This window comes from Balaenoptera physalus (genome assembly GCF_965194825.1).
Source record: "Balaenoptera physalus genome assembly, chromosome: 4".
Lineage (NCBI taxonomy): Eukaryota > Metazoa > Chordata > Mammalia > Artiodactyla > Balaenopteridae > Balaenoptera > Balaenoptera physalus.
Genome location: NC_138891.1, coordinates 17,886,262 through 18,462,977, shown reverse-complemented (window position 1 = coordinate 18,462,977; position 576,716 = coordinate 17,886,262). Strand labels below are relative to the sequence as shown.

General features: G+C 46.5%; 1 protein-coding gene across 2 annotated transcripts; it reads right to left on the bottom strand.

Moving 5' to 3' along the window:
* Nucleotides 1-118,421: 118,421 nt before the first annotated feature.
* Nucleotides 118,422-549,074, bottom strand: EPHB1 (EPH receptor B1). 2 transcript variants are annotated; one of them, XM_082460820.1, is made up of 16 exons: nucleotides 536,454-536,634; nucleotides 405,516-405,580; nucleotides 381,893-382,574; nucleotides 257,537-257,692; nucleotides 232,468-232,803; nucleotides 209,910-210,034; nucleotides 202,159-202,321; nucleotides 198,439-198,547; nucleotides 197,536-197,600; nucleotides 185,499-185,621; nucleotides 172,382-172,629; nucleotides 164,582-164,797; nucleotides 131,452-131,601; nucleotides 124,657-124,850; nucleotides 122,622-122,777; nucleotides 118,422-119,242 (listed from the first exon to the last, which is right to left on the bottom strand). In XM_082460820.1, exons 1-16 carry the CDS (start codon nucleotides 536,509-536,511, stop codon nucleotides 119,134-119,136), a joined length of 2,955 nt encoding a protein of 984 aa, XP_082316946.1. In that variant the 5' UTR covers nucleotides 536,512-536,634; the 3' UTR covers nucleotides 118,422-119,133. The 2 variants fall into 2 exon arrangements, with proteins under 2 accessions (XP_082316946.1, XP_082316947.1); XM_082460821.1 differs by lacking the exon at nucleotides 381,893-382,574 and having other exon boundaries at nucleotides 536,454-549,074.
* Nucleotides 549,075-576,716: the final 27,642 nt, after the last annotated feature.

Here is a 576,716-nt window from a genome sequence, read left to right as displayed (position 1 = left end):
ACTTGTATGTCCATCAATACAACCAAAACCAAACATTCATTAATCAATTTCTATATGCAGACCTTTTGATGAGGAATATACAAAGACAGGAATAAGACATGATCCCATTCTTCAAAGAGATTGTCATCTGGGCACGGGAGAGAAAGATAAGTTAAACGAATAATTAAAATACTACTTGAAAATTCCATAATAGTGAATTGAACGAAATAGCTGGAGAACATAGCAGAAGTAACTAACTTGAAATACATTTTTTTTTTTTTTCTAAATCAGGATACGGACAAACTAAAACACTGGTCACAAATGTCCTAAAATAGTCAGTGCCTTTTTGGGTGAGGAATAAGTGCCTTCTTACATGTGCTTTCTCAAAATTGCTGAAAGTAAAGAAGGTTTCAGAAGGTCCTGGCATCTGAACAAGTGTCCTAATGTTGGTACGAAGGGGGTGTGTTTTGCTGTGGTTTTGAGATGAAGAATATTCCAGATTAATAGCAGAAGTATTTTGAGTTTGAGTACCTATACAAAGAAAAGAATGCCCAAATCATATGAACGTGATTTCTTTCCTGCTTGGGAACTTGTCAAAGTGTCCTTGAGGCTGGTAGGGACGGGATTCCAGCATTCTCTATCTTTGGGACATGGAACCTGAGACCTCAACGGGGGCCCTTTCATTTATCTACAGCCATGACTTCAGCTTGATGTCACAGCACAAGGATGTGTGGCCACACCTGTAATAACTTAATGTAATTCATGTGCCTCTCCATAATATTGATAGTTTCCAAGTTATTTCTATAACACTATAACTCACTCATTCATATCTGAATTTTTCCCCAGTGGCATGGAAAGGGGTGGGTTTACAGCTCTGGAAGGACATTCTGCATGGCCTGCCACCTGTCTTATTTCTGCCACATCTTTCCTGCCATGAGGACCATTGCTAGTGAGCAGCTAATGGTCATGGATCACACAGGGAAAGTTCAGTTGAGGATGCATGGTGCCGCGCAGCTTCTTCTCCAGGTGTAAGGAGTTGACATCTCAATGATAGTGCTTAAGATGCAGTCAGTCAAGATTCTTCTATAAAAGGAAAGGTTAAAAAGAAAAAAACCCACAAATGTTACACATTAATTAACTTTACTCCACAGGAAGCGAATAAGTTTGAGGTTTTGATGGGGTGTAGAGAGAAGTAGAACATGCCTTTGAATGAGAGCTGTCATTAATTGGTCCTTGACCTAAGGTTTTCGTCTTATCCTCCAGAAATCCTTTTAACACTCTTTCGGCTCCTGCCTGTCCGTGAACCTCTGGCCCACGTTCCTTCTGGCTTGGCTTTTGCTTGGGGTCTCTGCTTTCTCTTCTCTCTCTGAGTCCTTTTAAGAGACAATTGACTTCTTTGTTTCCTTTCCTTTTGTCATCAGAGGACAAAGAAAATGAAAACACCTGTGGTTCACAATCTTCTAATCAGGTTGTGGTTTCCTGATAATGGGTCACTGACATGGGACGGCTCTGCTCTCTGCTCCTTGCCCGGCTCCTTCCATCTGCCAGCTCTGCCTTTTCCGATGAATGGACCCCTCAGACCCACTGAAGACTCAGCCTCTGAGCCCGGAGCATGCACGATTGTACAGCCTTCTTCTGACAAGCCTTTTCTTAAAGAAGCCAAACTCTCTTGGCCTTTCCAAAATTTAAAATATATCTTAAATATGCCAGAGCATGTGTTAAACAGAGCTGCATAGTAGTTTTCATATATCCAAGTTACTAATTTTCTGGGGCCTGCCAACATTTCCATTTTAGGCTTGTGAGATTAAAAAGAATAATTTGGAAATATGTCAAAACTTTACATTTTCCATCCAGGCCCTGGGTGTGGATCATCTAGGGGTGGACACGGTCGTTCCTCGGCCACTTGTCTTTTGTCCCACGGGTTACACACTTTGTCCACTCAGTGGAGGGTAGAGGGTGTACAGGACTTAGGCAGGGCAGTCTGTGTGATTTTAGTGAAGTGCTAGAGTCTGAGAGAATTGAGTATGGGAAGAAGATGAAACCACGGACTAAAATCGGCTGTTCCTTATCATCCGTGAAAGAAGTGTGATGGCTGCTGAAGGGAACTGAGAGAGAGAAGTCAGGCTTTTTAGTGCCGGGCACCCCTGGAAAGGGAGAGGCTCCCCACCCTATGCTTAGTCTCCCTTTAAAGCCTCATTCATCAATGCTTTCCCCACCACACACACACTCACAACCCCTCACACACACAAGACACACCCTCACCTCCTCTCACCCTACTCACAATACAGATGCACACACAAACACACACATGCACACCCTCTCACATACATAGAGCATTCTCACACCCACTCACAATCACACACTTTATACTGCACACTCATACATACAAACACACACCCTCTCTCTCTCTCTCACACACACACACGTGCATACACAGACACGTATAAACCTTCTGGAAGTGTAATCCAGAGGACAAGGTATCATCCTTGGTTTTTAAAAAATTAATTAATTAATTAATTAATTAAATTAATTTTGCCTGTGTTGGGTCTTCGTTGCTGCATGCAGGCTTTCTCTAGTTGCGGTGAGCGGGGGCCACTCTTCGCTGTGGTGCGCAGGCTTCTCACCGCCGTGGCTTCTCTTGTTGTGGAGCACGGGCTCTAGAGTGCAGCCTCAGTAGTTGTGGCACGCGGGCTCGGTAGTTGTGGCTCACGGGCTCTAGAGTGCAGGCTCAGTAGTTGTAGCGCACGGGCTGAGTTGCTCCATGGCATGTGGGACCTTCCCGGACCAGGGCTCGAACCCGTGTCCCCTGCATTGGCAGGCAGATTCTCAACCACTGTGCCACCAGGGAAGCCCCGAGGTATCATTCTTGAGCAGAATGGAGTGGGGGGACTCTCGGCTGGGCATGCGAAGATCTGGTTAGATGAGTGAACTTGGCAGATGCTTCACCCCGTCCAGGCCTCAGTTTCCCCACCTGGGAAATCAGGGATGTGGACCCTATGTTGCTGCACAGTCCCAGTGCAGGCAGGAGGAGAATCGCTCTTCCTCAAGATGTGTTCCCACCATTCCCGCAGTGAGGGCTTCTCAGAAACCAAAGAAGATGCTTAAATGATTAATGAGGGAACAGAGATGAATCTTACTGTCTTCCCATTTAACGATTTTGTAACCTGCTGATCTGGTGTGACACCTTCAGACCTATTACTCAGGTTGGCTTTTTGTTGGTCTTTTCCAGGTGTCCAAATAATTCCCCTTGACATGGCCCCCACCTCTCCAGTTTTCACGCCCTAGGGCAGCTGGGGTTGGCGCTGGAGGCCAGGCTCAAGCTGAGGGCTGTTTGGGGACGGCAGCAAGCCTCCCACTCTGGCTGCAGATACCAGAGAAGTGAGTCACCTTGGGGTGCTGACCTTAAAGGGAGAGACGATCAGTGATTGCTTCTCAGCAGCATCTCTAAAGGCCCAAAATGCATGCAGTCACGCCCCTTTTCACATCACTTTGCCATAGGCAATGCATGTTCACACCTACCAATTAGTTCATTGGGTTCTTACAAGAGCTCGAAAAACAAGAGAGTTCAAATATTCTTATTGCAATTTTTGATAAAAAGTTAAGTGACTTGCCTCACGGTCACAGCTAATGAGGAGCAGAGGTGAGGCTGCACATGGGTTCTTCTGATTAGCAGACCAGGACCTTCCCTAGAGCTTTTTATCATCTCTTAAGAATATGGATGTCTGGGACTCACCCCCACCCCCATGCCATGGTGAAGGGGCTCATGGTGTCAGGATGGGGGATGGGAATCTAGCTTATCAGCTGGGTCCCCAGGGGATTCTGACACACCTCGGGTCTGGGGACCCCAGATGTATGTCATCCAGAGGCTGGGACAAGATTGGTGTGGTAAGGAAGCTGGGAGGTGTGTTTGGGGAGCACATTGTGTTTGTAATGCTGAGGCCTGGCTTGGAATTCTGTGTGACACTAGGCTTACCCTCTAATCACTGTCAATCTCAGTCTCTGCACTTGATCACAAGGAAAATGAAGCCTGGGCTAGCCCTTCCCCCTACACACACACACACACACACACACACACACACACACACACACACACACACACAGATGCCCAAGTATTAGCTAAGAAGGTACTGTTTGGGAAAGCCCTCTTAATGCTCACAGGGGCAGGGTGGGGGGTTTTGTTAGCTTTCATCGTGGTGACAAACAGCCCCAGTTTGTCAGGGGCTTACAGCCTTCAACCACTTTTTTCTTACTGACTTCGCACGAGGGGCTGCAGTTAGGGTAGCTCTGCTGACCTCTGCCGGGGTGGACTGAGCTGGCTCCACGTACAGACTGGGTTGCCATTCTCTGCGACAAGAAGTTCTCAGGGTGCAGGGTCTGAACAAAAAGGGCAGAGCCAGATCCCTGAAGTGTATTGAAAACTTCTGCTCAGATGTGGCCTACATCCTATCTGCACTCTCATTTCATTAGCACATCTCTTGGCTAAACCTAACATCATTGGGGTGGGGAATTATATACTCTGCCTGCAGGGAACCATGGTCTGGGTGGAGAGGGAGTGAATAATTGTCAACACAGAATACAATTTAGCAGGGGGTGTTATTATACTGCCCACAGTTACAGAACTCAGGAGCTTCGACTGCGGCAGTTGAATCAAGCTCTCCACTGTCGGGTCGGGTGATTATCTTTTAGTCTGAGCGGCTTGCATCCCATCCTGGCACTTTTGTGGCTGGCTCTGTCTCAGTGTCTCTTGCAGACCCTTCCTCTCTTCCATTTTCCTCCCCAGCAGTGTTCAGGTTTCAAGGGAAAGGCTCTGGTCTCCAGGGACCACACAATATAAATGCAAACAGGGAGAGGCAGCCATAAATCTCAGTGGCCTTCTTGAGTGCCTGGCACACCCACCACTCAGTATGGCCTGAGCAAACGCACTCATGCTTCTCTCCTGCAAGAAGGAACCTGCAAGGTGAGAGAGCACAGAGAGAGGAAAGGGGACCAGCATTCAGTACCCCATGGAGGAACTAGTATAATTAAGGGAACTTGCAGGATTCCAGAAACTTAATACTTGTAAGTATTTCGGTGAGAGGGAAAAAAATGTCAGCATGAGTTCTCCTGCCCAATCCTTCAGGGACATAGTCCCCCAGGATGAGGAGGAGGCCCCATATCTGTGATGCCCACCACATATGGTTACTGAAGGAGACCTGAGCTGGCCCATGACTAGAGCACAGTGAGAAATCATGGGTTGGAGGCTCAGTGTTCTGTAACCGGCCTCACCCATGGGTGGCCCTGTGATCCCTTCAGAGGGCTCCATCATCACTGGGCATGTTGTCACTGAGCAAACCCTTTACCCCATACCCAATATTACCATTTCAAGAGCATATACTGAGTGTTTCCTGTGGACTGGGCCCATCCTTGAGGATATGGTGATGAACAAGCCCCCCAAGCCCAACTCTTCTCCTGACCTGAAGAGTTCACAGTATGCAGCACAAGGTAAATGCATGAATCAAACCTATACACCAGCAGGGGCCCCTCAGAGATGCATGAGCATCGTCCAGGGTGGTGCAGACAAGAAGTTCACTTCTTTGGCTGCCTTGTCTTCTTTTCAATAATGATAATAACAACTAGCATATCTGGAGCACTTTAGTCCCTTTATTTCGTTTTCTCCCTGTAAACAACACTTATGATGACATACAGGGCAGTGGGGCCGCATGAGAGATAAACAATCCTGGAATTCTAGTCCTGGCTCTGCCACTGTGTGAGCCCACGTGAGTTATTTAACTTTGCTGAGCTTCATTTCATCAGTGGTACAACCAGGACAATAATGCCTTCTTTTCAGGAGTCTTGCGAGCATTAGAGCCAAAATGTTCACATTGCCTTGCTCGGCCTCTGGACGATCTCTGGGTAGTATCTATTTTCGAAAGCTGTAGATTCGAAGTCTGATCACTTCTCATCAATGTCACGGTAGCATCCTTTGCTAGTTAGGCGAATACTAGTTGCTGCAACAAACCAACCTCTTGATTTCAGTCATTTCATGCAATAAAAGCGTATTTCCCCCCTCATACTAAAGTTTAACACAGGTGGTCATGATTGGCAAGAGGCCTTCCTCCGGGGGGGCTTCAGGGACACACACCACCTCCATCCTGTGGCCCCACCATCCCCCCCCCGAGTCTTCACTGCTTACAGCAGAGGGGCAAAGAGAAGGAGGAGTCAGCCCACTGCTTCCTATCTGCCTTGCCTGGAAGTGAAACACATCACTTCTATGTATATTTCATTGGTTAAAAAGTCAATGGCCAGGGCTTCCCTGGTGGCGCAGTGGTTGAGAATCTGCCTGCCAATGCAGGGGACACGGGTTCGAGCCCTGGTCTGGGAAGATCCCACATGCCGCGGAGCAGCTGGGCCCGTGAGCCACAACTACTGAGCCTGCGCGTCTGGAGCCTGTGCTCCGCAACAAGAGAGGCCGTGATAGTGAGAGGCCCGCGCACCGCGATGAAGAGTGGCCCCCGCTTGCCACAACTAGAGAAAGCCCTCGCACAGAAACAAAGACCCAAACACAGCCATAAATAAATAAACCCAAAGGTTAAAAAAAAAAAAAAAAAAAGTCAATGGCCAGTCCTAACAGCACAGGAGGCTGGGAAATGCAGTCTCCTTGTGAACCAAAGAAGGAGAAGGTCCAGACGGCCTGTGCCATACCCTGCTTCTCCCTCAGACCACTACAAACGTCCCCTGAGGATTCTTTGGCTCCCTAATAGGCTATCTTCACTCAGTAGACAGAGGGATCTTTTAAAAGTGTGAATGATGTTATGCTACGTTCCCATGCAAAACCCTTCAAATCTGGACTCCTGACTTGGCCTCTCTCTCTGGTCCAACCTCCTATTACTCTGCCTTTCACTGCACTCCACCCCACAGGTCTTCCTTCTGTTCCCAGAACATGCTGGAGTTACAATAACTCGGAGTCTTTGAACTGGCTGTCCCCTTGGCCTGTGACAGAATTCCCACCTCCCCTTTCATTCAGTTCTCTGCTAAAATACTGCTTCCCTGGAGAGGATTTGTTTGACCACCCAACTACCCCTCATTAAAAAAAAAATGATATTAGGAAATTTTAAAAACAGAAAAAGTTATAGAAAACAATAGGGTGATACCACTATCCAGCTTTATCAAGGCTTAATGTGTATATATATATATATATATATATATATATATATATATATATATATAGTATTAATAATATAATAATAATATATAATATAGGGGTTATATAACTCCTATATATATAATATATATTAATATAAGAGTTTATTAAAATGAGGATCTCTATGACTCAGTTTTGACCCAAATACCAATATGGTAAGTGCCAAGTAGCCTCATATTCTAAAGCAAGGTGATGGCATTAGCTGGTTGCCTACCTCCAGCTTCTAGAAAGGGGTGATGCTGGAGAGGTCAGAAGGGAGAATTTCTTTGGCGGGAGTGGCTGGAGTGGTGTGGCATGTCCCCTCCCCTGTCTGTGGAAGAATTAAGGGACTCCTTTTAACCTAAGAGATGGAGCATTAGAAGAACCGTTCAGAGAGCCTGTCCTGTGTCCCCTGGAGTGAGGAACCCCAGGAATGGAGAAGCCTGAAGAGAAGGAAGCCAAGAGCTGAGGACTGTGCAGTGGAGAGAGAACTCCAGAGCCAGCTGCAGGCCAAGTGATGGATAAGGGTGAAGTTCTCCCAGTCAGAGCTGGGTCTGAGGAAGAGAGTAAGTGTGGGCCTCCCTCAAGAGAGCCACTGTGGAAGCTCATATTTCCTGGCAACAAGCTGGCTGGGATGGAGGTTTCCTACAGGATTGGGGGCCATAGCTTCCTCCTCTGCTGAAACCTAACTTTATTGGGTGGTGGGGTGCTAGAAGTTGGCCTTCTCAGATAACTCCCTCCACAGCCAGCAACTTGGATGGCTTAGAACCTGGGGCTAGACTGTTCATTACTCACAGACAAGGCTGTTCTCAGGTGCACACCTTAAAAGGTTGAGTAGCAGAGGGGCAGGCTCTCTCCACTAGAGCATGCCTCCTGTGTGTCCACAGCTGGTCCTCACATGCGTCTCCACAGATGTTGAGAGAATGGGGGACCTCGGTACTCACTGGCCCTTCTGCTCATGAGTGCCATGCCAGTGGCAGTGTTCAGCACATAGTATACATTTCCTTTCTCCAGACCCCCACCACATACTCCACCTTGGGAGGTATACTTGGGAAGAGTCTACCCAACCCGTTAACACTGGACTTGGCCAAATGACTAGCTTTGGCCAAGAGGATGTGAGCAGACATCTCAGTGTGCCACTTCTAAACAAAGGCTTTTAGAGGGATTGTCAGTCTTCTTTTTTTGCCTAAAGAACATTATATTCTGGTTATGGGGGTGCCCTTCAGCCTGGGTCCTAGAATGTAAAGACGCGGGACACAGACACAGCACATGACCACAGCCATTAACATACAACATGAGAAAGATATGAATAGTTGTTGTTTTAAGTGCCAACTAAAAAGTGTTGCTCTCCATCTGATTCTACTAGAACGAAGTTAGCAGCCACTGCAGTCACTGGCCTTCAACACACCCTGAAAGGAGTGAAAGGAGCAGAGATCAGGAATGAGGCACTCTGTGCTCTGGGAAAACAAACGGGGGAACTGGCCTTCAGATAGATATTTTCAGGAGATTTTATGAGCCCAATTTCTTGCATCTTCTCATATTTAGAAAAGCACTAAAATCATTAATGGAGACATCTGCTCCTCGAGACTAGCAGCAACCTTCTGCCAAAATGTGTGCTTGACTGCGTATACTCCCTTCACCAAAATCATGTATATACTGACCTCCCGCCTACCTATTTGGAACAGTTCCTCAGAGCTTTCTGAGAGACTGTCTCCCAGGCTACAGTCCTCATATGGCCCCAAATAAAACTTAACTCACAAATTTCACATTGTGAAGTTTCTTTCAGTCCACATAAGACTCTGAGATTTTAAGGTTCTGTGTTTCACAACTTCACTGTAGCAAAAACTGACTGATATCAGTCTTCTCCAAATGATACTTATTGATGTACACCTGCGCCTTGTGCTTGACCTGTGCTATACAGGGTAAGGGCATAAGGAACTGGCATAAGGAAACTGATATGGACTGAATGTTTGTATCCCTCACAATTCATATGTTGAGGCTCTAATTCCCAACATGAGAATATTTGGAGGTGAGGCCTTTTGGAGGTAACAGGTTTAGATGAGGTCATGAGGATGAGACCCCCATGATGGGATTAGCACCCTTTTAAGAAGAGGAATAGATTTCCCTCTCTCAAACTACCCCCCCTACCGCCCCACGCACACACACTATGGAAAAACTATGTGAGCGCATAGAGAGATGGTAGCTGTCTTACAAACTAGGAAGCAAGCTCTCATTAGAAACCAAATATGCTGACACCTGCATCTTGGACTTCTCAGACTCCACACTGTGAGAAATAAACATCTGTTTTGCTTTTTAAGCCACCCAGTCTATGGCATTTTGCTATAGCAGCATGAGCAGATTAAGACAATAATTGGAATGAGAAGTGGGGTGCAGTTGTAACAAATTCCCTACAATGTGGAAGCAGCTCTGGAACTGAGTAATGGGTGGAAACTGGGAGAGCTTTGAGGTGCATGCTAGAAAACCCCAGTATTGTCAGAAAGGGATTTTAAAGGTGATTCTGGTGAGATCTCAGAAAGAAAAGAGGAGAGCTGTAGAGAAAGCTTCCATCTTCTTAGAAAATACATAAGCAATCATGTACAGAATGTTCGTAAAAATATGGACAATAAAGGCCGTTCTGATGAGGTCTCAAACCTCATCAGAGACATGTTATTGAACATGAGAGAGAGAGACATGAAATGAGAGACATGTTACTGAACAATGGGGAAAAGATGATCCTTATTATAAAGTGGCAAAAAAACTTGGCTGAATTCTGTTTGTTTTCTAGTGTTTTGTGTAAGGTAGAACTTGTGAGCAATGAAATTGGATATTAAACTGCGATTTCTAAGCAAAGTGTTGAAGGAGAGGCTTGGTTCCTCCTGACTGCTCATAGTAAAATGCAAGAAGAGAGAAATGAATTGAAGCAGGAATTGTTAAACAAAAGGAACCAGAACTAAAATATTTGGAAAATTCTTAGCCTATCCATATTGAAAACAAAACAAAATGAAACAAAACACCCCAAGAAATCCTGTTTGGAAAAGAACCCTAAGTGTGTGCCTAGCCAATAAGGAGATGAGTGTGGGTGTGAACTAATGACCTAATCAGCAATTTCAGCAGAAGCCAGGAATAGACATGAAATTGTACCAATATTGCAAGCTGGGACAAAAGAACCAGGGACAGTAGGACAGAATGAAGGAAGGCTGCAAACATGTGCTATTTCTAAAGAAAAGGGAAGAAAGACACCCAAGACGATTCAGAGATCGTTAGAGCTGCCACTCCTACCACATCCTGGGGAGTAGGGCTAGTTCTCCCCTGGTTTGAAAGGGTTGAGCCACCCTCTCCAATTTGGAGGGCCAGTACCTCAGGGGCAGAGCCACCCCAGAGAGCCATGTGTGCAGCAGCCCATGGAGCTGAAGGGGCAGGACCGCCTTGCTGACCCGTGGCGGTGATGCTGTCACTCCTGTGAGCCTGGAGGGCAGAGCATCAGACCAAAGAGGATTATTCTTGAGCCTTGAGATCTCGTGGAACCCATTTGCCTTGCTAAACTTAGTACTTGCCTGGGACACATCATCCCCTTTCTCCTTCTGATTTTTCCCTTTTGGAACGAGAGTGCCTATCCTATGCTGGTCTCACCATTGTAATTTGGAAACACATAACTGGCCTGGTGCCGTCGGCTCACGGCTGGAGAAGAATTTTGCCTCAGGATGAATTGTACCTCGCGTCTCACCCATATCTGACTTAGGTGATATTTAGGTGGGACTTTGGACTTTAGACTGTGGAGTTGATGCTGGAATAAGTTAAGAGTTTTGGGGCTCTTGGGATGCAAGAAATGTATTTTGCATTCAAGAAGGACATGCGTATGGGAAGACCAGGAGCAGAATGTTTATGTCTCTCCCAAATTCATATGAAGCCCTACCCTCAATGTTATGCTATTAGGAGGTGAGCGCTTGGTGGGTGATAAGGTTTAGATGAAACCATGGGGGTGGGGTCTTCATGATGGGATCAATGCTCTTATAAGAAGAAACCAGAGAGCTATCTCTCTCTGTCTTCACCATATATGGACATAGTAAGAAGACAGTGATCTGCAAGCCAGGAAGAAGTACCCCATCAGAAACTGAATCAACTGGATTCCCAGACTGTGGGAATTCCAAGCCTCCAGAAATGTGTTGTTTAAGCTACCCAGTCTATGGTACTTCGTTATAGCAGCCTAAAAAGACTAAGACATAACCTAAGGGCCAATGAGGAAGCATGTTTTAGTTATAGATTTTCCATAAATACACTTTATCAGATAGAAGAAATTCCCTTCTTCTATCTTTGGAAGTTCCCTTCTTCTTTCTTCTATCTTTGGAGTGCACCGAGACTGTTTATCATGAATAGGAAAATGAATAAACAAACTGTGGTATATTCACAAAATATAATACTTCTCAGCAATTAAAATGCATTACCAAGACATACAAAACCATGAATGGATCTCAAAAACATACTGAGGAAAAGAAGACAGACACAAAAGATTACCTACTGTATGATCTTATATTTCAGTAGTTTAAGAATAACCAAAGCTAATCTATGGTAATAGAAATTGAGCAGTGATTGCCTCTGGGTGTGGGGATTGACTGGAAAGGGGCATGAAGAAAATTTCTGGAGTAATACAAATGTTCTCTATTTTGTTCTGGATGTTGGCTGAATGGATATATACATGTGTCAAATTTTATTGATAAACTCTGATTTGTATGTATGTTTGCAATTGTATTATGATATGCTCAGGTTTGGTTTTCTTGGTAGTTAATTCTACTTGTAATTCATAGTAATTCCTGCATCTGCAGCTTGATGTTTTTTGCCACATTTGAAAACTCTGTCATTACGGCCTCAAGTACTTGATTCTGTCCAATTTTCTCTCTTTTCTTCTGAAACCACAATTACACACTGGTTAGGGTAGAGGAGGCCAAAGGGGAGACTCCCTCAGGCAAAACTGTCTTGGTGCCCTTTCAGCCCAATTTCTCCAGTGTCTTTTTTTTTTTTTAATTAATTATTTATTTATTTATTTATGGCTGTGTTGGGTCTTCGTTTCTGTGCGAGGGCTTTCTCTAGTTGCGGCAAGCAGGAGCCACTCTTCATCGCGGTGCGCGGGCCTCTCTTGTTGCGGAGCACAGGCTCCAGACGCGCAGGCTCAGCAACTGTGGCTCACGGCCCTAGTTGCTCCGCGGCATGTGGAATCTTCCCAGACCAGGGCTCGAACCCGTGTCCTCTGCATCGGCAGGCAGATTCTCAACCACTGAGCCACCAGGGAAGCCCCTCTCCAGTGTCTTTGAAGAGCCCACATACCCTCTGTCCCAGGGCTGAAGAGTCTTGTTTCCAGATCAACCCCTCAAAATTTGTTTCCGGTATAAAGACTTGAAATATGACCATCCACTCTCCTCCCTGCCCCATGGAGAAGCTGCATTCTGCATTATAATAAGAAGTCCTTATGCCTCAAAGGCATCATGACCCTAAGAGGTGTAGGTGCGCTGGCAGATGTTTAGACGCCCTGACCCATGAAAGGGAGCCATAAGAGAGGGGAGCTTACAGACCTGTCCTCTTGGGCAGCCACCTCCCCTTCCTCCTTTGAAATCTAGTCTCACTTGGGCCAATAAAAACTGTATTTGTGCAAAATTTTATAACTTAAAAATTAGCTTCCTGTATATAGTTCAAATAAGTCAATGTTTAAACAGCATAAGCATAAATATTACTATTTTACAGATGTGGAAGGTGTGTGCTTCCCGTGTGTTGTATGCCTTGGAAACATTATTTCATTGACTTATCACAAGACCTGTGGGACGTGAAGCTTCCGCAGCTTGCTCACTTGGGTCTCTCTTGGGTCTAACACAAAATTCATGACATTTCATCATACCATAGTTCCTTAGAGTCATCGGGTTGGTAAATGATTCTAAACAACGCATGGAGTAAGGTTTTCCTAACCCAAATATTCTTTCCTTCCATTTCCCCCCTATTTTCCTCCAGTTTTATATTTATTAAAATATTATTAAAATTATTAATCATATATTATTTTATTAAAATAGCAGTATAAGTATAAAGAAAAGAAAAAAGAGGAAGAAAGGAAAAGAAAAGAAATTTATATATAACTGACCCTAAATCAACTATTTTAACTTTCCTAAGTCTCCTTTTGGTCTTTATCCACATTTCTTCATATTTTACGTTGCTTTGATCATACCCTAAGTCATACCCCTGGATTCTGCTCTCTTCTCCTGGTGTCACATTATGGGCGTTTTCCCATGTTGTTGTGTGGTCCTCGATATAACCATGCTCAATATAATCAAGGCTGTAGATTATTCTGGTAGGAACCCCAAGCTTTCCCTGCTCCTCCTTCTCCCCACTCCACCTCCCATTAGCTGCTCCATAGCTGAACCTCAGACTATAAGATGAGGGCTCCACGTCCCTCTGTGTGTTTAGAAGGGAGTTCGATGCTGAGAAGTCCCTTTTTAAAAAAAAAATTCAAATGTAAGCATCGAATAAGAAATAATACGCATGCTGCTAAATCAGTGATTTTTAAGGGCTGCTCATCAACAGGTGAGTCTATGTAGATCTCTGCTTAAAACTGCTATATTGAAGTCCAGGAAGAAATGGAAGGTAACGACTCTCTAGTGCCTTCATTTGCCCAGACAATCAGCACGGATGGCAATTTCATTTAAGAGAAAATTTCAGCAGGAATCAATTTTTCTAAATCAAATTCAAGGGTCACTGATTGTTAAGGCAACCATGGGTACACTAATGATGCTATTTATAGTTTGGTTAATATGTATGCATAATAAGAGAAAATTATTTACAGAGATGATGAATTTAATATTGGGAATGAAGCAGATTTACAGCCTGGAAAATGTAATTGCTTTTTGATATCAATTAAAGAACTGTTTCCAAAATCAATAAGAATTTTAAAGAATAGTGTGAGCCTGAATGAATGATAAATAACTTGGAAGCAATTTTAAAATCTTACAGTGAACAATTCTCTTGAGCCCCATGAAGGGCTTTATGGGCCTTTGAGGAATAAGGTAAGACTTTTTTAAACTTCAGTTGATTCAAAATGAAAGCAAAGCTTGCACACATGACTGAACTGCCACTTATGTGGCTACATAAAGCCATGTTGGACATGGAGCTCTGGGAGTGATGAATCAGAGGAAATGAGAGAGCCTGGGAGTTGGTGCCTTATGGGCTGGAGCCAAAGAAACACCTGCCAAACCTGGGGAGGGGATCAAGCCCTGCCCTTTGCTGCGGAGCCCCTCAGCTCCAGAGCTGAGCATTGCAAGAGGGGAGTCCAAGAGATATCAAAGGATCAAAACTATCCAATTTAGTTGCTCCACAGACATCTATTGTGCAACTAATGTTGCACACAAGGTGGAGGCACCTTCATAGGCTCTGCAGGGACAGGGATGAATAAAAAAAGGTTTTTGTCTTAGAGGGGTTCATGGACTAGAGAAGGCAGATGTACAAACAGCAATAGGACAGGATGATGTAATGTTTGTTCCCATTGATGGAGGACTTACTCTGTGGCGACCAATGCACAAAGCACTTGGCATGCGCTGTCTTATTCAGTCCTCACAAGAAGACCCCATTTTATAGATTAAAAAAACAAAGACAACAAGGTTATATAACCCACCCAAGGTCACCTAGCTAGCAAGTGCAAAGCTGGAAATCAAACCCAAGAATTCTGCTTTTGTTAAAGGTGCTAATGCTGGTTCCAGTGCAATTTGAGTCCTGGACCTTTGCTATGTGGTGCCAAAGTCATGACCACAACACCAAGGAGTATCCCATAAAGGTGAATGCCCAGTGCTGCAGGGCTGCCCAGGAGGAAAATACTCACTTTGCCTCAGGAAGGTGAGGAGATGCTCAGCCAGCTGGATTTCCCAGAAGGAATGACATTTGACTATTCAAGGATAAATTGACATAGGCTTGACAAAGAACAAAGGGAAGGATAGTTGGCAAGGACAGAATTATAGCTTAGGCAAAGAGGCAAACATGGGTCATGAGGTAGTCCTGCTACTTGCAGTAAAACTTCCTCAGGTCATCTCAAACAACAGGTGCCATCCCTGTTTTTAGTGATTCCCCAGGACATTTGCCTGTGACACAGTCCATTGCTAGTGATCACTGTCTATGCATCTGAAGAGTGCCTGATTCTCGGGGAAGGTTCAAGATGGCAGTGTAAGAAGATCCTGAATTCATCTCCTCCCACGGACACAACAAATCTACAACTACATATGAAATAATTTCCTTGGAAAGGGACCTGAAAACTGGCTGAACAACGTCTCCACAACAAAGGGTAAAAAGAAAGCAAGGAGAAGGGTAGGAGAGGAAGAGATACAGTCTTGCCAAGGGAAAAACCACACCCCAGCTTCAGCGATCCACAATCAGGAGGGATCACAAAGGTATGGATCTTTTCCCTGAGGAACGAGGGATTCGAGCTCCACATCAGGCGCCCCGACCCCCAGATCCTGCACAGGACAAGGTAGTTCCCAAAACACATGGCTTTGAAAACCAATAGGGAATACATCCAGCAACTGCAGGGAATAGAAAACCCGCTCTTAAAGGGCTCACACATAGACTCACTCAACCTGAAAACCAGTGCAAAAACTCCATACTGAAAATCACATGGACCATAAGTGAAGGCGACCCACTTACTAATCTGGAAGTACATGCTAAAGAGAAAGGAAATAGTTAGGATGCCCCCTGGAAATTGAGACACTGGTGGAGGCCAGTTTTGCAATCTCAGGCTATTTGCTAATGCCAATGCTGGCAAGTGCCACTTTGGAATTCTCCCTCTAACTTGTTATTGCCAGTGGGCATGCCCTGCTAAGAGCCCACGCACCCCTGTGCCTCAGCTGGGCTTCACAGCTGGTTGGGATGATAGACCCACCCACCAGGGCAGTGCAATAGTCTTGGGTGGGCCTCAGAGCCAGTCTGGGGGCCAGCCCTGCCCACCAGTGCCTCTCAGCAGCCACAATCAGGCCCTACAGCCAATCTGGGGCCAGCCCCATCCACCATCATGCTGCAGCAGAAGCCTCATCCCCACCACAACAAGAGGGCACATGTAGCCCACATAGAGGACACCCATTGAACACCTGGCTCCAGTGGTTCCATACAAATTTTAGAATTATTTGTTCTAGTTCTGCGAAATATACTGCTGGTATTTTGATTGGAATTGCATTGAATCTGTAGATTGTTTTGGGTAGTATGCACATTTTAATAATATTAATTCTTCTAATCCATGAACATGGAATATCTTTTCATTTTTCATTTATTTGCATATTCTTTGATTTCTTTCATCGCTGTCTTATAGTTTTTGGTGTACATGTCTTTCACCCCCTTTGCTAAATCTCTTCCTAGGTATTTTATTGTTTTTGATGCAATTGTAAATGGGATTGTTTTCTTAATTTCTCTTTCTAGTTTATTATTAGTTTATACAAATGCCACAAATACGTATATTGTATCCAGTGACTTTACTGATTCATCTATTAGTTCTAAGTTTTTGGTGGAGTCTTTAAGGTTTTATATATATATATAGTATCATGTCATCTTCAAACAGTGACAAATTTACTTCTTTTTCAATTTGGATGGCTTTTATTTCTTTTTCTAATTGCTTAGCCTAATTGCTGTGGCTAGGACTTCCAATGCTATGCTGAATAAAAGTGAGAATGGGCATCCTTGTCTTGTTCCTGATCTTTGAGGAAAAGCTTTCAGGTTTTCACTGTTGAGTATGATGTTAACTGTGGGTTTGTCATATATGGATTTTATTATGTTGCTGTACATTCTCTCTATACCCACTTTCTTGAGAGTTTTTATCATAAATAGATGCTTAATTTTGTTAAATGCTTTTCTCTGCATCTATTGATTTGATCATATGATTTTTATTCTTCATTTTGTTAATGTGATACAGCCGGTTGATTGATTTGTGGATGTTGAACCATCTTTGCATCCCTGGAATAAATACCACTTGATTGTGCTGTATGATCCTTTTAATGTATTGTTGGATTTGGTTTGCTAATATTTTGTTGAGGAGTTTTGCATCTATGTCCATCAAGGTTATTGGCCTGTAATTTTCTCTCCCTCCTCCCTTCAGGCAATGTCGTTTTCTGGTTTTGGTATCAGGGTAATTATGCTTTGTAAAGTGTGTTTGGAACGTTTCCATCCTCTTCAATTTTTTTCAAAAAGATAGGTATTAAATCTTCTTTGAATGTTTTATAGAATTTTCCAGTGAAGCTGCTTGGTCCTGGATTTTTGTTGTTCATTTCGGCATTATCTACAATAGCCAACATGTGGAAACAACCTAAGGGTCCATCAATGAATGAATGGATAAAGAAGATATGGTATATATACACAATGGGATACTACTCAGCCACAAAAAATAAGAATAAAGTTTTGCTATTTGCAACAACATCGACAGACCTTGAAGGTATCATGCTAAGTGAAGAAAGTCAGATGGAGAAAGACAAATGCCATATGATTTCACTCATATGTGGAATCTAAGAAACAAAACAATGAACAACAACAAAAACAAACTCATAGGTACAAAGGTCACATTAGTGGTTGGTAGGAGGGAAGATGGTTGAGGAGTGAGCAAAATCAGTGAGGGGAATAACTGTATGGTGATCGATGATAACTAGATTTGTGGTGGTGATCACTTGGTAGTGTTTACAGATTTGAATTATAATGCTGTGTACCTGAAAATAATATTTTCAAAAAAGAGTACCTGATTCTCAGCTGGGCACTAGGTCAGGAATCTGAAAGAAGGGTAGAGTTCTGTCGCTTCCTCTCTGTGTAACAATGGGCAAGTTTCTCAACCTTGCTGAATCCCTGTTCTTATTTGTAAAATGAGTATGTAATAACTACTTCTAATGTTTGTTGTGAGATTTAATAGGCTATACTGAATCCAAAGCATCTGGTATGGGGGCTTGCACAAAATTAGGCTAAATAGTTCTAAGTATCTGTATCTATATTAATATCTGTGCCCATATGTATATTTATATTTATCTTTTGATACCTGTCTTCAAAGAACATATGAATCTTAGTTGCTATGACAAAAACAAGTACAGGCATACCTCACTTTTTTGATATTGCATTTTTTACATATGAAAGGTTTGTGGCAACCCTGTATGGAGCAAGACTATCAGTGCTATTTTTCCAGCAACATTGCTCACTTTGTGTTTCTGTGTCACATTTTGGTAATCCTTGCAATATTTCAAAATTTTCATTATTATTTTATTTGCTATGATGATCTGTGATCAGTGGTCTTTGATGTTACTATTGTAATTATTTTAGGGCAAAACAAACCATGTCCATATGAGATGGCAAACTTAATCTGTAAACACTGTGTGTGTTCTGACTGTTCCTCTCCCTCTTCTCAGACCTCCCTATTCCTTGAGACATAACAATATTGAAATTAGGCCAGTTAATAACCCTACAATGGCCTATAAGTGTTCAAATGAAAGGAAGTGTCACACATCTCTCACTTTAAATTAAAAGCTAGAAATGATTAAGTTTAGTGAGGAAGGCATGTTGAAAGCCAAGATAGATTGAAAGCTAGGCCTCTTGCACCAGTTAGCTAAGTTTTGAATACAAAGGAAAAGTTTCTGAAGGAAATTAAAAGTGCTACTCCACTGGACACACAAATGATAACAAAGTGAAACAGGCTTATTGCTAATATGGAGAAAGTTTTAGTGGTCTAGATAGGAGATTATCTAGAATGCCACAGCATTCCCTGAGCCAAAGCCTAATACAGAGCAAGGCCCTAACTCTCTTTAATTCTATGAATGCTGAGAGAGGTGGGGAAGCTGCAAAAGAAAAGTTTGAAGCTAGCAGAGGTTGAAAGAAGCTGTTTCCGTAACATAAAAGTGCAAGGTGAAGCAGCAAGTGCTGATGTAGAAGCTGCAGCAAGTTATCTAGAAGATCTAGCTAAGATGATTAATGAAGGTGGTTACACTAAATAATATTTTCAATGGTAGATGAAACAGCCTTCTATTGGAAGAAGATGCCATCTAAGACTTTCATAGCTAGAGAGGAGAAGTCGATGTCTGGCTTCAAAGCTTCAAAGGATAGGCTCTCTTATTAGGGACTAATGCAGCTAGTGACTTTAAGTTAAAGCCAATGCTTATTTACCATTCCAAACATCCTAGGGTTCTTAAGAATTATGCTACATCTACTCTACCTGTGCTCTAGAAATGGAATAACAAAGCCTAGATGACAGCACATCTGTTTACAACATGGTTTACTGAATATTTTAAGCCCACTGTTGAGACCTACTGCTCAGGAGAGAAACAAAACAAAACAAAACAAAAGATTCTTTTCAAAATATTACTGCTTGTTGACAATGCACCTGGTCACCCAAGACCTCTGATGGAGATTGACAAGATTCATGTTGTTTTCATGCCTGCTAACACAACATTCATTCTGCAGATCATGGATCAAGTACTAATTTGGACTTTCAAATCTTATTATTACAGAAATACATTCCATAAGGCTATAGCTGCCATAGATAATGATTCCTCTGATTGATCTGGGAAAAGTCAATTAAGAGTCTTCTGAAAAGGATTCCTCATTCTAGGTGCCATTAAGAATATTAGTGATTCATGGGAAGAGGTGAAAATATCAACATTAACAGGAATTTGGAAGAAGTTGATTCCAACTCTTGTGGATGACTTTAAGGGGTTCAAGACTTCAGTGGAGGAAGTAATGGCAGACGTGGTGAAAATAGCAAGAGAACTAGAATTAGAAGTGGAGTCTGAAGATGTGACTGAATTGCTGCAATCTCATGATAAAATTTGAACAGATGAGGAGTTGCTTCTTATGGATGAGCAAAGAGAGTGGTTTCTTGAGATGGAATCTACTTCTGGTGAAGATGCTGTGAAGGTTGTTGAAACAACAACAAAAGATTTAGAATATTACTAAACTTAGTTGATAAAGGAGGAGCTGGGTTTGAGAGGATTGACTCCAATTTTGAAAGAAGTTGTACTGTGGGTAAAATGCTATCAAACAGCAATGCACGTTACAGAGAAATCTTTCATGAGATGAAGTATCAATCAATGTGGCAAACTTCATTATTGCCTTATTTTAAGAAATTGCCACAACCATCCCAGCCTTCAGGAAACACCTCCCTGATCAGTTAGCAGCCATCAACATCGAAGCAAGACCCTCCACCAGCAAAAGATTACAACTCATTGAAGAGTCAGGTGATGGTTGGCATATTTTTTAGCAATAAAGCATTTTTAAATTAAGGTGTGTACATGTTTTATTTTGTTAAGACATAATGCTGTTGCACACATAATAAACTACAGTATAGTGTAAACATAACTTTTAAATTTATTTATTTATTTATTTATTTATTTATTTATTTATTTTTATGACTGTGTTGGGTCTTCATTTCTGCGCGAGGGCTCTCTCTAGTTGCGGCAAGCGGGGTCCACTCCTCATCGCGGTGCGTGGGCCTCTCACTACCTCGGCCTCTCCTGTTGCGGAGCACAGGCTCCAGATGCGCAGGCTCAGCCATCCTGGCTCATGGGCCCAGCTGCTCTGCGGCATGCGGTACCCTCCCAGACCAGGGACCGAACCTGTGTCCCCTGCACCGGCAGGCAGACTCCCAACCACTGTGCCACCAGGGAAGCCCACATAACTTTTATATGCACTGGGAACCTGAAAAATTTGTGTCACTTGCTTTATTGCATTATTCACTTTATTGCAGTGGTCTGGAACCAAACCTGTAATATGTCCAAGGTATGCCTATACCTCATACCGTGTTATCAGCTGAGGTAGAGAACCATAAACTCATACAGACTTGGAACTGGGGGACCCCTAAGAGATTATCTGGTTCAGGATTCTGAATGGTGTTTGATCCTCAGTTAAGCATGCTTCCCCGCACATCACATTTTAGTGTGTGGCATCAAACCCAGTTCCAATGAAAAATTTTAAACAGCAAGAAGGAGATAGACATATATCCTGATCAGGACATCCCATTGAGCACAGAACAGTGCTTGAATTCAAGCATGTCAAGATTTGAATCATGGCTCCATTACCAGCTACCTATGAGAGTTTGTACAACTTAGACTTGGCTGTGCCTTTGTTTCTTCAACTTTAAAGTGGAAATAATAATTACACCTACCTCATCAGATTTTGGGGAGGGTTAAATGGGAGAATGCATGTACGTCTCCTAGGGCAACACTTGATCCATAGTAAGTGTCCAAAAATATCCATTAATATTAATATCACTGGCTTCCCTGGTGGCACAGTGGTTGAGAATCTGCCTGCCAACGCAGGGGACACGGGTTCGGGCCCTGGTCTGGGAAGATCCCACATGCCGCGGAGCAACTAGGCCCGTGAGCCACAACTACTGAGCCTGCGCGTCTGGAGCCTGTGCTCCGCAACAAGAGAGGCAGCGGGAGTGAGAGGCCCGCGCACTGCGATGAAGAGTGGCCCCCGCTTGCCGCAACTAGAGAAAAGCCCTCGCGTAGAAACAAAGACCCAACACAGCCAAAAATAAATATAAATAAATAAATTAAAAAAATATATTAATATCAAAACATTGCTAAGTTGCAACAGGCAGCTTACATCTTCCAATGAGTCATCAACACAATCATCATGACCCTACCAGCACAGCCTAAAAGTGTGTGGACAATGGTCTGGAATTTTCAGAAAGAGGGTTTGATCTATATTCTGTTTCCCTCATGGGTTTGCAGAACAGGACTCCATTGATCCACAACAAATTTAGATAAATTCTATTGGTTCATAAATTGATCTTATGTGAGTGCTGGCTTGTCTTCCATTACAGTGCTGCCAGGAAGAAATCAGCATCATCTTGGAATGGAGGAGGTACAGAAGGATCAATCTCAAAATAGCTGTAAAGAAAACCCAAGAAACGAGCTATGCTGGAGAGAGCCTCACTCACCTGACAGAGCTGATACAGCAAAGTACTGGATTCTGGAGTCACCATGGGCAAGACATCTTGCTTTGTTCTGCATCAGATACCTCATTTGTGAAATGGGAATAATTACAATAACTAATACATGGGTTTGTTGTAAAGATAAAATACATGTACATAGCACTTAGAAGCTAATAAATGCTGAATACTCATCAGATGTTATTGATAATATGTGGATCAAGTGCAGTAAGCCAAAAAGTAGCTCCACAGAGGCAGGAATGGGAGAGAAGAGGATGGGGATTCTCACTTATTCATCTCTGATTTCTCTCACCATTTGAATAACATCCCTTTTTGTCAGTTCAGTCCTTGCAGAAGGCATTTAAGGAGGGCCAGCTGTGTGCCAAGCAGTGTGCAAGATTCTGTAGAAGACCCACAGTAAGAGCAAGGAGTATGAGGCATCATTTCTACCTCCAGGGAGCTCTCCATCTGAAAGAAGACACTTTATGCAGTGTGTTCTTATCTGTTATAGACACTTGGTATTGCACTAGCTCAGGCAAGGAGAGAGCAGGGGCAGGATATACCCTCTGCTCTAAGCAACAATCCAGGATGACGTGAGGTCATTTCAGGTAAGAGGACATAAGAAGCAAAGTCAGAGGGGCTTGGTCTAGTGTGATAAGTTGGGGTGTGTGTTTGTATATGAGGAGACCAATCTGGCTAGAAATGAAGTTTTCAACTTAAGGGGCTGCTGTAGTAACATTGTGGGTTGGGCAGAGATTCAGCTGGTGCCTGCAGTGAGACCATACTGGTCATTAGAGTACTGAAATCTGCCCACATACTGTCATCAACCTGGGACAACCCAGGAAGTTTCCCAAACCCAGAACTAAAGATTAATGCCCAACACTACAGGGGCCCTCCAGGGCCAGCCTGCTCTAGCACTATGGCCAGTGACCAATTTTGATTGGTCAGTGGAAGACCACCCCAATTATCAGCATACAGAGGATCTCAGGAGCCAGGCTGGGGAGACTGTGCTTTATTCTGGAAACCACAGAGACTCACTGGCAGTCTGCTGTCCTTAAAAATTCCCTTTGTCTTGCAAAGACACAGCAGGACAAAGCTTCCTGCTGCAGAGGAATGTGTCTCATCCAGACTCAGCAATAGGCATTTGCTCTTTCCTACAGGTTTCCTATCTGGGCCTGATAGCCATGCCATTGATTGCCCACACTGAGGTCCCCACACTAGCACAGGACAACAGAGAGGCTCAGCTGTCTTCTCCCTGATCCTGATTTCTCCACTGTGGTGGTTGAGCAGTCACCTCTCCCATCCTTTAGGAAGGATATTGGTTGTCACTTTGGACCTGCCTCTGCCTTTTGCTTTCTCTGTACAAATAGTTGGTTTGTCCCGCTAATTCTTTTCAACAATTTCTGTTGTGTTTTTTTTTTGTCTCCCCAACCTCAGGGCTGCATGTCTGCCTGACTGGTGCCCTGCAAAACTCTTGATCAGTTAGCATCTTCCCTGTGGCTGAAAGCCCTCTTAGCATCTGCCACTTTGATCTTGTCTTCTAACCTCCCTCTGTGGGCAGAGAGGGAGTGTGTGTGTGTGTGTGTGTGTGTGTGTGTGTGTGTGTGTGTGTGTGTGTTGCAGGGTAGTGGGCTCATAGGGAGGCAGTGCAGATGCTGTTTTGTCCTAAGCTGACACATCTGTTGATGAGGAGGATGGCTCCAAGGAAGTGCTAATGCACCAAGAATAGCTTGGGCCAATTGGGAAAGCTTCCTTGAGGACAAATTGGAAATTGATTCCTGATACTTTTAAATTGAAAGAGGGAAGTGCTCCTTGTTTTCTTTAAATAAGTCTGGGTAATTTTATCAAGGAGGTTGATTGTATTGGAAATTTTGATTGATTCAGAAACATAATTATTTCAATTCAAAAATATACAAAATTACATTGGTTAAAACAATCATTTTCCTATCTTGCATTTAAACAGATTATAGGATTCTTTGTTGTCTTCTCTGAAGATGGTTATTGAGCAAAATCTGGATCTCCCAGCTGCTTGATTTGCTTCTTTTTCAGGCTCAAGTCACACAAATGGTGCTGTTTTGTTTCTCTCCAGCATTTCAGGGCCAAGGAGTTTGAAGAAGTCCAAGGTAGAGCTTTCTGGCAAATCCTTTGAAGATCCACTGAAAGGATGATCAGAAACCATCTTCCAGATAAACAGAGGATCCAGGAAGAAGATGAGGATGCATCACAAGTTTGTCATTTTATTTATCAAGCCTAAGGTTTTCTGACTGTATCATTTTCTCCTCATGGCCTCTGACACCTCCCCAACCCAGTTCCCATCAGCTGAATTCTGTTTGAGTCTCTTACAAGCATTTTCAGCTACTCTTCCTATATTAGCTCTCATTTTTTCCTATATGTTAATCATATTACCCCAACCCACTTACAAACTCCTTGAGGTCTTAGAATCTCTATCCCATCTAGTTACCCAAGAAGTGGTCCACAGGCCCCTCCATGACCATTTGTTCATTGGCATTTACGCTAATAGAAAATGGTCCTTGTTGAAGGGACTCAATCCAAGGAGACTGGTTCTATATGTTGAACCACCATGACCATCAAATGAGAGGACTGTCTGCTTTGCTGCAATTATATTGTTACTGTCCTTGTATAAATGGATGACTGAGGGTGCGACTCCACATGTCTATCACCTTGGAAAACCAGAATTGATGATCTGTATAAGGTGCCAAGGAAACACAACTGGGCACCCTAGGGGAGAGACTACCCAGGGCAGAGGAAGGGAGGCAGGACAGCATCCCAGTTAAGCACTCAAGCACTAAGGATAGGCTGCCGGCCTTTGAATCCTGATTCTGCCATGGATTTTCTGTGTGAAATTGACAATGTTTTTATATATACCTTCAGTTCATAGTAAGCAATCAAAAAATGGTGCTAAGAACAGAGAACCCAAAAGATAGAAATTATTGCTGGAAGGTAACTGGGACCCAATCTGCTAGTATACAGAAACTGGTTTTCCTCTTACTCTCGTGAAACCAATTCAGATCTCTTTGAACGAGCCTCGCAAAGGTCTGTTTCAATGTGTTGATGTGTCTTAGAGATTACCATGCACATGGGTTTTAGAAGAATCCCTCTTGTTAGAGGTGTGGTGGTGCAGGTAATGGGCTGTAGACTGGGAGTGGGGAGACAGACCTGCCTCTGGATCCCTGGGTACCCTTTCCTGGTAGCTGCAGTGCTCTGAGAGACAGTTGCCTTCACCTGTTAAATCGTCACCACAATTAAAACAACAAACTTTGCATCGTTCCCCAAAATTATTTTCCCCTTCCTTGTAATCTATTTCTCCCTCTACTCTCATCCCCCAGGCAACCACAAATCTGTTTCACATCACTATATGTAGATTATTTTGCATTTTCTAGGATTTTATATAAATGAAATCATACATTATACTCTTTTAATCTGGCTTCTTTCATTCAGCATAATTGTTTTGAGATTCATCCCTGTTGTTGTGTATATCAACAAGTTATTAGTTTTTATTGCTGAATAGTATTTCATTGTATGGATGTACCACATTTGTTTAACCACTTATCTGTGGATAAACATTTGGGTTGTTTCCAGTTTTTTTGGTTATTTTGAATAAAGCTGCTATGAACATTTGTGTATAAGTATATGTATGTTTTCGTTGCTCTTGGGTAAATACCTAGGGGTAGAATGCCTGGGTCATATGGTAGGTGTACCTTTAACTTTTTAAGAAACTGACAAACTATTTTATTCCCACTCACAGTACGTGAGAGTTTCATTTCCTCCACATCCTGTCCAACACTGGCATGGTCAGTCTTTCAATTTTAGCCCTTCTAATGGGTATCTAGTGGTATTTAATTGTGGTTTAATTTGCATTTCCCAGGTGACTAATGATGTTGAGCATCTTTTCATGTGAATATTGGCCATTTGGATGACTTCTTCGTTGAAGTGACTGTTCACAGTTTTGCCCTTTTTCTTATTAGCTTATAAGAGTTCTTTGTCTAATCTGGATTCAAGTTCTTTGTTATGTGTGTTGTGAGCATTTTCTCCCAGTACGTGGCTTGCCTTTTTGTTTTCTTAATGATTTCTTTCAAAGAGCAGAAAGTTTTCATTCTGATGTGGTCCGATTTGTCATTTTTTCTTTTATGGGTCATGATTTTTGTCCTCTAAGAATCATTTGCATATCCCAAGATCACAAAGATATACTATATTTTCTTCTAGAAATTTTGTACTTTTGAGCTTTACACTTGGGTCTATGATCCATCTTGAATTAATTATTTTGTATGGTGTGAGGGAAAGATCAATGCTTATTATTTCTTACCACATAACTATCTAGACATCATTTCCAAAACATTTTCCTTTCCCAGTTGAATTGCCTCAATCTCTTTGTCATAAATCAATTGATCAAATATATGTAGTATATTTCTGGACTATCCGTGCTGTTCCTTTGATCTATATGTCTATCTTTCCACCAATATCAAACTCTCTTGATTACTGAAACCAGGTATGGTAAGTCCTCCAACATCGTTCTTTTAAAAAATTGCTTTTGTTATTCTAGGTATTTTCCATTTCCATGCAAATTTTAGAGTTTATATGAATTTATATAGAATTTCCATATACATTTTAGCTTGCCAACTTCTACCAAATGCCTGTTGGAATTTTGACTGAGATTGCATTGAATATGGAGAGAACTGTCACATAATGATATTGAATCTTCCAATCTACAGAATAAAACAATGTTTTTTCCGTTTATTTAGGTCTCTTAATTTCTGTTAGCAATATTTTATAGTTTCAGTATGGAGGTCTTGGACCTCTTTATTAGACTTATTCTTACATATTCAATATTTTTGTACCACTCTAAATGGATTTTTTAAAATCTCACTTTCTACTTGGTTGCTGTATGTATCTAAAAATAAAATTGTTTTTTGCACATTAACCTTATAACTTACAACCTTGCTAAATTCATTAATTAATTTTAATACTCATTTTTGTAGCTTCTCTGGAATTTTCTACATGAACAATCATCTGCAAATAGGAAGAGTTCTATTTCTTTCTTTCCAGTTTTTCCAGTATTGATTTTATTTTCTTGCCTTAGTACAGGTACCTCCAGAAAAATGTGAATAGATTCGGTGAAGATGAGCATTCTTGCCTTGTCCCTAGCTTAGGAAGTAAAACATTCAGTGTCTCACCATTAAGTATGGTATTAGCTGGGATTTTTTGTTTGTTTGTTTGTTTGTTTTCACTTTGTTTTTAGATATAGATGCCTAGGTTGAAAAAGTTGTCTTCTAGTCCTAGTTTGATGAGAGATTTAAAAAAAAATTATGAATAGGTGTTTAATTTTGTCAAATTATTTTTCACATCTAATAAATTAATATCGCATTTTTCTCCTTTAATTTCATTGACATGTTAGATTGTGTTGATTAATTTGCACATGTTAAACTAAACTTGCATTCTTGGGATAAGCCCTACTTGGTTATGATGTATTTTTCCTTTTTTTATATATTGTTGGATTCAGCTTGCTATTATTTTGTTAAGGATTTTCACATCTATATTCATAAGAAATATTGGTTTGCAATTTTTTTCTTTGCTACGTCTTTGTTAGGTTTTGGAATTGAAGCTATCCTGACCTCAGAAGATGAGTTAGGCATTGATCCTTCTTTCTCTACTTTTTGAAAAACCTGTGTAATATTAGTGTTACTTTTTTCTTCATTGTTTTAAAGAATTCACCAGCGAAACTGTGTGCATTACTTTCTTATTGCTGCTGTCGCAAATGCCCACAAAATTTGTGGCTTAAATAATATAAATCTATTTTCTTACAATTCTGGAGGCCAGAAACCTGAAATGGGTTAAATTCATGGCATGAGCAGGGCTCTATTCCTTTCTGAAGAAAGATTCTAGGGAATAATCTGTTTTCTTGCCTTTTCCAGCTTCTAGATGCTGCCTGCCTTCTTTGGCTCATGGCCCGTTCCATTTTCAAAGTCTACAGTGGCCAGTTGAGTCTTTCTCCGATTGAATATCTCTGACACTCCCCCTTCTGCCTTCCTCATTCACATTTAAGGACCCTATGGTTACATTGGGCCCATCTGGCTAATCTAGGATACTCTCTCTACCTTAAGGTCAGCTGGTTAGAAACAGTAATTCCATTTGCTATCCTAATTTCTTTTGCTATAACACAGTCACAAATTCCAGAGATTAAGATGTAGCCATCTTTGGAAAGCCATTGTTCTGCCTACCATACCATCTCAGGCTGGAGTTTTCTTTGTGAGATGGATTTAATATTTTTTTTTCAACTTCTTTAATAGGTATAGCACTATTCAGCTTTTCTGTTTCTTCTTTTGTCAATTTTGGTAAGTTGTATTTTTAAAGAAAATTCTCTGTTTCACCTAAATTGTCAGATTTATTGGCTTAAATTTGTTCATAGAATTCTCTTGTTATTCTTTTCATGTATGTAGGATCTATGGTGATCAATCCTTTTCATTACTAAATTGGTGATATGTGGTCTTTCCCTTTTTTGCTTGATCTATGTAGTTTGTCCATTTTGTTGAACTTTTTGAAGAATGAGCTTTTTGCTGTGTTAACTTTCTTTATTTTCTGCCTGCATTTTGTTGCATTAATTTCTGCTCTAAGCCTGTATTCCCTTCCTTCTACTAACTTTGAGTTTACTTTACTCTCTGTTTTCTAGTTTCTTAAGTTGAAACTCTAGGGAATTGATGTTAAGTCTTTCTTTCCAAGTACAGCTTTACTGCATGTGACAAATTTTGATGTGTTGTGTGTCTGTTGTTTTTCAAAAAGATCATTGTATCCATTGGATGTTACAGGTCACCGGTCTCCTTAAGACACTTCTTAAAAACTGGAATCTGAAACAAGGATATAGCTAGACCCCAAAGTGATTTTGCAATGGGACTACTCACTTGAACTTGAAAAAAGAATGCTAGTCCTAGACCAGAAGCCTTAGATCAGTAGCCATTATTTCCTTGTCCCCAATATCTTCTTTGAGAGAAATAATTCTATAATTGTTTCAAGTATGTTACAGTTATTGAACCTCTAAGCCGAAGTTGGTTGGAAATCACATCTTGAATAATCTGATACCGCTCTTCTAACTGGGAAGAATTATAAGAATCAGCTTTACTAGTGTCTCCTGGATGCATATGTCTCCAGCTCAGCTGGGACTGACTTTAATTTTCCTGATACCTATTTGGACTAGTTCACTGTGCTAAGTGGGATGCACATGGCTCCTAGAATAGGTATGTGCTGGGAGAGAATGATGCAGAGTAGAGTCCATAGGCGGCAGAACTTGCTGAGTAGGTAAGGTATAAAGAAGGAGAAGACAAGTAGGGCCAGAAGTTAGCTTCTGGGTTTTATTACAGGTCTACACAGTAAGGAGATGTGAGAACAAGTCCTTTCTTCTCTCTGAGTCTGTCTTGCCAAGAGCATGGGCAATGAGGCTCACAGAGCAGAGTGTGGATGTGAAAGTCCCTTATGGGCTATAATGTGCTGGGGTGACTGTTGTCTGGCATTCATCTCTGCCTTAACTGCCCCACCCTGTGGCCTCTATTTCTCTAGCAGCTCTTCCTTTTTTCTTACTTTCAGGGCTGGCTTCATGAGTATGTGATCCTTCCAGTTGCACAGGACCCCACACTCAGAATGGCCTGCACATGGTTTAATGCTCTGCTGTCACTGTCTGGAAATTCTTAATAATTTTTAGCAAGGGCCCCCATATTTTCATTTTTCACAGAGCTGCCCAAATTCTTTAGCTGATCTTGTTTACCTGGAAAGCCCATTGAAGACAAAGTAGTGACTTGGCAAATAAAAGGGGCATAGCAAGACTCCAAGGTCAAAGCTCCTCAGTGGTCACAGACACAGCCAGGTGCAATTTCAGATGGTGTGTCACGTTTCCGTGTCTCACTAAAACAACTTCCAGCAGCACCTCCCCCACCCCCCACCTCCTTGTAAGGAGAATTTTTGGAAGGCTAAATCATATTTTCCCAGATATTCCTCACCATACACCTGCCCTAACAGCTCCCCTAGCACTCATTCACATCCAGCAACAGCATCCATATGGTGCATCCTCTATAAATGAAAGCTCTTTTAATTAGTGATGGGACACCTCAAATAATTTCAACAGATGCTTCCATTTCATGCAAACAGGCACATGTCTTTGCAATTGGGCAATATTTTTCTAATTATATCATAGCCTGCAGTCCAACTGGGTATGTCTCTTAGACAGCCTTTCTGAGGGAGAGTATGTGGGTAAGGGGAGATCTATTTTATTCACTCACCCACCTACCCACACCCACACACACACACGCTGTGATATCTTCTTTCAATATTTAATGTTTGTTAACTGTTTTTTGTTTTGTTTTGTTTTTCACTATTCTGCTTTCCAAGTGCTTTCTATAGTCAGGAAAGGAGGAATGGAAAGGACATAATTATTTGGCACTAGGATGGGTGAGGGGAGGAGGCTCTGGGATTTTCCTTCTTTTTATAATTTTCTTAAAAACACTAGTCTACTTCAAGGAGGTTGCAGAGCAGACTGTGTGATGCAGAGATTCCTTTCACTCTCCCTGATATCCTGGGATTCTTGTGGCAGAGATGGTAGGGCTGTTTGCTATAACTAAAGCTCCCCTAAGAGGGATGGGAGAGCATGTGGTCTCTGAACAGACTGGGTTTGTGTCTGGAGGCATCAGCACGATCTGTGTAGTTCTTGGCATACATTGCAAGAGGGACCTATAGCCTTGTCATGCTTGGGAAGGTGTACTGTCTGGCTCCGTGAGATGCTGGTTGCATGTGTTCACTAAATATTTCCAGTTCACCATCTACCTTCTGAGCACATAGTAGGACCATGCTTCTGTCCTTCTTTGAGGGCCTCTATCTGGGGCTACATGTGCTTCTATACATCTTTTTTATGGGGCTGTGTGATTGATTTTGGCCAATGAAATATGGACAGGTATGAACTGTGTCCCTTAGTCCCTTACAAGTGGAAGACTTAAAGAGCCAGACGTCCTCAGTGGTCATAGAAGCACATGTCAAGGTAAAGCCTCTGTCACCCTGTGTCCCTGAGTGTCTAATCTCAGCAGCACCCTCTATCGGCCTAAGATACTTGTGTTGTGTTACATCACTGAGATTTTGAAATTTTTTGTTGGTGTAGCAAAACCTGCTCTATCCTGACTAATACAATAGTGATTAGAGCTAGCCCAGTTTCACTCTCTGGGGAGTTCCCATGGGGCCACTTTGACCTGAGGAAAAGAAGGGTTCCTGGAGGAGCAATATGGGGATTGGTGGTATGAAAACAAGCGAGAGGATCTACTGATATACACCCATCTCAAGAACACTTCTCTCTCGTTCTGATACCTAAGAATAACCAACCATGTGGCTCTCAGGCTATTTCAGGCAATAAAGAACAGCTAGACTCTGGAGGCACAGATATAATGACTCATGCTATGTTGAGGAACAGGCTGAATGAAGTGTGGTTAAAGCAACTCCAGGAGAACCCAAGGTCTCCAGGCAGACCTGACAGCCTTGTCTTCCCTGGTGACCTATCACCAGGTCCTATCCTTTGCACTTTGGCCCAGCACTCAAGCCAGTCTGTGTTGAGGTGCCTCCAAGGAAGCTGGAGGATGTACCCAGATGTTCCCTTCTGGTATGTGTGTCCTGAGGATGGCCTAGCTTGTTTCCCCTCCCTCTTGGTTGTATAGGTCCAGGATTTCTTGGTGAAAAGTCTACCAATCAGGTAGACTCACTTGCTTTCCTGGTCATCCTCAGATGACCCCCAGGTCCCAAGGCAAGCTCAAGGTTAAACTTTCCCTTTCCTGTTGCAGCTCACCTGATGTTGCTCTGGGAAACCTCTACTTATAGGAAACATGATCTGGGCCTCAAACAACCAAATGAACAAGAGACTGTTTTGAGCATCTCTCCATCTGTAAGACGGGGAGCCTTGTGAGGATTTATAATTCTCCCTGAGTGCCTCATTTTTTTCTTTAAACCAAAGTTGGATATAAACAAAAATTAAAAAATAGGAGGAAAGCAATCTTCTTTTTTCAAACTTCTTCAACTACACACTTCAATCTGCTTTATTACCAAGATAGGAAAAGTAATGGGGTTAAATTTAGATAAAAGCACAAAGACATGTTAATTTTTATTTTCAGTGACACTTAACGTATTTAAAATGGTGTCTCTGGGTAAATACTCTATGCTGGGTCTCACCCTGCCCAGAGGGCTTCATATTCTGCCCACTGACAGTGGAATGTTGGGAGAACAGGTCTTGTGCAGTGTGGATACCATCCATCGGCATCTGATCTGTATCTTTTCCAGTCTGACTTAGATGTACTGAGAATTATTGTAAAAAGGAGCCCAAAAGCCTCCTTTAGTCTTGCCCAGAGATAGGGGCTGGATGAGATGACCGCTCAACGGATCTTACAGCCTTAATGAATAATTAGGATAAAAAGCAAGAAACCATCAGAATTTGAACTTCCATGCCTTTCCTCTTTCCTACCTGAGGTGGCGCTCAAAGAAGATGAGTTGGGCAAAAACCCAAGTGATTAAAAATATCTGGTGAATGTACAGCATGGACACACATAAACGCTAATGGTTTTAGGACAGCATCATCAGGGAATTTAGTTTGCACTCAGTCTTTCGCTGTTTGGTGGGGGAGGCAGACAAATATATTCCATGATCTGGGCTGAGTTAGATGTGTGTCCAGCTGTTGTGAGAGTGCTGATGGGGCAAGGGGTTCTGACTCTTTGGATGAAAGGACCTCCATCTGAATATTTGAAAGAAGTGGGAATTAAGTGACATGAGTGTGAGGAAGCAGCATCCCTGATACTGCAAATGTTTTCCCCTGCCAGGCAAGGGCCCTGGCAGGGAAGTGGTAGGAGGGGATGCTGGAGAGGGCCAGGGGTCAGGTATCGAGGGCTGAGTATGCCAGCGAGGGAGGTAGATTTTGTTCTGAAGCACTGGGAGGCCGGGGAAATATTTTAAGCATGGGAGAGGCATGGTCAGATGAGAGATACCTCATACCTCTCCCCAGCTCTGGATGGAGAATGGCTGGAGGACAGTGACACTGGAGGAGGCAGTTCTGTAGGAAGCTCCTGTACTGGACCAGGAGAGAGGTACCCAGGCCTGCGGGGCAGGGAAGCAGGAAAGAATCTGGGGATCCAGAATAAAGGATGAGGACACCCTTTTGCCTTTACCCTTTCTTAGGGAAGAAGCATGCCCAAGTAGTAAGCCCGCCTGTGTTGAGCTGGGTTCATTTGGGATTCAGTTCCGCAATGACTCCACTGGTGGGACTTTAAAGGCCCTCAGCCCACTCTTTCTTGGAGCAGTGGGTTACCCTCAGCTGAGAAGTGCCTCCTGCTGCCAGGCCCTTGTGGGTCTCACCAGGGTCCCCCAATGGCATTTCCCAGCCATGGCTGCTGTTTTGCTCTTACGCTCTGGGCTTCAGCTCTGCGTCGCAGCTGCCACTCTGCGGTTTGGAGGATCACCCCTCCCAGCTTCAGGTTGCCTGGTCAGCTACCTAGAGGAAGCAGCAAAGGGCAGTGCCAAATTAACCAATCTAAGCTTCCTGACGGAAGCTGGGTTCCCATCCTCATGTGCCGTAACTCTCCCTTGCCCTGAGCCCTGCTTTTTATTTCAGGGAAACAGGGAGCTCAGCCTCTCACAATGTCTTTTCGTACAGTGATTCTCAAACTGTAGCTGTATTCGAATCTTCTTGGGTTTGTTAAAACACAGATGGCCGGGCCCCACCCCCAGAGAGAGACTCTGATCCAGTAGGTCTGGGGTGGGGCCTGAGGCTCTGCGTTTCAAACAAGTTTCCAGGTGATGCGGGTGCTGCTGGTCGGGGACCAGACTTCAAGAACCATGTTTTCTGCCTTACATCTTCTGAGAGCAGTTTTGAGTCACACCATCTGGGTTGCTCAGCCCTTTAAAACAGAGAAAGCAGAAGAACTGCCCTATCTCAGCCAGCGAATGCGGGATCCAGGTGGATTTTCGCACATGGACGCTAAGCCGTGTGCTCCTGGCTGGTGGTCTTGGGCAGGCTCTGAGGGCAGCGGGCCTGGCTGGGAGAGGCTGGGAAATCATCGTGCAGTCAGGGCAGATGCTAGCTCTGGGATCTCGGGGCCGACCCGCTGAGCTGCATGGCCACTCTGCCTTTTCCTGTTTCTCCACACTCTATTCAGTCTCCTCTCTCCTGATATGGGGGGAAATCAATGCCTGCAAGGTATTAGAAAAGCCATCGAATTGCCCTTACCTGCCACCAGGTGACACCTGATATTGATTGAGCTTATGAAAGTGATTCACAGGTTTGCCGAAGCCTGGAAAAGATCAAATGTTATGAGCCTCATGATCCCATCTTCCTTCTCTGCTCTCAGCTAACACTAGAGGAGGTAATTGGGAAATAATAGACCGAAGAAGCTTTTTTGGTGTGCTCACAAGGAGAGCAAAATGCAGGAGAATCATTTCATTGGGAGAGAAGGGATTCTAGTATCATTCGTTTTTATTTAGGGCAGTTTTCTCTTTAAGTGCAACATCCTCCGGAATTGACCATTATAGAACATTTTTAACACAGCCAGTAAATCAAAGAAAAAATTACCGTGGAAGGAAGCTTTCTGCAGATGTGCCAATGGTTATGTTGCCGGCAGGTTGCTTAGAGCTGAGAAGGCTGGTGTCTGCCATGAGTCCGCACTGGGGCTGCCCAGCCCTGTGGAGGGCACTCTCTCTTTTTAGTAGGAGAAGTACTGGTAATAAGACAACTATGTACTAGCTTGTAACTTCAGGCAATTTCTACATCTCTGTGTCTTGATTTATAATAATAAATTATAAACTCATTTGGTAGGGTTGTTTTACAAAGTGAAACAATAAAAAGCAGTCAGTGCCTGGCCACAAGGGTTGGGTGCTGCTGTCGTATTTTGGGGGCTTTAGAAGTAATGGCAGTGGAAATAGCAGCTGTAGCAGGAGAGCAGGGTGTCCATTTATTGAATGCTGTGGCACCGTAGTGATCTGTGGTCTCCATACCATTCTGTCTTCTTGGACACACCAGAAGACCACATGCCCCAGCTTCCTCTTCAGTTAGTTTAGAACCACGTGACAGAATTGTGACCAGTGGGATGCAGGTGGAAATGATGTTAGGAGCTGGTTCCTGGCTTGCACTTACAAACATTTTACAAAATCCTCCCAACCTTTCTTTCCTTGCTGCATTGACCTTGAGATCACGTATTCCATGTGTTTTAGCTGCACAATGGACAAGGGCTACTAGACCTGCATTATGATTTATCTGAGGAATAAATAAGTCTTTTCACGTTAAGACCCTGAAATTTTGGAGTTTATTTGTTACTGCAGTATTGCTTATACTATCTTGACAGACACAAATGTCTACTATGTATTAAACAGTAAATTAGACACATGAGTAAGTAACATGACTTCGTTTAATCTTCACAAAAACACTGCAAGTCTGCTGTCCCCCTCACCTCTTGGCTTACTTCCCCTATTCAAAAATGATTTCTATTGGTATATACTACACTATAGCGAGCTGCTATAGTTGAGAAAGAAGAATTTCTAAAACTGGCTACTCTCTTGTTTAGAATTTTTTGTTGTTGTTGTTAGTGGATGATGGGTCTGCCTTCATTTAACCATTACAGAATTTCATGTTCTTAATCATGCAAGTTTCGTAATAGGATCTCTGTTGATAGTTCGTGATTGTCGTATCTTATTTCTAGATTGTTCCTTTTATCATTTTGTGTAATTATTCTTTACTCCTATTATGTTGCCATATATAATATCTTGAGTGAAATGACTACTGCCACATTAGCTTTCTTTTGTTTATAATTTGATTAAATGCTGTCATTGGATAGGCCTTCACTAACTAATTTAAAAAAATAGTAGTCCCCGTATCTTTCATTTACATATTCTATGTGTTTATTTGTTCATTGTTTATCATCTGTATCCCCTCACCACAAGAATATATGTATCTCAATACCTACAAGTGAAGTTTTCATAGATTCATTTGCAGTTTTAAGTAATACAGAGAGATCTCTTGTATACTTTGCCCAGTTTTCTCTAACGTTTTGCAGAACTATAGGCTTATATCACACCCAAAGTGTTGATAGTGATAGAATCTACCAATTTTATTCAGATTTCCCTGGTTTTACTTGTACTCATGTGTGTGTGTGTGCGTACATGTGAATTAAGTTCAATACAACTTTATCATTTGTGTAGGCTTGTGTATCTACCCACCACAGCTGAGATACTAAATGGTTCCAATGCCACAGGGCTACCAATTCTGTAGCCTTTTAATAACTACCTGTTTCCCATCTATACCCCTCCCTCTACAACCTGTAATCTATCCTCCATTTCTAAAATTTTTTGATTTCAAAAATGTTATGTGAACAGAATAGTACTGTATGTAACCATAAGTATGAAATTGGCTTTTCCTTTAAAGTAACACTCACATAACATAAAATTAACTATTTTAAAGTGCATGATCCAGTTGTACTTACTACATTCTCAGTGTGCAACCGTCACCTCTACTAAGTTCAAAACACTTTCATTATTCCAAAAGGAAACTCAAACCTATTAAGCAGTCCTTCCCCAAAGCCCTTCCCAGGAGCCCCTGGCAACCAATAATCTGCTTTATGTCTCTATGGATTTACTTATTCTGGATATTCTGTATAAATGAAATCATACAATATGTGACATTTTGTATATGGCTTCTTTCACTTAGCGTAATGTTGAAGTTCATTCATGAGGTAGCACGTATCAGTACATTCCTTTTAATGGCTGAATACTGTTTTCATTGTATGGATAGACCATATTTTTGTTTATCCATTTATCAGTTGATAGATATTTGGGTTATTTCCACCTTTTGGTTATTGTGAAAAGTGTTGCTTATGAACATTCCTGTGCAAGTTTTTGTTTGAATACCTGTCTTCAATTCTTTTGGGTATATACCTATGTGTGGAATTACAGGGTCATATGATGACACTATGTTTAAGTTTTTGAGGAAATGTAAAATTACTCTTCTTAGCTGCTGCACCATTCCCACCAGCAATACACAAGCATTCTAAATTTTCTACATCTTCACCAACACTTGTTATTTTCTGCTTTTCGATTATAGCCATTTTAGTGGGTATGAGGTGATATCTCATTGTATTGATTTGCATTTCCCTAATCACTAATGATGTTGAGGACCTTTTTGTGTGCTTGTTGGCCATTTGTATATCTTTTTTGGAGAGATGAGATGTCTAATTCAAGTCATTTCCCCGTTTCTTAGTCGAGTTATTTGTCTTTTTGTTGTTGAGTTCTTTATATATGTTAGATACTATATACTTGTCAGATGTATGATTTGAAAATAGGTTCTCCCATTCTGTAGGTTTTTTTCATTTTCTTGACAGTGTCTTTTGAGGCATAAAATTTTAAATTTTAGAGATGTTCAAGTTATTTATTTTTTCCTTTTGTTGCTTGTTCTTTTGGTATCATATCTAATAAATCATTGCCAAATCCATGTTTGTAAAAGATTTACCCCTAAAGGTGCCTACAGTCCTTGGCCTGGAACCTTCCTCCACATTCAAAGCCAGCAGTGTAACAGCTTCTCTCTTCTTTGACTCTACTTCTATCCTTACTTCTTCTCTCTCTGACTATGATCACCCTCTTTCCTTAGAATGAGAACCCTTGTGATCACACTGGGTCCACCTAAATAATCCAAGATAATCTCTCCATCTCAAGATCCTCAATGTAATCACATCTACAGAGTCCCTTTTACTATGTAAAGTGACAAATTCACAGGTTCTGGGGATTAGAGGAGCATGACTGGGGGCCATTATTTAACCTACCACAACTGGTATCAACATTTTACCACTTCCATTGAAATGTGGTAACCTCATTACTATTTAGATCACTTTACCTTATCCACTTTTAAATATCATTGTCTTGGGCATGAGATGTTATAATTTTTGTTCTAAACATCAATTACAATTTATAAAACTCATGAGGAAAATATCTTTTGGATGTAACCATATTTCTGCTCCTTCCTTTGTTCTTCTTTCCTGAAACTCCAAGATTCCTCCTTTTCTTGTTTTCTTTCCCTTTGAAGAAATTTCTTTAGCAAACCTTTAAGGATGTTTGATAATGATAAATTTTTAAAATTTTCCTTTGTCTGAGAAAGGTTTTATTTCCCCTTCATTTCTGAAGGGATAGTTTCAACAGATATTACATTTGCAGTTTACAATTCTTTTTCTTCAGTACTTCAAAAGTATTGCACCACTTCTTTCTGACCTCCATGGTTTCATATGAAAAATCTACTGTCATTCAAATGGGTGTTCTCTTACAGGTAATGTGTTCTTCCCCTCTGACTGTTTTCAAGGTATTTTTTCTTTATTTTTACTTTTAAATTTTTAATTATGATGTGTCTTGGCATGGGTTTATTCTTTTTGAGGTTTACTTAGTGTCTTGTTTCTATAAGTTTGTGTCTTTCACCAAATTTGGAAAGTTTTCAGCCATGATTTCTTCAAAGAGTCTTTCAGCCCCTCTCTCCTCTACACCTGGGGTAGCAGTCACCTTGTTTAGGTTTAACATGCAGGTCTTGGCTTACTTTTGTGGGCTGTTGTTCAAAAGGCAGACTAATTAATCAAAGCCTTTACAGTGTTATTTTGGTCTGCAGAGTGTATCTGGTGCCACTGGGGTTCTCTCTGGTCCTTGCTGGTGCTGCCTTTAGGGGGTAGAAGGAGATTCCCCAGGTGGGATCACCGGGTGACTCTAGGTGCAGGGGCATGTAATGGGATTCCCCTACCAGAGCCCACTCACCCTTCACTTCCTCAACTATGTCCCATCCTCAGGTGTCTCTGGGTGGGGAAGGAAAGTCTTGGACTCATGGGGACAAAGATTCTTCTTAGATCAGGCTGCCTGCTGTAACTGTGTCTCTCCTGCTGGCTTCTCCTGCCCACTTCTTATATCTCTTTGTGAAAAAGAGGACTCTTGGGCCTGGGGAGGAAAGAGAATGCCTCTCCTGGCTCCTGATGAATTCCCCTTGCCCGTTGTGTTGGGCTCACCTGATGTTGCCAGAGGGGCTCCTATTGGATCTGGGGGAAGAATGAACCTACCTGGGCTGCCTTCTACTGCGAGGTTGGGGACTGGTCTGGATAGCCTTCCTGTGTTGGTTGGGGGAAGGCAAGATGTCTGCCTCTGTGTTGTTGCTCTAGTCTTGAAGTCCCAAACCAATTCACCTTTCTCTTACCACCTTTCAGAGTTCTTCTCTGGTTGTCTCTTGCTCCATTTCCAGGGTTATGCTTAGCATGGAGGAGACAGGAAAAACAGGCTTATACCATCATGTCTGGATGGAACTCCACCATTTTTCTTTGACGATTTCCTCATCTTCATTGACTTTGATCTCTCCTACTAGAATTCTTATTAAATGTACTTTGGACTCTGTTTTCTTCCTTCACTTTAAGAAATCTTTACTTTAAAAATTTTCCATCTCCGTCTTTTTGCTATGGAAGATTTCCCTATCTTCCTATCCACTATTTTGGTTTCATTTTATTCATTCTTTTTTTTCCTGATCTACTATTTAATTTTAATTTCAATTTTCAAAATTCCAATTTTCAATAGTTCTCTTCCCTTCTGATTACTCTTTTTAAATATTTTCCCAAATGACTCTAAGTATTCAAGTAAGAAGTACAGTTTTTAAATCACTTTCTTTTCCTTAATTTCTTTCATATGTTGTTGTTGTGGTTCATTTTGGGTTCCTCTTTCATGCTGTTGATTTTCCTTAAAGTCCTTAAAGGCCTTGTGATCCGTGGCTGACTTCTCACATTTCTGAGTGAAAGACAAGGCTGTTTGGTACAAAAGGCACAAAAGGGACCCTTTGCCACTGTGCGCAAGGCCTTGTAGGGGGGAGTATTGGTGTTGAGCGTGGGCAGACAAGCAGGTTCATGATTCCCATCACTGCCTAAATACATTATTCTTGACCTTTGTCATAGTACTTCACTGTATTTTACTCTGCCTCCATTTCTGTTTGTTAGTCTGCTGAGGAGGTTGGGGGATGTCCAGTCTCTCCTCTCCACTTCTGTGGCCTCAGGGCCAGCCACGTACAGATGTTGCAGCCAACATCTTTGTGAATCAGGAACGCATAGGGCCAATTAGCCCGGACAACACACCGTGGATGCTAGTGGTGCGGGTGGGCGGGCTGAGGGTTGTGCATGTGGATCCACTGGGTGTGCAAAGAAATGCTTAGAACTTTTACTGACATGAATTTTATCTCAAATAAGAAAGACAATAAGACATTAACTTTAACATATAGATTGTCATTCCAGTAAGTCCAAGAGTTCCTTAATCCACTTATTTGCTTGTTTGATTGTCTTGTGATGAATTGCAGTTCATATCTTCTTGGTTAAGGAGATTTATGGATAATATATTCCATTTTAAAAATCTAATCCTTTCAAAATGGTTAAGTGATTAAAAATTCTGGCATAGGAAATGTGAATCAAAGAGAATTTGAAAATGCCAACACTAGTAAACACCTTGAGAATAGCAATGTCTAACTTTTATTGACTGCATTATGTGATGAAAATAATGATGATTTTATGAGATTTGATGGGAATTTGGTCCCTAAAGTTCAAACTATCATGAAGACTACTTGGAAGATGTAGTCTCTCATGATCGTTAATGATTAATCTCACCTAAATATAAATTCTGTTGAGATATTTGCTAATATGTATGTAGTTTATCAATAAATAAATTTACATAAACTGTGGACATGTGCTTAAATTTTTTAAGTGATAGAGTATGTGACTCAGAATAATTTGGAAACCACTTCTGTAGATAGTCTTCCAACAAATGATTCTGATTTTCACTCCACAGCCAAACTCAAACGGGGAGATCCTCTGGGGCTCCCCTGGGAAGTACTGCATTTACTGCTGCTAGAGCTTTCTCCCTTATGGCTTTGAGTTGCAATAATGAAGTCACATCTATATCCCACTGTCCATAAATTTTTTATCATTCCTGTTCCATCAATGACACTCTTCCATATATTTAAGGCTGCAATGGATTTATTCTCTTTTGCCAAATGTCTTGGACACTTCTGTGGAGTCCTGCAGGAGGTGGGGACAATGCATATGCATCGGCCACCACCTCAAATCTAAAGCCAAAATGTTGCTATTGAACATGGAGAACAAGAAATTCTCCACTGAATTTCTCCTCTATAAAGACTACTTTCTTTTTATTTTCTGTTGGTCTTCATTAAAACAAAAGTCAACAAATGAACAAAAGCAGCCAGATTCAGGAATCAGGGGATAGAGCATGCAAGTTTAGATTTTGTAATGCAGTAGGGGACTCCTGGGGACCAACGTGGCTTTGGCAGTTGTCCAAGGGGAAGGTGAGACTGGCAGGATGAAGGGCAGGTTGTTATTATCATTGGGTGGTGTTATTTAAAGGGAAATAGAAATGACTATTTCTTTCCACCTAGAAAAATCTCTACCAGCATGGAGGTGACATCAGAATTAGAACCAAACATTCCCCACTCACCCTACGCCGACTGCAACGTGCCACTTCCTGGTGCCCTTCCCTGCTTAGGTCCTTCGAGGCTCCTGGCTTTGTTTTTAATGAGGGAGGTTGGTTCTTTACAACAAGGCCCTCCTATTGCTTAACTTCATGTTGCACACACTCCCTCCTAAATATGTCATGTTGCACCTTCAACATGAAAATGAATTTAAATTAATTGGATTTGAGATTCCTTTTTGGAGAATTTCATGAAGCCCTTTGAAATAACAGAAGTGTCACAAATACAGGTTGGGAAGTAGACATCAGGTACAAAGAGTATCTTCTAGAGGAAGATACAGTTGTCAAAAAGGTATTTTTCCCCCCCACAGTGACAGGTGGCTCTGACAGCTCTGGTTTGTCAACAGGCAGACACATGAGGATGAGAGGATCAGAAATGAAAGATGCCAGTGAAAATAATTCCTTCCGTGGCTGTGAAGTGATCATGACATTGCTGTATCATAATGCAGCGCTGAAGACAGAATCAAATTGAAATCTCTCAACCTGCAGGAGAAAATGTTATCTGATAATGCCCTCTGTCCAGCCCTTTCTATATTTACTGCTGTTCTCTGAGGGTTAATGGGAAACGCAGGACTGTCTGTGGATTTCTGGAGGCTGGAGGCAGACAGGGTGTGGTTGTCAGGCTTGTGCCCTGGAGAGAATTGTGTTCCGGAGGCTGGGTGCAAGCACCTGTGGGGATGAGGTAGGTTGTAGTGCCCGGGGCCCAGCACCAGGGGGAGATCTACCTTCCAAATCAGGAGGCACAGACACCTTGATATGATGGTCCATTTGTACTAAGTTCCTTTCCCAGCTTCTGAGGGTTGCAGATCATGGGAAGGGTGTTCACTTTCTTAGGAAAGAAGGTCTTAGAGAAATACTGTCTCCTCAAGGCTTCTGGAAATAGCTGATAGCTACTGTAGTTACTGCCCCAAATGAATAGAGTCTGAGGGCTACAGCTGAGAACAGAGCTAGCCACAGAGTCCTAAATAAGTTAAACTAGACACAGGGAGGGATGCTTTTTCCATCAATCGGCCGTAATGATGAAAAAACATCTTCCTGCTGGGTCTGAGTGGAGGTAGCTGTGACCAAGAGCCAGAGAGGGGATTTGGGGTTATTAAGCTCAGAATGTGGGTGAGCACAGGAGGCAAGGGCTATCATAGAGGTAGATGGGCTCCTGAATGGGTCCCAAATGCTGCTGCCTTATGGGATCTACTACGGCTTTGCTTCCCAAGGTTTTTCTGATCATTTGGGAAAACAACTGTATGTAAATCAATAGCTTGTACCAGTTCAGTGACAATGAGTTTCCTATGCTCTCCATCTACAGTGGGTAGACGTTCATTTTTATCATACCTTCAAATTTAAGGCTTGCTTTCTTAGTCTACTGCTGTGGAGTTTGGGAAAAAGGTTTATATTCATCTTAACACTGCATATATTCGGAAAACTTGGCATGCTTGCTTCCCATTGGTAACTGTGGGCTACCAGTTCTGGTCTTAGGTATCAAGCCATCATTTTTTCTGTCAACTGAAAAAAATATAGAAGGGAAACAACAAGAGCTGGCCCCAAGTTCACCGGCTTTCTGTCTGGGGCCACTTTCCTTAAGATACTGCAGAGAGCTGGAGGGACCATTATCTCACTGAATTGGGGAGGAAGATATGGAGGTTTGAATCTGCTGACATGACTTAGAGGGATGGCTATGAGCACACAGAGACCTGACATGCCCAGCAGGGAGCAGATGTTTCAGGACAAAAGCTGAACAGAGGTACCTGAGACCCCACAGGGCTGGGAGACATTCGAATTTCAACTGAGAGTGAAGAGTGTTTATTGTACCTCTGGAATATTCCAGAAACCCCCAAAAGGCCAGATCTTAGCTACAAAAGTCACACACATTGTAAGAAAGAAAAAAATAGACATTAACAAAAACACAAAAAATCCTTAACAAAATATTAGCAAATTGAATCCAGTACTATATGAAAAAAGTAATACACTTTAGCCAAGTGAGATTTATCCCAGGCAAGTTGGCTTAACATTTCAAAAATATTGTAATTTACCACATTAACAAAATAAAGGGGGAAATGTGATTATTTCAATAGACAGAGGAAAAATATTTGACAAAATTCAACAAATTTTCATGATAAATATTATCAGAAACTAAGAAGAAAATTGTCCCAATCTGATGAAGAGCATCTACAAAAAAAATATCCTACAGCTAAACATTGTACTTGATGATGAAGTATTCAACACTTTCCAGCTAAGATTGGTGTCAAGGCAAGGATGGTCCTTCTCATCACTTCTATTCAACATTTTATTGGAGGTTCTAGCCATTGTAATAAGGCAAGATATAGAAATAAAGTTACAAAGATGTGAACAAAGAAGTAAAACTGTCCTTTTCCACAGTCAATGTTTTTGTTCATGTAGAAAACTTTAAGGAATTCACACACCAAGAAAACCTACAGGATCTAGTTTATGAAACTGGCAAAGGACAAAATATAAAGTCAATACAGAATGCAAATGAATGTCTATATAGTAGCAGCAAACAATAGGAAAGTGAAATCACAGCATGATTATATATACTATAATTTAAATTTCAAGACATGTTTGATAGATGACAGATAAATAATAAATAGATACATAAGTGACAGATAATAGGTTACTCATGTAGATAAAAGGTATTACAGGATAGGGGAAAAATAGATCCGAGGAAAAAATAAGAATGTTTCCCCTGTGAACAGAACCATACCTGTTCCACCCTCGCTGCTGTCATCACAATAAATGGCATCTCTATCTACCATTTGCTCAAGTCAGATACTTGGAAGTCATTCCTGATCATAGTTCTCTCTCAAGCACCACATCCAGCCACCAAGCTCTGATCGTTCTTCCTTCAAAGACAACTTTAATCTGTCCACTTCTCTCCGTCTGAGTTGCAATCACCACAGTCTAAGCCATTATCATTTCTCACTGGGACTTCCTCTTAAATCGTTTCCCCAAATCCAACACATTTTCCACTGGGCAATCGTAGTGATCTTTTTAAACAGTAAACTGATGACGCCCCTCACTCCACTTAACACCCTTCAAAGACCTCTAATTACCTCCAAAGACGTCCAAACTACCAGAGATACTAGCTGAGACACAGTCTGATGAATACACATCTGGGCAGAAGAAAGATTCTTGCTAGCTGCTGTGTGGAGAGGGATTGGACTGGGTCACATGAGGAGGAAGGGAGACCCAGGGGAGGCTGTTGCATCTATGCCAGGAGGTGGCAATGGGGATGGAGAGAACAGGGCAAAGTCCAAGTACGTTTCCTTTCCCCCTTGGCCTAGTGAGGATGGGTAGGGTCCAAACTCCTGGGCATCCTCTTAGTCTAAGACAACTTCTCTCCATTCCTTGATTGCTGAACTCTTTTCTCTTCAGCCTGAGAGCTGCTGGGCTGGAGCTGGGGTAGCTCGTGGTCCTAAAACACTTATGATTCATTTCTCCTTCCTTGGAGCTTCCTGACTCTCTGGGCCTCTCCTTCCAGAAACTGGGCAAAATTCACCAGAGCCAGAGGCCACTTACACTGATTGTATCAAAGTGGACTTAGGGGAGGGAAGCAGAGAGAGCCTGATGAGGGCGGTGTCTCCAGTAATTTGGATGGTTTTTGAGGCAGTGGGAAGCCTGGACCCTGATTCACTCATTTCCTTAAATTCCTCCCTAAACTGCCTGTTTTCCAGCCCATTTCCTCTTCTCTCTGAGGAACGGATAGAAGTAATGGCCCCTTCCAGCCCCCTTCCATGCATGTGTAACTCATACATCAAGGGCAAAGTCTGGGGCAACAGACTTTCTTCCTCATGTGTCTGTGGGTGGAGCACAGTCTTGACCACCCAGCTCTGAGCAGGAAGCTTTTTATCCATTCAGTCCTCAGAGCCCCCCAAAGTCCATGGGCAATCTACTCACCAGGCCCACCGACCCATTTCTTGAGCCCAGTCCTACATCACTCTGTTTCTAGCTCCAGGCTTCTTCTCTGGGAAGAAGAGCATTCACTGTTTTAAGGGAAATGACTTTCAAAGTCAGGAGGATGCTCCAAGCTCATCACGGAGGACTTGGGACAGAGCTGGGCTATTACAGCTGAGGAATCAGACCAGTTTGGCGCTTACAGAGGGCTTAAGACCAATAACTTTTTCAACTCATTTGCATGCTCCGTTTGCATACCAAGTATTTACTGGGCATCTTCTTTGTGCGCATCTCTGTTCCAAGTACTGTAGAGAATAGAAATCAATCTCAAGGTAGGTCCTTACCTTTACACTTTACCTGAGAGTATAAGCACTTTATTCGTTCAGCAAACAGCAGGGTCTTTCCTGCTTAGAAAGGCATCTGGCACGCCCTACGCCCCAGTGAAATCTTACCTCTTGGCGGCTCTCCCAGCAGTAAGGATTCGCAGGTACCCTAAGGGCAGACAAGGCTGTCTTGGGCTGGTCAATGAAGAGGCAAATCTTTGTCAGCCCAAAATTAGGCTCCTACCCTAATCTGATAGAATCCCCCCATAGGCTTCTCCTCACAACATTCCCAAGAAATGGCTGGCCATGGACCCTCAGCTCTCCCTCCTGCAACATCAGGTTTGCTCTCTGCCAGAGTTGCTCATTCTGTGCTTGGGCAGTTCTGTCATAAAGTTCTGGCTTATATTGAGTGCAGACTTGCCTCCCTGTATGGTGATCATTCCGTCTTCCCTGATGACTCAGAGCAAACCACCCCCTCTTCTGCAGGTAGTCCTGAGGAGAAGGCTGCTCTCAGGTGCCTTCTGGATGTTTCCTGGGCTCAGCCACCCATTTCTTCCTATTCTCCCTCCTAAGACTTGGTTTTACTTTCCCTCATCATCCTTGGGCTTCCTATGGCCATACTCCCTGTGATGGGGTCAGAGCTCAGAGCTAAACCCAGCACCCCAGGTTGGGGAAATGTTCTCACTTGAGTTCACTGGGGTCATCGACCCCCCTCCTGCCCCACCATCCAAGGCAGACATTCTAATTCTGTTATTTCATCTCTCGGTATCCCACTTTCCTGATCCATCAAAGGAGGACAAAAATGGTACTAACCTCATAAGGTCATTTGAGGTTAAAGCAGATAATCTATGTAAAGCACCTAACACACTGACTAAACATGGTTTATGAACTTAGCTGGGTCACCTCTGGAGTCTGAGACAAAGATTTGTAGGCAGAGAATTTATTTTGGAAAAAGATGGCAGGGAATAGGAATGGGGGACTGGGAGGGCCACGTACAGTCCTGGGAAGAGTGAGAAAAGAGGGAGGTAGGGCCAATACATACCCGTGTCCTTGAGCTGGTCACCACTGTTGCCAGTTGGGGCTCAGTCCTGCTGGGATCCTCTGCAAAGCAGCATATCTTGGAATTGTCCACCTGAGGGATGGAAGAGAGGGGAATTTTTTAAAATTTACATATTTTTTATTGAAGTATAGTTGATTTACAATGTTGTGTTAATTTCTGCTGTATAACAAAGTGACTCAGCTATACACATATATATATTATTTTCCATTATGGTTTATCCCAGGATATTGAATATAGTTCTCTGTGCTATACAGTAGGACCTTGTTGTTTATCCATTCTCTACTTAATAGTTTGCATCTACTAACCCCAAACTTCCAGTCCCTCCACCCTTCCCCCTCCCCCTTGGCAACCACAAGTCTGTTCTCTGTCTGTGAGTCTCTTTCTCTTTCATAGACAAGTTCATTTGTGTCATATTTTAGATTCCTCAAATAAGTGATATGATATGGTATTTGTCTCTCTGGAAGAGAAGAGAATTTATTGTTGCCCACTGGCCAAAGACTGCCTTCTTGGGTGTTGACTTCCTCACACTTTCTGACTGCGTATGGAAGTGCCAGCAGGTTCCCAAAATGTCCCACACTGAGGAATCTGAGAACCCTCAAAAGCAACAGGGACTAGGTGCAGGAGAAACAAGGTGTTTTCAGGTTACACTTGAGTAAAGGTGGTTGCAAGAAGTGTCCGATACACAGTGCTCGATAAATCTTTGTTATTTTTCTTCTTCTTGTCCTCATCACAATTAATGCAAGCTCAAGGTCACATTCACACTTTGTCAGCCACATGCTGGTCCTGGTCATCGTGTTGGCACAGAGCCAGGTTTCCCAATAACCTCAGAGCTACACGTAGTGTCCTCTACTGTGTATCAGCACCAACTTCAGACAAATTGCACACTCAGCAAAGCATCCTGAGCCCCTCTCCTGTAGACTTTCTTCATGACCCCCAGGTCGCCTGTGCTTACTCAATCCAAGTTTCCTAACCTACAAAATAGGCAGTTGTGCATGCAAAGAGGGCGGCATCACAGAGCTTTTCCCCTGGTTGGAGGAAAGGGCTTTTCAAAGGCATCTGCAGGGAGGAACTATGGATGGTCTGTCCCAAAAGCAGATGGGGCAGTGGTCCTCATTTGCCGGTGGTCTCCAGAGGACACAGACATGGTCCTTGATAGCCTTTTTGGAACATGGAGAGAATGAGGAAGAGGCCTGGGCTCTGTAGCTATAAAGGTGGACACCAAGGGAACACTGCCTAGTGAACACGTGCAAGGAAGGGCATTGGGCACAGGGGCCACTGGCTGATGTACCTCAGAGACAGGTCACACCCTCTTCAATGCAGGTGAGAAATTTGGGGGCAAGTGGGAGGATGGACGGTGCCCTCTCCTCCCCACTCCAAGTCCCCCCAGGCTTACAATGAGGAAGGGGAAATCTAAAGTAGCAATCTAGACTGGAGATGACTAGAAAGCCCCAAATAGTCCAAGAAATACTTGAAAGATAGGAAGGGGAGATTGGACAAAGCACAACTGGAGACAGATATTGGAGGAAAACCCCTTCAGGTATGTGTCCTGCAGAGTTCAGATGGTTCAATTAGCTAGTTACATTTGTGGAGCCGGGTGCCAGAGTGGACCACTGCGGGGCCAGTTCACAGCATGCCCGTGTCTCTGACTTACTTTCCTACAAATCGGTCCATGGCATGGAGAGATTCAGGGCTGCCTTCCTGCCCAAATCAGAATGTCATGCTTGATTGTCTTCATTCCTTCCCTGGAAATGATGCTGACTAAGAATCAGACGGAGCTGCTATCTCCTAATTTTCTGTGATTTTACCCAGGAAGGTGACTGGCCAAGGTGGGGTTATTACCCCTGGCCTTCCCATCTGTGCTGGAGATGAAGCCTGGCACTCAGCCATGGGTATACCGATCTGTGCTCTGGGCAAAGGAGCTCCTGACAAACACACTGACACTTCCATTGCTCTCATGCCAGCGCGAGGCACAACTTTAATTAAACGAGGTTGCTTAAAAGTGTGGCAGGAGCGCTGGGGCTCAGACAGCCTCTTCTCTCCTATGACATCACCTGGCTTGCGGCTTTTCTTTCTCCTCTCCTCTGGACTAATCTCCCCTTGGCAGCTGCCATTCTCTGACTTCAGACCATTGAGATTTCTTTAATTTCTGCTTTCAAAGCCCTTTACAAAAATAAACTCTGACGCCAAATCTAGTGGGGAGTGGAGGCAGAAAAAGCTTCCTCTCTGTGGGTTGCCCCTTTGGGAAGAGGGAAGTCTTTTTGTACCCTCTTCTGTTCACCCCCTACTCCTGTCTGGTTGTGTGTAATAAGAGTAGGAAATGTGACTGTCCAATTGAGCTTTGCATGTTGTCTAAGAGGTATCTCATTTGCTCATATCCTGTATACAGGGGTACAACCTGTGGGGAAAATAACCCGAGTCTTCCAGCAACCATATTGCCATAATGTCCACAGAGGCCTGAAGAGTCAGTCCTTTCAGGACAGAGTTGAGGGGAAAGCTTGTTTCTTCAGGACCTTGGGGACCTCAGTCTCAAGCTTCTTCCTCAGCACAATACTGGGAACATGAAGGGACAGGGGGCTGGGAGGGGGGCATGGTCACATTTCCATATAAGTCTGGCCAAGTTTCAGTTGGCTGACCTCCCGGGCATCATGGCCAGGCACTTCTTCTGCATCGCTATTCACTGCCCACTAGAATTAAGACCGGGTTTATTGATTTTTGTATTTAGTTGTTTTAAAATAGGGGTCTCTCTTTGCTTGGAGGTGGAGATGTTTTTTTCCCTCTAAGTAGGATATTGTAATTCTGCTCTGGCTTTTTAAAGTTGATCTTTGGTAGGCTGCTATATTTAAAGGAAAGAGAAAGAAAAACCAAATAAATAATCTCACCATGCTTGATAGCTAGGTGTCAGAGAGGGAGATAAAGGCCTATTCCTGGTGACTTATTCTTGGTATGAAATGTATCAGGGCAGGGAGAAAAGCCTTGGAGAGAACGTTTAATCAGAGGAAGTGGTGAACGACGAACGACGGGCAGACTGCTGCCCAGATATCCGCCTTCTGCAGTGTGATCTTCAGGAACGGGGAAAACAGTGCCTTCGTCTGCCCCTCTTAACGGTTTTTAACTTTTCAATGCATTAAAATCCTTTTTAAATAAGTGACGAGTTCTGAAGGTTTTTTAAATAACTCTGACTTGACTAAAAGTTGGATTGAGAACGTCATTTTTTTTTTTCTGGAAATTTTCCCCAGCCTTTGAAGTACTCCCAACTATATTCTCCCTTCAGAGAGAAAATGGTTGTTTTGAAAGTTGCCTTTTAAGCAGCAACGCTGTTTTCTCTCTGCTGAGAGCTGCTCTTGTGCACTTCAAAAGCAGGGCATGTCAGCCTTCTCCACCCTGTTTCTCCCCTTTGAAGTAAGTGTGGGGGCAGCCGCTGTCTATTAATCACACTCTCTGGCATTTCCACAGCACTTTACAGTTTTCAAAGCTCTTTCACAGCCGTTTTCTTATTTGATCCTCACGACAGTCCCTGAGGTGGGCAGGGCAGGTATCTTTATCCCCATTTTACAGATGAGAAATCTAGGGCTCAGAGAGATAGAGATTTGTCCCAAGGTGACAACAACCCCCAAACTTGAGGAGACTGGACCAATGTCAAGCCTTTGATGGCTACATCAGTGCTCTTTCTGCCAAACTGCACTGCCTTGCCCTGTTGGCGTTTGAGGGACCAGGGTTTGAGAAGCTGGGGTGATATTGAGATATTTGACATTGGCTCTGTCCAACGTAGGAGATGTATGTGCTCCCTGAGGCTTTCTGTGCCCTGTTCTGGAGACTGTGTAGGAATCGACCCCATTAAGACTTCCCTGGCTACAATGGAGCAAGCTTAAGTTAGAAATAAAGCTGACCATTGGCAGATCTCGTCCCGAGCTCCCATGCTCCATAAATTCCCGCAGCTGTGGCTACTTCTTCCCCCACCTCTGGACTCAGCCCAGGCCTGGCCCTGGGAGCGGGAACATCAGATGCTCTGGCTCAGAAGCTGCTGGTCTAACTAGTCCGTAGTGACATCGTCTTTCAGTGACTGAACTTCAGCTCATTTTGAACCCACTCCAGTACATTATTCATTTTTGTCCACAGCTTAATTGTTATGTCTAGAGCAGAATTTAACTCAGAAATCAATCTTCCACAGCAAATGGTCATCTCTTTTACCTATACATCCAGGAACTGAAACTTAGGGAAATTTCTTTCAGTGTAGACACTTCATAATCAAGACTCTTTTTGTGAATTTCATCAACTGTTTCATCCAGCAAGCACCGTATACCTCGTGCTTCCCCCTGAGACTTGGCAGAGAAATGAGTGAGTCCAATGCCAAAAGAGGCAATGATGTTTTGGGGTGAGAGTGCCAGGATGGGCATGAGCCCAGGTGCTGTGATCATCTCAGTCCAGAACTGGGGGTCAGAGAAGGCTTCTCGGGGAAGGAAAGGCCTGATCTGGCTCCTGAAATGTGAGTAAATATAAGACAGGCAAAGATGGCTTGGGAAAGGGCAAAAGGAGGGAATAGTCAGAGAGGACATTCTTGGAGGAAGAAGCAGCACAGAGAAATGCCAGGAGGTGAGGGGAGGGTGCAGTGTGACTAGAGCATAGAGTTTGGGGAAGAAGAGAGAGGTGGTACATGAGTCCAGAATGTGAGGGCTTAGTCATAAAGGAACACATTAAGAATCTTGGACTTTATCCCAAAGTCAATGTGTAGCTTTAATAAGGGTTTTTAAGCAGGATAATGTCATGCTCAGATTTGCATTTTAGAAAGATCATTCTAGTTGCAGTCTAGAAAATCCAGCACAGATATACAGAGATCCAACCCTTCCCACAGGTCTGCTTCAGACATAGGCGATTTGAAAGAGACAGTCAGACAGCACACTAGTTCCCCATTTTCCTGGACCCCCTAAGCTCTGTACTTTTATCTAGCAAGGTCATCAGAAAACAAAATGCTTGGCCTGGGCTGTTTTAGTTCCCCCACAAACATGCCATTGCAGAGCTGGAATTTAATGATATTTCATTTATACAAGAACCATCCACCTGGAAAAATGCTCTGCGTTTTTCTCAAACTGAGGTTAAAGACATCAAGTAATTACCATCAGGTAATCAATATCTTTTATCTGAGGAGCCTCTCTTTTATTTTATTTATTTATTTTAAAATTTACCTTTATTCAAATTTTTTTCTCACATCTTTTTTTTTAAATTGAATGAGTCTTTAAATAATTCTATAGTGCTTTACAATTTTCAAAAGTTTCACACACATGATTTCATATAATCCCACAATAACCCTCCCTTATTAGGAGCCTCCCTTTTAGAACTTTGTTTCCTTCAGCATCAAGAAAAACACCCAACATGGCTTTCCTATTTGTGATATGGGGTCATGTAATTACCTTCCTGGGCTATTGGGAAGGTCGACTGTGGCCACATGTGTGATGATCCTTAGATCCTTTGGGTACTAAATAAGCATCTTGTAACTTCTCATGATTTACACATAACCTTTAATTCTAGGAGGTGGTGGATGGATATGGGCTTGGAACCAGGTGCCAGATTTGAGCTCACATCCTGGCTCCACCACTTTCTACAGCTGAAACCATGGGCCAGACATTTATTTAATTTCTTTGAGCCACTGTTCTTTTATCTCTAAATCTTGGAGAGTAACATTCATTCCACTGAGTTAGAGAGGTGAATGAAATAATACATGGAGAGTGTTTGCCACACAGTAGGTGCTGAATGAACATTGATGGCTTCTTCTTTCTGCAAACAAATCTGTGGGCTTCATTTCATCTTAGTGTGAGGATGGTATAAATCAGCTTCTTTCTCTTTCCTTCTTTTCTGCCAGGAAACTCAGAGCTCACTGCCAGCATCTATTCTTGTGTCCCCTTTTTTCAGATTTCTCTTTGTTTTCACTTTGCAACATTCTACTTTGTATGTGTTTATGTTTTATACCCACCTCAAGTACACTCTTGAAGCTGGCAGATTTAAGTCGATAATAGTTTTTCTAAGTCAATTTATTTGGTTATCAGCACCATGTTAATAAGGTTGAGCACCTGGATTTTATCCCTCTGTGGAGAGCTGACCTATGCCCTGGTCTTTGGCCATAAGCTTACAATCCAGCCTACGGATTTACAATCTGTAAATGTAATGTGGTAGGTGGTCTCCTATAGAAACAGCCATTCATCTTGTAACAGATCCTACTGTTCGTTGGCAGTTCTCTGGAGTATTGTGTCAAGTAGATACCAAAAGCAATGGTGCACTGGCCCAGCAAAAAGGGAGGATATGGTTGATAACATGGAAATGTTCAGAGATAATGCTGGTTTCAGGCAAAGCTTGATTGGGGCTTATACAATGTCACCAGGACATGGATTGTCTTGTCTCAGCTCTACCTTCCTCCATGTGTTGACTTTATGGATAGACTCAAGTTCCAGCAAGATACTGGTAGGAGCTTCAGTCTAAAAATTTTCAGGTCAGCCTTAATCTTCTTTCTGCCCTTGTCCCAGAAATCGCAGGATGGTCTCCATGCACCACATTCACTCTGGCTGAATTTTGTCATGTTGCCTTTTAGTTCCTCTTCATGGTGACCAGTGTGATGTGGTGCTCTGATTGGCTTACACCCATCTAAGCCTCACCTCTGGAGCTGGAGGTGAATCATTTTACCTAATTTGCAAGGATTGAGACTGAGAAAAATGGGTTCGAAAAAAATTTAATGATATTGCTTTTGTCCAGGAGAAAGTGGATGGATGCTGTGTGGCAAAAGGGATAAATGAAACAATGCTGGGGCCATACAAGGATCAGCTATTCACCTGTTGTATCTCACCCTCAAGACCACTCCTTCATACCTTGCCCTGTGATGCTGGGGCAGAGACCCTGCAAACTCTATTCCCCAGGCTCCCTTGTTGGCAAGCTTTCTATTAAATTTTACCAATGGGAGGCACTAGAGGAAGACTAGAAAAGAGAAGAGGAAAAAGGGGAATTTATTTCAGTTTTCATGTTTCCTTCATCTTCCTTCCAATAACAGCAGAAGGTTGGCCCCAGCCCCAGCTTCTTTTGGCCCTTCCAGAACCATTCTTGCCTGAGCTATTGCCTCTAGTTCTTCGCCTTCCTTATTTCTGGACATATACCCAGAGGTAGATTACATGTTCCGAGGACAGGTGCAAAGTCTGTCTCAGAGGGAAAGAGCTGAGAGGCCCAAATATCTGCAAGATTTTGCTAATTTACATAAGCAGAGACCTGGAAAATAGTCTGGGGATGATTTATAAGGTGATAGAGCAAGAAGGGTTGTCCATAATAGTGAATCAGGCTGAATTTATCTATATGGTTCTTGGTTAGTCGACTGAAACCCAGGCTTAGTGATGCTGAGATACTCAAACTTCTCTGGCATAATAGAGAGGAAAGTCAAAATGTGGAAGAAAATAAAAATGTTGAGGTGGATTTATCTTGTGCAGACTCCACACTTCCTCAGCCCACCAAAGGGCCCAGGGTGCATTTTCTTAATTAAGGTATTGAGAAGAGCGTTATTGAAGGAACACCTGAAATCTTAATAGCTCTGTTGTGGCCATCTGTAGGCTGGGAGATGCTGTCTCTGAGGTGGTTTCCTGATTTCAATGAGGTTGATAGAATTCTGAAGTAGCAGAAACCAAGTGATAACACCAAACTGTCAGAGACAAGGTGGATAGAATGACCAGCAAGGACAAAGTGGTACTCAACATTTGAACAGTTTTAACCTGAAGGTATTTTTGGCAGTTGGCTAGTTGATCACAATGTCCCAAGGAATAAAATATATAGGCAGCCTCTTAGACTGTTATCTTAATTGATATAACAGGAAAAACTACAGTCTGCTTGTCTGAAACCTGGAGAGAGATGCCAGAATGGAGGATACTGGTCTCTCTCCCAGCTTCAAAGCCTAAATCAGGTCACAGACCCAGAGCCCTTGATGGCTGGGAAGACTGAGTTCTCTTGAGACAAGTCCCTGCAACATCACCTCCATGTCTGCCTCCGCAAGTTCTCCAAAGGTGTAGGAAGACATTTACTAGGATGATTGTACACAGGCTAATGCGTAATACCAAGACCTTTCAGGAATTAGCCAGACACTGGCTCTGATTTAATGTTAATCCTTGAGGACCCAAAATGCCACAGAAGCTTGGTGATAAATTGGGCCCAATTTTGTCCCATCTGCTGCTCTATAGGTCCTCTTTGTGTGTATTTTCCTGGTTTTTTTAACATACAATTAGAATAGACATACTCAGCAACAAGTAGGACCCCCACATTGGCTGCCTGATTTAAGAAATAAGGACTCTAATAGCAGGAAAGGCCAAGCAGAAGCCTCTGGAACTTATTGTCCCTATTAAGATAGTAAGCCCAAGGCAAAGCCATACCTCAGGGGAAACTGCAAAGATTAGTGCCACCATTAAAGACTTGAAAGGTGCAAGGAGGGTAATTTTTCTCAGATCCCATTGAATTTGGTCTCCTGGGCTTGTGCAGGAGGTGAATGGATCTTGGGGAATAACTGCAGAGTATTGTAAACTTAATTATGTGCTGACACGAATTACAGCAGCTGTTCCAGATGTGGACTCTCTCCTGGAACAAATCGACACAGCGCCTGGAACCTATTACACAGCTATTTGTATAGCAAATGCTTTTAGCACTATATCAGTTTACAAGGGCTACAAGAAGTGGTTTTCTTTCACCTGGTTGCTTCCTGGTTGCTCTCAGGCTATGCCAACTCTCTTACTCTTTGCCATCTTATCCAGAGATATTAGTCATCTTGACATTCTATAGAATATCACACTGATCACTGCTGGCCCTGAAAATCTGAAAGTATCAGGTATCTTAGAAGTTTTAGTAAGACACATTGGTGCCAGAGGACTGGAGATAAATCCCATAAAATTTCAAGGGCCTACAATGTCAGTGACAAGTCTAGGGTTCCTATGATCTGTGCCATATGGGATATAGCCTTCAATGCGAATGAAAGTGCCTGCACCTTGTACCATCTACCACAGAAGATGGAACAACATTTTTCAAACTTCTTTGAATATTGGAGGTGACATATAGCACATTTGAGTGTGATGTTCAGACCTATTTATCAAGTGAACTGAAAGTTTTAAATGGGCCTCAGAGAAAGAGAGGCTCTGCAAGAATCCAGGCTTCAGGGCAAGACACTCTGATGTTTGTTCCCTATGACCTAGCAGAGCCAATGTCACATAGTTTCTGAAGCTCTTCATGTCTTCTGGCAAGAATCACTGTGGCGAGCCTTATGATTTTGGAGAAAAACTCATCTCTCTTCTGTAGATAATTATTCCTTTGAGAAATAGCTTTTTGCTTGCTATTTGGCCCTGGTAGTGCCTGACTGTGTGACCATGGGACTCCAAGTGATCTGAGCTGCTCATCTTAAATTGTGTATTATTGGACACTTCAAGTCATAAGGCTGGGCATGCATAAAAGCAACTTATTATCAAGTAAAAATATAAATGATACAAATGATCAGCCTCACGCAGGTCCTGCAGGCCCAAACAAGTCAAATTCACCAGTGACTCAGACTTCTTCCTTAATAGAACTGCATTGCCTCTCTCCCTCCGTACACATATGTGGCATCATGGGAAATTCCCTGTGAACAATTGGCTCCCTAAACTTAGGCCCTAGTTTATAGATAGTTCTTCATGATACACTGGCAACCATAGGAAGTACCTTGCTACAATTTTACTGTCTAGATATATTATGGTTCTACCAAATAGTCTGTTTTTTATCTCCACAGTGTCCCTTCTTGTTTGGAAGTAGGCATTCCATGATCTTTCTGTTTTTCCTCTCCACCATCCTTAGCAGGTTGACTTACATGGTACAGTGGCAAGATGGCAGCTGAACTTCCAGACATCATTCATAATCAATGCAGGAAGAAATGATAAAGGAAATGCCAGCTGGCTTTCCCATTAATCAACAAAAGAACCTTCTGGAAAACTTCTGCTGAAGTCTCCTTGGTTGAAACTGTGTAGTATGACTACCTCTAGCTGTGGCAGATGATGGCAAAGTATTTAGCGTTTCATATTCTTGTAGTGACAAGTGGCAAGGGGGGAGGGGAATGGGAATGGCTGGAGGGTACACCAACCAGCAGTGTCTGCCACAGGCACAACTAGTCATCAACTGCTCTTGGTGATGGAAGCTGTCTCGTGAGATCCCTCCCCAGAATGCTACACTATCTTTAGAAAAAAGAAGCTGGCCACTGTTTTCTGCTTCAGCAGACAAAAATAAATTCAAATCATCTGAAAACTATCAGAATGGGTATAGGGCACAGATTTTTTTTATGATATTGGTAATTTTGTGAGGAATAAGGCCATTTCTTGCAGTCTGATTCTTGCATTAAAGTCTCTGAAAGAGAGTTAAATAGGCTTCGGTCAATAATGAGGTTGTACAGCTTAGGCCAGGTTTGATTTCTGTCTGTGGTGTAAATAGTTGATGACAAGATCAATACATGCTTCCGGGTCTTAGGTTATGTTTACTTGTGTTTCCAATTAGAGGAAAACGGACCACAAGAGTATTTCCAATTGAAGTACCTAGGTCTCTTGTTTATCTAAGATAGAGCTGGCACCAAATTGAAGGTACATTCAATGGGCTGATGTAGCTAAAATTTGGGGAAGCCAAGGATTACCTTCTTTAGAGTCATTAAATAGACTTTGGGTCAAACCTGCCCAATTATCTGGAGTAAAAGGTTTTGTAAGAATCATAGTCCACAACCCAGTGCAGTTTTGATGGAATCCTAGAATCAGAATTCATCTTAAAACCTCTCTTCTTTGGCTCCAGGCAGTTCATCAGATGTTGTGTCATCACTGGAAAAATTCTTTATCCCATTTGGCATGGAGTGGGTATCACATTGCCACAGATGTAGGAACCATGGCTCACCTAGACATCCAATGTGACCACTTCTTCAGAGTCCTTGCCATAGGTCACATTTTTTGTGTGCATGTGTAGTTAAGATTTTAGTAATTAAAAAAATTAGAGTATAACATACACATAGAAAAAAAATCAGAAACACAAAAGACCCCGAATAGCCAAAACAATCTTGAGAACGAAAAATGGAGCTGGAGGAATCAGGCTCCCTGACTTCAGACTATACTACAAAACTACAGTAATCAAGACAGTATGGTACTGGCACAAAAACAGAAATATAGATCAAGGGAACAGGATAGAAAGCCCAGAGATAACGCCACACACATATGGTCACCTTATCTTTAATAAAGGAGGCAAGAATATACAGTGGAGAAAAGACAGCCTCCTCAATAAGTGGTGCTGGGAAAACTGGACAGCTACATGTAAAAGAATGAAATTAGAACACTCCCTAACACCATACACAAAGATAAACTCAAAATGGATTAAAGACCTAAATGTAAGGCAAGACACTATAAAACTCTTAGAGGAAAACATAGGCAGAACACTCTATGACATAAATCATAGCAAGATCCTTTTTGACCCACTTCCTACAGAAATGGAAATAAAAACAAAAATAAACAAATGGAACCTAATGAAACTTTAAAGCTTTTGCATAGCAAAGGAAACCCTAAACAAGATGAAAAGACAACCCTCAGAATGGGAGAAAATATTTGCAAATGAAGCAACTGACAAAGGATTAATCTCCAAGATTTACAAGCAGCTCATGCAGCTCAATAACAAAAAAACAAACAACCCAATCCAAAAATGGGCAGAAGATCTAAATAGACATTTCTCCAAAGAAGATATACAGATTGCCAACAAACTCATGAAACATCAATAATCATTAGAGAAATGCAAATCAAAACTACAGTGAGGTATCACCTCACACTACTCAGAATGGCCATCATCAAAAAATCTACAAACAATAAATTCTGGAGGGAGTGTGGAGAAAACGGAACCCTCTTGCACTGTTGGTGGGAATGTAAATTGATACAGCCACTATGGACAACAGTATGGAGGTTCCTTAAAAAACTACAAATAGAACTACCATACGACCCAGCAATCCCACTACTGGGCATATACCCTGAGAAAACCATAATTCAAAAAGAGTCATGAACCACAATGTTCATTGCAGCTCTATTTACAATAGTCAGGACATGGAAGCAACTTAAGTGTCCATCAACAGATGAATGGATAAAGAAGATGTGGTCCATATATACAATGAAATATTACTCAGTCATAAAAAGAAACGAAATTGAGTTATTTGTAGTGAGGTGGATGGACCTAGAGTCTGTCATACAGAGTGAAGTAAGTCAGAAAGAGAAAAACAAATACAGTATGCTAACACATATATATGGAAACTGAAAAAAAAAAAAAAAAGGTTCTGAAGAACCTAGGGGCAGGACAGGAATAAAGACGCAGACGTAGAGAATGGACCTGAGGACACAGGGAAGGGGAAGGGTAAGCTGGGAAGAAGTGAGAGAATGGCATTGACATATATACACTACCAAATGTAAAATAGATAGCTAGGGGGAAGCAGCCACATAGCACAGGAAGATCAGCTCCGTGGTTTGTGACCACCTAGAGGGGTGGGATAGGGTGGGAGGGTGATGCAAGAGGGAGGAGATATGGGGATATATGTATATGTATAGCTGATTCACTTTGTTAAAGAGCAGACACTAACACACCATTGCAAAGTAATTGTACTCCAATAAAGATGTTTAAAAAGAGAAAGAAAGAAAAAAATCACAAATGATAAATATCCAGTTTGATGAATTTTTTATCATCTGGACGTATGCATGTAACCTGCACCCAGATCAAGAAGAAAAAGATTACTAGCACTCCTTCCTGTCAATAATTCCTCTTCCAAAAGTGACAACTCTCTTGATTTTTTTCAATATTTATTGAGATATAATTGATGTATAACACAGTATAAGTTTAAGGTGTACAACATAATGATTTGATATATGTATACATTGCAAAACAATCACCACAGTAAGTTTCATTAACATCCATCACCTCACAGAGTAAGTTTTTTTCCTTACGATGAGAACTTCTAAAATCTACTCTCTTAGCAATTTTCAAATACATAATACAGTAGTGTTAACTATAGTCACCATGCTGTACATTACATCCCCAGAACTTATTTATCTTGTACCTGGAAGTGTGCACCTTTTGACCCCCTTCACCCAATTCCCCCACCACCTACTTCCTGCCTCTGACAACCACCAATCTGATCTCTGTTTCCATGAGTTTTTTTTTTTTTTAGATCCCATATATAAATGAGATCACATAGTATTCATCTTTCTCTGATTTATTTCACTTAGCATAATGCCCTCAAGGTCCAGCTATGTTGTCACAAGGGCAGGATTTCCTTCTTCTTTATGGCTGAGCTCATTGTATATATAGATACCCCATTTTCTTTATCCATTCATCTGTCGATGGACACTCTCTTGACTTTTAACAGTATATATGTGATTCACCTGCTTTTGAAATTCATGTAAATAGAATCACAGAGCATGTCTTCCTTTGTGCCTGGCTTCTTTCACTCAGTATTACAAGGTGGGATTCACCCATGTCAACACATGTGGTTGTAGTTCATTCATCCTCATTGATGTGCAGTATTCCATTGAATGCATACACCACTATTGCTATCCATTCTTTGTTAATGGTCATGTAGGTAGTTTCAAGTTTTAGGCTGTCATGCACAGAATTGCTATGAATAGTAATAACGTACATGATTTTGATGAATTTAGGATGTGTTTCTGTTGGATGAAATTGCTGTGTCATGCAGTATGTGTATGTACAGTTTTAGTAGACATGAGCTGCTTCTTTCTCAGAATCAGTAGGCACTGTTAGCCCTCGGTACCTCAGGCTGGGCCTTCCTCTGAAAGCGGTAGGGTCTCTGGCTTTTGCAGGGGAGAAAGAGCTTCTGATACAAAGTAAAATGAGTTCATGGCATCTTCATACAAGCTCCTGTTCAGATTCCATGTTGCTGATTTTCCTAGATTTTATATATATTTTTAGATGCTTCCTGGAAATTCTCATTTAACCAGCTATTTTATTGCTTAAACTAGGGGCAGTCAATGCCTAGAATAAGACAAACACTGCTAAGTGCTTAACCTATTTTACTCCATTACAATTCATATCAAGCCTCTGTGGAGGGTTTGCTTCTTTCATAGATGGAAAAACCCATGATCATGGAGGGGAGTTGTAGAACAAGTAGGGAAGACCCAGGCCAGTCTGCTTGCCTCTCCCTGTCAGCTGATATTGCTTCCCAACTTGTTCTCATACCTGGCTTTAACAAAATTGGAATTTACTAAAAATGGAAAGATGCATTTCATAACTCTTCTCCCAACTTGCTCTTCTCCGTCAGCAGAGACAGTGTGAAAAGGCTGCTGGTGGAGAGTTAAAGCCTTGATACTATTTGAAGCTCTACAAAGTGGCATCGGGGGCGTGAATAAGAGGAGGCTCTAGAAAGCTAAGTGTGGAGCCAGTTGTTAGGCTGAAGAAGGGCTTGTGCAGGTGCCTGGATCCCAACGTTGTCCTGAGCACACAGGGCACGGGCTGCTGCACCCATGCACCCATTTGTCTGACGCTTGCTTGGAATGGCTTTCACGCTAAGCATTCTGCTGCACTCTCAGATAGAAAGACGTGTGGTGCCTGCCCAGGAGGCGCTCATAGTGTACAGGAAAAGGAAGAAGGTTAAGCAAATAATTGCACACAATTGCTAAGGTGCTCTAACAGAAATACGGGAGACACGGGGGCACAGGAAAGTAGCCAGTTATCCCGGAGAGAGGGGCTGAGTATGTGGTTAGGAGGGATCCAAAGAAGATGAGTTTGGAAGGTAAATAGTAGATGGCATGGGAGTCAAGTGTGAAGGGGAGAATGAAGTGAAGTGTAGACAGGGACCAGGCAGGAAGGAGCATGGTGGGGCTTTAGCAAGGAAGAGGCTATCCTAGAGTCAACTCATGACAAGAAGTAAATGCCTAGCCACAAATTCCTGGACAAGGGCCTGCCCTGTTTCCTGTCAGCATCACCCCTTGTAAGAGGCTGGGTTGGTGTGAGGATCAGGCCCTACCCTGTGGTAAGGTGGGCGTTTGGCCATGATGGGACGTGGCTTCTGGTCATACAAACAGACCTCTGGAAACCCACGGGCCGGTTGCCAGTGCTCTTTCAGGCTGGGATATGGAGACGTATGGGCATTTGCCTTCCAAACTATAGTTCTCCATAGAGCCCAGTCCTCCCTGCGCTGTCAGGGGTGGGGAGTGCATATTTTCAGTGAAGTGAGCTTTCACACTCGCAGGGAGGAGATTTCATACTGTCAGTGAACTCACGTGGGGATCAGTCTTCTCAAGAGAGTCTGCTGCTGGTAAGGTGTTGAAAGGATTTCTTGAGTGAAACCCACCCTTTTGCCAAGTGTGCTAAGGGGGTTCACCTAAGGGCATGTTAATTCCACCCAGTGGAAGTAGAGAATGGTATCTTTCCTGACTACGATCTCCTAGCAGGGATGGAAAAGAGAAAAAGAATGTGTACCCCTGCGTCTAGGGGAAGAGTCCCACCGGGTCTGTGTCTCTTCTCCAGGCTCCTGTGATGCTTGAGAAACCTGTTCTGTAGTGAAAGCAGGCGGATCTGGGAGGCTGATGAAGAGAAGCTCAGAGGAATTCCTTCTGGGCGGGGTCTGGACAGTGACCCAGGGGTCCCTGTGTCTAGGGTCTCAGAGACACCAACCTCTCCACTAGACAAGGGCCTGTTCATTGACAGGCAGCTGTGCCCCCTCTCCCCCCATATTGCTTTTTTGGTAGGAAGGGTGCTCAGGAGAAAGGGCTGTGTGGCCTCGGGATGGGTGAAGGGGTCAAGGCATTTCTACATGGACTCCTATTTCTTCCCCTTCTGCTGGTAACAGAGTTTGACTCTTCCCAGGACTGGACACGTGATCAAGCTGGACCAATCTCATATCCTATCCTGGAAAATATAATTGTGTGGCAAAGGAAGGTAAAGGGTCACATATATCACCCGAGATGGACTCCTGGTTCTTGCTGCTGCTGAGATGCGTGGAACAGTCCCGTCCCTGAGATCCCAGGTTCCGAGGCCAACTCTTCAGTCCTCAGTTCTGCGAGCTACCTCGGGTTCCTTCCAATTAATCACACACAAAAACACCCTTCTTTCCTCGCAGTTTTTTTCCCCCTGCTTAAATCGGTCAGAATTGGTTTCTGTTGTTGCAGCAAAATCTTGGCTGATATAAAAATTGGTTCCAGAAATAAGTGGTTGTCAGCAGGCCCTCGGGGTGTGTAGAATTGCTCATGGGCCCAGATGGAATGCGTGAATAGACAGAGAAGGAGCAGTGACTCGCTTACCTGTTGTGCTCACCTGAGACTCCAGTGAGGGTTCAGTGCTGGAGACCAGCAGCACTGCCATAAAGCATGTAAGGGACAAGCCGTGGGCATGGTGGGTCCTTGGCAGAGCATCCGAGAGCATAAGCAAGTGTCCTAACCTCAGCTCAATCAAAAATCTCTCCTTAAAGTAGATAATTTCCTCTCTGTGGCTGTTGGGCAGATGCACCTTTAAAAATTCCGAAGATTGAGTCTTCCAGTTTCTGAATGACAACACTCCTTAATTCACAACCTCATGACCCAGGGATGTGGAGAAGGGACCTCATGATACTGGCATGGGGACCTCTGAGCATGGGAGGACTTGAGGACCCTCCCTTTCCAAACCCCTCTGAAATACACACCCACCCTACCCCTCTCTTGTCTATAGAAGGGGCTGACAGTCTGCTCCTCCTCCTCACTGTTTCTCTCTGAATAAGCAAGAGTTGGAGTCGACATGGCTTGGAGGTGAAATGGATAATCAGGATACAAAAAAAAAATGATGTGCCTGGAAATAATTATAGCTCCATCACCTGGGGTAACTTAGAGGCATACATTTTGAGAGTTAACTAATGAAGTTGAAATATAATTTTAAATGAGGCAGAATCTATTGTCATAGGTGAGCCCATCAGATGCTGTACCTGCTGTGCGCCTGCTTAGATAGTCAGTTGGGTTCCAACAATTGGATGCTTTCATTAATGAACATTTCTCCTGAAGACTGGCCCATGCTGGGTGGAACCAAATGGCCAGAAAGCTCTGCAGCAATGCAGAGAAGGAAATTCAAAAATTCACTCTCTTGCTTATCCCTTGACAGGGCCCCAAAGACTCTTCTATTTCCCTTGCCTTGAGGAAGAGATGGTAAGGGAAATGTCAGAATCTTTTAAAAATACTCTACTGATAGTTCCCTCTGGGCAAGAATACTGTGGATGGGGCTCACTCAAAATGGGCCCTTGGTATCCTTGGGGATGGAAGAATCTTAGAATGATATGGTCCAGGGCACAGCTAGAAGCAAAGCAGTTTTCGTTCTCAGACAGTTTTGTAAGTGTGGTTGGGACTCAGTGAAGGGTCTTACACCGAGCAATAACTAGCTGTGATCAAACAGTCATGTGCCGCAGAGACTGTGACCACCTCAGAGTCTGTATCACTCAGGTCAGGCTAGGTCATGGTGCAGTAATAAACAACTCCTGCAATGTCAGTTACTTAAGATAACAAAGATGTAAATCCCTCTCACTCAATATCATTTTCCACTGAGAGTTACCCAGAGAAGGAGACTGGGGAGGGCTGTGGTCCTCATGGTTATATATAGGCCCAAGGGGATGAAGTAGTCACTATCTCAAATGATGTGGGTCACACCCAGGAGAGGGAGATCTGGGGAGCGGGTCTCACACTCAGCCTCAAAGGAGGGACACATATGATTTCTCATTGGGCAGAAGTAGTCACACAGGCCCACCCAACCAATAGGAAGCCAGGAAACACAGTCTACTGTGTACTTAAAAGTGGAGAGATGAAAATAATTGGGAAACAAAACTAATTCTGACTACCACCCTATTCACTTGCTTATCACACAGCACCTATGACACTATGGGAACATTCCCTGAGGCCTTTACACAACAATGAGAAAAAAATGAGAGGTTGACCCTTGGGTGGTTCCAACAGCATCTGTCAGTCCCACCAAGAAGTGAATGCATCTCCTCTCAGAGATGGCCTGAACCACCACCGGAGAAGGGAACTCCTCCCGGAAGGCCAGTTCAGCCTGGAAGTGTAGATGAGCTGAGGTTAAGGATCCGCACAATTTCTGACAGTGGCTGTGGAATTGGGTGGGTGGTTAGAGTGTGTGAGATTCTGCATGTGCCCTTGGAGAAAGGAGTCTCTGTTTCCACTGTCCTCTAGCTCTCCCGTGCACCTGCCCCACTGGCCTTCAAAGAAGGATGTTTTGGGGGCACTCTTCCTGATGCAGAACTCCCGGGGCTAGGGAACCCGATATGTGGGGCTTGGACCCTCAATCCTTGTGGTGAACCTCCGCTATTATTATAAGCCTCCCATTTGTGGGCACCTACCTGGGGGTGTGGGTCTTGACTATACTGAGTCACCAACCTTCTTACCCATCTCTCTCTTTAGTTGTGGAAAATCTTTTCTGCTCGTCCTCAGATTGTTCTCACAGTTGCTCTGTAAATCGTTATACTGTTGTTGTGCCTATGGGGGAAGGTGAGCTCAGGGTTTTCCTACTCTGCCATCTTCTACGCCTGTCTTTCCTTCATCAGGGCACACTTATACTCTATCAAGGTCTGGGTAGTGGAAGCAAAAAAAAATACCGTCTGCTCTGTACACATCTTCTTAGCAAACCCTTTCATGGATAAGGATGATTCCCATTGGTGTGATTCTGTGTTTCTTCATCCGTTCATTAGTTTACCCCTCAACCTGTGGGACCCCTCCCCAGTGCCAGGCCCTCACTACACTTATGACTATGAATATGTCTCGTCTTCCTGAACCACAGTATCCTTTGTTTATCACAACAGAACACTGACCCTGGGGAAGGGACTGAAGGGAATAAGGACCCATGTTCCGGCCAGGGATTCCAACTCATGGTAGGAAAGGGGGCTTCTCTGTTTCTTGGATGGCTAAATTGGGATTAGCCCAAAGCCAGGCAGGGTGGAGGAGGGCAGCCTCGGGACCAGTGCTGGGGGCCCAGGGGATGGGGAGCCATCAGAGATTTTTGAGGAAGGAACAGAGATTTCTAGATTGGTGGCTTGACTCCTGATGGCCAAATGCTGGGTTGCTTCCTCTTGGTAGTGAAGTAATTGTCCTCTGAGCCTGCTAAGGACACTGACATGATAAGGCATGGGGAGTGTTTTCCAGCCTGAAGGTCCCCTTTGTAAGGCTCGGACTGCTGTCAGACCATACACACTCCTTGAAGCCACTCCAGTGCCAGGGAGAAGAGCCTGGTACAGTGAATGTGGAGTCCCGGGAAGCCTGCAGGAAGGTCACAACATTGTGGTGTGAGCTGTCAGCCAGCTCCTGAGTGGCACCCACTCAGGGCAAGAAGCAGAAACGTCTGGTCCAGGTCAATTGGAGACTGATTTACTTGACATGTCCATGTTATATGTTTATGGATTTCCACAGATGGCTGATCTGCAGTTGATATCACACCGGACAGAAGGAGAGTGATGAGATGGCTTGCCTGCTCAGATCCTGGCTCCCGCAGCCCTCCCCTGTAACTGGACCATTTAACCCTCGCAGGCAGCTGCAGCCCTTCCAGTCTCAGAGACCACATCCAGCTTCAGGCAGGTGTTCTGTAAGGAGCCTGGGCTCTGTGACTTGCTGGCTTGGGATTCCATCAGCCTGGTTGTGGTACCATGTCAAGTGTCCTGGATTACAGAACCAAGGCATTCACCCCTTTTCTAGGATCAGCCTTTCTTTTTATCTTCTTTTGACCCAATAGTCACCAGCCTTATCCTCTACAGTGAATTTGTATCTCTGGGTTCCAGCTCCTCTTGACCTATTGCAGGTCCTGATTGACCTCAAGCCTTCCAGAGATTGGTCCTGCCCTGAGTCTGTGTCTGGGACCCTGACATTACTCAGACTTTGTCTCATTCTCAGCCTTTGCCTTCCTCTGACCCCCCACCCACAGGTTCTATCCCATCCCTGGACCTAGCCATTAATACCCCTACATGCCTTACACACCTACCAGAGTCCCTTATTGCTCCAGACTTGAACACCTGTGCCCCATCCTCCTGTTACATGTCTGCCCAGACTACATCTTAGGATGCCGTACCCACTGGACCTATACTTATCTCCCTGCCCTCGTGGTCTAGGCTCCCAGCTCCTACTGGGTGGGTTTAGTGCTACCTTCTGGCCTCTTGTCACCGTCCTGCTTGCTGGCAGATATTGGCAAGACCTCCTCCCACCCAATGCTGCCTTCTTTGATCCCACGATCTACTGGGCTTGTGCTGTGCCCTGTGTCTGTGGGTTGACCCTGAAGGATAGGGCCATCCCTTTGGACAATTACTCAGATGCCGGCTTTATACTCAGGCCAGCTGGGTAGGTGACACCAGTTGCCTCTCTGAAGGTACCAAGAGGGACCATATTTTATGCTAAGAAAGCTAAGCATGGGCTTCTTCGTTGTAAAGGGTGCTTTGATGGTATCCACCAGAAGGGTGCAGACCATCCAGTAGGAAGGGCTGGAGCAATGGGTCCTTGAAAATTGACTCTATTTTGTAGTCAATTACCTGATGTCATGTTACAAACATTTATAGAGTACCTACTGCAATAAAAAGCAAACAAGGCCATCCTGACTACAGGGAGGTGTGTGGTGGTATCCTGAGTATGAAGTATTGAGCCTCATTCCAATCTTGCAGCCCGGTTTTAGCCACATGAGGTAGGGTTCAGGGTTTCTGTTTGGGCTGGAATGTGAAATCACAAATCAGATTACCTGAAACCAGGTGAAGGTGGCATCAACTATCAGCAAGATCTCAAAGGGAATCAGAACCTTGGGGGTAAGAATCTGAGTGAACTGGTTCCACTAGCCCTCCTGTTGGAGACCCACCATCCCTAGGAGGCTGGCGGTGGTGGAGTACTTACAAGTATGGATTTTGAATGCAGATGGTCCTGGGTTACAGACACACCTCCATCACTCACTAGGTTTACAACTTGGACAATTTACCTAAACTCTCTGTTCCTTACTTTTCTCACTTATAAAGTAAAAACTCTAATACTTGGATTATAGGAATTAATTGAGATAATATATGCTGTATATAATATATCCAGCATAGGGCCTGGAACATAGTAAATTCTCAGTAAATGGTATCTATCAAATTTAATATGTTTCCAACCTTGGGTGATTGGGGTTTGTTTTATTCAGGAACGAGGCAATTTCCTTTTACTATCCTGCTCGGTCAATCTTCTGTTGCCTGATGCTTGGACCTGCACCTTTCCTAGGGCCTGACGACAGATCCAGTTTCTGGGTCCAGGCCAACCCACTGTTTGGCAGTTCTTTCCACCTGCTAGGCCCCAGCTCTGGAAGGTGCCAGAGAACAAACCATGTATGCAGAGTGTGCGAAACCTTCCTTTTATGCTCTCTATCCCTTGAAGATGTCTTGATAATGCATTTGAACTCTACCATCACAGTCAGGTGACCTAAAGAAATTTGTGAGCTTCCTGATAAAGAAAACAATAATATAAAGTGAATGTGTGGGTTGAGAAGGGTGGGGAGACAATAAAATAATGTCACTGGCAAACAGTGGGAAGATGAGGCTGACACCCATTTCCCTGCCCATTTCAACAAACAGTTTGGTTTTGCAGCTCCAGCTTAGTTCTCTTTATGCATCCAAGTTGGGCCTTATGCAATCTGTCCCACTCAATAGTAATTAGGTGTGCAAGTGAACTAACATTTTTACACCCTCTCTTCTTTTATCCAACTTAAGCATTTAATTGTCTCATAAGGGTGTTTATAAGGTAATCAAAAGGAGGGAGATTAGAGCAAGGCCTGGGAGGACAGAGAACCTGACAATGCATGAGGACATGCAACGGTGAGCAGGTGGCCCCCCACCCGACTCCATCCCCCATTGGTGAGTGTCCACCACCAAGATTCAAGCTAGAATTCCACCTGGCCACTCAACACACAAGCTCAGCTCCGAATTCCTTCAGGCTGAATTAGGGATCACTCTTCTCTCTTTTTTCTCTTCTCCTCACATCCTTCTCCTTCCCCTTTGAAATAAACTGAATAGAAGGTTTCTATGTTATGTCCCATTGTTATTGGTGCTTCACATTCATTCATTAAACAAATGTTCATCAGAAGCCTCCTCTGCTCTAAAGATATTGGTTATGTCAAGGTGAGTAACTTTGAGTGGAAGGCTTTGTATATTTTAACCATATTGAGCACCGGGGAGAATACAAGGTGTGCTCAAGAAATACCTTCCGTTGATTTACTTAATGTTCCTGTCTTTGGCCTTGAGAAAAATGATCATCATTTCTCAGATGGTCATGAAAAAAGAAGGCCCATCTTCTGTTACGAGTGTTGGGTACACACCACGTGCCAGGCCCTGTGCTGGGGAGTTCACACTGCTCTTCTCATCTCCTTCTCGGCCCTTCCTTCCCTCCCCTTTCAGCCAGAGACACAGTCACTCAACAAGATTTTACTGAGAATCAGCTCTCAGTGTGGGGCTGGAACCACGCACTGGGGATACAAGACAAACAGATAAATATCAAATGTCTGCTCTGAGTCAGCACCAGAAAATAAACACGTGAAAGACAGACCACCTTGCCCACCCCACCCCAAGGCAAGGCGGATGGTATCAGGTGCTCGCTTCCGGCTTTCCTGTTTCTCCATCATTCACAGCGGCATCTGTGAACTACTATTGATAGTCGTGTGGTCTTTTGCTTTCCTGACACCCTCTTCTCATTCCAGCATCTTAGGAAGTACATTAGGCTTGAGTTCTAATTCTACAAAGCATCTCACTTACCTTGTACCCTGTTTGTCTCGTAGCAAACATGACTGACAGGAGAAGAAAAGGCTCTGCCTGGCAAGTTTTGTTCTGTGTTGAGATGAAAAGAGATGGGTTTGCATTGGAGTGAGAGCTGTCTCTCAGGACAAAAGTGGTCCCACTGTAGGACGTCACTGACAGGGGGTCTCTCCTATGACATCCCCTCCCCGGGCCAGACTCTATGACTCTGGAACACCTCCTCCCCTCTTGGCTTGTTGGGGCGGCTCCAATTAGAGCTTGGGCTGCCCTGCTTATCGCCTGCACTCCCTCCCCACCTTTCCTTTGCCCTTCAGAAGCCACCTAGGACCCTAATGATACTCTGCTTCCAGGCAGAACGGGGACAGGAAATCTGGGGCTCGTCTGCTCCTGCAGAGGCACAGCTGTTCCTGCTCAGCGGGTGGAGAGCCAGGCCCACCACTTCAAGAGAGGAGAGAACTTAGGTGCCACTGACTTCTGCCAGCAGGACGATGAGATGCCTACATCCCACTGAAGGACATGCCCAGATCCTTCCTGGCCACGTGGTGAGCAAAAATCTGTCACTGAAGTCTGCCGCCTTGGCAGTCTCCGGGCTGCAAGTTCATGGAGAGACCAAGAGCCAGGAAATGAGTTAGCGAGCAGCGTGGCTGCAGGCAGGCTCAGAGAGTCTGGCACAGGAAGAACTTGGAGGCAGAGCCATCCAGCCACTAGACAGGGTCTCACGACAGCCGCTCAGGGCAGAGGAAGGACTGGCAAGATCCAGAGGGGCATGAAGAACATAGTGGGGACCAGGGCTCCTTTGTGACCACATTCGGAGGCTCATCTCCTCCCTTCGAGCTGTCACTGTGTGTGGGGTCATTCATATCTGCTACTTCTTCGCTTTGCTTCAGGGTGCCAGCTTTGTCACCGTGGTCACTAGCTGAGCCATGTTAGTTCCCAGACCTCTAGAGCTGTGGAGATCAATGGGACCCATAAGAAAGTTCTTCCTTGTACTGATGGAAATTTTTCCTCCCATGAGTCTGAATTCTGAAGTTCCAAAAATCAGGCTTCTCCTTTGTGTGACCGTCTTCCCAGTGTCTAAAGGCATTCAAGAGTCACAGCATCCATATGACCCAGGCAAGTTACCCCTTGTTTCTCCAGGGACTGTTTCTAAACCCCTCTTAATCCTCCTATTTTCACTGGATGTTCATAACTTGCTACTCAAAGTGCGGTCCACGGACCAACAGCTTTCGCATCCCCTGGAAGCCTGCTAGACATGCAGAATCTTAAGTCACATCCTAGAACTCCTGAATTAGAATCCGCCTTTTAACAGGTTCTCTAGGTGATTTACATACATGTTAAGCTTTGGGAAATACTGGAAACATTGGCTTATAGCATCTTCATAGCAACACACAGGTTCATATGTTACCTCTATGCCAAACAATAGGAGAAAGATTAATTACATTATGACATATTTAGGCTATGAGATATTATGCATAGAAACTATGTAGAAACTACATAGAAACCTAAGGAAGTACTCATGATAATAACATTAAAGAGAGCATTGACTACACCTCAGACTCTGTTCAAAGTATATTAGTGATTACCTCCTTGAATCACAAGCTAAATAACACTGTTATTCCCATTTTAAAAGCAGTGAAAGAGGCCCAGAGAGGCTGAGTAACTTGCCCACAGTCATACAGTTAGAGCCCAGGCAGTTTAGTTCGAGAGTAACTGTGCCTGACCACTGCTGAAATGATAAAGCCACAGATACAGAACTGTATATAAGCTATAACCGCAGCTATGAGGATATATACTGAATATGCACTAATGCTGTCAGATTGTGCTATTGTAATAAAAATAATAAAAAAGCAGCGTGCCCCAAAGAGAACACAGGTTTATCCAGCTCCAACAGTGTTTCTACCACCTCATTACATTTTCTTTCGAATTAAACCACGTTTACAATACATGTATAATATACATTCATGGTAAAAAGAAAATCATGCACACAAAAGGATAGAAAATAAAAAGTAAAGAGCTCCCTCCCCAGTAGCCCTCCTCCACTTTGAGATCATCACTGTTAGCAGTTTCTTGTATGTCTTTCAAAAAATGTGTTCTTCATTTAAAATAATGAACATACACACATATACACACATAGGTACATATATAACACACACACGATCCACTCTTAGCTTGGCTACATCTGTTAAACAGCCTTGCGATTGGCTCCTGTTTTATTTATGATGAATTGGAACAACCATATCTTTCGCACATGAAGTGTTATTAAGTTTTCATCTCTCCATCTTGTATAGTTTTTTTTTGTCACCTAAATGTAGGATATTTTATGTCTTCTTACTGAGTTTCATGTAGCTGGCTGTGTTCTAGCATTCCAGCGAATTAAATCTTTTTTTACTTCTGAATCTAAAGCCTAGAAGCTTTCTCCTTCATAAGTCTAATAAGTATACCCTTATTTTCCAAGGCCTAAAGGGACAACTGCAGGCCTGGCGCGAAGAGGGTATAGGGATGTTTTATGAGGGTCAGTGTATTAAAAATGAAATATACCAAAAATGCACCAAATGTCAGCAGCGGCTATTTCCAGATGATGGGTATTTTTCTATATTTTCCAAATGTTTAACGATGAGCATGGGTTAATTTTGTCATTTTTAAAAAAGAAATAAAAGCAGGAATTTTACTGATTGGATATTGTTTCCACCTCTTCATTGTCTTCCTGAAAGAGATGATACACCCATTCCTTTTGCTGGGACACTTTGTACTGGCTCCCAGTAGAGTAAGCACTGTGTTCATGCCTGATCTATTGACGTTGGGTTTGGGGTTTGACCATGTGACTTGCTACGGCCAGTATGATATTACCTGGTGTGACGTGAGCAGAGGCATCAGCTTGTCTGTGTGGTCTGATTGGCCCCTTGTGCTTCTGCAGCCCACCATCCACCAAGAGAAGGGTGTGCCCCAGGTAGCCGTTGGTCCCAGAATTGAGAGCCCTTGGAGCAGATGTCAACCTGGTCCATAGCCCAAGGCAGAAATCTCCACTCCCCCATCAACCCATGGAAACCTGATTGAGGAAAATAAACGTAATCAGGGGAGTTTTTAAAATAATAGCATAATTACAGGAATAACTGACTAGAAGGGAGAGTCAGCTCCTCCCATGCTGACCAGTGTGTCCTGACAATAGTCGCCCACCCTCCTCCAGCTGTTGTAGCCACCCTCTCCTTGCTTTGTGCTTCCCCCTCAGCCACTGCAGCTACGCTCAGCGACTCCTGCCCTTGAGTCACCTGCTTCCCACCATCACCTACATGGCCAGTAAGGAGTTGGAAGCCACACTTCCTGGCTAGTCCTAACATCCTTTTCTCCAAATGTTCCTGTTCTGTGCAGTAGAAAGGGCTCTGGTCTACAGCTTAATTATGAGTTGTTGTGAGTTGAATTGTGTCCCTTCCAAATTCACCTGTTGAAGTCCTAACCCCCAGCACCTCAGAATGTGACCTTATTTGAAAATAGGGTCATTGCAGATGTGATTAGTTAAGATGAGGTCATAGTGGAGTAGGGCGGGCCCCTGATCCATTGTGACTAGTGTCCATCAAAGAAGGAGAATTTGGACACGGAGAGAGGCACACACACAGGGAGAACACCACGTGAACCTGAAGGCAGAGATCAGGGTGATGCGTCTAAAAGCTAAGGAATGACAAGCATTGCCAGCAGACCATCAGGAGCTAGGAGGGAAGCATGAAACAGATTCTTCCTCACAGCCTCCGAAGGAAGCAGCCCCGCAGACACCTTGATCTCAGACTCCCAGCCTCCAGCAGTTTGAAACAATACATTTCTATTGTTTAAGCCACCCAGTTTGAGGAGTACTTTCTTATGGCAGTGCCAGGAAACTAATAGCTGAGGCCACCTCAGATTCTGCAGTTACAATGTGTGGGTGTTTTCCGTACACTAAGCAATTCTCTGACACCAGCTGGGTGTCCTACAATTCAACTCAACTCTGACACTACCTATTGGAGATAGTGTCAGATTCCACAGGTTAAGGGTTCATCTTACAAGACTGCTTCCCCCAACTTCAGATGGTAATCGCAAGCCCAGGTTGTCAACTGTGCTTCTGAAGGACAGACCATAGATGGGAGGTATCAATAACCCCCTCCTTGCATTTTCTTAATTTGCTAGAGCAGCTCACAGAACTCAGAGAAACATTTTACTTACTAGATTAGTGGTTTATTATAAAAGGATACATCTTAGGAACAGCCAGATGAACGAGACGCATAGGGCAACGTATGGGGCAAGGGCTTGGAGCTTCCATGTTCTTTCAAAGCTCGCAACTCTCCCAGCACATCCATGTGTTCAACCTGGAAGCTCTCCAAACCCCATCTTTTTGGTTTTTATGGAGGCTCCATTACACAGATATGATTGATTTAATCACTGGACATTGGTGATTGATTCAACCTCCAGCCTCTCTCCCCTTCCCAGATGTCAGGGAGATGGGACTGAAAGTTCCAACCCTCTAATTCCATGGTTGGTTCTCCTGGCAACCAGCCCCCATCCTCAGGTGTTTTCTGAAAGTCACCTCATTAACATAGCAAAAGATACATTTAGTGCTCGGAAGTTACAAGAGTTTAGGAGCTCTGTGCCAGGAATGGGAATAATGACCAAATATATATTTCTTATTATAAACCACAATATCACATCACAGCCAAGTTTTTCTGCCCTTTCAGTGCCCCTGGAGGTACAACTCTGCGCTACTGCTCCCTGCCCCCAGCAGCTGGGCCCGGCTGACCTTGAGTGTGAGTGAGCAGGTGAGATGTTCTCTCCCCTCTCCTCATCCTTCAGAGCCAGTCCTTTCCGAACACGTGATGCCATGCCAAAGCCACCCTCACCCCCCACCCCACTCCTTCCACTCATGGACTCAATGCCGGAGTCTAGCATCTATTGCCGCAAACTCTTCCATTGTGCTTGTGGTGACTATCTTTCTGCAAAATGAACCCGAAGTACCTCTCTGCAGGTCCCATGTGGATGCATTGATAACTCTGTCAATAAAGACAGGGCTATGTACCCTGCCTGCCTTCCACGTAGCCATAAGCCCATGACCCTACTCATTAGAAGCGACTGTTCTATCATGAGCTGGCCTGCCTTCCAGCCCAGCGCTTCATCAACCACATGGCTCATCATGAATAGATCAGCCAGACAGACCAAACCTGACAGCCTCAAAATACAAGGATCTGTGGGATGCCCTTAATCGGCCAAGCTAGTGAGCTTATCAAATGTGAAATAAAGTTCAAATTAGAATGTTAGAAATTTAGAGCTGAAAAGAACCTAGGCATCGTCAAGCTCAAGCTTCCATTTTATTGGAGGAACCTGAGGCCCCAAAGAGGAAACGACTCGGAAAGAGTGAGTTCTCAGCAAAGCCAGGACTAGAATACTGGTTTTCCACTACGGTTTTCATAAGACCACATTAAGGAGATTAAAAAAAAAAACAAAAATCTATGAAGGCCCTAACTGATTGCAGTTTTACTTTCTAATTTTCCCTGATCATTGGTTTAATAATTTATTTCACACTTTTTATTATGGAAGCAAACATGCACATTGCTAAACAATTTCAAATTGTACAGTAGGGCCTGCTATGGAAACTGATAACCCTCGTTGTCCTCCTTCAGCCCAAACACACAAGTCCCTCTCCCCTGGGTTAGCCACTCATAACCTCTCCTGTACTTAGCATGTCTGATGATCATTTATCACTGTGTCACTAAATAACCTGCTATCCTCTTGTACTTGTTCAAACTTCAGACAGCATTAATGTTAGGTTCTATTTTTTTATTTTCAACTTTAGAAATTATCTACTCCCTACGATGTATGGAGAAGAAATTGACATTCATTTCTCCTCTGTACCCTTTACATGGTGAAAGTTTGTAACATTTATTTTTATTCTGTAAACGTAATTTAGTCCTCTAAACACTTATCCATAAGTTAATTCCAAAAATAAATAAATATCCCTTAAAATATTATGAATACGTAACAATTGTTCAATGCCACTTCCAATACTGAGATTTTTCCTCTCAAAAATGTATGTTCTCCTTCATTATTAAGGAAGACTGGTCAGAATGTAAAAGCCAAGTGCTTTCTCTTTCCTTACACCCCTTTTAGCACATAACCATGCCTCATTTCTAACTTGCTTTTAAATAAAGAACAGTGTTTTTCTTGGGTAGCCTTTCATTTCTTCCAGACATTGTAACTGAGATCCTTTTCACATTTGAAGATCTATAAGTGCCTAATCATGCTGTTGACTGAATGAAATCCCCCTTTTTTTACCCTAACAAGTCTTCACAGAAATCCTCTATGCTTCTGTTTTTATGTGACCAGCTCTGTTCTAGGACAGCTATACAGCAGTTACGTTATTTTGGAAGTCCATGTTTTCCTCTTTTATTCAGGTATCTGGGATACATCCTTGAGTTTTTGTTACAGAAAATATAAATATATGTGAATGGAATTTAAACTTTACGAATTTTGGAATGCCTGAAATGTCTTCATTTCAGCCTCACACTTGATTGATCATTCAGACTGGCATGGAATTCTGGATTCAAATTATTTCCCTCAGAATTTTGAAGGCATTCCTCCTTTGTCTTCTAGAACCCGTTGTTGCATATGAGAAGTGTGGATCAGTTTGATTTTTCTTCTTTTGAGGTCATCTCTTTGTTTCTCTCTAGGAAGTTTTAGGATTTGTCTCTTTCTGTTTGGAGTTCAGAAATGTAAGTAAGATTTCTCTCAATGTGAGCTTTTTTTGTATTAATCCCGGTTGGAATTTGGTCACATCTTTCCATTGGAAGAATCTCTTCTTTAGCTTCAGGACATTTTCTTCTAATACTTCCTTGATAATTTGCTATTATCATTTTTTCCCCGCAGTTTTCTCTTTTAAATCTCTTCTGTATGAATATTAGAACGGCTACATCTGTCTTACAGTGTCCGAACTTTCAATTATATTTTTCACTTTATTCTGTTTTGAGACATTAACATAATTTTATTTGCCAGAGGATCAACTTTGTCTTCAGCTGTGCACTTATTATTCAGAATGCAATTTAATTTTTTATTTTTGCCATCATATTTGATTACTTAGAACACTTTTTTTTTTTTCTGATGGTACTTTTTCAGTGATCTAATTCTTCTTCTAGGGATATAATTTCTCTTAAATTGTTGTTATGTATACTAATATGAATTATTATTAGGAACACAATAGTGTGAACTTTGCTTTTTTTCACCTGACAGTTTATTTTGGCAATTGTTGTATGTCAGCACCCATGAGGTTATTTCAATTCTTTTTAATAGCAACATTGTATCTCATTTTATATTTTACATATGTGTAACTCTTTAACAAGTGTCCTAATAATGGATATCTGGCTTTAAAATATAGAATTGATATTACACTCACAATTTTGCAATTATTCTCCTTGTATGAATATCTTTGTGCATATAGGTTATTATTTCAGTGGAATAAATTTATAGTTGTAAAAAGTGCTGAGGTATAGCATGTACAGCATGATGATTACAGTTAATAATTTGTATTGCATATTTGAAAGTAGCTGGGAGAGTGGATCTTGAAAGTTCTCATCACAAGAAAAAAAATTGTTGTAACTATGTGTGGTGATGGATGTTAACTGGATTTAATGTGATGATCATTTTGCAATATATACAAATATCAAATCATTACATTGTACACCAGAAATGAATATAATGTTATGTCAGTTATATCTCAATTAAAAAAAAGAGTTGGCACCTAAACAGTACACTAAATTAATAAACAAAAAGTGCTAAGTTGAAGTGTATATGCACTGCTCATTTTGATAGGTATTGTCAAATCTTCATCCACTGAGTCACTATTTACAATCCCACAGAGTGAAGAGAGTTCTGTGTCCTACCCCTTCTTCAACAAAGTATGCTGTCAGACTTGACCACCTTCATCAGTGAAAAATGGTATTTTAGTATAGTTTAATTTGCATTTTTCTTTTTATGAGTGTTATAGATCAAATTATTATACGTTCAAAAGTCTTTTGCAATTTAATTTCTGTTAACTATTTAGTTAAACCTGGGCCACATATCTATTAAGTTATTGCTATTTTTAAAGTTTTATGGGAATTCTTTATGGGTTACAGAAATTAGTATTTTGCTATCGTGTGAGTTAAAAACATTTATTTAGGTACTATTTATGGAGTTTTTTCCATCTTAAATTTTCAACAAATTTTTACTGAAAAAAAATAAATTTAGAATAGTTTCAGATTTTTTTAAAAAATTGTGAAGGTAGTACAGTTTCTATATACTCCATCCCAGATTCTCCTATTATTAACATCTTAGATTAGTATGATTCAATAGAAGCAATTACTAAATCAATATTAACACATTAGTATTAACTAAAGTCCATACTTTATTGTTCAGATTTTCCTTAGTTTTTATCTAATGTCCTTTTCCTGTTCCAGGATCTTATCACGTCACATTTAGTCATCACATCTCCTTAGATTCCTCTTAGTCAGTTTTTCAGATTTTCCTTGTTTCTGATGACCTTGACAATTTTGAGGAGCACTGGTTGGGTACTTTGTATAGTGTCCTTCAGTTAGGCTTTGTCTGATGTTTTTCTCATGATTAGACTGGGAGGAAGACCGCAAAGGTAAAGTACCATTCTCATCACATCATGTAAAATGAACATACTATACACATGACTAAATTACTGTTGATGTTAACCTTGATTACCTGGCTGAGGTAGTCAGGTTTCTCCACTATAAAGTCACTCTGTTTTTTCCCCTTTCTACATGCTACTCTTTGGAAGGAAGTTGCTATGTGCTGCTCACATCTAAGGAGTGGGGACTTATGCTCCACTTTCTGGAAGCGGAGTATCTTCATGAATTATTGAGAATTCTGCATGGCAGATTTGTCTATTCTCCCACTATTTATAAGTTATGTAAGTATGTACATATTTGTTTATTTATTTAGTCAATGACTTATTTATGTCAGTATGGACTCATGAATATTTATTTTATACTTTGGTTTATAATCCAATACCACTTTATTTTGTTGCTCCAATTGTTTTGCTTTGGCCATTGGGAGTTCTTTAGCTGGACCCTGTGTCCCTTTGGCATACCCCCATCATTGTGAATGTGTGTTTTTTTAAGTACTTCCTTACTGCAAGATGCTCCAGGCTCATCTTTTTATTTCCTGTCCCAGTCCTAGAATCAACCATTTCTCTAAGGAGCCCTATTCCTTTCACTGGAGAATATTACAAACCAAGGCATGGGTTCTAGGTGTGCTCATTTTAATTGGAATGTCATTGCTTCTAGGCCCTCTCAGCTGACAGAACAAGGAATATATGTGTGTATAATAACCCGTGTATATACACATATCTATAAATATTTCTATACAACCATCTGAATGTATACTAAGCTAAACATGAGTTCCTATCGATGTCGTCAACTATAATCCAGCACCACATGTTCTTTCTAGCTTCCTTCCTTGCCTATCAGGAAAAGCCTACCCTAACATTGAGAACCCTGGCTCTTACCATCTGTCATGCACTTACTTAATTGCTCAATTCCAGTATACATGTATAGTGTTTTCAGAATTGTTAACCTGTACTCCTTGGAAAACAACTTTATCAATTAGAGTACAGTGTTGAAGTACATGTCCCTTTGCTTTTAGTCTTACAGATTCTACTCACTTCCAAAGTTACTTAGATTAGCAATTTTTCCCTCATCCTCTTCAGTGAGGTTGTTCCATACATTCCATACATTGTAATACAGTTAGCTTCTTCTGTCACATTCTACTTTCCATCCTAGGGTGCCCTCACAACCTCCTAAATGAGTTTTTAAAATTTGCAGATGTTAAGGTTTACTCTTTGTGCTTTAAAGTTCTATGGGTTTTGGCAATTGTATAGTGTCATACAGAAAAATGTACAGTGTGTTTTGTTTTGGGGGGTGGCAAATTATGCTCAGAGACTGAAATTGTCTTTGCCAATATTTTATTTAACATAGATTCACAGTGGGAATTATAATAATTTTGCAAGCCAATAGCATACAGAATAATGTTTCTTAATAAGCCAATAAGTAACATACTCCAAACAAATGATAGCTTTGTTAGCTATATTACTTAAAGCTTAAAGCTTAAATAAAGCTTTATTACTTTATTGTTCCAAGCAACATAAAATGAAAGGAATAAAGTTCAAATTCAGTGGAGGTTTACCTTTTCTAGAGTTTCTCTGGAGAGACGGCTTTGCTGAAGTTCAGCTGCCAGCACAAAAATAAAAGTCCCTTGTTGCTAGAGCACATTGCTAGGGAACAATGGTGTTGACTGGCTGCCTGATCTTTTCAGGCTGTTGTAAAGTTTGCCACCACTGCCAATAAAGGACACACCTGTATTAGGGCAGAGGCAAATGTCCCTTCTCTTCCTGAGACTACTGCACTACCTAACAAACACCACTGCCGACTGAAAAAGAGTTGCTTGGCTATGGCAGGAGCAAGTGTCTCAAGATCTTGAGAGAGCAGGTCAGCAAAGGGTAGCTTTCCTCTGACCGAAACTCTAGGATATTCCTTACAAACTCTCAATATTTATCATTTAAGTGTCCCCTTTCCATAGTTGCTTCTTTATCTATTTTTATTGATAAACCTCCAGTGGGAGCCCTCAGCAGTAAAGCTACTAAGTGCTTATCAATGAGAACAGATGACATGATGAAATCTTGACACAATTTATTTCATTTCTCTATCAAAACAACTTTATTGCTAAAAACAACTATTTTTGGTCTTTGTCATAAACAAATGGATTGAAATTACCTTTTTTAATAATAAACAAGTGGATTTGAAATCATGTCAAGCCAGTATACAACACAGTATCCTACACAATAATTTCACCAAAGAAAAAGATTTAAAAAAAAAGTGGCTCCCAGCACTTCTGTCCCTGGTGAAACTTCCACCTAATCCCTGCCCCCTCTGGCATATACCTTAAAATTAGTCAATGAATCTCCTTCCTATATGATCCAGGTGCTTTTCAAGCCTCTGTTTCTGTGCTGGGACTTGGATAGAGTATTTGTGTGTGAACCCTTCAAGAGTGAAGTCTTGGTTTTCCCACAGCCTTCTGGTTCTCCCAGATGTAAGCCCCACAGGTTTTCAAAGCTAGATGTTATGGGGACTCTCTTCCTGCTGCAGGTCCCCCAGGCTGAGGACCCTTATGTGGGGCTTGGAATCCTGGCTCCTCAGGGGGAACTCCTGCGATTGTTATAACCCTCCTGCCTGTGGGCCCCCATACCAGGGGTGAGGGTTCTGATAAGACTGTATCTCTGCCCCCACTTACCTGTCTCAAAGTGACCTTTTCTTTGTATCCTTAGTTGCAAAAAATCTGTTCTGCTTGTCTTCAGGTCATTCTCAGATATTTGTTCTATATACAGTTGTAGTTTTGGTGTGTCCATGTGAGGTGAGTTCAGGATCTTCCTACTCTACCATCTTGACCCAGATTCCTCATATACAAAATTTTTACATCAATGTTGTGTCTATTTCTCCATTCCCTTTTCTGTTCCACTCATAGATATTCCAGTCATGTCAACAGTACACTATTTACTCTATATTTATAAAATATTTTAGTATTTGTAAGACTGATTTTTCCTCATTATTTTTATTTTTCAGAATTTTCTTAGAGATACATACGTGGTTATTTTTCTAACAACATATGATTCAATTTATTCTACTACAGATATAACCTACTGATTTTATAGGGATCACAATTAAATGTAGATATTAAATTAAGACCAAGTGAACTCTTTATATTATTGATTTTTTCCATCCAATAATACAATGGCCTTTCCATTATTAAAAACTTATTTTGTGTCTCTCAATAGTATTTTAAAAGTTACCCTTATAACACTGTTATTCAATAATTACATTAAATGCAAATAGTGTCACCACTCTAATTGCATAGTGGAATTGTAGATTGGATAAGAAATAAGGCCCAAGTACTTGCTGCCTAGAAGAAATGCACTTTAAATATAAAGACATAAGTAGATTAAAAATGAAAGGATGGAAAATGATACAGCATGCTAACATTAATCAGAGTAAAGAATATTACCAGGGATAAAGAAGGGCATATCATGATAATAAAGATATCAATGTATTAAGAGAATGTAACAACCCTAAATGTTTATGCTCTAAACAACAGAGCTTGAAAATACACAAAAACTGACAAACTACAAAAAGAAATAGATAAATCAAACAATCATTTTTGGAAATGTCAATACTGTTCTCTTAATAATTGACAGAATGAGTAGACAGAAAACTAGGTATGGAAGACTTGAACAACACTGTCAACCAACCTGGGCTACATGACATCCATAGTACATTCACCCAACAGCAGTGTAATACAGCATTTTTCAAATGCACATGAACTATTTACCAGGATAGACCATATTATGGGCCATAAAATAAATCTCAATAAATTTGAAAGGATTGAAATGATTAAAAGTTTACCCTTTGACCAAAACCAAAATTACATTAGAAATCAGTAAAAGAACAATGTCTAGAAAATACCCAAATACTTGAAAGTAAATAACATGCTTTCAAATAACTCATGCATCAAAGAGAAAAATCAAAAGGGAAGTTAGAAAATATTTGGAACTAAAAAAAAAAAAGAAAAAAGAAAAGAAAATATCCCAAATCAGCTTCCATCTCTAGAAACTAGAAAAAGAAGCATAAATTAAGTTCAAGTAAGTAGAAAAAAAGAAAACAATAAAGATCATAGTGGAAGACAATGAAATAGAAAACAGAAAAACAAAGTCAATAAAAACAAAAGTTTTTTTCAGAAGATCAAAAAATTGATAGACCTTTAGTCAGACAGATTATGAGAAAGAGAGAGAAGACACTAGTTATCAATGTCAGCAATGAAATACACAGCAAGACAGATGGATGGGTAAAGGAGATGTGTAAATATTGTATACATATATACAATGGAATACTGCTCAGCCATAAAAAAGAATGAAATAATGCAATTTGAAGCAACATGGATGCAACTAGAGATTATCATACTAAGTGAAGTAAGTCAGGAAGAGAAAGACAAATACCATATGATATCACTTATATGTGGAATCTAAAATATGACACAAATGAACCTATCTATGAAACAGAAACAGAATCAGGGACATAGAGAACAGACTGGTGGTTGCCAAGGGGGAGGGGGTTGGATTGGGAGCTTGGGATTAGCAGATGCAAGCTGGTATATATAGAAAGGATAAACAACAAGGTCCAACTCTATAGCACTGGGAATTATATTCAATATCCTGTGATAAACCATAATGAAAAAGAATATGAAGAAGAATGTATATATATATATATATATATATATATATATATATATATATATATGTGTGTGTGTGTGTATATATATAAAACTGAGGCACTTTGTTGTACAGCAGTTATTAACACAACATTGTAAAAAATTAATTAGAAGAAACAAATATGCAGCAAAAGAGATTCTATAGCTATAACAATTTTAAGAAAACATTATAGAGAATTTTATAGCAATAAAATTTTAAAATCTTAGATGAAATGGTATATTTCCTTGAAATGCACAAACTGTCAAAGCTTTTTTAAGAAGCAGGTAATTTGAATAGCCCTTTATTATTAAAGAAATTGAATATGTAGCTAAATCCCTTCTCACAAAGAACCCCAAGCCTAGTTCACATCAGTGGGGATTTCCACCAAACATATAAGGAGAAAAATACCAACTCTGCACAAACTCTTTCTGAAAATTTAAGAGGAAGGAAAACTTCCTAACGAATTCTATGTGGCCAGCATTACACTGATACCAAACCAGACAAAGACATTACAAGAAAAGTAAACAGCAGACTAATATCCCTCATGAACATCGATGCAAAAATCTTTAACCAAACTTTAGCAACCTTAATACATAAAAAGGATAATACACAATGACCAAACTGGGCTTATGTCAGGAATGTGAGGCTCGATTAACACCAGCATATTAATTGATTCAATTAGCCATATTACAAGCTAAAAAAGAGAAAAACATGATCATCTCAATAGATGCAGAAAAAGCATTTGACAAAATTCTGTATCTATTCATGATGAAATATGTTTATCAAACTAGGAAAAGAAGTGAACTCCCTCAGTCTAAAAAGGGGTATCTAGAAAAACCCTACATTTAACACCATATTTAGTGTGGAAGACTGAATACTTTCCCCCTAAGGAATAAGACAGGTTTGTCTGCTCTCATTTCATCACTTTTATCCAACATTTTACTGGAGTTTCTAGCCAGGCCAACAAGGAAGAAAAAAGAGAAAGAAAAGACATCTAGGTTAGAAAGGAAAGAATAAAGCTGTATTTATTTGCAGATAACATGAGTGTCTATGTAGAAAATCCTAAAGGATGTACTAAAAAGCTCCTAGAATTAATGAGTAAATTTAACAAGGTCAAGATTAAAAAATAATTTCATTTCTATATAGTAGAGATGACCACTTAAATATAAAATAAAATAAATAGTTCATTTATTTAAAATATAAATTAGTTTCACTTATAATAGCATGATAAACACAAAATATTAACAAAATATATTCCAATATTTGTATCCTGAAACTATAAAATATTAATGAAAGCTATCAAAGAAGGACTAAATAAATGGAGAGTTATACTATAAATTCATTGCAACTCCATTCAAAATACCAGCAGGCCTTTTTGTAGAAATCAGAAAGCTGATTCTAAAATCTACATGGAAAAGTAAAAAAATTATTTAGAATAGCTAAAACATTTTTTTAAAGACCACAGAGGACACGACCACATCATTTACACACTTACCATAAAATACAATAATTAACACAGTAATATTTGTGAACGGTTAGACATACTGATAAATGGAACAGAATAAAGATAGCAGAAATAGGTTCAAACCTATGTAATCAATTGATTTTCACTAAAGTTCCCAATGTAATTTAATAGATGAAAGTCTTTTCAGCAAATATTGATGGAACAGTTGGATATCCACATGTAAAAAGAAAAACAAAACAAAACAAAACCTCAACAAAAACAATTGAAAATGGATCACAAAGCTAAATATAAAATGAAAAATGGGATTCCCTGGTGGTCTGATGGTTAGGACTCTGTGTTTCCACTGCAGGGTCCCCAGTTCAATCCGTGGTTGGGGAACTAAGATCTCATAAGCTGCGCAGAGTGGCCAAAAAAAATTAAAAAGTTAAAAAAAAAAAAAGAAAGAAAGCGGAAAACTGTAAAGCATAACAAAGAAAACATAAAAGAGAATGTTTTTTACTTTCAGCTAAGCAAACATTTATCAGAGAAGACACAAAAATACAAACCATGAGATAAAAAAAGATAAATTGAATTTAATTAAAATGTAAAACTTAGGTTCTTTGAACGTTAAGAAAATAAAAAGCCATAGACTGGAAGAAAACATCTGGGGGAAAAAAAAAGAAAGTCTGATAAAAAAAATGTCTATCCAGAATATGTAAAGAATTCTCCAAACTCAATAAGAAAAAAAAAAAATTAAAAAATGGAAAGAAGACTTGAATAGCTGCTTCACCAAATAAGACATACAAAACGATAAGCACATGAAAAGTTGTTTGGCGTCATTAATCATTAGAGAAATGTAAATGAAAAGTATAACTGAACACTTATTAGAATGGTTGGAATTAAAAACAATTCCATGTCAAGTGTGAGGATGTGAAGTAACATTTTCATCCATTGCTGCTACAAGTGAACAATGGTACAAATCACTTAGGAAAACCGCAGTCAGTTTTTTCATAACATTAAACATGAACTTACTATATGGTCCAAGAATCTATTTCAAACTAATTACTCAAAAGAAATGAAAACATAGGTTCACACAAAAGCCTGTATGTGGATGTTTATAGCATATTTATTCATAATAGTAAAAAACTGGAAACAATCCAAATTTCCATCAACTGGTGAATTGATAAAGAAATCGTTGTACGTACAATGGAATACTACTCAGCATTAAAAATACATGGACAAATCTCAAAAGCATTGTGCTAAGTGAAAGAAGCCAGACATAAATGGTTATATTTTTTATGATTCCATTTATATAACACTCTGGAAAAGGAAAACAATAGAGCTCAAAGTCTGATCAGTGGTTGCCAGGAATTGTGGGTGGAGGGAAGAAACTGACAACAAACGAGCACAAGTGAACTCTTGGGGATGATAAAATATTCTATATTGATTGTGCTAGTGATTACATGACAGTATATGTTTTTCAAAACTCAGAGGACTGTACACCTCGAAAGGGTGAACTTTATGTAAATTAGATTTCTTGTATGTCTTATGGGTAAGGCAATGCTTACCCTTTGTTCTGGACTATTTTTTCAAGAATGTTTGCATAGCAAATAGCCTTGGGAGACACTGTCTGGAGCAAAACAGAGGCATACTTACTGTCAGGTATAGTAAAGAAAATGTCTCTCTCTGGGTCAAAAAGAAAACTTACTATTGAGTAAGTTCAGGGTTCCTCTTCTGCAATGCAGCACGCTGCACATGCACGTGTCCTTTGGCCCATGTCATGACACCCTGTGGGAACTGGGACTCAGGGAACCGGTCCAAAAGTTATGATATTCTGGTTACTACTATTTCTGTGGTAATAAACTGTCCTTCGTCTCTGACCCAGGAGTCTGGTAGAACAGCATTCATGAAACAATGGCAGGGTAACTTGTTAGCTTGCAAGTAGGGTAAAATCTCTGACCCTTCACAGTTGTGACACTTTCAGCAAACATGTTGACCAAAATATATGTTCAACCAGGCAATAAATTGTCCTCTACTTCATTGCCTGTTAATGAAAAGGAATTGGGGAGAAATTGTAGATCAAATACTAGGAAATAGGTTCAAAGACAGCTGCCTGAACTGGGCCTTGGATGTTGTAACTCTCCTCTAGTGGGTGGACTTCACCAGTCCAGTGGTCAACTTCAAGTTGACCCTATAACTGATATTAAGATTTTTCTTGAGGGCAGCTGGTTAAAGGTTCTGTCTCTATTAAATAAGTTACGAAAACACCCACATACACAGATAATGAAAGGAGGGAAATTTGTTACCACAATGTGCAGAAAACAGGAGAATCTATAGACCTTTGGCCGATTCACTTGGGAGATGAAGGGGGTGGGATGCATGATGCTTGTTAAGGAAGAATGGGAACAGCTGGTTCATCTTAGGGCTCTGTCAGTCTGTCATGACAACTGCAGGTCCATTTGGAGCTGCCAATAATAGGTTTAGAGTTTTTTGTTTTTTTTTTTGCAGTAGGTACTGGCTGCAGTAAGGGAGTTTTCCCTAAAACAGACAAACTCCTCTGGGAAACCATAAATGAGGTGTTGACTAGTATTCAGGGTCTTACTGCTCTGAACTGGGTTTACTATAATGATGAAAGTGACCCACTGTAGAATGAGAAACTGACCCAACGAAATCTAGATAAATGCTTGCTGTCAACCCTGCCACCCTGGAAAATTCCCCTAGCCCTTATGTGGAGATCGAGTAAGAACTTAGGAAGTGTTATCTTCTTAATGGGAAATGAGGTCCCAGATTAATATGGGCTCCTCAAAGAAGGTTACTGCTGTGGGAGCCAAGCCCAAGCCAGCCAGATGGCACACACCCCGTGACCCCAGCTGGAAATCAATGTGGCTGTGATTGCTGTCAAGAGATTCCCAAGGATGAAACAGAGGGTGTTAGCCATGAGGACATCACCATTCCATATAGTATTGGATAGGCTGAAACAATGGAATTTTCTTTGTTTGAGCTGAGAGTAGCTGCTGCACTGCTCGAAATGGAAAGTAAATGTGCCTTGCTTACAGTGTGAAGCTACTCTCTCTCCAGTCCCCTCAATTCATCTTTCCCTCACTCTCTCAGTTTCTTTAAGGAGAAAGATGATTAGACTTGGGGCTGAGATCTCCTCCTGTTCAGAAGTACTGAAGGCAATATGCACCTCTCTGTGTGTGCTAGGGAACTTCAGGGAGGAAAGAGATTCAAATTTTGTGGCTCTGTTGGACACAGTTGCCCAAGTCACCATTGTGCCCATTGCCTGATAATTTAATATTCACCTTTATGAAAGTATAATATAGAATAAAAATTGTCCAAATTATAAGTCAAAAGCCTGATGAATTTTCATAAAACAAACTCACCCATGTAACCACCACCCAGATCAGGAAATAAAAAAGCAGATGTAGTTAATGGGGGTTTAGACAAGGTTCAGAGAAGAGGAAGGGAGTTAATGTAATTTTGTGGTTGGGACCCTTCAGGACAATTAAATGTACTATGGTTGTGGCTTTCACTGCTGAATGTGTAATTGATATTGTTGTTTAACATGCATGCATTGTGAATGCTCATAAAGTCCAGAAGAGGGTCTCTTGATCAGAAGAGAAGTGCTCACTGAATGCTTAATATTTCCCCATGGGTGCCTAAACTGTGCTGTGATTTGCCAGTGGTGAATGAATCAGATTTTAGTAAGAGTGTCTCTACTTCCTGATGTCCAATGCTTTCCTACATAAATGATGTCCTGTTGGTTGGCAAGTCAGAAGCTTGGGTCTCTGTGGTTCTGACTGTAACGTGATCATGCCTCTGGGGTGGCCGATAAACTCTGATAAAATTCAAATCCTGCTCTCTGAGTCTATGGGACTATGTGGATGGATTCACAGTGTTCAAGTACATCCCTTTTGAAAAGCATCTATTAGTTTGCTCTTGTGGAAAGTGAATGCCTGATCATGAAGTCCTTGTGACCCAGGATCAATGATTAACAAATTGGGGAGTGTCCAATGAGCCTAGCCTCACTTGTCAAATGGAAATATTATATTCAAGTCCTTAGCCAGGTTGACCCAACAGCACCTTGGTTTTTCATGAAAAGGTGGAAGCTATCTCTTTGGGAGAAACTTCATCTTCTATTCTATGACTTTGGAAAACTACTTGAAAGTACCTATTAAAACAGTACATATAGATATTCCAGGACCCAGCAATTTCACTTCTAGATATATACTAACAGAAATGCAGACATGTGTTTATTGAAAGACATGTACACCAAAAGACATGTGTGAGAATATTCATAGTACAATTTTATAACAATCAAAAACTGGAAATAGCTCAAATGTATGACAATGGAGTAAATAAGCAAATTGTGGCATATTCATACAAATGAATATCATACAGCTATTCAGATGAATGAATTAAATTATAAGGACATGAATTTCACAAATATGATTTGAGCAAAACAAATCAGACACAGAATAATAAACACTATTATTCCATTTATATAAAGTCCAAAATAATACAAAACAGTCTTTGGTTTTAGAAGTCAGGAGATGGCTACCTGTTTACTTTTGCAAAGCTGGGGGAATAGTGACTGGGAGGGAACTTGATGCTAGTGGCTTTCTTATTTCCTGATGTAGGTGGTGGTTACATGGGTAAATTTGCTTTATGAAAATTCATCAGGCTATTGATATAATTTGGACAGTTTTTCTTCTATATTATACTTTCATAAAAGTGAAAATTAAATACTCAGGGCCATTGAAAATAAAATGCTAGCAAATATACAAACAAGAAAACTACACCCTAATCATATTTATTAATATGGAAGCAAGAATCCTAAGTAAAATTATAGCATATCAGATCCACCAGTAAATTAAAAACAAAACATGCCATGATGAAGTAGAGTTTACTTCAGGAATTCAAGTCTGGTTCAATATATTCTCTTACCTGTAGATGTTAAAATGCATTTGAAAAAAATAAAGTACCTATTTAAAATAATAATTCTTAGTAAAACAAGGATAGGAACTCCCTTATTTGAATATTCATATAATAGCAGCAACCAATAGCACACTTCATTGTGAAAAAATAAAGGCATTTCTATTTAAATGAGAAAAAAGAGAAATACATCTGCCAATATATTATTGAATATTTTTCTAGAAGTTCCAGACAATGCAATAAGGCAGGAAAACAAATTAAATGAAAAATATGGATAACTTGAAATTAATATTCTCTTGTATTGTAGACTGTGATATTATGTGCCTGAATAAAAGACAAACAAATCAAATAATAAATTCCATTGAAGAAATTTTAAATAATAATAATGCTCAGCGTGTTGGATATTTATAAAATATACATTAAAAATTAGAAAGTGTAGAGGACCTTCAAGATGACAGAGGAGTTAGACGTGGAGATCACCTTCCTCCCCACAAATACATCAAAAATACATCTACATGTGGAACAACTCTTACAGAACACCTACTGAATGCTGGCAGAATACCTCAGACTTCCCAAAAGGCAAGAAACTACTCATGTACCTGGGTAGGGCAAAAGAAAAAAGAACAAACAGAGGCAAAAGAATAGAGACAGGACCTGCACCTTTAGGAGGGAGACGTGAAGAAGGAAAAGTTTCCACACACTACGAATCCCCTTCACTGGCAGAGATGGGGGGTGGGTGGGGCGGGGAAGCTTTGGAGCCACAGAGGAGAGCACAGCAACAGGGGTGCAGAGGGCAAAGCAGAGAGATTCCCACACAGAGGATCAGTGCCAACCAGCACTCACCAGCCTGAGAAGCTTGCCTGCTCACCCACTGGGGTGAGTGGGGGCTGGGAGCTGAGGCTCAGCTTCGGAGGTCAGATCCCAGGGAGAGGACTGAGGTTAGTTGTGTGAACACAGCCTGAAGCAGGCTAGTGCGCCACAGCTAGCTGGGAGGGAGTCTGGGAAAAACTCTGGACCTGCCTAAGAAACAAGAGACCATTGTTTTGGGGTGTGTGAGGAGAGGAGATTCAGAGCACCACCTAACTGAGCTTCAGAAACAGGCATGAACCACAGCTATCAACGTGGACTCCAGAGACAGGCATGAAATGTTAACGCTGCTGTTGCAGCAACCAAGGATCCTGTGTGCAAGCACAGGTCACTATCCATACCTCCCCTCCTGGGAGCCTGTGTGGTCTGCCACTGCCAGGGTCCTGTGATCCAGGAACAACTTCCCCAGGAGAACACATGACATGGCTCAGGCTGTTGTGACGTCACACTGGCCTCTGCCACCGCAGGCTCACCCCGCATTCTGTACCCCTCCCTCTCCCCAACCTGAGTGAGCCAGAGCCCCCTAATCTGCTGCTCCTTTAACTCCCTCCTGTCTGGGTGGAGAACAGATGCCAGAGGGCAACCTATATTCAGAGGCAGTGTCAAATCCAAAGCTGAACCCCAGGAGCTGTGCAAAAAAAGAAGAGAAAGGGTAATTACTCCGTGCAGCCTCAGGAACAGTGGATTAAATCTCCACAGTCAACTTGATGTACCTTGCATATGTGGAATACCTGAATAGACAATAAATCATTCCAAAATTGAGGTGGTGGATTTTGTGAGAAACAGTAGACTTGGGGTTTGCTGTATGTGACTGACAAGTTTCTGATTTATATGTTTATCTTAGTTTAGTTTTTAACGCTTGTTATAATGGGTGGATTTGTTTATTGGTTTCATTGTGCTCTTTTTTTCTATTACTTTTTAATTTTAATAATATTAAAATTTTTTTCTAATGATTTTTATTTTATTTTATTTTTCTTTCTTTTTTTTCCTCTCCCTTTTCTTCTGAGCTGTGTGGCCGACATGGTCTTGGCGCTCCGGCTGGGTGTCGGGCATGGGCCTCAGAAGTGGGAGAGCCAAGTTTAGGACACTGGACCACCAGAAACCTCCCAGCCCCACGTAATATCAATCAGCGAGAGCTCTCCCAGAGATCTCCATCTCAATGCTAAGACCCAGCTCCACTCAATGACTAGCAAGTTCCAGTGCTGGACACCCCATACCAGACAACTAGCAAGACAGGAACACAATCCCACCCATTACCAGAGAGGCTGCTTAAAATCATAATAAGTTCACAGACGCCACAAAACACACCACTGGACTCGGTCCTGCCCACCAGAAAGACAAGATCCAGCCTCATCCCCCAGAACACAGGCACCAGTACCCTCCACCAGGAAACCTACAAAACCCACTGAAACAACCTTAGCCACTTGGGGCAGACACCTAAAACAAGGGGAACTATGAACCTGCAGCCTGCAAAAAGGAGACCCCAAACACAGTAAGTTAAGAAAAACAAAAAGACAGAGAAATATGCAGCAGATGAGTGAGCAAGGTAAAAACCCACCAGACCAAACAAATGAAGAGGAAATAGGTAGTCTACCTGAAAAAGAATTCAGAGTAATGATAGTAAATATATCCAAAATCTTGGAAATAGAATGGAGAAAATACAAGAAACTGTTAACAAGGACCTAGAAGAACTAAAGAGCAACCAAACAATGATGAACAACAATATAAATGATATTAAAAATTCTCTAGAAGGAATCAATAACAGAATACCTGAGGCAGAAGAATGGATAAGTGTCCTGGAAAATAAAATAGTGCATATAACTACCACAGAGCAGAATAGAGAAAAAGAACGAAAAGAATTGAGGACCGTCTCAGAGACCTCTGGGACAACATTAAATGCACCAACATTCGAATTATAAGGGTCCCAAAAGAAGAAGAGAAAAAGAACGAACTGAGAAAATATTTGAAGAGATTATAGTTGAAAACTTCCCTAATAGGGGAAAGGAAATAGTCAATCAAATCCAGGAAGTGCAGAGACTCCTATACAGGATAAATCCTAGGAGAAACTTGCCAAGACACATATTAATCAAACTATTAAAAACTAAACACAAAGAAAAAAATACTAAAATCAGCAACAAATAATATACAAGGGAATCCCCATAAGGTTAACAGCTGATCTTTCAACAGAAACTCTGCAAGCTAGAAGGGAGTGGCAGGACATATTTAAAGTGATGAAAGGGAAAAACCTACAACCAAGATTACTCTACCCAGCAAGGATCTCATTCAGATTTGACGGAGAAATTAAAAGCTTTAGAGACAGGCAAAAGCTAAGAGAATTCAGCACCACCAAACCAGCTTTACAACAAATGCTAAAGGAACTTCTCTAGGCAGGAAACACAAGAGAAGGAAAAGTCCTACAAAAACAAACCCAAAACAATTAAGAAAATAGTAATAGGAACATACATATCAATAATTACCTTAAATGTAAATGGATTAAATGCTCCCACCAAAAGACATAGACTGGCTGAATGGATCCAAAAACAAGACCCATATATATGCTGTCTACAAGAGACCCACTTCAGACCTAGGGACACATACAGACTGAAAGTGAGGGGATGAAAAAAGATATTCCATGCAAATGGAAATCAAAAGAAAGCTAGAGTAACAATTCTCATATCAGACAAAATAGACTTTAAAATAAAGACTATTACAAGAGACAAAGAAGGACACTACATAATGATAAAGGGATCAATCCAAGAAGAAGAAATAACAATTGTAAATATTTATGCACCCAACCTAGGAGCACCTCAATACATAAGGCAAATGCTAACAGCCATAAAAGGGGAAATCGACAGTAACACAATCATAGTAGGGAATTTTAATATCCCACTTTCGCCAATGGACAGATCAACCCAAATGAAAATAAATAAGGAAACACAAGGTTTAATTGACACATTAAAAAGATGGACTTAATTGATATTTATAGGACATTCTATCCAAGAAAAACAGAATACACTTTCTTCTCAAGTGCTCATGGAACATTTTCCAGGATATCTTGGGTCACAAATCAAGCCTTGGTAAATTTAAGAAAATTGAAATCATATCAAGTATCTTTTCCAACTACAACGCTATGAGACTAGATGTCAATTACAGGAAAAAAACTGTAAAAAATACAAACACATGGGGCTAAACAATATGCTACTAAATAACAAAGAGATCACTGAAGAAATAAAAGAGGAAATAAAAAACTACCTAGAAACAAATGACAATGAAAACATGACGACGCAAAACCTGTGGGATGCAGCAAAAGCAGTTCTAAGAGGGAGGTTTATAGCAATACAATCCTACCTCAAGTAACAAAAAAAATATCAAATAAACAACCTAAACTTACACCTAAAGCAATTAGAGAAAGAAGAAGAAGAACAACAACAAAAACACCCCAAAGTTAGCAGAAGAAAAGAAATCATAAAGATCAGATCAGAAATAAACGAAAAGGAAATGAAGGAAATGATGGCAAAGATCAATAAAACTAAAATCTGGCTCTTTCAGAATATAAACAAAATTGATAAACCATTAGCCAGACTCATAAAGAAAAAAAGGGAGAAGACGCAAATCAACAGAATTAGAAATGAAAAAGGAGAAGCAACAACTGATACTGCTGAAATACAAAGGATCATGAGAGATTACTACAAGCTACTATATGCCAATAAAATGGACAACCTGGAAGAAATGGATAAATTCTTAGAAAAGCCCAACCTTCTGAGACTGAACCAGGAAGAAATAGAAAATATAAACAGACCAATCACAAGCACTGAAATTGAAATTGTGATTAAAAATCTTCCAAAAAACAAAAGCCCAGGACCAGATGGCTTCACAGGTGAATTCTATCAAACATTTAGAGAAGAGCTAACAACTATCCTTCTCAAACTCTTCCAAAATATAGCAGAGGGAGGAACACTCCCAAACTTATTGTATGAGGCCACCATCATCCTGATACCAAAACCAGACAAAGATGGCACAAAAAAATAAAACTACAGGCCAATATCACTGATGAACATAAATGAGAAAAACCTGAACAAAATACTAGCAAACAGAATCCAGCAGCACATTAAAAGGATCATACACCATGATCAAGTGGGGTTTATCCCAGGAATGCAAGGATTCTTCAATATATGCAAATCAATCAATGTGATACACTATATTAACAAATTGAAGGATAAAAACCATATGATCATCTCAATAGATGCAGAAAAAGCTTTTAAGAAAATTCAACACCCATTTATGATAAAAACTCCCCAAAAAGTAGGCCTAGAGGGAACTTACCTCAACATATTAATGGCCATATATGAAAAACTCACAGCCAACTTCGTTCTCAGTGGTGAAAAACTGAAACCATTTCCACTAAGATCAGGAACTAGACAAGGTTGCCCACTCTCACTACTATTATTCAACAGAGTTTTCGAAGTTTTACCCACATCAACCAGAGACAGAAAAGAAATAAAAGGAATCCAAATCAGAAAAGAAGAACTAAAACTGTCATTGTTTGCAGATGACATGATACTATACATAGAGAATCCTAAAGATGCTACCAGAAAACTACTAGACCTAATCAATGAATCTGGTAAAGTAGCAGGTTATAAAATTAATGCACAGAAATCTCTTGCAGTCCTATACACTAACAACGAAAAATCTGAAAGAGAAATTAAGGAAACACTACCATTTACCATTGCAACAAAAAAATAAAATACCTAGGAATAAACCCTACCTAAGGAGAAAAAAGATCTGTATGCAGAAAACTATAAGACACTGATGAAAGAAATGAAAGATGATACAAGAAGATGGAGAGATATACCACGTTCTTGGATTCGAAGAATCAACATTGTGAAAATGACTCTACTACCCAAAGCAACCTAGAGATTCAATGCAATCCCTATCAAACTACCAATGGCATTTTTCACAGAACTAGAACAAAAAATTTTGCAATTCGTATGGAAACATAAAAGGCCCTGAGTAGCCAAAGCAATCTTGAGAAAGAAAAACAGAGCTGGAGGAATCAGGCTCCCTGACTTCAGACTACACTACAAAGTTACAGTAATCGAGACAGTATGGAACTGGCACAAAAACAGAAATATAGATCAATGGAAGAGGATAGAAAGCCCAGAGAAACACCCACGCACATATGGTCACCTTATCTTTGATAAAGGAGGCAAGCATATACAATGGAGAAAAGGCAGCCTCTTCAATAAGTGGTGCTGGGAAAACTGTACAGCTACATGTAAAAGAATGAAATTAGAACACTCCCTAACACCATACACAAAAATAGACTCAAAATGGATTAAAGTGATAAAGGTAAGTCCAGACACTATAAAACTCTTAGAGGAAAACATAGGCAGGACGCTCTATGACATAAATCACAGCAAGATCCTTTTTGACCCACCTCCTAGAGAAATGGAAATAAAAACAAAAGTAAACAAATGAGACCTAATGAAACTTTAAAGCTTTTTCACAGAAAAGGAAACCATAAACAAGACAAAAAAACAACCCTCAGAATGGGAGAACATATTTGCAAATGAAGCAACTGACAAAGGATTAATCTCCAAAATACACAAGCAGCTCATGCAGCTCAATATCAAAAAACAAACAACCCAATCTAAAAATGGGCAGAAGACCTAAATCGACAGTTCTCCAAAGAAGACATACAGATGGCCAACAAACACATGAAGGGATGCCCAACATCACTAATCATTAGAGAAATGCAAATCAAAACTACAATGAGATATCACCTCACACTGGTCAGAATGGCCATCATCGAAAAATCTAGAAACAATAAATGCTGGAGAGGGTGTGGAGAAAAGGGAACCCTCTTGCACTGTTGGTGGGAATGTAAACTGTTGCAGCCATTTTGGAGAATAGTATGGAGTTTCCCTAAAAAATTAAAAATAGAACTACCATATGACCCAGCAATCCCACTACTGGGCATATACCCTGAGAAAACCATAATTCAAAAAGAGTCATGTACCACAGAGCAGAAGCAAGAAGAACTACAATCCTGCAGCCTGTGGAACAAAAACCACATTCACAGAAAGATAGACAAGATGAAAAGCAGAGGGCTATGTGTCAGATGAAGGAAGAAGAGAAAACCCCAGAAAAACAACTATATGAAATGGAGATAGGCAACATTCCAGAAAAAGAATTCAGAATAATGATAGTGAAAATGATCCAGGATCTCAGAAAAAGAATGGAGGCAAAGATCGAGAAGATGCAAGAAATGTTTAACAAAGATCTAGAAGAATTAAAGAACAAACAAACAGAGATGAACAATACAATAACTTAAATGAAAAATACACTAGAAGGAATCAATAGCAGAATATCTGTGGCAGAAGAACGGATAAGTGACCTGGAAGACAGAATGGTGGAATTCACTGCTGTGGAACAGAATGAAGAAAAAAGAATGAAAAGAAGTCAAGACAGCCTAAGAGACCACTGGGACAACATTAAACGCAACAACATTTGCATTATAGGGGTCCCAAAAGGAGAAGAGAGAGAGAAAGGACCCGAGAAAATATTTGAAGAGATTATAGTCGAAAACATCCCTAACATGGGAAAGGAAATAGCCATGCAAGTCAAGGAAGCGCAGAGAGTTCCGAGGAGAAACATGCCGAGACACATAGTAATCAAATTGGCAAAAATTAAAGACAAAGAAAAATTATTGAAAGCAACAAGAGAAAAATGACAAATAACCTACAAGGGAACTCCCATAAGGTTAACAGCTGATTTCTCAGCAGAAACTCTATAAGCCAGAAGGGAGTGGCATGATATACTTAAAGTGATGAAAGGGAAGAACCTACAACCAAGATTACTCTACCTGGCATGGATCTCATTCAGATTCCATAGAGAAATCAAAAGTTTTACAGACAATCAAAAGCTAAGAGAATTCAGCACCACAAAACAAGCTCTACAACAATACTAAAGGAACTTCTCTAAGTGGGAAACACAAGAGACGAAAAGGACCTACAAAATCAAACCCAAAACAATTATGAAAATGGTCATAGGAACATACATATCGATAATTACCTTAAACGTGAATGGATTAAATTCTCCAACCAAAAGACACAGGCTTGCTGAATGGATACAAAAACAAGACCCACTTTTTTTGCTGTCTACAAGAGACCCACTTCACACATAGGGACACAGACAGACTGAAAGTGAGGGATGGAAAAAGATATTCCATGCAAATGGAAATCAAAAGAAAGCTGGAGTAGCAATACGCATATCAGGTAAAATAGACTTTAAAATAAAGAATGTTACAAGAGACAAGGAAAGACACTACGTAATGATCAAGGGATCAATCCAAGAAGAAAATATAACAATTATAAATATATATGCACCCAACAGAGGAGCACCTCAATACATAAGGCTACTGCTAACAGCTCTAAAAGAGGAAATCGACAGTAACACAATAATAGTAGGGGATTTTAACACCCCACTTTCACCAATGGACAGATCATCCAAACAGAAAATTAATAAGGAAACACAAGCTTTAAATGACACAATAGACGAGATAGATTTAATTGATATTTATAGGACATTCCATCTAAAAACAACAGATTACACTTTCCTCTCAAGTGCGCATGGAACATTCTCCAGGATAGATCACAGCCTGGGTCACAAATCAAGCCACAGTAAATTTAAGAAAATTGAAATCATATCAAGCATCTTTTCTGATCACAACAGTATGAGATTAGAAATCAATTACAGTGAAAAAAACTTAAAATACACAAACACATGGAGGCTAAACAATATGCTACTAAATAACCAAGAGATCACTGAAGAAATCAAAGAGGAAATCAAAAAATACCTAGAGAAAAATGACAATGAAAACACGATGATCCAAAGCCTATGGGATGCAGCAAAAGCTGTTCTAAGAAGGAAGCTTATAGCTATACAAGCCTACCTCAAGAAACAAGAAAAATCTCAAATAAATAATCGAACCTTACACCTAAAGGAAGTAGAGAAAGAAGAACAAACAAAACCCAAAGTTAGCAGAAGGAGAGAAATCATAAAGATGAGACAGAAATAAATGAAATAGAGATGAAAACATTAGCAAAAATCACTGAAAGTAAAATCTTGTTCTTTGAGAAGATAAACAAAATTGATAAACCTTTAACCAGGCTCATCAAGAAAAAGAGGGAGAGGACTCAAATCAATAAAAATAGAAATGAAAAATGAGAAGTTACAAAAGACATCATAGAAATACAAAGCCTAAGAGACTACTACAAGCAACTCTATGACAATAAAATGGACAACCTGGAAGAAATGGACAAATTCTTAGAAAGGTAAAACCTTCCAAGTCTGAACCAGGAAGAAATAGAAAATATGAACAGACAAATCACAAGTAATGAATTTGAAACTGTGATTAAAAATCTTCCAACAAACAAAATTCCAGGACCAGATGGCTTCACAGGTGAATTCTATCAAACGTTTAGAGAAGAGATAACACCCATCCTTCTCAAACTCTTCCAAAAAATTGCAGAGGAAGGAACACTCCCAAACTCATTCTATGAGGTCCCCATCACCCTGATATCAAAACCAGACAAAGACACTACAAAAAAAAGAAAATTACAGACCAATATCACTGATGAATATAGATGCAAAAATCCTCAACAAAATACTAGCAAACAGAATCCAACAACACATCAAAAGGATCATACACCACGATCAAGTGGGATTTATCCCAGGGATGCAAGGATTCTTCAACATACACAAATCAACCAATGTGATACACCATATTAAAAACTGAAGAAGAAAAACCATATGATCATCTCAATAGATGCAGAAAAAGCTTTTGAGAAAATTCAACACCCATTTATGATAAAAGCTCTACAGAAAGTGGGCATAGAGGGAACCTACTTCAACATAATAAAGGCCATATATGACAAACCCACAGCAAACATCATTCTCAATGGTGAAAAACTGAAAGCATTTCCTCTAAGATCAGGAACAAGACAAGGATGTCCACTCTCACCACTATTATTCAACATAGTTTTGGGAGTCCTAGCCATGGCAATCAGAGAAGAAAAAGATATAAAAGGAATACAAACCGGAAAAGAAGAAGTAAAACTGTCACTGTTTGCAGATGACATGATACTATACACAGAGAATCCTAAAGATGCCACCAGAAAACTACTAGAGCTAATCAATTAGTTTGGTAATGTTGCAGGATACAAAATTAATGCACAGAAATCTTTTGCATTCCTATACACTAATGATGAAAAATCTGAAAGAGAAATTATGGAAACACTCCCATTTACCATTGCAACGAAAAGAATAAAATACCTAGGAATAAACCTACCTAGGGAGACAAAAGACATGCAGAAAAATATGACACTGATGAAAGAAATTAAAGATGATACCAACAGATGGAGAGATATACCATGTTCTTGGATTGGAAGAATCAATATTGTTTAAATGACTATACTACCCAAAGCAATCTACAGATTCAATGCAATCCCTATCAAATTACCAATGGCATTTTTTACAGAACTAGAACAAAAAGTCTTAAAATTTATATGGAGACACAAAAGAACCTGAATAGCCAAATCAGTCTTGAGGGAAAAAACGGAGCTGGAGGAATCAGACTCCCTGACTTCAGACTATACTACAAAACTACAGTAATCAAGACAATATGGTACTGGCACAAAAACAGAAATATAGATCAATGGAACAGGATAGAAAGCCCAGAGATGAACCCACACACCTATGGTCAACTAATCTATGACAAAGGAGGCAAGGATATACAATGGAGAAAAGACAGTCTCTTCAATAAGTGGTGCTGGGAAAACTGGACAACTACATGTAAATGAATGAAATTAGAACACTCCCTAACACCATACACAAAAATAAACTCAAAATGGATTAGAGACCTAAATGTAAGACGGAACACTATAAAACTCTTAGAGGAAAATATAGGCAGAACACTCTATGACATAAGTCACAGCAAGATCTTTTTTGATCCACCTCCTAGAGCAATGGAAATAAAAACAAAAATAAACAAATGGGACCTAATGAAACTTAAAAGCTTTTGCACAGCAAAAGAAACCATAAACAAGACAAAAAGACAACCCTCAGAATGGGAGAAAATATTTGCAAATGAAGCAACTGACAGAGGATTAATCTCCAAAATTTACAAGCAGCTCATGCAGCTCAATATTAAAAAAACAAACAACCCAATCCAAAAATGGGCAGAAGACCTAAATAGACAATTCTCCAAAGAAGACATACAGATGGCCAAGCAGCACATGAAAAGCTGCTCAACATCACTAATTATTAGAGAAATGTAAATCAAAACTACAATGAGGTATCACCTCACACCAGTTAGAATGGGCATCATCAGAAAATCTACAAACAACAAATGCTGGAGAGGGTGTGGAGAAAAGGGAACCCTCTTGCACTGTTGGTGGGAATGTAAATTGATACAGCCACTATGGAGAACAGTAAGGGGGTTCCTTAAAGAACTAAAAATAGAATTACCATATGACCCAGTAATCCCACTACTGGGCATATACCCAGAAAAAACCATAATTCAGAAAGACACATGCACCCCCAATGTTCATTGCAGCATTATTTACAATAGCCAGGTCATGGAAGCAACCTAAATGCCCATCGACAGATGAATGGATAAAGAAGCTGTGGTACATATATACAATGGAATATTACCCAGCCAGAAAAAGGAACGAAATTGGGTCATTTGTAGAGACAAGGATGGATCTAGAGAGTGTCATACAGAGTGAAGTAAGTCAGAAAGAGAAAAACAAATATTGTATATTAACGCATATATGTGGAACCTAGAAAATTGTGCAGATGAACCGGTTTGCCAAGAAGAAATTGAGACACAGATGTAGTGAACAAACATATGGACACCAAGGGGGAAAAGCGGCAGGGGGTGGGGGTGATGGTGTGATGAATTGGGAGATTGGGATTGAGATGTATACACAGATGTGTATAAAATGGATGAGTAATAAGAAAAATAAATAAATAAATAATAAACATTAAAGAAAAAAAACTGAAAGTAAAAGTAGACAAATCTACAGTGACACTTCCAGACCTTAATCCTCAATAAATAAGTAGTCAGAAATCAGCAGGAATATAGCCTACATGTACAACACTATCAACCAGTTTATCTTATTGATACTTGTAGAACACTCCACTGAACAACAGAAAGCATAAAAAGCAATGCTTAGAAGGAAATTTAAAACAGTATATTTACATTTGAAAAAGAAAAAAAATTTCAGATCAGTAACTTCAACTCTTTCCTTGGGTGTGTCCCAGCTTTTGATGTTTTACACACACATGCAGACACACACACACACACAAACAAAAAGATTCATGTACCACAATGTTCATTGAAGCACTATTTACAATAGCCAGGACATGGAAGCAACCTAAGTGTCCATCGACAGATGAATGGATAAAGAAGATGTGGCACATATATACAATGGAATATCACTCAGCCATAAAAAGAAACGAAATTGAGTTATTTGTAGTGAGGAGGATGGACCTAGAGTCTGTCATACAGAGTGAAGTAAGTCAGAAAGAGAAAAACAAATACCGTATGCTAACACATATATATGGAATCTAAAAAAAAAAAAAAATGGTTCTGAAGAACCTAGGGGCAGGACAGGAATAAAGATGCAGACGTAGAGAATGGACCTGAGGACATGGGGAAGGGGAAGGGGAAGCTGGGGAGAAGTGAGAGAGTGACATGAACATATATACACTACCAAATGTGAAATAGATAGCTAGTGGGAAGCAGCTGCATAGCACAGGGAGATCAGCTCAGTGCTTTGTGACCACCTAGAGGGGTGGGATGGGGAGGGTGGGAGGGAGACGCAAGAGGGAGGGGATATGGGGATATATGTATATGTATAGCTGATTCACTTTGTTATACAGCAGAAACTAACACAACAATGTAAAGCAATTATACTCCAATAAAGATGTTAAAAAAAATAAAGCACTCATTATCACTGAAAAAAAACATTAGAAAGTGTAATGAAAAAGAAGATTCCCTTGACTACAGCAAAACTTGAATTATAGGCATTTTTAGCAAAAAATACGCAGCATCTGTAAGAAAAGTACAACACTTTGATGAGGAGTATAAAAGACTACTTGATGAAATGGAGAGAAATGTCCATATTTGTAAATTAGAAGATATATCTGGTATAAAGATTTCCACTCTCCCATATTAATTTAATATTTAGAGCTATATCAATAAAAATACCAGTATTTTGGAACTTTACAAAATTATCTCATAATTCAATTGGAAAAATATACAGGTGAAAATAGTCATGAGAATTATGAAAGTGAATAAGGATGGATGACCCATGTTACACAACATTAAGATTTTAGGATCATTTCAATCAGGATTGGAATCTCTGCTCTGCAACCTAGTACCTTAACCAAACCATGCAGACTTCCTAAGCTTCAGTTTTCACATCTAAGTTTTTACATCAGTGAAATGCTAATAACAATACCTGGTGCATTAAGGCATAGTGAGATAGCATATGGAAAGTCTGTTTACTGTTCTTTGAAGATGTCAGGCTATTGTTTGAACATACCAGACCATAGCTCCAGTGGCTTTTGCCTGCAAGACTCCCATCCTGGCTCACTCCCTTACCTCCTTCAAGTATTTGCCCAAGTCCCACCTTCTCAATGAGTTCTGCCCCGATCACCATAATTAAAATTGCAAACTACTCTTCTACTCTCCAACTTTTCCTTTTTCTACAGCACTTTTACCTTCAAAGATGTTAGAAAATTTATTTATGTTTATGTTTATTGTTACTTGCCTGTCTCCCCTTCCTAGATCCCGTTGAAGACCCAGATCTGTGTTTTGTCTACTGATGGATCCTAAGCACTCGGAAAGAATGCCTGTTTCCAGATGGCTTGAAGTCCCTACTAAGTAAACATTTGTTGAATGAGTAGTTACACTTAGCACTGCTAAAATCAGAGTAGTCCTGAGAGCCCCATTTTTCACAGTGCCAGAATGGATGCTTGAGAATGTAAGTCTTTGGAGAAGACAAACACCAGGCTGAGGTCTGTGTGGGGTCGGGGTCCTTATTAATTATCAATCACTATCTAGGAGATCAGAGGTCCTTGGGGGGGTTAGCTAGGCAGAGTCACCTTTGTATGGAGTAGGCACTTAATAAAGGTCTATTGGCTGGATTTGGAGATGGCATGCATTTGTTAACTTTGAACATGCGGACATTTATGCCTGAAGCACCAAGAGCTCCATGACCAAATGAGAAATATCCTTGCTTGCTGTCCATCAGCCTGACAACTTGGAGAAAAGCTCAGCTTTATCTAAAATTCAGCCTGGAAGCTGATCCTTCTGGTAGCTGAAATGAAAATGGAGTGCCCATTGGAAAGGATTGTCAGGAGCCCACAAGAGCAAAGGAGGAACACCACCCCCATTTTTCGGATCAGTGAAATGACATAGCATCCTCCCCAGTGTTGGGAGAAGCCTGGTACAGCTGCAGGTTACTGGCGACTTGGAGGTCAGCTCAACTAAGAAACCCACTGGGAAAGAGAGGTCCCAGGTGTGAGGGCAGGTGTCTGTGGCGTCCGTGGAACAGTCGCCTGTGGGCTATTTGAAAACGACAAGGAGTGTATGAGTGGAGGGATAGACTCACACCCACATTTCTCTTCTCTCTTAGGTGCCTCTTCCTCCTCCTTTGCCACCATCAAGACCTCTTCCTTCCTTCTCGCCTCCCTTCACTGCCCTCCTGCCTTCCTTCCTCTGCCTGGGTTCCTCTGCTCTAGATCAGTGGTCCTCACACATTAGCAAGCATCAGAACTACTTGGAAGCCTTATGAAAACACAGGTGGTGGGGCCCGTCCATTAGAGCTTCTGATCCATTGCTTCTGGGCTGGAGCCCGAGAGCTTGCATTTCTAACAAGTTCCCAGGTGATGCTGCAGCTGCCGGTCTGGGGTCCACACGCCAAGAAGCCCTGCTCTATTGCTAGTTTCCTCCCTACTCAGCTTCTCACTGATTCTCTATCTACTTCTGCCTCTGTGTGCTCTTTCTCATTGTATTGGTCTATCTTCTACGTCCCTGCTAATCTCTCTGTCTGCTGCTCTGAGGTCACTGATTTCTCTTTTGGTTACTTAGAATCAGGAGCAGGGTAGAGAAGGAAGCCCCAGGTCCCATTACCCAGCACCCTGCATCCCAGGCTGCAACTCTCTCTCTCCTCTTCTCTCTGATGCTCTTCGCAAGCCCTTGTGCCAAAGCCTCCCTGCCGGGGACTGTGACACCCTGTGTGCCCAGGTGGGAACTAAAGCCCAGGTCCTCCCATATGGCAGACCTATGCCTCTGTTCCTTTCTCCCACGGAGAATGCCTGGGAATCTTCAAAGAGCACAGAAGTGGGGGAAGAGATGAGAGAAAGTGAATCCATTAAAAGGCGTAAAAGCTGACAGTTTCAAAAATAATGATCTGGATTTCCTCTTATTTAAAACTACCCAGCTGCCCTGCTGCTTCCATTGCTGCTGCAACTGACACTCAGCTACGTTTGGAATTAAAAATACATAAGTGCTTTTTGAAAGAGCTGCTAATTTGAAGGTCATTAGCAGCCAAAAACATACTTCTTTTATTTATAAAAAAGACATGTAATAAAGCTATTAATATTTACTCTCCTCCGAGCTCTGGCCTGCTGACTCGCTCCAGCTGAAGCCTCCTGCCTCACCTTGGCCCCCAGCAACGTGCCCCCGGTGGCCTTTGCATCCGCACACCTGCCCTGTACCTGACACCTGCCTGGTGGCCTCCAGCGCCCAGAGGATCCTGTGACTCACAACTGACTGGGATGGAGGAAAATTGCCATTAGATTTGGTGAAATGGCCCTGTCTTCCAGGGCAAGGGCACTTGCAGCTGGTAAGAACTGATGAGTTCAGAGACACTTGCCTCGATAATGAGGATATTTGGGATAATGTCCCCTGTGGGCTGCAGCTTGTGTCCTCACTCGCCATGGTCTGTGTCACAGCAGCCGGGCCGGCATGCCTCCCCTGGGGGCCACTGGGATGGCCAACAGTCAGGCTGGCACTTGGCCCATCATCCCTGCACGTCTGGAGGGAGCCTTCCACACCTCACTCAGCCCCCCAGGATGGGGTGGCCCCAACTTCATACTGCTGTCACTCACTGTGCCCCGGACTCTTTCTTCACGTGCACACCACTCTCTCACGTTTCTCTGTCCCCTTGTGTGTTCCGAGGAGCTTGCTCCCCCCGCCCACCCTGCAGCCCCGCCTCCCAGCTCCCTCTCCTCAGCTGTTTGTTTTATGAGGGAAATTACTAGAAGACCAGCCTGTCAACAGCTTCCCTGCAAATCCTACTTGCAAAAGGAGGAGGGGATGGGGAGAAAAGCAGGAGGGGGGAAAGGCAATGAGGCTGGGGGTTGTGGTTGCCATAGAAATATAGAAATGGAACTGACAACTGAGAAGCTTCCGCAGAGCAAAGGAGAAGGAGGGGAGGGTGACGAACGGGGCGAGAGGAGCAGCTGATCGATAGGCAGTTGCATAATATGTGTTTGGAGGAAGGAAGATATGGAGAGAGGTCCCCGCCTAGGAGCGCAGATCCTGCCAGAGGGCAGGGCTGACATCAGAATGCAGTCCTAGAGCAAGAGACACAAACAACACAGGGTCTGCAGAAATGCAGCCATGCCACAGGGACCATCTGTATTCCCTCCGCCCTCAGCCAGCAGTAGGACCACACACTAGCCTTCTGGTGTGGGTGAGGCAGAGCCTGGTGTCGGCCAGGGGACCTTGGGATTCCTTCTAAAGACCTGATGTGTGGCAAAAGGGAACACAGTGGTGCACTCTGACTTAATTTCGCTTCTTTTCCCTGAGGTTTATTCCTTCATTTTAAAAAAAAGGGCATTTTGAGCTTACTTAACCAATTTTCGCTCATTGCTCTTATTTCTCCTAATTACACGTGTGAGGCAGCTGGTTATGCTTGCTGCTCTGCGGGGGCTGGGAAAGGGACAATTTCCCTGTGGGGTCTGGAGCGCAAGTCTTAGCGAGGCCTCTCTCGGGGCCCCCAGAGGCCGCAGAGGTGTGCTGAAGGCTCTGAGAGCCAGGGGGAGGAGCACGCAGCATCTGGACCATCAGGGCCATCTCCATCACGGCCAGTGCCAGGGGACCCCGCCTGGGAGGGTGCCGGCAGCTGGGGGCCAAGCTTCTCGAGCCGGCCTCTCTCTGGAGCATGTCTGCTGCTCCCTGCGTGTATGGAAACGGCCACCTTGTCTCCTAAAATATCTCTCAGCCAGGAGGCCAGACCTTCAGACATCGGCCTCCTCTGCCTCCTTCAGGACTCCTGTCCTTATGGCAGCACTTCTCACATCATTTTTCTCTACTCCCTGATTTGACTGTTGAGTGCCCTTAGAGCAAAGAGTGTGCCTGGCGTTTATAGGGATTCAGTAAAGAGGTGTGAGTCGATGACTGCACGAATACATAAATAAATATATATGTTTTACCTCCTAGAGACTCTCTTTGATCTTGACTGCTACCACTCTCTCCTGAGTCACCTGCTTGGATGTTTCTACTTTCCCCTGACCCCCTGCTGGTTGCCTGGAGACGATCTCATCATTTGCCCTAATCCCTAAGGAGACAGAGTCCGTGGGGCCGACTGTTCCCTTTCCTGGTGCTTTAGTCCAGGACCACGATCAGTTTAACACTGACCATGAGCACCTACTTTTCATCACTCACAGTAATATTCTGAGCAAGGTGCTTTGTTTCCGCCTTTTTGTACGATGGGTGGTAACAAGCAGGGTTAGAGTTCCGTAAGAGTCTCCTAAAATGGGCTTTCAAGGATGACTGTGTGAGACCACTGATGAGACAGTCCCAGGATCAGGATGTAGTTGGGGAGGCTTTTATGAGTATTTTGGATTCCTGCACTTTGCCACAGTCTCCCTGACTCTAGGCACTGCCCATTCATCCATCTCAGGCAGGTTGCATCCAGGTTGGCCTGACTCCAGAGCAGGGGCTCTTAACCACTAGTTAGACCAGGCTTGGCAAGGTAATACCTGTGAACTTTAGGTAGCCCTCTACCTGTTTTTGTAAATAAAGTTTTATTGGAACACAGCCATGCCCACTCATCTAAATATCACTCCTGTCTGCTTTCACGCTACAACAGCAGAGTTGAATAGTTGTGGCAGACACCATATGGCTCACGAGTCTCAAATATTTATTCTCAGGCACTTAACAGAAAGGTTCTACCGTCCCCTGGATTACATCTGCTGCTCTAGATTCTAGACGAGATGCTGGATAGTTTTGCTCTCTGGCTATCTGCAGGACCCAGAACCACAAACGGTTAACTAAATCTCAGCACTATATGACAGTTTGCAAATAAGACCAAAGGAATGATGTTCGCTCAGATGAAATCCGCCGTACAGTTATGCCCTCTGGGCCAGACGAGTTAATGCTTGGCAAACTGCCCTCTCTGTGAAACATCCCAGCAGGAGTTAAGCCCCATGGTGGAAAAAAAAAAAAAAAACAATAAAAAAATTGTTAATTGTTAAACTGGTTGTCAGAGAGAATATCTTTCCAAGTTGCAGTAGGCAGTTTGCATTTGGAAAGTATCAGATTGTGAATAAGGCTGGAGGTCACCAATAAGACAAAGGAGCCCTTCCCCCACTGGGCACAGTGGATGCGAGGCTTGGTGCCACCTGCTCTGTTCTGCAGAGAGACCCATCACCAGGTGCCCTGCTCAGCTGCTGCATTTTGCTTTAGAGAAAGCACAAATAAAACCATGTGAGCAAGGCAGTGTAAACATGGTTCTAAAGAGTTGTAGTAAACGTGGCCCAGTCTTGAGCCTGTAGTGAAGTAACTTCAAGAGGAATCAGTGTAATCAATGAGTATTGTTGGTCCTTGGTTTCCTCGGTTGGAAGCAACTGTTGTCAGAGGTACATGGATTCAATTACTAGTTCATTTATTCAACAGATTTACTGTGTGATGACTGTGCCCCAGGCCTGCAGATTCAGCCATGAATAAGACATGCTCCCCAGTTTGGCGAAGCTCCCAGTCTGGGAGGGTTGGATACAGACACATAAACAGATCATTGTAATACAGAGAGTGAGCATTATGATGGTGAGAAGCACGGGGAGCTGAGGGGCGCCAGAGGAGAAGCAGCTGACCAGGTGGGAGGCCTCCGGGATGCCTTCAAGTGGAGCTGAGGCTCCAGGCACAGCCGGGAAGCAGCCTTCTGGTGAGAAGAGGTGGGCCAGGGCATTGCTCCAGCTTGGAATCCCAGGGCAGAAGGCAAGGCCATGGGTATCAGGGAAAGTGAATGTCATGGGAGGTGCCAGAGCGGGGGTTGGAAAACACAGAAAAAGTGAGGAGGGTTCATAGGTTTCAGAACTTCCATTTTTCAAGTCCCTCTTTTAAGTTTTTTTGCCATATCCACATATTAATTATAGTATCATTTAGTTACTCTTTCTTCTTAAAACCAAGGCACTGTTTTACTTGAATAAATTTATTTTAAAAGGAAACTTCCTGATATCTGTGAAATAATGTAGTATGTATTTTATGCACTATATATATATTTTTCTCTAGTATACATTAAGATAAATGTATAACTTTTATGGTTTTAAAGAATTTGGACATGTACATCCTAAAACCCTCTTGCCAATTGATGCATTCTTGGAAACCCAGCAGGTTGACCCCAAGGACGTTTCAGTCACAAGAAAATCTCTGTATAGTTATTAGCTGAAGAAAGCCCCTCATATGTCCCAAGAGACCCAGAAATTGGGTTTTAATCCAATGAAGAGGTTTGGTTTACCACCAGAAAGGACGAGAGCAGGCAGCATGCCTAGGCAGCATATTGAAGACGTTTCCAGAATCCAACCCTTGGTCCAGGATGACAGGCAGCCTGGGAACCCACTCAGGAGCAAGGCAAAGCTCAGTTCCAACCTGGGCAAACAGGCAAGGTGAAGGCAGAAATGATCAAGATGACAGATAACACGCAACTGTGAAGTTCACACAAACCCCACATCCACAGATGTTAAGGATTGACTTTATCAGATGCAAGAAGGCTTTTTACAGCAAACCCCGAGCCCTGATTAGCTTTCTATTTTTAGGTCATGTTTCCAAATCTCTAGAAGCAAAATAAACTAACTGATACCAGGCAACATTTATGGAGCACTCCCTATAAAACTAGAAACTAGCCTGTGGAGTAGATAGTATTATCCGCATTTTACAGACACAAAGCCTCGGAGTGTTAATAATGTCACCAGTGCTGAGTGGCCAGCTAGAATTCCTGTGAGACTCCTCGTTCCAGCGGCAGTATACTTGGAGATTCAGGGAACACACTTCAGACAAACAACCTGGGTTCAAATCCTCACTCTTCACTGTGATCTAGAACAAGCTTCTTGAACTTGAGCCTCGCTAGTTAATTCATTTGTGAAATAGGTGTACTAATACCAGCTGTATAAATACTTGGTGTGCCTGGCTCATAGCAAGTGCTCAAAAAAAAAAAAAAGTAGGAATTGCTATTACCAATTATATAATTGAATTTGTGATTATTATTTTTGAGAACTTCTCAAGTGGCCATAATTCCGGCCTCACCCCAGGGATACCTCCTCTAATTAGCTGATAGAAAAACTCCCTTTAAATTCTAAATGTAGCATACTCCTAGCTCTTATTCAGACCGAAACCTGGTATAGGAGCCCTAATCAGCTTATCTGCCTTGGAAAATCTCTTGGCTGTGATCAGAGGTCCTGGAGATGTCTGTGGTCACACAGGAAGCCCAGTTGGTGCACCAAACCCCACCAGCATTAAGTGCTGTGCACTCTACCCCCAGACCTCTCCTAATGCCTCTCCTAATAGGACTTGGCTGTCACCAAGTCCTATTGCCCCAGCAGCATGGAGGGGACTCTGTCAACACAGAAGCACAGCAATCCAGCAAAGGTGGGCTAAGTGCTCGGTCAGACTTGGAAGCAGCATGTTCTATTTGTACAGCTTAGACGTTGGACAGTTTCTGAGGAGGTCTTCATTTCCTGCCCACGCCCCTGACATGGGCAGATAGAGTCCTGAGCTCACACGTCACCGCCCACCTGTTCATTCAACAGAAGCCACAGCACCTGGACAGGGGGACATCGCTGTGCACACTCAGGATGGTGTCCCGCAGCAGTAAAGCTCCTGGGCGAACAGCCCCGCCACGCCCCGCACCCCCCAGTTTTGTTGTGTCCCTCCTGTGTGAGCGCTGGGGAAGCCACAGTTGAGGAGGCTGGTGACCTGCCCAAACACACACCAAACTTGAGCGAAAAAGCCAAGGGTCGTCCCCGATCCGTCTGACCTGACTTCCTGGCCTGTCTGTGGAAGGGCAGTGCTGCCTCCTACCTTCCCTTGTCTGCTGGCTGCCTGGCTCTCCCTGTGGCTGAAGCCTTGGTCCCCAAGCAGGCTTCTCCTTGCCCTGAGCTGTAGTTTTCCCTTTACATAGCTCACAAGGCTATGCTAACTTTATGACTTCATGGTATCCACCCACCACTCTGCAAAGCCCCCAGAGCCCAGCAGCAGTCTCATGCATGTTGGTTGAATAAATGAGCAGAATCCTGCTTTGCTATTACCAGGTTCTACTCTCCAACCCCCCACTCTAGTTCCTGGAAGTCTGGGGTCCTGACCCTGGGCTCTGCCCTCTGGTGATAACCGTCTAACCCTGAAGCATAGATAGCCCAACCCCACTGCCTGCCGGTTGTTCAGCCCTTCCACTCATTAGGATGTCCACGAACTTCTCCTGGACTTCCCAGTCCTGACCTCTATGTGCCAGGGAGACCACCTGTGGCCTCTCACTACCATCCTAGCTGAGCCTGTTTCCCTGGACAGTTCCCCTGTTCCCCTGAGCCTCTTCCCCTTCCATTCTCTGTGTCTGACGCTCTCTTGTCCAATGCCCAGAGGTTGTCTATTTCTTGACCCCAGGGCACCCAGACTGCTCCTTCCTTCTGGGCTTAGTTTCCCTGGGCCTGGCCATGCCTCTCCTCCCATAAGTATTTATTATACGTGGTCCCTGGGCAGGATGCTGGAGACACGCAGATGAATACAGTCCATTCCCTGCCCTCAGGGAGCTCACAGACTGGAAGGTGAGCCATAGGAGACGAGAAGGAGGCGAGTGACCAGGCAGATGGGGCCACCCTCACGAGACCTGTGATGTTTGAGCTGGGGCCTGGTGGGCTTACAGGCAAGGAAGTGGAAGGGATCCTAGCACAAGGACAGCCATGAGTGCAGAAACAGAAGTGGAAAGGGCAAGGCAGGCAGCAGGTGCTGTGGTGGGAAGTTTGGACTTTATACCTTTGGTCGTGAGTGGCCACTGAATCGGAGTGGGAGGGGGACCTGGGCAGCTCCACATGCGTTCCTCACCATCCTCTCACTGTTCGCTTATCCATTTCATCACAAATGGGCCTGCTTACCTGTTGCTCTAGCATTGCGGTGGCAAGGACCATGGGTTCAATCACGGCTCTGAAGGTCTGCACAAAGGGGCTGTGGGAACCATGTGATTAGATTGGGAGGAGCTGGGAAGGTGAGCTCAAGGAGTTCTGCTAGGAACTCATGTCATTCTTCATTTCACCCTCCAAACCAAATTACAGTGGTTGCATTTTCAGCCATAGCACCCATCCGGCCACACCCGCTGCCTTCTTGGGGCCTGACCCTCTCCATGAGCCTCCTTCTCTTCTTCTCTCCCCATGGACTCCTTTATATTGGCCTTTTTTTTTTTCTGGAACACTGAACTAAGATGCAAGATCTTAGTTCTCCGACCAGGGATCAAACCCATGCCCCCTGCAGTGGAAGCATGGAGTCTTAACCACTGGACCGCCAGGGAGGTCCTGATTCCTTTTCATCGGCTTTTAACCTGCTCAAGTCCTTCCCACTAAAAAATAACAACCAAAGGAAGACTCGTCCAGCTACTTCCTTCTTTTTCTTCTTCCCTTCGAAGTCGAGCTTCTTGAAAGATCGTGATGGCCTCCCTGTCCTCAATCCAGCCAGTGTCTTCTGCTACCACTTCTGCTGAAACTGCCCTTACCAAGGTCACCCATGGCCTCCTGTGGCCAAACCCATGGGCGGTTTTCAACCCTTGCCTCGTATTAGCCCTGCTTGGTGGCACTGAACCCTGGGGCCGCTGTTCTCTCCCTAAAAGGCTTTCCTTTGGCTCCACGGACACAGCACACTCTGGCTTTTCCTTGTCCCCTGCAGTGGTTCCATCCCCACTCTTCTGTGGGCCTCCCTTTGCTGGTGTATCTTTTAAATATGGCTGTTCTCAGGATTCCATGTCCTCTCTCCACCCTCACATCCTCGTGCAGGACACTCTTCCACTCCCGTGGCTTTGATGACCACGGGAGTGGAAGAGTGTCATGATGAAAAAAGATGGCTCCCAAATCTATATCATCAGCCCACATCTCTTGGCTGAATTATGAACTTCTGTGTCCAATGGGCCATGGGCAAATCAAATTCATCTTGTTACCCCCTCCCCCATTTCTTCCTCCTTTTGCATCCCTTTTTTCAGTGAATGGTATCAAAACCCACTCCGTTGCCCAAGCCAGAAATGGAGTGTCATCCTCAACTCCTCCCTCCCTCACCCCTGACAGCGAATCCACCTCTGCCTTCTGCTGGTCTTACCTCCTTCGTATTTCTTGAACGGGTCCACTTTACTCCATTCCCAATGTTACTTCACACCCCCACCCAGGCCACCATCATCTCTTGCCTACTTTATGGCCAACCAGCCTTTCACCCAGGCTCCCAGACTTGAGCCTAGTTCCTCCACTCCATTTTCAATTTTGGCGGCCAGAGTGATTTATAGAAAATATAATGCCCTTGCTTCAACCCATTTTTCCACCAATTGCATTCAGAATAGTATCCAGATTACTTACGCCATATAAGACCCTTCATGATCTAGCCACTGCCTACCCCTCCAGGTACCCACATCCAGAGTCTTATTTTACAGTCTTGCTGAACAGCCCATGATCCCACAAACATGCCACCTACTCTACGACTTTTGAACTTTTGTCCATGCTGCTGTATCCTCCTCCTACAATACAAGTTCCATCACTAACATCTCCCTCTTCCCAATTTGATAAGTCCTTTCACTCCTTAGTGAACTCCCTCGAGAATGCCTTCTTTCACCCCCTAGGACAATGGCAGTGCCCTTCTCTGGGCTCCTATGGCTCCTTATTTCTCCATTGAAGTTATTTACGAAGTTGAGTTCTGCAATAAAGAAGGTAGCTGGGACTTGCCATCGTATTCTGTGTCTGAAAGCCATTTCCAGAGCTACATTTGTTCATAATGTACTTGACAATATGAATTTAAAGATCAGAAAAGGAGACTGAAGTCTTATTGGAGTGAAGAGAACCTCTCTCTTTTAGGAGAACAGCATAGCATGGGCTCAGCATCTCAGTAGCTTAGAAGTGGCTTATTTGCCCATCATTTTGTTTGCTTATTTTAACTTCTTCTGGTGAATGTGTGGCTACAGGAAATCTACAGGAGTAAGGGTGTCTTTAGAAAGGTAAAACAACTCTTAGAAGAAAGTCTTAGTGGACAGAGAGTGGTAAAGATGCAAATAAAGTTTCCCTGGCCAGAAAAGTCCTGCCTATCCTCTTTGCCCAGCCAGACATCTTCCTGGAGGGACAAGGGCCTGGTTCTGCTTTCAGAAGGCTGGACCACTCACTGTGCTTCATTGCCCTTCCAGTTTGCCTCTATTGCCCCAGGGATGGTGCCAATTTCATTTCTGCATCTCAGGAACTTTGCACAGTGACTGACACTCAGTGGGAGGCTGCTTTCCCAGGCTGGTGCTCTGGGGAAGTTCGTGACATCGTATCAAAGATGCAGGGTTGAAAAAGAGTGTGTTTAACTTCACAAAACTAAAATTAGAATAGCCTACAATTGATTGTAGTTAAGAGTAATGAGAAAGATTCCAACCAAATACCTAGGGATTCACTTCTTTAAAAGCCTGTTGTTAAGGTCATGGACCAACGCAGGTGATGTAAGACATGTTAGACTTTCTCAACTCAAACTTGTTTAAGCCACCAAATATGTATGGAGCACCTTCCTTGCGGTAGGCGGTGTGCCAGGTACAGAAGTGAATAGGACGTGCCCTGTGTCCACTCTTGCTCTGGGTATCACCAGAAGGTTCTGTCTGGGAATGCTGTGTGCCAATCATGCCTCCCAGCAACATGCGACCCATCAAAGGCCCGTGATAACATGGTCAGCCCAGGAGGGATGCAAGCATGGAGGGAAAGGTGTGGAGGGCTCTTCTTTTCTCACAGGTGGGTGATACAGGTCCAGCTACCACTGCCCATGGGTCTGTCCAGCCCACCCACCCTGAAGTGGGGTCTGCAGAATGCATCGTCCCCCATCCTTACCCTCATCCCCAGGACTGTTGCTCTCTGAGAGGGACAGAGAGTTTGTTCTCAGACCACTGTGCTCCTGTTCTATTCTCAATTGGAAATTGCTGATCTCAAAAGACTCCCGGTGGTGAATAATTCACCTTTTGACCCCAATCAACTTGAATGACCTTCCTCCATTTGATAACCTTTCTGTGACCTCAGTGACTGCCTTGTACAGCCCCCAGCCCTCAGCCCCATTGATAATTTGGACAATACAAACCCTCTGGCTACTTTTGAAAATGACCCTGTAACTTCTATATGAACTGCAAGGTGTGGCAATGAACACGGACCTCACTCTGACAGGGATCTTAAGTGTCCTTTGAGCCTTCCTGGTGGCAGTGAACCCTGGATGGTGCCTGTCTGCTGCTGGTACCCCATCACGCTGTGCTTCTCCCTTGCTTCACTTTCTGGGGGAGGAACTCATCATGCTTAATCAGTTGGTGCCAGAGCCACTATTGTTTCAGAAATGATAATGAAAGTTCCAGGCCAGCCCACAAAGGCTTTCCTGGAATGAAACATAGCTGTTGGCATCTTTGTTAACTGATGCTTTGAAGATTCTCACCTTCCTGCCTGTCTCGTCCTTCCTGCCCCACAATGTTCTTGGAGTCCTAGTCTTCAATCCTCACTGGTTTCTGTTCTTCTTCACAAATGGATGGTCAAGGGTAACTTCTAATGCTCATTGGATTTAAATTATCCTAGGGGTCCTCGGTGTGAGCCCAGTGACCTGGTTCTACACATAACTTGGGGAGGGGGGTTACAGGGAGGTGGAAGGAGGCATATGATCTTAGAAGTTTGTATACCTGTTCAACATCTAAGAAATTCAGTGATTTTCAGATGATGCAATAACCACATGTCTGTAGATTTATCTACTCTATTCTTCATTCCTATCTTCGAGTATTAGAGAAGGGTGGGGAGGGGCCACAAGGAGGTGAGTCATAATCTCCAAGGCTTTCCCACAAATCACCTCCATTCCCATAACCCCTGACCCAGGAACATTAATTAAGCATCTCCCACCTGCCTCCTATGTTGTCCCCATCCCTGTGACTCCTGGTGGCTACAGGTGGCTCCCCTGGGAGCCATGCCCTGGGCTGCACTGCATGGCTGTAGGTTCCATTTCTAGCCTGGCTCTCAGGGCCACAGGCTACTGACCACTGTGCAAAGTGTGTTTTTAAGAAAGGAGCTGAATTAGAATTAGTTCTCTACCACATGGTGAGTCAGCCTGTCTAACTGAAATTCAGAGGACTGGGGTCTTGCTGCCACTAGCCTTCTCCCCAGGGAGCTCTTTTCATGGTGTGAGTAAAGTCCCTTGGTGCCAAAGTGCAGGTGGGCACAGACATCTCGTGCAGGAGACCAGCCTCTCCCATCCCTCACGCCCAAGAGTGTGAGGGTTCATTCCCCTCTTCCTGGGCAGCCCAAGAACCTCGATGCCTATCATTGCCTGAGTCAAGGGCTTTATGTCTATTATTACTAATTGTTAGGAAGGTAGGTTTGTGCAGTGCAGTGCTTCTCCAAGTGTGGTCCCCGGACCAGCAGCATCAGTACCACCTGACAACTTGTGAGAAATGCACATTCTTGGGTTCCCCTCCTGAGATCTACTGAATCAGAAAACTCGGAGGTGGGGCCCAGTGACTTGTGTTTTATTTAACACACCCTCCAGGTGATGCTGATGCAGACTTAGGGGTAAGGCCCGCTGGGATGGAGGGTAAGAGCATGGAGTCAGAGAGCCTGAGTCACATCCTGGCTCCACCATTGTGTGATCTGAGATAGGTCTTTGTATTTCAGTGTCCTCACCTGAAAATGGGGAACAATAAAGCATCTGCTGAGAGTTAATACATGTAAAGTCCTTAGAAACGTGCCTGGCACGGAGGGCCTACCCCGGAGTGTTAGCTAGGCTTCCTCCAAGGTAGTTATAACCAGCTGACTATGAACCTGTGGAAACTGATGTTAGAGAGGTTAGAGACCTGCCGTTGCTCAGAGGGAGTACACAGGGTTTCACTCACCGGAGGGACACTTCCTTTTGAGCTATGGAGGAGGTGAGCTTAGTCTGTGAAGCCGTACTGGGCATCTACAGGGAGAGGCCGTGTCCAGACTTGGTGACATTCTTCCCACTGGGAACTATGCCTTGAGGTGTCCAGGTCTTGGCTCTGCTGACCCCTCATGCTTTCCCCTTGTGTATGTTGGGTTCTTTCTCTCTTTTGTGGGATCTGATAGACAAAACTAACTAAAGGGTGTGACATGACCTTCACCTTGACCTTGCTTTGTCCACAGCCAGGAGATGGGCTGGCCTTGGTGGAGGCACAGTGAGGATTTCGGGTTCAGGAGGCTGCCTGAGGAATTTGGTGACAAATTAGAATTCATTCCTGTGGAGAACTGAGAGTAGATTAGCCGAATTGCTTAGGCTTGTAAAACACGGCATGGATTGAGGTCGTTGGGGTAATTAGCAAATTGTGCATGGAATTGGTAAGCTATTAATAAGGGAAGTTTTCTCTTCTACCAGCTATATGGCTGGATGGGGGCCCTTTGCAGCCATATGCCAATCTGCTGAGACAGTTCTCTCCATCTTCTCCCAGCCCACTAAGCAAAGGGTGGAGCTTTAAGATGGGGCTTCCCTGCATCAGAGCTGTACCCCCAGGCCTAAGATCCTTTTTGAAGGGGCCTCAGAAGGTAAGGATCTCTCCAAGTACAAAGTTACCTCGGAATAGGGAAAAAGGCTCATCTCACCTTAAATATGTTTGAAACAAGCTACGTGGGAACCTAGCTTCTTTTGCTTCCTCATCCCTCCACCCCCCCAAACTGTACATTCACGGACCCCACAAGGAAGCAGTCTGGAATAGTCTTCAGTGGCTTTTACAAATTTGGCCTGGATGTGAACTTCTCAAATGCAGTGTGTAAACTGAGCTCAGGGCAGATCGTGCGTTATCGGTGATTGTTTATGTTTATTTGCCAGTGACTTCTTACGCTGCATATTTGAGGCTTCAGAGCCTCCTATTTATTTAGTTCTTCCTTTGGGTCACTCCCGTAAGAGTGATTCTCACAAACTCTGCTTCTCAGGAGTCCCTGGGTCCGGTATGTGTTTCCCTCCCTCCCCTATTAGGGGAAGAAGGGCAGTTATTAAGGATTCTCCCATAACGTGGGGAGGGACCCACTGGCGTCTGGGAACACACACTCCGACACCATTCTATGTAAACCCAGACATGCTTCTGCTCATTTTAATTAGACAGATAAAATTAGCAAGGAGATTAAGGTAAAAGGAGAAATTAAAAATATTTAAATGTTAGGTGGAATTTACAAAAGTGAATTGAACAATGTGGTACAGGAAGGAATGCAGAGAAACACAGACACATCTGAAACATTCCTCGGATGTCACACAGCTTAAGCCAGTCCCCAGACAAGGGAAGAAGGACTCGCCCTCGCCATCTTGAATTGTAGATTCCAGGGATGTGGAAGAACATTCTCCAGAAACACCTTCCTTCTCCTTCTCTTCAGATGTCACCAAGAATAGTGAATTAGTCAGTATCATTCTCGAATGTCCCACACTGCATCCAATTCAAACCCACTCACCTGTTTCCTGTCTGAATTTGCAAGCCCTCTGGAGTTGTTTTTTCCCCTTTTCATTTTATTTTTCTCCCTACCCTCTCTCCTCATTGAGCCAGTAGGCCAATGGAGCCAATCAGAAAACCAGACCAACAACATGCTCCGGCCCCCCTTTGGATCTTCCAGGGACAAAGACTTCCCAGTTCTTTCTTGTTTGCATCTGTTACGAACAAGCGGTCATTTTATAACACAGACATACATAGGCGTGCCCTTGCACACGGAAACAGGTTTTTCTTTTTTTTTTTTCTTTTTCCAATTTGTGGTTTCTTTTTTCCTTTTTGCAGAAAATGCAAACAAAAGAAAAACAAGGTTTCAATTGAAGGTACATCTCTTCTTCAATATGAAGACATTAATTGAATTGGTTGGATTCCCCATGCAGTGGTCAGCAAGGTCCTTTGGCAACTGACAGAACATCTGGAGACTCAGGAGCTGGGGTTTGTTTGAAGAAACTTCCCTACACGAGTCATGAGCAAAGGGAGATGGATGTGGGGGAAGGGTGAGGACTCGGGGAGGAGGACAAAAGGAGAAAAGAAAAGAATGTCATTGGTGAGGAAGAAAATGGGAAACTGCTTCTGTTTCTTCCCTCTACCTCCTTCCCTTTCTTCTTGTAGATGGATGACTCCAGCCCACCCAGGGTGGGAGCTATATTCACTCTTGGTGCCCCAGACACATATTGTTTTGTCTTCACTTCCATCGAACATCACCTTTGTGTATTTTTATTCTTACATATTTGGTTTCCCACGGCATCTTAAACCTGCGTCTGTCACTGAGAAATGAAGGTTGCCTATTAGGAGTAGGTCCAGTTTATTCTTCGTTGATGAGAATGCATTTCTCAGCTGAGAAGCCAATCTCTCCAGGACATTCCACAGTGGTCAACCTCTGGTTCCCCCCTGAGCCTGGTCCTTTTCCTTCCTCTCCTCCCCACAGAAAATGGGAGTTCTCATGCCATTGCCGTCGGTGATTGACTCATCTGGACCCTCATAGACAGAATGCTGTTCAGGATCTTCTTCTGATGACCTGCCAAGGTGACTCCTATTCTCAGGAGGTCTCTAGGAGGGAAAAAGCCACAAAAGGAGGCACGTTAGTGCTTTTCACAGATCAAAACTCATCACAGAAGGTAAGCTCCTGATAATAGTGGCGTAGGCAAATAAAAGTGTTTAAAATCCAGTGAGCCCAAGTTTACCCGAGTCTGAAAAACACCTAACTAGATATTCCCTTGCTCAATCTCACTTCCTCCAAGCAGTGGCCCCCACCTCCAATGCGCCCTCCAACTTAGATGGCCCTGGAAGTGCTGTGCCTTGTTCCTCACCTGCGGGTTCTGGAGCAGCCCTTCATTGTGTCCATGACCCTAGGTGGACTAGAATTTTCCTCTGCTATTTGTTTTTAAAAATGCAAGCACACACTGTATGGGGCTTCAGTTATTCTGTGAGGTTTCTGCCTAAATTAGTGATCACCCACTGTGAATGAAAAGATGTGAGGCTTGCCTGGTTTTCTGATGTTTTCCCCTGAGTTTCCATTTTCTGCCTCTGTTTGAATTTTAACGTCATGAATTTTTAAGAAGGGTGATCTCAAAATAACTTTCAAATATCTGCCCAAGCAGGAATCCAAGGAAGATGTTTAGGATAGGGATTTGGACTGGATTCATCTTTGAACTGTGAGTCTTAATATGAACAAGTTCATGGCTTATATTTGTCTTTGGGGAGACCCATACATCTTTTTTTAGTTAACAATATTACATTACTTGAGTGCTTCCCATGTGCCATATACTAACTCATTTATACCTATGGAAGCATTTCGTAAAAACTGCCAAACCACTCAGAGTCAATGATAATAATTTACCAGCCATCATTTCTCATGTGTGTCCTGCAGGCAGACAATAGGCCAATTGCCTTGTATGTACTATTCCACTCACCTCTTACCATGAACCAATGAGGTGGGCACTATTATTATTTGCACCTTTATAGAGTAGGCAAGCAGGGCTCAGAGAGGTTAAGTAACATGCTCAAGATCACACAGCAGGTAAGCAGTGGAGGAGCTGGGCTTCAAATTCAGGATGGCCTGGCTCTCAGCCACCCTGCAGGGCTGCTCTCAGAACTCTTCTGGCGCCCTGACTGTATTCCCTGCGGACACCCCCCACCCCCAGCAGAGCAGATCGCTCTGTGCACTGTGCACAAGACGTATGAGGAGGCTCCTGTGCTGGGCCCCCGTCCACAATGCCTGGGCTCTCCTGACCCCTCCTTTCAGCTGGCTGTCAGTCCCCCGAGGGCTGTCACTGGTCTAGATTGTCAAATTGCCCACGTCTTTTCAGCACACAAGTTTGAGAGGTATGCTTGGATTTTGAACTCACAAATTGTCCCTCAATCTACTTTATTTACGTACACATATTCTTTTTCTGCCTTTTATCTCTCAAGTAGCAAACGAAAGTGCTCCAATAGTGTGTGGACATTTTTTACTTTGAAGTAAATCCCTTACTTTTCAGTTTCACTTTCCTTTTATTTTTCCTCTAGCTCTTTTTCATGTGGCTGTTCCCAGACTGAGGGAATTGCTCCATTTGACTCCTTCAGTCTGTGGGGGATCAGGTGATGATGGTCCCCGTACTCAGCCCCATGACAGTGGGAAAGCAGGCGCAGCCCTGCCTTCATGGACGCCCACTCTGCCCCTGAGCCCAGGCATCCTTTTCAGCTCTGTGGGTTGGGAAAGCTGGTTTTCCGCTGGGAAGGGCTTAGTTTTTATTTTTGGTGTCTGACGATAATTCATAATGGTGAGGACGTTTTTAGGCATCCCCAGGAAATGAACTCAGGTTTGAAAAAGTGAATTCTGGTGTTTAGTGGATCCAAGGCTAGAGGCACATCCAAGTCATTTCCTGGGAGAAAGTGGAGGTTCCATCATTTCAGGCAAGAATAAACCTGAGAGACACGAAGCTGGACTCTATGAAGACTGACTGCAGAGCAGGAATCTGGGATGGAAGGCTGAGTGTCAATAAGCCACCCCCCTGGGGCTCAACTGCTCAGGATGGATGACCCCGCCTCTCCACTGGGACTCAGCAACTGGCCTGCCCCAGCACCCAGCACTGAACCTGACACAGAACAGGTGATCAATAAGTGTCTGTCAACTGCCTGGCGGACTGACTTATCCTCTGCCAGGGAGAATGTGTGTCACAGGCTACCAACCCTGGTGCTGTTAGTACACGTTGCAGCCGGGCAGCTGGTGAGGTCCCTGCTGGGTGTGTGTGTGTGTGTGTGTGTGTGTGTGTGTGTATTCAAAATTCGACTTGCCCACTCTAGTCCAGTGGTTCCCAAGCTTGGCTGCACATTAGAATCACCTGGGGAGTTTTAACATCCTGATGCCCAGGTCTCACCACGTACCAAATGAATCAGAAGATCTACATTGGGTGTAGGAATCAGACATCAGTAGTTAAAGACGCCCAGGTGACTCCAGGGTGTGTATAGCCGAGTATAGCCCCATGTGGCCCTGGGTGGGCAGGCTGGAACACATGGACCCGGCAGTCAGGAAAGCAGGCTTCTGTTCCCGCTTTGTCACTCCTGATGGCCGAGTCTTCGGGAACTAACATCACCTCCTTTCTGAATCGCTGAATAGAAGGAGTGGAACTAGATAGAGATTTCCCAAAATGCAGGCCCAGAAAACCCCACCCCTCCGAAATACGCTTCCATGGCATTTAATAATTTTATGTGGGTTTCTTTACTTCAGGATTTCTCATGGGCTTTACAATGCTAATATGTGGAGTGACTCTCCAAAAGAGTGCTGAAGTGCTCGGTATTTCCCAAATTTATTTGACTATGGGACCTTTTTTCCAAGGAGAACCTATTAACATTTCCCAGAGCAGGTGCTGCTCAGAACATTCTTGGGGAAATGATGGACTACGTAGGCCTTTAAGACCCTTTCTGGCTCTCATCTGATTTGAATAATCTTAGGTTTTGTATTCTTCCACACTCTTATGGGGGTTGCAGCCTGGAAAATAACTAGTGGGGGATGGAAACATCGGCTTATTTACAAGCGCTGTCTAAGCACGAAGACAGGCTCCCAGTGCATCGGAGATTGCTGCTGAATCAGTGCTCTGCCTCTTCCTGCTATGCTGTTTAAAGTGCTGGCTGGCTGTGTTCTTTCCATCTGGATGCTCTCTTTGATGGGCTGAGTTTAAAAACTTAAACGGAGGAGAGACTCTCAGTGATTAGGCAAATGACATATGGCTGTGACTTTGAAGAACTCTCATTTGGGACCCAGAATAGATCTGGGCCTCCCCACCCCAGCCCTCCGTCTTTCCAAGGCGCTTCCCCACCAGGTCCGATTCTATGCTGAGGTGTAACTCTGAGGATGAGGCCAGAAGGCGTGACTTGCACCACGGGTGATTGCAGGGAGAGAGCCTCGACCCCACCCACGGGCCGCACAGAGGTGATTCCCATCACTCACTCCGACGTCATCTGGGTGACCAGCTGGAGGGAGGTGAAGCCGGCGGTGAGGAAACTGTCCCTGTACTGGACCATTTTGATGGCACTGAGCCAGTCATCCACGGTGGTAAAGGCAGTGAAGTCTGGGATGGAACGGTCGAGCAGGGGCTGGGAAGGCCTGGAAGACAGAGGGGAGCAGGTGACCCCACAGCTGCAGGGGCACGTGGGCAGAGCCACACTCTGTGCGGAGGGCAGACTTCATGGAGGCTCAGCTGCCCTGGTGGGATGAGGATTATGCAGGAAACCAAGGCTGACCCTTCCTTCCCTACACAATCCTGAGCTGGCATGGCTTCTCAAGGCCGGGTGGCCAGCCCCCCTGCCTCTGGGCTCTGTCCCATGCCAGTCAGCCCAGACAGGCAGACTGACACAGCAGGCAGTCTGAAGGGAAGAGAAGGACCACAGCTCCTTTGTAAACTGAAATCTAAGAGCTTCACCAACCAAAGATATGTTCCTTTTACAAATATATAAAGTTCACTGCAACCTCTCCAAATCTATTGGTAACATTTTTTTCTCCGGGTTCCGTCCTCAGCTAATGGAAAGAAATGGAACAGAACAGCCCACCACTGACCTTCTCGGGCATGTTCTCAAAGCAGACCCCCCCACCACCAGGTACCCAGTCCAGAAATCAGGGTGCCATCTTCACATCGCCCTCACTTTCAGCACCCACGCCCAACCCTTCACCAAGTCATAAAGATTTGACCTTCAAAATCTCTCAAACTCATCCGCTTCTTTCCACACCATTAGCCTGATTTAAGATGCTATCTTCTCTACCATGGTTACGACTGCCATGTCCTCCTACCAAGTCTGTCTTCATGCTCCCCTCAACAACAGGTCCATGTTATAGCCTGGTGCTCTTTAAAATATGGAGATGTGATCCTGACAATAACCCAGCTCCTGACCCTGATTCATGTCAAACCCTTCAGTGGGTGATCATTGCTCTGAAAACCAAGCTCAGAAGTCGTAGCAGGGCCTAAAGGCTCTGAGTGTCTGGCTCTCGCCCACCTCAGAAGCCTCAGTCCCCACCTGGTCCCTCCACAAACTGCACTCCCAACACGCTGGCCCTGTCCTTCCCACACTCGGGCCTCTGCACATGCTGCACCCTTGATCTGGAACCCTGACTCTCTACTCCCATCTTCCTTTCCTTCAGTTAACGCACCCTCCCTCTTCAGCTCGCAGCTGAAATAACAGGCATCAGGGTCGCCTTCCTGACGCCAGACCAAGGTGTATGCTCTCCAAGCATCCGTCACTTCCCTGCTGCACTGGCCAGTGAAGTCTCAATTTGCATTTCTTTGGGCAATCATCTGATTAATGTTCGCTGCTCCTAAATGATTCTAAGCTCCATGAGGGCATGTCTATCTTGCTCATTCTATACAGCCAGCAAGGGCACAGTGCTTAGCACATAAGCACCCAATAAACTCTGGTCGAAAGGATGAATTAATAAATGAGTTAACGCTGCAAATGTAAATGCGTGATGTACAGCTGACTGTGGCTGACAGCTGAGAGTTCTGTGCATTTGCTCATAACAAATCCAACTGCTCTGAATTTCTTTCTCCCACAGCAATCAGGGTCTTTACCTGTTAATAAGTAGGCCAAGGTTCCAAGTCTGCAGCTCCACCTGCCTCATGCACTGGTGTGGTTAACAGAAAGGGTGCCTTCTGGAAACAGGATTGTCCACAAGTGGGGTCTCATACCAGTCAGACCAGATACACTCAACTCCTACAGAGCCCAGTGCGCAGCCCATCTGAGGCCAATGGAAGGTAGAGATACAGATATGTTACCTTTTCATCTGTCTACAGCCCATGCTGGCGGCAGGGAATATTTCAGAGAGATTGAAGAGAAGAAGGAAGGGAAGAGTCTTGGAACTTCTTCCATCCGTGGATAAGCTCAGCCGCCTCCCCCTTGTTCTCAGTAGACTGAAGGCTAGCAGCCTTGCTCTGGGCCCTGTCTGACTATGAGACCACCCACCCCTAGGAACCACCCGGTTCCACTAGACTCACACGGTGGTGATGGTTGCCACAGTCTTGAGACTTGCTGGGTTCCGGATCATCTTGTCCAGGGTGTTGACAATCTCTGCAAATCGGGGCCGGCTGTTACGGTCCTTTTGCCAACAGTCCAGCATGAGCTGGTGTAGAGCAGCTGGGCAGTCCATGGGTGGGGGCAGCCGGTAGTCCTGCTCAATGGCATTGATGACCTGCAGTGACACACACGGGAACAGGTGTGATTGGTGATGAGCCACCAGCCAGTCATTCACAAGTTAGCTTCCGAGGATGGAGCCTCCTTACCCCAGGTGCCCCGCCTTCTGTGCTCCTATACCTCCCACAGTAAGAGATTTTACATATACTTGGCTTTTCCCCCTAGACTGTGAGTTCCCAGAAAGCGGGGCCCACCTCTTATTGTGCCTTTGTGTCCCCAGCACCTGGCACAGGGCCTGACACACACTAGATGGCTGTAAATGTTTACTGAAGAATGGTTTGAGCTTCTCCCTGAGAGGACGTCAGGCCCAATTCTGCCTTATTGGCAGCTGGTGGCACCAGGGCAGATGAAACAATGGCACATGGGAAACGTGCCAACTATTTGCAAAGGACACCCACCAAAGCCCATTGTGACCTCATCCTTTCACTGCTACGGGAAAAAAAAGGGAAAGAAGGGATCACAATTTGATGGGGAGCCTACTCCATGCCAGGGACCCTCTAGGTGCTACCTAGGCATTATCTGCCTTAATCTTCACGAGGCAGCGACAGGAATTGGGTAGAAGATAATCTAGTTAAACAAATTGGTTCAGTACAATGACAACAGTGGAAATAACAAGGTGATCCAACATGAATATCTCCAATCAGGTTTTGTTAATTTTCACAGACTCCAGGGGACAGTTTTGTAAAGATTTTAGGATCTTTAAGTCCTTTTTCTGTTTTTCAGATTGTTGTGTTTTTCACCCTTCACTTCTTAATTTCCAATTCATTTAAAACAATTATGCCTGCTCTGTAATTTATTATAACACAATGGAAGGCCAGGAATACAATGCAGGCCTTAAGATGTTACAAAAATGTGCCTATTGAAATGGAAATATACTCACATTGTAATATTAGGCAAAACAGCAGGCTGCGTAAGTGCAGGTATGGTATAAAGCAGGTATGGTATAAGCTTGCTTTTGTAAAAAAAAACAAGAATCAAAACAAAACAAAAACTAATAATTACACACATGCATAGAAAAGTCCTTGGAAGGATCTATACCATGGAGCTAACGGTGGTTGCCTCTGGGCAGGTAGAAACATGAATACCCTTTGTGTTTTTCTTTTTGTTTCTTTGTATGTTTATTTTCTATAATAATTAGGCATTGATTTTACATTAATATAAACAGTTAAAGCACCTTTAACAACATAGGGAATAATTTGGAGTTCAGGGATTTTCAGGTGTTTTTGCCTCTACTTTAAAAAATGTCAGATTCATTTCAATTGATTATTCTTTTTTTTTTTTTTTTTACTTTGTAAATTGGTCAGAAAGTGAATATTCTCAATCAGTTTATATTTTTACAAATTCTATGCACAGTACACAGGGCATGAGACGGGGCATGAGATAATATAATAACCTGAAGTCATTAGAGATAATCAAGGTGTATTATTCCTTCTATTGGATGTGGCAGAAAAACAAACAAGCATACAAACCACACCAATATGATCACTTTATAAAAAAACAGCAACTGGGAATATGCACTTTTGAATAATATTTTATACCACTAACAAATGTTTATCTTAGCCAGACTGTTGTCAGTCAAATTACCTGTTATTCTCTGAGGAGGGCATTTTAGCTCTATTTTCCCCATGAGGAAATGAATGCACAAACAGGGAAGTCATTTGCCTGAGGGCACGAAGCTAGTAAGGGATAGGGCTGCGAAAAAATCACAGGGGTATCTGAGTTTAATTTTTTAAAAATATTTATTTATTTATTTATCTCCGCTGGGTCTTAGTTTCAGCATGCAAGAGGATCTTTGTTGTGACATGTTTAGTTGCAGTGTGTGGGCTCTTAGTTGTGGCATGCAGACTCTTAGTTGCAGCATGCATGTGGGATCTAGTTCCCCGACCAGGGATCGAACCCGGGCCCCCTGCATTGGGAGCATGGAGTCTTACCCACTGGACCATCAGGGAAGTCCCTGAGTTTAAGTTTTGAATACCTTGAAGCCCACTCTTCCTAGGCTCTGTGGGGATGCCACAGGAATCTCAGCCTGGAGAACAGTCCTTGGAGCTATTTGATGTCTTCATGGTAGGAAACAGGGGTATGGAGCTAAACCAAGTAATCCATGAGGATGAAGAGCCTTGCTTAAAACTGGCATCCTTTCCAGCTCCTTCCAGGCAGCCGGATTAAGGGGCCCTGTCACAGAGTCCCCACTCACCATGGGGACAAGTGGGATTACTCACTGAACGGCCCCACGAGCTCTTTCTGGGTTGCCTAAGGACAAGCTAGGTGGTACCAGCAGGAGGGGCTGGTGTCCAAATTCAACTTCTTTTGGGAGTTAGGGGCCCCCAAAGTCTTCCAGTGTAGGGCAGCTCCTGTTCCCCTTAAACTGCTGGCATCGCTGCCTAAATTATTTGATGACCAGATTCCCAAATACGAATGTTCACCCCGACAAGATTACTCTCCTGTCTGCCCATAAGAGGCAGGAGCACTGGCGGAAGAGCCCCTCTGCGGGGGCGCAGCTCAGAGGTGTGCCCAGCTGACCCGAGCACTCCTGGCAGAGCATCAAGGGACTGGGGACCCAGGCACGTGCTGACTCTTCCATCTGTGAGTTTTAGACCGGATGCCACTAAGCTGCTCTTCCCCCATCTCTTCTGCAGGCCACCTCATCGGAATTTTTGGAACACCATCCTGGTGTGTGTTTTTGTACTTCCTCTGTTTGTTTGATGTGCTGACTTTCCTTTTAAGAGGACATCAGAGAGTCACTGATTCCTCCTCCCTGCAGGTCCACAGGAGTGTAGCCCCACGTGCTGTGTTAGTGATGGTGTGGCGTTGCCATTAGGGGCATAGACCTTGGAGGTCTGGGTTCAGATCCTAGTTCCATTTCTTATTAGCTCCAGAAACTTGGGAGAGTCACTTGACTTCCTGAAACTGCACAGATGGGGGGTGTTAGAAGGATTAAATGACACAGTGAGGCGATGCACGTTGAGCACCACACATGTGAGTAGAAAGAATCCCATCATCACACGGAGGCTGTCATTGCAGCCACGTCTACTACAGTGGAAGTCTTCTCTTCAAAGAGGGCTGCTGTTCTGCTGCCGGCCAATGGGAGGTCCAGGAAGATGGTGTTTGGGAAGCACCAAGCATGCAGTGGGGACTTGGTAAATGCCACCTCCCTCTCTGTATCTCATCTTTCAGGACAGAGGATAGAGGAGCCCCCTCCCATGCTCTTGTTTACAAATGGGACTTCATTCCATTTGCTATTTCTTTTTTTTTTATGTTTGGCCCCTCCCCGCAGATTGAGGGATCTTAGTTCCTGACCAGGGATCGAACCCGTGCCCTTGGGAGTGAAAAATCGAAAGCATGGAGTCCTAACCACTGGACCACCAGGGAATTCCTATTTGCTATTTCTTCTAGATAACTTTGTTGTTATTACTCGAGTAGATGCTCTGGGAGCATTGACGCTTCTTGCACATATGAAAAAAATAAAAGCTTTACCCTCCACTCCAAAGAAAAAGTACTAGGTCATTAACTGCTGTATGGGTAACATTTATCTATTCAAGTCTTTCTCTGAAGCACTATGCCTTTGGAGATTTTTGTTCTTTTTAAGGATCTGGGTGTTTTCTAAATTTTCTGAATACATATAACTTATAATCATATTAAAACATCATTATTTCGAAAAAGGAATTGTAGTCCTCTAATGGGGCTTTGGGACCACTCCCTGTCATGCCTGCCTCACTGGCAGGTATGGAGAAAACAGGTAGGAGGCAGGAGAACCACTTTCAGTCCAAACACCAGTGACTGCCTCTGAATTGTGAGGAAAGATATGGCCCAAGCTTGGGGGCAGAGGGGGTCCTGCTGAGCAGAATAGAAACATCAGAGCGAGCCCTGGGCCCCTTTCCTTGGTCCACAACAAGATGAGGTAAATGGACGCTGAAAAGACTGGAGATTGAAATGAGATCAGATGGCGTTTCCAGAGAGAAGGTGATGGCGAGTGTGGCGGTGAGAACCAGTCTCGGCAGCTGTCACGGAGCAGGGCTGACTTTCTTTGAATGGTCTGCAGCAACGGGATGGGGTGAGGGCTGCCTTTGCTCACCTGTACCCCGAGATGGCAGGTGTGGGGGTTAGGTGGGGACCAGGGACAGGTGGCCTGGACCGGGGACCAGGGCTGGAGCTGCTCTGGGAAAGGAGCAGGGCCCCTCCTCTTGCTCTCCTGTCCCCAGAGGGGCTCCTGGCTGCCCCCAGACGTGCACTTTTCATTAGTGAGTTGGGCGGTGGGCGTGCTTCCTCGACCTTCCATGCGGAGGGTGAAGTGGCGCAGCTCAGAGCAGTGGAGGATCCAGGGCAGAGGGGGTTAAGTTGAGCTCTGATGTTTCAATAAAACCGCAGCTTCTCCCCACAGACACTGCCACTCTCATTATCTCTGTCAATCAGATCCAAGCCGTAGAACTTCCAAGTTCTCTCTCTGGCTGACAAACTCTCTGTACATGTTCAAAGACCTTCCTGGGCTCCGGAAGCCCAATTACCAGCACTCTGACTTGCCTCTGCAATCCTCTTTCGTAAAGCCTTTCAATTGTCATCTGTAAAATCCTTTACTGCCACCACCTCAGTGGTTTCTGATGAGTCGGGCTGCAGCCCGAGCTGCTGGGAGCTCCTCCCGGCTCTCTCCCAGGCCGGGTCAGAAGATACCTTCTGAATGGGCAAAAGTCACCCTCTGCCTTCCACAGAGAGCAGAATGGTACTTGGAACAATGCTGAGAGGCTTTATTTTGGAGAAATACAATAAAATTAGAATAAACAGCTACTTTGCAGATGTTCTTATTCCCTTTGAGACCCAGCTCAAGTGTCAAATATCTGGAAACCTTCCTTACCTCCTCCCAAAATGTTTCTACAACCCTGTGTATGTGCCACTGGGCTATAAACCCCCCAAGAATAGACCCGGCAAGTACAATGCTTAGTCACAGTTAGCATACCCTGAGTGTGCATTGAATAAATTATTTGGGAATTCTGGAAGTCTAATATCAGAAACTCCATTTGTTTTCAGCAGAGGTGAATGCATTTGCTGAGAATATCTTGAATGTCAAATCTTGCCTGTCAGAGAGTTTCATAATCCATTCCATGTGTGCTGAATTGTGCTTAATTGGATTACAGTCTCTGGGCAGGACAAAATGGGTCTGCGTTTTCTGGCTAACGTTTATTACTCATCTAGCTGACAGTATGGACAAAACCAGGGTGCACTTGATTTCATGAAAGCAGCCTTGGCATCAATTCCGACACTTACTGATTCGACACGCTACAGGAGCAGAGGCAAAGCATGGATAATCGGAGATAATAGAGGATCTAGATGCCACACATGGTCGGCAGCAGGACCTGTTTAAGGATGCAGCCATTTCACCTGCTCTGGGCTGAAGCCACTCTACCCTTGGGAGCAGGAGGCACTGTCATGGCAGCACCCAGCTCCCATTTTGGCTCATTGGAAAGTGTTTTCTGGAGCCCCAGGGCACCACCTTTCTCAACCTTATGAGCGACAGCCATGGCTCGGAACGTCTGTCTGGATAGAGGGCTGTCTGGGGGCAGACTTCTCCAGTTTACGAGTAACGAAGAGCCCACCCACTACGTAGGTGCTTATGGGGTGGCTGGTTTCCCCATCTGGACTGGGCCAGCCCTGCCTCTTCTTGCTTGGAAGTTGGGAAAGATAATAACTGTCCCCCAAGGTGATGGGAAGAGCAAGCAGAGAACAGAGGTAACACAGGCACTGCAGACTCTCCAAGGGGAGGGCATGTATTCAGAACACAAAGGAGGAGTGGTCCTGGGGAACAGCCCAGGGTCCAAGGCAGTGGGGGAATCCAGGTAGGATTTTGACTGGGACCTTACCAAAGAAAATCGTCCTCAAAGGCTTCCTACCTTTTAGTAATTATGGAGCAAAGGGTCCCCTCTAGAACACCTCCCCAGAAGGTCTCTGCTTAAAGCATCTCAGATGGCCCTTTCCTTTCCCCCTGTCCCTTGTGAGTGGCCTGGAGGGGTGTTGCTGACCTTCACTCAGACAAGTCCCCTTCTGAGACCCATCTGAAGCTGACCAGCTTTGGGACTCTCACTCAGCACATCCTTCACTGACAGGTGACACGGACTCCCAGAAGAGCGGATTCTCAGGAAAGAAGGGCCTTTACGATTAATTCCTCTCTTTAAAGTGGAGAGGTGTGAGTCCCAGACAGAAGCTGCAGCTGGCTCAACACAGCACATCTGGCAGAGCAGAGCAGCCTGGAAGCCAGGCCCGCCCTCCCACCAGCACTGCTTCCCTTCTTTTACACGTGATGATGGAGCTCTGAAGTGGGGTAGCATTTCCTGATTAACTTTGGGCCTGATCTATTCATGGTTCCTGGCCATTCAGAACCAGCCCATTGTCTCCTGGGTTGGCCTGGGCATCTTTACAGGCTTTGGGGTCATGCTGGGCTCTTTGATTAGTTCAAACATTGGTGCCAAGGGGATCCAATATCCCCTGCCCTGGACACCTCACGTTCACGTTCTGAGGCCCCAAGCAGAAAACAGATAGGTGGGCTTGGAATGCCATGGCCTGTGGGACCCCTGGGGTAAAGGTTGTAGCAGCCAGGTGCCACTGACACTCACATCTTGGTTGGACATATCCCAATAGGGTCTCTCTCCAAACGACATGACTTCCCACATGACAATCCCGTAGCTCCAGACGTCGCTGGCAGACGTGAACTTGCGATAGGCGATGGCCTCTGGAGCCGTCCATCTCACGGGGATCTTGCCTCCCTGTGGGAAGGAGAAGCCTGGTCAGCCCAACCGTAGGGTTCCTAGCTGAAGGTGCGTGAGAATAAAGTGGGCACATGTGTCCTTCCATTCCACCCCCGCCCAGACATTTCGTGAATTAGGACAGCTGGTGCCCCCAGGCAGGGGGACCTGCGGGGCTGGGCCATCTCATGCCGCATGTGGGCACATAGCACTGCACGAGAGGTGGCAACTGGGGCTGAGGCTGCACTTACCCCCCATTCCCTACGTCCTGATTCTAACATCACTGTGGGTGGGAGGAGCGAGTGAAACTGGCAGAAAAGCACTACCGCACGATACTGCGTGAGATGGGCCACGTGCGCCGTGACAGGCAGGTGATGCTCTGCTGTCCCACAGCATGTATGAGTCACGACACTTGGGCCAGAAGGGAGCAAAACAAGCAGAAACGAAGGTAGCGATCGGTAATACCTCCTGGGACACCCCTGACTACGGGATCACACTGCGCCGCCCCTCTGCCCCACTTGCCTCGTGCTCCACCCCTGGGCGACAGGTTTTCCTCACTCTGCAGCCTGTAGGCAGCCCCAGCTGCACTGAGTTTACTGGGCCCAGAGCGGATAGATGCTGGCTCTCCTCCCTGCCCTTCTGTGCAGGTCGACGTCCAGAGCTGCAGACACATTTTTCTAAAGGGCCGCTCTTAGGTTTGTTTCTTCATTTTACCCTCCAATCCCACCCTGGGAGTTTCCAACTTGACTCTCTGCTTGGCCCTTGGTTTGTCTGCCAGAACTTGGCCTGTTTTCTTTACCTAAGGGGTTGATATCCATCCATCCATACATGCACCCCGTCAACAAATAGGCAAGAAGCACTGCTTTGTGCCAGGCCCTATTTGAGGAGCTGGTGTCCCAGAGCTGAGCTCAGCCAGGGGCCCTGCCCTCAAGCTGGGCAGGCATGGGGAGGCAGACAAGAAAACAGAAACTTAATACATATTGTTAACAAGGTGGAAAGTGGTGAGGGTGAGGCCGAGGGGGATACAGGGTGTTCTGAGAACCAGAGGAAATTCCCTGACATAGGAAGGGGTCAGGGAAGGTGGCCAGGAGCAGTCAGAAGGGCAGTTTCCTGGAGCCTTTGACCACGTGTGGATACCAGTACTGTCCCTTTCTACCTGTGTGACCTAGGGCAAGTTACCTAACCTCTCTGTGCCTCTGTAGCTCACTGTCAAAATGGGGGTAATGATCGCACTTACATAGTCAGGTCATCATGAGGATAAGTGGATTACGATCTGTCTAGTGCTGGGGCAGGGCCTGGCAGAGAGGGTCCATGCTGTACACGTGGTAACTAGTTAATCAGGCAGAGTGTGGGGAGGAGGGAAGTCCAGGCGGAGAGGAGCACGTGCAGATGCTGGGGTAACGGAGAAGATGGTAACTGCCAGCAGTGCAGGATGGCTAGAGCGTGGAATTCTCACGGGGGAAATAGAGGGGAGCAGAGAGCAGAGCAGCTCTGTAGGGCACTGATGCCACTTACGGGGGTAGAGTTCATCATTCTCTAGAGCAAATGATCCTCATTTCCAATTCTCCAGGCCAAATATTGGACTTCACTCCCACGGCCCCGTTGTGATGCCTGGGCTATGAGACCTGCAGCTCCCTATCTCCTTCCCCTTCTCATCTGCCTCCTGCCTCGGATGAAGGAGGCTATTTTTATACTGACCGTTTCCACGATCTGTTCAAATCACCAGAGACATGTGTTGGACTTTAGCAAAAATACCTCAAAAATGTATAAGTGGGGGCTTCCCTGGTGGCACAGTGGTTGAGAATCTGCCTGCCAATGCAGGGGACACGGGTTCGAGCCCTGGTCTGGGAAGATCCCACATGCCGCGGAGCAACTGGGCCCGTACGCCACAACTACTGAGCCTGCGCGTCTGGAGCCTGTGCTCCGCAACAAGAGAGGCCACGATAGTGAGAGGCCCGCGCACCGCGATGAAGAGTGTCCCCCGCTTGCCACAACTGGAGAAAGCCCTCGCACAGAAACGAAGACCCAACACAGCCAAAACAAACTAAATAAATAAATAAATTTATTTAAAAAAATGTATAAGTGGTTAATCTGAGCACGAGTGAGAGAAAAAGGAGCAAACTGCAAAGTGTATTTTTATCTGGTTTCCTACCCAGGGTCTGGGAGGAATAAAGGCTGTCTGGCCCCGACCTCCCCAGGCACACATCCAGCTTTCTGCCAAGAAGACAGCCCTGATTTCTCCCAGGACGATGGCAGGCTTTTGTGGTGGGAGACATCCTCAGCTCAAATGCCAGCAACATGACAAATGCCTGGAGGGCAGGCTTGGGCTGCGAGGCAACAGGAGGCCCTGTTCTCACCATTCCCCAAAACATGAATGAATTTACTGGCTTTATCTCCTCGGTACCATGGCTGGGAAGAGAGGTGGAAAACTCAGCCAGCGAACAGGGAGCGCAGGGACGCCATGCTGTGTGTCCCCATTAGGGGAGGTGGTGTTGCCACACCTGGAGGGGGCCTGGGGCTCCCCCAGAGGGGAGCGGTTTCTGGTCTCTCACTACACCTGGGTTACCTGAGGTAGGAGAGAGCAGTGTGAGTGTGTGAGTGTGTGTGTGTGTGTGTGTGAGAGACAGAGGGAATGAGACTCTGTGAGTGAGAACTTACCAGTGTGTGTGACAGAGAGACTGAGAGAAAACTTGGCTGTGTGGGTCTGTGGGTAAAAGAGAGTTAGGGCTTATCTTTTATGCATCTGTTTGTGTCAGAGAGAGGAGGGAGGGGAGACGAAAGTGTGATTCTTCTGAATTTCAAAGAGGAAATGTGGGAGTCTGAAGGTGTCCTCTCTCCCGAGTCTGGAACAGACCCCAGGGGCCACTGGTGACAGCTGTTGAGCCCTCCCTCCTGCATGTCAAGTAGCAGTGCCAGGTCCACTGACGCGCCTCAGCCCTCCTGCCACCTTGCGCTGTTGGGCCTCACTGAACACGGAGTTTGGCCTGTCACCACCCCGCCCCCATCCCAGCAGGTGGCAGAGCCTTTGAGAAGAGTGGCCGGACAGGCAGGTGACAGCTTGTCACCACCGGCCCTCCGCCATGAGAGCAGGGGCTGCTGACCTCCAAGGCAGCCAGGGGAGCACGGGGATGGGTGTTTCCCTTCTGGGAGTTTTCGATTTCCTCTCAGCCTTTCAAACATCATGTCATCAGCGTTGCCTTCTGATGCTCAGAGGTAATTATGGTGATGATTATTTAACCCATCTTCAATTACATGAAAGGAAATCTATTAATGTAGAGGATGGTGACCAGCTCCACGCAGAGAACTAGGAGAAAAGGAAGTGGGATGGTGTTGCAGCCACCAGGGCTTCTGTTAGTGAGGGAAGTCTTCTTGCCAGAAGAGAAGTCTGGACTGGAAAGTCCAAGGCCAAGGCATTCTTGTGACTGCAAAGTTCTCTGAGTGTCCCAGTTACTACCAATGCAGGCATGAGGAAGGGGCATAAGGAAGGAGTGGTTTGCTCTGTTGGATGGGAAGAAGCATGAGGGAAGAATTCTCAGGGGATGGAGAACAGGCGAGACTCTCTGGAAGGAATCTGTGCTCATGTGGGCAAGAGGGGCCAACACTGGGCTTGAAGAGAGCGTTTGTCCCCTGCACAGGTTCCTCCAAGCACCAGATGACTCGATGCCCCCAGGGATGTTGAACGCACAGGTGTGCATTCAGCAGGGACCTGGTTCCCCCAGAGCTGCATCAGGGGGACATTGTTGGGGCGTGGGGGATGGAGAAGGGCCGAGGAGGGAGAGGCATCTCACTGCTGTCAGTGTACTTCATACACTGAGCTTCCAGGCAAAGCTTGGCATTGAATGGTTGTGCTGCCCAGAAATTCTTCAAAAGTTTAACATCTCTAAAAGTTTGCTTCAGAATAATCATGCCTTAACTCAGATATGAGACAAACTATAAAGATCGTGTGTGTGCTTTGTGTGTGTGCATGTGTGTATGTAATTTGATAAACTAGGAGATGACGTCTGGCAGCAGATTAATTTTAACCTAGCCATCTGCAGGGGCACCTGCTGATAACTTACATCTACACCTGCCACCAGGAGTGACGCCAACAGGTAGAAGGTTTCAGCATAGAGGTACTTTAGTCCCTCAGCCTCAGCCAGCCTGCAACAAGCATCTATGCAGCACCCACTCTGCCTGGCACTCTGCTGGGAACCTGGCAGTGACGAGACTCAACCCCACTCTCAAGGAGTGAAGGATATCCCCAGTGCCATCCGGACAGCTCACTGCCTTGCCACAGTGACATTAGATAGGCACAGCTCGTAGCTTTCGTTTCTAGAACCCACCCAATTGTGGAGTTTTCCAGGCTAAAGTCTGAGCATAGCACTGATTTCCCTTGCTAGTTACTTATCCTAGAGAATGCTTCTGTGTGTCTGGGCGCGGCTACAGTACGTTTCTCCCCCATCACGTGTGAGAGGAAGTCTCAGCAGGGACATAACAGGAATCCAGACACTCATGAATATTGAGTATCGTGATCACAGAATCATTGGAATCGTGCAGTATGAGGAATCCCCTTGAAGTGATAGGTTTATGACTTGAGACCATCACACAATGGTCCTGACTTTCACAATGCTCACTCTCGAATAGGTTTGTAATGTATAAAACATATTAGGGTTGTTTTGAAGATCCAACATTATATATACGTAAATCACCCAGTATATTATTGTTACCATTAAACAAGAATTTATTGAGTGTTGTGAGTTGATTTATGCCCCCCCCCCAAAAAGATACGTTCAACTTTTAAACTCCTGATCTTATTTGGAAATCTGGTCTTTGGGGATGTAACTGTAACCAAAGAACCAGCCCCAAACTGGCCCTATTCTGTTTCTAGCAGTATACTGAGCTGTTTTTCAGAGACAACAGAACAAAACCGCAAGTCGTGCAGCTGAAGCATACACAGAGGAGAAATGTGTGATCTCAAATAACACCCGGAACCAAAGTTTCTCCAGCCCACAGAACCAAAGAACTGGGACATGACTGGGACCTGAATGCTGGAACCCTTTCAGAAGCTAAGGGTTCAGGTTCGCGGTCCATGAAGACCGGTGCTGAAGCCCCTTTACCATACCTTACCATAAATGGCCAAGTTCAAAAGCCCTCCAATCAAAACCTGCCCCACCAGTGCTTCCACATACCAACCATCCTCCCCTAATTCGAAACACTGTGACCCAGCCCTGGATCAGGGAGACAGATTTGAGAGCCTTGCCTCCTGTCTCCTTGCTGATCGACCTCACAATAAAGCCTTTTCTTTTCTCAAATGCTGGTTCCACAGTATGGGCTTCTATGCATGTCAGGCAGCAAGCCCTTTGCTCGGTAACATAAAGTAAAAGATGAGGTCATACCAGATTAGAGTGGTCCCTAAATCCAGCCACTGGTGTCCTTATAAGAAGGCCATGTGAAAACACAGAGATGTAGGAGAGAATTCCAAGTGAAGATGGAGGCAGTGAGAGGAGTGATGCATCTACAAGGCAAGGAACTGCAAAGATTGATAGCAACCACCAGAGACGAGGAGAGAGGCGTGGACCACACTCCCCCCTGGAGACTTTGGAGGGAATGTGACCCAGCCAACACCTTGATTTTGGACTTCTAGGCTCCAGAACTGGGAGAGAAAACAAAAAAAAAATCCTGCTGTTTAAAGTCACCCAGTTTGTGGTACTTTGTTACAGCAGCCCTAGGAATGAATACATTGAGTGTATGCCATTTTATCAGGCACTAGTTTAAAAATACTGTCGTTAAATTCCCAGGTGGCAGGTCCACCATGGGCTACTATTGCGGGTGAGGAAAACCTCTAACGCTTAGGTGGAAGCCCAGCAGATAAATCGCAGGGTCCTCTGTAATGCTTCCTCAGTGCTGTTGCTCAGACCCGGCCAGTCTACTCCCTGAAGGACTGCCCTTTGCTGAGCAGTGTGAGTGCTGTGGCATGAGGGCTTCAAGGGACAGACCCTTGGCATCTCCACTGATGTGGAAACGAGGACGACAGTCAGGAGGCAGCTCTGCTGATGACGCCGGAGCCACATCACTGCCCCTGCTCACTGGAGAGGCGTGACATGCCTGAGGGAGAGCCACCCTCACGCCACCAGCAGTGTCCACAGACCCAGGTGGCCACTCCAGGCCTGGGGAGCTCCATCTTAATTGCACAACGGTAGCTGAAGGCCATGTCAATATCCCTTTTCCTGACATACCCAGAAAGCCTAGCGTGTGCTTCTCAAGCTTGGTTATCCATTGGGAATCACTCTGGGGAAGGTTATTATTATTTTTTAATGCCAGTGGGTGTTCTAATTTCTTCAGAAACTCTGGGAGTGGTGCTCAAGTATTGGTAAGTTTTAACATGCTTCAGGTGATTCTAATGAGCAGTCATTAGTCACAAGCACCGGCCTGCAGCCGTGGTTCTCAAATTTGAGTGTGTGTCAGACTCTCCTGGAAGCCTTGTTAAAACACACATCACAGGGCCCTAACCTGGACTTTCAAATGTACTAGTTCTGGGATTGGCTTTGAGAATTTACATTTCTAACAAATTCTCAGTGTGGTTCCTACACTTTAAGAACCACTGGCATAGATCAATCCAGCATAAGTCATGGACTGAGTGAAGTCTCATATACCAACTCTGGTCATTGTTAATGTCTGGGTTGAGAAGGATTCTGAGGCTTCATCTGGGCTCCGCAAGGAATGCTGCCATGACTAATGAGTGATGAGATCTTAAAATGATCTTAAAATGATCAAAAGATCTTAAAATGATGGGGAAAAAGGCAATGAGCTGGCTTCATCAAAGTTTCTGTCCAGTGTATCTATGGCTCAAGGGAAATGGAGGGTGAATTGGGGTGAAGTTCACATCACATATAGCAAGTGGCCCTCTGGAGTGGCAGGTTGAACACTCCCCTTGAAGCAGTGACCATCCTGACCATGTGGTTGGCCAGCCTTGGCTCCGTGCAGCCCTCTGTAGACAGTTCAGACACAGATGGCCCTGCCCTAGGGCGCATCCACGGGACACGCGCTCCTCCTCCTCCCCAGTCACTGCCCACTGCTTTGGACCCAGAGATCTAACGTGATTCTAAGTGTTAAATTAAGAAGGTAATTTAGAATGAATGTCTCTATTTAAAAGCACTCTGGAAAGTACACTGACCCATTTTGCCCAACCTAATGAGCAAAGTGATTTTTCCAGATAAGACCCATATCAGCCAAGAAGAAAGAGAAGTTTCTGCCAAAAAGGTTTTCTTTCTCTGAGCATTACCGGCTTCTAAGAGCCAGTGGAAATGGCTTCTGGCTGCTGGATTGCAACTGAGTCTATATAATAAAGAGGCTGTTTCTAGTTCCCCAGGATGCCAGGAATTTGCATGAAAACAGTCTCTCAATCTTCTGAGAGAGTTCATCTGGCCCCGCTGCTTATTTCTTTCCAGAAGCCACAATCTTGATGGTGACACTGTAATTTATTACCAGGCTAAGGATTATGATGCAACATACAGAGAATTAGAACTTTAGGTGGGAAACCGGCTGCATGGACAGGTGAGCTTTTGGAGAGGATGATCTCATTTGTCATGCAAATGGCACACAGAACAGAGAGAAGGGCTGGGAGAAAAGACAACCCCAAAAGACACAATGCATTGGCTGCAGACAAAATTGTTTCTAAATAGAATGTTTTTCAAAGCTTTTCTTGAAGCATTAGCTGCTCCTCCAAAATGAATGACACAACGTATTTTGTACTAGTAATAAAATATGTGATTTGAATGGCTACAAATGGAGAGATTTACAGTCGGTGGGGTACGTGCCGCCTCTCCCCTGAGCTTTGTGAGCGCTGAAACCCTTCTGTGAGATGCTGGAAAGGTAATTGCAGCCCAAACATCATTTTCCAGCAGCGAGAGGAAGGCCTATTTGGACATAAATTAACTAAAAATATGCGGATGATAGTGTGTGTTTCATGTGTGAAGAACAGAAAGGCCACTTGGTGACGTTTCCCAGCTGGAAAAAAAAAAAAAACAAAACCTGTTCTTCAACCAAACAGACGTTGTTTCTCTGTACTATACTGTCAGGGCAAACAGCTGTCTTTTATTATCCACCCCCAAAATAGCCCCTGATGGCTGAGATGTGGGCATTTAAATATATATTTTTTTATCACACAGTATTTCTCAAGTTTATAATTAAAAAGAAAGGGTGGAGAGACAAGGGCTAAAAATTCACATGCTGCCTTCATTCATTCAACAAGCAGGCAGTGCGTACCCTCTCCGGGCAAAGTCAGGGTCAGTAGAGGCAAAGAGAACAAAACCACTTCTGCCCTGAGGAGGGCACTCTGTGGGGCATTCCACAGTGGTAGCTGGCAGGGATGATGGGGCTTAGTCTCTCCTGGTGCAACCCCCAAAAGCCTGGGCCCCAAGAGGGTGGGGTGGGAGGGTGAACTTCTATGTGACCTCGGAATGGCAAGGTTGGCAGGGAGGGCCAGCAAACGGGATGGTCAGGGCTGAGGAGGAGGCTGCCAGTCACCCTGCTCTCTACCCTTCCCTTCCCGGGCCGGTCCAGGGTGTATTGGTTGCTTTTCTGAACATGGCAGGAATTGTGCTTTTCCCTGGAGCTGCCATCGCCACAGCTTCACTGCTGCCTGTCTGCCTCGCCCTTAGAGACCACAGTTATCCTCTCCTTTTCTAGTGTATCTGTTTGCCTCACTAATGACACCTGGTACCAGGTCTCTGTGGCTCCTGTCTCTGTCAACAGGACGTGATGGCTTCCCCACCTTTGTCCCAAGTGTCTCCCCTGTGACCCTCAGGCAGGCACCCACTCTTCTCCCATTCTATTCCCACCTCTGTGCATGGTGACACTCGGGGCTTCCTGCCACTCTGAGGTAGGGCTACACCTCCTAGGGCAACGTGGCAGGGCTCCAGACGCTGAGCCGAGAGGGGAGGGTGCCGGTAGGGTGGATGGTCTGTCTACACGCCCATCCTGGGGACCTCTGTCCAGCTCTGTGGGAAGCTGAGGGGTTTATTCCTCGTCCTCACTGAGCTGACTAAGCCTTCAATGTTTTCCCTCCTCTCCTGTAAGCATCTGACAGACTGTGGCAACCCATTTTCACAGGTATACTAGGTCTATTCCTTATTCACAGGGTAATTTCTGGTGCCTCACCGATGTCCACTGGCCACGCCTCTAGCCCCTCTTCCGGCCCCCACCTTCCAGCAGCTATTTTAAAATAATCAGTCACATTAAATAGCTTAAGTTCTTCTGGCCTCCTGCACTGCACTCCCTTCTTGGCACGGCTTCGCCCTCAAACAATCCCAGCAGTTATAACCAAGTCACTGAACCACTCTGTCTCCCTGTCTCCACCTGCCAATAGGGATAATAATGCTTAATTATCTCAGAGGGGCATACGAGGTGCTGCTGGCTGATGCGGGCAGCGTGTGAAATGTGTGAGTGAGGCTGCTCCGCCTGTCTCCCGGCAGGAGCCCTGTTCCCCGGGCCGCTTTGTCCTCTCTGGTGGCAGTGAGGGAGGCCAGGGAGGGCAGGGCCAGCCCCAAAGACCATTCGGGGAGGCCAGCTCCTCCTGAGTCCCTTCCTCATCAGTTATGTGAACCGGGGGAGGCGAGGAGGGTGGCCACGAGTCCACACCTGATAGAAAGTGGTGGCAACACTCGAAACCGATCCTTCAACTCCCAATCCCGTGCTGCCTTTTCCTCATAGCAGATTATAGGAAAGAAGATGGAAACATAAATGGAGATAAATGTCCCTGCCTATGGAGGGCAGGGGCATCTTTTCTCTCCCAAAGTGGGGGATAAAAGGACTGGTTTCTGTTTTGCTTTTACAGAGCGTGGAGCCCCAAACTCTCAGTCAAGGGTCCCATCCTGCCTGTGCCATTGTCACACTCACACTGTCCAAGTCCCAATGAGTTTGGGGCTACAAAAGACCATGGGAGTCTACTGCATTTTTGATGTTTGGGGAACCTTTGTTGAGGCATAAGAATACTAAAGAGTATCTCAAAATGAAATGAGAAAAAAAAAATGTATTGCTTTCTTTTTACAATAAAGCATTAACAAGCACAGTGTACTGACCCGGCATACGTTGAGAAGACTGGTGGTGGTGCCTGCACAAGGAAAGGGATAGGGCTGTGCAGAAATCTCACAAACTGTGGCAGGAGTAGACACTGGCAAAAAAGTTTTGGGAAATGAACTTTTTCCGACCAGAATTTAAAATATGCAGTTCTTAACATCACCATGAGGGGCCGATGAACATCATGTGTTCAGATGTGGTACCCTGCGAAGCACACACCATCATTTATGCAATGCATGATACAGAGCCTGGGTCTAATCATGAGGAGAGATCAGACAAACCCCAAAAGAGGAAGCTTCTATTAAAAATAGGGGCAGTATTCTTTAACAATGTCAATATCATAAAAAATAAAGAAAGACTGTGAAAATGTTCCAGATTAAAAGAGGCTTTAACAACCTCTAAGTGCTAAAAAGGACATTTGGGGGTCAGTTAACAGTATTAGAATACAGACAGTAGATTTGATAAAAGTATTTTTTTCATGTTAAATTAAGTTGACATTGGTAATATTACAGTTATTAAGAGAATATCCTTATTCTTAGGAAATACAGAAATACACACTGAAGTATGTGTTACCTTCTGGGGATAAAAGCCATGATGTATGCAGCATGTCTTCCAAGAGTTTAGGAAAAAAACAATTTTTGGTCGGAAGCAGGCAAATAACAAAGAAATGGCGTGAAATGATAAGAATAAGTAAAGAATCTGGGCAAAGGTTATGTGGATATTGCTTGTATTATTCTGGGAACTTTTCTTTAAGTTTGACGTTACTTTAAAAAATTTTTAAATGTGCAAATTCTTTGGCCCAGTAATTTTTTTCTTGAAATTAATTTTATAGAACTATCTATATAAGTGTGCAGAGGCATCTCCTTAGGAATATTCGCTGAAGCATTGTTTGAAATAATACATCAGAAGCTACCTAGATGGCCATCAAAGAGAGCTTGTTAAAAAAGAGAGCTTGTTAAATAGTTTATACAGCTCATTCATACAAAGGGTGCCTGAGAAAGAATCTGAGAAACCTACAGGAGCAGCAGCAAAAGGTTTCCAAAGGCAGGAAGTAAGGTACTAAGAGGGGAAAAGTTCATGTTCATGATGCATTGTTAAGTGACAAAGCAAGGTGATGAATGGATTGGTATGTATATTGAGACCATTTCTGAGACCATTAAAAATATAAATACACACACACACACACACACACACACACAAGCTGGGGGTGGAAACACACCAAACTATTCATGACAGTGACTTCTGGGGATTGGGAAGGGAAAGTCTTTTTCACTTTTTACTTTAAACATACTTTTTTTTTTGATGTTTTTAAGCATTGCTTTTAAAAATAAAACCATAATATTTTAAAATACAGCATTCTGGAGACTTCTTTGGGTCCCTTTTTTCAGATGGGCTGACGTTTCAAGTTGGACCGATGAGTCCCTTCTCCCTGCCTGGTCTGGGATCAGTCCTCCCCAGATGTGGGGGGAGGGAGTGGGGGTTATGACAGGCATAAGTCTGGGGAGGGGGGCCAGTGATAACAGTCACTAAGAGCCTCAGGGCAAGGGTCAAGTCCAGGCTGGAAGAGCAGGAACTGAATGGTATCTTCTTCCTGCTGTGTAGAGCCCAGCTGTCTTGGGACAGCCATCTCTCTCCCTGGGTCCACAGGCTTCTGCTCTAGTCAACACTGACCAGTCTCCTACTTGGTATCTCAGATCTTCAGGCATATGTGTGTCACTCATTAATTAATTTCTTAATTCACTCCACAAACACTTACTGAGCAGCGCACGAAAGCTCTGGGATGCTGTGATAAAAGAGGAAGCCAAACCGGCTGCTGGGAGAGAAGGATGCAGGGCCGGGTGAGACCACGAGGCATGTGGCAGAGGCTTTGAAGAGCCACTGAACAGCCTGGATGAGGGCACTGATGTGAAAGCTGGTACAGGCTGTATGAGCAGCATTGAGAGCATGGTGGTGGGGGGCGGTGGGGGGCTGAACCGTGGGCTGAGCTGCCCAAGGTTGTTCCCAACCTCTCATTCTTTTGGCCTCGGATTCTGTTGTCCTACCTCGGCCTGCACTACAGAACTTGCTTGGGGTGTACTGGGACCCCAGCTTGATTTAGACTTTAGCCAATGCTGCTTGCATCTTATCTGTTCCTTCTCTTGACTAATCTATTTTCTGATCTACTTTAGGATTTATGCTGTTTTCCCATTCTTTAGAAAAACCAACTCCTGGAGGTCCTCCCGCATTCCCAGACTTAGCTTTCTCCCAACTTGGTGGGTCTAAACCCCTGGTCTGCCTGCCTGCCTGTCCTGCTTGGGCCCATGCGAGCCCAGAGATGGGTTGACCATATGGTGGTCCCAAAGGCAGCTGGGTTCTTCACAGTGGGAAGGAGAGACCCATCAGTGTCTGCTACTCCAACCTTGAACTTGACTTTTTTGCTGTGGCACTTAGTGGCTGTTATCACCAGCCCCACTCACTAAGGCCTTCCTAATCTCACCATAGCCTTGAAGCTCTGTCTAGAACTGCCAGGCCTCTGTTCCAGAATTTTCTGGAATTGTGAGAGTCATGGAAGCATCCCCTGCTGAAGCCTAAGACTTTCTCTTCAGAGAGTTCAGAACCCATTTTATCTGGGGCTGTTGAACTGTGAGCCCCTCCAAAAGAATTCCCATTTCCACCAGATCCATGGTCTCCCAAGGCCTGGGAACCCAGTGTTTTATAGGAGCCTAAAAGTTTCAGGAGATAATCCTCAACCACAAGTCAAGAGAAGCTCTCACAACTTCCCAAGATCCGTGGCCTCTGCACATGGTAAGCAGAGACTGCTCATCTGGGCTTGGTGGAGAGCCTCCCAGGGGTTCTATATCCTGTAGGAACATTTCAGTATCTCTTGGGCCTCTCAGACTTTCACATTTCTGAGCCCTCCAGGTCTGTATTTTACTACCTGTGGCAAAGGATGGGTGAGGTTAGGACAGGTGGAGGTAGAGGGCAGGGCATCTTAGCTCTGGAGCAGAGCAACCATGAGGCAGAGAACCAGGAATTAATGAGCCAGCATATTTGTGCGACAGATTGGAGCTTGTCTGCCTACCTGCCTCATCTGACCTCCCTTCAAGTAAATCAGACTATCTAGATCAAAGGTGTGGGCAGAGTGATGGGACAAGACCAGTCTGAAAGGTCATAACCTAAAACAGGGATTGGCAACCTGGGGACAGATGAGAATCTTAATGTTTTTAGCCAAAGGTCATTCCAAAAGTTCTCAGATAAAAATCATAGAGAGTGTGATCTTCAGAATGTTATTAGGTTGAATTTCCAAGCAAGACAAAAAAACATTTTATTGGGTTATGGAACTAGCATCCAAAATATTCCCTTGTCAGTGACAAGTGCTGGCCTGCTGGCTGTAGTTGGAAAAGGTCATTTTGCAGCCATGGTAGTACTGACTGGTTCAGATAAGAATCATCAGTGGATGTTAAAACTGGGGAAGTGGGAGGAGGGATTTTGATGAAGAGCAAGATATTTACATAGCCTAACTCTCTTCCCAGAGACTGCTTATCAGTTACAAGAGAAAACAATATGTAATATATATTACATGTAAATATACATTGGAGAAGTTGGAGCAAACCTTGATCGGGTGATGAAGATCAGTAAGTCCATCGAGGGGGCACATGGACATCCTGTGTCTTGAGATATGATACCTTAGGAAGGACACATATCACTTAATGTAAGACTGTGGCCAAGAATGTAGAACCTGAATCTAATTATGAAGAATACCAGAAAGCCTCAAAGGAAGAATGTTCTATTAATGAAAAAAAAAAATGTGCTCTTAAAAAAAAAAATGTGAATGTCATCAAAGACAAAGAAAGACAGTGGAAATATTCTAGATTGAAGGAGACTGAAGAGACATGAGGATTAAGACTAGACCATGGACCGCAGGTCTTGGAAGGCAGTCACTCCTCATAGAGATTGGTTTGGACAAAATTAAAAATCTTACCATAGTGTAGATGTCTTCATTAAAATTTGGGAGGGAAATTTTATCCAAATAAAAAGTTCTTAAAAATCTTCTTTTCAAATGATCAGATATCTAAAGGAGTTCTCTGACCAAGCAATGGCATTTCCTTTTGAAGTTGTTCTTACAGAGAAGCCAGTGAGGAGTGCCCCACGCATTTTTACCATAACTTCAAATGCAGGCGGTGAAGAAAGTGCAATATGGACAATATCCTAGCTTTGAAGTTCTTGAAATGTAATAAAATTTTTCTGAATCTTCCTTAAAGACCAACATTGGTCATGATCTGTAGAGTCTCTTCTAGGCCTGGAAAAAGGACGATTGGTGGGACAGAAATATTGACCGCAAATGACCCATTGTCATCACATTTAATGACCTATAGTCTTCAAAAACCCTCGTCTGAAAGGAAACCTCGGTGTTAGTTCAATCTAAAACAGAGAAGAGAGGAGCTTCTGTGATTGAAGCTGGGTGGTGGTCTGGAGCCTGGCTAGGTTTCCCCCTCACCCCAACAGGGCCCTGACCCAGTTCCTATAAACTCTAGGATGTGAAGCTGATGTTATCAATCACATGAGTTGAAAGGCATTCTAGTGACTCACATTTTTTCCTTTCCTTTGACTCACATATATATTCGAACATAATTGCTTTCATTTTGATCTTATTAAAAATTCTAAAAATATTCCCTGTCTCAAATGGTTAGACCTAGTGATGGTTCAACTATTTATTATACCTAAATGGAGCATATGCTTCCTGTAGGTGACTGAATGGACTCTAATTTCCTAATACAGGCTTTCTGCTATAATGTCATATATATATATTTGAAAAACCTCACATTCTGCAAATTGCACAATAAAATAACAGAGACTAAGGGAAAAAATTGCATTTGGAGAAGACCACTCAAAATGTAAAAATCCACAACAATCCTAATAAAAATAGCAACACAGGTAAATTAAAACCTGCCTTTACATAAGTCAGTCAATCCTTTGCAACCAAAAACCTGGATTTTGTGCCTCCTCCTTGGAGAAATAGGTCCTGGGCGGGGGTCGGAGGGGGGGCATTCCCGTCTCACAGAGATCAGTTTCATTAAAATTAAAAATCTGACCCAGAGTATAGACTTCTTTGTCCAAAAAATTATAATTTAACATAAAGGACATGCTTTCATAGTCTCCTCAATTTTTTGTCTCAGCTTTACCAGGTAACAGAGTGGAAAATATAGTGGTTCTGGAAACCACTAAACCAGCAACTACTTGCACTAAAGAAAGGCTTTTCTGTCAATTCCAACTTTTTCCTTAAGGTCTTCTTAAGATGCTAAGGCTTTCTCTTTAATTGTAAGAAATCTTGCCCCTTATTGCTTTAGGACATAAATATCCCAGGAAAAGGTCATATGAGAACCATTATACTAATGTCATTCCCCCATTTATCAACCATATATTGAGTGAGTTCGCCTTGAAGAAGTAGGCACTGTGAGAGAACAGGCTCTATCTCCATTCCCATATTTATGAGGAATCTCAGAGGAGGCTAGAGCAAATGGGCATTTCTCAAGGATCCACTGAGTGCCAGCTGCTCTGCTGGGCACTTGACATATTTAATATCACCTAATTTTCACAGTCATACTAAGAGGTAGGTTCTTATCCCTGCTTTACAGGTTAGAAAACTGAGGCTCACAAAGTAAAGACCTCGCCTGGTTTACATAACGTATTAGTAGCAGAGCCAGGGTTTGTATTTCAGTCTCATTGCCACCCAAGTTTGTGCTCTTTATATTACATTGGTTAGAGTTTAAAGCAAGATCCTACCACTTGCATTATTAACTGAATGGAACTGTATTGGAACAGATTTTTCCCCCCAAATCAGGTAAAATATTTCACTAAGATCCAGAATAATTTATTCTATTGCATCAGCTTTTATAGTAGCTTTTATTTTGTTACATTTTACAGGACTTAAGAGATTTATTAAAGCACTTTCAATACAATATTTTTCCTTTGATCTCTACAATAGTCATGTGATACAGACCGAATATAATATCCTATTCCCATTTGACAAATAATGGAATGGAGCCTCAGAGAGGTAAAGTGACTTTCACCCTAAGTTAATAATTGGCCAGGACTCAAACCATGTTTTCTGGCTGAAAATCCAGCCTTGTCCTTATAAATGCTGAGGGGACCACGCTTCAGAATTATCTACTGTGAAGTTCTATGCATTGAATTGTTTGTCGTTAGAGCTATTGGACCGAGTTTGCTACATTTTTTGAAATGTGATGAAAACATTGAAAAATAAAGGAAGGAAAGAATGAGTTTAGTGTGTTTGTCATTGAAGATAATGATTACTGGTAGAATAATGTGTATCAAAAGCCCAATACAAATAAACAACTAAAAATTGAATAATGCATTTTAAATGATGTCTTATTAACTAAAATAATTTTCTAATAGAGAACTATTATAGAATACTAATCATTATTTTAGGATAATAGAACCATAGCATGTGTAATAGGCAAAAAAAGTAATTTAGGAGGAACATAAATTATCTTAAGGTGATACTAAGGGACCAGCCCCTCTCCCTGCCCAGGCTTTTGCCCCAACCTTTCACCCCATTCTACCCCTTCCTGCCACAGCATTTCCTGACCAAACCTTTGCCCTTCTAATTTCTCCAGGTAGAATATCTAACTACAAAGCCTCTTCATACCGTTTTATCAGTGATGTTGGTTTAAAAGCATATGAACTTACATTGCTTGGTAACTGGAGATGGACCCTCCCTGGATTTTCTGTCATCCTCTACGATCCTTGGAGTATGCCAAATTCCCTTCCAAAGGAGAAGTTTTAAAAATGATGGGGCCTAAAATCAAGGTCCCATGGCTACTCCTGGCTAAGTCATGGGCCAGAGCCCTGGGGCATGTTCCCAAAATATACACCTCTAATAGACAAGAAGTAAAAAAATGTGCATAGATCAAGGCAGGTGTCTTGTCCCATCTGGCGTGGAGTAGCAAGATGTGAAGCTGCTGGGTCAGGCCCAGGCACAAGTGGGCTGAGGCTTTGTATTTCAATAGAAAATTCTCAGAAGGTTAATGAATGCAAGGTCAGCCTTGCTCTTGTCACCTGGGTCACCTCCTCTCGCTTCTCCCCACTGCTCAGCTCCTTGGCCAACAAGAGAAGAAAGGAGCGAAGATCTGACAGGTCACTTTGAAAAGCTAGTCATTGCTGACCAAGAAAAAAAAAATATCTGCCAGGAGGAGAGGCGAGAAGCTTGCAATTCACAAACTGAATCCATGGGCTTTGAACTTTTCTTTATGCCTTTTTTTTTTCTTTTTATCAAACACCCAGATGGCATGTGTTCTCTAAGTGAGCAGTATTAGTAGAAGTCTACATGGATCTTTTCACTGAGAATCTTCTCTTCCTGTCTTGTACTCTCTCGCTTTCTCACAGGGAAAGGGTTTACTTGAATGCTTTTGTGAGAGGATTAAAATAAAACCTTCCCCTCTAATGTCCTCCCCGCATATTCCCCCCCAGCAGCTAGAGTATCTGCAGAATGAGTGGGAGCAGAGCGGCCTTTGATCAGCTCTCCCCCTGCTCTTTCCCTTCCTCACTCTGCTCTCTCTTTCTCTCTTGCTTACACTCTGACTCACTCTTTCTTTTACCTCTGGATCTGTAAACTACACTGGAAGAGACTTTCTTGGCTGCCTTCAGATTTTTTTTTTTTAACATCTTTATTGGAGCATAATTGCTTTACAATGGTGTGTTAGTTTCTGCTTTATAACAAAGTGAACCAGTTATACATATACATATGTTCCCATATCTCTTCCCTCTTGCAATTCAGCTTTCCCAGAGGAGGTGTAATATGCTCAGCCTCAATAGGGCCGGTTTTGAGCTACTGGGGTTTTTAGAAAATCGCTCTTGTTTCCGTGTGCTCTCGGAGGGCTGGATTGAAGGGCCTGGTGTTGCTTTCTTGGATAAACACCTTGCCTTCTAGAGATTTGCTAGACCCAGAGGCCTCTTTTCGTGAAGAGGCTCAGCCCTATGCAGGGCTCACGGGTCAAGCCCTATCAGGTCTTGAAGCCCCTATTAAGCTAGGTGCAGGGGATGAACACCTCCACCCCCCGGTACCAACTTCTCTAATGATGCAGAGGAGACCTGCAGAACTAGAGGGAGATTTGCAAAGACTCCAGAATCTCCTTCTTAAAAGGACACCAGTCATTGGATTTAAGGCCCACCTTAATCCACCTCATCTTAACCTGATTATATCTGCAAAGACCCTATTTCCAAATAAGGTCACACTCACAGATACAGGGGTTAGAACTTCAAGTAACTTTTTTGGGAGGAACACAATGCAACCAATAACAGGGCCATTCAAGGGCTAGCATGCCATGATTTTATCGGCTTGCACACCCTCTTCCCAAAACCAGCCAAATGAGCCTGTTTACAAGCTGGGAGTGCAGCAGCAAGCACACTACTTCCTGACCTCTTCCATTCTGATGTTACCTCTTTCTGGAAAACCCTCAGCCTCTGAGCCCTTATAACCTTATTCATTTACCCATCCATCCATCCTTCCATCCATCCATCCTATAAACAGTTACTGAGTACCTTTTATGTGCCCAGTTTTACCGCCTAGTTTACCTCCAATTCATCTGGGAATCTACTCCACCCCCTTCTCTCATCTCAGCTGAAAGCCATCTCTCTTTTCTCTAAGCCATGGCTCCAAACTTGTATTTACTAAGCACCCAATCAGGAAAGTAAGCTTAAATCTTAGTGAATGATTTACAGATACTATTGCCAATCAACATGTTAAATATAAATAACGACCCTCTCTAGCAGAGGTCCTCGGCTCTTGCAAGGAATCAATGATCCTTGATTGATTGGTTCACTGACTTCTTGACTGACTCTTTGGGACCTCAGCTGAGAAGGTAAAATCTCTCCACCCTCTGCTGGGCGTGCTTCAATCCAGGTGCCCTCACAGTTCAAGCTTCCATTTCTGCACAGGGCTCCCAGGCCTATTCCCTGAGGACCTGGGTCAGGGTCTCATTTCCGGTTCTTCCTCTTTTCCTACCTCCCCTGGTCAACCACCCTCTGCCCTCGGAGTTCACAGCTTGGAGCAAAGCTACTGTGAGCCCACTTGGGCTGCTCACACAGTCCTACCCCATGATGCTGACTCACCTCTACTCGCCATTCCCTGCAACATCCCTTTTGAAAGCCTTTTCCACTGGGCAGCTGCTTCTCCCCCATCTGTGCTTGTGCACAAGTGTCCCCAGCACCTTCCGCTCCTCCACGCCCTGTCCTTGCTGAGGAAGCAGAGTCTGCCTCCAGCTCTGGGACTGTTCCCATGGGGCCCTGGCTGCACTCTTGCCCTAATGAACACCTCTGAGTTTCGGCCCAGATGTTCCTTCCTCAGGGTATGCAATACGTGCTTGATATATGCTTCTCCATGCCACCTAACAATTGTAATTATAGCACCTAACAATTGTAATTACATAGTTAATTGCATCAGTTGTTTAATGTCCATCTTTTTTGCTAGGAAGGAACTTCAAGGAGCTCAGGAAGCATCTGTTTTGTTCATTGCTGCGCTTTGCACACAGTAGGTGCTTAATAAATATGCATTGGCTGAGAATGGCTGGTAGAGGCCTTGCATGCACCTGCATGCTCCTGCAGGTGGCTGGCCCCTCCTGCATGATGACAGGCACACAGGGAGGAGGGCTTTGCCTGGCTGACCCCACACACCACACTCAGAGCAGAGAGACGTGCTGGCCAGAAAACCTGACCCTGATCTTGCGCCAGTCGCCAGGGTACGAGCTAGCTCAGGCTCCGAAATCCCATCCTGATCCCACTCATGCTAATAATACACTGGCCTTACTAATAATAATTATGCTGAGTCTTCTTCAAAACGGAATTTCAGTCAGGGCTTGATATCCCTAACTGAGCATCTGGTGACAAAGTGATCCGGGGAGAGATATCTGTGGAAAGGGAGGGCAGGGCTGCCTGAAGAAGAGTGATGTGAGTGGCAGAGCGGGGTGGCTGGAGTGGCATTTGAATGATTCCGCCCTCAGCGGAATTAATGCTGGGGGAGAATGTCCAGGGGACTGGGCCTCGGTTTTATTCTGGCTGCAATTAGAGGGGCTCCCCTCTTTTATTTGCTTGTCTTCATTCCTCTGCACTTTCCCATCCACCCAAGAGAGAACCTGTTACCCCAGCTCAGTGACTGAAAGAAGAGTGAGAAATCACAATTTGAAAACGACCTCCTGAGGGAAGCCAGGGATCAGACCGGGAGGAGAAGTATGATTTAAACGTAAAAACTGCCAAGAATCGTGGGGAGAAGTGAAATCGGGCCTGGGGTCACTGGACAGAAAGCCAGTAAACCTTTCTCATTTGGAAGGGCCAAGTTCCTAGCCTGAGCCCAAACCGTCAAGCAGAGGGATGAACCTTCTCAGTAGCGACTTCTGCAAAGTGCAGACAGAGGGGGCTTTTTCCCAAAGGCTTGCAGGAAGGATTATCTCAGATAATTTTCTGCTTTCTTTGCACCTTTTAAGTATTAAGTACATTATAAGAAAAACAAAAAAAACAAAACAAAACAAAAAACCAGTGCTCTAGCAGTCGAACTCACTTCTCAGTGGTAAGGAAAGGAAAAGCCTAGCCCTTGCGCCACAGCAACTGGGAGGGCACGTGCCTGTCTCAAGGTAGCCCTGGTGCCTGTGTGTGTCTCTGTCCGTCTCTGTGCTTGGGTATCCATGTGTGTGCACTGCACTATACCTATGTGTATGCCCGTGCATGTTACATGTGTGATGCTGGTGGGAGCCACTCACCACAGGCTTTAAAGAAAGTTCACAGAGGCTTCCTGCCTTCATCACAGAGTCCCCCTAACCGTCTGTCATCCACAAGGGCTAGGGACAGCATTGCTGGCTCCTGATCGAACAGAAAGTCTGGGCAGCCTGGACGGGGAGACGGTTGTGCTCCCGGCTCTGCCCTCGATCCCCAGCTGGTTCGGGGAACAGGGATGCAGGTCGGCCACTCCTCCGGGATGTGTCAAAGCAATGGGGTTCTCAGACTGGGGCACCCACTTCTCCTGTGCAGGTCAGGCTCAGGACCTGGCACGGGGAAGGGGGAGGGCCTCTAAGGCTGAGGCTTTGAATCTCTTGATCTTTTCTCGGTGGATCCCCTCTTTGAAAGTTACCCAAGTAAAAGTTCCTGGAGAAAAAAGATTCTCCATCCCAAACATGGGTGAGCCCCTCCGGCACCCTGGACGACCTTCCTTCCTTAAGCCCTTATTTACGTATAGAAGATGGAGGCTAAACAAACACAATGCCAGATACCCTCTCTGAGTTGAACTCCAGTTTACTGGGCAGCCACTTCACTGGTAACCATGTCAATGAAAATGACTGAGGTGTTAATTCATGTGTGTTTGGTGCTATGGCACTGAAGAATCTCAAGACTGAGGGTAATCATCAATCTGTCCCCAGCTCCTCAAAAACCAACCCCAGGATCTTCAGGGCTGATTTAATCAACTTTGTTGTTGTTGTTTTTTTTTTTTTTTCTTTTTCCAAAAGAGCTGATGAATGGGGCAGGACGGGGATTCAGATTCTGAGAAATGGGTTATTGGTGGAGCTAAGTGGCAGGGTCAGATGGTGGTTCCAAGACCTGGAGACAGATGCTGGTTTGGGGCTCTGTGGTGGGGACACCTATGGGCTCTGTGCCCTCCCTGCCTCCTCAGACACAGGTGATGTTGGACCAGAGGCGGAGGGGCTCTAGTCCCTGCAAAGACATGGTGCCCCAGTGTGGCCCCAGGACCTGCATAATCCCTCGGGCTTGGGGAGAGAGGAAACGCTCCAGGATGCCTGAAAATACATTTTCCTTTCTAGTCTGACAGGATGGGGACTCAGTGTCAGATTTACTTTGATTTTTGAAAAATAACTGACCTTTCTTGCAACTCAGGTTTGTGAGTGAATTTATGTTCCCTAAAATAGTTTCAATGCAGTCATGCTAAAAGTGCAAGTCCAGCACTAGTGGTATCAGCATTATCTGGGTTCTTGTATGAAATGCATATTCCTGGGCCCCACCTCAGACTTACTAATCAGAAACTCTGGGGGCAGGGCCCAGAAACCTCCACTTTCCTAGCCCTCCAGGGGATCCTGGGGCACAGGGAAGTGTGAGAACCACGGGTTTCAACGGACACAATAACCTTTTTTTTTTTTTTTTTGTGGCCATGCCTTGCAGCTTGTGGGATCTTTGTTCCCCGGTCCAGGGATCGAACCCGACCCACTGCAGTGAAAGCGCCGAGTCTTAACCACTGGACCACCAAGGAATTCCCTAGACACAATAATCTTAGCTGCCTTTTCCCCTCTTCTCTCCTGAGAAGTCTTCTTCAAAATTCTTCCATGGGGATCCTGTCACGAGGGCCCTGTTTTCCTTTGTGAATATCAAAATATTCACAAAATATCCTGGGCTTCTGGAAGCTCTCTGCTTTATTGTTTTCTGTTTTGGAGTGAGTAGGAAGAGGGAAAGTCACAATCTTTTTTACCAGTTAGCCTTGAAAATGTATACCTGGGTTTCTCTCGCCGATGGATTCTGAGAGCCCGGGAGGCACTGGTGGCAGCACCCACAACCATCACAGCCGCTGCAACCAGGGCAGGACCTGCATTAGGGGTTGTTTCCAGTTTATCACAGGGGGTCATATGAATCTGACAATTCTTCCAAATCCCATCTTATGGATGAGGAGACCAAAGGCCAAATTTATAGACCATAGTTTGAAACTAAATCCTGCATCTTCCTACCATGTTCAAAGAACTATTTTGCTACCCTAGAGTGAGAGAGAATTCTAGAAGGGATCTTTTTGCCACCTTCCCAGCCCACATTGCTGAAGACATGGGCAGCATAATATCATGGAATAAAGGTCAATTTTTTTGTGAAAGGAAAGGCCCAGGAGACTTCAGCAGGGAATCGATCGTGGCTAGAATGGATGCTCTCTCCCAGAAACATGGTGAGATTGGAGGCTGCAGCTGAGACAATAATTCACGGGAATAATGGGGGAGGATGAGACAGGGTCCTGCCTCCATGGTGACAGGGCGACTGAAATTCATCACAGGGGAACAAGGGCCTCTGCAGAGCATGTGCGGGGCAGGCCTGGTTTTCCCGGCAGGTTCAGGACGAGCCAGTGGGACAGGTGCTCGCAGAGATGTCCCTGGGGGACAGGCTGACCCTTGTCCCATGGGGAGGGTGGACTCTCCGTGTCCAATGCCCCTGGGGAAGCTCAAGAAATGAGTCTAATGAAGACAGATTCTAGAGGAAGGACCAGGGGGCAGATTCTAGAGGAAGGACCAGCTGAGCTGTCCCGGGGCCGGTCCAGGCAGTCATTGAGGGAAGTGAGGGCAGTATGTGAGGGAGAGCCGGGCAGGCACGGAGATCAAGGCAGGACAAGGAGTGGCTGGCGAATAGCCTGAGAAAATGGCTTCTGCTTCCCGCCAGGAGGGGCAGATGCCCAAGAAGCAGCTCTATTTGAGGTTCCCCAGAGGGGGACAGAGTGGGCAGGGAACATCAGCAGACATTAGAACAGAGAAAGCAAAGAGGAGGGAGGAGCTGGCAGGCTTGGAAGGAAGGGAGCCTCAGAAGCACAGAAACACCAGAAGAACTCCAGGTGTGGGAGGAGCCGGGGGCTGAGACAGGAGGGCTGAGAGGCAGGAGGAGCAAAGGGGAAGGGGCTGGGGGAGATCAGAGGCGCCTTGAAGACAGAGTGCACTTCAGGATAAAATACGGAGGTCTGCCGGGAGCAGCATTGAGGGAAGGCGTGGGCAAAGCCAGAGACTTCTTAGAGAGACAGCCTGGGGCTTTGAAGGATGGGAAAGTTGACACTACTTTAGCAGAAGGAACCTGGCTGAATACGAAGAAGCAAAGATTTTGCTCACAAAGGGACCGGATGGGGCCTCTTCCTACTGATCAGAAAAGAAAGCAAGGCATGCTGGAGCATGACTTAACCAGCAGAAAGCTACCATGCAGAGAGGGTTTGTGGGACCCTGTTGGGGCTCTGTCCACCAGTGTGAGCTGAGAAAGGGCTAAGGTCAGGTTTGTGAATGTGTATGTGAGCCCCAAATGCAGAGTTAACCAAAGTTGTGGCACTTTCCCTGATATGTGTGCCTTTTTTTCCCTTGGTAACAGGAGACAGGACCAGTAATAACCAGAATGTTACCTGTGAAGTCAAACACTGAGCGCTGGTCTTTAACACAAGCATGGTGTTATGGATTGAATGAGTGTGTCCTTCCAAAATTCATATGCTGAAGCCCTAACCCCCAGTTTGGAGGTTGGGCCTTTGGGAGGTAATTGGGTTTAGAGGAGGTCATGAGAGTGGGGCCCCCGTGATGGGATTAGTGTCTTTACAGGAAGAGGAAAAGAGACCAGAGCTGTTGCTCTCTCTGTCTCTGTCTCTGCCTCTCTCTCTGTCTCTATCTCTCTCTGCCATGTGAGAACCCAACAAGAAGGCGACCATCTGCAAGCCAGTAAGAGGGCTCCAACCAGGAACTAAATTTGCCAGCACATTGATCTTGGACTTCCTAGCCTCCAGTTTCTCCAGAACTGTGAGAAATAAATGTCTGTTATTTAAGCCACCTAGCCTATGATACTTTGTTAGAGCAGCCTGAGCAGACTAAGACATGTAGAAATGTTATTTTGAACACCCATAACAGTATTCAGAAATACACCTGCCAAAAAGAAAGTTATATAAATTGTACAGGTATTAGAGCCCAGCGCAGCTCACTGATCTGTCTCTCTGGAATGTTAGGAGCAGTTCAGAACTCCTTCTTATTTTAGTGGGTTTATTCCAGTCATAGAAAAGCACAAAGGAGTAAATTCTATCTGTTCATTATTCCAGGAGCCTGATGGGAAGGAAATGCTCTTGGGGCTAGAAATAGCAATTTAAAATAGAGAAGGAAGACCTGGGGGAAGCATGGTGGAGAATTAAGATAGAATAAGAGATGAAGACTGAGGGCCTAGTAGGAAAAACTAGAAAACTTTAATAGCTACGACTGAGGTCTCCACCTATAAAGTAAAACAAGATGTATTAGAAGGTGACGATGTTTAAAAGATCTTGAAAGAACTGCATGAATAAGGAACTTAAGATGGAGTAGAGCAGGCTTAAGGGCTGTCTTATGGACTTGCTGATTATGGTAATAAGGTGAAGGTTCCACTTTTGGTGTGGAGGAGTATGCTTCTAACAAACAGACTCTCCAGCAAATAACAACAAAATACAAGAGAAGAGAAAAGGAAAGAAGAAAGAAAAGAAATGGAAAACTACCTGAAGGTTCCAGAAACTGAGCAGCATGAGGTGAGTTTTACTTTTTGCAGTTTTGCCCTGGGGGCAGCTGTCCACCCAATGGCTAAAACTCTAGTGGAAAAACCTACCATCTTTCTGGCTGGAGAAACCAAGTGAAGGAGTCCTGGATAATCAGGGATGCTGGAGAGTTGGGAAAGAATCCCTGGACACAAGAGAACCAGGGAAATGGGATAAAATTCCCAAATTCTGGGTATAAACTTTTGCCAGTTCTCTGGCTGACTCCTAAACCATGCAGGTATAAGACAGATTGAAAACCACAGGAACTGAAATCTGAGCTGTTGCCCACTGCAGACATGACAGAGTCTGCAGGTTGAGTATAACATGTTAATTTCCTGCTAAATCAAAAAGAGCAACATTCTTTGGATCAGTGTAACAGAACTCAGAGTCTCTACATCACATATACAACACTCACAACACATGTAATCCAAAACTACTAGACATACAAAGAGCCAGAGAAATGTGATCCATTTTCATTGGAAAAAAGGATGCCAATCCCAGGATGACCCAGACTTACAATAGCAGCTATTATGGCTATGATCAACGGGGTAAAGAAAAATATGCTTATGATGAATTAAAAAAATAAGACATCTCAGCTGACAATTGGAAAGTATAAAAGAAAGATTCATAAGAAAGTATAGAGCTAAAAAATACAATATCAAAAAAAAAGTCTCTTGAGGGACCTTTCTTAGAAGAATGGAGATAGCAAATGAAAGAATCAATGAATTTAAAGATAGATCTGAGAAAGGGAGAAGAAAAAATGGGGAAAGTAATGAACAGAGCCTCAGGAACCTGTGGGACAATTTCACAAGTTTTACACATAGGTAATTGTAGTCCTAGAAGGAGGGAAAAGGGGACAGGAAATAATATTTGAAGAATTGTGGCTGAAAAATTCCCCAATAATAGTAAAAGACATAAATTTACAGATTTAAGAAGCTGAGAGAGTCTCAAACAAGATAAATTAGCGGAAAAAAGCATGACCAGGCACATCATAGTCAAGCTAAAAACCAAAGATAATGAGAAAATCTTGAAAGCAAACAGAGAAAAAGTCACTATTTATATTTATATTTATATTTGTGTTTATATATATAAATCCTAGAGTAACCATAAAAAAAATGTAAAGAAGTAGAGCTGAAAATAAATCAATAGATAAATGAAAGTTAACAGCCTGCCCACCTCTGCCTGAAGATGGGGTGGGGGCGATGCAATATGGCCTGACCTCTGTGTGTATCGCCCAAAGGCCAGCAGAGCCATTTGGCAAAGATGACAACCCTTTGCTGGATTTTTGGGAAGAAAAGGGGAAAAAAAGAAAGAGAAATAGGCTTTCTAGGATATCACAAATGACCCAAGTTGAGCAGGGAGTCTGGCACACTGTGGGGCCAGAGAGGAAGCCATGGTGTCCCGAACACTGGACTCAGAGTCCGGAAACCTGAACTGAAGGGCCAAAGCTGCACTGACAACCTATGTGACTGAGTAACTCATTTGACCACTGTGGACCTCGATCCCTTAGTAATTGCCTCTCTGGAGGAAAGGGACAGTTAGACATCCATGCTTCCTGCTTTACAGACATCTGTATTGGTCAGTGTTGGGCTTCTTCATGCTCAGAATGAGGTCCTTTGCCCACTCTATCTCTTCCAAGTCAAGTACATTTACACCCCCTGTTTTGATTCTTGTTTTTATGCTGATGACTCCTAAATACACATCGTCATTTGGACTTCTCCTCCATGCTTCAAACCCAGATTTCCAGCTGCCTATTCAGCAGTTCTACTTAGATATCCTACCAGCACATAAAAGTCAAAATATTCTAAACAAGTGTCTTACAAATTTTGTAACAGAATCATCTGGGAAATCTTGGTGAAAATGCCAAGGCCCAGACTCTATTCAACTTCATGAGTCTGTTCCTCTGTGTTCCTTATTAGCTCTCCAGGTAAACCTGATACTCACCAAAATTTGAGAGACTCTGCTTTAAACTAAACCCACAATTTACTCCCAATCCTTCTATTCCTCCAACCAGTTCCTTTCCAGAATCCCCATTCTCAGGGAATGGCACCATCATCCATCCAGAGACACAGTCCAGATATCAGGTGTCATCCTTAGACCTCTGTTACCCTCACCCTTAAGCATCACCCACTCTCAAGTCTTTTCCATGTTTCTCCCCTGATCCTCCTGGGCTTCATTCACTCCCACTACCCATGGCCTCCTGACACATCTTGCTTCTACTGTTGCCTCCCCCATCTGTCCTCTACACTTCAGCCAGGGTAAATGTTTTTTAAAAATATTTTATTCTGAGACAGTTTCAATGTCTAGAAAAGTTTCAAGAATACTACAAAGAATGACTATACACTCCTCATCCAGATACTCCATTCAAATTCTTAACAACTGTCACAGAAATGCCCTCTTAGGGATCATATGTAAATATTACCCGGTTATCATGCCTCTCTAATGCCCTTCAATCTGGAACAGTTGGCAGTCTGCTTAACTTTCATGACCTTGAAATTTTAAGATCATAGGTTAGGCATTTAATAGAATGTATCTCGATTTTAATTAGTCTGATTTTTCCTCATGATAAGATCCAAGTTATACATTTTGAACAGAGTATCTGAAATGCTATATTCTTTCACTGCATACTCTCAGTGGCACACAATGTCTGTTATTGGTGGTGTGAACTCTAATCTTTGATTCAGATGGTATTACCAGACTTCTCTGTAAAGTTACTTTCTCTCCTTTTGTAATTAATATTTTGGGGGAAATACTTTGAGGCTATGTAAAGTCCCCATTCTCTCTCCAGTTTCACCCCAAGTATTAACATGTTTCTTAACTATTAATCTGATGGTCACCAAATAATGATTTTTCTATTAACACCATTCTTCCCACTATTGGGAAAAGCTTTATCTTCTCTTATTTATTCATTCATATTCATATCAGTGTGGACTCCATAGTTACTATCTTATTCAATAGGTTATAATCTGTTACCATCAGTATATATTTTGAGGTTCATTTTATACTATATTTGGACATTGGGAAGCCCTTTAAACTGGGTATTGTGTACTTTTGACATAGTCCCATCATTCTTTGAGTACTTTCTTACTTTCTGGCACATAAAGTTGTACTGGGTTCATCTAATACTTCTCCTGCCCAGGCCCTGGAAGGGGCCATTTCTCTAATGAGTCCTGGGTGCTTTTAGTGTAGAAGAGAATACAGAATCCAAGATATGAGTGCCAGGTGTACTTTTTGCTACACAGGTACCATTGTGAACAGGCACTCTCAGCTCTTATTTATTTCTCTATCTCCTTATATATTGAAAACCACAAGTTCTCACAGATACCTCCAATTCCAATTCAATATCACATAATTCATTCTAGCTTTCATGCTTTCCATATTTGTACCTCCTTTACCAAAAGCTCCCATGGTCTCCAATATATTTCTCAATATCCCTGTCTATAGCTAATCTTCCAGTAGTGCTGGCCTTCCAGCCCCCTCACCCATGGGTCCTGATCCCTGCCAGGGCTTGCCTCTCTAGATCAGGACATCTCCCTTGATTGGGCTTGCCAAATGACTTTTGGATGAAAGAAAGAAGGAAGAAAGCCAAGAAAGTTTTTTTGTTTGTTTTGTTTATAAAGAAGGGAGGGAAGATATTGGAAAGGAAAAGCAAGAGAAAAACCAGGTTATTTTTCTAAAATGCAAATTCATCACCTTTGGGTCATGTGTGTGCATCTGTGTACACCCCTCCCACCGCCCACCCCCACCCCACACAGAGCCCTTGAATGACTTCTCATTGCTCTAAGGAGGTAAATTCCATTACATGCGTCCAGGAGGCCCTGCCCAATGTAACTACTGCTGACCTCCTTGGTCACTTTCCCTTCTTTCTCCAAATGTCAAGCACAGGAGTCCTCTCTCAGCTCCTCTAAAATTCCACCTTCCCATTTGACACAGAGCCTTTGTATGTGCTGCTTATGTTTCTCAGTGCTCTAACCTGCCCCATTCATTTGGGTGACTTATTCTTCAAATCTCTGCTAGAGCACCATCTCCTCCTCTGGAAGCCCTCCTAATTCCCCTAGATCTAGTCAGGCTATTTTTCTTATTTATTATTTTCTTCATGCTCTCACAGAACACAGTGGCTCTTATCTCAACTGGCAATTATGCACTTATTTGTGTATGTGTCTGATTAATCTTCCTTTTCCTCATTCGAATGTGAATAATGTGAGAATAGTAATGCTGTCTCTTTTCAATCCTAATTGTGCCTCTAGATTGTAGCCCAGGATTGGTACATAGCAGATGATCAATAAATATTTTTCATGTGAATAAATTGCATTTTTAGAAATATCAATAGTTTAATCAGCAAACATGATAATTTTCTCTGTTTTGAATAAAAGGCAAAACATGGAAGAATAATATGATAAAATGTGAAGGATCCTGAAAGCTGTTTGGTTTAGTTTATAAGCTTCATCATTTAGAAGAAACACAAAATCACAGCAAATGATCTAAATACTGTGTGCAAGAAAGTAATGTGGGGAATATTTCACTTAAGAAACTTTCAGTGTAAGACATATAGAGATTGTATGTTTGACTCACATTATTATTTAGGTGACTCAGGGTCATTAAAACGTTAGTCCTTCCAAATGTAGAGTAGAATTGCATTCAAAATCCATATGTGAGTGTACATGTATCACTGCATGTTTTGGAACCAGACAAAGTGATCTTAAATTGAAAAAACAAGATATTTGAAAAGAGCCAAAAATTTTTTTAAAAAGAAGAATGAAGAATAACTTACTTTATCTAAACAGTAAAACTCTTGCTAAAATTCTTGTAATCATATAGTAAAACTTCTGATAAAGTTACTATAATTAGAACAATATGGTTGGGCATAAGAATTTAAGTTGATCAATGGAGCAGAGTTGAGAATCAAAACATAGTTTATGTAAGGAACTTAACATATGACAAGGATAACATGTGATTCAATAAAATATGGAAAATATCTTCAATAAATGGTGTTGGTATAATTATCTATTCACCTGTATGAAAACAGGGTAAGAATATATGTCCTAACACATATTCAAAAACATATTTGAGAATAGCCCTGGTGTCTATCAACAAGAGAATGGATAAATAAACAATGGAATGTTACAGTAAATAAGAACAAACTACTTCTGCACACAACAATAGGAATGAATCTCACACACAGAATGCTAAGAGAAAGCAGCCAGACACAAAGAGCATCCTGATTCCACTTATGTGAAGTTCAAGAAAAAAAATCAGAACAGTGGGTGCCTCTGGGTGTGGGGTAGGGGAGGGACATGAGGGAACTTCCTGGTATGATGACAATGTTCTTTATCTTGATAGGATTTTGGGTCACACAGTTGCATGCATTTGTTAAAACTCTGTAAGTGTACACTTAAGATTTGTGCACTTCTTTATATGCAAATTTTACCTTAATCAAGGAAAGAACTATAAACAAATATTTAACTCTTATTAAAGATGTGTATGCTGAAGAGTTTAGGGGTGATGTGTACTAATATCTGCAACTTATCTGGAAATGCATCAACAAAATAGGATGGAGTGATGAATAGACAGAGGGATGGATTAAATAGTTATATGGTAAAGCAAACATAGCAAGATATTAATTCTAGAATCTATGTGGTGAGAATATGGCTGTCTTTTGCAAAATTCTATCAAGTTCTCTGTACGCTTGAAATTTTTCAAACTAAAATCTTGGGAAAAATAAATACATTTCAGGTGTACTAACTATTTAGATATAGGACAACCCCCTTCAAAAGACATTTTATAACTCTGAGAACTTTTAGAATAAACCAGAAAATCCAATAAGTAGAGGAAAAGATAGATATTTTTGACTAAATGAGTATGAACCAATTTTGCAAGCCAAAGGATATCATAAACAATATCAAAAGGACAATTGTATTCTTTTGAATTAAAAAAAATTGTATTTTTCTTGTACAGAAAAAGGTGAAGGAACTAATTGTATCATATATGGCAGAAAAAGAGTTAACATTTCTAACATAAAAAGAATTCCTATAAATTTCTAAGAAACCAGAAAATAACCCAATAATAACCCAATAAGAAAATAGGTAAATATATGTACAGATAATTAACAAAAGAAGAAACATGAATCCCAGTAACTGTGCAAAAAGACAGTAATATCTCCAGCAGTCAGTTGAAAATGCAAATTAAAACAAAATGAGGTATCATTTTTCACCTTCGGATTAGCAAATTTTAAAATATTGATTACTTTCAATGCTGGTGAGGATGTCGGACGATGGGCACTGTACATCCCTAGTGGAGTGTGAATGTTTACAGGCTTTCAAAGCAGCAACCTGTAGTAAGAATCCCCAAGAGACACACAAGACACAGAGAAATAGGCATAGTATGATCCCATTTTTATAAAACGAAAATTTTCAAATTTTTGAACAAAGAGAAAAGTGTGAAAGCAGACACATCTAATTGTTGAAACTGATGCTTCAGGACAGGGCTTGATAAACTATGGCTTAAGCACCAAATCTGGCAGGTCACCTGGTTTTTTACAGCCCATGGGCTAAGGGTGGTGTTCATACATTTTTAAAGGGTTACATTTTAAATGGTTATATAATCATGTGCATAATATACTCATTTGGCCTCTTGGCCAGCAAAGTCTAAAATATTTACTATATGGTCCTTTAGGAAAAATTTACCAACCCTTGCTTCAAGGGAATTGTAGGTTCTGAGTTAGTCTTTCCTCTCCTCTGTATTGTTTTGATTTTTATGATGATTATGTATTGCTTCTGCAAGCTTAAGGAATATAGGTAGGTAGGTAAGTAGGAAGATCAATCACTTTGGATGTTGTTGGGAATAGATGTAAGACGACAAAAGGAAACCAGGGAGACTAACTAGGAAGCTACTGTAACAGTCCAGGTGAAAGAGAATGGTGCTTAGAAATAGGGTGGGCACACAGCAGAGGTGGGAAGAAAGGGACAGACTTTATAGAAACCTATAGGAGTAGCTGAGGGATTGGGCACGGATGGGGAGGCACAGAGAGAACTCAAGACTGATTCCTAGGTTTCAGTCATTAGTTGAATGGTGCAACCACTGAGTTGAAGAGATGGGGGAGGGGAAATTGGAGAGTAAATTAAGAGCTCTATTTTGGACCTGTGAAAGTTCTAAAGGGAATTGTGTGAACTAGGCAGCTGGACACAGATGATTAAGCTGTTTGGGCTGTAGAGAGGGAGGCTGAGCAAGAAATACAAATTTGAGAGTACTCATCATGTAGATGGTACTTAAAGCTTTCTGGAAGTGATGGAGAAAGAGAAGAGGACCAGGAGTCTACCTGGTATCACAGTGCTCAACCCAACTGCTGCCCACTCCCTGCTGACAGCTGTCTCCAATGCCACTGTCCAAATGTTTGGATTCCCCCAAATCATCCTTTCCAAAATGTCCTCTTCATGGGCCAGAAACAGCATGGCTTCAGAGGAGACACCGACCCTTTCTCACAGCCTATGCCCCAACGCTTGCCTGGACAACCAGCTACTGTAATTTCTCCTGGATGAATGGTCCGCCCAGCACCTGGCTTCCCCCAGTGGATAGATGAGATCTGGTCCCAGTCCCTCCCAGTATGGTCTGCCATGGGTCCCTGCCATGAGCAGCCACCTTTCACCCCTGTCATACTATGACCCGAGAAGACGCAGAAGGACTCACCAAGGAGCTGGTGTAGGTGGGGTCTGAGGTGTCGTCCTGGAGGTAGCGGGAAAGGCCAAAGTCAGACACCTTGCACACCAGGTTACTGTTGACCAGAATGTTCCTCGCAGCCAGATCCCGGTGCACGTAGTTCATCTCAGCCAGGTACTTCATGCCCGCGGCAATGCCCCTCAGCATCCCCACCAGCTGGATCACCGTGAACTGTCCATCATTTTGCTGTAATAAGACACCAAGGGCAACCAGATCAAGATGGGCTTCAGTGTTTAAGCAGAAGCTGAGGTGCCAGGGCCCCACTGCCTTCTCCCTTCCGACTCCCATTCTCCTCCCTCTCCTTGAACACTCTGCCTTCTCCTTGCCAAGTCTTGTGGATTTCATCTCCAAATTACGTCTCAAAGCCATCCACCCCTCTCCACCTTCACTGCCACCATTCTAACCAACTCATCATCATCCGTCACCTGTAACAGCCTCCCTCCACCTGCCCCCGTCCCAATCCATTCTCTAAGGGCAGCTAGGGACATCCTCATAAGACGGAAATCAGGTCACATCACTGAAGCGCTCTAACGGCCTCCCACTGCATTAAGGGAAAGTGTCAAACTCCTCAGTGTGGCCCACGGGGCCCCATGGGATCAGCTACTGCCTCACCTTATGCCACTTTGTCCTGCACTCCTGCGCTAAAGCCACAGTGACTGGCAACTTTTCAATCCTCTCCCTGGCCAAGCCCTTCCTGCCTCAGGGCCCTTACACATGCTGTTCCCTCTGTCTTTTCCCCACAATCAACACCTACTTGCTTTAGGTATCCACTTAAATGTCACTCCCTCAGAGAGGATGTCTCTGTAGCCAGTCCCCTCCCCCCCACATAATTAGCACTTTCTTACTACTATCCTTCAGTGCCTGCTCTTATTTTCCTTCTTAGCATGTATCACAAAGTTTAGTTGTGTGTGTGTCTGTCTGTCTGTCTGTCTGTCTCTGCTACTTGACTCTAAGCTCTTTGAGACAAGAACCCTCCCTCTTGCAGTCACCATAGCATTCCCAGTGCTGAGAACGTTTGAGTAGACAGATGTAGCTCGATAAACATATGCTGGATGAATGGCTGGTACATCTCTTCTTGTCTCCAGAATTAAATGTTTACGGTGTCTTGCTCGACAGTGGATAACACACCTGCCTCAGAGGGCTGGATGGTCAGGAGAAGCGCACACACTGTGTCTGGCTTGTAGACTCTCCCTCCCAGTGAATGGGAACTGTAGCTGCCCCTCCTCCTGCCAGCCTGAAGTGCTGCCTTCTCTCCAATCACAGTTTATTACCTGGATGCCCTCCCTCCTCCATGGTTAGAGGACAGGCTCTTCTGTGAGTGAATGTGTGCCTTCCTCCACCTCTCGAAAGCCCCTGAGTCTGGGCTCTGCACACACTGGTTACATCAGTGGACCTTGGGCCATGCTGCCAAGAACATATTTTCCCAACTAGTCCAGCCCCAGCTGCTCCCTAAAGGGTTATGAGTTGTATTGTGTAAACAGAGCATGGCCCAGGCATTGAGATGCTCTGAGTAGGGGAGAGGGGGAAGGAGGCGGGGCACCCTGGGCTAGTCCAGTTCCTGCTGAACAAAGACCTTGGGCAAGGCAGTCCCTCCCTCTGCCCCAGGGTCCTCCTGTGAAATGCAGGAAGCATAAACAGTGTGAGGAGTTCCCATTTACTGAGCACCTACTGTCTGTGAGATGGTACCCAATGCACTCACAAGCATTATCTCACTAATATGTATGGGACACATCATTTATGCATGAGCTCCTGCAAAAGTAATTTTCTATGCAAAAATAAGTAAAGAAAAATAAAAGAGCTGTTATAAAAATACACTATTTATTAGGGGAAAATAATCCAACAATTGAAAAGTCTAACAACGGTAGCATGAATTGTTGAAGACTTTGTTCCTCATGCAAGATTGCAAGCCCGAGGGTTGGTTATGCCCCTCGCTCAGTTGAAGGAGTGGAGCAAACTGGCACTCCCTCCACTCCTTCCTGAGCCCCCAACCCCCACCAGAAGGAGGACCCCCAAACACACTGAGTTTGACATACTCCAAGTTCCAAGTTCTCACTCAAACCTTAACCACCTCCCAATCTGCCCAGAATGCTTCCCCTGCAATATTTGCTTCTAACCAACTCCAAAAGAAAGTGCAGAGCTGCTTTTTGGAAACTGATTGGTTTTCAGCACATGGTGCCCATCTGCCAGAGCTGGATGTGCCGTGAGTGATGCAAATCTTGCTCACTAATGAACTTCACTCCACACCTCCCTGAGAAGCTAGCCCAGATTTCCCCAGCACCATCATTTCTCTAAGTAGGTCTCTGGAGATCTGCCTCCCCAGAAAGTTGTCATACGACTTCCGTATATTAGAAAATATATTTCAGCCACAAGTCCCAAGGGTCAGATTTTTTCAATTCAGTTTGTTCCTTCTCCTCTGTAAGTGGAGACAACAATGTGGTTAAAAATAAATGTCTCCCTACAGAAGCCCACTTGTAGACAGATGTTGGGGAGGGCACCGGTGCTGGTTGGAAGCAGCTTTGCCAAGAGCAGTGTTGAAAGCTTTTGCAGATTTGTGTCTATGTTTCTACTTTAAGTCATTGAAGACTTCACTGAGCTGCTTCATTTTCTGATTTGTTTGAATGTTTAGATCAGTCATCTTATAGATTCTGGTGTCGACAAACAGCAAAAAGTGATTAAAAGTTCAGGCTTTGGAGCCAGACAGACCATGGTGGGTCCGGGCTCTGTCTCTCACTGGCTGCATGCTCTTGGGCAAGTTATTTAACCTCCAGAGCAGTGATTCCCACATCTGTAAAATAAGAACAGATTGCCCATTCTTCCTGAGATTTGAGATTCAAGGTTAAATGAGATAATACATGTGGAGGGCTTAGCTCAGTGCCCCATGAATACTAAGACAGCAACAATGACTGCTGGAATTATCAGCAAGGCCATAATGTCTCACAAATCAGCTCTCCCATGAACCCCAGATGCCTGGTGAGAGAGACGGAGGACACCTTGGACGAGGACTGCAGGTTCCTCCTGGCTTCCTGGGTGTGTGGGGCAGACATCCTAGGATCACTGCCCTCAGAGAGCTTAGTTCACAGGGCATTCTGAGCTCAGCAGTTTGGCATCTGTAATAATCATCCCCACCCTAACTGTAGTAGGAACTAATAATGCAGGCCTGAAATTAGGATCAATTAATCTACAAACTCTGATTTCTTCCCTTCTTGGCCTTTGAATGGCAAGTCATACTTCATGGAATATGTTTTCATCCTTAACCCCAGTCCTGTAGAGTAGGCAAGGCAGGCAATATTACATTGTTTTCATAGAGAAGATAAAGGAAGTCCAGAAAGTTTAAGTGATCAGCCTTAAATCACTCTGTGTGATTTTGAGTTATAACAAGAATCTAAGTCCAAACAGCAAATTGCTTCTCCATTTACATTTCATCTTTGATCAATTGGTAATGGCTGTCTCAAATGTTGTGTGGAGAAGTCTGTGTATAAGCTTTGTAGGAAGAAGATCTATGATTGATTTATGATGTCTGCCATGGCCATAGAAATAGAAAGTAGAAATGTGTACCACAAATATGCTACTTTATCTGAATCTTTTATAATTCCTGTCCAGTGCCTTTTTCACTGGAAAATGCTGACTCTACAACACATTTTCTTTAGAATCTTCAGGAGAATCAGATATCATGATAAGACAGTCATACCTGTTGCATCCATAATCTTGGAAACTTAGAGATATAAACATATTAAGATTTTCTGACATGTCCAGCTGTTTTATGTTCACTTCATTGATATAAACTCCCCAAAAAGAACTTTCAGAGATATGAGCATCAGCATACAAAGATAAACAAGACAGAAAAAAGAAAAACAGATTTCTTAGAACTTTGGGAAAGGATGTGATTCTGTGCTGAGCACATGGTAAAAACACAGTTTGTAGAGGAAATACAGGCTGGGTGAAGTGATTTAAAGTTTCTTCCTTTCATGAAGTGCTTTCTGCTGAAATTGCTTTTCTGCAAATTCACTGAAGCCACTTGCTGGCCCTTTTATTAGCCAGGAAGGATTTAGGTATTTCAACTTTCATTGACAAACCCACTTCAGGAAATGAAACCCTTATTTGATTTGTTTGAAGAGAATGAATCATAGATTTTTTTTTTTTTCCTTACCTGAAAGAGCCCTTTCAAAATCATCCAGCTCAATGCCTTTAGTTTATAGATTGGGAAATTGAGTTAACGGATTTGCTCAAGGCCACAGGGTGACTCATAGCAGAGCCCAAAGCTGGGCCTCAGTCTCAGAACTTGCAACCTGGTATTCTCTTTCTGACAACTGGCTTGCTGTCCTCTAGCTCCAGCCCATGAATGAGCATCCCATGAATGATAAATGTCCCCATTTGACATTGCTCAGTGACTTCCAAGAGTCTTTCAGTCATGACCATCTGTGAATGAACCAGCAGTAACCACAAGGTCAAGCTTTAGCCATGAAGGCCTTATGGAGCAGGTCGACCTTCTTGGCTAAGGCATAAAGCATTGAGGAGGGCTTCAGGGCTTGTGCCTAAGATTATGGAAGAGCTACCAGGTTGAATCCCCTGAATCTGAGTGCCAAGAAGGAAGTATTTAATTATGGATTTGCAGTCTACCTAACCCATGGCACAGACATTTTTTAAAAAATGGATAATTATGAACCTACTGAATGTGTGGTTAAAGAATAATGGTGTTTCCAATCCCTCCAGAATGTGAAGAATTCTGAGTCCTGCAATGAGTGAGGAGCAGTGAGCAGACTGTGAGAAGCCCTTTCCGATGTGCTCCCTGGACCCTCGATGCCCAGAGCCTCTGAGACACCGATCCAAAGCTGGAGTTGTGGTCACTCTCCAAAGCCACCACGTCTGGTGTGAAAGGACCAGTGGGGGGTCGGGGAGGAAGCAGGTGCACAAATTGAAGACTAACCCTTTTCCTTTCTTCTCTGAATGGTGATCTTAAAAGTATACTACCTCCCAGAAGATGGACCCTGCAGGACGGAACTGATGACCCACTTTTCAATTTTATCAAGAAGCAAATACATCAATTAATGCTGCTATGCTCCAGGGTTTGGTAGTAAGGCTGAAATTAGATTTATAGATTACCTGCCTCCGTGCCGGGCGGGGAGTCGGACATGCTTCATTTCCCTCAGCTCCCAGCACTGCCTGCTCTGGCCGCTCCCTTCTGGCCATCCTTTCCCCTCTATTTCCCTGTGCTCCTCTCTCGCCCCTAGCTTTTCTCCCACTGCCTGGGCTGCACTGTCATGAAAAATAACTGGCATCCAACCTGCCCCCATGTCCTGTGCCCCCAAAATGGAACAGGTGTGTGCAGAGCAGCGGTGCGGGGTTCTGATTTTCCGCAGGCTCCTGAGAATGAATCTTCCTGTTCACCTGTGCGTTCCAGGGAAAGAGTCTGACCACAGTCTCCAGATCGCGTTGAGAGTCTCTGTGAAGCACAGACAAGTGACTTGCAGGAAATAATTGACTCCTGATAGGTCCGGAGGCTGGTTCCAGAAAATACTTTTCCTTCTAACATTACCTCCTATTCACGTTTATTTGGCTGACACAAGAGGTCTGGCTACAAGGACAAGAGACCGTGTACACTCAGCAAGCTGCATCTCTCCTGCCATGCCCAAACGCTTTTGCTCCAGAAATGGTTCTTCATTCAACTAGCCTCGACCCGGTGCTCAGTGTGCTAGGTGCTGGGGTTTCAAAATACAAAGCATAACCCACACCCTCAAGGAGGCTGTACCAGGCAAAGTACGTGGGGCCCATCACCTACATCAGCTGTCCCACACCCCACCAAACAAAAGCCACTACTGCCTAATGACCCAGACGAGGCATAATGTGTGTGCTCCTCCTGCAAAGGTGGCTTCAGTGTGCACACATGCAGCTTCTAGACACGTCCTCAGCTCCCCTTCCACACTGCAGCCCCCAAACTCTGCTTCTGAGCTTTGGAGCCACCAGGCAGCTGCTGACAGATTACCGAATAGGCCACGCTGACTTTGGCCTATGCACACACAGCTCCACTATTCTGTGAGCCTACCTGCCCATTCCTGACCTGTCTGGCAAATTCCTCCTTCTCCAATATCAGAGAAATTCTCTCTCTTCCTTGAAGGCTTCCCTGGCTTCCTCGGGAAGGTTTCAGTTCTTCTTTATGTGATACCTCTGTACTTCATGTACGGAAACAAAACGTATAATCCAGGCAGATGATTGCTGGAAGCTTTGGGCACTAAGGTCCTGGGCGTCAGAGGCATCTATGCAGGTTGTATTCTCTAAAATGGATATAACAGGACCTCCCATCCCTTATGTGTAAGAAGGCTGCTGTCCCCCATCAAGATGTGGGGCATGTTTCTTCCCCTTGAATCTGGGTGGGTCCATCAATGTGGTTGAAGGATGCTGTGTGACATTTCAGGCTAGGTTACAAAACTGATACAGCCTCTGCCTTCTACTCTTGGGATGCTTGTTCTTGGGACCCAGCTTGCTGTGAGGAAGCCCTAGTCAGCCAGGGGGAGAGATGCCAGCTGATACCCAGCATCAACCATGGGACAGATGAATGAATGAGGCTTCTGACGATTCCAGGCCTTAGCCCTTGAGCTGCTCCTGCTGACAACACAGGGAACAGAGAGGTCTCCACCGAGACCTGCCCAATTTGCAGATTTGTGAGCAAACCAAATTGCTGTTGGGCTAAGTCACTAAAATCTTGGGGTGACTTGTTCCACAGAATTAGAGCAATGTCTCTTTCATCAATATACACCCAGTTCCCAGCACAGGCCACCTCATGACTGTTTCAATGAGACTATACAAATGGTCCTTTGATCTTCAGCCATAGCTACTGTTTGGTAGCTTTGGTGATATGCATACCTGGCTACTTAGTATTACTCTGAAGCCCTTGCTCAGAAGGTCCTGCCCCATTCTTTGATGCCACTCCCTGCACCCTCTTGCTCCCAGGCTGCCCAGCTGCCCCTTTGGTCCGAGGCAGGCCTTGCTCCGCGGCCTGTGGTCAGACAGCTTCTACCCTCCAGACATGAGCACCTCGGCCACGCTCACTCACTCCCTCTCTGAATAGCTCTGGGATGCCTCACAGAAGTGAAAATGCTTCCATTGTGGCTGCATGTGGGCATGTTCTGACAACGGTCCTTTACAGACCTCCTGGCCACAGGCCTTCAGGGACCCGCACCTCTGCCGCAGGTGGTTGGGAGCCATAGTTCTCCATCAACTCCAGGAAAGACTTGTGGACGCCTGTGACACACTCTTCCCCTGACCTGCCCAGAAGCGCCTCCTCAGAGGCCGGGATGCCCAGGCGTCAGAAAAGGGCAACCTGTTTTATCTCTGAACTGTGAACTAAGAGAGTTATCTGGGAGGGCGTCTATGCTGGGGAAGAGGCAGAGCTGGCCACTGGCGTCTGCGTGAATCACGCAGGACAGCGTAGCGGATGGAAGTCTCTTCAGTCTCTTCAATGACACCGATGACCATTCTCTGTCCTCCTCTATTCACTCTTACTCATCCAGCAAGCACTTATCCAGGCCTGGCTCGATGCCATCCTCCTGCAGAGGGGTCCACATGCTCTGCTTTGTTCTTTCCTTTCAGCAGCAAATCTGTTAACCTCACTAACATCTTCAACGCCCACCAGCATTTCATCGGGGATTCCTGAGCGGCAGGTTGTCCTCACACGGACACTTCTCCCCAGCCCACTACGGTCTGCCAGCGTCCAGCAGCGCCAGCATCATCCATGCTTTTGCCCTGAGGAGTAAAGGTGAGCTGAGCTGCTCTTACCCTGAGGAAAGAATCCAAAGCACCATTCTCCATGAACTCTGTGATGATCATGACCGGCCGACTCTTGGTGACCACGCCTTCCAGGCGAATGATGTTGGGATGGTCGAACTGGCCCATGATGCTCGCCTCGCTCAGAAAGTCCCGTCGCTGCTTCTCCGAGTACCCAGCCTTCAGTGTCTTGATGGCCACGTAGATTTCCCTCTTGCCTGGAAGTTTCAAACGCCCCTTGTACACCTCTCCAAACTCTCCTGCAACAAGAACGCAATTATTACTCACATCCTTCTGTCTGTGGAACCGTGAGGGGAGGCAGCTTGTCAAGAACAATGGTGCTCCAAGTGGAACGGTGATTAAGGTGGCAGAAAGGAAATAGTGTCCTCTCATTGTAACTGTGACATCCCAGCACTAAGCAGTTCACGGCAAACACAGAAGGAATACCCAAATATGTTCTTTACCTCGGATCTCAGCTTGGGTAACTAAAGTGAAATTTCAGACTCTATATGGGTTTGTTTTTCCTCAGGTTTGGTTTTTCATTTGTATCCCAGCTGAACAATTGAAATGAAATGGTCAGTTTCACTGTGGCAGAATCATAATTCATTTTTAGCAGAGCCTAGTGCAAGAATGTCCAGGGGCTATGGGATACGTTCAGGTACTTTAGTCCTCTGAATGAGATGTATAGCGTTTATGTTCCTACATTGCCCTGAAAGTGTTTGTGTCTATTGGGTACCTCGGAAAACAGAAACTGAGGCGTTAGGAAGGTAAGTTAGCAGACACTGTGCAGGATAAAGGGGAGAGAAGTAGGATTGCCAAAGTCCCAGATCATGGTGCAGACCTGACTTTATGAAAAGAAGGAGGAAGCAGGAGTGGGCAAGGAGAGGCCCAGATTGCAGTGCAGACCTGGTTGATGCAGACCTGACAGTCTCATCTAACCCAATGAGGAGCTTCAGAATAAAGAGTGACCGTTCCAGAAAGGCCCAGGCCCTAGCATCCCACCGTGCTCAGTCACTGACTGGGGCTGCCAGAAAGAGCTGGGTCCCTGCGAGAAAGCCGAGGCAGATCTTGAAGGCACTGCAGCAGGAGGCTGGCAGCTACCTGCACTCCTGGCAGCTGAACAGTAAGTGGCTTTTTCAAGCAGACACGAGCTGCACACCTCCACGGGTGCCACAGCATTTAAACATTTTTGCAGTAAAATCACCAAGAGTAAAAACAATTCTGGTGACACTATTTCACAGCTGCTTAAAAAATCTGTTGAATCCCATTCAACGTGCTTTCAAAAGTTATCTTATGATTTAACTTGGTTTTGTAACTTCAGTTCTTTCATGTGAAGCAGTTTAGAATCTACTTGTAAGTGCATCACAGAAACGGGTGTCAAAGGCCTGATAGGAGAAACATGGCTTTCTGCTGGGAAAACTTTCTTTCTCACTTTCAGCTTCTGGAAGACGATGATGGAGCAAACTGTGAGCAATCAGATACGTTACTGACCGAATTAGAAAAGCAAGTTAACATCTGTGATTTAGTTGGGAGCTTCTTGTATTTTCTGCTGTATAGGTTGGAAGGAAGCTGCATGAAAGGCCTTTGGATGCAAAACTGCTCCAGAGTCTATGGAACTTGTTAGAATCTAAGGCTGGAGTAGAGGTTGGCTTAAGCACCATTAGCAAGATTTCAGTACGGACCTAAGATAGACAGCATGTGTAATACTGGTTTTGACATGAGACCACAACTGTCTGAGGTCAGACCAAGTCTCATTCACGTCCATAGCTTGTACACACCACTGCAGTGTCTGGTATGTGGTAGGTATGCCAATAAAAGTTGGGGTATCTTATTTATTATTATTTGCTTGGCTTCGTTCATTCTTGGGTTACAAACTGCTGGAGGCTCCAAAGGAAGTGGAAGTACCAGTATTTACATTTTTACAAAAGACTGTTTATGGCAGCATCTCCTTCAACAGCCAAACACCATATGACCATAACCAGGGGGATGGCTGGAAAGGGACAGCCATCCTGCAGAATGCTATGAGCTACTGAAAACTAATAGATGAGTGAGATGTATTGGCTTCAAAATTGTCTGCATTACTTTGCTAAGTGAAGCAGAAAAGAAGAGAAAGTTATATTAATAGGATGTGGTCTGTAGAATATGCCCATAGGGGGGTGGTGTATGCCAAAAAAAAAATTATGGAAAAAATTCATAGCAAATTTATTTTCAACTTCAAATTATTTTAAAAATTGGTTACACTAGAATGGTGGGAATAAGAATGGGGAAGTATGGATTAGTAAACTTTAGTTACTTTTATGTTTAAATTGTTACAATAAGCATTGTCTTTGCAGTTCAAATGAGTAAAATTTAAAGAAAAGTACTGAATAACAACCACCTGTCATATATGTGTGTGCTTCTCTATGTATATATATTTGTGTAGAGTATGTATATGTATGTATGTATACATACTTGTGTATATACATGCATATGTGTATGTGTCTATATGCATGTGTGCATATATTATACATATGGATATGTCTCTATATATTTTTGTATGTATATATATGTGTCTGTGTATACAGATATATGGAATCCATCTCTCTGACACCTCCACCTAGTAGGTATTCAATAACTATGAGCTGAATGAATACAGATTGCATATTTAATAAGTATGCTAATTGAAGAATATCAGTATTTCTTCCTTGTTGTCATACTAATGAGTTCTATTTTCTTTTAGTAAAAAGACACGGTTGAGAGTGAGGGGAAAGTATGTTAATATTTCTTCTTGGGGGAGATAGTGCACCAAAATGTCTTGACTACCTGCTCTGTGCCAGGTACCGTGCTGGGCTCTCTGCATGTCTTAATCCTCACAGCACCTTCATGAGCTGGGTATTATCATGCCCATTTTACTAATAAGGAAACTGAGGCACGAAGAAAACATGCCTCAAACCCCACATGTGTGAGGCAGAGACAGGGATACTCCCCAGGCCTATCCCTTTTCCTGCCATACCGCCTCTCAGAAGGTGTGTTCGGTTAGCAGTGAAGTCACAACGCAGGGACCACTGTGATCCAACTGTGCAAGTCCTAACCATTCATATGCAGTTACTGTTATAGTGACTCAGTAACCAGGGAACAGCAAACACAGTGCGATTGTGACAAGCTGGGATCTGGGACCCTTTGCTGCAGTGCTGCAGTGCTTGCACCTGGACACACGTCTCCTCAAGCAACAAAATACAAAGAAACTGTATAGGACTAAAAATAACTGCATGCATGCGCAGTTTGGGCAAAATTACGGACAAAAGATACAAAGAGACCAAAAAACCCAACTGCCACTTTTGCAGAGCCCGGAGCGAGAGCAAGGAGTCAGGAGCAAAAGCAGGGTACCGCGCGTGCCCCCTGCACACCACACCTCCTAAGGGGTGGGCAAAACACCTAAGCCACCCCTCCGGCCCGACCCCTGCGCACACACCATATAAGGAACCATATAGCTCCCTCCTGAGGGAGCTAGCAAGCAGGGAAACTGCTGTTTGTTCTCACTGCCCTCTGCTGTAGCAGGGGTCACAGTAAAGCCTTGCCTGAATTTCTTGTCTGGCCTCTAGTCAATTTTTATTGATTGGGGAAGGCCAAGAACCCTGGCTGGTATCAGGACTACCTTACAGACAAATATCATATTCATGGAAAGTTCCTGCCCGGCTAGTCAGATGAGATCAGAATATTTAGGAATCAGAATATTTATCAATTTCTACACATCAGTCTGGGGAGTGTGTAAAAGTGCCCCAGGTGAATCTGCTATTCCCCACAACATACACATAAACTCCCCAGTTGAGGACTTCTGTTATATACCAGCGTTCCCGAAGTTGGCTGCCCACTGCAACCCCCTGGGAAGCTTACAAAGCACCGAGGCCTGGGTCCCACCTCCAGGAATTCTGTTTAGTTGGTCTGGGTGCAGCCTGGGCATGGACATAGTTAAAAGCTGCTCACAGGAGCAGCTACGTAATTTGCAGGGCCTGGTACAAAATGAAAATGCAGGACTCCCTGTTCAAAATTTATTAAGAATTTCAACACTGTGACAGCAGAGCATTAAACTAAGTGTGGGCCCTGCTGAGCATGGGATTCCATGCGACCACACAGGTCCCATGAAGCCAGGCCTAGCTGCCCAGGTGGTTCTGAGGAACAGCCAACGTTGAGAGCCATGGGTCTGAACCACCCAAGCGTATTTCAAACGGATTAGGGAACTGCTAAAGGCCCTGGAGTACCTGGAATTCATCCCTACACCTTTGAATTCATTTGAAAGCAGTGCTTGCCTACAAGCTGCCTTTCACTGCACAGGGCCTGACACATAGTGTGGGCTTTGTAGCTGTGAGTGGAGAGAAAGAAGAGAATGAAGCAAGAAATCAATGAAGGTGTGGCTTTGCAAAGTCGTATCTGTATAGAACAGTGTGGGCTACGTACATTCGTTTCCTAATTGACAAATGTCATGTCCTTGTTTAATCTTTGTGGCTGACTGGTCTTCATGTGCAGTGTTCCTAATACTTTAGCTCTAAATTATATCCTCTGTAGGGGTCTCATCATATAGCTTTTTGAAATTATAAAATAAAAATGTGCTCTCCTGAGAGGATTTTTAGGGCAGTGAAATTACTCTATATGAAATTAAATGGTGGATACACGTCATTATACATTTGTTCAAATCCATAGAATGTACAACATCAAGAGTGAACCTTCACTATGGACCTTGGGTGATAATGATGTATCAGTGTAGGTTTATCAATCGTAACCCATGTACCACTCTGCCGGGGGATGTTGATAATGGAGGAGGCTATGCATGTGTGGGGCAGGGCGTATATGGGAAATCTCTGTACCTTCCACTCAATTTTGCTGTGAACCTAAAACTGCTCTAAAAAATAAAGTCTTTTTAAAAAAGAAAGTGCTCTCCTTGGGTAGGGAGAGATGGGTTCTGTATCGTTACTGCTCTTGGAAATCTGCTCTATAATCACTGGAAAGCAGTGGCTTAAAGGATGGTGATTCTGTAAAAATAGCTCTTTTCCTGTGTCTGACAAAGAAATTACTTCATATTCCCCAAGCCCGGAGGTTTTCAAACCACCAACTGCAAAGGAAGTCACTTAATCCACAGTCCTTACTCGGAGGCTGTGCTCCACCCTGTAATTAAGTGGCCCTCATTGCAGCTGGGGCAAACTCTGGCCAGAAGAAGAAACTCTGGAGGAAGAAGCTTGAGTCTACACCATCCTCCCTTCCTTCTCCGCCCGCTGGACTTGGGGCAGGGTGCTTCTCTTGTTCAGCCTCAGCTTTCTCAGCTCTGTTGGATAAAAGGAACTGATCAACTGTGGGGCCTTCCTAACAGGGCGTAAGGTCTCTGAAAAAGTGCTTTGTAAACTACACACTGTTGGAGACACAGGTGGGTAGTGATTTTAAAAAGACAAGCCAGGGGTAGAGAGTGGGGTGGGAAGTGAGGGTAGGGTCATGGGGTAGGGAGTGGGGATGCATAGTGGAAGAGAAAAGGGAGCAAATGTAGGTTTCTGCAGCCTAGCGGGACTTGAAGGAGGCTGATCCAAGACACAGCAGAGCATCTTGCCAGGGATGCTGGGAAGTCTCCCTGCCAGGTATCTGGGCATGGAGAGTGTCTTCAGGTAAGCCCGGGGCATTAAAGTCTGGGGGCTCTGGCCCCCTAGCACCGCCACAGACTCCTAGGGAGTGGGAATCGATGGGCCCTTTCTAGTAGCAAACAGAAAACCAAGACCTTGTGTCACTTACAATCTGACTGCTGTCACCTGTGATCTTTGACTTCAGGTTCACATACTTTGCTCAGGGAACTATTTTTGCTTTTTGGACACCTTTCCTGTCATTAGGGCCAGAACTTGAGGTCTGTGGTGCTTCGATTTGCCATGATCTGAACTCTATAGAGCTTTCTTTCATATGAGCTCCAAAACATGACCATCCATTTTTCATCTTTTTAAGAAAAATTCTTAATGCCTAAAAAATATTTTCAACAAATGAAGCATTAGTATTATATTTATTTATTTTTATTTTGGCCGCACCGTGAGGCTTGCGGGATCTTAGTTCCCCAACCGGAGACTGAACCCGGGCCACAGCAGTAAAAGCACTGAGTCCTAACCACTGGACCACCAGGGAACTCCCCAGCATTATATTTAAAATAGATACTTACAGGAAATGACTGGGTAGTGGTTATGGTTGGTTCTCTCTATACAGCTCGTTGACTGATAGTAATTGCAGCCGACCTAACTTTGGTCTGGCTGTACTGTGATTGGCACACATCTTTGCAGCTGACCTTGGACCCTCTCCTACAGCCGAACAACCTCTTGGCTAGGACTGGCACTAAACTAGCTCCAGCTTCGTGCCAGGTTAGTGCCAGTGATTCTTAGCAGTTGTTCTCAAAGTGTGGCTCCTGTCCAACAGCATCAGCATCACCTGGAAACTTGTTAGAAAATGCAGATTTTCAAGCCCCATTTATACCCAGCTGGATCAGAAGTTTAGTATAGGGCCCCGTGACTTGGGTTTCAACTTGCCTCCAGGTGATTCTGATGCCTGGTTCCTCTTTGAGAACCGTGGCCCTCAGGGCTGTCAGCTGAGTATCATTTTGCCAGTTCCTGTCACTGCCCTCCCGGACAGCTGCTGAAATTATTCCCTACAAGTTTCAGCTCCTTGACAAAGTGAGGAAGAGAGAAAAATGGCTCAGCAGCATTAAATGCCTCAACTATTATATGTAAAATCAGAAGGAAAGAATTTTCAATTTTTGAAAATGAAACATCCAGCCTGCCAGCAGGCATTTCAAGCACTAGCTGTTGGCTATGTGCAGCGTGGATCTACACACAATTGCAGTCTTCTTTTTTTTTTTTTAGCAGCATTGTGAAGTCACAAACTGCCTTAGGGAGGGAAAAAGGAAAGCAGAGCTTCTCGCTACTAGTTCAAGCTTCCACCGGGAAAGAAACTTTTAAAGAATTAATTTAAACTAGGTTTTTAAGTATGATTTCCAGCAAGTTTTCACACTGTCCTGTGCAAGATAGGTTATGGCTAAACCAGGGATAGTAAAACCATGGCAGGCATTCCACCACCTCCTGTCCTTGCACCCAGGACAGACATTACTAGTTGATCACAACCCTATTTCTCCTCAGCAGAATTCCCCAGGTACCCATTACCAGGCTACTGGAGTTGGCAAATGAGATGGAATCTAATTAATAGGCACGGTGCCCACAATACCTAATACCTAGATGGCGAGAGTAAACCTAGTTCTCTCTTTTCTCATAGCTTCTTGTGGTCATTAAACAACCACATACCTAGATATTACTTATTTTCTTAATATAAGCAAGCACATATAATTAAAAATGCTGAATATCTTGGCCCTCATTGTTATTCTTCTTAAGGAAATTACTGATCATACTAGAATAGGAGGACCAGAGGATGGGACAAGGGTATTCTAGAAAGAACATGCTCTCCCCAGGGCATCTTTGTGGCACCACCATATGGGCATACTGAATTCTAGGAGAGTCCTGTCATTCCCAGCCAAGAGGCTTGGGTATTCCAAACTGCTAGCTAGAGTTTGCCATCAGAAGCAATGTCTCTATACTTAGCTGTCATTTTCCAGAACAGTGACAAAAGTGGCGGGTAGTGTGGGAGTTACGTTCACCAGACTAAGATCAACCTTATCTGGGTTTCAGTTTTTGCTCTACCGTTAACTCAGTCCAACCAGTAGCATGGCCTTTGGCAAGCTGTTCACTGAATGTGGATATCCTTACCAGTCTACAAATGCATGCACGTGCACAGATGTGCGTGCACACACACACACACAAACTAACACACAGGGCTAACAGGGTCATTATGAGAGTTGAATGAGACAATGCTTGTAAAGTATATACATGTTGAGTGCATGGCAGTTATATTAATCATACTTATAGACAATATCTATTTGATTTGCTCCTCTGGAAACTCTTCCTGCTGTGACTCTCATCCAGTATGAGGCTACCCTCATCCTGCCCATCCTCGCTCTGAGTGAGCCCAAGAGAGTCAGGCTGGCAGGTGACTTTCTACCAAATCATCCCCAAGAAACACATCCTCTTCTTCAAAGAGAAATGGTGGGCCTTGCTGGCCCCATTCCATCCATATACATCACAAATTCCCTCTCCGCAGCTCTGCTCACCCAGCCCTCTCACCTCAAGCCTCTTTCCCCTTCACGGTAAGCCATCCACAGACATGCTGGACCAGCAGCTGCTGAGTCAGGGGAAGGTGTGTTTATTAATTAAAATACAACTGGCATGTGTCCCCCTGGATGACCCCTTATGGTGACACCTCTACCTATATTTTCATGCATTTGTCATGCTCAGGGCTGCTACATACAGTTATGTAGGTTGCACACTGCATGACCCAGGAGCACCATTTATGCTGTAGAGCCCAATTAGACATGGCAGCCCTGCTTTATGCTCTGGGCATGTCTACAGATCAAACCGATCAGAATGAAGCATTGGATCAGAACTCCACAGGTCAATTGAAGCTGACCTGTGAGTGACTCCTATGAGTCAGATTCATGGTTATAAAAAGCTGACATCCTCCAAAGATACCAGATGGCCGTCTGCCCTCTCTAAAGGGACTTCAATCATTCCCATCATCTGCAGGGAAAAGAGGAAGGATCAGCCTTCCTCATTCCACTAGGCTCCTTTCAGAGCACTGAATGACTCACCACCTCACTCAACCTCTCTCTAGTCTCTCTGCGTTCTCCCAGACTCCACCCAGTTCTCCAAATTCTTATCCCTGTTATGGTTTTCCCCCAAGGACATTCAACCATACACAACAAATATTTAACTAACTGAGTACCTGAGTGTCACACCAGGCCAAGCATGGGACTCACAGAAGTACTTACGTTTCATCACTCCCATGGAACTTTGAGCACGGTGATAAAAGAGGGTCACTAAACAAATAATTACATAATGATTAATGAGCTAATTATACAGTTGGCCCTTGAGCAACATGGGTTTGAACTGCACAGGTCCACTTCTACGCAGAATTTTTTTCAATAAATAGGTACTACAGTACTACACTATCCACAGCTGGTTGATTCCAGGGATGTGGACCCATGGATACAGAGGGCTGCCTGTCAAGTTATACACGCAGAGTTTCAACGGCTCATGGGGGTTGGTGCACCTAACCCTTGTGTTGTTCAAGGGTCAAATGTAATTCAGTCCTCTTGGCTGGTGTCACACCTGGCTCACAGTGACTTGTTATTTATTCCTTTGTTCAATATCCTCAACAATTGTAGAAGAAACTTTGGAGGTTGGTGCCATTCTTCAACCTTTTAGTTTTTAGATTTTACTCTATTGGCCTTTACTCGCAAGCACAACCTCCAGTCCCACACCCTGGGGGCCAGGCAGCCCCCCTCTCCCTTCAAGGTGTTTAACCTGATGGCCCTCGCTTCTGGCCACAACCTCCATGCCGTGTCTCCCCATCAACTCCAGCCACCAAGCCCACTGGTCACTCCATTCGCCATGTGTGGGTACATTCTGGTTTAGATGAGTTTACTCACTGCAAAGCAGCCTTCTTTACCACCCTTGATCCCAGCATCGGCCATCTCAAAACTTCTCCACGTTTCCAAGCCCCATAACTGGTCTGCATGCCTCTGAGTCCTTACCTACCCTTTCCCAGCACCCCTTCCAGTCCAATCGAAACACAGGTTCATCAGGTTCTTCTCCCCCCTCACTCCTACCACCCGCCCTGCTCAGAAACCACCCCACTCGCCATTTTCTACAGGACAAAATCCATACTGCAGTCTCTGGATTGCTAAGCCTCAGCCTGATTCCAGACTTAATGCTTGATTCCTACCTTCAGGAAACCCCTCCCCAGCAACCTCCTCTCAGCCTTGTTCTCAGAATGTGCCGCACAGAGTGTCAGCCCATCCACAGCCTCCAAGCCCTCAGAGGACTCTTCCCTGAGTCCTCTCCGGCCATCAAGCCTCTCCTCCTCCCACCTCCGGGGCTGCGTGTTCTCTGGTCCCTCATCTTAGCTCTTAGTCTCCTCCCCTCCTCTCGTGGAGTGGGACTGCATCTGTGTTAGACAGTAACATATCAGCTGGGATTATTAGGCACTGAGTGTGTTTTCCAGAATCCACCACAGTCACAGGATGTGATCTTCTTGAATTCTCAACCTAATCCCTCTTGCAACAAACATAGCCCTCTCCTCTGGATCTATTCTCAGCAGGAATGGGCCAGTTTTTCTGCAACCTCTTTGAAATTATCTTGCATCTTCTGGAAGGCCGGAGTGTGCTGGTAAGCATTCAACTACCAGCTCTCCAGAAAACGAAGAAACAAAGACCCCTGATTTGCAGCATTTGCTAATTCTCATGGTGTAAATACTCCTTCCATGGTTAATGTCAAACTACCAACAAGATGCCACCGAACACAGGGCTGGAAAAAGATGCACACAATTGGCTCCTGCGAAGTAGTGCAAGCTGGCTCCAGCACACCACTGCTGGAAGGTCATGGTCATTCCCCTCCTTATGTCATTTAATTTTCCTCTTCTGTCTCATCCTCTCATGAGTTTCACAGAAACTTACTTTTTCTACTAGTTTCCATCCTTGAAAGCTCAGGCCAAAGGTGATCTCCTTTGTGAAGTCTTCCTGATGCCCCAACTCACTCCCAGAACAGGGAGCTAAACACTACTCTACGTTGGTCACAACCTTTGCACATACCTGTGTTGTGGGTTGTGTGAAATAGTGAGCATGTTACTGGCCTGTTTCTCCCCAAGACTGTCAGACCTCTGAACAGGAGAGTGTCTGTTCTTCTCCACACCCACATGCAAAAATTATTCAATAAGAGCTTATTGAGGGAAGGAGGGAAGGAATAGAATGAAGGAAGGAGCAATGATTTCTGATTCTTCTTCTCATGTTGTGTTACCATTTTGCAGCCCAGATTTGGTCCCCTGAGCCGAATCTGCCAGGTGGCTAAGGGAAATATTGCCAATTACACTGCATAAATGTTACCTTACAAAATTTTTTTTTTAAAACTCAACCTTCACACCAGCTCTTTTAGCACAATGTGAAGTCAGTCTCAGTGAAGCAGGGCATGGGAGAAGCAGGAGTGGTGACAGAGAGAAAGAACCGGAGAGTGGAGAGAGGTTGACACCAGCCAGGAGTGTCTCCTGTTGAAAGTGCATCAAGTTACACATAGTGAATTCATATCCCCAGGGATTAGCTCTGCGATCAGTAGCAACTGGGCAGAAGTCTTTATCCCAAGCTGCTGGCCACCTTATAAACTGCTACATGTATCAACCCTCCCCAGGATCAGGTGAGCCATGGTGGGGACTGAGCCTTCTCTGAGCAGCATGCACAAAAATGGCAGCATCAGCAAATGCTACCCAGCATCAGCAAATGCTACCCAGCATCCAGCAGTTGGTGAGCTCACTCCAAGTTGCCACTCCTCAGCAGGGTCATAAAGTGAGAAGGCTCTTTACTCCTCACCCGATAAAGTCGGGAGGGGGGCTGACGTGTGCTCTCTGGGATGAAATGCAGTCCAGAACACATTGCTCTAAGCACATGACATAAATAACAACATTAAAATCGCTAGCACCATTGCCACATGACATAACAATGAACAACGTGGAGGAATAGGATGCTGGACTGAACGTCCTCTCCCCCTGCCCAACACTCTTTCAAGTTTACTGGACAAGTCTGAGCCCCTATGAGTCATCAAATTTATCTGGGATCCAGCCTTCCAAGGCATGATCCTTAGGTCTGTCAGTGTCTAAGGGGGAACAGAAAATTATCTGCACAGAAGTGAAAGTCGTGGTTCAGTATTTAATGAAAGTCAATGGGAAATATGTATAGATTCATGTGAATCAGATTATGGCCAGCCTGCTGGAACACGTGAGGGGTTGGTAGGAAGAGAGTGTTGTGTCCTGATAGGGAGAGTCCCAGCACCCACCACAGGGATGCCATGAGGTTGGAGCTCTTTAAGAGGGAAATCAGAGCATGAGAATGGTGGCTTAAAGGGGCAAGCTTCCAAATGTGACTTTCAATTTCACAGATGGCTTTTTGACCCCTCAGTGCATTAAGAGAGGCAGTGAATGGAAGGAGTGTGACTTTCCCCGTAAAGATAATATATGGAGTGGCTGTCTGGAAGACTTTGACTAAACATATCTTATGGAGTTTAAAATATTATTCGGAGAGGCAACCCCATGGCTCTCCAAATACTGACATGAAAAAAAGCACTTCCAAACATAGGAACTACAAAGAAGAATACAACATATGAGTGAAGAGATATTGAATAGTGGCTAATACAATTTAAAGAAGAAAAGAAGACAAAGAATGTTGTAGAAAAAAATGTAAGAAAGAGGACACAAAGCAAACACATCTTTGAGAAGATTCAGAAAAGATAGCAGAAGGGGCAGGAAAGAGATTACTTCCAAAGGAATGATATTTTGGGACGTTTTACTCACTTACATCAATAAGGCTGGATCCATTGCCCAACTGACTCAACTACTGATCCATTAAAGGAAGATGAAAATTTTAGATCAGTCTTTAGGTAGAATTTCCTAAGAGCATCTCAGGCAGTTAGCTCTCTGCCGGGCTGGGTTTCTATTCCAATGCAGGAAGATGGATGAGAGCACGTGTTTTTTGGGAGAGAAATTTGTTTTGTATTACCATCCATATCGTAGATCTTTTGTTTATAAATATGGATATGGGTGAGCTTTCTTCTGGAAACACTGGTCCCTCTTCAGTTTATCATGGTCTGCCTCCAAATCCATGTACATCAGAAAAGGAGAACTGAAAGTGTGGGAAGAAATCTTGGCCCAAAGCCATGGAGATATGCGAATCAGTGAAGGGGATGCTAGGTCCAGCTTGTAAAAATGTGTATTTCTCAATTGGTTACCCTCTTTCTCTCTCTTTATCTGCATTTGGTGGTCCATTTCCAAAGCTACTTCTGAATCTTTTTAGACTAGAGTTGACTTCTCTGCAATACCAAATAAGCTTGGACACTGCAAACAAGCTCCCCAGAAGATCCTTAGACACACATTGTAGATGGCTTAGACATATCTTCTGGGGAAAAAAATGGTAGAGAACACCCAGAGCAGTGGGAAGAGGATGTTTGGACACCAAGAGAACAGAAAGGAGGAGAGGGGAGAGCCATACCTGCTCCGATGACCTCTTCGATTTTCACAAAAGAGACATCAATCTCCTTGGCAAACTCCCGGACAGCTTCGTTGGGGTCCTCATAAGTGAAGGGGTCAATGTAGATCTTCATCCCTGGGGAGCCTTTTTGGAGGAGATAAGCAGGGTTAACGTCCCAAAGAGGACACGGTGGTCATTAAGCACTGGCTGATGTCCCCAGCAGTAAGGGTATGACCGGGGCAGGGGTGTCTCTCCTACACATAGGGCTGCCTCTCTTTTACTTGCCGGACCTCCCCATCTCCCTTCCCTCTGGGCCATGCTAGCCTGGTTCTCTGTCCTCTACTTCTCCTCTATATTTTCTTCTGTTTTTGAGCTCTTGATGAAATGTGGAGCAGATTACTTATAAATGACAGATCGGGACCAGTTCCCACACCGGGCACTCACAGAAGGCAAAGAAGCTGATTGATGCCAACCAAATGCATTAGCAGAAAAGTGGTGGTAAAATGGTAGGGCAGATATCAATATTTATCAACTTGACAACTTTCCTGGGTGGAGGCCACCGTTAAGGTTATAACTGACGGCTGTGTCCAGGGCTGGAAGAGGGATGAGGATGGATTTTAAAAAAAAAAGAAAGAAAAAAATTGCTATTAGAAAAACCTCAAGATAGGAGTGCCAAGCCAGTATACCAGAAGAGAAAATGGGAAGAGAAAAGCATAGAAAACACTGGGAGAGGAAAGAGCAAAGTCTACATAGAAAAAAATGAGGTGGAGTGAAAGAAAAATGGTGATTGAACCCCCATGCCTTCAGACACAGTGAAGTATGAAAAGTGAATAAAATGGTGAATGAGAAATACATAAAGGAATATGGACTTTGTCACTGATGTTTACAGTGGCAAGATAAATAGGTGTGCACAGGGACAAAATAGAGAATCGTCATTGCAGAAAAAATACATTCAAAAAGTGGAGAAGAGGGGACAAAAGAAAGGAAATGGAACTCAAAAACAAATGGATTCATCACAATGTCGCTTTTCACCGTGTTGGATGTGTCATTAAGCAAGAATGGAGATGGTTTTCCTGGGGGTGATGTGGTGGGAGGTGGGCTTCGAAAGCTGCTCAGCGCGGTCTGGCATCGCATCCTTGGGAAGAGCAGCCATTTTCCCTGCCCGCCGCTGCTGTCTGGTTCGTGGAAGGGACAGGTCAGCAGGGCAGGCAGGTTTGCAAAAGCCCAAGTGCTGTGCCCGCGGTGGAGGCTGGATCTCAGGTTCCCCGAGCTGAGCTCCTCTCAGCACACACTTCCCACCTGGCCACCGTGGCTTCTTCTCAGTGAGTCCCAGCCCTGAGCGTGTGGTCTAGTTTTGGCATCTTTCATCCCAAAAACTTCTGGTGACTCTACAGCTGCCCCAGATTAATGTTGCCGTGATCACCAATTCAGGCCAGAACACAATCCAGAGGGAGAAGGAAGATGCAGCAAACAATTAAAGGGGGATATGTTTTGAAAGCCAAAGAGAGCCAGGTGTTCTGACCAGAGGAATTGCTTCTTTTGAAAGCTGGGTTATTCCCAGTCATGAAATGAAAGCACTCCAAGCATGCTAGGCGGCTTGATTTAGGGTGGTCAACATCATTCTAGAATGCTCTTTGAAAACTTGGGGATGACAACATTAACTTTGGAATCTGCTGATTGAACTTTGGACAAAGCAAATCCTCATCTTTATAATAGAGTGTTCTAATCCCTGGGGGGATGGAGGGAGGGAGAGAGGGGAAGAGAGAGAGAGAGAGGGAGAGAGAGGGAGAGTTTAATAACAGTGGACAAAGGGGAGAACAGAGCTGGAGGTTCATCCCTTTCTCCTTTGATCTGGAGAACAAGTGAAGTGCAAGAACGATTGAAACCACATAGAAAGTCTAACAACCCAGACCAGTATCTCCAGGCAGTCTCACTTTGGGTTTCTCCAGAAGCAACAGCTTGAGACAAGGTTTTGAAAGCAAGTGGCTTATCTGGGAGGTGATCCGAAGAAGTAGCCGCAGGCGAGTGTGACAGGTAGGAAAGGAAGGCAGCCTATGAAAGGTGTGCTCTCAAGGCACTTACTGCCTTGGGGCTGTGAGTAATTGACACAGGCTTAACTCCCCACCCCCTAGGAATCTCTGAGACCCTATGCTTCAGAATTGGCCCACCCTAGGGTGGAGGGAGCTGGCGAAGCTCCACACGACTCCCATCAGTCATTGGTTGAGGGCTGGCTGCCCTGCTGGGCAGGTGGGCGGGGAGACTCCAGGGCCTGAGAGGTGCTTAGGTGAAGAAACACAGATGCTTCACGTGGAAGCCGGCTAGTGTGCGCTGGAGGGGTGAGCTCAGAAGACGAGGTGACCACAAAAGACCCACTCAAAATGCTACAGGGGCAGCAGGCCAGTGTCAACAACCTGTGACTTCTTCCCAGTTCTGGGCTGAAATGAGAGAAGTCTCAGAGCCCAGAGGCTGGGATCTAGAGGCGAGGTCAGAACCCCAAAGCCTCTCACTAGCCGGGCATTCTGAGGCAAGACTACATACATCTCTTATAACATTGTTTTCCTCTGCTGACGGAGGAGGGAACACCTTCTTCCTGGGGCGGCTGTCATATTAAGGACCATGTTGCAAGTGACATACTTAACACGGTGCCTGATGTACAGGGAGGGCTCACAAGCTGATATGCTCGTGATCATTATCAGTAAATTGTTCTAGGAAGTGTTTGGGGCGGTAGGAAGAGGAAGCCAGGGGACGAGCATGGGGGCTGGGCATTGAGGGGCTGTAAACCGCTTAGGGTTATATTAGTTACTTTAAAAATACCACCTTGTTATTTTGGATCAAGGGCTTTTAAACGATGTATGCTAAGCTGTCCTACAGGAACTCTTCCATGGAAACTAATTAAACAATCTAGAATGTGCTGTAATGAATGGTTTGCAAGTAAAGACATATATAAGGATGAATGAGAGAGGGTTCTGAGTTAATGAGCTCCACAGATACTGGCCCCAGTCAATTCTGGGACGGAGCTATTCCCAGAAGGTAGAGGCTCATCTCTTGATGGTGCCAGGATTCATTTAGGTCAGTGGCGTCCGAGCAAGGGCATCTGCATGGGAGAAAGTTCACATTCTAATCACCGTGTGGTGTATTCACGGGCAGCTGTACTACCGCACTGGCTTGTGGAATTAAGGAGTGCGTGTGTGTGAGTGTCTATGTGTGTATGCATGTATATGAGTGTGTGTATGTGTGTACAAATGTGTACGTGTATGAGTATGTGCGTGTGTGAGCACACACGATGTCTCAACTGCTGTTCTGGGCCAGGCAGGGGCTTTGGTCATCGCTGAAGCTTTTCACAAGAAGCCGAGGAGGTGGCACGGGGTGTAGACCTGGTGATGCAATGTCAATTTAGAACATCCTGCACCTATGCGGGGTAGGAATCAGTTCTTGTTTTCCCTGAAATTGAGGATACCATTGTTAGACTGAAGAAGGAAAACTGAAATCAGAAGTCTAACAAATGGTTCAAACTCAGTGCTTTTCCTCTGATGAGGGTCAGATAGGGCCAGTCTAGGAATGGCTGCGGGCAGGGTCCCTAGTTCCTAAGTCTGAAGAGTGATTTGGCCGAACACATGCACAGGCTCTCCCTGCATCCACCTCATCTCGGGATGACTCATCTCTCCAGACCTCTTTCCCACATCACAGCTAGCCTTTCTCTAGTCCCAGAAGATGATGAGGAAAAATAAAATGTCTTCAGCTAGGCAGAACAGGTCATTTGTCTTTTGGCTCATTTTGTGTTTCTGCATAAATCCTGCATCAGCCTGTTCCTGCTCCCACTTGCCAGTGAGCAGTTTTTAATTATCAGGGAAATGGTATTTAGTGCAATGAATCACCAGACAGTGAACAAGGAATTCGAGTCAGCTGTGGAGTCGGGCACAGCCAAACGTTTGGAGACAGGGCTCAGAAAATGTTCTCAGATGGTGAGTGTTGGGGAAATATTATTAATGGCAGTTATAATAATATCAGATGTAATATAGCTCTATAATGTAAGACATTTTATAATGCTCTGTCCAATGCTTCACATTATTGTTAGTGTTAATATTATAATATTTATAATACCTTATAGTTTCTGATTATTTTCATCATTTTTAACATAGGTTACATACCTTTGGCACAAAAGTGGTACGTACAGATCTAAACTGATTGATGGTGCTGAGAGAGAGAAAAACAACCTTCAATTTTATGATCTTCTAGTTTACTAATCTCTATTAAAGATCTGATTTGCAGATATGTTTATTCTTTGGTCTCAAAACCCATTTATGCTATGAGTGGGGTCACAGCCTGGACTGTTAAAGCTTTAAAGGACCATAGTCCCAGGAGATCTGCAAAATCTTAAACATGAACCAAGGCTTTAAAGGTATTAACTTTGGGGAGAAATGACTCAGCCATTATCCAGAGCCTTCTTGCATGGCAGGGAGCAGTCCTTGAAGCACAAGAAGTTCCTGGGTATTGTTGGAGATCCTGTATCAGGAGATTAGTGTGCTCTCAAAAGGGAAGAGGCTGGGATAAATTTGGGGGATGCTGGCAGATTGTGGGGTGTAGCTAAAAAGTCAGCTCGACATGATTACAAGTGCCAGGGTCTCAGGGCGGGATAGCATGGGCTGGTAAAGGGCCAGTTCTAAACAGTAAGTGACATTTAGGTATTAAAAGTGGAAGAAGATGGAACACTGCCATTCAGCCCTCTTGTGCATTCAGAAAGTACAAAATCAGTACCACGGACAGCTTGCAGGTCCCATGAGGGAGGCTTCAGGGTGCCAGGAAGAGCCCAGTGCCCTCCTGCTGGTGGAGGATTCCTAGAATCCCACAGTAGGGTCCGGAAAGCTAGTGCATAAATTAGGTTGTTTTCAGTTGTTGATAACTTGTGTCCCAGCAGGTTTGATGGAGCCATAGGAAAGCGGGACATCTGCCTCCTCATTCCCCATTCTGGAGCCAAGGCAGACTTTGTCATATTCGTGACTCACCTAAATTTGGTCCAGATATCTAAGCACAAGAGGGAAGCTGTTTAGGAATCTGAACGTAAACTCCGGTTCCTGGGAGGGACCTCATCCAGTCCTCTGCCTCAGAACGTTGATCGCCCCTCTTTTTCTCAATGTTGACCAGACACCCAACTAGCCCTGTGCCAGGGACTGTGGGAGCTACAGGGAAAACAGAGCTCGTGGAGTTATCAGGTCACTGAGACGTGAACAAACCGGGGAGCAGTGCCAGAGAGTCTAGAATCAGGATCCCACACCTGGAAACAAGCTGTAAGTGCTGCAGAAACCAGAGAAGACGGAGGACCGTGGATGCTAGTCTTCAAGGTCAGAGTTCTAGAAGGACAGGTCATGTGGTCCTTCACTGAAGAGAGAGAAGCTTGAAGTGTCATGAGGCACAGCTCAGAGAGAGACCTGCCATTGTGCGAGCGGGGACAGTGTGGTCAGCTTGAGTGTGGAAGGAACTGGGAGGTCTGAGGCAGAACAGTGTTAATGCACTAGTGGGAGGGCCTTGACTACCATCAAAGGCACCTGGATTGCTGCCATTGGACACACAGAGCTGACAACTGTGCCAGCAGCAGGGAAGGGATGTACTGAGAGCAAGGGAGTTCATTTCGCTGACAGCCCACAGCACTCCCTTGCATCGTTGCGGGGAAGGGGCTGGAGGCTGAGAAAACAGCTCTGAGGTTGCTGCTGTAATTACGGTACAAGATAACAGTTTTTAAGCAGAGCATCGCAATGACAACAGCAGAAGAGGCAAAAGAAATTTCAAAGGAATAACTGACAGCACTTGGTGAGCAATTAAAGATGAGGAATGAAGGAAGGACCAGAAGAATCCGAAACAATGCCAAGACTTCCAGAATTAAGTGGTCCTATTAACCAGGTGATGGACTTTGGGAAGGAAACCCTATTGTTAGGGAAGTTTGCACACGTGGCTTTAGACTTTGAATGCATGGATGAAATATGCAAGGCCTAGAAGTCAGTCAGAAAACTCAGAATGGACTCAGTGTCCAGCCAAGGCTAGAGGGAGAATCCAAGAGAGGGAGCCCCAGGGTGGGCAACAAGGCTGGTGGAAAAGCACCGAATCTGAGGAAGCTCTTCCTTCCACTTTCTGTTTGGGGGTTTCACCATATTTCAAGATTTGTTCTTAAAACCACAGTTATTGCCTAATATGTGTCTCCAAGAGAAGGAAAGTGGACCACAGGCTACTTGCTATTGAGGAAGGAATTTCAGGAAAAATAGTCTAACATCTCCCTGCTTCTTGGGTATCAATGACCAGGACAGGCAGGTCCTTCCAGGCAAGGCCCACTGTCTCTGGGCCACTGAAGTCCTGCCAGGAACCTGAAGGCAACAGTCTAGGAGCTGGGGACTCAAAGAGTTACCCTGGCTTCTAGAGGCTCTGGCTTTGAGCCAGCAGCAGACAAATGGGTGAAGCTAGCTCGTTAAATTTATTTGACATTTAATAAGCACTCACTGAACACTCAGCCACCTTTTGCACCTGGGGGCCTTTCCTCCTCTTCCCATAGGCCCTCATTTACTCATGTTCAGGTACTAATGCTCCTGTTACCTTCAGGAGAGGCAACCAAAATATCTATGGTCTGTGTCCCTCCTCCAGCTACACCTGACCTTCACCCTGGTGTCCAAAGGCGATTTCCAGTGCGCTGGATGCTGTGTCCTGTACAGTTCGGATATGTCCCTTCCACCCAGAGTCAAGAAAGCTGGGCGTAGAATCTTGTGTCGAATCAAGTCCAGTGTCCTACCTAAAGCAGGAATCCTCTCTACAACATCCTCTACAGCAGCCTTTACTGATATCTGTCTCTGCAAGACCAGAGAGCTTACCTCCCTCCCCACAAAGCAGCCTGTCTCTCTGTGGACAGTTGCAGTTTGGGGGGCTGTTCTTACATTGAATCAAAGTCTGCCTACTTGGATCTCTCACCGATGGTTCCATTTAACACAACAAAGCACAACAACAGTATCACCTTTCTTTTGCCGTGATGGTGTCATGCTTGATTTTGACCCCCATGTTCCTGCCTGCATTTCTCCAGCACCAAATCGGTTGGTGTCTCGGAGGTGACAGGTCAGGACTTGGCACCCTCCATGGGTCGGCTGCTTTGTTGACAAACTCCTTCTTGACACATGGGGTCCCCAGAACCAAGAACGTCCTTCTAGATGTGTTCTCACCAGCACAGAGGACAGCATTTCTGTGTATCACCTCCTCTGATCCCAACTTTAATTGTGACCACAGAGTCATAAAACTCTGGACAGGCTACTTGACTTCTCTGAGGCTCTGTTTCTTCACATGCAAAATCTACCTCATGGGACGGTTATGAGGATCAAATTAGTTAATTTAAAGTTACTGTGCTCAACATAGTAAGTGCTCAAATTGGAGGCTTTTAGTAGTATTCTGCATTAGTAACAGTACTTAACCTTTTTTATTAGCTTTTTCTCACTCCTATTAGGCATGTGATCAACTAAGTACTGAAACTTTTCCATACAAACAGATAGCAAGTCAGGTCTCCTCCTTTTTGTGCCGCTTTATTTTTGTTTTAACCAACACTAGCTTCTAGATTTATCCCTCTAACATTTTGTCTTGCAGATTTCAAATTAGCATTCAAAGCTGTTGTAGAGTTTTGAATTTTGATTCTGTCTTCTGTGGAGTTCCTTAAGCCACCCAACTGTTACCTACAAACTTGATAAGCATCCCTAGGCTTGCACTTGACTCATGAATTTAAAAAAACAATCAAACAAACAAGAGATTGAATTGGATGAGAACTAGAATAAAACTGGTGACTTCCTTCCTGGCTGACAGACTCACTAACTCACCAACTTTTCGTATGACGACCAGCTCTGTACCCACTTTACAGTGCTTTCCCATGGGAGATCATCAAATATTTTTGCCAAAGTAAAAATCCACTACATATACAATTCCTCTTGAATTTACTAAATGCATAACCCTAGTAAATGAGATGAGGTCCCCATAACTTTTCTTAACAATCCTGTGTTTGCTCCCAATGATCACTGAATTTAGTTTCAGAACCCATCTGCTTCCCAGTCTCTTGAGCATTTGGCAGGGATCAAGCTCACCCTCCTGTTCTGTGGTCCCTGTGTTCTGTCCTCTTGTCCTGTGTGAAAATTAGTGTGTTTGCCAGTCTTATGGTCTTTAGACACATATCTTATTTGTTTTTGCTTTTCTCAAAGCTTAACAAAAGTAGCTCGGTGATTATATCTGCAGTTGCCTGTAACAAGGAGATGATTCTGTTAGGGTTGCTTTCTGAAAGCCCTTGACCCCTTACCAAGCCCTTACCTTCTTCTCTCCCCACCCCTGCACACTCCATCCATCTCAGAAATCAGTGCAGTGTCATTCACCATCAAGTGTATAGTTGTCCATCCAAGCCCCATAAGTACCTGGTAGCATTTCCAAAATGTAGCATCAACTGGAACTTTTCTAAAGATAGATTACCCAGCTTACCCTAGCCCACCTGGATCATCCCATCCAGGCAATTTTTAGTCAGCCAGCACCTTCTGCGGACTGGCCCATGGAAACCATGAGAACACTCCGTCTGTCTGCCTCTTCCCCGACATGGGAAACCCACACTCCCACCCACCCTTGAACATGAACCACAGGTTCCCAGGCTCTTCAGCCCAGCATCCAGCACCACATCCATGCACTTTCACTTCCCTACCTGCCTTCCCTCTAGTCTCTTTCACCCAAATCAAATCCCCCTTACAAGTCTGTTCTCTGTGCTGCAGGCTCAGAGTGGGGATGTAAGCCAGTGCCCTAGGGAGCACTTGGCATTCTCAAATTGACCAGATCTGCCAGGGCTTCACGGACTAGAGAAGGTATTATGTTTGCCAACATTTCTGTTACGTCTCCTTCAGCCTTTGCACCAGCTTGAAAGGCAGGTCTGCGAGGGCAGGGGCCACTGACCTCTGTATGTGGCCCTATGCCCTCCCTGCCTGCGGGGAAGAGAGACAGGGGCCCCCTCTGGTACTGATGAGTGAGGCTGGGGAACTGCTGCAGGTTTTCTGTCCCTCCCAGGGTAGGAGGCTCTTAGATGTCCAGGTTACCATCCACGTCCCACAGTGAGGTGCATGCATGTGGACGGCCCAGGAATGGTTATGTGCGCACATTCACATCAGGTGCATCCAGCTTTCTGCCTCCTGCAGTGGGACCCAGAGAGGGGACCAACAAACCGCCAACCAGGACTTCTGAGATCGGTCCTCACCCCATCTTGACTTGCTCCTGACCTCCAGCCACCTTGAGCCTCTGCAATATGGTAAGATCATGGGCTCTGCAGCCAGGTTTAGAGGGTGTGCGGTCCACCTTGGCCACCCATGAGTGGTGAGACCAGGCAAAGTCATGTCATTAATGTCTGCCACTTAGAGTGGTTGTCAGGGTCAGAGGGATTGAAATGAGCCTCCAGAATAAAGTTCCCAATGCACCGAGTAGGCTTTCCATAACTAATTACTCCTACCCTCCCCCATCTCGGGCCAGGCCCATTCTCCACCAGAGCCTTGAGTTTCCTCTTCTGCTATATGCGTGCTGAGTCTTCTCCCAGCTCCACAGCCCTTAGACTGTCATTCTCCAACAGTAATAGCTTTAGTCAGAGTGATGGATGTCCGTGGGAGAAAATGCACTAATGCAACTCAAAGCATGAGGCTATGAGTTTAGAGAACCAGAGTGCAAAGAGGAGCCAGGTTTCGGGGACTGGATAAAAAGAGAACAGTTATGAATAGGAGGAAAGAGCATTTATAAAAAGGAGAATGGATTTAAAAAGAAGACAGACTTCTAAGGCCAAGGAGGGAGTGAATTCTGGTCCATGAAGAACTCTGCATTCCCGGGTCCCACCCTCACTGGTTGCAGCAAGGCCTCTGCTACCGCAGACTGGGTGGTGGGTTTTCTGTGGACCCTGAGAGCCAGGGAAGCCTCCTTCTGTTGGCCTTAGAGGGGACAGAGTTCCCCAGAAGCAGGCTGTGAGCACTTTGGGAGCAGACCTCTGTGCACGTGGGTGCCATGCGGCGGCCCAGCCAAGCCGGCCCCTCCAGAGCAGAATGGTCACGTCTGAGGTTGAAGTGCCCAAAAAGGCAGCAAGATGCATCCCAGCTTGATGCTTAGGGACTTTCTGTACCCCGACTAAGGGGTGGTGACAAGGCTTAACTTACATCCCTTTAAAAAGGGACATTCTCACCTTTGGGCGTCTCTAGTCTTCAAAATGGCACTCCTCCTTTTGAACCCAATTTTGTGTCCTCTGCATTCAAGCCCACATGGCCATCTTTAAATGTTTCATCCAGAGTTCAAAGGATGCCAAATCTGAAATAGACTTTATAGTGGCTCTCAACATGGCCAGGAGTCAGCCCAGAGCAGGGAGGCGGGGCAATGTCAGAATCCCGAGAGGCAGAGGCAGGGAGGCAGGGCAGTGAAGAAAGGCCTCCAGGTAATTCTGATGCACCCTGGAGGGGGCACCTTCACCTAAGAATCACAGATAAATCAAAGTCTCTGTTCTTAGGAAGCTAAGGCCCTGCCTGGAAGGGAAATGCACCGGTTACTATAAGAAAAATCATCTGTAGATTTTGCCGTGAGGTGCAGTCAGGATGTGAGGAAAGGAGAGAGAACACATTCAAGTTTCCCCTCTAAAACCAGTGATGTCTGGTTAAAATGGAAGCCCAACTTGCCTGCTGGGGGAAAGAAAGAAGGGTAAATGGGACTCTGAGTGTTGCAGGATCTGTGCCTATAGCCTTAGAAGGGGGCTGCTCTCCCAAACCCTCACTCCCCATTTGTGCTCTGGATCGTGGGGGCTGCCTGGACCACCGTGGGGGCCTCAGCCGGTGCCCAGCCGGCAGACCTCTCCCAGCCATGACGGCGGAACAGCAGCCCAGCTGCCAGGGGCTTGGTCCTCTACAGACCCTTGGCAGGTTCTTGTTCTTGGATTGAAAGCCCCCAGGGAACAAAACCATATCTACAGAGTGGCCTTTGTGCAGCTCCAGCCAGCATCGACCTTGGCAATGCCCGAGCACGAGCCCCTCGGCAGTGAAGATGCCATGGGAGCATCCTGGCATCACTCTCCTGCCTTAGGTGACCTCAGGTGAAAACTTTTGCCTTGGAGCCCATTTCCGCTCCCAGAACCGCCCAGTGAAAGCCAGCTTAGGATGTGTGTAGACGGAGCCTGTTTTGCGTGCTCACTGCCCAGTGAACAGGGAGAGGGGGCAGGCACAGCCACAGCAGGACTGAGGTGAGATGCAGCTCATGGCGGAAGCCTGGGACAGAGAGGGCACAGCACACAGTGCTGGGGCAGGTTTCTGAGGGCGTCCGTGGAATTCAAAAGGAGTTATTTAGAATCAGAGAGTGTCTGCTGTAAAGATCTAAGCGTTCTGCTTTCTGGACTGAGTGGGACCTTTGCAGATCCTGCAACGTTGTCATTACACAGATCAAAGAATAATCCTGACACAGGCCTTTATGTTTCACGTTGGCGAGGGGAAATTTTAGTTATAAAATATTACATTTAGGTTTTGAAAAAAAGAGAGTAGATAATGAGTGAGAAAAACTTTTAAAGGCACTGCTTAAAAGAAAACACTTGGGAGATATCCCAACACTTTGGCCTCTCAGGCTCTGCTATCTTTTTAATTCCCTACATTCGTGTTCTCTGGCTTATCTGTGAAGTTGGTTAACACATTCCCCAGCCGCTCCATTGGATAAGATAAGGCAGAAGATGTTAATAGAGAACCCTCCGTCTTTTCCCACTGGGTCTGATTTCAGGATTCATTGACTTGCTAAACCCAATCTTCTCCCTGCATTCCATGTCCTCTATGGGCTTATCAATGCAGAAGATAATCTACCTGCCAGGCATCCAATGAGTGCCCACAATGGGTGGACACAGATGGGGTGAGCAGCCTCGGTCCCTGGGGACCCAGCCGCTGGGCGCTGGGGGCCGGGTGGGGGCTTGTGATTGGGACCGGCCAGTCTGGCTATAAGGAGCCGTCGAAGCACTTGCCTGCTCGACTCAGTGGTTCTCCGGGGCTCAGGTGGTAGGTGTCTACTTTCTACTCACCTCGGCCTGTGCTGTAATGCTGGAGCTTATCACTGTACACAGCTTCTTTGCTGTAAGCCCGTTTCCTGTGGACACAAGGGAGAGGAGCGCTCTCAGCTGGGGTGCACCCCGACCACTCTGCTCCCGGGCCTCCTGTCCTGATGGGGGCTCACCCAGGCATCTCGTGGGGTTGGGTACTGCAACTCTCACTTCAAGTGGAGCTCCTGTCGTGGCCAGCATTCTGGCTTGACCACCACCTTGGGCAGCTGGGTCAAGGTCTTTCAAGTCAAGGTCTCTCAGAGGCCGGGCAGGGCTGTGCGTCTCCATCAGAGCTTGGTGCAGAGGCTCTGGATGACGCCTATTAGCACTCTGGCCGCACTGCAGAACTTCTCGGGAGGGGCCAGCTGAATCTGGGCTAACCACCCAAGGCAGCAGCAACAGTATTGAAAATTCACAAGGCCTTCAGGGCCTGCCCTCCTGCAGACACGGAGCTCCTCGTTTCCTCCCCGGCTCCCCTCCTGCCCCACTGCGCCCTGCGTGAGGGCCCTAGCTCTGTAGCCAGAGGACGGGCTGCGGCACAGGGCGTGGTGCTCCAGTGGGTCAAGTGAAATTTTGTAACTGTCGCTCCAGGAAAACCGTTGTGTGTAGGTGGGCTAGACGTCTTGGCTAAAATGAGGTTTGAGGACGAATGCTCAGAGCCTTGCCCAGCTCTTACAGAGAATTTTATCCCAGGCACAGAGGAAATAAATAATCTGGAGAATTCTAGGCTGCCTGTGGACGGAGATGGGATGATGAGTGTGGTGAGTTTGATGGTGCGTCCCTGAATGGTCAGGCCCTGTCCAGTCTGCATGACGTGGGAGGGGTCCACAAGCAGGGCTTCCTGCGTCTAAGGAGAGCAGGTGGGAGCAGGAGCGGGGGGCCTACCTGCTGCAGACGATGGAGATGGCCACCAAGGACACGACGAACACGACCCCAGCCGCCGCCGAGCCAGCGATCAGGGGCAGCTGCTCACGCAGCTCAGACTTGTAATCGTCTAGGTGAGAAAGAGGCATTAGAAGTTTCCTGTATGCCCTTTGCATAGGGCTGGTACTCAGTGATGACAACAAAGACATTAGACAGATAGATAGATAGATAGATAGATAGATAGATAGATAGATAGATAGATAAGATAGGTTCTATGCTTCAGAGCTGTAAGCCTGACCCAAACCAAGAGTAATCTTTAAGTCACAAATAAACAAAAACAACGAAAACCAAATGACAGTGTCAACAATAAAGGCAAAACAGCAGTGACAGAGGATCTCAGAACTAAATTGATGACACTGGTCCCAGAGCAGAGGTGACTCTGATCTACATGCCCTCATTCGGAAGGTCTCTCAAAGGTCTGTCAGCCACATTAAGGATACGTCCAATGGGGGGAATGGAAACCACTGCTGAAGTACCTTCTAAAACACAAAGTTGCTGAGATGCAGCCCAGTCAACAGACTCGCTGAGCAGAGATTTAAGAGTATCTGCAGCCAGCAGGCACTGCACCCAGTGCTGCAGAGGATGAAGGAAATGCCAAGAAATAGCCCAGCACTCTCAAGCTCATGCTCAAGAGAATGGGTCCAGGCTTCTGCTGGTGTTAGAACCAGGCTGTATCACATGGGGGAGCGGTTGCCCGCCAGTCACAGAGGCAGACAGAGCTCGCCCAAACCCTGGCTTTACCACGGGGAGGCTTGGTGATCTTGGACAAAGCATTTAGTCTCTCTGACTCTCAGACTTCTTATCTGTTGTTAAGATAAATTTTTTAATCAGATCATGTGACATATTTCACAGTGTTTGGTCTATCACGGATGCCCTTAATACGAATTCTCTTTTCCTTAATCCATATAAACCACTTGGCCCCATGGGTTATTATTATTATTGTGGTTATTCTCTCACTTGGTGTCAAGGAGCCATTATCGAATGTTCGGGACTGAAGCAGACGGAGGTCAAGCTAAGTATGTGCTATTACAAGTAGGGTAGCCGGATATAGTGAATAAAAGTATGGGCTGGCCGGTTAAATGTGAATTTCAGGTAAACAACAAATAATGTTTTAGTCTAAGTATGACCCAAATATTGCATGGGATATACTTAGACTAAATTATTTGTTGTTTATCTGAAATTCACAACATTTAACTGACCATCCTGTATTTTATCTGGCTCCCCTAATAATAATTCCTGTTGAAGTGAGGTTCCCATGTCCTGCATCAGAATCACCCAAGCCCGACTGTTAGACCTATTTCCAGGCCCCTCAGACCTACTGAATCAGAACCTATGAGTGAAAGGCAGGGTATCTGCGTGTTTACCAAGCACTCCAGGTGGTTCTTAGGAACCCTGATGTTTGGGAACCATGCTTCAACTCTGTGTGTGGAGGATGAGATTTCAAAAGACAAGGAAGTTGTTCTTGAAGCCTCCCACTCTCTAGAAATCAATTTAAAAGGCTGAAGGTAGAGTTTCAGTTTCCCTCTGCTGCGAGCTTTTTGTAATATGTGTGTTTTAAAAAAAAAATTTGGCAAAAAATAAAATAAAATAAAATTCATGTTAATTTAAAAATTTCTAAGCCATGTGACCTTCACCTTTTCCAACTAATTTCTAGAGAGTCAGAAGCTTCGAGAACCAATATCCTTGGGTTTAGAAGTCTCCTTCTCCACCCACAGAGTTGAAGGATGGTTCTCAAACACTGGGGTGCATAAGAATCACCCAGAATACTTGGTAAACATGTAGATACCCTGCTGTATAAATGGGTTTAAAAAAAAAAAATGAGGCGACCAAGTCAAAAGTTAGCAGGTTGTAGCTAAGAGCAGCCAGGACCACAGCGGCTCTGCCCCACATGGAGGTCACCTGCCCAAAGCATGGTCACTGACCCTGGGCGGTATCCCACAGGTCCTGCCCGCCCCAATGACCCTATCACTGACAACCTTCAGACTCACCTTTGTGCTGCAGGGAGGCCTGAAGCCTCAGTGAACATAATTACTACCGATGTGTGAACCTCAGTCATTAAGATAAATACTCTCGAATTTGGCCACTTACCAGAACTCTCCTACATCCAACCTCAGTTGGGTTTACAAAACTTAACTGCCAAATGTAAAAGGAATAGCCTTCTTGGGAGAAATTTGTTACTTCTTGATTTGTCTAGCAGAACTGCCAAGAGACCAGTACTCAGAGCATTCTGAGTTTGGGCTTTTAATCCTGTGTACCTCCTGATGCCAAAGTGCCCATAAATCTAGATGGTAAGTGAGGTGCAAAGAGGGGAACAGAATCCTTAAGGAACCGAAGACAGCCTGTGTTCTTTCATACCAGCAGTATTACTCATCTGGATAAACTGGCTCACCTTTCTACCCTAACTCACCATCCTCAAAATATGAACCAAAACTCATCTAAAATAAACTCAGAGCTGGCTGCAAACTCTCATCCTACAAAGGCCAGACAGCTCACATCAAAGCATCCAGGTACAGATCAATGGGAAGTGGGGGGCAAGCCCCCAGCTCAAGGCAGAGTCCTCACACTAGGATGCCCACCAGCATTGGCTTCTCTTACAATTTTTCGTAAGAAAATGGATATTATAATTTTTATATAAAATCATTTGATTTTTAAATCTTTCTGACGACTTTTCAAATTGTTTCAAAATATAATATGGGTCAGTAGAAAACCTCAAGCCCTCTTAAGGGCCTCATCAGAGAGTGCTGGCCTAAAATAAAATGTTATGTAAGGGCAGAGTGTTTTCTATATAATTTAAGTAATAAAGGAAAAATTAAAGGCTTTCAATTTGTGACGCTGGGAATAGAGTGACACCTGGGAAACTATCAGGACACAGCTCAGCAATGAATGAATAAATATAGACAGATAGGTGGATAGATAGTAGATAGGTAGATGAATACATACACTACGGTAAGTGGCTAAGGTAGAGACAGACACCCATACACAAGGCTGAGGTTACAGGGAATTGGATTTTCATAACAATTAAATGAGGAGGTCTCAGAGGACTGGGGGAGATTGTTAAAACAGAGAACTAATAAAGCTCAAAGGTGGAAGTATTTTTGGTGACAGATTGTGTGGCCTTGGGGATATTTCGGAAACCAGTGGCCATGCTCTCTGGAGACGCCTCAGCAGGACCTACTGAGGGTCACACATGAAGCTGCCTCAAATATTCTGAGACACGTGGCACAGCCACTCCCCAAATTGTGTCCCTCTGTTTTCTTTCTGGAGTCCTCGGCTCATGCAATGAGGCTGCATGTTCAGCTCCCAGCCGCCAGAACAGAGGAGTGAAGTGGGAGTGAGGGTGAAACAACACAGGCACCAGCAGAGGCATATTCTTGAGTTCTGTGTGCGTCTCACTGCTGTGCAAACGCAGGCCAACACGTGGGGGCCTCTGCGCATGCGGGGTACATAGACCTTTCCAAGGCAAATCCACTAGATATTGAAAAATGGGCCAGACTTCAGACAGATGCCCTGCCTAGTGAATCGAGGCGTCTACACGGCCCTACCGGGGACAAACACTTCCTTGGGAATTCCACTGGAATCCAGTTAGCAGTTGGCAGTTTGGCTGCGAGTACAGCCTTGCAGGGGGGCTCTTCTCTCCTCCAGCGGCCTGCCCTGTGCCCAGGTCACCGGCCTGCCTCTTACCATCCGTCAGAGTCTGGAAGCACATCTTGCCGCTGAACTTGCCGTAGCCGGCCACGGTGCGGGCGCGCACCTGGACCACGTACACCATGCCGGGCCGCAGGCCATCGATCCGCGCGGTGTTGGTCTGGCTCCTGGCCATGGAGGAGTTGAACTCGTTGTGTTCCTGCAAAAGAGCAAGGGGAAGAGGTGGGCAGCCTGCTCCTAAGCATGCGGGCCCCTCAGTTCTTGGTCCTGCAGACCTGCTAGAAGTTGTTCCCAGCCCCAAGCCATCCCTCGAAACAGGGACAGACTGGTCTGGATCTAAAGAATGTCAAATCAGCTCTGGACCATGTGGTGGTGTGCTCTGAAGAGAGGGGTCTGAACGAATGGCTGAGCGCTCACGGACTGGCAAGGGGGACACAGTCATTTTCTACTCCTTCTCCTCTGGGGTTCAGAGACAGAATCACAAAGCACATCCAGATTTGCAAACCCACTCTGATCTCTGACCTCAGCAGAAGCGAACAGGGTCACGTTCACACCCTACCTGCCTCTCTCTGTGTTGCTTCTGCTGAGTCCTGGTCTTTCCTCTCCTCACTCAAGATCTTCTCGGTCACTCTGCACAATGGCTATTCTAGATCACTCCTTAAGGGCCCTCAAGTCCTTAGACAAATGGCTTTGTGTCCGCTCACTCCGCTGAAAACTTGAGGCCGTTCTGGACTACCTGCTTCTGCCTTCGCTTTGGTGTGTGTCCGTCTGGGTCCCCATAGTCTGAGTTCCTCTCCACCAGCATCGAGGGAGGACATGCCCCTTCTCCTGGAGAGCAGGGCCTGTGTCCTCACCTCTCCCACTATCCAGGGGGTCAGCCCCACCCTCCTGTGTGTCACTGCCTCCAGCACCTTCTGCCCTGCCCTCTGCAGTCCCTGTTACCTGCACACGTGTGTCCTCTGGCATGCACAGACCTTGCTTGGGTCTCTTCCTTCTGACCCTCCCATCCACCGTGAGTGCCCTTAAAGGGTCCTTGCTTTTGCTCTCCTTGCTGCTGATCTTGTGTAATATATGGTTTGCACCTGGACTTTTGCAGCCTCCCATCTTTTCTGCCACTCCCTCCCTACCCAAACTAAACTTCATTTGTAAAAAAGATCTCTGACTCCCTAAAGCTATTATCAGATAAAGACAAAACTCCTCAATCTCAGTCCACGGGTCTTTCATAACAAAGTCAATTCCAATCTCTCACATTCCCCTAAGTCGCCAGCTTGCTTCCCCTCCAGGTACCACAGGCCTTCGCTTAGGCTGTTTTCCCAGTTTGAAATGCCTCTCTCCAGGCCTCCTCTGCAGTCTCCAGTTTCCTTACACCTACACCCCTCAAGGCCTCCTCTCCTAGGAAAGCACCCCTCACTATTGCAGCCCATGGACTCTCTTCACTGCTGCCCTTCATCCTTCCACCTCACCCTCAGCACTTTCGTGAACACCATTCCTGGTCTCTAATTATTTCCACGTGAGCATTGTGGAGATGGTGGGTTACCCTCCAGTGTGCAGGCACAGAAGTTTGGAGTCTGGGTCTGCCCCTATTTTGCACCATGAATCTTAGAGCAAAATGGCAACATTAGTGAAAATGAAGATCTTGGGTCACCGAGAAGGAGGTCCCAAGTCCCACGTACAGATCTAGGGCACTGTGACGAGTTCTAGGCACAGCAGTCCAAGAGGCATGGTGACAAATGAGAGGAAAGCTGATGACCAGAGGTCTGTAAGCCACATCCTTAGTCAAAGGACAGAAGAAACATGGGGAGTTGAACCAGGACAAAAGAATACAGCCCCATGATAAGAAATTACCATGGTCTTAAAATATGAAAAAGTCTACTTTGCAGAGGCAGAGATGACTGGATGTGTAATCATTCATTCATTTGGCTAGGCGGTCATACTGATGACACTCTACCATGTGCTGGGCACTATACAAGGGCTGCAGGTACCAAGGCATGTTCCCTGCCCTCGGGTATGCGACATCGTGTGGGGTGGGGCCAAAAGCAAACAGAAGATGACAGCAGTGCTGAGTGAGTGACTTGGCAGAGGGCAGCTCAGGGGTTCCCCCAGCCTAGAGTGACAAGGCAGTTGAGAGGGGCTCCGAGAAAGGGTGACATGAGTGAGTCATGGAAGAGGAAAGAAATTAGCCCCATGGATGAGTGAAGAGAGTAAGAACTGAATAGAATATTCCCTGAGAACAGGATAAAACATGGAAAGGTGAGGCCTAAAGGACTTCAGGAGCCTACAAGTGAGTGGGCATCTCTGGAGCGTAAGTGGCGTGGGGGTGGTGATGAGTGGCTTGGGAGCAGTTGTAGGTGACTCCAGGTTAGAGGCCAGAGCAAAGAGACACTTGAACGTTACAAAGAGGCCCACGCTCACACTAAGTGAGGTGATATCCATTGGCCTCTGGGAGAGACGGCCTGGGGAGGGACCACATGTCCATCATTTGATCTACTTAAAAGGTAGGTGGATGTCCCCCCTCCCCAACCCAGCCCCCACCAATCAGGGATTCAGCAGGAAGAAGGTCGTCCACTCTAGAAGGGATGCCATCTAGAATGTTGGTCATTACTCTCTTGACACACTGTAGATCTGAAACTATGAAAATCATAGTCTACCTTACGAAGTAGGACGAAATCCCGTTGCTACAAAATCCAGGTGGCTGCCTGAATTCTCTGGTTTTACTGGAATCAGATGCAAGTGTGCACCGCTTGAAATAATTGAAGCATTGGCTGGGCAGCTCTTTTACTGAGAAATGTGTTCTGGTATATTGGCATTTGGATTGTGAGGACGAGACATTAACCCATAATCACTTTATCGTCTATGCATCCTTCAAGAAGTTCAATGATTAAAATGAGTATCAGTCCTTGTTCTCTCAGAACCATTAATCAGCCTCAGGCAAACAAGTGAGAGTGAAGAGCAGGGTTGCTTTTTGTTGTTGTTTTTCTTTTTTTTTTTTTTTTTTTGGTTGCTTATGACTGATTTCATAAGTGTATGGGAGACAGAGGCTGCAGCTGTTGAGGGCAGAGACCACATCTTCTTTCTCCATCCCCAATGCATAGCACAGGGCTTGCCCTGCCTGAGTGCCCAACACCTCAGTGCTAAATGAATGAATAAACAGCACACTTTGGACCAGTCATTTTAACCCATCGATGGAGCACAAGACATTGCCAGAGTCTGAAAGAGTTCCTGTGAGAAAATGATCCTAAATTTGAAGGGTAGAAATTCCCAAGGCCTAAAGCAGCCCCTTCTCACCTAGACAGTTAATATGAAGGGCGAGTACAGGTCTAAACACTTAATCATTAAGACAGCCAAGAGCAGCTGTAGATGCTCTTCCCTTGGTTTGCCTACAAGCGCTGATGCCAGGAGTGAAAAGTGCTACAAGACAGTAAACAAGAGGGAATGATGAATGGAAACATATTAACATGGGGAAGGAGATGAACATGGGAGAGACCCTGGAAGTGTCATCAGCTCGATGGCATCTGAGCTCTCTATTAATGAGCTGTTGCAGGAGATGAAAGCCTCATTGATTCTACTCACAGCGCTGAAATTGAAAGGTGTACCAAGCACAAACAAGAGTGTGATATGGAACAGGAGACCTGGGCTTGGAAAACTACAGTCTATGGCCAGCTACCTGTTTTTGTAAATAAAGTTTTATTGGATCCCAGCCATGCCCATCTATTGACATCTATTGCCCATGGCTGCTTTCCTGCTACAAAGGCAGAGTTGAGTAGTCGGGGTAGAGACTCTATGGCCCACAAGCCTAAAATATTTACTACCTGGTCCTCACAGAAAAATGGTGCTGATTTCTGGTTTAGAAGAAGTAGCGCAGGATGGAGGAATGATGAGTTCTGTTTCTTTGGACTGAATCCAGGACATCTACTGGGCTGAGTTCTACTTGTGTTTGCATCTTCTTAAGACCAGGATTCCACAGCCTTGTGGAGCAGGGAGGGAAACCATTCTGGTTACAAGCATTTGGATTGAAAATTAAGACACAATCTCTTATTTCAGGGGGCCATGCTAATTTTCAGATCCTCAGCATCAGCACAACTGCATCCAGTCCTACACTGAGCTCAGAAATATACTGAAATATAGTAAAAATACCTATAGTTCTAGTTCTGTGGTTCTCTAGCTGTGACCTGTGAGGTCATGGGTAAGTCATTTGACCTTTCTGTGACTTAGTTCTATCATCCATAAATTGGTTATACCTGGCTTTCAAGTATCTTTCTTTTATTTCTTTTAAGGATCAGAAGTAATATATTTGGCCTATAATAGGCACTCAATACATGATGAATTATTATCATTGTGGTTATTATTTCAAAATACCCTCACAAGGTAATGTCCTTTCTTTAGACATATTAGAAATGGTCAAGGCATGTAATGTATTTTATAGTCAAGCACTTTATAAGTGAGGAAGAGTTCTATCATAATTTACCAAATGGCAACCAGTGCTTAGGTGAAGAGTCTTCTGCGTTCCTAAAAAAAAGCATTCTATCTTCTGGGACAATGACATCCTTCACCGAGGTGTGGAAGCCCCCTCAGGCCTTGAGCTACTGTGCATGTGTTCTATTAATAATTGGTATAAAGTACTGAGAAGTAGGGACAGGGCCTAAGATGGGAGAATAATCTTCCTTCATAGCGTCAGAAGTTGGGGTCAACTACAGTTTGTCTAGGGAGAAGTTGAGGTCAACTACAGTTTGTACAGGGAAAGACCATGGAAGACTCAGGTGTGGGCTGGGGAACGAGGATCCAGGGGACACAGGCATGAACCTCATGGTTTCGGTTCTGCGCCTTTCACCCCCGTCCCAGGGTGACTGCCCTTGGCATGGCAGGTGAGGAGAAGGGCCGGTGGTTTCCCATGCGTCCAGCCCCTTCCCAGCACTGCCACGGGCTGCAGAACAAAGAACCCAGGCTATAGACTCCCTTTCGAGCTGTGTGACCTGAGCAACTTGGTTTTGGTTTTTTCAACTTCTTTGTGCATTTGTTTCTTTTATCCAAAACAACGATACTAAGATTTACTACACTGGGTTGTGAAAGGGGAGAGGAGATGATGTTTAGAAAGCCTCTGACACCCAACAGGGGCACACTAGGGAGAAAGTATTATTATTTATCTGAGATGAGCCATAAGGCTCAAGTTCATGTGTGTGTGGGAAGGGGGGCTGGGTGGGACCTTACTGGTGACTCTGACATCACACCATATATGGCCAAGCATAATATTCTACTGGACTTTTGGTCAATAGAACTAGGTCTAGGTCAACTTGAACTTGGTCTAGGTCAACTTTGGTGATGAAACGAGGTCATGTAATCAATAGGTCCAGATAGGTCCAAAACGTTTTTGGATTGGTCCAACATTTACTTTACTAAATGATAAAAAATATCTAGCAAATAAGGGTCCCCAATTCAAAGTTGAATAGATATAATGGTTGCTTATGAATCCAGATCATTTGAATTACCCCCAATTCCCTGAATTATCAGAATCAACTGTCTACAAAACCCAGTTTCCTCTAAATGAGTAGAAAGCCGCCTAACCCTCACCTTGCTTGCAAGTTCGGCTGTAATGGCTGAAGGGCACACCTCCTTGCAGGCTAGACTGGTGATCCATCAGAGCTTCTGCTTTCAGGGAGGTAAATTGGTGTCATTTTACAAGTGTGAAAACTGACCTAGAGTAAGTGGTTCAGTAATGGGACCATGGCTGTGTGTCTGTCAGTTATGGGCAGACCTGGAATCCAGGGCTCCCTTCCCAGTGCAGCCATGCTCCACCTTCAACACTGCCTCCATGCTGGAGGCTGCAGGTCTTCATCTCTGTTCCTCTTCTTATCCCCACTGACGCACTGGATGATCCCACCCATACCATCCACACACTGGCAACTTCCAAATGGTCATCTCCAGCCCGTCCTCTCCCCTGAACTCCAGATGTGCACATCTAGCTGCCTGCTCCGCATCTCCACTTGGCTATCTCAGGGGCATTTTAGACATGGAGCTGAACTTTGGTCCCTTCCCTCACCCCAGACATGCTCTGCCTACAGTGATCATCTTCACAGCCACTGGTGTTTCCATTTTTCTAGTGACTCAGGCCCAAACCCTCCCACATCCAAAACCCAACCTGTTGGAAATCCCGTTGGTTTGTCTTTAGTTTACACACCTGGAAATCAACTTTGTGTCATCAGCCATCTGCTTCCGCTTTGATTCAAGCCACCATCATCCTTGTCTTAGATGATTGTAATCTAACAGGTCTATTTTCAATGGAAAAGCCTGAATGATCCTTTTAAAATGTAAGTCAGACTTTGTTTCTCCTCTGCACCAAACCCTGCTATGGATTCCCATCTTATTCAGTGGAAAAGCTCAAGTTCTTAAGGCCTAACATGAGCACCTCCTCTGATTACCTCTCCCCTGACTACTATTTTCCCATTGCTCGTATGACTCCAGTCATGCCGGTCTCCTTCCTGCTCCTTGAACCAACAGTCATGAGCTCACCTCAGGGCCTTTGCACAGGCTCTCTATCCCCCAGATGACTGCTTCACAACACCCTTGTCTCCTGCAGGTCTTTACTTAGAACTTACCTTCTCCAAGAGGCCCACCTTTACCATTCTATTTATTTCTGCAACCTACTCCTCCCCCAAACCTGACCCTCCTGACCCCATTTACCTTGATCTGCTTCCCTCCCAATTTATACTCATTTTCTAACACACTGTATGATATCCTTATTTGTTATATTCATTATTCATTGTCTCTCTCTTTTTATTGGAAAGTAAGCTTCTTGAGGGCAGGAATCCTTGTTTTGATCACTAATGTATCTTAGAATAGTACCTGCCACATAGCAGGCACTCAATAAATACTTGCTGAACAAATAAAGGAATAAATCTGGTATTTGCAAAAATATTGTGTTGGGTCAGTATAGAAAGCACTATAGTTTCCTGGTATTTTTCAAATGCTATAGTTCACCATGGTGGAAGGAAAGCCCTGCTTCCCCCACAGATAGGCCAGGGGTCAACTCCACAGGGCACCATTTCCCTCTTCTTGGCAGGGCATGCCCTGCTGTAGCCCCCAGCAGCAGCTGTGAGAGAGCAGTCAAGGGAAATAACATACAAATTTCTATTTCGATTAATTTCTATCTATCCTTTTACATTTCCATTTAAATATTTTAAACCTCCATACATAGCTCAGCACAGTAGTATATGAATATAATTTATAAATAAACAATCTGATATTGGAGGTGTATGATCAAAAACTTTGAAAAACACCAGTTTAGGTAATTTCCTGGCGGTACATTGGTTAGGACTCTGTGCTTTCACTGTCGTGGGCCCGGGTTCAATCCCTGGTTGGGGAACTAAGATCCTGCAAGCCGTGTGGCACGGCCATAAAAGAAAAAGAAAAAGAAAAAGACTAGTTTTCAAAACCACAGAATCTTCAGAAAGTTCAAGGGACACCTGGTGGGTGTGTAGCATCTGCATTAGTATAGCAAGCATGTGACTGGGAGAATGGGATTGGTCCTGCCCATCCATGACAGCCCAGTGAGTGGTGCAGACAGTGGGGTTGGAAGGTTCTCTCTTGAGTTGGTACAGAAAGTGCCTGGGCTTTGGAGGCCTTTGCTGGGGCAGAGCTGGGAGCACTCTCAGGGAGCCTCTGACCTGCGTCACCAGATTCCTCCCCCACTCAGGACTCCCTCCAGCCTGTCTCCCTGGGACCTCAGCTGACCACCACCCATGGAAAAGCGGCTGGCCCTGGGTCTTGCAAGCCTGCAGGCAGGGCTGGCTCACCTTCTCATAGTACCGGATCTCATAGTCCAGGATGATGCCATTGGGCTGCTCCGGCTGCGGCCATGACAAGGTGATGCTCCTCATGGTGGCACTGACCTGGTGCATGATGGGGACAGTGGAAGGGGCTGCAGAGAGAGGAAGAGACAGGGCAGATGAACAGACCCTCGATTATAAGAGAAGTGCTGTCTTTCAGAGACAAAGAGGCAGAGAAATGTCATTGGACATTTCTCATCAACTAAGCTGGATCTACAGAACTTCCTGTGGGTTTTGCAGAACAAATGGAGTTTGGGTACCAAAGGAGAGAAAAGGTGACAATTTAGGACAGGAGAACATGTGTGAGGGCAGGGACCAGAGTGGACAGGAAGAAAAAAGGTTTGACCAAAACAAGAGATGGCTGGAGAAATCACAGGAAAACAGTGTGGGCTGGGAAAGTTGGAGACAGGCATGGAGGGTGTGACCAGCAGGACAAGTCCAGGCTTCAGGCAGTGAGACGAGAGGCGCAATGGAATGTCTTTGAGCAGATGGTGTTGAAGGAACCTCAGTCTTGCAGGAATGGGCTGAGCCATCACAGAGAAGAGGATCGGAGGCAAGGCCTGACAGCGAGAGAGTCGAGCTGGTCAGTACAGAATTGCTGTGCAGTGGAAAGGAACATTCTAGCAGACATCTCCTTCTGAGACTGCATGGAAGATTTTGCTGCATTTCAAAAGGAAGAGAGGAGGCATCTCTCAAGAAGACATGAACACAGACCAAAAACAGAGTTCTTGTAGACTTCTGTCAGAGCTTTCCAAATGAGGACATTTGCTGTTGAGAGCTCACAAATATAAATGAAGAAATGATACACAAACCAAACAGTTGGAAACAGAATAATAGTTCCAAAATCTGTGAAGTGCTTCTGAAATCTCTCTTTAAAAAGAATATTATTTATTTCCCAATTCAACATTTTTCACACTGTGTAAGTAAAATGAAAACAGTCTGGAGATAATAAATGAGGTTTGTCTGTCTAGGAGAAGAGGCGGGTGATGGATGAGGCTGCAGTCTGTGCTCTACTCAGGGGCTGTTCCATTTAGTCCTGGCACTTCTGCAGTGATGAAGGTCGCTTCCTCACACGAACTCAACTTTACAAGGCTTTCTCTGGGGACCATGGCTGAGTGACATTTACTATCCTGGATTTAAGTTAACAGATTCCCCTCCAAGACCTGAAATTACAGAGCACGGCTACCGGGTCACAGGCGGCTCCTCATTCTCCATGATCCCCGGACTCTCCGTGAGAACCTGCTGCGTGAAGCCCCTGGGCCGGGGTGGAGACGCAGAGCTGTGAAGATGTTCAGTCTAGGGGAGCCATAAGGAGAGCAGAGTAAGAGGTGCTGTGATGAGCCCTTAGAATTGGAGTGTCTGCCTGGGACCTTGCCCAGTTCCCATTAGAGACCTCATCATGGCCGTGAAAATGCGCCCCTCAGAGCTCCTACTCCTGGGAACATAATTGCCTAATGAGCCCAGCTGCTGCGTTCTGCGATCCATCACTGCATCCACATGGAGCCCACTTCCCACATGCTGCTCCCAGCCAATGACTGAGGATGGCGGGGATGCTAAGGCAGGTCCATTCCTGACCCTTCTGATGGGCAACTTCTGCTCAAATACTCCCCACTGGATATCCCAACACTTCCCTGTAACTCGTGGCAGTCTAAGACTCTTCCCACTCAATCCTCCTTCCTTCTCTCTCTCCTTCAGAAGGATCAGACCTTCATTGTGGTCTGATAGCTCTCCCAGCCTCCTCTGGCCTCCACCCCATTTCCCTAGTAAATCTGATCCCATCCGATCCCATCTTGGTGTCTGCTTCGTGGAGGACCTGAGTTGATGCAGTCCTGAATCCCCCTCTCAAGTATTCCCTGCCCCGCCCTGCTGCGTTCCCAGGGATGGGAAGCTCACTGCCTCCAGAAGCTGCCGCTTCATACCTGGATACCTCTCACCAATTTGCGTGTCTTCCTTATCCTTATCTGAAATATGTCTTCTTCCTACCGCTCTCAGTTCTGCCAATTGAAGTAATATAGAATGTTCCCTCTTCCATAGAATGGCTTGTTAAATAGCAAAAGAAACTATTGAGGTCTCCCCTGAGTTTTTCCTGCTGAAAAGAATGGCCAGATACTATGAACATTTCTCCCATGAGATGCCGCCACCTGAGGTGGCTCTTTTCCACACGGGCATCATGTTATCTAAATCTCTTTAGGCATAAGGCCCAGAGGTGAACCCAGTTCTCTCACTGCTGTTTGAACAGCAAAGATTAGAGTAAAACGAATATCCACCATGATCTGTGTACTATACATCTATTAATATGCCCATTAGCCTTTGCTTCAAAAACATGTCCCTGCTATTTGATTTTGAAACCACAGTCAGTATAACCTTTAGGTTTTCCCATGGTATGCTCCTCATCTTTTGTCTATAGAGTTGGCTTTTAGCTTTGACTACAGGGATTTACATGTGCCTTTATGGTGCTAATTTGGCCTATGAGTCTGGTAAGTTGAAATAATTTTTGATCCTGACTCAACCATCAAATGCATCTTCTCTTCTCTTCCTCCCAACTTAGGATCGTGGTCCAGATCCATTAATTAGCTATTTAAACAAATATTTATTGAGCATCTGTCATGCATGTGCCAGTAATCGAGATTCCCTAGTGAACAAATTAACATTTCCTGCCTTCATAGAGCTTCTTTTCTAGTGGAGGGATTCAGAGACTAGACATAATAAATAAATAAATTACAAAGTATGTTAAAAATATTAAGTACAATGGGAAAAAATGGAGCAGAGGAGAAGGGATACAGAATGCCAAAATATAGGAGGCCGGCCAGGGGAAGGCTGCAATTCTGAATCATGTGTTCGGCCAGACCTTGTCTGAGAAGTAGACGCAGGAGCACAGAGATGAAGGAGGGCAAAGAGGGAGCCAGGCGGATGCCTGGGAGAAGAGCATGTGAGAGGGAGAGGCCAGGGCAAAGCTTCTGATCTGGGAGCATCCTGGTGTTTCAGGGCAACAGAAAAGAGCCAGTGGGACTGGTGCAGAAACGAGGTCACAGATGGTAGGGCCCCCAGAGACACTAAAAGAGGACGTTGGCTTCTACTGAGAGAGATGGGGACCCATGGGAGGGTCACAAACAGGGGAGTGACATCATGTGAGTTACATGTTACCAGTATCACCCTGTGCTATATTGCTAATGGAGTGCAGGGGCCATGTGAAAGCTGAAAGAATAATCCAGCTGGAAGATCATGGTGACTTGGACCAGGCTTGGAGTGGTGGAGGTGGTGAGAGAGGAGATGGTCAGATTCTGAATATATTTAGAATATATCTCAATGAATGTGTTTCTGGTCTGAGCAGCTGGAAAAGTGGGGCAGCCATCGACTGAGATCAGGGACGACACCGGTACAAACAGTTTGGGAGGAAAGACCAGGTGATCCACTTCGGACCTGCTGGCTTTAAGACATCCAGGATGTCCCAGAGGAGATGCTGAGTGGGCAAATGCATGTCGAAGAGGTCCAGACTGGAGTTATAAATGTGAAGTCATCATATTTCAAAGATATTGAAAGCACTGGAAATGACAGAAATCACCAAGAGAAGGAGCAGAAGAGGATATATAGTCTAAGATTCAGGAGATGATGGGGAAGCCACCAAGGGACCTGACAAAGAGAGGCCAGTGATGTGGAAGGAGAACCAGAGAGTGTGATCGCCTAGAAATCAAGCGGCAGTCAGCGTTCCCCGGAGGACAGGATGTGTGGGATGCCACTGCTGAGTCACCAAAGTGAAACTAGGCAGTGAGTGTGGGTTTAGGACAGGCTGAATGGTTAACGGGGTGGCTGGCGTGGGATTTTTATTTCCCAAGGCCTGTGTGCACTGTGCAGATCCCCAAGAGAGGATGAAGGAGCTTCAGGAAAGTGAGGCAGTGTTCTGGAGTCAGTCGGGCTGGTTTGGGATCTTGCTGGGCCCACCAGGATGGATGGGAACAGCCCCTATTAATCCTCCCCTCCCTACCCTATCCCCGGCCACCGCCCACCACACTGAAAGGGCTGCCCTTTCAGGCCTCTGTGGAAACACGATTCAGTCGACATGTTTTTAATCATGTCAGTGCTATATAGATTTTCAGGATACTTCTGCCTCAAAAGCTGAAGCATCATGTATCAAAAATTAGAAAGGTTAATCCCAATGGCCCGAGGATTTTTGATGGGCTTGGTTCTTTACTTTGCCTCTAATCCCTGGAAAGCCATCATTCAAAACTCAGCATATATGCCAACCATTGCGCCACGCCCCTGCTCTAATCACTCAAGACAGAAGGACAAGTAAGAAAGTCACAGCCCTGCTTGAAGGCCCCAGTTGGGGTCAAATGGCAAAGAGGTAAGGTGATCCAGACACAATGGATAGTCAAATCCACTGAGAGGAATGTCCCTGTTATACAGGTGGCAAGGACCTCCCAGCAGCCCAGCAGCAGCACACAGATCCAGGAGAAGCTGCCGGAGGGTGACAGTCACCTCCGCCAGCATCTCTCAGATTTATGGTGATGACACCATCGTCACGGGCCCCCTGGCAGGCTATCTATCCTCATACAGGTCACTCTAAATGTCTTACCTTTTAACTGAGATGGGATTTTGCACAGGGGAGAAAGTAAGAAAGTATTACTCCTCCTCCCTGAAAATCAGGAGCGGCTTACATTTGGTACTCTGCCATCAGTGATCACCTACGGTGACAAATGTTTTTTTCCTTCTCCAAGTGCAAATGCCACCTCTAAATCTGGTGTTTTACATGCAATAAAACCTTCAGACAAAACAAAATAAAAAAGAGCTCAGGTATCCACTCAAACACCAACTTCTTTTAGCAAAACTAAGGCAGACTAAGACAGGAAGGGAAAATTAATTCAAAGCAGCAGCCCCTGGGACCCCTGAATACAATAGTTTGAACAGTATGTCCTGGCCAGCTGTCTTTTCTCCATAAACTTGCATCCTAAGATGAAGGGACAGTTTCACTGAATGCTTGAAAGAGTCTCTCCCTCACAAGCACACAGAATGCTTTTGACTAAATTAAACATTTTACAGAGAGAAGGAAATGAAAATTATTAAACTTTAGCAAATAAGCAAATATAGACCTTTCTTTAGAAAAAATAAGGACAAAGAATTAGTTTAGGGGCTATTTGGAAAGAAGGTACTGAAGGATCAAGAAAGATGTGTTTGCAGACATAGAGACCAGACTGGTGGTTGCCAAGGGGGAGGGAGGGGAGGGGAGGGTTGGACTGGGAGTTTGGGATTAGCAAACTATTCATATAGTATGGATAAACAACAAGGTTCTACTGTATAGCACAGGGCAACTATATTTAATATCTTGTGATAAACCATAATGGAAAAGAATATGAAAAAGAATATATATATGAAAAGAATATGTAAGAAATATATATATGAATATGAAAGAATGTATATGAAAATAATATATATATGTATAACTGTCACTTTGCTGTACAGCAGAAATCAACACAACATTGTGAATCAACTATACTTAAAAAAATTTTTTAAATGAAAGAAAGAAAGATTTGTTTGGCCTAAAGAGGCGGTGCTCAAAAAATCCAAACATAATCAAAATTGCCCTGCACTTCTTCTCAGCAAAATAAAGGGGCTGGCCCAACAGGAAGCCAGAATCCAAAGAGGACAGTGGAGAAGCAATGACAAGTGTCCTGTCAGGCACTGAGGAAAGTCTGTGTGAGGGTTCAAACAGAATCAAAACCAGGAGTGTGTAAAAGACACACACATGTATTGTTCACACCCAATAATAAGAAGCCCTTTAAATGTGTAAGAAGCAGAAAGAGACTTAAACGCCACGGTCAAAGGGCTTAGGGATGAAGAAAATGCAAAGGCAGGTGGAGTGAGTCCTTTGTCTCTGTTTTTACCAAGGAAGACTTTGGGGAGAACTTCCTCCCAAATTGCTTTTGAAGCAGACAGATTTAAGATAGTATATCACATACAGAAGCGAGAGTGCACAGAATGTTGTTGCCTGAACTGACAAAGGAGATGTGAATAAATTGCAGGGACAGGATGGCCCCAGCTGTAAGTTATGAAACAACTCACCTGTGACATGGGACAAGTATCAGCCCAAACTAATCACAGGTCACTGCCAGTGGCATCACGGATGGGGCCTGGTGGACTACCCGCCAGCCCTCCATTTGCAAGAAGGGCTCCAAAAGAGATCGTAGGGCCTGCACTCCTGTAAGAGTCAGGCTGGGTCTTGGGAGGGTGGCATGAATCTGTCTGCAAGTTAATAACCCCAAATCTGGACCCTGGCTCTTAATGTGTGGAGCCTTGATTTCCTATCTCAGGTTCTCCTGGACCATACAGTTTATGTTTATGACATTCCTTGACCCTTTAATTTAGTTACTGATTCAGTCATATACAAAGTTTTCTCTTACTCATTTTGTTTTCCTTATCTGATAGGGGCATTTTCCCCCAGTGATTAAGCATCTCAGATTCCAAAATGTGAGAACGAATTGATGCTTTTTTCCTAGGACAATTACTAAGTTCTAAAGCATTATCTTTGCTTATTAAAAATTACTTCCTAATGTCTTCATTGATTTTTGTGTCAAAAGAATTCTTTCGACAGTTATCACCATAATCCATTTTGGGATATAATAAATGATGTTAAAATATTTTATTTAAGACGTCAAAAGTATTATCAGTAGTTTTGAAGAAAAATAATAGCAAAACACACATACATTCAAAATTAAGTTGATCTATTGGAGAAAAAGGTTTGAAGAGACTATAAAAATATGGAACTTGGATTTTCAGAGTTCAGTAAATCTCATCTGAAGGGGAAAACAGTGTTGCTTCTGCAGGTGGAAAGCATGCCAGGGACAGCCTTGCTGTGAGGCTACCCCTTACCTGCCCTAGAGCAGGGATGAGGGTCACAGCTAAGTCCCCTCTGCCTGGGCTCAGGTAACAAGCCTAGCAAGTGTCCTGGAAGACAGACGGTGTCTCCACTTAGGAGGCTTTCCTGTCTGAACTTCCCAAGGAGGCCCATGGAAAGGGCAGCCCATTGCCTCCCTCACAATAACTCATGCTGGGCCGGGTTGGGGAGCTTTCCTCTGTCCTTCCATGGGGAAAGGTTTGTGGGGTGGGGGGAGGTCCCCACAGTGACCCCTTAGAGTGATACAGCTGCCCCAGCCTGAACAGTGTGCATCTGAGTGTTATCGCCACTTCAACCATCCGGGGCATTGCTGTTTCTCGGACAAACATCCATCATTTGATGAACATTTGGGATGTTTCCACATTTTGACTATTGTGAATAATGAGGCTAAGAACATTCAATGTACAAGTTTCTGCATGGACCTATATTTGCATTTCTCTTGGGTATATACTGAGGAGTGGAATTGCTGGATCATATGGTAATGCTAACCTCTCCTACTCTTTCTAGAATAGCATTTCCCAGCTAAATCATCCTTGGACTAACCACCTGCAATCTACACCATAGACCCCAGCTGTGAGGAAAACAAGGGGGGTGGTGTAGGAGAATACAAGGAATAGTAAGGAGCCAAGGGCCCCAGCCCAGGGAAGTAGAAATTAGCAAAAATAGAGACGGACTATGCTCAGGGCTCTAGAGATGTTGCAGAGAGAGGAGGGCTCCCATTCTGGCTCTGCCATCTGCTTACTCTGTGATCTTGGGTTAAGGTTACTTAATTACTTTGGACCTCAAATTCTTCAACGGTAAAACAAGAATATTAACCCTGATGTTATGAGGTTTTCAAATGTTCTGAGGATGTGCCCTGTGTGGTCCATTGCTTCTTCCAACTAGATCCAGTCTGCTAGCCCAGGGGACTTGGCAACCAGCCCAAAGTCTCCTTCTGGGTCCACCACTGTTCACAGATGCAAATCAATCCCTGGGCAAAGTTCCCCAAGGTAAATGTGAAGAGCACAATCCAGCGACAAGCCTTGGGTATTTGTGTGATAAATATCTTTGCGGAGATAAATAAACATGTCAACCCAGTCAGAGTGGAGCGATGAATAAGAATGGGCTTGGAGAAGGGGAAGGCTAACAGCGGGGTTCCCCGGAGTTTGGTGTGATACATGCTCCAGAAGAAAGATGGTTTCCTGTAACATCTCGAGAGGACCTGAAGTTTTTCTGGGAAGTAATCTAGGAAATAAACAATGGGGTGCCTTGTCCTTGAGGGCAAGGAGAGCTTGTGACTGTGGGGAGGGGATGAGGCATGGCCCACCCATCCGATGGTGTGACTCAGGTCCAGGAGTCACAATGTTCACTCGGCTCTGTGCTCACCTTTCTCTTGGTCTGGTCGCTGGCATTGCCTTACACCTAATATCCTGTCCCAGATCCCTTGTCCACCTCTGGGCTTCTTCAGTTTAAAGTATACTGCAGCCAGATTAACTGTCCCAAAGCTCATTTTACTCACTTCCTCTGATGCTCAAAAACCTTCAATGGCTCCCCATTGGAAAAAAATCTCAACTCCTTCTCTAGCATTTTACAATGTGGCAGCCGCTGGCCAGTGCAGGTGCCTCCCATGGTTCCGTCTAAGGAACCCACTGCTCTCATCTCACTGTTCCACTCACTGAGTCTCAGCAGAACTCAGCTTCAGGGATCTCTCACTACGGCCACCTCTCTTCATAACCCCACCAGCCTTCAAAGGTGCAGATCAGGCCACACACTGCCCTGACTTAGCCATGCCAGACCATGCCCACCAAAGTGTCCCTTCCCTCCTCCCAACTCAAAGTCCTTATTTTTAATAACTCTCATGGGGCTGTAATTACCACCTTGGGACACAGTGCACTGGGATCTAACTTTCCAGGTGATCATCTCTGGTCTCCATCACTGGAATAAACTCTTTAGGGCACAAGTCCTATTTTTAGCTTCTTCCCACTGTGTTAGCCCCTAATCGATGTTCAATAAAAGTTTGTCTTTACTGGAATGGCTGCGGGTTCTTCCCCAAAGGCGCTGGAAGTAAGAGGGGTTGGAAAATCACACAGTTGCACCAAACATGGACATAGGCCTTTAAAGGAGAAGGATGTCGGGGGAGGGGAGGTGGGGTTGTGATTCTGCAGCCTGTACCTGGGAAGGAACTTGGAGTGGGTCTGAATACAGTGGTCCCAGGGCAGTGGGGACAGGAGTGCTTCTAGATTGCAGAGGCAGAAACTGGGGAGGCTGGGGCCATTTCCATCTCACTGAGATGTTTCAACTGAAAGGTTACCTTAACATGAGTGGTTTTCTAACTTCTTTTCTTTTTAAGCTGTAAAATCCTTTCTACCAAGAAAAGATTCCCTGAGGTATAAAGTGTGAAGCAGAACAATGCAGTGCTGCTCTGGGTGAATCAGAAGCAGGGGTCCCAGAGCCCCGAGGCTGGTCCATTTCCTATCTCCCCAGCCCAGACTCTGAAGGTTTCATGGAAAGATCCAAAACTGCTAGGCAGCCTCCAAAAGTCCCCTTGAGACCTCAGATTAAATTATGTGAGTTCCTAAAAGGCATGGGTCTCGAGGTTGGATATGAGGAGTTAAGGGTTGTGGGTTATCTTTTTCCTTATATGAAATACATCCTTAGGAAAAAACTAAAATCTGTATTTAAATGTCAGGTAAGGACATCAGGCCCAATAGTACTGATGACAAAGAAGAATAATCTGCACACAGATGAATTGTGCAAATGATGAACTGTGCATAGAAGAATCTTGTTTCTTCTGACATCCGTATTCTAGGAGAGAACTTTGTTGAGAAGGTACTGCTTAGATAACAGGTTCCGCCTCTGTTGATGAAAACTCATTTCATTTCACAAATACGCTTGAATTTTAAATCAGGAAGCCTGACTCATTAAGTATTTTTGGTGCAGTAACACTTCTGGTCAAAGTAGATTAAACAAATAAGTAATTAGTTTGAGGACTGGGTATGAATACAAAAGCAGAATTCATTATTTTTCTAATTGTTTTCCCCTAGTGTGGACATTGGCTTCTTTGCTTTTGCTCTGGGCTGTGCCTTGAGATGGCCCTGACAACCCTTTCCAGTCTCCTTCTCTACCCTGAGTCCCCTGGGGACAGAGGACTGCTCTGGGTGGGCGGCATCAGTTCGATGCTGTTGTAGAATATTGGCTGAGTCTCGTCACGGGCTCAACCAAGTGTGAGTGAGAGAGAAAGCGAGGGCTTCCAGCCTGGGTGGCTGAGTCAACCCCACACCCCCAGAGGGGCTCCTCCCTCACTGGTCCATCCACTAAGGGTTTTGTTCTGAAAGCCAAGGGAGCCTGTGACATTGGGGGCTGGGGGCTGCTCTGGGTTTGTGGGTTTACAGCAGAGGCCCTCGTTTTTGATATTGCCTCTGATCGGGGGTGGGTTCTTTCTTGGGATCATCTACCTGACGCTGCTAGTTCTCAGAACACACTCCCAGATCAACATCACCTGAGAGCTGTTAAGAAATGCAGAATCTTGAGCCCCGTCTCAGATCTACTGAATCAGAAACCCTGGAGGTGGGCCCCAACCATCTGAGTTTTAACAAGCCCTCCAGGGGATTCTGAGGCAAGTTCAAGTTTGAAAACTTTGTCTAGAAATCTAGAAATCAGAACGTTACATTTTATTTTTTTAATTTAATTTTATTTAATTAATTTTATTTCTTTTTTTTAATAAATTTTAATTTAATTTTATTTCTTTTTAATTTTGTTGCTGCTTGCAGGCTTTCTCTAGTTGCAGCGATTGGGGGCTACTCTTCATAGCGGTGCACGGGCTTCTCACTGCGGTGGCTTCTCTAGTTATGGAGCACGGGCTCTAGGTGTGCGGGCTTCAGTAGTTATGGCACGCGGGCTCAGTCATTGTTGCTCGTGGGCTTAGTTGCTCTGCGTGCGGCATGTGGGATCTTCCCGGACCAGGGCTCGAACCTGTATCCCCTGCATTAGCAGGCGGATTCTTAACCACTGCGCCACCAGGGAAGTCCAGAATGTTACATTTTAAAAGGACATCTGATGTTATTCAGTTTTCTGTCAGTTCTTACCATCTATGGATTATAGTACTGAGGGTAAGAGAGAGAAACTGCTTCCCTATGTCCCCAGCAGGCTACAGCAGAGCCCAAATCAGCCTGGCTCCTGTCCCTGAGATGGATGCTGGCTCTCTCTCCCTTCCCCCTACACTCAAGCACCCCGCATTTTCAGAGCCCCTGGAGGATGCCCAGCACGTGGAGGGGTGCGGCCAGGGTCACATCATTCACGGGTGGGTGCTGCCCTCTGGGACCCTTGATCCCTCGGAGAGATCAGGGGTCCCAACAGAGGTGGACGTGAGCAGAGCCCTGTGCCAGGAGGACGAGGTATCCTCGCTAGTGTGGTCCTAGGGCCCCTCTGCCCCCTGGGTCACCCCTGCCTGGCACTTTTCCTCTGTTCCTTCTTCTTCCTGGGGGAACCAGAAGGTGCGCCAGTTAAAGGGAGCAAACCTGAATGCTGTGCCCCGTGGCAGCGGGAGGCTATGAAGGGGCAGGGGCTCTTGTCAGGTGATGCCAGTCCTAGGCAGGCACCCCAGCGTGGCTTTGAGGGTGCCTGGGGCAGGCCCATCAGCCTTCCTGGTGTGGGACCAGAGCAATGGCAGCTCTGGTTTATTGAGTGTTTGAGCACAGAAGGCAGTTCTGGTACTGGAGAAGCCACAGGAGTGAGCAGAGGACACCCTGTGTGCCCCGTTACTCCTGGCTCTCACCCACAGGGGTTCAGCAGGGCACCCACTACCTCCCAAAGCCTGACATCACCGCCACGGCCACCAGGCAGGGGAGCCACGCCTGCAGCCACTGTGACTGTCCCCCCGGGGCCCGGAGGTCGAAGTCTTCTGGCCTCAGGGCCGAGAGCCCGCCTCCTGCAGGGCACTGCCCAGCTGGAGCCCTCCCTGCGTCCCCATCCCCACTATGTCCGGGACCTCCTTTCCTGTGAGCCTGACTTCCTCCTCCACCACCCTGCACACCCCTGCCCCAGGCCCTCCTAAACGGCTGCTCAGGAGCCAGAAACTCCCCCATGGCCTCCACCTGGCTCTTCCCAGAACACTCCCTCCATGCCCGCCTTGAGGAACAGCAGCTCTTGCCACAGACCCCTCCGCCCTGCAGCTCTCTCTGGTGTGGTGGTGTATGACTTCACGCCCGGCACACCTCAGGGTCAGGAGGGGGCTGTGCCCTCCTTGTGCGCCATCCACTGCTGTTCACCATCTCCCCCTCTGTCCACATGCCGCTGGGCCGCTGCTCCCTGAGCCTGGGACCGCGGTGCTCTCCCTCCCACATCACTCCCTGACTCACCGAAGCCTTGGGCTTCCATCTCTATCTTCTCAATCCCAGCCTCGCCCTCCTGTGGGTGACTCTGACGTCCACCTGAACAGTGCACGCCCACACCCCCACTACTCCTCCACGTCTGACCCTCCCCACCAGACAGTTGGACTTGGCCTCATCTGAAGGTGCTCCAGTTTCAAAGCCACACGTTCAAGTATTCTTCTTGAATGCAAGCATCCTGCCTGGGGCAACCTCTGATAACTCCCCCCACCCCCTGCAGCCTCATCTGGCTCCCTCCGCCTTTGTCTCTGCATAGCCCTCTCCCAATTCATATCCTGCATCATCCAGCTTGGGTTCCATTTTGCAATAGTGTAATTGACAATACTCCCCTAAGCCTCAGGTATGAGTTGTCTTTATCTTTCCATAGGATACAAGCAGCAAAACTCAACCCACGAGAGACCCACCATCCTCTTCCTGTAGGGTCTGCTCCGAGCAGCCAGGCACTGCTGAGAAAGCCACAAAACAGGGCAAATGGGCAGTTTTGTAAATATAAGATCACCAACTTCAAATAAGCCTTCAAAACACTTTCTGAAAATGCTGACTTTCTCTGGTCAATTCCATCTCCCATTCTCTGGAGTGGACTGCTTAACTTTTTTCATTCTCCTTAACCCTTCAAACCCAGTGTCTCCTCTTTCACTCTCAGCAACCAAGCTTACCACCCACCTACAGAGAAAATAGAAGCCTGAACGTCCAACCGCATCAATAATACCGTGACTCAGGTACCCAAAATCTCCTCAAATCACACATGCGCAAAACCGAACCCACGGTCCCTGTGCACTCCTGGGAGCCCCCGGCATGTCTCCCATGTATCTGCAAACCACCCGCTCATTCTCCTGCTTTGGTTTCTTTGTTTTCCATGTCGGCTGCCTGCAAGAGCCCCCTGGGAAACCTGCTCCCTGAGCCAGACTTCCAGGGCCCTCCCTGGGGAGCTGTGGGCCTGTGGGGACACGGTTCCCCTGTGCTCCCTGAGGCAGCACCCACTCAACCTCCCCAAGTCCACCTCCCTGCTGAGCTGCAGCTCCTCCTCAGGAGCCTTGGGGCTGCCTTTTTGTGCCTCAAACCTCGGCGACCCTCCTGCAAAGCCGCCTTCCTTGCCCTCCTTGTCCTCACTCCTTCTAGGGCATCAGATGAGACAGCAGACACCAGGAGGCCCTGTTTCCAACCAGCCCTCCACATACCCACCTCCTCACAAGCTTCCCTACCCACAGGCAAACCCGTTCCTGCGAACAAATGCCAGCCCGCTGGGTTATGAGGTGCCACCAGACTGTGAACATTATGTCAGGCCTAACAGGACTTCCCGGGACACATAGGACACCGCACTGAGGTGCAAGGGTTACTGGAGCAGTGAGACCTGGTGTTTTCCCTCGGGAGCCCTCAGTCTATCAGGAGACATATGGCCCATGCCCACAAAAAACTCCTACACATTCAAGAACTCATGTGCCATCCTTATAACTAGTACAGCTCAGAGAAGGACAAGACACACATCAGGGGTTTCTATGGGGCAGACGGGCTTACAGGGGCATGAATGGGTACTTGTTCCCCTGAGCTCTTCTGGATACGTAAAGCATTTGTTCTGTCCAGAAAAAAAAAAAAAGAAAGAAAGAAAGAAAGAAAAGAAAAGAAAAAGAAAGGAAGCAAAAGAGAGAAACACACACTTCAAATTCCCAGGGCTCATTTCTATAGCTGAGGCTGTCCTGCGGCTCAGCTCTCGGAAGGAAACTGATCCCAGGCCTGGGGGGTTGGCAAAAGGTCCCTCTTGCACTGGAAAATATTTGTAGTCCAGCTTTGCCTTTATTTACCCAGAACATTTAATGTGCCTTTTTTCCCCATCTTTCACATCCGCTCAGAGAAGATGTTAATTTTCTGAAATTAAACACTTAGCTTGATTACTGTTTTGTTAATTGCTGCATTCAAAAACCCCTGGTGCTCCTGCCTGTTTAACATGGATGGTGCTGTGAAAATGATAGGCGCAGAGCTGGCGTGCAGGTGGACGGACAGCAGCGTCGGAATTGCCAACCCGACACCCCCACTGGTGCCTGCTGGAGCAGCTGGGGCCCTGCCTACGCGGGAGGGGGCAGCCCAGCCTGGGCATAGCAGAGTGTCTCCCGCAGGGCCGTGTTTTGGGAGGACAGTGCACCCAGGAAGTCCAGGTCTCACCAACATCTGCGAGAACGTGGGGTCTTAACTGCAATCACACTGCCCGCCCAGAGATGACGGAGGAAGGAAAGATCACAGAGAAAGCTCAAGCCACACCATTTGCTGATGTCTGAGATGAGTTTAAGAAGGATCGAGGCATCCATTCATACATTATTTGATAATTTATGAAATCATTCAATGAACATTTCTCAAATGCTGATATTAGAGAAATAATAGCACCTAGCTAGACACTGGGGAACAAGAGCCACTCAGGTGGGTACAGGGCACGCTCTCCTGGAGATGATAGTCGGCTCATGGAACTGGCGTTTGCCAGAGGAGCAAGGAGCGGACTCACCACCAGACTCCTCCTCCCTCCTACCCCCTGTGCCTCGGCCACAAGGCGAACAGAGACTATCTCGTAATCCAGCTAGAGGTTCCCTCTGTAATGAGGGTGATAACAATCTCATTTGGGCTTTGAACAGGGGAAGGAACTTACTACATCTCACTGCCTGGCAGTCCCATTTTCACTGAACAAGCCGTGTATTTAGAGCGCCCAAGAGGTAGTAAAATGAGCAAATAGGTCCCTGGGGCCCGTGGGGCCCTCTAGTCATCCTCAGAGCCACACAGCTGTTCTCGAGCTTTTAGCAGCATCTTAGGCACCGCTCAGGACCTGGAACAGGGAGCATTCCTACGCCCAACCACCGCGTGGCCCAGCATGTGAAATCTGTCCACAAGAAGTTCAAATTGGCCAGATAGTAAATAATAAAATATCCCACCCTGTACTGTCACTGTATAGCAACAACTTCCTCGGATTGAAATGCTTTCTAGCAATGACATGTGATCACATCCTAACTTTTGCAAAGTGAGAGCTGGCACCTCAGTGGGTTGTGGTGCCCAGAGACCAGCTGAGATCCCCCTTGGTGACTTTCTGGGTGTCCGAACCCAGTCTCAGTGAGTGCTGGGGACCAGAATGGGAGCTCCCCAAGGCACAGACTCTGATCTGTGCTGTTTGCTCCTGTGTTCCTCAGGCCTGGAGCTGTGAATGACACACAGAAGACCTCAATAAATATTTGTTGAGTAAGTGAATGGGAGCCCCTAGAAGCAGAAGCCAAGGAGTCAGCATGTGGAAGGCAGTCACAAAGATTGTGGTGAATGAATGAATACCTTTCCAAAGTTAATGTGCTTAAACAAACAAACAAACCCCCCTTTGAATCTCACTGTTTTCCTCTGAGTACATCAGGGTTTCTGGTAACATCCTAAGATCATCCCCTTAAGTTTTCCTTCTAAGAGCCACAGGACAGGAAGATACCTGGTCCCCTGGCTGACCTGGAGGGAGCACCTGCCCACCCGTGGACCACCAGGATATATCCTGATCACTACACATCAACCAAACATTTATATACCAAAGCTCATATGTAGGGACTAAAGGAGCCTGGCAAATATTTATCAAGGTTCTATGCATAGTGCTGTGGGTCCCTCCCTCATGACAGTGGGGTAGGCTGGGAAAGTCTGATTCTCTGCAGAGCTCATCACCTAGTGGAGAACCCAAGGCTGCCGGGAGTGGAAGGTCATGACTTTGGTCAAGGGCAATGCTATGTGCTGACCTGCTCAACTCAAGAGACAACAACCCCTGTTTGCAGATGGCAGGACCTTTCTGAGGCCGCTTGGAAGTTCCTCCTCAATGCCAGGACTTAAGAAACAATAAAAACAGCCTTTTGGAAATTAACAAGGAGAAGAAAGCAATAAAATGAACTATGAAATTGAATTAAGAACAGTGAAATTTTCATTGACTTAAGATTTTTTTTTAACTTTTCCTTATTAACTTCAATGAAAGTTTCCCTTAAAGTCATTCCCATCTTTTTGATGTTCTGACTCAATCTTTTTCTCTGCTTTGGAACAAATTTCACCTGCTAATTTCCAGTGAAACCAGCCCTTAAAAATGGACTAGATTCAGCATATGGATCTTAACACTAAATTTTTACAGGCAGCAGCGTAATATTGTTTTAATATTTAATTTTGAGATTTACATAATATCTTTCCTCCAAAGAGCTCAATATATTGCAATATCATAAAATTCCTTTTCATATTCAAAGATTACTCTTTATGCATGCAAATACTATATTTAACCAAGGAATAATGCAAATTAGGTGATGTGTTCAGAGGAATTGGTGGGCTGGGTAATTCATGTGTGGGGAAAGTAGCATCTCTGAGTGAGTTTAATTGTCTAGGAACTTTGAAAATGCCTTAAAAATGGACAAACTATAGGGACTTGTGATGACTGACAGAGTAGTGTAGTATTTTTTAAATAAAATTAAGTACCGGCTTGTGTCTGTGTTGTGGGCGCAGTGGATGTGTTAGCATTTCACATGCAGTTGGCACCACAGGCCATACATGAACTGTGCGTAATATAAATGTCAAACATAAATGCCGCTGATGCATCATGCAGGGAAGGGGAAAGTGCCGCTTCTCCAGACACATGATGAGGAAAGACAGTCAGGCTCCTCTGAGCGGCAGGTTGAACCTGTGTCGGGTATACAGGTTCTGTTCCATCCCTGCCCTCTTCATCAACCCCCTGGAACACAGATTTCACTGCTCTCCTTTCTGGTGCCTACTCCTTCCTTGAAGAGTGGCCAAACCAATATCTGTCATTTATCTGATCTAGATGGCATCAGTCCCAAACAAAGGGACCAGGGGCCTTGGAAGGAAACAGCCTAGGGGAAAAAAAAAAAAAAAAAAAGCCCAGCAAATTGCTGTCTGGCTCAGGACATATTCTCAGAAATTATGCTCGTCTCCCAGTCCATCACACGGTTTGCAAAGTGATTGTCTATCCTCTGTCTCATTTGCCTGTCACACAGCACTAGGAAGCAGGTACCATTACTCCCATCTTACTGTGGAGAAAGGAGGGATCACGGCAACTCAATGCACTTGCATGAGTCATGTGAGGAGCAGAGAGAGGGGCCAACCCCACGTCTCCCCTCCCCACTGCACAGCTGCCACCGTGAGCCCAGGAGTCAGGGAAGGTGACTGCCCCGAGGGGGGAAGAGATGGTACCACACAGCACACTCACCATTCAAGCCTGGGTAAGTCAGACTAGCCCTCTGAATCAGAGGCTACAAGCCACAGCCAAAAGGCCAAATCCAGAATTGGATTTGTTTGGCTCTCAAGTGTTTTAAAATTTTCTAATTAGTTGTCAACATTTTTAATCTGGATTTTCAGCTTATAACATCTGGCAGCGCTGGGTACGGCACCGCTTGCTGGAGCTGAGTAGGGGCTGCCCCTGTTCTCCTCTTCATCTCCCTAGAGTCTCCACCACTCCCTCTTGTCTGACTCCGGGCCCCGTGTTGCTCCTCTCCATTACCTGCCTGGCCTCAGGGGTCTTTGAGTGTGTTCTCTCTGGCTCAGATGCTCCCAAATTTACTGACTTTATTTTACCACACTACCAGTTGATTTTATAGATGTGCTGGTCTGATTTGTCTTATTTATTTTATCCAAGATTTCCTCTGAGGTTGTCTTCCCCAACTCTGACACTCAGAATCTAGTTGGCAGAAAAGAGAAGTAAAGTTTGTCATTCACTTTAATTCTCTCTGACAGCCAGATGATCCGGCCATCAGTCTGAACCTGGGGCCAGGTGCCAGAGAGTGACTGCAGAAGTTAGTGGTGATAACAACCTCTCTGCAGATCGCTTGGCCACCGGAACAGAGAGAGTTCCACCTGATCTGGTCTATTTTAAACTCAAGGCAGCTGTATTCAGTGCAAGGCTGCATCCCTAAAGACCTCACGTAAATCTGAGCTTGCATAATTCATGACCAACCCTGACCAAAGGTGATGGACATTTTTTTGACAGCTAAAGTGGCCCAGCTATGTGGCAATAGCTTAGAGGGAGCTTACAAATTACACAGCTCACCATAATGCAATTTTTGATCAGTCTGAGGATAAAATGGCCACAAACCTGAGTATGAAACCCAGAAACATCATTTGCTGGCTGTGAGATGCTGAGCAAATTCCAAAAGCACTCTGACCTCAGTTTCTTCATATGACCCACATCATTTTTGTAAAGAACTTGGTAGGGGCTTGGCACACTGGAGGTGCTCAAAAATGGTAGTCCTCTGCCTCAGCCTATGGGCTGCATGAGAATCCCATCCTGATACTCTCTGAGTGATACAAGATCCTTGAGTAGTCTGACTATATACTTGACTGGGGTCATCACAGAAGGAGATGAAGGCTCGCTGGATGTCAGGATGCAATAGACCCTTTGGTGTCCCCCAGTCATGCTGGTTCCGAGGGAAGAACTATACGTAATATGTATCCAATGGACCAAAAGATGACTACAAAATCTCCTTAGATCAAAATCTTAGGGTCAAGAGAAGGCTACTGGCTTCGTGATCACCTAGAGAGGTGGGATAGGGAGGGTGGGAGGGAGATGCAAGAGGGAGGGGATATGGGGATATATGTATATGTATAGCTGATTCACTTTGTTATAAAGCAGAAATTAACACACCATTGTAAAGCAATTATACTCCAATTAAAGATGTTAAAAAAAAAAAAAGCCTAATGGTGACTTTCTCTGATAGACTGATACCAACCATGACTCCTTTTGTCGGGTAGCTAAATCAGCTAAGATGAGCTGCCTGCCTCCACTGGGCAGGGCTCATGAGAGCAACACGATGCAGCACCAATGTGGCACATCTGGGCAGCCCCAAGGAAGAAGAGCATGACAATCCTGCCTCTACTGGACAGTAAGAACGGCACGCCCAGCCACAGATGCCGTCCATAGCTCCTCAACAGAGGAGGAACCAGCCCAGAGCAGTGAGCAGACTCCCAAGATAGATTCTCACGTTCAGATCAAGCCCAAAACCCTTGGCAGACAACTTGTCCAAACCCTTCTCTCATGTAACCCTGGTATCCATTGTCAGGATCCAATTCACCTTGGAACAACTTGTACCCCTCAACAAACACACGCCTATCTCCCATTTCCAACCAGAGGCAGGGGGAAGACTTTCATGGCTCAGCATCACAGAGAAAACTGTGGAAGGGTAATCAGCCTGCACACTGAGATCCCATCCACTCAGTTGGATGACACTGGCTGCCTCTGAATAACCCCTCTGTGCTTGGAGGCTATGATATGGGGAGCCCAGAGGGACTGCCCACCTTTTAGGGCAGGAAACAGAAGAAAGAAACAGAATGGATGGCCTGCCAATCCTCCTTCTAATCCCAGATTTCCCAAGCCCTTCAAGTCTCTGCTTCCTTATAGGAAAAATGGGAACAATAACGTACAAGTCACAGGGTAATTATGAAGATCAAATGAGTCTGTATATTCCAAAATTGTTTGTCAACTCAAAAGAGACACAAACTATGAATAATAACTATTACTCAATCAGGACCCACTCAATAGTCCCCCCACCATTTCAGTTTGGGCTGTTCCAGGCAGGGAATAGATACTCAGTAAACCCTTAGAAGTTGATTTAATGATTGATTCCAGGATGGCTCTTGGTCAAATTCTTTACCTGCCGTCTACCTACTCATGACCCAAACAGTAGGACAAATGTGGCCACAGGTACTGACAAGGGTCACACCATACCTGGAGGTCAGAGTGGGGAGGCTGACCTGGATCTTGCCCAGAGTGGAAGAGCCCAGGGCTGCTCTGGAAAGGGGACAGGCATATCATGACTTCTTGGTGATACAGGGGTTCATCCACCTTGTCTCTTAATGGATCTGAGTGAGTCACTAAGGATTTTATGATGCCTGTTATTTAGTCTCTCTTTCATCTCTTATAAAATCTGGGGCTTCCATTCATGTTTCTAAACTCTTCTTGCAGAGGTACAGGCTCGAGTGTTTATTTTGAAAGTTCTCATCTTTTTAAAGAAATATCTGTTTGTGGAAAGTAATTTGCATTCACATGTGGACTCACCAAACAGCCGCATGTTCCTCAGAGCCCCGCAGCCCACGGATGAGAAACCACTGGTTAACTTGACCTTTATTTTATAATAACCATATGCCACCAAGAAGCACTTGCAACCTTATCTTGTTGATTGTAACCTTTCTAACACCCAAATTCCAGAATTCCCAAAGAGAAATCGTAGATTGGACAGTGACAATGGGGCTGGGACTACAAAATCAGGGAAGGTTAAGAATAAAGGGCCCATGAGAGGGCGAACAAAGGGCATGAGAAATGCTCCTGGAGGGGCCAACGGGTACGGACAAAAATAAATATTTTGAATATTGGTAACGCAGGGTCCCTTGTAGAAGCCCTGGTCCCTCAGCTCCACGGCAGCCTGGGAAGGTGCAGATGGCAAGACAAGCAGATGGGCAGGTTCGGGAATAGCAGGGTAAGGGAAGGGAGGGGCAGAAATCAAAGCAAACCAATATAAGTGGCAGGTTTGTTCACACATGCTTAGAGAGAGGGAAAAGACAGCCAAGCCCAGCGTAACATGACAGACTGGAAGGATTATTATTCCCAGAAGCTGGGACACTAAAATATTTCAGCCAGTTTTCTGCCTTAAACTCTCCAAGGGAAATACTGCTAACAAAGGCTGCTCATGTTATGTGCTCATCGTGATGCAGAAATTACCGTTCTCTTCTCTTTGAGTAAGATGGGCTGTCACAACCTTTGTCTCCATGGCACTGGGGCTGTGGTCACCAGCTGGAGGCTTCCACACTTCCACTCTTATTTTCTCGCTACACACGTATGCATGTAAACACGTGACCCTATGCATACATACAAACACGCACACACGAACACACACACACGCTCACAGCAACAACGCAGCCATCTGGATAGCCATGCTCTCTGACGACACCTTTTTTTCTTCTCAGTTCTAACAGCTTAAACCCAAGAATCATCTGCCATCAAAGATGCCTGGTATTACAAGAGGTAGAATGAGTCTCAGGATGGGGAGATGAGGACTAGGAAAGGATGGAGAAGAATGAAAGAGGTCAAGAATTGGGGGCTATGTGGAGGGAGAGAGAGCAAAGAGAAATGCTCAGCTCCTGCTATTCCACTAACAAGCTGTCCTTTTAGAATCTGTTGATTGAGAAAAATCCATAATTCCAAGTAAGATCATGGTCCACTGCCCACGACCCCCATCGTTGCCTATAGACGTGATCTTCATGTCCCCTCTGCAGCCTTGTACCTTCCCTCCAGGGGGGACATGGCTCATTTCTCTCTAGCTCCTTTGGTATTTACTGCATGTTTACAGCACACAATACTTAGAATATACCACCTTGCAGCTCTGTACTTTGTGTCTATGTCCTAGAAATTCTTCAGTTATTGAGTTTCATGGGAGGAACAATGGTGTCCAAGTATTATTGTATCCCTCACAGTGTCTAATCCATAGCTTGGCACACAGGAGATGCTGAATAACTGTCTCAATAATTGAGTTAATTAATAAATAAATGAGTGAGTGCATGAATGGACTGGTTAAATGGATATAAAAAGAAATGGATTGTTGCAAGAGGTGTGAAAAGTAATAAAAGGAAAATGTCAGAGGAGCAAAAGATACAGAAATAAAGAGAAGAGAAGAAAACGCGTTCTGAGCTATGCATGCCACAGGGATGTACCAGCCATCAGGAGTGATCTACTGCCAACTATCTGAAGTCTCTATAACAGTGTAGCATTCATCTGACCAAGCTGTAAAGGAGAACGTACTGTTGAATTACATGGGTTTAACTGAAAAATAATCTATGAAGGCAGTACTGACTATCACATGATTTCTGGGAAGTTTCTTTCATTGGGTTGGTTAATAAAGCAGCACTGGTGTTCTCAAGATCGTGCAGTGCTTCTGCCCATCCACCCACCTACCCATCCATCCATCTGTCCATCCATCCTTCCAAGGACATTCGTTGAGCCCCAGCTGGATGCAGAACACTGGGTCGTACTCTGGCTTGGATGTACATCTTTGCTTTTGAACTGGGCACAAGAAAACCCCTCAGAATCCAGTTCATTCTCAGAGGTGAAACACTACAGCCTTTTCCTCCATGGTAACAAATGCCCATCGCCTGATACCTTCACTCCTGGGAGGAGGCCTGAGGGCAGACTAATGGGATATGTGTGGCCAAAACTTTGTTCCTGCACAGAAGTGGCAAAGAGCCAGCCCCGCAGACAGACAGACAGGAGCACAGACACCTGCAGACTTACCAGCTTGGTTTGTGGTGATGTTGACTGAGACGTGCTGTGGGGGGAAGGGACTTTTGCTGGAGACCCCATTGACGGCCTGGATGTCAAAGGTGTAGGGGGTGTGGGCCCACAGGCTGCTGATGGAGACACGGCACTCAGTCAGGCCCAGCTGCCTGGGCACGAACTCCACGTTGTCATCGCAGCGGGAGCAGCTCCGGCGGTCTGCCCGGCACTTCTTACAGATGATGTTGTAGGTGACATCATCCCGCCCACCTGTCTCCCGAGGAGGGTGCCACTCCAGAATGATGGATGTCTCATTGACAATGGATATGACATTGCGGGGACCTGATGGCACACCTATAGGGAGACAACGAAAGGACAGTGAGGTTGGATAGAAGTTTCCCCAGCATCTCTCCATCTGTCTTTGGTGTTTTCCTACTCTCATCACATACACACATCCCCTCTCCTCCCTCAACGCCAAATCTCCATGCCTCAATCCATTCTGAGAAAAAATGACAGACAGAGATGACAACCTGTCTCCCACTCCCCTTTTAGTCATTCCCACTGGGGTTTTCCCTCTTTGAATCATGTGTGCCAAGAGAGAGGAGGATGGAGGACTTGGGTACAAGTCCTTCTGTTCTCAGGACCAAGCTGCATCCTCCAGGCAGCTTTAGCATCAATAACATGTATGTATATTGGACACTTATTGGATTCCTTGTCTTTTCTTAATTGGTGTAGAACTCAAGGATTGAAGAATAGGAGTGACCCCTCATAAGACCCAACATATCTAGGCATCCTGCATAAAATCTCACACAATCTGGGATCTATGTGGTGTGTGCATGGCATTGGGAGTGTTTTTCTGTAGGATGGGCTGCCAGAAGACCTGGAGAGATGAATATTCACATTGCACAAGTTTTGGTGCATGAAGTCAGGAAATTCACGCAGCCACCATTTTTGACCCCATGACACTAGAAGAGCACAAGGGTTTGTCCCAGACACTCTGCTAGCTACTTTGCATGCATTTAACACCCTCCCCCCAAGAACGCTTTTGGGAAGGTACAATAATTAACTCAGTTTTATTGAAAGGGAAACTAATGCTGAGAATGGGGACTGGCTATAGATCATGTGGTCTATGAGAACTAAAATTGGCATGGACACCACATCTGCCTGATTCCAAAGCTCACGTTCTTAACTATAGCCCTGTGCTGCCTGTTAGTGAAACTATCTTTTCCTACTAAGGGAAGAGTTGGCCTTACTCTGATATGACACTCCAAGAGTTGGCAGTCAAATCTATAAACGGACAACAGGAGATTTGAACAGACTGCCTCTCCTACAAATCAGTCGGGCTCACAGGGACTCAAGGAGGGCAGCCTCTTCCCTCTGGACAGTTCTGCCCATGGCTGCTGGTCACACTCTGGCAAAGTCTGAAATGCCTTTTTGCAAAACTCTAGAAAGCCTGGTCCCTAGTAGGAGGGCAAAAATGCTGCCAAATTAATGGCCGGCCGCAGTCCTGAGCATTTGGAGATTAAGTTGGAGAATCTCCTGCCCAAGAACAGAGCAGATCACAGCCTCTGGCTCCCAGGCTGAGCTCTGCTTATCCTCAGTATCCGCCTGATGGAAATGGATCCCTCCTGGAAGCACCTCCCCTTCCGAATGGTGGGCCGGCTGGAGCCACCGCTCTGGATAGTAATGCTTTCAGAATTCACGCACGTGACTGTCGCCAGCTGAAGGAAGACGTGTATGGCAATTCATGCCAGAGACAGGAATCAAATGCCAACACACAGAATGAGGGAATAACAAGAAGGTCGGGGGGCACCAGGGAAGGATTCTGTGTTGAATCAGTCAACAGCAAGCAGCTAGAGCAGAAAGCAAATATTAAATCGGATTGTATTAAAACATGAAAGAAAATCAGTACTGTACTATATAAAGCCCATTAGGCCTGAGCTAAAGCACGACTTTCATGCATGCTTGTGACAGGGCAGGATTCATGAGGCATTTTTACTAAAGTCTTGCAAATAGTGTTCAAGAATTCCCCACCCCTATGCCCAGGGATGAACATCCATCTCTTTGCGAATCAGCACACAGCTAGTACTGGGCGGGCAGTCGGGACCACGCTAGGTGGGCTTCTACAGGGCGTGGCCAGCCTCATCTCACACTGCACTAGTCATTAAACGTCCATATCAGCCGGTGCCTGTCTTAGACATGACTGTTTGCTTGGACTGATGAGACTCAGACCACAAGCTCCCAGTGGTCAATGCCATCCCTGCCTGTCTCATTGTTACAGCAGACAGCCTAGCTTCAGCCACAGGCCACTGTTTCTCATGATCATAATAATTACGTTCACCAAGCGCGTGCTCTATGCCAGGCATGGGGTAAATCCTTTAACCATGTTATCTTGCTGCATCCTTATGACATCTTGAGGCTATCACTCAGAAAGAAGCCTTGGGCGGAGGAGCAGAGACAGGTACCGTCAGAGAGAGAGTGACCACCCACCCCTGCCACCCTTTGGAGACCTCCCCACTTCAGTTACCTCCTCTCTCCCTTGAACTTCAACTACACCCTCTCCCCTAACTCCACCTTATCCCCTTAAATGTGCATAAGTCATTGCCATTTTAAAACCAAAATATGGTCACTTGGCGTTTCTTTCTCTATATTACATGTCCTCTATCTACTCTCCAGCCAAGCTTTCCCAAAGCGGAGTCACACTTACAGGCCTCCCTCTCTCCCTACTCAGCCAAATGCAGCCAGGTTGCTCTCACACTGCACCACCATGCCTGCCTTTTTTGGCTGGGGGGCTCCGACTTGAAAAATCCAGGGAACACAATTCAGTCCTTACCTTCCTGACAACTCCCTGTGTGGTCGCCACAACGTAGGAGCCCAACACACAGTCTGTCAGCTTATCTCCTTTCCTCGGATCTTTCCCTTCCTCTATATCTCCACTGCCTCACAAGGATGAGCCTTGTCAATTTTCCTGCCCTATTGCAAAGACTCCTAACAATTCTCTAACATCACTTTCCATCTCTCCTATCCATTCTCTCCTGCCAGGGTGTAAGTTCCAAACGTACATGGGATCATACAGTTTTCTACTCACACCCCAATTATTCAAAAGTTCACCCTCCTTTCCGAGTCCTTCAGGTCCCCACGTGGTCTTGCTTCTCTTGATCTCATCTCTGGCCCCTTGGACCTTAACCCTCATATTGTAACGAACAGGAAGATTCCTGTGATGTCCTGTGCACACTAAGCTCTCTTTACTTCCGCCAAGCCTTTGCACTGTGTTTTCTCCTCTGTCTGGAATTCTTTTCCTTCTATCTACTTGAGGAACTCCTGCTCACCCTCCAGATCCAGCACATTCCATCAGAAGTCATGCATCCCCCCGCTGGGCTTCCATTAGCCCATTTCTCGATGCCTAACTCAGAATCCACCATTGCACTGTGCTGGGCTCTTCTTACGTGTCCTCACCATGCTGTGGCCTCCTGGTGAACAGGGGCTGGTGGCTGGTTAGTCTCCATGATTCTTATGCTCAGCATTTTGCCTGGGAGAGGCCCCATTCCACCAGTTTTCAACCTCTACGCAGTGTGCAAGGCTTCAGGTCACATGTGTGCACCGCTCTCCAGCATGAGACATGATGCCCTGTGGTGGGGCTGAGGGAAGATGCAGCAGCAGCAGTAGAGAGGACCCCGCTTGTTCCCCTGAATGGTAGAGGCTTTGGTGAGATAAAGGTGGCGGGTGACGAGCTGCCCCGTCCCTGATCCATTGGTGTCCATGGCAGCTGGGGGAGACCAACCCTGGTCAGTACTTTCTCCATGTCTGTTCACTTGCTTCCCACTCAAGAAGAAAAGCAGTGGGTTTCCAAGAAGAATTTTTCAAGTTTATTTAGAAACAGGCTTCATATGAAGCAACCACCTCTCATTCATGGCTGCACTCCAGAGCAAATGCATCTGTGGGGCATGAACAGGGCTCTGTGGGAGCCGTGGTTGCTGAGTCCAAGGCCGCATAAATCTGAATCCTTTCCTTCCAAGGAGCAGGAGCAGACATTAAGAGCCTTCCCTGGAGAGCAGACTCAGACAGCTCGGAGAACCTGCACGGTCATTGCCTGGGCTCCCCGTGCATACTTGTGGAAGTTGCCCAAGTCTGGGCCACAAACGATGGCTAGAACCCAATTCATTATTCATTTGTTCACTCACTCACTCTTTTAATAAATACTCTTGCACTGTTCTGGGCACTTGGGAAATAGGAAAAAGCAAACCAGACAAGCTCCTACTCCCATGGAGCTTACATGGAGAGAAAAAACTGACAGGAAAAAAGGAAACACAGAGATAAAGGAGATGGTTCCAGATAAGAATAAGTGTCAGGAAATAAAGCCGTCCCCAGGCTCAGATTGTCTCCCCACAATGTTTGCTCCTGTCCCTTTTCCCACGAGGCTTCTTCCAGGCCAGGCAAGCCAGGCCCAGTGTCTGGGCAGCTAAAAAAATGATTGTCCCCAACTTTGTGCTCCATTGTCCTGATGACAAGGATGCATTCCTGCAAGTAGGCAGCCTAGTCTCTTCTGTGCCTGAACAAAGAGTCTGACCAGAGAGCAGATTTGACCTCCAAATAAATGTCCCTAGAGGAAGCGCTAGGGCCATTTCCTACCCATCTAGGCTGCATCCCCTGGGTTTGGGGCCCTCCCCCTGCAGAGAGTATTTGGCCAGCACTGGGGTCCCCAGCAACATCCTCAGGAAGGAGGCCAATTGAGACCAGCAAGCCAAAACTTTAAAGGGGGAGTGGAGAGGGAGGCCAGAGAGAGAAGAAAATCTGCTTTATCCGTCCTCAGAAGCCCTCAGGAAGTACACTGGCAGGGCTCAGAGCCAGGGTCTCCTTGTCTAAACTCCCTGCTCTCTCGTCCGTGTCCTCGTTTTTCTTAATTACATACAGACAGGCTTTTTGAAGCCTCTCTGATCTGTTGCCACGGTTACTACTGATGAAAGCTTCCTGCTGAAAGGGCTAGGAAAACTCAGTCCTTTTAAAGGATGGGAAAACTGCTGAGCTGTGATTCTCTGTCTGGGTGGAAGGAACAGGGTGGATTCTGGGTTGTGGGGATGGGTCTCCAGGGTCTTCCAGGATGTGCCTGAGAGGTTGGTTCAGCCTGCATGGAGCATGGATGGCGTTGGGACTTCAAAGAGTTAAGCAGAAATGATCCTTCTAGAGCCATAGGGCTAGCCCAAGTGTTGTCACATTGAGATAGAATCTCCTGCTTCTTAATGTGCTTTGGGCCAGATGATTATTTTTTAAAGAATCAAGAGACAGGGTGGGTGGGAGCGAGTAGTTGAGTTTATTTGTAGGCATAAAGCTGGAAATAAGAGCACTCTTGAGTAATCAAAGGGAAAATCTGCTGAAGATAGGTAAGCCCCAAAAGCCAATTTCTTTATTAGGAATCTTAATAAAGCCAACATCCTGGTTTTAGAATTTAGATGTGAATTTCTGGCTGGTCCGAGGTATAGAGCAGGCAGTGTCTAGCTAACTGTGCATTGCTGCTGCCAGGGTCTGTGTCCTTATACCCTTCCCAATGGGGAGCAGGTGAGGGTGACAATCACAGCGAGGCAGTGCTCTCCTGGGAGGCTCCTCGTGCAGGCTGGAATTGAACTGCTCTGCGTAAGGCCAGAGATGAGGCCATCCCTTTTGTGTGCATGACCCCTTGAAGAATCTGATGAAAGCAACAAAGATTTTTCCTGAGAAAAATGAACATGTACTTGAACATATACTTGTTTCCAGAGACTCTGAGAGGTCTCTGAAACCAACCAACAAACCTCCTAAATGTTCACAGCAACAAAGTTAAAAAAATATTCTCTTGTTGGCAAACCTTAGGGATGTGAACTTCTAAGCCTTAATTTTCTCATCTGAGAAATGGTAGTTTTGAGGATTTAATGAGATAGTAAGTCCAAGGAGTTTAGCTATGTGGTTGGTACACAGAAAAGCTCAGTTAATGTCAGCTGCTATTAGTATTAGTATTGTCATTATTGGATGATCTGGTTGACCCACTCGTTGAACTAAGATTAATCTAATTTAGCCACTTGTTCCTTGAGCAGAAATCCTGATGCCCAGACCTATGCTGACATCCATGAAGATAAGAGGAGCCCATGTGTTTATTAATGAGGCAAGACCCCTTACCTACAGAGTACTGGGAATTGTGGGCACGTACAGTTAAGGGTCAAAGCAAGTGATACAGACACAAAGAGTTACAAACGGATGTTTGAGGAATGATAAGATCAATGAAGAACAAAATTTTTAGAGATGGTGTCTGGGCATCCTGCGTACAAGATTGGAGTTGTACTTGGGGAGAAGCACCTTGAAGGCTTTCTGCTCTAGTCTATACCCTCTAGGACACCTAACCCTTGCAAGCACATCCTAGGTAGAGCCCTAGTCTTGGGTATAGGGCTGTGTCTCCAGAATGGTTCCAGCTCTTTTTATCTCCTGGGCTCAAAACCTCTGTGTACATCTATACATCTGCTTTCTGGCCTCCCAAGAGGCTGTCTGGCTTTGACCAGTATCTGGTCTTGCTTGTTCTCCTTCCTCCTGTCAAGGAAACCCCACCTTTATACTCCTACAGTAAACTGTGTTCTCTATGCAATCTTCCTTTAGAAGAAAGGGTTGAGATAAGGTTTGTGAATGAGCCAAAAAGGACATTTGATACCCAAGACTCTTGAATGCAGAAGTAGGGTTCTTGTGGCTGAGAAGAGTCAAGATTGTAGTTTGGAAATATGTGGTTTGCATATTTTAATGTGGGCTGAGGATTAAGAAGGGAGAGAAAGGGAGATCAGAAAATAACATCAGGTATAGAGATGGCAAAAAAAGTATATTGTAAGGGGCCAGGAAGACATGTGAGGAGTGGTCCAGGACTGGTTATCAAAAGTGATAGTACTATCAGGATGTCTCTTTACTCACTGCTCATTGTGACATAGCTACTTTAAGGAACCATGTCTGAGTGATTGGAAGGCTTCCTAGGGAAGAATAAAGGTCTTTGAGATTTTATGGAGAAATAGGGAGAAGAGGCAGACATGGCAGTGGGGGCTATGAAGGTCTGAAGAGTTTTTTTATAAAAGCAAAATATGCAGGAAACTAAGTCAGGCTTGTGGTTACGCCTTTGCCCTCAATACAGCGTACAGGGCTGAAAGCAAGATGGGTTGGAGGGTAACATAAGCCAAAAAAGGGAAAGTTTGCAAATGTCAGAAAGGCTGTAGAGTTACCAAATAAACATGAGGTCAACTTCATGTTCAGCTGTGGTTCCTTCTTTGGTAACTTGTTCATTGAAAACAATGTCAAAACAAAAAATGTCTCTCTATTCTCTGGCTGCCACATGTAGCTTTGACACTCTTCAGACTAAGTTCAGCTCTCTCTCTCTCTCTCTCCATTTAGCTTTCCCTCCTGAGGCACCAATTCCTCTTCCACCATTCCTTCACTTGGTGTAGACTTCCTGGGAGAGATTGGACAAGAGCGACCACTATGCTAGAGGAAAGTGTTGTGACGTGGTGTGTCGTGCAGGTTCAGCACCTTGGAGAGGGGCACGAGCCTGAGCATTCCCACTTTCACTGGGGTTCCCTGGATGGCAGTGGGCAGTTCCCAAAGATTCTCTGTCAGGCACCAATAACACCACAGTAACAAGGGTCTTCGACAACAGGGGTTGTAAAGTTTTGTCATTAAGGGGGTGGGGTGTATGACTATTTGAGGCCGTATCAGGAAACCAAGAGTAAGTTATCAGGGACCTGGTGGAAAGCAGTGGCATCAAATGAACAGACTGCTGAGGCACCCTCCATTCAATAGTGGAAACTTAGAGGGGCTTGGGATCTTTGGGAAAAACTGATCAAGGATTATCTATAATTTGTGAGGGATGAGCACCAGACAATTGGAACACTGTTTTGCTCAATGTGAAGATGGTAGTGTCTGAAGTCCTGAGGTGTCTTTTCCAAAGAGGGAGTTGTGTTGGGGGCCTGAGGCACAGGACTGGAAAACTGAGTCATGTCTGTCCCTTTGCAAGCTCAGGTACACTGGTTACTCCCCTCAAAATGTAGGCTGTCCCCCCTGGAGAAAGGAGGAGAGGACATTGAAACCTGGACCAGTCATGTTGCTTTACTTTTCCTAATTGCCCTGAGATCTCAACATTCCCAGAGACAACTTTATGTCACCTTTTGAACCAGCTTAAAATGAACCCCAGGGACATAGTCTTCCTGGGGATAGACACCTGTGCCATCTGCATGGATGTCGGGAGGAAAAGGCTTTGATTTGGTGGAACTCGTTTACTTCATGCCACTAAGTCGGTGAGTAATTTTGGTAGTTTGCCTAGAATAGATTTATACAAGGATCATCTGAAAGATCAGAGAGATGGCTGTGGTTTCCTTTTCAGCGGAGTTCTATACGGAATTGTGAATTTCATTTTAACAACAAACCCTTTATGCAAAGTACTATCATAGGCAGTTTGGTACATAACTTAATGAAATCTCATTTTCCCAACATCCATAGGAACTATTATCTTCATTTTACACATAAGGAAACTCTAGCTCAGAGCCATTAAATAACTTGCCTAAATCATGTGGTGGGTGAATGCTGGAATCAAGACTTGAGTACAGGCTTGAATGGTTCCAAAGTGCACTCTTAATAACTCTTCCCCCTAGGGTGGAGGCACCTAAGGGTGCAAGGTGCAAGTGTGATGCAAATGTAGCCAGGTGGTGGGGGGTAGGGGGTAGGTCTCTTGTGGAGGCAGGAAGCTCTTGTTCCTGAACCATTTCAGTAGTTTCCCTATAGAAACAGGGCAACCGTGGTTCCAGGGCCTTGCTGAGCACGTCTGAGTCTGTTGCTCATTAGGGTCTTGGAAACACTGGTCCTGTACTCAGGCAATTCTCCTAATCATAAGTTAGTAATAAGAAGAAATGACTAGTCAAAACAAGGAGAGACCCCGCTGAGAGGGATTTCGGGAACATCAAAGAACCCAGTGCTACACGTTTCACCAAACACCAATGTTTGTAGAAAGTAATTCTTGTTTCTCCTGCTTCTATGGAGCTAATTGTATGGGAGAGAAGGGGGTGAGTTTCACTTTCTGGGAAAAGAGACAGCCCCTCTACCTAACCTAAGCCAAAGCCTGAGCCTCTAGGTTTCCCCAGGGCTGCAGGAGCCCTTGGAGGACGGCTGAGGGCCCTGTACCCTGAGAGGTAGTGTATCTCAGCAGGAGTGGCTGACAGCCATCTTGCGTCACTGTCTGTGCGAGGGAGGGATAGAAAGTGGAATCTTCTATTTGTGGACCAAAGTGAGGCCAGAGAGAGGGGAGCTTGGACATGACACCGCCTGCAGATTCCTTGGGGACACTTCAAGTCAAGGAGAGCTAGAGGTCATGTCCTCTTAAAGACCTGCCCATCAAGACCTCCTTCTTGGCCCTGAAATGTGGCCTCAGGGCTTTCAGAAGTGGTGAAAGATGTACTGGACTCACAAAGAAAATCAGGCTGAGTGCCAGCTTTGTGACTTTAGGCAGGTCACTCATGCTCTCTGAGCCTAATCTTTCATGGATTCTTGACTGATCAGTCCATCTGTGTTGCTGAGACCCTACAGTGTGCTAAGCCCCGTATGTAAGATTATGGTATGAAAAATTCCCTGGCGTTTACCCTGAGGAGCTCAAAGTCTGCAGGGGAGGTGGGCACCTGCACAGCTATCACACAAGCCACTGACTGACAAGACTGGTGGAGACGTATCCCCGGGCCTGGAGAGGGCCAGGCACCATGCTGCGGGGACATGCAGGGTCCCTGCCTTCTTCCCACTTATGGGAGAATCAAACGGCAGAATACACGTTGAAGCCATAGTGTATCTTAGTATGCTCCACATGCATTAAAGACTATTCAGTATAGTTACCCAGGAATCCCTGCCCATCCATCCACCTTCCAGCAGAGAAAGAGTGACCACGTGCACACCTGTACAGTGAATAAAAGACACTGTCCAGAACATTTGACCTGAAGGCCCTCTGAAGACATCTTCCTGCCTAGGGCTTTTGAGGCCCCAGGCGGACCTTCTCTATGAGATCTACCAGGCTTCTATACAGGGCTCCCACCCCAGACTGGGATTCTTTCTCTGCGGGATTCAGGTAGTCCCTCAGAGAAAGAATCCATATAGGTCATCCTGCTGAAAGATCCATACACTAGGTCACAACCTGCCAGGCAGGCTCTAAGGTGTTTGCTGCCACCAGAGGCAACACTATAAGCCAGTCATATTCTTCTTGAAGTCAAAGGACTTTGGGACACACTTCAGTCTTTGGTACAACAGGATAGACTGTTCTTGGGCAGGGTCTCCCACAGGGCAACTTGTTTTGGAATATCATTCTTACTTGATGCAAACTCAAACCCTGAATCACCCCCAAACAATTCATTTGATTTAGCATGTCCTGACTCAACCCAGAGCTTGGTAATTCCTCCCAGGCTGGTGCAAGTGTGGAGACTGAGATCAGGAAAGAAATCTAGAACAAGGAAACTGATGCTATGTGTCTTGAGGTACGGTTGGCAGCCACTGGGCCAAAGCCTGTCAAGGATGAGGGTCACACACTTGATGGAAACCTTGCAGGTAAAGCGTCTCAACTCCCCTGAACTCCTCTTGGCACACAGCCTACTCTGAACTCTCAGATATTAGGTACTAAAGAGAGAAGGGCAAGGATCTTCCAAGGTAGTTTTTAAAAGAAGATAACCATCTGGGCCAGACTGGAGAAGCCCCTACGGCATACGGGGGTGTTAGCTGGAATGAGGCCTCAAGGCTACTGCAGGATCAGCAGTCCTCTCTCTCCACCATCCGCAGAGAGAGCGTGGTGCCCATAAAGGACTCCTGCATCTCCACAGTTCTTCACAAATGACAAAAAGCCCCTCACTGTGTGGCAGAATTTTTCCAGTTGTCATAATTCTCTGTCTTTTTTAGAGGCTGTATAACAGAATGGCATCAAGACAACAGCTGGAAAGAGACTACGGGTTACATAGTCATGGATTATTCATTTAATTTTCCCTGGGAACACACAGAAGAGTCTCCCAGCACTGTTGTATGTGGTTCTAAAAGAGACTTGAACTGTCTCTTTCCAGGTGTACAGAAAAGGCCCAGAATCCAAAGATAACAATTCAAGGTTAAGGAAACAAAAAAAGAAATTGAAAAAGGTAGGTATACCTCCCAGAAAGGTTCGGGTCATCCAAAAGCAAGTCCTGATTCTGACACTTCATAGACACACTCATCTTGGCATGGGAAGGAACCTTGGAGGTCAGAGTGTGTCCCTGGTGGTGAATGCCCTCTACAGTCCCTACCTGGTTGGCCAGCCTCTGTTTGATTCCTCCAGTGATGGGAAGCTCACTACTCCCACCACCAGGAAGTCATTGCTAACAATAATCATAACCTCTTTGAAAATACAATGAAAAAAGTTACCTATTCTCAATACCACAAAACCCATAAAATATGTAGAATTAAGTCTCACAAGACCTGTGTAACACTTGTATGGAGGCAACTATAAAACTTTACTTAAGGGCACAAAAGAAGACTTGAACACATGCTCCTGGATGAAGAGATGCATATCATAAAGATGACAGTCATCTCCAAAGTAATCCCTCTAGTCAATGCTATCCCAATCCCAATGTAATAGGATTGATTAATGAGCTGTGCCAAGCTGATTTCAAAGCTCATCTTGAAGATAAAAATGTTTCAGAATTGGCAAGACATTTTGACAATGAATAATATGTACAGACTTGGTTTACCAGTTACTGAAACATACTATAAAGCTACTATCTTTAGAACAGCTTAGAACTGGTGCCAGGAAAGACTAAACAATCAATGGGAAGGAATAAAGATAAGTCTGTACAGTCACTTAGTAGGTAGTAAAAGAGTTATCTCACTAACATTTTGGACAATTCAGATGGAGCTCACAGGATGTTATTTTTTAAATAAATTTATTTATTTATTTTTGGCTGTGTTGGGTCTTCATTGCTGTGCACTGGCTTTCTCTAGTTGTGGTGAGCGGGGGCTACTCTTCGTTGTGGTGTGCAGGCTTCTCATTGCAGTGGCTTCTCTTGTTGCAGAGCATGGGCCCTAGGCCCACAGGCTTCAGTAGTTGAGGCATGCGGGGTCAGTAGTTGTGGCTCATGGGCTCTAGAGCACAGGCTCAGTAGTTGTGGTGCACGGGCTTAGTTGCTCCGCGGCATGTGGGATCTTCCTTAACTAAGGCTCAAACCCATGTCCCCTGCATTGGCAGACAGATTCTTAACCACTGCACCACCAGGGAAGTCCCAGGATGTTATTTTTAATAAGAGAAATAAGAATACCAATATCACATCTTACACAAAAATAAATTTTAGATGGAGGAAGGAGCTAAAAATAAACTCTATATAAAGATTTAAAATAAAATATGAGAGTGTTTTTATACCTTAGAGTGGGGATGACATATACAAAACCCAGGCAAAAAGTCAAGACACAAATCCTCAAAACCAGAAAGAAAAGGATGGCCAGGTATGAGCTCAAAAATTAAAAACCTCGATAACGCCAACAAATGCACTTATAAATAGAGTTAAAAATAAGGACAGGGCTGGGGGGCAAGATGTCATATATAATTAATAGGCATCTAGAAATCAATTTTTAAAAATAGAAAAAGGGCAAATGTTATAAACAGTCAATTCCCAGAAGACAAAATAAATTGGTCAATAAATATATGAAAAACACACACTAATTTATAATGAGGGAAATACCATCAAAATTATTAGGAGGTCAGTCAAATTGGCAAAAGCCAGAAGTCTTGATAACATCCAGCTGGGCCTGCCAGTGGGGAAGCAAGATGTACACCACTGGTAGGTGTGTCACTTGGTCGAGTCTTCTGGGGAAGCACTTTGGTGGTATTGATTGGCTTTCTGAGTGTATGTGCCCAGTAACCCAGCAATTCTATTTCTAGGTAAATTTCCTCCACAAATACAGGCTTATGTGCCCCCAAGGTATGTCTGAGCGTTTTCATGGCAGTATTGTTCGTATTAGTGAAACAGTGTGTTGGCCCAAATGCCCACCTATGGGGAACACAGCAGAGGTTGCTCTTCCTCCCCCTCCCCCCATCCCCCTGCTCCCCCCTCTGCCATCTCCCCTCCACCACCACACCAACTCTCCTCTCTTCCCCAGTCTCACTGAAGACACATTTCCCAGCCACTTCCACAGAGATCACATGACGAATCTTGACCAATGAAATGCAATCCTTCACTGTCTCAAGCAGGCATCTGCATTACTGTGCTGTCGGGCCAGCTCAGAGGCAACCGTACGCCTTCCTGAGGAACGCAGCCCAGCACTGTGGGTAGGGAGCCCTGAACCCGTCAGGTCCGGGCAGAAATCGGGCCCTGACACTCACGAATGTGTGAGCTAGGGTACTAGCCCTGCCAGGCCTCAGTTCTCTCATCTATAAATTAGGAATAACAGAGGTAGCTATCTTATATTCTGTGAGGTTAATTGAGAAACTCCATGTCAGGGGCTTAATCAGCACCAGCTATTATGTTAGGCTTACTGTTAGGCGCTTATGTTCCTGATCCAGTCGGTTGTGGCCCGTGTCGGGGAACACCAGGCACACAGCGCTTGGGGTCCACTCAGAAGAGGCCTCTGCCCTAGGCTGTGGTGGTGCACAGCCTTCCCCATGCAGGGGGTGCAGGTACGGGCATGGCTAACCTCATCAGAGCTGCCTACAGCCCTGGAAGGACCAGGAAGCCCTAGTCCTTCCACAGTTGACAGGCACTAGCACAAAGCTTGCCCTTTGCTCACAGGGAGAGTGAATTCTCACTTCATAAGCAAGTTCCCCTGTGCTGGCCAGCAAACAGCATCCTCTCTGGAGTAACACAGTTGCTCTCCATCTCTGCTCACTGAGCACTGGCAGGGCTTGGTGGTGACCATGGCTTTCCATGGCCCACCTGCCCCCCCCAGCCCCCAATCACCCACCAACAGAGACAGCCTGCACCAAGCCACATCTCACTGCACAGCTGTCATGCTGGCCTCACTCCACGTTGCAATGTGGAGCTTCCTTTATTGCCATTTCCAAGATGAACAGAGCTCGTGAGATGAGCCCCAGAGGGGCTGCTCAAAAGGCCACCTTGGGCATCTCTTTGCAAGTCTAAGCCCACAGTCATGAGAGGCGGGGGGGAAGACACACATCAAGACTACCATTACGCCAACCTTCTCTCTACAGAATGGGGAGGGAGGACAGAGCGACCTCTGTGTCCAAGTGGCTTCTGGCCCTCTACCCATCAACCCCTGAGACAAGCCCCCCTTCTTAATGTGGTTTCAGAGTCAGAGCACCTTGATTGAGTGGGGCAGAGGTGGTCTCTGGCACAAGCTGGAGGGAATCCTGGTCCTTCCACAGTTGACTTCAGATTGCAGCCTGTTCTCTCGCTCTGCAAAGTCATCCGTGATCATTTACCCATTGGGGAGTCCAGACTTTAAGCCCACAGCCAATCCCCTGTCATAACAGTTCTCAGTTGTCTGGCTCCAACTGGACACTTTTCAGCCAATTGTGTGGAAAGTTTCTCAGAAGACCAACACAGAGTTTCAAAATAAATTACTATAAAATGCAATTGTCCTGGTCCGATGCCACACATAATTCAGACAGCATGGACAAGCCCACACTGACTATGAGACTCATGTCGTTCCACTTCACCCAACTTGCCGCACAATTCAGAAGGCATCACCAGTACCTCTTTGTACACTTCCAGTTGGGAGTAGATCACTAATCACTCAGGGGGCTTCACACTCTTGGACAGTGTTCAGAATCTACCCTTAGACTAAGTTGAAAGTGGCTTCCTTCTAAATCTCTGATGAGAGTCAAAGATACCTGGGGCTCTTGGTCTTGGTCACACCCAGGTGAAGCCATCAGGGACATCTGTGGGGCTCTGGCTCTAACTGCCTTGCTGCATTCACATGTTTTAGCCAACTGGGGCATACAGAAGATCACGGTCCTGGTCTGGGAAAGGGTTGGCTAGTGCCAGGTTTCCAATATGGCAGCTGGAGGTCCAGAGAATGAAAACAGGGGTGGAGCCAGCGATCCCACCCAGTGTAATGTAGTTTGAGGGTAGGTTCTGAACCCAGCCCCTGGAAAGGGTCAATGATAAGTAACAGAGGGGTGCATATCGGTTCCAGGACTGATGGGCAGTGGTGACTCTGAAAGGTGATTGCAAAGAAGAAACTGGCTGGAGGTCTAGGAGGGAATCCCAGACCTGACCCCTCCCCCACCATGGGACATGGGCTTGGCCTCTGGTGTCAGAACTGGATCAGGATCTGATTCTGGGTTACATGGATGGAAGAAGGCAGACTAGGGGAACCAGGACCTTAGTCACAGCTGGGACCACCTATGAGGAGCTGGGGACCAAGGTGGTCTGCACAGGTAACACATGGATTTGTGATCACATCGTGATGGGGTGGAGATGGGGGTGATGGTGTACGATTCCAGCCAACCTAGGATGACTCTCCAGAAGCAACTGCCCTAAAATGCCCATTTCCCCCACACTTTTTTTTCTGTTCTTATTTTGGATCGTGCAATTCAGATATGACTCAAACCTTATTCAGAACGACCAAAACAAAGACAATTTTTTGAGCCCTCACCATACGTCTGACACTGAGTTAGGTATATACATCATCACAACTTGGCACAGTAATAAACAGTATCCTCATTTTATGGAAAAGAACAGAGGTTCAGAGAGGTTAAGTAACCATGGCAAAGGAGGGGTAGAGCCAAGAGTGAAGTCTGGTCTACCTGATCCCAAGAGCAGGGCTCTTACCACCTGGCTGTGTTGGGCACCTACCATGTAAGGCCACAGAGGGGATAAAAAATCAGATCAGCATGTCAACAGCTTCCAGTCCAGTGGACAGAGAAAGCCCTACACCTGAATAGATCTGAATAGAATATTCAGAGCGTGCATCTCCTTTCCTGGGGATGAGGTAAGATGCTGGCAGAAGACAGAGGATGTACAGCCATGTGCCTCCGACTGTCTCCTCCTTTGGGAAGGAGAATTGGAGCAGAGAAGATTTAAGGACCCTGAGCTACAGCTGCCATCAAATTCCAGCATCCCTCCGAGACCAGCCCCACCTGGGATCAGAGCCTGCAAATTAGACATCAGAGCCATTGCCTGAAGGCCAGCAAGGAACATTCAGGACAACAGAGGGTCCTAGAGCCATGGGGTAGACAGTTTTGTTCTGATTTTCAAAATAGAGAAGAAAGTAGATTAAATAAATAAATTTTACCTCAATCCCCTCCTACTTCTGAAACTTCATAGTTAAATCAGTGCATGGTGAGCCTCAAGGAAACAATGACAAAAACCAGCATGGGTCTCTAAATATGTCAGGCCAAATGATACTGCTTCTTTTAAAAGTTTATGAGCCTTTAGAGAAAAAGAATATAAAGAGTATACCTAGGTTTTAAGAATGGTAACTGAAAAAAGTGCACAGATACTTGTGTACTGAAGGAAGAAATGTTAGCAAAATGATAATTCCAGTGCTTGGATTTTAGCTGCTTTGAAAATAGCACAAAAGTAGGGTGAGCAACTCCAATAATAGTAGTAAAATAAAATATCTTACTTTCATTGAATGTTTCCTGTTTGAACAATGCCAAACACTGTTCTAAATAGCATTACTCCATTTATACCCTTGACGACACAGTGAGGCAGACACTAATACTATACCCACGTTTTGAATGAGAAAGTGGAGACACAGAGACCTGTCACTTGCCCCACATCACACAGCTGGCAAATGTCAGAGCAGTGTTTGAACCCAGACACCAGAGTACACACTCCTAACAATTATGCTAATACTTGTCCATTGAAATCAGTTTTCAAAATGGTCTATACTTGAAAGAGCATGGTGCCCAAATCCACAAGGCAAAATGTCTGAAGTTACACGTGTAAGTGCAGAAAAGGGGAGACCCAAATGGGCAGCATTTCCTAAACGGACAAACAAAAACTTTGAATGTTCAGTGGTCAAAAAGTATGGTCGGAGCCCACGATGCGAGAGGCTGCAACCAAAGTGAACAATCACCAGTATCCCAGTCACAGGAGAAAATCCACCAAGTTTCCACTGGACCCTGCTCGGGAGCGAGGGTCATATATTTCCTTCTGGCTGCCGTGTTCTAAGAGTTGTATTGATAAATGTGAGATTCAGAAAAGGCTGCCAGGACACTGGGGTTCAGGAAATCATACATGTTGGGGAGTAGATAATATAACCAATGCTTTGCCTACAGTAGGTGATGAAGGAAGGATAAGGAAATTGTTCGTAAGCACTGGAACCACTGGTCCCACCTGCAGGACTTTGGTCCTCAATGGTGGACCAGTGGTGAGGAGGGGAGGAAGGCAGTGCCTGATCCAAGGTCCAGGACATCTCTCTTACAGTGATGGGTGATGGCTGCCTAACAGTGGAGTGGAGCTGCCCTGCAAAATATATCAGCTGTCCGTCATCACAAATATTCAGAAAACTAAAAATGGAATGACTACCTCTCAGGGATGTTGGAGAGACAAGGCTGACACTAGGGTGGAGTTTGGGTGGCAGGTCCTAGCAGGCTGCTCAGAGTGTTAATAATCTGTGACTCCAAATGCCCATGAGATGAAATGCTCTTAAGAGGAGAAGCTGAAGTAGAAACAGCAGAGCCTGTGCCCGGCTATTAGCTTAAAACTTAGAGCTATATGATGCCTCCTAAGGGTTATACCCACTTGGGTCCAACAACTGTGAAAAGAAATTGTAGATGATAGAAGCGTGAAAGCCCATGTACACAGGTAACGCTGACCCTTCTTGAAACAGCACTGACAGTTATAAATAGCTTTCATATTGCTGTCACACTCCCTCAGTTCTGCATCTAGATGTATACACTATCCAAATCCAGGCACTCCGAGAAACAGCTTACCCTATGACTCTTGTTTATCTGTGACCCCTGTTGGAATTTCATCTCAAGGAACACACAGATTACCACCCCCCCTCAAAAACACAAATGATATATTTTTATATGCAGTGTGGATCACAAACCAGGGTAAAATCAAGCAGCACCTTTGCCTATAGAAAGGGGCACATGGTGGATATTTTACTAAAGCCCTGATCAGCAAGGAATGAGTGAAACTAACCTTGACTAAAGCAGCCCTCTTTTAATAGGTTGCAACTCCTAGATGAGGAGATAAGTGTTTTTGAAAAGGCTGGGTTTTGAAAAGTATTTAAAATCATCCTTAATGTGAAGGCATGTAGACTAGCGAGCAAACAGTCCTCAATTTATAACACTGGATTCCTGTGCCCTGTGGAGTGTTTGTCGACTTGGCGGACCTTCCTGCCCTTCTGGACTGAAGGGCCCTTCCCTGAAGCACTGGACCCCAGAGGTTACCTCTCGACCTGTTTCCTGCTAGGTGGCATGGAGGACCACCTGAGGGGTGAGGCCCATCACCCATCACCCTGCCCACCTGGTCCTCCATCTGAGCTCAGGGGAATGGTCCCCACCAGTCACTTTGCTTCTGCTTTAGTTTCCCCCTCAGCTCTCCCTGAGCCCACTCCAGCCAGGTCGTGCTCTCTGGTCTCCACTCTCTCTCCCCCACCACTGCTCCCGCCACCCAAGACTGAGAATGAAATGGAAACTGGGCCAGAGCAGGTGGGGTTGGTTCTGAGAACTAGTGAGAGCCTCCCCGAAACACTCAAACACAGACATACACTCACATCACACCATACCCATCTTCTCTTCTTCCTCAGGCATGTATTCATAGCCCCTCTCTCTCTCTCTCTCTCTCTCTCTCTCTCTGTCTCTCCAGCCTGCTACACAAGACATTGACGGGGAGGGGCAGGCCTGTGGTCCCAGTCTGCAGGAATTCACTCAATGGCCTTTGTCCCCAGGAGTCATAAGGCAAAGGACAGAGAAACATGACCTAATTCTAAAACAATGTTCTCAAACTTTAACGAGCTTCAGAATCATCTGGAGGTCTTGTTAAAACTCAGATCTCTGCCTCCTCCCCTCCCCACTTCCCATCCCCAGAGTACCTCATCCAGGAGGTCTAGGGAGGGGCTGAGAATTTGTATTCCTAGCAAGTTCCCTGGTGACACTGAGGCTGTTCGTCCAAGCACTGCATCTAAAAATCACTGCTACAAAGGAAACCATCACTGGCCAACTTGCCAAGCATAAGCCATCAGGACCCAGGACTGGCGAGAGGAGGTTATGATCTGGTGTCCTTACAGACGTTTCACAACACCACGAAGGCCATGAGATCTGGCTGCAGAGGACTCCCTTCTTTCTCTGTCATCCCAAGGTTCTTTCCATCTTCTGGGCCCCGGTACCCTCTTCTCCATTCCACCCAGCCTGCCTGCAAAGACCAGGGTCTGGGCAGTGCCACACTCCTGGGCAGTCCATCCAAGGAGTATGGTCCCTGCATCATAAGGACCACCCTGCTGCCCTGGGACAGTTGGGATGAAAGAGGGAAACAGCTGCCAGCCCCTTAAAGGATGAAACATGAGCTTAAGAGAGAGAAACGAGAGTAGGCAGAGATGGGGAAGGGAAGCTTGGATACTTATCCTTCTCTGTGGGAGGTACAGATGCAAGAGTGAGAGTAACAGCAAATCTCTATCCCTGCCATGACCATCTACACCATGCTCCTAAGAGCTACCAAACTGTAGCTCTAACTGTGTATGAGGTCGTGGCATCGGAAGCAGACAGACCTGAGCTTCCATCCTGGGGCTTGCCTGACATCCTGTCATTTAATTCCCACAGCCTCCTAATTTGAGTTCCATCATGCCCAATTCAGCCGATGAGAAGCCCCTGCTCACAGAGGCCGTCCCATGCCCCAGGTCACACACCTACGGGATCCACACCTAAAGCGCCTGCCTGGCTGCTTAGCTTCCCAGCCACCTCTCTGAGTCAGGAGGGAGGTCAGGGGTGGTCTCTGGGGGACCCTGGAGGGCTGGCTGCCAATGTGCCCCCCATGGGAGGGGATGGCAGGTGGCGCCAGGGGACAAGACAATGATCTCTGGAGCCCCTTTTCACTCCACCTCTATAATCAAAACTGCAGAGAGAAACCCATTGTATTTGAAGAAGAAATAAAGAAACAAGACAAGCACTAGCTTGTCTCTGTGATCCATCAAAGTTTCTCCCATGTGGGTGCAGAAAAATGGGTTTCTGTGGTCGGAAATGTAACAAGGTAATTATTTTTACACCAGTCCTTTTGCATAGTTTTTCACAGTCAGCAATTTTATAAGGCATAATTATCTATTTTCACCTGCTTCATAAATTCCTCCTTTCCATTTCTTCCCCCCGTAAATAGAAATTACTTAAAACTGAAGACATGCATTTCAGTGCTTGGTTTCACATTGCCACGCACTTCCTCATACGTTCTTGGCTGCCACCTCTCTCCTGATGTCCCGCCCGTCACACTTTCAGGGCCGTCAGACCCTCCTGTGAAAGAAGCTAACCCTGAGGAGTCACTGAGCCCCTGCTCCCTGAGAGCTGAGAGCCCATCTCCTCAGTGGCCACTCCTGCCCAGCTTCTCAGCGTATCTCAGTCCTGGAGGAGAGGCCTCAGCGGCATCTGGAGTTCTCTGGTGCTCTATCTGCACCTCCCCCCTCCTACGGCCCATCCGCTCCCAGTGGCTGTCACCTTCTGGCTGGTTTTCATCAGAATCTCCAGACTAAGGTGAATAGTGACTGTGATCTGAGCCACACGATGGATTCTGCTGTGACACATGGGGCTGGCGTCAAACCTGTACTCCCCCTAAGGACGTCACTTTTATTTTTAGATCTCCTATCATGCTGGAAGCTTCCATATCTGCTGCAATCTTCACACTTTCCAGGGATATAACCAAAGCAAGTTCTAACACTGATTGAGAGTTTACTATGAACCAGGCACTGCGCCAAAGACTCCATAAAATGATTTTGCTTAATCCTCATAACAACCCAGAAAGGCATACATTATTATGAGGTCATGAGAAGAAAATGACAGAATGTAAAAAAGTTAAGACATTAGCTCAAGGTCACAGAGATGTTAAGAGACAGAGTCAGGATTCAAACTTTTGTCTGTGAAGTGCCAAGCCTACCTTCCCAGTGCTACGTGCAAATTGATGATTCAATACGCTTTCCTAGGACCCACTCAAGGTTGGGGCGGTTTGGGGTGCCAGGACTCCCCAGGGGGCCTCAGGGCCTCTGCGCAGTGGCCCAGGGAGACAGCAGGAGGAGGAAAGCTGAAACTTCCTCAGCTGAAGCTCAGAAAACCTGAAGTTCAGGGTCTTAGCTCCCCAGCCTACAACCTCTGCAACCCCTCTGGTGGGTGGGGCTGCACCTTCCCCTTGACGTCTCCCCCTGCCCCCTGCTATAGGTGGCCCTTTGGTAACTCCTCATTTAAGCTGGTACCCACTGTCCACTCTGTGTAGCCTGGCTTCTTTCAGAGGCTTTTGCTAGCAGGGAGGGGTGAGGTCACCTGTGACCTGCCTCCAGCCATCCCCCAAGCTCCCACCTCATGCCATCCATGGCTTAGGTTGTCCCTCTGTCTCTGAGGGCAGCCCTGACATGCTGCAGTGTGCACCCTAAACCCTGACATCAGCCTTCCCGGTCCTCCCTTCCCTCCCTCCAGAGCCTGTCAGGGACAAGGCCTCCTCCTGAACGTGAGCACATGGGGCTATGGTTGTACCAGGAGGCAGTCGGCCAGATACTGATGCAACAGATCCAGAATGCCAGGCCTGGCAGAGGTGCAAGGAGGATGAGGAAGAAGGAAGAAGGGAACTGAGTGCCCAAGACCAGCAGAAATACATCATCACAGACTCATTCGCCGAGCTCCCTAAGGCCCCTCGTCTCACTTCACTTGAAGCCCACACCAGCCCTTTTGACACCTTAGCCTTGGGGTGCGCTCACATCCCTGCTGAATCTATGAATATTGTCAAGGACAAGGCTGGACACACAGGGATGCCAGAGCCTCTCAGAGGTCAAGGAGATGACAGGCTCTCCCAGGAGATTAAAAAGAAAATGAAGAAATGTCCACACAGGGCTACAAAAGTTGTCATGCATTCTAAATGTTTAGATTAATTTAGGATAAATTAACACTTTGAACACAATAAAAAAATACAATGAATATATATGTGCTCATTTCATGAGATTAACATGATTCATTAAAAACATTAATTTTTAGCACACTATAGATATTTTTAGCCTTGTAAAAGAGCACATTTTAAATCGTAAGATTCTTTGTAACCTTTTCAATATTGTCAGTAAATGACTCTTGATACAACCTCATTTAAAGATGGTGGCAACAGGCCACACCTGAAGCCTAGGCTCTTGGAAGCTTCTGACACTGTGTCCCCTTTCCCTGACACCCACGGGACCTAAACACTGTAGATGCCCGCTGTCCTGTACATTTTAGAACAGACTTCCCTTTTGCCTGGGTCCTCCCAGCGCCCTACCGGGCCATCACCGTCTCCTGCTTGGATGGACAGAGGGATGCACTTGCAAAGTGAGCAAGCACCTGGGCCCTTTCTGCCCCCCACCACCCTCTGTCAGATGGCTGGGCCCATGCTGGCCGCCTTGCCCCGCCTGCAGAACCACCTGGGCCCCCAGGCCATGGTGCAGGGCTGTGCCTGACCTCCACAGCTCCAGATATGCTCCATGTGTCTGAAAAATTATTTACTGTGGTGATGTGTGATGCCTTTTTAAGATAACAGATGGCATCTCCAATTAGAATGCTTTAAAAGGAAAGCCTAATGAGATTATAAAAGCCAACAAATTGACTTTTTCATACAGTACTTCCCTGGCACACAATAAATCAAATATATAATGAGGCTCAATAAAATAATAGGTTTATTTACACTTGTTTTGCCTAGCGTTGTGCTGCCGCCCAGCCTGGCCTCTGTGGCCTCTCACCCAGTGCTGGCCCCTGCTGGCCAGGGCAGGGAGCCAGACGATATGTCCCTGAGCAGCTCTTGGCCTGACCTTCACAGGCAAGTGTGGCTCTGATTTGGTGATTTCTGGTCTGACCCTAGTGCTCTCCTTCGGGGGTAAAAGAACACAGGGCTGTGTACAGGGTGTGGTGATGCCCCCGGGCATGTCCAGCATTCACCCCCACTCTGGGTAAGATGCGGAGATTTTGGTGGGACATAGTGGGTGGGAAGGTGTGCCTAACTCAGAGTTGGCTGGACCAGGACAGGAGAGAAAAGCCTGGGAGGTCTGATTTTAATGAGCTGGCCTCAGAATATGGGTAAGCAGAGCAGAGTGAGGGTCTGCAATGTGCAGAGTGAAGGCTCTGGGATGCTCCTGTTTATACCAGGAATCAGTCCTGTTGGTTCAAGCACATCAGGTCAGGTGGTGGAAGGTAGATGGGAGATGTCAGGTGAGAGGTAGATGGGAGAGGTGTTATATAGCAAGGAGGTATTCTGAGCCTCTGGTTATTGGTCTACCTTCTCTCTAGGTGACCTTGTCCAGGGGCTGCATGGGTTTACAGGGTGTGTCTGCTGAACTTCCCTAGGTGGGAAGCTGGGGACCCAGACTTTTATTTGCATGAATTTATCTGCAGAAGGAGCCTGGGCAATCAGAGAGAATCCATGAGCAGAGTGGAGGGGAATGTTTCCAGAAGGGAAGCTGTGAGGGCTGGGCTTTGGCAATCATGGAGACTGGTCCTTGGTCTGGACATCCAGGCAGCAGAGATTCAGCATCCTTAAGTGGCTTCTAAAGAAGTACATTAAACAATGCTTCTCAAGCCTACAGAGACACACAGGGGAACCTCAGAAATCAGTAGATGGGATAACACAACAGAAAGACAGGGACTCTATTCAGCAGAAATGGAATCATTTTTGTTCATACCAACCCAGGGAGGTCTGGGGAAAAATCAGTGTATAAGAGGATGAGCTTTTCCTCAGTTCAAATCCATAAGCATTGATTGACCTTAGGACCTTGATCTAGAAGACACTTTCATTCTTCTTTTTTATCCAGCAAAGGTTATGTATACTTCAAGGCCAGAATTAAGAAATTATTCTACTTGGAGCTCAGTCATTTTTTTTCTGTTCATCAAACTGCAAATATGCATGAAATGCTCTGTCTGTGCCTTTCTATGCCGGGGGTGGGCGGAAGGAGTTTGGTCAGAGGAGGTGAAGGGCAGGTCCTTGCTCAGAGGGATCCAGGCAACAGCATCCAACTCAGAAGAAAGTTCTAGCATAATTAGAGGTTAACCTGGAGCACTGACTTCTGAATGCAACAGGAATACTGAGAAGAAAAAGCATCCCTATTTCAGGGCTGCTACACTTAGGAGAGGAGGAGTAAGTTCTTGAAAGTGCTGTGCAGGGAGAGTAGTGCTTCCTGACCCCCATGATTATGGATCATAAGGGAGAAGACTGTGAGGAAATTCTCCCCTCCTCCATCCCTCCCCAGGGAGTGGAGTTGCCGCCTCCACTTTTGGCAGGATGACTGCCCTTCCCTCTACAGCAGAGAGTGGGAGAGTGGTGGAGCTGACGCTCTGGACCCAGCCCCTAGAATTTCTGCCTCAGAGATGCACACTGGCCAGGACTCTGGTCTTGTCATTTGGCAGAGGCATGGATGCACCCCACTAGGTACTGGAAGGGACACAGGGAGATGAATATGTGGAGCTGGCACACGAGGACCTTCACTGGGTAACCAAGAAGGCAAGTGCAGAATACTTGGGCAATTAATGAAATCAGGAGAGTTTTGAGGGAGCCTGGTCACAGAGGTACAGGAAGCCCAGTGAAAAGAGAGGATATTCTCATCTGTCAAGACAAAGGGGGCTTCTTGGAGGAGGTGACTGGGAGAGTTACTAGGAATTGTTGCAACATCCTGGTGCGTCTTGATTTTGCACTCAAAGAACTGTCCAGTTGACATTTTTTAACCATCTGGTGGGCAGAAGTTGTCTTCCTTGGGTAGGAGGAAGGCTCTCCCATCTGAGAGGAGGGGGCCAAGAAAAAAATCCTGACCCAGTACTACTGAGAGAGGGACACTGCTTGCCCAGCAAGGAGCTGTCCGTTTCAGCACCACAGCCAACGTTTCCACTTTGTACTATGCAATTGGAGGATGCTGTCTTAAGTCTTCCCTGCCCCAGGCCCACCACTTGCACTATCAGACAACCAAACTCCCCAGGCCAGAGCCCCTGCTAGATACTTACTAGTGCATGCCACTTCTGGAGGGTCAAAATCCGCTCGGTAATAGCCAGTCCGGCAGGTGCAGATGGGAGATGCCTCTGAAGGGGATCGGCTGTTGGAGGGACAGTGGGAGCAGCCCTCAGCTTCCTGGCTGGCCTTGAACATCCCAGCAGGGCAGGCTGTAACACAAAGAGACCATCTTAGAATTAATGGAGGAGTGGCACCTAGAGGCCCTTCCCTGGAACTGGAAAATGAAACATTCTGTCCCCTTGAAAAGGACATTGAAATACCCCCTTGTACAAAGTGAGCATTTCGGATTGAGGCAACCCCTACTTAACACTTCCAAGTCATCAAACATCCTTAGTGAAATATACCTTCCTGGTACCAATGGCCTCTCTCACTTGAACAATATGAATAATGATTCTTCCCTTTCAGGTGTGTCGAGAGATTTAATTGAGAAAATGAATTAATGTGTAGCGCAGTGTCTGAGGCATAAGTGCTCTATAAAAGGTTATTCCTTCCCTCTTCCACCTGTTAACAGTCAGGGCCTTACCCTGATTCACTCAGTGAAGAAATTTCACCTGGGCCTCGGATGGAAAGAGGTCCTGGTTGACAATGAACTGGACCCATGGTTCTTAAATCCCATGTTGCAACACACATGAGGGAAACTGTGAGCTGTGTTAACACTTATTATGAATGGTGGTAAAGGGCTGAAATTCATAAGTGATTCGTTAAGAAGAAATTAAAGTGATTTCAAGGTTACTGGCTTAACAACATCATTCTCCCTTAATTGCATTTTGAAACGCTTTGTGTGTGGGGTGGGGGGGCAAAGCAGGATGCCTTTGTAGGCAGTGCACCAGTGAATATGTCATGCACTTGGTGTCATCTATCATGTACATGTCAGTGGGGAAGATTGGGAACGCCTGGTATAGCCCGATGCCCACTGGAGCTGTTCTCAGATATGAGGCACTTATTCTCCTTGCTCCATGGGTTAGCCTGTGAAGAGCCATGCCCCAAAATGTCTGGCTCTAGGCCATCCCTCAAGCTTTTACCATGCCTCATCTACAGAGACCTTTGACTCCAGACATCTGGTCTCTGCCTTGCTGATTCCACAGAAGATTGCCCCTGCCTGCCCTGCTTCCCTGAGGCCCTTCCTCACTGTCTCAGCTCCTGATTCTTCTGGCCCCCAAGAAACCTGTTCTGGCTTATCCTCCTTTGAGACCAGGTAAAACTAATTTCATGGTCAACTCATTTGGCTTTCCTACATACTTCACTAATTCATTCAACAGACATTTACTGTGACCCTGCTGAGAACCTGATCCAGGGAATTTTGAGAACAGAGCCTGCCCTCAAGGAGTTCTTGATCCAATGAGGTCATACAGTTGCAATACAATGTGATCGTTACCATAGTAGAAGTACCATTATAAAGGTTTCTACTTATACAAAGCTCATCTTCCCAAATACACTGTTCCCTCCTGGAAAGTGCAGAGTGTTCTTTAACAGTAGCAGTAGCCACCATCTGTTAACATTCTTGTTAAGTGCTTTACATGCATTCCTCTATGGGGTAGCTATTATTAGCTCCATTTGGTTACTAAGGAAATTGGGACACTGAAAGGTTAAAAGAGTTGCCCAGAATCACACAGTGGGAGAAGTAATAGCGATGATATACATATAAACTATTTGAATAATATCCACAGATTTTCTACCAAGACAAGAAAGAACGGTTTCCTATGCTGGATAAGTTTTCTCACTCCTTTGCTCACTTGAAGTGAGGTATAGGGTTTCGGTCACTCTGGAAGTGCCCCGGGGCAGAAGCTCATCTTGAATGGGAGGGAATTTCTGAAATGGAATGTCCTGGAATGGCATAACCCAAGAGTGTTCAACGCAGTCCATGCCCTTAGGATTGTTAACACCCTTTACTTACAAAAGGGGTCTGTGGTCAGATATTTTGAATCTGTGGGTTTGAAAAGTTCATCTCATCTTTTATTACAGAATTTTTCAGAACTTCCCAAAATAGGATACAGAATGCTGTGTTTTCTCACCGAGAAGCCCTGTATTGTAGAGCACCTCCTCGGATTCAATTTCCATGGAACGTACTGGGGTAAATGTTGTCTAGGTGCTACAATAAGGTTCTTAAGGATTTCTTTTGTAACCCATGTAAAAATGGGCCACTTGCTACCCATCTCAGTACACTCAAATAAACTCCGTAGAAAGAAAAAAAAAATTCAATCTCTACAAAAGGCTCAACAAATAAAACACCAAAAGGAAAACTCTGAATGGTACACCTAGTATCCTAGAATTTGGCTTGCTGATCTATCTTTCCAAGCCCACTCAGTAAAGTCTCTCCCCTTATTTCTTTCCTCCTCCCTCCCTTTCTTCTTTCCATATCTCTTCCTTATCACCCATGAGAAGGACTTGGCCATTTCTATTGTAAATCTCCCAGCGTTTCTGCACCCCATTCAGTTCTGGAGCTGGAGAACACAGAGGAATCCCAGGCCTGTGCTGCCCAAACACAGCGGAAGCTCTTTCTCTGGAAAGTGGGGGAGGGGAATGGGGAGACTCATGCATTCACTGGAGCCCTGCCACATGTAATTTTCTTAATGTATCAATCCAAGAGACACAGGTGTTTTCACTTTCTTTCCACCATTTAAAAGCCTCCTTGCTTTACATTTAATACGTTAACAGCATAATCAACCATCCTGATGTCCACAAGTAGCAGAGGGATTTAGAAAGTGTCTTCCTCTGAGATTTCTGATGAAGGAAGGCAGAACTGGGTGTCTCTAGACTCTGACAGTCACAGAGGGAGGAAATGAAGGAGAGGGAGGCCAAGCTGAACTTTAAGAGAGAGAAGCTCAGAGAAGGGTTAGGGTGAAAGGCCCTGGGAGGGGGTATGACTCCATCTTCCCCAGGGCAGTGAGCACTAGGCAGTGATCAAACAGTCCTGGGTCCAATTCCTGGCTCTGCTGGATCCTAGCTGGGTGATCACGGGCAGGTCATGTAATCCTCACTTACTCATCTGTATAAAGTATCCATAAAAAAGAAATTTAACACTTCTCACAACAACTCCCACAGGTCATTAGAATTTATTAAACTCAAATATGAAAATTTACCTATGCGCAGTAAGTGTTAAATAGTGTTAATTCCTCTTTACCTCCATTTATCCAGTCCCTCTTGAAAAACAAGTTTTCTTTGCACAAACTTTTAGAATTGAGGGTTAGAATATAAACTTAGAGTCCCAAAGTCGGCAAACAAATCCTGGAACCAAATGGAAGAATGTGTTTCTGCACAGATTATTTGTGTTTTGTATAATGGGAGAATCATTATATCTGTAAAATATTTCTTATCAATAATTACAAAATGGATGAAACTCATTAATATTCACAATTCATAAGTTAATATTTTATTAAATTCTATGTGTAGGTATTCCCTAATTTATAAAGAAACAGTATGCCTAGGTTCATTTATTGAACATTTGGACTGTAACATGTTTTTTTTTTTTTAACATCTTTATTGGAGTATAATTGCTTTACAATGGTGTGTTAGTTTCTGCTTTATAACAAAGTGAATCAGTTATACATATGCATATATCGCCATATCCCCTCCCTCTTGTGTCTCCCTCCCACCCTCCCTATCCCACCCCTCTAGGTGGTCACAAAGAACCAAGCCGCTCTCCCTGTGCTATGTGGCTGCTTCCCACTAGCTATCCATTTTACATTTGGTAGTGTATATATGTCCATGCCATATATACACATATATACAATGGAATATTACTCAGCCATAAAAAGAAACGAAATTGAGTTATTTGTAGTGAGGTGGTTGGACCTAGAGTCTGTCATACAGAGTGAAGTAAGTCAGAAAGAGAAAAGCAAATACCGTATGCTAACACATATATATGGAATCTAAGAAAAAAAAAAAAAAGTCATGAAGAACCTAGGGGCAAGATGGGAATAAAGACATAGACCTACTAGGGAATGGACTTGAGGATGTGGGGAGGGGGAGGGGTAAGCTGGGACGAAGTGAGAGAGGGACAAAGTGGACTGTACCTTGTAAGCACACTTGGGCTATATTTTCTCACAGAATTACTGCTTTAAATAATGCTTAAAGTGCCAGGCTAGTCCACAAAGCCTTTTTTAACTCATCTTGTACCAGACGCCACTAATGAGAAATAGAAGCGGATAAGATTGTTATTTTACTACAAATTTACATAGAAAAATAAATAAGAAAATTGTGCTGCTCCTCGAGGGAAAGCAGCTTTAATTAGTGGTGATACGTGGAGCTGCTGGATGGAGTATAACAAAGAATATTTAGACCAAGGGAGGCAAAAGCAATCGCCTCAGCCCAGAGAAGTCACCTGAGTATATAAAGTGGTCGGGAGTAACACAGCGGAGAATGGTGGGGACCCCAGCAGCCTGGGGACCACACACCTGCCTGCAGCCTCAAAAAATAACAATTAAATACTGTGATCATCTAACCAAGCACATATGCACACTGTCAAGCCATTTCGAAGCGGATAGCACAGCTACTCGCTTTAATATCATTTCAAAACTCAGGGGCTGCCTTTCTCTTGATTTAAAATTATGGTCAGCATTGTCACTACAGTCATGAACCTCTCATTCAACTAAATCTTACGGAAGATCTAGGTGAGCTTGGCACCCTGCTAGAGGAATAGAGCAGAGCACAGAGGGTGGGGGGCAGACCTGGGAAGTGCCCGCCTTCCTTGGGGGGGTGAGGAAGGAGGCAGACGATGGAACGCTGGCTGATTCCCACTCAGCATCGTCTGTGTTATGCTTATGTGTGCACAGGCTTGGGGTGGCGGACCCGTCAGGCAGGAAGTGCCTGACCTGGACGATCCAGCATCATGAGACAAGGGCCAGAAGAAGCATCTTCTGTGGCGACTAGGAGGTGAGATTCAAGAGAGGCAAAGACAAAGCTAGAAGGAAAGAGGTGGAAGAACAGGAGAGGTAGGAAGGGAAATTAGGTCAGAGAGTGCTCAGCTCCATCTCAGCCAGGAGGGTTTCATCACTATTCCAGGAGGTGGTTGGGAAAGAAAGAGCCTCTGTGTATTCCCACAAGACCCTTGTCCATGGAACACCTGTGACTTGGAGGGCTGCACATTTCTGACACCAGCGCAGCCCGGATGGCTTTGTTTCCTTAAGAAAAGGGGGTTGACTTCCCTCCATTGTAGGGGATCACAGTTCACACAGGTGATAGACGCAGCTTTTAGGTGGCACCCCACATACACACCTCTTTCCCCGCCCCTGACTTTGGCAGAGAGGAAGAGACAAGACGTGAGGTCCCTAAGCATGTGTGCATTTTCCATTCCCCAAGCAAAACATGCAGCACTTCCCTCCCCCTTCGAGCAAGAAGGGACTGGTACACGTGACCTCTAGCTGGTATCCGGAAGATCACCTTGAAACGCCCACCCAACTTCTCAGCGTCTCGGAGATGTAACAAATTACCTAGTGCTTACGGTGCTCTGGAGAACCCCCTCCCCTGCCATCCCTGCACACAGCCCTCCAGTGACACTAAATCCATCACCCACAGTACTATTACTTTATAAAGAAACAGATTAAGTGTCTCATAAACAGTGCAGTGATTGAGATAATGGAAAGCACCTCTCGTCCCCATCTGCAACATCAGGTTATGAAGCATTTCCAAGCAGCCAGGAAGAGGAAATTAATAGAAGCAAGAGGGAATAACCACTTTTATGCAATTTCCTCAGGAGATAGTGGACCATCTAATCTTTATTGGAGCCCTTTAACCTGTCACTCAGCACTCGCCAGAGCCTCTTTAGCTCTCACAATTTTTCTTGATATCCAAGGAAGATAAAATGAAAACCTCATAACATTATTTTATAATTTTTGTACGTGGAGGGTGCACACTGCCTCTGCCCCTGCCCCTTCCACAGAAGCCTCGCAAAACAACATTTTTATGCAGCAGGAATGTGGGAGAGCTTAACTATTCCCTGTGCATGGTCGGGGGTGGGGGGTGGGTCACAGCTTCTCTGCAGGAAGGAAATCTCTCCTTGCATTTTAAATGTGATGCTTCCCTCCACCACTGCCTTCTGTCCTTGCTTTTTCTTTTTAATAATCTGATTACTGCTCCTGATCTAATTTTTTTTCCCCCAAATGAGTTTGCAAAGGTTCATGCCAATGAATATTCATCCCCTGCTTAAGAACCGGGTGCCTTTTTCTCAAGGCAGGTGCAGCCCAGCAGCTGGCTCGGGAGGTGTGCCTGCCTCGCTGGGTGACAGTGAGAGGGGCAAGGCTTGGGCTCCTGGCGGGGAAGAAAAAGGTAAACAGCCCTGAGCTCACTGCCTCTCAAGTTCCCCTTGGTCTCCAGGCTCTGCTCCTGCTCCGGAAGACAAGCAAAGAGCCAGCCGCTCTGGGCAGCTGCTGAGATCCCTGGGATGGGCGTGGTGGGCGGGGCAGGGGATGGGGACAGGAGCTTCCTGCAGAGCATGCGCACAGCTCTGCATGGCTCTACTCACAGGTCTTGTGGCCTCTCATTGAGCCCGGTATAGTATTTAGAGTCACACCTGCAGCTCAATGCCTCCCTCATCTTCACATTATGGGGGCTGACCCCAGGGGTTCTTGACTCTGGAACTCCAGGTGTGAAACTCCAGGGAAGGAGGTGTGCTGGGGTTCCTTGTCTATGCTCATAAACAGTCTTTGCGTTTCCCAGAAATGGGTCTCCCTGAACAACCCCAGGCCATCCCAGTGGGACCCAGGATCTTGTGAAACCCCCATTTCCCCTTATAGTCAGGGCAATGTGTTGAGAAAACCACTAGCACAGAAGTAGTTCCCAGGCACCCAGCCAGCCAGCCAGCCAGCCCTTCAACTACTGCACTGGATTGAAAGTTCTCTGAAGGCTGATTCTGGGTGTTGCCATCTTTGTATTTTCCTCTCCCTGGTACTGAGCACAGGCCTTACACGTAGGCACATGCATTCTGTGGCTGGTTGAACTGTAAGTTCACTGAAGGCCTGCTGTGATAAGACCCAAAGATAAAAGCTGTGATTAAAAAAATAATAACAACAACAATAATGACAAGATCTTAATATTACAGGGTAAGAGGTGACTGGCACTCTCCTACAAAGTGTGGATTCTTAAAACTTTTCTCCATTAAGACCTTCAAAATGTCCAGAGTTTTGATCCAACAATTCTACTTCTAAAGGAAAAGCAAGGAGATGAGGAAAAAGATTTATGTTAATGGATGCTTACACCACTGTTATTTATAATGTGGAAGAAAGAAAGGAAGGAAGGAAAAAAAAAAAGAACTTAAAAGTCAAATAATAGAGTATTCACTAAATAAATTATGGAACATCTGTATAGTGTGATACTACAGAGTCATTAAAATTATGTCATGGAAAAATATTTTTAAAGTAGTTTTAAACTATAGAGTATGAACGTCATTATACATACACATACAAGCATATACATATATATGCAAACATATATATAAACCACAAACAGTAAAATAAAAACTGGGAGTGGTAGCAATGATGATGATTTTGTGCTTTTTCCATAATTTCCCAATGTTTTGCATTGTATATACAGGACTCGAGTAACCAAAGAAAATCTCAATCACTACATTTTTAAATTTGGCGGAGGACACAAAAGTATGGACGGCAACCTCCAACCCCAAGGAGCTGAGATGAGCAGGGCAGGTCAGAGTGGGCTGCTTACCGAGGAAAGCTCTACACCAGAGGCGGAGATGCCCTGTGCCAGAGGTCTTTGGAGGAAGGGGAGAGTAAAGGAGAGCTGGGAAAGCTGCCTGGGGATGGTGGCACATGCACAGGCTTTGAAGGACAGGTAAAAGTTGATGCAGAAATGGGAGGGTGAGGCAAAGGGAAAAGAGTGCCTCAAGCATCAGAGAGAACAGGACCTGCACTTGCCTGGAGTGCCCGGGAAAACTGTAGGGAGAGGGAACCTGGCAGCAGAGACTGCCAGGCACACACAGCATTCAAGGGGCCACAGCAGGAGGTGAGCTGCGGTGCTCATGTCTATGTCAACCTGCCCACATGAGGCCAAATGGGTCTCCAGTCCCTGTCTCCATGGGCCCACCTCCAGCTGTAATGGCCTGCGCAGAGGGAACACTTAGCTGTGTCATACACTCGTATCACTCTTGGTGACGCTTGCTGAAACTGATGAATGCTGCAGGCACCTTGACACAGACGAGACTGTAACTTCCAGTGCTATTAAGCTTCTCCGGCAGCAGCAGCAGCAAGCCTAGCATGCATCAATCAGCATGGAAGTTGTTAAAGACGTGGGGTCAGGGTCAGGGGCACTTAGCCTTGGTGAAATGGGGAGATCACTGGTCAGGACTGAAACACGACCAACAGAAGGGCAGTGTCCCAAGGGGGAGGGGCAGGCACTTAAGTCCTTGTCTCTGATGGCGCCTGTCCCTAGGGAACAGCCAGGCACAACACAGCCAAGGCCAGGTTCAGGGAGGGAGGCTGAGCTGAGCATCAGAGCCTCTCAGCAGGGAATTCAGGGCTGCATCCTGCAATCCTGGCCCAAGGTCAGAGTGGTTGGGTAGTGGGATAGCATAAAGCAAACCCAGGGGTTTTCTGTGACCTACGCCAGAGATTCTCAAACTGTGGTCTCCAGACAGACAGCAGAAGCAGCGTCACCTGGGAACTTGTAGAAACTCAGAATCTGAGACCCCACTCCAAACCTACTGAACCAGAAACTCTGGGGTGAGGCCCAGAAATCTGAGTGTTCGCAAGCCCTCCAGGAGATTCTGATGCAGCTCCAGTTTGAGAACCGCTGCTCTAGACCTCCAGGTAGAGAGGAAACATCCTGGCCTTGGTGTCCGTGAAAACTGCCACTTACTGGTTATGTGATCTTATGCAAGTTACTTAACCCTCAACCTCAGCCCCCTCCTCTGTAAAAAGGGGTACTAGGGTAACTTCCTTCTTGTAGCTTTGTGAAGATCAGTGCAAAGTTTCTGGAATGTAGCATCTCCTCAGTAAATAGCAGCTGGGTGTTTTCCGCAAGGAGCCAGGCTGAATGTTTTCATCAATCATTCATTTTAAAGTATTTAAATTGGCCACTTAATATAAACTTGGAGCTGTGCTCGGCACCGGGATCCACCAATGGATGAAACACGCAAAGAGCTCTCCCCCATGGAGCTGACATCCTAGTGGAGGAAGACAGATCTAAACTGGAAATTCCAACAGAGGTAATCAGTGTAGGAGGCCGGATCAGGGACCTATCTGAGTCTGGGAGGGTCTTGGGCAAGTGAGGTCTAAGTCAAGTCATACAGAATGAATAGGAGCCATATAGGTTGGCAGAGGTAAGGTGGGTTAGTGAGGGGAAACAGAAAACCCTCCACGTGGAGGCACGTGCAAAGGCCCTGGAGAAAAAATACGACTCAGTCAATAAACTGAGAGCAGTGTCTCCATGATCGATCAACGTGTAGTGTGAGGGCCACGGGCTCAGGCAGACAGTTGTTCGTGGGGTGGGCAGGGGTCAGTTGGCGAGGAGGAGGCTGAGCCTGGAGAGGTAACCTGAGCACATGGCAGCCCCTGGACTTTATCCTTAGGTCATGAAAGCCACTGATGGGTTTAACATGGGGAAAAAACACGCATCAGATTTTTGTGTCTGAAAGATCACACTGGCTGCTGGGGAGAGAAGGGATCAGAGGAGTGGGGACGGTTAGGGGAGACACAGGAGTCCAGAAAGAGTGCTAAGCACCAGGGTAGGGGGAACAGTCAAGAGTCATTTAGAAGAAGAGGATCTGGTGATTGCTGCGGATCACTCATTCGTTCAGCAGAGCCCCTGCTGGGTGCCAGGCACTTGTCTGGCTTGTACCCCAGTTTCCTACCAATGCCAGAAAGCCCGCCCTCCACACTTCATCCACTTGGGCCAGGCATTTTCCTCTTCCTGGAGTTCTCTTTTAAAAATCCTATACCTTGGCAGTGGGTTCACTGACCCTGTGACTTTGAGGGGGTTGAGAGTGACATTAGGAGAGGGGAGAGTGGGGAAGGTGGGGAGCGGCTCCCCTGGGAACTGGCTGGGTCTGCTCCCCAAGTCTGTCCCCTCCCCGCCAGCCTGCAAACGGGGCTGGAGGAGCCCACCCACCGAGGAGGGTCCTTCAGACTCAGGAACCCTTCGGGACTTTGGTAGCGGAGGGGCCTCTAGCTGAAACCCCCTGACATCTACTTGATGTCACTGGACCCTGAAGGTGCAGTGCTACCAGGGCGCCTTCCCAGCGGGCCACCTGGACAACCAGTGGCAGCTGGGGGCCCCATGGAGCCGCTTCCTAAGCTTTAGCCCAGCAGAGCCCTTTCCCTTTTATACGCTTGTCTCATTTGGGGAGCACTTCCGATGTGCCCTGAGTTCCATGTAAGAGAGTCACTTTCTTTACCTTGGGAAAGAGGAAGGCTATTGTTGAGGAGTGAGGGCAGACGTGCAGGGAATCAGAAGTGGAAGGGGACCTGGAGGAGCCCTCAATCCAGAGGTAGCAGATGGCCAGTGAGGGTGGAATTCTTTAGATGTGGGGCTCCAGGGGCAGAGGAAAGCCTCCTGGAGAAGAGCTGATGTCACAGCCAGGTGCTGAAGGAGGTGGGTGAGCCCGTGCTGGGGGGACAGGGCGGGAGGGGGTCTGTCCTTGAGAAGAGAGTAGAAGCACCCTGCCAGCAGCAGGACAGACTCCTTTAAGGGAACATGGTCTTCCCGGTTCCCTCTCCACCACGAGAGAGATGCTTCCTGGGGACCCTGGGACTCAACAAAGAGGAAGTGAGGGTCAGGTCACTTCGGCTACTCCAAAGGGCCCCAAGTTTCTCTATCTTGATCCGACCCATTGGGCCACAAGGCTGCCAGGCCTAGACCCCCACTGCTATGCCAGGGGAAGGGGAGGGCAGGGAATCCCCACATGCCCCCTCCCCAGGCTCTATCTCCACCCACGTCAGAGCCTGGCTGCCAGCGTTCTAAAAGCACCGTCAATCTGGTAGCTCTGGGCAGCAGGCAAGGGGACATATGCTGGCAGTCAGGCTGCTTCCCACATTTTCGAACTGAAGTGCTTATTTTACCCTTTGAGAAAAGCCTTATTTTTAAGTATTCCCCTGACGCAGACCTTGATGGATTCCCTTTAAAAAATAATTTATAGCAAGTCTTTAAGCTAAACGAAGGTGACTTCTTACTGCATTTCTCAAGGCTGGGCAATGATGAGAAGCCACCCAGGGCTCCTCGCTCTTTCCTGTGGCCGGGGCGGGGCAGGGCCGGCCTCCTGCACGCACATAGACAGCCAGGCCTGGTGAGTCATCACACCCAGAAAAAGCACTGCTGTCCCCTGGTCTCTCCGCTTCTCACAGAGCCAGTGTGAAAAAAACAAAAAAAAGAACCATGTTTGGATGCATCACACAAATCTCGTTTCCGCTCCAAAACCTGACAAGGCAAATAGTACTCTTCTCTTAGGGAAGGTTGTTATTGTTTCCCCTTTTTCTAAGCTTCCTCACCCCAGGGCTTTGGCGAGTCCACAAATCACATGCAGTCAGGCTGCAAAAAGACCTTAGAAACACCCTAGAACAGGGTTAGCCCATATAGCTATGATCACCAACCCCCAACGCCGCCCATGACTGACATCGCTAATCAATCATGGCACTCATTCCCACTCAACCCAGACCAGAGCTCAGAATCTTTAACACAATGTCCCAGGCAGCCACTACCCACAGATCAAAGTTGGCACATCCCAGATCTATGATGGGGAAGCTAACGCCCAGAGAAGGCAATGAATATCTTGGCCAGAGATGCACAGTCAGTGGGGGAACCGGAACAAGCCACAGAGTCCGCTCCACTTGCCTCATCAGGACAAGCCCGCTGAAGCCCTGAGGTGCTCACTGCATCCCCGTCCCTACCTACCTCGACTCCTTCTCCTTCTCATCTTCAAGCAAGACTCCTCTCCAGCTGGAATGCCTTGGCACCTAATTATTCTCTCTGTGTGCATCCGGGGAAGAGCTGCATTATGTTTAAGTAAGTGTAGCTAAGAGGTGCCGCATCTCAAGAGAAGGTCAAGTGCTGCATATGTATAATATAAGATTAAGATTTTCCCCTTCTGTGGTGTACTTGATAAAATAATTTCACTGTGACCTTTACAGAAACTCAGGAGTAGAAATGGGCACAGTGGAATTTCCAGTTTCTCCCTAGGTCACAAAGTCATAAACACCATCAATCTATGACACTATTACACACCATTCAAGTGGGACAAGTGAGCAAAATAAATGATTTTTATTTTTTGGTAATGACAGAGCAAAAGCATCGAGGTCAAGATTCTCAAGCTGGATTACCAGAGCTGTCTTGACAGATAAGGGACAGGAATCCTTCCCTCATGCTGCCCTGGCCTGGCCTGGTGGCCCAAAGAGTGTGGCATGGGCCTTCCTGCAGAGTGTCAGAGAAAAGGGGCCTGTCCAAGGTCACAGAGGAATCAGTTGGGTCCCTTGCCAGGAGGGTGTGTTGGGCCCTGTCTCAGCTCCTAAACTGCAATGGCAGTGGGTGTACCACTCAGCAAGTCCCAGTGTCAACTCTAAAAAAAGGGAAATAGCTGTGAGTAATAATCAGTATTGAAATAATAAGGTTATACTCATCCCAAAAGATTCTCCAAGTAGGAGTGAACATGACATTTATCCAAAAGGCTGAAGGATGACAAACTTGGCGGAATATGTTTTGTCTGACCCATGACTTTGCTCAGGAACCTCACCAAATCTGAACAGGGAAACGGGGCTCATGGATTCTGGAATAGAGGGGATGCCATCCTTGGGCGCAGCTGAGCAGGGCCGCCCAAGGCACTGGACCCCGGGAGGCCGTGTGAGTGGCCCAGCAGCTGTTGTAAATCAGAGCAGTTGGGAGAGGGCTCCTGCTGCAGGAAGGGCAGAAAAGGGTTGAAGAGTTGTATTCTCTCCAGTGACCATTTATTCCCAGGTGCTGAGAGGTAATTTCCAAAGTGCTCTGCGTCCTCCCTATTTGCAGTTCCTGGATGTACATTAGCATCACCAGCTGCCTTCAGATTTGTCAGTTAAACACGATTAAGGGGGAAGCTTCCAGCAAAGATCAGAGGTGTGAAGGGTGCACTTAGCACTTAGATCTTGGTGAATACCTAGGGGAGGCCGAGAAAACCATCCCTCTGAAGGCACCGCATGAGGGAGGGCCTAGGGAAGGAGCGGCAGGGGCAGACCTCCGGGAGAGCCAGGAGGAAGGAGTGGGGAGAGCGGGGACAGGCCCTCCTGAGCAGCTTGGGAGAGGACTTCCCCAAACAAAACAAGTCTGGGGCTGAAGGGCTCACAGGAGCCTAGCTGGACAGGAGACTACTACCCTAACCCTCCACTGCAGAGGAAGGTGCCTCCTTTTCCTTGCCCACTCACTCCCCGCCAGCCTTTGGGTCAGGCCAGCAGAGGCCTCTTATTAAATGAGAGACTAGCCTTTCCTGCAGAGCACAGTTGGGGCGTCATGCTGGGCCCTCTCCTCCCACCCTCAGGACCCTTCTAAGGCAAGGTCTGTGGGTCGTCAAGCTGACCTCCACTGGCTAAAATTGGTTACAAAATTGTGTCAATATTATTAATAATAACAATAATGTTATTAATAATAGCAACGATCAGTATTTAAATAGCATTTATCCAGGACCAGGTACTCGGGTGATCAGCATGACCTCATTTCATACTCAGAACAGCCCTAAGAGACATATGCTACAATTATTCCCATTTTGCACATCAGGAAACTGAGGCTCAAACAAGATCAGCAGCTTGTCTGAGGCTCCACAGCCAGTGGTGGAGGCAGGAATTGAACACAGGCTGCCTGACTCATCAGTTGGAATGTTTTAAAATCAAATAACTTTCCTTGCAACCAATAAAAACTAGTGTATATCATGTTAAATGCAAACTATGCCAACATAACTTCATGGGGAAGGAGTACCAGCTTCTGAGTTACAGACTCTACTACTCCAGAGCCATAGGAAGCAAGTTCTGTCATCTTTTTGAGCCTTAGTTTCCTCATCTGTAAAAATGGAATAACTGTCCCTATCTAATAAGAGTTGTTTTGATCATTGAAAGAGATAATGAATATAAAATGTTGGGTGCAGTTCCTGGCATGTATTAACTACTCAATTAAAAGTAGCTGTTAATATTATTCTGTTATAAAATTGTAATGTGTTCACTATAGGCAGTGTGCTATCACCTTGCTAATGTTTTACATTTTTTATAGTCAACATTTGTCCCTCCACATGGAGCATTCTCATCAAGGTTTAATAATGCATGAGCCTCGGCTTGAATTGCTAAGATTTAGGGAGGTAAACAGAAGCATATGTGACTTCTGCGCAGTGACTGTCAAGAGAGAAAGCTAGCTGGAAAGTAGACATGATGGCTGAAACTCAGGCAGCCATCTTGGGCTGTGAAGATATCAGAGCAACAAGTTTGAATATACGTGGGTCTCTAACACCAGGCTATGGAGTGCTCTACCAGCCTGCATATATTTTACATGACAGAAAACAAATCTCTATATTTTAAAAACAAAATTATCTTACATGTTTTCTCTTTCTCATAGACAACTGTCATCCTAACATACCATTTCTTTTCAATGAAACTTTCTAAGAAAGATAGTATCATTCCCATTTCACTGGCAATGACATTAAGGCTCAGAGAGTTAAAACAACTTGCCTGGTATTTCACAGCTAATCTGTGGCAGAGGCAGAATTCAAAACCAGATCCGCTTGGCTTCAAAGCTGATACCCTTCCCAGTTATATTTACTAAGGTAACTTATTCATGGGGGTGGCAGCATTCTGTATTTATGGGCATGTGCACTTAGACTTGAGAATGACATGTTCAAATGCACATGAGTTCGGATGAGAGGCTTGGGAAAGGGACAAGATGTATTGCTTTCCTGCTCTGAAGTCATCTTGCCCTACTTTCCCTGCTTCCAAGGGGAGGGAGGAACACCAGCTATGGTCTATGTCATATACTGGCTCTGAGCGCTCTGAGTGCCCCTGCCTGCCTGGATTCCTGACCAGATGTAAAAAGGTGATGTCTGGTTGCTGGACATTCTGCAGAGGCCTGCTCTGAAAGGCAAATTCATCCTCCCTGTGGCTTCCGGTGGGCAGAGGGAAAGGAAGGCAGCGTCAATGGTGAGACTGGCTGATTTTCCAGAGGACACGTGGGCAGCCCAGCAGCAGGTGGGGGGTGAGTACTCACTGGCAGTAACTGCTCCCACCTCCAGTGGGTGCCAGCTTCCTAGAACATAAGATGTTTGCTATAGACATGACATATGGGCACTTGAATTTTTATTGTTTACTACATCTCAGTCCAAATATGCCAAAAGAGGCTATTACCTTTATGCCAACTTCCCAGATAACTTCAGAATGGAACAGAGGTACAGAAGTAGCCAGCCTGCTGTCCACCAGCACCAGAGGCACAGAGCAGTGAGGGCCAAGGAAACCATATGCATTGAAGTCTGGATTTCCTCATCATCAGACTAATAATCATTATAATCCTATGAAACTTCATTACTGAATTCCCCCTTTACCATTTCTACACGTAACACTCATTTGTTAATAACCAAGATAAAGGTCCATAAAACAATATTGCTCCCATGTAACATGTCTTTCTCCTAGCTCTCAATAAGATTCCAGAATTTCATCAGAGGAATATAAGCGCTTCACCAAGATGTGTCAATTATTTCAAGATGACAGGTATTCGATTCCCAAATTCATCAGTGGGGGCTGAGAATGTATTGGTTCATCAAGCAAAGCACATCTCTGGAAGCACTCTCACCATTTGGGAATCAAATAATAATTGCAATACGAACACCTTGACTTTTTAATGGATTTTTTCAAGCTAAAGGGTTTCGACACATTCTCCACCAACCCACTCTCAGATTCATCTTCTTTGCAGACTTCTGAAATAGTGAAGGCACTGGTTTTATTCCCCCATTTTGCAGAGGAATAAACTCGGATTTTCAACTCAGAAGCTGAGGGACTTACATAAACAAAGCATATTGGAGGCAAAGGAAAGAAAGGCAACAGCTCTTTCACTTTAGGGCTCCAATCACTTGAGTACACAGCTTAAGAAATATCACTCCTTGGATCCAGGCACTAGGCCGGCTGCTGGAGACAGAGAGCAGAGTAAGCTAGGGTCCCCATTATCAAGGAACACAAGCCTAATGAAAGAACAAAATACTAACAGTAATTATAATATAGCATGATTAATGGGAAAAGAGAAGCATGTATAGGAGTGGGGAGAAAAGAGGCAATCCCCTCTCTGTATTAGTTGGGAGAGAGGAGACGTCTCTTGGAGATGACAGCTGATCTGGGTTTTGAAGCATGAATAGGAGTTTACTAAGTAGATAAAATGAAGGAAGGCATTCAGGCAAAGAAAATGGCATGTGCAAAGACATGGTGATTGGGAAAGAATCAAGGATGTTTAGTAGTTTTCTAGTGTCCTTGCTGTAAGCCCATCATCAACCTAATGAATGAGAAGACTTTGTCTTCATGGGGAGAGATATCAGCTGTTTCAAATAGGCTGGAATTAGTCTCAAATGGAGGCAGAATGTTGCACTGAGTCTTGAAATAAGTAGGAATCATGGATGTTTCAGGAACACACACTTGTATACCCCAATGCTGAGTCTCTCTTGATGAGTGCCTGCCTAACTCTCCCACCTGCTTCCGACCTCCCAGAGCTAATTAAAGAAACTCTTGGACCTGGCTGATTCCGAATAGCAGGATATGGGTGTCTCAGCCCTGGAAGGGGCTGCCCAGACTTCCTAACCCTGAGATAAGCACATTTATAATGCCCTGAAACCACTTGTCTGCATTCTCTGGGACCTCTTTTGTCCAGAGCAGGATAACAGAAGTACAAAAGGGTCCTTCTGAAGGAGAGTTAGTAGGTACAATGGACTGAATGTTTGTCCCTCACCTACTCCATCAAATTCATATGTTGAAGTCCTAACCGCCAATATGATAGGTATTTGCAGGTGGTGCCTTTCAGAGGTAATGGGGGTTAGACTACATCATGAGAGTGGGGCCCCAATGATAGGATTCGTGCTCTTATTTAAAAAAAAAGAGAGACATGAGACCCACCTCCCACCCCACCCCCGCAAGCAACAAAGAAAGGGCATGTGAGGATTTAATGGGAAAACGGCCTACAAGCCAGGAAGTGGGCCCTCACCAGACACCAAATCTGCTGGCACCTTGATCTTGGACTTCCCAGCCTCCAGAACTGTGAGAAATACATGTGTGTTGTTTAAACCCCTCAATCTGTGGTATTCTGTTAGAGCAGTTCCCGCTCAGACTGTAGGACGTGTCTTCCTTTTCTCCCAGGCGCCGGCTGATTCCTGTCTCCTATGGAGGCCTCCTCTCTGCTCCAAATCAGGCTGTACTTCCGTCCTTCTCAGGCAGCGCCCCGTGTGGATTTACGATTTAATTTGTGTGTATGGCACTAAGAAATGATTTCTGGGCTGGTCACTTAAGAAATGATTAAAGACCATCATTTCAAACCCACAGCACTCCCTGGGGGAAGGGAAGCGGCATGAGTCAGAGGAGGTGTCGGTAAAGCGCGGAGATGGACGCGTGACAGGGGAAGCCAGTTGCCTGGGGGAGATGGAGGCAGGAAGGCAGGGCCTGGATGCCTTGTTTCTGCTGCTGGGAGGGATGTGCTGGGGACCTCTGATCCACGCTCTCAGGACAGGGCGAGCTCTGTCCCCCATCAGACATCCGTGATGCTATCTTTGTCCAGACCAGCAGGTGCCTTCTGAGGCAGTCGTGGGCAAAACCAGGCCCAGGCTCCCTTCCTCGGCATCTTTACAACCTCAGAGCAGTAAACCTGGGCCTGAAGGTGGCTGAGCGTGAAGGCAGAAAACAATTCACAAAGGCCTCCGTCCTCCAGAAGCTTTCCGTGTGCTAACACGGACCAGAAACCCGCATGCAGGAGCTCTAAATCACCCTGCCATCTCTTCCCTGGAAACAGCCAAATGTTACACTGTACCAATTTATGAGATGTGGCTGTAAAGTTCTGAGACCAGGTAATAAGCCTGGGAAGATGCACTCAGCTCCCCTCGAGGAATTCCTCAAAGTCAGGGGTGTTCTCAGCACCTCCTGTGTTAATCAACCCGCTCAGCCACCAGAAAACTCAGCTGAGCCCTGGCCCCGACTGCTCATGGCTGCACATTCAACACGTGGCCCAGGATGTCACAGGAGGTGGCAACGGGTGAGCAAAATTCACCCTGAGTGTTGACTCCAAACGCCGGGGTTCCAGAACCAGTTCCTAAACCTTTGCTGCCTGTGAGATCTTGGACAAGACCCATTGTCGCCTCTCTGGGCCGTAATGGGCTCATCTGTGAAATGGGAATGGGGGGAGTAAAAACAGCTCTGCACCTTTGCTGTTGACTGGTGGACACACACAAGGCTTGATTTTCATGTGAATTACAGCTCCCGCGGTTGCTAACCTGAGCCTCTGAGACATCCGTCACGGTAAATGACACTTTGATTGTTGTAAACTCCTTGTATTCTGAATAGCAAAAATAGCTGCAAGAGCACGTTCTCATTTATATCTTGCAATGTCTCTCAGCAGAAGAGACAGGGACAGAGAGGTCCCTGGGAAGGAAGGGGCTGAACCTCAGTTCAGCTGTGCCGCTGATGGGTGTGAGCCCCCTCTCTGGACCACACTGACCCCTTTGGTGAAATGAACGGTTAAACTGAATTCAATGACCCGCCTATCCCTTTAACACACGCTTGCTCTCACGGTCATCCATCCGTCCTCCAGCCATTCAGTACACACCTTTATTAAGCAGGGGCCCCTCGCATAATACAAAGGCAAGCAAGAAGCAGTCCCAGCCACAAGGAGCTCACGCCCTGATATGGAGGACCTCTCCCACTTCTATGTGGCTAATCCAACCACATGCACTGTCCTTTCCGGCTGTACCTGTGGGTCAGCTGGGGGCACCCAGAAATTAAAGGCCGTGCTCACCCAGCATGTTGAAGGCGAGGTGAAAACTCAGCTCATCTGGATTCAGGCCTCCTAGAGAGATTTCCCCATTAGTCTGTAGCGCTTCTCCATCAATAATGATACCAACCGTAATGAAGATAAATATCTTGCAATGAACTGTCGCTTTTTCACATGGGAAAAAGCTATTCAAATTAAAAGCACTTTGGTCTCTCTCTCTCTCCTTTATTTCATTTTCTTGGCATATCTCTGAGCGAAAGAAAGAAAGAAAGAAAGGAAGGAAGGAAGGAAGGAAGGAAGGAAGGAAGGAAGGAAGGAAGAAAGAAAGAAAGAAAGAGGGAAAGAGAGAAAGAAAGAGAAAAATCTATCCTGAAAAGGGAGAGGGAGGACCATATCCAGCAAAGACTTTACTCACCTCCTAGATTCACTATTTCATGGTTCTGCTGCCACAAACATGCCCTGTGCGGGTGTTCATTGAATTGCCATCATCACCTGCTCTTCAGAGGTGAGGGGGCCCAGGATGGAACTGGGGACCATGGAGACCAGGGCTACAAGGACTGCTCCAGGCTTCCCAGGAAGCTGGGGATGGAGCCGGGGGACAGACGTGATGGACGCACTTGGCCTTTATTATCATTCTTATTTTTCAATGTGCAGGCTTTAATTAAGTTGACCCACACAGCACTAACTTGCCTACTACACACAGTTAAAAGCTCCAGTTAGAGACACAGGAGAACAGCAGGAGAGAGCCTCACCACCTCCCTGCTGCCCCTCCCCAGGCTCCGGAGAAGATGCTCCTTGTAATGGAGATGAACCCCACCCCACCCCCACTCACTCTCAGCCCCATTTCTGCTGGGATTGGAACCTTGCCCTAATGGTCTCATCCTCTCTTCTGTATTTTCGGCCTCTGTCTCTAGGACGCATCCTGTGGATGGTCCACCAGCAGATGTCCCACACCTGTTACTTCCCTAACCTCCCCCCCACTCCCCGCATCCACTTGTCTCCACATCCTGTCATCTGTCCGCGCTATTGTCAAATCTCCTGATTTCTGTCTCTACCTCGGTTCAGTCTTGTCACCAGCTCCCTGATTTCCCCGACTGCCGCTTGCCTCCCCTGCACACCTGCCAGAGAAATCTTCCAATAACAGGAATCTGAATCGATGCCACTTTCCTGTCTAAAGCCTCCGAGGGCGCCTCTGACTTGGCAGTGAAGTCCCATGCCTGGTCGTGTCTTTTCCAAGCCCCTTGGGATCAGCGGTTCTGCTCACCCTTCCAGCCTCTTCATCAGCCTCTCCCTGCCCCTAAACACCCATGCCCGGCTGCCTGAGGCGCTCCCATCCATGTGTCAGAACCGCTCAGGGGCCCCTCCTCCTGGAAGCACTGCAGCTTCTGTACCTGTTCTAGACTTCTGTGCACCCACACCGGGTGTGACTGTTTACCTGCCTGCCTTCCCCCTAAGCTGCTCCCAGTACCCTGTGCATCTCTGCCAGAACCTAAACAGCACTCACGTACTCGTGTCGAATGGGCAAAAGAATGGGTACAAGCAAGATAAACATTGAAGAGCTCAGACCTCTTGTTTACTTTTCCGTACTATATGACTTGTGACCTTCCAAGACGTCGCTAACATGAATCCCACTCTCTGCAGGCCCTACTCACCCAGCGCTGCACCTGAAATGTGCCCATTCCCTCCAGCTTAGCTCACACCACCCTACCCATGACAGTGCCCCTCATTTCCCGGCTGGTGAGAATGCCTCCTCCCTGAATACCCCCCTTAGCACTGCCCGTGCATTTGTGTCCTGTCTGCCTGCGTTACAGTGCAGCATATGGAGTCAGGGGTCCAGGGAGGGAAAGTGGCCCCACCTCCTATAAGCTGTGAGACCAGAGTCACTAGCCTCTCTAAGCCTCAGGCTCCCCACCTGTAAATCAAGAATAACAGTAGTTCCTACCTGCTAGAAGAATAATAGTGCATAAGGACAGTGCATAATAATAATAGTGCCTACCTGTACTGTTGGAGAGTAGATGTGATAATCCATGTAAAACCATTTGTATACTAAGCAGTCAAAAGAGTTAGCTCACCACCATCCCCTGCCACCTCCTCACCAGAATCTTCACCACCACCATCACCATCATCATCATCACCATCACCATCACCATCATCATTTGGTCTCTTTCACTAAACAGTACACTTCTGAGGCTGTATCCAGGTCACGTTTGTACCCTTCTATGTCAAGGTCCTGCAGAGCCCAGATGGTGGCTTCAGGTACTTGTTGAATTAAATTCACTATAATACTGTCCTTATATCCCCATTGGCTCTTGGCTCTCATGTCTGTCCATGGTGGTCCTGCAGTCTTTCCACGGAAACCCCTGGCTTTCCCCAGGCTCTTGTTTTGGCCCTGAGCCAGTTCTAGGGGTCCTGTGGGGTGATACAGGATTTTCTGTAGCTCTGAGTTTATCCCTCCTACCCTGCCCATCACCTGTGCTGGGGAGAGCCTGCATTTAGCGCCTCCTAGACTGGGCCTCCTGCTCGGATCACCTCACTCCTGCTGCCCTTCCATCCGCCTCACAGGGAAGCGCCCAGGCCTCACCTCTCCTTCCCCTCCCTCCCCCAGAAATTGTGCAGCTCTGAGCTCTCTGCGCACAGCAAATTGTTGGTGCCTTCTGTGCCCTCCTGCCTCCCCGATGTTGGTCCCACCTCTGCACATATGACCACTGCCTTTTGGATCTCAAAGGGGTCAGATCCCTATCTCAACGGATTGTCTGTTAGACAATCAGCCCCCACCCACCTCCAACCTTTTCTGCTCCCCTCAGGCTCCCAGGGGCTGGAAGCAGGGGAACTACATTTCCCAGAATGCTGTCCTGTGGGGTCTGGATTAGAGCCCACCAAGGAGAGGCCCTCCCACCAGTGGGGGAGGGGGACAGGAGGCAGCAGCTGGGATGCCTCTTGGGCAGGGGTGGGAAGCAGCCACCCCTGTTTAGGCAGATGTGAAGTACCACAGTGACCTCACGTGTTGTCCCTGCATTTGCCTCCGTGCTGGGGGCAGCTATGACCATTGGAACACCACCTTCCGGCTATGGACCCCCTGGACATTAGTGTCAAACCTGAGAGCGCTCAGGGGCCTGACTGGCCTCTGTCTCCTGTCTCTTTCAAGGGTTTTGTAGGCATCTAAATTCCTATATCTAACATAGGAATATTATAGGAATATACCTAATCTGATTCTACTTGAAATACTGGGATATTTCTATATCAACTCCCTTCTCCTCTCCATACACAACTTTTTTTCTAAAATATGCTGAAATAATTCTTCCCAAAGCCCTAGTTTTATGCTACACACTCTAAGAACTTGTGAGGAAGGTATTCAAAGGTACCAGGAATATGAAATTCCTCAAGGACTTTGTGTGCTTTGCTGATGATGGAGGAGGGGTTGGGGTGGAACCCTGGGCACTCCTCCTCTCCCTCCCCCCTCCCTGCCACCTGATTCTTCCCCTCACTTCTCTGGAGGGAGAGAGGATGGAGATTTGGAGTGGGAGATGTCTGACTGAACTGAAAGAGGTTGGATGTAAAGGCAATAGTCAACACAATAAACAGTGGTTACGTACCAGACACTGTGCTGATGCTGTACAGAAATTACATAATTATGACAGTTAATCCTCCAAACAGCACAACCACCATGCACAATAATAACAGCAAATGGCCACCAAATGGCAGGCAAGGACTCCCTCTGGGAGAGTGTTGCCCTCAGGGCTCAGCTACCTTGTCATGTTCAGTTCTCCCCCCAGCCCACAAAGGAGGTGCTGTCATTACACCTTTTAATAGATGTGGAAACCAAGGTACAGAGAGATTAAGTAGCTCCACCCAGGTCCTACAGCTGCAAGAGACAGAATCAAAATTCAACCCAGGTCTGTGTCACTCCTGCACCTGATCGAAGTTGAGGGAAGGTGAAATTTGAAGCTTCAGACCACGACCTACAGCCAATTTCACTGGCCCTCAAATCCTAGAGATGCCAAGCTGTCCTGCCAGTGCCCACCTCTTTGAGTCCTTCTCACACCTGCTGCCCCTTCCCCTTCCCCAGAACCACACTCTCCTCAGACAGTTCAAGCAGGGTGGGTGTTCTGATGGCTCTGCCCCAGGCCAAGTGTTCCCAGGGGTAATTTGATGAAAGCAATTTAGCTTTTCTTGCAAAGAAAGTTTGAGTTTCCCCAGAAACAATTTCCTTTAGAAAGAATCTGATTAAGCTTGTAAGTACGAGCAACAGGAGTTTGGGGTTTGGGGCAGGTTGTTTCTGCTCATCTCTCCCCCTGCCGCCCTCTCTGCTCTCTTCCTTGGCCCCAACTTGCCCTTCTGAAATCCAACTGAGGGCCACTCCTCCTTCTCCATGAAGCCGTCCTCTGAGCCCAAGATCTCATCCTGCTCAGGGCACCACGCCTGGACCAGGAATTTCAGTAACACCCCATCTGCCATGAGCTTCCTCTCTCCCACCCTTCCCTTTCCCAACCTTGCAAGTAACTTCTCAACCTGCAAGGATTGTGCAAACCAGGAGGCGGGGCTGTCACAGTGACAGAGCCAAGGGACAGTGTGCCTCATTATCTCTACCAGCCCCCCAGAGTCACCCCCAAATCAACAGGATCTCTGTTAAAACAGTGTGCATACTTCACAGATCTTGAAGCCAGGAGGTATCTCTACATCCCTTGTGTGCCCTGGACCCCTTTAGATATATGTAGGTGGGCTTGGGGCGGCCATTTCTACCCAGACACTCACTTTATCCCGGCACCCTGGAGAAAGGAGATAGCTGGGGTGACAGTTGACAGGAGAGGGAGGCAAATCTGCAGTGAAGGGTGATTCACGTCGGATGCCACTGCAGTGCCTCCTAGAGAGGGTACACAGGGATGGCAATTAGTGTACACATAGCCACACAGGCACAAATTGCAGAACCATTATTTTGTAATTTCCATAACGAGGCCTTTGGGATAACAATCAAAGTGAAGGGAAAGGGAAGAAGAACCGCCCTGAGGGAGCTCAGGACTGTTCTGCCAGGGGCCTCCCCGCCCAGCTCCCCACCATTACTATCTAAATGAATGGCTGGGCTCCAGGAGGTGGGAAGCAGATTGAGCCCTGCTCTCTCTCATGGGGTTTGTGGAGAGCCTTTCGGAGTACTTGCTCTAATGGAATCAGGGAATTTGTGGCAGCAACAGCAGCAGCAGACAGAAGTCTCACATAGCACCAATTAATTGGAGGCATAGGCCCATTGTGATGGAGACATGGGTGCCCTTTGGAGAGAGGCATGGGTTTTTGGATGGAAGTTTGGGCGCCAACTGAATGGAAGAGCATGAATTTCATTTGGATGGAGGCATGAATCCCAGGTGGATGGAGGCATGTGTCCCAATTTGTTGGAGGGGCATGAGTTTCATTTGGATGGAGGCATGGATTCCGATTGGATGGAAGCATGGGTCGCAAATGGATGGAGGCCTGGGTCCCATGGAAGTATGGGTCCCAGTTGGATGGAGGGGCATGAGTTTCATTTGAATGGAGACATGGGTCCCAGTTGGATGGAGGGAAGGGTCCCAATTGGTTGGAGGCATGAGCCCATAAGCAGGTTACCATCGTTCTGTAGGCTGAGAGCTCTATGATCAACTCATTCTAGCCTTCTGGGCCCAAGCCCAAGAGAGGTATTGATTTTCTAAGATGTTATGGAGGGTAAGTTTTTAGTGGTTGATTGGTTGGTTTTTAAATTTATGTCTATAGCTCCCCACCCACTTCCTAACCCAGGCACTGTTTTGGGCTCAGCATTGTGGTGTTGGATGCTGGATGCTGGAGATCTGTGGCACCTGCTCACAAATACTGTTTCCCCAAGGACCTTCTCTGTGAGTATAGAAATCAAAGAAAAGGAAAAGGGATGCAAAGAAGGGAATGAGCCTGCCCAGATCTATGAGAAGGCCTCTATCCTAGAAGCCAAGCACATAGTAAGTGCTCAGAAAGTACAGGTTGAATCTAGAAGCCACGATTCAACCTGTCCTTAGATTCAATCTAGGTTGAATCTCCTAGAAGCCACGCTAGCAGAAGGTAAAAATTCTCTTGAATTTCAAGACTCTTCTGCCACTGGGTTCTTCGAGGCTTAGCCCCTTGCTGCTGTGAGCCCCTACTCTCCCTAAGAAAGATGCAAGATCAGGTTTCTCTCGACGCAACACATCCCAGCTCCCAAAACTCCCTCTGCTTCCCTCTGCCTTCCTCTCATACAGGCGGTGCCATCTCTGCCCACACTGGCCTTACGGGCTGCTCTTTTGGAAGACCTCAGCTGGCTGTGGCCAGAGAAGGTGCTGGTTTTGCGGTGCCCAGGCCACAGGGTTCTACTTTTTTGTACCTTACAGATGTAAGAGCTGGTCTTGTGTGTGGCTGGTCTTTCCTGCCACCTTGGGCCAGGGAGCTGGGCTTAGGATGCCTTGCCCAACCAGCTCCTCTCCCCCCAGGAGACAGGCAGTCTCAGGCCCCTTGGGTTCCCAGGACACCTCCCTGGGGGGACCCGTGCTATCCTCCATCCCAGAGCATGTCAGCTTCTTCTCTTACTCCTTTCCTTCTTCCCTGTCTTGCTGGGCCCAGTAGATGAACTTGTTTTGAAGGCCTCCAGCCTTCTCATACTGGGTCTTTAAGAGTCTGGCTTCTTACCCCATCAAACCCACTCTTGGCAGGGACCTGGTGGGATGCAGGAAATAGAGACCCACTGTTTGGGCTCCAATCCAGGCTCGGCTGTTCATTGCTTTCCAAAGCTTGGATAACTTGCTTTACCTTCTGGACCTCAGTTCCATTCATCTGCAAAATGGAGTGATAATAATAGCACTTACTTCAAAGAGTTTTGTGAGGATTAAATGAACTGATGCTGACTACATACTTTCAATAGAATCTACCAGGTATTAAGGGCTCCAAAACTGGGCTCAAAGTTCTGAGGGGCTGGTTCATACTCTGAAGTAAGTGACTAAACCAGTGGCAAGGGCTGACCTTCCAGGGGGGTCTCAATTCTTGAAATTCAGCAAAGTCAACCCCAGAAGGCCTTAGCTGCTCCAAAGCATCCTACCTCGAATTGTCCCGCCCCTCCTGTGTGCACACATCCGATGGTCTTTATGCTTGCCCACATCCCATGCGATGTTCCTTCAGCTCCCTCTCAATCCAGTCTGCTCCTTCTACTATGTCTTCCCCTTCCCTAGATTTGGGACCATTTCCCAGCAAGTCTACACCCAGCCATCTCATGACCCAGTGACGTACACTAGAAAACAAGCATGCCCGTTAGAGGAAACTTTTTCCAGGACAATGGAGAAGGTAGGAGGAATGGCAGACTCCAGAAGTGGGACGGGGCAGGGCCGTGATGGCTGAGGGGGTGCAGAGAGCAGGAAGGCATCCATGCTGTCTGCTGGAGGAAGGGAGAACAAGCTTGGGAGATGGGGTGGTGAGCTGAGGCCTCACGGTTGAGCTGCAGAGCCGCCAATGGCTGCCCCTCCTGCAGGGGGCAGTAGAAGGTCCTCAGGACTCAGCTCAGTGGGCTGGACCAGGTGGGGTCTGCACCCTACCTGGAGGCTGGGGCTTGCTTATGAGGTCCTGCACCCACTCTCCCCTTCTCTCCCTGGATGAGGTGGTTCCTTTGGCAAAGCACATTTTGGAGTCTACCTCTCTCCCTTCTTCCTTTTTTTTTCCTTAAACAGCTTTATGGAGGTATAATTAACATACCATAAAAAATTCATTGTAAGTGTACATTTCAATGATTTTTAGTGAATTTATAGAGTTGTGCAACAATTACCCCAATCCAATTTTAGAACACGTCCATCACCCCCTGAAAGTTCCCTCATGCCCTATAGTCAATAACTGCTGTCACCCCCCAACCCCAGGCAACCACTGATCTACTTTCTGTCTACAGATTCCCTTTTCTAGATATTGCATGGACTTGTTCTATATTTTCTTTGGATCTGGTTTCTTTCACTTAGCATAATGTTTTTGAATTTCATCCATATTGTAGCATATGTGAGTACTTCATTCCCTTTTATTGATGAATAATATTCCATTGTGTGGATATATCACATTTTGTTTACCCACTCACCAGTTAATAGACATTTGTATAATTTCCACTTTTTGGCTGTTATAAATAATGCTGCTGTGAACATGTATATACAAGTCATTGTGTGGACATATGTTTCCATTCTCTTGGGTAGAAACCTAGGAATGGAATTTTGGGGTCGTATGGTAAACTTACGTTTAACTTAATAAATGATCAAATTGTTCTCCAAAGGAGCTGTGTAATTTATATTTCCACCATCTGTAATGTACAAGGGACCCATTCTTTAAATTTAAATTTTAGAATTGTAGCCATGCTAGTGGGCGTGAAGTGGTAGCTCATTGTGGTTTTGATTTGCATTTCCCTGCTGACTGATGATGTTGAGCATATTTTCATGTACATATTAGTCTTTTTATATCTTCTTTGCTGAAATGCCTATTCAAATCTTTTGCTCATTTTTAACTGAGTTGTTTTACTCTTTACTATTGAGTTTTAAGAGTTCTATATATTCTGAATATAAGTCCCCTATCAGATATTTGATATACATATATTTTCTCCCAGTCTGTGCCATGTCTTCTAATTTTCTTAATGGTATCTTCTGAAGAGCAAAAGTTTGAATTTTGATGAAATCCAATTTATCGATTTTCTCTCCTATAGATTGTGTTTTTAGAATCATATCAAAGAAATCTTTGCCCTAAGGTCACAAAATATTTTCCTAGAAGTTTTTTTTTTAAATTTATTTATTTATTTTTGGCTGTGTTGGGTCTTCATTGCTGTGCATGGGCTTTCTCTAGTTGTGGCAAGCGGGGGCCACTCTTCATCGCGGTGCGCAGGCCTCTCACTGTCGCGGCCTCTCCCGTTGCGGAGCACAGGCTCCAGACGCGCAGGCTCAGTAATTGTGGCCCACGAGCCTAGTTGCTCCACGGCATGTGGGATCTTCCCAGACCAGGGCTCAAACCCGTGTCCCCTGCATTGGCAGGCAGATTCTCAACCACTGTGCCACCAGGGAAGCCCTCTTAGAAGTTTTATACTTTTGGTTTTTCCATTTAGGTCTATGATCCATTTTGAGTTGATATTTGTGTATGGGCTGATTTAAGAGTCTGTGTTTGTTTCTCTTGAGTATGGATATCTAACTGCCTCAAACACTGTGCCTTCTTTCTAAACGAACACCAGGAACCCACCTCTTGGGATGCGTTCCAACCACCAATGTGACTCTGACCATCCAATCATCCCCAGATGCCTCAAATGGAAAGTAACGCTGCCTACAAGGTGCTGAGGAGAAAGGCCCAGGAGCTCCTCCTTGCAGGGTGCAGAGCTTACCTCTCCCCTCTTAGGGTGACCTGCCCACTGCTTACACTCAGGCTGATGGCAGTGATGGAGGAGAACTGAGAAGGTGATGGGGGTGGGGGCAGGATAGCAGCCTTCCTACCACAGAGGGCAGGAAGCCACCATACCCCCTTATCAGCCAAACGCTTGTCCTTGGTTAATAAAAAAAAAACCCACCAGCCCCTGGCTATTGCCGCTAGTGTCGGGAAGCAGGAGAGAGAGACAGTCCATCATCTCTAGATACCTTGTCAGGTCCACGTGAACATCAGATAAACTGATCTCTATGGGGGCCTGCGTCTCACACCGCTGATCGAGATGGGGAAATGCAGGCCCTGTGATTGGAGGGTGGGGACACAGACATCAACTCAGCAGCAGGCCTGCTCCTCAGGAAGCTCCCAGAATGCAGGCTATCGAGGCCCATGCAATGCAAACCTGTGGCAGACAAAAGGAAAATGCCAGCAGACCCTCTGGCACTCCAAATGTCTGAATTCCCAGACGGGCAGAGCTGCCAGGGCAGCTGGCAAGGCTGCCTCTGCCTCCAGGAGGGCCGCAGGGACAGCGGGAGATGGGCTGAGGGATTGGAGCAGCTCCAGCAGGAAATGCGGGGCCGGAGCAGGGGGATGGCTCAGGTATCAGATCCCGTGCTCCAGGGACCATACTATGAAAACAGCTTTCTGCATCCAGCACCTAGCCTCTCTTCCTCCAGAGGCCACCAAACACTCCCAGAAATCTTTCCTAACCTGGTAGGCACCTGCTGCTCCCACCACATTCCAGAAAGCTTTTAAAGAAGACAGCATGCAGAATGGCACATATATTCCAGCCATGGCGCCTTCTGAGCCGCTGTTTGAATTGTGTGTGGGGGGCTCTCCGTCCTGGCCGGTGGGTCCCATTCCTCCCTCCCCACCCCCACTCCACTGCTGCCTCGCTCACCCCGTCTGACGCCATTCACATGGCCTCTACCAAGAGGTCACACACACTGAGGAGGAGGGGCCTTGGTAATGACTTGGTACCTTCCCTACATGTTCCGATGCAGAAGCTGAGACCCAAAGGGGAGGTGATTGGTCGAAGCCCACAGCAGAGGAGCCTGGACCAGGCCTGATCAGTGTCACTGCCTCTGGGCCAGTGACCAGTACTTTCCCAGGTGGGAAGCACATCAGTGGGTTTTGATAATGAACTGATTCAGGATGTAACTGAAGGCATTTTGTCTAGTAGCAGATGGATCAACATATTTCTAAAAGCAGGGACTGTGTGGTACCTACTCAATTAAACCCTAGAGGACTAAGTAAATAGTTAAGGAACAGAATTAACCCTAAAGGAAAATCACCCAGTGGCTTTGCATATAAAATCTGGGACTATAAAGTCTGGAAAGAAAGAACTGAAAGCCTATAGAGAGTTCTAAACTTGCATTCGCTCAATTATTCATGCATCAATTCAACAAATATCTGTTGATTGAAATGCATCACTTTTGTTCAAATCTATGAGCTCATGATGATCCTTAAAATGAAAATCCTCACTGGTAAACTTTGGAGGATGTAGGGACCAACTCATTATTTTGGAAATGGACAAAGAGAGAGAATCAAGCATTTATCTGCCTTTCCTATATAAACTATACCTCAAGGTAACCAAATCATAATCAGGGTAAGTCTCTCCTTATAAAAGTATTTCAGCTAATATATGTAGAAGGAAAGACAGAAGGATATTAACATTTTGTCAAGTCTAATGAAATACTGGATCTGGGCAATGATAACCCACCCCTCTGACATCACAGGGTGACAAGCAGACACGATGTGACTCCTGATGGAAGAATATGAGGCAGAAGCATTCTTTCCAAAGAAACAAACCTGAATCTTATCAAGCCTCTTAAGTCCAATTTACAGAAAATGCAGGGAACAGAGGAACATGTTAAACAACATCACTGGAATGCAATTAGCAAACCTAGATTATGGGATACTCTGCTGCACAAATTATCTGGTTTCTTCAATAAATAGACTGCAAGAACAAAGCAAGAGAGTTGGAGAGATTAAAAGAGACTAAAAGACATTATAAACAATTGCAATTTACAGACCTTTAGAGCCTAATTCAAACAACAACAACCTGTAAAAAAAAAAGTGAGACATTCAGAGAACTTTGAAAACTCACTGGATATTTGATGATATTAAAGGATTATTGTAAATTTGTGGAGATATGATAATGGCATTTTGGGTTTTTTTCTGAAGAACCCTTATCTTTTGGAGATACACACTGAAATATTTATAGATGAACTTACATGATATCTTGGATTTGCTTCAATATAGGGGGATAGATGAAAACAGATTGGCCTTGGGTTGATAATTGTTGAAGCTGAGTGATGAGAAGTGGGTTCGTTATCCTATTCTTTCTACTTTTGTGCATGTTGGAAACTTTTCATTATAAATAAGTTAAAAATATATCTTTGAGCTTCTACTAGGTGACAGTGCAGAGGATGCAACAGTGAATTAGACGGGAAATATAAACATTCTCATGGCACTCATGGGGCTTCCATTCTACTGAGGGTAGAGGGGGAGGAAGAGACAGATAATAAATAAACAAATGCATAAGACAAGGTCATACAATGATAAATGCCTTGAAGACAATAGAACAGGGAAAATTTGAGTGATAAGGATGGGGTGTGAAGGATCTTTTAGACTTTAAAATCAGGGAAGGTCAGAGTCAGACACACACAAGATCAGGGAAGTAACTTTCTAGGCAGAAGCGGAAAGTACCGAAAGCCTCAGAATGACCATGGGCTGTTTGGGTCTGGCATGGCTGCAGTTCAGTGGACCTGGATGGGGCAGAAGGAGACATGTCAGAGAGTAGAGAGGGGTCAGGTCACAGAATGCTGGTAAGGAATTTAGTTTTATTGAGATAGACGATGATGGTTTTATTAAGGGAAAGACAATGGCAGTCTGGGCTGGACCCTACAGCTGAGATGGAGCAAAGACTGGAACATATTCTCGAGGTAGAGCTGATAGAACCTACTGGTGGACTGAAAGCAGGGTTGCAAAAGATTCTGAGGAGCAGAATCAAGAATGTCCTAAATGGGCTTCCCTGGTGGTGCAGTGGTTGAGAATCTGCCTGCCAATGCAGGGGACACGGGTTCGAGCCCTGGTCTGGGAAGATCCCACATGCCGTGGAGCAGCTGGGCCCGTGAGCCACAGCTACTGAGCCTGCGCGTCTGGAGCCTGTGCTCCGCAACAAGAGAGGCCGCGATAGTGAGAGGCCCGCGCACCGCGATGAAGAGTGGCCCCCGCTTGCCACAACTAGAGAAAGCCCTCGCACAGAAATAAAAACCCAACACAGCCAAAAAAAATTAATTAATTAATTAAAAAAAAAAAAAAGTCCTAACTTACTCGATTCAACAGCTGTATCTGCGCTCGTGCCATTTATTGAGATGTTGAAAAGTGGGGAGCAACTGATGTGAAAGAGAAACGCGGGAGTTCTGTGTGGGTGGCATTGAGTTTGAAATGCCTATTAGCCGTCCAGGGGGAGATGTCAAGTCAGCAGGTGAATATATGACTCTGGAGCTCAGGTCTGGCTGGAGATGTAAATTTTGGAGTCATTAGCATATAGATGGTATTTAGAGCTATGAGCTTTTGCACTCATTACCAAAATAAAGCACTAAGGGGAGGCCCCACTCCGTTTCCCAAGACATCTCTGTAACTTCAAATGAAATGGTGTTGGAACAGAAAGAGGTGTCAAACAGCTTTAAATTGTCAACCTCCAGAGCCCAGCATGTAAGACTCCACACATTCTGGTCCAGCACATTCTCTCTTCATATCCATGTAGTTCCTCTGCATGAACTCTTGGAAGAAGCCACAAACACCCCCTTCCTCTGACGCGGCATATGCAACTCCTGCCCTCTTTGAGGACTCTTAAAAAGTCATGTTATTCTCATGAAGGCTTCCTGTCCCTCAGACTGGGTGGAAATGATCTTTCTTCCTCTGACTCCCATTGACCTGCATCTGCCTTTCTCTGAGATTGCCCTGCTGTCAGCCTAGTACTGTGAATATGTGGGCACAGTCAGCCTCAGCCAGACTGTGATGTCCCCAGGAGCAGAGGCTGTGTCAGCCTCACCTCTGCATCCCAGCACAAGGCGGATGGATGTTTGGAACCAGGGTCTCCTTAGTGGTTCTTTCAGTGAAGGATCATCTACTGTTGAAGGTTTACAAAATCTTGTGCCAAGGCAGAGCCAGGTCAGGTCAACAGAGGAAGTGCAGCTGGGAGCAGGTCTCCTTGGCCTTTGAGGAGGACTATATACAAGGAAGTGGCCTTGCTCACTCCCCAAGCTCCCAGTTGTGTGGAAGGAAAGAAGACATGGACCAGACAGACTACCCTCTGACCCTACGGGCCACACTTCTGCTGTGGTACGATGAACACCTGGCCACGTGCATCAGTTTTGATTACGTACAGAATCAGAGCTTACGGCCTGGTGTCCCTGTCTACCTGTCTCAGGTGTAGAACTCCCTCTCCCATGTCCCAATCCCACCTCCCACCCCGCCATCCATCCTGCAACTCTCAATGTGTACTTTAGGGATGCAAAATAATGCAAATATTTGTCTAAAACTGCAAAACCAGGGAGTTAAATTGAATACAAAAAGGATCTAACATCAAATTATTATTGAATAAATTAATCAATTACATTCCTGTGTAGAGTTTTTCCTTCATTACTATCTCCACCCACCCCATCCCAAACTCCTCACAGTAATAATAAGCAAATGACCTGGGCTGATGAAAAGAGGGAAGTCACCTGGGACATTGGCCTTGTCAGACCCTTCTTCTCCTCCCTGGGCCTGGGACTCTTTCCCAGACTCAAGGACTCAGGCTCTTGGTGGCCTGGCCAGTTCTACTGCCAGTAATGCTGGTGGATGAGCCCAAGACACCTGGTTTTCCAACTCGGACATGATCAAAGGTCAAAGCCTCACTGGTCCAGGACAGCTCAGGTGAATTATGGGGTTCCTTGGCTGCCAATTCCAAGAGGAATTCAGGCAGCCCTGAATGTCAGACCAGCTGGGAGTGAAGATCTGAACACTTTACAGGCTACCCAGAGTCCCTTTCCATAACCAGGCCAGCATGATGGACTCTTTTGGGCACCCCAGAGGGGAAAGCGTACTCTGGGTGGCAAAAATACTCTGTGCTAGGTTGGACAGAGTGGCACCTGACCCAACAGCATCACATACAGACAGAAGTCCAGCTCCATGACTGTCGTTTCATTTACATGATGTGAAGCAGGCAGCATTCACTTTTTTTCAATAGCCCTTTCATAGTTAAACTAATTTGGGAAATCCTGCACGGCACACCTCCCTCCTACAGATTCAGGCTCGATGTTCCTAGAAAGACTCTGGAAAGTGCCATAGTAAAGAGACTTATTTGTGTTTAATTTAGTGTTTCTCAGTCATTTGTGCACACAGCCATTGTCTCTCACATTTCTATGGTATGCCCTTCAGGAAACGCTACTCAGCATCTCCACGATCAAACCTTTCTAACTGTTTTGAAAACATCACATGTCAGTGGGACTCAAGAAGTCATCAGAATCTTTAATACAAGGTCACCAATGTCATGTTTCAGAGCAAAAACTGGAGGCTCAGAGTGGTTCAGTGAGTGGTCTAGGAACACGCAGCAGGTTATAGGAGAACTAGTAAGGAGACCCAGAGCTCCAGAAACCAGGCCAGTGCTCGAGCTCTGTGAGGACACGTATAGGCAAGCACACCAGGCCTAAGCCGACAGAACTTGGGTCAGCCTCAATCTCACCTGGCAAGGCCTTACCCAGCTCTGGGACCCGCTGACCAGCACATCTGTGTCCATCTGGCCTTCCTCATCAGAAGACCCGATACACTTCCCCGTCCCAGGACGGCCCCATTGGCCTCTACTGCTGCTGGAGATCCTGCTCTAAACTGTCTTCCCTGGGGTTCTAGGTTCTTCCCCAGTAACTCATTAAACGAGGGCAGCCTGACAGAGAAGTAGCAGAGATCCCTTAGAAAACCCTTGCTCACAACTTGCAAAACTAATGACCCACAGGAAGGCTTGGCTTGGCCCAACAGAACACAAGAAGGTTTTGTTTGTTTTCAATTGCATAGACTGTCTTAAAAGAGGGTGCTACAAAAATTAACTCGAATGAAAGACCTAAATTAAGAGCTAAAACTATAAAATTCTTAGAAGAAAGCATAGATATAAATCTTTATGATCTTGAATTTAGGTAATAGTTTCTTAACTGTGACACCAAACACACAAGCAGCAAAAAAGAAATAATAGGGAAATTGAATTTCATCAAAATTAAACTTTTGTGCTTCAAAGGATACTATTAAAAAAGTAAAGGACAACCAACAGAATAGGAGGAAGTATTTGCAAATCATATATCTGAGAAGGGACCAGTATCCAGAATATATAAAAACTCTTACGACTCAACAATAAAAAGGCAAATAACTCAATTTAAAAATGGGCAAATAGGTTGAACAGACATTTGTCTGAAAATGTACCAATGGCCCCAATGAGCATATGAAAAGGTACTCAACAACATTAGTCATTAGGGAAATGCAAATTAAAACTACAGTGAGGTACTGCTTCATATCCACTAGGACAGCTATAGTCAAAAAGATGGGCAATAACAAGTGCTGGTGAGGACGCAGAGAAGTTGGAATGCTCACACGTTGTTGGTGGGAATGTAAAACGGTGCAGCTACTTGGTAAAACATTTCTGCAGTTCTTCAAAAAGTTAAACATAGAGTCAGCATATGATCCAGAATTTCTAATCCCGAACCCAGGAGAATCGAAAACATATGTCCATGCAAAAGCTTGTGCACAAAGCTTATTATTATTCATAATAGCTAAAAATAGAAACAATCCAATGTTCCTCAACTGATGAATAGAGAAACAAAATGTGGGATATCTATACAATGGTATATTATTCAGTCATAAAGAGGAAAGCTATAAGCTGGAGAACTTTGAAAACATTATGCTGAGTGAAATAAGCCAGTTACAAAAGACCACATATTATATGATTCCATTCACATGAAATGTCCAGAATAGGCAAATCCACAGAGATAGCAAGTAGATTAGTGGTTGCCTCTCTCCTAATGGACTTATTTCTAGGGTGATGAAAATCCTATGGAATAAGATAGTGGTGATGGTTGCACAACTTTGTGAATATACTAAAAGCCACTTTAAAGGGTGAATTTTATGATATGGGAGCTATCTCAATATTGAAAGAGAGAGAGAGAACACATGCACCCTGGCGCTCCCATCCCTCCCTGTGGCCTTGCCCCTGGATTGGCCCTTCTAGACACTGTCTCTGGGAATTGTGGCCCAAAATGATTCTCATCTTATGCATGAGCACACTTAGGCCACAGGGACCTGTCCAAGGTCATATGTTAGCAGTGGCGGAGCTGGAACCGGAGCCCATGTCCCCATGCCTCAGAGCCTCTAAGGACCTACTCAGCTGCCCTAGGAGTTTGAGGCCTTGGGATGCTATTTGGAGTAAAATATATACTTTGCTTTTTTATGTCTATGTTATCACTACCCCCATCCACTCCCATTAGGAAGCAAATATCCATCACACCTAAAACAGATAAAAACCCCATGCCTCTCACATAACAGACACTGACAGTGAATCTGGGAGGCTCGGCAACTTTTGCTCCCCCAAAACCCCCACTGGCTGGGCCTCACCTCCTTCTCTGCCGCAAACCTCCTCCTTTCCTCCCCTCTCCGCCCCCCTCCTCTCTCCTCTCCGCTCCCCTTTTCGAGTTGTTTCAAGCAGGTGGGAGTTCGCTCCTCAAGTAATGGCAAATTGGAAGACCTCCCTGTAATGGGGTGAGCTGCCAGGGATCAGCCTATAGAGGAAGAGTGACCCATGTCATAATATCCAGATAACCTGCTAGTTCAGACACTCTCGGATGACACCTGAATTCTAAATGTCAAATTAGGAGCTGTGAAGCAGTAAATGATTGTGTTCACTCCAAGAGGGCTCCTTCTGTAATAAAACTTTTCCTGCTTCAGAAGTAAACCTTGTAGAGAAACTGAGCCTAAGTCTCCCAGTTTTATCACAGAACGGAATTTGGACAGAAGAATCTGCTGCTGTAGAGACGAACTTGATACACTGCACATAGAAGGGGCATGAAAAATCTTTGTTGATATGATTTGTTTGATAATATCCATTAAGGATCACTTCAGGAACTTGAACGAGGAGTCGACTTTAAAAATAAATTGCTTCTCCCAAACTGTATTCTGGGAGGTATTATAAGGTGTTCTGAGAAGAGAAGTTTCCTGTGCTCAAATAAGTTTAGTAGAAAGTTCATACTATACCTCCCTGTGGATCCTTAAGAAGCACCCCAGAATATGAAAGATCTAGGGGGTCTGCAGAGAAGAGCCCTCCCACGTGCCCCGCATCATTCTGACCACGGACCCTTTTCCACAGAACCCCCATGTCAGCTGAAGGAACAGGAGCTCTGTGGACGTAGGTAGGAGATGCCATGGCTGAGCCAAGGATGCTGCAGGACAGCCAGGGCTGAAGGAGCAGGTTGAGCTTCCGATGCTGGGAATGGGCGAGCAGCAGAAGCAGGTAAGGTGTTTTGGAACCTGGCTTGATACATAAGGATGGGATGAGTGGGTTGGTGTGAGGACCCTCCGGGCTATGGACTGATGCGTTCCTCCAGGAGCTTTATGCGGGCAGATGCCCAGAGATGCTGCTCGGACTATGTTTATACATCAGCAGGAGAGCTTTACCCACGAGATCCGGAACAGCGGTGAAGACAAGCCTGCAAGGAAGCCCCTATTGTGGCTGGCCCTCCTCCTCTCTGGGGCAATGAGTGGCCACAGGCAGCGGGGGAGGGGGTGGGGAGCAGAGGAGGGCTGAGCCCACTGCCTTGCCAGGTGCCCACCCCACCATTCCCATGCACGGAATGTCCCAGCAGCAGGGGAGTGGACATAGGTGCTGCCACGAGGGCACTTCATTCACCTTTTGCCACATTCATCAAGTGAGATTAAGAGCAGAAGCATGAGAGTGAAAGCGAGGCAGACAGAATGCACCAGCCCAAACCCAGAAGCTTGGGGCTCCAGAGCTCAGCACGGTATAGCTTTTTGGCTGCTGCATTTCTGTCTCTCCCAGTCTGCACCCGTCCACCGTCTGCCTGACTCCCTGTTCCTGAGGCTTGGGTGTGTTTCCCCATGAGTCCTGTCTCACCCCAGAGAACGCATACCAGGTTTGGAGGGACCACCTCCTGGACAAAATCCCAATGTTTCGGTATCTGATTGCTCTCTACAGCTGATTGAATGTGATTTTCCAGTTGAGAGAGAAAAATAAACTCACTAAAACAAGGGAGCTAGAAGTGAAGCAACCTGAAAGACAAAACCCGAGCACAATGCCCGAGCAGGTAGGGGCTCAGCACCACAGCCTCAGCACCACAGCCAAGCCTGTCCCGGGCTTTCAGTAAAGGCAGCAAAGCACAGGATTTGGAGCAACCCTACCGACATGTGTATACTGACAAATACAGTATGTGTGTGTGTACAGACACATGCATACGTATGACATGGTGTACATATGTCAAGGAATCAGATTTTGAGATTGGAAAATGTGGTCACTACACTCAGAAAACCTGCAAGGAAGAAAGAGTGACCAAAGCCTTGGGAGGTGGGGAGCAGAGCACCTCTGAAGAGCTGGACAAGGGATCCAGCCCACGCCCAGACTGCCCAGTCCTGTGGACAGAAGGCAGGACGGGGGGCGCTGGTAAGCATCACGGATGGAATGACGCAGCAGGGACCGCAGTCCTCCGTGGGTCCAGGAGGGTGGTTTAAGGAACGCATGGGGCTGGGGTTTGGGGGATTTGGGGTCTGGAGGACTTGATAACCCCATTAGTAGGCCATAGCAGAACCTGCCCAAAGGGGAAGAGAATAATAGAGCGGGAAGAGAGGGAACAGAGGAAGAGGACGGGAGAGACAAGGGGTACTGTCCCCGGGGCAGGATGGGAATGAGCACCAGACACTAGGGGTTCACAGGTGACCCCTACGTTTCCTGTTCTCCATCCCTTTCATCTGCCCCCGAAGCCCTCCAGCCTGTGACTTTCAGCTCTTTGGCCCCCTCTCACATAAGCCTTCCTTTTCCAGGGACTCCTGCCGGGAAGGACTCTCCCACGATGACCTGGGCTGCATGTGGTCCCTGGAGCCCGTCTGTGCAGGCAGGACACCTCTGAGCCTGTGCCTGCCCCTTCCCCCACCCCTGCCTCACCTGCTCCTGGATCAGAGGCAGCTGGAGGGATGGGGCTGTGACGTGCACGGGGTCTGGTGGCTTCTCCAGGGTGCCCAGTGACTGCTATCCTGGGGGCCACTGAGCCGGCCCAGAGGGGACTCCCAGCCTCAGCGCTCCGCATACGTGGATGTCCTTCTCTCAGCCCACGCAGGAGGGGCAGGTCACCCTGAGTGACTTTGGCAGGAACCTTCTCCCAACCTGGTCACGGCTCTTGCGGCTCATGTCCTCTAGCCCCGCCCATACTCCTCAGGCCCCCTGCTTGCCAGCAGCCCTGCTCCCAGGGCCGAGCTTCCTCCCTCCCCGCCTGCCTGTCTGCAGGGCCTCCGAGAGACCTCAAGCACCTCTGTGTGGCAAATGCACTTGGAAGCATGAAATCTGTTGGGAATCTAATGAGACCAGAGGATAATAGAAAGACAGAATTTAACTTCTCTCCCCCAGTCCTGGATTTGATGTTGTCATCTCATGTGTCCCTGGATGTGGCCCTGCCTTTGTTCAGAAGTGCCCCGGGATACCATCAGCACACCTGAGTTAGTCTCCATGACAGCTCTGGCCCTTCTGGGGAAATCTGCTGCTTCGGGGGTAGAACACAGAGCATCAAATTGGCTCTGCCTATGACAGGCCCTTCCAGAGACTCCAGGGAGTCCATAGGCCTGCTGACGGGGTGCATTCTGGGAAGAGCAGGGCTCCTAGCAGGGCTGCTCCGTCTAAAGAGAAGGAGGGGTGTGTGAAACGTCTGCGGAGCCTCTGCAGCCTGGGGGCGAGCAGACCCGCAGGACAGAGCCTTGCCCCTACTGTGTGCAGTGTGCCCTGTGTGAGCTTTAGAGGCAGAAGGCTCCAGACCAATGCTCCACAGTGATGCGCAGGTTTCCGGGTACCACAGTCGCCAGGCCTGGGCTTGGATGTGAAGAGCACTCTTTCTCCAGGGAGTGAGCATCTGATGGGTGGGCTATCAGTGCTAGGACAGAGGACACTGGGAAGAGTGCTGTCCAGGGAGACCCCGGGTGGAAGAGCCCTGGGGAAACGCTGTGTTTCCTGCTTCCCTGTCCTCTAGGCCACAGGTCAGGAAGGTGCATGGATGGAGAGAGTAGGAGCCTCCCCACAGGTGGGGAAGAGGAGCCCATTCGTAGACCTGCGCTGTGGAGGCCTCGCCATAGAGATGACGCAGCCATCCCTGTGGGCACCCTTGGCTGCATGACCCTGTTCACCTTCAAAGGGGGCTCTGCCGCTTGCTGACTGAGCAGTGATCGTGGACAAGTCCCAGTCACCTCATCTCCTTATACCTTGGTGTTCTCCTCTTTAAAAAAATGGGAGTAGTGGTAGCAATTCCATAAGGCTGCTTCACAAGCAACCAGGCAGCGCCTAGCACAGGCGCTGGCCCGTGGGAGGGCACGGTAGCTGGGAGCCAGCAGTATGATGGAATCTTCCCTAAATATGTACCCCCAAAGACAGAGAGCTAGGTACAATATGTTCTTTGAAGTGTTATGCATCATCATTTTATGAAAAGCAGATACAAACCAAATGTCCAACATTACAGGAATTGTTTTCTATATATATATATATGATATTATACCTAAAGGTAGACAGCCAAATGGACAGCCATTAAAAAGAAGGTTCGTGATGTTTTATATCAAATATTTGGACTAGACTGTTAGGTACCAAATGATAATAAAGCAGATAATGAGGCTACAAGTTAAAGTAAACATCCCAAAATATTAATAGAATTATGGGTACTGCATTGCCTACTTCTTTATTATGTTTCACTTCTCAAATTTTTGACAGTAGGCATCTGTTAATTATATAGTCATCCCTCAGTATCTGCAAGGGATTGGTTTCCCCACAGATACTAAAATCTTCAGATTTTCAAGTCCCGTATATAAAATGATGTAGTATTCACATATAACCAACGCACATCTTCCCATACAGTTTAAATCATCTCCAGATTACGTGTAATACTTAGTACAATGTAAATGCTATGTAAATAGTTGTAAATACAATGTAAATGCTATGTAAATAGTTGTAAATACAATGTAAATGCTATGTAAATATTTGCCAGTGCGTGGCAAATTCAAGTTTTGCTTTTTGGAACTTTCTGGAATTTTTTTTTCCGGATATATTTGATCCATGGTTGATTGAATCCATGGATGCGGAAGCTGCAGATACAAAGGGCCAACTGTGTATTAAAATATTTAATTTACTTGAACAAAAATGAAAAATGAGAGCCAGAGGGATATAATGTAGGACGTAAGGCATCAGGAGGCATAAGGGAATGAGATGCATCAGGACAAATGGACGCTTTTGGAAGAAGCAGCTCTAAAATCAGGAAAACACCCAGAAGGGGAAGGATGAAACCCATGCAGAGAAAAAGAAAACTGAATCTATAATAAATTCAAGTTTATAAGGAATAAACATGCAGTGTTTGTGGAAATTGTGTTGCGTCTGGAGAAAAGAACAATAAATATGTATATAATGTACATCTTTTATAATAAATCTGTGAAGATCCGATGAGCTAATGTCCGTGCCAGCTAGCACTGTGAGAAGTCTCAGGCTCCCCACAGACGATCGGGGGCCTTGGTACAACAATGGTGGATTTAGCTGGCTATGCTCTGAGGCCGTCGCCCTCCCTCACCTGTGTGGGATGCCATCTGATGCCCTCCAGGACAGGATAAAGCAAGACATGCAGCATATGGCACGCCCATCCAGACCCTTTCTAGCATCTACCCGGAGCTCTCTGAATTTTCCTCTCTGCACCTGGCTTCCCAGGGCTCTGAAGACGTTGTCTCCCATCTTTCAATCCACTCTCTTCTGCTCCAGTTGCAAGCCAAGCCCCACTCCTCTGGAACTGACCCCAAATTTAAGGGCCCAAAAAGAAAAAGAATGATCATTTGATAGGAATACATTGTGTGCTAAGTGCTGTGCAGGGAACTGGGAGCCTAGTGGTGAATGAGACAGTTGTGGTCTCCTAGAGGTTAAATTATTGTCAAGGTACCTTGTGCTGGGCCAGACCCAGAGTAGATGCCTCAAGCCTTGAATGAGTAAGTGGGATAACTTAAAAATTATTTTATCCACTCTACTAGTCAGAGCTGTCCAGAGAAACAGAACCAGTAAGAGGTGTGTGTGTGTATGTGTGTGTGTGTCTGTGTGTGTTTGGAGAGAGAGAGAGAAAGAGATTTTAAGGAATTGGCTGACACAACTGTGGGATCTGTCAAGTCCAAAATATGCAGGTCGTATTTTAGGTCAGCTGTCTGAGTACCCAGGGAAGAGCTACAGTTCAAGTCCAAGGGAGTCTACTGGCAAAATTCCCTCTTTCTTGGGGGATGTCAATCTTTTTTATTTATTTTTTTCTTTTTTTTAATGTAGGCCTTCAGCTGATTAGATGAGGCCTACCCACGTGTGGAGAGTAATCTGCCGTACTCAAAGTCTACCGATTTACATGTTAATCTCACCTAAAAAAAAATCTTCACAGAGACATCTCGAATACTGTTTGACCCAATATCTGGATACCATGGCCCAGCCAAGCTGACATAGTAAATTAACCATCACACTAATCTTATAGTTTTATAGATGAGAAAAAAGCCAATCCTTGGAGACACTATGACTTGGCTACAGAGCTGACAGAGCCTAAACTCATAGTCAACCTGGTGTCTATGCATCTTCCCTCCTCCACTCTACACCTCTTAAATCAATAGCAAACATATTTTTTTCCTCTGGTATTTTCTATTCAGCCTTTTCCTTAAACCCAGAAGCCTGATTTCCAGAGCTTATTTAAAGTCAGAGGCCATCTTAAAGGCACTATCATTCTGATCAATTTTCCAGAACTTCCAAAAATATTCAATCAACACACACCAGAGGTGCATGCACTGTCCAATTGGGCTCATCCCGTGGGTCCAGTTCAGCCTCTGACCTGCCATCTTTTTACATAACCTCAGTTTGATGTCTGCCATGACCAGGGCTGAATACTGACCAGCTCTCTCTGCAAGGATTGGGAATTTTTTCCTAAATGCTCACATAGGACCTATTCCTCCCTTCCCAGTACAGATTAACTCTATCCTGGCAAAGGCATGTGTTAAACTATTAGGTTGATCCGTAGGAAATTGCTGATATTTGACCTAGGAAACAGCATCTTCATGGAGTTCAAGGAAAAATGAGCTCATCTTTTCCTGGCCGGACCTCACCTTCCTCAGCATCCTGTTCTCTGTGGAGAGAGAATCTCCACTCCCTCCATGGACCGGAATGAAAGATGCTGTTATTAAAAACAATCTAAAGTGATTTACGAAGTGACAGCATCTCTTAGAGCAATGAGGTAATGCATCCAGCCTGCCTTCTCTGCTGTTTAACTTCCTGACAGGAGGCACGGAATGTGAACAAATTGATTGTCCTGTACAAAGTCAAGTAAATAAATAGCAATGCTTAATGCAATCATTTTCCATATTGCCTCATCAAAACCCACGCAGTCAAAGCCATTTATGAATTAAGTAGGTCCCTACCGTTGTTGCCTTTTCAGTGTGTTGCTCTCAAAAATGCCTGCAGGTGGGGAGAAATAGGAGAGCAGGTACTAATCAATCTTGAAGCTCTGATCAGAAACGATTTAGAAAGATGAAGGCTTTTGCTCGAGCCATTCCCAAATTTCCAAGAGGAAACCTCCAAGGGACTAAGTCATTAACAGAATGATAGAAAAGAGGCTGGTGGTGGAGGTGGGCAGTTATTATTAGAGAATAACCACCTTAGTGCCTTTGTCTATCTTAGTTTTCGAAGCAAAATACATTAACTTTGGGAAGAAGTAAAGGCGGTTAGTATCCAAGCCCAGAGTAAGGGTGGGCTAGAATGAAATAAACTTCCACATACACACTCTAGTTTGTTGGATTTCTTATTTCCTGTCCTTTTGTCCATTCTCAAAGTTAACAAAGGCCCAGAAAATCAAGGATAAAAAGACCCGAATATGACTGGTGGTGGTTGGATATTGGAGTTATTCCATCAGCAACTGCAAGTGGATCAGAGATTCCAAGGCAAATACTCATGAATGAGGTGAGGCCCAAAAGCTACAAGAAGCAGAAACCATGCCTAGTAATCAAAAGCCAATCACTTTGCCATGCAGAAAGGATGGGTCTCAGGAAGACAGTGCCCACAACATTGATTATTAATTTGCAGTATGATGACAAAAATATGAAAAATGCAATATGCTTTCATAAAGATAATTTCACTTTAATTGAAAGCACTGCCCTTTATTATTATGTGTTTGCCACTTTGGGGGTTGGGTTAAGGTGTCTTCTCTTTTACGGAATTAACAATGGCTGTAGGTGGTCATTACATTTTTGGTGGTTTCACAGAAGAAGCGCACACCAACTCAAAGGTTAGGCTATAAAGTCAGCACATAAGACAAAAGCCTTGAAGTCTAATCCTCAAAAAGCCTCTCCATTAGCCTTCCATGGCAGTCATACATACATGATGGCGTGCAAGCATCCCTGTATCATTCCCCCTAATTCATTCTTAGTCAATGCTCTATATCAGTTTGAATGCAAGTAACAGAATACCCATCGCACATGAGCTTAAACTCCAAAGGGAACACATTGGCTGTGAAGGTTAAAATGGAAGAGGGAAGCAGGCTTCACTCCCCGAGGTGAGTCTCCTTGGAGTGCTTGTCCTGGGAGACCAATGGAAGCTCACAGGAGAAAGACATTGTGAACTCAGGGACCAGCCAGCTTTTGTCCCATCTCAGGTGACCAAGCAGGAAGAACACTCAGAGCACAGAGTTCAAAGGTCCAGAAGTTAAGCCCGAGAGCCCTGAATTCCTCACAGGCAGGAGGCATGGCTTGCCTCTTTCCCCACAGAGAACTTGGCACAAAGCTCGTGCTCAGGACCATTTGGTCAGTGAATGAATGCATGAAGAGCCTATTCACTCCTCTCTAATCACACGCTGTGAAGGGTTTTAAAACATGGTCCCCAAAGTACCTGACACTCCTCTGATTCAGAGGTGGGGTCTATGTCTCCACCCTTAAATCTGGACTCTTGTGACTGTTTGAGGAGTTGACAATGATGGAAGCTCTGCCAGTTTCCAAGCAGAGGCATTAAGAAACTCCTGGCAGCTTTCAATTCTTATCTCTTGGGACACTCCCTCTTAGAACCCAGCCACCACGCTGTGCAGAAGCCCAAGGCACATGAGGAGGAAAGGTGTTTTCTGGACCACAGCTGCAGCTGAGTTCTCAGTGACAGCTGCCATCAACCATCAAACCTGTAAGAGCAGAAGTCCTTTCAATGATCCCAGCCCAGCATCATATGATTGCAAACGCACAAGAGAAGATGAGGAAGATGTGCCCAGCTAAGCCCAGCAAAGTCTTAGAACTGTGAGAAATAGTAGTAAAATGGCTGTTGTTGTTTTTAGCCAATACATTTGTTACACAATAGACAAAACCACCTGAAGTGGCTTAAAGATGTAGTCTGAGCCAAATACTTAAGCAAGGAGATACTTTTCAAGATATGCAAAGATCTCAGTGAGGAGGATCCTATCTCACTCAGCTGCTGAAACCTGAGTGCAGTCCAGTGGTGGTGCAGGAGGAACCAGAAGGTGGTGCTTGTAGATCAGACTGCTCCATTTAGATCCCAAAAGAGCCAGTGGACCACGATGGCCAGAGGCACCTTCTCCAGAGTAGTAGAAGATGGCCCACTTCCGAGCCTGTAAGGATGCATCCACAGGGCTGCAACTCTAGCTTGACTGGTCCCCACACCTTCTAGAAATGTGTGCTTAGCAACCAAGCCCACAGAGGAAGGAAGCAGGAGTGAACTGGCTATTGGTTGGGCATTTGAGCTATTCTACCATCTCCTGAGACAGACACTCATGTGAGGAGACACAAAGCTGGAAAGAGCAGAAGCCACAGTGGCCTCATGATCAAGAGCCCTGCAGCCCTGGTGTGGAGGCCCAGGTGTGCAGAAACACAGCGTTCACGTCCAGCAAGTGTGACTAGCCCCCTCTGTGTGCAGGGAGTGGTGGATGCGGTGACAGCTTAGCTACTCTGCTCCCCTATGTTCCATGACACCAGCTTCAAACCTAAGGTCATGGGCCCTTGGCAAGAGGAGAGACTTGCTGAGACTCAGAGGACAGACTAAAGGAGGCTTCTTTCCCTCCCTCCCTGAGACCTCAATCTGTAGTCATGCCACTCTGCCCAGCACCCTTGCCCTTGCCCTCCACTGACCCTTAGAGAGAAAAATCTTCAGCTCCCCAGGCTTCCTCTTCAAGCCATCACTCCACAGTCTCGTTCTTCACCTTGACAACGTGCTTGCTATCTGCTGTCTCCATTGCCTGTTCACTCCCTGGGTAACCCTCGAATATCCATCTTCCATCTAGCACAGGGTTCTCCATCTCAGCACTATGGACATGGGGGGCCAAATAATTCTTTGTTGTGCGGGGAGCTGCCCTGTGCATTACAGCATCATCTTTACCTACTATTTGCCCAATACACCCTCCAGCTTTGAAAGTCAAAAGCCAAATATTCCCCAGAAGGGAAGAGGGGGAAAAAAATGCCTCTTCTGTTTAAGAACCCCTGAGTCTAGAGTAAAGAGAGACTGCCAGAAGGGTGTGAATAAATGTTTGTTAAGGGAAGGAACAAGGGAAATGAATGAATGAATGAATGAGTGAATCAGTGTACTGGAGAGGAAGCATTCTGCCCCTGGAGAGCCCTGGGTACAGAATGCTGAGAGCTGTAGGCAGAGAAGAGTTAAAGGGTCAGTGGGTCCTACTGAGGCCCTGCATCCTCAATGGGCTTTTGCTGGCTATGCAGTTCAATGCGTTTCCAATTAACGAGAAGACTTGCAGATGCCAATGGCTTTAATAGGGCCACAGGAATGGGGCCTCTGATAAGCCAGGCTGAATTCAGAGAGTGACACGGGAAGCTCAGGTACCTGTCTGCCGAGGAGCTGATTCACTCCCTTTGTCAAGCTGTAGTTTGGAATGACAGCTTTTCACCTTCTGCTTCCCCAGCTGCCATCTGCAAAGGTTACCTGCTCTAATTTGCCTGGCATTTCTCCTCCCTTAACCTCTCTCTGAGCTGTCACTTCTCTCCCTCCATCAGGGCCTCTTTTGCAGTTCACTGGGCTGCTGTGTGCTGTCCCTCACTGCAGGGTTAAAGGTCGGCACACTTTCATCAGGAGGGAGAAGGAGACAGAGGGCTCAGGGGCCGGGCTGCATGCCATCCTTCCTCAGCCTCCTGGGACTCTCTTCTCGCTCTCCAACTCAGCCATACTTCTTATCCTTACCCCGAGCTCAGGGCCCCAGAATGTGAGCAAGGGCTGGGCTGTGGGAGAGGAAACAGTCCAGTAGGGTATAAAATAGTCTAGGCATCCTTGGTCTTTTTTGTTTTTTTAATAAATTTATTTATTCTTTTTTTTTTTGGCTGTGTTGGGTCTTCATTGCTGTGCATGGGCTTTCTCTGGTTGAGGCAAGCAGTGGCTACTCTTCATGCGGTGCACGGGTTTCTCATTGTCATGGCTTCTCTTGTTGCAGAGCACAGGCTCTAGAGCGCAGGCCCAGTGGTTGTGGTGCACGGGCTTAGTTGCTCCGCAGCATGTGGGATCTTCCTGGGCCAGGATTGAACCCATGTCCCCTGCATTGGCAGGCGGATTCTTAACCACTGCACCACCAGGGAAGTCCCATCTTTGGCCTTTAAAATGAGAATAGGTCCCTTTTTTCACTCACCATAATTCTCTGAAGATTCATCCAAGTCTCTCTCTCTAAAGAGAGATGACAGATAGATAGATAGATAGAATATATAATACAATTTGTTCCTTTTTGATGCATTCCTGGAATAAACCCTATGTGGTCACTCTTTTTTTTTAAATTAATTTTTATTGGAGTGATCACTCTTCTTATAGACTGCTGAATTTATTTGTTAAATTTTGTTAGGGATTTTTGTATGTATATTCATTATGGATATTGATCTCTAGTTTTTTTTTTTTTGTACTGTTTTTGGTTTTTGTGTCAGTGTAACACTAGCTTCATAAAGTAAATTGAGGAGAGTTACATCTTGTATCTCTTGGAAGAGACTGTGTAGGATTCTTCTTTATATATTTGGTAGAAAGCCAGTCCCATGTTCCATTTGTTGAACATGATTGAAATACAAGATTATTGAAATAGAGAACAGATTATTGGTTGTTAGGGGTTAAGGTGGGAGAGAAGTGAATGTGGCTATAAAGGGCAACATAAGGGCTCCTTGTGATGATGGAAATGTTTTGTATCTTAATCGTTTCAATGTCAATATGCTGGTTGTGATATTGCACTGCAGTTTTGCAAGATGTTACCATTGGGGTAAAAGTTACCTGGGATCTCTCTGGCTTATTTCTTATAACTGCATATAAATCTACAATTATCTTAAAATCAAAAGTTTAACAATAATAATAATAAAATCCATGGAAATGGAAGACATGGATGCAAGAGAAAGTGGATATAGCCCAGGAATACAATAAAAAGGAATCCCAGGATGATTAAAAAAAAATGAGAATAGGACCTGCTTATCGAGTATCTAGGCATTGCTGCTAAGAGTCTTATGACTATCACCTCATGGAATCTGTCAGCAACCCCCAGGAGTGAGGCTTCTTGTCTCCATTTTACAGGAGAATAAAAGGTGTTTAGAAGTTCTCAAATTTTAAGGTACATCAGAATCACCTGGAGGGCCTGTTAAAACCCAGATGGCTGGGCCCCATTTCCAGAGTTTCTATTCAGTAGGTCTGGACTGGGGCCAGAGAATTTGTATTTCTCAACTAGAGTATGAATGCCTTAGACTAGAAATCAAGTAACTTACTCAAGTTACTACACAGATGCCAAGGGGGCAGGTATGGATGGGAACCAGGTCTCTTGGATAGTAGAGTCTGAAGTCATAACCTGACATCACTTCAGGTAATTCTGTGGACCAACAGATCCCATTTTTATAGATGGAGAGACAATCTAACAGCCATTATCCCACTCTTTAAATATTTACCAAATATCTACCATGTGCCCTGCCATGTGCTAGTTGCTGGGGATGCAAACAAAAATAATAAGTTGTTCTCCGTAAGCTTATATCTCCACTGAGGGAGAGAGGCACACACACCAATAATTACAATAAAATGCTGGTAGAGCTATGGTTCAGAAAGAACAAAGCATTTGCTAGAGCAACAGTCCTTACATTTTTTTGGTCTCGGTGTCCTTTTATAATCTTAAAAATTATTGAGAACTCCAATAATAGAATCGTTACATTGTGAACACAAATACCATATTTTATGAAAAATAACTATACTTTCAACAAAAGTGAGATTAGCATTGCTTTACAGTTTTTCAAATCTCTTTATATTTGGTTCAATACAAGACAAATGGACCCACACTTGTGCTTCTGCATTCAACCTGATGTTATATGTTACTTTGGTGAAGTACACGAAGAAAAGCCATCTCACGCAGATATGTAGTTGGAGAAAGGCATTGTAGTAGCCTTTTCAGATGAATGAGGCTATTCTTCTCTAATACTACACCAAAACTCAGTAGGTTTGGTTGCAATGTGGAACCTTAAACCTAAACAATGAAAATTTGGCATTCATGTTGCTTTACAAATGTATTCATCTATTTTAAATTTGTCATGGAACTTTTACTTATGTTTGATTTAGTCACATCATGCAAAGGTCGCGTGGCAAATATCGATACAATGAGTTATGCGGGCCTTCCAGATGTTGGCACATCATACAGTACCAAAAAAAATGATATTCATTAAAATATAATCTCTAAAATAATGGGAAACTTTCAAGTGTCCCAAAGCTCTAATTTTCACTTGAAACCTCACATTTTATCATCATCATTAGCAACCAAAATTTTCAGGTGCTTTCCTTCGAATGATAGGCTCACTCCTTGTATTTTCAAGAAAACATCTGCCAAATATCCAAGTCTGAGTAGCCATAATTTGTATGTCTGTTGTTCTTTCAAGTAAAAAATGATGTTCTATTTAAAAAATGGCTAGTTCAGCTTGCAACTCAAACAGTCACAAGCGTGCTTTTCCTTGAGAAAACCATGACACGTCAGTGTACAGCAGAAGTTTTTTATTTGAACCTGGCATTTCATCATATGTTAAAAAGACACGTACTCAAGGATCAAGACTTTTAAAAATATTGTTAACTTGTAGTGCTTCATCAAGGACATTCTTAAGTGAAAATGACATATTCTGTTTGTTTTTTTGACTCTTAGTAAAGGACAGAATGACCACTAGTACACTTTGGTGCTACTGCTTTAATCTTAGATAAGGTAAGAATTAAGAATACCAGCTTCACAGCCAGATATATCCAAGTTTTACCCACCATCTGTGCAAATATCAACACAGGGAAATAGGCAAATGCATATAAGTTTTATCATGAAAACAGTTCTGACCTTGAAGACCCCATAAAAGGAACGCTCAGGGGTCCAGGGAGCACACATTAGGATCCTCTGTGCTACAGTAGCACTAAATTCCATTTCTGAGGCATCTCCTGAACAACTACCAATCCAGTTCATACTCAGCCTTGCTTCTGAGAAGCCTTAAGAGATTAGACACATCAAGAAAAGAAAACACAAAAGGTGAAAATGTAAGGAGGAAATATCTCAGGAAAGATAATAGTCTCTACTGCAGTGCATGAGCTAAGAATATAGTTGAATTAAGCAGGCAGCTTAATTTAGCTTAAAAGGCATCACTTTAAAAACAACCAAATGTGTTAAGATACTACAGACCTAATTAATATGTTTTCTAATAATAATCAGTACCATTTATTAAACATTTACTAAGGGATAGACGTTGTGCTGAGACTTTTGCCTATGTTATCGTGTTTGCTCTTTCCAACAACCTATGTAACAAATATAATTATCTCCATTTACAGGTCGGGAAACTAAGACCCTGAGAGGTGAAGTAATGTGCCCCATATTAAAGAACAGTAAAGAAGTAAGCGGAACTGTCATCACAAACTTGGTTCTGTCTGACCAGGAAGCTGTGGTCTCAGCCTCTCTGCTCTGCAGCACCTTGAGCATGGCTGCCCATAGGCTGGGCTGATGTTCCTCTGCTGCTTGCCGAGGGCTCGATGCTGGCCTGCATCCATGGGGACTGGTCCCTCAGGGCAGATGCAGGCACAGCTGCTGTCCTCCAGGACAGCATGTCTCTGCCACATTTGCAAACCTGCAAGAGGTGTGGTCTTGCCTTCCCATCATTTCCATCGTCTTTATTACAGTGGCCATGGCAGCACCAAACTGCCCGCGCATACTTGTGACATATATAGAAACATCCGCCCCCCTCCCCGACATCCTGGGGAGCTGCCATAACTATAGGCAGAACCCCCTTTTCTAAAAAAAATTAGTGGTTTGAAAGTGAGATAGATTCCGTTTTAATTAGAATCCATTTCCTGATAAATTTACTGCTCAGGACATTCATTTTACAATCTACCTTGTTAATCTGTGACTGTCCTACCTGCTCTAGGACAAGCCCCGCCCTGACAGTCAGCCTGGGAAGAGCGGAGGGCTGGGGAGACTCCCGAGCAGAGCTGGAACGGGATCATCAGGCGGCCAGCCGACAAGCCACGTCCTCGAGGCTCCCTCCTCCCTGTCCTCCTCCCACCACCGGCTTTGGGGAATATGCAGGTCAGCCTCTCCCACTTCTTCTTCCCCAGGCACTAACTCAGGAAAGGACCTGTAGAGCACAGTCTGAGGTATTAGGGACCAATCAGCCTCAAGGCATCATCGGTGCCGGAAGCAGTTGCATCTCTATGGATGCAAAAGGCTTCCACCCAAGGAATGCATCTTGGGAATTCCTAGTATGGAGATGGAGCAGGACCTTCCACGGGAGAGGGCAGGGAGGTGGACACAGGACATGGGAAAGATGCCTCCCCTGACAGGGAGGTCAGCGAGACCCTCTCCTAACAGGCAAGTCAGGGGAACCGGTGTGGAGGGGGAGGGGGAGGAAGATGGGAGAACTGTTGCTGGGGAGAGTCTTTACTCCCAGCTTCGGCCTCATGGAGGGGTTTACATTCTGAGATGGATATTTGGGCACACGACAGCCCCGTTCCTGCCTTGATTAAGCCTGAGCCTGGTTGACTAACAGTTAAAAGATTAGAGAGAAAAGTTTAGGGGCTCAGATACTCCACATTCTTTTTGATATGAGAATAGGAGGTAAACAAGAATATAAAATCCTAGGAGTTAACCTCTTTAATTCAATGGTCTACCATTTACTGTTTGGCGTGGGGAGATGGTCATATGCTTAAAGAAGGGGCATGAGGGAATGAGTCATGAGGTTTCTCTAGATCAGCTGAAGAATGCACTTGCTGTTTGGACAGACCAGATAACAAAGCAGCATCTTGCCTACCTGGGGCCACCGACCTTGGAGCAAGTGAATTCCTTGAGAAGAAATAATCAGCTGAGGCTGCCTTGAAACTCAGCGAATTCAGCAATAACTCAGCTCAGTACGGAAGACCCAACCACCACCGTAAGAGAGCAGCATCCTCAGGCAGGCCTGGGGGATTTAGCAAACGAAACACAAGATGCCCACCCAGCTGGCTCTGAATTTCAGACAAACAACAAGTCATTTTCTTTTAGCATATGTAGGTCCCAAATATTGCATGGGATATACTTATACTGAAAATTCATTCTTTCTGAGAAGTCCATTTGGGGCATACTAAAAAGTTATTTACTCTTTCTCTGAAATTCGAATTTAACTGGGTGTTCTATATTTTATCTGGCCACCCCATCCTCATGGTCTCAAATCTTGGGCTTCACACTTTCACCTCCTTGCCCAAGGAGTGTGGACCTTTCTTTATCTTTTCAGGGGATAGGTCTGCTCGGGCTATGATGTGGGGGGGCGGATAAGACCATAGGATTCCTTATGAAAGACTAGTTGGAATGCATTTGAGAAACCCCACTTGAGGAAGTAACTCTACAGGAAGGCCAAGAACCCCAGCATCACAGCTAGCACTTCTGCGGCCACAGAAGTCTCCCCAGGCATTTCGTGGGAACAAGCCAGCAGTTCTGGCCCACACAAGTAAACTCCAGGGGGACCACATTATGGTGTGTGGGGAATGGGGAATGATAGGTCTGGGAGTTATTCTCCCCAGGGCAGAAACAAGGAGGGAGGAAATTAGAATTGTGGCTATGGAGTTCTAAGTAGTTCAACCAACACACCCACCACTACATCCTGGAGAGTGGGATCATCCCTGCCCTCCTGGATTACAGAGACCCAGGGAAGGGGCCCCAGGCTGTGGAAAACATCCCTTACCAGCAGGGGATATATCCACACAATAGAAAATCCCCTCTGAGGGGATTCATTAAATAAAGTCCTAGCTGAGCCTTTCCTAAGGGGCTTTGGGCCTTCTGCAGCTGGACGCTCACTAATCCCATAACATTCCAATGTGGTAAGAAGGGGAAGGAATTATAGATGTAAAATTGTTATCAGGAGGACTCAGGCGGATTTCTACTTGTCCACTTCTTCTAACTTCTCTTCCTCCTTGTCATGCTATTAAGAATAATGCCTTGCACACAGAGAGTGCTTTACAGTTTAGGAAGAGCTTTCCGTGCATTATCTTTGAGCCAGGCAGACCGGTGACCCTCCTGGGCTGTGACATTACGCTCTGAGCCTCCGCAGCTCCTGCTTCAGTGCTCCACACAGCCACGCTCGCTGGACTGAACACCTTCAACCTCGGTTCCTTCTCCCCTTTGACACATGCACATGTGTGCACGGGCACATAGACATGCCTTGTAGAAGCAGGTGTGTCTCAACCATAAACCCAACTCCTGCATTCCTGGCAAGTTGGGACATGGGCCCCAGCTCACCAAATGCCCCCAGACCCAGGGCTCAGCATCTTTGGTTGGCCCTTCCCTATCAATACCACAGGTCCCCAAGAGGACAAGCAGGGAAGCTCTTGGGACATCACACCGCATGTGGGGAGCTATTCCCAAGATCCCACTGCCTGAGGGTATTCTGGTTTGCTGGCAAAATGTTCAAAGGATAGCTTGGATTTATTGTACACCTACTATATGCCAAGCCCTTCACACCATACCATGGTGTATACTATTCCTCTGAAACGAAAGTAGTGTTATCCAATTTTATAGGTACTGGAACTAAGGTTTCAGAGAGGATCAGTATTTGCTTCTAGTCACACAGCCAGAAACTGGCAGAACTGGGATTCAAACCCAGGAAGTCAGACTCCAAACTCATATTTTTATTATCTATAGAGTTTGTGTGGGTCAGGAATTCAAACAGAGGTTGGTGGGGTAATTCTCGGGCTCCAAGTGGCATTAAGCTGTGTCCCTCAGTTGGTGGCTGAACTGGGCAGGAGGGTCCAAGACGGCCTCACTTACCTGCCTGGCACCATGGCAGGGCCAGCTGGGCTGAGCTGGGCCCATCTCCCTCACCTTCACCCTGCAGTGTCCTCTCTCTAGCAGGGGACCAAGAGACCAGGGAGAGGGCAGCACACACGCTTAAAGGCAAGGCCTGGAAGTAGCAAAGTGTCACTCTCACCACACTCTGTTGGTCAAAGTAGTCACAGGCCAGAGCAGATTCAAGAGGAGAGTAAATGGATCCCATCTCTCCATGGGATGAGTGTCAAAGAATTTGCTGTCATCTCTATTCTCCCGCAGGGGATAAGTAAACCCACAGATAGACTTGGCCAGGCTGCCCCACTGGAGCTACACATGGCCAACTTGCCCCTCACACCTTATTCTGGTAAAGGTGACGTATGCTTGCAGGCAGGGGCACACCAGAGCCCTGTGGCAGGAGCAAAGGTTTTGGGGCTTGTAGGCTGGGGAATCTTAGGCTGCTGGGCATAAACAATGATCATAATTTACAAAAAAAAAAAGAAGGATAGGGACTGATAAAGGGCATACCAGAAAAGTATTCTAACACTAACTGCAGAATTTCTGTAACTTTTCTTCATAAATCACTCCAATAGTCAAAGGCCAAGGAGGCAGAGCACATGTGGCCTGATGAAATCCACCATTCAAGCAACACAGATGAATTAGTACCCACTCCAGGCAGACATGGTGGAACCTCCAGCAAATATGAAATCCACATTGCAACTTCGTACCTCTTGGCTTGCTCTGTAATGAGGCTGTTATCCCAAATGGACCTGAGGTACAATGCAAATTTTTAGCTTGTTCATTCACTCTTTTTCAACCATCAAGTGCAACACCCCCCCCCCCCCGCCGCCCCCCACCTCCGCTATTTTAGATGGGGGTTGGGGATAGAAGAGAAATAGATGCTGTCCCTGGCCACAGGCAAGTCTCCTAAGCTCTCTGAACCTCAGTCTCCCCTTATGTAAAAGGGACTTGGTCTACTTGACTTCTAAATCTCTTCCAATATATTTATGTCGGGAACTAGTGCCAATGACCTTTAAAAGCCAAATCCATGCAAAACCAGTCATTTTCTCCCTTACATACCTAACGAGTGCTTTTCTGCACAAAACATTTATCCTCAAGGGACACCTCCCTGAGGGTTTGAACTCTCTCCAGTTTTCAAGGCCAAGACCACAGAAAATTCTATCAAATCCTTCCCAGAGGCCAGAGACTCATCCCATTAGGACTCCTGTCTCATGGAGATTTGAAACAAAGAGTAGACTTTTCATTTTCAGTGTGCATCTGGGGTGAGGAGATTGAGTTCGGAGTGATTCCCTGCACTGAAAACCCTCATTTCGCTTCCAGGCCTGAGCAGTGACTTGGGGTCTTCGGCATGTGCTAATTCTCTTGTTACCGGGCCTGGTGTGACAGTGGCGGCATCCTAGGTCAGGATGCTGCCCACGTCTAAGAAAGTCTGATTCCAGAATAGCAGCCCATTCATTTCTCCGTAGTCCAGTTATCAGCCCAGGGCCCTGGTCCCACCCACTTCACCTGACATTCCACTCCCCGAATCAACCAGGGCAGCAGAACACTGTCCTTAAGGCTACTGCTTGTCAAGCCCCAATGCCCACCTTGTAAACCTCTACAGCCCTGGGTCCTGGCCACTTCAGCCCATTGCTGGGTAGATCCTAGCTGTGGCTTCCAAATTGTGGTTTCCTAACCTGGCTGCTTGTCGTCAACACAACCTGCTATTTTAGAAGTTTCCTAAATAGGCACAAGGACCCTACTGACCAGAGAGGTGAAGGCACCAATCTCAAGTTCAGACAGCTCTTCAAGGTAAGGCGAGGGCTGGGACACCCCCCCCGTTACACTGTCACGGTGGCTGAGTTAAAAGGACCCCACACAGGTCTGAAGGTGAAAAGAATGGTGAAGATAACACTGCCTAAGATGTGAAAGGCTGCAGGGCACACACCTCTCTCCATCTCAGGGCGTGGTAATCTGTGCACTGCAGGGTCCCCATGTGGTAGAGATGACACAGAACGGTAAAGCAGTGAGGGGCCTGCTGACCCATCGAGGCCTGCCCCCTCCATCCTGGCCAGTTTGGACAGGTGTGTGCCAATTCCACCACTGCCTTGATGAAATCTCTCCATGTCCAATTCAAGCACGCTCTAGCATCTTGGTCAGACTGGCCCCAGCCTTCCCTTGCACTGCCTGTCCCCTTTAGGTATGATATGAGTCTGAGGCTCTGGTCCTCCAGAGGCCGTGCTCCATCAGCCTTGCCATGCTGTTTATGCTGTTGGCTTTGTCTGCCTTCCCCACCAAACCATGGACTCCCAGGGATCAGGATTAGCTTCTCACCTGTCCTCAGCCTTTAGCCCAGAGCCTGGCAGCCACTCAGTGGGTGTACGTGTCATCAGTGAATGGGTGGAGGCATGGGTGGATGGAAGGGAGGATGGATGGAGGGAGAAGTAAACGAACGTTAGCACCTAAAGGGATTTCCATGCCCTCATGCCCCTCCTTTCTTCATACCTGTGGACCTGCCCAGACCAGAAACTTTGACAAGTCCCATGAGCCGACCTCCCTAGGGACCAACCTCCTCTTCTTGGTGGTACAGCAGACAGCTGGCATATTACACACAGGCCTCCAGTGGGCCAGTCATCTGACACCTGCCACAGGCTCAAAAGCTTTGGATGGGCCTATGCCTCATGCATCAGGCAAGGATGTCTGTGGTGGCAGGAGACGCTGAAATAGTAACTCGAGGCCAACAGACTCCAGGTCTCCAGCCAGCCCAGCTTCCCCCAGCAATAGGAACCAGATCCACGCAAATGGTGTGAGAGGGGTTGTGCTGGTGAGCGGCAGGGGTGTCCTGAGTGGGAGGCCATTCCCCAAACACACAACCAGCTGGATTTCAACCTCTTTCTCTAATTACCCAAGGAAGTGCTCCCTAGGATGTACTTTAAGAATAAAAGACCCTCTAATTAAGGCTAATTCACTTTTCCCAATTCCATTTATCACTGCGTGTAATTATTGTAAATACTGGCCTGGAATAGGAAAGCTATTTTTTCCCTGTGCGATTCTAGCGTCAACATCTGTGGAACTAGGTGGCAAAATCCCCACTTGGTGGGTAAGAAGCCAGGCCCCGTCAGTGGGAAAGGGCAGCAGACAAGGCCTGTGGATAAGAAACCCCTGCCGAGGGTGACGGCAGGTATCTCTGCAGCTTCCCCGAGGGGAGATGGATGCAGGAGGGCAGGGGCTAGATGCAATCGGGGCTGTTGGCACAGCGCATGCCCCCTCCATGTGAGCAGCAGAAGCCTAGGGCTCAGGCCACGTGGCTCCAAACCCCAGTGGGACTAGAAGAAAGAGCTCCGAACGTGGCCATGGCAATGGTTGCGAGCCGGCAGCAGGCGGGGGTGTGCGCGCGGAAGATTTCTCCAGCCTGAAGAGTGTGTGAGTGCTCGGCCTCCGATACTCAGGGGGCCTCTCTGTCCCTCCTCAGCTCCACTCGGCAGCCTCCCCGTCTGTTGTCCCCCTTCCTTCTGGCCCTACGTCCTACTCAGGTCCTCCAGGCAGGGTCCATCCTGCAGGGCTCCCTGCAGGAGGGGTTCCGAAAGCTCCCAGGCGATGAGAGGTTGCACTTACACACCAGGTACAGGGCTGGGGCCCCCCACCTGCTTAAATAGTCACCAGCCCCCTCTAGTGACCTTCAAAAGCGCCTGCTGTCAGGACCTCCGACAGCTGCCTTGACAGGATCACCTGAGCTCACATGCAAGGATTTTCTGGGGAAAGCCACCTGGCAGGACCTGCCCAGGGTCCCCGTGGCTGTGACTGGGGCCGAGCCTTGTCCAGGCAGTAGAGCTATCACTTCAGCACAACCCACCTCCCCAGGGTCCCGCATGGGGTTCCAGCCTCCAGCTCTTCCCTAAGCAGACAGCGCCTGCCTCTCACGGCCCCCGGCCTGGCTGCAAACGCACAGTCAGGAGCTGCGGCCAACACCAGCCCCCCGACCACCACACACACAGGATTCCCAGGCTGAGCTTCTGTGCCCAACAGGAGCCTCCCGTGTGAGACCCTTCCAGGCAGACGTGGCCGTACTTCCCAGCCTGCCTGCCCCCTGCCCCTCCCCAGACGGGAGGTGCATATTTTATGTCCAGTGGACCATGAAGGTCTGCAGGTGGCAGGCTGATTTATCAAAGACATAACCATACAGTGGAAATTGTGTCAATATGTCTTTGCATAATGGATTCTGAAGGATGCCCCCTATTTCTCCAGTAAATCATATACATTTAAAGTCCCCAAATGCCTAAATATATATTTATCCAGTAAATCAACTCAGCTTTGAAGTGGCTCATTTCTTTCCTGCAGAAATACAGGATATAGTTGCTAACCTTGTTTTTCTTTCCTTCTCCAAGTTTAAAAAAAAAAAAAATGAGGAGCGGAGAAATGAAATTCTGAATAATGAATGTTTAAATATTGACGAGGGTTTGACACTAATGGTGTGAGGGAGAGCATGCAGCACAACAGCTTTGCCGTGGCAGGATTTACAAAGGGAAGCGTTTTGCTAGAACCTTTCAGCCCCCTCCAGCAACTTAACTCTCTAAATCTGTGACACGTTATTGAACACGCTCAGGGGGCCAAGGCAGAGCACACTGGACTTGGATGGAACCTTCTTGATGCAACAGGAGAGGGCTGGTGATTTATTCATCTTCATATCCTGATTCCGATTCTCAGCATATATGCAAACAATTTATTCAGAAACAGCGATTTCTTGTTTTTTTAAGGATACTACACTGACTCTAGCTATCTTCCATCTTCCTAGGGGGACGTGTGTGAAATCCCTAACGCTGGCCCTGGTGTAAAGCAAGTTCTCAATGAATGGTGGTTCCCTTCCTAGAGCCTCCAGACCCTTGTGTAAATTGCGATTTCACAGTCACATGCCTCAGGAGGTTAGAAAAAATCTCCTCACTTTAGAGTCAGGAGGGAGGAGGCCTAGTGAGTCAATGTAACAGAGAGAGCAGCTGTCTTGTGTGATTCCTGCAGGCTTAGGTTGGCCTTGATTCTAAGGACTCCAGTGGATGTAAGGATGGAAGGTCCCAAGGGGAGCTGACCTTCCCTGCAGGACACATGCTGCCCTGTCCTCAAGATGAGCTTTGGCCTTGAGTTCTCTGAGTCTATCCCTCTGTCTTGAAGCTAAAGACAGTAAACAATTTAAGCTAAATGAACAGTAAACGATTCCAGAATCTACCCTGATTGTCACATTGCAGGAAAGGAATTCCCCTGCAATACCCTATCCCAACACAGACTGAATCCAGTATCAAAGCCCAGGGGCTCTTATTCCCGCCTGGTGATCCCTTCAGGTTCTTCTTCCCTGCCCCATTGTGCTAGACAGTCACATGGACTTTACCATTAATGTCATCCACAGTCAAACCTCTAATTTAAACACATGCTTCTCTTTGCTACCTCCTGCAACCCCGGGAAATGACAATAAACAGTAGAAAATGTGTAAACTCCCAAAGAACAGGGAGACTCAGCACACAAAGGTCTGTGTATATTTTTGAAGGGAGGAGTTGACACTGACTTTGAGGAATGGCCACAGTGTCCAGGCCTCGAGTGGGACCATATGAGCTGTTGGGTCACTGGAACTCCTCAGAGGCACAGGCCTCAGAGGGTAAGAGTGGGGCATGCAGGCAGAGATGTCTCTGCTGCAAACAAACAGATAAATAACAGATCAGGGTACTGGAGAAACCATCTCTTGAGAAATTGGAGGGCATCTGAGAAAAGATCTCTGGATACTGACCCCAGTGAATTGGTCACCTTTGCCATCTGACTACCTGACAGTTTTATCCATCCATCAACAAGCCCCAACCACTCATGTGGAATGTCTGACCATCTTTCAGTGCCATACATTAAAATACGAACAGATTGCCTGAATACTCAGATATGATTTTTAAGCCTGCAACATGAGATAGCAAAACCTACAAACAGAAAGGGAATCCAGAAGAAAAAGAAGGAAAGCAGAGAATTGAAGAAAATGTCTAAAGTTAAAGTAAATGTCCTCAGAGAGATGGAAAGGTATTACACTCATGAAAAAAAAGAACAGGATGCTATGAAAAGAAACAGGTCTTAGAAAATAAAAGTAAAAGAAAAAAATCAGTAAAATGATTGTATGATGAAATTAAGGAAATCACCTACACAGGAGAACAAAAAAATTAGAGATGAAAAATAGGAAAAAGATTATTAAAAAAAAATCAAACTAGGCGGTCTCATTTGTATTTGACTAATGAGAGTTTAAGAAAAAGATAACTGATAAAATGGGCAGAAAGAAATGATTTTTAAAAAGCAGTAGCATAAATTTTACCAGAACGAAAAACAGCAGACTCCAGATTAAAATATTCATGGAGTGCCCAGGCAATGAGTGTTTAACAAAAAAAAAGCATGAAATTTCAGAATCCCAAGGATACAAGAAGATATTAAAAACTTCCAATGAAGAAAATCAAACAAAATACCGAATATAAAATAAGGAAAATCAGAATGTCACTGGACATCCCAACAGCAGCACTGACATGTAGAAGAGCCAATTCAGTGTCTTCAAATGATTTTTTAACCTAGAATTCATACCCAGCCAATCAATCAAGTACAAGAGTAGAATAATCTTCTCAGACATGGTGAGAATACAAAACATTTACCTCCCAAGCACACTTTTTTTTTAACAAAATTTCTGAAGGATGCACTCAAGCTAAACAAGAGAGTAAACCAATACAGGTGAAGACATAAGACTCATGAAACACAAGAAGCAACGTATGAAAGTAGCAAAGAAAAGTCCTAAAATTCCAACTGGGCAGCAGGACTGGAGAGCAAGGTTTAAGCAGGATAATAGAGGATTTCAGGAAGGACTTGGGAGATCATTTGAATTTTCTGAGCTTTGGGAAAATAATATTGATTATTATTGGATCGATTTGATCTTGTGAAAAACATAGATACTAGAAAGAAAATTAAATGAATGAAAAAATTATTAATTTTTATTAATTATTAATCCCAAATTTTATAAAAAGCATACAAGAAAGAAAACAACCATGTATCTCCACTCAGCACTGAAAAATGGTTGCATAGATATAATAATGTAAACGTGATAAGGATTTAACCAAAAAGTTATCAGTATAAATTAACAAAATATATAAATATATTCTGCATTACACACAGGTGGGTATCCCAAAGTCAGATATATATAACCAAAACATTATATAATTATATATAAGTGATAAAAGTGATGGATATTAACAAAATGAGAGAAGAGGAAGGCTGTGGAGAGGGATGAAATAGGAGAGGTAAATCCTCAGCAACCATGGGGAGGAGTCAAAAGACAATGTCTAAACTGATATCAATAAATAGCATTAGGAGTATATAATTCAAAAAATGGAAGTAATATAAGAAACAGATCAAAGTGTTAGGGAACAGGATGGGGTGCAGGGGGAGGTAGGTGGTCAGGAAACTGATATTTTTTCACTTTGGTACTAATTGAATTTTTTAATCCATTTACTTTGATAAAAATTAAAATTAATTGAAAAAACAAAAAGCTGCTTTTTCCACAGGTGGGTCCACTACAACGTGGGGGAGAAGGTGCTGGTCCACCCCCTGGTGTGGGGTAGGGAGGGGGCAAATGACAAGGGAGCCCCCGAAACACGCATTCCACTCTGGCTGGGACTGACACTCTTCTTCAATTCTGGTGACATCCATCTTTGTTTCTAAACCATGAGTTGAAAGGTTTCAAGGAAGGTGGCTTTAGCAGATTAGTTGGAATTTTCCTTTTCCGGGATTGAAATATAAGTAAAACTCGAATTTTCACAACTAGAGCCACACTAGGGCACTGTTTTCATTCCACCGCACAGTGTGTGTATGACATGAAAATAAACAATCCTGGAAAGGAGGTGCTTCTGTGTTTTTCCCGAGTCTCTTGAGATGAAGTTGGGCAGAGGGGACGCAGCCAAACTATTTTCACACCAAGCCTCGACTGAGTCTCACACATCTTTGCATTTAGAGGGGATTTTCATCACTGCCTGGTTTCAGAACTGACTAGGTGTAGACCGCAAGCTGATAGCTCAGCCCAGCAATCTCAGCCAGCACGTGTGGTCTGAACCAAGTTGTCTGCGGGTCTGGAATCGCTGACTGAGGTCTGAAGCTTGCAGAGGGGCCGTTTTTCAGTGTGGCCCACAATAAATGACTTCACTGGGCATCCCAAATTACAACCTGAACCAGTGGCATATTCACCCGAAACACCAACATATGTATTCAAAACAATTCCTCTAAGAAACAAAAATTATTTTTTAAAGAGTCTGAGTATAAAACTGCAGAGTGAGAAAATTCACAAGGGAGAATGGTGTTAAATAGTCACTGGCCAGAAATGCCTGACAGTTTCTCCCAAATTCCCACTAAAACACCGGTAAAAACTAGACAAGTAAAAACTCAAAAGCCACTACATAAACTACATTTGATCTGGTGCTAAAACCTTGAGGGATTTCCACCAATTATAAAGCCATGGGAGCAGGACTGAAAAACACAAACACAATATATATATATTTGCTTGACTTACAGACCAATTAAAGTAAGATGGGGAAGACGTTCTGTTCCTGAACCCAAGTTCAAAACACAATTTCATGCCACCCTCTCTCCAGAGATTCTCCACAGGGGTGATTTTGCCCCTTAGGAAACATTTCACAATGTCTGGGGACATTTGGAGCTGTTGCAACTTGAGGAGAGGGGATGCTTCCGGCCTCTAGTGGGTAGAGGCCAGGGAGGCTGCTCAACATCTTACAGATGGTTCCCCAAACGATGATCTGAAGCAAAATGTCAATAGTTTCAAGGATGAGAAAAACTGCTGTACCTTGTGGAGCATATATATATATATATATATGTTTTTGGTAGCACCACACGGCTTGTGGGATCTTAGTTTCCTGACCAGGGATCGAACCCAGGCCCACAGCAGTGAAAGCACCAAGTCTTAACCACTGTACCACCAGGGAATTCCCGTGTGGGGTATATATTTTAAGGCAATGAGAATATCTATTTTCCCATCATAACACACACACACACACACACACACACACACTCGCTCTCTCTCTTTCTCACAATACACTGTAATACATTAGCCTTGAAGGCCCTAATATTGTTATCTAAAAGGACTTTTTAAAAATATACACGTATTCAGGCAGGAGAAAAAGCAAAACAAAACAAAACAAAAATGAAATAACAATAAAGGACTAGCCTCAGACCACCTCTGCAATATCACAAAGGCAAGAACAGAAGACTTCAGACAACAACACCCATTGAGTTTTGCAGAAAATGGTTGTGACCATGAAATTTTATCCTCAACCAATACATTGTCTAAATGTGGAGCAACAGACATTTCAAGATAAAGCACGAACTCTGAAATTTTAACATGTATTGTGTAGAAAAGAAAATATTACTTGAAAATACACTTCACCCGACTGAGTGATGAATCAAAATGAAGAATTCAAGAATGGGAAAGCTGGAAGTAAGCGATAAACCCATTCAAATGTAAACTTCTCTATATTATTATTGTAAATGAGAATGAGAGAAAGCAAATAGCATAACTAATAAGAAAGGGACAGACACAGTGGTTTCTTGTAGTTCAAAAAAATCTCTGTATAGCACGGTGCTAATGAATTGAAAAATCTCAACAAATTGAATAGTTTTCCTGAAAAATGTAAATTATCAAAATATGATACAGGAAAAAATAAAAACTTTAAGAGATCGATTAGTTATCAGGGTAGAATGAAAAAACTACCAACGTTTACATCAGAGAAATATTCCAAGACTAAATACTTTTACAAGGGGGGTTCTTTCAAACTTTTAAGAAAAAGATAACTGCATGCTGTATGACCTGTCCCATGCATTAAAAATATATAAAGCTCTATCTAGCTCATTTTATGAAGTTAGTAAAACCTTGTATCCAAATGTGCCAATATAACTAAAAAACATAAAGAATAATTCACTTATGAATACAGATGCGAGCATCCAAATAAAAGCACTGTAAATCAAATACAACATTCACCATGGCCAACTAAGTTTTATTCTAAAAAATGAAAATATAGTTTTATATATTTTTATTAATATTAATCAAAACCCCATGTCAACTGAGCAACAGAGAAAACAATATTCTTATCTCAAAACTACTGACTATATTCTTTATTATTTTTTCAAATAAATGTACTCTATTTTTCTTCCTAGTTTTCTACTTGAAACCTACACTATTTTAATAATGAAACAACTAAAGTCAGTTCCAGTAAAATTAGAAAGAAAATGAGCTTGTTCCCTCTCACTAATGCTTTACACTTTTCTGGAAGATCAAGCCAAGACAATAAGAAATGAAACAGAAACAGAGATGTAACTATTAGAAAGGAAGAAAGAAATCATCATGGCTTTGGACAGTATGATTAGAGACAGAGAAATTGCAAAAGAAACAACTGGAAAATATCCTATAATTAGAAAAGAGAGTTCAGAAAAGTAGACCATTACAAACATGGGGAAAAAAGAGACTTCTTTAATAAAAGAAATAACCAGTTTTAAAAATCCACTCACAAGAGCAATAAAAAATATCAAAAGCAATCAAAGAGATCAGAATAGCCCTAAATTGTGACACCAAAATGAGGAAAATTAAAAGCATTACTAAAATATATAAAATAAGATTCGACAAAATGGGGAGACGTGCTCCTGGATAAAAGACTGAATACAATCAATTCTCAAAATAACATGGAAGTTTAAAGCATGACCAATGAAATTACCAGCAGCTGTTTGGTGGGGAAAAGGCATTGTTCCAGAGAAGGGAAGGAAATTTGACCAAAAAAATTCTCAGATCTTCGGGTAAAATGAATGGGCAAAGGAATTAAGAAAGTCCGTAAAAAGAAGAATAAAGAGAGGTGAACTAGTCTAACCAGACTGTACTTTATTTTACAACTGTTAGAATTAGAAAGCCCAGCCCTGGTGCAGTGGTGGATAAACAGAGCACTGCAACAGTACTAAAATAGACCAAAGTACATTTAAGAACTTAATAAATTACAAAAGAAGCAGCACAAGTAAATGGGGTAGAAATGCACTGGGACAATTAGCTATTGGAAAAAAAAATTAAATTAGACTCTCACCCTATTACTATTTACTAAAATACATGCCAGGTGGATTGAAGAGTTCATATAAAAACTAAAGCCATTTAAAACAGGACTATATCCATATATTACGTTGAGATTTAATCATTCTAATGTTTTAATGAAGCAGTTAAAAAAAAAAAACTAACAGAAAATACAGTTGTAAATTTAATTGAAGGACATTTTAAGCATAAAAGCCTTGAGAGAGAGAAGGTAGATCACAGAAGGAAAGCTCAAAACATTCACTACATAAAAATTTAAAACTTCTACTATTAAAAATCATAAGCAAAATTTAATGGCACATTGAGGTACTGAGACATGATGCAACCTTGAAAACATCCTGTTAAAGGAAAGAAGCTGGTTACAAAAGCCCATGTATTGTATGCTTCTCATTATATGGAATGTCCAGAATAGGCAAATCCATAGAAACAGAAAGTAGATTAGTGGTCGCCAGGAGCTGGGGGCAAGGGGAGGGGAGGTGAAATGGGGAGTGACTGCTGGTGGGTATGGGGTTTCTTTTTAGGATGTTAAAAATGTTCTAAAATTGATCGTGGTGATGGTTGCACAATTCTATGAATATTCTAAAGACCAGTGAATTGTACACTTTAATGGGGTGAATTATATGGTATGTGAATTATATCTCAGTAAAGCTGTTATAAAAAATGTAATGGCAAATAACCAACTGGGAGAAAGATTTGTAACATATTTGAAAAAGATTAATAATCTTGATATATGGGGGACTCTTAAGTAAAAGAGTGACACCCTATTGGAAAACTGGGCAAAATCAATGAACAGACGGTAAATGACTAAGAAACTATTGTGTCTATTCCATCAAGTTAGCAGAGATTTAAGGAACAGTAACGCTCAATGCAGAAGAAGGTGCCAGAGCAAGGACATTTTCATCTATTGTGGCAAAGCCTTCATCTGGAGACCTTGCTGGAAAGCAATTTGTAAGTAAGCACCCAGACCCATCACCGAATCACACGCCCTTTATTCTATGTCTAGAATTCTGTCCTCTGTCCTTAAGCACAGAGTGTCCAAGGATTCATGTATGAGGATGTTCACAGCATCATTATTTTGTGGATATTCATAATATCCACAAATCAGAATGAACATAAGTGTTCAGAAGAAAAAAAAGGGAGAAATGGTTAAATAAATTATGTATCAGCCACAAGACTGAATATTATGCAGCCATTAAAAATGATGTTTTCAAATAAATTTAATGACAGGGAAAATGATCACAATGTAATGTTCAGTGGATGAAAGATATAAAATTGCTTACAATATGACCCCATACACACAAAATGCTGGGATGAAATACACCAAAAGGCTGCAGAAATGATCTCTAGATGGCATTCTGGGTGATTTTCATTTTTATTTTTATTTCCTGTATCTTCCACATTTCCTACAATAGGCATATTTTATTACTGTAATTCAAAAACAAAAAATTGATATTTTTCTGGAATATTCATCTACAGACAAGTATTTGGCCAGAAGAATGAATAACCAATTTCTTTGAAATCTGGTACCTGCTTTGTGTGCCCCCCCTCCCCTGCCCTCCCTCCTCCCAGAGTCCTGGGGTGGAGTCAGTTTTAAAGGCCCACCCACCCTCCTGGGGGCAGCTCCATCCTGCTAGACCAGCCTGGCCGTCTTAGACTGTACAGGCTGCTATAACAAAACACCACACACTGGGTGGCTTACAAACAACAGAAATTTATTTGTCCCAGTTCTGGAGCCTAGAATTCTGAGATCAGGGTGCCAGCATGGTCAGGTAAGAGCCCTCTTCCGGGTTGCAGACTTCTCAGTGTATGCTCACATGGCCAAAAGGGCACAGGAACTTTCTGGACCCATTTTTATAAAGCCACTAATCTCATTTGTGAGGGTCCCACCCTCGTGATCTAATCACCTTCCAAAGGCCCCACCTCCTAATTCCATCCCCTTAAGGGTTAGGATTTCAACATATGAACTTGGTGGGGGGGACACAAACATTCAGACCACAGCGCTGACTATGAAACACTCCTATGCTCCAACTCACCTAGGCTCTTATCTCTGGGGGCTGAGAATCTCAGAGAATAGTAAAGCTGACAGCACTGATGCGTCCAAAGGTGTATTTCCCCCAAAGTAGTATTTATTCTAACAAAGAACATATTAAAGGCTAAAGAACCTTTAAAATTCAGTGAAAAGAATGTCTCATGAGTAAATAAAATGTGATACATATGTATTCATATATATATATATTCCATTGTATATAACTGTGATATGTGTATCACATATGTGATGTGTGTATGTGTGTATACATGAGTGTGTGTGTGTGTGCGTGTGTGTGTGTGTGTATATATATATATATATATATATTCTATCATATAATGGAATATTATTCAGCCTTAAAAAAGAAGGAGATCCTGCCATTTGGGGCAACATGGATGAACCTGGAGGACATTATGCTAAGTGAAGTAAGCCAGACACAGAAAGACAAATAGTGCATGATCTCACTTATATGTAAGTGGAATATAGATATAAAAGCCAAACTCATGGTAACGGAGAGTAGAATGGTAGTCACCAGAGGCTGAGGAATGGGGGAAATGAGGAGATAAAAGTAAGATGGTAGTTGCCAAGGGCTGGGGGCAGGGATTCATGGGGAGCTATTGTTTAACCGGCAAGATGTAAACTGTGCAAGATGAAAAGAGTTCTGGAGATGGAGGGTGGTGATGGCTGCACAACAATATGAATGAACTTAGTACCAATGAACTTTGTACTTAAAAATGGTTTAGACGGTAAGATTTAAGTTTCAGTATTTTACCACAGTTTATCAAAAGGATGTCTCACGGTGGAAACTCAGGCCTGTGGAAGAGATGAGGAGGAGTCTCCACTCAGCCCCCAAGCCTATCGCTGTGGGCAGCCCCTCCTACGTTGGAGCCGAAGGCTGGAGCATGGCGCACGCCAGATGGGGGGCCCCTAGGTATTTTGCAGCGCGGCCCACAGAGCTCGGCTGGGTAGCCTGTCGTGGTTAAACCTTGGCAGAGAGGCAAGAGCACTCTGAACACACAGGTTCTCAGGCAGACTTTACACCAAACAGGCTCGGTCCCCCTGACCCCACAGCCTCTCCAAGGCACAGCCCCAGCCCAGAATTTCTATCCCTCGGTCCCCATCAGCTGGCAAGACTCACTCCTGCCCAGTGTTGAGGAGGAAATGAGAGCACCGCCCAAAGCCCATGTATAATCCCTGTCATACAGTGTCACTCAAAAAGCATTAGGAAATTGGTCTGTCAAGGAAATAAGCCCTGCATTTATTCAGCAGCTACCAAGCGAGCTGAGCGGGATGCTATTCGTGTCCTGTGCAGCTCGTGGACGGGCACGTCATAGGAAAAGACAGATCAGCAGTAGCCAAGACACAGGGCTGATAGTGGTCACAGTGTAAGCAGAAGTTTCAAGAACCTACTAAGGGGAAGAAGGTGACACCTGAGCTGCTCGTTGAAGAAGGGGAGGAAGGCCACAACAGAGGGAACTCACAGCATCAACAAGGTCCCCTACGTGGGAGGAGTGTCAGATGGCCTGTGTAGACTACACCCCCAGAGAGCCTCCCAAGGAGGTTGGTCCTTGCTCAGCACCCCATCCAAGCAGCTGAAAGGCCTTGCTGGCCACTCACCAGCACTGTTTCTCAGAGGACCCATGTCCACGGATCTAAGTTGGGCAGGGTGTGGGGAGGATGAGGGAGACTGCTGCTTGCCTGGAAGTACCAGCACCCCTTATGATGGGGGCTCCACAGAACCTGTCCATCTGTCCAGGCCCAGTTTAAGCACCACCTCCTACCTCATAGCTTCTCCTCCCTCTTCTGTCCCCGCCAGGAGTCCCGTCACACCCCACCTCACAGCTCAGGCACGGTGGACGCACCTGTCAAAGATGGCAGCGAGATGACCTCAATGTGTCTGAAATGTTTGCAGGTCCCTCCTGTGCCCAGTCATCCATTCATTCATTTATTCATTCAACAAACACATACTGACTGACCACAGTAAGCCAGGCCCTGCGGTGGACTCCTGGGAATGCCACAATAAAAGACCATGAAAGACTCAGTCTTTGACCCCAAACTATTCAGCTTCTAGCAGATGAGACAGACAAGAGAAAAGTCCAAGGCCCCTGAGCTCAGACAGGGAAGGTCAGGTCTGCAGGGCAGTGAGACCAGAAGGTTGCCAGGAAAGGCAGTGGCTGTTTTTCCACCTGAGGTGCTGCAGGGTGCCCCAGGGCGCCGACGGCGTCTGGGCAGGTGCTGGGACACCTGAGCGGGTGGCCTCTCCGGCTGATGCCACCTCATAGGCACCTGAACCTAAGATTAATCAGAAGGCTCTGGCTGCCTGGGAAATAATGATTCATTCTCTCTCTCACTCTTACACACAGACACACACGCACACTATTTGCAATCCTTTGTTCTGGGTTTTCTACACATTAAATTACCTCAGGATAAATCTGATTTCTCCTCTTGGAAAATCTCTCTTTTGTTTTCTTTTAATTTCCCTTCCTTTCACGTTACATTTGACAAAGTTGGGAGAGACACCGAAACGGATGAGCAATGGTGAAGGCAGCATGGTCGTGAAGGGGCACCCGGTGACGCAGGCCAGCTCAGCTCTGCACCCACAGCCGTAAATCAGGAGAAGTGCCCTGGACTTATATTTAATTCAATAACAAATACTTACTCACATAAAAATAACTTATTTTCAATCTGGGAGGAGAGGGCCTAAATTTAAACAATCTTTCCCAGCCTGCCTGAGGAAGAAGGCTGCCAATTCTGCATCCTCTGCCCCCTCAAGCTCCAGGCCTTCAGCCGCCGCTTGGAGCGGAGGGAAGGGAGTCGTGTGCTGGCCACAGCCCAGGCCGGGGAGGGCCGTCTGGGCGTCTCTGCAGTGAGAACACACTCCTGGCCAGCGTCCTGAGAAGTAAGCACAACAGATATTCTGAAGGGAAACACATCAAGTGGATGGGATGATGGCCATGCTTATCTGGTGAAGTTCCTATTCTAATCTTGAGAGAAGAGAAGGAAAGCTCGTCGTTTTCCTGGAAGGGAGGACACTGCCCCCCAGGATTTTGGGCCTGGGCCTGAGGGGGAGGGCAGGGCCCCCACCTGGCTGCCAGACCCTGGGCAGGGCAAGACTCTGGGCTTGGTTCCCCCTTGAAGGCTTATCCCAGAACAAAAGACCTCGAACAGTGCTTTTAAACAGTGGCACCTCATGGAATCACCTGGGAAGATTTTAAAGATACTACAGCCCATCCCCATGGGGGCCAATTCAGTCAGATGGCAGGGGAGGGGCGGGGGCTGGCATCAGTGTTGCTTTAAAAGTTCCCCAGGCCTTTCTCAAGTTCAGCCAGGTTAAGAAGCCCTGGATCAGCACTTAGGGACGTGTGCTACCTGCCCTTGGAGGTATGCAAAGGCCACTGGGTCAGTGGTGAGCAGCCAGAGGTCCAAGGCTCCGGCTGATGGGCACTGAGATGCCCCGTGACTCCAGGAATGAGGAAGCAGGCAGAGGGCAGCAGCAAGAACAGCATAGAAACTGGCGATGGGAGCCACGGCCCTGCCTGCAGAAGGCTGCAGTCAGGCTCTGGGCCCAAATGGGATGGCTGTGCAAAGGAAGAGTCAGGACCGGAGCCTGGGGTGCTGCATGGAGGTTCCTAACACCCCCAAACATATAAGCACCTGGTAGTCCAGTGTCCCTTCACCCCTAAAGACAGAGGGTAAATCTGCGATTGGCTGTGACCAGTAATTCTCTCCTTCTTGAAGTCTATTAAATAAGAAGAAAGAAAAATAAAGCCAGAAAGCAAAAACTAGAAGAAATAGCTATAACAACCCATGAAAGACAGGGCGATTTGTGCCTGCATGAACGCTGGGCTCTAGGTGAGTTGCCGCGGATAAACGTCAGGACCTTACTTGTCCCCCAACACAGGCCTGCCGGGCACCTGCTGTGTGAGTGGATGGCACATCCTCCCACCAGGCAGGCAGCCTTCCAAACGGGGCCCACCTGGTGCCGTGATCTGGAAGCTGGACAGGCATGTCTCCTCCACTCGTGCGAAAGCTCCATGAAGGCACGCTTCCTACTGTTTAGTACAGTGTCTGCCACCAGCACCCACTCAACAGCCCTTTACTAAATTATGAATGGGCATTCCTCCATCTCCCACAGGTATGGTCTTCCTGCTAGACGCAGCCTTCCTCTAAGAAACAACTGGCAAACTCAAAACTCGGCACCACTCTTGCATCAGTGAGGATTCCTGGTTTCAAGCAACGGAAATTGACTGTGGTTAAACGAAAGAGACAGAAAAGGGACGCAGCCTTTCGGAAAGTGATGGAGCAGTGCTCAGAATCATTGGAGAAGCTGGGCAGCAGACAAAGCAGCCTGGGCTGCACCTAGACCCTAGAGGGTCTGGACCTACCTAGACACTCCTGATGGCCCTTCTGCCCTGCCCACCCTCCAAATGCCTGATGCAGATGCATCTGCTGGGACTTAATGCTGCTGCAAATGTCCCAAGTCTCCTAAACCTTCGAGTCGCTCCCTCAAAAGTCAAAGCCTTGGTGAGGAGCATCCAGGTGGCTGAGCCGAGGCCCGGTGCCCATGCCCTGGCTCCCTGAGGTGGGGGGAAGACCACCTGGGCCCCTCAGAGCTCCTGAGGCTCTCCAGGTAGACGCCCCCAGCCCCGTTCAAGCAGGAAGGAGTGTTCTAATTCTAAGTGGTGCCCCTAGCCCAGCAGACATGTGTCCACTGCAACATGGAATCCCATCTTTAATTTCCAGAATGACTTCATTCCAGCAGACTTTTAAAACTAGCTGAATTGAAGCAGCTCTCTTGCTTGATGCGTAATTGACTCAGTTTCACAATCTAGTGTTTACAACACCCTTAATCTACAGCCAAGGGGAAACGGTGGCAGTTGTAACTTTAGCCTCTGGTTACAAAGGGAGGCTAGGGACACTGTCTGGGGGAGACACTTGGGAAGAAGATAATGCTCCCTTAGAGAACTAGGTTGTTTCCAAGCTATGGGCCGGGGTTGGGGGGAGCAGCGGTCGCAACCTTGGCAGGAGACAGAGGTCTGAACAAAACTACTTTTCTCTCTTAGTGGAGCTTAGCCCCAGGATTTTTAACCTGATGGCTGACACCTCTTCCTTTTCCCCTCCCCGATCTTACCCTAGAAGCATCTGTCCATCTGCTGCCGGCTCTCCCAGATGTGTCCTCTGACACATGGCACGCTGTGGTGAGGCAGCGGGTCCGGCTGTTCCCCCAGCGCCTGCAATCTGCCCTCCGTCCATCCTCCCCGAAGGCAGCTGACTTCACAGCTGTCCCAGTAAGGAGGGGGAGAATCACATCACTAGGTGTGGGAGCAGTGGGGGAACCACAGGAATGGACCACACGTGAGTTTGCATCAGGGGTAAACCTTTGCACCTTCCGCAATTCCCTAATAACTGTCACTAAGGTCCTGAGGTGGGGGGGCTATCGTCATCTGTTTCATCGTTTTAGGTAGAAACAAGGTTGGGTCTGTGACTCCCGCTTCTGTTCCCTCAACTTTCCTTTCTCAAAAGTGGAGATGATGGCCCTCCTGTTTGGCACGGTCCTAAATGGGTAAAGGTGGGGATGACTTGAGAGACTGCAGGGCCTTCACTCTGAAGTGGTCAGGTGCCACATCTATTAGGTTTTGGTCACCCCGAAGTACCTCCAGTCAGCCTTCCCTGTTTCCCGGTAAAGCCTAGATATACAAATAATAGCACAAGTAATTATGGTGCAAGTGGCTTTCACCCAAGGAGCTGGGTCAGTGGGTTTGGTGGTTTCAGGCTTTCTCCTGGTTCACCATTTGCCAATAAAACAGGCCTTGCAGAGAAACGAGCTGAGGATACCCTTGGGCTGAAGTATATTCCCCTTGAGAGGGAGTTGGCTTGGGGCAGCCCCAGCACTGAGCAGCTTCAGCTGCAGGAACCCAGGCAGCAGGGACAGAGGGCCAGGCCCCTGTTGGTCAGGTGTCCCCCCATTACCCATTGCAAGATCCAATTGCAAAAAAAAACAAAAAACAAAAAAAGGAGAAGAAAAAACCCAGTTAAATGTGAAACAGGTTGAACCTCATCCTGGCCTTGGCTTAGAAAGGTGGAGGAAAGCAAAGTTGTTGCTGAAGCCTTCTATCTCCTCCCATGTATCTCTAGCTATATGCACAAAGGAAAAGGGCTTTTTCTTGTAGCAATAGAAGAAAGACCAACCTTCACTAAAAGAAACAGCCACTACTACAAACTGCATAGTAGAAAATGCAGAGAAATTTGGAAGAATATTGAAAGCTGACCCAAACCTCCTCAGACTTTGGGTAAGATTTGGATTTCTCCAAAGGAAATGTTGCATCCTGAAAGGCCCTCCGGCGATATGAGAGCCAAGGTGCAGGGGAGGTGTGGGAATCTGTGATATAGCCCGAGGTTGTTCCTCTCTCTCTCCTGTGTCTCTGCCTCTTCCTGTCCCCATCTCCAGCGCTACCAGGACAAGGATTCCTGGCTGAGAGAAACTTCCAGAGAGAGTGTGGAGTAAGCAGGGAAATAGCCTCAGTGGGTCCCAGCCCACAGCCCCAGTGACAAACAGTACACCCCCGTGCATCCACCGACAATGCTTCATCAGTGTTCTGTGTAAGATTCCAGAAGCACAGTACAGACGGTTCGAGGGCAGATGGGACAAAGGCTTCCTGAGTTACAGGCTTGACACTGCCCTCTGAAAAAGTCAAAATACATCCCAAGATCAAATCAAGACACATCCTGGTGAATTACCAAACCTCAAGGATAAAGAAGGAATCCTCTGGCTATCCAGGCGGAAAAAGGCAACTCATCTTAAAAAGGTAAAAATCAGGCTCGTCCTAAACTGACCACAACAATGTTCAATGCCAGAAGACACTGAAAAATGTCCACAATTCTGAGCAAAGAAATGTATGTCACCCAGGTATTTTAAAGCCAGGCAGGTTGCTCCCCACCCCATGCATACAAACAGGCAAGAAGATCCAAGCATTCTCAAGAATGCCACATTTCAGGGAACACAGCACCAATGAGCTATGGGGAGAGGGTGTGTGGGTAGGGGTCAGAGGATAGAGTCTGATCGTCTAAGAAGTAAAACATTGTAGAACCTGTCATCAAAGTGTGGTTCTTGCAGCAGCAGCGTGAGTATCATAAGGGAGCCTGTAAGAAATAGACCCCTACCTCAGACCTAGGGCACCAAAATCCTCATTTTAACCAAATCCCCAAGTGATTCATATACACTTTAAGGTTTGAGAATCATTGCCCTGGAATACAGAAATGCCGGTGAAGGTCAGGCAAACAGCAGGTGAGCAGAGGGGAGTACGGTAAAGCACCTGGGCATGACAGCACAGAACAGAATACAAATGCTGCAAACCTTGTTGATGTAAAAATAGTAGCAAGAGAAATCCAGAGTTGGAGGGATGGCAGAAAGTGGCAGGAGTCTCTGTGCAATTTTAAAACTGGGACTAAAACTCATCTTCCTCCCCCAAAATAAATAACTTCAGAAAATTCTTTCAGAAATTGAAATAACTTGGAAGGAAGAAAACTATTTCTGAACTTCAGCAATTTTTGAAGTTTCATTTTAATTTTTTTGTCTATTAAATTTGAATCAAACTAAACATATTGCTTTCAATTTAAAAATGTGTACAGTAAGATTCTATTTTTGTAAAAGTGTTTCAATTTACCTAATTAGCTATCACTCTATCAGAGAGAGAGAGAGCTGTGATAATGTTCACCAAATGTTAATTTCTTCTCCATGGCTGGAATTTGAAGTAATTTCTTCTGTTTCTTTTCTTGGGTACTTTTGTATATTACTTGATTGAAAAAACAAATACTGTGTTTGTATCAATTTCACAAAAAAAAATTCTTAAAAAACATAAAAACATAATCAGAAAGATCTGTCTTTGTTTTAAATAACAGATTTATGTGATGTTCTAATTAGAACTTATATTGTATAAATCCTAAGGAAAAATAATTAAAATGAGGCTAAAAGAAGTCAAATTGGGAGATAAGCTGGCTAAAAATTTAATTACCCGAGGTCCACTAAACATTGTTTTTCCATTATGTTCCAGGATGTTAGAAAAACCTCGCAGTGCTTTCTGTTAAGAAGCTTCTCCGGCAGTTTGCAAATGCACTGGATCTCTCCAGGGCTCTGTCCCTTGCTAGGGCTGAGTCCCTCCGTGCCATGCCGGTGCCTGCAGCTTCCGCTGTGGCCTGTCCTGGTGTCACCAGTCCCTGACTGAGCTCGCTGAGGCCTGCCTTTGCTTCCCTGCCCTCTGCTGCTCTCTGCACCTCTAACAGCCAAATACAGGAGAGCCCACAGACTGTATCACCTTACCTGCACAGTAGAACACCCAGAACTTTAAGAAACGACTGTGAGCCACACCCCAGACCACTAGTTCTCAAATTTTGATGATGATCAGAATCCGTCCAGGAAAACTTGGTAAAAATGTAACAGCCTGGGCTCTATCCTCCTTCAGGGCTCCCAGGGGCCACGTGTGCTTCAGCAGCTCTGCAGGTGATCTTGATCCCCACCACCACGTGAGGATTGAATCGCACTCTGCACATGGGCTGTGGCATCGGCAGCCAGGGCTAAGAACCACTGCCCTCACATCTGCTTTTGGATCTAATGAAGGATGTGGGTTTATGCTGCTTCCCTTCCCCAGGCAACACAGGACCCCGTGGCTTCCGAGCGTGACAGAAGGCAAGTCTAACCCTGTGTTGACCACACCTGTCCAGTAAAGAGGCTGCCTGTACCGAATGCACTCAGCCAGGTATATAACTTAAGTTCCCCCATCTTAAGACATACTAAACTTTTACATCAGAAAGTAACTACACTAAAGTTATCTTTCAGCTCAGCCTTGTTTATTCACAGAAGAAACAACTGAAGACCAAGGAGTCAGGTGATGGCAAAGCCCTCCCTTGACCCAGACCTTCTCCGGCTGTCCCTGTACCATTCCCACTCAGCTAGGAAATGCCACCGCACATTCAGAACACGATAAGACATCTTTTGAGGCAGATTATTTAACAACTCCTCACAGCAGTCACTTTCACCTCTCCCACTTGGTTGAGAGAAGATTCCACAGGGACTGCTGGCCCTGGAGAGACTGCCCTGAGGTCTGGAGTCCCTGGGGTTAGCCACATCCTCTTTCTAGAAGCTGAACATGCCAGCAGACTCTGAAATCCATTCAGTAATGTGATGGAGGCTGAGCTTTCCAAGGCCATAGAGTGAAGTGGTTAAGAGTACACACCCTGGAGCCAGCAGGCTTGGCTTTAAACCCTGCAGGTAGGATTCAGGGTAAATTATTTAACCATTCTCTGTGCTTCCGTGTCCTCATCTGTAAAATGGAGATAATAACTACACCGGCCTCCTAGGATGTGTGAGAATAAAATGAGTTCGTATATGCATAGGACAGTGTCTGACACACAGTAAGTGTGTATAGATTTGTATACAGTATAGATTTGTTATTCCAAGGCTCGAATTATACCTACATGTCTGAATGCAAGCACCCTTCTCTCCTCCTGCAGTTCCACATACCAAGCCAATGATCTGGTCCAAGTTCCCTGCCCCCACCCCACCCCCCGCTTCCACTGCACAACCTGCTTTTTCCTTGGTAGTCAGAACTCAAGCACTAACAGTAACTTTCCTGTTTTGTCTCCTACCTCTTCCCACTGTCCCCAGCATCCTGATATCAGCAGAGCGTCTGAGCCCCTCATGATTTCACCATAAACGTGACAGTTGGCTGAGACCTCAGCCCTCCCATTAGGAATAATTCTGTTAAATAACTGTATCCCGTCAGGCTTGAGAAATGGGATGTCATCACCTGACACTGCCCTTGGTCCTGACCTAATCAACATTGTAATCCATAGAGTGGAGGAAGAATATTTAATGGAATATATATCAAACCAGGAAGTGACAAAAAGCTGGAAGAAATTACTAAAATGCTGGTGAGTGAGTTAAGATTCACTCAGACTGATCATGGGGGTTTGGAATTCTGGATTGAAGCCAAGAGAAGGTGATCCTTAGACAGGACAAATGTACATTATAAATCAAGGCACCTTGGCTCTGTAGCTCACTATGTGAAGAAGGCCAAAGCATGCCAGGTGGCTACATGCTTCCTGCATTGACTCAGCGCAGGCTGCAGCCCAGAAGGGCCATCCCACTGTCCTCTGAATCGATGAAGTTCCTTTCTAAGAACTCTATGCTGTTATGGAAGCCAAAGGGTAATAAGAATATTAGTGATTGAAATTTGCAGATAATTCATGTATTCAAGGATCCATTCACCATCATTTATTTCAGGCTTTATCTTTGCAAGTGACTGGCCCAAGAGCTGCTCAGAGAAGGACTACACTTGCTCTGGTTCTTCAGAGGGTCTACGATCATGGGATGGAAAACCAGGAGGAGGTACATTTGATGGAGAATAACCTTCCTAGGAATCAGGAAGAAGTGAGCTTGCTGTCACGTGCGGTGCGCAGAAATTCTCAAAGCTGGGAAGGTAGCACACGAAGGACTCGCTGTGTTGGGCAGCTGGACTTGTTAGGTCCTCTTCCAAGGTGCCATTCTGCGGTTCCATGAACCACATAATAAAGCTGAGGCAGCAAGTAGAGGAAGGCTGCAGAGGGGTTAAAGGAGCCACACCCAGCCAGCCAGCCCGCCCTGTGCCTCCAGGCTGCTCCTGACCTATTTCCGTCTTGACCTGGCACCAAGGTGACTCCTGATCAGGGGAGTCTGTGACACTCACCACACGTATGGCATAATCCCCCCAGAGAAACGTGAATTAAATCGACAAGGGGTCCATGTTTCAGCTGTCAGGGTGGCAAAGATCAAACTGTTTGATGTCAGACTGTGGTTGGTATCAAACCAACCTCATATCTCATGAGTCAGAGCATTACCTAGTCCAATATTCTGATGAAAATTTGGCATTGTATATCAAAATTTAAAATGTGCACACTCCTTCTCCATTTCTGGGAATGTATCATACAGACATACTTGTGTTCCTACAGAGCGCCCTATTGTACAAGGATGTTCCCTGCAGCATTCTTTTCTTTTTAAGTCTTCAGCAGCATATTATTATCTTTCCTATCTTTCTATCGTCATCGTCATTTCTTTTTATTGTGATAAAATATACATGGCATAATAATTTTCACTTTTAACTATTTGCAAGTGTAAAATTCAGTGACATTAAATACATTCACACACAAAAAAAGAAAACAAATAAATACCTTCGCAATATTGCACAACCATCACTACTATCTATACCTAAAACATTTTCATCATCCCCAACATAAAACTTTGTATCCATTAAACAATAACTCCCCATTCCCCTTCGCCTCCCCCCAAAACCTCTACTTACTTTTTTTTAAAATTAATTAATTAATTTATTATTATTTTTCTTTTTAAATTTTTGGGTGTGTTGGGTCTTCGTTTCTGTGCGAGGGCTTTCTCTAGTTGTGGCAAGCGGGGTCCACTCTTCATCGCGGTGCACGGGCCTCTCACTGTCGTGGCCTCTCTCGTTGCGGAGCACAGGCTCCAGACTCTCAGGCTCAGTAGCTGTGGCTCACGGGCCTAGTTGCTCCATGGCATGTGGGATCTTCCCAGACCAGGGCTCGAACCCGTGTCCCCTGCATTGGCAGGCAGACTCTCAACCACTGCGCCACCAGGGAAGCCCCTCTATTTACTTTTATCTCTATGAATTTGCCTATTCTATGTACCTCATACATATAAATGGAATCATAAACATTTGTCCTTCTGTGTGCTGCTTCTTTCACTTAGCATACTGTTTTCATGTTGTCCTATATATCAGCATTTCATTCCTTTCTGTGACTGGATAATAGTCCATTGTATGGATATACCACATTTTGTTTATCCACTCATCTCCTGATGGACACCTGGGTTGTTTCTGCTTTTTAGCTACTGTGGCCATGAACAATACTGCTATAAACATCTTCGCACAAATATCAGTTTGAGTCCCCGCTTTCAATTCTTTTGTGCAGCATTCTTTTTAATGGTTAAAAAAAAAAAATGAGCGGAAACAACCAAAATAACTATTACTAGGGGATTAATTAAATAACTTATTATATTTCCACACGGTAGAATACTATGCAACCCTTTAGAGTGAGGCAGGTTTATGAGTCTTGGTATGGAACCATCTACAAGATAAATTATTATATCAAAGAAGAAAAAGAAGGTGGGGGGAAGGAGAGGGAGGAGAGACAGGAAGAGGAGGAGGGGAAATGAAGCAGAAAAGGACCAGCAGCAGCGTGCACAGTGACGTGGCAGGAGGAACTGAGGGCTCGCCTGATTTATAGACTGTCTCTGGAAGGTTCCACGGAGCCAGTAAGAGCAGTACTCTGGGAGGCCACTGGGCCCAGGGTTACCAGTGAAGGAAGACTTACTCTTTCCTATATGCCCTTTGTCCTGTTAGAAATATCTTAATGAACTGAATGGTTTGCCTTCTGAAAATTAATCAGTATGTTTTTTAATTGGCATGTGATCTCTTCAGATCCTGAGTTTGGTCCCAGGTCCAGCAGAAGGTGGGGATGTGTGACAGCCGGGAGGCTGCAGAACAGCCCTGGGAAATGCAAGGAAAGGGCCACCTGACACCTATCACTTCAAACCCTGGGAACATGGCGGCGGCTGCCCTAACTTCCAACACTGAGCTCACTATCAAAACCCTCCCCGGTGCCTGCAGCCTCTCAATTCCACTCCCCCTGTTTCTTCTTTTCTTCCTCCTCTCCCTGGAAAAGTAACTTTGAGAGCTACAAGGTGAAGGTTGTGGGCTCACCCCGCCATAAGGGGAGGCCATGGGGTGAGGCTTCAAAGCCGCAGGGACACCCTACCCTGAGGAGGGTCACCCTCACCAGGAGGGGCCCCTGTCACCCTCCTGCAGGCTGCACATGGCGAAAAGGTGTCTGCTCAGAGCCAGCGGAACAGACCTCACAGGATGATAATCAAATCATACTTGAAAATGAGATGAGGAGGGGAGTCAGAACAAAAGCCCGTGAAAAGAAAAATAAGGAGAAAGTTGCCGAAATTGGTGCTCTGAATTCTAAGGCCTTCCTGGCTCCTAGCAGGGTTTGAGATTAGTGTTGATAATAGCCTCACCATAGGACCACAGAAAAATCAATGGAACTGGGACCGAGGCAGGATCCATTTATCTTCTTGAGGTGAAATGGAAGGTGTGATTTTAAAAAGACAAATTATCCCGGATGCGTGTAATTGATGTGCGTACACAGAACTACGCAAGGAAGGCCAACCGCACACAATTGCACAGTATCAGGCATTATTCTCATCAAGAGTTCCTTGTAACAATGCCAGCTTCAGGGCACGGTTCAAGCGCTCTGGAGAGTAGTACTAGGAATTGAGTTCTAGAATATGCTGCATTATTTTTGCATGGCTAATTATTTGTTTGAAAAGGCGTTGAAGAATACCAAAAGGAAGAGTTAATCTGCCTCTCCTTTAAATGGACTGTCTACCCCTCAGACCTCAGATGAATTGTCCCCCCTTAGTTTAAAGGCTTTTATTTCTGTGACTTTCCTTCATTGAGCTACATGTACACTCTCATGGGCATGGATGATGGCCTGATTGCCTCTAGGGTTATCAGACGTACACAAGGTTCTTGGACATGTTTTATTTATTAATTGATTAATTAGTTAATTGAGATCTTGTTTTTCAACCCAAGAAGGCTATCATAAGCACAAGTTCAGAGCTGGGTATTTCACAACCAGCTTTCTGGTCCAGCTGGCAGTGCTAAGCCAGTCCACTTGAGGGGCTCAAGTTAGTCCTTGGAGAGGTAAATTAGCAGAGAGGGGGTGGGCAGGGGCACAGAGGGTGTGAGGGGAACCCCTGCCGGTGTCTGGAGATCAGGGGACCCAGGACGGGGGCATCTCCACAGAGGCTTATTGTGTGTCCTCAGCCCATGCACTTCATATCTCTGGAGACAAGTATGAAGCAATCCCCCAAAACAGCTGAAAGGTGAGGAAAAAGGGTTGTAGTCCAGGGAGAGCCTCCCTCCTGGCTTGAAGCCACTTCCTAAAAGCTTTCCTCAAGCCGCCTACAAAGGCAGTCAATGCTAGCACAGTGCACAAGGCCACCTGAAGCAAGAGGCTTTCAAGTCTCTCTTGCGGTGCCACCCAACATCAGGTCTAGAGGCTTCTTCTGCCCCTAGGCTGGGCCTGCAGGCTGCCGGGTAACCCTTTCATCCTTCCCCATTTTGCTACACCAGGCCTTCTGTGCCTCTCGCCCTCCCCTCCCCACCCCAAACCTCTACCCTTGTACTAGGAGGGGGGAGAAGAGGGCGGCCCTCCCCTCTGTCCTTGCCACCTAAGGTATCTCCACCACCGCCCTGGGCTTCCTTCCCCACCCAACAAGCCCCGCACCTCCCTCGCCCAGGGGCCTCCTGCACAGGGAGCGCAGCCCTCGTCCTCCAGTTCTCAGACCAACCTTCCCTCCACTCGTCCACTCCTCTGATTCCTTCCTCCTCAGATCAGACTGGCTTTGGCTCCTATTCCTCCTCTGTCTTGCAAATTGCTCTTTCTGGTCACAATCTCCTTCCCTCAGGATTGTAAAGCTGATCAGATCTTCCCCATTCCGACAACAGCAACAGCAGTACCAAAACAAAAAAACCCTTCTGGCATACCGATTTCCCCTCAAGCCCTCTTTTTTCTCTGTTTTGCTTTTTCTTTTAAAATCTGTTCTGAACTCCTTCCTCAACCTACACAGCCTTTCAACTAGGGAAGGGATTGTCTCCATCACGTTTCTGAAACTAAAGGTCACCAGAGACTGACCAGGCACCACCTCTTCTTCACGCATCGCCCTTCTCAGCCACACGGCCGACCCTGTCAGCCCTGACCAGTCCGCCTGCCCAGCCCTCTCCCACCCACCCTCCTGCTTGCTCTGCTCTCTCCCTTGCTGGCTTATCTTCCTCCTGCGGCTGCCTTGTTCCTCAAAGGCCAGTGTTGTCTCTCTCCTCAGTTTCTTCCTTGGCAATCATATCCCAGTTTAATTCAAAAAAAAAAAAATCTATTAAACACTACGCACAAGACTCTGTTAGATACTGTTGATGTAGTGGTGAATTATAATTCTTACCAAAAGCTGACAGACGAATGAGGGGTGGAGGGTGTAGTCAGATAAATAAATGATTGAACACACTATATTAAGAAGACTTTCTGGTTCAAAATGGGGACAGCAGCCCAAGGCATGCCCAATTTTTCAGTAAAATTATTATCATGTCAGAGAAATGTTGAAAACTCACAACAACCTTTCTTCAATCTAATACTGACAGATAATCAGATAATCCGGTGTCAGGATGGGGGAAGGGAGGCTCTGTATCAGGGCTGGATTGAGAAGATGCGCTGGGGCTTGGGACAGGCACACCCTGACTCTGCTGCCTGAAACAGAGGACTGCCTGAGAAAAAAAGTAATAAGGTCCACGCGCTGTCCCTGCCCCAGAGATCCAAGGCTACTTACTACCAGTGAGGAACTGGGCTATGCTGGGAGTCAAGGAAGTTTCCATTTCACCACCCTGCTCCCCACACTCTCTTCCCTTCCCAGAACACAGCCAGACACAGCATAGCTATCCAAGGTCTACAAGTAACATCATGCATCTGAGAGCTGTGGTCTGAGGGGAAGAGCACTTTTGGGAAAGGGTAAGGAGAGTAATGCCCAGAAGTGATGCAGGCAGAAAATCATACTTTTCACCTATCACATCAGACTAGAACAACCAAAGAACCAGATGCGGCAGGTCAAAGGAATGTGTCAGCTGAGCAGGGGAGAGATGCATCATGGAAGCATTTTAGATGTGAGAAAGTGGACACATCCATCTCCCCAGCTGGTGCAGACATGAGAGGAATGAAGTCACCCTGGAAGTGGGCAGACACGGAGTCCCAAGACAGGCCTCCCCCAGAATCGAATGGACATAGGTTTTCAAGACAGGCCTCTCACCCAGTTTGTGGAATCTCAACAAGCTTCACCAAAGTCTATCATGCTTTCAATTACAAGGGAAAACACCACATACCACAAGAATGGGAACATCATTCTGTACAGCCAGAGGAAGAGCATGCCTCTAAAAATGAGATACTGCAGAATTCAGAAGAAAAGTTCAGGAAACTGTTTACTTTTTTCAGGAGTGTACAAGAAGCTTGGCTTCTAAGACAAGAGGAACAGAAAGTCACAAGACGGAGTGATCAGCACAGTGAGATGAAAAGGAGGATGCATTCAAAATGAGAGGATAGCAAGGAAACTGAAAATGCAATAGTGGAAACAAAGCCACTTTGTAGGCAGGGAAGAGTAGCAGTCAAGCTTCAGGATATCAAGTCAATAACACAGAAAACAAATGTGAAAGAAATTCAGACAATATGGCAGAAGGTGAAAGATTTGGCAAATAGAGAATGAAGAACACATGTAGATAATGAGGATTCTTAAAGTAGAATCCACAACAAATGACACAGAAGAGAAATGAAAGTTATAATGTAATAAAGTGTTACCGAGCTGAAGATAAAGGCCTGTGTATACAGACAGATGGGCTCAACAGGCAAAGTCAGAAAAAAGAGACCCCAGATGCATCATGGAAAATAATAAAGATAATGTTGGAGAGAGAAAGCAGGCTGCTCGCAGGTTGAATAAGGTGGCTTCAGACATCTCGGTGACACAGAACAGACCTGAGGGCAGAGAATGATGTGGGCCGTGATGAAGATGACCTTTCCAGTTGGGGGAAAGAGTGAATTACTCAGGGAACCAGGCAGAGACACAAGTTAGCTACAGGAAAACAAGTTAAATCCCTACTTTATACCAAATCCCCCAAATGAATCCCTGCTGGATTAAATATTTAAATGAAACATTGAGCCATAAAAGTGATATGGTAAAGCACAGATGAATATTTATATAACTTTAGAGTGAGGAAGAACTTTCAAAGAAGGAACCAAAGGGAAAAGCACTTAGGAGAAAAACTGATAGACTGAACTACATAAAATTTTAAGGTTTGCTGCAAAAATACTATTCTAAATCTAATTACAAATTTAGGAAAAATGAAATACAGATGACCAAGGTCATATCCTTCATATCAATAGATAAATGGATAAAAAATAAAGACGGGCGATTCACAATAAAAGAAATCCAAACAAATATTTAGTCCATCTGGCAGTCAAATTTAAAAATCTAAAATAAAATAGCTAAGACATCATTTTCAGCTGTCAGACTAACATAGAATAAGAAGAATTACAATGGCCGTTGCTGGAGACAGTCAGGGCTCACTCACGAGCAGCCAGGATATGAAGAGTACATCAGTGCAACGTGCCTGAATGGCAGTTGGGAATTTTATCAAAAACCTTAAAAATCGGAAAAAGTTTAATCCAAAAATTCTACATATTGAAACTTATCTTGAGAATATCATCCATTAAGTTATCAAAAATATGTGAATAAGGAATTTCATTAGGTGTTGTTTATAACAGCAGGAGAAAAAACTTAAAATAACCTAGATGTCTCAGTTTAGTGAAATAAGTCACCAAACTTAATATAAAGCAAGTGTTAACATGATAACCTAGGCACCCATTGATATGGAGGGGGGAAACACTATATTGTTAAAAAAAAAAAAAAACAACTAAGTCAGAAAAGTATACGCCACCATTTTTGGTGAAAGAACTACACACACACATACACACACACACACACACACAATACATCAAAATATTAGCAGTAGATATGTCAAGTAGTTATGGCAAGATTACAGGAGATTATTTCCTTTATGTTTATTCATATTTCTACTTTTTTATTATGGATATGAATTATGTATTTTTTCAAGCTTGCTTTAATATACAGTTAAAATGCCCAAAAGTGCAATTGCTGGGTCATACGATAAGCACATGCATAGTTTTGTAAGAAACTGTGATAGTCTTTGTCAGAGTGACTGTACCATTTTACATTCCCACTGGCAATGTATGAGCGATGCAGTTTCTCCACATCCTTGCCAGCATTTGGTGTTGTCACTATTTTTAATTTTAGCTATTTTGAGAGGTGTATAGTGGCATCTCATTGTGGTTTTTATTGGTATGTCCCTAATGGCTAATGATGTTGAGCACCTTTTCATGTGCTTGTCGGCCATCTGTAGAAAAATGAAAACCTACGTTTACACAAAAACCTGTACGTGAATGTTCACAGCAGCTTTATTCATAATTGCCCAAAACTGGAAAAAACCCAGATCTCTCTCAACAGATGAATGGTTAAACAAACTACAGTATGGTCAACCCTCAGAGGATTGGTTCCAGGACCCCCGAGGATAGAAAAATGTGTGGATGCTCAAGTCCCTTATATAAAATGGCCTGGTATTTGCATATAACCTACACACATCCTCTTATATACTTTAAATTATCTCTAGTTACTTATAATACCTAATACGATGTAAACGTTATGTAAATAGTTGCTGGTACATGGAAAATTCAAGTTTTTCTTTTGGGAACTTTCTGGAATTTTTTTCCAAATACTTTTGATCCATAATTGGTTGAACCTGCATATGTGGAATCCATAGATACGGAGAGCTGACTGTACATCAACACCATGGAACACTAATCAGCAATAAAAAGAAATATCTGATACACACAACTTGGATGAATCTCAATGGAATAATGCTGAGTGAAAAAAAAGCCAATCTCTAAAGTTTACATACTACATAATTCCATTTATGTGGCATTCTTGAAAAGACAAAATTATAAGCATGGAGAACAGGTTGGTTGCCAGTGATGCAGGAAGAAGAGAAAAGTCGAGTTGGCTACAGTTCTAAAAGGGTATCTCTAGGGGCACCTGTGATAAACTCTGCATATTGACTACGGTGATGGTCATACAATTCTACACGTGTGATTAAAATGAATAGATCTAATCACACACACACACACACAGTGAGTGCATGTAAAACTGGTGAAATCTGAATAAGGTCAATGGATTTTATCAGTGTCAACCTCCTCATTGTGATATTGCACTATAGTTATGCAAGATGTTACCACTTGGGGGAACTGGATGAAGGGCACATGGATCTCTTTGTATCATTTCTTACAAGTGCATAAGAATCTATAATTATCTCAAAATTTAAAAAAAAATTAAATATGGGACAAAAAAATATACAACGAAAATGCAACAAGATACAGGCTAAGACATAGCTATGCAAAGAGCAATGTGAACACCAGAGGTAGGGGGAGGCCCACAAGAGATTCAGGGAGGCCTTCCTGGAGGAAGCTGACTGAGGAGTCTGAAAGGACTGTAAGCAGCAAGCACGTTCCCAGGCATGAAACAGCAGGAGTTGAAGACACAGCTTAAGATCCTGTGATGACTGTATCTCTGAAGCCTCAGAAGCCTGCTGTAGAGGCATAAGAAGCAGGGCAGACAGGGAGAGAGGATGTCCCAGGAGGGCCAACATTTTTCCCCACTTTGTCATGTTATTTCATTTATTTTCATATCATTAATTTATTCATTCATTCATTCATTTGTTCAACAAATATCCTCCATGTACTAGACACTGCACCATGCCCTAGGGATAAAATGATAAATAAGAAACCATCCTTGTCCAACCCACCCCAGCCAAAGTTTTGGTGGGGAGATGGAAAAGCAAACAGAGAAAAATGCAAAAACATTATTCTGTGAAAAGTCCTATGACAGAGTGTGCACAGACTGCATATGGAAGGGCCACCTAAACCTGGAGGGCTTCGTGGAAGTGGTGGCATCTGGACTAAAACCTGAAGCATCAGTGACAGAAATCCAAATGAGCAGAAGGTGGGGAAGGATGGCCTTCAAGGTAAAAGGAATCAATGGCTTGTACAAAGACCCGGAGATGAGAATGTGTGTCACAGCTGGCGGGACCCAAGGCATCAAAGGTGGCTGGAAAGCTAATCAAACCCAGGATCTCACAGCGTCCCGAATGCCATGCTAAGGAGTCTGACCGACTCTTGGTGGGGGGTGGGGGGTGGGGGGTGGGGGGTGGGGGGGTGGGAGGGGTGTGGAGGAGTCCCTGAAGTCTTTTTTCTTACAGGAGAGTCTCATGATCAGAACTTAGCTGGAGGAAGATCACGCTGCAAGCAATGAGGGAAATCAACTGGGGTGGTGCAGGGAACCCAGCCCCATCTGTGCTCCAGGTTCCCACCGCACAGCCCTTCAGAGCTCTCTCACAGCTCCCCGGGCCCCCTGTGCTGTGGTCAGCGCACGTCCCCTCCGGAAGCACTGAGCTCCGTGGTTTATGGAGGTCCGAGCTCCCAGGCCAAGCTCTCTCCCATTCCCAATCAATTGCTCCCTGTCATGAGCTGATCTTGTTCTAGTTCTTTACTTTCTGGATCATAAAGTTGTCCTCTGTGTGACTTAGGAGGCTCTCTGGTGATGGGCATTTATAACCCAGAGATACCTGTGCAGTCAGCAGTCCCCATTAGTGTGCTGCTTGACAATTTAGCTGTCCCCTCCGAGGCCAGGATTAGATCTATCTGTTTCCCCAGGTCTTATTCGCCTGGCATCCGGATGAGGCTGGATGGCTTCCCAGCAAGTGCTTTGGCAGCAAGGGCAGCCAGTAGCCTATGCTGCTGTAGCTTCCAAAGAGTCAGAGCAAGAACTGCAGATAGGCATCCTGGCCGTGGGGGGCAGGGGACAGCACCCTTCTGGCCAGGCAGGCATCCTTCTGGACCTCGAGATGCCTGTCAGGAACAAGTACAATCTGGGGAAAGGCTTTCAGGAAAGGACATGGGGCCAAGGGCTGGGGGAACAAGGGATGGGGGAGCCCACCGGTCAGCTCCAAATCCCGGTGAGAAACAAGAGGCAGAAATCCCCAGACAGGGCCGGAAGCACACCTCTCAACAGTGGTACTCAGGGGCCACAACAACAGGGCCAGGGTGATGTAGGTGAGGAGGGATGGGATTTGAGTGTTCGGGGAAGAGAAGGGAAGAAGAGGGTCTGTGAGATTCCATTCCATCCACTATCTCATTGCAGGTGGGGGTGAAAAGACATGTCCTTCCTCCAGAAGCTCACAGCGCAGACAGGGAGGAACAAGGCTCCACATTGTCCCCATCTGACTCTAGACACTGTTTCCTATAAGAAGCGACTGCAGAGGGCATTTACTTGGCAGCCCTAGTGTGATTAAAGATCCCTCCACTGGGGCAGGACCATTCTGTGCTTGTGCTCAAAGCCTCAGACACTGCCTGGCACCAAGTAGATGCTCAGTCAACACTTGCGGGATGTCTGTCTTGATTTAACTAAGAACACAAACAAACTTTCATCCAGAACACTGGCCAGAAGTTTGGGCATCGTAGTCCTGGAACCAGAGGGAAGTTTGGAGCCCAGCGCGCTGCATGGGGCTGCCTCTCGCAAAGGCATCACCAAGCTCCCACAAGCTTACAGCTCAAAAAGAGAGGTTCCGTGGAGCCAGGGCCCGAGAGCCGCTTCCAACCTTCATTTTCACTGCGGGGCCGCCGCTCACCCCACGGACCAGCCCTCAGGTGCTGGGCTAATATCCCGGCACCATAAATCACAGGCTTCTAAGGCCACAGTATCTCATGTGAGGTCCCAACATTGAGCTCATTTATTGTGTGACCTTTAAAAAAAACAAATGAAAAAGGACAGGCGGTTTTCTCTCACAGGTGACCTGAGATTAAAGTTTCCAAAATGCAGCTAGAGAAAGTGGAGGCTGAGGGAATCATGGGGAGAAACGGATAACTAAGATAAACAGCCCTGGAAAGGGGCCAGCTTCCAGACTTACCCACCAGTGGAAGTCCTGAGGGAGTTTAACCTCACCCCTCGACTCAGAGAAGAAGAGGGATTCTCACGGATGGGAATGGAGAGCTGTGTGAACAGCAGGGGCGTGTCCTGTGTGAGGGGTCCCTGAGGGCTCCTTGAGGTTGGGACATCTGAGCTGAGGTCTGACTTAGAGAATGAGGCAGGGCAAGGCACAAAAGCAGGCCGGCACGAGGGGTGGTCGGCGAGGGTGAAGTTGGTTTGCACAGGGGTGAGGGGTGAGTCAGGCAGGCCGCGCAGGTCTCTGGGGCCAGTTCACTGCAACTGGTGAGTTAGAGTTCTGAGAATTCTCTCCAGACCTCCTCATGTGTAGAGTTGGAAAGGAATAGGCTAAAAGGGTATTTAATTTTTTTTTCTTTTCTTTTCAGGGCTAATACCCTTACAGAAGGAGAAGCTTCAGGGCTCCACCCTGAAACAGGGTGCCAAAGCTTTACCCACCACCCCAAACCTGAGGAAGACCTACCCTAGTTAGAAGCACTGATAGAGAGTAGATATTGTGCCTCTATCAAAGATGGTGCACAGACCTGGCTGAGCTTTCCTCCTCCCACAGGGACAGAAAGGTGGAGGGAGGAATAACCAGGCTCTTAAACTGTGGCTCAGGTGTGAAGACAAACAGGCCTAAGGCCAAGTGCGCAGAAAGTCAAGTGGGGAAGAGAAACAGGAGGTCCGCCCAGAGCTGCCCTTGGGGAGTGGGAACAATATGAAAAGAAATGAAGGGCAAGGAAAATATGCAAATGCATTACCAATTGTATAAAAAATAGGAAATAAATATAGAAACATAGCATGAAAAGAAAACAGGCAAAGAACTCAGTATGGAAGAAAATACAGTCCAAGAACTAGAAGAAAAGTATCCATAAGGATTCATTTCCAGAAGAACTCAATAACACAAAAGCTCAAAACCAGATGATAAAACAACTGAAAACAATTAGAAAGGGAGATGGCAGAATTAAAGTCACAAGTTATGGATGAAAGTAGCATTATAAAGCAAATAAAGCAGAAAAGGCTACAGAATTGATATAGTTTAAGACTGAACTACCGACAGAGTAAATACATAAAAAATAAGTGCTGAGCAAAGAAAAGGCTCAAAATAATCTATGGAGGACAACTGGTATTCCTAAATTAGAAGCCTGAGCCAAAAAAAAGAAAGAAAAAGAAAAAGGTATTCAGTATTCAGAGACCCAACAGAAAGAAATTTCCTGAAAGTGAAGGAATTATCAGGAGAGTCAAAGACATAGTCTGGTGAAGTTGCTGAACTTCAAAGGGAAGGAAATGCTCAGCCGGTCACCTCTCAGGGGAGGCCCACGTGAGCCCCAGGCCTGTCTATAGCAACCTTCCATTTGCAAGCAGATGTTCTCAGAGATGTAGAACCTCAGGTAACAGAGAGTCCTTCTAGGGGGAAAAGCTACTTGATAATGAAATTCAATCAACCAAGAGATAAATCAAAATGATGAATTCAGTACAGAGTAATTGTGATGAAGCAACTGGGAGTTGTTATAGTCTTTTAAATATAGAAATAAAATGAAAACATTCTGAAGTTGTTATAAACACTAATATTAAAAAAAATTTTTTTTAATTAATGAAAATTAAGAGGCAGGGAAAGGGAAAGAAATACAATATATATACAATATATATACCAACCTTATAATAGAAAGAGGTTAATAGTTACTATTTAAAATTGAAATATGAAGTTTAGAATAATGAGTCAAATCACATTTTTAAAATAATATTCTTTCTTGATCTTAAGAGAATATTTCAGGAAATATATTTTCTGGTGAAGAAACATTTATCAAATGTAGCAATTTCCTCCATTTTACATTAGTTTCTTTTTCTTCAGTTACATTTAAACAAAATTAAAGTAATGTTTTCAAGATTACCATTATCACATTTTTCTAAAATTAGTTCTGACTCTCCATCTATCTTTCTAGCTATAGTGAAGATAGATTATAGAGGCATAGCTAAAGTGCTGTTGACCTAACCTTAACAATTATAGTTTCTGACTTTTTGAGTCATTTTTTCTTTCCTCATTATACTTTTTTTTTCTTCTGTGAAATGTTAGTAGAAATGTGTACCTTTAATAAAAACAAGAAGTCACTTTTCTTAAAATAAAAATGTCAGACACAAAAAGAATATCAATAACATGCTGTATAAATTAAAGTAATAATTTATGATTTCCATGTTAGTAATTCCCATTTACTAGCCTCCATTTGCTAAAAACACTTTCAGAATCTCCCTCTCCACAGTTTTGAAAAGGCATTTGTAATTTTCTCACTCTGGGGCAGTAAATGCACACACTGATTCACTTTTACGGCCCTATCTTGTCCTCTAATCAAATATTCAGAGGCTTTCTGATTTATGTGATTTATGTCACCTGCTACTTGGACCCTGACTCAGAAGACCTCCATAGGTGTCTAATTCCTCAGCCTGCCTGCAAACATGGTGGGAGAGACAGCCAGAGCTCCTCAGCTCCTGGCCTCAAACTCTGGTCCTAGGTCAGGCACATCCCAATACCCTTCCCAGAGCAGACTGGGACATAGGAGGGCACCCAGGTCTTCCTCCAAGACAGCTTTGTGAGCACTGCCCACTGCTCTGCCTTGCACTCACCCTCTTTTCTCCTACTGCCAATTCCTCTATTTCTAAAATATTCCCAACAGCAGTGACTCAAAACCAGAGTAACCTGGAAAAGAAATTCTCAAAGTATACAGAAATAAATCCAGGGATACCAGAATTCCATAAAAAGAGAATCTGTGTTTGGGGAGGGGTTATTGTACACACAAATCCCTGTAAGTAATACAAGTACAAATCACATAAATCTGGACACCTGAACCCTTGTACCACATATCTGCCATGGTCACCGCAGCCAGGATCCATTAGCAATAAGGGGGGTGGGTGCAGGCGTCTTCTGGTATGAATAGTTCTGTTTTCAGCCTAATGGCACATTCATTTACTGTGGTTGCTCTTATTAGGGCTGTTAGTACTTCAAGACACAATTTATAGAACCTCACAGTGATTCATTCTGCTCATGTTTACTCATTTGATTAGGCTAACTGCTCCTCTTTGAAAAAAATTCACTTAAGCTGTTCTAGGAACATGGTTACACACATTAAGCTGAAGACAAAGAGATGTCAACGTACTCTTTGTGCGTTTGTTCATCAGATCCCATTAGCATCTCTTGAGCTCTTGCCTACTTTGTGCCCAGCGCTGAGCCCAGGACTTTATATTCATTCTCTTTCTACCATAACAGCCCCACTGGGCTGTCGAGCATTTCTCAGCACAGACCCTTGTGCCCTGGCTCAGAGGGACGGACCTACTGGCTTAGATTGAAGAGCAGCGACTTGGGCCTCCCTCCATTCTCAGTGTAAGGCAGGTGCCTTAATGGATACCAGCTCGGACTCTGGAACAAGGCCAAGCGCCACAATTTCTGCTCAACCTTGGACAAGCTGGTCACAATTCCGGGGTTTAAGGTCTTCCTTGGCAAAAAGGAGCTGACAAAAGTACATACCCCAAAGGGTTGCTGTTGTATTCGTGTGCCTGGGCTGACATAACAGAATACCACAGACTGGTCACCTAAACATCAGACATTTGTTTTCTCACAGTTCTGGAGGGTGGAAGTCTAAGTCAAGGTGCAGCAGGGTTGGTTTCTGGTGAAGTCTCTCTGCTCAGCTTGCAGATGGCACCTTCTTACTGTGTCCTCAGGTGGCCTTTTCTCTGTGCATATGTGGAGCGAGAGCTCTGGTGTTCCTTCCTCTTCTTGTGAGAGCCCCACCCTTATGACTTATTTAACCTTCCTCACCTTGTTAAAGGCCCTTCCTCCAAATACTGTCACAATGGAGGTTAGAGCTTCAACACTAGAATTTTGTGGGGATACAATCCAGTCCCTAACAGTTGTGGGGATGATTAGATGAGTTAATGCATGTGATGCACTTAGGTAGGACAGTGCCTGTATGTACTACATGCTTAATAAATGTTAGCAATTATTATTGATACTGTTATCAAAATATTGAATCATCATAGACTAATGTTTGAAAAATAGCGAGTGTCCAGTCTTTCACAGTTCTCTCTATGTGAGTGTCTTGATGAGTTGTACAAGATAAGAAAGGGAATGTCCTTCACCTTTAGAGCAGATTAGATCAGTTATTCCCACACCTGGATCAGGCAAAGGTGAGAGAGCTGTGTGAACACGAGAGAGATAAATGTAATGTAGTGAGATTTTCACAAAGATGAAATTTTCATAAAGATTAAATTCTTAAGTGTTTAAATTCTGAGATTATGTCCCCCTCCCCTTTTTGGAAAACATATAGTTAGGCTGTTCCAAGACTGTGATGACAAACACATTACGCTGAAAAAAAAGGGATCCCTCTTTGTCCCTTTTCTGGTGTTAAACTAACCTTCTTTAAGAAATGATGCTCCCATGATGGAAAGTGGCTCTCTTGTTTTTGTTCAGGCAGTGTGTGTGCATGTGTGTGTGTGTGTGTGTGTGTGTGTTTTAATATCCTTAATGGGGATCTTATATTAGTAACCTGTATTTTGGGGATCATTTTTGGTCCAAAAGTCTGGAATCCATGGGCTGGACTGTGGTCCAACATGAATTGAAAAATCAGAGTTCTCTGTCCCAGGCCCCCACTTTCCAGATGGATGAGTTGGATCATGACCTCGCTTGGTTTCCAAGTGCCCTGGCTGATGCTGAACCTCAGCCGGTCCCTCAGGCTAACGTCCAGAATCAGCCACACATTGGCCAGAAGGCTAGCTGCCAGGCACACAGACACTCACCGATGCACATGCTTCTTTGCGAGTACTGGCAATTAAGAAAGCCTCATTTAAGCTGCACTGCATCTGACAGGAATGAGTTAAAAGGAACCAGCTAAAAGATAAAGCACCCCAAGTCGGCTGAACTCTGGCTAAATTGACTGAACACTCTGTCACCACTTTTCTCAAAGGAAAAAGATGGTTTTGTGGAATAATCATGAGGGATCCTCCCAGCACTCACATTCCTTAATTATCTGGAACACGGTCACTCCCCAGGATCTTGGGATGAAGCTGAGGAGTCGGCATTTGAATGATCACATCCTGAACTGATGGTGTTAAGCTTGAGTTTATGATCTAAAGCAATGGGTGAAATAAAGTCTTTATTTGTGCCTCACCCCCGAGTTGTTGCGAGTGAAACCCCGTGTCCAAGGGTCATGATCTGGGCGAGCACATCTTCTGCTTGGCTGGAACCATGCCTGACTCCTAGCCAGACATTGCCCAGCGGCCACACAGCCATTGGCTCTCATGACCGGGCCAATAACTGAGGCTCAGACCACACTGATCTCAGAATTATGGGGTCTTGGCAGCCAAAGCCAACAGGCAACACTGACTAAGCCATCCTGGGTGAGGGGCAGGTGTTCTGGGAAGAAAGTAGTCTCAGTAAAGTAAAAGTAAGAACAGTAATAACAACATGAGTAACTTGAGTACTAACATTTAGTGTGGGTTTGCTCTGTTCTACCTAAAATGATGAACAATTTACTCATCTCATTAAATCCTCCCTACAACCCTAACAAAGAGGCTCTAATATTATCCCATTTTAAGAATGAAATAGTGACATTTGCAGCAACATGGATGGACCTGGAGATGATCATACTAAGTGAAGTAAGTCAGACAGAGAAAGACAAATATCATATGATATCACTTATATGCGGAATCTGAAAAAAAAAATGAAACAAATGAACTTATTTACAAAATAGAAACAGACTCACAGACATAGAAAACAAACTTAAGGTAACCAAAGGGGAAAGTTGGGGGGAGGGATAAATTAGGAGATTGGGGTTGACATGTACACACTACTATATTTAAAATAGATAACCGACAAGGACCTACTGTATAGCACAGGGAACTCTGCTCGATATTCTGTAATAACCAAATGGGAAAAGAATTTGAAAAAGAATCGATACATGTATATGTATAACTGAATCACTTTGCTGGACACCTGAAACTAACATGACATTGTTAATCAACTATGCTCCAATATAAAATAAAAATTAAAAAATATATATTATCACATTTTATAGACAAGAAGTCTGAGGCACAAGTAGCAAGTGGTAAAGTAGATGGAAAAGTCCTCGTCTCTGTTTCAAGAAATCAGAATCTCTGCAGAAATAAGGCAAAACGAACCAGTCAACTCAATCCCAACAGAAAGCCATCTTTAATTGCTCCGGCGCACGCCATTGAATCCCTTCAAGGGGCAGGCCGAGGGTCCCAGGGTCGAGCTAAGTCCTGTAGGGTAGTTACTGAAAGTGGCCCAGAGTGGGAACCCAAGGGTCAGGACTGGGAAGCCAGGTTTAATCATGCAATAAAAAGGACTCAGCTGAAAATGTGACACCAGGGTGATGGTCCCCCCTGGTCCAGCTTCCCTGTGGAGTAAACTCTGGGAATCACAAATTCCATGAGGTCTCTGCCAGGCTCCATGCCCTTCCATTGAGGCCACCCTAGCTCCCCGACCCTGACCACAAGGTAGAGTATGACATGACTGTTCTCCCGCTGTGCCACCCCATCTCTCCCCTGGCCTCAGGCCCCACCTCGCACACTCTTCTTTGGCCTCTTCTAGCACACCCCACCCCGTAGGACACTGAGCTGTCACTCTCTGAGGCTTTCTCCCCACGACTCCCTGAGCCCCTTCACCCCAGGAATGCATGTCTGGACCTGCAGTGACACCTTTAACATGGCAAGAGGGGCTCCACGCACGCCCTTAGGCTGGGCACTCCGAACTCTCTGGAGCTCCCAGGGCGAGGGCCCTTCCCTCTCCACTGCCTGGAAGCAACCGATCCCCCCAGACTTTCCAGAGAGGGCTCTTGGAGAGCTTAATACTCCACCTTGTGCTTGCTCGCCGCGTGGCACTGTCCCGGCCACCTCCTGGCCTTCATTCTTCCCTGGGGCTCTGCCTCATCCCATTTCTCCACTCCCTGAAGCCCCATGCCACCCAGGCCTGAGCTGTGGAGAGGAGCTCTCTGAAGGCCATGGTCAGGGCCACTGTCATCAAGGTAGGTGTGCCTCGGTGGGGAGGGGAAGGAGGCCCAGCTGCAGGGCGCTCACAGGACCCCCACTGGGAGGACCACCCACGTCCTGAGGAGGGTCATCTCCGGCTGCTCTCAGGCCCTCACTTTCAACTGGTGGTGGGACAGGGGCTCAGACGCAGGGCGTAGAGCTCAGCGCCAAGAGTTCTGCTCTCGCTCCTGCTTCTTCAGCCCCTTGACCCCTTTGGAGATTTTTACCATGAACACATTACAGGTAAGAAACTGCCCATGGCCACCCAAGAGTCACCTGCTCCCTTGCAGGGCACAGAATGTACTCTTCACCAGGCAAGTCCACAACTGAAGTCACAGTCACCTAACCCTCAGGACACCCTGGGGGCCCACCAGGAAGGTGAGGGAGGGGGTCAATCCCACTTTGCAGATAAGCCGCTAAGGCCAAGGGTGCAGCTGTCACATGGTGCGGGGGGTGATACTGCGAAAGGGCCTCAGCTTCCGGAACACTTGTCCAGACTTCCATCCGCCACCTCTGTCCCTGAGGGTTTGGGTCACTGCCTGGGCAAAGGGTCCAGGAGAGGGAGCCACCCTCTGCAGGCCGTTCAGAAAACCAAAGTCCTTCACAGAGGAGATGCCAGGCCCCAGATGTGGAGGTTCTGCCATCCAGACAGAGCTAATCTTCCACGTGGCATGGGTGGCACGGCAGGGAAGCAGCTCACCGGCTAAGCTTCCGACTCCCTGCAGAGGCTCCCAGGAACTCTGTCCTTCACCTCCCTTCCCCTTCTTGCTCTGAAGCAGCTTTCCCACCTCTCCCCTTGGGTCCCTCTCCCAAGGAGATGCTCTGGCTAGAGGAGGTGCCTGAACCCAGATGGTGAGGGGGATTTAGCGCTGAGCCCCACTGAGCCATGAAGGGAACTCAAGAGGTGAGTACTTGACACCTGCAATTAGTCACACACACAGAACTGAGTTCACAACTGGTTGCACCTGCAAGTGGTTAATTGCTAAAGAGCAAATGAAATTAGTGCCTACACATCATCTCCAAGCCACAAGCTGCCAACACAGTAGTCACTAGTGTATGCATGGTCACACATGGGCGTGTGTGCACACGCACAGTATACAAAGGGATGCACACACCTATACAGGGGCACACCCACATGCACAGGGGTACACACACATGAAGGAGTGAACACGGAAGAAAGCAATTTGACCCTTGAGGTTGGAGCCTGAAAGACACTAAGGGAAGCCTTTTTATTAAATGCCAACAAGCTGCATTAGAAAAATCTAGGTTAACTCAAGCCTTGTATCGATATATAGGACACGGTCTAAGGCTCCGACACCAGATGAGAGCAGCCCAGGACTGCAGATTGTTCTTTTGATAAAGCCTGAGCAATCGTGGAAAACAAATTGGACCTAGCACACTGTGCCAAGCTGCAGAAAGGCCGATGCTTTCAGGCCTCACCAACCGCTGTTGATTCCCATGTAAACCATTATTTAACTGCAGAGGATGGAGGAGAGCCATAATTGTTATATTCGCAGGTTTTTTTTTTTTTTAATCTCAAAATATTGCTTTGGAAAGTAACACACAAAATCAGAGTGACCTTTAAAAATTCTGTTTAATGCCTCCTTTGTAGCCCTTTCTTCCTTCCTCCAGTTTCTCCAAGCTGTGATACTGAGTTTCATATTTTTCAAAAATATTTCCTTTTCAGCAGCCGAGTGAGGAGGAATACATCTGTGTATTTAATTGTAGTCAGTTTAGACGTGGTAGACTGGTGATCCTCTTCAGCGGTAATGAGACGCGCCAAGGCACGGAACTGGGAGGCTGATGGACAGAGCTGTTGATCAGTGATGATCCGGTTATAAAAGCAGCACTGCCGACTTACAGGACACCTTCCTACAGGGTCCGCGCTGCCTTCGCCTGCCTGCAGCCCGGAGAGCCACGCCACCTCACAGGCAAGACTTTCACTCTATGTCAAGAGCATCAACCCCTCTCCCTCCTCCTCCTCCTTTGTTCCTTTCTTCCCTCTTTCCTTCTTCCCTTCCTTTCTTCTTTCCCTCCCTCCCTTTCTCCCTCCTTCATTCGTTCATCAAAAAGGACTCAAATGATCACAAATCACTGGAAATGATCCGCACCTTTTAAGTGCTCATAGTACAACTGCAGGAAAATAATCTTTGTTGTTTCCAGGTCTCTGATTCAGAGAAAAAGATTGCATGAGCATTAAAAGTAAGTGTGATGTAGCCGTCAAAGAGTAAGAACTTGGACTTGGCCCAGATTTAAACCTCAACTCTGCTACAGCCTGAAAAAGTTGGATAGATTTTGAACAACCCCAGTTAAGACTAGGAACTTCTCCAGGGAACCTTTTCATCTCCATATGCTTAGCACCTGGATCCATAGCTGGCACAGGACAGGTGTTCACTAAACATTAGATGGGCAGATGGATGGTTGCATGCAGGAATGCAGGCATGAATGCAAATGTGAAGAAGAGGGAAAGGATATTGTGAAGAGAGGGCAAAGATAATGATTTGAGGAGACCATTGTGGTATTTACATAGCAATCAATGCAATTTACCATGCTTTCCAGCTCCCTGTGTTGCAGGTACATGGTGAGATTGTGCTTCCTGGCCCTTTTGGGGGCGGGGTGGTGGTGGTGAGGTCACAGGTGTAGTTTTGGCCACTGAGTTGTAAATGGAAGTGACGTGTGTCACTTCTAAGCCAGGGCATAATTGTCAATGCAAGACCCACCAGAGTCTCCTTTCCCTCTCACAGATGACTTTCAATGGCATGAAACACAGCCCTTGCCAACCCATGATGAACATACACTATGAAGGCGGAATAAACAGGTGTTGTTTTAAGCCACTAAGACTTGGGGGGGGGGCGGTATTTGTTACTGCAATATAACCCAGCCTATGCTGACTGGTACAGGCATGATGGCTCATGAAAATTTAATGGCAAAATCTGGTGTGGCTGGAGTGCTGGTGAAGGGACCACCATGTGGGAAATAAGATAACAAGGCTCACTTGGGCCCACCTTTGACTACCGAGAATGAAGCAGTTGGTCAACATGTGTTCCAGGAGACCCTAATGTGTCAGGGATGTCTCGGCAGGACAAGGTTGACCCTGTGAGGTCCCATATCCTGCAGGTCCTGTGCTTATCTCCTTGCTCCAGTGTTGAGGGGGGGAACCCTTGGAGCTCATGGATAAAGTGCTTTGAATTTCCAGGAAGACATCTCTTTCTCTGCTCCTCTCTCAGAGAGGTCCTCAATCCCTTCACCCCTGAGGATTTTGCCAGATGAAATATCTTCCCTCCAAGATGATACAGGGTTATGGCTTAGCAGCAGCAGGCAGAAAAACCTCAAACCACACAATACTTAAGCCCCTGGCCTAGCATGGTGCCCGGTGATCCACCTGACATGCACTGAGCGTCTATCCCAGCAGAGTGTGGCAAGGCACCTCTTCTCTGGCCTGGTCCTGCCCAGGAGAACTAAATGGGACAATCTGGAAGGCCTGTCTTCTCATGTAGTTGGAGAAATCTAAGGTATCACCAAGAGTCCACTGCTAGCAAGTCTCTCTAGAGGCGACCTTTTTCCTCCACTTCCTTCCAGATAACACTGAATCCAGATCAATCCAGGCAGAAGAGAAATGATCTGTTGTGGTTTTAAAAACATGGCTGTGAATTCTTGACACCCCTCCCACTGAGATCTACATTTATTGGGATCTATGTTTCCTCTTCTTACAGCTGGGTGGGCTTACGACTTCTTTGACCAGTGGGGTAGAGCAGAAGCAATGATGTGTGACTCCTGAGACTAGGTCCTAAAAGCCAAGGAGCTTCTGCTTTCTTCGCTCAAATACTCTCTCTAAGAACCTTGAACCACCTTGTAAAAAGTCTAATTGCCCTGAGGCCGCCATGCTATGAGGAAGCCCAAGCCATATAGAGAGGGCATCTGTAAGGGTCCAGTCCAGTTCTAGAAGCTGAGTTGTGCCTTTTAGTCATCCCAGCCCAGGTGCCAGACATGTGAGTGAAGAAGCCTCTAGAAGATTCCATCTCTCAGCTGTTCAAGTCTCCCAGCTGAGGCCCCAGCAATGGTGGAGCAGAGGCAACCCATCCCTGTTGTGCTCTGTCCACATTTCTGATCCAGAGGATCTGAGAACATAATAAAAGTGGTCACTATTTTACCCAACCATTGAGGTTGGTTAGTTATGTAGTAAGATGTAAGTAAAACACAATTCTACCCATTAAGTTTCCAGCAATGCAATGTGGGGATAACCCAAATAACTCTTGCATTCAGACATCAAAATAACTGTGAAAAAATATATGATTTATGGAAAGAGGGTCTGGGCTCAAACACCATCTATAACCATGCATTGACAGAATGGTCTCGCGTGGGTCATTCAAACACTCTTGTTTGCACCTTTTTCCTTCTACAAAATGGGAATAATAATGACCACAGTAATAACCTCTGCACAAGCACTCGCTGTTGTTGTCAACAGAGTGAAAAAGGCCCCTTCTAAAATGTTTTCTTGAGGGAAGAACGTAATCTTAAGCTATTTATGGAGAATGGTGTGAATTACACACACACACACACACACACACTCACACGCTGCTAGTTGCCCCTTTCTGAAGAAAATGGATGCCTTTCAAACAAAAGTCTAAAGTTACGGAGAGAACTGAAACACATCAATCTGGTTGGGTTGTTTTTTTTTTTTTTTTCTTTCTCTCTCTTTTTTAAACATACTCCTTTACCAAAGTTTTAAAATTATACAATAGCTTCCAAAGATCTAATCACTAGATTTCTTCTTCAGATTCCAGGTTAAAAATACCTTTAAACACACTTTTTCTGTCAGTCAAATCCTAATGTAGAAGATACTGTACCATTCTAAATATAAGTTGAGAATATTTATTTCCCTAAGGAAAAATCCTCCAACATCTTGATTTTGTTTCCTTGGGGGCTTTGCCAAGCTACATCGTGGGGCCAGAAATCCTGAGTGTTTGTCTAGCTTCCAGATCCCACGACCAAGGCCCACAACCCTGCCCTCCATGGAGACAGCACATTGGGGGAGGAAGCCCAAGAAAGCTGGTTCTGTTTTACTCCTCCGAAGCCAGGTGGCAGCAGCATCCATGAACCCGCGCATCACTGTGCAGCTCCCACACTATTCTCTCATTCATTCATTCATTCACTCATTCAACACATGGACAATGAGTCCTTGTAATACCTGCACTGGGCCGGGTGAGGAGCCACAGAAGTGACCTGGAGGTTGTCCTGCCCTCAGGGAGCTCACGATCTCCTGGGAGGACCAGGAGAGAGGACACGCTGTGGTACCATGTGATGCATGCCACCAGAGTCAACGCTTACAAAGCACTGGGGACACAGAAGCAAGAGCCGCTGACAAGCTTTTGTGGGGGAGACAGGGGAAGCTTAGTAAGGAGGAGCCATTTGAGCAGACTTAAGCTGTACCAATCGAAGAGAGAGAGAAGGGAAATCCAGGAAGAAGAAAGAGCGTGTAAGTTACACTGAAAACCAGACTCAATACTGGGCACCCCTGAGCACTGTTCAGCCAGAAGCTTGAGGTAGAGCCAAAGGAGATAGGTCTGGAGATAAGTCAGGGGTCAAATTACTAAATGCCCAGGTACTAAGGGGTTGGGGTGCATCAGATTTTATCCATCAGAAGTCATGGAGAGATCTAAAGAGTTTTGCACAGGTGGTCAAGACCAGCTTTACCTTTTGGGAAGACCCTTGGGGCAGCTGTGTGGAAGATGCACTGAGGGGCCAGGACAGGAGTCAGGATGACCAGAGAGGGCCCAACTGCAGTAGAATAGGAGCAACAGACAGAGAGGGAAGGTTCCAGAGAGCTTTAGTAGTAGAATGGACAGAACTTGGTAACTCAATGGCTTGGGGAGATGGGATGATTCTGTGGGAGGAGGAGGGAAAAGCTTGGACCTCCAATTTTTGAAGTCCTAGAAGCAAGCCCCTGCCTCCTCAGAGGGGGCTTAAGTCAGCCACAGGCCGATGTGTAAGTATGGCAGAGACACCAGGCTCCTTCATTATCCATCACACTGTCTGCGGATCCTCTAAACAGGCCTGGGCACTGCAGAAAGTAAAACGGAGGATGGAGAAGATGTGGGAAAGTCTCCTTTGAGTCCTCTCTCCACAAGTAGAGCCTTCCCACCAGCCTGGCCTGGGGAGGCCGGAGGCTCGGTTCCCGGCCCTGAAGATTGCCCACGTTCACTGGGGTTAGGCCTCTATGCTTACACCTCCTGTGGACGACCCAGGGAGCATCTTGGGAGAGTGGAAAACTCATCCCGCCCATGGTGGGGACGGGAGGGGAAGCAGCTGAGGTGAAGTTGGGGCGTGTAGAGCGAGAAGGGGGAGTCACAGAGAATGGCTCTGGTGGCCATTGTTTAGAGTGGCACCCCCGACTCTAAACAAACCAGGGCATCTCACCCCAAGAGCAAATTGGGGGCCCCTAACTCTAGGAAGACTGAACGTGCCGAGGGTGATGATGAGAAACCGGGGTGGCGGACACAGCAGGGGAAGGGACCAGAGGGTGTCTGGTCACCGAGGGAGAGATTCTGAGCCTCACTGTCTTTCCTGAAGGGAAAGCCTAAAAATGAGGGAACAGGTATTTGAGGGTGTCAGCATGGTATGGGCCCCGGAGGGATGATGGACAGGACACAGGACCCGGGCATCCCCTGGGCCCAGGATGAATTTCCAGCAGCTCCCGCCCCTCCTCCTGTCCAGGAGCTGAGGATTTTCTGAGTCTCTCTCCTCCACACCCCAGACCACTATGTGGCAGTGCCTGTGACACTCGGCACAAGCTGAAAGTCTACACACGTGCTTCCTTTAGTGTAAGTTGTGGCCGTTTAGTGGCTTCAAGCACCTCACCTCCTCCCCTCCGTGAAGCCATGAAGGTGGGAACGCAGATGCAACAGCCTCAAAGACATGGTTGTCTGTCTTAAAACACCCACAAGGAAGCTTCGGATTTTTAATTTTGACAAATTGGGTCTCAACTAGAAGTGAATGTCCTCCAGGGACCTACATTTCCAAGAAGAAGGCAGGGCGCCAGGCTTCAAGGCTACAAAGCCTCTACCTATGGGGAGGAAGAGATTTACCTGGGCTGCTGTTTCCTTAGGGATTTGGCTACAGAGTTCCAACACGTTGAAGGACAAGCCCCAGCCTTTCTTTCCCCAGAAGCACTGGCACAGTAGGGTGCAAATTTAGGGAATTATGTGTTGCATTACAGAAGAATGCCTGGGCCATGGAGAGTATCCTAGGCATCCAGGAGGAGATGGCATGACTTCTGGATAAAGTGACCCTTTAGCTGAAATCCAAAAACTGGGGAGAAGTTAGCCTGGTGAAAAAAAAGGGCAAAATTGTTCCACAACGAAATCTAGACAATATCTAAAAGTTGGCAAACAGGCTAAAATTCTGTATCATCTCAGGATGATTTGATCACCTTTCAACGTTCCTATGAATTGTTCCTGTGCCATGTTTACTGAGCCAGGTGGGGAAGCTGTTCTGTGTTTGCCAGGGGCTGCCAGGCTGCAGTGCCCAGAGGGGCTGGTGCATGGACCCAGCCATGCCCTTGACCCTTCCTCCCTGCGCCTGCCCAGGAGCCCGGGTCAGATGAGATGTGGTTAGGCGACTGCTCTCCTGGCTGCTCCCACAGAGCTTTGAAGTCACGTGGGGAGGGGTGGTCACAGCTCATGGCTGCAGAACCCAAGCGGGGGGTAGGAGGGAGGAGCGGGGCAAACCTGGTGACAAGCAAGCCGTCCATCCAGAGGACCCACCTCTGACCATGGGCGTCAGGACTTTCAGCTACAGATCATCTTACTTCCCTGCCTTTATTTTCCCTTCATCCAATACCCTCACTATTCCCTTGATTCTGTTGGTATATATATATATATATATATATATATCCAGCGTCATTCCCAGAAAGATGTAATGCAGACTGCATGTGTGAACACATCCTTCAGGAGGTAGGATGCTGCCCTTCCCCCCCTCACTCTGCCCACTTAGCTGTTTCGATTACTTCGTCTTTACAGATCGTGTTTTCGAACCCACTGCCCTTCCCTAGCTTTATTCCTGTAATGTCGTATTACCCATAAAGCAAGATGTAAATAATATGACCTGCCCCTAAGGTTACTGAAGGATGAGATGGGATGAGGCAGGCGGGGCCCTCAGCACAGGGGCTGGATCACTACGTGCTTTGTGCGGGAAGAGATGAGACCAACCTGTCTCTGATGCCAAAGCAGCGGGACCCAGGGCCTCACCAACGAATCCCCACCACGGTCCTCCTCCCCTCCGTCCCCACCCCAGCGGCCGACAGTCTGTCGTCTTGGTCTTTGCCCAGCTCTACACCTGCCCTTTACCCTTATCCTTGAGTCCAGGCCAGTGTGCAAGGCATCCCCTGCCCAAGGCTCTCTGCCCCCAGACTCGGGCCCCAGCTCACGAGATGTAGTGTCTGAGGTCCCCGAGTTCTCAGAGTCTCCGGAAAAGAGTTGCCAACCTCGACTCCTAACTCAACAGAACAAAGTCAATGGCTTTTGAAACAGCTTTCTCCCTACATTTAAAAGTAAGATCATGAAAAGTGCCCCAGGAAAATCGAAGCTGGCTTTTTAAAACTCCAAATCAATATGACGTGTGAAAGTTCTCATTAAGAGAGAGGTGGGGGAGGTCAGAGAAACAAGGAGAATCAGGAAGCATGAGATGGCAAGAGGGGAGGACTAAATGAAACAGAGGGAGCTGGGTGGGGTCCGGGGAGAGGAGAGGAGCACAGGGAGAAGGAAGAAGGCAGGCAAGGAGGTGCCAGTGCTCAAGCAGTTCAGCCAGGAGAAGCAGTGAGAGCCCGTCCCCTGCAAGAAACAGGGACACGAGGAAGAACAAGGAACGGGACCCCTCAGGGGCTTACAGTCTGCCTCTGGCACTTGCGGGACAAAGGGGCAAATAGGCAATGGGCTGGCAGATACGTACGGACAGAAAAGTCAATTATTATGTCCAGCTGACAATTGGAGCAAGAAATCAAAAACTGTTTAAGAAGAGGCAGAAGTTCAGTTAGGCCTTGGGGGGTTGATGAGATTTAAAATGTGAACTCTTGGACTTGAAGGGGGAGGGGTGCCAGCAGGCTACCTGTGAGAGTTGGAAAACAATAACAATGATTCATATATACTGAATGCCCTCTGAGAGCCACCCTAGGAAGTAGGTTACTATTATGCCCATTTTACAGCTGAGAAAACCAAGGCACGGAGAAGTAAAGTAACCTACCCAAGGTCATACAGCTAGTAGGTGGTGGAGACAGAGTTAAGCCAGGCAGTCTGGTCCCAGAGTCTACACTCTTAACCAAGCTTTGGGGCCTGCAGTATTTGTGGGCATGTGTGCACTTTTGAATGCTTGCCTGAGACGTGCTCTTAGAGCAATGAGGAGCTATAAGAGTTTGTGAGCAGGTGGATGACTGAGCCCCTCTGGGATTTAGGAAGATGAATCTGGAGATGGGGTGAACCTGGAGCACTGGGGCGAGGTTTGGTTAGAGGCCATTGCGTTTGGCGGGGTCTCCAACAAGAAGGCAGAGGGATGGGAGACGCCCTCCATCCCAGAGGCAGCTCTAAATCACTCCACGGTACTCGCTGAAGACCACGCCCTCAGCCAAATCACCAACTTCCCGCTGGCCTTTGGATCATCCCTCCTGCAGACATGTGTCTCTGTGTTGTTCCAGGTCACATAACACTTCTCAGGGTCTCCCTGCAGAGATAAGGCACACCCTCCCACTCAGGCCTTGGAGCCAGGAGCCGCAGTGTTTTCCTCTAGGATTAAGTATTCCACAAATGTTTTCTCCCCAGGTCCTTTGACCACCCCTACCCCAACCCACCCCATCACTCCTGGGCATTTTAATTCTACTTAGTTGATTCCTTTTGAAAGACCAGGATACAGACAAGGAGAGCTTTTTCTTGGCTTTCCCCCTACTGCCAGACCTACAGTGGGCTCCCCCAGAATAAAGAAGCAGGGAGTTGGGGCTTCCCTGGTGGCGCAGTGGTTGAGAATCCGCCTGCCAATGCAGGGGACACGGGTTCGAGCCCTGGTCTGGGAAGATCCCACATGCCGCGGAGCAACTAGGCCCGTGAGCCACAACTACTGAGCCTGCGTGTCTGGAGCCTGTGCTCCGCAACGAGAGGCCGCGATAGTGAGAGGCCCGCGCACCGCGATGAAGAGTGGCCCCCGCTCGCCGCAACTAGAGAAAGCCCTCGCGCAGAAACGAAGTCCCAACACAGCCATAAATAAATTAAAAAAAAAAAAAAGAAGCAGGGAGCATTCCCATCAGGCTCCCCTGCCTGGCTCCCCAGGAAAGACAAAGGACCAGTCAAGATAGCCAGAGCAGCAGTCCCTTTGGGTGCCTGCCCTTGGAACGGGCTGCAGACCTGGGCGTCAGGGCACACAGATGCCCACAGGCATCTAGACCACAGGGGGAGCCACAGGGCGGGGCTTCTGCAGGATGATGCATGCCCCACACCCAAGGAAGGAGAGTGACTGCACCGGCAGCCCCCAGCTTGGTCAGCCATCAGATTTACCTGTCCTCTGAATCAGACTCCAAATGGTTCTGTCCATGGAGCCCCCAGCGGGGCTGTAGAGGGAGCAAGAAGAGGGGTCAGACCCCCAGAGACGAGGATGCTGCTGAGGACCGGCGGGGATGCACAGGTGGGCAAGGGACCCATCTCTGTCAGCGCTGCCCATCCCCCAGGCTCAGGGGCCGAGCCGGGCTGTCACGGGCAAGGTAGGAGGGCCACCTGGCCTCACTCCCATTTGGAAAAGGCCTCAAATTCACACTTGATGAGAGAGTCACAGGACTGAGATAAGGAGTCCATCACAACTTCAAACATGTCACATTATCCAACCAGCCTGCCTCTAAGGGGCTGCACGTGTACACATCCCATAAACCCTGCAAGTATCTTCTTGTAGCATAACATCAAGTATTGCAATTTTTGTGTTAAAAGCATTTATTTGTTGAATGCAAACATTTAAATCATACCACAGTTTTTGTAACCCTGTTTTGACATTACCATACGTAGATTCTCAGAGAAAGACCAAAGATCCAGGCACTCTCTATACAGCTAAGGAGCCCTGCACCCAGTGCTGGCCCACAGCAAGGATGCTTCGAAGGGGGAGGAAGGGAAGGGGGCCCAAGGGGGAGAGGCAGCCTCTCCTGGGTGGGTCTTCCCCCTGAGGAACCACGGGAGACAGGTGTGGCCAAGGGAACAGGCGAGAAGCAATTCTCAGACACTGCAACTTTTTGTTTCTGATCTGTAATTAAGACCTCCGTTTAAGCTGGTAACACATCTTTAAAAACAAAAACCACAAAGGAAGACATTTCAACCAGATCTGCTTGAGCTTCTTTTCTGTGAATTATTACAAGTGTTAGTGGGCGTCTTCATTAAAGTATAATTTAAGAAATATTACAAGTTGGGTTCCCCCACCCTCATAGGTCTGATGACTCAAAATCAGCAGCGCCTCCCACTGAACTAAAGCAAATTTGTCAAAGGGGAAAATTAGCCGACTTGGTCTCTCCAGTGGTGGAAATGAGACAGAAATAGGAGACAACGTGGGTTTTGCTTTTCTGGGAACAAATATAGTATGTGACCAGATTCCAAACAGACCAGGAGCCTTAGCTGTTCAGAGATCATCAGAGAGCAGGGTTCCACCTTGGGGCGGGAGATGGGTGGTATCTTTGGGGCAGATTCCTCTGCAGTGAGGCAGGCGAGGACCAGCTCCTTCTGCAGCCAGGTCCCGACAGACGCTCCCTCCCTTCCTGTTCCCATCAGCGGCCTGCACTCCAAATTAACATCCCCTTTAAGAACAGTGAGACTGCTGTACAAACGCAGCCTTCAAGTGCCCAGCCAGCTCCCTCCCCTCCCATCCAACCAAGCCATGGCCCCAAACCCCTCCTATATAGAAATTCCAGAGCCGACCCCAGGGAGACACAGCATCATACACTCCTTCCACCTGCCACTGGAGAGAGTGAGTGATGCTGGGACTCAAGGTAAGGACAGCATGGAGAGGGGCTCCATTATGGAGGACAGGAACCCACTAAGTCCCCCGCCCCAGTTCATCTAAGCTGCCCTCTTTTCTTCTGCCATCTCCATATCTTCGTACTGTTTGCTTCTCGGATTCCCTGGGCCTCCGCCCTGATAAATTAAGCCTCTTCACTGGAACGGAAGACTGTCCGGCCAGGTGAAACCTGCATCTTAGCCGACTCTGCCTCCTAAATAGCTTTCCCCGTGCACCCCTGCCCTGCCAATTGCCTCATCGTTGAGTGGCTTCCAACACCCAGGATTGACGGCTGATTAGAATTTAAGATCACTTTCCCAGGGCATTAGAGCACTTTCTTTTTTTCAAGGGGTGTAAGGGTGAAAAAGGGATAAAGCTTAAGTTTCACAGAACAAATACTTTAAGACATAGAAAAAAATGGTTTAATTGCTTAAGTTCTTACTGGCCTTAAATAATACAGTGGGTGGGTGGGTGAGAGGAGAGCTCAGGGTGGAGTGTTTGACAAACCTGTTTTGCCTGATGAACGTGGGAGGCAGGGCTCCGGACAGCTCACTTCTGATCTAACCTGGCCTGGGAGGTTCCGCCAGCCACCCCTGCACCTTCTCCCTCTGCAGCCATGTGCCCTGAGGGAGCCCAGCATCTCTGTGCATCCAGTTCTTATTAATCACTCAGGACACATCAGTTAACAAGCAGACCTTCACACACCCTCAAAGTATCCCTGCCCTCATGTAGCCCACGTTCTACTGAGGAGAGACAGATAATACACATAACCAATAAGTTATACACTATTTAGAGATGATGAGTGCGAGGTAGCGGAGACAGGAGGGCTGCTGAGGGTGGTCTACACTGCGAGTAGGGTGGTCAGGGTGGGGGGCACTGAGAAAATAATATTCAAATAAAGCCTTGGAGGAGGTGAAGGAGTCATCTCTGGTACTGGAACAACTAGACATCACAGGCAAAGTAATAATAAAATGACCTTCAACCTGAACCTCCAACAAATACTTCCAACAAATGCTAACTCAAAACAGATCATAAACCTAAAAACACAAAACTATAAAACTTTCAGAAGATAACATTCGGAGAAAACCTTTGTGACTTGGGGTTGGGCAAAGAATTACTGGACATGACACCAAAAATATGATTCTTGTCCTGGAACAATTGAAAAAATAATTGGTTGGATAAATTGGAAAAAAAGGGATAAATTCTCCAGACAGTGGAGTATTACTCAGCTCTCAAAAGAAATGAGCTGTCAAACTATAAAAAGGACCTAGAGAAAACTTAAACGTATATTACTAAGTGAAAGAAGACAATTAAAAAAGGCTATATACTGCATGATTACAACTGTATGACATTCTGGAAAAGGGAAAATTATGGAGACAGTAAAATGATCAGAGGTTGCCAGGGGATGGATGTGGGGAGGGATGAACAGGCAGAGCACAGATGATTTTTAGGGCAGTGAAAGTACTCTGTGTGATACTATGATGATGGACATGTCATTATACATTTGTCCAAATCCACAGAATGTACAACACCAAGAGTGGATTTTAATGTAAACTACGGACTTTGAATGATTATGATGTGTTCGTGTAGATTCATCAGTTGTAACAAATATGCCACTCTGTCGGGGGATGTTGATAATGGGGGAGGCTATGCCCATGTGGGGCAGGGGGGTGTATGGGAAAAACCTGTACCTTCCTGTCAATTTTGCTCTGAACCTAAAATTGCTCTAAAAATGCAATCTTTAATAAAAAATTTTTAATGGATAAATTGGATTTCATCAATATTAAAAATGTTTGCTTTGTAAAAGACATTGTTAAGAGAAAGAAGAGACAAGTTACAAACTAGAAAATATTTTTAAATCGCACGTTCAACAAAACTACTTGTATCCAAAATATACAAAGAAATCTCAAAACTCAATAGTAAGAAAACAAATAACCTAATTAAAACTTGGGCAAAAATGTTGAATAGACACTTCACCAAAGAGTATAAAGAGATGGCAAATAAGCACATGACAGATATTCGACATCATTATTCACTAGAGAAATGAAAGTTAAAACCACCATGAAATACCACGACATACTAATTAGAATGACTAAAATAAAAAATACTGATAATACCAAGAGCTGACAAGGATGCAGAGCAATTGCTGTTGGTAATGTAAAATGGTACAGCCACTCTGAAAATCAGCCTGGCAGTAAAACATCCCATTTTAATATGACCTAACAATCCCTCTCCTGGGTATTAACCCTAGAGAAATGAAAATGTATGTCTACACAAAAACATGTACCTGCACGTTTATAGCAACTATATGTAATCGCCAAAAATTGGAAACAATCCAAATGTTCTTCAGCAGGTGAATAGGTACACAAAACTATGGTGCATCCATAAAATGGAATATTACTCAGCAATGAAAAGGAACAAATTACTGACACAAACAGCAGCTAAGATGAATCTCACAGGCATTATGCTGAGTGGAAGAAGCCAGTCTCAAAAAGTTGGCACAGTGTATCATTCCATTTTAAAAGGCAAAATAACGGTGATGAAGAACAGATCACTGATTGCCAGGGGTGGGGGATGGGAGGAGGCAATGGAGATAAAGGGAAAGCATAAGGCAGCTCTTCTGTTTCCTAATTTTTATGGAGGTTACACAAATCTATACATGTGTTAAAGTTCATAAAACGGTCCAACAAAATAAGTTAAATTTTCTGTATGATAATTTTTTTTAATAAAATTTAAAGTTACTGAAAAATGAAAAAAAGAATTTTAAAAAGTTAATTTTGCAATGAGAAACTGGACAAACTCATGTCCACTTATGACTAGATGGGTGGCTTCCACAGAGACTCTAAACTTATATCCACTTATGACTAGATGGGTCATCTAGACTCTAAACTAGTTTATGTACCCATGACCCAGATCATGTTATCTAAGCCTTCTTAATATTTACAAGATCTCTGTAAATGTACCACATCCTTTCCACAATTCTCATACACCTCAAGAGAACCAGCCCCATAGATAGATAGAAAATTATCCTCTGGCTTATTTAATAATAAAATGTTGATAATATCAGCAAGCGTTTTTGAACCCTTGCAAAGTGCCAAGATCTTGGCTGAACTCTACCCAGGCAGAGATCCTCATGGTGTCTTCACTGCCAGCCCAAGCCCAGTGTTAGAAGACCACTTAACACAGTGTTATAAAACCACTTAACACGATACTGAGCCCAGAGAGGTCATTCTGCTCATAAACACAGAGCCAGGACAGAACAACCCAAGCTTCCTGCCGCCAGCTCTTGACAACTACCCATCGATGGCTGTTTTCTCAACAGCTTTGTGGTCTGGCTAGTTGCATGGGAGATGGATTCAAGCCCTTATTTTCCAGAGGAGTCCTTGGGCAGGGTTAAGACGAGCTACACTGAGTTGTGTGCTACAGACAGTCCACTGCATATGGACTCCGGAAAAGTTCATTTTGAGACCTCAGCCCAGAACTGGAGGATGTTCCCAATAGATTCCAGTGGGGTCTCTCTTCTCACACGTAGCCATCACCTGAAACAGCCACCAGTGGAAGAAAATGAGCTAGCTATAGTCTTTGCTTTCCATGTTCTATTTCCTTTTCCTTTCTTCCTTCCTGACTAGTTAGTACCAATGTGTATCACGATGAGGCTTCCACTGTTCTCCTTTTCAGAAAATTACCTCATTTTTTTCAATGCACAGGGCACTGACGTCAAAACCTTTATAGATCTGCATCATCACTTCGTTCACCATATGCCTGGAGAAACTGCATCTCTAGACAGGCCGAGTCACCAGGTAACCCTCCCTCCCTGTGACTGCCAGGTCTCCAAAGCCAGTCCCCCCGGGCACCTCCAAGCCTTCAGAGTGATCCTGGCCCCATGAAGCACGGGACCATTCTAAGCCACAGAAGAACTGCCAGATCGGTGCCCCCAGGCCCTGACTGCTGTGGTATCTGGAACCTTCTGTGAGCCTGCAGTGGGTTCAAAGATCTCCAGTCGGAGTCGGGTCCTGTCCTGACACCGGCTGCTGTCCCCCTAGCCATCCACCGGGCATCTAGCCCTTCAGCACCGGGCATCAGGGCTGCTTTTGCTTTTGGTGAATTTAATGACATGGGGTTGGGAAAAGAAATTGCCTGGTGAACCAAGAACAGGACTGGGTGAGAAAAAAGCCCTGACAGAGAGCCTTGATTTGTCAGAGGATGTTTTCCAAGCTGGGGCTTCCTGATGACTCAGCGGCTCCTCTGTAAGGGGGCTCCCCTCTCAGCCAGTGATCCCGCATTCTCTATCAGCCAGAACAAAAATGACCAATAAAAGGATACACTTAAATGTCCCCCAAACAGATACTATTGTTTACGGGGCTACTGAGAGAGGGACAAAGATGAGAAGGGTAGATGGACACCAGCAGTGGGAGTTTACAAGAAACTCTGTCATTTCTCCTTTCCTCCCTTTTTAGGACGGGAGGTTAAGACAAGATCCCTCTTTGCCATTCTGAAGAAGCGTTGTTGCTTATTTTGACAAACTATCCCTCCCAAGCCCCTCAGGGACCCCCCTGCCCTTCCTCCCTGGTTGATTTGCACGGGAGCTGGCCCCTCCGCTACCTCCCTCTTCCAGGCTCGCTCTCATTCTCTGGCTCTAATTAGCAACTGCTTTTTTTATTTTTGTATGCACGTTCAAAGACAGAGAGCCAGGGGGAGACTGAAAAGGAGAAAGCAAAGGTCTGTGTGAAAGGAGAGAGCAGCTGGCCTCTCCCTCGCCCCCTCTGTGTACCCGGGCCCCCGTGTTGGCAAACAGCACACAATGTCTGTCTAGAGAGCCTTTGTGGCCCAGAAGGAAGGGCCGGCACACAGCTACGGGCAGGAAAGGAGACTGGGGACATGGGGGGTGGTGGTGGCCAGAAGAGGCCTGGCCATCAGGGGGAGCCAGGGCAGGGAGAGGACCCGGGGGGTCAGGATGTCCGGCCACCTCTCCCTGCTCCTGGTCAGGAAGACGTGGGGGTATGGATGTCCAACTGGCTGGTGTGCTGATGCTGTCAGCTCCCTGGGGAACACATCCATTGCCCCCAAGGCTGCAGCAAGTCCTCAGAGGGGAGGGGGCTGCTGCCCACGTTGGGACGGTGAGTTCACATTTAGACTCTACAAGTGGGCAAGGAGGGGCAGTAAGTGCCCCCTGACGGGGTTCAGAGCAAAGGGGAGTGGAAAGTCCAGTCCCCAAAGGTGAAACGCTCTCCCAAATAACTGAGTTTGCATGAGGAAATTCTGAGGTAAGTGGGCTAGGTAAGCGGGTTAGAGCTACCTACAAGAGGGGAGGGGCAGCTGTCAGCCTGAAAGGTTACATCTGTCACTCTGATTGGGTATGTTAAACCACAAACGGCTGTGGTAACTGGTTCTTAACTAGTAGCTGGACTGAAAGATTTAAAAGATGTTAGGAAAAAAAGGAAGTTTGAAAGAATTCTCATAAGCCAGGAATAATGAAGAATGGGGCTGAAGAAGCTGAAAGCAGTAGAGTGTGTTCCAGAAAAATAAAGAAATGAGAACAGAGAAGCAGGGCATGCTACAAAGACATTTTTTTAAAAAGCTATGTTCTTTTTAAAAAATAACCTTATTATCAACACGTGTGATTACATATTCATAATTTTGATGACAAAAATTACTCGTAATATTTGCAATTGATTTCACTGATAAACATTGATTTCCTATATTTTCCTATATGAAAAAATGCATTTGTTCTTGCAATTTGCATCTAAACAGTTTCCTAGAGGAAAAAAAATAAAATGAATGGAATTAGCCATCCATTCATTAAAATTCTACCAATGGAATGTGTTTTCTCTTTTCTCTCTTTTCGAATCAACTCCAGAGAGAAGACAGACAAAAGACTAGAATAAATGGAGGAAATGAAAAAAAGGAAAACAGGGGAGAGACAATTTGGCCAAAGATGCAGAGGGGAAGACAAACAGAACCAGTGAGAGAAGAGAAGCCCAAGTCACAAGGGCCTCCACATTCGGATCAACACAGGCATGTGTGTGACAGACCCAGAAACCCAACAGAAACCGTCCAATTGTCTAATTCACAGAACAGGTACATTTTTGCCAAGTTCATGATTTGGCAGAGTTCTTGCATATTCCATACAATTCCAATGAGAAGCTCTATCCATCTTGTGCAAAGAGCAGATTGTCATTTTCTGCTTGAAGCACACACGTTACACTGACCTTATGTCCTCTGTCAAACTGACACATTATCACCAAATTTTAGCAAAAGGGTTTCATGACGTATGGGCTTGAAACCGTTCTGTTGATTTTCTTCTGTGTGTGCCTGTGTGTGTACAACGTGTCACTCTATTGGACAACAGACAGACAAGGCCTCTGTCATCACTGGTTACTTCCTCCATCTGGTTCTGCCATCGTCACCTCTCCGAGTGCACGCCTTGTCATCGGACTCGCATTCCGTTCCTGCCTGGTTTGTTCGGAGTTTACACTGCCCAGTTCAGCTGAGATGTTTTATTAAACATTTTTTTTTAATTTTTATTTTATATTGGAGTATAGTTGATTAACAATGTTGTGTTAGTTTCAGCGTCCAGCAAAGTGATTCAGTTATACATATACATGTATCTATTCTTTTTCAAATTCTTTTCCCATATAGGTTCTTACATAATATTGAGCCCTGTGCTATACAGTAGGTCCTTGTTGGTTATCTATTTTAAATATTGTAGTGTGTACATGTCAATCCCAAACTCCCAATTTATCTCTCCCCACTCCTCCCAGTATCTTTCCCCTTTGATATCCGTGAGTTTGTTTTCTAAGTCTGTGAGTCTGCTTTTGTTTTGTAAATAAGTTCATTTGTATCACTTTTTTTTTTTTTAGATTCCACATATAAGCGATATCATATGATATTTGTCTTCCTCTGTCTGACTTACTTGCAAAGCCTTTCTTCCTCCTCAGCTCACATCCTGCTTCCACCAATTTTGTTTTCAATGTGTTTTGTTTGGTTCTCATTTCACAGATGGCACAGTGTAGGCATTTGGGACACAGAGGCTCATCAAGGGTGGCCCTGCCAGTAGGGAGCTTGGGGAGGAGAAGGGTGAGAGCTGGGCTGACCATGGAGCCGGAGGAGTGTGTCTTTGACTCATTCTTGCCATGAGCATGGTCCCTCCATGAACCTCCTGGTTCATACCTAGCCAATGGAAAATGCTGATCAAACTCTGATGGCTTTTCTTTGGGTACCTTAGGGAAGGCTTATATCTCAGTCCACATGGGACGCTGAAGCCCTAGCTCCCATCACAAAACACAGGTCTGCCCCTAAGCAAATCTTGCTCTTCTCCAGCTGGCAGAGGAATACAGAATAAGAGTTATCAGCCAGGCCTCAGAGTCCTACGTTGCATGACCTCGGCGAAGCTACTTAGCTTCTCTGTGCCTCAGTATCTTCAACTGAAAAGCGAGCATGATGATTGTATGTACTTCATAGGGCTACAGTGAAGATTTAAGAGATAATGCAGGAAAGGAATTTGGCAGAGCAGCCGGTACATATGAGTGCTCTATAAATGATAGCCACGCTGCACTAGTGCCTCAATGCAAGCTGAAAGCCAGTCCAGAGAAGTTTGCTCTGTACCCGAATCAGAGCCGTCAGCATGATCTGACAATGGAGTGTGGGACTGCCCTGCAGAGCATACAGGCTGCTTTCTTAACCTAGGTAAACGGGGCAAGTCAGCAGTTTTTTAAACATCAGTCATTTGCATATTATCTTTATTGCTTTTTGCCATATCTACATGCCAGATTTTTTAATTTATTATTTAACTTATTATTATTTTTTAAGCTGACTCACCTTTTAACCTGAATATATTTAAACAGAAAAGTAGTGAGGAAGGAAGGGAGGGAGGAAAGATGGAAAGGAGGGGGAGAGGGGAGAGGAGTGGAGAGGAGAGGAGAGGAGAGGGGAGATGGGGAGTAAGGAAGAGGGGAGAGGGAGGCTGAGGCTAGTAGGAGAGGTGGGAAGTCCATGGCCGCAGAGAGAAAGAACTGCTGCAGAGTAGAAGACAAAACCAAAAAGAGAATGAGGCAGTGAGCCGCAGCCCAGGGCTAAGACAACGCCCACTGGCAGAAGTAGGCCTGGGGCTTCCGCAGGCTGGGCAAGGACACCTGGTCAGGGATGGGACTGAGACAGATTCAGGGCTGCTGCGGAAGGGGTGGCAGGTCTAGTGAGGGTGAGAGGCTGCAGAAGAAATGAAGAGGAGGCTGGAGGAGGCACCGGCTGAGGGCTGGTGACTTAGGAAGGGGCAGTGGAGTGGGAGTCACCAGGGTGAGCTGAGCCCCGAGGCCCCAGAGATAAGCTGGGAGAGTAAAAGGAAGCAATGTCAGGTGGAGGGACTGGGCAAAGGGTGAGAGCTGAGGGATGCGTGGGGCAGAGCAGGGCTGCAAGAGGGGGAGCAGGGAGCCCAGAACAGGTCCTGGACAGGAGAAGAAGGATGGGAAAACCGGGCTTGGCCAGCCTTCCTGAGACTGGCCAGAAGGGTGGCATGGCCCTTTTGCAGCAGCACCGGCTCTTGTTCTGTCCCACCTGTTCTCCTTTCCCCTACCACAGTCGGGAAACACTGAAATAGGTGCAGAGCACATGCCCAAATATCCTAAGGCTACAGATGGGCAAAGAATGCATGAAGGGTGGGATGAAGGGCAGGAGGGAAGGGACCAGAGGAGAGTGAAGGGTAGACCACGTCGTGGAGTGAGCACATTCCAAACTGACTGCCAAGTGCAAACCCACCTAATGTAATGATGCGTGACATAGGAACGAACGCTTGCGTCTCAACCCACAAACGGGGCAATTTATGGAACTTTGCCATGTTCAATGCCCCTCACAGCAAGACAAATGGAAACTGAAACCACAGTGGGAGGCCAATTTTCATCTATCAGATTGGCAAAGATAAAAACAATTGATATTTTATTATCTTGGCAAAGGTATGGGGAACAGGAACCCTCATACATTGTTGGTGGGAGCAAAAATTGGAAGAAAATGTCCTTTTTTGGAGGACTATTTGGGAATATCTATCAAAATTAAAAATTTATATACTCTGATTCAGCAATTTTACTTCTAAGAACTTGCTGCATCTTAGCTCTTAGAAAAGTCCGTGGCACACAGAAAGTCCTCAATAAATATTCATTGAATTAATTAATTAATTAATTAATTAATCTCACAGATATGCTCACTCCTAAGTGAGAAGATGAAGGCACAAGGATGTTTGCTGAAATATTGTTTAGAAATAGCAAAACACAGGATGCAACCTACATGTACATAAATGAAGGGCCAATTAAATAAAGGTACAACCATCCAGTGGAATATTACACAATCATTGGAAAGAAAGAGGCCAGATTTCTAGGTAATACAACCAACCAAACTACTGCTAACTTTCATTGTTAAGTAAGAAAGGTTGGGGTGGGGGGTGGAACTAGGTGAAAAACCCTGTGCAGTAAGCCCTGTGCAGATGAGGAAAGGACTTGTCTACATTCTGGGTGTGCAAATGCATGGACCCTATTGGCAAGAGAATATCAGAAACTAAAACAGTGAGGGACTTGATCAGGACAAGAGTCAAAGGGAAACTTAATTTCATATGTCCTACCTGTTCAAAGCATTTAAAAAATAACAACGAAAGGTAACTTGGGATAAGGGAGATTTGCTTAAAAGTTCCAACCCAGGAACAAGAGCAGTGGGCCCCTGATTCATTTCAGTCCTAGAAAGAAGGGCTCCGTGATGAACCAGGCTGCCTCAGGAAGTCAGAGTGTCCCATCACTGGTGGTGTCTAAGAGCAGACTGGGGGACCACTGTGGGAAAGCAAAGTATGTGTCATCTGGTGGGCTTAGAGGCCTTACCTAGCTGGGAGGGGCCACCCTCCATAGGCCACTTGTGGTCCCCTTGCCCTCTGGATATTGCAAGTGCTTTCTAAGAGCTAAGAATCTAGCAGATTCTCAGAAGTATAATCGCTTCATCTGAGTGTATAAGTATAAAGGGCCTGGCAACAGTAGGTGTCCAATAAGAACCTAGAGAAAGAATGAGCATAGAGACAGTTCCATTCTAGTAGAATCCAACTAGACTGAGGAATGGGAGGCCAGAACTGCCAAGGCCTGCAAGGAGGTGACCTGAGCAGGCCCCAAGGGTCATACCTGAAGACCAAGTAACTCCAGCCCCCACTAGGGGCACTATGTGCCCACAGCGTTGGTGGGCTATTCCAGACAGAGGCCAGGGACAAGCCAGAACCTGAAGGGCCTGCTCCAGCCCTTCTCCTGAACCGGGTCCCACCCTCAATGAAAACCCTTGTTCGGGCTGCTCCTGGCCCTCCGTGGCCCTAAATTCCTGTCCTGTGATTCCAAGAAGCCTCCTGAGGTTCCCCACAGCGCCTCCTTACCCTCGCCAACCTCTCCAGGGCCTGCCGTAGCCGAGCTGATTTCCTCCCGACCTCTTGGGCCATAAGCGTGCCCGCGCGTGCGCACACACACACACACACACACACACGAGAGGGTGAACCCAGGACACCTGCAGCTGCACAGATGCCTCGCGTGGCAGGCTGGCTGGGCACACAGGAAGGCAAGATGCTCTCTGTCATACAGGATAGCTCCTGTGCCCCAGGCAGATCGAGGCATACTCCTCTGTGCTAAGCCACATCTCCCTGGGGCTTTCCTGCCCTGCCTCATTAACTGGCCCTTAAAACAAAAGTGGAAGGCTCAGCTGCAGCTGCCTGACCAGGTAACTGGTACTCCAGCTCTTAGCCAGCAAGGACAGTACAGACAGGATATCTGCAGACAGAGACCCCTCCCCTAGGGAAAGGCCAGGGTGTCCCTCTCTCAATGTCCCTGCCATGGCCCTGTTGGCAAAATAAGGCTTGCTTCTGGCGGTGTGTGAACAGGATGCATTCCTTCACCATCTGCAGCTGCCCTGAGCTGACTCTTCTCGGGCTCTTCACCCCGCTGCCTTGAGAGAGAACTGAGGCCCAGGAGCATTAGGGCGCTGTCAACACAGCTTGTCAATGGGCCAAAGCACTGGAAACAGAGCTCAGACCATCAGAGCTCCTGTGGTCCAGAACGGAGGGTCCCAGCTCCAGGCAAGCTCACATTCAGTGGGAGTTTTCATCTCCATGCTTCAAACTCAAAAGTGGTGATTCACCCTCCAGGCAAGGAAGTTTGTGCAGATGTGTGTGCTCAGGTTCTGCATACAGGGGCTGTCCAGCTCCAGAGAGAGTTGGGGGCAGGAAGCAAAGGGGGCAAGTCTGACCACAGCGCTGCCTGGGCCCGGGTTCAGCCCTCGGGGCCCATGCTGTTCCTTGATGCCGATTACAGAGACACAGTCAGGCCTCCAGCCCACAGCCCTGCCGTCCCCCCCCACCCGTCCTCTTCTGGAAGCACAAAGCCTTAGACCTCACCCTTCCCGGGGAGCTTGGTGTCACCACCACCCCACCCCACCCCCGCCCAGATGCCATGCCCCTCTGGATGGCTCACAGGCACGTCAACATGTCAGAACATCTGCAGAGATGGTACTGCTCCCAGAAAGATTAAAAAGAAAATGGGGGTAGTCAACGTGGAGCCCTGTGCTGTACGGTGCGGAAATGTATGACCGTAGAGCACAGCTCCATGGAGCTCCTGGACCCAAGATAAAACAAGGGACGACACAGACACAGAGAAAGTGTTCATGGGAAAACAGCTGAGAGGGGTTGGATATTCCTGGAGCACATGTTGTGCGTCCAAGGACGGTTAATTTCAACAAAAACCAGACTCGGAAGCAGAGGCAGATGGTGGCCTCCCAGACCTGGGTCTGATCCCAGCTCTGACATTACCCAACAGGGCTCCCTGGATTGGTATCCAGAGATGCTCTCTGGCCGCCCTCTCTCCATGGATAAATGAGGCAGTCAGAATAGATGGTCTCTCCATATCCTGCCCACTCCCACCCCGACCCTCACCGCCACCCCCAGCTTGGGCTGTTCCAGGCTCGATGGTTCTTTATGGGGCAGTAGTGGTGGGCCCAGGGCCCCAAATGAACTGCTCACCCCGTGATGTCTCCACTGCCCACACCGACTCAATAATGACCGTATGGTGCCTTCGTCATCATCTTTGATAATATTTACTAAGTCATGGACTTCTACCCAGGACAGCTATCATGCCCAGAACATTCTCTTTACGCTAGCACTGACCTGGGAAAATCATGATTGCTTGTATTTGGGTGCTTCTACCCCTGTCCTTCAAAAGCAGAAGGGGCAATGCAGAGCACAAGGGGGTTTGGAACCCAGAGCTGCCCCTCTCCCCTGTTCTCCTTGCTGTCCCCTGCCGCCACCAGAGTCTGGGACCACGCACCCCTGCCCCCTGTGCTGGAGTCGGTGAGGCAGAGGGCATCCTTCCAGCTCTGTTTACTGTTGCTCATGCTGGTGTCACAGCCCATTACATCCAGCCAATTACATAGGAGGCCTCTCTGGAGGGCGCTGGGCAGGGCCACCGTGGAGGCCCGAGAGGTTTCTCAATGAAGTAGCCCGTTGGGCAATCCTATCATGAAGCTCATCTTACAGGGCTGCGGTGTTAATGACCCTGGCCTCCCCCAGCCCTGAGCAGAGCGGGTCTCCCTGGGGCTTGAGAGGAGGCGTCTAGGTTGTGGCCTTCCTCTCAGTCACCAGCCAACAGCTGATGGGCCAGAGAGCAGAGCAGAAAAGGTTCCTCAGTGCCCCTGAATGCAGCCACCAGCACAGCACCACACACACACACACACACACACACACACACACACACACACACACACACACGTGCGCTCTGTCAGGCCCCTAGTTTCTCTTTCAACACCCAGGATGAAGGGAGGTGGAAATAGGCCCCAGAAACTTCTTTTTTCCAAGAGGAGCTAAATTAGGCACATTTTTCTCCCCCTTCGAATCCTGCAGATTTTTTGTCTCGACTCCCCCAGGCTTATAGATTGGCTCATCTCGGCTGCTCAGGTTGACAAAGGTGTCGAAACTGTTGAAAGGTTCAAAATGTCCCTTGGGTTTCCAGGCATGAAGGAATTTACATGTAGGTGGAAAATTACCAAGGAAAACAGTCCCCATTTGGAGGGAGGGAAGGAGGGAAGAAGAGACCTGGGCAGGGAAGTGTGGCTGAGGAGCGGGGCGGGGGGTGGGGGGGAAGGGCTGCACAGACAGTGCCCATGAGGTTGTAGGGCCCAAGGCAGGCCTTTGATGGATGCTAAGGGGCAGAAGAGACACCAAGCGAGGGACAGAGAACAGCTGAGAACAGCTCTGTCCTTCTTCAGGAGCTGCCAAGGCCCTGCCAACATCCAGAGTTGGAATGATCTTAGCTGACCCCCGAGACCAACTTTAGCTGATGCAACATTTTAGGCTCCACAGCACAGAGGGAGCTTGCCAAGCACCAGCTCTTGGCCTCCCTGGCCCAGGGACAGTTAGGCTACAGGGACTCACATAGAGAATGGACTTAGCCATCAACCTGAGCAGGGAAGGCATGCAGGTGGGGAAAGACAAAGCCATGATTTCTCATTAATCTGCTAAACTAAGAGCATAAAACTTGAAAGTGGGGCATATAGGCCATTTTCCTAGTAATTAACAATTTCACAGAGATAAATGCATGATGGGGTCAGAGTCACTGGAGGGGTCAACAGGCTGCTGTGATTCTGCCTGATCAGTCCAACCTATGTGTGCAGAAAGGATGAGTCCGGAACAGGCCTTGGGCCATGGAGACCTCTAGAAAGTGTGTGAGCCGCTTGCTGCACAGCCTGATGTGCAAGCTCCCCCCACGGCTTCCTCTGCTTGCCACCCCCTCCTTCCAGCACCTTCCCTCCTCACAACAGGAACAGCCCTAGGCCAGGACCACTCTTTGCTGGTTGAGCTGCCTAATTGGTCCCCAGATGCTTCTGCAAAACCAAGAAACTGGTCACCGTGTCTTTGACAAGAGAGGGTTTAGCAGATGCAAAGCGAAAAGTCAGAATAAGATTCTTGCCTGTGATGAAAGTCTGAACTGCCAGAAAAACAATACAAAAGATATTCTTTCTGTCACCCCATAGATTCGACACATGCAGAGGCTCAGATTCAAATATCCGGAAAAGAAAGTTAATCAGATCAACATAACTGTGAATCACAGAACCATCCAGGTTTCTCCCAGCCGGGCTCCAGGGCATCAATTCTCAGGGCTGTATTGGGAGAGAGCAGCTTGCCTTCTTTCTCCAGTCCCACCGGGACAGCTGTTGGAGACTCACAAGACTTTCTCACCTACAGGTCTCTATTGCGTCCACCAATCTCCATGCTTCTTGCTTCAGGAGAATTGCCTGTACTAGGCAAGCCACCCCAGAACTGCTGTGAAGGGCCACAGTGCCCACCTGACACCCCCCAGCATGAGCATCCAAAATGAATTGAGCACCTTCTCTTGAAGATACACCCCAAGGAGCCAAGGTCAAAGAATTTGAAAGATTCAGCTTAAAGTTCTTGAGACAGAAGAAAAGGTGCTTTTCTGCCTTTCTAGGGCACTGAGGTCAGCCAGGCTGCTGGGCTGCAGGACCCATGATGCCGCCTGGCTTGCCACTCTCTGCTCTTAGAAATGCCACCAAAATGTGGCTGCCTGTGCCTCTGAAATGGCAAAGTGATGATGTCCTGGGCTCCCCATCTCCTCCAGCTTCCAGTGAGTTTGCAACAAGTAGTTTGTGAAGTCAGGTCAGGTTCATGACAGCTCTAGATCAGGAACATCCACCAAAAGTCAGGAGGAGGGTGGGGCTGAGTAGGGAGGATGGAAAGTAACCACTTGGATTTACATATTTGTCCCCATAGGCCCTCCCAGGACAACCACAGGAGGTGACGGACAAGCAACGGGGACACAAGAACCCCCCAAAAGAGAAAAGTTCCAATTAGCCCAGAGAAATGAGAGGCTGTTCCCAGAGTCCCAATTAAATCAGAACCAATCAATGCTTGTTCTGGTTCCTGCCGTTCTGCTCAGGAAATAATGAGAAACAAGAGGGCCCCAGCCAGCAAGTGCAGTGTGGCAACCCTTTGAAGCCTGGAGAAATCACCCATGCTATTGCGAGCATGCCAGGCAGCTGCCGCATCTGCGCCTTTAAGAACTCAGCCTGGGGCCTGGGTCTCCACTCAGACCCTGACACATGCCCAAGAGGGCACCTCCCTCCCACCCCCAAAACAATGGGACAAAGAGGAGCGCTGTGGGACCAGGCTGGGTTGGTTTTAAACCTGTCTGCTTTGATTCATCACTTGATCTGGCACTCTCTGCCCCCAGTTTCCACATCATCCATCACGGGTACCATAACCAAGAAACCCAATAAAGACACAAAGGCACAGCTCTCCGCTCTCAGCAGGCCTCAGAAAGGCTGTGTGAGTGCCCCAGCCCAGGCAATTAGCTGAGTCCAAAGGATCGCAGAGCAGGTGGGCATTAGCAATCCTGTGCCTGGTGCTTTGCCTGCAGGTGTTGTTTGGCGAGCAAGGTAAGTGGGGAAGGAGACACGCAAGGGATGTTCTGATGCTCAGGCAGGGTGGGGATGATGACGGGGGACAGCTGGCATGAGGCTCATGATGGAGAAGAAGGAGCAACCACAGCCCCCCCCACCTCCATCTTGTCCCCAAAGGACTGGGGCAACCCCAGTAAGGAGTTAGGGTCAAGGTGGTTTCTGAGGTCCATATGGGAAGCCTTGCTCTTGAAAGTATCTGAAGCTTTGAAAGCCACAAGCAAAAGATAAAGGAAAGCAATCTTCTCTTCCCCAACTTTGCATTCCCTCCTGTTCAGCTTCCATGTACTCAGGCAACAGACGAGCCATGGACCCTCTAGACCCCTCTATTAACTCCCAGAGAAGATCGAGTCTCAAGCCAGTTCAGCACGGTTATTGCCATGTATTGCACATGTGCTCTCCTGGATTGAGGAGGGTCAGTGTGAGCACAGGGTACCCTGACACCCCCATCTGCACAGTCGCCATCACTCTGTATCATCCCAAAGCAAAGGTAATAGAACACACAGTACTGTCCCACCCCGATTCCAACAGCTTCACCTCCTTCCAGGACCTACTAATGCTAGACCCCATTCCTTCCCCAGAGCCTGGCACTGAGACCCTGGAGGAAGACAGCCAAGCCAGGGGGCTTTGAGTTAATGAGCTACATGGGTTCGGTAACAAGCTGAGTGCTGTGGGAGCTGGACTGAAATGAACAAAAATATTTTCCAAATTCAGTCATTTCTCAGTTACCCTTGAGTGACTTGTCTATGACAACCCAAATAATCCATGCCTCAGAGCACGGGGCTGGACTGGATGCAGGTGTGTGGGTCTGTGTGTGTGTCTGTGTGTCTGAAAGAGGGAGAAAGAGAGAGAGAAAGAGAATATGAGTGCCAGTGTCCCCAAAACTAAATATGCCTGAGTGGTTATTAAGTTATTATCCACCATTTGGAATTCTCCCCATCTCTTCCCCCCACCATAAATATGGATATCCAGTTGAACACAACTGGAAAATCATCAGGCCTAGCACTGGAGATGGATTTTCCCCCCAGAACTTTAGAAGAAGCCATTAGGCTCTTCTGTTCCTTTATGATCCCAAGCTGGAGGCAGGGACCTTTGCTGACTCGGCCCTGCCCCAGGAGGGCAGGAAGTAGAGGCCTCAAGAGCCTCAGGGCTTACCCTTGCAGGCCACGCTGTTCTCAGGCTCATAGCCAGGCTTACAGGTGCAGCGCCCGATGGGCACCATCCACTCCCCGTCCCCGTTGCAGTAGAGTTTGATGGGTACGTCCACTTCCTCTGCATTGGGGATGCACGTGCCCCGAGCAATCACCAAAGATGTGCTTTCAGCCCCAGTCATGGTCTCTGGGAACACTGCAAAATTTTGCACAATGCTAGGACACTTTTTGAAGAAGACACGGACAGAAAGGAGAGACATACAGGCTCCATAATCCTGGAAAGCAAGATAAAAACCATTCCGTGTAAGAGGCCCAAAGCTCCTGACTTCTGTGTTGACCTTCATCAACCTTCCCCCGAAGTCCACCTGGGAGAAGCTCTCATCTGCAGCAATGGTGTCCACTTTGAGGTAAGGGGCTTCGGACCAGAAGGCCGACTTCTTGGTGGCAATGACAGAGTCAGTCTCATAGTAGTACAAGTTGAAGGTCTCCTTGCAGGAGCCTGGAACGTTGGGGAGGCTGCTGCAGTCCCTCACAGTGAAGCGCATCTCCGTGTAGATGCGATGGGCCCCCCGCCGGTTGATGAAGGTGGTGAGCAGCCAGTTGTTCTGGTTGGGCTCGAAGACATTGCACACCTGGTAGGTGCGGATGGTGTTCAGGTTTTCATCATAGCCACTGACTTCTTCCCACTGTACCAAGCAGTCCAGGCACACACATGAAAAACACAAAATAGAGAGTAAGAAGACAAGGAGAGGCAGAGCGGAGGAGAAGCCTGGCACTGGAGGGGGCCTTACGAGCTCACCAGTCTGGCTGCTTGACTTGAGAAATGAACGCACCTAACTTGAACTTGCTTTTAAAGGTCTCCTTATAAGAAGACTTCGGAAGACTTCTCTGCAGCCCATTCCAAAATATAACAGACTTCACCCTAGAAAACCTCCCTTCATCTAACCCACAGCTTTCACTGTGACAATGACTCATTACATCCAAGGGACCACCTGCAGCTCTTAGCCCCGTGCAATGGTAGGCACTTTCATCTTCAATGCCACTGCCTCTGCTCTCAACAGTCACTCTGTGTACTACGGGTCTGACCACATGACACCCTCACCTGGGAAATTCTCATTTCTGAACCTAATTTCTTTATTGTGGTGAAACTATTTTATATCTCCAAAAAGCATATGAATATAAAGCTTTTCAGAATTGTTCAATAAACTTAGATTCACATAAATTTTGTTTTATAACATCAATCTCTGAAAGAGTTAGACTGTGAAGCGGATGAGAGTAGGGATACTAAGAGAGATCCTTAATGAAGCAAATTAAGTGTCATTGTGCACACACATCAAACAAAGATGTGATGGAAGAGAATGTTGGAGGGGGTTACTTAGGGAATAAGGAAAGCTTCTTAATAAGGGAGAGACTATTGTGATTCATGTTGGAAAAGAGAGCTCTCATTTTTAGCAGTCCTGTAGATTCGAAGGAGAGGAGGAAAAATGCATTTAGTAAGTGATGTCTCTCAATAGTCTCACCAGTTCCCCATACAACTAGATTATCATCCTCAATTTACAGGTGAAAAGACATCACGCAATTCACCCGTGGTCACATGGCCATAAAGGAGATGGGAAAGAGAGGAACTAGAAACAACTGCTGTGAATGGCCAAAGAAATTCACCTAGAAACTTATTTCAGTAACAGGAAATAAGGGAACGGGGTCCATAAAGACACAGCTTCCTTAATGAGCCACTCTGGGGCAGGGGTCAAAGAAGAGTTGCTGGGTCATTCTTACTTCCTTGTGCTGGGAGATGAAGCAGCTGCCCATACTGGGGAGCTCTCAGGACCCTGACCTCAAGAACTGGGGGTCTTCCCAGGAGGTTCCAATGTGTTTGCTAAAGAAGTAAATAAGGAGCAGAAGAAATTCAACTTCTAAAGTGAAAAGAGAAAATAGATCAAGGTCCTTGACTGTTTAGCAGTGGTGACAAAAGAAACCAAACAAGTGCCATTTCTTTAAATATTGTGTTAATTGCTTATTATTCACAGTGTGGACTTGAAATATATAAATTAGAATTCTTTATTAAAAGAGCTAAATGCTAATCAAGTGTACGTGGGAAATATACCAGAATTTCTTCTTGCACAGAATTAATTATCTGTAGGAGCAGGAGGGCAAAGCAAGGCTGTCCTTTAAACTTGTACCGGGGCTTCTGAAGACCAGGCATGGTGCAGAGGAAAGATGGGTACGTGGAGAGCTGGCCCCGCCCACCCAGGCCTGTACAGTGACCCCATGGCCACTCCTTCTCCCCAGGCCCCTCCCAGCACTCTCAGGGGGGCCCCGTTCCCTCTCTAGCTGGTGGGCTCCTTCCCAGATCCTCGCACAGAGCCAGCTGCACCTAGACCTTGCTTCATTTCTTATTGAATCTCTAGATGTTGACGAACCACTTTTTATTCCTTCTTTAGATTGTGTTATGTTCTATTTAAATGTGTTCGTTAAAGTTATATTCTGCTTGCCTGTTTTTTTGGAACCAGAAAGCAAATACATTAGGGAGAAGTCATTGCTGACAGTTGTTTCAGTTCAAATTTTCAGGCCTCTCTCCCGTGGCTGTTTTGAAATTACATTTTCCCAGTTGACCCTACATGACTTCTGAGGGAAGGAAAGGATGATTTTTGCTGTTCTGCAATTGTTTAAACACAGCAGGTCTCATGATCCATCATTTCATTGGGCTGCATGAGGTCTCAGCACAAACATGGGGCACCTTTGTCAATGCACAGGTGAAGCCTGGGGCCCCAATTAGGGTGGGGACCTTGACCCACCCAAGACTAATGCAGCTCTGCTGTGTGGGAGCAGGACAGGAAGCCCACCTATGGGGGCTCACCTTAGCACTGAGACTATCACCACCAGTACGCCCTTAAACAGACAGAATGAGGATTTACTCTCCTGTGGAGCTCGAATATTGAGAACATTTATCTTAGAAAATGACACTGATTGGTATTATAAGACCCAACGAGGTAATTGTTTCAAACATTAACCTCTCTGGGCCTCAGTTTTCTCATCTGTAAAATGAGGAATCATACTGGGTGACCTGGAGTCATAAAAATCTACGGCTCTAATTGATTCCATGACAACTCCTAAGGGAGCGATCAAAGCAAATTAGGGGGAATACAGCTGTATATTCAAAGGGAAAGAGTAGAGAGAAATTGAGAGAAAGGAAAATAACTCCTCGCTGTTCAGGAAAAGGCCATGATGGAGTCTTTATCTTTCCTTTTTTTCATTCTTCTCCTGCCCGCGGGTGGTACGGGGGTTGGAAACATAGCAATCAGAGGGGGCTGGAGGAGGTACAAATGCTCTCCAAGTTAGTGGCAATTAGGATTGGGGGCCTTGAAAGAGAAGATTTGGGGAAATCGAGATGAGGGTGGAATAGCATTCCCAGCAGGGAGGACAGACATTATTATTTGTTTATGATACTTGGAATCAGTGTCATTGCTTTATAGTTCTACCTCATTCATCCACCAATGAAAAAAATATTTATTGAATGCCAACTTTATGCCAGGCATTCCATTAGCCACTGGGGATGCAGAAATATGAAGCTTATAATCTAGTGAGAGAAACAGAAATTAGACAAATGGTTATTAAAATAACTAAATTATTACAATTGTGCTAACTGCTGTGAGGAAAAATTTCAGGATGCCAAGTGAGGGGAGGTGTACCTGATATACAGAGGTCTGGCAGAGAAGACCCTCCAAGTTGAGAGGGATGGATGGATAGAAGTTAACCAGGAAAAGTGTGCATCTGCTGGGGGCAGAGAGGGGCAGACGAGGGGCAGAGCATCAAGGCCCAGGAACAGCAAGTGCAAAGGCCCTGTGGTGGGAAAAGTGTCCTGGCACCATTGAGGAATGAAGAGTCATAAAAAACTGGAGGTGGCAGGAAGAAGACTGGGGAGAGGATGAGTCTGGTGGAGAACTTCGAATTTCATCCTGAGGATAACTAGAAGGTATTGATGAGTTTCAAGGAGGAAAATCAGGTGATCAGAGCTGAGTTTTTAAAAGATTTCTCTGATACAAAGTAGAGACTGGGTTGGACCAGTGCATGAGCGGGACATGTACATCACTGCCCTAGTCCAGGTGAGAGATGATGGTGGGATGGACCAGACCAGTGGACACTGAAAATATATCTTGGAGCAGCAGAAGCTCTAAGCTTTCATCAGCTGAGGTGGGGGAGGGGGATGGGGAAGGACAGAGAGAGGCTGCTTTAACCAGACCCAAGGGGCCGTGTGTTTCCTGAACACCCTTTCATGCATCAGGCCTGCCTCCCCAGCCAGGCTTTGAGGTACCCTATGTCCCCGGGCACACCGCTTCCCAGATCCTTAAAAAGGGGAAGTTTCGCCAGTATTGGATATATGACCCCATTGATATTCAGACCCAATTTCTTCTACCCAAGACCTGTGCTGGCTCCAGTCTCTGTGACGCATTCTCACTGCCTGTTCCAAAGCTAAATTCATACGAAAGGTCTCCGTTCAGTGGCAGCTTCTCAGCCTCCACTTCTAGGCATTTGACACACTGCCTCCTGTGTTCCTTTCTATAATTATCTCCTCCCAGTAAAACAACAAACCACCGTAATTTGCTTATTACATTGGCACAAAATTAAAAAGATAAAATATCAAGTCTCCATAAGAATGTAGAGAAAAGGCCACTCCCAAGCCTATTGGTGGCAGTGTAACTGGTGGAATTTTTTAGATGTCAAATCAATAGATTCTCTCAACATTTAAAAGGTTGGCCACAACTCAAATCAGTGGGGAAAAGGTGAATCATTTTTTAAAATTGTTGTAATAGCTGGGTAGCCATCTGGAAAAGAACACATAATTTTGCATCCATATTTCCTACCTTACTCCAGAAAAAAATTCTCAGTGAATCAAAGATTTAAACATTAAAAATGAAACCATAAAAATACGAAAAGAATCTATGGAGACAATGTAAGTATAGTAATTATGACATGAAACTCAGGAGCCATAAATGAACAGATTGATCAGTTCAGCTCCATACATTTTTAATTGGTATGACAGAAATGATGTGATGTAGCCATACGATGGAGTACTATTTGGAAATAAATAAAGAAGGAATCACTGGTACATGCAACAATCTCTAAAATGTGATGCCCAGTGAAAGAAGCCAGACACAAAAGACCACATATTGCAGGGTCCCATTTACATAAAATGTCCAGAAAAGGCAAATCTATAGACAGAAAAGGGTTTGTATTTCCCTGAGACCGTGGATGGGAAAGGAGAGTGACTGCAAATGGCATGAAAAATCTTTTTGGGGGTGATGGAAATGTTCTAAAATGGGATTGTGGTGATGATTACACAATTCTGTAGATGTACTGGAAATCACTGAATTGTACACTTAAAACAAGTAAATTTTATGACATGTAACTAATAACTAACATAGTTTTTTCTAAAAAACACTCTTTGTTTTCTGGTCCAGCCTACACCTCAACACCCAACAATGCTGGCCTGGTCTCTATTATCCACAAACAGTATGCCCCTGGCAACTTCGTGCCCAATTTGTCACCACAATTTGCCATTTCTTCCAGAATGAAGTTCCTCCTATCTGACCTCTTTCTTGCTTTCTGTGGCCATGCACTAGGGCTAGCATTACCTCATGCCTGGACTCATGCCCTGGCCTGCTGTTTGGTCAGAGAGTAATGACAGCAGACCAGGCAAGAGACAGCCAGGGCTCAAGCCAGGGCCACATCCTCTCCCATCACTCAGAGACGGTGCCCATTTTTGTCTCCTGATATTGTTGCTAATGTTCTGAAGCCTGTCTTCTACCCCATCCTCTTCCCATCTCAACTCCTCCAAGACACAGAACCGGAGAATAACAACCTGGCTGGAAGCCACTATAGTTCGTGTTGACCAAGACCTTTTGTTGACAAATGGGCATACTGAGGCCCAGAGACACAACAGTGGCCCGGAGTCAGGCAGCTGATGGGTGGCGGAGCCTAGCTCTCTCTGCAGCCTTTCCTTTGAGGGGCCTCAAGTCTTATTTCTTCCATGATGCCTTCCCAGCTTATATTCAGCTGCCATCTTCCCAAATGCTTAAAGTATGGTTGAGCTATTCCACACAATTTAGCATTTGATAATACACTGCTTTGAACGATTCGTTAATTGCTTTGGTTTCCGCTACCAGGATGTGAGCTCCTTGAGGACAGGGAATTATGTTTTGACTAATTTATTAGTTCTGTCGACAGCGAAATGATTCTGTGCATTTAGCTTTGCAACACTGGTATTACATGATGACGTTTTTATTCAGTGATGTCTGGGACCAGTGAAATCCGCAGGTTTCTTGGGGCTCTACCCTTACTCCCTTCTCCTCTCACTTTTTATCCTGGGTGATCTCAACCACACACAAGGCTGCAACCACCATGTGGTACATCACCTCTTCCCAGTGCTCAGACTTGTTTATCCAGCTGCCTGCTGGATATCTCCTCGTAACCTCCTGGAACTCACCTCCTTGCTCTCTGCAGTCCTGCTGCAGTCTCACAAATCCAACCTCCACCCACCCTCCCCAACGTGGACTTGCCCCCTAGAAGGCTGGACTGTGTTAGGGACCTCCTGATATTCCCAGTCCTAGCCCTCCGTACATACTGACAAATTGAGGGAATGAGCAAGTTCCTGGTCTGTTCCTCAGCCCCTGGTCCTTGGCTGGGGACTTATAGCAGGTGCCACCAGGCTAACTTGTCCCTGGGAGAAGAAGAAACAAAGCAGCCTTGCACAACCAGCAGAATATTAACAACCTTTGAAAGGGCATTATTATTGATGCCAATGGACCGCCTGTCCTTGAGATAAACATAATGAAGAAAACAATGACACCCATTAGAAAGTACTTGTTCGGCTTTCAGATCAGGACTTTGATGTATGCTAAAGACCCCTGTAGGTTCCTCCAAGAAAGATCTCGGTTTCTCAGACTGGCTTGTTGGAGTCAGAACCTGCAGGTCTGTGGCTCTGGAGTAGCCCCCGAGTGCCTGCTGGCATTTGCTGTCTGGCCGATTGTGCGCATATGTGTGTATAGAACACGCTGTTCTCCTTCAGAACCACTGCCATGAACTCCACTCACTGGTCCATCGACACTGCCCTTCTAGAACAACCTTCAGAAACACTAACACATTCTTTATCCCCCAAGGGTGGGTTTGGATTTCAGAAGCAGGCAAAGGTCCTCTGGAGCCCAGTCTGATGAGTCAGACGGATGAGCAAGCTAAGAAATACTAGTTCTTGGTCAAAAATGAAGAACCACCATAAAATGAAGTTAAGAAGAGGGAGCTGATGCTACTTATGCCTCTGAAGACAGTCCCAAGCGTGGAGTTCCGGAAAGATCTATGATCGCTGGCCCTTCCTTGGACTGCTGCACCTCCCTGGGCCGACGCCGCCCCTCCCAGAGCGCCCAGTGGCTGCCGTGGTGCTGCATCACAGCAGCTGCTGAGAACAAGCCACTTGCACAGGGCCTGTCCAGGAAGGGGTTCTCCTCTGGGCACTGCTATTTAAGGTGAGGACAGAAATCACTGAAACTGGCATTTGGGCCTCTATCAGTCTAACAAGAGGCTCTTCTGATTTGTTTCCAAACCAGTTTATTTAACTCATTTTTAAAATAAACAATTGAGCACCTACTACATCCCCAAGGAGTGGTCTTAGGTGTTGGTGACACAGCAGCGACTAAGAGACAAAGTCCTGCTCCCATGGGCCTGATAATGTAATGGAGCAAACCAGAAGATGAACAAGCAAACCAGTTAATAGTATAAAGTTGAACAGTGTTAAATACTACTGAGGAGCAGGTAAGGGGTTAGCGAGTGACAGCTGGCAGTGGGGTCGTCAGAGGCCTCCTTTTGGGTAGCGATCTGAATGACACTCAGGAGCCCCCAGCCTGGAGGGCACAGGTGGGAGCAGCACCCCAGGCTCAGGGAACAAGAACAGACTCTCTGGCGGAAGAGTGTTGCCGGCATGTTGCCGAGAAAGCCAGGATGCCGGGGCGGCTGCTAAGCGTAATAGGGCAGGGGGAAAGTGGGAGGAGGGGAGGCAGGAGAGGTGGCCGCGGGGCAGGCGGACCCCACCTTTGCCAGTTACAGCTCTGCAACCACACACAGCTTTCCGAGCTTCCGTTTCCTCATCTGCAAAACGCTCTTTACCTTGCAGGGTGTCACGAGGACTGAAAGATCATCACCTAGGTAAGAAATCACCTAGCACTGAGCCTGCAAGCAACCACCATTCACTAAGTACCAGCTATTATCATTACCATCAGCAGCAGCACCACTGTTATGCTAACCTGAGCATCCTGCTCTGGCTGACGCGTCAGGGTGTGGAAATCATCTCCTCCGTTTTAGATAAATAATCCTACCCTTCCGTCAGCAGAAACTGCAGGGACTAAAGGGCTGAACTCGGTCTCCTTACAGACCCAGAGGGGCAGCCAGCAGCCTTCTCCCCACCCCTCCCGGAATCTCCAGGGCTGCCTCTGGGCAGGTTTCAGCATGGGCCCCCTTCCCTCAGCCAGGCAGTCCCTGGGCCACTGTCAGCCACCAGACCACAGGGAGACAAAATTGGACACACATCACAGGCTTTGCTCCCACTCAGCTTGCATTTGGGCACAAACTTTTGTTTGCAGGAACCTGCTATTTTGCAAACAGTCGCCATCACCACACCCCGTAGGACCCTAACTCCCATGGCACTGCTCAATCAGGGGAAATCCAGAGACCTGCTTTCAGGCTCCCAGTAAGAGATGGCTGCTCTCTGAACAAGAAGAGAAGCCCACTGAGGCCTGAGCCACACACGACTTCACAGAGCCCACAGGAAGCCAGAGGTTCTTCAGGACAGCAGATGGCTCGGGCAGGGCTGGAGCCACCGCCGCCAATCAGCCTGGATCCCAAGAACACAGCTCCTGTGTAGACAGTAAACTAAGCCTGAAAGAGTTTGGATATTAGACAAGCTTGAGGGCTAATTAAAATGTAAAATGTGGTCCGTGGGGCATACATTCCTACAAGCCCAGAGGGATCTACCATTTAGTACACCAACCGAGCAAGGCGGCCATGTACTCAGTGGCTCCCCCGAGGGCTGTGAGCCCCGGCTCACCTCCCAGTATGCTTCATTTACCTCCTGATGTACTGGGCTGGGAGGACACGTTGGCCCCTGGTCATCACCATGGCCCTATGTGGTGTGCCAAGGCTTGGGGCAGCCACTGCTTCTGAGAGCCCGGAGCCTCGAAAGGGCACAAAGCGATGCATTTTCTAAAGGGTGCATAAGATGCAGAAGAGCAGGGGATAGGGGTGACAGACACAATTAGAATATGGAAAGAATTAGAGTATGGAAAACATACTTATTGTTTCCCAAGGCGGTCTCTATAAATCTCCACAAAATCCTTCTGGAAACTTGGATGGTGGAAAAATGCAAGAAATACCGTGTCGAGGTGGGAGTGAGAGAAATGGCCCCAAGCATAACATACCCAGGTTGTTCGGAAGGAGATTTTTGTGCTGAGCAACAAAGGGTTGGGATGAAGAAGCACTGCTGTCACCCTGCCTAACCCTGAACCCCAGAGGTCATGGTGACCCCTGGCTTAGCTCAGAAGTTCAATGCACAGACTCTGGAGTCAGCCAGACCCAGCCCTGTGACCATGGACATGTCTTTAAACCTCCCTGAGCCTCGGTTTCCTTCTCTAACACAGGGATACTCAGGGTACCTACCTCACCAGATGGCTGTGAGGATTAAACGTGGTAATGCACCTGAAGTACTTCAACCTGAATAAGAGACCCCTGCGAGTTGTGGCTATCAGCCCTCTGAGCACATCTCTCTGAGCACCAGGCATTTTTCCTTGAAAGTCTTGCTCTCCCTCCGTGATGTGTATGATCTACGACTCTCTCCTGTCTGTCTAGTTGTCTGCACCTGTGCATCATCTTTGGTGTGTGCACGTGTGCATATGTGCGCATACGTATGTACATGTGTGCATGCATGCCTGGGTGTGCATGTGTGTGTGTGTGTGTGTGTGTGTGTAGTTGGGGGCGCTGGCTGTGGCCCAGGTGGGGCCCGTGTGCCCTCCCTTGGGTATACGCCCACCCGTCAAATGCCGTATAAGCTCTAGTCAGCCCACTCCCAGCCAGGGAGCGCCCCTCACTACACAGAGACGCCATGGCTATGGGCCATGGGAGCCACATTAACAGAGGGCAGGGCCAGCCGGCCCGAGGTCCAGATGGCTTGCATCCCGGCATCCTGGCGCATTTCACAGCCCAGTCTCTCAGCACGCCAGGAGAAACACTGAAGGCTTGTGCCTCGGGTGGGGGCTCCTTGTCCACAGCACCGGGGCCGCTGTAACTTCCACCAGGCAGCAGCATTTGGTACCAGGCCCTGCCTGGAGTGGGGTCCTCGGCCATTATGACAGCTGCCGCTGCTGTTGACACTGAAACAGTGACAAATTCATCCTTCTGACAAGATCCCTTTTAAATAATTCACAGGGAGCTGGGGATTAAGACACTGTTTCTCTCTGTCTCTGTTGAGATTTAAAACACCTCCAGCTGGGGTATTTAAAGAGCATATAATGGGCTGCCCCTCTTGGGTCTCCCCTCCCCCTTTCCTCCTCTTTCCCATTTCCCAAACTCACCCACCCCCCTCACCAGCCAGCACTATAACAAGGAGGCCCAGAAAATAAGAAAGAAAAAAAAGGAGGGAACCAGTGCTTGGCTGGTCACTATGGCAACGGTGGCAGGGTATTCAGCTGTCATTATCCCAGCGCCTCACACATGTGATTATCTTAAGCTGTCGGTTGAATGCAGTCCCCACTGCTGTCCAACAAGGCCTTGTCGAACAAGGCAGGGGCGGGAGCTGCGGGCCCCAGACCGCCCCCCCCCGGCCTGGAACTGCTCTGCCCAGGCCTGGGCTCCATTGATGAGGAGCAGTTACCCCTGGGAGAGACTGATGGCATTTCCCTGCAGCCTGGAGGGATTTCCGCTCAGCACGCATAGCCAAGGCCAGCACACTGGGTTACAGGCCAAGGAGATGGGCTCTTCATTCCATGACTGCAGAGTTTTGATTGAGTGTGGGCAGGCTGGCTGTGGCCAGCTGCAGCTGTCCTGGAGACAAGGGAGCAAGCCACGGGGGAGGAAGAGACTGGCCTCCCTAGAGGAGCTCCTGGCATCATTCCCATTCTCAGGCTGCAGGAAAATCAAATCTGACCTGGGAAGGGGACACACTCCCTTCCATCCTGTCCCCTCCCCAACTCTGGGAATGTGGTCACTGTGTGTGATCCACTTTGAGGGACTGTGGCTGCTGGAGCTTGGTCCTGGGAAGCCTGGGGAGGACTTTGATCTCATGCTTTTGCCTCCTGGACTTTGCTTCAGACTGCTGCTGGGCTGAGGTTCCCAGGTCCCCCAACATTCGCTGAATGACACGATCACTGGTCACCCCCCACTAGGTACCACCCCCCACTAGGCATCACCCCCCACTAGACATCACTCCCCACTAGGCACCGGCACCACCGGCACCACTCCGGGTTCATTGTCCCTTTCAAAACTCTGCTCCCAGAATAAGCCCATTTCTGTAGATGTGCTCAGACTGGCGCAGCATGCAATGCGACCACAATCACCTGTGACTTGCCCCTGCCTTTCCTGAACCTGCATCTTGTGGTCAGTCCCCATGAATATGTGGCCAGCCACACGGAAGTTCCCACCACCTGAGGCACTGCCTACCCGGGTCACCCCTGGCTTGTTTCTCACAGTGACCCATTTACACCTAAACACAAGTGTGGACCATTACCACTGACCATGTCAGTTTGAAGACGGAGCTCTCACTGAGCAAGATACGGCTGAATCTTGATTCAAACATCTTTCACGTGGTTGTCCTTTGTGACACTGGGAAATGTGCTGGGCATGCCTCTCTCCAGCAGGAAGAGTGGTGAGTGGGACAGTACGTATGGAGATGAGGGTGTGCCACGACTAGACGCCCCCCATTCTGTTAGCAGAGGAGCACCTCACACGCAGGAGCGGCTGGGTCAGCCGAACTGACACGGGGGCCACTGGATGGGAAACAGCAGCTCATGGAGGCCCCTCACCTCTCTCCCTTCCCAGGAGTCCTCACTTCCTGAGCATTTGCCAAGGCCTGGGGGTGGGAGCTGACCACAGGCTCCTCCATCACCATCTGGAACCAGCCATCCCCAGGGACCACCTGTGTCCTCCTCTGGCTCCCTGGCCAGGCCTCACCTGCCCCGGGAACAGGGCTGCTCCCTCAAGGCTCTTCCTGGGCTTGCTGCTCTGCCCCCAAACCCCACACATCACACAGCGCTTGCTCCACCCCTCCCCAAACAGCCTGCTTTAAAAAGCAATTCATGGGCGCTTAACGTGTGTACGTTTCACTGTCAAACCTACCCTTTCCCTTTGTAGAAAACTGGGAAACTTCTTCCTCTCCTTGCCGCCTGTTCTCTGGTTTCTCAACAATGTTTGACTCACCCTTCCTCACTCTCATCCAGGGGCAGAAGTACAAGTACAGGAGTGAGCTCTGTGGTCAGACAGGCCTGGGGTCAGTCTCGGCAAAACCCCCAAGCAGTCCTGTGACTTTGGATCATTGCCCCGAGCCTCAGTGTCTGCTCTGTAAAAATGGGAGAAATACCCCCCTGGCTTGCGGGGTCCTGGTGAGAATTCAGCAAAGTGATACAAGTGATGTTCAGTGCCTGGTACACAGCTGGTACTTAATTAACAGTAACTAGTAGTAGCAGTAGTTATCACTATTCCTAATAAAAGCGCTATGAGTAATAACAGGGTGCACCCTCTGATGGTATTCTCGCCAGAGCCACAGCCTGACAGAAAGGCTGGAAATCTGATCTTGCATCTCAGGGGCCCCCTCACCCATCAATTCCTACCCTCATCCCGTGCAAGTTAAGTCCCTCAGACAAGAATCACTGAGACCACTAGCACTAGTCAGGGCAAGTGGTATTGACTAAGCTTTGGTGTTTCCAAAGAAGGTAAACACAATTTATGCTGTCAACCACTCTGTAAATAAGATCTTACATTACCCATGTGACAGAGGCAGAAGATGGGCTCAGAGAAGTTAAAGAACTCAGAGGAAAATGGAAATAAACCCAGCATATTAGATTGCAAATCCTGGGTTTGCTACTTGATGCTACGGGAAGTACAGTGGGATTCAGGCCAAAGGATTCTTCTCCCTTGGGCTGCAGCTGGAGGTAAGGCCAAGGGTGTACCCCCAGGGCTGCCCTGTTCCCGCACAAGCTCGGCTTGTCCTTCCAGAGCCAGAAGATCCATGTCTTTTGCCCACCCTGACGCCCCTTCTCCGTCCGTTTTCCTCCTGTCCATCTTCTCCAGGCCTCTTAACTCCGCCTCACCTTCCTTCTAATGCTTCGTCCTCCCCTGTAATGTATTTCTTTCCTTCACCAGCGAGACCACTGGGGAGCTGTGCGTTCGGGCTGTCAGGGCAACGCGCCCCTGCAGACCCCCCTCAGCTGCATCCTGGTGCCTGTGTCAGGAGCCCCGTTTCCTTCCAGGGCCCCGAGGGCCACTCCAGCCTTCAACCTGAGAAGAGCTGTCACCAGGCAGCTGGTCCTCAGCCTCACATGTCGGTGGGAGAAAGGTTTCCAGGGTTGGGACAAGGGGCGTGCCAGGGATTTGCCATCCTAGGGGAGGTTTTAGAGAAAAGACACCTATCTGTCCGGACAAATGAGGGTTAAGCCTGCCTCTGAGAGGTGGAGGGGGACTGGGTGACCTCTGGGGTTCCCTCCCAGAGTTTGCGGACAGAAATATCTCCTGCTCTGCTGATGAATGAGTCTGCAAGGCATTTCCAAGAGCAAGAAAATCAATCTGCCAGACAGTAAGGTTCTGGTGAACCACCACAACTCCCAAAGTTCTTTAACACAGCAACTTGGAGAAGCATCTCTCCCTCAGTCACTCTCTCTCTCCACTCCACCCACATCCCTCCCCCCCACACACACATATATGCAGTCATACCCGATGTACTTCTGTTGCAGGAAGGGGGACCCCTTCAGGGCCCAAGAATGGGCTCTTGTCTAACACTCGTAAATGAATTGTCCAAGGAGACACACGCACTGTCAAAGCAAGAGACTTTACTGGGAAGGGGCGCCTGGGCGGAGAGCAGCAGGGTAAGGGAAACCAGGAGAACTGCTCTGTCACGTGACTGGCTGTCTCCAGTTTTATGGTAATGGGGTTAGTTTCCAGGTTGTCTGTGGCCAGTCATCTTGCTTGGCCCATATTTGGTCTGACTCAGTGTCCTTCCCCTGGTGCGCGCATCTCTCAGCCAAGATGGATTCCAACGCGAAGGATTCTGGGAGGTTAGAGCAGGACATAGGGACTGGCGTCTCCTCCCTCCTTTTGGCCCCTCCCGAATTCTCCGGTTAGTTCTCACGGCAGCACCGTGTTCCTTATCGGTACCTCTTGCTTCGATGCAACTCGTGCAAGTGGCTATCATCATGCCTGGCCCAGACAGGCAGTTTCGGTCAATGGTTCTCTAGCATTTCTGCAACCAGTGCAATGATTAATATCCTACTCAATGTAATAATTCATATTCTAACCAATGACACTGGTCATCTGTAACATTCTAGTCACCTCTCTGTCAAAGGCACACACGTGCCCACAGAAAAGAGCTCATATAAAAGCCCTATGACAGACAGCAACCACACAAGATGAAGCCAAGCAGAACTGTGCCCTTGTCCAGCCCACCTCTCCTCCCCTGGGATCCACCAGCCTCGGCCAACCCACCCCAGGGCTGTCACACTTCCCAGAGCAGCATCTGAACCCCATGGAGCGCCTTCCATCTCCCCAGGGTCCCGCCCCCGTGGCTCTGTCCTGACCCCCCAGGCCTTTGTCTATCACTCTCTCTGTCAAGCAGGTGATTTTAAACTTCCATTCCTAAAAGACACATATTATATAAAAAAAAAATGTTTTAAGTGCCTTGGGGTGTTTTGTTCCTCATTGTTTCATAAAAGTGACATTAATAGCCAGAGAAGAGCACTGCTGAGTGCAATTACAGAGGATGTTTCAGGTATGAAAGCTGTTTTGAGCCTGCTAATGTTTCCTAATTACAGGCCTTTTGGTAGCGAGAGAAAAAGATAAAGAGTGGGTGGGAGGCCCAGGGTGGGAGCTCTGACTTATCTCAGGGGTTTACCTGAAGAGGGCAGGGGAGGGGTGGGAAGGGGAGAGGGCAGGGCCCCTCCCAGAGGAGAAAGCAGTACTAATTCCTGGGTAACAGCTCAGGGAAAGGATACCACCCATGTCCTGAACTGTGAGAAAAACCTTTTAGATACTGAACCTGAATTCAAGGAACCCTCAGCAACTCAAGCTGGCAGTTCCTTTGGAAGCCACCCTCTGGAGACACTGTAGCATTTCACTGGGAAAGAGGGTACAGCCTGGTTGCCAGCAGGAGAGCAGGCTGGATGTTAGAACTGGCGCTTTCTAGCCATGTGACCAGAGGCAATTTAACAGCTGTTCTGTGCCTCAGTTTCCTCATCTGTAAAACGGGGCTGTTGTGAGGATTGATGCACGCCTGGCTGTAAAGCACATGGGGCCTGTGATACAGTGTTAGATTTCCTCTTTCTCTGCCGAGCACCTGTTCAGTTCTCTGGTACCCACATCCCGATTCCTTCTGGGGAATTACTCCCTCCAGCCTGTCAGTCCAAGGTTTCTGGTGGGCTCAGCACAACACGGGGTTGGAACACAGGACCTGGGAGTACCACTCAGTACTTCCTGGATGCAGGGACTGGATCAGGGCAGGCACGGGAGTCAAACTGATCCAGTCAGGCCCATTCAGGGCTAATTCCAGGGCTTCTGCTGGGGGGACTGGGAGGAGGTACTTGGTCTTCCCCAGGGGACACGGATGGATGTGGTTGTAGGGGCGGGAGCCTCTGCAGACTTCTTATGACCAAGAGGAGCCCCAGCATGGAGCCAACACCAGGGGAATAGAGAGAGGAAAAAGGGGGTGGGAAGAGAGAGAGAGACATTGATCCTAAGGATCTGGACCAGCCACACATGAAGCCACATCAGCCACTGGACCATTCATGTACATGAGCCAAGACACCTTCCTTAAGATTGACTTATGCTTTGCTGTCCCTGGCCACCAGGAAGCCCTGACTGATACAAAAGTGTGGCTCCCAGCAATCAGCAACCAGGTCCAACGCCCCCAAGTCCCAGGCAGGGGTACCAGTCTGAGAAAGGACGACCAACTCTGTCCCGCCCTGCCTGCCTGCCCCTGGCATGGCCGGAAATTCAAAAACCGCACAACTCCATTCACAGAATCATTTTGCCCAGAGTTAAATGTCTCTTGGAGTTGCCTAATTTAGCTCAGACTTTTCTTAATTAGCATGATTGAGTCATCAAAGGAAGAAAAGAGAAAATCCAGACCTCCAGAGGGTGAGTACTATGCTAACACTTCCTGAGTGTTTACCCAGGAAAACTTTTCACCGGCATGGTTTCATGTATGGAACAGTTCCCATCCTCACTCTGCTGAGCAGAGGAGGAAACCGGGACTGAAGGAGTCTGCATGACGGGCCCACGATCACGCAGCCAGGGAGCTGCAGGGCGGGAACGGGAGCCAGGTTATTTGATGTCAAGGCCTGAGGCCTTCACTGCTCCATAAACCTCTCACCCATCAGACCAGCTAAATTTCAATTGATTTTGCTTGGCCTTGGAACGAATGGGATGTTATTAGGGTGGATTTCTCTCCAGAGCGTACTGTCCTTATTCCCAGGAGGTGGGCAGCCGGCGAGGGTGCCTGGATCTGACAGACAAGGAGACAGGAGGCTGCCAGGAGGGTCCCCACATGGACAAGGAGGGCTGTGAGGGAGGAAGACCCCGGTGCACCGCTCTCATGGGCGTGCATCCTGTGTGGGGAGTTAATTTATCAGACACAGGCATTCAAATGAAGGTTGTTCCCTTCACACTGGCCTCCCTGGAAGCTCTCTACTTAGTCCAATAATCCTCTCATCATTTAAGATTTTTCCAGAACTGTGGGAACTGCTTGCAGAGGCATAAGGTGAAATAAGCTCGTTTAACTTCATACACACACACACACACACACACATCACATCACATAGAAATACACACATATATCACATAGAAATACTCAGATGCACATATATACACAGACACATACACACATATATACATACATGTACCTGGATACACACACATGCAAACACACATATCACACATATATACACACACAGACGCACAGACACATACATATACACACATGCACACACACATGGAGCACAGGCACGCACACACCCAGCCTGTTCATCCTGAAGGCTCATCAGGCTTGGCTCCAGATTCCTTTTCCATCTTTCTTCTATCAACCTCCCCCACTTCCCATGATGAAGATTTGCCAATATTGAAGTAGAGAACAGAGCATGTCATGGGCTGTGGTTTCAAAGGGCAGCACAGATGGAGTTGCAGTCTGGAAGCCCGTGGAGCGCTCTTTGAAGGTAACTCAGGATCTGTAGATGGTCACACGGGGGCCACACATCCCACAGACACAGAAACCTACACATACAGAGGTCACTGGCCGCCCACATGCAAATAGCCAGTGAGCCCTGGCAAAACTCTGTGAAAGTAAAAGGGCTTGCTTGGATTTCCAGCAAGCAAGTTGAAGAAGCCTCACTATCAGAGGGACCCAGGCTCACCTTCCTAATCCACCACAGCCAGTGTCTGAAAGCAACTGGGACCTTCTGGTGGGTGTCCTCGTCTCCTCTCTCATGCTCATCTCAGGAGAGGTGGTTCCATCTGCATCACTAATTAGCTTCTTTAAAAAGATATGGACAATCAATTGGGTATTGAGAGGCCTACAACGAACATTTTATTGGGCTACAATAAACCTAAATTGAGCATCTCCTAAATTCAGAACCCTGGGTTGAAGATGCAGGGAAGTATCATGAATGCTCCAGTCCTTCCTCATTTATTTGGCCAACAGACATTTACTGGAGCCTGTCCCCTGCTGGACCAGTGCTGGGCACCAGGGACAGAGATGAAGCCACTCCATTCTGTGGCCAGTGGGAGAAAGCGCACATCACAACAGGCTTATGGACAGTACATTAGAAGTCAGCACCAAGCCCTCTGCTTTAAGAAGAGGACCTCTACCACAGAGTCCTGGTGGGGAGGGGCGTCCAGGAGGGCTCCCTGAGGGGAGGAGAACGGAGCTGACACTTGAGGGACAGAGAGTGACACAAGGAGGGAGGGCAGTGGAAAAGGAAAATGGTGGAGAGGGCCAGGCAGCATCTAGGAACTGGCGCGGACTGCTAAGATGGACCATGCGACCACGAAGACTAGCACTTACTGAGCTCTGCCGGTGGCCGAGCACAGCACCGAGGGTTTGACCACGGGACCTCTCGGAGCTCCCCCGCTGCCCAGAGCTCCTGAAATTGAAGGTCAGGACCCTTCTGGAGCAGGGCTGGAAACAAGGGTTTGGGAGAGGTAACTGAAGGCAGCCTGAGGGAGGAGGGTGAGGTCAGCAGGGTCATGGGTGAGGGTCCCAGGATGCCTTTTGATGGTACCTCAGCCCCTCCCTGGCATTTGTTACTTTAGAAATGTATTTGTTACTTTCTCCCTCTGCTCACCAGGTGGCCTCTGATTCGGATTAAAACTAAAGGCTTTAAATTAAAGCTGCAATTAGATTATAAAGCAACATTTTGCCATTTGAACAGAAATACTTTCTGCTTTTGACACGTAATATTATAATCCACTTTCCAGCAATATAGCTGAAAACAATTTGCGGGCTATGTGTGGGTGGGCAGTCCAACTCCTTGCCACATCTGGCAGTCCTCAAGTACAGGGGTGAAGATAACTAGTGACCCCATAAAAGGAAGTCTCTTGGTCTCTCTCTGGGGAGCCCACCTCACAGACAGTGCACTGTGGATAGGGTTCATTGAAATGCCAGCTGTGCCCCCTGGCAGAATCATGGTGCCTCTTCTGGATGAAGCCATCCCAGTTCCCTGGAGACCCACAGGCTACCAGAACAATGCCCGCCCACCCTTCAACATCTTACGCATGCATGGTATCCTGACTGCAGGGACCGTCTGAGGCCTTTGTCCCCTTTCTGGGGTTGTGGGGGCAACCCCTTCTGGGTGATGAAGGGGTCCAGAGAGTGGGGCCAGGGCCGGGCATTTGAGAAGTCAGGAGGCTGGGTGGGTGGTCCACTGGATCCCAGGAAGATGTGGACCACCCACCCAGCCTCCTGACTTCTCAAATGCCCGGCCCTGGCCCCACTCTCTGGACCCCTTCATCACCCAGAAGTACTCTGTTTGTCTTAAATCTAAGCCCTGACTCAAGGCCACAGCCTCCGGTCCTCCTCCAGTCACACCAAGACCCTCATCTGGGCCCCCGTACTTTGTCACATGGTCAGTCCCTCCTGGCTTCACTCTTCTTCTCGTGGGGTCGATGCCACGCTGCAAGATGCCGACCCCCTGCTGCCAACGTCCTCAGCCCCTGACCCTCCGGACCCACCATTCTTGCACAGCCATAACTCAGGGTGACTCCGCCACCAGGTACACCTGATCAGGGCCGTCACAAACACACGGCCTCGACCTCAGCTAGGCCCTTATTCCAGCCACATTGCTTCCAGACAAGTCCAGCCTCTCGCCAAGTCACCAGCAGTGGCAGTTACTTCACACCTTTTCCTCCCTCCTAAAACCTGCTACTCAAGACTCCCTACCTCATAACCTGTGTAAAGCTATCAACAATGCCTGAACTTGTATGGTACTCAGTTCACAAGTGGGAAGACGAAGGTTCAGTGAAGTGGAGTAACTCACCCAAGGTCACACAGCTAGTAAACATCAGAGCTGGGATTCAAGCCTGGCTGTCCTACTCTGGATTTAAGCATTCTCCCTTCTCCGACTCCCTGACTCTCAATCCCCTCTGCAGTGGTAGTGGCATGTGGGCAGGGGAAAGTATTTTATCACACACATTGTTTAAAATTTCTGGCCAATGCTTGTTGATAATAAAAAGGAAAAAAGAAAAAAAAGAAAAGACTCCCCACGTCCACTCTCCAAACATCCCCTCCAGCCTCAGAGAGAAGGTAGGAAGTTGAAAGACTTTTCTCTTTGATGGCTTCTGTCTCCAATCCTGAGCACGCCCATCTCTCTGAAGGCACCCGGTCACTGCACTGCCATTTCAACAGCAAAGGAGTCCCGTCCCCTGAAAGGCACCCACGTCCACAGCCCCCCGTTCCCTCCGCCCCACACGCTCTGTATTCTCTCTCCTCACGGGCTGCTGCTTCCATCTCCTCACCTCCCACTGACCCTTCAACGCCCTGATTTCTGGCTTCTGACCCTGGTCCCCTCTGAAGCCATCAGCACGGGTCACCAACAGGGTCCTTGTTACCAAGCCCAGTGGAAACATGCAACACCCAGCAGTACTTTTGCCCCACTGCCTCCTTGATGCCTCCTCCCTTGGCTTCCATGAGAAGACCACCTCTTGGTTTTCTCCTGCCTCCCAGGCCACTCCTTCTCATGCCCGTTTCAGGCTCCTCTTTCTCTATTTGACACTTCAGTCAGGTCACCCATCCCAAGTTCTCACCTCTTCCCTCTCCAGACACTCTCCCTGGGAGACTGCAGCCACCCCCTGGGCTCGCCTCCCACACGTGAGGCTGCCTTCTCATTCCACTGCCCTGGAGTCACGTGCTAATGGGCCCCTCCCCAGGGGTGCCCAGGGGCACTTCAGCTTCAGGAGCTCAGCCCCCTTCCACCAAGCGTGCGCCTCCTCCCGTGTCCTCATCTCCAAGAACGACACCAGCAGCCACCCACTTGCCCAAGTCAAGAACTGTCAACAGGGCTTCCCTGGTGGTGCAGTGGTTGGGAGTCTGCCTGCCAATGCAGGGGACATGGGTTCGAGCCCTGGTCTGGGAAGATCCCACATGCCACGGAGCAACTAGGCCCGTGAGCCACAACTACTGAGCCTGCGTGTCTGGAGCCTGTGCTCCGCAACAAGAGAGGCCGTGACAGTGAGAGGCCCGCGCACCGCGATGAAGAGTGGCCCCCACTTGCCGTAACTAGAGAAAGCCCTCGCACAGAAATGAAGACCCAGTGCAGCCATAAATAAATAAATAAATAAATAAATAAAAAGAACTGTCAACAAATATACGTTGAAATATACGTAGTGAGCTAGGTGCCAGTTTCCAGTGGTGAACAAATAGAGTCCAGGCCGCCATGGAGACCACACTGTGGCCAAAGTGGGGGAGGGGCGGAGATGGGTCCAATACTAACACAGAGAGATGTAAAATTTGCAGCTGTGAAAAGTGCTGTGAAGTAAAGCTCCCCGGCCCTGAGACGACCTGTGACGGAGGACCTAACATGGCTGGGGATGCAGGGAAGGTATCCTGAGGATGGGCCGAGTGAGCTGAGGCCTGAAGACGAGAGAGGAAAGTCAAGAACGGCTCTGGTTTCTGGCCTTCACAATGTGCTAAGACGGCGCCCACGTGTGCCGGTGGGGGAAGGATAGGAGGGTGAATTCTGCTCGGACCAGGTTGAGCAGCCAGTGAAAGACAGGGCAGTTGGATATGTGAGCTGGGCCAGGGACAAACTTGGGAGTCACCGGTGTGTTCACGGAATCAGAGGCAACTCTCCAGGACGAGAACACAGGGAGGTGGGGCGAGAGCTTGGATGGAAGTATAGTCCTAGATCCGCCCTCTCGCCCAGGCCAAGGGCCTGCCTGACCCTCCTGCTGCTGCCCTAAACCAGACGGGCTCAGAAGCTGCTCAGGGAGAACTATCTGGTGGTGCGTCCCTGGGAGAAGAGCAATGAGGGAAAGGCCGCCGAGCGTGGCTGGTAACCAGGGAAGGGTAAGCAGAGAGCAGCCCAGCCAGCTGCCATCTCTACAGGGCATCTCTTGACCTTGAATGTTTCCCTAAAGGATGATCTTCCTTGGGAAAGGAGATGAGAAGTTTAAAGAAGACAGGTGGTGTGTACAAAAATCAAGGGAAAAATGAACCATCTCATCGTTGCCTCGTGAGAAAACATGCAAACCTTCAAACAACAACGTCACTTGTAAAAGAGTGGCAAGTTCTTAATGTCCAGGCCACCTGAAGAGCTGGCGCCTCGTCGGCTTTGCATAAAGTCCCTACTGGGCGTGGGAAGTGTTCCCCAGTGGCCCACAGTGTTCCCAGCAGGATTTGGACTTCGTCAGAGTGGGCAAGATGTGCCCCTGCTCCCACCCCTGCTTTGGGAAACACAGCTCATGCTAGACTTTGCCCTCCTGCCCCAAGGCTTGATGCCTGCACCTAGGGTGGTGAAAGTGAGAAACCAGGGGAGAAGGTGCGGGTGAGGCCACAGCCTGCCTCGGGCCCTGAATCCCAGTGTCCTTAAGGCAGAAGTGGGAGTGTTAGGACTGGCTGTGACGTGCATCCCAGGGTGCAGAGAGGCCCTGGGCTGCAGGTGACCAAAGGTAGGGAGGAGAGAGGAGGTGTGGGGCAGCTAAGGGGGCCTAGCCCACCCCACCCCTGCCAGCTTCACCTCCTTGCCGGGATGAAGTGTCCACACACTTCTCCCGCCCTCTCCCTTCATGATTAAGCCCCACAGCGAGCCCGTCACTCAAGTCAGGGATGCGAATCTCATCCCTACTCCTCTCTCTGCCTCTCTTCTCCACAGTCCATCCATTGCCAAACGCTGCCAATGCCTCCTGCTTAGCTTTGCTCCAACTGTCCTAAGTATCCCGTTTTAATTTGCCGCTTCCGACCCATCTGAGACAGCTAAAAGAACCTCTTAAAGGCCTTTCTCTCAACTGTTCCCTACAATCCTGTCAGCAAGCGTGACAAGATCCGTCCATTACCTATAGGATAAATCCAAACTGCTAGCTCAGCACAGCGGTCCCAGTTCCCCACCCTGTGTCCCAGCCAATCCACACCCCGGCCCAACCTCAGCACTGCCCACACCCTGCCCTGGTCCAGACACACAGACTCTTGCTCTTACACCTTTTCATGACCCCATCCCTTTTAGCCAGCTATTCCTCCTACTCGGAATATCTTTGCAGTTCCCCATTCACTACCTGTCGAACTCCTACTCCCTCTCCAAAACCCAGCTCGTGTGCACCTTCTCTATAAAGGCTTCATGTCTCCCTCTGAAGTGCCTCACTCTCAGCTCTGTGCCCACACCTGCCTGTCGACCTCTCCACTGCCACAAAGGAGAGATGCATTTCAGCTCATTCATGAACATGGTGGGTCCCACAGGAGGCCATGAGCTCCTCAAGGCTGTTTCATCATTGTAGCTGGTCTGGCCAGCTGCATGAGCACTGAACAAATGAATGCAGAACATCTCTCTAAGGAAACGTCAGATGAAAGAGAACCTTGGCCCTTCTGAACTCCAGCTCCTCCTCATGCCCTTGCCTTTCTGCAGCCCCATGGGTGGCACGGATGTCTGCCCCATCACCACTGGCCTGAGGGCCCAGCTATTGGCAGCCACTGGCCCCAGTCCCACACAGACCCAGGTCACCTGGAGGACTGATGGTCTGCAACTCCACACCAGGGAGCAGCTCAGGTCTGAAGGCCCTGCTGCTGCCTCTCTGTGGATGGACCGTGGACACAGCCATTCACGCCTATATTCCACGTCCCAAAGGGGCAAGTCGGGCTCTGCTCCCACAACTACTCATCAGGATTGAAGGATGGATGGTCTGACACTCACCCCTGATGCGGGATTGGCGGTCCAGCCCAGCTCTGCAGTAGCCGTCCTGGTGTCCATTAATGTTTCTGCAGATCAAAAAAAGAAAAAATGGTGAATCAGAAGGGTGACTGGACAGTGGCCCTTATGTTCTTGCAGTTACTTATGACTGTAAATATCAGTGATAGGAGCCCTGGGCTCCTTTGCCAAGCCCACGGCTCGGAGGAGGAAGAGGTCTGCTAGGAGGATGCAGCTCGTGGCAAAGCTAGGCACAGACCTCAGGTGTCCTGACGCTAAGTCTCTACCTGAATGACTCCAAGCCACCTGGGTGGGGTGAAGTCATCTGCCTACTCATCACTTTAACCCTGAGATGCAGCTTCTTCCCACAGCACTCTACCTCCGGGGTCTTCCCAGGCCATGTTGACCCAGTAGCCAAACCTAATTCCTTCCTCAAGCCTTCCTCGGCCACCTCCTTCTGCCCTCTTCCTCCCCGCTCCTTACCCACCCTCCAACCTCATCTGCCTGCCCTCCTTTCTCTCCACCCTTTTCCTCCGCCTCCCCTCAGGCCTCCGTGTTGACGCTCTTGGCCGATTTCCCTTCAACCCCTCTGGCCCCAACACTCAGCCCTCCTGCAGGTCCCTTTGCCCCTGCGCCCAGATACATGGCCAGCCCCTTTCCCAAGACTCTGCTGCAGGCTCACACAGCTTTGGCAAAGCCCTTACCCCGAACATAAATGCACATCTCAGACCCCAAGGGCCTGCTTCCTGGTCACCAATCCCTCTGGCCAGTAAGGGAAAGACAGACACCCTGACTTGGCTGTGAGCTCCCAGGGGCCACCAGGGTGGCTACAGTACACACGCCGAGATCACCAGGCACCATGTAGTGATCATAGAGCTGATATTTATTATACCTGTTTTCTGGCAGTTAGTAGTAAAGTGTCCTGAAAACGGGGCAGCTTTTTCTTTTTTCTTTCTTTCCTTTTCAATCTACTATTGCCGTCTGTCAGCCCCACCTCTCAAGGGAAACTCCTCCCCAAAGGCTGATAAGAGCTCTGATCAGCAAATCCAAAAGCCCCCTTGTTTTGTTTGTTTGTTTTTTTTAACAGCTTTATTGAGGTAGAAATCACATGCAATAAACTGCGCATAATTAAAGCATACAATTTGGTAAGTTTTGACATATATTTATAACCATCACCACAATCAAGATAATAAACATATCTGTCATTCCCAGAAGTTTCCTGTCCCTCTGTAATCCCTCCTTCCCTCCTACCCCTGCCCCACCCTGCCACTGTCCCCAGGCAATGGCTGATCTGCTTTCTGTCACTATAGGTTAACTGGCATTTTCTAGAATTTTACATCAATGGAATCATATAGTATATACTGTTTTCTTAATCTGGCTTCTTTCACTCAACACAGTTGTTTTTAAGATTCATCATGTTTGTGTGTAACAATAGTTCATTCCTTTTTATCACCGAGTAATATTCCATTGTATGGAGAGACTGCATTTTGTCTACCATTCACCTGTCATTTCCAGTTTGGGGCTATTACATGAGAGTTCCAGTTCCTCCACATCCTCACCAACACTTGGCAGGGACAGTCATTTTTAATTTTGGCCATTTTAACAGAAGTGCAGTGGTATCTCATTGTGGTTTTAATTTTCATTTCCTTAATAAAGAATGATGTTAAGCAGCTTCTCACATGATTTTTTGTCATCTGTATCTTTCTTAGTGAAGCATCTGTTTAATCTTTCCATTTTTAAATTGGGTTGCTTGTTTCCTTATTGTTGAGTTTGATAACTTTTTTTTTTTTTTAATTTATTTGGCTATGTCGGGTCTTAGTTGTGGCACACGGGTCGTTGCAGCATGCAGGATCTTTCACTGCAGCAGGCAGGCTCTTTGCTGTGGTGCGCGGGCTCCAGAGCACACGGGCTCAGTAGTTGTGGCTCGCGGTCTTAGTTGCCCCATGGCATGTGGGATCTTAGTTCCCCAGCCAAGGATCGAACCCGCGTCACTTGCATTGGCAGGCAGATTCTTAACCACTGGACCACCAGGGAATTCCTGGTAACTTCTTTATATCTTCTGGATACAAGTCCTTTATCAGACGTACGCTCTGCAAATATTTTCTCCCACTCTATGGCTTATCTTTTCATACCTTTAACAGTGCCTTTCAAAAAGCAGAAGTTTGGGCTTCCCTGGTGGTGCAGTGGTTGAGAATCTGCCTGCCAATGCAGGGGACGCGGGTTCGAGCCCTGGTCTGGGAAGATCCTACATGCCGCGGAGCAAATGGGCCCGTGAGCCACAACTACTGAGCCTGCGCGTCTGGAGCCTGTGCCCTGCAACAAGAGAGGCCGCGACAGTGAAATGCCCGCACACCACGATGAAGAGTGGCCCCCGCTCGCCACAACTAGAGAAAGCCCTCGCACAGAAACGAAGACCCAACACAGCCAAAAATAAATAAATAAATAAAAATAAAATTAAAAAAAAAAAAAAAAAAAGCAGAAGTTTTAAATTTTGGAGAAGTCTAATTTTTCAATTTTTTCTTTTATGGTTTGGTGTCATATCTAAGAAATCTTTGCCTAACCCAAGACCACAAAGGTTTTTCTCCTACTTAGGTCTATGATCTATTTTGAGTTAATTTTTGCATAAGGTGGGAGCTCTGAGTCAAATATACAATTTTTTTCTTTTCACATGGGTATCCAGTGTTCCAGAGGGGCACCTTTTAAAATCACACAATGGGGCTGTTTAGGCTAGTGGAGGTGTCTTATGCACTTGAATTTCCCAGGGCATGTATCAAAGGACCAGGCACAGCACGCCCTAGCTGCACAGGTGCTCAACAAACACAGGCACAGGAAATAGACGTGACGTGTTGTTTTGGTTTCTCCCTCTTCTGTTTCCTTTTCTCCTGAACATCCTTCCCGCTGTGAACATTCATTCACTGCTCAGTGCTTCAGGCAGGAGATGGGAAGTATGAAGGCAGAAGGCAGAATCTTGGCTGGGCCCCCTGGAAAATAGAAGGACTCCTGGCATAAACCGAAGGTTTGGGAAGAAACCCACCCTATGGGCAGGACTGAAGGGGTGAAAATAGAGTGATAAACGAGGAGCTGTGTTGAGCAAAAGGGTCCCCTACACGCCCGTCTCCAAGTGCTCAATCCCAGAAAAGGGATAGCGGAAGTCTGTCCAGGTGACAGGGCCTTGGACACCCAGCATCCCAGCCTGGGGTGACCCCATCAGGCTGACGTGGCACAGACGGAGCAGAGGAAGCCTTTGAGCCAGAACGGGTCTAATGAAGGGAGCCCAGAACCACCCAGTGGTGACCTGCATAGACTATATACAAGCGTCAGATGGGGTCCAGGGTGTCTCAGTGCATGCCGGGGTGGACGGGCGCTAACAGGTCAGTGAGGCACCTCCCTCACAACCTGACGCTATACAGCCCGCCTGCAACCTAGACAGCTTTTCTGCCACCCCAGTGGAAGGGGGGCTCACACTGCAAACAGAGGGGAGTAAAGCAAATAAAGTGAGCTGGATTTTCTTGCCCATTTGAGTTTGGAATTGGATTGAGAGTCATGCCCCGTGCATATCTGAAGGAAGGGAAGCACTGGAACAGACTTCTCCGGTTTGTTCTCTCCTCCGGTTCTTCCAACAGCTGGGGAGGCCGATCCCCGCATGGAGCAGCCCTCCCTCTCTCCACTTCACAGCACTAATAATGATCATAATGACACGCCAGATTTACATAATACACTTCTCAGAAGGCACTCCATGATGCCCTGGAGAAATTCATCTCCATGATTAAAATGCCTTCGCCAGGTGGGCCTGAAGCAGGAGTCACTGAACCCATTTGGCAGGGTTGGGGACCAGGGCACAGAAAGGTGCAGTGCCTCCCACTGGGTCACGCAGCCTCCCATCCTGATGCCGACAGCCCCAAATCTCAGCTTGCTGCCCACCGGGCAGACCTGGGTGTCCAGTGGCTCTGCTGTGGCCCTGGAATGGAGGTCCTTGCTCATAAAGCCAAGAAGCCACAAAAGCCCCCAGAATAAGGCATAATGCGATAATAATGTATATCATGGCACTCCCCAAACTCAGGATCATGTTGAAGTGCAGTAAACAGGCGGAGGACACGGGCAGGGAGGAAACTAGAGTCCAGAATCAAAAGTAAGAATCAGCCTTCACTCCTCAGTCTTCCAAGGACTGGTTTGTTCTGTTAACCCCAGGAATACAATCTAAGAGTTCATTATATTCATAGTTACCTGCTCAAGGGCTGTAATTGAATCTGTTTCTAAATAATGTTTTCCATCCACCCTCTTGGACAGAAGTTGCAGCAAGAGGAATCCATTTCTCTGCATCCTGCCCGCGTGGAGACAAAAGACCACAAAACCGTAAACCATCCACTCGATATGATTAAGGGCAGTTTCTTTTCTGGCACAGAGCGCTCCCGATTATGGCATTACACTCTGGTGGGGGCTGAATTAAAGTGATTTGAGGAGGTTTACATCTCCCTGGAGAAGAAGAGAGTACTCATTTGCATTTATAAAGCATATTGAGAGTTCTGGCAGAAAGTTATGATGGAAGCACAATTAAATATTTACCATCACTTCTACTCTCAAACAGTGGCATGGGGACCAAACCAGCTGGAGATGCACGTGTTGCTGTCAGATCCAATGCCTTCAGGGGACATGACTCTGGGACTCCTACCCGCCGCCAGCCTCTGCTCTCTGGGAGCGCGTGCTCACTGCCCACGGGAGGAAAGCTGGGGAGGGCACACAGAAGGCAGAGAGGGCGCTGGTGTGGGCAGACAGACAGGGTCCGGGTCCCACTTCCACCACTGAGTAGCCATCTCTCTCTCCTCCTCCCTCCGTCCTCATCTGCAGAATGGGGCTAGGGCTAGTTAGTGCTCAGGACCATGGATGGACTGCATGACACAAAGCAGCACAAAACAAATGCTTTTATTGTTATAACTTAATCACTCCAAGCTTCTGTTTCTTAGCTATGAAAAGAATCTAACGATCGTTATCTGTAAAATATGTATAAGGTATCTGGAAGAATCAACGATGGTGGATATCTACTGATATCTCATCTACCTCCTTCCTTGTAAAGACCAAGGAGTAACATGTGGAGGATACAGCAGTGAATCACAGCAGTGGATCCCGTGGAGGGACTCATGGCCCAGTTCAGGGAGAGATAAGAAACAAATTTCCACTAGACATCCTATTCTGGCTGAGGCCAGGAGAAGAAGACTGAGAAACTCAAGAGAATGGACACAATTCTTCTCCATGTGGGGAGTCAGTGGACCCGCCCCAAAAGGGAGACTCACACTGTGTATGGGCAAAAGCAATGCTGTGGCCTCCTGGATAAGGGTGGGCCATGGTGGGAGGCAAGAATGGAGAGGTCCACCTGGCGCCTGGGACAGAGATGGCAGAGTGACTGCCAGAGCAACCAGGAGGGAGCAGAGACAGGTCAATTGGAAAGAAGTGGGAGCCGTCCCAAACCTAAGGGGCGGGGGTGAGGAAGACTGAGCCAGAGGGGAGGGGAGGCCCCATGGGGAGACAGAAGGAGGTCTTTGGCAAGAGCCGGCCGGACTGGCAAGAAGCCGAAAAGGCTGGGGCACACGAGCAGCCTGACAGAGAGACCCCATTTTCCCAGGGAACAATTTCCCTACAGGGGTTTCAGTATGGAAACCAACCACACGGGGCTGCCGCCCGAGGGTCCAGGTGGAGGGGGCAGGTCTGAGCCCCCTGCTAGGGGGAAGAAGCAGCTGCTGCCCGACTCTCAGACGGTTCCTGTTTCTGTCTGGATTGGCACGTGGGGATGTATTGACATTTGGGATGAATTAGATGTCCATCATGGTGAAAGAGAGCTAAATAAACCCTCTCCTTAAAGTTCTGCCACTCTTTTTGGAGAGACATTAATCAGACATTCAGCTGAAAATATTTACAACGTCCTTCCATGGTGGTAACAATATACAACAACATACACAGATGGAATGGGGGCTTCCAGGCCTTCTCTGAGCAGTGCCTCATGTGTATTTGATAAGGCAAATCCATGGACCTTCCAAGCAGGGAAGGACCAGCGCAGCTGTCCCATCACTGCCCTGTGCAGCCCTCTGTGGCCCACAGAGCTCCTGAAACCCAGGAGCCACAGCACAGAGTTGCTTCATGAGTCCAGGTCCTATCAGGTAAATGCCAGAAGTTGGGGGTCAGCCCCCTGCAGCCCACCCTCCCCCTCAGCCTTCACAGTGCAGTCAGGATCATTGGAAGAGGGCTGAAACGCAGTGGCATAAAGGGGTGCTGGTACCCATTCAACAAAGGTCGTCCAAGTCACTCCCACAGGCAAGGTGGACACTGTGCGGGCGCCAGAGACAAAGCAGAGAATGACAGACACCCCAGCCCTCAGGGAGCTTGCAGGCAAGTGGGAAAACAGAAATTAATCCAATAAGCACGCAGCCAAACCTGCAATTACAGCCCTGGTGAATGGCAGGAAGAGTGATCCCAGGGACGGTTATGAAGACTGAATAAAATGACAGGTGTATGGAGCCTGGCGCACAGCCGGCACTTCCTCCTTCCTTCCCCAGCCCCCGGCTGATGGGAGCACAGGGACTGCCCCCTTTACACACACGTACACACACACACATGCACACACGCACACACACATGCACACTCCTGTCCCAGGATTGAGCCCATACTTGCAGGAATAAGACACGTAGTAAGTAGTCTCCCCCACCCCAAATCCAGAGCGCGCCGGTACCCACGATGCGCTGAGCAGCCCTGACCACGGTGTGGCACTCAGCCATTCCAAGGGATCCCCACGCTGTCCTCCAGACCTGCACTCATCACAGAGAACCTGAGCACTTCCTGGAGCTCACATCCTCCAGCCACCACCCCAGGCTCCTCAGTGGGCCCCACTCCTGGCCCTGCTCCATCCATCACCACAGCCTTCCAAGGACTCCAGCCCAGCCTTGCTGCAGAGGCCTCGTGGGGCTCTTTCCCCAGACCTTCCCTGGGGCTGTGTCCTGTCTTCACACGCCCCGCTCACTGGACACAGAGTCCTCAGGTGGTCTGCTGCCCCCGCAATCTTCAGCCCCTGACACAGGGTCTCAGAACCAATAGCTGCTAAGCCCCAACTTCACACCTGCCCAGACCTCCTACTGCCAGTTCAGGCCAGGCTCCCTGTAATCTCATCCCCATCCTTCTGAATAGGCCTCAAATCACCTCCCTGGACCAGAGGAGGGAGAGCCTTGCTGGCTCTGGGTCTGGGGATGATTCTGGTTGAGTGTGAACTGTGAAGGGCACCAGCTAGCCTCGGGGGCTCATGTTCTGGCACAGTTGGGCCCTGGGCCCTGCACAGCTATGAAAGACTGAAGTGATAAAGTATTCCAAGCAAGAGTTTCACATCCCATCCCATGTGTCCACCCATCCAAAGTTTCTTCACACTTGCTCCCCTCCACGCTTTCCCACTGCCCTTCCCTGGAGCCCATGTGTGAAACCTCAGAGGCATTTAGCTTTGATTCCTTGTTCTCCCTCAGTCCATCATCAAATCACTCACCATGCCACAGTGACTCTTGCATCTTCTTCACTGTGTATTCCTTTCTAGTCTTGGCAACGTATCTGAGTCTAGGGCGTCAGCCCTGCACAGTGGGACCACAGCAAGCACCTCCTAGCTGGTGTCTCAGCAGAAGCCCCCAGCTGCACCATTCTCCGCACAGCTGCCCAGTTCAGCTCTTGCTGTCAATGTAAATGGTTCAAAGGCAATATGGTCACACTAAGCAAGGGCTTAGAGAATCTCAGGTCCTCTGATCACCCAGTGATGTCACCCCCAAGAATTAGTCCAAAGGAAATAATTCCAAAGGAAAAGAAAACAAAAGGTTCCATTTCGTGAAGATGTTCATTACAGCATTATTTAGAATAAGAGAACACTAGAAGCAGCATAGGGGAAGGAAGTGAAGGATGGCACGCTCATATTCATGCTCCTGGAGTGTTACGAGGATAATGTCACTGCATCAGGATGCCGGCAATTAAACACAGAGCAGGAAACAGAGCTGTGTCTGCACCACAGATGCAACTCTGGAAACAGTGCTTCAGTGGAGTAAAATGGCACCATGAGTACAAAGACCAGAAAGCAAAGTACAAGGGCTGATGGGTCAGGGATGTCGGGTTTACTATTACTTACATCCTTACTACTACTGTGCTGTTTTAGAAGACACGTGTTCAGAAATAGAAATTTGACCCACCTTCTAAAAATACCTCTTTCATCCCACCTCACTCCCCTACTTTATGATTTTCAAAATCTCTCCACTATTCCAAGATATGCCACAAACTTCTGGCCTCCATGAACCTTCTGTTCCAAGCCCATCTTTTCCAAATTGATCTTCAATTTCCCAAAGGAGACCCATCACCTCCCATCCCTGCACTTGCGCTCAGGCAGGTCCTCCTGCCTGGAATGGCTTCTTCCTCTTCTCTACCTGAAATCTCGTTTGCATCTTTCCTCCCTAAGTACTTTGTAAGTACCTTGAGAAGGTAGAGCTGTGACTTATATCCCCCAGAGTTTGATCAGATGTCTCATACAGCAGAAATGCTCCATCAGCTCTGGAGACCTGGGTTCAAGTCCCAGCTCCAGGACTAACAAGCATATCAAGTCACCTCTGAGCATCAAAGTCTGATTTTCATGGAGAGAGGCATCTCTCCTGCATCCACAAGCCAGGGAGACCAGACCCAGAAAGATGCTCTGTATATTCTTAAGAACGCTCATTGGAATAACATTTATTTACTGTCTCTGCCAAGTAAAATGCTAGGTCAAGAGAAGCTGTTATTACATAAGTCTCCATTGACTCATGTGTAATAGTGGCCAGCAAGGAAGAGAAACAAGCCTGAGTAAACGAATGAGCCAGTCCAGCCCATCTGCTGAATGACTGACTGATTGAATGAGTAGGAACAGGCACTTAAATTATAAATACAAACTGTGAAATTTGCTCTTTTAAAGAACACAGATCAGCCCAGTCTTCCCCACCACACCCTTTTCCTTCTGTTGCTTTTATTTTCCAAGGTGCAGTTAATTATCATAAATAGAAAGAAGCCACAGCGTAGATGGGTCATAGCATAGAAATATGCTTCCAGGAGCCGGCAGGGGCTCTGGTTCCCACATGGCAGAGCCCATGAACAAGCCTGGAAGGCCCAGACTCACAGCTCTGCTTTCTCTCCCTCCCAGGGCTCTGCCAAGCGAGGCTCCCGGGGAGCAGACCACAGCATGGAGACGTGACATGGTCTGTTCAGCTGGGGAGCTGGAAAGGGCTGGGGACAAGCCTCAGAAGGGCTGCCTTCTCTGCCCAGCCCAGCTCAGACTTGGTGCCTGCCTTGGGAGGGTCCCTGTCCTCTCTGGCCTCAGCGGGTCACTTCTGGCTCCCAGTCCCTAGGGTGATCTCTAAGAAACATGGCAAGAAACCAAAATGAACCTCTGGGGCCTGGGCGGATCCCTCTGCCTCCTGAATCCCCAGGTCTGGCTTGGTGTTTTGGTGACTTAGCAGTGCATATACCTGTCCCCTGCAAATGCTTTTCACTAATAAAATATAAAAATTGCTTTAGGAGATGTATTAGTTTCCTAGCGCTGCTACAGCAAAAGTACACAATTTGGGTGGCTTCGAAAACAGAAATGTTTTGTCTCACAGCTCTGGAGGCTAAGAGTCCAAAATCAGGGTGTCGGCAGGGCCATGGTCCCTCTGAATACTATAGGGGAGAATCCTTCCTTGCCTCTTCTAGTTTCTGGGGTCTTAATGGCTTTCTTTGGCATTCTTTGCCTTGCAGCTGCATCATTCCAATCTGTGCCTTCAGGGTCACAGGGTGTCCCCCGTGTGTCTCTGTCTTCACACGGCCATCTTATAAGACATCAGTCCTATTGGGTTAGGGGCCCACCCTGCTTCAGTATGACCTCATCTTAACTAATTATATCCACAATGACCCTATTTCCAAATAAGGTCATATTGTAAGGCACTGGGGGTTAGGGCCTCAGTATATCTTTTTTCTGAGGGGACACAAGTGAACCCATAACAGGAGGGTAGGATGCCAGGAAATACCGCTGTCGGGTTTCCTCCAGCAAATACTCAGCCTTGCGCTGGGAGCTTAGGAGACACAGACACAAAGAAGGCCAGGTGTCTCCTTCAAAGACCCCATTCTAGCAGGCGATGGGAGGTCTTCATTAGCTGCTCCAGGTCCACTCACCCACCCCCAATTCCTTACCTGGAGGCAGGCCTTCATAGACACATGGACTGGGCCCCCTGCCATGGAGCCTGGGGCGGGTGGGAGGGAAAGGCTTCTTGGGGGGGAGTATCCCCAGCTGCCCCCTGCCGAGCTGCAGCGGGTGGTGGTCCTCTCCTACTGCCTGATCCTGCTCACAGGGCCCCTCCACTCATCCTTCAGGCCTAGGGTGGTAAAAGCTCCCCACTGCCGCGAGTCCCTAAGTGTTTTGCCATCCTTGTCGCCTTTCTTTAACTCTGTGCAAACCTTTGCGAACAGTCCCCTCGTTCATCTCCGCCCATCACCTCTTTGGACTGCGTCATCTGTTTCTCCAGGTCCCTGGGGATACACAGGGCCTCGGTCCGTAGCCCCCGGTCGGCAGCACCTCGTCTCCTGTGCCCTCGCCACGTCGCACACGGGAAGCAGCCACCCGCCAGCCTGGCCTGTCCTGACCGCACTGAGCTCGGATCAGAACGACCTGGGTGTGAGCCCCAGCCCCACGCTATCCAGCTGTATGACCTTGAGCAAGTCACCTAGATCCCTAAACCTCATGCTCAGCCATCCTCATTAAATGAGGGTAATAATGCGCACGTCACAAGGCAGTCGGCGGAGCCAAGGAAGTAAGTGTCACCAGACACTTACTGCACAAGTGCTTGACAAGCAAAAGTTGGTCCGCTAGCAGCAGGCACTGTCATGCCCCGTGTCTGGTCCTGGTGTGGGCAGTGGACTCTCTCACAGGCCTAAGGTCCCTAGCTGTGTCCTATGAGATGGGCCAGCTACTGGGTCTCAGACCCTGAGGCCCACGCTGAAGGGTGGGTTTTGGTCCCCCTCACCCCGGCCCACCCTGGCAGCCTTGGTTGATTGAAAAGCCTCAGCCCTCCAGCCACACTCTAATTTCTCCTCAGGCCCCCCACCCAGCCACCTAGGGACCCTTGTTGCAGCCTGCTTCACCCCATGGACCCCTGGCATGGGGGACCTGGCACGGGGCCGCAGCCTCGGCAAGAGTGCACCAAATGCCTCTCCTGCAGGCTGCCCCTGAAGACCAGGGCCCCATCCGGGCCTATAGGGACGGCTGACAATAAGGACCCCAAATAGCCAGGTGACTCCCCCGCCTCCACATACACCCTGAGGCCCGGAGAGCAGCACCGGGCCTTTCCTGGGTTCAGTGCTCCTCCCAGCGCCCTGGTGTTCGTGCAGAGCTCGCAAGGCTGGCGTGTGCGGGCTCCGGCCATGGTTCTGCTCTGGATGAACGGGCCACACTCCAGACCCAGTGCCCCCGACACTGCCTGCCTCCGCACACGGCTCCCCATCCCAAGGTAGGGCGTGGGCTCTGCAGCCAGGGGGCAGCTGGTGGTCTGCAGCCTCCAGCAGCCAGGCTTGGGGGGCCACAGCCCCTCTCCTGGGCTGGACACAGAAACATTCTGGATTAATGAAGCATGAATGAATGAAGATGAATGTCCGTGTAAGGGCCCTGGACTGGTAGAGGGACCCACCATGGCCTGTGGAGCGCGGGTGGGAGGGAGTAGTGGATTTATACATCACACACGCCCCACTCCCTGTCCTGTTGGTGAAGCAGTGGGCTCCAGCAGCCCTGGCTACAGAGAGCGTGGGTCCCCTCAGTCAGCTGCTTCGTGGCTTAATTCTTCAAAACTATGGTTGAAGAATCACTGGTTTGAGAATGATGGTGCTAGGCAGTGGTTTCCTTGCCCACCTACTGTCATGTGTGCCACCAGAGAGTGTTCCCTCTTGGGAGGTCACCAAGAACTGAAGGCAAGAGTCTCTCCTTGCATCCAGAGAACTCTGGGAAGAGATCAGCAAGCAGCTCAACTACTCTTTGAGCTTTCCCAAGGGGCCAAGGTCAGGGATGGCCCTTCAGAACAAAGGCAGGGTGACCACAGTGCCTGTCCTGTCACCTCCCAGATGATGTGCCCCTCATCGTCCTGATGTATCAGGCCTGATGGGTTCGCCTTTCGCAGTGAAAGAATTTCCATAGTGCTCCTGCCCAGCTGGAAGTGCAAGCTCCGTGCTGGGCCCCGCCCTCAGGAGACAGGTCTCATGCTGGGCCCTGCCCACCCCCTCACGCCCCTGCACTCATCCTGCACGGCTTCCCGCCTCCATATGGTTCCCTGATGGAGGAGGGGGCCTGGGGTGCAAGGACTGATAGCTGTTCTCCAACAAAGGAGAAGCCCTGAGCAAGCGAGACTAAACACAGGAGCGAGGAAAAGGAGAGACTGAAAGCCTTCATTTTAGGCCCAAAATGCCAAACAGCCAGTCCTTCTTCTGCCTGATTCCTTCGTCTGCCTTCTTTTCCTTCTATCTCAGCTCCCTTTCCCATTCTGAAACCTGTATTCCCTGATCCTTCAAGATAACCAGACACCTGATCTCAAATCCATGTGCACCCCTCTTATGTCTGAAAGTACCGCACAGCCAGAGAGCCAAGAAGAAAAGTGGGTCTCACCACTCCCGGCTGGGGATCTCCGGTCCTCTCCAGCATCGAACACCTGAAGGCAGAAGCCAAACTGGCCAGATCGTGTTGGTGGGCACAGGCAAGGCGGGCCTCTGAGGCTGCCCTCCAGCCCAGGCATGACCTCCAGCAGCACCGGCTATGCCCAGGCCATCAGGCATCAGGGGCGCCCTTAACCAGACCTGCAGCAGAGCTTTTGCCCAAAGGCCTCACCTCCTCCTGACCCAGCTTCTTCCCCAACACCATCCAGCAGCAAGGAGAGAAAAGAGAACCGCATAGGAGTGCTCTGGTCCAGGGACATCCTTTAAATCATCGTCCCGGCACGCTGATGAAGCCAGCCTGGCCGGGACCCCACTGCTCCTTGCTCCACCTATTTGCATTTTTGTGGGGAGAGTCAAAGACCCATTAAGATTGAGGAGTCTGGCATTTTCCAGTCTCCCAGCGCCATGAATTCTAAGGGAGATTAAATCCTTTTGCCCCGGCCACTCTGACAGACCCGTGAGTTGGCGCCCATGGCACACAGGTAAGAATAATGCACAATAAGCCCACTGCTCTCCTCCTCATGAGCGCGAGGAGAGAGGGCCTCTCACTTTCCGAGGGATGCCGGCACCCAAGGGGCATCAATCACCCTGGAGAACAGCGGGGAGGAGAGGCCGCACGCCCATGCAAAATGACTCTCTGCAGCCCTAATGAAGGCCGGCGATGGATGGCCACCCGGGCTCGTTAATCAGAAGAAGCACACTGCCGTCTGCCCACCTCCCCCCACACCAGGCCCTCCTGCGCCCTCATCCTGGATTGATCTGTGGCGCAGTGACTCTCAGATGTCTCTGCGCCTAGGGCCCCTGCAGGCACCAGCAGCAGCCACAGAGCCAGGGGCCCGCGGGGAGGGCTGTGGTAGGGGCTTGGGGATGTGCGAAGGGGCGGGGCAACCAGCCAGAGCAGGAAGGAGCGGGGCTCGCAGGCAGGCCCTGGCCTTCTCGTGGACACATCCTGGACCAGACTGGGGCCGCTGAGTCCCAAGGGGCCACCAGAGCTGAAACGACCCCTTGGGGCCGCTCCGCAGCGCACCTCCCACCAGATGCATGGACGTCTCCTTCCAGGGGCGTGCAATCCTCGGCACAGCCCTGCGGAGGCTGCTGCTGTCTCATGGCACCGCGCCCCTGGCCTCCAGCCTTCATGCCCAGCCCCACCTCCTCTCTCCAGAGAGCCAGGCGCCGTCCAGAAAGGCCCAGAGTGATCCGTCAGCCACCCCATCCTTGTCCACCCAAGGAGACCAGGCGGAGAGGGTCCAGGCTCACATCACATGCTGATGGCAGAGCCAGGCCTACTCCCCAGGTCCGCTGTCTCCTGGTCTGTTCCCTCTGATAAGCTTATGCGGAGACAGCCTCCCTTCTCCACGTCTCACTTTAGCTGCTTGTTAAGTGGCAACGATTCCATAAAATGTCTCCTCTGTGGCTGAGGGTGCTGTCCTAAGGCTTGGTGTGGATGGGTGGCTTCTGGGTTGTGATGTGACATTTATCCAGTCCCCAAAGCCTGACAGCTCTGGGAGTGTGACGGTTCCTGCCCTGGGGGCTTTTAGGCACCAGACGTCCCCCTGCCCTCCCTTTCTGTGGCAGAGGGCGGGTGAGGTACTCCCGGCCAGAGCGGGAGGGAAGCAGGACTGTGCGGCCACCCGGCCTGCCAGCCCCCAGCTGGGGAAACCCAGCAGGACCCCCCTAAAGCTAACAAGGGAGCTCTGCTTGGGGCCTCAATATCTCTGGAGACATTTCTGCACAAAGGCATGCATGGCAGGTGTCTGCAAGGCTTGGGGAGGACACTAATGGCATCGAGATTGTCTGGGGTCTTAGGAAACGCAGGATGCCAGGAGCCAGTCAATGCTACTGATTGGGAAACACAAATAGAAGTCTTCCCGGGGCGCTCTCCAGGTGTCTTGGTGATGATGGAGCGTTCCCAGGAGCAGGAATGACAGGCAGGGCAGGACAGCCTTGCCCTGACAAGGAGAGGCACAATGGCAAAAGGTCCATCCCTGGGGGCAGGAGGCACCCGTGGAGTTACAAGAGCATCCCTGGAGGGGCCTTGGGCATCACCCCATTGGCCACCACACCGCTCAGCTAGAGGAGGCCAGAACTATGACCCCGCAGACAGGAGGGAGCCGTTCCCCCGGCAGGTTCCTCTCATGGGCTCTGCTACGGGCGGCCTGTTTGCTCCCTCTACCACCATGCAGATGACAGCGGTCATGGGGTACAGGAGGGCAGGTTCAGAGCCAGGACAGACAGGCCATCACAAGCAGTTCAAAATCCACCCCACAGAACCGGGGAAAGGACGAAAGGCAGAGAGTGACTGAGGCTGCCCTGAGGGTACAAGGTGAGGCATGGGATCGAATGGGTGGCTTCAACCATCAGGGAGGCTCCTGGAGGAGGAGTGATGGGGCCTCCGCCTTGCAGCCTTCAGCCTTTGAACCTGGGGCCTGATTCACATAGCAGGGCTGGCCACATCAGTGGGTTCCCTATCTGTGGCCACAGGCGAGGCAGAGAGCATCCACGGAGGAGACTGACATCACTCACACAGCCTACAAGCCACTGCGGCCAGGGAACCACCAGAGGAGCAGCCCAGAACTCAGGCCCTACAGAGCTGGAGTGCCAGTGAGGGGTGGCCTACATCCTCAGGGGCAGGAGGAGAGCAAGGGCTGGGCCGTCAGGCAGGCTTCCCGAGAGGATGAGGGGGACTGTGGCCGGGCCTCAGAGAGCTGCAGGGATGTGGTGGGGTGGAGGGTCGGGTGTGATGAGAACAGATTCTCTATCAGAGGCTCTTGTGTGAGAGGAAGCAGAAGCACAGCTCCTGGTCTCTGACAACAGGCAGTCGGGGTCCCTGGAAATCTCCTCCTCCTCTTAGGGGCTAGAAGCTCATGGGAAGGGTCGTTCGTGGACTTGGCCTTGCATTCTCCCCGCTGGGGTGGGGCAAAAGTTTCCTTGAGGGGCTGGAGCCTCAAGACTCTCCATTGTGGTTTTCTAGCCAAAAGAACAGACTTCTAGAAAAATCAGGCCTGCATTTCTCCTCCTTTTGAACTGAGAAAAGATTAAGTGCAGTGGCTCGGGATCTGGAGCTCTGTTCCCTGCCCTCCAGCTTGGGCCTGATGACCAGTCCAGACTTCATCTGCCCACTCCACTTCCTGACTATCCAAATGAGGTCAGGGAGTGGGTCCAAATCCGGGCACTGCTCTCTATTCAGCACCTCTCAAGGGATAAAAAGCTGCAGAGACTTGGTGCACTCCTCCTCCCCAAGCTCCAGCCTCTGCTCCAGCACCCTCACCAATCGGCCATTCAATCTCTGATTGCATACCACCCACGACGAGGCACTCACTACCTGTCCAGATGGGCCGTTTTCTTGTCAAATAGTCAAAACTGTCAGAGGCTTGGCTCCTGGGATTTCCTTCTTTGGCCCTTGCTGTGCCCTGAAAGGGTCCCCACAGAACCAACTGCTCTCCTTTCTCCACGGCAGCCCTTCGGAGTATGAGGGGCAGGACCTTCTGAGTTTCCTCTCTTCCAGTCCCACACTCCTGGCTCCATTAGCTGTCCTTCCAGCCCCACCACCTCTGACGGTTTCCCAGCATCACAGGAGAGAGAAGGGGGCTGTCACCGCCCCAGTGGGCACATTCTACTTCTCTCCTCATCTCCCTGTAGATCCCCTTAAGAATCCCACCAAGCATGCCAGGGTCTCCCTGGGAGAAAGGAGGCTCCTCAGAGCTCTGAATCCATCGCCAGCTCCCCTTCCTCCCTGCCCCCTCCTCCCTCCTCCTGTTCCCTCTCTCTGCCCCCTCCTCCCTCTTTGTGCCGTTGTTGCTGCTTGACAGGGTATTTCTGGATGAATAGTGTGTTCAGCTCTGGCTGGGAATACATCTGGCCTTTCCCAGCCGCGCCCTCGTCCTCACGGAGCTGGTGGGGGTCTGGGGAGAGCAGGGCCCAGACAATGGGTCAGTGGATTCACTTGAGAACTCACAAAAGCCCTCCACGTAGTGCAGAGTGACAGGCACAGAGAAGAAACCCCTGCCCTGCGTGCTGCCCACATGGGATGCTGTGGGGGCCTGGGAGCCCTGAGCATAGAGGCTGGAGCCCTGGGCCCTGGGCCTGAGAGAGCCGACGGGAAGGGTCGGAGCTCACAGAGCTGCAGAGCCCCAGGGGCTTGGCGTGGTCCCCACCTCACGCAGTCACTGGGGGTATCAGCACCTCCATCCCTGACACACTGGGGCCTCTGGATGGGTATACAGAAGGCCCCACATCCTGTGTTTAGATTCTGAGAGATGAGGGCTTGCCAACAGGAAGACACTCCAGGCTTGCTAAGGGCGGGAAATGTGCCTGGAGGGTCAGACACCGAACACAGGCCCCTTCGTGTCTGCTATGAGGACGGGTGAATGGATCAGCGCCCGAATCAGTGAGGGAAGGAGACCCTAGCGGGGCCACCAGCTCTGGCCTACAGCATCTCAGGGGAGGCAGCTTATCTGGAACACACTGGTCCCTAACTCTGGAGCGGGAGACCCTGACTTTAAGGGCAGCAACACGTTGGATGCCTGCAGAAGGAGGCCAAATTCTGGCACACGGGAGGGGAGAGCGCAGGTGAGGCAGGTGTGGGCATGGATGACTATTCTTCGCTTCCCAAGTACACTCAACTGGTGAAATGTGGACAGGTTCCAAGACTTCTATTAATTTTCAAATTGAATAACACAACCAAGGGTACAATCTTTCTTGTAAAATGTCTATTCGCTTTACCTTCTCTTGATTTCCATCATTAGTACTACTGTCTGGCTTTCTTGGGAAGGAGGGTTCCACCTTTTCCCCACTTCATAAGAGTTACTCTAATGTACATAACACAATATAATGATGATAAATGGCAAATAGCAAAGCACCTGTGTCCCTCCTGGCAGGTCCCTTGGTGCTGTGATTCAAGTTCACATCTCAGCAAAATGACATGGAACGTCTACAACAGTCAAAACTCAGTGTTAAATTTGGGAATGGTCAGAGACAATGAGCTGTGTTTTCTTTATGTTTCACTAAGGTCCTTGGGCCCGCCTCCCCTTACTTTAGAAAAGTGATGCCCAGCTTTACTTACCAGCAGAGGTAAACACACACCTGCCTCCTTCAGAGGACCCCGACCTTGTTAGCCATGCTGTAGCTAGGAGAGTACTGGAGTTGAAGTCACAAGACATGGGTTCTAACCAGGCTGTGTACATAAGAGCAGTGTGGCCTGGGCAACCCACACAAACTCGCTGAGCCCCAGATTTCTCACGGGTAACATGGGTGCAATATACCTGCTTCTTAAGGAAATATGAAGATCAAATGAAATGCTATTTGTAGAGTGTCTATTACTATTCCTAGCCCATAATAACAACTCATCAACATTATCTATTATTATTTCTAAACAGTTGGATTAAAAAATTATGCTTTTTATGAAGGGTATAGGTCTGTGTCTAGACTCTTTTTTTTTTTTGGCATGTGGATGTCTGGTTTTTCCAGCACCATGTTTTGAAGAGACTATCTTTGCTCCATTTTATTACCTTTGCTCCTTTATCAAAGATCAGTTGACTATCTTTATGTGGGTCTATTCCTGGGCTCTCTATTATGTTCCATTGATCTATTCTCTATTCTCACACTGTCTCGATTACTGTAGCTTTATAGTAAGTCTTGAAGTTGGGTAATGTCAACCCTCCAATTTTGTTCTTCTCCTTCAACATTGTGTTGGCTATTCTGGGTGTTTTGCCTCTCCATATAAATATTAGAATCAGTTTGTCAATATCCACAAAATACTTGCTGGGATTTTGATTGGGATTACATTGAATCTATGATCAAGTTGGGAAGAACTGACATCTTGGCAATATTGAGTCTTCCTATCCATGAACATGGAACATCTCTCCATTTATTTAGTTCTTCTTTGACTTCATTCATCAGTTTTATAGTTTTTCCTTCTATAGTTCTTGTACATATTTTGTTAGATTTATACATAACTGTTTCATTTTGGGGAGTACCAACATATGCTTTTTATAAATAGTCCTTTTCTAGCCCTTAGAGTCTATAAATGTCTTCACAAACATTATCACATTTCAGAAGACCATTATGAGATAAGCATTAGCCCTACACAAACTCTCTGAGCCCCAGCTTGAGATCTTATTACACAAACTGGACATAATACCGTCAGTTGAATGGGTCTTAGCTTGCATTCCCCTAGATCTATACAGGTGATACACCGTCTTGGCTGGGGAGAAACATAGCTCTAGGGGAAGTCCTCCAGCCCAGCCCAGGAGTACACCCTCCCAGGTGGTCTTAGTTTACCACTGGCCCTCAGGAGCTGGGCTGCTAGGATGTGTACTACAATCACCTACGCTGGCAGCTGGCCAACTTTCTATAAAGGTCCAGGTAGTAATTATTTTAGGATTCGTGGGCTATAAGGTCTCTGTTGCAGCTATTCAACTTTGCCATTGCTACTGCAGCCTGAAAATAGCGTGCAGGCTACTGTTTGCCCACCCCTTGTCCAGACAGGCAAGAGTTCTGGCATGGACAAATGTGCTGACAAAATTTGTTCAGCGATATTTAAATGTTTTCTTGTAATTTTTGATCAACTAACTCATTATTTTAGCATACAATAATAACATATCTTTCTAGCCATTACTATAACTACAGACTTCCACAGAAGCCTTTGTGACCTTCAGAACACCAGAAAGACACCAGCGGGGACCATGGGAATATTTGTGAAAGAAAACAAGCTTAAATAAGGTTTATATTCACAGGTAATCTTAGCAAAGTGTCCCTACAGAAGACAACTGGCCCAATTCTGGTCTGTGATGCTGTCCTCTTGGGGCAACTGGTTTCTACCAGATTTGGGAGGGAATTTGAGTCCTTCCTAGAGGATCTGAAGGGAAACAGGACAATCATGGGGAGCATAAGGCTCATTCACCACTAACGAGTTTGCAGAGGAACATGTATACTTAGTGTGTTTGTCAGCGGGGAGTCTGTGGACCGGGCACATAATGGAAACGTGTCATCACAGGGTCACTCAGAAGGGTCCTGGGCTCAGGAAAGAGTCCCCTCCGATCTGCTGGGACCACAATCAGAGGCATGACGAAGGAGATGGGAGAAAATGCGGCACAGCCAAACCAGGTGGCAGAAACAGAGAAGTGAGCAGACGGGCCAAGAGGGCTTCAGAAGGGAAGCCAACAGCAAGAGGTTCACTCATTACAGGCCAAGACCTGCCCAGGAACGATGGGGAGATGGCAGGGCTCTGTCCGCCTCCCTCAGCCTAGAGGGCAGCTGGGGGAAATGGACACCCCAAGGCCCCTGTCACCACCCGGCAGAAAACGTAGCTGAGGCTAGTCCAGGTTTGGCCAGACCTCACGAGCAAAGGAGGGCTGGGGTCAACAGGGTTACTCCTCGGAACCTCCGGCATAAAAGACAGCTTTAAGCAGTGCTGTGATGGCAGTTTCCCATGGCTATCTCCAAAACTCCTCCCACAGTGAAGGGGAAACCAGTGGGTCCACGAAGGCCAGACAACAGCCAGCGAGATGGTGAGACCGAGGGCAAGCCCTCTCCAGACCTGGCTCGTGTTACCGTGAATGGCTGTAATGGGTGACGGCTGGGGCTCCTGGGTGAGGAGGCTGGAACCCACCACACCTCCAGCGGGGAAGAGCAAGGGCCAGCATAGTGAGTTGAGTTGTGTGTCCCCCGAAAGATGAGTCCAGGTCCTATCCCACAGACCTGTGAATGGGACCTTTGAGGACCTCGAGCGGAGATCAGCCTGGATTTAGGGTGGGCCTTAAATCCGATGACAGGTGTTCTTAGAAGAGAAAACAGAGAAAGAGGTCTGACACACAGAGATGCACAGAGGGGAAGGCCGCATGAGGACAGACACAGACACTGAATTTCTGCAGTTATAACTAAGGAACACCGACGATTAGCACCACCAGAAGCTGGGGGCGCAACGGCTTCTCCCTCAGAACCTGAAGAAGGAAGCACCCTGCTGACACCTTGGTCCCAGACTTCCGGTCTCCAGAACAGTGAGAGAATAAATTTCTGTTGTTTTAAGCCCCCAATTTGTGGTGGTGGTTTTTGTATGTTTGTTTGTTTTTTCTTTCACAGCAACCCTAGGAAGCTAATTCAGCTGGGAATGGCGTGTCCCTTCCATGATCCCAGGGGCATGGTCTGTCTTGTCTGCCCTCTGTCCTCAGCCCCAGGCTCATTATAAATATACCGCCTGCTCTGGGCTTGGATAGTCAGGACCACCTGAGGCCCCGAGCTGGCTGACAGGTGGTCCCTGGGCCTGAGGGTGAGACAAGAAGTGAGTGGTCAGATGGCCGAGGCGCTGGCCTGAAGGCTGTGGGCTTCTCTGGCTTGGCTCGGGAGGTCCTGAGCTCAGGGGCACTGGGCCACTGGAGTGAGGAAGTGCGGCAGGGGTTCAAGGGTCCGCTGGAAGCAGAAGCTGGGTTCTTGGCAAGCCATGACCCCGGGGCTTGAGGCTGTCCTGAGAAATGCCCTCATCACTGCAGTGTCCAAAAGAATCCTTGGAGCCAACTGGTAGAGACTACCAGGGCTCGGGGGAGGAGAGAAGAGCCTGGGGTGGTCAGGGAAGGCTTCCTGCAAGAGGCAGACAATAGGCACAGCTTGGATTATGCAAAGGATTTGTGTGGGAAGAGAAATGAGAGGCTGGAGGGTTTGGAGCAGTGTTTCCCAAAGGGTAATTTGTGGAACTGGGGAAAGAGAACATGTGTTTCAGGGGGGAAATAAGTAGTCGGTCAAATCAGTTAGGGAAGTTAGTTAAGCCAGTGTCGTTACTGCAAGACTCTTCAGAGTGAGGGTGAAGGGGTGAGCTGAGAAGTCGGGCTCCAGGGAAAAAGACAATTCTCAGTAGCTGCCACTGGACAAGCTCTCTGGCTGCCAAGAAGAGGGACAGTAAATGGGCAGGGGAGTGTGGCCATGGCAGGGCCACCCTCACCATCCTCAGCCAGCCTTCCACATCACTCAAGAGCTGGGTGTGACGCCAGAGGTGAGGGGGGCCCACATCTGGGGTGGAGGCATCTCTGATAAGAACCTGGTGGGCAAAGGTCCCCTCCCACATGAACACAAGCAACTCCATCTTTTCTAGTGAGGAGGAAAACTTCCTAATTAAAAAAGAAGGCAAGATGATGGGCACAGACTGTGTTTATCTTCATTTTATATCCTTTATGATGAACTTAATGACAATGTTCCACTTCGGTACAACTACAGTGTCCCTGAACAGCACATCGATCCTGATTTGGTTCATTCGCAGCTCACTCCTGGATAGGAATCCCTGCCGCAGTTCCCCAAACGGTGCTCATTTCAAGAAGGGGCAACGGGAAGTGGAGAGAGTGGGAAGCAGCCCCTTGCCTGGGGTAGCCCCTTCACTACCCCTGAGCCCAGCCCAACCCAGCTCATCCCTTCACCCCATTCTCAGAGCGGCACCTGCTCCCAAGATCCCTGCTTCCCAGCATCCCTGGTCTCTGGAATTCTCTCCCTGCTCCTACCCAGGGCAGTGCCCCAGGCAGTACACAGCAGAGTATGTACTGAGTATGTACAGAGGCCATACCGACTGGCCCTGTAAAGCCACCCACCACGCGCTGCCTTTGCCCTACTCCCTTCCCTTTGCACCCACCTAAGCATCTTTACCCAGCAGGCGGTCTCTACAGATGTGCTGAACTGATGGATAAAGCTTGTGTGCTTTCCAAAGCAGAACTTCGCCCTCCTACCTAGGTCCACAGTGGCTGGGTGGTCAGGAACCCCAGGGTGACAACAGGAATGTTAGACACCACGGAGGGCGACTGGAGGGCCGTGTGGAGGTGAGGCAGGGCGGTGCCTGCCGTGGACACAATCAGTCTGGGAAGCCCACAGATGGTGCAAACTCACAGATCAAAAGTGTTGGCTTCCAGAGAGGCTCCTGGGCCCCTTCCACCAGCACTTTCCATAGCTCCAAGGAGGAGACTGATCCCGGGCGGCTTCTGAACCTCTCCAGCTGCAACTTACCAGAGTATCTGAAAAGGTACCCTGCCGAGGGAGGGGTCTTTCTGCAGTTATCGGAGGGCGAGGTAGACCCTTCTGATGGACCGGCCCCACCCATCCACCACCCAGCCGCCTCCACCCACCTCCACGTGGCCTGAGGGACGGCGTGGTGACCAAGAGACACAGCTGCTTCCCCCTCACCCCAACATTGCTTTAGCAGATTCAGCTGCTGTGGAGATCATCTGTCTCTCAAAACGCAGCCCTGTGACTGGGGATCGAGCATCTGCCACCAGGTGCAAAGCCCCTCCCTCCCTCCAAAGGCCCGGGTTAAAACACGGAGGTGCGAGAGAGAGGCTCAGTTGACCAAAACAAGCAACTTTCTGTCAAAAATAAATCTCCTTCAGACCAGCTAAGCTTGAGAAAATTGTACAAACACTATATTTAGATGCTTTGAGGCAATTTTTCAAGTTTGTGTTCCCTAAATCACATCTGATGTCTTCCCTGACTACCTCACAACTGGTGATCAGCCACAGAATTCATTTCCTCACTCCCACGCTCGGGACCCACAGACGCTAGCTTCGGTTTGCACCCTCAAATCTCCCTGCCAAAGCCCCTCCAGCCCCTCCATCTGGAGGAATTTCTCCAGCCCTGAACTCCCCCCACCCCCCACCCCGTACAAAGAGAGTCTGACCAACCCCTAGCTCCTCAAGTGTAAGGGCCCGACAACCTGGGACCCTCCTCCCCACAGGCTCTGGGGGGGAGGACGTCTTCCCCGCGGAGCTCACCCACTTCCTGAAGACCCCGCCCTCCCCGCCTCCTCCCCACCGCCACAGCTGCCTGCGTCCCTGAAACAGAAGGGAATATTCTGAACAGAGAATTAACAGCAAATTAAACGGGTTTCATTGTACTCATTCATGCACGAAATGACTGTGGGAGGTAAACCGAGAAAAACCAAACAGGCCATGCACATGCGACAATCAGAGGGCAGAATCCCGCCGAAGAAGGCAGTGATAGTCAGGGGACGAAAGCGCCAGGCAGTAGGGCTTCTAATGGGTCAGGAGCCCAGCGGTCCCTCTTCCCACGCTGGGACGCTTCCTCTCCACGGGGCGTGGAGGGAGGCGGGGGAACGCTGGGACGTAGCTGAGGCTCCTTCCAGCGGCGGCCCATCCCACTACGGGTGGACACGCCCTCCTGAAAATGGCCCAGGGGGCGGCCCCTCTCTGGAGAGCTGGCCTGGCTCCTCGAGCAGGAGCGGCTGCCCGCACTGCCTCTGCACTCAATCAGAAATGGTCCGGCGGCAGCCAATTAGGGCCCACAGTCCTCCGGACTTTCCCTTCGCAGGCACATCTGGCCGCGCTGGGGTCGAGGCAGAGCTGCTCAGCACCGGTGTAACGTGTGAGCCCATCAGTCTCCTGGGGATTCTTCAGAACCCAGGAGGAGCAGCGACAGAATGATAACCGGCTTTAGAACACCGGACAATTTTAAACAACCCCACAACTCTCTTTTCTGTCAGCTCTACCTGGTTAATCTATTATCTGATTCCCATCTCTGGTGGGTGCCCGGGCCCCTCTCCTTGCAGAGGCCTCATCAGCCTCCTCCCTAGAAATAAACCTGGTACAGGTGCGCGCAGCCCGGGCTGGGTGGGAGGGGAGTGCCCAGGGGCGGGCGGTGGGACGACTCCGACCTCCAGCTCCCAGGACCTTCTGAGAAGGGGATTCTCAGAAAGGGCTGCATGGTCCCAGGCAAATTCATTTTTAATCGCAAGGGATGCTGCTAAATGTGCCAATATTCATGTGCATGCCGACAGGCCCTGGGGTGAGCTGCGGCGTCTCTCCTGGCCAGACTGCTGAAGAGGCCAGAGAGGGGGTACAAGGAGCCCCACCCCTCCCTTCCCCCACACACCCATCCTAGCTCTTCCGGCGCCAGTAGGAGCCACCTCGACAGCCAGACCCATGAGCTGCAGGTGTACCTGGGATGCAGAAGCCCAGACTACAGCCCCGAGCAGCTGCTCAGAGCCTCACCTGCCTTAACCACCTCGCACAAGGCATATCGTTCCCCCAACTTGGCAAAGAGCAGCCCAGAGCTCAAGTGGGGTGCCTGCACTTCTATTTCTTTTTTTTTAATACACAAAAGAAGATGAAAGAAAAAACTAAGCTTTAGTCCTACAGAACATACAGATGGACCCCGATGCTCTCGCTCGGGCCATGGTCAGGGTCCCATGTCGGGTGCAGCTTCCGAGGTGTCCTGGGAGCCGAATGGGAGGCAGCACGAGGGAGGGGGGCCCAGGTGTCCTAACTCTGTTCATTTCCAGGGTGATGTACTGGCAAAGAGCACTTACGGCTTCTATGATCTGGTTTAGACAAAACCAATCCTTACAAAGGTGGAATAAGTGGATTTAAAAGATTCTGGCAAAGAACGCACAAGTTGAACCATTCCAACACTGCACGAGGTTGTAAGCCCACAAGCCTGAGGGTGCTGACGCTCACCCCACCCCTACTGATAGCTCCTCATCAGCCACACGAAGAGCTAAAAGCCGTGACAGTCTAATCAGATCTGACAAGAAATTGGCCAAAAACATCAAATAATCAGGAAGACTATTTGAAATATGGATATACATCTACTACTGTGAATGATGAACCTCTCCCTGAGTGTATATTTTGCCTTGCTGTACCAGCTACTGAGATTAAGAAGCCATTTTAATCATAGTAAGATAGTTTTAAATATTGCTTATTTCATCTTTATCTGATTTTTAATAATTTTTATTTTATTGAATATATTAAAATGCACAGAATATATTAGCACAGTAGCACACACGCATTCACTAAATACATAAATATACAAGTACTGGGGTGATGTTTGGCCTGGGGTCCTGGAGGTTTGGAGATTCCCCACCGTCTCAGTGTGTGGCACCACCCTCCTGCTAGAGACTCAAGCCAAAACCCCGACCCCCTCCTGGCTCCCCTCTCTCACCTGTGTTGTCTATCATCTCGTTTCTGTGTTTATTCTATGAATACCTCCCACTAAGTCCATTCACTTCCATCCCCACTGCCATCACCCCACCCAGGCCAGCGCCCTCTCTTCTGGACAACTACATCGGCCCCTAACTGCTGTCTCACTCCTTTTCTTGCACCTCCCAAATTCATTCTCCATCTTGCAGACAAGTCAGGCTCCCTGAAATGCAAATCTGATCATATCACTGTGACCCAGAAGCTTTCAATCACTTGCCGTGGATCTCAGGGAAAAGTCCCAGCTCCCTTCCCTCCTCCTCCACATCATCGGCATCCTCATCATCCCCATCACCAACAGCATCTGTTGATTCCTATTTGCCAGACGCTGGTGCTAAAGGTCTTTCATCTGCTGTCTCTTTTAATCTCCACAGTCCCTTTAGGAGGTAATCACAGGTATTGTGTCCACTCTACAGATGACGCTTAAAGAGGCTGAGAGACTGCCCAAGTTCCCACAGCACTGCTCTGCCTCTGCTTCCAGCCCAGCCCTCTTTTACCACGGTGCTGACCTTGCCACCCACCTCCCAGCTCCTCCGAGCTGCTCAATTCTGACATGGCCTCTCAGACGCCCAAGCCTCGATTCATGATCCCCTCCCTTCCCTTCTCCTGGTGACTCTTCTCGCCCAGCTGGCTTCAGCTTAGATGTTGCAATCAATGAGATGTCCTCCCCTGGGAGGCCACAGCCACCAATGGCTGCCAAACCATCCGGGGAAAAGCCTGTGTGGAAACCAAATTGAACCTGAACCTGTCCAAATCAATAGGTCTGACTCTCAGCTTACAGGACGTCAGGGGGACCAAGGAACATACTAACCAACACCACGGGGTTTGATCAGCAAAATCCAGACTCTGCAAAACTCTACAGGACATGTACTCTGGTTCATTCAACACATACATTACATGGGAAAATAAAAAGGGTGGGGGAAGCTATGGATTAGAAGAGGCTTGAGAGACAAGTCAACCAGACGTAATGTGTGGATCTTGTTTGGATCCCGATTTGAATAAACCAGCTGTAAAAACGTTCATTAGACACACAGGGTAATCTGAACACCGACTGGCTATTCGATAACACTAAGGAATCAGTGCTGATGTTTTCAGATGTGATAATGGTGCTGTGCTTATGTTACAGAAGGAAAACGTGCACATATTTATGTAAAACATAAATTATGTTTATTAAAATTATTATAAGTTGAAAAGATGAAAGCTTTTTAAAAAGCAGATTGTCTTCCAAGCCCCCAGTTATGAATGAGGTACTTGTATGAACTTTCAAAGAATTCCGGAAATTTCCCATCAGACCTGTCATCACACTTTTGAGTAATGATTTCATTAAGTCATTACAGTCCTTCTTCCCCGTGTCACTACAGTCACAAGCTTTGTGAGGGCGGATATGTATCTTTTGGTTAGTGTTGGGTGGACACATGTGAGTGCACACACACACACACACACACACACACACACATCCCCCACCCCCTACACACACCGGCAAGCACCGTTACCCGCACACAAGCACTCCCGCCCTCACGTTCACACATGTTCTGCCCAAGTCCACCTCTCACTGGGCCCCATGAGCCCAAGCTCTTCCTCAAGAGGCTCCAGGACTTCCTGGAAGTGCTCAGTCCAGGTCACTTCAGAGTGTGCTTGAAATGTCCTGATCTCTCAGGCTCCCCTCCACACACCTCTGCTGCCTATAACCCACCCTACACACACCCCTGCCAAAGTCTTCCTTAACGACCACTTTCACCCTGCCTCTCCCTGGTTCAAAATTCTTCTCAGGGCATTACCTTCACTCAGACTGCTTTAAAAAGTGAGCAGCCAGTAAGCACCTGCCCTGTGTGAGGCCCACTGGCAGATCTAAAGACGGAAGAGGCACCACCCCTGCACCCAAAGGCCTCAGCTTCTCAGCCAGAATGAGTTCAGTTATGACCACCGTGTCTGAGCACCTACTTCGCCCTTTACCTGCATCACCTCACATGATTCTCACAGCAGCCTTTGCAATAGGCTCTACTATCACATTTCCACAGAAAAGGAAACTGAGGCTCAAAGGAGATGAAACCTCAGAATACACTGCACCCAGAACCTAATTCCAACCAAGGTCCTGTCTAACTCCCAAGTCCATTCACCTCGGATGGTTTTATCAGCTTAGACACCAACCACCACTACCACCCACCCGGCCTAGGTCCTGCCACTCCTGGCCTGGGGGCACCAAGCTCTGGGTCCATCAGTCTCCCCGCCACCTTGCAAACGCACCAGGTGTGGTCCATTGTCCCGCTGTGCCATTCCCTAGAAAGCCCTTCCCCTCAATTAGCTCAAAGTCTTAGTGTGTGCTTTGGATGGTTGAAAAATAGGGAAGATATCAACTTTAGGATGTGATCAACACTATCCCTCCAAAGATATTTATTCTGCCTGACAGAAGGGGGGCTTAAGCTGGGGCTTAGTGCATGAGTAGGAATATACTAGTCAAAGAAGCATGTAAGGGCATTCTAGGCAAAGGGAAGAGCAAGGGCAAAGGCACTGAAGCATTCAAGAGTGAAATGCTGGGCGGGGGGAGTGTCAGCAACCTGCCTAGCACAGAATCTCAGGTACATTGGCAAGAGAGAATGAACACCCCAGGCCAACCTAAGTTAGGAGCAGTTTCACTCTCTGCCTAGAACATCCAGCAAAAAATGTTCCATAAAAAGAAGCTGAAAAAGAATGTGTGTGTGTGTGTGTGTGTGTGTGTGTGTATAACTGAATCACTTTGCTGTACACCTGAAACTGACACAACATTGTAAATCAACGATACTACAATTTTTAAAAAGTTCCATAATCCCTAGGCTCCCATGGCTGAGGATGATGATAAAAATGATGATGAAGAAGAAGATGATGATGATGATGATGATGATGGAACTCATGCATCACGGGTCTGCAGTGTCTTTTCTACTCCTCACCCCTGGGAAGCATCCTGTATGCGTCTCAGGTGATGTGAAGAACACATGGCCCGCCTCTTGCCCTCCACTCCACTGACCAGCACACTGGAAATTAAGAAAACCGCTGCCCCACACAGTACCCCCTCCGCCCCACTCCCTCGGGGTGCCGGCCCGAATCAGAATCCTGTTCACTGCTAAGCCTGAGCCCCTAGCCCATGCGCAGCATACCCAGCGCTGCACAGGTTCATTCCAGCAAGGAAGGGAATCACCAAGGTGCTCCCAGGCTTGCAGGCAGAGCTCCCAAGGGCCGGAACCCCTCCCCAGAAAAGCCCGGGACTTCTCAGCTTGGAAACGAAATGGCACACATAAGGGGGCGGACACTTCCAGTCCTGAGCAGCAGTTGTTTCCTCAACAAGCAAGCAGACCCCGCACAGACCCCACTCTCCTCCACAGATGGGCGCCTGCAAAACACAGAGTTGCTTCCAAACTACAGATTGTGCCGAAGCCCCATATCACCTGCTACATGCAGGCTCCGCCGTCGCTTGTCTGAAGTCTCCTGGGAGTCGGAGCATTAGGGGCTGGCCCCCCACCAACTACACAGAGGAGCTGAATCGGTGCCATTAAGTGGGGTTGATGGTTAGATCGACCAGGGGGACGGGGGACCTGCAGAGGCGGGGCTACAAATTCCACCAGCCCGGCTTCTCCCCCAGCCCTGTCATCAGCACTCCTGCCACGTGATCAAGTCATTTTCTCCCATCTGAAAATGGGGCTGTTAACGAAGCCCATTTATGGGATGATGCGTGGAGTCATGAGGTGATGACTGTAGAGCGTAAGTGAGAGGAGCTGGACATGAAGTTGATGAGCTGGGATGACAAATATGCAGCCTGTGTGCAGCCACACCCCTCCCCCCACCCACGACAGGCACGGCCAGCGACCCAGGCGCGCGCATCCACCACGCTCATCACCGCCCTCCTCACCCACCCCGCCGTCGCCCCACTCGATGCCAGCTGGCGCACGAGATAACATCGATTTGCCTTCTTGGCAAATTAATCCCTTCGCTGATTAATTCCTTCTTGGGATTAATCAGCGTAGCCCCAAGCCACAAATCCCTGAGGGACATTTAATGGTGACATACAGGAGTGCCACAGCCTCGGGCCACGGTCCACATGCAGTTTGGGCTCTAGGAGAAGAGAAGCTGCCAGTGGAAGGGTCTCTAAAACCCCTCCCTTCATCACAGCACTGAGACCCAGCTGCCTGAGCAGAAAGAGGTTTCTCCCCAGGAAGGATGTGCAGACACACACATACTCGGGCTGGGGCCCAAACCAGCACCAGGCTTTCACAGCCGACCATTCGTCCACCATCCATTCAGTGCGTCAGTCAACAGTGCCACAGAAGGATCAGGGCTGGAAACTTCAGAACAGGTGGTCAGGGGAGGCCGCCCAGAGGAAATGTCCCTCTGAGCTCTGGATGAGTTGTGGCCCTGAAGAGACTGGTGGGGAAGGGATTCCAGGCAAAGGAAACTGACGGTGCCCGAAGACTGGCACCCCTGTGAATGAGGACCATTCGGGACACGCTGCTTTGCTGGCCTGCACTCCCAGGGTGGCCACGCTCTCCCGTGGGACTGCTGCTGCTCTCACCCGCCTCCCTTTGCCCTTGGACTGAGTCCCAGGCGGTTAGGGAGTGGCTGGGATTGGGGCACCTTCACTTCAAGATGCTGCGGCCCCTCACCACCCCGCAGACCAAAGAGAGGTTGGGACCTTTCAGACTCCTAAGGTTGATGAACTGTACTGACCAAGGAGAAAATTATTCTTTAGGAATAAATATGGTGATGGGGCTGGGTGTGCCCTGGGTCTCCCACTTAAACCTGGTTGTGAGAAAGGATCAGGGAGAACCTCTGCCCTCACCCTTTCAGGGAAGCTCTCCGGGGCACAGCCATCTCAGCAAAGGGCTGGAGCCCTCCTCCCACCACCCCCGGTGGCCTCCTCATGTCCCCTCTAGCACAGCCCAGATGTGTCCCAGGGGATGGAACAGGTACCATGGGAGGAAGGTGACATTCACCCAGAGGGAACTTCCCACCAGGGCTAAGCCTTCACCAACCTCCACACCCTTGAATCAGGACAGCAGGGGCTCTGGCTCCCTCAGGACATGGTCCTGCATTCAGATTGCCACCTCTGTCAACACCAAACCCATGGCGCTTTCTATTTCTGGCAAGTCTGCCCAAGTGGGGCTTCCCTCTGAGCCTGACACCCCAGGGAACTACTGCCAGTGAGCAAAGCACTCAAAACACTTGAGGGCAGAGGGTGTGGGGTGGAGGAGGTTGACCCCACAAAGATCTACGGTGGAGACCAGCCCACACAGGCTTTGACAGGAGGAAACCAGCAAGTCAACTGGCAAGAAAGTGAACAATGGGAGCGGAAATAATGTCTGTTATAATAATAATAATAATAATAAAATATCCACCACGACAGCATCAACTGATATTGGGTGCTTATGATGTGCCAGGTATGGTCTCAGCGCCTCTGTTGGTCCCTGATGACTTTGAGGTAGGTTCTATGATTGTCTTCCTTTACTGACAGACAACTCTTATCCAATGGACCAGGTTACAGGAGGGAGGATGCCAGGACTAAAGAGAACTGGTTGGGGAAGAAGCTCAGCATCCAGCAGATGCCAAGCAAACCCAGACTTGGCATCTCTGAGATGACCTCTGCGGGGGGGTATGGAGGATGCTTTGAGGGTTGGGCGCTCTGCCTGGCATCTCAGAGCTTCTTCCCTGGCCTCAACACGCCATGTACCTGACCTGGTGAGTCATTCAAATGCTGCTCTTTCCACATCTCGCCAGTGATCCCAGAAAGATTCCAGAAAGCCTACAACTCCCTGTTACTGGCTACATGGAAGAAAGCTGGCAAAGGAGCCAAAGAGAAGATTCCAGTTCCTTGTTTGTTCTCAACCCCACCTCATCTTCAAGCCTTGTTTGCCTGTCCTGAAGACGGTTGGCAAAGGCTGCAGAATTTGGGACCAAAATCGAAAGGTAGAGGGTGACCTTATGGACAGACCCGTGTGCCTTACATTTGGGGTTTGAACTGTACCCACGTCCCCAGGCCAGCCCATCTGTTTCACAATGCAGAAGATAAACCTGGCGTGCTTTTCTATTTTCATCCATCTTCTCTAGCAGTTTAAACTTCAAAAGAAACTTCAGCTGCCCTTCTTAACATTCGGTGGATTTTCCTCTTAGAGCTTAAAATGGTGAATTCATGTTTCCTTACAAGAGTACTAGAAAGATATTTGAGCATGTTGGATAGGAAAAGTACATGTTTTCAGATTCCGTATCTGCACACAAAAGGTCCGAGCACCATATTTTACTTTTCAGCTTCTTCCAAGCCTAGAAAATTTCCACTTCAAAACTGTGGCTTTCTTATTTTCTTTGTGGAAAATAAAAGCATTGGTAACAGAGATTATTCTCTCCAAGCTCCCCCTCTGTCCGTGGGTGATCACAGGCCCTCACTCTCCAACACACCCCTTCTGTGCTGCATACCAAGGCCACGCCTCTGTCCATCTGGACCCTGATTCTCTGTCATTGGGTAAAATGTTTAATTCACCGGGCATCCAATGAGCCACCAAAGGCAGAGTGAGAAGGCAAGATAGAGGCAGTTTTGATTTCTGTGGATGTCAATTCCTGGGGGCCAAGCTTGGCAGGAAAAGCAAGGCAGCCCACAGGGCCACAGGGAGGGAGCAGGGCAAGCAGAGGGCAATAGGGCTCTCCCAACACAGACTCCTATTTTGCATTAATTTCTTTTAAATGCCACCTTTTAAGCTGCAAATACCCAGAAGAAAGGGGAGTGATTATTAACGCAGAAGATCTGGTTACACATTAAGGAGTGAAAAGCCTGTTTCCCTTGCAGAAGCCCAAGGCTGGAGGCTGTCACTCCTTTCAGATGCTGGAGATTTACTGAACTCGAACAAGAAAAAGAGAGGTCTTTGCATAACAGCCACTGTTCCTCATTCCCAGAGACAAAGAGAAAATGAAGAAACAAGACAGAAAAATACCAGTTAGGGGAATAAAACCATCAGAAGGGGACATCTTCCAAGAACAAAGCACTTGGCTTGTCAACATACCTCTGCAGATGGGAGGTGACCGCACGAGAAGGCAGGGGAAATGTCCCTTCTATGACTGATGTATCCTCAAACGCTGAACGAAGGCGTAAGTCTCCAAGAGCCCACGGCAGAGAGTTTGGGGACAGAGGCTGGTTGGTGTGACATCAGAGCCCTCGTTCCAAACAGAACTCTCCATCGTTCTTCCAGAACCTTATTTCATTTGCCAGAACCCAAGGAAAGACCCAAACCAACAATCCTGGGCTTCACAAACAGTAGGTAGACAGGGAGAAGGACAACAGAGAAAAACAGACACTCAGAGAGGAAATGCTAGCTTTCCTGGAGGCTAGCAGTGGCTTAGACAGCCTCCTGGAAGGCTTCTAGGATGAGAAGCTTTGGTCTTTGCATTTCTGCTTCAAAACGTTCAAACTGTATTAATAGAAGTGTCCTCATGTCACCTCACACCTGTCAGAACGGCCATCATCAAAAATCTACAAACAATAAATGCTAGAGAGGGTGTGGAGAAAAGGGAACCGTCTTGCACTGTTGGTGGGAATGTAATTGGTACAGCCACTATGGAAAACAGTATGGAGGTTCCTTAAAAAACTAAAAATAGAACTATCATATGACCCAGCAATCCCACTACTGGGCATATACCCTGAGAAAACCATGCTTCAAAAAGAGTCATGTACCACAATGTTCATTGCAGCTCTATTTACAATAGCCAGGACATGGAAGCAACCTAAGTGTCCATTGACAGGTGAATGGATAAAGAAGATGTGGCACATATATACAATGGAATATTACTTAGCCATAAAAGGAAACAAAATTGAGTTATTTGTAGTGAGGTGGATGGACCTAGAGTCTGTCATACAGAGTGAAGTAAGTCAGAACGAGAAAAACAAATACCATATGCTAACACATATATATGGAATCTAAAAAAAAAAAAGGTTCTGAAGAACCTAGGGGCAGGACAGGAATAAAACCATAGATGTAGAGAATGGACTTGAGGATACGGGGAGGGGGAAGGGTAAGCTGGGACGAAGTGAGACAGTAGAGTTGACATATATACACTACCAAATGTAAAATAGCTAGCTAGTGGGAAGCAGCCGCATAGCACAGAGAGATCAGCTCAGTGCTTTGTGACCACCTAGAGGGGTGGGATAGGGAGGGTGGGAGGGAGACGCAAGAGGGAGGAGATATGGGGATATATGTATACATATAGCTGATTCACTTTGCTGTAAAGCAGAAACTAACACACCACTGTAAAGCAATTATACTCCAATAAAGATGTTAAAAAAAAAAAAAAAATAGAAGGGTCCTCAGATGAAGAAACTGAGATCGGGAGTGTGGTCTCAAGGCAGCACGGTGAGTCAGCCTCCTGAAGCTGAGGCCTCGCTCCCAGTCCCCGCCTCCTTCCACCAGCCACACCATGCTCATCTCGGACATAGTGACAAGGGGCGACCCCGGGAAGGGACACCTCTGGATGAAATTACTAATCAGTTCAACAAATACAGAGTGAACCCCATGTGCAGTGGCTGCAGGAGTACCACTAGGGAGGAAGCTTAGCCCTTCCTCCCCGATGCTCTGGCTTTGGTGGGGAGAAACCAGCACAGGCTCAACTCAGAGACAAACAGGAATAAAGGAGGGTGGGGTGAGGGTGGGAAGCAGAGGAAGCACATAAAAGAGAAAATGCACACTTCAATGCAAACATCTCCCAGCAGCAGAGGGAAGAAAGATGCTGTTACTCTTGGCATTTTTTCCTCCCCTCCTCGCCTCCATCCTCCCTTCCTTCCTTCCTTCCTCCCTTTCTTCTTTCCTTCCTTCCTTCCTCAGTTCACCCACAGGTACTTAGGGAGCAGCATCTGGTCTGCGGATAAAGCCCAGAAAGTAACAGGCAGGAGCCCAACCCTCAGGCAGTCTATGGCTAGGGGACAGACAGACATCCCGCAAGGAATGGCCCAAATACTGATATCATGACCTCTGCACTGACTGACACGGAGGACGCCACCAGTGGGTGGAGTAGATCAGGGGACCTCACTCAACATAGGGGGCTGGGGGATGTGAACATTTCCTGGAAGAGGTAGCTTTGAGACTGAGACAGAGGGATGGATAGAAGGGGCCTGATGAAGGAGGCGAGGCTGGGGCCTGGTAGGATGCAGCAGGCAGAGCCAGGGTGGGTCCAGGGCCCTCGCAAGTCCTTGCAGGTCCAGCACTTCTGAGCAAGTGAAAGACTCCCGTGGGCATCTGCATGGGTGTGCGTGTGGCCGGGGTGGGGGGAGTGTGTACTTGCATTAGAGAGATTTGGGGGGAGACAGGGCAGGCTGGGCCTCCTAGGCCACATTAAGATGTTCTTTGTTTGGATTTATGGTTTGTTTTCTTGTTTTTCTACTGTATTCTCAGTGCCAGGAGAAACCGCTGAAGTGTATTTGAGGCCAAGCAGCCCATGAATGGATTTGTTCGCTCCTCGTTTCAGGTAACACAGTTTAGGTTTACACTCTTTAAAAGTATTCTGGATGCAAACAACAAAGGTTTTACAGGCCTACAGTTGCTAATTACACAGCTAATTAAGCCTGTAATCAGGACAATCTCTAGGCTCCTGAGACCATCGGCACCCAGGACCACACTATGTGGAGGTGGACCGTCCCGGGGAAGTCTCTTCCTATATTCTTGCAACTTAATTGGGTCTCAGATGGATGACTTGAGATTTTTCATTACATCTGGCTAGAAAAAGATGTAGAAGGCTGATATGGTATGTGTGAGCACGTGCCTTTGTGCAGGCCGCAAGCATCCTCTGTTTGCAAGGGGCTTGACCCAGCCTGCGCAAGGGTGGTGAGCCAGCCGGGGCACAGCAAAGCAATCCATTTATTATAATTCTGCTGAGAAGAGGCCCAGTAAATCAAAGAGACAACCTGACTGCAAACGAATTATATACACCAAGAGATAGAATGGAGAGAGGGAGGGAGGGAAGGCAGAGTGAAGTGGTAGCCAACTGGAAAAAGTGAGTATAAAAAGGAAGGGGAGAGGGAAAACCAGGGAACAGAGACCTACAGGGATGCCTGGAGTCTGAAAGGAATAAAAATGGAGCCTAATTTTTCCATCAGAAGAAAAAGAAAAAGAAAAGCATCCTACCAAGAGAGATCCCATTTGCTGATTACCTCTAACTTAGAAACACTTGACTTAAAAAAGCAACTGCCCTTTGTTCTCCCAAGGGGTCACCTAGGGAGTGATTGATGGGCAGTTACTTTCTCTGGAGAAAGTGTACTGAGTTCTCTTTTCTCATGCAAATAGAGAGGGAACCTTCTCTCAAAACAGAGTTAACCTGTTCCTGGTACCCCTGTTGCAAGTAGGCAGCCCAGTCTAAGCATCCTCCAGAAGCAATTGGCCTTTTGGAGGTGGAGATGCTCTTGCTGGGCCAAGGTTGGAAAGGATGTTCCTCTGGGGAGGGTCCCAGCACAGAACTCAGCCCAGGTTCCTGTCCCCAGAATATGACAACTGGTGAGCAGCTGTGGCTGGGACACCCCTGGTAGGGACGAGAAGCAGTAAGTGGGCTTCAAGGCCAGGAAGAAGTAGTAGTTCATCTACCACTTAAAACATCCTTTCTCTGGGAAAGTATACTCCTAGATCTAAATGTCTCCCTTACAAATCCAACTCTGAAAAAAGAACCTGCTTGGAAAGCTGTGAAGTGCTTCTACTGAAGCAGTAAACAGAGAGGACAGAAGGCTGGGAGAGGATCTGCTTAGACAATGAGTTACACCTCATTCCCAAAACGCATTTCTATGGAAAAAGGCCAGACTAGAGAGAGAATAATATGAGCTGAAATAGGAGGCTGTGGGAATCTGAACAGACCCCTCCTACCTGAGAGGCCATCCTCCTCTGTGACAAAATTGTGAAGGAGATCATCTCTAGAAGGCTGAAGGTCCGTGGACATTTGGGGACCCAAATAATCATGAGAACTGGCTCATGGTATAAATGTTGAGGCTGTAAGGGGGACTCCAACACCCAGATTCTGCAGGGTGCTTCCCACACAGCTCTCCGCCATCCAGACAGGCCTTTGAAATCAATCTTGTTTATGAATAGCAGTGCAAAAGTCCTAAATAAATTATTAGCTGAAAATCCAGCAACACCCTGAAGGACTAAGTGGGGTTGACTACAAAACAAGAATCATTCAATATTAGAGAATCCATAACATAATTTAACCAGTTTACTAGATCCAGACATTATCTAAGCATCTCAATGGATACTGAAGAGGCAATAAATAATACTCAACACTCATTCTTGATTTTTAAAAAACTCATAAGAAAACAGAGATAGATGGATATTTTCTGCCACTATGATATATGTTTTTCTCAACACAAAATGTTTAATGGAAAAACAACAGATTTTCCCCACGAAAATTAGAAGCAAGGCAAAATGTCCAGATTTACCATATTATTGAGGCGTGTTGTGGAGCAGTAGGCAAAACAATTAATACCTAATTAGGAAATCAGGTGTATAAATTGGAAAGGAGGAGGCAAAAACAGTCAACATTAGTAGATATTATGATTGTACGCCTGGCAAACCCAAGACAATCAACTTGCACTCTGCTCTAAATGGTAAAAGGACAGGTTACAAAGTAATATCTAGAGAGCAATGGCTTTTATATTTACCAACAGCCAACTGGAAGATACAATAGGAGAGAAAATTCTCATGTATAATAGGAACAAAAAGGACAAAATACCTGGAGATATACTTAATAGGAAAAAAGATAAATTCCGTATTCTTGGATAAGAATTCTAAACATTCATAAAACATTCATAAAATGTTAATTATTCCTGAATTAATCTATAAATTTAATCCACTGAAGCTGTTATTTATTTATATGCTCATTTGCAGATAGTTGAGCTAATTCTAAAGTTAAAACAGGAAAACCAACAGGTACACACACTACAAAGATCAGTTTGACTCTATCTAGGAGGCCTGAACAAGTGTATATCTGATGAACAAGTTATTCCATTCCTGAGTATAGATGCAAAAGATCCACGGGAAATTCTTAGAAATGCACAAGAATGCCAGTAGAAGTACTGCTTATTATGGCAGAAAATTGTATACAAGCTAAATGCCCATTAACAGGAAAATGAATAAACTGTGGTATTTTCATACAACAAAATACCACACAGCTGTGGCAATAATGGACTAGAGCAAGTCATCTCAATTTGGAAGAGTCTCTCAAGCTTAATGTTGAGTCGGGGGAAAAAAAGCAAGATTCAGAAGGACACAAAGTATAATACTGTTTATATAAAATTTAGAAACATCTAGATTACTGTTGTGTTTAGGCCCACATACATAGACATTAAAAGTGAGTAAAATTCATGGAACCAAAACCCACCAAATTCAGTGGCCACCCTGGTGGGAGGAGGGGCAGGGACTGAGGTGGGATGGATGGGGCTTCTCTGCATTTGTAGAGGAAATTGGAAGAGATTTCAGAAGCTAGGTGGTAAGTAGACCTGTGTCTAGAACACGGTCTACTTTTTTGTTTTTTTTTAAAAATGTTGCATTATTCTTTCTACTCTTTATAGATCTGGAACATTTTTAAAACATTCTACTACAAGATAAACAAACAAGAATAACCAGGAAAACTTTAATAAAAGAACAAGAAATATTCTAATTTCCTTCTTTTTTTTTTTTAAAGATTTATTTATTGATTGATTGATTGATTGCTATGTTGGGTCTTCGTTTCTGTGCTAGGGCTTTCTCTAGCTGCGGCAAGTGGAGGCCACTCTTCATCGCGGTGCGCGGGCCTCTCACTATCGCGGCCTCTCTTGTTGTGGAGCACAGGCTCCAGACGCGCAGGCTCAGCAGCTGTGGCTCACGGGCCCACTTGCTCCACGGCATGTGGGATCCTCCCAGACCAGGGCTCGAACCCGTGTCCCCTGCATTAGCAGGCAGATTCTCAACCACTGCGTCACCAGGGAAGCCCCCTCTAATTTCTTTCTTTTACATGTAGCTGTTCAGTTTTCCCAGCACCACTTATTGAAGAGGCTGTCTTTTCTCCATTGTATATTCTTGCCTCCTTTATCAAAGATAAGGTGACCATAAGTGCATGGGTTTACCTCTGGGCTTTCTATCCTGTTCCATTTATCTATATTTCAGCTTTTGTGCCAGTACCATACTGTCTTGATTACTGTAGCTTTGTAATATAGTCTGGAGTCAGGGAGCCTGATTCCTCCAGCTCCGTTTTTCTTTCTCAAGATTGCTATGGTTATTCGGGGTCTTTTGTGTTTCCATACAAATTGTAAAATTTTTTGTTATAGTTCTGTGAAAAATGCCATTGGTAGTTTGATAGGGATTGCATTGAATCTGTAGATTGCTTTGGGTAGTAGAGTCATTTTCACAGTGTTGATTTTTCCAATCCAAGAACATGGTATATCTGTCCATCTGTTTGTATCATCTTCAATTTCTTTCATCAGTGTCTTATAGTTTTCTGCATACAGGTCTTTTGTCTCCTTAGGTAGGTTTATTCCTAGGTATTTTATTCTTTTTGTTGCAATGGTAAATGGGAGTGTTTCCTTAATTCCTCTTTTAGATTTTTCGTTGTTAGTGTATAGGAATGCAAGAGATTTCTGTGCATTAATTTTGTATCCCACTACTTTACCAAATTTATTAATTAGCTCTAATAGTTTTCTGGTAGCATCTTTAGGATTCTCTATGTATAGTATCATGTCATCTGCAGCTGGGTGGGAATGTAAATTGATACAGCCACTATGGAGAACAGCTTGGAGGTTCCTTAAAAAACTAAAAATAGAATTACCATATGACCCAGCAATCCCACTACTGGGCATATACCCTGAGAAAACCATAATTCAAAAAGAGACATGTACCACAATGTTCATTGCAGCTCTATTTACAATAGCCAGGACATGGAAGCAACCTAAGTGTCCACCGACAGATGAATGGATAAAGAAGATGTGGCCCATATATACAATGAAACGAAAAGAAACGAAATTGAGTTATTTGTAGTGAGGTGGATGGACCTAGAGCCTGTCATACAGAGTCATTCTGATGTAAGTCAGAAAGAGAAAAACAAATACCGTATGCTAACGCATATATATGGAATCTAAAAAAAAAAAAAAAAAAGTGGTTCTGATGAACCTAGAGACAAGACAGGAATAAAGACGCAGACAGATGTAGAGAATGGATTTGAGGACATGGGGAGGGGGAAGGGTAAGCTGGAATGAAGTGAGAGAGTGGCATGGAAATATATATACTACCAAATGTAAAATAGATAGCTAGTGGAAAGCAGCCACATAGCACAAGGAGATCAGCTCGATGCTGTGTGACCACCTAGAGGGGTGGGATAGGGAGGGTGGGAGGGAGATGCAAGAGGGAGGGGATATGGGGATATATGTATATGTATATGTATATGTATAGCTGATTCACATTGTTATACAGCAGAAACTAACACACCATTGTAAAGCAATTATACTCCAATAAAGATGTTAAAAAAAAAAAGAACAAGAAGAGGCAACAGTCCTACCAGATATTAAAACATATTATCATGCCATAGCCAGTAAAAACAGTGTGATACTGGCATCAAAACAGGTAGATTAATGGAATAAAATATAATGTTTCAAAATATCCCTGCCTTTCCTTTTCCAGAGGGCTACCTACTTGTTCTAACACAATAGTTTATGTGTGGTAATGCTTTGCACAGTTTTTTTGTTTTTTGTTTTTTGTTTTTGGCTGTGTTGGGTCTTCATTGCTGTGTGCGGGCTTTCTCTAGTTGTGGTGAGTGGGGGCTACTCTTCGTTGCAGTGCACAGGCTTCTCACTGCGGTGGCTTCTCTCATTGTGGAACACGGACTCTGGGCATGCAGACTTTAGTAGATGCAGCTCGTGGGCTCAGCAGTTGCAGCACACGGGCTCTAGGGCTCTCAGGCTTCAGTAGTTGAGGTACGTGGGCTCAGTAGTTGTGGCTCACAGGCTCTAGAGCGCAAGCTCAGTAGTTGTGGCACACGGGCTTAGTTGCTCTGTGGCATGTGGGATCTTTCCAGACCAGGGATCGAACCCGTGTCTCCTGCATTGGCAGGCAGATTCTTAACCACTGCACCACCAGGGAAGTCCCCTTTGCACAGTTTTTCACCCAAGAATCCCTCATGATAGGATGGTGGTGAACAAGGGACCTGGGAGTCTGGGACCACAGCCCAAAGTGGCCCACCATGGGGACAAAACTTCTTTGAAGGCTCAAGCTTTATTGCTGCAGCAAAGGCAGAATTGTAATCTACTCAAAAATACATGCTTATGCATAATCCCCCAGCCCAGGCCACCATCTCCTCAAGTCTGGCCTCCTGGACCTGCCCCTCACTGGTCCCCTCCCCCCAGTTTCCTCTCTTGCCTCCCTACTCAACAGCTCGCGGGATCTTTTAAACATGTACCACCTCCATTCACCCTCCTGCATAGAACACTTCCACAGCGCCCCACCGCACTCAGCAGAATTCTAAATTCCTCACCAGGACCTATGAATGGCTTTTAAGGGGTCTACCTTGGCCCACCTCTGAGCATCCAGGCCCTACAGTCAGTCCCTGCCAACTAACATTTTTCTCGGCTACTGGAATCTGCCAGGCTCCTCCCTTCAGAACCTTTGCACTGTCCTCCTTCCCCTTCTGGAACATTCTTTGAAGCTCCAGGAGAGCAGCAATTTTGTCTGCCTTGTTCATTGCTGTGTCTCCCTTCCTAGCACACTGCCCAGGATGCACTGCCACTGAGAATATTTGATGGATAAACAAATTACATGTGGGTAAGACTGACACTCCCAGAAGATATGTTTTATTTCCAGAAAAGAAGAGTATCTTTTCCTAGAAGGGACTAGGGATATAGGCCACATCAGACCATAGAATGCTTTGACTGTAGGGCCTTAGGGGCCCTAAAGAATCCCTCTCCCTCATGGCATGGAGCTCGGTGGTGAGACCTTTCTTCCAGGTTGGTGTGGAGCTGAGACTGTCTTAGTCCAGTCCTGTCATGGGAAGGCCCCTGGGGCTCTGGCCGGCTGCCCCTGTGTGAAACCATGGATGCTGCCTGTGGAGACGGGGAGGAAATTCCTTCCCCTCCCCAGAAAGGATTCCCCGCGCTGAGCAGCTGCCCCGTGGGCTGTGCTCAGGCTGTCCACAGGGAAGGGCTGTCCTTCAGGACACATCGGAGGTGGGCCTTCCACACTACCCCTCCCCCAGTGCTCCCAGCTAGAGGAGCTCGAGTCCTCCCCTGGCCCCAAATCCTCTCCTTAGAAAAGTAGTCACTCTACCCTTTGCCAAGAGGAGTAGGTGAACTAAGTCAACACAAATCCAGGCAGGGAGGCCCCTGAAAGTCAGATGCCAGCTCTTACAGGTGGAAAATATGACCTGTCCTCTCTTAAATGGCATTTGGACAGCTGTTTGATGAATCTTCCACTCTCCTTAAAAGGAGTTCTAAAAACTCCATGGATATGGTCTCATTAATCTTCAACTTTTTATTAACTTACAGAATGGATCATCCTGCAGAGTTAAAACAACAAAAACCTGATTTTCCTTTGTCATCACTCCCCAAACAACTTCTTTACATTATTCAGGTTGATAAAGAGTTGTTTTGGTAGCCTTTGAGCTAACATCAGAAGACATAAACGAAAATAAATACTCCCTATTCTTTCCTAGGCAAATGTCATTTCTTGTTTCTGGCGCCCTTTGTCCCAAACCCAGTGTGGCAGACACTTATAATAATGGTTCCCAGTGAATCCTGCCTCCCTCCCTGTGTTCATGCCTCTTGTAATCTGGCTTGGCCACACCTTCCCTCAATAGATGGCGTCTGTTTCTCCACTTTCTTGAAGTCAGGTTGTCTCTGTGGCTTGCTCTGACCGACAGCATGTGTGGCAGTGATGTGTGAATTCAGGAGCTCAGGAGGTCTGACAACTTCCACTCCTCTGTCCCCAAGCCCACTGTGCCACAAAGAAGCCCAATTGGAGTCAGATGAGAAGCCACATGGAGGAGAACGAGGCCGCCAGCCAACAGCCTACACCAACTGCCAGACACAAGAGTGATGCCACTTTAGAACCCACCACCCTCCCGCCAAAGTCAGCTGCAGGAGTGAGACCAGGTAAAACCAGAAGAGAAAGGACCCAGCTGATCCTGAGAACTATGAGAAGTCATTCACTGTTAGTGTCTTAAGCCATTACATGTGGGCAAATAGGGGCCGGGAGGGGTGTGGTTTTCTATGCAACAATGGATAACTGTTGTCCTGTGTCTGTTGCCCATAAGTCTGTATCTCTAATTTTTTTTTTTTTTTCCTATTTCCCAATCTCCTCCCAGGTGAGCTCACTTTTTGGAAAGGAGCCTCACTTCCAAGCTGTGTGACTTTTGTCTCTCTCATGCCACCCACACACAACCACCCCATAGATTCAGTTCCATTTCCAGTCAAGCCACCGTCTCCCATTTGTTGGCAGAGCAGCGTCTCCCAAAAGATTCCTGAAGCACCCAGGTCATGCTTAGGACACACCCTTCCCTGAACTAGTTCCTGGATCCAAGACTGAGAAACAATCTCTCCTTCACCAGGAGTCTGAAGCTCTGCCAAGTCAGCAATAGCTAGGCCTGCTCACTTGACTTTGTTGTCCCCAAGGTTTCCCAAACTTTCTAAGCCATGGAACCCTCCTTTCTCACAATATCAATTATGTTGCACAAAATTCCCTGGAGGCATGTAAGCAAGTGTGGTTAGGGGGTCCTAGAGGTACGTAACTGAAGGAGGTGATCTGCCTGTTGCCGGCTAGTTAACTGTCCTCAAACCCGGGACTGCTTCTCAGATGTATAAATACAAACAGGTGGCTATGGGTGTATTTATTTTTCTGAAAGGAATCACAAGAAACTGTTACCAGTGATTATTGCTGGGGAAAGACATGGGAGTGCAGATTGGGGAAAGAGGCTATCACTTTCATTCTGCACTTTTTCTGTTGTTTATATTTTCTAACATTATACATGGTACTACATTTGGTTTTTTAATAATACCGGTTCACTGATTCTCTGTTCATTATTCTTCAATCATTTATCCCTCTGTGTTTCATCCTGGATTGTCTTCAAGTTCACTCATCTTTCTTGCAGTGCCTCATCTTCCTTCAATCCCATCCTGTGTATTTCTCATCTCAGATGTTCATCTCTAGATGTTCAGCTTGGACATTTTTTACATCTTTGTCTCTCCTTATCATGCTCATGTATTCCTCTACCTCCTCCAAAAGCAGAGATAACTCTGCACCATTAGAATCCAAACTTCTTCTTCAATTACTTGAGGGAATACCAAACAAAGCCACCCTTTCAGACCTGCAGCATGAGAATCATTGCATCCACTCCTTGTGTTTCCTCCGAGGGCTGATGTCAATTCCAGCATGCCTTTATTTATATGTGTTCAATAAATGCATGCTGATTGATTGACTGCAGTTCCAGAGATCAGGTCTAAATAGATGGATTGCTCAATTTCGGGTCATTGGTTCAGTGCCTCCCTTGTGCCTGCACATGTCAGCTGTGGATACCGCACAGCTCAACCCACACAGCAGAGTAAACTGAGAGGCTTTCTCACTTATGCTTTTCCAGTGCCCCAGTACCTTGGCCTCTTAAAATGCAAAGATTCAAATTAGCCAAAGGAAATATGGTCTGGATCATTCAGGTCTTTTGAAAGAAAATGGTATTATTAACTCATATCCTATTGCTTGTTTATGCTGATCTTTGATATTTTCTTTAACTAACAGAACGGTGGCCAGGGCTCTCTCAGTCTTTGAACCCAAGCTAATTAGAACCCACTGTACTCTCTGGCAAGAACAGACCACCTTCTGATCAAATGAACTTCTGAATCCCCAGGAACGGCATCTGAGCAGCTTTGGCTTCAAGCATGTATTTTAGAGTTAAAAGAAATCTTACACTCATTTATTTATAATAAGCTTATGCATACAAAAGGCTTCTTTGAGGCTTCAGGGCTGTGATTGCTCACGAACTCAGAATTCTTCCAGCTGTGCCCTACCCAAAAAGGAAATTTCAGCTCTCGGCTTCTCCACACCATCACTGCTCTCCGACATGCTGGGGGGGGACCAGAGCCTCTGAGGCGTGGAGTGCAGCCAATGAAACACCACTCGGACATTCAGATATCATGGCCCAGAAGTCCTACCATGGCCACAGGGCCTGACACATAGAGGCCAAAATGGAAGGCAGCACAGGGAAGTGCACCCAACTCTAGAATGGATAGACCTGGGCTCAAATCCCATCCTCCCACCACCTACCAACAGTGTAACCTTTCTGTTCATGGAGACTACATTTCTCCACCTCTTCAACCAGGGGAAACAGTTTGTGATTCATAGAGTTGCCATGAGATGATGCATAAAATGCATTTAGCACAGTGCCCAGCACAGGGAATGTCCCTAAGGGCTACTCTCCCTGACCCCTGCCCTGATCCTCCAAGGCAGGGCAACACCTGCCCTATGAGCATCTCAGCCCTGATGGGAGCTGCTATGGAGGCTCCATGGTAACCAGAGGTTTCTCAGGAAGGTCCAATCTCAGAACAGGCAGTTATCCCCTTGTCCACACTCCACCCAATTCCTCTCCACGAGAGAAGTAATGCCCTTTATTTTTTCATGGGTAACTCAGGGTTCATGGCCAGCTGTTAAAAGCTAGCCAAGTAACTCTCTCCTCCTCCCAAAATCTTAAATCTATCACTTGTCCTTTCTAGGAGAGTTTAAAGTTGGTCCAGCTTGCAATCTCAGAACTAAACAACGTAAGGATAAAAAGGCCCTTTCAAACTCAGTACTTGAATCGCTCTCAACATTTCTGACAGGAGGTTGTACAACCTCCGCTTGGGATGGAGAGCTCACTGTCCCCCGAGACAGGACATTTCTTTTTAAGACAGCTAGGGCCCAAGTCAGAAACTCAGTGTAAACTTTGTATTAAGGGGCCCTTTTCCTTGCAGCAACTCTCACATCTACCTCTGAGATTTTCCCCTCTCCAGACCACCCTCATTGCTTCAGTGGTTCTTCTTAGGACAGATTTCCAGAGTCTGCTCCTCAGAACAGACCATGGCTTGTTTCTCCTCCTTCTGAGTGAAGTGCCATCATGGTGGAACATTCCCTTCCAGCCCTAAGAAGTCCTAATTTCAGGAGGAAAGAAGAGTTCTAACAGCACTTCCTTCTCCAGGTCTCCAGCTCCATCGTGTTAGAGATGCCCCCCAATCACACACACACACAAGTTGATTCTTCATGGTGAGTCTGTGTCATAGCCATCTGGAATCTGAGGCTTCATAATTGGGAATTTTTTTATAGCTTTAATTATTTCCTATGTTCTCTTTTCTTTTTTATATACAATGAATCATTCTGCTCCTGAGAGAGGAAAAATAAAAAGATTTTTGAAAGTTATGGCTGTAATTTCAATAGAAAGAGATGGGGCTTTGAGGAATATGAGCATTTGTTGTATTTTCTGAGTCTACTTTTCATCCCCACTGGTTGATGAAGATATTATTTCTCTCTTGCGTTTCAGTTGTTAATTTCTGACAAGCGTTTTTTGTTTGTTTGTTTGTTTTAGTTATGGCTGGTTATATTTCTCTTGGTTCATCCTTTTTTTTTGTATACTTTCAATTCTTCAGTTCTTCTTCAAAACCGAAATATTCAGTTCTTCTTGATAGGATGAGGTTTGATTCTCCCCTGGCTGCGATTAATTGTGCTAGTATTTTGGGACCTAATTTATGTTTATAGGATTCCTCTAGTGTTCCCAATTTCTTTTCTAATTATCCATTTTTTCCCCATCTTTTTCCCTGAAATTAGTACTGAATTAGCTTGCCTCTGATTACAGTCTTGGACACATCCCAAAGAATATTGTTGGACAGTTCCCCATTATCATTTCATTCCATGAATTCTTTGTTTGTTTTTTTCAAGAAAGCTTTATTAACCCTCTGTGAACCCTTCTTTTCATTTACTCAGTCATCATTGATGGGAAGCTGCGCTAGGCTATGGCCGGGTGTTAAGGCAGTCACTCCCACGTTTTCTGCTGCTGCCTGCCAAGTCAAGCTCCTTTCAAAAAAGTCAGAATTCCAGGGATTAAAAATAAGATCTATGCCTGTGTTGAGGGGCTGATTTCAATTATTCATTTATTTACCATTCTGGTGCTGATGTCTGTTGAGGCAGCTCTGCTGGTGGACATGAACCCGTCATTGTCCTTTGCCAGGCCTCCTGCCCCTGTAGATCTTTCCTAGTTTATAAAGAGAGGTCCCTTCTGGCCTGGCCCCACAGGTGGCTGGCACTCAGTCTCTGCCAGCTGGTCTCTCCAGTGGCCTCATCAATGTGAGGCAGGTGGGACCCCAGGTGAAGCTGTTCTGGAATGCGGGTGCATCTTATCCATCATCCACCAAAACACCTTTATCTCAAGTCAGCCTAGGGTCTGTATTTTGCTTCTTGATGGTCTCTCCTTTCTGACAATTCCCTGCCCCTATCTGCCTGCACACACCTATATGCCCCATCCCACCAAATACACAGCATACATGCTAAATACTACTGTAACATACTACTATAACATACTACTATATACTTGCTACACACCCGATACACCCATGCACATGTGAAACACACACCCACCCGTCGCTTCCCATGGAGACTTTGGGGCCACTGCCTCCCTGGGAGATGCTATTTCCTGCATTAGGGATGTTAGTACAAAGGCTCTGAGCCACTGCTAACAAAAGGTACTCCCACAACCAGCAAAGGCTCGGCTACCCAGAATCCCCCACGATAACAGAGTGCTCAAACTGTTTTGACCAGGGCCCCTCTGCTGCCCTTGATCTGCCAACATGAGCGTAGAAATGGCGCTGTTCCAATGATGAACAAATTTACTCCCCTTAACTGCACCCCAATTCTCAGAACGCTTGGCCATGTAATTCTCACACCACCCCTTCCTCTCACAGATAAAGCAATAACATCTCTTCCTTCTTGAAAGAAGGACCCAGAAGCCCAATTCCGAGCTGCCTAACCTTCCTGAGAGGACACATCAGGGATTCTCATCAGTGTTGAGAGCCTCACCGCTCGGCCCTGCAGCCCAGATGCTCATCCCTGTAACCTCGCCCTGCCAAGCACTGGCTGGCTACTCCGAGGGGGGCCCAGAGAGATGAATCTTGTCTGAGCAGTGATATGGGGCTAGCTGTCTGGCCTTGTGGTCCCTGGTGATGGGCCCTCAATGCCGTGTCCTCTGAAGTGATGGAGACCATCTCCTGGCTGTGTGGAGGGCTACTGCAGTGTCCAGGGAGAACCCCTGATTAGGTGGACTGCATGCTGCCACCACCAGTAGGCCTGCCCGGGAAACTTTCAACCCAGTGGTGAGAGGAACGGACAAAGGAGAAAGAGCAGAACCAGCCTTTACCTCCCATGGGCAGCACGCAGCCCGCGGCCGCTGCCAAGTGGACAAACCAGCCCTGCAGGCCTCCTTACCAAAGCCCCCTTGTTGGCCTAAGAGACTGTTCACAATCCTAAAATGCCACTGAGGTGTCTTGAAGAAACACGCTTCCACAGAAGTCCCAGAGCAAAGCAGCCAGGGTCTGTCCACCCAGCCCCTCCACTTTTCCCAGTTAGTCCTTCAACGGCTGGGGGGCAGCAATGTCCTTGAAACCTTTGCTTCAGTGTTTACTCTGTGGCCAGCTGCACATTGGCCAATTCAGACCAAGGCAGAGTGTTTCCTCCGACAAGGCCTCTTCCAGCAAAGGGCACAGTTGCAAAAAGCTGAGAACCGAGTGAAGCATGGTGTGAGGGAAGGCCCAGCGTTTGGGGTGGATATAAAGGAACAGGAACCAAGGATGCTCAGAGACGTCCTCTGGGGTATGCTGATTTTTTCCAGCCTCATTTATATCACTTCTCTATCAATCGTACCCTACCAATGTCCATTTTGGATTTGATTTTGCCTGTTATGATGGCATCAGGCTAGGTTTGGGTATAAATCATTCTATGACAACTCGGCAGACCTATCTTATCTCTTTCACAGCTTTGTCCAAACTCGATTCCCTTCCTCTAAAGTTCAGGGAATGGGACCGATTTCCCTCACTGAATCTCCATCCATTGCATTTCTTGATGGAATCTTTGCTTGGTAAATGCTGTTGGCTTGGAATTGGGATCAGATGTTGGTTTTCCAGGCATAGCAGTGATCCAAAGATTCCAGTTCCTCAGACAGTCTTAAGACCTGGACTCTGCTCTCTGGCCAGCTCTGGGCACCTTGGATATATTACTCTATTTATGAGCCTCAGTAAAGCTTTCTGCAAAATGGGCGAGACGATTGAGGGGGAGCAGGGTTTTCTAAGTGAGAAGGGAGAGGCAGGCACCATTGTGACATTCAAAGCAATTACAGGGTGGCGCCAGACACCACGCTAAATCGTACTGCATGACTTCGGGAGAAATGCATGCCCCTTCTAACTTCCTTTCCATCCTTCCGACTACCTTAAGGAAGAAAGTCTTAGTTTGGGTGTGGCATTTCTTTAACACCTCTTGAAAACTTGATACTCAAAAACAAGAAAACCGGCTTACATTTTAGCTAAAGCTGAATGTTTTTTTTCATTTGATTCATTTTGACAGTTGTCTTCCATTGGTTGCATATTTGCCATGTACTAGATTGATTTAAACTTTCTTTTACAAATGAATGCACTTAGATTTTTAAAAAGTGAATCAACAGTGGTACAGTAGTGAATCAACAATAGTAAACTCATGGCAAAAATTCATCAATGTGGTCATTGTGTGAACAGCAGAAATGGAGGAAATGCTGGGCAAATTGCCCTAAGGGTCCCTTCTGCCCTCTGCATCTGGACTCCTGACTGGGGAAGCCAATCACCCCTGTAATCACAGTCATCACAAAGAGACCAAATCCTCCCCTCCCACCAGCCCTGTGGAAGCCAGAGGAAGTCACAGCAGGGAGAGCCCTGTCGCCACAGGGCTCAGCACCCCAGCCCTGTGGACTCACCTGGTTCCTGGCAAGCAGACCACCCCATGATGGCCAGGAATAACAATGCCAACCCCCAGGGGCAAGTCCCTCCACCGACACAGCGGTTTTTAATTCCTAGGGTTTCCAGCCTCTCTGTTCTTTAATAACTTTAATACGAACCACAAACTACCCCTGCCCCTCATCTAGCTGATTCACCATTAAGGGAAGAGCAAATTTAAATTTGGAAGAAGGAAAATGAATTATTCAGAAGAGCTAATTTCACCTGGGCCATTTGCTTAAGAAATTGCTTGAAGAACAGCCTGAAACTCCTTCTTAATTCATGATATACAAATATCCCTCAGAAAGATCAATGGAGACAGGGCCAGAAGGTTCTCCAGAAAGCCCCAGCCTTCCCAGGGCCACCCTCAGCTGCGATGTGAAGAGCTGACACGCTCAGTGCCACCATCACCTTCGCTGGGAGGGCTGGTGGTCACCTCTTCGCAGGGGCGTGGGGGGGGGGCTGGCCTTCCCTCAGCCGCCACCCTACCACGTGGCGACTGCACCCCAACTTGACCTGGCAGTACTGAGGGCTGAGGCAGTGGGGAGGGGCACTCCTATTGCTGAAGGGAAGGAGGAAAGCCTAGAGCAGCGGGCCTTGCCTGAACCCCTGCCTGGCTAGGTGACACTGTCAGGCTGGGCATGGCCTTCCCAGGGTCCCCAGGTAAGGGGGCCGCACCATGGGTATGAGAGGCTGCAGGAGACACACAGCCCCCAACCCCCTACAGTGGAGCCACCCTCCCCTCCCACACAGGAAAGCACACGTGAGTGAGGCGAAAGTTGTTATATGGAGGAAGCTTGGACCCCTACAACTTGCTAAAGAAGCAAACAGATTATTCACAAACTTGGGTTTTTTGTCATCAGTTACAAGTTTCTTATGGTCTATCTCCTGACTGATGGTGACCCTGTTTCTGGAGTTGGTGCCTTTGGGAGGGTAACGTCCTGGGTGTGCTCAGCCCACCATCAAAGGGGCTGGCGGGATGTGAAGGCCTGAGGGTCAGCGGAGGAAAAGGAGAGGTTCTCAACAAGGAAGGAGCACAGTTTCAGGGCCAGCCCTGCTCCCTGGGGGCTGTGGTGCTGGCGGCTGGGTGGGTTCCTCCCCCACAAGGAAAGGACCAGCTCTGATGATGGTGCACCACTCATCTCCACTCTTGCTGGGCAGCACCCCCATCCGAAGCTAAGGTTCTCCAGGTATCCTGTCCGTGACAGGGCATTCTCCGCTCACGAAGGAATGGCCCCCAATGGTGGATCTTATTAGACCACAGGACCCGCAGGATCTGGACCAGTGTGTTTGGCAAGGGTCCACACCCAGGACCATGACCCCACCTCTGCCATCTGACTCCAGACTTCTTCAATTTGTGTGTGAGCCTGAGGCTGGGCCTCAGTGGACTCACAGGTACCAAACCCCCATGGGGTTCAGGCCCGGGGTCAGGTGGTGAGGAGTCAGTGCTGAAGGGGACGAACGCCCTGGCCGCAGGCAGCTCACAGTGCAGTGGGAGAAACAGGCGCAAATATTCCTCCCGCTCTATTGACAGCAGCAAGGCACATGGGCAGCACACACCCCCCGGGGTGGTGGGAAAAGTCAGGGAAGGTGTGCTGGAATCTTCTGTGCCTGCCGCCCAGCATTTACACCCTCTTCTTTACTAAGAGTCCCTGATTCTGCTCCAGTAAACTACTCCCTCCCACTCAGTCCATAGGATTCATGGACTCCCCATCCTGCCCCATCCTGCCCCAACTACCCGCCCCATCTTAGCCCATTACCCCAGCCACATGACCCATAGAGGCTTCTCTGGCACCACCATGGAGATGCACACTGCCCACATTTTAAGCCTAAACTGGCGACTGGTCATCTTTGCCACCCCTTTGGGGGCCTAAGAATGAAGCTTCCAGGGAAGACAGCAGAGCCAGGAGATGGGAGAGATCGGGTCCTGGTGCTGCATCCAGAAAGCATGTAACTCTTCACTGTGAATCAATAAATTTCCTTTTCCTTGAAGCTATTTTGAGTGGAATTTCCATCCCTTGCAACACTCCAAATGCTGAGTCGTGAAGGCTGGGCAGGAAACTGGCAAATGAAGAGAAAGGGAGGAAGAAGAAAGGGTGAGGGGCCCAGCACCAGCCCGGGTGTGTCGGAGAACAGCACTGGGGCTGTTTCACCTGGAGCTTGGGAGAAGGGGGAGAGGAGCATGGGTCGGAGAGGTAGGCAGGGGACAGCGCCAGAAGACTTGGGAGCCAGGACTCTTACCCAGCAGGGGCAGAGAAGCCCCAGGCCATGAGCCCGGGGACAGGACGGTGCCCCATCCCACTCCCGCCCAGCTCTCTGCCTAGTACAGAACTCAGCGTACATCTCTTACGTGAGCGCTGAGTTATGAACTGAAGTTTGTGGAGCATGAAGACGACAAGACCAGGGGTGCAGTTTCCAAAAGCTCCCTCTGCAGGCCGTGTGTAGGAGGGAGCAGAGGAGGCCAGGCCGGGTGCTGGGAGTCAAGTTAGGGGGCGGAAGCAACAGTCTCCTTTGCAGCAGGAGATGACAAAGGCTCAAAAGAGGCCCTGTGGCCACTTCCCTGACCTGTTCCATTTGGATGTCTTTAAAATTTTTGCTTTAAAGACCTGGACGAAAAATAAGTACCGAGAAGTGGAATAAAAATAGGTAAACATAATAATCATCTCACTTAGGTGTAGCAATCTATGGTGCTTCAAGCCCTCTCACAAACATTAGCTCATCAGCACGGTGAGAGGTGGTCATTATCCACATTTTATAGATGTGGAAACGAGAGCTCAGAGGTGCTGAGGAACTTCCTGTGACTGTGGCAGCATCCGCGTGGAGGCTCAGGGAAGAACAGGTCTGCGGGGCCGTGCTACCCGGGCCTCCCGGGGTCCCTTGAAGGCCACCAGCCCCCCCACTCCCTGCAGCTCCGCACGTGAGATCTGGGCCCAGGCCTCTCCACGCTGCCCACGTGCACCCTCCCCACTGCCGGCGGCACCTCCATCTGCCCAAACTCGCCCTCCCAGCCGGCTTTCTGCTCCCCTCTGCCCGCCAGCACAAGCCCGGGCGAGGGACCAGGCGGGCAGGTCAGCTGTTCCCGGCCGATTCAGATGGAAAGGCATCAGGACAAGGCCCGGTGTCTCCCTAGGAGCCACCTGCCAGTGGATGAGCTGAGCCGCCCTGCTTCCTTGCCTGTCGTAACTAGGCAGGGCCTTCACCCCCGAAAACTCCGTCCAGGTGCCACAAGCCCTGTGGGAGGCCGATCCCTTGGGGGATGAGTTCCTAAGGACGCCAGGATCCAAGGTCTGGGCAGGACCCCAGAAGTGATGCAAAAGCCTGGCCCACTGGCTGCCCGGATCAGACAATAATGAGGAAGGGGAGGGAAGTGGACTGTCCCCCTTCCAGGGACCGCAAGCGCTCAGGAGGGCTCATCGATGCATTCTCAGTCTGCAGCAGAGCAAGGAAGGGGCTCCGGTGACGGCAGAGTGGGGCCCACGATCTATAAATAGGCCACCAGGTAACACTATGATGAACGCAGCCCCCAGGCTGGGGGCCTCCTTCTGGATACTCTGCAGGCAAGAAGAAGGAGGAACGTGTCTCCACATTAGGAGTATTTCTGTCTGTGCTTTCAGATGGGACGTGGAGAATCACACGGGCCCGTGAGGTAGTCAACACCAAGTGCCGCCAGGCCATCCGGGCGAGTCTGTTGCCTCCGGAAGCCAACGACCACGCTGCCCACAGACCTTCTGGGGAGGTGAGAGGGGGGAAGAGTGTATAGTGTTTTAAAAATCTGTTGCTAATGTTTAAAAAGTGCAACTTTCACACAAAAATGCCTATTTCTGGATTGCATTAAAGAACATGTGAAGATCTGGCCGTGCCTGCTCTGCTACAAGCGAGGGCATGGCTGGAGCAATGAGCCTGCTGCCACAGGCTGCCCGCCGGCCTGCCAGCATCACTGGCCAGGCCCCGCGGAGTTCAGGTTTCCACCCAGAACCAACCCGTGGAAGCAGCTGAATTTCTGCGCCGATCAAAGTGTCTCTGGAAACAAACAACCCAATCCAAAAATGGGCAGAAGACCTAAACAGACATTTCTCCAGTGAAGATATACAGGTTGCCAACAAACACATGAAAAGATGCTCAACATCACTAATCATTTGAGAAATGCAAATCAAAACTACAATGAGGTATCACCTCACACCTGTCAGAATGGCCATCATCAAAAAATCTACAAACAATAAATGCTGGAGAGGGTGTGGAGAAAAGGGAACCCTCTTGCACTGTTTGTGGGAATGTAAATTGATACAGCTACTATGGAGAACAGTATGGAGGTTCCTTAAAAAACTAAAAATAGAACTACCATACGACCCAGCAATCCCACTACTGGGCATATACCCTGAGAAAGCTATAATTCAAAAAGAGTCATGTACCACAATGTTCATTGCAGCTCTATTTACAATATCCAGGACATGGAAGCAACCTAAGTGTCCATCGACAGGTGAATGGATAAAGAAGATGTGGCACATATATACAGTGGAATATTACTCAGCCATAAAAAGAAATGAAATTGAGTTATTTGTAGTGAGGTGGATGGACCTAGAGTCTGTCATACAGAGTGAAGTAAGTCAGAAAGAGAAAAACAAACACCATATGCTAACACATATATATGGAATCTAAGAAAAAGAAAAAATGGTTCTGAAGAAGCTAGGGGCAGGACGGGAATAAAGACGCAGACCTACTAGAGAATGGAGTTGAGGACACGGGGGAGGGGGAAGTGTAAGCTGGGACGAAGTGAGACAGTAGCATGGACATATATACACTACCAAATGTGAAATAGCTAGCTAGTGGGAAGCAGCTGCATAGCACAGGGAGATCATTTCGGTGCTTTGTGACCACCTATAGGGTGGGATAGGGAGGGTGGGAGGGAGACGCAAGAGGGAGGGGATATGGGGATATATGTACATATATAGCTGATTCACTTTGTTATACAGCAAAAACTACACACCATTGTAATTATACTCCAATAAAGATGTTAAAAAAAGGAAAATTTCTCTGGAGAGGACGCCCCATTGTCCTTGCTCAGTCTCTCCTTGAAACCTCTCAGGCCAAGCTGAGTGACAAACCACTGCCCACCGACGTCCTAAGGAAGGCTACCCTGCCAAAGCTGGGATCTGAGTTTGAGAGACTGCCTCCTTGTTCTTGTTTACTTCTGTTCTTCAGCCCACACTGGAGGCCCCACCAGTGCCCTTAAACCCACCCCGACCACCCCTCGTCAGGGCTGTCGAGAGACACAGTCCGCCACCACCTGCTGGCCCAGACGCATGAAAGGGCCATCATTTAACGGCCATCCCCGCGCCAGTCCGGTTTCTCCAGAAGGGCAGCAGGTGGGGATGGGGCAGGACCATCTCCTGGTTGCAGGACAGGCAGCTCTGAGCAGACCTTGTGAACTAACAACAGCAGGTAATGAGTCCCCACTGCCATTCCTCAATAAATATATACACTCTTAATTGCTGAGATGCAGACTAAGTGAAAAGACAATTACTGTGGTTGATTATTAGAATACGGATAAATTCAGTATGAATCCCCAAGCCATCTGAGTGGCTCAGATGTGTCAAATGCACCCCAGAAAAGTTTTCTCTGACTTGGGGTAAGGGTGGGGTGAATTAGGTTTAAAGGCCAAATCCTTTATCACACTCAGAGCAGCAAGATGTCCAGGTCACAAGGAGCACGAGGGAGCCAGGAGAGAGGAGAAAGCATTGCCTGGCCCCCACTCGCTCTGGGGCATGAGTTCATCTCTCTCCCTCTCCCTCTCTCTCCAAGAGGGCATCAGTTGGCTCATGAATTCTAATTTAATGGTTCAGGTTAGGCTGAGATAGAACATTCCAGGTGATGTGTCAAATATCCGGAAATGTTACTTTGTGAATTATGGCTGAACACGAGCCGTGTCAGGTCTGTGAGATGTTCCCCCATCCATCCCCACCAGCCAAGGTCCACAGTATCTCGGGTGGATCATTCGGTCATCCGTCCACTCAGCCAACCTCTGCTGGGCTCTCTCTGGAGGCTGGGCCCTGTTCCAGTCAAGGGATATGGAAAATAGTGTGGTCCCTGCCTCACGGGACACCCAGTCTGGTGGAGGAGGCCCATGGACTATTCTCATACGGTGCTCTGGTGCCAGGATGGAGGGGAGCCGTGCGGTACTCACCGTCACTCTAGTTGATGGAAAGACATTGAAGGAGCTTAAGCAGGGAGTGACATGATCACTCGTGTAATTGAGAAAATTAGATGTCAAGAAAGCACTGCTCTGCCCACGATATTGTTAGCTGGATTGTAATACAACTGGCAGGCCCCGTTCTAGCTTTCCTTTATTTATTGGAAATCTGTGGTGTGTAATGTGATAGGTTGGCCATAAAAGCGTCTAATCACTGCATGTGAAATAGCCATGTCTTTCAGCTTTGCATGAAAATGGCAAATTCTGCTTAATGTTCCTGGACTCTTACAGTCTGACTCATTGTACTGGATCCAAATTATAAGGATTAGAAGAGGCGATGGGAGAGAGAGCTAAGACACGGTGCGCACAAGGCCTCTCCCTCGAGTGGGAATTATCTTTCCGATGTGCTTATGAGGGCCCAGGTAAACCACGTCAAGGCTACTTTGGGAGGGATCCCAGAACCCCCTCAGTGGGGGATTCATCGGTTCCCTCCTGAGGGAGGCAGAGCTGTTACCCCAAATCTAGCCATCCTTTGTCAATTTGTTGTGAGAAGTCGTCCTTTATGCTAAGGGACCAGGTGAGACTCAGAACAAACAGAATGAACCCACGGAGAAACAGAGCAGTGGGAGAAGGCCAGAAAGTCAAGGATTTTGCAGAAGAAGGGGTCGCCTCCACATGGGGAGCAGGAGCAGACGCAGCCGTCAGAGGTGAGTGGAAGGGCAATTTGGCAGCCCCTGTGTCACCCCGTGGTGACACAGCATCCAGTGCTTGCTGTCCAATAGCCACCCACGTAGCTCCACTCTGGTCTGGACTTTTTGCAGATACTGCCCTTGGTTGTACTAATAGCTTGGTGTCATTAACTATATTAACTCCCCTCAGCAGGCCAGCTGCTGGCCATCACAGGGACACACCGATGTGGTCCCTGTGAGGAACACCCAGAGCTTTAGGGCAGCCACTGCTCATTCCACCCATTCCCTCCAAACACACTCACACTTGCTCTCTCACCTGCAGCTTCCAGGCTGATGGGGATGGTAATTGCAAAGACCCCAGGGTCCAGATGGAGTAACAGCTCTGTAGGAGTGATCGTGAGCCCGCTAAGGAACATCTTCCCAGGGGATCCTCAAACTTTCTTTTGGGAGCAGCACCCAAACAGGTTTGTCTTGGCAAGGTAGCGTGGTTTTGGAGAAGAGTGTTAAAGCAGACAAAACTGGGCATGAACTGCATCTCTGCCACTTACAAGCTTGGATGACCTTACGCAAGCTTTGTGACTTCTTTGAACTTCAACTTCCTATAAAACTGAGCAAATGAGACCTACTTTGCTAGGTTATTATTGAAATTAGAAAAACACTTCTTCGTGAATTCACTTGATCAATATTTATTGAGAGCCTATGATGTCCCAGGCCCTATATTAGGCCCTGTTCAGAGCAGAACCTGCAACCAAAGTTTCCTGCTCCCATGCATGCAGACTCCAGTGCATGCAGACTGTAAATTAGTAAACAAATAAGTAAGCTTATTTCAGATAATTACAAGTGCTACATATATGATGAAGCAAGATGGTATGATAAGAGGGGTATTATTTAACTAAGGTGGGCTGGGAAGGCCTCTCTGGGACCTGCCCAGAGAAAGAGCCAGTCCAGGAAACCCTGAGGGAAACCATGCCAGGCAGAGGGAACAGCAACTGCCAAGACCCCGAGATGGAAACAAGCCTGCTCTATTGAAGGGCCAGAGAGGTCACTGCAGCCTGAGGAATATTTCCGAGTAAGAGGTGGGGTTGCAGAGGTGGGCAAGGGTCAGAGCACGTGGGGAACTGAGGGCCGTGGAACCAAGTTGGGGTCTTATTCTAAGTGTGCTGGGAACACACCAGGAGGTTTGAGGTGGAGAGGGGGATCACCTGACTCAGACTTAGAATGGGGACAAAGCAATCTGGAGGCAAAAGATGCTGGGGGCTAGGACCAGGTGGAGAGAAGCGGACAGATCCAGGAGGCACTTTGGAAGGAGAACCAGCAGGGTATGTGGGTGACCGGCTGAGGGCTATGAGGGAAAGGAGGGATTAAAGGGGACCCATGCTTTGGGGCTATGACAACCAGACAGATCACAACGCCATTCGCTGGAATGTAAAGGCTAGCGGAGGAGCAGTTCCATTTTGGACTTGCTATGGTTGAGGAGGCTGTGAGACATCCCAGTGGAGAGATCCAGGGACAGAGGGAATCATGTGTTTGCAGTGAGTAGAGAGACTGGGCTGGAAATAAGTTTGGGGGTCGTCAGCATCTAGGTGGTATTGAAAGTCCCAGGCTTGGTTGAGCTCACCTAGGGAGCCCTGGATTACAAAGTGCAGTGCACCCAATAAAGGCAATGATAATAATGATCATAAATAATGAACACGGCGAGGTGGCAGATCAACAACCCCACATCGACTTGATTTGTCCCCAGCAAATGAATCCACTTTGAACGACAGACTCTGAGAACTGCAGAGCTTTGCTCCCCTGCCCCCCACCCCAGGACCAGTGTGTGAGGACCTCACCTGCTGAATTCCTCACCCCTCATCCCAGCCAATCCCCCAGCCCAGAGAATTGGCCAAATTGACTCATTTGTTGCTCAGATTATGAAAGGTAACCCCTGCCTAGACCCAGGGGCACGCGTGCAGTAACAGCCAGAAAGCGGCCGTGTTATAAATAAGTGATGGGCTCCTCGTTAGGCCCCGAGCTGTAATCATTACTCGGCTCCACTCCTTCTCTGAGCTGCAGCTGGTTTGAAAGGTCATTATCTGATACTGTTTTAGTAACTAGGTATTTCTATGGCCTCCCTCTGGCCTACGCTTTTCTAATCTCTGTTACATTATTAAGCTGAGGTCCTTCTCACTGTGCAGGAATCCATGATAAAGGCCACCCATCCCAGGGCCGGGAGCGGGGAGTCCAAGCTATTAGAGAGGCAGCAGCCTGCCTGGTGTATGGACCACGTATGGTTTGGGGGGAAAAGAAGAAGCTTCGGTGGCCCCTGCTTGGCCCCTCTTGTACTGTATAAACAAGGCAAGTTGCTTAACTTCTGTGAGATCAGTTTCCACAGTGGAAAACCAGGGAGACATGGCTAAGAGGGAGCTGAGAATTACTACGTACTTATTCTGTACTGGGAACTCAGTGATTCTCATTTCATTTAATCCTCGCTACAGTCTGTGAGGTCTGTCCCCTTGTCCCCATCTTATTGATGAGGTTCCCGAGACCGGCTCTGTGTGTGGCTGGGGTTTTCTGAGGCTGTATCGTCCTAGCACAATGCAGCTGACGTCAGGCTATCCAGGGCAGCATTAGATGATGCCAATCTCTGCCCAAGAGCTTGAATCCAGTGGGACTCGAAATTTGTTGTGACTCCCTGGCAAAGGGTCAGTGCCCTCCTGGCCTTTCTGGGCCAGTAGCCCCTTCTGAATACTCCTCAACTGACCCAAGGGGAACACTCCCGATCGTGAGCTAGGCTACGCCCTGCTTTGCTCTGCCACCTGGGACCACCCTGAGGGGATACACTTAGAGTGGGCAGTATGCTCCTGACACCTCCACCCTGCCCCCACCAACTCTGCCCTGGGTACCTTCCTTGCTCAGACTGGATGCCCACAGACTCTGGACATCAGGTTTGCATGTGACTGAAGTCATTATGTCTCTCTCTGGACCGTTGGCTTTCCTTAGGGAGGCCAGAACTCCCTTCCTTTCTTGCCCATCCCATGTGGGTCCAGCTCACTTTCTCAACATCCTGTGCAACTGGCCCAGCCATGCCAGTCATCCGAGAGCAAACTTGGGCAGTAGAAACTCTCTTTAATGACCTTATGTGATTGCCTGCTTTACCTACTCTTTCTATTCGCTCTGTCAAATGCATGGACCCAATGCCCACAGTCCTGTGACAGCTCAAGGAGACTTGTGCACTTGTGCCCATGAGTTAAACAGAATGCTTGCCCAGAGTCTGTATTTGTCCCCATACCTGTTTGCCAGCTGTATTTGTGGTTATAAATACTTAATTTAATCAAATATTAATAAATCTATCAAGTATAAATGTGAAGAAGAAGAGCTTTGCTTCTATGGCACTAAGTTGAATGCTTTGGAAAGACACAACGAGTTGCTAAAAAAGTTCATTTTTTGGACAAGGTAACACAAAGCTAAAAGATCAGAAACAGAATATCACTAACAATCTAGCAGATTTTGCACTCAACATGCTTTAGGGTCTTAAAGTTCTTGTTCCGTTACAAGAAGCCAGAATTGGACATTGCAAAGGGTGTGTCTTAAATGGAGAGAGTGGAATGGTCTCTGAGCACTCAGCCGACCTCAGCGAGGGGTTCAAGGTCGGGCACAGGCTTAACTCCCTCAGGGTCCATCCAAGGGCTCTTGCTAGAAATGCAGGAACAAAGATTCTTGTTATTACTTCCCACTAAATTCATCCTGGAGGGCTATAGTCCCAGCAGCTGCCTGCAACCAACTTGATAAGGTTGTGCTGAGAGCCTGTGAGAATGACATCAGCCCAGAGGGCGTGGCCAATGAGGGGAGAGAGAAACCAGGTCCACAGCACTGCTTCACCTTCCTGGGCCACTGAGAAAGGCAATAAATTCCCCATTCACTTAAGCCGAGTTGGGCTGGGATTTCTATCACCTGCCTAGCTTTTCCTCCTCTGAGAATGCCCTTCCAGTCCTGCTTCCTAGAGCTCCCCTCCCACTTCTTCTCCATCATTAAGCTAACACTATGTAACACATCTAGTCCTTCTGACAACCCTGTGAAGTAAGTACCACTGTGAGGAAACTGAGGCAGGGGGGTGTTAAGTGAGTCGCTCAAGGCTACACAACTTGTAAGAGGCAGAGGCAAGACCTGAACCCACGTAATCATCCCTTCAGTGAGAGTTCATCAAACCCTGGAGGCCCATGGCCTCTAATGAACCAAGTGGTCGCCCAGTGGCACATGACGGCTGAGGGTCCAGCACGACAGCAGGCCTGCACTGCAGATTCATTATTTTCTCATCAGGAGGTCTGATACAAACGTCTATTATTGAAGAAGTCACAGGTTTATCACATCCAATATTTAGCAGTCCATTTTCCTCACTACCTGGTAAATACTTAAAGCCAAGAATGTATCCTATTCCTATTTGTATCCCCAGAACCTGACACATAGTAGGTGCTCAATAAATGTTTAGTGAACTAAACTGTGCAAGTCAGGCCTGTCCTGGGTACTTCACTTCCCAAGCTCTGAACAATAGACCAAGGACCAAGGACCTTCAAGGACCAAGTCTCCATGGACTCTACCTGGTGTGTCTGGAGATGAGACTGCCCCTGCCCTGGCATCAGCACTGTGCTCTTCCCCTCTCATCCTTTACATCCATTTCCTTTTCTGGTGCAACACAGAACCTCTGCATTCCTAGTGACCTTCATCTCACATTACTGCTGTAACATTCCGGAGTCAGTTAACTTTCTCCAAAACATTCTGCCCCGTAATGAGGGTGATACCACCCAGCGGGCGCGGCTGCCTTGGCATATGGCCTTAGGGTCCAAACAGCTGAGCTTCACGCGCAGGTGATTAATTGACGAAAAATGGTAAGAGTCTCCACTCAGTTATGTTTTTAAGTTAAAATGTAAGTCTTTGTTAAGACAGCCAAGCCGGAGATCCTAATAGCATTAATCATGTCCACATTTAAAAATCTGATACATAATTTAAGAACAAGAGGCACAGAAAGATAAGCACTTAAGTACAATTTGGTATCTTTTCATTAAATCTTAACTCATCAATCAATGACTCGCCTAACCCTACTCTTCTTCCCTGGCTAAAGCAGAACCCCTCCTTCAAATCTCCCTGAATTTCACATTTAGAGATGAGGTCTTTACTTACTGTCCTCAGGGTTTACCCTCTGCTGGTTCCAATTCTCCCCCAGTGCCCCCAGTTCCGTTTCCACTACAGGCTGAAGGGACTTTTGGGGACAGAGCCCACAGGAAGGGGCCTCCAACACGTGATGCCCACAGCATTTCCCTCAGAAGCCCTGGGAGACCAGCCTCGTCTCCATTCAGCTCTCTCCGCCACCCCCATCACTCTCAGCCCAGGACCCAATGAGAAGCAACATGGTACAGCACTCCCCAATGGAGCAGTCCCCAAGATCTGGTCTTTGGTCACCTACATCCTCTGTACTCCCACTTAAATGATTTCATTCATCCCTTCATGTGAGTCACCACCTTTCACTTCTATGAAGTTTAGGCCTAAATCTTGAACTGAGTCCCAAGCTTGAAATTAACTACCAGGGAACCGGGGCCAAGGGAGATGGGAGTCTCCATCCCCATCACCAAGTCAAATCTGAAAGTCCAGTCCTGAACTAATTAAGCATCTTTCCCCAAGGACTCCTCTCCATCACACTTCCCACCACCAGGCTTGATCCAGAGGAGTCATGCCATGTCTGTCCTCTTACCTCTGATACTGAGTCAGCTTCCAAAGCCTGTTTCTTCTCCTTCCCAAGGCCACTGGTACCACTCACCTTCCTGTTTTCACCTGCCTGCTCCTCCCAGCCCAGGCCCTTGGGCTGCTCACTGGAGCTTCTGCAGCAGCTTTCTAGCTGGCCCTGCCCAGTTCCTGCTCACTCTGTCTGCCTGGTACTTCCTGATTAACTTCACAGACCCCCACTGGGGTCCCACCATTCTCTCTACTGAACACTGTCCAAGGCTGTTTCTGTTATCTGAGCACTGGCGTTTTGGGTAAAATGTAGGCAGAAAATGAGAGGGAGCATAAGATCCTCTCCTGCCAAAATACATACAAACATATATAACTTGGATAAACGTCAATGCATGGAGTCTTCCAGGGGAGACCGAAGATAACTGTCCAGATAGAATCAACTATAATTGAATTAAAGGTATATAAAGCTGATGAAGGAATGTGCCCTACAAGGGAGACTGCTCACACATAGAGAATAAAAAGAAACTTCTAAGAGGTGATTAAGCCATGGCCCTGCCAGCATTGCCCCCCCGCCCCAGTACATAACACACATTCATTTCATACATTCTCAATGGAAAGGATCAGTCCCCAGGTAACCATCAGGGCTGGTGCTCCATAGCCCCAGGGTGGCCTGTATAGCTCAGATTCCTGCCTACCAAGGGCCTTCTGATGATAGTTTTCTGCCCCTTTGGAGCTGCCTAAAGGAGAAGGTTTACTGATCAGAGGGCCTGGGTATCCACTCCCCTCGGTGGTTCTGCTCCCAGGGTAATGAACACACAGGGCAGGGTCTACATGTGAGTCTCTGAGAGCCTGAACAGCATCCACATGCTGATGAAAACAAATTTCCAAGTCTGTAGCACTAAGATCATGGTGGTGAAGTGCCAGGTAAATGTTGCCCTATGAGGTCCTAGCTGAATACCCTGCCAGCTGCCCAGCAATCCTCCTTGGCCCTGGAAACCTGAACAGAATCAGCATGGGCTTTGAGGTAAACAGACCAGGCCACACCTCCATCCTCAACTCTACCCCCACCCCACACCTCAACAGTGTCCAACCCCTGGAGACACCTGCCCAGATAACCCTAGGGTCCTAGAAACCTCACTGAGTTTGAGCATCAGGCTGGGCAGCAGGCAGCAGGTACTGGGCATTAGAAAAATGGTCTGTGCCTGCGGGCAGCTCTCCTGAATCCTCGGCCCTCTCCAGCCCAGCCCTGAGAAGTCAAAAGCCCTACTTGGTCCGGTCTGCAGGGTTCAACATTCCTTGGGTGATGCTTTTTTCGACACATGCAATTGCGTTTGAAATTTTAAATTTTGAAAGTTAAATTTCTAACTCATCCCCACCATACCATCCACACTTGATATCTAGAAAGAGGGAGGGATAAAGGAGGGAGACAGAGGGATTCTCCCGCTGCTGGTCCACTCCATCCCAGCCTCTTGCCCCCTGTCTGGGGCTGGTCTCGCCTCGGTCTCGGGCATGAGGACAGGGACCAGCGGCCTCTGCTTATTCTCCACTTGGGCATGGGACTGCCCTCAGTTCTGCCTTAGCTCAGAGTGAGCCCCTTTCCTGTCCCATTAACCAATGGGATTCCTTATTTTAACAGGTCCCAGCAAGAAATCTCCCACCCATTCTTACCTTATACTTCCTTCATGAACATTATATGGAGCCATGTGAAACTGCCAATATTCAATTATTTTGATCTTTAAAAATGGGAATTTCATATGATCCAACCCAATATAAGCAGGTATGAATATAGAATCTAATTGTCCCCTTTTTCACTCCAGAGGTAACAAATGAAACATGCTGTTTTGCATCTTGTTTTTGAATTAATATATCTTGGCAATCTTTCCAACTTAGGTCATTGAGAGCTTCCCTTTTTTCTTTAACAACACCTGCAGAGTATTCTTCCATTGTGTGGATGTTCCATTAGTTATTCAACTGGTCCCATCATGATGGACATTTGAGTTGTCTCCAACCTTTTGCTATTACAAACAACAAAGCAAAGAATTATCTTGAACATCATTGTGCATAAGTATATCTGCAAGAAATTCCTAGTAATGGGATTTCTAGAAATTCCTAGAAGTGGAACATCCCTGTAGGAACATCAGGGTCAATGGGTGTATGTATTTGTACATTGATAGATATTGCCAAAAGGCCCTCATTAAGAATGTGCCAGAGTTCCCAGATCAGTGATCCTTAACACTTTCCTTTAGATCAGTGTTTTCCGAAGTTCAGGTTGTTACTCATTACTGGGTTATGAAATCAGTTTTGTGGGCTATAATCAGTATTTTTTAATGAAATAGAGTAGAATAGCTTATTATAGAATCAAGAAGAGTAAAATAGAAAATACCACATTGATTTGCATGTAGAAGGGTAAGTAGTGTTGGGGAACTTCTGTTTCAGAGATGATATAGACATGGATATAGAAATATATATAGACACCCACAAAACTAACACACTCTCTCTCTCTTTCTCTCTCTCTCTCACACACACACATACATACACACACGCACATACATACACAGATGTGTGAGACAAGGTCTAGACAGGTCTTTTTAACTACAGGTCATGGTCAAAAAAAAATTGAAAGTCTTAGATCTTGAACCTTTCCAGGAATCTGAGGAAAACTGTAGAAACGCTTCTCAGAAAATGCACCTACACACACAACATCTCTGATCTCTGACCTCTCAGAGGCCCATGCAGGGACCCCAGGTCTGGAGATTCTGGGCTGATGACTGTGGGCCACTCGAGAACAGGCCAGTCGGTTGTCTTCCCACCCCCGTGGGCAGCCCCTCTGGCAGTGAGGTATTCTGAAAACACATGCTGCCCTGAAGAAATGAACAAACCATGCTTCCTCCTGACACATCCCCTCCATGTGCCTTCCACCACTCCCTCTTTTTCTCAGCTATGGTGATACTGTCCCTCACCTGCTGCTTTGGTTTTATGAAAAGAGAGGGAAAAGGTTTCAGAGAGAGAGAATAATGATTTCTCTCCTTTGAGTCCACTGATTTCTTTTTTACTCTGAGCTTGTGGCTCTCGGGAGAGAAATAGAACATTAGAGGAAGAGGGGAGTGGGGAGGAGGAGGAGGGCGAGAGGGCAAATTATGTCAAAGGAGAGGACCATCAGTGGGGGCCTGAGACAAGGTTTAGAAAAGGCCAGGGGAATAAGGAGGGTGGCAGGGGGGACATTCCGGGACAGGAGCATGTGTGCACAGGTCTCCAAACAACCTGAGGAAAGGTGAGCAAGTGGGAGCTCAAGGGAAGAAAACAGCCACACTGACAGCTGGGGATGAGGGCCCAGGTCTTTGCAAGCCCTCTCCTGACCCCAGGACTTCCCAGGCCGGTCCAGAACCCACAGATCAGGAGGTTTAAAAGAGGAGGTGAAGGAACCTCACGCAAAAGCAACTAGCTGCAGTGGGGCTCAGAAGACGGCCAGGTGGAGGTGAATAGACACGAAAAGGTCCAGTGCTGGGGTGCGAGGTCACAGCTGAGCCATGTTCTCTGCTGTTCTTGAGACAACAGAGGCCAGGATGCACCACTTTCCTGAAGGCATCTCTCCAGTGAGGAAGCTTTCATCCTGTCCCCAGTGGAGATGCTGTGACCTCCTGCAGTACTGTCCCTGAGCCCCACCTCCCCACCACCTGCCTCCCCAGTGAAAGCTGACGTGTGGCTGGAGAAGGGCAGGCAACAGAGATGCCCACTTCCATGATCTGTTTTCCCTCTCTGGGGATGCGGTCTGGGGATCAGGACACTGGACACGACAGGCTGTCAACACTTGGGCCTGCTTCTCCTGATCTCTGCCTTAAAACGATGCTGGGTAAAAACATACAACGCTACAAAGAAGGAACAGGGCTTCGCAGGGGTTGCCACACCTGTTCTATTTCCAGGCTCGGAGGTAGAAGAGCAAATTCCAAACATGGAGTTTCTTTCCGCCGGCTCGCTCCAGAAGCCCTGCAATAACAGCTACTATTCCCCGGAACCAAGGATAGTAACAGCCTGTTAAGTCTTTAAAAACCCAACACAAATATTGATTCTCCCTTTACCTAATTTCTTCCTTCTTTTGTTCCTGGTAGAGCTTGCTGCCACTTAAGAGCATTGGGCTTAAAAGACAAGCATACATGAGGTTATTGATTTTCTCCTAAGAACTCGCCTGTTCTTGAAGTGAGCTCACATCAGGTAGGTGGGGTTATGGCCCGGTGGTCCAGCCTCTGTAGGTGGGGCATGCTGGCCAGACACCCGAGGGGCCTTTCCACACTCTGACATTTTGTTCCTGTCAAACTAGAACGCTTCCTTAGACAAGTAAAATAAAATTCTAAAAGTTTGAGTTGATGACTATAAAAACTAGTGGATAATAAAAAGTTAAGCAAAGGTCAATCGCTACCCTTAAAAAACACGCAGTCTCCTATACAAGAAAGATGTAACTTAATACTATATATTAACATATACCTTGACTTGTACAGAAGGATGGAGATGGCTGTGTACATAATGATTCAAGACAGGCCGGTCAAGGTCAACAGACCTACTTAGAGGAGCAGCAAGAAGACATGTCTCACTGGGCCTTGAGCAGAGGGTAACCAGGGACAGTTTTAGAGGAACATCTTATTACTTCCAACAACTTGCCAGTTAGCCAGGAGACCAGAGTGGCTGAACAGAGGTCCTCTGTACACACAGGCATGGTGGGAGATGAGGAAGACAGGGCTGAGGGCCCAGGTGGCACAAGGCCACGAATGCCAGGCCTGCCAGGTCAGGGGGAGCCTGGTGTTCACCCCACCTGCGCTCCAGGGACCCATGAAGCAAAGCTACACACACACAGTGGTTCTCAGAGCCTCACTACCAAGAGGAAGGAAAAGAGCACCTGCAAATGTGCATGTGGCTTTGAGTCCAGGTGGCTCTGTCAGGTGTGGCCTGTGAAGCCCTGTGTGTGACCTGCAGCCCTTCCTACTCTGGGCCCCATGGGGACAGGCTAGGCTCTGCTCCACTCCGTATGGAGTCAGCACCAGCTGTGAGCCCCTCTGTCTCCAGGAAAAGGAGCAAGAGGGTCACCAACCGTGCCACAGGTAGAAGGACTCAACAAGAGGGATGTCCTGTTCCCAGGGCCCAAAGTCAGCCTTCCGTTTCCTACTCCCCAGACCAGCAGCATGTCTGGCTGGCCCTCCAACAGCCCCATGACCAAGGCTGGGGCTTCCAGGCCACAGGGCCGTACTGGCTGCTGCTTGTTGGAAGCACTTTAATTAGTGCTCTATTTTAATTCATGATATGTTTTCATTGGTGTTTCAATTTCATTTAAGTTTTATTCTAATTGGGTGTCTCTTTTTTTGAGTTCACAAGGTTTGAACAAAAGAAAGAATAAGAGCTTGTCCACAAAAATAAATCTAAGACCAAACAGGCCAGTATCCCCAGGGGAAGAACTGTGGTCAAGACAGGTTTAAGTCTATTTTAGGGTTCCAGAGGGACAGACTAAGGACATCCATGGAGTACCCACCTCTGACCTCTTTGGGCCCAACTTAAAGCCCTCCCCCCCTGCTGCCCCCCACCTCCAATCCTGCACCAACTCCTCCTCCCCCAGGGAGCCAGGTGCCTCTCACAGACATCAGCCCCAAGCTAGACACCCGGGTGGCTTTGCCCATGAGCCCCACCACCCTCTGCGCTAGACCTCGTGCTCCCAGCAGGCAGGGAAGGCCCAGGGCAAGGCCCGTGATTCCTTGCTCTCCACAGCATCTCATCCTCACCCAGGCTGCTCAGGGGAAGCTGAGAATCCGGGAATTGACTCTGCGCAGGGGCAGCAGTGAGGCCGCGATGGACGCTCCAAAGAATCCCCGCAGAGTGGAGCTCCCACTCCAGGACTGGCTGGGAGGCTGCCAAGTTCATATTTCTTCACTCCTCCAAAACGAATACCCAACTTAGACACCGGGCAGAAGCCCAGGGACTATATTCCACACGGGCTATTCTTTTAGCCCCACAGTGTTTGTATACATCTTTCCTACCTCTGGGAGGATGGTTTCTCCTCTTATTTCCCTCCACCCCCGTCCCTTCCCTAACTCTTTCACAAACCTTCTTTCCAGGGCAGCTTCCCTTTCTGGAAGCTGCCATGACTCTCCTTATTCTGAAATCTCCTTGCCTCTTCCAGCTGGTATTACAGATTCTCTCATCTTGGTTGCTGAAACTCTCAGGTAAGTGGTCTACACCTGGAGGCTCACCACCTCCCATCCCCTCCTTATCCCCCTCACGTGGGTTCCTCCCACTAGGTCAGAAAACAAGCTTGCCAAAGTCTGCTCTTCTATCCATGCCCTTGGCTGGCTGTCTTGGCCACATCCCATGCACACCACTTGACTGCTTTCTTCTTAAACGCCCTGGCCCTCGACAATTCTAGCATGACATTATCGTCCTTCTGTTCTATTTCTTTTTCCTGGTCTCAGGGGCTCCCCTTCTCCTGGGACCCTAATGGGTTCTGCGTATATGTGTCTCCCCGACTCCTGCCCCATTGCCCACCGCACTCACTCCCTGTAGCCCCGCAATTCCAACGTCTGCAAACCTGGCCCGGCCCTCTCATGGCCTTCCAAGCCCCCAATTTCCTCCATGCACTGTCCTACTCATCCTGTCCATAGCCAGGGAAGTGCCTCTTGGGGAAGCACAAAAAGTAAAACAAAACACGGAGCAAACACAGGCAAATTGGGCAGTGAGCCTTGAAGTACTGCTTTTCACTTATTTAATCTGGGAATGAGCTGGGGTGCATGGGGTGTGCAATGACTAGTGAGAGGATCTAGTGTCACTCACAGTGACACTGCCAAGCAACCTTCTGGAAAGTACTAAGTGGGCTTGCTTCTTACGCCAGGGTGAGTTTGAAAGTCTATATAGTCAAAACTGCTCATGAGAGTCCCTGGGGAAGGCACCACGCTAGACGCTGCCACGTCGTCTTTCCCGGGAACAGATGGCCCTTCCTTTGGCTGGGTACCAGACGAAGCAGTTGGTGGACCCTTAGGTGCCAGAGAACACGAAAGCCACGCATCTTTAACATCGGAGTCTTTAATGAGGGCGTGGCTCCCAGAATGGGAGGCTTGAGGGAGGGAAGCTGGCTTAGGGGTCAGCAGAGCTGCGTGTGTGTGTGTGTGTGTGTGTGTGTGTGCGCGTGTGCGTGTGCGTGCGTGTGCGTGTGCGTGTGTGTGTGTGTGTCTCCACCCCTTCTCTTTTGTTAGAGTTCAAGTCTGGTCACTTAAATGTGCATATGATTCAACTCTGCACTTTAAACAGCTAAAAGTGTTCAAAATAATCCACTCCTCAGAATTTACCAAAGGGGAAAAAAAAGGCAGTATAAAAAAAGCTAAACGCACAATATACTTTTGCTGTACATCTGAAAATAACACAACATTGTAAATCAACTATACTCCCGTATAAAATAAAAATTAAAAAATACAAATACATGACATACTTATTCCCAGTTTCACAAAGCAGGGGAATGATTCAACACTATACAGCCATTTGACAGACTCTTACAAAGCCATTGAAAAGTGACAATTATAGAGATCATGTAAAGCAGGGAAAATAAACAGTAAATTTGTATGCATCTGGACACAGATTGGAAGAGGTATCACCAAAAAAAAATGTACTTAGTCTTTTGGTAACATAAAGCATTATTTCAAAAAAGGGAAAGTTTGCAAATAAATGCTTGTTAATTGAATGAATGATTGCATTTGGGTAGCAGAAATTTAAAGTCCTAATGGTGGCAGGCTCCACGGAGATCGAAGTCAGGGCCTTGACGGTCAGAGGAAGATGCTTTAAAAGCTGTGATGGCCACTGCAGCCTCTAGCAGAAAGCTCTATGGGGGCTCCGCCAGGGGGTTGGGGGCGCCAGGCTTCACAGAGCAGCACCCTGGGATGGGGCCTCTAGAGATCCCAAGTCTGGGACCAGTGGACCAGATCAGGGCCCAGACCTGCCATACACCTTGACCAGAGTGGCCTAGAATGGGCTGGACACCTCGTCCCACCCTCCAAGTTACCTCCCCACAGGAAGACTGGGTGGAGAGTGCGGCCCAAGGTGAGCTTCCCCTACGCCTTCTGGTTGCCGCCACTGCGAGGCTGTGTTGGAAAAGAATTTTCTCTGCTGCTTGGCGACCATTTGATGAGGGCTAGGGAGGGGCGATTAGGGAGCGAGGGAGGAGAGAAGATGTCACACCACGTATCCCAGGGCAGAGCCTAAAACAGTTAACTAGCAGTCAGTGAAGAGAGAGGCACCAGAGCCAGGGGATCCAGGGTGATCTGCCCTCGGGCGTGGACGGGAAAAAGAAAAAGCCCTCCAAACCAGACGGGAGACCTGCCCAGATTCCTCTTGCCCTTCGTCTGTGGGTCCCAGCCCATGTGACCATTCGGCACGGAGGACGTGGGGTGAGCAGCGTGCCCCCTACGTGGCCAGGCGGCAGGATGAGCTGAAGGCCACCCCAGGACTGCCACTCCCCCTGAGCAGGGGCCCAGGGTTTCCGTAAGTGCCTCCGAGGGATCTGCCAGGGCAGGCTGGGCTTTGGGGACCCGCTGGGGGGATGTCCTGGGCGGAAGGGGTGGCCAGCTGGTCCTGGCTCTGTCACCGACCCTGTGGTTCCTTCCCCTCCCTGCGCTGCCTCAGTTTCCTCAACAGTCAGACGCGTGGGCTTGACCAACTCCCAGGGGTCCTTTCTCAGTCAAGAGTCGATCATTTCATGCTGTTATTTCTAGCAGCCTTTCCGGAGCAGAGGAGCTTTCCTGTGCCCCTTTCTGGAAGTGATTTTTGGGTCAGGTTACATAAGCTCCAAGCTTCCTTAATTTATGTTGGGGCTGCTCCAGGGGCCGCTGATGGGAACAGATTTTAAATCATCCCTTTGCCATGTGCAGTGCAAACACACCAGCCCTCTTGTGCCTAACAACGCCAGCCATCAATGAAACTCTGTATTGAGCAGATGCTCAGCAGTAATTACCTGGACATCAGACACATTCTCCTGTTTAATTACTCGGCTATGGTAGCCCCAGTCGGCCTCCCACATGCCACCCCAAGTGCTCACATAAACACACTCAAAGCATCGTCTTTGATTCTGACCCATCAGGGGACCTAATAAGCATCTGGGAAGGTAACAGGACAGGCTTCAGGGGCCCCAAGCAAGGAGGACATGCCACCCCATCTACAGTGAGACCTGGCAATGACAACAATAATGACAACTTTGATGGGACCAAATGCTTGCCATTGAGAGCAAGAGAAAGTTGTCAGCCTGAAGCCATTCTGTAAAAGTTAGGTGGAGGGATGGCACAAGCTAAGGCCCCCTAGATGGCTTCCAGGAAGTTTGCCTAAGTGGTACCATCTTTCGTGAAATCATGGCACACCAGGTCAGACCCATAACTGTGATAACGGGGGGCTGACTCATGCAACCAACTTCACAGAGAGGAATGCATAACCAGTATGCCAATGTGTCGCTTTCAAATGAAATAAGTACCTCTCCAGGTAGCCAGGGTGCCTATGCTGGTTCACCAGTGCACTCCTGCCTGTGGACAAGCTACACGGAGAGTCACATGATCCAACAGGCACAGAGGGACTGATAAGAGATCTTAAATACTCAGTAGCATCAAGCTCACAGGCTCTGCCTTCACCTCCACCTGGGGATGTACAGGCATCGCTCCTGGACAGGTGCTTGGGGCCGACACTGCCCCTAAGCGTGGTGCTGGGATGGACACTGCCGGTCTTTGCTTCTGTTCTCCTGACTGACCCCCACCCCCCATTATCATAGTGCCTGTCAGGCCCAACTTCCCTGCCCTGTGCTCAGGGACACACGCCAAGCTGGCATCCACACAGAGGCAGTCACTGAGTGGATCGAGGTCGGCACCCAGCCCAGGACTGACATCCTCAGGCGGTCAGCGGCCAGGACACGGCCTGATGTGAAAAGGTGAATCTCACTGACCAGAATGCCTGCATCAGGGGGAGCCGGGGCTGCGAGGCAGACAGGAGGCAGGTCTGGGCAAGCCCGGAGGAAGCAGGGCAAAGTACCGATAGAAGAGGGAGCACATATGCCGGCAGGGAGCAGACGAGGGGATGGGTGCCCGGAAACTCAGAGACGCTGCTGGCTCTCCCAGGAGCACGCCCCCCTCTTGAGCTCACCACCCCTCCGCCACCCTCCCAGGGCTGGCTCACTGGCTTTCCCCTGGTTTCCTGGCATCAGATCCCACCACAGCACTCTGCCCAGGAACCCGACCAAACGCTACCTCTGAAAGGGTACATTCCTTCTTCAGATTCATCTTATGCCACAGAAATACACAGTGTCATAAAATGTGCAAAAATCACAACCTTCCTTCTTTTTTTTTTTTTTTTTTACAGTTTTCCACCTTGTCTAAAACAGTGCTGTCCAGCAGAAATATAAGTCACATGTAATTTTAAATTTCACATTAATAAAAGTAAAATTAACTTTAATAATTTACTTCTCCCCAATATGTCCAAAATAGTACCATTAAACTTATCAATACACAAATTCTTGAGATAGTTTATTCTTTCCGTCATACAAAGTCTGCAAAACCCAGGGCATCTTAGACATTGACAGCACCTCTCAGGAAGGACTGGCCACATTCCCTCTGCTCAGTAGCCGCAGGTGGTTAGCAGCTACCATACTGAACAAAACAGGCCTAAAATTTGATCTCTTGCTCATCGGCCCCAAGTGCTGATGACAGCAGACAAAAATGCACTGCAATGTTAAAGAAAACTCCATTTCTTCCAGCTTAAAAGAATCTCTTTTCAGATATGCTCATCTGCCCCACCCCACGATGGGATGGGGTGCTGGGAAGCTGAGCTATCCTCACATACAGGGGCATGAGATGTGGCCGTCTGCTCCTGTCCCCAGCCACGCCGAGTGCCCGGCCTGTCCCCCGATGGAAGGCAGAACTGCCTGGCTTATCGTGGAGGCCCTGGGTGCCTGCGTGGGTCACTGCCATGGTGCTGCAGCCCCTCTCCAGGCCTGCTCCCATCTGCTTGTCCTCTCCACACATCCACCCCTCCTCCAAACCTGCCGAAGGGTCTCCAAGCCCACAGTACCTCCCACCAGCACCCTCACCCCAAAGTGGGGCGCTGGGGCACCGGCTCTCAGTTCCACCCTCACCTTCCTCTCTTGCTTTCTGTCTTCCTCCAGGAACCAGAAGGGTGTTCTTATACGTATTCCTGCGTGGACCCTGGAGCCTCGTGCGTTAAGTGTGACATCCGTAGTCAGGCCACTTGACTTTGGACCTGGCTCCACCCCTTAGTAGCTACATGACCTTGAGTAAGTTGCTTGACTCCTCTCTTCCTCTTATTTCATCATCTGTAAAATGGGTATAATCCTACTACTACCTTCTAATTGGGTTGCTTTGTGGATTCAATGCTGAACACACATAAAACACTCAGAAGAGAACACACATAAAACACTCAGAAGAGTGCCCGGTACCAGGTCAGGGCTCAATAACAACAGTTATTCCAGTGGAGCAGAAACATCTCTAGGTCCTGGCTTCCTTCTTCCCTACTCTGTGGTATATTCCCTCCCTCCTTCCCCCAGCATCACTGGTGGAAAGGCTACAAGGATATAAAGCAACCTGCTGATACAGAAAAACGTATCAGGAGCTATCTCTACATATCAGCACCATCATAGTCTGTACACTCAGCCCAATCTGTAACCAGGAGACATCCTGCTGCTTTAAGGTGAGGTCTGCTGTCTCTGCTCAGGTGAGTGGTAGGTCATTCAGATGGTGCGCATTCCCCCCATTCCAACACTTCATAACAGCCCCAGTGTTCTGTCTGCAGGTTCCATAGGAAATTTCTTCCAGTCTGACTGTGGGATCCAATGGGCACATGTGAATTTCTTCCAGTATGTTCAAAATTCTATCAAGAAACTCAGGCAACCTTCCCAGAGCAATTCCACCCACAGGGCAGCTCTCGCACCCCCAGATCACCTCCACCCACAGGGCAGCTCTCGCAACCTTCCCAGAGCACCTCCACCCCGAGCCCTTGATTTGCCTCAGGCCTAAGCTTCCCTGGAAGTCTCTGCCTTAAATCTTACATTTATTTTATTTATAACCCACTCTATTTTAGAAGCTTTAAGATGGCTTACAAGGATTATGTAAAATACTCTAAGATATATAAGTAACCAAGTAAAAAACATAATATGTATTACTATTTTTTAAAGTTATCAAACATTATGTATAATATGGTGAAATTGTTATCTGAATATTGTGCATGTGTGTACGTGTGTGCACACCTATGTGTCGTGTGCTCATGTGTGTATAGGACAGAGACAGGTAAGCTGAACACAAAATTTAACAGATTGCCACAAAGAGCGGGTGGGGATTACAACTGACTTGGTTTTCTGCTTTATAGTTTTTTATGTTTTCTTAACTTTTGTTGCATCTATATTTGTTTTATATTAAGAAAAAAGCAATAGAAAATCTCTAAAGAAAAATAGGTGAGAAGAAAAAGCTAAACCAAGAGTAAAGGCATAAATTGGAGCCCACGGTGAGGCTGAAACAACTCATTTTCTTTGGCCAAGCCACACATTAAAGCTGGATTTTCTAGCAGTAGATGGATGAGGAAAACCTGACCGGTTACACCGGTCACGGGGTCCATAGGACATAAACAAAATGATTGCTCAGAAAAGCCCACTGTTCTTAATATGGAAGCCCGAAGCCAATGCCTCCCACTGGCCCCCACAAGGACACTGTGTAATGCAAGGAACACTGCCAGTGACACCCTCGTGATAAACACCACCAAGACTTCCCAGGGCTGTTCTTCCAAAGCCTCTCGGTGCAGACTGATAGCATCTCGCCAAAGTGCACTGCGGTAAAGGCACTTGCTCGAGGAGCGGAAACCAAGAGGCCAGGTTCATGGTGGGTCTGAGAACAGAGGGAGACGTTAGAAGATCACAATGAGGACACAGATCTCCGTTCATTGAGCACCTCCCGGACTTGGCTCAGCTCAGCTCAGTCCTGAGGTCATCAGGCAGATTCCTTATGCCTCTGCCCCCAAGAGGCTTCAGGCACCCACTCACCTAGACATTTGTTCAACCCACACGTCTTCACTGAGCACCTACTGGGCACTCCTACTGCACGATTCCTCCCAATAATCCCAGATCCGTCACACACCCGGAGCCCCAAGCCAGCCCCACCTGACGTCAGCTCCATGCTTGCAGCAAGACAAACACCATTTCTGTGAACAGGAGCCTTGGGTAAACCTCCAGGGCAGGAGAGGAACAGGTGTGCCTGCTTGTACACGGAGAGGATTCAGAGGGGGTAAGGAGCCACTGGAGGAAAGGATTCTGAGGCTGAGCGTGGGCTCATAGGAAGAACTCTGCGATGGATGGGTTCTGGGTCCTGGTCGAGGGGAATAGGCTTTGCTGAGGTGTGTTGTCGTTCTTGTATGGAACCCATCCATGTCTCATATTTTCCATGGAAACCATGTCTTACACTCTCCACCCTGCTTGAGCTCTGAGCAGGGCAGGGGTCCAAAGCCTTCTCTTCCTCCCCGAAGCCTTCTCTTTCTCTACTCCTACAAAAAGAGTCCAAGAACACTGCTGGGCCACGATGCTTCTGGTGGGGAATTAACCACCTGTATATGCATGGCTACCAACTTTCTACCTCCACCTCAGCCCACCGACGTCTCCTTGGAGCTCCAGATCCACACATCCAATCTCCTTCACCACGTCCACTTGGAATTCTCATGGGCATCTCCAAGTCAGCACAGCCGAGTCCCCCAAACATGGTCGGCTCCCCATCTTTCCCATCTCAACAAGTGGTCCCATCACCCGTTGACTGTGAAAGCCAGAAACCTGGATGCCGCCTTTGGCCACGCCTTCTCCCCTAATTCCCACAGCCAACCCATCACTAAAATCTGTGATTTTATCACCAAAACATGTCTGCCATTTCTTCCCATGTCTAGCTCCATTGTGAGAGACTGCCCAAGCCCATCACAGGAACTGGGGGTCCTTCAGGAGCACTGTGGCCCCCTCTGGTTTTTTTCAGGCTGGCGCCATGAGTCACATGGGGGCTCGAGCACACGCCGCCTCTGGGGTCTGCGATGTGCTTCCCTCCTCTCTCTTCCTCCGACAATGCCAGCTCTCAGGTAAGTGCTCACCTGTTCTTTCTCTTCCCTTCTCTCCTCTTGCTTCTGTTACCTTCGATTCTGCTTCATTCACGTCCACTCCTTGGCCTTGTCTATTTCTTTCCTTTCTCTCCCTCTTTCCTCCTTCTCCATCTCTCTCACTCTCCACCCCACCCCAGCCCTACTCTCTTCCCCTTTTCAGATGTGACAGTCATAGGGAAATCAGAGGTGGCAGCGACCTCACTGGCCCTCCCCACTTTATGGGTGGGGAACTGAGGCTCAGATGGTAGAGCCACGCACCCACATCTTCACAGCAGCTGGCAACGGGGTCAGCCCTATAGGACTCGGATGTCCTGGCCCCAGTCCAGCTCTCTGCCCCACTCACACTCCCTATTTCACTGGTTCTCCTGGTCCCTGTCCCTTTGCCTAGGACTCTGGCTAAAGACAGGGCTGGTCATCCTTTGCACAACACAAATCAATAATCAGGGTGCTTGGGTATGTCTCTTTGTATGTCTCTCTCTCCATATTTACCGCACATCCGGACACCTGCACCCATAGTCTCTGAGGAGACTGGTTTCACCCTCCCCACATGTTACTCTGTGGCTTTTCGGGCCTTCAGTTCTCCTCCTGACGAGGCTGATGCATTCTGTTGCACTTGGAGGTACCTACAAAAATCCTCTTCAAAATCCCATCACTTCACCACAAAGGACTGACTAAAGTACCATGAAGAAGGTGCCCGAAGGACATATAGGGGATGGGGGTGGGAGATTAAGTGCCTCTGACCCTCTGCCCTCTTCTCCTGTAGCTCCATATGGCCTTGCACAAGAGGGCTGCAGAAGTCAAATAACGTCTTCAGAACCCATCCAGGTTTAACAGAGCCATCTGCGAAAATGCTGCTCGCCAGGGTGGGAGTGGCAGGGTGTGCGCTGTGGCGGCAGATTTAGGGTAGAGGCAGACTGCCAGAGGGGTGGGGTCACCAAAAGAAGGGCACCGCTGAGGCGGACAGTGGTGAGAGGTGGGGGCAGGTGGATGACACCAGATGGCAGTGCACTGCCCTTAAAACGGGTGGGAAAACACCCCCGAGGTGGGCTAAGCACACAGCCACCCGCGCGGAATGGAGGCCGCGCACATAATCTGAAGTTGGACAGACCCTTGCAGCCCTAGGGTTCTACTGAAAATCCACCCTTCGGCAGAATATCAAGACAAACATTGGACAAAGAAGGATGGTTAAGATTCAGGCTCATCCTGAGCCTGAGGTCCACAGAAGCACGTCAGGCCTCCAGAGCCTGGCAAAGGACGATGGCTCAGCTCCGAGCATGGACATAGCTACAAAAAGGTAGACGAGGCGACAATTTGTTTTCCAGACTGTCAAGATTTTCACTATTTTATGATTTTCAGCCAACATAATTCATTAAATGTGTAACAAAGGGGATTCAATATTTATACCTTCCTTTGTAAGGCTTAACATGTAAATAAACCTCAGATTCGTCACAAACTACCGTTTGTCAGGCAGTGAAAAGTGACCACGGTGCCCATGGGTCACCAGGCACCGAGGGCAATGAGCATGGTTTGGCCCCCTGAACTGACAGTAGCCCAAGGCACAAGACTGCAAAAACCAAGACAGCCCGTGTGTACCTCGCCATGCAAACAAATGTACACACAGTTCTTCCAGCAGGGAGAGGGGGCATGTTGCCGGGAAGGGGGTGGCTGCAGAAGGAAGGGAATTTACAGGAGAAGGTGGGGAGGCACTGAAGAAGGTGGAGGGGGACAGAAAGGGAAGGGAAATGAGAGAAGAGGAAATAACCAATGTGGGGGAGGAAGGAAGCTCAGGGGAGCAAAGGGGCAGTAGGGAGAGGAAAGGGGGTGCCAGGAGGAGGAGCAGGAATGCAGGGTACCAGGGACCTGTGGGAAACAGGTGTGAGGACTGGACAGTGGAGGGGACCCCAAAGGACACCCTGGAAAGGAGTCTCTCCAGAGACCTTAACCACCTGTGGAAACCTGTCGTTGAGAAAAGCAGCTTTAAGGAGCCATGTGTGGCCCCTGCTGGGCCGTCTCCCTGAAGCCTGGATTCTCCCTTCCAGACAAGGCCTGCCCAGCCCTGGGGGCCCCAGCACCCGCTTCTCTCTTCGCTGGACACAGCCTGACCCTGGAAGGACACAGAACCAGCACCTTTCCTCACAAACACATTGGGGCCTTTGCCCATGAGGAAACAGGGCAATGATCCAACAGGGAAGAAGGGAGAAAGGCGACTCCTGATCCAGGCCCAGGCCAAGGCCCATCCTTCCACTGTGATGCAATTTCCCTCCCAGGTGGTTCTGCTGGGCTTTCCCAGGGGGAAGGGCACAAACGCCCTCCTAGCTCTGCACCAACCAGCCAGAGGGTCTGCTGCATCCACGGGGAGACTGTCTGCGCCCCCCTCATGCGCACAGGGCAGCCATGGGAGCACCTGGGGGATGGGGAGGGGGATGGACCATGACCCCCAACGCCATTAGACAAGTCAAGTATCCCAGCTGTGTGGGCACAGCAACGTGGGCGGCCCTTCCCTGCTCGGGCACAACTCCCTGACTCCTCAGTCAGCCCCCAGACCCCATGGGCCCTTCTCACCTCTGTGCCTGGGACACAAGCCTTTCCCTGCCCCACACTCCCCTCTTCCCACCCCTGGAGCGTGGTCAGTGAGGGCAAGCCCAGAGGACCCCCGAGAAGATTGAGGGGCCCTCACCCCTGGAGGTCTCCCAGCCTCATTTCTCCAGGCCCCAAACTGGGGTGGTCTCCCCAGGGGCCAACGTGGAGGGCACCCCTCTTAAAAAGAAGGTCTCAGCCAAGAGCTGGTCCCTGCGGCCCTGGAAGGCAGGCTTTCCTCGCTGCTCTCCCGGGAGCTCCGCGCTGCTTTGATGTGGAACAGAGGTGACAACGGCAACTGGGGAGAAGGAGATTTAATGCTGCTGTTTAAATGAGCGTCATTGTTCCCTGGCAATTTTATGATCAAGGCAAAGAAAGAGGCCTTTTAAGAAACGATGTAGCACATTTAAGAAGCCCTAGAGGATTGGGAAGGTGGAAGAATGAAGTGGTTCCAAAGGGGAGTCTCCACCCTGGCGTCCTCGGCCCTGGCCCCTCCCCAGCACCCCAGGGCACAGCCCACCAGCAGCAGCCTCCCAACCGGCCTCGGAGAGCACCCAGAGGCCAAGGCCACCCTGCTGCTGGGCAATGCCCAAAACCGGGCCCAGCAGACCTAACGCAGGCAGGTGGCCAGCCTCTTCCCAGGGTGGTGGTCCTTTTCCCCACAGTAGGGGCTCCGTGGAGCAGAGCTCCAGGGGGCACATCCCTCCCTTTCCCCTCCCCCACCCAGCAAAGGCAGCAATAATAACCCCACCAGGAGGCCTGGGGTGATGGGCCATGAACCACAGGTCTCTTTGGTGTGGTCTGGCTGGGCTGCATCGCCGGAGGGAGCTGTCCAGATGGCATGAATGGCTTCTGACCCCAGATCTCCTAGCTCTGCCCTCAGGGTCCTCCTGCATTCTCACAGCTCTCCCTGCGTCACTTACCCCTCTGCGGAGATGGAGAGAGAGAGTTCTCCATCTCCAACTCCCAGATGCACCTGCTGTCCACCTCCATGTCAACTGCAAAGGCTCTGCAGCTTTCTCCCTGGGCCGGCTGCCCTCGAACTTCCCACCTCCGACTCAGGCCCTGTCACCTTCCGGGACTTCTCCTCCTTTCTGCTTGGTGAGGTTCTAGGCCTCCAGCAAAGGCCAAAAGGACCCTTCTCCGTGAAGCCCTCCTGGTTTGTTCATAGCAGTCTTAATCTAAATCAGTGGTTCTCAAAGTGTGGTCATCAGGCCAGCTCTGTTTACCCTCTGGGGTCTTCTGTTTGCACCGTTCATCTGCGACTCACGTCTCCAGCCTTGTGCGTGTTGTGGCCTCCAGAAGGCAGGGCTGAGTCTCACTTCTTTTGGCCTCTGCCCAGTGCCTTGCAGATAGATATTCAACAGCTACCTCTCGTATTGGATTGAAAAATAGAGGCCTGTGACTCCTGGACACGCTTCTACCATGAAGAGACAACCTCAAGCCACCAAAGGCTTTCTGCTTTCTCAAGGAAGAACACACAAGACTTTGGGGGTCACAGATCGTGGAGGAGTTTCCCACGAGAAAAGCCTCCCTGCTGAGCGGCTGGTGCCTTGAGGTTTGGGTTGGAGAGTGGCAGCCGACTGCAGCAGGGAAGGGAAGCATGACAGCTTGTGACGGTTTCCTCAAAGTCTCCAGCACCATTATTGTATCAGCATCATAATGGCAAGAAAAAGTTATTTCTATTTTAAATTGTCAATATTAATCTAATGCTGGTGATGAATGGAATGGTGATGATAAATGGGGTGTTTAATAAAGATGAAAGCTCCAGCAGCCTAGGAGAAAACCTCCTTTGACTTAAAGTTATCGTCTTGATTAAAATTTCCATTTTATTACCCTAATCAGCAATCTTTGTTCAATATGCTACAGTTTCTATTTTCTCCACTTAGAGAGATAATTAACAAGTGTAAACATATTAAAAGTAAAATGTTTATTAAAATTGCTCTGTTATCCATATTTAACTTATGTTTAGTAATGCTCTGTCGAGACACGCCCCTGCCTTCAGGAAGACTTCCGGGGACCACCTGCTGCTGGAAGCCTCATCCTGTTCCCAAGGCCCCCTGGGAACAGACAACCCCTCATCCTGGTCACACATTCCTGTGTTCAACAGCTCTGTCAATTTAACTCAGCTTAATTTCATGCCATTCAATCTGCCATCTCTTTATGCAGAGGCGAAGAAACTCACTATTCTCCATGACAGTTGTGCTACTGGGGTTGAGTGCAGACATAGATGGGAAACTGAGGGAAGGAAAATACACACATTTCTCCAAATAAATCACCTCTGCATCTCTCTGGAAAGCAGAAGTTTCGTTTAATGAAAGGTCCTTCACGAGCAAACAGCCACTAGTCACTGATTATGAGCCAAGCTCAGTGGGAGGAGGCCCAGCGCCTCACAAGCCAGAGCCTGACAGCAATCTTTGTTCAATGTGGTACAATGTCTCCAGGCCACAGTGGAAAATTGTTTGTTTTTAACACAACACTGATCCTTATCCAGACACAGAATCTGACTCCCCATATGGGATGTCTGCTCCACACAATATGAAACACTGGGGCCAGGTTGCAATGGCCACCTGGGTCACCCGGGCACACCCCTGGGAGGAGCGCCCAGGCGAGGTCCTTCTGGTTCCCTCGTCCTGCCTTCTTCTCAACCTCCTCGTCTCAGGGCAGACCACGAGCCTCGGTCCACCCACCTCATCTCGTCCTCTAGACAAGGCTGATTCGGCATCAGGAGTGGTCCTCCCTGCAGCCATCAGGAGTCCAGAGGGGCCCCAGGAGGCCACCCCTCCTGCGAAGGACTCTGGTTTTAAAGCACTTCGGCACAGCTCTCATTTAACCTCCCAAGCAAGGCCTGGCGATGTAAGTGTAATCTCCACATTTTACAGATGAGGAAGCCGGGCTCAGTGAGGTTGGGTACCTTGCTCCCAGTCACACAGCTAACGAGCGAGTGGCAGCACTGGTGGGGTCCTGGTCCCAGCTGTCTCCTGGGCAGTTACGACTCTAGCCCGCTCGTAGGATGAGTGGCTACATCCAAAGCAGGAGGGGACCCAGCCTCCTGCCACTTCTGCTGGCAGCTCACAGGGGCTCCGGGGACAGCCTCTCTCTGTCTGGGATGTGTTTTTCCATGATGTGTGTGTTTTAACCTGGGTCACCTCCGGGTATCCTGGAGCCTTCCACAGGGAAGGCCACGTTCCCTTAATCAGCGTGAACTGGCACATGCCCCCTGACCCCAGCAAACTGGAGCTGACAACACCCGGGGAAATGCAGGAAACAGCAATCCACACAGGCCCGGGAAGGGCCATTAATCTCCCTCCCCTGAAGGAAATGAAATCATTATGTCTGCAGCTCCAGAATCCAAAAGAACAAATTTCCTGCCAGGATAATAAATGGATTCTTTTGTGCTCGCCTCAACTCCCGTCACATGACCCTCCTGGCCCATTCCTCATCCAGGTGACTTGGCTGGGTAAATAACCAGAGGTTTCAGTTTCAACTTCCAAAATGGACTGGGGAGTGGCCCACCAGAGCCCTCAGCCTGCCTCGCCTGTCTGCCCTTAACCTTTCCTTCCCCAAACACCACCTGCAAAGGTAAGCATCCTCTCCACAAACAGGAAAGCCCCTGCCCTCAGCCAGGAGCAGGTTTTGAAGTAACTGCATGGAGAAGACAGGGAAAGAACCATTTTTCACTGAACAGGCCTCACACAAGATGTACTGTGGGAACAACAATGAATAGTAAACATGGGCTATAAAGTTCCCAGGGCCGGCAAGGAGCGCCGGGGCCATGCTCCCGAAGATGTGCGTGCAGGGAAGAGTGCAGGGCTCGGGAGGGCTCTCAGAGGCAGTGCGACGGGCAGGCGGAGCAGCGCTGGGCTGCACTAACATTCCCCCGAATGGGGCCCCGGAGCCCTGCCCTGGCAGGTCGCAACATGCAAGCAGTGAACCACTTCTTAACGGCCTTCTATTCAGACGCAACACTCAGCACCGAGCTTCTAAAACGGGTCTGTGTTTGCAGAGAAAAACTGTTGCTGGCTTAACATGGCAGGGGCCACAGTGCCTGGCGAACAGACCCAGGGAAAACCTGTCCACTGCTCCTTGCCCTCCTGCCTGTGGGCCCTCGAGAAGAGGCAATGCCTGAAGCAGAGAAGGAAATGCAAGTCTGGGCGCAGGTTGGCAGTCCCACATCCCCAAGGATGTGGCCACCTCAGAAGACCCTCTGCAGATGTGAAACAACCACAGTCTTCTCTCTGACCTGTGCACAAAAGCCTCCATCTCCTAAGTATGGGCATGCTTGCGGTGGTGGGGCAGGGGAGGGGGAAATAGTCCCAGTCTCCTAACAGAGGCGAGGGTGCCTCCTCTGTGACAAAAAGAGTGAGAACTTGCTAGGCACTCATGGAAAAACCATGATACATTAGTGCTTTGCAGTAAAACAGTGGATAGAAATGATGAGTGTCTTGGCAGGAAAAGTAAAATTGTACCTCCTACAGAGGCAGTGTGAGCATATATAAGACTGCTGCAGCCTGAGGTCTGCTGGGTTATCTCCCTTGGGATGGTATGGGATGAAGTGCTAGGTGGTCTTGTCTCTACCCACCTCAGTTCCCTGCCCCTAACCAGAGAGCCTCAAAGCCACAGCAAAGGGGCATGGACACGAGATTACCACCCCAATGTCACTCCTCTGGTCTCTCTACCTGCAGCTCTTCACTCATACCTGCCTTAGCTCTTGTCCATGGGATTGTAGATTATCTATTTATGTGTCTGTCTTCTCCAATAGAGGTGTTTCTCCAGAGCACATCCCCTGTTTCATTTATCTCTGCATCTGTAGAAAGATGGATGGACAGCTGGATGGATGAATGGATGGTTGGATAGATGAATAAGCCAGATTACCAAAGGCATATTATCTTCATCAACCCCGCATCTTAGGAGAAGAAATGAAATTAATAGTTACAAAGCACTACTCCATGCTGGGATTGTTCTAGATGACTTCTACACTCTCTCTTCTTTAATTCACACAACTACCACAAGAAGTGAGTTTTATTTTTGACGTTTTACAGATGAGAAACTAAGGAGCAGTAAGGCGAGTAAGAAGTGAGTTTTATTTTTGACACTTTACAGATGAGAAACTAAGGAGCAGTAAAGTTCTCAGTTTTTTACTTGAGAACCAAAGCCAGGTCTGTCTGAGTCCACATCCAACGTTCACATGGGTCATCCTGTCTATCAGCCATCTTTAAGATCATAAGAGCAGCAAACACGTGCCGGGCACCTGCTGTGTGCCAGGTATGATGCCACTCATTGAGGATCCACAGACGAATCCAAAGTGGATTCAGATGGAGCTCTTGGGTAAGTGGGGAAGGAAACCCAAGCTCTCCAGTGACTCTGAAGCCAGGAAAGAGCTGATTACATTAAAAAAAAATATGCGACCCAGTAGAGACTCATGGCTGAGCAGAGAAAGGAGGTCAGCAAAACCTCTTTTTCAAAAAGCAACTATAAAGCTGGGCAAAAGTGACAAAAACAACCATCTCAGCACTCTGAAAATTTACCAAAGACAATCTGAGAAGTGTTTATGTCTCAGAGGCTGAACTTTGGGTAAGAACTTTGTGGTATTCTTCCCTGGAGTTGCTCCCCCCTCTCCCACCCTCCCCCCAGGCTGGGTTGATAAGGAGGTTCTGCCAGGGGAGGAAATGACATGAGAGGAGCAGAGCTGTGGGGTCAAAGAGGACTTGGGATTTGGGGTGATTGGTGATGCCCAGGTCCGGCAGCATTGTCAGTAGAAGTGAGGATCTCAGCAGGCAAGGCTGTGGTCATGGTTGGGGCAAGTATATCCCTGGCTTAGGTTGCACACATGTCCAGTGAATATCAGAGAGAACCCAACATATCCACACACTAGCCCTAAGACTGTGCTTGTTCAGAGGAGAAACAAAAGGTCCCACTGAAAATTCAAAGCTGGAGTAAGCTTCAAAATGGCCTGAACTTTGAGCATTTTTACCCACACACAGATCAGTCAGCAGAGAATGGAAGATGGACTGGCTCAATGCGTTTGAGCACAACTTCTGTCTAATCACTGGAAGACCACTAAGCTACACAGACAGAGGGGTTACCCCTAGGAAGCAAGACATAAACATAAAAACAAAAATTTAAAAATAAAAACTGAACCAACACATCAGTGGCCACACACCCTAGGGGAGACAGATTTCACAGATTTAACCCAGGCAAGTTACAAAACAAATACAAAATCAAAACCAGTAACAACAGCCTTTAGGGGAAAAGAAAGAAGAACCAGAGATACTACAATATATTATCTCAAATGTCCAGTTTTCAATAAAAAAATTATGACACATCCCCAAAAAATAGGGAAGTGTAACCCATACTCAAGAAAAAAAGTAGTCCCCCAATGACTTCAGCAGACAAAGACTTCAAAGTAGTTATTATAAATATGTTCAAAAATAAAGGAAATCATGTTTAAACATTTAGAGAAGTGTGAAAACAATGAATCAACAAACAGGTATTTTCACTAAGGAGACAGAAATTATAAAGAATGAATCAAATGGAAATTCTGGAGATGAAAAATGCAATAACTGAAATGAGAAACTTCCTAGAGGAGATTGACAGAAGATTCTTCAAGTTGGAAAAAGGAAGAAAATCAGTGAACTTGAAGATAGATCAATGGAAATTATAATATCTGAAGAACACAGAAAGAAGATTAAAGTAAAAAGCAACAGAACCTCAGAAATCTGTTAGATAACATCAAGCACACAAATATGCATTTGATGAGCATTCCAGAAGAAGAGGAGAAAAAAGAACAGAAAAAATTTGAAAAATAATGGCTTAAAGCTTTTTGAATTTGATGAAAAGCATCGATCTATACACAGTCAGGAAGCTCAATGAACCCAAAGTAGGATAAGTATAAAGAGACTCACACATAGATACATCATAGCCAAACGTTTAAAAGGCAAAAAGAACATTCTGAATACAGCAAAAGAAAAATGATTTATATCACGTACAGAGGAACATTGATATGGTTAACTCCTGATTCTTTTCTGAAACAATGGAGGCCCAAAGGCAGTGGAATGACATATTCAAAGTGTCAAAAGAAAAAAAAAAAAAAACTGTCAGACTTCCCTGGCAGTCCAGGGGTTAAGACTCTGCGCTTCCAACACAGGGGGTGTGGGTTTAATCCCTGGTTGGGGAACTAAGATCCCACACTCCAGTCAAAAAAAAAAGAAAGAAAGAAAAAAACTGTCAAGCAAGAATTCTATATCCAGCAAAACTATCCTATAAAAACCAAAGGCAAAATAAAGACATTCCCAGACAAAGACAGAGAGAATTCATTGCTGGAAAACCTGACTCACAAAAAAATAGTAAAGGATGTCATTCAGGATTGAAGGAAATGACACCAGAAGTATCATGGAAACAGAAGAAGAAATAGAAAGTAGTGGAAATGGTAAATATGTGGGTTAATATAAAAGACTCTATAAATATATTTTCCTTGTGTCTTCTCTTAGCATCTTTAAAAAGCATAAGATTATATAATCATTGTAACACTGTGTTGTTGAGTTTATAACATCTATAGCTATAACAGATACAACATTAGCAGCATAAAGGAGAGGATCAGGGCACCACTTCAAGCAGGCTGTTAAGGGTGTGTGGGATTGTAAAAGATGGAGACAGTGAGGAAGGCCCTACAGGCAGAGAGAACTGAACAGCTGGAAGTGTGCAGCCAGGAAAGCCATGTCTAAGGAAGAGTCAGCTGTCTGACTGGAGGACCTAGAGGGTGAGGTTGGAAGAGTCAGCTGCAGGTAACAACTAAGGAGGCCCATGAAAAGCAAGCAGCTTGCGGGATCTTAGTTCCCTGACCGGGGATTGAACTCAGGCCACAGCAGTGAAAGTGTCGAGTCCTAACCACTGGACTGCCAGGGAACTCCCAGATTTTGTTTTTAAATTAGAATAACTGATCTTTCCAATCAATGCCTTCAGAAGGGTCTTCTGGCACGGAGGTGGCACGGGTCCTGGATGGAGTAAGCCATGATGGGGTGGGCTCCGGATGGTGTGGCGTTGGGGAGTGAGGCTCAGATCAGGGAGGTCTCTTAGGAGCCCACCCTAATGATATGTGGTGATGTCCATGACATCCTCTTATTTTATTCTCACCCCAGGTCTCAAAATCCCTGCAGATAAGCTCAGCAAGGTATAAAGAATGAGGGAGACCCTGAGAGGTGGACAGCCCAAATAAATAAGCAAATAAGAGAATTTAAATCAATCCATACACAATGCCAGACACTCTGATAAGCATCTCAAATTCCCTCATTTAAGCCTAAAACGAAGATTTTATTAAACCCATGTTATAGAAGAGGAGACTGAGGACTCATTGGCCCAAGGCCACACAGAGAGCTTGCAGCAGAGCAGGATTCAGATGCACGTGTGCCCGACACCCCACACACGCTCCTCCCAGACTCAGTCACTCTTTCCAGTGAGAAGGTGCTCACTCCAAAGAGTCAGCTTTTTCAATCAATCAAATGGAGAAATAAGGAGAGGAGAGTTCTTTAAGCTAGAGTTGCCCCTGCCTCCTTTCAGGAATATCTCCTCCCACTGCCTGCAAGCCTGTCCAGGTTCCCTTGGAAGCAAAACACCTGGGCTCAGCATTGCCCCCAGCCACACCCCCACACACTGACATATGCCTGAAAAGCAGCCTCCATCAAAAGGCAGCCCGAGGGACCAGCACTGCTTGGAGCAAGTAGGAGAAGGTCGCTGGGACAGGACGCCCACTCCTCCGAGGTGCCCAGACTGGATCTGAACACGGCCGAGGTGGCAGAGCACCTAATGGGGTTTTAGAGATATCCTGATCCCCGCTCACATCAGAGATCTTCCCAGAAACCATGAAAAGGCCCCAGGAGGGGCAGAAGCTCCAGTCACACCGCAGCACCGGTGAGTTCTGCCCCTTCTCGGCACACACGTCCTCTCCTGGCCACGTGCGGGGAGATGCAGCCAGAGAAGGGGGCTCTGAGAGCATGGGAGACCAGGGAGGGGGCCTGTCCCCTGGAGGGAGCCCCAAGATGGGGCAGCTCATTGCAGTTCGAACCCCATCCCCCCGTCTTCCTAATAACACCTGCAGTCACCAGCCCAGTGACTGTCACCACAATAATGAGCTGATCAGAAGTGGGCCTGAGGGCCGTAAGCTACGAAGGCCATTAAAGCCCATACCTGTGCCGGAAGCTTTGAGGGGGGCTCTTAAAGGGAGGGCGGGGGCTTCACATCTGTCACCGAAGGAGTGGCTGAGGGGGCGGTCAGGGAACTGGTATTTACAACGTATATCAGTTCTACACACTGTAAAAGAGCATCCAGATTACAACTTTCTCACCTTCATAAAATACATTTTATTGGTATTGTTATGGTTCTGACCCAAACAACTTCATAAAGTTTTTCCTTCTCATGAAGTGGATGCTCTTACACACTCACCTGAAAGAAAGAATTTCAATTGCCAAGGCCCATTTAATTAGGCATGAGCACTGAGAAACTATCTTTTAAAGGACAAGGGCATACATAGGCTTTTTGTGGTGCTTTAATTTAGAGGTTTTTAATGCATCTGAGAGCCAGACTGATTTTATTTGGCCTGCACACCAATGTAAAAAGAAAAAAGTGCATTTTTGCCAACATTTAAAAATTGGGGATTATCCCATGAAAATCCAGAGGACAAGGCAATGGCCGTATAGTCAGATGGGTCGTGGGCTCATCTGTTTGCATGGCCCCCACCAAGCAACCTCAGCTGGTTCTGAACCCTGCAAGTCCCCGGCTGGCTTCTGGATTTGGGGCCTCTGCTTTTAGATGAACCACAAACACTCACGGCATAGTCTACGATAGTCAAAGCCCTGTGCCAGGCACCATGGGGAAACAGTAAGACCTGGTCCCTGTGCCCTAGTGACTCACGCTGCCAGGGAGACAGACACACAGACACACAGAAATAACTGATCCAAACAAGAATGAGTTTCAAGCAATAAGGGAGGCACCAAGTGGAGATAAAGAGATTTCTTAGGGAGAGACAGAGGAGTAATAAAGAAAGAAATAGCACTCCTTGCCATTGCCCCAGGACCTCCTAGTGGGATGCCCCGGGGTCCCCAGTGAGCTGTCAGTCCAAACCCACCCCGAGTGAATCCTCAACAAAGCAGAAGCACATTCAACCTTTCACTTGTTTGGTCACCAGAGGGTGTCCCAAGACATACAGCAGAGTCACCAAGAAGCTTTTTCACCCCCACGCAAACAGGTCCCATCATCTGTGGAGTTGAGCTCCCTTTTTGGGTGGTGTCTCGTCATGGGGGCATGGAAAAATACCGGATGGATCCCATTACTCATCACCATCCCACCTATGCCTGGCCCCATCCCAGGACACAGCCTCTCCCTCCAGGGCTGCCCACTGCATTGGTCATCCTACTCGGGCCAGCCTGGCATGAGGTCACAACTCAGTCAGGGGCCCAGGATCAAGCGCCCTGAGACTTGTGCCTGGGTGTCCACGGGCAGAGCCGTTTTCAGGACACACCCCGCCCCTCTGCCTTGTAACCTAGCACAACTTAGAACCCGTCACATCCCCAGAACTCAGTCCCATCCACTTCTGCCTCACAGCAGCAGAAGCTGGTAACACAGTCAGAACAGCCAACAACAAAGGAACAGACTCTAGAATTCTAGGTGAAACTCAAATCAGTAATTATATCTACAACAGGGAAATAGTCACCAGCCAATAGCAACATGGTGAGGGCAGGAATGTTCCCGCTGAGCACTGATGCCATCAGCACACAGCAGGCTGCAGAATCAGGAGTCAGTGAGGCAAGGAACACAAGTATGGTCTTGGGCGTGAAAAATCGAGTTCACATCGTAACCCTGTGAGTTCCAGAGTGTGTGGCTTTGCCTGTTAACCTCTAGGCATCTGTTAAAAAAGAATAGTATTTTGGGGTTTTATATTGAGAAGCAAATGAGATAACATATGTAAAGCACTTAATACAGTGCCTGGCATACAGTAGGCACTACATAAATACTCCTTCTCTTTCACCCAAACATTAATTGATGAATTAATGGATGAATATGTAGTAAAAAAAAAAAAAAAAGAACTAATTTACTTGAGAATGTTCCAGACTGCATCTAATTATTTTGCTCTTATTGTTTTTAATAGAATCTGCCTGCCTAGGGGTAGAATGTTCCCTTTTTTTCTAGCTTCAAAGTCGCACGCAAGAAAGCTGCCCTCTTTTTATATACTTCTCTTGTAATTAGGGTACATTGCCACCAGGTGGCAGTGTTTGCTCGGGGCTCCTCATCAAGCTGGAAGACACATGATTTGCCTTAGATCCAGCTACAACCATGAATTTTCCATATATTAATTTTCAAAGAGCAAGAAAGGCTACATGTGATAGATTAGAAGATTCTATTAAGTGAAGAATTTTCTTTTAGAGGAGAGCACTAAGCAATTATTCTCTCATGATTTCAAGTATAGCATGAGAGAATAAGGTTTTAAATTTGGGCAACACAGATGACAGACACTAGGAAGAACTGATTGACCAACAGGGTGACAACATTTTAGCATAAACTTCTAGGAGACTCTGAGGAGGAGGCATCCAGGAGGTGTCCCCAAGAGCTGAAATAAGCCCAGGAAAACTGTGAGAGGGCAAAAAGGCTGGGGCAGGAAAGAAGCCACGGTTTCCTTTCGGCTCTGCTTCTAACACTCTCAAGACTCTGGCCAGATCACCTAACTCTGATCTCCTATGGCTCCCCGGACCTCAGTCCCCATGAATCTTCCACCTTTTTGTGCAGCATCTCCCTGTTCCCAGCCTGGGTCCTACATGGTGATAACAATTCCCCCACCACCTGAAGGCAGAGCTCAGACCAGAATGTCAAGAGGCCAGCTGCATTCCCAAGGTATAAGAAACCTGACCATCGGGCATGACGATGCTGGGAGATAGAGCAGAGCAGAAGCATGGTCCAGGACCAATGATTCCCTAAAGCCTGAAGGGAAATCCCAGTCAATCGAAGCCCCTATTCTGTGCTCCCCATCGCATGAATGAGCCACTCATGTTCCCCATTTTCTAAATTTTCCTTGTATGGAAACTGTTAAAAATTCCACCAAATACCCCTAAATACTTAAGTCATATTGGCTAATTCTCAATCTTTGGGGGCCACAGGAGAGCTTTCTTTGGTACTTTGTTCCTTTGATAAAGCCATGCTTTTATAGATTCAAGCTAGCCCATCAGCCCCACCTCTTCGCAGCTCTGGCAAGGTCTGCACGAGAGGACTGGTTGCCCTCTCCCCTGTCATGCCCCAGGACAGCAGGAGTCATTTTGCAAAGCAGCCTGAGGCCATGGGAACCATTTGGTGTTCATCCTTGAGTTTATATCAACAACATCTGCATCCATGTGAACCAAGAAGGATGACAATCAGAGATCCTTTAGAAGTAAATCAGATTTTTAAAACATCTATTTTTGAAAAAAATTAACCCCAATCATTTGCTTTCCATAGCCAAAAAGATACGCTAAAGCTCAAAGACATAATCATGGAATAGATAACATACCTTTTAGTTACGGGGTGTTTGAGAGAATAGATTGTTTTAATCTTTTTAAAGAAACGTTTTACAAATAAATCCTGATGTGCCCCTGACACACTGGTTGCTAGTATTCCCATAGGTGGGCTGGGGTAACTTTCTTTGCAGGGACACCTTGGCATCCAGCCACATGAACAACTAGCTACCATCCTTATTCAATATCAGCTTTATGAGACGGAGCTAAGAGTGGACACATTAAGAGAGAGAGATTTGCTGATGAGTAATTTCAAATAGTTAAAGCTGTTTATCTGCATTCATCAGAATATTAAAATGATAAATCAAGCTTTTAATAACCGTACCCTCTTCTACAGATGAAGAAACAATGTCTTCTTTCTTTAGACAAATCTATTTGAGATTAGTCACTTGGGAATTGGAAAAGCAGGCGAGCTCCTATTTCTTTTCCGGTCAATGAATTAACAGGAAGAAGAAGGTAAGCGGCTGCATAATGAAGACATTAACTTTCTTATCTTGATTAAACTTAGGCTGATTCATATTTACAGTTTTTTTTTTTTAAAGTCCACGTTTCATATGTATAACCAAAATACTAACAATGCATGGTACATGTTTTTGTTAAAATGTGCTTTTGTCGAATGTAAATAAATATTCATAATATATAAATATGCAGTTTTAATCAAAGAAAACAGTTTCACTGTTATTTCAGTTGTACTTTATTTGCCTAATAAAGTATACTTTTAAAAAATTCACCAAATACATATCATACCTCTGTTAGATTGCAGATGGTTTGCCTCTTAATTTACAAAGATCTGCTTCGATTTGTGTTCGGTGAAATTCCTGAAAGATTACTACATTGTCAGATGCAAAATTAAAAATAGACAAATGAAGTAATTCTTTAAATGTACCTTTTTAAAAAACTGCATCTGATTTATGAGAAACAAGGAGCTAAAATCCATTATTAAAATTTACTTTTTAATTGAAAAAAGTGAGTATAATAGATGCTGAAATCATACTTTGCATTGACCACTGCTGTCAGATAACCCTGAGAACGAAGGGAGTCCGTGCTTTAGCGGATGCTCGGTGTGGCCAGAAGGACTGGGATGGCTGGGCAGGGCAGGTGCCTCGTGGACCCCTCTCCCTGAGGGGGGACGCACCCTCCCCATCTCCAGACAGCCTCTGCATCAGCTTCTGCCTTCAGATGAAACGTCCACAGAAGCTCCAAACTGCTGACTCTGACCCAACCTTTCACTAAACCCTATTGGCAAAGGAGCTTGCGGACTCTTGGCGGAGCGCCGATCACTTCTGAGTTTGGACCAAAACAGCAGCAGCCTCCAACTTGCGGCCAAAGAGCCCACAGGACAGGCGACAGGAACCTCAGGGTTCTTATGAGAAGGATGAAGATGTGGGGCTAAGAATGGGTGGAGCCCTGGGGAGTCCGGGAAACCCTGACGCCCCTTTGCTGTCCTTCTTCCCCAGTCGGGCCCTTCTCTTTACAGAGCCACGCTCAAGGCTCAGGGGCCCGTCACCTCCGGCCCCGTGGTCTGCCCCACCTGGCTAGATGAATCAGGTGCAGGGACAGGAAGAACCCAGGCTTTGGAGCCAGACTGTCCAGGGCTGGACTCAACTCCTGCCATTTCTACTCACCTTGGGCATGTTGCCTCGCCTGTCTGGACCTCCAGGTCCTCATCTATAAAGAGCTGTGGTCAAGATTCAAGGCAATGTAGGTAAAGACACCAGCCCAGTGCCTGGCTGCACTGTCAGCATCAATAATGTCAAGTTCACACATTCACGTGTTCTCCTGAGTAGCCCCTCTGCAGGGCTGCAAGAGGCAATCACAGGGTCTGGAATCTGAAATCTTCCACCATTCAGTGCTGTCCGGCCTGGGGAAGGGGAGGGGTCTCCAATGTTCTGAACCCAGTCCCATGGGGATGGACCTAGTTTCTCCAGGGTCCCCAACACCACATGCCAGCTCTTCTCAGCTCAGGCAAGGGCTCTGCCAAGGCACTACCATCAGGAGCGACACACCTGCACAGATGTTAGCATGACTTCTCCCACAGTCACCTGGCCTCTGACAGAATCGAGAACCTGAAGCCCAGACACCTTGTGGAAGCCAAGACAGGAGGCTGCCCACCCATTCCGTACGTGTCCAGCCAACCGTGAAAAAGTCCCTCTAAATTACCCCCTGCTCACTTGACTGAGGAAGTAGCATTTGTTTTTATTTTCTAGGACAGACAGTCAATCAGTCGTATGTGACAGAAATAAAGATAAATACCACCCCTTGAACTTTAAATCAAAATGCTAATCCCAAGCTGACTTCTCTGTCAAGGTCTGACACTGAAGTAATTCAGCGGGCTTTGATTATGCCCAAAATTAATGTTCTGGTGGAGATTATGTCCATTAATCACGGATTTTGATGGCGTGGCTGCCCATGTTCCTCCACCGGGTGACATCCCAAACTGTCCCAATGGCCAGGAGACCTTCCCCTGGGTGTCCTCAGCTCACAGATTATAAGGCAACCTCCAAACGGGAGAATTTGGAAAGACCGCTTGATGTTTACATAGTAAAAAGGCTCAAGGGGTAAGGTTATCCCTAAGAAGAAGCTAGAAGGTAACATGTTCTGAGCATAAAACGAGGGCAAAGCATTATTCCGTCTCCACTAAGGACCAAGCTAGAGAGGCCTAGGCTGGCTAAACTGAGTCCAGAAGAAAAGACCCCAGAGATGACCTCACCCAGAGAGTCCCAAACAACTCGCATCCCAAAAGACCATCCATAGGTCAGGAGTTTGCTTTGTGTAAGGAAAACAAAAAGACCTCCTTGTCTCTGGAGGTCTGCTAGAGGGGACACTTAGGAATCCAGGTTGGAACATCAAATGCCCATTTCATCTCCATGAAACTGGACTCCCTAAATCTCCCCTCACTCTGAACCTCTCACTCAACACATACTTATTTATCACTTACTATGTATCGGGCTCTCATCTAGGCGTTTGGGATATGTCTGAACAAAACAGATTAAGATCCCTGCCTTCCTGGGCCTTGCATTCTAGGGAGCCTAGCGAGACCCCTGGCCCAGGCCTTCTCATCCCTGCGTAGAATGACACAGAAGCCTTCTATTGGTCTTCTCCCTCTGTCTTAGCATCCTTTCATCCATCACCCACACAACTGCCAGAGCAACTTTCTTAAATGTAAACTTGACCAAAATCCTTCAGTGACTCCCCTTCCTAAAACTGAGAGTCCAGGGCTTCCCTGGTGGTGCAGTGGTTGAGAATCTGCCTGCCAATGCAGGGGACACGGGTTCGAGCCCTGGTCTGGGAAGATCCCACATGCCACGGAGCAACTAGGCCCGTGAGCCACAACTACTGAGCCTGCACGTCTGGAGCCTGTGCTCCACGGCAAGAGAGGCCACGACGGTGAGAGGCCCGCGCACCACGATGAAGAGTGGCCCCCGCTCGCCGCACCTAGAGAAAGCCCTCGCACAGAAACGAAGACCCAACACAGCCAAAAATAAATAAATAAATAAATAAAAATTTAAAAAAAACAAAAAACTGAGAGTCCACACTTCTTATTAGGCTCTGGTGGGGCCTCCATAAAACCCCTCTGCTTATCCCTCCAAGCTCAACTCACTTTAGAAATATGGGCGGATGGGAGCAGCTCAGCACACACCATGCAGGTCAGCCCCCTGGCCCCACTGTTGGCTGTCCACCCTGCTGGGCGTGCCCCACATCCCTGCTTGTCACCCATCAAACACCTCTTCCCCCTTCAAGACTCAGGTCCGGGCAGCTCCTCCTGATGCCCTCAGGTTTAGCCGGGCCCACTGCTGGACCCCGACGGCACACTGGGCCTCCATCTGTCCTGGCACCCATCACCCCGAGCAGCCAATGCCCGTTTGTCTGTTCTCTGCCCATCTCTCCCACAGGACTGAACTCCATTTAGCCCAAAACAGTGCTTTCTACATTTTGTAGTCCCCAGCACAGTGTCTGGAATATATTAGGTGCTCAAAGAAAATTTACTGTCCTGAACCAATCATACCATAAAACCTAACCACCCTTTAGTACATTGTTTCCATGGAAAAATTGTGTTCCAAGTCCTGCCTGGTCTGTCGGGGACGAGGCTTGCCCACTCACAGTCCCAACGACAAGAATATCGGTCCATTCAGCACACTCTATCCTGTGCTGGCCTTGCCACCAAACCAGAGGGCCTGGGGGTCACAGGGGCAGAGTGGGGCCTCTTCAGATCAAAGCTGGAGAGTCTAGTTGCGTTTACCTCTGTAGCCTCACTCATGGCGGAATGAGAGCCCCAAAGGACCCCAAGGTGATTTCTGCTGGATGTTGGCTGGTGGCCCCGGCACAGAGGATGTGGGATCAGGTCACCACGAGCATGCACTGTGGAAACTTGACTCCCACTTGCAAAAATTCAAACTTCTCTCCACAGAAAGAAGAAATTCATTTATAAAAGACTTTTTAAAAAAACAAAGCAAACTAGCATTACCAGCCATTACTAAGACATACCCAACACCAGTGCTTTCTAGAAACAAGAGTCACATTAACCATTAAATATGCTGGCCTGCAGGGTTAGAAAGTTGTGTCCCCTGCAATTCTTCTTTGGCCCTTGTGATTATGTCAAGAAGAAAATTTCAAGCAGGGACTGGTGTGTCATTAGCGCCTCTCCACCACTTACTAAGTTCACTTTTTAAGGAATCAAGAGCAGGTTTCAGACTCAGAGTCAAAGGTTAGAGTTCAATAACATCAATGTCATTGTCCTGACATTGAAAGTCACCTGCACCTTGTGAAAAGTGAGACTGCTTTTCCCCTGAGAGCGATGGGATCAAGCTTCCTTTTTGAAATACATTCATTCAAGGTTTTAAGTGAATTGATTTAGGGGAAAATACTAGGTCTCTACTAGCACATGGGGGTGAGGGGGGAGTCATGGCAGTGATCTCAGTGGGATGGAGCTGGGGACAGAAGAGGGCCTCAGATTAACAGGGCAAATTCTCGGGAGTTACGATGACTCAGACACTTCACTTGAAGGTCTGAAGTTCAGTTGTCTCACGACCTGTCCCAGATTTCCTTTCAGCTTCATTCTGTCTTGGTTTGCTCCCAGCCTGGCCTTTATGTTATGTTCACGAATGCCCTTGTTTACCGCAGATGAAGGCCGCCCACAGGTTGCCTAGCTCCATCCCACTTGTCCATATAAGGTTCCAGACTCAGCAAACCAACAAACAGCAGGATATCCAGTTAAATGTGAATTCCAGATAAATAATAAATCATTTTTAGTATTAAGTATATCCCAAATGTCACATGCAGTATGTCAGTCCATGTCCCACAGTATTTGGGACACATTTATACTAAAAATGATGTACTGTTTCTCTGGACTCCAAATTTAACTGGGCATCCTGTATTTTATCTGGTGACCTTACCCAGCCAGCATGCTGCCCTCACAGTATGTTGGCACATTGGACAATTTCAGAAAGCAACACTTGACATTTTCCTTTTCAGAGTAACAGCCCCAAATTCTCCTAAGCAGATCGCACAAGCATTCAAAGAGGTAAATTCTCCCACAATGCAGTTGAACCAAGGAAGACTACAGGATGTCCTCTTTGAAAATGAGGAGAGCTCAGAGCATACATTTCTTTTGAAATCGGGGGGAAAGCCAATAAATGTTACAAAGTGTGAAAAAACACTGGGCCAAGTCACAGCGGCCTGAAGGTGGAGAAGGTGGGAGATGATTTTCCATTTGTGTAGAGGCAACATTTAGGAAAGCACAGGAATGAAGAGTCAATTCAACTGCAGGGGAAACGTCTCTACAGAGGCGGAAGCAGCCTGTGGGAACTACTTTGGAGACCTTGGAAGGGAAAGAGGAAGCATCAGAGGGGTAGGATAGGCCAGAAGCAAACTTCTGTTGCTTGTTTGGAGGGACCTGAGCAAGTCTGTAAACTTGGGGAAGGAAAACTGGAGAAAAGGAGGGTGCGAAACGGTGGGAAGACATGGTCCCAGAGCGTCTGCTGGATCCTGAAGCTGCTCAGCTATGGGGCAGGCAACTGGTCTAGAACTGTGGGGCGAGGGTCCAGCTCAACAAGACAGAGCTTCCCTCATTAGAGCCTAAAACTCTGCAGGCCCACTCCTGGCCTCCCAGCTGTTCTTGAAAGTTCCAGGCAAGACTGGAGGCCATGCTGGCCAGTGTTTTCAGAGCTCTGCAAAGCTATCTGCCTGGACAGGACACTGGATCTCAATTACCCCAATGAGGAACCCTCTTATAACACGTCTCCTCCCCAGAGGCCACTCTGGAATCTCTCGATTAGAAGGGTTTAAGAGCAATACTCTGGTTGGGGATGCCATGCAGTTGACATGAGAGCAGGAAATCACTCTCCATTTCAAGAAAGCAGGGAGAGCTAATGGAAGTTATGAGGATGTATGCCCCCGCCCCCCACCCCACCCCCGGCCACCACCTTCTTGTTGAGTCCTTGCTGACTTCTGTGAGTAGGGAGAGAGGATGTATTTCCATACCTTTCTGCTAGCTTCTGGTGGTTTGCTGGTGATCTGTGGCGTTGCCTGGTTCATGGAAGCATCACCCCGATCCCTGCCCTCGTGTTCACACGACACTCTCTCTGTGCACATGTATCATCCAAATTTCCCCTCTTGATAAGGACACCAGTCATATTGGATTAGGGCCCCACCCTACTCCAATATGACCTCATCATATATATAATTTAACTAATTATATCTGCAACTACCCATTTCCAAATAAGGTCACACTCTGAGGTATTGGGGGTTAGGATTTCAACGAGGGTGGGGGACATAATTCAACCCATACAAGAGTATAATAGAATTCTTTGTACTAAAAAATTTTTCCGTAGGTCTGGAATCATTTCAAAATAAGTTCGTTTTTTTTTAAGATAAATGAAAAGGAGCTCTGAGAAGGACTGAAGCGGGGGTGTGCCAGGTAGGGCAGCATTACTGAGGGAGCCCTCTCAGAGCCGCAGGGTTATAACAGCCCCCCAGGGAGGCCGCTGCCAAGAGGCACCTGGGGAGGTGACCTCCCCATATCCCAGTGTCCCCCACACAAAGAGAGCCTCCTACTCCTCACCCCCGAGGTGATTGTCTCAGGTCCTTGGAGGGGAGGTTCACTCAGGACTGCGGTCAAGAATACAAATTAATTTTTTTCCCCATCGAAACAAGCACATAGCAGGCATACTTGCCCAACATCTCAATAGATGCTAGTGGCCGTTAATTAGAAGAATGTTCCTGAAAAAAAGACAGCTAAATAATTGTGTGTTTCACAGAATTTTATTCCGTAGCTAGTATCTCTTAAAAATAGCACTCTCCCATATGAGAGTTTTCCATTTATCCAAATCACGTCTGAGAAATGGCACATCTCTACCGCAATACCTCACTGACTACGGGAAGGAAAGGGAGATGGTAGGTGCTCCCCAAACAGAGTATGAGCTGGGTGATGGAGGGCCCCACCCTGCCAGCCTCAGGCAGCTCCTGTCTGAGCCACTCAGACCTCCTGCTCTAATACCTCCAGAGACGGGACCCAGTGGCCATCCTGCGTGGCTCACCCCAGCGTTCTGTCACCCTGACAGGACCATTCCTCTGCAGCATAGAAGATATTGGGGCAGTACCTTCCTAACCAGAATCTTCCCAACCCTGAAAAGTATCATCAGCCAATCCTGTGCCCACACACTGGCTCAGCGTCCACGTGTGCCCAGGACTATGCTGACCGGTCTCCAGGAAGCACCATCAGACCCCGTCCATGGCCCTCAGCCTCCTTCTGTCTGGGCACGGCCTGCAGTCCCCAAGCCTCCCGCACAGAGTCATTCCCCAGCATAAATGCCTTGCTGAGCCGCCCTGGAAAACCACAGAGGCCGGAAACAGCACTAGAGGGGGCATCAGAAGTAATCTCCACTTCTAGCTATGCCCTAACCCACTGCATGACCCTCGGGAATTAATTCAGCCTCTCAGGATCTCAGATTCCTGATCTAGAAAATGATCAGATTGAGTCAGATGCTGGGAATTAACACGTTTTCAGGTATAATGGGCCCAGCTGGGGATGAGGTTCCGAGAAGGTTCTAACTGACCAGGAAGAGAGCAAGAGGATGACGGGACCTTCCAGACCAAAATGCCCCATTTGTTTGAATCCCATTTGGGTGCCCGGGAGGATCCTGCCAGACTTCTCATTATGGCACTGTATTCAGAGTCAGAGCCTTCATCGGTCTATTAAGACCCCAGGATCTTTTTTCTGTTCCCATTCATACACACTTGGTTTTGCCTCCATCCTTGGCTGCAGTGATTTTCACCAACTATTCACCAAAAGTCCCAAATAGCACGGAGATGTGAATTTCGCACATTTATTCCAACTTGGACATAATCTATTTCTCGAAAACCGTCCAAGGTGGTGAGCAGATGTCTTTCCTCAATGGGGTACCAAGGAAGAGAAAGCAGGAATCCAGATCACAGGTCCTCAAGGGAGAAAGCTTTCAGGAGCCAGGCAGCCAAGAAGGTTTCCTCGGTCCAGGGAGGCATGAAACAGACCAAAGGGTATGGGGGATTCAGATGGGAAGGGTGAAAAATAGGAGCAGGAAACAAGCATTAGCAAAGAGATGCTGGTGGGATAGGCCATGTCCATCTGAGGAGCAGCCCAGCCAGAGCACGAGGTCTCAGGGTGGGCGCCCAGGGAAGGCACCCATTTTCCGCCAGCCAGCGCCCACTCATCCTCCTTATCATAACTGTCCATGGTCTTGGTTTGCAATTTCACCCACCCTTTAGAGTACACAAACCCCCACCCCCTCAGTGGCCCAAGAGAAAGAGTAATCTAGGCCCATCAGCGAATTCCAGCCCCTGAGCCCACGTGGTGACTGGTTCAGGGATGAGCACATGACCTAGGTTGGCATCAACCAGAATGACTCCCAGGACTTGTGCAGGAACTACCAAGAAGTGAATCTCCCTGTTTGTATTGTATCACGACAACGGACCTGCTGACCATGATGGGAGAGCGTCAGACCAACTCAGAGGAAGTGGGGCCACAAGACAGAAACTGAGTCACGACAGCATACTGCATCCAGCCAAGCCTGAAACCAGCATCACACTGTACTTTGAATTACATGGGCCAATAAGGTGTATGTATGTGTGTCCACGTGTATTGATTTTGCTTACTGTCACTCAAAACCTAAATAACTAGAATGGATGTAGCCATAAGCTCAGGCTCGAAAGAAGAGAAAGTACTAGACTAGGGTGTTAGATTTACCTAGCCTCAGATCCCAGCAGTGCCACATGCTAGCTGTGTGGGTTTGAATAAGCCACTGAGGGTCCACAAGCCACAGTTTCCTCATCTGCAAAATGGACATAATAATTCATGAGCTGATGTATGTGAAAGTGCATGCTCCTTGAATATTGGTAGAATCTGTGGTGTTTGTACTAGATGCAGTGGGAGACACTGCACCACTCTGGACAGAGAATTTGCTCTAAGGAAAAAGTGCTCTATGGTCATTATCCTGGGCTCCGTACAGGCTGATGTACAGAGGGAATGGGCCCGGGAAGCCCACCGTGTCATGGTGGAGCAGAGACAGCACACCCCACAGGTGCAGTGTCGGATGCTGAGAGCAGAGGCCTCTTTACACCATGGACTGCACTGGCTAGAGGTGCCAGCAAAGAAATCGCCTGCACCTCCATGGCCTTTCCCCCAGTAAAATAAATGGTCCCTACCTGCTTTCTCCAGGAAGGGGTCAAGAATTAACGATGAGCTCTACAAACTACTTGGTACGCCCTGTGGAAAGCCACTCTGTGGCTATAAGGGGGTGATTAATTTTCTCTCTCTAAATGTCTCAGTATCATTTGCCAAAATGATGATTTATTATTTAGACAACCTTTATATTTCCAAGGGGCTTTAAAATCATTTATAGTGGAGAGTGAAATAAAAATGATTAGGGCCCTGAAAAACAGGGGTAGTGAGGAAATATACAAGGAAGTGGGGATTATTTATCCAGAAGCAGAGAAGGCAGATGAAGGACACAGCAAGAACAGTCAATTATATGCAGAGCAGGTCTGCTGAGGAGAGGCCTGATTCTTCCCCTTACACAATGAGGGGGAAAGAAATGGGAAGAGAGATGGCACTGCACCCCAATTGACATGGGCTAGACATCAAGATGACTACAGGAAGCTGGAGAGGGTGTGGAGAAAAGGGAATCCTCTTATACTGTTGGTGGGAATGTATATTGGTGCAGCCACTATGGAAAACAGTATGGAGGTTCCTCAAAATACTAAAACTAGAATTACCATATGATCCAGCAATCCCACTCCTGGGCATATATCCAGAGAAAACTTTAATTCAAAAAGATATGTGCACCCCTATGTTCATAGCAGCACTGTTCACAATAGCCAAGACATGGAAACAACCTAAATGTCCATCAACAGATGAATTGATAAAGAAGATGTGGCACATATATACAGTGGAATACTACTCAGCCATAAAAAGAATGAAATAATACCATTTGCAGCAACATGGATGCAACTAGAGATTATCATACTAAGTGAAGTCAGAAAGAGAAAGACAAATGCCATATGATATTGCTTATATGTGGGATCTAATATATGATGCAGGGACTTCCCTGGTGGTCCAGTGGTAAAGAATCTGCCTTTACAATGCAGGGGACACGGGTTCGATCCCTGGTCAGGGAGCTAAGATCCCACCTGCCACAGGGCAACTAAGCCCACGCGCCCCAACTATTGAGCTCACATGCCCCAACTAGAGAGCCTGCATGCCTCAAACTACAGAGCCCATGAGCCCTGGAGCCCACGCGCCACAACTAGAGAGAAGTTCGTGTGCCACATATAAGATCCCACATGCCTCAACAAAGATCCTGTGTGCTGCAACTAAAGACCTGACGCAGCCAAAAACTAATATAAATAAATAAATAAATAATAAATAAATCTTTAAAAAAATAAATAAGTAAAATAAAATATGACGCAAATGAATTTATCTATGAAATAGAAACAGACTCACAGACATAGAGAACAGACTGGTGGTTGCCAAGGGGGAGGGGGTTGGGGGAGGGAAGGAGTGGGAGGTTGGGGTCAGCAGATGTAAGCTTTTATATATAGAATGGATAAACAACAGGTCCTACTGTAAAGCACAGAGAACTATATTCAATATCCTATGATAAACCATAATGGAAAAGACTATAAAAAAAGAATGTATATATGTATGTATAACTGATTCATTTTGCTGTACAGCAGAAATTAACACAACATTGTAAATCAACTATACTTCAATAAAAAAAATATTGGAAGATGACAACAGGAAGAACTTCCTAAATGTACACTGGTTCTAAGCTCTACATCTAAAAATGTTTTCATTGCCTTTTATGGTATAATACTATCTGGGGGGAAATACAATATAGAAAGACAATGCAGATACGGTCAAAGAAAGGCATCTTCAGGAAATGAAAGGATGAATAAAGTGGGAGAAAACTGAGAGGGCAAATGTAATATTTCTTTAAGGAAAAAAAGGTAAATGGTGAACCCTGTATCCCATGAGCCAACCCATGGGGGAAGGTGGGGACCAGAGGATACTTACACGCAGAGGAAACATGGGAGGATGTTGGGTTGAGTAATAACCACCAACTCGAACTCCTTTCCTGCTTGGAAGTTTTCCTAGGCCACTAAATCATTGTGTACTAGATTTCAGTAAAGCACTTCATGAAATGGTGGATCAGATGGAAGAGCATAGGCCGAGATAAGTACAAATTGGTGGATTCACAGCTGGCAGAATAACAGTACCCAAAGAGGGCCCCGTGGAAGCAGCATCTTCTGTGAGATTTCACAGGCTCGGCGCTCTCTGGCATTTTTATCAACCGCTTGGATGAAACTCTGCAAAGGGACATTCATCCAATCTCAATTGCTGGGAGACTCAGCCAAAACCAACCAGATAAAATGAACAGTCCTGCATGCCGAGGTTCAAAACCAGCCCATCAGAGCTGGAGCAGATCTGGCCTGATGGGCATTTATGTTGCCAAACTGTAGACCAACAGCCAGGCTCCTGGAGCTGACTGACAGCTGATCCCCACACTTCTCACATGCCCTCCTTACAGCAGGATTCACCCACAGGCAGGCCACTGACTGTCTCCTGGTTCTGAAGGTCAGAGGCCTTGGACTTTAGGGCCCACCACAGGGCCAGTCACCTGCCATGACTGTGGTCTCTGACCTTGGGCCTGTCTGGGTTTTGTCTCACACAACAACTTCAAGTCATTGCTTGTGTTCCTGTTACCATTAGTCGCCCTGGACATGTAGTGGCTGGAGATGATGATGTCTCATTTTATGTCACAATTCTGCAGGTTGGGTGGGCCCAGCTGGGTAGTTCTCAGGGAGGATCCCTCGGGAGGCTGCAGTCAGATGTTGGCAGGGGCTGCAGTCACTGGAACCTCTACCAAGCTTGATGCCCAAATGGCTGGGAGCACACCTGGGGCCTTCCCTGGAGCCCCTCCACGTGGCATGTCCACGTGGCTTGGGCATCTTACAACATGGCCTCTGGGTTCCCAGCATGAGCATCCTAACAGCTGGAGTTCCCAGACATCCAGGTGGAAGCTGCGAGATACTGATTACCTAACTTTGGAAGGCCCATCGCTTCTGCCACATTTTATTGGTGGAGCAATTCACCAAGACCAGTCCAGATTCCAGGGAAGGGGAATTCAATTCTACACTGGCGCAGCCCCTTTGCCAAAGAGCGTGTGGGATGGAGCATGGTGTTGTAGCCCTCTGTGAACAACATAATCAGTCACAGCTTTTAACAACATGGAGCACTTCGATGAAAATGATCCCAACTGGCAAGAGGACCCAGTGCTGCCGTGTCACACAGTGAGAACCCCAGACCTAGTGCCTTTCAGCCCCAGCATATTCAGCATCTGGGCTCAACCTCCCAGTCTCCTTCCAGAAACTCACTTGCCTCCCAGTACTTGACCCCCTACTGGCCCTTTCTCACTGTCATCCCCACCCTGCTCTGCCATGTCGACAGGAATTAATAGCTCCCCCTGCTGGGCACACAAGAAACCAACTACCACTTAGCCAACTGCAAGATCCCAGGATTACAAAAACAAAACAAAAAATAAGAAAAGAAAAGAAAGAAAAAAGTATTGTCCTTTTAGCAAATAGTCAAAGAAAACTTTTAGGGAAATCATATTTGTTTTTGATTAATTGTGTGAGTTTGCAAGCAGAAGAATTCAATGGTTCATCAAGCCCATGTATTTGCTCTGAAATGGCAGTGTGTCTCCCTTTGAGAAAGCAGCAGCCGATGCTGGGACAGGGTGGGTGGAAGGCCTTCAGCATCTATGCTAATGGATCGTGTCTTACACCCTCTCTGCCATGGCTCCCCATGTTCCTGCCTGCTTGTGTCTCTGCTGTGCCAGGCAACTGTCTGTGACATCATAGCCTGTTGTCACGAAAACTGATGCTATCACCAACTTCTGACTTCAACAATAAAATGTCTTTATATTTACTGTTTCCTGAGAGGACCTCAGCTTGATGGTCGATGGGAAACATCAGCTTCCAGAATATTCATCAACTTCCAGAATATTCATCAGATTCCCTCAGGGGAATAGTAGAAAGAACCCTGTCTGGGGCCCAGAAGCAGCTCTGGTGTTACCTGGGCCAAGCTGAGCCTTAGTTTCCCCATCTGTAAAATGGAAAGGCCTTTGGGGTTACCTGTCACAGAGCCTGCGGGAAGGCAGGCACTCAACAGGCAAGGCTTCTCTTCCCCAAGACCCCAAGAGTTCTGACTTAAAGAGCCTGTGCAGCCTGATTCAGTGGGAAACCTGGCAGAGGTAGGGGGCTGGCAATGGGAGCCGGAAATGCTGAGCTACTGAGAGGACCAGGATGCCACCAACTTCACTGCCCCTTTGTTCCCTCCCACTCTTTCTCCATTCTTTCTCTGTCCTCACTCTCCGCTTCCCCTGGGTTCTGCAGATGGTTCTGCCCAGAAGGGGTCAAGTGAAGCAGGAGAAACTTATCCTCAGCCCCACCCACCTCCTCCTCTTCCTCTCTACTTTCTTCCATTGCTCCCTCTCCTCCTCCCCCCTTCCTTCCCCACTCCCCACTTTCTTCCTTCCCACACTCCATAATCCAAGATCTGACCCTCCTTTGGTCCAGAAAGATCTCCCTCCCACCATCCCAGGGCATTCACCTGTCAGCCTGGGTAGCCCCATCTGGGAAGAACCCACCGGCTGGCAGCTCTGAATGGAGGTGCAGGCTCTGCACGGGGCTTCCTTCCCGCCCCAGCAAGAATGGCTTGGTCTTCCCCAGGACACCTTGTTCCTTCCAATCCCCAAGTCCAGGGTGACCTCCTGCTCCCTTTTGATTCTCCATTGTGCAAGCTCCGCCCCACTCCCTTCATCAAACCCACTGCTCACAGAAGACACCTCCCTTCTGGGAGAGCTTGGCCTGTAGTTGTTTTCTGGAAGCCTCTCTCTGAATTTACTTCCTCCATTAAGAAGGCAGGTGATGTTTGCAATGAATAGTTTTTCAAGAAACGCAATAGGTAGACATCCTAATTTATACTGTTATATTTGATATAGTTTCATAATTTTTTATGTTTTTCCATAGTTTCAATAATTATTTTATGAGGAGCTTCAGAATATTATTTCATTTATTCAAATTTACCAACTCATTTCTACTATTTTGGATAGAAAACAGTTAAATAGAAATAAGAAATTAAGAAGTGTTCTCTTAGTTGAAATTAAAGATTGTACTGTAATGAAAATCCATCAAATATTATTTTGCTTTTTTTAAATTATATTACTAATGGTTAGAATTACTACTCATTCAGTAGTTATGTCTGCGTTTATGGTTCATGCTATCTATCTATTATATTGCTTTCCAAAAGATTGTCAACTATACCATTAGCACTATAAATTATATCCACTAATTGCAAACTGGATATGTACTTCATAACAGGTATTTTTAAGAAAAGATTTTTTATAATTTAGTGTGATTAAAATTGTAATTTAGCTCAATTATTTGATTACTAAAGAGAATGAACATTTCCTATCTGTTTCTTTACTTTTTCTTCTACAAATCTTTTTCAGAATAGGGCAGGATAAAAATAAAAGTACATACATGAACAAAAAAAAGAAGAAGGCAGGTGAGTCATTTACAACAGTTCACACCTTCTTCTCAGAGATTTAATGGCTTTTAAGCAAAAGCAATTATCTGAGAGGCCACAGGCCCAGGGGCAAGCCAATGGAGCCTTTCAAACCAGTGCTGGGTGCTTGGGGGTGCAGGGAACTGGTAAGCTGGGTGGTCCCGCTGCAGGTGAGGGGTGGTCCAGTGCACCCCATCAAGGGCACTTCTGCTTCCCCCTTGGCTGGATCTGAGGCCAGGGTGCAGGGTGCCGGTTTTGCAGAGTCTGACCCCAGGCTGGACAGTCTGGGTGCGTTTTTGCCAAGCCAACGCTCCTATCAGCATGCCAATTCCCGCAAACTATGCCAACACTTCTGAGAAGGACACAAATCTCTTCCAAGGTGATTGGAAAAAAATCTTTTAACAGCAAAAGTATGCTATTTAAAAACAGAAGGGTCCCTGATGTAACTTAGATCTGTCACCTTTGCAAAATGAGACAAAATGGAAAAGGAACGTGCTTTGGTAAGGGATGGCTCACTAGAGCAAGGTGGGGAGAGGGTGGCGGTACAGGATAATATCCTACAATTTTAAATAAGAATCATGGGCATTCCTGGAGTGTCAGGGCAAGGCCCTGACTTTAGGGAGCCAATTCTTTTGCAAGAGGAATGAGAAAGGAAAACACACATGCTGGTTAGTGCCCCACCCTCACCGGCCTGCACACACCATCAGCCTGCGACATCGCAGCTCACCTGCAGCCAGGTGGGGGCGAAGGATGGCCAGCGTCGGCGGTGAGAGATGCCAGTGGTCTGGGAAGCCTTGGCTAGAGGGTGTCTGTGGGGTTTGCCCATGTCTGGGGACAGCCCTGAAGCCGCCTGTGTGGTGACGCGGCCAGTGGGGACCAGGAGCTGTGGAGCCCAGAGGCTGGGTTCCAGGCCGGAGGGCAGTGGGAGGGAAAGGGGATGTCTCTGCCAGCTGAAGCAATCCTTTATACTGGGACCCAACTCCCCAGCAAAGCAGGAAGACCTCCCGGCTCCTACACCAGTTCCCAGACAGCACAAGGCCCCTGGTGACACCCTCTAAGTCCCCGCCTGCCCCATTTTAACACCTTTACCTTTCCATTTAGCCAATGTTCTCCTGGAGAAGCTGCCTGGGAAGGGCCGCTCTGCTCTTCGCGTGTGGCCCCAATTCTGACCTCCCAACCTCCTTGCCTCCAGCTGTCCCAAACACAGGGAGGAAAGGGAGAAAGGCCAGACCCCAGGGGCAAGACAAATGGCACCAGCCGCCCCAGGCCCCCAGCCCCACCACCCCTCCCCACCTCCAGCCTCTTTCTCATAAAGAGAAGCGTTGTTTCTATCTACGTTAGAACTTCTCACACCCAAGAACCCTCAGAGAAAGAGGGACAGAAACGGTCACAGAGCTAGGCTGTGCCCCCATCACCTATGGTTTGGGACTATCTGCTTTCTTCCAGATTTAGTCTTCTTGGGGTATGTAATCTAGCCTTCCAGTATTTTAGGTGTTTGGATTTCACATTTCATCTTACCCTTTTGGGCTTTCACCCTCTTTTCACCATAACTTGTGTCCCTGTCTTTTATCTTTACTCAAACCTTTTTCACTTCCACTAATTCTTTCAAGCAATTAGTTCCCTGGCTGTACCATTTTATTAGCATTTTTAAATATCCGTATCCTCTTAATTCTAATACTTTTTCTTCATTTTAAAAATCAGTCGTCCCTCTTAAAGCTTATCTGATCTTTGCTCCCTTTTCCCAGCCAAGGCAGCAGCGTGGGGAGTGCCAGGAGGAGAGAAGCCGGCATCGGGGGGCACACTGCAGGTGGCCAGACAAACCCAAATAAATAAAAAGCAACTACCAAGAACTTGCTGTTGAGGAAGTGTTTGGTAAGTGGAATAACCTGGATCATTATTTACCTGTGATCGAGAGCCCAGCCCTCATGAACTGAAAAGTTACCCTAAGCATCTCTTCCTCCACTGCATGAAGGCAGCCAGTTTCTCGTCTAAGGGGCTGCTCTGTAAACATGGAAGGATGGAGGGAAGGAAGGAAAGGAAGGGGGAAGGGGGAAAGGCAGGAAGGGAGGGAGGAATGTTCTGAGCCCTCCTGGTGGACAGGCCTCCCCAGGCCACAGGGAGGCATTTGCCCCTGTCCCCAGACTCAGAGAGGCCGTGGTGCAGCAGCAGGGACATTGCCAGCTGCTCTCTAGACCTGCGCCCTCTTCCCAGATGGACGCTCACTCCATTTCCCAGCTCGTGTCTAGCCGGGACCACGAGAGGAGAGGAAGTGGGGTGTCATCTCCAGGCTGGGGTAGGTAAGAGTGCCGGCCTTCTCCTCCATCACCACGGGTGCCCGCCGCTGGCCGCCGTGAACTGTGATGTGAGGAGGAAATAAACTTTTATCTTGTCGGGTAACAGATTTGGAGTCTGTTGTTACAGCAATTAGCTGACACTGGCCAAATTGGAAATTGGCACCAGGGGTGTCCATCTGTCCTCTGAGCGAGGCTCAGAGCAGGAGGTGGGGGAGGCGAGGCTGGGCTAGGGAAGGAGGCAAGAGCGTCATAAGGAAGCCCCCAGCAGGGCGGAGAGGAGGGGAGCGGGGATGCAGGGGCTCGGGGCAGGGCAGTCACCTTGCCCACAAGGAGAAGTGTCTGCGCAGCCTGTGGGAAGCAGGGTGTGGGTTCGCGGTGGAGACCCAGCTTCTCCAAGCAAACCCCCCAGGCTACAGCCCCGAAGGAGGAGGGAAAGAAGAAGGAAGGACGCATTCACTGAGTGCCCACTACACACTCAGCACTGCAACAGGCACCGGACTTGTGTTAGCTCACTTTCTCCCTACGGAAGCCCCTATGAGGGGGCATCATTCATCCCACTTTACAGAGGAGATGACTGTCCAAGGCCACACGTCGAGAGTAGCCAAACGAAGACAGGCACCTGGTCTCTGAGACCACCCAACATGTACAACTGCACCTCCCGGGGGACATGCATCCTGCCTGCTGGCCGCCTGTGCAGGGCACCGACACACAAATAGGAGGCCCCAGACCTCAAGGCACAGGAAAGGGAGAGACACATACAAATGGAAAACTCCAATTTATCACGGCAATGGTAAAACAGAGGGGTGTTTCTGCCTGCCCACCTTCCATTTCTCTGTGTTCAGTTAGGAGCTCACCTCTGCCACCTCTCCTGTTTGGTACCCCAGGTATAGACCCATGTCTGTCCTATTCAAGCAGCCCTCTCTGCTCATAAGCTGGCCCCTAAGCATCCCTTGGTCGTCTGAAGATTAAATCTGCTCCCATCTACCACCTCCACCCCGTTTCCAGCCAGGCTACCTGTTCCCTTCTGCTCCTCGGCCTCTGATCAGCCCCCTGTTCACCCTAAAACACAGTCCTGTGAGAGGAGAGGCCAGATGTGTGGAAGGCTCCCAGGGGACCATATTATTGTCCCCAGGAGTAGGGACACACCAGAGCCAGGTCGAATATCGGAAACCAAAGGAGCCTTACCCCCACCCGGCTGTCTGCCTGTCAGACTCTTAGGGCACCAGGGACTTCCGATCTCATTACCCCAGAGCTGAACACAAGTTTCACACCTGTGGAGTGACGGTCAAAGAAAAGTGAAATCTATGGCCCAGGAATGTGAGATGATCACCTGAGGGAACATCCTGTACCTGGTTACACCTTCCCTTTCCATATCCTTCCTCTCTACATGGTCCTCAGGAGAGTCGGGGGCGCGGACAGCCCCACAAGCTCAGGTGAGCTGGGAATGGGGCAGGGACGGTGCGCTAGGGGAGCCACCTGTTTGAGAAGTAGGTGATTGGACGCTCAGGCCTGGGACCCTGAGAGGTGTCTGTGAACCTGGCTAGACATGGAAGGGAGACTTCCACCTGTCACCCTGCCCTCCCACTCTGGGCTGGGTGGTGGGGTCTTAGACTTGATCCCCTCTATGAGGATCCTCTATGGGGATGACCACTTAGCCACCGGAATCAATTGTACTCATCGTTACGGGAGAGGCGGCTTGACATCTCCAGAGCAAGGGCCAGTTCTGGGACAAAGCATCTCACACACCGCAGCTCTAATTGCTACTCAACAACTTCTTACTGGAGACCCCAGAGGGGAGGGGATTGGACCCCATTACCTCCATTAGATAGGTGACGAGGTGACTTTCCAAGATCACGGCAGCCAGTCTTCTGACCCCAGCACTGCACCTCTGCCATGGAGGCACTCCTTCCGCTTAAGGCCAAGAAGGGGCCCCGTGCGGACCCCTCCACCACGACAGGGAAACAAGTGCCACCCGCACCATGTGAACCCACCACACACATCCGCCTCCAGCTCAGTGTTCCCTCCAGCCGAGCCATGAGCCCCGCTGGCCATGGGCCTGTGGACACAGGTGCTAAGAGCATCAGGGCGTCCGGCCTTTAGGGCATGAAGGAGCTGTGCAAACCCCAGAGTCGCGGGTCTGATGGATATCCCACATTGAGGACAGCAAGTGCAGGAGAGTTCCTGGGGCCGCAGAGGGGTGTGTGGGCAGATGGAGGCCCTCAAACTTTATTTTAAAACTCTATTTTCTGTTTACAAAAACAGGCAGCCAGCCCACAGGCTAGAGTTTGAAGATTTTTTTTTTTTTTAATATTCCATTAAAATATTTATCTTGGTTACTGAGTTTTTGGGTGCCCCCTTAGATTTTGCATGCCTCAGTCCTCTGACCCTAGCCCCAGCCCTGTGTTTCCCTGTCCCCACAAACTTAAATCCTGGCCTAGTGAGAAGAAATCTGGAGACAGGGTGGGAAAGGGAGCAGTGGGCCACAGGCCCTCTCCTTACTCTGCTAGGGCTGTGGGGACTTCACCCTGACCTGAGCAGCTGGGGGTTAGTGACATGGGAGGCCCAGGGTCTGGAATTCCTGGTCATGATGTCCAGCTACCAAACGTCACCCCAGCACACACGCCTGAGTATCAACTTTCCAGAGACTACTGGAGCAGACAAGACAGAACCACACACTAGCAACGTAAGGTCTAGACAAGGTCTTGGTAGGCAGGGTAAAGACTTGGGGATCAGCCTTCCTGGAGGAGATGGCCTGGAGGTCTGTGCTAAATGAAAAGAGACATTCAGAAGAAATGACAATAATAATGGCTAAGCAGGTTATCCCATTTATCTTTCACTACAATCTGAAAAGGTAAGTAGTGCCATCCCCACTTATCAGATGAATAAACTGAGGCATAGAGAGGTTAAGGAGCCCAAGGTCAGAGATGGAGTTCCAATTCAGGCTTATCTGACTCCAACACTCTCCTAAAGTGCTTCAGAAAAAAAAAAAAAAAAATTCTCCCTGTTCAGGAAGCAATTCAGGAAAATCTGGGAGACAGGAGATAAAGCACCAGGTACAGAGGATATGGTGGTTGGCTCCATCACTTACCTCTGGCTGTTACTGAATTTTGCTGCGTCGCAATTCCCAACCTTCCCTGCAAAATACATACTGATAAATAAACAGGGTGGGGCTTCCCTGGTGGCACAGTGGTTGAGAATCTGCCTGCCAATGCAGGGGACACGGGTTCGTGCCCTGGTCTGGGAAGATCCCACATGCCGCAGAGCAACTGGGCCCGTGAGCTGCAATTACTGAGCCTGCGCGTCTGGAGCCTGTGCTCCGCGACAAGAGAGGCCGCGATAGTGAGAGACCCGCGCATCGCGATGAAGAGTGGCCCCCGCTTGCCACAACTAGAGAAAGCCCTCGCACAGAAACGAAGACCCAACACAGCCATAAATAAATAAAAATAAAAATAAAAATTATTTAAAAAAATAATAAAAAAAAACGGTAAAATATTAACAATTCTTGAATCTGGGTGGTCAGCTATGGATGTTTGCTGTGTTATGATTTTTCTTTACTTTTAGAAATATTCATAATAAATTGGGAAAAAGCAAAATATCCCCAGGTCAAAACTGATATATGACCCCATCAAAAAAAGTCCCTGGCATGAAAATAGCTGAATAAAAATAGCTACATCAAGCAGCTGCACCAACCCTCTCACGGTGCTGTGAGACTATAAATTGGTTCAGCATTTTTGGAGGGTAACTTGCAACATCTATCAAACTTTTAAACAAGACGCATTTTTTAAAACTTTTTATTTTTAAAATAATAGCAATCACACAAGAAAGTTGCGTGAATAGAACAAAAAAACCACCATATACTCTTACCCTGAGTCACCAATTTTTCACATTTTGCCACATTTGCTTTTTTATTCTCTCTTCTACAAGTATATTTTAGAGTATAAGAGAATATACATATACATGTATATACATGTATATTCCATATACGTTTGTGTATTATGTATACATTTATTATAGGATATGCACACACTTGTTCGCTTGTTTTCCTCCCCAAGACCTCTGAGAACAGGGTGCATACACTAAGAGAACAAGGATATTGTCTTACTTGACCACAAGTTGTTAAATTTGGAAATTTTAACATTAAATTATTTTCATCTAATGAGACCCTTTCCCTTAATTTGGGGTGTTCGTTGTCAATTGTCCAAATACTGTCCTTTAGAGCAACTTTTTTTCCAGTACAAGATCTAGTAAAGGAACATGTGTTACATTTACTTGTCATGTCTCTTTGGTCTTCATTAATCTGGAGCAATTCATTTTTTAAAAAAAAATGCTCAAAAAAGGTTTGTTAAATTGTTTAAAGAGGCCACTTCCCTGATGCAAAAGTTTTAGAGCCTGGGACTCCTGATCGAGGCAGATCTGAATTCGGTCATTGCGAGGCAGGGCCTGAGATTCTGCATTTTGGGCGAGCTCCCAGGTAAAGCCCAGGCCCTGGCTCACACACCACACCCTGAGTGTGAGACCAGAGAAAACAGCTGTGAGAGCTGGTCCAGACCATTGCAAAAAGCATCTTGCTCTCCTCTAGGTGAACCCATGTTGGCAGTGTCAGCTGCACCCTGGGACTCAGGACGCAACAGTGGTGCTGAGCCCTCCCCCACAGGAACACCTCCTGGGCTTTCCGGAGCCAGGAGGTCCAAGACAGAGGGGCACAGGCCACAGAAACAGGCTTCTCTGCAGGTTCTCCGCCCCAGATGATTCTGGTCGAGGGCAGGGCAAGCTTCGCTGGAAGAGAATCCTATGCTCTGCCTCTTCTACCAGCAAGAACCCTCTATTTCGTGCAAGAGGTACCCCTCCTCCAGGAAGCCATCCTGGCTACCCTGGCCATTCCGTCTCTCCGTCCTCTGACCTCCTACGGCCCCGGCCACCTGGCTGAGCCACTGAGCACTCACTTGACGGTATTGCTATTCCACGTGCTTGCCTTTCCTTTCCCATTGCCATACCTCCGCTTCTGCTACTTCTCCCATGACACGCGCCCCACCACTCTCCGTCTCCACATGTTCAAGGTACAGTTTACCCCTAAGCTTCCCCATAAAACAGGTCCTTTCAATGGTGTCTCCTGGTCTGAACCATCTTCAGGTCTCTCCATCCAGCTCCAGGTGTGTTGGTCTTGTCTTCACAGTTCGATCTGGGTTTCCTATGCTGCTGCTGTTTTGTTTGATATGAGTCCCTGGTTTTACGCCATGGTGGCCCCAGCACCAGCTTCTCCCTGAGTGACCCTGTGCAGTGTGATAGGGACCCAGTCCATCCATCCATGCACCCATCACTTACCAGGTACCTCCTCTGTGTCCGGGTTAGGGGTAGGGTGGGTTCTGACTAGGGTGCCTGCCCTGCCCAGAGCCAGAAGTGATGCAGAGGCAGCTGCATCTTTGCTCGTGGGCACAAGAAGTGCTTGCGAGATGTGACGCAGGGCCCAGCTGAGCCCATCAATTCTTGATGACACCACGGCAGGCCTCCACATGCTTGTTATGTGTCACCTCCCCCATGATTACTCTGATCACTGATCATCATCATGCAAATAACAGCAAACGCGGCTGAAGCACCTACATCATCCCTGGTGTTGAGAAGCCTGTGGAATCCTGCATCTGTCACCTAAAGTTCAGAAATGAGCCAAAGTCATTCTCCACGGCTTGAATGCAGCACCAACTGGTGGGGCTGGGAAACCTCTCAGGAGTCGGAGCAGGAGAAAAGGTGATGAGCCACCTGGGCGCCCTATCAAGTGGGCCCAGCCTGAGACCAGGCATCCCGAGCAGTGCCAGACCAACCTTCATAGGGCAGCCTGTGAAGAGGAATCACCTTTCTCCTTAAGAAGGAAACCCCAAACCAAAAGATACCTGTAATAAGACCATCTGGAGAAGCAGGATGCGTGGGGATCTCTGCCTGATTTCTGCTGCCACCACCATGGAGGCCCAGCTCCTCCCGTAATGCTGGGCAGGGGCAGGGCACAGGCCCTCCCTTCATACCCAGGAGTATGGTGGAGACAGGCTTGGAACTTGGGGATAACACATGGGAAATAAACACAGGGTGACACAACGCTTGATCACCTGAATTATGGCTTCCTGCAGAGGCTCACACATTCCCACAGCAAGAGCCCACTTTCCAAGGTTCTGGCTCCGATCTGGGGATGCACTTCTTACCTGATAGCTGACAACCATCCTTGTTGAGGAGATCATGGCCCATCCCTACCCCACCTCCAGGAATGAGACCCAGCAGGTACCAACCTATGGTCTTCTCAGCACAACACAGCAACCCCAACAGACAGGCAGGAGTGGGGGTGAGGTTTCCCTGTTACCTCCCAACAACCATACAAGTGGAAATGGACCCAGAACAGACAACCCAATCACAAAAAAAAAAAAAAAAAATGGACAAAAGATCTGAACATCCATTTCATCAAAGACTATGTATGAATGGCTAAGAAGCACATGATAAGCACTACATTGTTAAAGAATGCAAATGAAAACCATGGGATGCCCTTATATACACCCCAGAATGGATAAAACTAAAAAGATTGATGATAACAATTGCTGGTGAGGATGTGGAGCCACAGGGACTCTCATATACAGCTGACGGGAATGCACAATGTTTGGTAAACAAATTGGCAGTCTCTTATAAAGACAAATTCACACTAACCGTATTATCCAGCAACGCCACTCTTAGGTATTTACCCAATACCTAAGAAAAACCTATTTTTCGTTCTGTGTCTTCACGAAGAAACATAACTCAAATGTTCACAGTAGCTTTATTCATGAAAGCCAAAAACTAGAAACTAGAAGGAAATGGCCATCAACTGTTGAATGGATAAACCAAGTATGTATATCTATGCAATGGAACACTACTTAGCAATAAAAAGGAAGGAACCACAATCGTGGGACGACATGGATGAATCTGAAGTGCATTGTGCTGAGTGAAAGAAGCCAAACAGAAAGACTACATGCTCTGTGATTCCATTTGTAGGAACTTCTAGAAAAGGCAAAACTGCAGAGGCAGAAATCAGATCAGTGGTTGCCAAACGTCAAGGGGAGAGGGATAGAGGCAGGGGATGGCAGCAAAGGGACATGGGAGTGATGAAAACGTTCTATATCATGTTTGTACGGGGGCTACACACCCACATTCATTGGTCAAGTCTCATGGAATTGTACACTTAAACTTGGTGAACGTTACTGTATGGAAATTATACCTCAAGAAAGCTTATTTATTTAAAAAGTGGACCCAGACTCAAGAAACTACTTCCAAATCTGGGGAACTCAGGACTGACATTCACTAAGTATGGGCTGGCACAGCCATGCTTGTTAAAATACTGAAATCCTTCCGCACTTACTGGTAAATCACCGCTGCCCAAGGCTTCTGGTTACCCTTGTGCCCCAGGCCGTCAATGGACACCCCTCCCCGGACCACCCCAGGACCTGACAACTGAAGCTTAATACCAGCCTGCAGGGGACATCCTGGACCAGCTAAGGTGGACATCCTTTCAAGCAGCCGGTGCCACTCTTGGCAAAACTTATACAGAAGAACAGAAGATGCCAAGCTGTGCTCTGACTCAGCAGAGGGCTGGCTAATTTGCTGCCGGACTTATTTCATTTAGATCATGCTTTCTGCACAGGGGTGCGAAGTGATTCTTGGGGGAAGGTGGGGAGTGAAAAATCTTAGATATTACAATGCTTTGTGGCCCCAAAGGGCCTCAGTCCATAAAGAGATGTACAGTATATCTAGGTATTAACACTTCATAGGGTATGGTAGGGGGTGGTCAGGAAAAACGTCTACAAAGGCTCCTGGGAGGTAGGGGGGTGGGGTGGGGGGCAATGAGAATAAGGTTGAGAAGCACTGGTTTAGATGCAGAACACAGAGAGCCGTGACACCACAGAGCCAGCCCCCAGTGCACGTGTGCAACTCCCACCTGATGGTTTTCCCTATGCTATGGGTCCCCATTCTTACCACAGTGAGGTGGCGACATGAGCCGGAGGATGTGTGAAGGAGGGAGTGGCCACATGAGCCCCTGTGATCCTTCTTTACAGGACGCCCCGTCATGGCAAAGCCAGTCACTCACTCTCCATCCTATGAAAGCTTTAAACCAACTCAACTCAGCAAACTGTCACTAGAACCCCGGCGGCCAGCACCCACTGAAGCCCAGGCCATCAGGACGGCTACAATCAGGACCCCACATGGAGGTCTACAGGGAGCCAAGTACAGATCCACGGATTTCCACCCCTCTCCTCTGGACGTCTTTGTTTCCGGAGCTCCTGATGGTAGAACCGCACGCAGTACGTTGGTGGTTTTCCGCCGGTGTGAAATAATGAGAACAACCTCCAAGTAAGAAGAAATTAAGCGCTGTCGCTGAGTCCCCCGCTTTGTCAAGCTCAGCCGAGTCCCAGCCTCCCTGCGCAAGGCTTGCTTTGTGCACGTATACGTTATGACAATACTATAATTGTTCTTTCAGTCCCTTCCGGATATTTAATAACAACGTGAAGCGGGAGTCGCAAAGGTCAGCCCTACTGTAGAACGAGCTTTGTTCTTATTGTCCTTTTCTGAATAGCGTCTTCCCTTTGCCAGCTGTTGCATGTCAGTGAGCCCTGGTGGTGGAGGCCTGGTGCTGCTACAAAAGTAGCACCACCTACTCTGGGCGGAATATTCTAATTTCCGAACCAGTCTCTGTGCCACTGTCTATCCACACCATCTGCATAAATACACACACAAGCGCACACACTCACAGACACACGCACACCCCGGGCTTCCCCTCAGCTACAAGCCCAAGAATGGAAAGAATACCAACCATCAAGAGCAGAGAAACCAGGTGATGTACATATCTGGCATATTCATTTGGGCAATTACTCTCTCTGGTTAGGTGAGAAGTGAAATCTCCTAGGATCTCAGAAGAAGAGTCGCATACCTATGTTTAAAAAAAAAAAAAAAAAAAAAAAAAAAACCTTTCTTTAAGTTTATTCCTGAAGTTCACAATAATTGGCAAATGGAAGTCACTCTTATCAGGATGCAGCATGTGAGTGGAGCAAGCACTAGGAAACAGCAGAGCCCTGACCTCCCATCCTACCTTGGCACGTCAGGGTACCTGCCCCACCTTGCCATTTCACCTCTCTAAGCCTCAGCTGCCAGATCTATAAAATGGACCAAATCCACTGCCCATCTGAAGACAGGACTCACCTCCAATGCTGAGATCTGTGATTCTCTTCCTGAAGATATTATTATCAGAGGGCAGTTTGCAGGCACCAATAGACTATTGGGAGCATTTCAAAAACAAGGGTCTTCTTAGAAGTCTGCATGCTCAGATAGGGTAAGGAGGAACCGCATTGTAATTCAGAACCTGTGTGATGTTCTCAGTGAGTGTGCCTTGTGTCTGGGCAGGGCTCGGTTTGGTAACTCAGGTACCATAAAAGAGGGCGATGTAGCCCCAGCAGTCTGTGTCAGAGAGCAGCTTTGTACCGAATCCTGAGGGTATGATAGTTGCTAAGGAACCATTGAGATGCAAATGAATTGGCAAATACTTAGCAGCAAGATATCAGACAAGGGTGGGGAGGGGATGCTTTGAACAAGTTAGGTGAGTGAAAGGAAAATAACTTTATTCTGATTGGAAAAAGAAAACCACGGGTTTTCATGCAGAGCAGCAGCATTGTGTTACTGTGTTAAAAAAAAAAAAAAAACTGTTCTTTTCCTGCTTGGCTGGGAGCAGAGGAAAGTTGGAGCCAAGAGCAGGGAACTTAAAAGGGCAAATGGAGTCTTCCTCTGATGAACTCTAGCAGAGTTTAGATGCCTCTCTCTCAAAAGAGAAAGAGACATCTAAGGTGTGAAGAAAAAAGTCTGCAAAGGACATTGAAGACCTGCCATCTTTATACAAGTCTCAAAACCTAGACAAAAAGTACACAGAAAACTGACTAAATATTCTGCTGACACAAAATGTAAATTCCTGGTGATACTAAGCCATGATTGAGAATGGGGGACAATAAGAGGAAATGAGCCATCTCATTGTGCCTATGAGTTTGCATTTCTTTCATTCTTGCTCTCCTCTGAGCATCCAGTTTAAATGCAATGGTTAGGTTAAGATGTTGTGGTATCTGTGTTGGAACCCAGAGGGTTACAGTGAGAAGCATAGCCCTTCACTCATTGTTTTTTCATCTTGTCCCAAATAGGAACCCTCCCTTTTTCAGAGTCTAGTTGAGATACCCTAGTCTTAAAATCATTTTGCCTTCAGCCAAACACCCTTGCTGTCTCCCTGTTCATCACTTTGAGTTTGATCATGATGCTCAGGAATACAGAAAATATCCTTCTCAAGAAAGAAGCTGTTTGCCCAGCCATCTCTAGGTCTCCCTTCCTGGGTTTTCACTTTTCTATCACCTTCACTTTCCCCTGCTTTTCCCACATCTTCATCCAGGACCATCACAGCTGCAGCCTCCTCCTTCTACCCCCAGAGTCCATGTTCTTTCCTTTCCTGCACACTAGCTCTCTGTAATGTTCCAGTGATGCAGGAAGGTTGAATGGGTGTGGAAGACTGTTGCCCTGTCCAGCACCCACTCCTGCTTCTTCCGGTAACAGCATCCTGACATTTCTGTGGGGAGACAGCCGTCCCCCATCTCAGTCCTGGTGGTTCAGGTGGGTCTGGGCTAACTCTCACCCCCCCAGCTCTGGGGATGGGTAGTCATGTGCCCCAAGCCTGGCCGATGAGTGCATTTCAACATGCTGGTGACAGAGCCTGGCTCATGGAGAGGCTTAGAACCCAAGGGAACCAAGGAGACAAAACTTCCAGGGCTCTTGCTGGAGCCACTGGGAGTGAGAATTCATCTCTCTGCTGAAATTTCAAGAGGATGTGAGTTTGAGCTGTCAGTGGCCACATGACCAATCTGGTAGGAGAGCCTGCTGGAGGATGAAGTCAGTGTAAATGACTGGGATGATTATTCTCCATTGCCCCTCCAGACCCATTTCTTTGCCCTCTTCTGAGCCTCAGGAGACTGACTGCCATGGACCAGGTTTCCACGTCCACCGCCTTCTTGTTGGGTTCACCCAACAGGAGGTACTGGCAGGTGATGAAATAGTGGAGGAGAAAGAGTTCAGAGAATATATGATGCCCCTCCCCCCATCCCCATGCATGGTTTGGGCAGCAGCTGCATTCCTCTATCAACGTCTACAGCTCCCATTAGGGAGCCCTCTCCAAGTACAGCTCTTGCCAGGTCCTGGTGGCACCAGTCCCTCCCCTTCCCCCTTCTGGCCTTGGGGAGCTATGGCTTCCCACTATTGCCAGACCCTGGGTGCATCCCACACTTTTTGGTTCCCTTAACCCTGTTCATACCTCTGGGAAGAGTCTCTTCACTAAACTCTCCTCAATTAACCCTTTGAGAATGCCATGTGTTTTCTGCCAGGACCTGGGTTGACACAGACACAAAGCTAAGGAATGAAGAAAGGGAGACTGAGTCTTAAGACAGCCTTGGTGCCCCAAATATTATCACAACCTAAGTCACAAACTGTCCAGGAATAACAAGGGCCAGTAATCACTCCTTACCCTTTGCTTTTCTCCAGCTTGAGTTGTACATCTGTCCCTACAACCAAAGATATGGCTAATAAAATAGGTAAAGCCCTTCATGGAGAGCTCCGGAAGTCCACCTTCATAAGACAGAGAATAGGAATGACTATCAGTCTTGGTTTCTCATCCCTACCCACTCCCATCTCTGTCTGACAAATTTCTACCCACCCTCCAAGGAGCTTTCCCCATGTCTCTATCTCTGTTTCTCTCTCTTGCACACACACTCTTGCTTCAAATCCTTCCCATTGGAAGTATGACCCCCTCCTTTGGTTTCTCCTAGCAGCTGATGTGTAACTGTTATACCACAGCTAGCATATGCCATCATACATCCTGTTACAGCTTGTAGTTTGCATGGCTCTGTCTCCCCCACCAGTCTGTTAATCGGTGAGCTCCTGGAAGGAAAGGCTGTGTCTTCTTGACCTTCATGTTTTCAGCTTCAAGTACAAAGTTTCTCATGTAGATGCTCAATAAATGTGCTCTGTATGAGTATTCATGAACCTGATGGCTCCCAGGCCAAGATGTCAGTTCTGCCCCTCTGCTCCCACTCCCCATTTGCCTCTTGTAGAATTTGGGCTCTCACCTCTGGGAGTGGCTCAGCCCTCCTTGGATACCCCGGGATGGCACTGTGTCATCCCTCAAGGCAGCCTATCCCAGCTTGGTTCAGTTTGTCTGGAAAGAATTTAATAATCATGCCGAAATCCATCTCCCATGCTGAGTAAAGCTAAGCCTGCTTGGCAAAATGACCCTTCATGTATTCACAGAGAGAGGTCTTCCCTTCCCCACCTTCTCCCCTCATTTTCGGTTGCCCAAGACTGCACCCATCACCCTCAATCACATCACCCTGTTTACTCCGTTTATAGTACTTTCCTAAAATTATGTTCTACATTATTTGTCTTCTTAATGACTGTCTGTCCTGCCACTAAGATGCTCCCAAAGGCTGGGCTCCCTTTCCATCACTCCCTGTTTTGCACATACTACCTGGCACATAGTAGGAGGTTGACAAATATTTCTTAGATGTTGAATGAATGAGATACCATTTCTCTTCCCTCTCCCCAGCCTCTCCTTAAGTCCTCTCTAATCTTCTCTAAACCATTTTACTTCTACTACTTCTCCTAGGATATTTTGGTTATCAATTGCTACATAACAGACCAATCCAAAACCTAGTGGTTTTAAACTATGACAAGATTTATTTTGTTCATAAATCTATAATTTGGACAGGGCTCAGTGAGGAAATCCTGTCTCTTCCCACTGAGAGTCAGCAGAAATGGCTGGAAAGATGGAGGCTGCAACCATCTGAAGACTCACTCACTCAGATGTCTGGCATTTGATGCTGGCAGTGGGCTGGGATTTAAGCTAGGGCTGTGGCTAGAACATCTCCACGTGGTCTCTCCAAGTTGCTTGGGCTTCCTCACAATATGGTGGCAGGGTCACAAGGTCTCACATCCCTCGTGAGAGACAGTCAGGCAGAAGCTGTAGTATCTTCTCTGATCTCTCCTCCAAAGTTAGGCAAGATCACTTCTGCCATGTTCTATTCATCAGAGTGAGCAGAAGCCCAACCTATACTTAAATGGAGAAGAGCTAGGTTTCATATTTTGATGAAAAGAAAATCAAAAAATTTGCAGACATGTTTTAAACTACCACATAAGACATGATTTCAGGTTTTTGTGTGTTCTACTGACCTTTTCTTTCTTTGCATTCATTAATACAACATACACATTGCTGCTACCTGTATGTCACATGCTGGGGATTCCATGACAATGAAGACAGAGCCCCACCCTTCAGGGGCTCACAGAGCTGCGGAGTCTCCAGTGAAATAAACACGCAATTGCAGACCAGTGTGGACTGTGCTCCCGCAGAGGGAGGCAGAAGCAGCTGTGGTGGGGACCAGCAGGCCACTTAGTCCAGCCTGGGGCTACGAGGAAGGCTTCCAAGAGGAGGCAACCACTATAGCAAATTCTAAAGACTAAGTTAGAGCTAGCCAAGGAAAGATCAGTGACAAACGCAACGCAGGCAGAGCAAGCAGGTGCAGACCCGGAGGCACATGGCAGCAGAACACTCAGTTGGGCCCCAGGACAGACGGGGAAAAAGGAAAGGGGATGCCCGGGGTGTGTGTACCTGTGCAGCGTGTGTGCACCTGTGCCCGTGTGGAGCAGGGGAAGACGGAGCAGCAGGAGGTGCTGCTGGCAGGACCAGAGTCGGAGAAAGGGGGACCCAGATTGCGAAGGGTCTCGCATCAGTCCTCAAGGTGCTGGAAGAGATTCACACACGCCCCAGCCAGGGTAAACCTAAGTAGCACAGTGTGGTCTGACACCCAAAGTATGGTCTGACCAGTGCCCAACACAGGCCCCTGGGCACCCACCCACAGCTCCGTGGATGGTCTGATACTAAGACCCTCTTCCTTGCCCTGAAGCTTACAGCCTGCGCTCCACCCCATCCCCAATGCATCCAGACCACTTGGCTGCATTGCCACAGGGACTGAGAGCATCCCTCTTTGGGCTCCCCTCCCAGCCCTCCCGAGCGAGGTTCCTCCCTTCTTTCTCCTCCTTCCAAGCTCACCACACAGCTCAAGCCTCAGTATCAATGAGAAAGCCAAGGGCAGAGGTCCCACCTTGATGTACTGAAAAAACAGCAAGAGGAAAACAACAGAACAATGAACTGCAGGGCCCAGCTGCCTCTCACAGATAAGGCGTTTTCTCTGCCACCCTGTCGATGAAGCTGCCTGCTCTTATTCCCGGTCCTCCTGTTCAGCACCGTCCACAGGCACGGCCCCAGGGGGACTGGGCACTGTCCAGTGAGACTAGGATGCGGAGGGGTTTCTCTCCCCCCTCCTCCTACATGCCCTTCCACACTCAAACCTGATGCTAAATCCCCGTGTCCTCCCCTGATGTTGTGGGTCTGCACCTGTCCTGACGGACAGGAGCTGCCAGAGCTCTGGGAGTAACACGGCCCCAGGCAGGGCAGGGTGCACACGGCAGAAGTCAGGGCGGTCCCCAGAGGAGAACGTGGACAACTGGCCCTCCCTCTGGAAGGCGGGCCTGTGGCGGGAGCTCTAGGAGGCCCACAGAAACCTGCTCCCCACACACCCCCACCATCACGAGCCTGGCCCAGATGCCAAGCCGCCACCGTCTAAGCAGCACATCAAAGACAAGAGCCAGACGGACACGCAGCAAAAAGAAAACCACTAATGACCACAGTGGGGGTCTGACTGGTGGGACAACATGGGAAAGGCCATGTGCAAACAGGAAAATGCAAACGGAGAAGGAAGAAGCTCTTCCTCCAGCTGGGGGCACAGGTGGGGCAGTTCCAGCGAGCAGGAGGACAGCCTGGCCACAGGGACTTGGGCACAGAGGCCAGGATATTGTCTGGTACCTTTGACAGCACCTGGCAGAACAGTGAATAAACAGCTGGTGCTTAATAAGTGCTCCCTGCTTTCATTCATGAGTAAGCAATGTTCAATAGAAAAGGCACTGAACTGGGAGGCAGAGGCTGAGGAGCTGTCCAACTTCAATTTGTCAAGACTTCGGTTTGAATCTTAGCTCTTGTGCCAGTAATGCCTCAGCTTCCTCACTTGTAAAATGGGAGAACAAACAGATGCTTGGATATTAAGGGTATGGGATCGGCACATGGTAAATGGGCAATAGAAGCTTAGTCTAGTCCTGGCTGTAGTGCTGCTAGGCTGTAAGATTTCTGGAAAGTCTCTTCCCTTCCCTAAAACTTGTCTCCAGTCTTGCTCCCAACATGTCGGGGCCCTGGGAACAAGCCTGACCCCCTGTTGGCCCCCAGGAGTTGAAGCGGCCCCAGGATCAGTCCCAAGGACTTCAGAAGCTAGTGCTAGGCTGCAGCCTGGGGCCCCTGTTCCCTCACTTGCCCCTCCCCTCCTGGCCACCTGCCTCTGCCCATTTCTCTGCTCATTATCACCTCCACTGGGGGGATGGAGAAGCAGAACAAGGAGGTTAAATTCAAATCAGTCATTTTGTCACTTGCTGCCAGGAAACGGGAGGGACGAGAGGAGAGACTCCGGGCCTCAGGTGCAACTTGTGGGCAGAAATGAGTCCTGGTAATTCTCAGGAAATGTCCTATATGTTTCCACGTTGGCCCAAATCTGCTCCAGAGAATTCTGGGAACCTTCCATGAGGGGACAGAGCAGCCTCCTTCAGAAGCTGCTAATGGTTTGTCTGCGGGCACTGGGGTTTCCCTGCCCTGGAGGAACACCTCTGCTGGGGGCAGAGTGGGAGACGGCCTTTTTCATCACCTTTCCAGCCTCTCTAGCAGATGAGCATCCTGAAGCCCCCATTATGGGGGTCGTTATGATGTAGTGAAGGGCCCCAGATTTTTGGCTCCCACGCTTCCCTGGGAATGAGGCAGCAGGTGGGTAAGATATTCTTCCTAGGCTGTGGAAGTGAAACCTTCTCTTTCACAAAGTTAGTGGCAAACGTAAAAGCCAGTTGCACCGAGAAACACCTGGTGGATGATTCTACATGGGACCAGTGGAGACTGTGGACCCAGTGCTGGACCAGGTCAGCAGGCCTGGACCAGGCCAACAAGAGGTCCCGGGAGCAAGGTCTCCTCATGGAGGGCACCAGCCTAAGACCCTTCTTAATGTCGGCCCAGCTCACCCTCACTCATCTCTGAGGTGCTGCGGCAGAACCCCTGTCAGCCTAAGAGGATCCACACCTCACCCACAACTAGTCAGGGGGTCCCCATGTCCCAGACTGCATTTTACCCACAGCTGTCACCCCCAAACCTCCTACTTCTACTACTGCTTCTACCCTGGGGTTTGCGCCCACCCCAAGTCCCTGCTACCCTCTCCATCATAACGGCCCCTCCGTTAGCCTTTCAACAATGAGGAAACTGGGGCACAGGGAGGGAGAGAGCGAACTGTACATCCGGTTGCTTCCTGTGTCTTAGGTCAGATGGAAAGCAGTGTTCCATTAGTAAAGAAGAATCAAGCCCACCACCCTCCAGGCCTCCCTGCACAGTGTGTTCCCATCTCTCTAACCCCCCCAGAGGAGTGATCAACAAAAGCCAGTGAGGTGACTCAGACCTCAGGCTTGAGGGCCTTTGATGGAGCAGGTGGCCCTGACCTGGCCACTCAATGCCCCCCTTCTGAGCACAAACACACACCTGGGGACCCTGACTATTGCTGTAATTGAAATGCAATCCACGGAAGGGGCTGAGAAATTTCTCATGCAAAACTGTGCTTTTAAATATGGAATCTCTCCCAGGGTGTTACTTTATTATTATAGTAATTTCCTCAGAAGGGCAGGCATCCAATGCTGTTTCTCCACCACCTTTGGAGACATGGAAATCTGATGGAAATATTCAGGTTGCTTAAGTGGCTAATGCAGAAGAGGGAGGCATAAAGGGAGCTCTTCCAAGGAATGTGGACTCCTAGAATCCAGGTACAGGGATGTGCTCCAGACTATTGGTGGTGGTGGGGGGGGGGAACAGGTAAGGATCCAGTGTGCTCCCTCCACTGCCCCCAGGATGCACTGGGTGCCCAGGCCCATCTCCTTTAGGGACCTTTGTCCGCAATCATTTCTTCCTTGGGAGAGCGGCCAGGGCAAGAAGAGGAACAAAGATGCTCCCAGTCTTTCTACTAGATTCCTTATCAGAAGCTTCACCACGGTACAGGTCCCTAGCCCTGTGTCTGCCTGTGTACAAGATGGGAATAGGGTGGGAGGTGGGAAAGAAGGGGTAGGAAACTGGTGCTTCAGCTGAAGTGTTGGGATTATATGAAACTTTCACTCATCTCTTCTCCCGTGACCATGGAAACATGGAGTCCCCAGTAATCAACGGAGTACCCAACGGCCAGTGGCTCAATCAGCGTTAGAATTCCTCCCGCCCATGGATTCAGGTGGATCTGAACCTTTCTTCATGCAAAGCCTACAAAAGTGATGTAGTGAGGTGGAGTGGTTAAGAACACAAACCCCAGAACCTGACCACCTAGGTTCCAGTGCAAGCCTCTCAGTAGCTATGTGGCCTTATCAAATTACTCAACCACCCTGTACCTCAGTCTTCTCATCTGAAAAATGGGAGAGGAGGGTTAATAATAATACCTACCTGATAGGGTTGTCTAAAGATTAAGTGAATTAATTTATGTAAAGCACCTAGAACAACACCTAGCGATAAGTGTTAGCTATTATCAGCAGTTCCCAAATATACCGGTGCCAGACTGCCTGCATCTGAATCACTGGGGCCCTTTATTAAAAATGAAGATCCCAGGCCATTCAGTAAGTGCAAAGTGGAGCAAGACCTGCCCAGGATTTGTGACCGCAGCCTATTTTAGAACCATTCCCCTGGGCAGAAATTCCAGGAAGCACCTGCAACAGGATTTTCTGGGAGGCCAGAATGCAGACTTTCAGGATCTATCCAGACCTGCTGAACTTTTGTGGGAAGAGTCCAGGAGTCTATAGCAAATTGCCCAGGTGCCATGAGGCTGCCTAAAGCCTAAAAATCCCTACCTGAGATGACTGGCTTCCAAAACTGCCTCCACCCTTTGCCCACGCTGGAAACCCTACGCTCCTGAACCTTAGGGTTTCTAAGAACTCCTGAGGATTAGCTAAGATGATTGTTTTAGTTTAATAATATGAATGCATCTTTGACTTTAATAGCATCTTTATTTTTAAACCAGTACAGGGATATCCTCATAACGTACGTTACCTGTCCAACTTCTAAGGCTGGAATGGGTGAGCATCTCCAGCTACTGGCAGCTCTGCTTTGCCAACCCAGAAGGTTCTGGCCAGGGCTGGGTCCTAACTCTGTAGCTGTCTACACTGCCAAAACTTTTCTCAAGCAATGGCCCAGGGTTGCGTTACCTTTCCTCGCCAGCATTCCACTCACTGGCTTCGGGGTCCCTCCACAAACACTGAGTAATGGTAACTGTTTCATAACGCACAGAAAATATAATCAACTAATGGATAGAAGTCTCACAAATTTACTTTTCTCTCCCAGACATTTTTTTCAATCTTTGGCGCCTGCTACCGCTTGCCAGCTCATGCACGCTCATGGATACCCAAAACAGAGGCACATGTAGCAAATGAATATTAACAGAAAATGCAGAAACTGCCAATTACCACCTGGCCTGGTGGCCTGTTGTAGGCACACAGGCTGAGGTTGGGGTTTTTCGCCACAAACTGTGAACGGTGAGATTCAGTGCCCTTGCATGTCAAGGTGGGGTACCCCAAGAAGGGGTGCAGTAACTCAAGGGTGTATGTATTCATACATCAGCAATTCCTTCGAGAACTCACTATTTGTTAAGCCCTACCACCAAATCAAACGTGTGCACGTACAAGGGTGGCAAGCCCAGGATTTCACTCTGGGCCACATCAAAGAGCGGTTCTCCGGGGAGTGCTCTGGTCAGCGAGCGTGAACACGGAGGCCACCTGCAAGTCTATGGTCATTCGTGGACGCCCGCGGGTACTCGGGCTGGGAGGATGCTATGAGCTGTCAGTGATTCCAGGGCACTGCCTCCCAGAAGGGCCAACACGCTTAGCCGAGGAATACACCACTCGGAGGGAGAAGTGTCTGCAGCCAGCCCAACACCTCAGAAGCACCTCAAGAGAAGTCCAGGTCTCCAGACCCCGACGCAAAGGGTATGGGCCAAAGGGCAGCTCAGAGAATGCAGCCCGCAGACACCAGCAGCCCGTTCTCAACAAGCTCTCAGGCCCAGGGTGAAAAGACATGGACTTGAAGAGGCAGTTGTTTTTCCGGAGACAGAGAAAAGAGTCCTGGTTCTGTGTATAGAAGCCCAGAGTATGTCAGCATCCCTGTCTCCCAGCCTGCCTGCTCCCCTCTGAAAATAGCCTTTAAAAGCCCATGCCTCTGCCCTGCATGCCATCTCTCTCCCCACACAGCAGAGCGGGCTGTAAGTGGGGAGGGAAGGGAGGAGGGAAGGGGCCGTCTCCTTCAGTGTGGGCCTCTCACTCTCCAGGTCAGCCAGCCCCTTCCCTCCTTCCACCCAGGCAGAGGATCTCCTAGGGCTCCACCTGCTCCTGGCTAAGTGTCCCCACCACCTGGCCCACGGCTGCCGTTATCCCTTTGTCCCTGCCCTGGCCTGGGCTGAGGACCTGACTGCTCTTGGAGCTGCTTGCCCTGGGTGACAAGGGCCCACTGAAATTCCAACAGAGACCCACGAGAGAAAGAAGACAGACAAGACACAAAAGTGGCCAAACCAGCAAGGGGAGGCGCCGCCTGGCCACGGCAGTGGGAGAGGGATCTGCTCTCTGTGTAGGCAGCTCATTGATCCACTTTTCTGATAATTATTCCTCACTCATCGCAAACCGAATGACGCTGGCCCCAGCCCAGCCAACCCGGCGGGAAGGCAGCTCCGCGTGTGAGGAGGAGAAAATGAGCCTGCCTGTGCTCATCGGGGAGAGGAAGGAGTGAATGGTGTGGACTATCCCTGTGCACTGAGCAGGGACGCCAGGGCTGCTTTAATATTCTGCTGAACGTGGCATTTCTTTTAACCCTTACTGGAGAGACAGACGTTCAGCCCAGAAAGCCGGGCTCTTCTGACCAGGCTAATGGTAAAGTTTCCGAGCTGCGAGGAGGGAAAGGCTCCAGACGGCCTGGGTGACAGGACCGGTACGCGCGGCTGGGCGCCGGCACCACGGCACCCTCCTTGGGGCCTCTCCAGCCCAGCAGATAGGGAGGGCTAGCCAAGAGGGGGTCTAGGGCAGAAACCGCGCGCCGCCAGACGCCCAGTGAGTTCCCACACATTTGCTCTCCAATTTCGCTCGAATGCATGTGCCCTCCTTCAACGATGGAGACCCAACGCCGAGACCAGGCTCCCCAAGTAGGCACCTATCTGCTCTCCGAGACCGAGCCGCTGACCCTCCAAGGAGCGCGAAGATCGGCGGGCAGCACGCGCCGCCCCAGCATTAGAAAGTCCAGTGTGGCCTCGCCCATTGCAAATGCCCGCTCTCCCAGGTCTTCCCGACTGGTTTGGAGGTGTGCCTCGCCTGGCTTGTCCTAATTCAACCGCTCCCGCGCTTGCCTCTCAATAAGCCAAATCCGAGCATCCCTTCTGCGGGGTGTTGACCGCGCTCCCTGCACGTTCCCAAAAGCAACCCCCTCGGCACAAAGACCCAGCAGCCAGAAAGGGCAGCGGCAGGCGGAGGGCAGACAAAAAGCCACCTTCAGAAAAGCAAAAGCGAGCTTTCTAGGCATTAATCGCCGCACCCCCGCGCCGCCACCAGAACGAACGCGGGATATGGTGGTCTTCGCTACCGGGTCGGGTAATCTTAGCCCCGCCTCGGGGCCACAAGGCCCCAACTTCGCTTCGAGAAGGGCAGCACTTTCCGGAGGGGTCGGGTCGCTGAACCACGGGATTTGGGGCCGGGCGGAGGGTTCCGCTGGGCAACCAGTAGCAGTTGGACGAGGACCTGGGCGGCCCAGCGGAGCGAGCTCCCAGCTCGGAAGGCGGCGCGGGCGCCGGGGTCTGCGTGCGGAGTCCCTCGGTGGAGTTTCACCCACGCCGGACACCGGGGCTGCGGGGCTGAGGAGCGTATCTCCCCCCAGAATTGCTTCCATCCCGGCACTAAACTCCGCTCTAGGCCGGCTGCGTTTCGGGAGGGGGCTGCGGCCGCCGCTCGGCTTCGAGGAATGGGGCGGGGGAAGGGGGCGGGAGGCGGGAGAGGGGCAGGGATTTCCCACAGGGATTCGCGGGCGCCGCCGAGCGCGGGTCTCCCTGCTGCGCCAGGCGCTGTGCCCGCGGAGCGCGCTTTCCGGGCCACGGCGGCAGAGGCACAGCCAAGGCTGAAGTAGCAGGGAGAGCGTCGCTGCGCGTCGGCTACCTTCCCAGGCCGGAGGGATACTGGGCGAGTTTCGTCAGGACTGATCACCCACCCCACCCCACCCCCGTTTTCAGGAGCAAGAGGCGACAAAGCTGTCCACCTCGCCCCGACTGACCCGGGAAAGATGCAGCCCGCAGGCTTCGGTACCACCAGCTGTCCCCCGAGGGTCGGGCCAATGAACTCAGCCCCTCTCATTCGGCAGCCACTTGCGAGGTACCGGGGCAGAGCTTCTCCGGTCCCGGCGCGCAGCGCTAGCCCGCCGGGCCGAGTCCTGGAGTCCGCGGATCCCGAGCGGAGGAAAAGGAGAGGTGGCGCGCGGCTGCCTAAGAGCATCCGTGCCTGGGATAGGAAGCGAGCAGACTGACGCCCGCACTCCAGGGGCCGGACCGCCTGAGGCGCCCCTTCCTCCCCAACGCCCGTCTCCGCCGGAGCTAAGGAGCCTGCACCGCAATGCAGCGGGCTCCGTGCTTTCTGAGCCGAGCTGCGGGAGACCGGGGCTGCTAAGGAGCGCCCGGGCGCGGGAGCCAGAGGGCTCCGCGAACCAGCTGCGGGAGCCGAGAGCCAGCCGGGGGCGCGCGGGTGGGTGCCGCCCCAGACCCGCGCTCGGCCGCGGCCGATGCTCCGCAACAACCTGGCCCTCGGGTCGCGGGATGCAGGCGACGCGTAACAGCCACAGAAGCCCCGGGGATACAGCCGCCAACTTGCTCCGCGGTGGGTACGTTACCTTCCATCGCGGCCACTGCGGATGCCAGGAGGAGCAGCAGCAGGCAGTCCAGGGCCATCGCCGGCCGGCGGTCCCCAGGCCGAGCCCGAGCCGAGGCGGCCGCGGGGGGAGGGCACCGCGTCTCGGGGTGCCGCTGCGCTCCCCGCCGGTGGCTTCTCCGTATCCTTTCGCGCTCTGGCCGGGACCGGACTCCCCGGAGCGCGACGTGGGCGTGGGCGGGATTGTGCGCGCGTGGGGCGGTGCGGGCGCGCGTGGGTGTGGGTGTGCATGTGTGTGTGTGTGTTTATGGGAGAGGTGGGTGTGTGCGTGCGTGTGTGTGAGAGAGCGGGCGAGGGAGTGCGAGCCGGGGAGAGCGCGCGAGTGCGTGTTCGTCCTGGTGTCACATTGCGAGCTACAGCCGAGCCTACTGGAGGACTGAGCCGGCCAGACTGACGGGGGAGGGTGCGGGATCCCCCACCATCAGCTCTCTCCCCACCCCTAACACCTCCTGTCCAATCAAGGAATCAAACCTGCAAAATTCCCCCGTCCAATCAGGCGCGAGCACCTCCTTACACTGGCATTGTTAGTTTAAGAAAAACTTTTGCTTGCAAGGCTGTGCGGGAGGGCTCGGAAGGCGCTAGGAGGGGTCCGGGCTCCCCCTGGTGGTGCTCTCAGAGAACCGCACCGGCCGGCCCCAGCTCTCCATGCCCTAACCTAGGGGGCCTAGGGAAGGGGCCGACTAAGACCCTTCCCCTTACAGCCCCCCAGGACTAGGTGAACTATAGATAATCAAGTTTGTCTTCTTTCATCTTCTCAGCGAGACTACCCTGACTACTCTATTTAGTGCAGCCCCCATGGCACACCCTATCCCTCTTGTCCATGGCACTTCACCTAACACACTGTGGGTTTTACTAATCAATTTTGTTTACTGTGGGTCTCTCCTTACCAGAACGGGATTCGTGTGCGCGTTGTTCACTACGGAATGGCCAGCGCCTAGAACAATGCCTGGCCCGTCGAAGGCGATGACATGTGTCTGTTGACTGAATGAATGAGGTTCAGAGAATGTGGGGGCGGTAGCCCCAGGGTGCAGGGCACTGGATATGCTTCCTGTTCAGCTCCCTGCTGCTCTTGTCCCCCAGAAGTCTCTGGCTGCCCTTAGTTTTCACTTCTCCACGTGTCCTGTGAACATCCACCGAGGGCCCCGACACCAGAGGACAGGTCAGGCGGGAGGGACCAGTGGTCACACAGCCCCTTAGAGGGGCAGAATGCAATAGGGGCAGCGAGAGCTCTGCAAGGTGGCAGGCGGGGGAAGGCACCAAAACTGTGGGGGAGGGGCTGGAAGGACTTGCAGAGGCAGCAACAGGAGGACAGGGCATTGGAGGCAGGAGCCATTCTCCCCGGCTCAGCACCCCCAGCTCTGCTTTCTTTTCCTGTCTCTAGGGATAGCCGGAGCGTTCAAGATCTGCCTTGAGGCTGTAAAGCTATGCTGGAGAAATGTCCTCATCCCATCACCCCCACCCCAGACCTGATGATGGTCTGGTCCTACAGGGTCAGGGAGGACCTGTTAGGTCAACCCCCCAACAGTCGCCTCTTCCCCACCAAGCCTTTCCCAGATTTGTCAATGACTTAACTATGGGCAGATGTGATGCCCCCTCCCATGCTCTACGTCCTCCTCTTCCAGTTTTGCCAAATCAGCTTCCCACCCTGAATGTTTAGTCTTCCTTTGCTGGGACTGCCCCCACCCCTCAGTCATAGCCAGACTCCTCTCCCCATCCTGACACTGTTTTGCTCCCCCCACTCTGACTCAGGCTGCCTCCCTCCCCACTACTTTCCATCCCACCCTGCCTCGGCACCAGCCTTCACTCCCTCATCCTCCTCCTTAACGGCGTGCCAGCTGCCCTCTGTCCTGCCTCACCCCACCAAGTACATCCCAACATCTCTGGAGCCATCACCCCGGGAATGACCCACTCCCAGTTACCCATAGTCCTCCTAAGCCCTCAGCACCCTTGACATCAGGGAGCTCTTGCCTCAGTTTCCATGGTGCCCGCTCTCCTCCTACCTATCTCAGCACTTCTTACTGTTCCCTCTTCAACTCTTGCTGGGTCCATGGACAATCCCTCAGCAGCTTCACCTGCTCTTCTGCCTTCAGCCCTCCCCCCATGGATGGATCAATGGATGAGTCTCAGACTCCTTTCTGTCCTTTGCTACATCACAGTCTTTTTTTTTTTTTAAGAAATATTGCTTTATTTGAAAACTTACTTCTAAATTACTTTTTTAAAATATTTTTAAAAGTCATAAAGAGCACCCAAGAAGAAAATATATACAGTTTCCATAGGAATAAGGACCAAAAAATGGGGTTGATAATTGTCCCAAATTATATTTCCTAAAGGAAAAAAATGTAATATTTAACCTTCTTTTTTTTGAGGCAGGGTAAGTAAACTACACACATCATAAATAAAATTTTCTTACTTTACAAGGAGGAAGGACTGGGGTCTTGTTTTTGATGCATATTGAATACAAAACACAAAATCCACTGTATGAACATCACAGTCTTTTGAGAGGTACCTTAGGCAGAGTCCCCTGTGCCACAGCTTGCTTCTGATGCCCTTGGCCCATGCCCGTGAGCCTGTCCCAGTGCCAGCCTGCTGCTTTGGTCACCCAGCTTCCATTCCCTCCCCTCTCCAATCCTTCTGCACTCTGCTGGCAAACCAATCCTCCTCAAGCCAAGCTTGATCTTATCTCTTCCCAGCACAGAAACCTAATGGCTCCTCATTGTCTGCCAAAGAAAGACCAACCACTTTAGCGTGGCATCCAGATTCCTCTACAAGCTCCCTGGAACATGCCTTCTCAACCCAGACTTTGCCAGCCTCCCTCTGGGCTGGGCTGCTCAGCCAGCTTGATCCCCTCACCATCCCCACACCCAACCCAGGCTCTCCTTCCCTTGCACCTGGCTAGCTATGCACTCACCCATTTATTCCACAAATATTTATTGGGTACCTACTATGAGCCAGGCAGGGCTTGCTCGAGGCTGGGGAGACGCAGACACAGACCCTGCTCTGAGGGAGCTTACGGTGTAGTGGAGAAGGATGACAATAAAGAGGAAATAGGTGTCAGGTGATGGGAAGGACTGGAAAATAAGCAAGGTTAACAGCTAAAGGGTGACGGTGGGTAGTGAGACACGAGGGGAATGACTTCTGTTTATTGCGCACCTGCTGCATACAAGCACTGCACCAGATGTTTTCATGCAAACTGAAATGAAATGAATTGAATTTCTTGCCCTCAACTTCTACCCAAAGCCCACCTCTCCCAGGAAGCCTTGGTGTCCCTTAACTGGTCCCTCTCACCCACAGTCTTGTGTTACAGCTCCTTGTGTGGGTACAGAGCAGCAGTTCCAGACTTGGCTGAAGGTATTATCCAACTGGGACACCACAATTACAGGGGTCCCAAGTACTCTGCCAGGGTCTCTGAACCTGTGCCAGGAAAATTACACAAGAATCACCCACTTAATATCTTCTGACCCCCAAGGCTCACGAGGATTTTAAGTTGGTAGGGATGTGGTAGGGCCACAGGTGTGTTTTATAGTCCTCACGCCAGTGGATTCTGCTGCACACTGAGGCTCGGGAGCCACTGGCTAGGAGTTTCAAACTGTTCTCTGAGGTCCTCTCAGGGGACATGCAGATAGGGAAGTGGTCAGTGGATGGGGCTGCAGACCTCACCTCTGTTCCGTCAGCTTTTCATTTACTCGGCATCTATTGACTATATCAGGTTTTATTTGAAGGAAGCATTCTGTGGCAAGAAGAGAAGGAGGTAGGGGAAAAATTAGAGGGGTTAGAGGAGAGAGTTGGATTGGGGTGGGGACAGGGCACAACAGTTTGAAAGGGTATGAGGGAACGGCACTGATGACTTTTAGCACATGCTGATGGCTCAGGTAAGAATAGCGTCAGTTTAGGGCTTTCGTTAATTTCTCTAATAACCCAGGGGATTGACTTATCCTGAGCAAGTTAAATATTAATTTAGCCGTGCAGCAGATTGATCTCTCTCTTGCAATGATTTATGCTCTGTAAATATCCCTGAAAGCACCATTGGTTTGGGATTCCAAGCCTGGGTGCCCATTTTCCCCAAAGCAACTCCTTGGCTGTTTTTTCTTCTCTCTGAAGTCAAATGCTCACTTATTTTCTTGATTAATCACCCAGCTATTTGATATCACTAAATCACTCCTTCAAAGTGACAGATGCTTACCTCCAAGCCAGCAGCTGAGGGCCCTCAGGCACCCAAGGGTGACTTGGCCCTTTTGCTAGGGCTCAGAGGCCCTTCTGGCTGGAAGGTTTTGGGGCAGCTAACCAGGTCACCCCCACCTCTAAACAGTTTTGTGTCTAAAAGATTGAAAAGCATTTCTAGTGAAAGCAATTGCGCAGCTTCCATTCTACACATTATGAAGCTACTCTATTAGAAAGTTCCTGCTCACCGCTAACCTGCATCCTTTTTGTTGTAGTTTAAGCCTGTTTTCTTCATTCTACTTAGTAATGGGAGCATAGACAAATAGTAACCACCCTGAGGATGATCATATGGGTGTCTTGTACCTGAGACATTAAGTTGCTCTCTTATCCCATCTTTTTCTTTCTAAGCATTATTTAACTGCTTAAATGAAAGGTTTAGTCATACACTCCATGACCCAAGCTACCTTTAATTAGATTCTTAAGCTGCAAGACACATTTTCATCAGTTCTTTTTGGAGAGGCAGGTGGATCATTTATGAGTTATTTAAAACATTTTAACAATGGATAATAGACAAATAACAAAAGCTTCCTCTCCCTCTTTTGTTCTTTCAATGTTTATTGGTCAGGAATTCAGTGTTGGTTGCCTGCAAAGTACTGGGGACCCAGTGATGTCTGTGACCCAAACCCTCCCTTTAAGGATCTCAGGGTCTCCTTGGGAAGACAAACACTGAAATGCATTGTGGGACTTTCTATACAAAATGGCCTCTGGCTAGAGGCTTCTAACAAAGCCTCTCCCTATTTCTCAGGAAAACACCCCAGCAAATACAGACAAATATGAAGACTCAGAGTAACAAGGTGAATAAACACTGACAGACAACCTAATTGCCAGGATGTGGAAGGAACTGACAATCCTTATAAGGCAGATGAAGCTGGATGGAGAAAAACCTATCAAACACATGTATGACATATGCCAAGTTCTCTTCCATAAAGAGAACTTGCTTTAAAGAAATAGGAAGATACATGGTAATTCCCACTCTGTCAATACCTGACTCAGACACCCAGGATCTCTACTAACCAGAGAATGGAGTAAATATCCATCACCGTTATTGCTTCAACTCTGAACCAAATGAAGAACAGTTTCCCCAGGTCACCTTCCTCCCTTCCCCAAGGTCTTCTTATACCCAGAAGAGCCTGAAAATAAGCAAGACAACTGGACCAATGATGGGCTGATGGAGACACAATGCATTCTGGAGGGGAAGAAAGATCAAGAGGCTGGGGCAGATATGGTGATAATTGTGGGAGCAGTACAACTGAGGAGTGTAGTGTTTCCTGTGACACATCAGGTCAGAGCACCAGAGAATCAACATGGTAGTTGGAGAAAGATGCCACCTCAGTGGAGCAGATATACTAGATGAAGCCTACACTGGCTGGTCCTCCAGCTGTAGGTCTAAAAAGATGATTCAGCTATCAAGCAAGCAGGAAGATGGGGGCCCAAGGCCAATCCACTCCTCCTGCCTAGCATAAAACAGGACTATGAGTCCCTCCCTTCTCAAGAAGGAGTGAAAAGGGGTCAAGAGAGTCCAGGGACCTGTTAGAAATACTGCAAGACAAAGAGCAGGGACAGTACCTCCAAGACTCAGAGGGGGAACATCCCTTTAAAAATGATGCTTTGCCCAGTCAAGAGACATTTTCAACAAGCTTCTTGGTATGCATAAAGACAAATTCCATGACAAAGGAAGAAGCTGACAAGAAAACAGGCTAAGAGGAAAAGGCAACAGAATGAGAGAAGGAAGGAGAAAGAGAGAGAGAGAGGGTTTTAAGGAAACAAAAATGCAGGGCAGAATTAAACTCTACACTGGTGTGGCAGGAAAGAGCAGATTTGTTGCTGCTGAGCATTGAATGAGTGGTGTTGAAGACAAGCTGGGGAATCTTTCCAAGAATGCATGCAAAATGGACAGAAAAGGAAAAACATTGAGAGAGAATACGAACATATGGAAGACACAAGATGGAGGACCAACATACGTAAAATTGTGTTCTGCTTGCCAGGGGCTAGGGACTCCAAAGAATTCCCAGAAACGTTCCTGAAAGAGTTTAGAGTTCCTAAAAGAGGCAGCAGTATAAATGTCATGAAAGTAATGGCAAAGCTATCAATATATTAAAAAAAAAAACTTTACTTAGCTGAGTAAAGACCTGATAGTCCCACCTTGGTGATGTTTTTGAAGATATTTTAAAGAAATCTTACATCTACCCAAGGGCACACACAAACAGACACATAGAAAAACAAACCAGATTACCTACAGTTGGACTAAATATCATTAACTTCATAACACTAAATTCCAAAAGAAAATGGAGCCAGAGCTGTAGACTCTGATGAGTGAAAAATTTGTGACACAAATAATATATTTGAGCAGGCTAAAAGCAACAGACATTTTCAGTTAAATTTTCCAGTCTCAGAAAATTTGCAGCAGTTTTAAAAAAAAGTTACTTGAAAATATACCCAAATGATAGAGATGAAGTTTGGTGACAAGCATAAAATCAATTAAAATAGAAGTCTAAATGTTTGCAAACCACTTTTAAATTGAATAAAAATATCAAAAGTAGTCTCAATAAAGAATATACATGTTGTTAAAATTCAAATTACAGAAACCTAAATCTAATAGCTCAAATTATATTAAGAGCAAAGAGGAGGGGGATGTTAGGTGGGGGAACAAAGCTTTGTGAAATTCCTAGTTCACATAGGAGGGATTCAGAAGCTTTTTTTTCTTAAATGCTTGTATTTTACAAATACTGAAATTGGTTTAAAGTAGTTAAAATTAGTTTAAAAACAATTTTAAATAGTTGAAGGTTTCCACAAATACAATTTAAAGAAGTATATATACCTTTGAAAACACTGGAGAAGATAAAAATAAAATATAACTTGTATATTTATTTTAAAAGGAATTGAAAAATTATTAAACAGAAGATAAATTATTGTTAAACAAGAAGAATGCATAAGAAATGACAGAAATCACTTCCAATAACAAATATGAATAAACTGAATATTGATAAAGAAGACTTTTTGGCTAAAAAGTAATATCATTTTACATATCATACCTAAAACAAAGGGGAAAATAAATAGTAAAAGAATAACTTTTATTCATGGTAATACTATAGGTTAAGTCACAAAACTCTTGCTAAACATATCCAGAAAAAAACTCAATAATATGTAAAGTATCTTCTTTTCAATACATTGCAGGGCCCATAATTATCCCCAAGAGTCTAGAAAGAAAGTACTAAAATCCAGAATGATAAATGTAGGAGTTTATGCTGCAGCGTGGTCAGGGACTAGTCCCTGGTCCAGAAATCTAATGCTTTGAATTTTAATGTATATCACTTGGAAACAAGGTTTTGAATGAATGCAAGACAGAAAGTTGGAACTGAGACCACTGCATAAAGTTGAGGCCTCAAATTGCAACACCTTCACTGAAATACTGGACTGAGAAAAACGTTTACCCACTGTCAGAGAAGAGGACTAGGAAGCTTGCATCTCAACCTGGGCTTGACTTGGGTGTGAGAGACAGTAACCTCTCCACAGAACTCCTGTGATAGGCCTTCACTTACCATGGGCTTGAGTTCAGATTTATACTACTTAATCTCAAATCTCCCAAGTCAAGAACTCAATTGAAAATAATTTGTTGTAAATGGGTTGGTAGAAGGAAATGCAAAAAGGACACCCCCCCATAAGATTCCCACAGATAAAGCCCTGCCAAATATGAACTCACAATCCAAAATCACAGAACACATGAATAAATCTACCATAAGCAAAATTCAGCAGACTAAATGGAGTAGACACATTATTATAGAACTATCAGAGAAAGACTTAAATATCAATATTTAAAATAAGACACTACAAAAAACTATACATTTATGAGAGAACAACAGAAAATAGGAAAAAACTTAAAGACACTGAAACTAAAAACTAAATGGATAGTCTTAAGACATTAAATATGCTTAAAGAGAAGTTTACTGAACTTCACGTTAAATCTGAGAAAATTGGCTATAATGCAACACAGAAAAGTAAAGAGATGTAAAACATTAAAAGAGGTTGAGGTATATGGGTGATGCAAAGAGAAAGCTATCATAATTTTTTAAATACTTAAGAGGAAATAATTGAAGTAATTGTAGTGGGGGGTGGTTAAGCAATATTAAGAGAAAATGGCAGAAAGTTTTCCAGAACTGATGGAAGAAATGGATTGTTCAGATTTAGGAAGCACAGACTTAGGAAGTCCTGAGCAGAATAAACAAAAAATATTCATGCCTAGACAAATCATAATGAAACTTCAGGACACCAAAGACAGAAAAAATCTTAAAAGTGATCAGAAAGAAATGACAATAGCACAGGAAACTCTGCTCAATGTTATGTGGCAGCCTGGATGGGAGGGGAGTTTGGGGGAGAATGGATACATGTATGTGTATGGCTGAGTATGGCTTTGCTGTGCACCTGAGACTATCACAACATTGTTAAGCTATACTCCAATATAAAATAAAAAGTTAAAAAAGAGAAAATATTACATATTAAAAATCTATGAAACTCAAAAAAAAAAAAAAGAAAGAAAAGAAATGATGGTTACTTTTAAGAAATGACAATTAGTTTTCCCAGCAGCAAAATGTTAAGTGCAGAAAGAAAATAACTATGAATTTAAAATTTTGCATAACCTAAAATCCTATATCCAGCTAAATTTTTATTCAGGACTGAGTGCAAAATAAAGGCTTTATCAAGCCAGACTTAGGGCATTTACCACCAAGATACTGTCTCTGAGAGCTACTAAAAGAAATCATTCATGAATAAGAGAAATGAAATCAAAAGAGCACAGTAAGATGAAAGAAGCAATAATGTGGGCAAATCTTTGGCATTTGTAAAAGCACTAAATACTAAATGACAATAAAATACTGAATATGAACAGCATCTCAGATAGGAGTTAAAAAGCTAAATGTTTTTTAAAATGCTGGTGCCATTCTGGAGGCAGGCAGAGGTATTGAAAAAATTTAGATCTTGTCTATCTAGTCAGTTATGCTTTAAAATGTTATGGGTAATCATTTCCCAGATAAGCAGTGGGGGAAAAAGGGAATAATGAAACTTAATCAATACAATGGTAAGTAGGAAAGGAGAAAAACTAAGGAAAGAAAAGCACAGCATACATACACAAAGCACAAAATAGGATGATGGAAATAAATCCAAGTATATTAGTAATCACAATAAATGTATCGACAACATAGTAAATATAAATGAAATAAACTTATTTAAAACGGTGAACATCATACTGGTTAAGAAGAAAATCCAGTTATATATTGTTGGAAGAAACACACTAAAAAATAAGGATTCAAAAATGTTCAAAGTAAATGGACAAGAAAAATATATGCCAGGAAATGCCAGGAAAATATTGATTTTAGAAATCCATTATAGCTAGATTAACACAAAAAAATTAAGTAAAAGGCATTATTAGTACTGAAAGAAGCAATACACAATAATAAAATAAATAGTTTTTTTTAGGAAGACACATGGATTCTGAATTTCTATGCACCTAAGGCATGGACTCAAATTGTATAAAGAAAAAAAAGGGCAGAATTTCAAACAGAAGTTGACAAATCTACCATTATAGAGAGAGATTTTAACATACCTCATTTGGTTATTATAGATCAAGCAGATGAAAATTGGTACTGGAAGACTGTAACAACATAACTACCCAACTTAATTTAAGAGGTATATGCAGAGCCCTATACAATCACTAGTGATTGCCTATTATTCTCAAGTATATGTAGAACAATTGCAAAAATTGACTACTTACCAGGCCACAAAGTAAGTAAGTCTCAACAAAGGCCAAATAATTGGTCATACAAATCACAGCATCTAACCTCAAAGTAATTCAATTAGAAATCAATGACAAAAGAAACTTTGAAACACACTTTAACAACCTTTAAATAAAAAATCTTAATGGGAAATGAAAAATATTTCAAATAGAATGATAATTAAAACTCAACCTCTCAGAATTTTGACATGCAGCTAAAGTGATATTTAAAGGTAATTTTGTATCTTATATTGGAATATTAGAAAGTTTATAAGAATAGAAGAGATCACTAAGTTAAGCAATAAAACTGAGAATAATTCAAAGGAAAGCAATACAATATAAAGATAAATACATAAAAATACAGGAATGGAAAATACAGAAATTATTAAAAAGACCTCACATCTCAAAACTCACTGTCTGAAAAAAAAAAGGAACTAATAAAATGGAAAAAGCTTCTAACAAGATTGAGCTGGTTTGCAAGAGATCTGTAATGAGACAAAGTGTTATGGATGAAAAGAGGGACATAAGTATAGAATAAAACTCTGAAAGTTTAGAGAATACTATGAACCACTTGAATGAAATAGGAAAATATAACATAAACAATCTAATTCATAAAAAAATAGAATATTTGAATAGACTCATTACCATGAAATAATTTGAATCAGTAATTAACAATCTATGCACCAAAAAGGAAACAACATTCAGTCCAGATGGTTTTGCCAGTGAGTTCTCCTCCAAACATTCAAGGATATGTTTCCCAAATCATGTTAGGAAGCTAATTTAACCTTGATATCAAAACCTGAGAGGAACTGTACAAGAAAATAAAGGACCAAATAAATGCACAAATATATAATAAAATATACTCAAACTGAACCCAGCAATGTACTGTATACTTTCTTTTTTTTAAGGGGACCAATTTGGGATTGTCCTAGGATTGTAAGGATAGTCTAATTTTAGAGAAATCTATTCACTTCATTAACTGATTAAAGGAAAAATGTATATACTCATCACCATAGACACATAAATATTTGATAAAAATTCATAACTTTTTCACAATTTAAAAAGTATTTAATAAGAGGGTAGGAAGAAACTTTCTAATCTTGAGACATGGTATACACCAAAACCCCAGAGCAAATAATCCATCAGATGGCCAAACATCAGAAGCATTCCCTCTGAAGATGGGGAAAAGAAAAGGATGCCTGCTCTCTTTGTTTCTAATAAACATTTTACTGCAGGTCCTAGCCAGCACTCGTAAGACATGAAAAAGAAATGAAAGCTATAAAGAATGGAAAGGAAGAAAGAAAACCATATTGAGTCATAAATAGTAAGATTATCTATCTAGAAAACCCAAGAGACTGTACAGACAAGTCATTAGACCCAACATGAGAGATGAGCAAGTTTGCTGGTTACAAAGTCAATATATAAAACTCTACTGCTTTCCTAAACATCAACAAAAAAATAATAAGTAATTTTCAATAGTATAGCATTTTAATAGCAGCAAACATTGAAGTATCTTGGAACAAATCCAAAGAAAGCTTTAAAAGGCCTGTATGGAAAAAAGTATAAGACTCTATTAAGGAAAACCTAAATAACAGGGGAGATATACCATGTTCATGGGTGAGAAAAGTGATGGCAATTATCCCCAATTTTAACTATAAATTTAATACAAACACAATAAAAGTATCCACAATATTTTTGAAGAATTTGACAATTTGACTCCGAATTCACAAGCAAAAGGCAAAAACAACCAAGACAATTTTTAAAACAAACAGAATGGAGGACCTTGCCTGATCAGCTATCCATATGTATTATAAAGCTACCATAAATAAAACAATATGGAATTGATGTAGTGATTTAGGACCAATGTGTAGATGGAAAATCCATGTCAAAAAAAGAATTACAAAGTACTGGGGAAGGGATAAACCAAGCAATAAATGTTGCTGAGACAATTTGAAAAAGATAAAATTAGATTTTTTTTCTCACACCAAATATAATCAATTTGAAGTAGATTAAAAATAAATATGGGAGAGACCTTCAAGATGGCAGAGGAGTAAGACGTGAAGATTGCCTTCCTCCCCAAAAATACATCAGAAATACATCTAAATGTGGAACAACTCCTACAGAACGCCTACTGAATGCTGGCAGAAGACCTCAGACCTCCCCAAAGGCAAGAAACTACCCATGTACCTGGCTGTGTGGCTGGCATGGTCTTGGTGCTCTGTTCAGGTGTCAAACCTGTGCCTCTGATGTGGGAGAGCCGAGTTCAGGACATTGGTCCACCAGAGACCTCCTGGCACCACATACTATGAAACGGCAAAAACTCTCCCAGAGATCGCCATCTCAACACTAAGACCCAGCTTCACTCAAAATCCAGCAAGCTACAGTGCTGGACACCCTATGACAAACAACTAGCAGGACAGGAACACAACCCCACTCATTAGCAGAGAGGCTCCCTAAAATCATAATAAGGTCACAGATGCCCCAAAACATACCACTGGACATGGCCCTGCCCACCAGAAAGACAAGATCCAGCCTCATTCACCAGAACACAGGCACCAGTCCCCTCCACCAGGAAGCCTACACGACTCACTGAACCAACCTGAGCCACTGGGGACAGACACCAAAAACGACAGGAACTACAAACCTGCAGCCTGGGAAAAGGAGACCCCAAACACAGTAAGTTAAGCAAAATGAGAAGACAGAGAAACACACAGAACATGAAGAAACAAGGTAAAAACTCACCAGACCAAACAAATGAAGAGGAAATAGACAGTCTACCTACAAAAGAATTCAGAGTAATGATAGTAAAGATGATCCCAAATCTTGGAAATAGAATGGAGAAAATACAAGAAACGTTTAACAAGGACCTAGAAGAAGTAAAGAGCAAACAAACAATGATGAACAACACAATAAATGAAATATAAAATTCTCTAGAAGGAATCAATAGCAGAATAACTGAGGCAGAAGAATGGAAAAGTGACCTGGAAGATAAAATAGTAGAAATAAGTACTGCAGAGCAGAATAAAGAAAAAAGAATGAAAACAATTGAGGAAAGTCTTAGAGACCTCTGGGACAACATTAAACGGACCAACAGACCAGTCCCTTCCATCAGGAAACATGCACAATCCTCTTAGATAGCCTCAATCACCAGAGGGCAGACAGCAGAAGCAAGAAGAACTACATTCCTGCAGCCTGTGGAACAAAAACCACATTCACAGAAAGAGAGACAAGATGAAAAGGCAGAGGGCTATGTACCAGATGAAGGAACAAGATAAAACCCTAGAAAAACAACTCAATGAAGTGGAGATAGGCAACCTTCCAGAAAAAGAATTCAGAATAATGATAGTGAAGATGATCCAGGATTTCGGAAAAAGAATGGAGGCAAAGATTGAGAAGATGCAAGAAATGTTTAACAAAGACCTAGAAGAATTAAAGAACAAAGAAACAGAGATGAACAACAAAATAACTAAAATGAAAACTACACTAGAAGGAATCAATAGAAGAATAACTGAGGCAGAAGAACGGATAAGTGACCTGGAAGACAGAATGGTGGAATTCACTGCTGAGGAACAGAATAAAGAAAAAAGAATGACAAGACATGAAGACAGCCTAAGAGACCTCTGGGACAATATTAAACACAACAACATTCGCATTAAAAGGGTCCAGAAGGAGAAGAGAGAGAGAAATAACCCGAGAAAATATTTGATGAAATTATAGTCGAAAAAACTTCCCTAACATGGGGAAGGAAATAGCCACCCAGGTCCAGGAAAGGCAGAGAGTCCCATATAGGATAGACCAAAGGAGAAACACGCCGAGACACCTAGTAATCAAAGTGGCAAAAATTAAAGACAAAGAAAAATTATTGAAAGCAGCAAGGGAAAAATGACAAATAACATACAAGGGAACTCCCATAAGGTTAACAGCTGATTTCTCAGCAGAAACTCTACAAGCCAGAAGGGAGTGGCATGATATACTTAAAGTGATGAAAAGAAAGAACCTACAACCAAGATTACTCTACCCAGCAAGGATCTCATTCAGATTCGATGGAGAAATCAAAAGCTTTACAGACAAGCAAAAGCTAAGAGAATTCAGCACCACCAAACCAGCTCTACAACAAATGCTAAAGGAACTTCTCTAAGTGGGAAACACAAGAGAAGAAAAGGACCTACAAAAACAAACACAAAACAATTAAGAAAATAGTCATAGGAAAATACATATGCATAATTACCTTGAACGTCAATGGATTAAATGCTCCAACCAAAAGACACAGGCTTGCTGAATGGATACAAAAACAAGACCCATATATATGCTGTCTACAAGAGACCCACTTAAGACCTAGGGACGATTCAGACTGAAAGTGAGAGAATAGAAAAAGATATTCCATGCAAATGGAAATCAAAAGAAAGCTGGAGTAGCAATACTCATATCAGATAAAATAGACTGTAAAATAGAGAATGTTACAAGAGACAAGGAAGGACACTACATAATGATCAAGAGATCAATCCAAGAAGAAGATATAACAATTATAAATATATATGCACCCAACATAGGAACACCTCAATACATAAGGCAACTGCTAACAGCTCTAAAAGAGGAAATTGACAGTAACACAATAATAGTGGGGGACTTTAACACCTCACTTACACCAATGGACAGATCATCCAAACAGAAAATTAATAAGGAAACACAAGCTTTAAATGACACAATAGACAGATCATCCAAACAGAAAATTAATAAGGAAACACAAGCTTTAAATGACACAATAGACAGATCATCCAAACAGAAAATTAATAAGGAAACACAAGCTTTAAATGACACGATAGACCAGGTAGATTTAATTGATATTTATGGGACATTCCACCCAAACACTGTAGATTACACTTTCTTCTCAAGTGCGCATGGAACATCCTCCAGGATAGAGCACATCCCGGGTCACAAATCAAGCCTCAGTAAATTTAAGAAAATTGAAATCATATCAAGCATCTTTTCTGACCACAATGCTATGAGATTAGAAATCAGTTACAGGGGGGAAAAATGTAAAAAGCACAAACACATGGAGGCTAAACAATACATTACTAAATAACCAAGAGATCATTGAAGAAATCAAAGAGGAAATCAAAAAATACTGAGAGACAAATGACAATGAAAATATGATGATCCAAAACCTATGGGATGCAGCAAAAGCAATTCTAAGAGGGAACTTTATAGCTATACAAGCATACCTCAACAAACAAGAAAAATCTCAAATAAACAATCTAACCTTACACCTAAGGGAAGTAGAGAAAGAAAAACAAACAAAACCCAAAGTTAGCAGAAGGAAAGAAATCATAAATATCAGAGCAGAAATAAATGAAATAGAAGCAAAGAAAACAATAGCAAAGATCAATAAAACTAAAAGCTGGTTCTTTGAGAAGATAAACAAAATGGATAAACCATTAGCCAGACTCATCAAGAAAAAGAGGGGAGGACTCAAATCAATAAAATTAGAAATGAAAAAGGAGAAATCACAACTGACACTGCAGAAATGCAAAGCATTACAAGACATTACTACAAACGATATGCCAATAAAATGGACAACCTGGGAGAAATGGACAAATTCACAGAAAGGTATAACCTTCCAAGACTGAACCAGGAAGAAACAGAAAATATGAACCGACCACTCACAAGTAATGAAATTGAAACTGTGATTAAAAATCTTCCAACAGCCTGGTGTGGGGCCGTGCGTGAAGACATGGGTAAGAAGTTGGAGCTGAGGCTGGAGTCGCCCGTGTGGGCCGAGCCCACCATCTACCCGTGGCCGCTGCCGGTCTACAACAAACCCCATGATGCTGCTCACGAAATCATTGAGACCATCCGGAGGAAAAGAGATGTAGAGTTACATCTAGAGAACAAGTTGCTGGACCGCTCCCTGCAGAAGAACCAGGAAGAGTAAGACCAGGAATACAGGTGGAAGAAGAAGAAAGAGATGATAAAGTAAAGCCTGGTCACCTCCAGGTTCTGACAGAAATAAAGTTTCCAGAAGTTGTGTTCCTGCAATAAGAAATAAAGACGTGACCTTCCAAAAAAAAAAAAAAAATCTTCCAACAAACAAAAGTCCAGGACCAGATGGCTTCACAGGCGAATTCTATCAAACATTTAGAGAAGAGCTAACACCCATCCTTCTCAAACTCTTCCAGAAAATTGCAGAGGAAGGAACACTCCCAAACTCATTCTATGAGGCCACCATCACCCTGATACCAAAACCAGACAAAGATACTACAAAAAAAGAAAATTACAGACCAATATCACTGATGAATATAGATGCAAAAATCCTTAACAAAATACTAACAAACAGAATCCAACAACACAGTAAAAGGATCATACATCATGATCAAGTGGGATTTATCCCAGGGATGCAAGGATTCTTCAATATACACAAATCAATCAATGTGATACAGCATATTAACAAATTGAAGGAGAAAAACCATATGATCATCTCAGTAGATGCAGAAAAAGCTTTTGACAATATTCAACACCCATTTATAATAAAAACTCTTGAGAAAGTGGGAATAGACAGAACCTACCAAAACATAATAAACGCCATATATGACAAATCCACAGCAAACATCATACTCAATGGTGAAAAACTGAAAGCATTTCCTCTAAGATCAGGAACAAGACAAGGAAGCCCACTCTCACCATATTATTCAACATAGTTTTGGAAGTCCTAGTCACGGCAATCAGAGAAGAAAAACAAATAAAAGGAATACAAATTGGAAAAGAAGAAGTACAACTGTCACTGTTTGCAGATGACATGATACTATACATAGAGAATCCTAAAGATGCCACCAGAAAACTACTAGAGCTAATCAATGAATTTGGTTAAGTTGCAGGATACAAAATTAATGCACAGAAATCTCTTGCATTCCTATACACTAATGTTGAAAAATCTGAGAGAAATTAAGGAAACACTCCCATTTACCATTGCAACAAAAAGAATAAAATACCTAGGAATAAACCTACTTAAGGAGACAAAAGACCTGTATGCAGAAAACTATAAAACACTGATGAAAGAAATTAAAGATGATACCAACAAATGGAGACATATACCATGTTCTTGGATTGGAAGAATCAACATTGTGCAAATGACTATACTACCCAAAGCAATCTACAGATTCAGTGCAATCCCTATAAAACTACCAATGGCATTTTTCACAGAACTAGAACAAAAAATTTCACAATTTGTATGGAAACACAAAAAACCCCGAATAGCCAAAGCAATATTGAGAAAGAAAAATGGAGTTGGAGGAATCAGGTTCCTGGACTTCAGACTATATTATAAAGCTACAGTAATCAAGAGAGTATGGTACTGGCACAAAAACAGAAATATAGACCAATGGAAAAGGATAGAAAGCCCAGAGATAAACCCACGCACATATGGTCACCTTATCTTTGATAAAGGAGGCAAGAATATATAATGGAGAAAAGACAGGCTTTTTAATAAGTGGTGCTGGGAAAACTGGACAGCTACATGTAAAAGAATGAAATTAGAACACTCCCTAACACCATACACAAAAATAAACTCAAAATGGATTAAAGACCTAAATGTAAGGCCAGACACTATAAAACTCTTAGAGGAAAACATAGGCAGAACACTCTGTGACATAAATCACAGCAAGATCCTTTTTGACCCACCTCCTAGAGAAATGGAAATAAAAACAAAAATAAACAAATGGGATCTAATGAAACTTAAAAGCCTTTGCACAGCAAATGAAACCATAAACAAGACAAAAAGACAACCCTCAGAATGGGAGAAAATATTTGCAAATGAAGCAACTGACAAAGGACTAATCTCCAAAACTTACAAGCAGCTCTTGAAGCTCAATATCAAAAAAACAAAAAACCCAATCCAAAAATGGGCAGAAGACCTAAATAGACATTTCTCCAAAGAAGATATACAGATTGCCAAAAAACACATGAAAGGATGCTCAACATCACTAATCATTAGAGAAATGCAAATGAAAACTACAGTGAGATATCACCTCACACCAGTCAGAATGGCCATCATCAAAAAATCTGCAAACAGTAAATGCTGGAGAGGGTGTGGAGAAAAGGGAACCCTCTTGCACTGTGGGTGGGAATGTAAATTGATACAGCCACTATGGAGAACAGTATGGAGGTTCGTTAAAAAACTAAAAATAGAACTACCATATGACCGAGCAATCCCACTACTGGGCATATATCCTGAGAAAATCATAATTCAAAAAGAGACATCTCCCACAATGTTCGTTGCAGCACTATTTACAATAGCCAGGACATGGAAGTAACCTAAGTGTCCATCGACAGATGAATGGATAAAGAAGATGTGGCACATATATACAATGGAATATTACTCACCCATAAAAAGAAATGAAATTATTTGTAGTGAGGTGGATGGACCCAGGGTCTGTCAAACAGAGTGAAGTAAGTCAGAAAGAGAAAAATAAATACCATATGCTAACACATATATATGGAATCTAAAAAAAAAAAAAATCGTTGTGAAGAACCTTGGGTCAGAACAGGAATAAAGATGCAGATGTAGAGAATGGACTTGAGGACACAGGGGAGGGGAAGGATAAGCTGGGATGAAGTGAGAGAGTGGCATGGACATATATACACTACCAAATGTAAAATAGATAACTAGTGGGAAGCAGCCACATAGCACAGAGAGATCAGCTCAGTTCTTTGTGACCACCTAGAGGGGTGGGATAGGGAGGATGGGAGGGGGATGCAAGAAGGAGGAGATATGTGGATATATGTATATGTATAGCTGATTCACTTTGTTATAAAGCAGAAGCTAACACATCATTGTAAAGCAATTATACTCCAATAAAGATGCTAAAAAAATAAATAAATAAATAAATATGAAAGGTAAAACTCTAAAAATGTTTTTGAAGAAAATATAGGAGAATACCTTAATGAAGAACAGTGGGTGGAGTAGGGTTTCATAAACAAGACACAAAATCCACAAACTACAGAAGAAAATATAGATACATTTCACTACATAAAATGAGACGCATTAGTGCAAAAGACATCATAAACATAGTTAAGCCAAACACTGGAAGAAAATATTTGCAACCCATTTAATTAAGAAAGTATTCGTATCTAGAATAGATAAGGAACTTCTACAAGCCAAAAATAAACATTTAAAAGTGCCCAAGTGCTTGCTTTGACAGCGTATTGGAACTAAAATTGGAATGATAACAGAAATTAGCATAGCCCTTGAAACAAAAATTCATGAATTGTTCCATATTTTTCAGCCAGACACAAAAGAGCAAATATTGTATGATTCCACTTATATGAAATATCCAGAATGGCAAATTCATAAAGACAGCAAGTAAATTAAAGGCTAACAGGGGCTACAGGAAGGAGGTGTGGGGCGTTATTGTTTAACTGGTAGAGTTTCTGTTTGAGGTGATGAAAGGGTTTTGGAAATAGTGGTGATGGTTGCACAACATTGTGAATGTAATTAACACCACTGAATCGTACACTTAAAATGATTAAAATGCAAATTTTATATATATTTGACCATAATATTAAAAACACTCAGTATTGAAGAGGGCAAAAAATTCAAATAGACATTTCAGGTAAAAGGAAATATGAATGAGCTAGCAGTATCTAAAAAGATGAACAACCTCATTTGCAAGTGAAAACAACACCAAGATAATACTCCTCACACACCAATAGGCAAAAATAATACAGTCAGACTATAGCAGGCTTGGTTTGATGTGGAGCAACAGGAACTTTCATGCTTTGCTAATGGGAGTACCAATTGGTTCAAACCCTTTGGGTAGGAGTATGGCATCAGCGAGGTTCAACATGTGCTTCCTTATGTATTAATTAAAGTACAGGCTGTCATAATAAAGACACTAACAATAAAATAGTGATAGTAAAAGGGCTTAAAGGTAAAGAAGTTTATATTTCTCACACATATCGTTCCTGAAGTTTACGGTCCTGATCAGTGGGACAACTCTGATCCTCATGACCATTTAGGTCCTTGGTCCTTTTCAAGTCATTGTTCTGCCATCCTCTAGGAGTCTGCCTTTTTCCACAAAGTTGAAGTTTGGTCATCACCACACTTGGATTTTGGCTACTGGGAAGAGAGATAAGAGCATGGAAGAGGTGTACCCATTTCCTTAAAGCTATGATCCCAAAGTAGCAAAATAGAAAGTTGCTTAGATTGCATTCATGAAAACTTAGTCATATAGCCACATCCAACTAAAAGGGAAGCTGGGAAAGATGTCTAGCTGGACACCTTGTGTGAAAGTGGGGAGAATGGATTTGGGTGGACAACTGGTAGTCTCCACTGTACCCTAGGACGCAGCAATTTCATAGCTAGGTATACCTCAGCAATGCTCGTGCACGTGTAAGCCAGGAGACATAAGCAAGAAAGCTCAGAGATGCACAATTCACCATAGGAAAAATCAGGAAATAGCCCAAACGTCCATCATTGTAGAACAGAAAGATAAAATTATGTATACTCATATACAGGAGCAAAAATGAATGAATTACTGCTGCATAATTAAAAAGAGGCTCCTAAGGCAATATTAATATTCAGCTGAGTGGTAGGCATTAATATTTAAATTGTATCTGTATACATACACATATACACACATACATACATATACTCATTACATGTAAGTATATATGTGTGTATTTATAATAACTCATTATATGTAATTATATATGTATGTATTTATCATAACAAAGTTACATCCTCAAAATGAACTAGATATTATTTTTCACCCAACAGACTGGTAACAACCAATGTTTGTTTATGCTGAATGTAGGCAAGGATGTGTGGGCAGATAGACAGTAAAAGTATAAATTGAAGTTTTACTCTTTAGGGCATTTTGGCAGTATCTAAAAGCCTTAAACTGGACCTTTCTATGAACTCCAGTTTCACTGCTCAACACTAACGTAGAGAAATAGTCATGGAGGCACATAAGGACTCAATGTGCTGAAATGTTTGATGCATCAAATTTTAAAATAGGAAAAAATTAAGAATAACCTAAATGCCGTTAATTAAGGAAATGACCAAGTAAACTATGATCCAGCCATACTACTAATGCCAGAGTTAAAAGAGTGATGTGGAACTATCTGTGCTTAATGTACATAGATCTTCAAGACCCAGTGTTCTGTGAAAAGGCAAGTTGCAAAACAAGTGAGAGAAAACAGTATTATATCTCCCAAAAGGGTGTGTATATGTATTTTTTATTTGTTCTGAATTATCTCCAGAAAGAATTTGCTGTTTAAAAAAAGCCTGAATGAGTAACTATTTTAAAATATTAAGTTTAAAAATGTTTTAAATCCAATAAAAGATACTTGACCATCTAAATAGAACTGAATGAAGAGATGATGAAACTCATCCATTCATTCAAAAATATTTATTGAGTGCACACAGTATGCCAGAATCTGGGGTACAGCAGTGAATTACAAACAAAGTCCCTTCTTTGCAAAATTCAATCATTTGAAGGATTGACTCTCACCAAAAGTAAAACTTAGAAACCCCAATTACTAATCATTTCCATGTATTTTCATTAAGCAAACTCTCCAGGTTTAATTTTTTTTTAAAGTGAGTCAATTGGACAAGTCCAGTAATTGTTCAAAGCCTCGGTTTACCCATTTAAAAACTGAGGTGAGTATATATCCTGCTCAAAAGTCAATTAAAAGACACTTGAGAGTGCAAAATCTGATCATTCTCTGTGGTTGATCAAGAAGAAGAAATGAAGGCAATTTATCCTGCTCTTCACAGAGTCTAAGGTATGAAATGCTAATCATTATAACAAGAAATACAGTCCAGATCAAAATACTGTTAGGTGATCGCACAATTAATTGGAGAGTGAGAACCAAAGGGGACTTATTAATGGTAAAATCCACAAGTATTTTTCAATAAGAAACGTGTGCCTTTTTTAACACCTACACCAAGGACTCAATAATGCAATAGAAAACATGCTGGTTAAATTTGTGTTTGTCACTTCTCGCCTTTGGAAATCTTCCTTTTGAAAAATTAGAATTAAGAACAGTTGACTTTTCTCACGAAATAGATGAGCCTCAGATTCACACAGTTGGCTCTGATCTCACCCCATCTGAATGAGGTGGTCCTGGTGCCCCAAATAGCATCAGCATCGCCACCATAGCCTGTCCATCTGCCCCTCTTGCTACCAGTACTATGGATAGTTTCAAAGACCTTAAAAGCATTGGCCTGAAAGTTCCTCCAGCACCTCAAGCAAGTGGTCCCTATCTCCACCTCCTCTTTACAGCCACCAGCATTGGCCACTGCCCCACCTCCATCATCTCCAACTCTGGAAATTCCCCTCTTAGACCAGGACTTCCCAGGCTTCCAGAACCATCCCTCCCCTTCCCCCACTCATCATTACCCTTCACCTTCATTGTGAATCTCAGTCCTCAAACCCAATCCAGCCACACCACACCATCAAGAGCATCAGGCCCTCCTGGCTTCACTTGCCTCCTAGTCCAGCCTAGACACCATAGTTTGGCCATTTCAACAAAGCCAGGCTTACTACCAGACACTCTAGAATCAGTCTCTCCAATATGATACCCATTAGCCATAAGTGGCTATTGAGCACTTGGTATGTGGCTAGTCCAAATTGAATGTACTTTCAGTATAAAATATACTGTAATTTATACCATCTTTCAAGGATTAAGGATAAAAAAATGTAAAATATCTCATAATTTTTATATCAATTACATGTTGAAATAACAGTTTGATATATTGTGTTAAATTATATTAAAATGAATTTCACCTGTTCCTTTTACCGTTTTAATGTGTTTATTAGAAAATACACCGCTTATATTATATTTCTACCTTAACCAGCTGATGACTGGAACTATGGGAAACGGAATCTGGCTCTCTAGGGCCAGAGGTTAGCAAGGATTCGGTGGGTGTCGAGGCCACACAGAGGTGGGTTGTGGTACAGGACATCCAGAGGGGCTAGGCTACCACACAGGGGAGGGGTCCTACAACCCACAGATATCTCTACCCACAGACAAATGGACAGGGAGGTGGTTTGCTGAGGAAGCAGCTGGCCATGTCGGTAATCCCTGGCATTTTTGCCATTTCAGTTGTTAGCGCTCACTGTGTAGATCTGATGCAGAGAAGAGGGGTTTAGGTGGTCAGAAAGCCCCCGCATTCACAGCTGAATGACAGGAAGAAGACGACTGAAAAAGAGGGGCCAGGTCACTCCAGGAGAAGAGGTACCATTCCACACAGAATGAGTGATGGAGAGAGAAGAGGTCACTGTCTAATTAACTCCACAAATTATCCAAAGTAACCTCCAGAACCAAATGGACTAATGGGTACTTGAATATACTATCAAGAGATTTGATGCCTCCCCTCTCCTGGAGATCAAGGTAAATCTGTCTCTCATTCCATACCCAGAATCAGACCCTGAGACAGATTAGAACACCAGCCTATACGGAGGTGCACTGGCTGCTCCCCTCCGCTGGCCGGTGCACCCCTCCTCCAGCTGTGATCACTGGCTGCTAACAGCTCACAGGTGGGCCCTTTTCTGGAGCACTGCCTTTGGCCAAATGGGCACCGCCTCAGCTAGGAGGATATGCCTACCCACCTCCACCATTCAGGGCGATCTTCAGGAAGTAACTAACTGAAGTGGAGGTTCAAAAGGCCAGCTCCCTTGGCTCCAGGGGGGTACGAACTCTGCAGTAGAGTCTGTGCTCCAGAGCTCCCCAAGGGATCAAGCTGAAGCCAGTCTCCAGCCAAGACCACAGCTTCGCTCAGTTCTTTTCCCTGGTCCATGACAGCCTTCTTGCCTCTTCCCTGAGAGCACCTCCCCCTAAGTCCTGCTTCAGGCTCTGCTTCTAGGGACCTCACTTAGAGAGGAGGGGAAGGAAACATGGAGAGGTGAGTGGGGAAGTGAGATAACAGAGGAGAAGCAGCCATATGGTGTATTACCAAGCCAGCACTACCAATGGGCGCCTGGAGAGTAACCCTGTGGGGAAATTCTGGATGCCAGCATAGAACACGGGCCTACGAGTTATCCCACCCAAGGGCAAGGAAGTGGGGGTATTTATACACCAATTCGCAGCAGACATTTGTTCAGGCTGCCAAGGTGGAGAGCATCAACTCCACAGCACTTCCAGTTGCGTCAATACAGGCAGGCAGCCCTCCAAGGTCCAGAGAAAGGCCTTGGGCCCCAAAGCTGGCAGCTGCAAGTCAGGCCATTGTGACTGAAGTGCTAGGGCTGAGGGAATGTGGTCAGGGCATAAGAGTTTTCAACACTAGTCCCAAACTTGTCTCTGCCTCCTGAGTTCAATGCATGGACATCCTCAGCCTCTCCACTAGGCACCGAACTGACTCAAACACACACTCACCACTCTCACACAGCGTGTGTGTGTGTGTGTGTGAGGTAGACTTCACTGAGGACTGACAGGGATATTTACTTTGCAGAAATGCAAATGGACTCAGATAACGTTACACATTCCTGTTCTTCAAAGTCCTTCAGCTGCCCCACCCAGGAGACCCTCACTGCTGCCTTGGCTCTAGGCTATCTATGTGGACAAGAGCCCATTAGGGGATTCAGTGGAACAAAAGATTTATTCATTTTATAGGACTCAGTCTCCTGACAAGGTATTTGTAGATTAATACAGTAATTTCCTCTCTATTCCATGAGTATTGTGGCATGTTATTACATTGCCTCAAGTTAAGGATTAAGTTTTAAGTTTGTGTGCTAAACTGGAGAGTGGATTGGTACGGTCATTTCTTGGTTATGTGACTTAGCACAAGGGAAGAGACAGGAACGCACATACCAGCATCTCCCAGACAGCCTGCGGAAGAGAACAAGAGTAAAGCTGAGGAAGACAACATCAGCCTGTTGGAGGAGGTCATCGAGAGGATGTGACCACTGGTTGACCCCTGAGCTGACCCCGGCAGTCAGAGTCTCCTCATCCTCATCCCCTGTCCTTGGAATGTACACTCTGCCCACTGTTCCCACACTAGGAGCCATTCAAGAATGCAGTCTTGAGACAACAATGTGTTACCCTCCTGTGTTTGTGAACCAACACACCCACATGGCGGGGAGGAGGTGTCAACTAGGAAATGATACCCCAGGCTATGCCAGTGGGAACTGTTTCCTTCCTTCTGGCGCCTAGAGGACAGTGTTTACTCGCCTGGACCCAGGAAGCCTCTGCAGCAGCAGGGCAAGGCTCTCTGTTCCTGCTGTCAGTCAATGATGACTCAGCATGTACTTTCTGAGCACCTGTTGCATCCTGGGCACCAGGCTGGGTGCCGGGGAAACAATGACAGGACAGAAAGTCCCTGTTCTCATGGGTGTGGAATTATAGAAGAGACAGGCCCTCCCCTCAAAAAACTAAGCAAATACAATAAAATCATCTCAGAGGGTGTCAACCAAGAACCATGTAGAAAGTAAAACACCTCGTGACAGAGGGTGACTCTCGGTGGGATGAGGACCATGCGTCACCCAGGGCCATTTGGAAGGGCATCTGTGAGCGCATAACACCTAATCAGGGGAAGGAAACAGAAATGTCAGGGACGAGGGAGGGCAGTGGGGCTGAAGCCTGGAGAGGAACCAGTAGCTGAAAGTGTAGGGCATGAGGTTGGGAAGATGGGCAGGGTTCATTTATGTGGAGCCCTGTTTGTTCTGAGTTACGATTTTAAGTATCAGGTTCATGGAGATGTGTGCTGAGGGATACACCTGCGACCAGGGGTACCAGGGTGCACTTGGCTTTTCTCCCACCCCTACCAGCTAATAACAGCAGCACCTGGAATTGAATGCTCAAAATAGACTTGGACTCCATGGGTGCCATTACCTAGGCTAAGGGAGTGGCTTAAGTGGCCTCCAAAGGTCGCTCCCAGTCACACCATGTAGAGAGGGCTCTGCGTGCTCTAAGAGCAACTGTCTCCTGCAGGAAGGGAGCCCCCCGGATTGCCCATCTGTCTGGGATGTCTGGGTCCCCTGTCTTTTCTGAGGCCTTGGCCTCACCGCTGAGTGTAGGTGGCAGCGAACAGGAACAGGACCTTGCAGCCAGGGATGAGGAGGAGAGTGAGGAAGCTGTGCAGTGTCTCCCCACCTGGCCAGCCCATGGCTTCCTGAAGCCCTGCTGTCTCTACGAGTGCATGGGCACTGGTGGGAGACTGGGACTGGCAAGCACACTCCAAGGGGCTCCGGGCACCTCTGGGCAGACCCTAGGGTATATGAAAGAGGAGGCCGTAGCTGCCACCCATGCTTTGGAATCTGGAGGTCCCTTCCCAGGAGAGGTTCACTGACCACAGGGCCTTGGTAGCACCAGCCTGGATAGCTGTCTCCACCCACCAGAAGCCAAATTCCCTTCCCCTCACCCCAGAAGGCTGCAAGGGGCATAAACTGAGTCACAGTCAAGCTGAGCTCCTGGAAATGACCCTTCAGCACCTGAGATGATCTAGCTCTCCGTTCCCTCTTGGGAGCGGTCAGACTTCACAAGGCAACACTTACACTCTGCCGATGAGACCGAGGGCTGTCTGGGAACGTCATGGGGCAGTGGTGGGAGCCCGCCACTGTGACAACGCAGAGGCTCCACCGCAGGTGCACCCTTGTCAGGGACACAAAGGGGAGAATCTAGGTGGGCGAACACCCTGCAAGCAAAGCCAAGAGTGGCTCTGAGTCCTTCCCACATGGAACATTTCCAGACCACAAGGGAGAGCATGGGGAATGGACAGGGGGAAGAAATGGAGGGTAAGAGAGGAGGGAGGAGGGGAGAAAACAGAACAGCAAGAAACTGAAGAGGAGCCTTGTCTGGCTCTCGGTCAAGTGCTCTCTCCCAAAGCAACTGGCATCCATACAAGATGTCCACGAGCCAAGTGTCTCCCTCGCAGCCATTACAGTCTCCCATTATGGCTGGCTAACAGAAATCAATCTTCTTAATGCTGCCTCAAGCAGAGAGGGAGGCCAGCCAAGTCTGGCAAGAGGATCCAGCCGTGCATCAGCTGAACCGGGCGTCTGGCATCAGAGGGTCAGGTTTCTCCCATCCACCTCCTCTCCTGGCACCGAAAGAGCACAATGCCCGCAGCGCCTCTGGGGAGAAGGCAACGGGCGGCCAAGACTGACGTTTCAGACAGGCCTAGTCAGGATGGGATGCCTCTGCTCAGTGCCCCCATGTCTGCTTCCGCCCCATCCACCCTGGATGGCTAGATCCACTTTCCCCATGAAGATATCTGCAATTCGATCTCACCAGCACCTTTGCAAATAACCCCTCATCCCTGAAATAGTTCCCCCTAAGTCAGGGATCCAGAGTGCTCATGGCTTTAAGAACATTCTGGCTATTTCTCAAGTGTCAGTGGTCAAGAACTAGAAGAGAAAAGAGGTCTCCTGGATCTGGTGCCTTCTGAGGGTGGAAATGGGCATAGATTTTTCTACGCTGGTCCTTCAGTCTGCCCGCCTCACTCAGCCTGGAGAAAGGACAGTGAAGCCTCTCTTGGCTGGACTCAGGAAGCTGGCAGAGTTGATGGTGTGGAAGTGGGAGGCTGGGTTACTCTGACTTCAGCACCTGACACCTCTGTGAGGGTCAGCATCCAGGAGTGGAAGTGAGGATGCGGGCTCCCCCTGTTAGCATCTGTCCAAATGTATTCTTACAGTTACCTTCTGGCCAACATGGGTTGATAATTTCGCACTGAGTTTGGGGATGGTTGCTAAGGGAATCAGGAGAAAAGTGTTTGGTATGTAAATCTTATCACTGTTTTCCAAATTAGCATCCATACAATCTGTAACTTTGAAAGACTTGGAAGCTAATTAACCCATGTACTAATGATTAAGACAAAACAGACACAAGAGGAGAACTCAGGAGTGGGCCTGATGATGCTATTAACTATTTATAGTTTTCCTTTGCCGCTTGACAAGAATAAGGTGGAAGCTAAGAGGGAAAATGGCAAAGACCCCGTGGCTAGGGAGATAAATTCTATCACCCCTGATCAATTATGATACAGTTAACCAATGATTGCAGCTGAGAAGGGGGGAAAGTAAAAGCATCCTGAATGGTGTTTGATGACAAACTAGTTCGATAGCACGGGGAGCTCAGCTTGGTGCTCTGTGATGGCCTAGATGGGTGGGATGGGAGGGAGGGAGGTCCAAGAGGGAGGGGATGTGTGTATGCATATGGCTGATTCACTTCGCTGTGTGGCAGAAACTAACACAACATTGTAAAGCAATTATAGTACAATAAAAAAAAAATATCACAAGGGGAAGATTAAATTCAGAAATCAGGTTAAAATGAGAAGTACCAGTAAATCCCAGGAAAAGAATCAGGTTGGTGAAAAAGAAAAGGAAGATAAGTAGAAAGAATTGGAACTGTTGCAAAGTATTGGCAATTCTTTAACTTTAATGTATTGATACTTTTATTGATGCAATCTTTTTGCTAAAGTTAGTTTATATTTAACAATGTTGAGAGCTTCTTATAGAAAGAACGTAGCTTTGTGAAAAGAGTATGTTAGGATGCAGTGATTCCCAAACTCTCATGGCCTGATGACATCAGACTCTCCTGGGGGTTCTAATGAAAACTCAGCTATTGAACTTCGTGATCCAGTGGGTCTACATGGAACCTAGCAGTATGAATTGTCACTTTCCAGGAGATGTTGTTGGGCAACCAGATTTGAGAATGATCTGGTATTTCTGCTATCCACCTGCTAGAGAAGACTAACTATTTGGGCTGAAAAGCAAGCACACTTGCTTACCTTAATGGAGAACGCAATTCCATGAGAAGAAAAGTAGCCTTGACCTGCTGGCTCCACATCAGTGAAGGGACGGGGAGGAAGCTATGAGGAGCTGGCATAATACGGTTCCCCCTTGTCTCAGAAATGAGCCCATTTACACTCCACAGCCTAGGATTGAGGATGTAAGAGGGAATAGAAATAACTGTACGCTCTCATCCTACAACTGCATCTCATCTCTATCCTTTTTGGATAAACTTAAGTAGGATAGATTAGAGGTCAGGAAAGTGCTCAGTGAAGAAGATGACAACAAGGACCAAGGCTTCTTGGTCACTTCCTCCCCCACAGCTCCCAAGGCACTTAGGGTCCGGCTTTGGGGTTACTTCTCTGGTGAAACGCTAATACCAAGGATTTTTCAAAGTATATTATTAACCAACCATCCAGTCAGGAAATATTTACCAGGCTTCAATTATGTGCCAGGCATCTGGGTAGCAATTCTTAATGTACATTAGAGTTGCAGGGGAAACTTAATTACAAATGTCCAGCCCAGAAATTTTTAGTAAATTGGTTTGACATAGGGTCTAGGCAGCTGTAAGTTTGAGAGCATCCCAGCTGTTCCTAATGCACAGCCAAGGTTGAGACTCACTGTACTAGCGTTACTCCAGTGGTCTTCAAACAAGAGCCAGAATCAGGACCACCTGGAGGGCTTGGTGAAACACAGACTTCCGCCTTCACCCCAAGACTTTCTGATTCAGCAAGTCTGAGGTGGGGCCCAAGAATTTGCTTTTCTCTGAGTTCCCAGGTAACGCTGACCCTGCCACTCCAGGACCACACTCAACAGCTACTGAGGTACTTCGTGCCTGCATCTCATGAAACTTGCAGTTAATTGAAACTAGGTTCTCATGCCTGTTTCTTAGCCAGCCTCAGAGCCCACCTAAAGTAATACCTCCCTCACCACAGAGCCACCCAAAACTGTTCTACCTCATGCATCTGCAAGCCCAAGCCCCTGGCCTGCCTTTAGGGCCTGTTTTGATTAGAAAAGCACAGACAACTGCATTCCTATTGGAGGCTTGGGTTGGGGGGGGTGGAGATCTGCTTCTAAGCGTAGTCAGATTGTTACCAGAATCCAGTTCCTTGAGGTTGTAGGACTGAGTTCCCCGTGCCTTTGCTGGCTGTCAGCCGGTGCTCCTCTAGTGCCTAGTGACTTCTCTGGTCCTTGCTCCTGGCCCCTCTATCTTAGAGCCAGAAACAGCACATCAAACCCTTCTCCTGCTGGGAATCTCTCCTGGGACCCTCTTCTGCTTTTAAAAGCTCACATGATTCCACGGGCCTGCCTGGACAACCTGGGATAACCACCCCATCTTAAAGCCAGCTGAGTAGCAACCTTAATGCCTCTCAAAGTCCCCTCACAGCAGCACTTAAGTTAGTGTTTGATTGAATAATCCAAGACAGGGATTTTGAGAGACATCTTTACACTCCTGCCCACCACAGCACTCTACCTGTTTAGCAGTGCTTTCCAATGAGCAGGCACTTGGAGAAGCTATGACTTCCTAGTTTCAGCCATGTAAATAGTCGGCACCTGGACATCCAGAATCCCTGGGTTTCCAGCACCTGGGCTGGCCCACAGTTAGGAAGGGATGCCAGTGCCAACTGAGAAGAGAGAAGGGTTCTCAGCTCCTTCTGGCACCACGTGAAAAGTAATAGAAGGAAAAATGCCTCTGGTCACTGTTAAAGCCTTTCATGGCCTTAATTAGAGCTCCAGTAACTTTTAAGCAGGGCTTGCAAAATTCAGATCTGTAGGCAAAGTCTGCAGCGGGCCAAATGAATTCCTTTTCCTAGGAAGCTCAGGTCTGACTAGCTAAGGATAACCTTCAGTAATGGGGCAGCTTGTTTCAGACACCCTCCAGGCTCACTGCCTCTAATCCACTGGCCACAGCACAGTCACCTGAAGGTTGTCCCACATGCAAATCTGCTCGTGTTCCTGCCTGTTTCTGATCCTTCCATGGCTCTCCATTTGATGCCAAAGATTCCAAGTTCCTTGAGTATATAAGAGGCCCTCTGGTCTTGTCCCTGTCTGTCCCTCAGCCTCTTCTCTTGTCACTCTTGGCCTCACACTGAGTCCTCCCTAAGTGTTTCAAGCTCCCTGAACATAGTGTGACCTTCACTTCTCCAGATCTTTGCTCAGGCTGAACTGCCTAGAGTCTTTGACGAATCTCTAATCACCCATCACTCACTACTCTTTCAGGAAGGCTCTTCCCTCTCCATGGCTAGGTTAGATTAGTTGTCCCTGCATGTCGATTTTCCAGCTATGCATCTATCTCCTCCCTGAATGGAGAGCTCCCTGAACAGTGCATGGTGTCTGGCACAGCACGGGCTTTCAAAAATATTTGCTTACAAGCAACAAGAACAACACCTGTGGCAAGAACTTAGAGCAATCAGACCCAGATTTGTGCATGGGAAGGAAGAATCGGTGTGGAGTCAGGAAAGGGCCAGAAGAGGGCCCATTCCACTGGACTTGCTTCTTACCTACAGGGCCCTTTGCAAAATGAAAATGCAGAGTTCCTTGTTAATCAGTTATTAAGAATCTCAAGATGACAGAGCATTAAACCGAGTATGGGATGTTCCTGAGCACGGAGCCCTGTGCGACTTCACAGTTCACATGCCTGTCAGTCAGGTCTGCCAGTCTGGAATCTTGACATGGGCTAAAAGTGTGGAAGCGGCAAAGCCAGAACACTCACCTTCCATTTCCCCAAATCCTCAGGCCTGAGTCGAAGTGTCCATGAAGTTAACCTACTGAAATAGTCCTTATGAAGGGGGGCTGTGGTTCAGCCTCCAGTTGAGACCTCTTTGTCTAAGAGGGAGATACCGCCTGCACGATACTACTGGCCACGTGGTATAAAGCATGGCTGTGTCTCTGCCTGGGACCTGGGTACCCTGCAGCCCATTTCTCCACGTAGTGGTTGCAAAGGCCGTGCCACACCAATGCACACATGTCCGCAGCCAGCCTCTTCCCACCGCTGGGCCCAGAGGGCTCCGGGTAGCAAGATGAAGCCGAATGGGAGGACTGGGCTGCAGGTCGGATGGTCCTCCCAAGCACAGCACAGTGTAAGTGGGCATGCTGGGCATCCACGTGGGAGGGCAACCTCTGGACAGACCAGTCAGTCCCAGGCACACCGCCAGTGACAGGGAGGCCCACTGAAGGTCAAAGAGCCACAAAGAACACAGACCTTTCAAGCCAGTTTTTAAAACCCCATTGGGCGGGGTAGAGCAGAGCTCTTGCTGGATCTCATGGAGTGAAACTGGGGGACACCAGGCCGTGGACAAACTAGAACTTAAAGGCAGCGGGGAGCAAGGAAGCTGTGAGGACGAGTTTCTCCCTGGGTGCCTCTGCTTTCCCATCCCTGCACTTTCAGGCCTCCCCTCTCCTCCGACCAGCACCTGCTAACAGGTGGTTTCTGTCCCCATGTGGCTTGGACTGCTCAAGGCCCCAAGCCTGTCCTGGTCTTATCCGCCCTGCACCATGGCTCTGCTCCTTCTGGCCCTACGCTCACGGCTCGATCTGGTCTGTTTTCCGCACTCTACAGGGAGGAGTCTGAATTGGCCTGACATTAGCCCAGGCACAGTCTCAGATGACCAGGCAGGCAATGATGGTCAGACGATCACCCTTGGTCCAGATGGTGAGGCTCTGGTTACAGGTCATGTGGTACAGCCTCCAACTAGGCCCACTTAGCCTTAGGCCCACTGGGGGAGTGTGGTCAGGGCAGGTGGGAAGGGCCCTTTCTAGACAGAGCATTCCCTGCAGGGTAGCCTTGGTGGTAAAAGATCCAGGCAGACAGGCAAGAGGCACAGGGGGGCACTGGGCTGGCATTTGTGCTGAGAGGGCAGGGTCCTAAGAATCTGGGTCCCCAAATCAGGAGGCAGGCACCAGAAGTGGGTACAGGACGAGGCAGAGCAAGACCTGGCTCAGAGCCACAGAGACACTGCTGGATCCCGGAGACTGCTCAGGTCTGCATCTCTGAGCCTCCACCATCAGAGCAGTCAACAGCAGAAAACCATGGGAGAGGCAGATCCTAACAACACTCACACACACACACACACACACACACACACCCAGAGCAGGGCCCTGAGCCCAAAGACTTTCATAGTATGAGCCTGTCCAACCTCAGCTCTCAGGAACATTTCACAAACCAGAACATCCTTTCTTCCCACACAATGATTGAGTTGATTCTATTGTAGGTGTATGGTACATTAATAAATATATTTGAAGGTTGTGGGGAGCCAGGCTCAGCCAATACCTCCACCTTCTGACCCCTGTGAATATAACCCCAAGGCCTTACTTCAGTGAAGAGATAACTAACCCTGAGAATAAAGGTATGCACAGAAATGATGTTGTAGACAATCTCCACATTGGCCAAAGAGATCCCTTGAAAATGCAAGTAAGCCACGTTACCATTTAGTTTAAAATCTTTCACTTGTTCAATCAAGCAGCAAATATGTGTTACTGAGAAATGATTCTGTGCTGTGGTGGCTGTGGGATCAAATCCAGACGCCCTACTAGGACGTGCATGGCCTCTCTCCAGCCTCTGCCCACTTCTCTAGTCAAGTAACTCTCAAACTTGAGCTGCATCAGATTCCCTGGAGGGCTTGTGAAAACATAGATGGCTGGGCCCCACGCCCAGAGTTTCTGATTCAGTAGGTCTATATGGGGCCCAAGTATTAGCATTTCCAAGAAGTTCCCAAGTGACGCTGATGCTGCTGGTCCAAGGACTACTTGAAGAGCCCCTGCCCCTGTATCACCTGTTGCCATGGTCAGCTCCAGCCTCCAGTCTCTCTCTCTACTTCCCATCCTCCTCTCACACACAGACGCCCTCCCCGCTACCTGAACTTTCAGGTTCCACATCATGCCATGCCATAACTCTCCCCAGATCTTTATACCCGCTCTCTCCTTTACGTGGAACACAACTCATTCCTGACTTCCTCTGGCTCACTCCTGTTTCTGTTTGAAGATCCAGCTTAGATGCCACTTCTTCCAGGAAGCCTTACAAGACTTCTCCCTTCTCCCTTATTCTCTCATTCACACATCAGACTGGTCTGGGGCTCCTGCTCTGAGCTTCAGGAGCAGCCTGTACTTCCAATCCTGTCATTCTGAGCCCACCGTATCATCAGAGCTGGTCTGCAAAGAGACTTTGCATTTCTAAGATGTTCCCAGGTGATGCTGGTGTTACTAGTCCAAGAATCACACCTTGAGAACCACTGTGGTAGTGTATGCATAAGGTGCTAAAATTCTGCCTGATTTAAATGTAGGCTAATATCCTAATAAGACAATGATCAAGTTCATGTTGTTCCTTCCTTCCTTCCTTCATTCATTCAGCAAATATTTTCTGACCGGCTACTGGTCACTAGCCAGGCCTTGGGGATGACATGGTGACTAGGATGGCTCTGACTACTGCCCTCACAAAGGAGGAGACACACCAGCTCTGATGCATTATTTATAATAGCCAAGATATAGAAGCAACCCCAGTGTCCATCAACAGATGAATGGATAAAGATGTGATATATATATATATATATATACACACACACACACACACACACACACAAAATGGAGTATTACTCAGTCATACAAAGAATGAAATTTTACATTTGCAGCAACATGGATGGACTTGGAGGGCATTATGGTAAGTGAAATAAGTCAGACGGAGAAAGACAAATACCATATGATATTACTTATAGGTGGAATCTAAAAAATACAACAAACTAGTGAATAAAAAAAAAGAAGCAGAATCACAGATATAGAGAACAAACTAGTGGTTATTAGTGGGGACAGGGAAGGAGGAGGGGCAAGTAGGGGCAGGGGATTAAGAGGAATAAACTACTATGTATAAAATAAATAAGCTACAAGGATATATTGTACAGCACAGGGAATATAGCCAGTATTTTATAATAACTATAAATGGAGGACAACCTTTAAAAATTGTGAATTACTATGTTGTACACCTGAAACTTATACGATATTGTACATCAACTATACCTTAATAAAAAAATAAAAACGAAATGTAATTTCTCCAAAGAAGACATACAGATTGCCAACAAACACATGAAAGCACGCTCAACATCTCTAATCATTAGAGAAATGCAAATCAAAACCACAATGAGACATCACCTCACACCAGTCAGAATGGCCATTCATCAAAAAATCTAGAAACAATAAATGCTGGAGAGGATGTGGAGAAAAGGAACACTCCTGCACTGTTGGTGGGAATGTAAACTGATACAGCCACTATGGAGAATGGTACAGAGGGTCCTTAAAAAACTAAAAATAGAACTACTGTATGACCCAGCAATCCCAGTGCTGGGTATATACCCTGAGAAAACCATAATTCAAAAAGATACATGTACTACAATGTTCATTGCGGCACTATATACAATAGCCAGGACATGGAAGCAACCTAAGTGTCCATCAACAGATGAATGGATAAAGAAGATGTGGCACATATATACAATGGAATATTACTCAGCCATAAAAGAAATGAAATTGAGTTATTTGTAGTGAGGTGGATGGACCTAGAGTCTGTCACACAGAGTGAAGTAAGTCAGAAAGAGAAAAACAAATACTGTATGCTAATGCATGTATACGGAATCTAGAAAAGTGGTACTGATGAACCTAGTGGCAGGGCAGGAATAAAGACGCAGATGTAGAGATCAGACTTGAGGACACATGGGAGGAAAGGGAGGCTGGGACGAAGTGAGGGAGTAGCATTGACATATATACACTACCAAATGTACAATAGCTAGCTAGTGGGAAGCTTCCACATGGCACAGGGAGGTCATCTTGGTGCTTTGTGATGACCTAGAGGGGTGGGATAGGGAGGGTGGGAGGGAGGCTCAAGAGGGAGGGAATATGGGGATATATGTATACATATAGCTGATTCACTTTGATGTACCGCAGAAACTAACACAACATTGTAAAGCAATTATACCCCAATAAAGATGTAAAAAAAGAAAAAGAAGCATAAATTCTCAGGCCCCACCCCAGACCTGTTCATCAGATGCTCTGGCGGTGGGGCCCAGTCATTTGGTTTTAGTAAGCCTCCAGGTGGCTCCCTCAAGTTTGAGAACCACTGCCACCACATAATGAGTCCTCAAAGGAGTAGAAACACTAGAGTATTCTGAAGGTGGTAGCAATCTCAGGTACGAGGAAGTCAGCCGTACGTGAACACTGCTTGGAGGATGCTGGACACAAGGCTTGGGGGTGGTTTGCAGTCAGCAGAGCTGTACCCTCGGAGCAGCCAAGGTCAGTTTATTCTCCAAGTTCTTGGTCTGGATGAAGCAATAACTCCAGGGATGGAGGTGTCACTGCAGATGAAAAGAGTTTGGAGGGGAGATCATTTCTCTGTCGGGTGACTAATTTGGAGGCTAAACTGAAAAGTGACAACCAGGAATACCTGGAGAGCTGAAAGCTAATTTCGTGGCTGAAGTAAGGAGCATTGGGATGGGGGAGGTGTTCCATTCATGGCGGGTTCCAGGAAGCAAGGCCTTTCCAAACCCACGTGCTGCCCCTTTGTGAGAAATGAAACACAGCCTGGGTGCAAGAGGCAAATGCCGCAGAAGTGACAACCAGGTGGCTGTGGGCATCTCGGGGCTCAGGAGGAGGCTCCAGGACAGGAACGGGATCACAACAGAGGTCAGGATGGTGAAGAGAGCCTGGACCAAAGAAGTAAGTTGGTACTACGCAGTGACGCGGGTATCGTCACGTACTCACTATAAAGGCAAATGAAAGGACCCCGGGCTGTGCTCAAGGGGAGAGCAGACCAAGGTGGCTCCGAAGGCTTTGGAAAGAGGAACAAGAACTCGGGTCCCTGAACTTGTCCCTGAAGGCCCACCAGAAAGAGCTCATTTTCCTTTAAAGACTAGGAATGTGGGAACTCATACATTGAAGCCAACTTAAACTTGGCATTGAAGCCACTGGAAATAGAGCTGACTTGCTTGTTGAACTCTGCCTGTAGCAGGCTGTAGTCCTACCATATGCTTCTAGATGGCCTGTCTCTGTGCAGTGTGCCCTCAGATGGTCTTCACATGCCAGCAGAATATATTCTACACAGTAATGAAACCAGTCTTGGGCCACCCTGATGACCCAGAGAGTACAAAGTGGAGGCCTCAATCTGCAGCCCTTGTCACTCTACCTAGTACCCTGTGACGTGGGACCCTAAGAAATGAGGAGTGAGTGGTGGAGATCCCAGATTTGCCACATGGAGCTAGAAAAGCATTCACTGGGTTACAAAGGATGGGGCATTATTTCAGGGCTAAGGACACCAAGGTCATCATCTCAGAAAACCTAAGGGAGACACTTGATCCACAAGAAATTGATTGTTTTGAAAAGAATATGTGTTTTGGAGGTAAATACTCCTCCAATACACAGCTAACTGTGTGAGCTTGGGCAAGTTACTTAGTCCTTTTGATTCTCAGTGCTATCTCAAAACAGGGGTACAGCACAGGGCACTACATTCAACATCTTATAACAATCTATAATGGAAAAGAATCCGAAGGGGAAAAAAAAAAAAATATATATATATATATACACATATATATGTAGAACTGAATCAATTTGCTGAACACCTGAATCATTGTAAATCAACTATACTTCAATTGAAAAAAAACAGGGATGAAAATATCTACCAGGCAGGATTGTTTGGAGAATAAAACAAGATCTCACAGTTTCTCTCATACACACCTAATAAATGTTAGAGGTACTGATCTCAGACTTCTAGATTTTGGAGTCCTGGTCTGTCTGACTCCTGGTTCATCAAAGGAGAGCAGATACGGACCTCCATAACACAGCCCTGAACTACAGAAAAGCCGTGACTTTTAATGAGCCTTGTAAATTACTTTCAAAAATTAATGATGAAGCTGCTGCCGCCCTCCCCCTCACCCCCACCTCTGCACGCCCGTCTCCATTTGGTTCTGCAAACTGTCTCTCCTTTCTTATGCACAGTGAGAAGAGTCGCCAGCACAGACCCTAGAAGCTGCATGGTGAGTTTCTGGGACCCCATGGGGGAACTTCTTTTACCCACTTATTCACTAAGTCCTGCATTTGTAGCTAGAGGTGTTTTTTGTTTATGTTTGTTTTGTTTTGGCTGGTAAAGCCCCCTGTACAAGTTTGCGAGAGCTGCCCACAGCAAACTGGGTGCTTAATCAATGGAAATGTGTTGCCTCACTGTTCTCTGCAAGCCAGGTGCTGGCAGGATCTCACATGCAGCTGGGGGCTGTGAGGAAAGGATCCGCCCAGGCCTCGCTCCGGGGCTTGTAGTCGGGCATTTCCTCCCTGTGTCTTCACGTTGCCTTTCTCTTTTCAGGACACCAGTCCTATTGAATCAGGAACCACCCTAATCACTTCACGTTCACTTGATGACCTCCATGAGTCCCTGTCTCCAAATAAGGTCACATTCTGAAGAACTAGGGGTTAAAATCTCAACATAGGAATTTGGTCGGGGGGCACAGTTCAACCCACAACCCCACTTACATGCACTTGTGCCAAATGGGGGATGTGAGTGCAAAGTGACCTGGTCCAGTTCCCCAGCAAGTGGCACGTTTCCACAGTGCAGGGGAGAAATCGATATACTGATAATAATCACCCTCAGCAGAGCCCAGCCGGGGTAGGTAACCAGCCAGACATGCACTTGGCCTGGCTCAGGCTGACTTCCTGTAGGCTTGCCAGTCTTTTCAGAGTCTGGACCTATAGGCTAGGCCTATTTTCATGGCATCCTCAGGCAAGGACCTTCGCTGCAGTGGCAACCATGCGTCTGCGGGCCTCACACATGGGAAACTCTATATAACCGAGGGGTCAATATCAAGGTTTCTCACCTCTCCTTCTGCCCAGCTAGCTACAAAATGTGGCAACTCCGTTAAATCTCAGGAGAAGAGCTGCTGGAAGGTTCTCCTCCTGCAGGAGGAATGGGGAACAGCTGGAGAGGTAAAGGAAATTCAGCGTCGTACGTAGAATGTGGAGAGAGGACCCCCAGGCTCCTTCCGCTTACTTTCAGGTTAGGTGACTGGAAACTTCGGAGGAGCCTCCCCAGGAGCACCTCCACATCAGGGATAGAAGAGGAGAAGCGGGGGCTCAGGTGCGTTCAAGGCTTACACAGAGAGAAAATGAGAAAGCTAAAGAGTCATGAATTGCAAATTCTGCTCTGAATCTCCTAGGCAAATCTGAAGCACCAATATCAGGGCCGGGTGGACAGCACGGAAGGCTGCCAGATCCCTGCCCCGAGCATCTCAACACCTTGCTGCGCAGGGTGGAGACGTTGCTTCCGCCAATGGCCATCTCAGCCAAAGCAGGAAGTTTCCCCTTGGCCTTTTTGGACAAATTGAATTTTTCTTGGCTCAGCTTTAAAATGAATCCAGGGGACACCTCCGCAGAGCCATCCTCTCTGAAGGCTCAGCCCAAGGGCTGCCCAGTGCCCAGGGTGTGTCCAGGGGCCCCCTGGCAGGCACTTTCACCTGGAAGAGCCCTGACCTTCCCCGTCCGGGCAGCAGCGGGCCTCTCTCCATAGCTCTCCTGGCCCCTTTCATTTTCCATATTCATGTTTATGAAAATTAAAAGTCCCGAAGATTTGGTTAGGGGACCAATTTGGAGAACGAATGGCAGAGCTTGGTGGGCAGCCAAGGGAAGCTGGCAGGCTCCGGGGGCGGGGCTGTCTGAGCATTTAAACAAAAGAGCTCAGTGGATGAGCTGAGGAGTCACCCCAGCAAAAATAGAAGCTGGATCCACGTTCTTCCTCAGGGGCAAAGCTGAAGTGCTTTTGCCTTAGAAGGTTATCATTTAAGAGCAAAAAAGACCCCTCAGCCTCTTCTTTTTTTTTTTAATTTATTTATTTTACTTATTTATTTTTGGCTGTGTTGGATCTTCCTTGCTGCGTGTGGGCTTTCTCTAGCGAAGAGCGGGGATTACTCTTTGCTGTGGTGCACGGGCTTCTCATTGCGGTGGCTCCTCTTGTTGTGGAGCACAGGCTCTAGGCGCACGGGCTTCAGTAGTTGTGGCACCCAGGCTCAGTAGTTGTGGCTCACAGGCTTAGTTGCTCCACGGCATGTGGGATCTTCCTGGACCAGGGCTCGAACCAGTGTACCCTGCATTGGTAGGCGGATTCTTAACCACTGTGCCACCAGGAAAGCCTCCCTCAGCCTTTTCCTACAATAGCTTTCTGAGCAACGGGCTTAGTCATTCCAAAGAATTAAAACTCCAAATACCTGGAATGGTCCCGGCATGAGAATTCAGTGGAGCGGTGCAGAGAAAGCATTCTGTGGGCACTGAGAAAAGAAGCAGGCGTGATCCCTTGTTACTTTGCAGAAGTGCCCTCCAACGAGAAAGGCCCCGGGACCCGTGACCCATAGAGTTCTGCAAGTAGTGGTGACGAAGTTGTTTGCATTGGACTCTGAGCTCCCCTCACAGCAAGAGCATGTGAGCGTTTCTAGCTTGACCACTGGCTGTTAGCTGTGTGACCACTGACTATTAGCTGTGTGACCTCAAACAAGTTCCTTAACCTCTCTGG

Excerpts from the sequence above, each read along its gene's own strand:
- EPHB1 (XM_082460820.1), bottom strand. The coding sequence starts at position 536,511 with ATGGCCCTGGACTGCCTGCTGCTGCTCCTCCTGGCATCCGCAGTGGCC. Across the intron at positions 210,035-232,467 it reads CATCACCACAAACCAAGCTG|CCCCTTCCACTGTCCCCATC; the intron begins GTAAGTCTGCAG and ends CTCTCTCTGCAG. Across the intron at positions 202,322-209,909 it reads AGATCCGGTACTATGAGAAG|GAACACAACGAGTTCAACTC; the intron begins GTGAGCCAGCCC and ends GCTCTTTTGCAG.